At 42.0% G+C, this 576,716-nt stretch overlaps 2 long non-coding RNA genes across 2 annotated transcripts; both read right to left on the reverse strand.

Annotated features, from left to right (window-relative positions):
- Positions 1–131,119: 131,119 nt before the first annotated feature.
- Positions 131,120–282,064, reverse strand: LOC144259126 (uncharacterized). The gene is made up of 4 exons (XR_013344825.1): positions 282,054–282,064; positions 274,534–274,597; positions 164,575–164,643; positions 131,120–131,148 (listed from the first exon to the last, which is right to left on the reverse strand). It is a non-coding gene; the product is annotated as an uncharacterized LOC144259126 (long non-coding RNA).
- A 3,841-nt stretch (positions 282,065–285,905) lies between these two features.
- On the reverse strand, positions 285,906–424,985 carry LOC144259127 (uncharacterized). Its single transcript, XR_013344826.1, has 3 exons — positions 424,767–424,985; positions 383,409–383,486; positions 285,906–286,004 (listed from the first exon to the last, which is right to left on the reverse strand). It is a non-coding gene; the product is annotated as an uncharacterized LOC144259127 (long non-coding RNA).
- Between the last annotated feature and the right edge of the window lie 151,731 nt (positions 424,986–576,716).

Below are 576,716 nucleotides of genomic sequence, written 5' to 3' on the forward strand. Positions count from 1 at the left end.
ATAGACACAAATTAGGACCACACTCACCCCACAATTGGAGCACCAGAAAGGTAACAAAACTTTGCCTCCTTCTGAGCCAATCTTCTGATGAGCAGAGGATCTTCTCTTAAGAGCGCAAGAACTGTGGATGTTGTATCTTCTGCAAACAACAGAAAACAACATAGGAAAGTTTGTCCCCAGGAAGGAGTCAATTGTGAGACAGTGCTACCACAGATGGTGGAAGTTTTCTAGGTCTCCACAATCCATTCTCGCCTACTGTTGTAATGGAATTACCAAGATCATGTAGTATATGAGGAGTCATTTGTCCTGTCTACTGTTTGGTATTGAGTAATTAACTAAATCTCACTATTAGAGATATAATGATGTTTCAAAAATCAGTATTCTTCAATATTAGGGAGGTTTCAAGGACACTTGCTGAGCACCAACATGACAACTGCTAGCTAGGCAGGAGAGAATATACAACAAAAGTAAACACAATTTGGAAGCAATATCTGTATAAGAGTTTAACCATATTTTGAAAAATATTTTTGAGAGTTCTTAATGGAGTGTCTCTGCTCTCAGAGATGAAGTGTCTTGCCCTAAAATATTGTGACTGCAAGTGTTTGCCACTCTGTAATCTGGTGTAAGGGGGAACTTGACTCTTTTCAATGAAATCATGAAAATATAGTATACCTTACTCTTACCTCTTGCGGTACTGAGCTATTGTAATGATGAACTTCAGAGGGGGAATGGTGATATTTTACCTGATCATAATTCTGGTGGCTGCCTTATAGTCTCACCACTAGATACAAGTAAGTCACACTGAACACAGTGGGAGGTCTTTCTTTTCTGTATTTGAGAACAAGGCGCCTGGACTGTAGCTTGACCGTTATTAAATTGCAGTCAGTTGAATCACCATGACGTTAAAAAAATCAATATCATTACAGCACATTGACTTGCAAACATTTCTCAAAATTCATGATGGAAAACAATGTCTCCCCCCACTCCCCAGGATCAGATACATAGTATGCTATTCTATTTATTTATATATACAATTACAATTCAAATAATTGTTTAACTACATACATTATCCTCCTGTTTATGGTAACATAGGGGAACTATAATTGCATAATGTGTAAAGTCATGGATGTATTTTTCAGCAAAAACAGATAGATGAACTGGTTCCAAAAGCTCAAAAACCTCAAAGATGGTCCCAAACCTTTAGTGGTATCAAAATTAGGTCTTCTATAGGTTTAGAGAACAGTGTAACAGACAAGTACCCTAGGCTCTCCCTCAGGCTCTTGCATAGATTACAAGGAGAATAAAGTTTCCAGCCAAAGTGCCAAGACAGTATTTCTTGATCCCATCCATTGCACTGATTGACCTATTAAAGAGATGTATTTACTTTATTTCCAGATTTAAAAAAAAAATAGAAATGTATGTGTCATTTTTTTCAGACAAGGAATCTCAGGCAGCAGGTAAGTAAAACCCAAAGATTTAGGCTTTTCAATTTTCCATTGCAGGTAAGTATGAGTGAGATTAGTCTTCGTCTTTGATGCCACAATATAGTTCTGATCTCTGAGAGACAAAATCCTCCCTTAAAAACTAAGATATAAATATGGGACCCAAAATATAAGATGATAGAGAGAGAGTTCCCAATTACCTTCTGGAATCACAGAAGTGGGCTACTGCTTGCCAGAGTCAGAAATATACAGGGGCTAGAAGTAAGAGTTAGCTTCTTAGTATTCCGTCTGGATCAAAGAGAACAATGGTAATGCAGACACTGTCTTAGAGAAACCAAGTGAACATGGCTTCTGCTGAACTGAGCAGCCCCCAGAACGATGATGTGACAAAACTGGAAGTGACAAAGGAGGGAAAAGACCTGGTTATATTGGTTGATCACAGTATGACTATGAGCTGCCAATGTAATGTGGCTGTGAAAAAGGCTAATGCAGGCCTTGGATGTATCAGGTGAGGTATTCCCAGGAGAAACAGGGAAGCGTTAGTACCATTATACAAAGCACTGGTGAGACCTCATCTGGAACACTGGGTGCAATTCTGGTTCCCATGTTTAGGAAAGATGTATTCAAACTGGAAAAAGGTGCAGAGAAGGGCTACTAGGATGATCTGAGGAATGGAAAACCTACCTTATGGAAGGAAACTTGTTTTGTTTAGCCTAACCAAAAGGCGGCTGAGGAGAGAGGAGTTATTTAAGTTAAGCACCAACGTGGACACAAGAACAAATGAGTATCAACTGGTCATCAGCAAATTCAGGCTTCAAATTAGAAGGTTTCTAACCATCAGAGGAGTGAACTTCTGAAACAGCCTTCCAAGGGGAGCAATGGGGGCAAAAAAACCTTACTGGCTTCAAGACTTAGCTTGATAAATTTATGGAGGGAATCGTATGATGGGACTGCCTACAACAGTATGTAGGCCATCGGCAACCGCCAGTAGCAAAAATCCCCAATGGTCAGAGATGGGACACTAGATGGGGAGGGCTTTGAGTTACTACAGAAAATTTTCCCAGGGGTCTGGCTGGTGGGTCTTGCCCACATGATCAGGGTTTAACTGACTGCCATATCTGGGGTCAGGAAGGAATTTCTTCCCGGGTCAGACTGGCAGAGACTCTGGGGGTTTTTTGCCTTCCTCTGCAGCATGGGACACGCGTCACTTGCAGGTTTAAACTAGTGTAAATGGTGAAGTCTCTGTAACTTGAAGTTTTTAAACCATGATTTGAGAACTTCAGTAACTCAGCCAGACACTAGGGGTCTATTACAGGAGTTGGTGGGTGACTTCTGTGGCCTACAATGTGCAGAAGGCCAGACTAGATGATCACGATGGTCCCTTCTGACCTTAACGTCTACGAGTCTATAAAACTGAAAACTACTAACTGAACATATTAATATAAAAGTCACCTAACATTAACATGGGAGCCTCTCAGCAAGCAGGCTGTAATGTTTTCTGCAGATGTTCTATCGGCTTCAGCAATACATGCCTTGATAGGGCATTTAGACACCTTCTCTCCTTTAACTTAAGAGAAATATTGATAAAAAGAAATGTGGATCTCCGATAAGGCTCTGTGCACTTGAGATAGATTTTTAAGTGCTCTCCTGACATCCAATTTGTGCCCTTCAATCTCCTTGGGATGCTTAGGATTAGGGCAAAAAGAAGGCAAAGCCACTTCTAGTGACCTGTGGAAAATCAAGTTTTTTTTTTTTTTTTATTAAAAATGTATCCATCCACCAGAATTACTTTTTTTTTATGGAAAATACACAGATAAGGCTCCGTAGACAATGCTCCAAATTCCAATACCCTCCTAACCAAGGTGATTACTACTAAGACTCACTTTGAGAGATAGGAAAATAGGCCAAAACAGAGAGCAATGGTTCAAATGTTTGGGGGTTTTTCCCATTAAAGCTCCTAACATCAGATTCAATTTCCTCAGGAGAACTAATAAGTGCTGTTGCTCTAAGGAATCTTTTGACGTGGTGATGTCTAGGAATCATCTTTGGTTCTTTATGATTCAAGACACTTGCCATGGCAGCAACCTGTCTCCTCAATGTATTGGACTTAAATCTTGGGGGAATTCTAAGAAATCCTTTACCTTGTCTGTCTGGGTATTAATGCACCTATTGTAGCACAAGGACTGGAATTTAGTCCAGGTGATTCCATGGATCTTGTTGATAGAGGCTTCTTGTAATTTCAGAATAATATCCCAATGCTCTCAGAGTACCCCAGAGACCTCAGTTCTCCCCTTTCAGCTTCCACGCCGTTACTTTTAGCAGGTTTGAGTAGTTGATTGATCCCTGGCTCAGAATTCCTTTCCAGGGCAGTAGGAGGGAGGGAGAAAGATATTTTATCTATACCTATTAGGGCTCTCAAATTATTAAAATTGTGATTAATTATGACTATTAATTAAATATTGTGACTAATTGCAATTATTTTAATCACACTGTTAATAATAGAATACTAATTTAAATTTATTATAAATATTTTTGGATTTTTTCTGCATTTTAAATTATATTGATTTCAATTACAACCAGAATATTTAACATTTATATGGATAACAGAGACAACCAGAGTTATATTAGTAAGGATTACAACAAGAAGAATTTGAAGAGCTGTAAACCCTCATGCTTCAGGCACCCACCCACTATCTGAAGATATTAGGAAGAAATTGCCCATGGGCTAGTGCAGAGGTAATGCTCTGCTTCCTCTCTCTGGCTTGGGGAGGAGCACTCCCTCACAGCCTCTCCTCCTCCTCAAGTGGCGGGTAAGATCCCTCCTCTCTTTAACCACAGAGCACGGTTTACTCCATAGTAGCCCACTTCAGGATTTCTTGCACCAGATGCTTCAGAGGAAAGTGTAAGCCACCATTGGAGATGAAGTACGAGACAAGATGGAGTGGTGGTCTGATCGAGTGTAAGAATTCCTGTGGACCTCGGTTCCTATGCATATCAGATTTTCAAGTTCTTGCACCAAATAATAAAAGTTATTAATCATTAAATAAGGAAAAAAAGTGGAAAGTTTTGACCTTTTGTCAAGAAAACAAAAATTTTAAACTGAAAACTAAGACTTTGGCCAAAATATTTTTGACCAAAACTCAATTTTTTTCTGCAGAAAGCAGACAGACACTTTTCATGGAAAGGTTTATTTAGTCAAAAACCCAATTTGTCCACTGAAAAACAGTTTTGACAGGCCCTACTAGTCATTTGCTAGGATTTGGGAAACTAGAGCTTGAGGTGACACTTTCTGTAGAAAAGAGCTCTAATTTGTTATTTAAAATCCTGATGAAAACATAACTTGAGAAAAGGATATTTTAAGGTTTCCAATACACCTGTCACCCTTTAACAGTAGTATCATGCTGAACAGTGTTCATCTGTCATTCACCATGGTATCCTTGGCCTGTCGCCTACTACGCCTCTATGTGATATAAGGCAACATAAAGTAGCTTGTAGGATCTGACTGAATGGTGTAAATTCTGACATGGCAAGTGAGGAATCTAAAATGTCAGGGTGGGGCAGTATTTTTAATTTATCTTTCAAAAAGGGACAATTAAAGTGACTTATTCAGAGATTGTTTTTCTTACAGGGTCTGAAAACAATTTTTTAGTGATTTGCTAGACTGAAAGCAGTAGAAATTGCTGTCTGTCACCATTAGGGCAGAAGCAGCATTGAGAAAAAACTGCCCACCGCTGTGCTTCAGTCAGAAATTTTAGGGGAAATAACGTCTAGGGTCAGAAAGGTATACAGATTCTACAACTGTGTTCTGAGTGCAGAAATTAGTCTTTGGCCTCTTTGTTGAAAATAACAGCAATGTGAAAATTAATAGCAATTAAGACGCTTTGTTTTGTAATGTATACCCAAGGAACTAGACTGAAAATAAAAATCCTTCCACGTAGACTGCAAACAGCTATCACTGATGACTTCTGGTTCCCACCCACCTGGTCAAATGTTTTCTAACCAATGACCATCCAATGAAAGACTCTGGGCTCCGGTAGCAATTTCCTGAGCTATGCCATTCCTGCTCAGGGGTTTCAATCTGCTTTTAGCCTCCTTAAATTTATATTGGCTGTGTTTATTTGATTATCTATTCTTGTTTTGTGTTCTAATCCCTGTAATAAAAGTTGCCATAGTGATAGGCACTACCGAAATCAGCAAAAATAATAATAAATTGGTATAATATGTAAGTACCCACTACCATCAGGGAGAATAGGCTCCTGAATTTGTGCTTTATAGAACAGCTGACAGCAGAACTAGTGCTAATAGATCACACTGACAACTTTCGATTTACATAACACATTCATCCACTTTACAGATTGGGTTTGCATATATTCTGAGTGTGAGAGAGTGGATGATATAAAAGGTGCGTACTACACTGTGTACTATTATATATATTCTACTTTTTATGTATTGTATATAATTTACACTTACATCTTTAAAAGGCTTATAGCAGTGATGGGCAACCTGTGAGGGTAATCTGCTGGCGGGCTGCGAGACAGTTTGTTTACATTGATCGTCTGCAGGCACGGCCGCCCGTGGCTCCCAGTTGGAAGCTCCAGGAAGTGGCGGCCAGCACGTCCCTGCGGCCGGCGCTGCTTCCCACAGCTCCCATTGGCTGGGAATAGAGAATCGTGGCCACTGGGAGCTGCGGGCAGCCGTGCCTGCGGATGGTCAATGTAAACAAACTGTCTCGAGGCCTGCCAGCAGATTACCGTGACAGGCCACATGTTGCCCACCACAGGCTTACACAGTATACTATAAATGTATGTATTAAATAGACACATACAATATCTGGAGGCTAGAACCATGTGCAATGAATTTTGAGTAACTCAGTTGGCCTCAATCCATTAACCCATGCCCTAGGATTTATTCTAACATTCAAAATCCTTTAACAGCTTCGGACAACCACCAGGTTTCTTTCTTTCAACATACTATGAACACATTTACAGTCTCCACAAACTGTTGAATTGCCCTGAAAAAACTGCCTCTGCCCCAAGTTGGGCAAGATTCAGATCTGGGTTAGTGACAAGTTTTCCATAACTGGAACTGTCAGTTTCAGAACAGGGATGAGACCAAAAACCTGAGATAGCAAGCATACTGTGCTCATAAATTGCCAATTATTTTCCACAGGAAATTTTTAAAATTTTCTATGTATCTATCCTAGGCACGTATTATATGGTCTTCATTACTGTGGTATCTGCAATGTAGGGAAGTTATTACACAAAGTGGGAACCGAAGAACAAAGAAGCTAAGTGACATGCCCAAAGTCACAGAGGAAGTGTGTGTCAGAGCAGAGAATTAAACCCAGGTCTCCCAAGTCCAAGGCTAGTGCCCTAGTCACTGGATCATCCTCCCTCTCTTGTTTTTTAAAAACCATTTTCAGCTACAAAAATTGGGTTTTTGTTTTAAAATTTAGGTTTAAGAAACCCACCTGCATATGTTATTTTTAACTGATTTTTTTTTTCAGTTTTCATTTTTTTTGTTCTTGGGGGAAAAAAAATCAATATACAGTAAAAGCTTTGTTATCTGGCATGTTAGGGCAATAGAGGGTGCGGTTAGTCAAAAATTCTGGTTAACTAAGAATTATACTTACCAATGGATTACTAATTTTCAAAGAATTAGAATACAATAAAATGAATAAACATTCCTATTCTCGCCCTTTTCAAGACGTGTACAAATATCGATTTTCTGTTTTAATGTCAACACGATTCTCTTACGCTTCTCTCCTTTGCTTTTTGCTGGTATTTTGGATGCCATATTGGTACGGTGGCATTGATATTTTACGATAAACACCGGACAATACACTATGTAATAAACCAATTGATCACAATGGCGGACAAAAAAAAAAAAAGGAAAGAACAGCCTTCGGCTCTTCTCGGCTAACTCGAGCATAGTCAGACTGTTCTTGGAAATACTCGGGTCTCAAATAGCTTCTGCATCAGTCCTGGTTACTAGACTGAAGATTTGTATTGGGAGATATAAGAAATGCCAGTTTCTAGAGCTTTCCAGTCAGTAAAGTGCTAGATAACACAGCTTTTACTGTAAAAGTGTCCCATGTAAATATTTATTCTGGTTGAAAAGCCATTTTTGGTCAAAAATATTCCTACAAAAAAAATTCAACCATCTCTACATCATGTTTAATGCAGACAGGAAAAAAATGACCCAAAGAGCTGTACACAGCTATGACTGCTCTGGAGGGTTTAGAGAGCATGATTAATTTATAGTTTAGCAGAGGTACTTTTAAATAGTCAGTCAGAAATAACCCTTTGAACTTTAACCATGAAACTGAAATATACTGCTGTAAGTAATGCCTACCAATAATAAATGTATATAATATATCTGAACAATTGCTGCAGTTGTTTTGATTGCATTAAATAAGTTTGTAAATGAAGTTGGGTCCATAAATAAACATTTTTGCCACTCACCAATATTTCTAAAATTAAAAACAAAGAATGAGAAATACAACAAGGTTTTAATAATGTTCTCTGATGCTTGGGTACAGTTGCACCTCATGTTATTAGGAGTCCTACCTGTACAGTACTGAAAATGTAACCAAAAATGCCCTTAAGTTGCATCCACAAACAGGTAGTTACATACACAAATATGCACACATAATTTGTGCGCGCAAGTACAATCATGGGTTCATATTTTAGAGAAGTATCCTACATGCCTCTTTTTTGAACATGACATTTATCATTTTTGCCCCATTACTTACAGATATCCTGATCAAGGGTCACCATTAACTGTAAGTAATCCTGAAAATTACAGTACACAGCATTGAAAAAGAGCTTATGTTTGGCTGTCTGGGCTTCCTGTGCAGGAGATAACAATTGACTCGCTTAAGTTTCCCCACCCCCATCCCCAAAGTGTGATTATTGGAATCAGTGGGAAAAGTAACTACAGTAACTAGTAAGATTTGAGCTGATAGAAACTAACGGCGAGGCCAGACTGCTCCTCTGCTGTGATAAAAATACAAATTACTCTAAAAAGAGTACGCGAGAGTGAACGATTCAAAGGATCAAGGACTGAGCTGCGAGGTAATCAAACCACAAAAGTGAGGGGGGAAAGTAATGAGGAGGTTTTAGGGAAGTGATATTGCTGAATCTCATCCTCCACTCTAGACTTTGCACTTTTATATTCAGATTATTGCTCACAGCAAGCTCCCTTGGCGTCTGGGTTTTCCCTTTGTCTCTGCTATGATTATAGCGACAGATATTCCCTCCAGCAGTTCCTGCTCTCTGCTGTGCTGTCTCCCTCATGAACTTGCTGCTGCTCTTTCTGCCTCTCTCATTATTTGTTCAGGCTTTCAAGCCCTCTGTGACAGCATTCACAGAACAAAAGGCTGCCATTACATTTATCCTCCTTTGATGCTGAACTGAATTTTGCTCGGCCAGTGTAGAGAACGCTAGAGAATGAGTCTTCATCATCTTCCTCAGCTCTGTTTTGCTTAAATCACCCTGAATGCAATGGAATTTAGCCCCCATATTGAAGCCACAACAACCAACAACTTCCCATTTTTTTAAAAAAAAGTCCATGTTCTTTTTCTAGCAAGAAAAATGATGCATGTGTAGACATGCTGGATCTAAAATGCCCATGGACATCTTTTTCTTATGCCTTGAAAATCCCCAGCGGTGTACATAATGGCCAATTAGCCATCTGTGTGTGCAGGTAGGAAGAACAGAACAAATACCAAAACTTCTTGCTTTTGTTTCAACTCTCACTTCTTATGGAAATTCTGAAAAATCCAGATGTGAAACATTTTCTCCTAAATCAAACGTAGGCAGGAAAAGCATCAAAAGATTGAACTGGGACCATGTGAAAAAATCCCCTTTCCAGCCCATCTCTGAATTAATTTAGACTCCCAGAGCCTTTCCTCCCCTCCCCATCCCCGAATAACATTTTAATTGTGAAAGTTGAAATAGTTCTAATAACTGGAATTAGGACTGTGTGAAATTTGTTGTGAATGTTTTGGGAGATGAAATGTGTCTGGATTTATAGTTCTCTGGCTTTCCACGAAATTGGTGCAATTACATGATATTCTGGAATTTTTCAGCAACATTTGACACCACACATTTATCATGACATAGATTTTTGCATGAATTCAAGAGGCTGCTTTTGCCCAAAAATTTACACGGGTTTTTGTCAGAGGTGGTAGTGGCAGAAATTATACATGCCACCCCAAAGTATTCTTAATATTTTACACTCAGAACATTTACAAATTTATTTAATTATGCTTCTCCACTCCTATAAAGCAGGAAGAATAGGATTTCCCCCAAATTATAGATAAGAATATTGAGGCTGAGCTAACTGACATATCCAAGATCACACTGGCAAATTAGATTTACCATTGGTAAAAGCTTAAAACATACAATCTCTATTGCAGCACATAGTCACAGACTATTAGAACATCAGTGGAAATCTGCAACAGAAGCCCAAGATTTTCTGAGAGGAATAAGGCACCGGTATGAGAGAAGCGAAGACACTTCTCTTCCATAGCAGCACTGAGGTTGTGACTGGCATATCTGTTCTCCAAAGTGAATCAGAAAATCAAGCTAGACAGCAAAGCCACGCACCAGTTAATGTGAATAACTCGCATCCTATTATGCAGCGGCGGGAACTTGCACGTCTGTTTAGTAGAGCCCGGCACGGATACAAAATTTATACCCACGGTTATAAAGTGGATATCGGTGGAGCTGCAGAGCTCTACCAGGAACCACAACAGCCAAAGCAGCAGCATGTCGGGCCACCACTCCCAGGAGCCAGCGCCCTGTGCCAGCAGCACCTCGGGCACGGCTGACAACCCCCAGCCCCTCCCACTGGGGCGGGCACCAGACTCACCAACAGCTTGGCCTAGTCATGCTCGTGTGTGCAAGGGGCTCAGACGCTCTGGGAGCGTGAGTCCCTTGCGCACACTAGCATGAGCAGGGACAGCTGCCAATGAGCCTGATGCCCGCCCCATTGGGCGGGGCTGGGGGTGGTACAGCCACGCCTGAGGAGCTGCTGGCGTGGGGCGCTGGCTTTTGCAAACGGTGGCCTGACATGCTGCTGCTTTCGCCACTGTTCCTGGTAGAGGCCTGTAGCCCTGCAGATACCGATTTACGTCCGCAGATGTCCGCATTCGTGGATACAAATTTTGTATCTGTGCAAGGCTCCTCTATTGAGATAGACTTTGTAAGGGACCAGGGCATTAGTGGTCTGGCCTGGCGGTTACAGCTGGACTGAGATCCACATGTCAGGGATGGTAGTAGGTGAGCAGGAGTCAGAAGAATCACTAGAGCTGGGTTCAATAAGCAAAAGTTGGGGTCAAAGTCGGACTGGGAAACCAAAGAAAGAACAAAGCTGGAATCAGGAGGCGGGAATCAGATCAGAGTCATGCCAGAGTCAGAGACCGGCAATCAGAGAGAGTGCCACACTAGAGTCAAGAGTCAGGGTCAGGCTGCAATTGGACACCAGAGATCAAGAGACAAGGGGAAGTCTAGAGTTCCAACAGGCCCAAAGTCTGAGTTGTTGCCCAGACAACTTCCTGGGGCACCCTCCAGGGTTAAATACAGTGGTTGGACAATCAGAGGTGTGCAGGGTACGGCCACTCTGGGTCACCTGGAAAGTACTTCCTGCGGTGCCTATTCTCCGCACTGCCCCCTGGCTGTGGCTCTGCATAGCCTCCTGGAAGCACTATGGGAACATCAACCATCCCAGGGACTGCAGACCCTCATTCTAATCCCCGCAGACATGGTTTGAAGCATCGGGTCTTGGACATAACCCACATTTGGCTCCACGAATCAAGGCCCAAGAAATACAAAGGCCCAAATCAGGAAAAGAAACAAAACAAAAGGGAAGAGGAATACCCCCCACACTTTTAAAAGCACAAAGTGTGCTAAAAACAAAACCAAAAAAATACTATGAAAATAAAATTAATTACTTTTTTTTTTGCAAGAGGTGTAGCAAACCACGAGGCTAGGTTATGTAGACTTCAATGCTCCATCTTTAAGCCACAGTCAGTTGAAAAGAAACTGGAGTGGCAGCAGATTGTCCCCTCCCTGTATGCCCTTGTACTGGAGCAGGAAGGGTCTAGGGTGTAGGTGTGGACCTGTGGACACTGCCCCCGTGCTATCTCCAATCATACATGCATGGGTCCACACGCATCCTGACGTGGAGCGCCCATAAGGCTACTACTCGATGAAGAACTGAAACTTCCCCACCTCAACTCCCCCAAAATCATAGCTCCTTCCAACACCCCCAAATAAAATTGTACAACCTTAAACAAACTTTATCCTTCCGCAAATAAGTAAGCCTTGTATCACACCCTATAGATCAACAAATTCAGATGTACGTATTTATCCAGTGTAACTTTGTATGTATTTTACATAATGGCTATTGTGACATTCAGGTTTCATTTATACCAGTGTAGACAAAGTAAACATTGATTTCAACAGTGTAAGCATCAGAATCTATTTCCTGCAATTTAGATACAGTCCATTAGTATAGTCACTGTGTTTAGAATCCACTTTAGCAATGCACTTAAACATGGTGTTTAATTTTAAGTGAATCAGTAGTCCCGTGACTTTTATGGAGCTACTCACTTAAGATTCAACAGGCACCTAAATGTTTTCTTATATCTGGGCCTTATGTTTTTGCAACAACATAAAGTTACCATTCATATGTTTAAGTGATATTGCTAAAAGTTTCATGTATTTAAATAAAAACAAAATTGAAATATATAAATCCAAGGGCAGCAGTTCAGTTTATAGACTAGAGACTCAACATTTAATTTAAAAAATAAATCAAACTGATTTTTGAATTAGAACAGAAGAAGGTGAAACCATAAAAAGTAAAGCAATTTTTCATATATAGCTACGCTTATTTAAAAACACATTATAACTAAACAGAGAGAGAACAAAAATGCTTCCAAACAGAGACTTTACTGAAAAGCAGGTCTCAGCCTTGAGTGAATTTGCACACCCTAGCAATAAACCTCTGGAAATAGCATTTTGAGGGGGAAAACAACATACCTTGAGCATACCAAAGATAAACATACCAAAGATTAATATCACAATCAGCACTCTCTAATGGACCAACACATGTACAGACATTACATTACCTGTTAAAAGGGAAAGTAGAGGTCAGGGTCTGCTCTTTTATACAACAATCATCTACATACTTATAATGTTAATAGATTAGTGTTAAATAAAACAATGTGCTCATTTGCAATATAAATGCATTTTTTGCATTTACTGATGTGTATTATTTGTACTGTGGTAGCACATAGAAGGCTGAGCCATGGACCAGGGCCCACTGTGCTAGGTACTGTACAAACACAGAACAAAACAAAGGTCCTCACCCTAAAGAGCTACCAGGCTAAGCAGAGTGTACAGACAGGGTGCAGAAATGTTTCATTTGGACTTCAGAGCTTGAAGTTCCATTCTCACAGTGCTTGTTGCTATGCAAAGTAAAATAACTGAATTAGTGTGAGAGGGCATTACATTCTTTAGAACTGAATGTACTGCTAAAGGAGGATGCTGACTGACTGCTCTGGAGGTTGAAGACACCTCTTTGTCCACAAAAGGAGTACATTGAAACCACGCTGTCTCACCTATATGCCACAGCCCCGGTTGGTTCAATCTGAGGGTAGTTCAGACTCCAAGCCTGTCCATGCCCAGAAGGGTGCCAATTTTGCTGGTAGCTTTGGTAGGAATTGACAAACACCAAAAGGTGGAAGGTAGAGTTAAATTTGGGTGGCTATTTCGACAAGGCTTATCTGAGCCTTGCTGATCTGAAAATAGAAGAGAAAACATGAAGTCTTGTGAGATGTCTGGTACCTCAGTTCTGGCTGGGTATGAAATGCTATCACAATAGCCTCTCACTTGGGAACATTATTTCAATTTCCAGCAAAGATCAGGAATTGCAATACAGGCAGATCCAAGCAGTATATTTGAAAGCAAGTCCTCATGGTCAGAGGCAGGCCTTGACAGAGCAGCACGTCAGCAAGCAACAGGCAAAAATTCATCCAGCTGATGAGCACCAATCCAAGCAAAGCATTTAAGCACATACTTAACTTTAACCATGGGAATAACCCCATTGAAATCATGGGATTACTCAGTGTTTATAATGCAACATGCACCTAAGTGCTTTTCCAGAGAGGGGGCATAGTAATTGGGTGGCCATCTATTGGTACTTAAGTCCCAGATGCCTTCCTTCCATCTTGCAAGCCACAGTTCAAAGAGCCTGAAGAAAGGAAAGGGAACAAGCTGTTGCTGAGAGCAATGTGGAGTTCAGTATGCCACCCACCACTGACATAGGGCTAAATTATTGTATTAGGGTAGGAGCAGAAAAGCATAGGTGGATTTGAGCCTGCTTTGGTCTTAATCTGCCTCTGGAGTGAAAAGGCTTGTAAACATGGGGTAAAATAATTAACTGAATAGTTTTGGGTGACAGTTTGATTCTGCAGATTTTTACAGGTAGTAACTTACCACAGTAATTACTTTTTTTTTTTTTTTTTTAGGTCAAGATACATAAAATTGAATTTTACTTTTCTGTGAGAACGAGTATTTGATAATATTCTAGAGCTTAAAGAGGCCAAATACCCATGATTCCAATCTGTCTAAATATAAGCTAGAACATGCACTTCAGTTGTCACTGTTTTCTGATCCGCTGTCTTGCACCACTTTTATTTTGTTGCATGTCCAGTGCACCTTGTGATGTTATATGTCAATAAAATCTAAGATGAATTAAAATGATGTAAAAATTAAGAAATGTCCTTTTTGGACGAGAAGTAGGCGGCCCAGCTGCTGTCAACTTGGATCACGGGTATCTGACGTGAAATGGAAGCAGCAGTCAGCAGGTGGTTTGTGGGGGGTATGGTAATGGAGCTATGGATATTGCTGCGGGCTAGCAAAATTACGTTTGACTGCTTCAACATTTTCCTACCATCTATTTGACAACAATGAAAGAGATACCCCATCTATGCCTCTAACAGTACAAACAAAACAAAAAATATTCCAAGTCTGCTTGACAATATCAAGACAAGTTCTGCAGCTCATGCTGACACCAGAAAATGAATATCACATAAGCAATTCATAATTTCTAGTCCTGTGCGCAACTTTTATAACAGAACCCCAAACCAGTCAAAGTTCCCTGGTCTCTGTAGATGACAGGCATGAGAGCAGCACTGAGCCACTGGAGGGACTGCTGGGTATGGTGCTTCACTACCCGTTGTTTAGGAACATAAAATACCCTGAAGATAGCAGGCACTGCAGGCTGGTAAGAATACTGGGCCTGGAATATGCCATCACCAAGAAGCTGCCTGTGAGTTATATTGTTTTCTTAGAAACTTTGAGGACATTTCTGTGTTTGTAACTGATCAGAGTGAGCCGCTACTCCGACTTGCCTGTAGAAGTAACTTAGAAGTGACCAATGTGCACTCCATTTATATTCATTGAACCTACTTAATTACCTGTGCCCTTACCATTTTTTATTACTGCCATCCTATGATGCCCACTGCTTTTCTCATCAGTGCTCAGTTCAGTGTGGGCCCAGAGGTTTGCCATGCCAAAAAGCAATCTGCACATCTCTCAATGCTCAGCACTCTTGCTAAGCTGCCACGGAGTGCTCAGTGCTACCACTTCTCTCCCCCACACTCCCTGCAGCAGTCTGCAGGTTTGCAGTCTTAATTCTAATGCTGTAATTCAGGCCAACTTTGTAGAAAATATTATCACAACTAGGTTCACTAAACGCAGACAAGTTTCAAAAGTAAGCTGTGGGCTGATTTCCTGTATTGGGTGGTTGTGACTTCCTGGAGTACAATCCTGACCAGTTGGGGGCTGTGTCACCCCTCCCCTGTAACCTGAGGTGCCTCACAATGCTTTGCTGTTGTGGCCTTTAACCTGGACTGCTCAGAAACAGCCACCAGCATGTAAGTCACTCCCAGATTTGTTTGTGTAACCTCAGCCTGCCAGTCACACCCTGGCTCTCACCAGCCTTCACCCCAACACACCCCCAGTCCTGGATTTTCCCAGAAATGTATGACTTGTACTGCTCAGCCCTACTGTGCACAGTCCAAATATATTAAATCTATTATTCCTTTAAGGAAATAAATACACAACAACTTATTACCTTCAATAGAATTACCCAGACACTTTAACTGAAACACACTAGATTAGATAAAACAATACAAGAAGTTTAATAACTACAAAGAGAGATTTTTTTGTGAGTATAAGTAATGAGGCATAAGTGAGAAATGATTACAACAAAAATAAAGATAAAATGCTTTCTAGTGCCTAACAAACTATATCAGATTCATGCAAAGGTTCTCATCACATGCTTCCAGCAGTCTTACTAACCAAACTATTCAGGTCAGGACCCCTCCCCCAGAGTCCAACAGATGTTTGCTTTGTCTGCTCAGGTGCAGAGAATGAGGTGGGCAGGAAGAGAGAAGGGGCCTTTGCCCCTCCTTTTTTATAGTTTTTTAGCCCTTCTTCGAAAAGCATTTCCAGCTGAGAACCAGGAGACAGGCAGTCTTCTGGAAGATGAATGTTCCGTTCTGGCCTTTTTCACCTCTGTGAACTTTCTTTTGTTTTCCCCCTTCCTGCTTAATGACTCTGTTTACTACTTAAATGCAAATTGAAATAAGCATTTACTCCTTTGTTCAAGACAAATCTGTTTGTCCAGTTTGGTGCTACATCGAGTCTGAACATGAACATAATACAGGGAAATTTATAACTTTATGCATAAAGTTGCTACACACTTTTTACCATGGTATTACTGATCAGCAAGTTATGAGTTTTCAAATGATACCGTACAAGGCATAACTTGTGCAAAGATGACTGCAATAGCATGTAGGGAGTGAACACAGGGATGTAGTACGTCCTAGTGGTGACTATGCTAAAAAAAGTACTATGCTAAAAAAACCAGATGAAAAACTCCTGTTTTGGAGGGTTATTTAAACCTGAAAAGCCAAGCAAAATTTCTGGGACATAAATTTGTGAGAATCAAAAAAAAAAAAAAAAAAAAAAAAAAATTCGGGGGGGGGGAGGGGGAGTTTGCAGGAAACCCTGAGATTCAAATCCATTGATTTTTGCCTGGCTCCAGTAGTTTTATCATGATCTAGCCATTCTCTGCCCCTTTTTAGACCCCATCAACCATACACGAATATAAAGTATATTTTTAATGTTACTTCATCATTAGCAAGATGATGAAAACACTGTAAAGTGAAAAAAGTACAGCATATCTAAAAGAAGAGCTGTTTCTTTTATAGAGTTTTGTACCATGTGTGAAAGCTGGAACTCCAAGGCCTAGCAGTCAGACCAGTTGTCACAATTATAGTACTGGTAAGCAAGGAAATTCACATTTGTTTGTTTCTATGGAGCCCAGGTCACACCTCTACAAGCTGTTCCTCTATGGGGGTATTAAAAGTAGAAGATGGGTTTCCAAGGAATTAAAACAACAGAGGTGAGCTGAAAGCGTAACTGCACATCTTATATATGAAGGATATTAACTTTGGTCTCATGCCCAAGCTGTCTAATATAGTGATCTCAATCAACTCCCTCAGTATTCTCAGGGGAGATGGCTTGATAAATTGATGCATTACAATATTTTACACACCATTTTCCAGGTCAACCATAAAGTCAGACATCTCTCTCTCAATCTGAGGCCGCACATGCATACACATACAGAGCAAGGCCAGGCAACAGGATAAAGGAGAGGGGGAAAACCTGTCACAAGATATTGATGATGCTTATCTTAAAATGGAACCTGCAGTTTCTGAAAACATCTGCAAATCACACACCGTATGAGAACTGATGTAACATACTGCAACAAAATAAAAGTAATTATATATTCCTTCTCAGATTTTAAAACTATTTCTTAAAGTCTCTGAAAACAAATAGCACTGAGAAATAATGAACAAACAAAACTCTCTTAACGTTTCATTCAGAAGAAATGTAGATTTAGGCTTACTGGTTTGCCTGCTGGTACTGGGTATGGCAGGAAATATTTTGATTGGAATTTATCACAAAAAATGGATGTGGCAGAGACTTTGAACTCTATCAGAATATCCTTATGAGACAAAAGTTACTGCTGCCACATGGGGGGGGGGGGGGGGAGAGAATGAATATTAAGCAACACAAGTAGGAAAATGTGGAAAGCAAATTTGAAGCAGCCTAAGAATTGAGAGTTCTTGAAGAATGGTAACATGGCACTCTACAACATGAGATAAAGTAAACAAGGGGAAAAAAACCCTTATTAAGAGGTTAGGGTGTAATATACATTACCAACTTTAGACTGATGATTGTAAGAGGTTAAGGAAAGTTACACAGGATGGAACATTTTGTGCGCACACACACACACACGACCTCTTCACAGATTAAACTGGGTTGGTGTGGCAAAGTTAGCATGGAAGAGAAAATCCTTTGGAACAAACATCTGCTTGCATGGGCACTAACAGGGACGGATATTTAGTACTTTGCAGTGCAGTGGGGACAGAGCTCACAGATCACACTTGAGCTGGAGCACAACAGTTTGGCACCCCCTGTTGTGCATTACACAAGCGCTTACAGGATTTGAGGCCCACAGGAGTGCACGGTCAAATGCCTCCAGGTTAGTGCGGTAGTATGGGAATTCCTACTGAGGACTCATGAGTGTCCTTTTCTCCTTTTTTGTATGTTCTTTTTTGTCAATAAGTCTCTGTTATTGTTTCCTTGGATGTGCACTTCCCTATTGAATAGGATATGTGTGATACACAGCTGTTAAATACAAGCTTTCTTGATTCAAATACTGGGCCAAGCCTGAAGCTGGCATGAACGAGTGTAGCTCCACTGAATTAAATGAAGCTATTTCAATTTACATCGCTGAAGATCATGACCATCATCATATGGAGAAAAAAAATCAGTTATGAAATGTAGGGATGAAATCCCATATCTGATTTTGAATCATTATTAATAATCACCACCAGTGTGCTCAGTACCATACAGAATACTAAGATAGGCACGGCCTCTCCCCCAACACTGTTCCATAATATCGCATCGTGGTCCTCTAATAATGAAATAAAAGCAATAGTATTACACTACCTTGCTTCCTTACTTCCTGCTCAAACTGAATAATTCCTCCTTAATGCATACGCTACATTTTGTTGCATTTCCTTTGCAAATAACACTAATGAGAGTAAACATATCAGTACTGTCTGGGATACTACTCTTTGATTCACAGTAGCTTTCCTGAGCTAAGGGCCAAAGCCTGGATATACAAAACTAAGCAAGAAAAACAAATTACAGTTTTTAGCCCTGTTATGTGCCTTGTCTGACTATAACATCACAGGGGGGCAGCCTCTGATCTATTATGCCAGTGCAAATATGGAGTCAATACAGTGAGTTTAGTAGAGTTATTTCAGATTTACACCAATGAAAAGATATCAGAACCCGGCCCAATACCCTTACTTTCAGTATAAACATCTCAATAACCTTGGCCACTTCAATATACTTTCCCTATTCAGAAAAACTATAAAAAATGCTCCATTAAATCTAATATGATAGGAGCAGCTGCGAAATCCATGCGAACTATGCTAATCTTCTCAGTATTGTATTGTGCTGTTAACTGTGCCTTCTCATCCCCACTTAGTGCCTAAGTGTGAGGACAGCCTGACATTAACTGCTGAGAAGGCATTGAAAATATTGATGATCTCAACCTTGTACCCATTTTGCCCCATGGGTGTTGACACAGCCTTGTAAGTTCAGCTTGTTTCATTTTGCTGCCCCTCTCTTGTACAATACCCTCACATCTCATGTGGAATCAGATGACAGAGTTAACTTAGCTACATTGAAATCCTCACTTAAAACGTATATGTTTTTGTGGATTTGCTTGCTGCTGTTACTCGTACCCTTTTTGTGCAGTGTGTGAAGCTGGACAAGGTGATCGATTGTGCTCGCCAAAGACGACAAGCTCGTGTAAGCTCAAAAGCTTGTTTCTCACCCCAACAGAAGTGGGTCCAATAAAAGATATCACATCACCCACCTTGTCTTTCTTATATCCTGGGACCAACAGAGCTACAAACACAGTTTATAGTGGCGTCTCTATATAATCTGTAGAATTGTACACTGTACAAACAAATTCAAGCAGCATACCGTGAAATGCAAACACTATACTGTGTGCTACATACATACAGAATAAGAGAGGTAATATAGGCTTTCATTTAAGCTATGTGGATGTACTGTACATAACCAGCAGGTATCAGTTATGTCCCCAATAGACTCTCATAGACCCAGCCATGAACACAGCTCTTATAACATGAATGATTGCCTGAAAAATCCATTAAAGGCTATCCAGTTTTAAATGCTTATTTTTATATGCAAGTGATTTGTTTTCCTTATAAGATTATTCTCAGAGAGTTGTACACGTACATATCTAAATCCAAGAAAGAGAAAAAAAGGGTGCAATACAGTCTGTAGATGTTGACCAGCATGTTATGTTCAGTAGAATGAGAAAGAAATTGGTGCCAGGTTTATGAATGTACATATTGGAATTGCATACCACCACCAAGAATACTAAAATGTCAATTCGAGTAGGTCTGATATTGGAGTGGACTGACATAGTATTAAAGGACATTCGGAAGATGCATTGAGATGGGGAATAAATTTATGTGAACGAGGGAGTGAAGCAATCTGTGGATATAGAGCAATATCTGGAGAGGAAAACTGGCACACAGGGTCTTCTTTCCCTGACCTAATGACTATTCATTGTTATGATGAATAGTCATTGGGCCAAAGAATAAGAATGACCCTAAAAACCTGCAGTTAGGACACTCACCAAAGATGTAGGAGACCCAAATTCAAGGCCCTGCTCTCATGACTATTTAGTTATCTAGGCACAGTGGACCAGCTTCAGCAGAAGAGATGGAGAAAAATTCACACCAGAATATCCCAGCTCAATGGCTAGGGTGTGCTCCTGCAATGTGGGAGATCCAAATTCAAATCCCTTCTCCACACTGGGACTCTCAGGGTACATCTACACTGCAATTAAACACCCGTGGCTGGTCCCTGTCAGCTCGCTCAGGCTGTAAAATTGCTGTGTAGACTTTTGGTCTTGGGCTTGATCCTGGGCTTCTGAGCCCTTCTCACCTCACAGGGTCCCAGAGCTTGGGCTCCAGCCCAAACATCTACACAACAATGTTGCAGAGTGAGCAGAAGTCAGTTGACATGGGCCAGCCGTGTGCGTTTAACTGCAGTTTAGATGTACCCCCATATGCCAGAAGAGCACCCTAGTCACTTGACTATGCATCCAGCTGTTTCTGAGTCTAGCCCCTTAAAAATCCTTGAAACAAAAGGTTTCATGTCAAAATGGATTTTTTTGATTCACTGAAATTTTTCACCAGTTGTGGATTCAGGTCTGGGTCTAACCAATTTTTATCTTTATTTTTCGGAACTTCCAGAGAACGGAAAGATCACTTATTTGCTCAACTCTACATGTGGTACCAGTGCTCAGAGATCTGCATTGGCTGCCTTTTGATGCTGTCTGATGTGGCGCTATTTACCAGTAAAGCCCTAAATGGTTTAGAAACTCTGTCTGGTGGAGAGAACATCTCTCTGCCTGTGCCATTCTGCATAAATGTAGTGAGAGGAGGTGCTAAAACTAGAGCCCTCTGGGTATAAATGAAGGAAGTTGCCAGCAAGGCATTCTCCCCAAGGGCTCCTCTCAGTTTGAGAGCTGAGTTCCCTCCTTGTTTCAAATTAGCCCGGGGTTATTGATTTCAAGACACACTGCACAAGCTGTCACTTTATGCAGGCTTTTGAGGCAAGGGGTATGTAATGGGCCTGCAACTGATGGGGTCTGACAAGACATCATTTGGGTGTAATCGTTATCGCTGATAGAATGTTTTCTGGTTTTAGGGAAGTTGCTGGTTTGATCTTTTCTGTCGTTGCAATTTTAATTATGTCAAAGGCTCGTAGGGCCTAGGATGGATACATTTTCCTTAAGATTAGATATGCAACTAAATGAATCATATTAATAAATACATAGAGGATGCAAAAGACTGGGTATAGATGTGGGATTTGGGTGCTTTCTAGCACACATACATATGAACATTTTCATTGGCGCTGATAACTTCTAAGTGAGAAAACATTTAATGAAGAAATAGTGTAATTCTTATGTGGAACACCCACATTATTTGACAGGAACTTCTAGGACTACTGTTTGTGAAAGATTTTCCTTTAAATGCACTTACTGGTAATGATGATAACCCTGCAGATTGAAGGATGGTGATAAATTCCTAAAATTAGTAAATTCTTAAAGTAACTAGGTTTTGCACCCAAGAGAAATTGAAAGCCTCATGAAGCAGAAAGTTAGGAAGAAGAGAGGATAGAAACTGTTGGGAATGAAGACCTGTATGGTGCAAGGAAGTGGCTAGAATGCAGCAGTGAAGTAACTCATAATATAGTGGGTAACATACGGGAGCGGAGAGAACTAAGGGAAGGTACAGGGTTGAAGATGTATGTGAGAGAGAAGAGGACAGAGGCAGTTGCCGAATGCTGTTTTATACCAAGGGTTAATTTTACTCTCGGTTACACCTTTGCAACCCTGTATAAATTCAGAGCAAAATTTGACCCCAAGAGTATGTAACTTGGCAAAGCAATAATTAATCAGGGCTATAACTGCCTGCAATGGTATTGGAAGGGCATAAAAAGCAAGAAGTAGAGTAATTGTCTAGCACAGCCCAAAAGGCTATAAATAAGAGTAATGAGGAGAAATTTAAAAGATGGACAATAACTGAATTTAATTGCATAAATGATGTTGTCTTCCACACAAGCCAGTCAAGAACAAAAAGGTGGAGATTATTAGTGCTAGGAAAGTGAAATCAGCCACTCCTGCTAAAAAATTAGGCGGATCGGAACCAATGGAGGTTGCACATTATATAATGATAATATGTGGACAAGCAAAGCATAAGGGTAGGTGCCAGGACACAAGAAGTTCAGCTCACAGTGCCAAGCGCTATATGGGGGCTGTTCTGCTAAAGGAGATTTGATGAAAGAGCTAGTTGCAGAAGCTGAGTAGAAAAAATAGAAAGAGATCTGGGTACTATTTGGGCTGCCAGGACTCTGGAGAGCCAACCAACCACAGTGAGATGCCAGAGCAGACTTCCTGAAAGAAGACATTCACTCTAATCAATTGTGCTGGTTTATGCAGCCACTTAAGGCTCAGAAAAGCTCAAATACTTTCCATTAGGTTCTGAACTGATAAGGAACCAAGGACTCATGCCCTTTCAGTATGAGCATGTGGGGCTAAGGAACTGGTTGACTGGACATGCCGTGGGATGGAGAGTAGGAAATTGGGAGTCTGGTTACTGAAGTAGGATTGATAGTTAGTTCATTGTTACATTAAATGTATTGTTTGATGGGCCCGGACAATTATAGTGCTGGTATGGTTATAGAGTATTACTTTCATATCAAAATATCAGTCAACATCTCTCAATTATTCCTCATTACACAGGACATTCCTAATTCTAAACCTGCATTTATAATTATGCCACGAAGACCTGGTGTTATCACACTTTAATTCAATACATTACTAATCTCTGTAAGGCTGAATCAGGAAAATGAGAATAATCAAAATGCTGCAGAAATGAAACCCACATGGGTCCCAAACCTGTAGTTTTCTCTCAGGAAAAGCTCCCATCCAAGTTAACCGGGCCAGTCATAGCCACAGAAATGTCACCAGAACACAACCAACAGTAACTCATGTACATTAGTTTAGCCAGCAGACCTTTTGCTGAAATTTCTAAAAAGTGCTTTTTCCTAACCCCTGAGCAACACTGCAGGCTCCTTTCAATGGAATGAGTGAAACGGTAGAAAATTTAAAAAATAGTCTAAAAACTTCATTCCCATCTCTGCCTCCTTCAAATTGCACATGCTGAGCCCTGCATTATCCTGTGAATGTGGTTCCCCTCTTTTCCCATTGGGCACCAGGCTGAAATTCCCCAGGATAGATTGGTCTGCTAGAGGTCTAGTTTTACCAAGCCTGTGTCAGGAATCAGCACCTGCAGCAGAGTTAGTCTCCAGGCAGTCTCATCAGTACAGCTGATCTGCAGCAGGCTGCCTGATTAGCTGCACCGCCTGACTGGCTGCAGAGACCAACAGGATGCCTCTTAAACCAGGAGCAGCAGCAGCTCCCTGGACTCTTAGTGCTCATGCCCACCATTGTGCCTCCTCCTGCCTTAACTTGTTCCTGCTGCATCCTGCCCTGCCTTGAACCCCTCCTTGCCCGATACCCTGCTCGCTCCATCTCCTGCCATCCAGTTTGACCCTTGGCTTTGGCTCCTGATTACTGACTCCAGCTCTGATCCTACCCACTAGGCCTGACCGCCCTCATCCCGGGTGGCTGACAGTCTTCTGCTACGGATTATACAACCTTGTAAACTGCATAAGCTCTCCTCTGTACTTGGACCAGTGCAAGGTCTGCCTGATTAAAGATTGCAGGATCAGCCATTATTTTAAGCTTACTGCCCTTACTTTTGCTGTGACCCTCCAGTTCTGTACCTCACCCTCTCAGAGCCCTTTGCAAGTGGAGGGACATGAATTATCCGCCTTGTTACATGACACTGAGATAGCAAAGCAATCAAAATGTAGTAACTGTTGAGAAATCAAGACTCCACTGAAAACTCTATAGCAACAGGGAATACTAGCTGTCAAAGTAATTTTATTACTTTCAGTGCAGTGCCACTGCATGGAGCTCTGTTACAAAGTCACCTATGAAGTTAGGCTGCTATACTGCAGCTTGCAACTTCCCTGGGGGCCATTGTGAATGGTCCTTCAAAAAGCACGCAGTGGAAATTCTCTGGCTTCCAAAATATGCCGTGGACATAAAGGGAAGAAGTACTGTATGTAGGATAAAGATGCCTTTAAAATGGACGGCTTTACATCCATTAGCTCAGTATATATCAAATCATAACAACTAATTTGGTACTTTGAAATAAAATAGTGAATACTGAACTAGAACACAGGTCTATTGACTGAGTTATCATCAGGAGTTTGCTATTTGGTAACTATTTGGTAGTCTTTCCTACATACATGCTACTTAAAAGGAAAAGATTTGGTGCCAAGATGCAACTAACTTTGTTTGTTTCTCTTTACTATGGACCCATTCCCTAATCAAAGTCTGTGTAAGAGGGGAAAAGAATAGCCATTCATCTGATGTATTTAAAACAGCATTTTTTTCTTATTTTATTTTGCCCTCTTTTGAGTTTAGCAATTAAGCCAACCAGAAATAAAAATGAGCCTACAAGAAATGGTAAATCAGGCCATTTTCATTAATATTCATATGTAAGAAAAGAAAGCCTATTTAATAGGTCTAACACCAGCTTCTGCTAACAGTGTAAATCCAGAAAAGAGGTACCATTCTCAATAGGAGCAGAATGTGGCCTGTAGTTGAGACTAATGGAACTGGAGCAGGCTACTGGGAGATCCTTGTTAAAACTCCATAAACAAAATTAAAGAGAGGGCAGGGGCAATGATTTCCTTGCCTCTGATAGAATCTTTCCTTCTTTGGATGCTGCTAAATCATCCCTGACATAAATTGTTGGTGTCATAAAAATATTTCTGAACAGCAAATTTCTGTCTTTGCAAGGAACCAGATTTCACTGAGTACCAGGTATTTTCAAAACAATTTCATAAGAGGGAAGAGTCTAAAACCCTTCACTCCCTCCCTAAACCCCTTCAAATCACAAACTGAACACTGTGCTATATTATTAATGTACACTGTGTATTTCTCAGGGACAAAGTCTTAACTGTGCCAGCAATATTTAGCTAATACTATTCGTTCACCCAGAGGTACTGAATCTTTCTCCTTGATTATAGTTATGAGAAAGTGTTTTTATTTAAATGGGAAAACTAATAAAAGAATTTCCGCAATTCCCCCTCCCCGCCCCCCCTCAACAGGCATGCAACAGGATGCAGATTTTAATCACATACTAACAGTGAAATTACTGCAGAAGCCCAGTGTTTAAAAAACTGGCACCACATCACTGGTTTCTTAGAGCCAAATTCTGTGCTTACTTACATGCTGTGCAACTCCATTGACTTCAGTGGAGTTGTGCGGCCTTTATGGAAAGTTCTATATTAAACTAGTTGGGGTCTCTGAAAATGTAAAGAGGTTTCTACAGAAATTATTTACAGAACCAGAGGAGGATACTCATTCTCTAGGACTTTCAAAACATACTATGGAATTCTCTAGCTCAGACACTCTTATTGGTTTCAGTTGCTTATAACTTTCCAACACTTTCACTGTTTGGGCTGACATTTTCCATGCTGGGTGTCCGCTGCAGGCTGAATATTTTTGGAAATTTTTCAGCCAGAATAGTGCAGTCATTTCTGAGAATGCAGCCAGAGAAAAAATATGATGCATTGTTTTGCTTGTGTTAAATTCTGGGGACCTTTTTTTTTGAAAAGCTCCAGGCCTTCACCCCCATGTATGATGCAGAGACTTTATTTAGCAGGAGGTGGGCATTTGTACCAAGGATGTGCCTTTTGCTGTCCCTGTGAAAATCCACTCAAATTTGGCTCAGTTATAAGCTTGTGAAAAAAAAAAATTAATTCACACATGCTCAGTAGAAACCAGATAGCTAAAATCTCCAAAGATTATATACTCAATAAGCACTCTCAAGCTTCTCTCAGCTCCTAATGCTGACCAGATCCTGTGCACACTGTCCTAACAGAGCAACTCAGCATACTCCAGCAGCACAGAGTCATAGGGGCTCAGCAGGACATTCCCTTTAAGGACTGATCCAGGCTAGGGTTCGGGCCAGACACTAGAACTGAGAGTCTCTCTCTCCTGTGCTGTCAATGGCCATTCCCCCTCCTCCGCCTTACCCCCAACAAGCCTCCTGGCAGCATGGCGGCGGAAGCCTCTGATACAAATGCAGAGGTGACAAAAGACAGACCAAGGGGAGATAAAGGGACAGAGAGTCCGGTGAGACTAGAACCGGAGTGCAGAGAGAAACTGTGACTAAGAGTTGAAGTGGGGAGACAGGGACTGTTTGGACAAGGAGACTGGGAGTCAGCGAGGGAAATGTGGGAACCAGGAGACAGTTGGGTGGCGGGGGGGGGGGGACACTGAGATTGGGCAAGGAGCTGGGCTGAGGTGGGGGAGACTGGGCCTGGCTGAACAAGGGGACAGACTAGGAACCAGTGGGTGGGGTCAGGGATAGACAGGAGGTAGGGTACAGACCGACTGAATTAGGATTCCAGGGAAGGGGACTGAAGCTGGGAGCATGTGATCATATAATTAAAGACTGTATCATAATGCATATACACAAGGGGGCCAAATGAAGGTTGTTGGGGTTGGTCCTGCTTTGAGCAGGGGATTGGACTAGATGACCTCCTGAGGTCTCTTCCAACCCTGATATTCTATGATTCAGGCAACCTTAATTCTGGCATTTTCTCACTCTTGAGTGCTTGACTTTGCAACCTTAGTAATACTCTATTAACATAGGCTTTTTGTGTATATTATCTATTAATGATATAGGATGATTAAGGAATCCTATAGAAAGGTTAGAATGTTGTATTAAATTCTTTAGGGAGTTCTCCATAAATAGGGGACATAAATGAGAGCAGAATTAGCACTTACGTTGCTATATTAGTTGTAATCTGTCCTCAGTTACATCTGTGCAATTTCTGGGAAGTCACTTGGATTGCACAGTATCAGGGAAGGCAAATTTGGCCATGTGGCCCAGATTCTGCTTTCATTTACACAAGGTAAATCTGGAGCAAATCCTTTTATCTTTGCAGTTGTATAATGAATATGTTTAAAATAGTGCTGACTACCACACTTATAGCTTTCTCGAAAGGAGGATACTTTTTCCTTTGCAGTTCTATTGGTTTCATGGATAGCTGTGGGATTAAGGTTTTATGTTAAAGATGGCATAGCTGTTTTTGTCTTTAGTCAGCTCCATTAAAGCAAACTACCAGCAGAGTTGAGGCATATAAATGACACATTTACAAGAGCAGAACTTCTTTGTATTATGAGCAAAACAGTAAGTTAGTCATAACCAACACAGATTTGTATTTAAAAAAGAAAACGAAAAGAAAAGGAGAGAGATGAGATGAGATGACAGGAAGCAGGTATGATATTTATATTTATTAAATGTCAGAGATAAACAAGTTAATAGAGAGGCATCTGAAAACTTGAAATACAGACAAAAAAACAAGTTAAATAGTGAGTCCTCGGTACATCCAATATATTGCAGTGATTTAAAAAAAATCCACTCATAGTGCCTAGAAACAGCTTAAACATTTGGAGGCTACATATGCCATCACATAGGGTATGTAGCATTATAAAATCACTTGTATACACAGAGTGAAATGCTAGTGATTTTAAATGTTGCTCTTGAAATACAATTAATGGTAGAACTATGCTGCTTCAGTGCCTTCACAGCACTATCTGAGCCCTCTGCCTTCCCAAAAATCAAGCTTGCCTTCTGTTGCTGCAGGAACATCATAGATGAATAAATATAAGAATTTACTACCTTGAAACAGCAGTAATCACCTGTTAAATATACTGAGACATATTTGTCTTGTTAATATCACTTGTATCTGCCAACAGTCATTTGGAAGAGTCCCTAGGGCAAAACAATTAAGTCAGCTACAGCACTTCAAACATGTACGAGGCAAAGTATGGCATATGGATTTGGGTGTCTGGATCTTTCTACAGTACTTGATAGGAATCATGGATTTCCCATTTATCCTGTCAAAAAAAGAATTATGAGCTGCTCATCCTCTGGCTGGAAGGTATCCACATGAGAACTATAAACTCGCAATTTAAAAGGATGTATTTCTCTTCTTCGAGTATTTATAGGTGCTATGACATCATAATGCTGGGAACTGTAGTATTTATATGTTTTCTGTAAGGGAACCATTTACAGTAAAGCTATTACAGTAAATGAAGGATTGAAGCTAGCACATCAACAAAGGGTATACAACACAAATAAGAAGTCCTACAAAACGAAGAATTAACCTAGCAGTGGAATATTAATCACACATTTTTGCCATAATTAACATAAGCACTCAAGGAAAAGTAACCCAATGCAATAAATATTAGGAAGGAAGGGAAAATAAAAAAATAATGTTTTGCCAAGAATATATTTGTCTCCTGTTCACCTGCTGTACTAATTGTCTTTTGGCTTTGTCCTCTAATTTCTCTCATGACACTCTCATATACTGTTCCACAAGATAATTGATAGTCATTATATCAAATGTGGTCTCGCCCTATTCTTGCTCCTCGTAAAGGCCTGTAATTTGAAAAATGTTTGTTTCTCCATGCAGGTAACAAAGTAGGTGTCATACATGGCAATTTTGGATGTTGCTACAATATATTCAACAGGGAGCGACAGTCAGTACAAAGAAACCAATACAAAGAATGATTTCAGAGTAACAGCCGTGTTAGTCTGTATTCGCAAAAAGAAAAGGAGTACTTGTGGCACCTTAGAGACTCACCAATTTATTTGAGCATGAGCTTTCGTGAGCTACAGCTCACTTCATCGTGTAGCTCACGAAAGCTCATGCTCAAATAAATTGGTGAGTCTCTAAGGTGCCACAAGTACTCCTTTTCTTTTTGCCAATACAAAGAATAATCCACTTTTGTATGGAATCAAGTTCTAATGAAAATGTCATTAATATTTACGTTCATGATCATCAGAACCTAAAAGGCATGGTTAACGTCAGAATGTGAGCAGCCTAGAATCACCATCATCCTCTCGTTTCAGGAAGAAAATAGGCTGCTTTAAAGGCAAACGCTCTGTGATTTCTGCTCTCCTGTTGATTGTTTCCTCTGGGGGGGGGAAAAAAAATAGTTCCACCTCCCTTCCAGATGCTCATGAAGCAAACACAGAGTGGTGTGGATAAATGAGAGCATTCAGTTGTAAGGGTAAATTGGCTGTTTTATTCACTAAAAAGTTGCTCGAATAAGGTCTTCTGATGCCTAAACAGCAAAATCCTGCCTCTGCACTATTCACAGGTCTCCACACATTACTCTCACACAGCAGCTTGATTTACAAATATCTTGTTCTTTAGTGCACATAATGCAGACTAAGTCTTTGCTAACCATCAAATGAACTCTAATTTTGCACTTTGGGGATCATGGTGTGGGAATCTATACTTAACATTTTGAAAATGATGATGTACCAACCACCATAAACAAAGGTAACGTTTGTCCTCCTACCGAGCTGAGGGAACATATGTACACTGGAGAAAATAATTTATAACAAAAGATGTAGTACCTAAATGATAGTATGCACTATATGTATTACATGTGTGCAAAGAGAGGTAAAATGCCATCAGCTCCATAATTGGAGATTTTTATACACCTCCTTTCAAAATACACTATGTGAAAAGTGTGCATCTTGATTTCCAATGCAATGAATGCTGCTCGTTCCTTCTCCATCTCCTCCTGAGCTAGCAGCCAATACACACAACAGGTTCTGTCCTAACTGGCTCAGGATATGGCCAAGAAATCCAACTACTGCTGTTCATCTCTGCTCCAAATAGCATCAGAGAAGCTGTTAAGGTCCTTTTATAAAAAGCCTGGTGTGCTCTGTCCATACAGAGCTGGATTAATCAATCATTAGCAGTCCTAACTGTGAGACTAAAAGTACATTTGGAGATTAAATGATAAATGGACAGCAAGTCAGTTGTGACACAGCAAGGATGGTTTAAACCAGTGTCCGACAGCTTCTTATTTTCAGGTGAATGTAAAGGGTCATTCTTTGTCCATATATTATGCATCTCTTGATATAATCGCCACTTTAACTCACAGTAAGCATAATTCTCCTGCTCAGTGCCTGGCAGTTTTCCTTTCCATGTGGCCAAATGATATCCCCCTTTCCTCTGATCTTGCTAAAACCTATCGGCAATAGCTCTGCAGGGAGGAGGATGCAGAATAAGGAGTTGGGGAGGAAAGGGGATCTCCAATACTTCAACCTCACCACAGCCTCACTACTAACATATTCCATTATTGCCAAAACAGGACATGCCCAGGATGGCGTCATGGGTCATTCGCAGCAATCAGAAGATGTTGTGATAGGGATCACATTGCAATGAAGGCTGGGAAGTGAGAAGCAGCCTGGAAGCACAGAACCTCCACACATGGGCACTAGCCTCTGGCAGATCTCCTTAGCTCTCTGGAGAGCTGCAGGTTTTAGGGACCCGAGCCATTATTTTATAGAGGGTAGAAACAGCTTACTTCACCACCACCACCACTCAGCGGAAACAATGAGGTAGAGGCTCTATTTGTCAAAACTCAGAGTCTTTTCCTCAGTTCAGAAATCTCAGAGAGGTTGATTAGTCCCAGAGGTCAAATTACCAAAAATAAATAATCAAACAAACACACCCCCAAAATTAAGCTCTTAAGTCCATGTTTAGGCACCTAAAGGTGTGGCCTGATTTTCAAAAGGGTTGACGGAACAGCAATTCCCCTGGACTTCAATGGGAGCCCTTTTGAAAAATCAGTCCATTTCTTTAGGCACCTGAACATGTACATAGAAGCCTAATGTTAGACACCCCTTTTCGGAAAATCTTCACCAGGATCTCTTGGCTATGTTGTAAAAGTTCTCCTGTTTAAAATATTAAAAAAACAAACAAACATGTAGCATTTGCACAATTTTGATAAACACTGAATATACATTTGAAAAACACGACAGAATGAAGTCAAGTAAAAAAAAAATATTTCAAGGAAATTTAAAGAAAATATCTGATTCCATCAGATATTTTTCTACTTCCAGTGTTTTTTCCAGTCCAAACACCATATTATTTTACAAGTGCCAAAGAACCAGAGAGTAAAAGAGGCATAGTCAACTTGAAAACAACATTTTAAAAAATTATACACGTACCATCTAAAGATGGGTAAAACGAAGAAAGAGAAGAGAAAAAATGTTTATTTTTTTTCCAATTTATTCTCATTGTTAATGTGAGTTAAAAGTTGGTTTTTTTTTAAATAAAGTGTTTTAACCTGAAAATGCCTACTTAAACAGATGTTATTTTTCAATTATTTCTATTTACATTCTGGTATTAAATTTGCTAGTTTTATCAAGAGACATGACTGGAGGAGTCAGAAGCATAGAGCTTGCTGCTGTACGTTATCTTCTACCCCAAATCAAATGGTGGACAGACAAGGGGAATTATATTTGCCACTTCACCTCACAAGCCAGCTGTGATTGGATTTGGAATTGTCCCCTTAACAAAATTAAACAGGAAAAGCTTTCGCCAGGATTTTTTGGTGTTTTTTTTTTTTGTATAGGAAGTAACGTGACAGCTCATGTTTAAAGACATGTAAGAGTTGCTTTCTACTTTTTTTTTCTTCTAATGACTAATCTTTCCCCTTTAATACTATATTTGGTCTCAATAAGTCCACCTAAAAACAATAAAAGGAGAAGTAGATTTTGGCCCAGTTACACCTAAAAATTACTTTATGGATCTAAAAGCCACCCTCAGACAATAGGTGCTTTATTCTTCCCACACCTATGGGTGTAACTCTATTGACTTCACTGTTGCATCAGTGTACCTGAGAACAGAATACACAATAGTCTACTTGTCACATAAGCAGCACTATGCTTATGTGGCAAAACTCTGTGCTAACAAAGTAACAATGAGACAAGTACTGAAATATTTTTTGGCAATTCTCAAGGAACTTGGAACGACTACAGAGTATGTTGTCTCCAAACCCATGAAGTCATGTGCTATGTCTGTTTGAAGTTTGGCTGACTTCCAAATGTAATGTTAGTTTTATATCTTTGCACTTTATTATTGAGCCCTCTCCTAATCTTTCATTAGGTCAGATTGGCAGGGTTTTTCTCCTTCCTTGGCAGCGTGGGGCATGTATCACTTGCTGGCTTGAAGCAGAGAAAATGGTGGATTCTCTGTAACTGGAAGTCTTTAAATCAAGATTTGAGGACTTAAGTAACTCAGTCAGGTTATAGGCCTATTGCAGGAGCAGGTGGGGGAGCTTCTGTGGCCTGCGATGTGCAGAAAGTCAGACTAGATGATCGTGATGGTCCCCTCTGGCCTTAAAATCTATTTGGGTTTTGTTTACTGTCCACTGTTAAATCTCTTAGTTTTCATTATTAGCACCTATTATCTCCCATCTTTTTTTCCCTCCTAAATATAAGTGAACTTAGTGCTAACAAAAGGGGCTAATCTGACAGTCCTGCTAATTGAAGGCTTCTATTTATCAGAAGAAAAACACAATACAGGTTTCCCTGTACTATCCAGCCAAAATGCCTCAATCACTCTCCAGAAGAGCCACTTGTCAAAGTGAAAGTCCATCTTTGTACTGAAGATGCAAACAGGATCATTATTTAGGTGGTAGCTTTTATAGCGTGGACATCTGCTCACTAGAAAGTGCACATGGACCTTTCAATTCATCTCACTTGGACAACAAAAGAGCCATCAGGCAGTAAAGGCTTTCAGTCAGTACTGATCCAGGCTAGATTTGAACCAATGACCTAGAGGTAAAAGGGGCTCTGTATCCCATTACCAGTCCCTTAAGTCATCTAGCCCCTTACTTCTCCACACTTATTAAAGGAGCTAAAGATTAATGCAGAAAACCAATGTCAGAGACACAGATTTTGCTATTAGTTACATCCATGCTACCCTATAAAGTCAATGAGGTTCCACAAATGTAACTGAGGGAAAAACAGTTTGCATACAACTAAAACTCCATAAATCCTAATTATGTTAATTGGTCTCCGCTAGAGCTTTCTTCAAATTTGAAGGGAGGGCAGGTAGACATTTTCAGGTTTTTTTTAAATGTTAGAACATTAAGTTTCATTGCAATCTTTCTGGTTCTAAAGTAGACAACTCACAGTTCTTGAAGTCAATTAGTCATTTAAAGACATTTTAGAAAGATTAGATGTTTATGAAGTGACAATTTCCTAGAACAAAATTAAATCCACTAATTATCTTCAGAACTACTTATTGCTTATCTTACTTTTGAATTTTAATGATGGGTGGTGTGGGGGAGGTGGGACAAATTAGAAGAAAAACCATCTTGCTTACCTGCTTTTATGTTAAATTTGGATTGTTATTTCAACTGAAGCACAAATCTGAATTAACTGATTTTAATTTAGTTACTTTGTATAGAAAAGGTCTTTGTCTTCCTTTTTAAAACTGTCGTTAAAGATTGCACATAATGCTCAGGTCCATTTCTCACGGTCATCAACTGCTGTATTGCTATCACATTTGATCCAAATCCTTTGACTTTTTTTAAGTTCCAGTTGGACGCTGGTGTTGCTACTTATACAAGCAAACAGGTCATTCAAAATAGAACGCAATGAAAAATATGCTGAAGTTAATGCTGACCATACTATTGCCCCACTTGTTAATTTTCTGGAACCTTAGATGTTGGCATTACATACTGAATCAACTATCCATTCTGTAGCTCTCCCCCTACCTGTTGCTTAGTGATTCTGCTTAGTTACATATATACACCACAGTGCTTAGGCAGTTATGAATTTACGTAGACTATGTGGATATTTGTAAAAGATGGGAGAAAAATCAACTGTTTTCAAATACTTAATCATAAAATGAATTTTTTTTAAAAAAAAAGATACATGGGAGGGGCACTCAGGCTAGCCCCACATATCCCATTTTCCCTTTGGGAAATATGGTCACCCTATGACTCGACCAAGATTATGATGCAACAGCTATACTCTGAAGTTCATGGGCTGGCTGCGCCTTTTGGGTTGTATAGATACACATAGACCAAACCTATATTTAGCTCTGAAGCTAACACAAGTAATTTACTATATTGCTTTTCTATTGAAAGACACTGTTTTCTATTCACACACCTTCTAGTCATTCCTAGAGCTGGGGGAATACTGCACAAACATCTCTACAAATATTCACACAATTGTTTAAATTTGGCAGTGTTTGTGTTCCCCTTTTGCCTTCAGTATCCACCAACATTTGAGAAATTGAGGTTTACATGCATGAATGTTTGCAGAAAATAATTTCAAAGTAACTGCAGAAACAAATACTAAATTCGCACTCACAGTTTTTGTTCCAGAAGTGTCACATGCTCATCCAAACAATGCCATATAATTTATTTAACCAATCACAACAAAGACACATAGTTCAACTAAGAAATATAGACTACTCCCAATGAACTATTTGTGATCTAGCCACAGGGTAAAACCAAATATTTGGAAGATTATACTCAAATAAATACATTTGAAGAACACAGCATGGTTTAGTGCTATGGTTCTCAACCAGAGGTACATGTACCCCTGGGGGTACAGAGAGGTCTTCCAGGGGGTACATCAACACATCTAGATATCTGCCTAGTTTTACAAGAAGCTATATAAAAAGCTCTAGCGAAGTCAGTACAAACTAAAATGTCATACAATGACTTGTTTATACTGCTCTATATACTATACACTGAAATGTAAGTACAGTATTTATATTCTGATTAATTATATGATAAAAATGAGAAAGTGAGCCATTTCTCAGTACTAGTTTGCTGTGACACTTTTGTATTGTTACATCCGATTTTGTAAGCAAGTAGCTTTTAAGTGAGGTGAAACTTGGGGTAGGCAAGACAAATCAAACTCCTGAAAGGGGTACGGTCGTCTGGAAACGTCTAGAGAAATGGGACTATTGACTGTGACTCAAGAGACCTGGACTGTATTCCCAGCTCTGCCACTGACCTGCTATGTCACATTGATCAAGTCACTTCGGTTCTGTTTTGCCCTCTCCCCCACTTATCAGTTTGTCTATTTAGCTCATAAGTTTTTCGGGGCGGACATTGTCTCATACTGTGTGTCTGTACAAAAGCTAGCATAATGGAAGTATGATCTCAGTGGAGACCTGTAAGCACTACTCTAAGAAAATTAAAGAAGAAACTAGTATGATCTGTTCATGGAAAATAGAAAACTAAAAAGGAGAGAGAAAAAAGAGGCTAAATTTCTCAGATAAGCTATTTGATTCAAATTATTGAATCAGTTATTCAGTTAATTAATTTTAGGAATCTGGGTATTAAATCCAAGCTATGATATTTTAAATTGTCTATATAATTGTAGTCATCAGGAATTAAATGCTTCCCTCCCACCCCTGCCATTTTGAAGCTGAGCCAAACTTCTCTCGGAGAAAATCTATAGCTCCTAAAACTAATACAAAATTAGTAGTGCTTAATAAAATCCATGGATGGCTTGTTATTGTAGCTCCATATCCAAAAAGAGATCAAAAAATGTATTGACTAGCACGTCTTGCTACAGCATCTCTAAATTACCGGTATTTGAAATAATCCCGAAGCTAAAAAGATTGACCATGATATAACACTTTGTCAGTAGAAGTAAAACATTGCTAAATTGGTAGATAGGCCACAGGATGGGTGTAGGAGGCAAAAAAAACCAACCAAACAAAAAACCCCCAAACACACTATGCAGTGCAGCGTTTGCGGCATGCTCTCCCTGAAAGAAATGTGGCATGTGACTTTTGTAACATCTCCACCTGTCAACATTCAGAAAATGCAATGGAGCCTTCCGCCCCCTCCCAAAATTAGAACATAATTAGTTACAAAATGAATTTGCTGTGTTACAATGGATATTTTTAAATACTCAAAAATCTGAACATACATATGTGACCAGGGTCCTAGTGGGGGCCCGCTGTGGTCACTCCATTAGGGTGATCTGCAAAGAATGGGGCAGTAAATCCCCCAAAAGCTAGTGGATATTCCAATACTTAGATTTACCAAGCCAGCATAAAACAGCTTCTTTATTACCTCACTGGTTACTCAGAGGTCCAAACACCACAGTTCCCTTAAAGTGATCGAGCCTAATCTAAAATGTATTAAAAAACAGAGAGAGAGAGTGAGAGAGAGAGAATGTTAGAAGATCAATATACATACAGACATGAGTTCAATTCATTGAGGCGCAGATTCATAGCAGAGATGGTGAGCTTTGTAGTTGCAAAGAGTTCTTTCAGAATTCAGTTAACAGGTTATAGTCCAATGTCCAAATATATTCAGGGCGTACCAAAATAACTGGGACCTCAGTCTTGCGACTCAAACTTCCCCTGATGAAGCTTAAGCAGAACTGAGATGACAGAATCAGGACCCAAATATCTTTTATACAATTTTATGTCCTCTTTGACAAGTTGTGAGTTCCTCCGGGAACAAAAGGTAATTAGAATGACTTCGAAGTTGGTCCATCACCGGTACTTAGCTGTAGAATTAACATAAGGCAATGTGCTTGTTCCTTCACCATTCAGAGATTATTTGCTATACATTTCAAAGAGATATCCTGTGTTTACAATTCATTGAAATGCTAGGATGTTCTTTTGATCTCTGAATTATTGGAATACAGCATAGACAGGGACTGTTGATTACACTGTCCACCCTACTCATACATATGTAAATATACAAAAACACAAACATTATCTCCCCATGTCTTTTGAAGGTTGCTTATTTTGCAGGATTTTAGCCATGTGTCACAACATAGTTATGCTTCATAGAGCAACTAAATCTTTGGTTTGCCTTTGGCATATGCACTCCATGCTGCTTCCTATACAGGGAATGTCCTCCAATTCACCATCCTCTCCTCTTGTAAATCCCACCTTGGGCCTCTTTTCTGCCAGATCATATACAAGAAATGGCTCAATGTAAAAAAGTTACAAACATGAATTGCAAACAAGATGCAACTGAACCTGAAAATGCACAGTTGCCAAAGCTGAGTGGTTGCAACTGTAACCATAGCCCTTCCACTAGCTTTCCTCCCCATTAAATGCTAGTCTCTCATCACATTGCATTTTAAATTAGACCATAGCTCTGTGAGGGTGGGAAGGAAGTTGTCTTTTTTATATGTTGCTGCAAAGCTTTTAGCATACTTTGGGGGCACTAGGGCCAGAATGTTCAAAAGAGCTCAGCACACACATAATCTGAGCCAGGTTTTCCAAAAACAACTCCAGTCTCCTTTAGGCACCAAAATAAGTGGCCAGATTCTCAAAAGATCACAGCAGGCTGGGCACACATTGGGTACTCAACTCTCTTGAAAATCTGATCCAAAGTGCCATGATGGCAACTGCTAACTGCAGAACATTTTTGAAAATTTGGCCCTTATTGAGGCACCTAAATGGGAGATGAGTTTTTAAAAGTCTGCTCCCAAAGGGGGCTGAACATTTAAAAATCTAGCCCTATACACATGAACTACAACACTATACAGTATTTTTTAGTACTGATATGGCATTTTATATATATTATATATCATATCTGTGGTGTATGAAATGCATTCATACTTTTGTGGGAAGAGACAATTGCCAGTTAGAGAGACTATTTGAATGATTGCACATTCAGATAAATGCATGAAATTCTGTATGTGGACGACATTCTGCACAACATTCAAATGCTGTATATGTTGAGCTGGTTGGGAAATTTCCGTCAATTTTAATTTTTGACAGAAAATGCAGGTTCCACACAATCAATGTTTTCCACAAGAAAAGGTAAGATTTTGCCAAAAGCTTGATTTTCTGCAAAGAAAAAATCCAAACAAAATATCATCCTAAACCAAAACATTTCAGTTTGTTGAATCAAATCTAAAGGTTTCTGATCAGCATGACACTGAACTGTGCCCACCTGAGCTTCTGCAGTGCCTCATGGTTTTGCAATTCAGGTGCCTCATGTTTGCATTTAGCCCTATGGCCTGGGCTCCCTGGCTGGAATACATCTCCACGATGTGCCAGTCTCTCTGCTGAGCTGCCATAGGAGTCATAATCCAGCTGTAGATCCTGGCCCATACAATATGGACATAAATCATCTGAACCACAACTCCCACAAGGCACCACGGGTTGTGCAGACGAACAGTCCAAAGCTGACCCAACACAAAACATTTACACATTTTTGAATTGAAAAACTTTGGAACTTCTCGTTCTATGAAAAATTCCAGCATTCCTATATTTTGTCCCGATTTAGAACAAAAACTAAATGTTGATATATCGGAATTTCCCATAGGAAAGGCATTCCAATTTTCAGCCAGTTCTGTGTGGCACATGATTATAACTTTGATATTTCTAACCTAAAACCTTGCCTAAATGAGGTCTCATTCCATGCTAAGTTGGAATTTTAAGTTATCAAAGAGCAAACACATCTGCCTTTTTGTTTAACTGGCTAAATCCTCCTCTTCCCCTCCCCTCCCCCAGACAATTTGTATTATAGGATGTTAACTGTAGTCATTTATATATCACGGTTTGCTAATACCAAGAAGGATCCCATAAGAATTTAATCAAACTTTTTTTTAAAAATCACTTTTAGGCTAGGAATAAGCATGAGAACTCAAGCAACTAATCTTCTGGCTTCCTCTCCTGCCTACATCCTTAAGTGGATCTCAAATATCTAGCCCTCATTTTGTTACACCTGTTCTATCCTTCACACCCCTTATCCACTGATTCTGCACCCCATCCATTAGCAAATGGATTTCAACATCATTGTAATCATGAAAACATTGTCTCTGTACCTTGTGGCATGGGCTACTCTGATCTGGGATAATAATATGCCCACTGCTTAAGAGCATCATTATCCTTCTGGACCTAACTGCCGTAGAGTAGACAGTCTCATAGTCTGTCAGTGTGACAAGTCATTCATCTGATACTTTATATCTGCCTTAGGCTATGATCAGAAAGAACAGAAAGAACTGGGCTGTTTTTTTGCAGTTATACAGATATCAATCCATTCATTTAGTCACAGCTTGCCATCTGCCTACAGCACAACTCAAAGAGATCTGCAGAGATCAATATCTTAAGAATTTTTTTAAAAGAATGCTCTCACTTGATAAGCTTTAGAATAAATGCAAAAGTAATAGAAGGTAAAAAAAGAACAACTAAACTGGGGCCATAAGAGAAGAGGAGAGGAAACAAGAATGAATCACTATGAAATATTTTTATACTGCCCAAAAATAGCAACAGCAGCTCAACCACCAGCAACCCCCACCATTTGCTCAGTGTCCCCACCCCAAAGGACACTCACTCTCACACACAGAGCTCTACAGGTTTTCCACAAGCAGTTTTTTGTGAGTATTTGACATGCAAGCTGTGATGACCAGGGATCCTAGAAATCAGTTTGCCATAGAAAAATGTGGAATTTGCATTTTCACAGAGAATTTGTTGTTTTTACATTTTGTGAAAAATAAAAAAATAACTAAATTTTACTGAAAGTACCAGTGTTACTTATTCAATGTGCACAACCTCCCCATCTTGTGGTTGATTTTTGAATGAGCTTTAGATTTACATAGCTAAACATACTCCAATAAATTGCTTATATAGTATAGAAGTTACTCAGTATATAGAGGTTTGTGTTTCAATGCATCTCAAACTTCACTTCAGCCTCCAGACATGAGTAATTAAAGTTATGAAAAGATGCCGAAAACATTTAAACTCACACCTAAAGACCATATCCCTGAGTTTGGCAAGGACAAATGTCAGATTGATGGTCATGTGCCGTTCTGTATGGCAGGCAGTAAGAATGTAGATTATGTTCAAAGGCAGACAATTGTAGAACACACGGAAAGCGCTAAACAAACTGAACGAAAAGGGGAAAAAAAAGAAAGATGCTGAAACAGCAGGGCCATTGACAAGAGTAAAGAAACCATGCAGTGTAACTGGGTTATTCCCAAGTTTTGGTGCATTTAAAAAACAATTTTCTGAAAATATAGGATACAGATATAGAAATATTTGGTATATGTAAGAAATACAAATTGCAGTTCTATTAATTTTATTTTATTATAATGATTCATGGCACAGGTAAGCTTCAAACTTCCTTAAAAATTGTAAATATGTTAATAAAACATTGTGTTTAACTGATACCTAAATATATTGCGGCTAGGGAAACTGAAGTTCAGTGTTTTAAAAAAATCTTTTTTTCCCCCCAGTTAAAATTAAATCAGAGAATTGTGGTGGGTTTGTTTTTATAAATTGTGGAGAGCTAGGATCCCTGGTGATGACTCATTAGGACAGGCTCCAGCTCTCTGGATATGTCTACACTATGAAATTAGGTTGAATTTATAGAAGTTGGTTTTGTAGAAAGCGTTTTTATACAGTTGATTGTGTGTGTCCCCACACAAATGTTCTAAGTGCATGTAGTCGGCGGAGCGTGTCCACAGTACCGAGGCAACCGTCGACTTCCGGAGCATTGCTCTGTGGGTAGCTATCCCACAGTTCCCGCAGTCTCTGCCGCCCATTTGAATTCTGGGTAGAAATCCCAATGCCTGATGGGCTCAAACATTGTCGCGGGTGGTTCTGGGTACTTATTGTCAGGCCCCTGTTCCCTCCCTCCGTCCATGAAAACAAGGGCAGACAAAAGTTTTGCGCCTTTTTTCTTGAGTTACCTGTGCAGAGGCCATAGCACGGCAAGCATGGAGCCCGCTCAGCTCACTGTCACCATATGTCTCCTGGGTACTGGCAGACATGGTACTGCATTGCTACACAGCAGCAGTTAATTGCCTTTTGGCAGCAGACAGTGCAGTATGACTGGTAGCCGTCATCGACGTAGTCCTGGGTGCTCTTTTAATCAGGTGCCTGGGCAAACATGGGAGTGACTCAGCCAGGTCATTTCCCTTGTTTCGTCTCGCTGTCTTTTAACCTCCAGCCAGCAGAAGATGATGGCTAGTCGTCATACTGCACCATCTTCTACCAGCAAGATGTATAAAGATAGATGAAGGGGCTCAAAACAAGAAATAGACCAGATTTGTTTTGTATTCATTTTCTCTTCCCTCCCTCCCTCTGTGAAATCAACAGCCTGCTAAACCTAGTTTTGAGTTCTATCCTTGAAGGGGCCATTCAGTTTCTCGCAAAGCCACCCCCTTTGTTGATTTTAATTCCCAGTAAGCCAACCCTGTAAGCCATGTCGTCAGTCGCCCCTCCCTCCGTCAGGGCAACGGCAGACAATCGTTCCGCGCCTTTTTTCTGTGCAGACGCCATACCACGGCAAGCATGGAGCCCGCTCAGATCACTCTGCCAATTAAGACCCCATAAAACACCACGCGCATTATCCAGCAGTATATGCAGCACCAGAACCTGGCAAAGCGATACCGGACAAGTAGACGACATCAGTGCAGTGACGTGAGTGATGAGGACATGGACGCAGACTTCTCTCAAAGCATGGGCCCTGTCATGATGCTAATGGGGCAGGTTCATGCGGTGGAATGCCGATTCTGGGCTCAGGAAACAAGCACAGACTGGTGGGACCGCATAGTGTTTCGGGTCTGGGAAGATTCCCAGTGGCTGCGAAACTTTCGCATGTGTAAGCGCACTTTCCTGAAACTTTGTGACTTGCTTTCCCCTGCCCTGAGGCGCAAGAATATCAAGAGGAGAGCAGCCCTCACAGTTGAGAAGCAAGTGGCAATAGCCCTGTGGAAGCTTGTAACGCCAGACAGCTATCGGTCATTCGGGAATCAATTTGGAGTTGGCAAATCTACTGTGGGGGCTGCTGTGATGCAAGTAGCCAACGCAATCAAAGATCTGCTGATATCAAGGGTAGTGACCCTGGGAAATGTGCAGGTCACAGTGGATGGCTTTGCTGCAATGGGATTCCCTAACTGTGTTGGGGCCATAGACGGAACCCATATCCCTATCTTGGCACCGGAGCACCAAGCCGCCGAGTACATAAACCGCAAGGGGTACTTTTCAATAGTGCTGCAAGCACTGGTGGATCACAAGGAACGTTTCACCAACATCAACGTGGGATGGCCGGGAAAGGTGCATGACGCTCGCATCTTCAGGAACTCTGGTCTGTTTCAAAAGCTGCAGGAGGGACTTACTTCCCAGACCAGAAAATAACCGTTGGGGATGTTGAAATGCCTATAGTTATCCTTGGGGACCCAGCCTACCGCTTAATGCCATGGCTCATGGAGCCATACACAGGCAGCCTGGACAGTAGTCAGGAGCTGTTCAACTACAGGCTGAGCAAGTGCAGAATGGTGGTAGAATGTGCATTTGGATGTTTAAAAGCGCACTGGCGCAGTTTACTGACTCGGTTAGACCTCAGCGAAACCAATATTCCCACTGTTATTACTTGCTTGCTGTGCGCTCCACAATATCTGTGAGAATAAGGGGGAGACGTTTATGGCGGGGTGGGAGGTTGAGGCAAATCGCCTGGCTGCAGGTTTCGCACAGCCAGACACCAGGGCGGTTAGAAGAGCACAGGAGGGTGCGGTGCACATCAGAGAAGCTTTGAAAGCTAGTTTCATGACTGGACAGGCTACGGTGTGAAAGTTCTGTTTGTTTCTCCTTGATGAAACCCACCACCCCTTGGTTCACTCTACTTCCCTGTAAGCTAACCACCCTCCTCTCCTCCCTTCGATCACCGCTTCCAGAGGCAATAAAGTCGTTGTTGCTTCACATTCATGCATTCTTTATTCATTCATCACACAAATAGGGGGATAACTACCAAGGTAGCCCAGGAGGAGGAGGGAAGGACAAGGCCACACAGCACTTTAAAAGTTTAAAACTTATTGAATGCCAGCCTTCTGTTGCTTGGGCAATCCTCTGGGGTGGAGTGGCCGGAGGCCCCCCCACCGCATTCTTGGGCGTCTGGGTGAGGAGGCTATGGAACTTGGGGAGGAGGGCGGTTGGTTACACAGGGGCTGTAGCGGCGGTCTGTGCTCCTGCTGCCTTTCCTGCAGCTCAACCATACGCTGGAGCATATTGGTTTGATCTTCCAGCAGCCTCAGCATTGAATCCTGCCTCCTCTCATCACGCTGCCGCTACCTTTTAGCTTCAGCCCTCTCTTCAGCCCGCCACCTCTCCTCCCGGTCATATTGTGCTTTCCTGCACTCTGACATTGTCTGCCTCCACGCATTCGTCTGTGCTAGGTCAGTGTGGGAGGACAGCATGAGCTCAGAGAACATTTCATCACGAGTGCATTTTTTTCACCTTCTAATCTTCACTAACCTCTGGGAAGGAGAAGATTCTGTGATCCTTGAAATACATGCAGGTGGTAGAGAAAAAAAAGAGGCAGTGGTATTTGAAAAGACACATTTTCTAGAACAATGGGTACACTCTTTCACGGTAAACCTTGCTGTTAACATTACACATACAGCACGTGTGCTTTCGTTCCAAGGTCGCATTTTGCCTCCCCCCACCACGTGGCTAGCCCCTCAGTCCCCCACCCCTCATGGCTAACAGCGGAGAACATTTCTGTTCAGCCACAGGCAAACAGCCCAGCAGGAACAGACACCTCTGAATGTCCCCTTAAGAAAAGCACCCTATTTCAACCAGGTGACCATGAATGATATCACTCTCCTGAGGATAACACAGAGAGATAAAGAACGGACGTTGTTTGAATGCCAGCAAACATACACCCCAATGCTTTGTTCTACAATGATTCCCGAGTACGTGCTACCGGCCTCGTGTGGTAAAGTGTCCTACCACGGTGGATGGAATAAGGCTGCCCTCCCCAGAAACCTTTTACAAAGGCTTTGGGAGTACATCCAGGAGAGCCGCAAATGCCAGGGCAAATCAATCATTAAACATGCTTGCTTTTAAACCATGTATACTATTTTATAAGGTATACTCACCAGAGATCCAGGAGGTAGCCTTGGGTGGGTTCGCGGGGGGACTGCCTCCAGGTCCAGGGTGAGAAACAGTTCCTGGCTGTCGGGAAAACCGGTTTCTCCGCTTGCTTGCTGTGAGCTATCTTCCTCGTCCCCAAAACCTGCTTCTGTGTTGCCTCCATCTCCATTGAAGGAGTCAAACAACACGGCTGGGGTAGTGGTGGCTGAACCCCCTAAAATGGCATGCAGCTCATCATAGAAGCGGCATGTTTGGGGCTCTGACCTGGAGCGGCCGTTTGCCTCTCTGGTAGATTTGCCTCAGCTCCTTAAGTTTCATGCGGCATTGCTTCGGGTCCCTGTTATGGCCTCTGTCCTTCATGCCCTAGGAGATTTTGACAAATGTTTTGGCATTTTGAAAACTGGAACAGAGTTCTGATAGCACAGATTCTTCTCCCCATACAGTGATCAGATCCCGTACCTCCCATTCGGTCCATGCTGGAGCTCTTTTGCGATTCTGGGACTTCATCATGGTCACCTCTGCTGATGAGTTGTGGCCAGCGTGGCAAGCTGCAGGTGACCATGCAAACAGGAAACTGAAATTCAAAAGTTTGCGGGCCTTTTCCTGTCTACCTGGCCAGTGCATTTGAGTTGACAGTGCTGTCCAGAGCGGTCACAATAGAGCACTCTGCGATAGCTCCCGGAGGCCAATACCGTCTAATTGCGTCCACAGTTTCCCAAATTCGACCCAGCAAGGCCGATTTAAGCACCAATCCACTTGTCGGGGTGGAGTAAGGAAATCGATTTTAAGAGCCCTTTAAGTCGAAAAAAAGGGCTTCATCGTGTGGATGGGTGCAGGTTTACATCGATTTAACGCTGCTAAATACAACCTTAACTCCTAACGTAGACCAGGGCTGAGCGAGCTGACTCTACACCTGGGCTACACTGGGGGGCGGGGGAGTTTCGAAATAAGATACGCAACTTCCGATACGCTATTCGTGTAGCTGAAGTCGAAGCATCTTAGTTCGAGTTACCTGGCTGTCCTCACGGCGATGAGTCAACCGCGGCGGCTCCCCCGTCGACTCCGCTTACTCCTCCTGCAGAGATGGAGTACAGGCGTTGATTCGGGGATCGATTTATCGCGTCTCATCTAGATGCGATAAATCGATCCCCGATAGATCCATCACTACCCGCCGAGCCATGGGTAGCGAAGACGTATAGAAACAGGTTTCCAAAGCCAATAGTTCTGTTTATAATTTTAAAATAGCCTTTCTGTAAATATCTTCTGCCCTTCACTTACAATTTTCAGTTTCCATGAGAGATCATGCCCAGGAAACGTGTCTGCTAGACTTTTCCACAGGAAGCAGATGCAAAAGGAGTTTGAACTTAGTCAAAGTGATTTTTTAACCTAAATTCAAAGCAATCATGGATTTTTTTGCACTGTTTGGCAGCTCTACATTCCAACAACAAACTTTTCCTGAAACTCAGGCAGATTTATTGGAAAGATTTTACGGTCTTATTCTTCAGGTCTCTGGGGGGAAAAAAAATTAAAAATGCGCAGTGGATTTAGGAGCACAAGCCCCATTAATATTTTCAGTGCTGTGTGCATTCCCATATCCCATAGGCACTTTTGAAAGTCTTCCCCTGAATCATTAGTGTTTGCTCTCATTCATTTACCAAATTGCATACTTCTAAATACAGCATAAATCTTCTCTTAATGCCCAGTAACTCAAGAAAGACTTGCAAGTTTAAAGTATCCTATTTGTTTTATTTAATATAAATGTATTTATAGGCATTGGTATAACACTCACTGTCATATAACTTCAATAGATTTTTTTATTCAGTAATGAAACAGCAGGAGACACCATTCATATAGCAAATACTTCCCTTACATTCTGCCTGTTATCAGAAATCTTTCCTACTGGTGGCATTTCTAGTTTCACTTCCTACTTATTTGAGCCTTTATAGACGTAGTAATTCATCTGGTATTTTAACTTCCCATGTGTGGGGCTTTGTAAGTATATATTATTGCAATTTCACTTTCTGCCCCAGGACAATCTATCACAGTCTCTGGTATGTGACCTTCAGGTGCTCTTGTGAATAGTGTGGTAAAGACTCCATTCCAGCTTTTAGCAATATTAACCTCATCTGTCATTAACTTCCTAGTCAGATGCTTTAATGGCCCCATTGACTCTTTGCCGAGCTACATATTTCTTATATATGTAAAAATATTCTGTTTGTTTAACTTGATTTGTGTTATTTTTAACTTCATTTACCATTTCTGTTTCCTCCTGGTGTCTTCACACTTCATTACCTTTTTTCTATACACCTTTTCATCAGCTTTCTCCTTCAATATTTTATACTTTCAATAAGCTGCTTTTGTTACATTAATCAGTTAATAAAAACCTTTATTCAGCTGCAACAGATTTTCCCTACGTTTTTCTTACACACATATGAACAGAGCCAAAATGTGTTGGTTCAGACTGAAACCATTCTTTCATAACAGAAATCTGAAGATGCATTCTGCAATCCCCTGGGACACCCTTCAGATGTACTTTGAGCACCCAAAAGATCAGGGTGGTACTGAAGAGAACTACAAAAATCTGAACACTGGAACATGAAAGATGGCCAAAAAGAGCCTTGAAAAAGTCTGGGAAGACCATGACTATAGGAGTAGGCTGGAGGAGCATCAGCAGATCAAGAGAGGTTAAGGAGCCTCAGGAGACATGGTGTAAACAGGCAGACCAGTTACAGCCTCATTGTGATTTCCTGGGCACTCAAAATCCCATTAAATTGTGGTGAATTTGAGTGTGCAAGGAATGCAGGCTCTGGCCCTTACAAAACAAATTCATCTCACTGGACCATTTCTGTAGCATCTCTTGGAGGGAGGACTGCAGCTACGTTATTTTCTAGGTCTATTAAAAATAAAATAAAATGAATATTTAAGACAACTGCGAAGATGATAGAAGGAAAAAGAACTTCTGCTAGAGGTTCAAACTGTATGCCTATTCTCTCATTGGCTTTTGCTGAGAGAGAGCCAACAAGTATGCCTTTTTTGTATGGGAGATATGGACATCTGCCACTAAGGACTAGACTGAGAGCCACCAAAACTGATTTCACATAGGACAAACAGCCATCAGAGGGCAAGGCTAGGACTATGACAGGGTTTAAAAGAGAATTAGATAAATTCATGGAGGTTAAGTCCATTAATGGCTATTAGCCAGGATGAGTAAGGAATGGTGTCCCTAGCCTCTGTTTGTCAGAGGGTGGAGATGGATGGCAAGAGAGAGGTCACTTGATCATTACCTGTTAGGTTCACTCCCTCTAAGGCACCTGGCATTGGCCACTGTCGGTAGACAGGATACTGGGCTGGATGGACCTTTGGTCTGACCCAGTGTGGCCATTCTTATGTTCTTAAGAGAAAAGCTTTGCTTACCACCACATCTGTCTGGATTGGAAAGAGATTAAGTGAAAGGGATCACACTAGCAATCCCCTGAGCCATTCACTAGTCCTCATCCCCTTTCATGTCTGTTTCAGAAAGGGATCTAATTCACAATTATTTATATTAATTATATAAAATGGCCCTGGACATTCACTTTTAATATAGTATTGTATTGTATCACAAGCTAAGATTCTTAATGTTTTGCAAAGAATTCATGAGCGTAAACCTAAATTGTTATGCCCTGGACAGTGTGTGTGTGGGTGTGTGTTTAACCTCTAAGGACAGCATCTATTTCTAAAAAAAAAAATTGCTTCACTTTTCTTCTTCAATGTACTGTATTATTATTATTTATATTCTAGTAGTGTCCCCTCTGATCAGTATGTGTTGTGTGTGCCCCGCTAGTCCCAGTTCACAGAAGACATAAGTCTATTACAGCCTCAGCTTAAGCACCTGGCTCTTTATCTTAAGTAATAAAGGCTCGTGCATTTTGCTCTACAGGTCGCCAGTTCAATCCCCAGTGTGCTGGCCAAGACAGTGGCTGTCACAGGAATACAGCAGGGCCCTGATTCTGACTATAATTATCTCAATAGAGTTGGTGCAAGCAAATCTGGACCCTTCTGCAAAGCCAGGAAATTGGTCCTCTAGATGAAGAGATCAGGGTTTAGCACACGGCCTTCTCTCCTACTCTGCCTCCCCTCCTATACCAGTCTGCCATGGCAGATGGGAAGGATGATGTTCAATTGGAGGGGGGGAACATCCAAAAATGATGTATCTACTTTTCCCCTCGGGCTCAAAATATTATCACTGAGCTGTCAATCAGCACCAAGCTGTTTGTACTACACACCAGGTGGCAGTGGAGCATGAGAAGAAAATGTCGTACAGGAACTCCTCACTTAAAGTCGTCCTGGTTAATGTTGTTTCGTTGCTGATCAATTAGAGAACATGCTCCCTTATAACATCATTTGGCAGCTGCCTGCTTTGTCCACCGCTTGCAGGAAGAGCAGCCCGTTGGAGCTAGCGGGTGGGGGCTTGGAACCAGGGTGGACCGGCAGCCCCCCCCCCCCATCAGCTCCCCTACCTTCCCTGTGCGGCAGCCACCCAGCAGGCTACCAATTGCCAGGCAGTTCAGCTGTCTCTCCCCCCACTGCCACGTGTTGCTCCTGCCCTCTGCCTTGAAGCTGCTCCCTGGAGCCTCCTGCTTGCTGTGCAGGGGAGGGAGGAAAGGGAGGCTAATGTCAGGGTGTCCCCCTTCCCCGTACTCCTGCCCCCTGCTTACCCCTTCTCCATATAGAGCAGGGTAGGGACAGGACAGGGCTCAGGACAGAGAGAGGGAGAGACTGCAGCTGCTGTCTCAACTTCCTGATCTTTTTAAAGGCAATGTCAAGTCAGCATACTCAAAGGGGCAATGCTCATCTCTCTCTCCCTCCCCCACACACAGGGTGTGTGTCTGTCTCCCATCCCTCCATTCGTGCTGCCTTGTAGAGTGTAAGGCTACTTTAACAACCACATGTTAACCCTTGAGGACTCAGCTGAATGCTAGTTCATCATTTAGCAGTAAGGAGTAAGTAAGCAGTAAGTATATCCCTTGGAAATATCCCACCCTCTGACTGCCCCACCTCAACCAAGCTTCACAATCATCATCACTATGTACCAGTACTAAATTGTTTGTTTAAAACTTATACTGTGTGTGTGTGTGTGTGTGTGTGTGTGTGTGTGTGTGTGTGTGTAAGTAAAATATAGTCTTTTGTCTGGTGAAAAAAATTTCCCTGGAACCTAACCCCCTCCCTTTACATTAATTCTTATGGGGAAATGGGATTCGCTTAACATCACTTCACTTAAAGTTGCATTTTTCAGGAACATAACTGCAACGTTAAGCGGAGAGTTACAGTACTATCATTTTAACCTGTCCCTGGAAGGTTGGGTTCCAAAGATATCCTGTAGGCCTGGCAGCATTGTCTGAACCAGTGCTGTTCCTTATGGTATGTCTACACTACGGAATAAGGTCAAATTTATAGAAGTCGTTTTTTTAGAAATCGGTTTTATATATTCGAGTGTGTGTGTCCCCACAGAAAATGCTCTAAGTGCATTAAGTGCATTAACTCGGCAGAGCGCTTCCACAGTACCGAGGCTAGAGTCGACTTCCAGAGCGTTGCACTGTGGATAGCTATCCCACAGTTCCCGCAGTCTCCGCTGCCCATTGGAATTCTGGGTTGAGATCCCAATGCCTGATGGGGCTAAAACATTGTCGCGGGTGGTTCTGGGTACATATCGCCAGGCCCCCGTTCCCTCCCTCCCTCCGTGAAAGCAAGGGCAGACAATCATTTCGCGCCTTTTTTCCTGAGTTACCTGTCCAGACGCCATACCACGGCAAGCATGGAGCCCGCTCAGGTAACCGTCACCCTATGTCTCCTGGGTGCTGGCAGATGCGGTACGGCTTTGCTACACAGTAGCAGCAACCCATTGCCTTCTGGCAGCAGACGGTGCAATACGACTGGTAGTCGTCCTCGTCGTGTCCGAGGTGCTCCTGGCCACGTCGGCTGGGAGCGCCTGGGCAGACATGGGCGCAGGGACTAAATTTGGAGTGACTTGACCAGGTCATTCTCTTTAGTCCTGCAGTCAGTCCTATTGAACCGTCTTATGGTGAGCGGGCAGGCGATACGGACTGCTAGCAGTCGTACTGTACCATATTCTGCCAGGCAGGCAAGAGATGAGGATTGCTAGTAGTCGTATTGTACCATCTTCTGCCAGGCAGGCAAGAGATGAGGATGGCTAGCAGTCGTACTGTACCATCTTCTGCCGAGCAGCCATGAGATGTGGATGGCATGCAGTCCTTCTGCACCGCCTGCTGCCAGCCAAAGATGTAAAAGATAGATGGAGTGGGTCAAAACAAGAAATAGACCTGATTTGTTTTGTACTCATTTGCCTCCTCCCCTGTCTAGGGGACTCATTCCTCTAGGTCACACTGCAGTCACTCACAGAGAAGGTGCAGCGAGGTAAATCTAGCCATGTATCAATCAGAGGCCAGGCTAACCTCCTTGTTCCAATAAGAACGATAACTTAGGTGCACCATTTCTTATTGGAACCCTCCGTGAAGTCCTGCCTGAAATACTCCTTGATGTAAAGACACCCCCTTTGTTGATTTTAGCTCCCTGAAGCCAACCCTGTAAGCTGTGTCGTCAGTCGCCCCTCCCTCTGTCAGAGCAACGGCAGACAATCGTTCCACGCCTTTTTTCTGTGCGGACGCCATACCAAGGCAAGCATGGAGGCCGCTCAGCTCACTTTGGCAATTAGGAGCACATTAAACACCACACGCATTATCCAGCAGTATATGCAGCACCAGAACCTGGCAAAGCGATACCGGGCGAGGAGGCGACGTCAGCGCGGTCACGTGAGTGATCAGGACATGGACACAGATTTCTCTGAAAGCATGGGCCCTGCCAATGCATGCATCATGGTGCTAATGGGGCAGGTTCATGCTGTGGAATGCCGATTCTGGACTCAGGAAACAAGCACAGACTGGTGGGACCGCATAGTGTTGCAGGTCTGGGACGATTCCCAGTGGCTGCGAAACTTTCGCATGCGTAAGGGCACTTCCATGGAACTTTGTGACTTGCTTTCCCCTGCCCTGAGGCGCATGAATACCAAGATGAGAGCAGCCCTCACAGTTGAGAAGCGAATGGCGATAGCCCTGTGGAAGCTTGCAATGCCAGACAGCTACCGGTCAGTTGGGAATCAATTTGGAGTGGGCAAATCTACTGTGGGGGCTGCTGTGATGCAAGTAGCCAACGCAATCAAAGATCTGCTGATATCAAGGGTAGTGACCCTGGGAAATGTGCAGGTCATAGTGGATGGCTTTGCTGCAATGGGATTCCCTAACTGTGTTGGGGGTATAGACGGAACCCATATCCCTATCTTGGCACCGGAGCACCAAGCCGCCGAGTACATAAACAGCAAGGGGTACTTTTCAATAGTGCTGCAAGCTCTGGTGGATCACAAGGGACGTTTCACCAACATCAACATGGGATGGCCGGGAAAGGTGCATGACGCTCGCATCTTCAGGAACTCTGGTCTGTTTCAAAAGCTGCAGGAAGGGACTTTATTCCCAGACCAGAAAATAACTGTTGGGGATGTTGAAATGCCTATATGTATCCTTGGGGACCCAGCCTACCCCTTAATGCCATGGCTCATGAAGCCGTACACAGGCAGCCTGGACAGCAGTCAGGAGCTGTTCAACTACAGGCTGAGCAAGTGCAGAATGGTGGTAGAATGTGCATTTGGACGTTTAAAGGCGCGCTGGCGCAGTTTACTGACTCGCTTAGACCTCAGCGAAACCAATATTCCCACTGTTATTACTGCTTGCTGTGTGCTCCACAATATCTGTGAGAGTAAGGGGGAGACGTTTATGGCGGGGTGGGAGGTTGAGGCAAATCACCTGGCTGCAGGTTACGCGCAGCCAGACACCAGGGCGGTTAGAAGAGCACAGGAGGGCGCGGTACACATCAGAGAAGCTTTGAAAACCAGTTTCATGACTGGCCAGGCTACGGTGTGAAGGTTCTGTTTGTTTCTCCTTGATGAAACCCCCCGCCCCTTCGTTCACTCTACTTCCCTGTAAGCTAACCACCCGCCCCTCCTCCCTTCAATCACCACTTGCAGAGGCAATAAAGTCATTGTTGCTTCACATCCATGCATTCTTTATTCATTCATCACACAAATAGGGGGATGACTACCAAGGTAGCCCAGGAGGGGTGGTGGAGGAGGGAAGGAAAATGCCACACAGCACTCTAAGCACAGCACTTTAAAAGTTTACAACTTTAAAATTTATTGAATGACAGCCTTCTTTTTTTTGGGCAATCCTCTGTGGTGGAGTGGCTGGTTGGCCGGAGGCCCCCCCACTGCGTTCTTGGGCGTCTGGGTGTGGAGGCTATGGAACTTGGGGAGGAGGGCGGTTGGTTACAGAGGGGCTGCAGTGGCAGTCTGTGCTCCAGCTGCCTTTGCTGCAGCTCAACCATACACTGGAGCATACTGGTTTGGTCCTGCAGCAGCCTCAGCATTGAATCCTGCCTCCTCTCATCACGCTGCCGCCACATTTGAGCTTCAGCCCTGTCTTCAGCCCGCCACTTACTCTCTTCAGCCCGCCACCTCTCCTCCCGGTCATTTTGTGCTTTCCTGCACTCTGACATTATTTGCCTCCACGCATTCGTCTGTGCTCTGTCAGTGTGGGAGGACAGCATGAGCTCGGAGAACATTTCATCGCGACTGCGTTTTTTTTTCTTTCTAAGCTTCACTAGCCTCTGGGAAGGAGAAGATCCTGTGATCATTGAAACACATGCAGCTGGTGGAGAAAAAAAAAGGGACAGCAGTATTTAAAAAGACACATTTTATAAAACAGTGGCTACACTCTTTCAGGGTAAACCTTGCTGTTAACATTACATACATAGCACATGTGCTTTCGTTACAAGGTCGCATTTTGCCTCCCCCCACCGCGTGACTACCCCCTCAACTTTCCCCCCTCCCTGTGGCTAACAGCGGGGAACATTTCTGTTTAGCCACAAGCAAACAGCCCAGCAGGAATGGGCTCCTCTGAGTGTCCCCTGAAGAAAAGCACTCTATTTCAACCAGGTGACCATGAATTATATCTCACTCTCCTGAGGATAAACACAGAGAGATAAAGAACGGATGTTGTTTGAATGCCAGCAAACATACACTGCAATGCTTTGTTCTACAATGATTCCCGAGTACGTGTTACTGGCCTGGAGTGGTAAAGTGTCCTACCATGAAGGACGCAATAAGGCTGCCCTCCCCAGAAACCTTTTGCAAAGGCTTTAGGACTACATCTAGGAGAACTGCAAATGCCAGGGCAAAGTAATCCTTTCACATGCTTGCTTTTAAACCATGTATAGTATTTTAAAAGGTACACTCACCAGAGGTCCCTTCTCCGCCTGCTGGGACCAGGAGGCAGACTTGGGTGGGTTCGGGGGGTACTGGCTCCAGGTCTAGGGTGAGAAACAGTTCCTGGCTGTCGGGAAAACCAGTTTCTCCGCTTGCTTGCTGTGAGCTATCTACAACCTCCTCCTCCTCCTCCTCCTCCTCCTCCTCATCTTCTTCGTCCCCAAAACCTGCTTCCGTATTGCCTCCATCTCCATTGAAGGAGTCAAACAACACGGCTGGGGTAGTGGTGGCTGAACCCCCTAAAATGGCATGCAGCTCATCATAGAAGCCGCATGTTTGGGGCTCTGACCCAGAGCGGCTGTTCGCCTCTCTGGTTTTCTGGTAGGCTTGCCTCAGCTCCTTCAGTTTCACGCGGCACTGCTTCAGGTCCCTGTTATGGCCTCTGTCCTTCATGCCCTGGGAGATTTTGACAAAGGTTTTGGCATTTCGGAAACTGGAACGGAGTTCTGATAGCACGGATTCCTCTCCCCAAACAGCGATCAGATCCCGTACCTCCCGTTCGGTCCATGCTGGAGCTCTTTTGCGATTCTGGGACTCCATCATGGTCACCTGTGCTGATGAGCTCTGCATGGTCACCTGCAGCTTGCCACGCTGGCCAAACAGGAAATGAGATTCAAAAGTTCGCGGTTCTTTTCCTGTCTACCTGGCCAGTGCATCTGAGTTGAGAGTGCTGTCCAGAGCGGGCATAATGGAGCACTCTGGGATAGCTCCCGGAGGCCAATACCATCGAATTGTGTCCACAGTACCCCAAATTCGAGCCGGCAACGTCGATTTAAGCGCTAATCCACTTGTCAGGGGTGGAGTAAGGAAATCGATTTTAAGAGCCCTTTAAGTCGAAATAAAGGGCTTCATTGTGTGGACCGGTGCAGGTTTACATCAATTTAACGCTGCTAAATTCGACCTAAAGTCCTAGTGTAGACCAGGGCATAGAGAGCTAGTTAAAAGCTTATAATAAGCTTTATTATTATAATAATAAATACCAAAGCACCCAAATAAGGCATCGAACTTATTTTTAACATTTCAGCTTTATTTAAGGAAAGTTTTCGACACACGGTGATATAAATGCTTTATATTAGTGTTCAGTCAACATGGAGGCAGACAAAATGGGGGTCAGACCAGCTAGATGAATACACACTTATACTAACGATCAAGATAGCAAAGAGAAATTATTTAAAGTCATTTTGTATGCACACAAGTTATTTCTGGAGAGCGCAGGCTGGGAAAGCAAATATACCATTTACTTACCATTTACAGCCATGTTTAGAAGGGATATGACGACTATCGCTATCTTAAGGGAGATACTTATAGCTGTGTTGCATACATATCTAGAAGTCATTTATTAAATGCTGTGGGTATTTCATACAATTGCTCCATAGTGTTTTCTACTTTCTTCCTTACGCAAAAAACAAGAAAAAGTTATTCAGAGATCAAGCAATAATTAGGCTCCACCTGCTCAGGCCTGGCTTTAGGCCGATTCCCCTGAATCGGGCCCCGCACTGGCGCCTTTTTAAGTTTTACTCACCCGGCAGCACTCCAGGTCTTCGGCCACAATGAAGAACCCACCGCTGAAGACCCGGAGCGAGTGAAGGACCCACTGCCGAAGTGCTGCCAAAGACCTGGAGCGCCGCCAAATGAGTACAAGCAGGTGTTCCAATCTGGCCCCGCACTCCCTAAAGCCAGCCCTGCACTTGCTATTGGTAATTCAGAAGTAGAGAGAAAAGGGCGGTCTTTTTCTCTTGTCCTCTTACTGAAATCTATTGTAGCAATACTGTGTAGGCTGAAAAGCCAGTCCAGACACTGAGCTATTTTGTTCGGATTGGTTGACATATGCCATTAGCACTACCTACAGCAGTTTACCACTATCTCAGAAACAAGGGGTAAGGGGAGGTTTAAAAGAATTTATAGTAGGTTTTGACCAGCTGGTCCAACTCAAACTGAACAAGGATTCTCATGCCTGGATATAGTTTGAACGTCTGGAAGGTGGATCTTCTTTTCAGAAGAAAACAATATCCTGACTCTTTATGCATTACTTGACTTTTTCAGAAGTCGTCCCTCAAAAAATCAAAGGGTGGCTGACTTCAGCAGTGTCTGAGAATATGTGAAGCGTGGTTTGCTTCATCCAAATCCAATAAGAACAAGTTTATACAGGCGATCAGACTAGATCATAACAATCCTATCTGACTTTGGAATCTATGAATCTACTAGGAGTAAAGACACCACTCTCTCTGGAGCTTCACCTTTATCAATGTGAAAAATGTTATTAATATCTCTGGTTTGGTTCAGGAAAGCATTAAAAAAATAACATGGTGGTACAAACTTGTATCACCTATAAAATGGAATAAGATGGCTCACCATGTTTCTGACCCCAAATTAGTACACCACCAATCTTCACTCCACATTCCATTATTTCTGCTTCCTGTCCACCCAAACCAGGAAAATCAGAGATGCTTTACATATTAGAAAAAGTAAAATTTGTTCAAATTCAGTTTAATCTGCGGCAAAAAGGAAAGTTTGGGCTGGTTCTATACATATCCAAAGCAATTTACTTAACTATCAAATGTTCATTCTTGGAAAGCAGCCTAAGGCAAAAGATCCTGGCATCAAAACTATGGTCCCAATGCAGCACAGTACTTGAGCACTTGCTTAGCTTTAGGCAGGTGAGTACTCCCATTGTCGTTAATTTGACTCCTCATGCCTTTAAATGTTACACGTGCTTAAGTACTTCAAAGAATACCAGATATAGGCCCTGATTTATTGACCAGCTTCACAGGTCACTATAATCAGTGACAATCTTCCTTTCATCATTATAGGCCTAAACATTCACCACACGTTTAGATTTTGTCCTGGGGTTTTCCACTATTGTACTACAGTCTTTCATTGGGACAAAACTTGCAGTCTTTACAAAGTCCTGCTTCAGGAAATATGCCCACTGAAGTCAGCAGTAGTGCAAGATTTGGCCCATTATACAAACAGGACATTCCAGCATATGCCTGGGTGCTGTTCTGTATTTGTGGTGTGTACTTGCTGCTTTCTGTCTCTTTTGCATCTCTAGCCTCAAATCTTTGCAATCAAATTAATGGGCAGTGTGTATTCATGCAGGGTATGCTACAGATGAATATGTTCCTGCATACGTAATGTGTGCTCTTTTAGTGCTGTGTCCTTTATTAGGACACCTGAATATTAGTGGCCCGAACTTGATATGATTACGGTTTAATCAACTGCTGATTAGCACTAATGAACACAACCGAATACATGTTTTATTAAATGATTTGTCTCTTAAAATGAAAGTAATGTTGGGTCCATTAATAGAAATTATTTGGGTCATATCTGAGCAACTGTTGCACTCCTTGGAGAAAAAGGATAGAAAGCAGTCAGTCAGCCTGCCATCCCATTAACGTTTCAGCATGTCTTGTCTAACACATCAGCAGTCAGTGTTCATGGGCTCTATTTTCTAGGGTTAGTTAGGTCGAACATAAGGTTAGATATAATTCTATAAGTGTTCTCTGACAGCATAAATATGCTGTGTGTTTATGCCCTGAAGGGATTCAGGGTTTTATGGGATGTAAGTCAGGGTATGGTTTTGTCCATTAACTCCAAATGATAGAATGGGTATAAAAGGTAAAAAAAAAAAACCAAAACGATTAAAAAAAAAAGAAGAAAGTGAATTGGTTCTTAATAATGACGATCTATGCTTACTTGTGATCCTTTCCATCCCGAAGTAATTTGCAAGTCATGGATAGGAATGCCTCCATCCACAAAATGCAGCCTTGGTCCATTGCACACAGTGCCACACAACATAGCTAAGGATCGGAAGTAGCTAGGAAGAATTCTCTGTGCACTACCGAAAAACATGAGGAGTGCCATGCTGGTGTATGAGCATATCAGTACGGACATACAGTACAAGACCGCCTCCTAACAATTACCAACACCGCTTCCATTACTTGGGTTTTCTGCAGAGGACACCTTTCAAATTACTAACCTTGCTCTTAGTGGGAGAAATCTGACAAGATCACCAGCCAGAGTGATGTCATTTAGACACTGCAGTACCAGTTAGCAGAAATTCGTGTGTGAATAGATGACTTCACTTCTCAGCATTTCATTGCTTTCTCATTTACTCTTCTGCTCAGTAAAATCTGGATTTACCATTTGAACAGCATAGCAACCTTGAACCTAGCAGTGTGTATTTACCCAGCTGCATGCACAAGAACAATGTGTGCCCTGATACTGCAAGGCAGTCCACCCACACAGAGTGCATTGCAAGATTAGGGCCTAAACATGCACCTGTAGACTAAAAAGAATATTCTATTGTGTGTGCTCAGTTTGAAAGTTCATATCTTTGCTAAATTAAGACCAATTATTTTCAAGACAAGCAAAGGTACTAGTGAGCAAAACAGAACACGATATTGCAGTCCTGGTATGTAAACACCAGACCCAATATCGCTCACATATCAGCTGGAATGATTAATGTAGAAAAAATGCAGCACAAACAGAAAGACTAATGAGACATTTACAAGATGATTTTCATGTAATTAACTACAATCACTATATTCTGCTCTTATTTGCACCAAAGTAAACTCATAGTAATTCTCATGGAAATTATTCAGATACTAGATTTACTCTATTTCACAGGTGTAATCAACAGCAGAATTTGACCTATTGTCTAGAATATTGACTTAGCAAAAACATCCATTTCTCTCCACCACGTAACTAACTAAATGAATTTACAAAGTCTCAAAATTGATTTATTGGTAAGGTATTGGAAAAAGACACACGGCTGGGGTGGCTGCTCAGAGGTGGAGGGCGGATAAGCATTATGGGCCTGATTCAAAGCCCACTGAAAGCTTTGAAAGACTGAAAGACTACCACTGATTTTAATGGGATGTGGCTCAGGATCTGTGTTCACGGATGAGGATAGCATGCTCATGTTCTTGAACATCTTTGGTAATTTGCAGTGATGTCTATTCACATTGTGTCCCTGCAAACAAACACACACTAACGGAGGAATTCTCCCATCTGCTGTGGCCCCTCTATGCTGTTCAAGTAGCACTAAAGTCCTGGATCCATCAAAGAAAGAATTCCCCTGGAGCAGAAACTAAGGACAGCTAACTCCTCTTTAAAAAGCTCAGGAACAGAGAGTTGCTGGTGACATCTTGGGAGCCAGAGGGGGCAGGGTCATAGAGCTCTTCTATGATGCCCAAAAACGTGTCTCTTCTACCCATAGAAGTAGGTCCAATAAAATATTACCTCACCCACCTTGTCTAACCTTGATTTGTGAATTAAAATGCTGTGACTCTAAAGTCTGTTAGGCCCAATTCTGCCATATACAAACTGGTTACAGTCAGTAAGGATGTGAGAACATAACCAAATTTGGCTTTTTTTTTTTTTACATTAGTATGTTGAACAAAGTTATAATTGCATTAACCCCAAATACATGCATCCAAAATAAGGGGCTGCTCTGCCTTCAGACATTTAAATTAACAAGAAAATTAACTAAGATGATACATTATTTCTAAAATATACTGCTCCGACCACATAGAATGAAGTCCTGAGTGTGTAAACATTGTAGAAGAAAAGTAACTGTTTTAAGAAACTGTCATTGTAAACACTAGTTTAAGGGCAAGTGTTTAATACAGGATAAATCAGACTTGTCAAGGCATAAAGTAACCACCAACTGGTTGGGATTAGCAAGAAACATTCCCAGTGGGCAGGTCATTCTGCAATGTCCACTATAGGGCTTCTAGCACCTTCCTCTGAACCATCTGGTACTAGCCACTGTCACATTCATTATAACGAACTACTGCTCTGAGCCAGAGTAGCAACTCCTATATGCGTATCAGCTAACAGGCTTGTCACGTTTTGGCTGCATTTTTTAAATCATATTTATATTTTTAATTATGAATGTGTATAAACTGAACTAAAACCAGCACCAAAAGAGCAGTTTCATTTCAATTAACCTAGTCTTGCAACCCTGCTCTGGCAATGACAAAATGGCAATTTAAAAAAGCACGTGACATGAAAAAGGAAGGGCAAAGTTTATGTCTAACCCAATGTCTCACATTTATTAATCAATGACTTAATCAGATTTAGTTTTATCAAAAGAATCTGGAAGTGCCTTGTTATAAATTTAGAAGATGCATGTCTCTTCACTGACACAAAGAACCTACAGCCTCTCTCCGTAATTCATATTTGTATTTAGAATTAAATTTATAAACCACTTATGTTAAGAGAATACTCTTTTGAATTTTCTTAACTAAGCAGCATTTTTTCCATTATTATTTTTGTACTCCCCAAATGCATTTCTAGTTAATAAAAGGATAGTTTGCTTTTTCTGCATTAAAAAATCTACTTATTTTTTTAGGAAAGATTGCTCAAGGGTTGGAAACCAGCAAAAAAGAATCAAGGGCCCAGGAATATTTTTTTTTAAATGCCTCTTCATTTCTGACAGCAGAAAAATAAGTTCTGGATTACCCCAGCATCATATAAAACACTGAAGTTATGTACCTAAAAGCATACATTATTCATAAGATGTAAAATGTGTGCCTTTAAATGTTTATTTCCCCTCCCCCAAATGTAATTAAACCTGAAGGCATACAGGGCATATAAGAATAGTAAACAAGAGTGGGAAGTAAAGAATCAAATAAAAAAATTCTTGGTAAATTTATTTGACCAGAGTTTACATTTATCAGGGATTCCAACAAACCAGAAAAAAAAATTCTCAGTTTTCAACTGCTAGCACAATGATACCTTAAAAGTAATTTGTTCTGAAGAAGGCACAGCTAAATGCAGCAAAAATCTGCTCTGATTTAAGCAAGGCCAGCAACTTTCAGATTTAAGTTTTCATACTTGTGCCTGATGATTGAAAGCAATGTGCAGTTTGAAACACCTGTGTTTAGTCTAAGAGTGGCATCCTGACAGACACTCTCAAGGGACTTTTTGAGCTTGTAACATGGACATATGGGTCAAAATATTTATTTCACACAACAAGCATGAAACTTCATTCATTGCTGTTATTTTCTTTCTAATTAAAGGCTCATTTCAAAGCAGAGTGGAAATAATGTATCTGCTATGGTTAATATTTAATCAGTAATCGAGCGTGCCAACCATGTATACCTCGTAATAGCCCAGGGTCACTGCCCCTTTTCCCTGAGATGCCATATGGCTTGTCCAGAAGAACGGAAACCACAAATGACCTATCACTAGTTGAGTGATAATGGGAATCAATGAGGATAAGTATGTGGTTTTGAGAGCTGACTCATCCATTGTGGAAAGAAACATTAATCTTAACAACCTTGAGTGTTTTACATCATAACATGAGATGATACATTCTATTATCTACTTTCCAGCATAGGAATCAATCATCATCAATAGACCAATTTCTTTCCTTTCTTTGGAAATACCTGTTCCATTAGAACCGTTTCTTGTATCCAACTAAATTAATAACTTCTGACCTGTAAAGAAAGGAACACCGAAACCAAAATTAATTGAGGAGTGCCAAGGTGAAAAACAAATCCAGGACTTTTAGTGTTTAATATTACTTTGCTATGTTTAATCTTATTTTTCATGGAGAAGGCAGGCAGTACAAAACCCAATAAACTTCTGTCAGTGCTTTAATTTGAGCAGAATATCATCATAATTCATTGTTGCTGCAGAATCACTTGTTCCTCTTCTCAGTTGAGCAGGATGTAATTTGATCATCTTTATTTTCTGTTGAGCAGCTAGCAACAAAAATGTGCAAGTTTATTAACAGCCAAAAATACTGCAGATATACAGGCAAATTCTGCTCTCACACCTGTGGATGGAAGTGATGCAAAACCCACTGAAGTCAATGTGAAGATTCCCAGTGATTTCAGTGGGCTTTGGAACAGGCTTTTAAACCCCCATTCAGCAATGTACTTAAGCATATGCTTAACTGTAAGTATGTAAGTAGCTCCATCTCTATTCTATAAAGCCCTTAAGCACATGCTTATCTTTAAGCAGGTGAATAGTTCCGTTAAAGCCAGACATGACCTTCTGTGGTTTGCTCAACTGAAACCTACATCAGGAGTTACTGCTGAAAGTCAATTACATTACATGGGTATAAAAAACCTGTGTAAACTCAGGCCCACAGTTTCGAACAGCACCTAACAGACATAACTGTTTCTTCCCTAGAAGAAGGTGACTTCTCTACTTGTCAGTAGCATGGGAGTCCCTCTACCACATGAAAAATTCGACTCAGCTTGAAAGACGTAATATAATTAAAAAATCTGGTGCAGAATAATTGATAGACAAGTCATCAGCTACTCTATCTGTATGGGACAGTATAAAACACAGTCATAATATAATCTAACCAAAGGCTCAACAATTACATCATATACAATCGGAGAACATGAACTCCAGAACACACACCATGGGCATATGTAACTTAAATATACAAGACCTTCTCATGCTCCCACTACCAGTGGTTTTACACCAATGTAACTCCACTTACTCCAATGGAATTATTTCTAATTTACACTCGGGCAACTGAAGAAACCCCACAGTTTTTGAAATGTTGCCTCCATTATATGGTACGTTGTTGTTATTTCATCTACAGAACAGACGTATCTACTCGTGAATACTTGCCTAACTAGTTGGCAAATTTTGGTTATTGAAATGCAGACCCACTTTTAGCTGAGTGTGGATCTCTGGCCCCCTCTAGTGGCTAAACCACATAGGTTAACGCACCTGCTACTGCCCGCAAGATAGTTTTCCAAGCTAATGGATCTGGTCTCTTTTGTTAGCTAAAGCACTAGACCCTCATCCCTTTAGTTCCAGAGGCTTTAGGTTCAATCCACATGGACAATCTGTCCAGGGGCATCACTGCATTATCATCATCATCTGACTCACAGGGTAATAGAATGCCGACTGGGAAGTTCTGTTGAAAAACAGATAACATGATGTAGTCCAGGGTGAGGCTTAATCTATTAATTTTTGAAAAGAGTTTCAAGATCCTTGCAAGAACTACATTATAGAAATGCAAAATAGAATCTGTAATAATTATTAAGAAGTAGGCAAAGATCTATAGGATTCCATTCCTATAATGGCCATCTACTGCTGCCAACTAAGTATTTTAGCTTGAATTCCTTTAGAAGATTTACCAAATAGGAAATCATTCTGTTTAAGACACTATTTTTAATAGTGAATATATTGCCCCAGATTTTTCCTACAGCCATTCTAGGTCCACATTCTGCAATTGGATCCATGCCAGCAGACCCTACGTATCCATGTGAAGTTACGTGGAATTCAGTGGGACTCCATGTGACAATAAGTAGCATAGCCCAATCTTGAGATTTCATCATGCATCTCATGATATTTGATGTTTTCCATTAAGCCTCAGCTCTTGGAATCAGGTGGTTCCATGAGAATCTCAGCTTTCACTTAAAAAGGTTCTAGCCAAGATGAAAGAACAAATAGCACATGTAGTTATATTGCTTAAAGTAAGCTGGAGGGTGTTCAGACACTGGTGATAAATGAACCTATAAAGAATAGACCAGCCCTCAGAACTGCATCCAAAATCCGGAAAACATAAAACCAAAGGCTCAAAAGCCCCCATTTTTTTTAAACACATGATCTTTTTGTGTGGGGCGGGGGGCGTTGGGGAAAGGGGCTGAATAAAGGGCTACTCACCTTGTGCAGAAATAGTGGTTCTTCAACATGTGTCCCCCTCTGGGTGCTCCACTGCAGGGGTATCTGCATCCCTGCACCTCAGATCAGAGATTTTAGTGTCTGTTTGGCCCACACATGCAATCTCCCTGTCTTGGGCTCTGCCTCGAGGCCACCTAGTGCCGTGCCAGTGAACTGCCTTAAGTTTTTTCTCTACTACAGAGCCCATTGATAAGAACTCTGAAATAGAGGGGAGGAAGGCAGCACCCCCTGGGGGTGACAGCTCGAATAACCAGATTTACCACACAAGGTGAGTAACTCTCTTCTGCTTTGAGTAGTGTCCCTACGGGTGCTCCGCTGTAGGTGACTGTACAGCAGTACCTCTGATGGAGGGGTGGGGCTTTAGAGTTGAGTCTAATATTGAGGGTAATACGGTGGAGCCAAATAGGGAATCGGATGGTGAATCATCGTGAGTGCATAATGTTCAGCAAAAGCATGAGTGGATGCCCACGTTGCTGCTCTGCACATTTCTGCGATGGGAACATTTTTGAGGAAGGGTACAGAAGTGGAGAGAGATCTCACAGAATGAGTTCAAACTCCAGATGGAGATTGGAGATTGTGGGTACAATAGTAATAGGTAATGCAATCTAGAGAGAGAGTCTTTGATTAGAGACTGAGCATCCTTCAGATCTCTCTGTAATAGAAAGGAATAGTCTAGGAAATTTTCCACTTTTGGATATACATGTGATTAGTCATTTTTCTGCTATGTAATAGCACTTTTAACATTCTCTGAGCAGGACATCTCTATGCTTTGGAATGATTGAGGAACCATGCCTTGAGTTAGAGAACCTACAAGTTGGGTTGATGGAGCTGTCTTGAGTTCTGAGAAAGAGATGAGGAAAGGGCTGAAGAGTGATCAGTGAGCACATTGCTAACTGAGTAAGATATGGAAATGTTTGTCTTGGCCACGTGGGACTATGAGAATAATCCTTGCGCTTTTTCTTATCTTGAGCAAGAGCTTTCATATTAGAGAAATTGGAGGAAAGGCTTAAAAGGAGACCTGTGTTCTGGTGAAAGAGAACAGTGTCTCAAAGATTTCAACAATTTCCATCCCACCATCAACCTCAGCCTGGACTGTCCACCCAAGAGATCCACTTCTTGGACACTACAGTGCTAATAAGCGATGGTCACAACCACCACCCTATACCGGAAACCTACTGACCGCTGTACTTACCAACATGCCCCCAGCTTTCATCCAGACCACACCACATGATCCATTGTCTACAGCCAAGCTCTGCGATACAACCACATTTGCTCCAACCTCTCAGACAGAGACAAACACCTACAAGATCTCTATCAAGCGTTCTTACCACTACAATACCCTCCTGCTGAAGTGAAGAAACAGATTGACAGAGCCAGAAGAGTACCCAGAAGTCACCTACTACAGGACAGGCCCAACAAAGAAAATAACAGAACGCCACTAGCCATCACCTTCACCCCCTCAACTAAAACTTCTCCAACTCATCAAGGATCTGTATTTAAATCGGTCTTGACCCAGGGTGCATCTTAAGAACCTCCTGTGGGATGGGTGGATTGTGATATGAAAATAAGCATTTTGTAGGTCAAGGGCTTCGAACAAGTCTCCCTGGTCCAGAGAGGGTATTGTTACTTTAGCAGCAATAATCTTTACACATCTGTGAATGAGCTCAAAACCAGCATGGGTCTCCATATGCTGTTCTTTATTTGTTATCAGGAAGTATTTGGAATAGAAACCCTTCCCTGAGCATTGAATGGGAACTGGTACTATAGCATCCAGGTTTAGGAGATAATTGGTCTCCTGGCATAACATGTGCTCATGAGAAAGGCCCCTGAAGAGGAATGGGGAGGGAGGGTGGTAAAGTGGATTGAATATCGCTTGGTACTACTCTCTTTGATCATTTTGGGAGATGTTCAATAAAGGCGTTGAGCTTCAAGTAATTGATGTGATTATGTTTAGCCATAAGGGCCTGATAACTAGCAATCCTAAATTGTAGGGTTGCTGATGAGTATGAATTTCCTGATAAATAAGTCCAGTCATTTCTAGTCCTTGCCTTAGGATCTGGACTTAGCATGGTGGAGTCTGCCACATTCATTTACAGTGTCTACAAAAGAAAATTTGGTGATGGATGAGAAAAATTTTAAAAAGCCATGTTTTTAGAGGGGACAGTCTTTATCTACCCTTTTGCATGTGGATGGTGGTATGGCAGGTGTCTGCCAGATTATTTTTGCTGTGTCTAGCAGGGCCTCATTGATAGGGAATGCAGTACAAGCTGATGACAAAGAATGCAGGATGTCAAGCAGGTTGTGTTGCAACTCCTTAACTTCAAAAGGGAAATCTGTAGTGAGTCGGCTACTCTCTTAGTAAGGTCCTGGAACTATTTGAAGTCATCTGCCATGGTTGGTGGAGGAGGCATAACAGCTTTGTCAGGCAAGAAACCGTTTGTTGCTGGAGTAGTCTTCTTGTCCAGTTTTGCTTCATGTTCTTCAAAAAAAGTCTCCTCTTGAAGATCAAGGAGTCTAGAAAGAGAAGCTGAGGGAGACAGTTTTCCTGTATCCTGATATGAAACCCTCAAGGTCCTGGAGACTTGGTGTCTGTAGGCTGCCCAGTATGGCCACTGGGTTGGTGCAAAGGGCATGGGTGGTGGCACCAAGGGCATCCATACCAAGTGGGAAGGCCTTGTCTCTCATGGCGTTACTATGATTCTGAGACTGTTTCTGGGTGACTGGTCTCTTGATGTTGCCCTGAGGATCTTTCCACTGAGACTGAATATATGTCATCCTTGTCGTTTGATAGAGATGGAGCAATCAAAAGCGCTCATGGTGATTCTCTCAGTACCCTAGGGAATTCAGGAGACCATGATGTAGTTGGTATCGAGTAATGGGGATTCCAGTGTTTGAGACCAGCGGGTCTTTGGAGAAACGGAATTCCTGTGGTAGCAGTTGGCACCCATAACGCCTGCTGAGAGGGGGCCGTTGATATAGAGGGAGTCAACAGTACCTGAAGTCTTCTTCAGGCCAATGAGTGGCCAGAATGTAATACCCGTCTTTTGAGTGGAATAAGTGCTTGGTACCAAGACTCAACTGATCTCCAGCAGTTCCCTTTTAGTGACTCACTCTCTACCACTCCTTTCCTCTGATGGTACTGATGTCCCCAAGCCTGAACCCTTCAGGTCTTTAGGTTTACTAGTAGTACCAGTACTTGAGGAGCCTATAGATTCATGGGCACCCAGTCACGGATCTGTCGGTACTGAGGTGGTTGATCTGGCCAAAGATCTCTTGCTCCAGGTCAATTCTTTTGTTTGGGTACTTGCACCTGCTTTTTGGAACTTTTATGAGAGGAACCACCAGTTTTCCTCTTTGAAGCCACAACAGAGTGCTGCACCAAGGACATTGACATTACTGGTCTCATCAGGGACCGCTGTACCAGGGGAGTCCTGGATCCGGGATCGGAGGCTGGTCTAAGTGACCTTTACATCATGAGGAGTCTGAGATTCAGCTCATGATTTTTTCTTGCCCTGGATTTTAATTTGGGACAGAAAGTGCACTGCTGTGGTACGTGGGACTCTCCAAGGCAGCAAATGCAGCGTGAATGGCTATTGCTAACTGGAATAGCTTCACTGCAGGAGAGACAGCATTTAAACCCGGGGGAGCCAGGCATACCCTGTGGGTTTCACTTCCTGAAAGGGAAGAGATGAAGAAAAAAAACCTAAGGACAGGGAAGACAGTTTAATGATCTTCAAACATAATGAAATACAAAGATTTTAATAAGAGAAAAAGAGAAAAGAAAAAGGTTGATTATTAACCTAACAAACGGAAGCTCTACTAGCTACACTATTGACTGGGGATGAAGGTCAGAGATAAATTGTCACTTGCATTCTGCTAATGCTCCGTCTCTGGCCAAACAGCAGTTGAGATGGAATGGAGTGTGATTTGTCTGTGCAGTGCTAGATAGCTTTGATGCAGAGCAGGATGCAGGGAGAGTACATGTGTGGGTCTAGTGGACACTGCTACCTGAAATCTCCAATTTTAGGTGCAGGGATGTGGATACACTTACAGGGACATTACTCAAAGAAGAATCATGGTTCTTGAATGTTAGGAACTGGCAATACTGACTAAGGGTTCACCCACACCGAACCAGTAGAAGGACTGGGACCTTCATTTGATCCAGTAAAATCAGAGACAGATCAAAATGAATGTAAAATATAATGGTTGATTTACTCTTCGCAAAAAGTCTTGAAAATTGTGTGAAAGATTATTTGTAAAGTAAATGTAAAGGGTACAGCATGCATACACACTAACTCCCCTCTTCCTTCCCTGCCTAGTTCCTACACTTCAATTTTCTTGGTGTGTAGGAAATCAAAGCATCCTTCAGATGCATGTACGTGACCAGTTTGGGCCCATGGTAAACAAACTAGTTATGGATGGAAGTGGGCAATCTTCAGCATTCTGGGAGTTCCTGTTTCCAACCAGGATGAATGTGATGTGCATGCATGGAATAATACAGCACAGCAGCGTCTGATCGGCACTGTAGCTGTTTTATCCTGTTTGCACTTGAGGGGCATTTTTTCATTTTGTACATTGTTCAGAACTTGATGAAGTGATTTCAGAAGTTACATAATGGTGTCAGATGTTCACTTAACAGCAAATATTTTGTTGGAGCTATTTTGCTGATGGGGTTTCTGGAAATGTGTTTCATGCAAACTTCAATGCAGAAATAGGTCCACTGAGAGTGTCGGACTTTCTGGTTGAGTCTCTTTAGGTTCAACAAGACTGCTCACCTGACTAGTATACTACATTAGTGATTGCTGTTTGGCTGCTTAATATGTTGGCCTATTGATTCCAGTAACTCATTAGGTATGAATTTTGTCTACATTCACAAAGTACAGCCAGCCTTTTGTGTCTTCTATATTTTAGTGAAGTCTGATTTCCCCAGTCTGCTGTTCAATGCTAATAGTCCATATAAAACATAAAAGGTAGTGGGAGAAAGACACAAAAGGGAAAGATCAGAGCATGGTCGCTGCTCTGAGTCCCATCTCCTAGATTTGCTAGGCATTTGACCACCCGGAATTAGAGAGGCATGTCACATTACTGAGGTTCTAGCCAGAAAAATGACCATCTCAAAGCACTTTATGAGTACGAGTGAACCGTGCATTATAACACTCCTGTGAAGTGAGAATTACTATTCCTATTTTATAGATGAGGAACGTGAAGCAAACGGAGATGAAAGGACTTGCCCAAGGCCACATTCTGCTCATACTGAAGTGAATGGTAGAACATCTGTTGATGTCAACAGAAGCAAGATCAAACCCAGTCTGAGGCAGAGCTGGAACAGAACCCAGGCTTCCCAATTCCCAATGCTTAGCTTTCAGCCACTAAGTCATGCTTCTTTCCAAAGAAAGAACTCTTTCCGAGGTACAGTTTATCTACCTTGATAAGGTACTTATATAGCCCCATGACTGCAATAGCCAAGATTCACAATATCTGAGGCAACATTTATTTTCACAGCACCCCTATTAGGTAGGGAAGTATTACTACTATCCCCATTTTATGGGTGGGTAACTAAGGCGCAGGGAGACTTTGGCTAGGGCTACACTTATGGTGCCATGTAGAGTACAGGCACTACACGGGTAGCTACAGGCTGAAAACCTCTGGCTTTCTCCGCTGCCTCCCCCGACAGAGCTTTTCCTGGCTACAGTAAAAGACTTCAGCTGTGAGGAACTTCCAGAACTTTTCCCTACTTGCTCCTCCTCCCGCTGTTGTGGAGGAAGGCAGTGGGACACTACACTGCTATTTTTAGCAGTGTAGATGGGGGAGGCACTGCTTAGTCATGTGAAGAGCTGTGTTAGGTACATACCCTGGAGGGTCAGGTGTGTAGGGCACTGTACTCTACTTGCCTAAGCCATGCCTGACCGCCTACACGACTGTTTATACCCATGCTAGCTGGGAGTCCAGTGTCTGTAGTCTACACACTGCTGTAAGTGCAGAGATAACTTAAGTGCCTTGCCAAAGGTCACACAGAAAGCCTGTAGCACATCAAGGGGCTAAACCCATATCTCTCAAGCTCTCAGCTAATACCCTAACCACTGGACCATCCTCTCTTTCTTCAATGCTGAGTGCCAGAGATGAGGTTCTGCAACAGGTGAATTATATAAAATAACTGAAAAGAAACAAAAAACTAAAAATTATAAGAAAACCAAGTTATTTTGATAGCAGTGGCAATTAGATTTAGCAAGAGATGATGGAAGATCATGACAATGCCCCTTTGCTCCTAGCAGTCGGTGTGTAAGCACAGGAGATTTCATCCACTGAGGTGATAACTTACTGGGAAGATGAGGATGATCAGCTCCTTTCAACATCAGGCCAAGTGGGAGGAGATAGCAGATGTATCTATCCACCTGTGCTATGCTACTAATATTTCTGCATCAGCTTCTACTATGTCTGGTTACGTCAACATCTACCTCTTATTCTTTTAGGCAGAAAGCTCTAAGGGATGTATTTGTGTTGGGACACTTTGAGGTTAATAATGTCCCACTGCTAATCCTCACATGGTGTCAGTCTGTGGGAATTCTCTGAGATTTCCCCACGTACCACACTTAAGAACATAAGACCACAAGAACAGCAATACTGGATCAGACCAAAGGTCAGTCTAGCCCATTAGCCTGTCTTCTGACTGTGTCCAATGCCAAGTGCTCCAGAGGGAATGAACAGAACAGGTAATCATCAAGTGATCCATCCCCTGTTGCCCATTCCCAGCTTCTGGCAAACAGAGGCTAGGGACACCATCCCTACTCATCCTGGCTAATAGCCATTGAAGGATATTTCCTCCTACATATCTAGTTCTTTTTTGAACCCTGTCATGGTCTTGGCCTTCACAACATTCTCTGGCAAGGAGTTCCACAGGTTGACTGTGCATTGTGTGAAAAAATATTTCCTTTTGTTTGTTTTAAACCTGATGCCTATTAATTCCATTTGGTGGCCCTTAGTTCTTGTGTTATGAGAAGGAGTAAATACCACTTCTTTACTTACTTTCTCCACACCAGTCATGATTTTTGTAGACCTCTATCATATCCCCCCTTAGTCCTCTTTTACAGGCTGAAAAGTCCCAGTCCTATTAATCTCTCCTCCTACAGCAGCCGTTCCATATCCCTAGCCATTTTTGTTGCCCTTTTCTGAAACTTTTCCAATTCCAATATATCTTTTTGGAGATGGGGTGACCACATCTGCATGCAGTATTCAAGATGTGGGTGTACCATGGATTTATACAGAGGCAATATGATCTTTTCTGTCTTATCTATCCCTTTCTTAATGATCCCCAACATTCTATTTGCATTTTTGACAGCCGTTCCACATTGAGTGGATATTGTCAGAGAACTATCCACAATGACTCCAAGATCCCTTTCTTGAGTGGTAACAGCTAATTTAGACCCCATCTTTGTATATGTATAGTTGGGATTATGTTTTCCAATGTGCATTACTTTGCATTTATCAACATTGAATTTCATCTGCCTTTTTGTTGCTCAGTCACCCAGTTTTGAGAGATCCTTTTGTAGCTCTTCACAGTCTGTTTGGGACTTAACTATCTTGAGTAGTTTTGTATCATCTGCAAATTTTGCCACCTCACTGTTTACCCCTTTGTCTTCCCAATCATTTATGAATATGTTGAATAGGACTGAACCAAGTGCAGACCCCTGGGACATCACTACTTACCTCTCTCCATTCTGAGAACTGACCATTTATTCCTACCCTTTGTTTCTTATCTTTTAAACAGTTACCAATCCATGAGAGAACCTTCCCTTTTATCCCATGACTGCTTACTTTGCTTAAGAGCCTTTGGTAAGGGACCTTGTCAGAAACAGCACATGGTCTCTCAGACTTTTGCAGCAGCCAGCACACACACACAGAGTCTCTAACACTCACTTCCCAACATGTACTTGTGTGTTGTTATTGTTACTTCTTGGTACTTCCTGCAATGCTCTAAAATTAGAGAGAGTATATGCCTTTCAAAGTGCTGTTATTTTAGTTTTTGACTGGTCTACGCATTTCATAATTCTCTCTCTTATGCTTAAATTTAAATTCTTTGAGTAGTGAGTTCTAAAACGTCTAACGTGTCCTGGCTGGAATAATCATCACTATGGTAACTTTTTAAAAATATGTATATTATATCTAGGATTTTTGTTTCTACTGGAGGCACACATCCGCACATTACTTTGATATTGGTGTACACAACAAAATTCATTCCACACCTGGATGGAAAAAAATTAGAGGGAACACTGTTCCCAATCTACCTATCATACATGTGATCAGATTCCATCTTCAGTGTTGGTGATGACTGACACAGAATATAAACCAACATAGAAAATCTCAATTCCCTAAAACTGAATTCAGAAAACGTCCCAGATTAGGTGTATGCTCTCTAATTCCCACCTAAAAAGAAGGGGTTTAAATGAGGATTCGTTAGAACAGTGTTTCTCAACCTGCGGCCCAATTAGCACATAGTGCGGCCCAGCTGTGTGCTAAAAAACATCTGGGGTCTGGGTCCGAGCTGTCTGGCCCTGCACCTTGCGCTCCACTCCAGGCCCCACTCTGTGTGGGGGGGGCGGAGGAGGAGGCTGGGCAAAGAGGTCTATTGGGGGCACTGTGGTTCTCAACCTGCAGCCCACATAACACATTGTAGACTGCATATAGGTTGAGAACCACCGCATTAGAAGAATAAAGGAATCACTAGGTTCCTTCTCACACACGAGGCTTAATCCCTATGCAACAACTGTGTACAAGCCCTTTCAAACTTTTTTTTTTTAAATGGATTTGTTTCCCTTTTTACATTAAATTTTAAAAAGCTTAAAGAGCATATTTTGTCCTAATCTCAGACTTGTCTTTCAGCTAAAGTTTCCTCAAAATCCTGTTTGCCCTAGAGACTGAAGATACAAATTTAACCAAATTAAGGTTATTTTTCTGCCAATTTGGTTTGCAAATCTTAAATGCTAGCTCAATTCTCCAAGCTGCTTAGTGCCCTCAACTTTCATTGGGCCAGATAGCAACTGAAATTTGGTTTAGAACTAGAGAAGTCACTGGAGTTATGCCAGTTTATATCATATGTGGTTCTGGTTCATTGATTGTAAACCCTCGGGCCCCAATCCTGCAAACATTCAACGTACATGCTTAATTTTACCTCCATAAGTAGCACCACTGAAGTCATTTCTCACTAGTTTTGCTCGTGCCAAAATAATGGAATGTTAACATTCTAAGACCAGGCCAATGCCTTTATTGCTAACAGCTGGGGGCTGCTGTGACTCTGGAGGGGCTCAGGGAAGAGCTTGGCTGGAAACTCCCACCCTGTCCCTAGACCGGGTGGACACTCCCCACCCTGTGATACCACAAGGGATAGGTGGTCCCCCAGCTCTAGGAGAAAGGTAAGAGAGAAAGTTGGATCACACTCCCCCAGCCATCCTCCCTCAACTCAGCTGTTGGCCCCAGTGGCATCCCTTTTAAAAAAAAAAAAAAAAAAAAACCTTGCTAGCTAATGTAGATCAAGTGGCAAATGCCTATGCTTCAGAGCTAATAGTTCAGGAGTTAAACCCTGGTGATGATGCAGGATTAGGGTGGCTATTGCACTTTTTTTTTAAAAAAAAAGGGGTGAGGGCACAGTAAAATACATGCAAAGTGTGATGATAAAAATGTTAAGGTTGGAAAATCAAGCACTCAAAGTCAGGAAATACCAGATTTATTCTTGCTTGTGCAATGTTAATGCAGCCCCCATGTACATGTGCATTGTGGTACAGTCTGCAACTACATAATCACATTTTTTTCCATAGGATCATTCATTCAACGAGATGACACACAAGGAGACAGAATTAAGGTTGTACAGGCAATCACAAATCTGACATTTCCTGATTTTTGAGTGCTTGAGTTTGCAGCCTAAACATTCTTCTGAAGCAGGTTCTTTTCTGAAATAATTAATTGTAACAAAATCATCATCACTACTGCTCTTTGCATATTGCTTTGCCAGAGCTCTTCAGGGTCCCACACTAAAGAAAATTCAATTCAGAACATTATTTTGCAGTTTCTTTCATGAAATTATGTTCCCAGAAGTTAGTTAACTAAGATCACAGTTACAAAAATAGTAGCAGAGGGAAAGAGAAATAAAGAGGTGTATGCAAAGAACAATGTTTTCAGTTGACATTTAAAATGTGATATAGTCGTTGAAAGGTGATGGGGTGAACAATTTGTTCACTATTCAACCTTATTTAAATGGTCCAGTTTCATTTTAGAGAATTTGGTGCCCACATGTCCTATAATGGCCTTCATAACTGTCAAGGTTCCTTCCCCACTCTGAACTCTAGCGTACAGATGTGGGGACCTGCATGACAACCCCCTAAGCTTATTTTTACCAGCTCAGGTTAAAACTTCCCCCAAGGTACAAACTATTTTACCTTTTGTCCTTGGACTTTATTGCTGCCACCACCAAGCGTCTAACCAATATATAACTGGGAAAAAGCCCACTTGGAAACGTCTTTCCACCCCAAATCATCTCAAACCCTACACCCCCTTTCCTGGGGAAGGCTTGATAAAAATCCTCACCAATTTGCATAGGTGAACACAGACCCAAACCCTTGGATCTTAACAATGAAAAAGCAATCAGGTTCTTAAAAGAAGAATTTTAATTGAAGAAAAAAGTAAAAGAATCATCTCTGTAAAATCAGGATGGTAAATACCTTACAGGGTAATCAGATTCAAAACAGAGAATCCCTCTAGGCAAATCCTTAAGTTACAAAAAGACACAAAACAGGAATATACATTCCATTCAGCACAGCTTATTTTATCAGCCATTTAAAGAAAACAGAATCTAACACATATCTAGCTAGATTACTTACTAAGTTCTAAGACTCCATTCCTGTTCTGTTCCTGGCAAAAGCATCACACAGACAGAGAGAACCCTTGTTTCTCCCCCCCCCCCGCCCCGCATCCAGCTCTGAAAGTATCTTGTCTCCTCATTGGTCATTTCGGTCAGGTGCCAGCGAGGTTATCTCAGCTTCTTAACCCTTTACAGGTGAAAGGGTTTTTTCCTCTGGCCAGGAGGGATTTAAAGGTGTTTACCCTTCCCTTTATATTTATGACAACAACAAATGTTCCTATCTGAAATCAATGTTGCCAACAATTTTACTGCAATTTCTTATAACCCCAGCTCCTGGAGACAAATCTCAGCTTTCATTTAAATAAAAAAAAGGTAAATTTTTAGTTCTTATAGTTGAAGCAAAAACAACAAACCAACCTTGAAAGTCATGACTGATAAAGGTTAAAGAAAAAATAAGTAAATAAAAAGAGAAGGCAAACAAAGAGACCCAAGCCCTGCCCCTAAAATTTAAAAACAGAAACTCATGATTTTTAAGCCAGTCTAACATTTTTGGATGCTTGTAGGTTGGCAGTATTGTAGAGCAGGGCAGGATTCTACCAAACACACAGACACATTTAAATTTGGGCATAAAAGCTAATGCCCCAGGTAGCAATATGAAAGATATCAGAATACAACATCTCCTCAGAAATATAAAAGAAAGAATGGAGGGAAAACATAACCAAAGTCAAGAGTATTTACCAGCTAGAAGACAGTTACAGCAGTCAGACAGCAGTTGCAAAACAGCCACTTTAGGGCTGTTGCTATTTAAATTTGCTATAGTCAAAAGACAGAAAGCCATGCTGGGAAAAAGAATTATTCTGAGAGCGTAACCCTGTATTGCAGAGTTAATTCAAGCCATGTTGTCCGAAAAGAATGTAGAGAAGGATGTGTTGCATTGCATACTGCCAATGCCTCATAATAAATTATTCTAGACAGCATTCAGTACTAATGTGATATATTAACAAATATGGGTCCTGATCCTGCAAAAAATCTACACCTGTGCTTATCTTCACAACTGTGAGTAGTCCCATTAAAATCATTTGTGGTAGTAAAGTTAAGCATGTGCACAAGTGTTTGCAGGATCAGGGCCATGGTCTAGAAGCAGGAAACAAAGAGCTATTTTAGAGCATTTAAATATTCTGTACCTAGTGCGAGAAGGAGTATGTAGAAAGTTTACTCCCACAGCAGTCTAAAGTCTCTTCATTATTACAATTAGACGATTACGTGATTAGGATGTTTTTTTAAAAGTAGAATTTAGGCCAGTAATAAAAATAAACTTAGGGGGAAATTCACAAAAGTTTGTACAATGTTTTCACTATTTTGACCTCCAAAAAATATGATTAAAAATGGAGAAATTGGGCATATTTCACATTAGAGCATGGAAAACAATTGAAAAGCACTTGATCACAAGAACATGCACTTGTAAATGTCCTTATTAAGTGAAAGCATTTCTATGCACCCCTTGGGGTAGTATTAGTTTACTGGATTGAAATGGGGTGGGAGTCAGGAATTCCTGAGCTCTTTTCCCTTTTCTACTTAATGGCAATAGCAATAATCTGTGCAAACCACCACTTAGCTGAACCTCTCTACCCCCTCCTTAGGTTGGTAAACACCACTAACTTCATTTAACAAAAATCCCAATATCAATAGGAATATCGATAGAGAGACAAGTGTATATGTAGACAATATCATGAATTGGTGGATTGGGGCTTGCATTTTAATCCTGATTCTGAAGGTCATTTTCTGAAGCTATATTCTTTATCTTTTAGGAATTAGGTGATCCCTAAATAAATAAGGTTTGTAAAGTTCTGTTTAAAGGCAGGATAGTACTGGAGTTAGGCAGTGTGCTGTTTCTAGAGGATAAACACAATATGGACCTGATTCTGATCTCATGTACACTCATTTTACACAGGTGTAACAGTGTGTAACAGCACTGCTTGCTCCCTTTAAGGATAGTTGTGGCCCTGGGATTAACTAACCCTCTTGCAAGGCTTGGCAAATACAATGCAATAAGCAGCCATACTTTAACACTAACTGTGTTGTGGCTTTGAAAACAGGCAATGCTGTTAAAAAAAAAAAAGCAAACATTTCAATTTCATTGAAAATAATTCATTATTTGTATTTCAACTAGCTTTAGTTCACAGTACTGTACCTGACACTTATACTGCATAATGTCAAAAGGTAGTGGGTTGAATGCAGACATAGAAAATAAAGGATTGTTTCATAACAGATATCAGGACACAACATCTCCTGGAGATGAAAAGAGAGAAGTGAGAGGTGCATTTCAGCAGTGTTACTTTCTTTGTGGGACAGCTTAACATTCCAAGATGTATTATGTACAGTTCTGGGCACCTTAATACCAAACTAAAGTCAACACACTGGAAAGAATCCAGAGAAGAGCAACAAAAATGATTAAGGGGTTTGAGTGACTTTGCTGATAAGGATAGATAAAAATGCTCTAGAATAGTTATAGCTTGGCTAAAGGCTAACGAATAAGATATTATAACAGTCTACAAATATATAACTGTAAACACTAAGGCAGGAAAGGAACTGTATCATGTGTCTAAAGTGGTAACAAGAGGAAACAAAACAGGACAATTTACACTGAATATCAGCGAGGTGTATTAGTTTGTGGGTGTCATTTCCCAAAGGGAATGGTAGAAGCCTCATTGCTTGATGTACTTAAAGCCAGACTGCACAAAGAAATGCGGAATATAACGGTGAACAGTCCTGTACTGGCAGTAGAATGGACTATGGCACTAATCCTGCAATGCCAGTGCAGCAGTCTGCCTGCGTAGATAATGCGGGATTAGGAACAATATGTTTTGGGTCCCTTCCATCATTTCTAGTATTTGGGGCTCTGAGTAGGTAGTGGAGCAGACAACTTCCCTGGGGATATTGGATGATGAAGAAAGAGTAAAAAAGCAGACTGATTGCCAACAGCGGCTTCCAGCTGTTAATACTGGGGCACCCCTTTTCCATACCATGACTCCACCTTCCCCACTTTTGAATATAGCCAATAGCCCTTTCCATTTAGCAGCGTGGGAAAGGCATGAAGGTTATTACAACACCCCCCTCACCCCAACACCTGTTGGCAACCCCCAACCCCTTTATTTCTTTAGTTTCATTTATATTTTAAAATCATAGTAATTTATTTTCCCCCCCTCCTTCTACCTTGATAGCACTGATTTAACAGAATCCAAGTTCAGGAAGTTCCTCCCAACCACTTAATGAGGCATTGTTAGAGAAGGGCATTACATCTATCTTGTCATATCTGGCAAATCTCAGAGTAGGCCGCTAGAGAAATATATGCTTTAGAGATTCTGACGGGTAGCAATTCATGGCTAAAGAGAAGAGAAAAGACAATACCAGTAACTTTGAAGAAGAGGATAAAAGAATAGTGAATGTTGAGTTCAAGAATGGGAAATCTAGGCTCTTTTAATATCTGAAAGATTTATAATGGGGTGCCTCTGTGAACACCTGGAAAAATAAATATGGGTTGAACTTTAATCTATCAATTTATACCATTTCATTTTTGCTTTTGTTACTATGTTTCATTATTTTATCTCCCCTTACCCATGCATTGCGAAGTAAAATTTTCCATACACGTTATCTAAATGGTGAAGCGTTGGCTTCATCCAATTATTTGTTCAGCACTCTGTATAACATATGGCACAGTGTGATCCCTATTGAAGGCGACACAGATCGTTGCGCACAAGACTCTTGCTCGCAATTTGACAGATCACAAATGCATAGGCGAGGATGGAGATCGTGGTTTATCTTTAAAATCCCCATCTTTGGGTGGTTGCCACAACCCATAAACACAGTCAAAACTGCTGTTACAGTGGAACTTTGCTGTACGTGTCCTAAAACTGTATTTTTTATCTGATCACAAATAAGGATTGCTCCTAACCCCTCAGCACAGATGTAAGCTTATGCTTTAGTGGGTGAAAAGCTGATCTAATGGATCAGGCACTGAATCAGGACTCGGGTCAATTCCCACTTCAGCAACAGACCTTGGGCAAGTCACTTAATCTACTCTGTGTCACTATTCCCCATATGTAAAATGGGAGGTAAGGATAAAATTAATCAATGATCATGAAGTGCTCAGATGCCACAGTGATAATGGCCCCTAAGTACACAGCTCAATAGAGATGTCTCATTTAGCAAAGAGGTTTTTGCTTCTACAGTATTTACAGTGCTTGTCCTTTAAAAGCTTGCCAGTTTTGCCTTGGGATCAATGCTCACACCTCAGCATTTCCAGTACTCTTATATTTAGTATAAGGAATACTAAAAAAAACACTGCAGACACTGAGGAAACTTTATATTGCCCTTGGTTCTACCTTGAGAACTACATGGTTTTAAATACAGAATTGGGGCCCTAGTTACCTAAGACCGTTAAAAATGCTTTTATGGGTGACCTCTTCATTACTATAGCATATCATAATTACAGCTGCACTGCAACTGAAAAACAAAAGAGAACATTTTGTGACGCATTATTCTAGGGCTTATCCACTTGCTAATTCAGAAAACTCAGTAATTTGTAATGGGTCTCCCAGTCATTAGTGCAAATTAACATGGTTCTACTGTATTTGCATTTAATTGACTTTTAAATTAATTTATTTATTTTAATTTCTTGAAAATAATTTGTTACAGGATGTTAATTTCCCTAAGAGGGTTATTTCCCTAAAAGAGTTGTTCTGGTTTTGTGGTTAAATGCATATTTAGAAGGCATTTTCAAGGCATAATATTGACTCCATATATGTGTGTTCATGTGTTTTGTTATATTGCATTCTTTAGGACAGAATTTCCTGTGCTCCCCAGCAGCTTTACATAGCTCCAGTGGAGGAAAGCAAGCCTATATCTGGTTTAGCTAGGCAAGGGGAAACCTTAGGTGGCAGAGAGCCACTCTTATGGCTGTTACACCATACCTCTTCATGCCTAAACACAGTGTAGAGGGCAGTGTAGAATCAAAAAAAGCTGGATACCAAATACAACATTATTTACAATCCTCATATGACTCACGATAGCACCTAGCTGTATTTCATTTACTTATTTGTGGAGGACCAGCAATATGCCTCTGCAATGTGCGCAATGGAGGAAAAACACAGTCTGTGCCTTGAGGAATTTACACTTAAACAATGGACCACAGATTAGACACAAAGCAGCAGAAGAAAAGATGATGGAATAATCATAGCCATGTAGCATTGCTTGTGAAAAGGGAGGGTGCAGCAGGTAAAAGGGAAGCATGAAAAAGTCTGAAGACGAAGGATACTGAATGAGTACTTAAAGTTACTGAGGTATTCATTAGACCGGGTTGACATTTTCCATGGGGAAGCGGGGAGGGAGAGAAATGCCAATGAAAGCAAAAAAAAAAAAAAATATTCAACTCTTGTCAAAAATGAAGTTTTTGCCCCCAAATTTTTGTTTGTTGGATTTTCTATTTTCTGATGAAACGATAAAAAAATCATGGAACGTGTCTGCTTTTGTTGAAAACCTGATTTTCTGTTGGAAAAAGGTGAAATTTTCATCCAACTTTCCTACACATGGCATAAAAGAGAAGGAGAAATAGATGAAAACAGAGATGTGCTGTTATACAGAGCCTTGAACATAAGGATGAGGAGCTTACACCTGAGACAGATGACAAGAGATAGCCACCCACTACTGGTGTTTCAGGAGGGGAGTGATGATTTAATGTCATTATGTGGGTTGGACTGAAGGGGCTCAGATGGGTGTCAAGGAGGTCTGCAAGGAACAGCATACATTGGCCAGGACAAAAACCAGATTTTTGTTGATTGAGATGGAAAGGAGAGAGCATTTTAAACATAAATGACTCGGAACACTGACCAGACTACTTCTAAGGAAAATACATAGAAAAGAGGCTCCCTTGAGACTAATATAACAAGCTGAGTGATTTAGTCAAAGAGCAATCCCACTTTGTTCTTTTACCTTCCATGTTTGCTGGATATTTCTGGCAATTAATGATGCTCTGAGGATAATTATTTTCTGAGCAGCAGATACCATTTATTCTTAGATTTGTTGGCAAGCTAAGGGGAAAATGTAAGTGATCAGGAGAGAAGATACCAAAACTGAATTAAGCTGTGCGCCAGAAACTGAACTACCTGGCAATATCATAGCTTGTGCCTGGAGGCAGCCATTTAACTCACCATATTTGCACCAGTAACTTTCTTTCAACAGTCAAACTTTCTACAGATTTTCTGAAATCTAGTGCATCTGGAAAAGGGGCTTTTTTTAAGCCCACACCTGCTGAGGATTTAATGAGGACCAAGAATCTAGATCCCTATACAATTTTCTGTGGGCTGGATCTGAAGCTAATTGAAGTAGGCGTTTTCCCATTGACTTTAACTGACTTTGGTTCTCACAAATTAAAATATAATTTGCACTATATGCTCGAAGTTGTGGTTTAGTCATCTGACTATTTTTTGATATCCTAGCCAATTATTTAGGAAGGATGAGTTACAATATGAAGAGCCAGTAATCACCAAGTATGTGAGAACCTCAGACAGGACACCAGCAGTTCAAACAAGGTCAGAATTTTTAGGAACGAAGCTGCAACTCTCCTTTGCTGAAGAGTCTCAGCTCTGACCAGGAAGTGCTGGGCACCACTGTGACACTACGTACCTCAGAATAGCATCCTGGAACCCCCATATTCACCACTGTGATAGGATATGTTTTGTACAGAGTACGCCTTGTGAGGTATCATTTAAAAAGTCTCAATCTGTTGAACATTAATATCCTGTTGAATTGTATATACCACCATTGTATCTGAAGTTATGAAGTTTTGCTTTGTGTGTGTTAATGAAATATGTTGTGAAGTTGGGATCCACTAAACACTGGCCAGATGGGTGTTGATGGCCCATTAAACGAGAATCCCCTTTCCAGTGGCCCTCCCAGAGACTCCTCAGAGTGGGGACTGCCTAACCCCAATGTCACAGCAAGGATCTTTCTAGAACCTGGAGAGAAATTATAAGTGAGGGTCAATGACATCACCATTTGGCCTCTCTCTTTCCCCATCTCAACACCTGGAAGATCGTTTGGTAGAAAAAGACTTTGAAATAGGAAGATTGGTCCCAGGCTGGGAAGGGAATCCAGCCTGTGTAATAAGAACTGTGAGCTGCCTGTAATATCTATTAGTGTGAGAAACTGCTTGATTCAACTCTTGCTTAATCTGTAGAAGTTAGACTGCATTTTTATTTTTTATTTCTGTAACCAACTTTAATGGTTCTATCTTTCTGTAGGTAATCTAAAATTGTGTTTTTGGTTGAAGTGCTTAGAGAATCTCAGATCAGGTTAACAAGGGCTGTGGCATGTCCACTACCCTTTGTTGGAGTGGTGCACTAATTAATGAGATTGCACTGTCCAATGGAGTCCTGAGCAGTGTAAGATGGTATATTTCTGGGGTGCAAGGCTGGGGTGATTGGCTGGTGCCTCTCTCTCTAATTCATGAGTGGCTTGGAGAGCCTTCATGTGATTTAGCTGGGAGTGGGTCTCCACCTGCTGATGGCGGAGTGATCATAGTGCCTGGAGGGGTTTGCTGTTTCATCAGTGGCATAGCATTGAGAGATACAGCCCAGGCTGGAGAGATGGGGGGGGGGCGCAATGGTCCCACAGTTCCAGGTTGTATCCCAGGGATCCCATCACAACCACCACCTTGGATGACAACACAAAGGAGCCATTTGTGCCCCTTGTTCCCAATCCTGGGAATGGTTCTGTGCCAACCCAATCACTGTCATAGTTTGGAGTGGCCTCAGGGTTGCCAGGTGCTCCCAGTGATAATCCAAGGAGTTGAACATCTCTGGGGCAAAAGGATGCCTAATCACACCCTCTTTCCCCCAGTCACACCCTCTATATCCAGGGCCGTGAGAGAATTGTTGGAGGAGCCACTACAGGGGCACTATGCCACTGGTAGGTGTCCCAGAACAAGTTAAATCTTTCAACAGCTGGATCTGCTGGCATTAGGGTAGCTTCCCACCAGGAGACTGGAACAAGTTTGCCATAACAGCCCACTGAATTGGATCCATGGCCCGTAATAAGGCAATTCTGAAAGCTCCCTTTGTTCCTGTGCGGAGAGCCTCTGATAATCTGGATAAAGCTCCCTGAAGTTCTGCAGAACTGTTCTGTTTTGAACCCTCTGATGGCATATCCAACATCAGGGCAATTGGCTCTACTCCATGAGCCGAGACAACAGGTGTTCCCGAAATGTGCATCCTAAAAAGACTTCTTCGGACAACCTTACTTTATGTATACTTCAAAAGAGATGGTAATGAAAGAATGGGCTCTGCTCTTAGTCACAATAGGTTTACACTGGTGTATCTGCAGTGGCTCTGGTGGAATTACTCCTGATTGCACCAGTGTAAATGAAAGCAAGGTTCATTGAATCCAAAGGAAGTCTACAACTATTATGCCATGACTGGCACCCACAGATGGCACTGCATTTATACAATCTTATACACAGTCACATTTCATATCTCCAAACAAACCAGTAGAAGCTTATTGTAGCATTTGTGCTTTTGCTTTAGCTGCATAGAAGGAGATAAAAAATGAGCCAGAACCATCATGTCTTCCCAAGTGTTTTACAGGTCATTTAGTTGCTCAGTATCCTCGTTGGGAACAAGAGTGCTTTAAAGCTCTGAAAAATGAATGTTTGTAGAGGAAAATGTTGAGAAACTTTAACAAAAGTGACCTGAAAAAAGCCACTACAGTAATGTTAAAACAGCTAGCAAATTATACTGTTTCCAGCATGCCACATAAAATATTCTTTGGACACAAAATATTGCAGTAGAAAGGGACAAGTTTCAGTTAGCCAAAGACAGCTTTACTAATAAGAGCAGCAGCTTCTTTCCCTCCCCCACCCCACTTTCAGATATCAGGTAAGTCAGCTATGGCTTGCTGTATGCTGCAAGTGACCTGAAGCCCCCCCAATAGCTAAAAGATGTTTGACATTTGCCATATTGTTGAATCCCTTGGTTTCCTTTCCCATATTCTGCACAAGACTTGCCAGTAGCATGTGCTATTCAACACACACAATTGGGGCAGGTTACAGGTGAACTAGTAGTTCTATAACTTGTTCCTCTGCTTGAGTTCTTATGATTACCTCTCCAGCTTGACAATGTGTAACAGAAATGCTGACCGTTTAAGTGTTCTTATTGTAACCTTTAATGTAACTACAATGTGTCTCCCATCCTATTTGCCAGTAATGCTAGACCCTACAGGCATTAGTTATTTGTTAACTACTAACAATGTGTTTTGGAATAGACATGACAAAGGAAGAGTAGGCCTCTGTTCCAAAGAATTTCTAATGTAAATAGACACTCACTCATACACAATGAATTCACTGAGTGATCCAGAGAATCACTTTCTATTATGGTTATATGCTAAATAATATACTACATTTAGGACAGATTCAGCCACACGTATTAATGGTGAATAGGTCTTACTCCATGAGACAACCACTCATTTCAGTGGAAGTCAACTTCTGCTTCAGGTACTTTTCAGAGTTACTAAGGGTGACAGAATCTGGCCTATGAAGAATGGACACACTTTTGCAGGTATAGGTTAGCACTGGTAAGCTCCACAAGTATGAAGTCATCTGAATAGAGAGAGGAGGGGACACTAAGGTAGGGAATACATTCCTAAAAAACGGAAGAGAGTTTATGAAAGGAGGGAGCATGGGTGAGGAAGTAGTAAAAAGTAAGAGCAAAGAAGTAGGCAGTGGCAGAATTGTATAGAAGTTGAAAGTGAGGAAGAATCTTAGATTTGATGAGGAAGACAGTGCCAGGACTGGAAAAAGAGACTAACCTCTTCAGAATAGCAGTAAAAAATTATTTTGGTTGCTGCGTTTTTGGATAGACTAGAATGAGTTTTTTCCTCCTGGAGTCTCTTCAAAAGAGGTTGCAAATAATCAAGGTTGGAACAAGTATTTTAGCTATGTGGACAGTAAAGAAGGGTTGGATTTTTAAGTACTAATGGGAAGAGAACCAAAATAATTTAGTAGTGGACTGTGTGAGTGGGAAGAAGGAGAGTGGCTTCAGAAGGGACACCAAAAAGGATTCCAATGATAGGCTGGGATGGATGCTTATAGAGAAGGGGGAAGAGGAGAAGGCTTGGTGGGAAAAGATGGAGGATCTCTGACTTTGACTTTGAGTTGGATCTGGTGTAGAACATCAAGATTATATCAAAGTTAATCAGATGTCAGCAGGGAGATAATAGATCCTATAAAATAAGCAGATGAGGTCGCTCAGGTTATAATGGAGACAAAGAACAGGGCCAATAGTAAAAAGCCAACCAACCCACCCACCCAATCCCTCATTTTATATTGGGCTTCTTATTTAGGCACCTAAGTGGCATGATTTAAAAAAAAATGCTGAGTGCACAGCAGCTCCAATTAAACTTCATTGAGAGCTGCTGGGCGAGTAGCACTTTTGAAATCAAAATCACTAATTAAGGTGTCTTGGGGTAAAAATTTTCAAAAGTGGCTAAGAATGGATTTAGGCAACTAACTTAGGCTCTGACTTTTTAAAATCTTGACACAGAAGACTGAGGGACTCAGATGAAAGCATGAAGGTGAGCGAATAAGAAGGAACTATCATAGGACAGTGTTAGAATCTGGTCCTAATTGGCCACTGCAGAATTACTCCAGGTACAGGATCTCTTAGCTGGCAAGAAGCAATGTAACCGGCTTCTATGGCAGCTGCTCCCTCACATCTTGTCATGGGGGCGAGTCAGGGTGGGGCAGAGAACTGCATGCTGCCAATTCTCAACAGGACTCCGGTCTCTCAGGACAGAGCCAGCTGGCATAGGGTAAATCAGACAAGAGCTGCTCTAGCTTATACAACAGATGAGACAGGGGCATCTAGACAGTCATGTGACACCGGACTTGTTCCAAGTGGATCTTGGCACTAGCAAGAATCTGGGTCATAATGTGTATATTTGAAGAGTTTAATACAACACCATTTGAAGAATGGTAAATTGCATGCAGTTCCATGGAAACAAATGACTAAGTAATTGCATAGAAGAACAAAGGAATTTACATAAATTTCTCTGTGTGCTAGCTGACCTTTCCAGTGCAAGCAACTCCCATATAGGGAAATTAAACTTTTAGAAACATCTATCTTCTAATCTTAGCTCTTTCCCAGTTTTCCAGCTTTAATTGTGCAGACCTTGGGTGTTAAGAATATTTTCCATTAATTATGATTTACAATGCTGACATGAGGTCACCTCTTAATTTCAATTCCTCGACTACTGCCAAAAGGCAGCAGGAGAGGGGAGAGAAGATGAATGCCTTACATCTCAAGAGAAAAAAAAAACACCACAATTATATACTTTTAAATAAGAGGTCCTCCTTCTAGAAACTAGGAGTGAGAAAAAAGGTGGTGCACATAGATAGATGACTCAATCTATGAATACATGAAGAGTTTATGAAGGAATATTTCCAAGATCATGCCGGTTGAAGTATGCTGTCTGATAAGAATCCTGTGTTTGTGCGTCTACATGTACATTGCTAATTCCAATTATATCCTGTATCCTTAAATGGTGTATGGTAGAATTTTATAGTCCTGTAAATGTACTTTGTAATGGCCTGATCCAAAGTTCATGAAAGCCAATAGAAAGACTCCCACGCACTTCAATAGCCCTGGGCTCAGGCTGTAGGTTTGCATGCATCAGACATCAGTGTATGGTACAATTTTTCAACACTTCAAAATGGAACCAAATTGCTGGCACTTAAAATTAAAAAGGTTGTAGAGCAGTTTTTAAACTAACGGCTTGGGGAAAGCCAACAGGTATGGAGGAGCACGTGGTTCGGACAGAGACATCCCTTAGAGAATCTCCATTAATAGAACCTCCCCTATGTCCTGGTAAGGAGGAAAGGATGGAAGATGATAAAACACAGGTGGGAACTGATGAGAAACAGCCAAATGAAAAAGAATCCCATTCAGTTACATCCTGTAATGGGAGACAGCTAAAAAGCAACAAGTTTTTTTAAGTGCTTATATACAAATGCTAGAAATCTTAATAAGACGGGTGAACTAGAGTGCTTCACATTAAACGAAGATATTGATAATAGGCATCACAGAAACTTGGTGGAATGAGGATAATCAATGGGACACAAAAAGAAATGGAGTACTTGTGGCACCTTAGAGACTAACCAATTTATTTGAGCATGAGCTTTCGTGAGCTACAGCTCACTTCATCAGATGCATACTGTGGAAACTGCAGCAATACCAGTGTACAAAATATATCGGAAGGACAGAACAGGTCGTGCTGGTGCAGGAGTGGCACTATATGTGAAAAAGCAGAATAAAATGAAGTAAAAATCTTAAATGAACTAAACTGTACCACAGAATCTCTATGGAGAGTAATTCCATCTTTAATAAGAATATAGCAGTAGGGATATACTACCGACCACCTGACCAGGATGGTGATAGTGACTGTGAAATGCTCAGGGAGGCTATAAAAATAAAAAACACAATAATAATGGGGGATTTTAAGTATCCCCATATTGACTGGGTATATGTTACCTCAGGATGGGATGCAGAGAAAGTTTCTTAACACCTTAAATGACTGCTTCTTGGCACAGCTAGTCCTGGAACCCACAAGAGGAGAGGCAATTCTTGATTTAGTCCTAAGTGGAGCACAGGATCTGGTCCAAGACGTGAATATAGCTAGACCACTTGTAATAGTGACCAGAATATAATTAAATTTAACATCCCTGTGTGGGGGGAAAATACCACAGCAGCCCAACACTGTAGCATTAAATTCAAAAAGGGGAACTACACAAAAATGAGGAAGTTAGGTAAACAGAAATTAAAAGATACAGTGCCAAAATAAAATGCAAGTTGCATGGAAACTTTTTAAAGACACCATAATAGAGGCTCAAGTTAAATGTATATCCCAAATTAATAAAAAAGACAACAACATAGTATGAGAACCAAAAAAGTGTCACTGTGGCTAAACAAAGTAGAAGAAGCAGTGAGAGGCAAAAAGGCATCCTTTAAAAAGAGGAAGCTAAATCCTAGCGAGGAAAATAGAAAGGAGCATAAACTCTAGCAAATGAAATGTAAAAATATAACTAAGAAGGCCAAAAAAATATTTTGAAAAAAACAGCTAGCCAAAGGTTCAAAATGTAATAGTAAATTTTTTAAAGTATATCAGAAGCAGGAAGCCTACTAAACAACCAGTGGGGCCACTGGATGATGGAGATGCTACAGGAGCACTCAAAGATGATAAGGCCATTGTGGAGAAACTAAATGAATTCTTTGCATCCGTCTTCATGGCTGAAGATCTGAAGGAGATTCCCAAACCTGAGCCAGTCTTTTTAGGTGACAAATCTGAGGAACTGAGTAGGTTTTGGAACAAACTGATAAACTAAACAGTAATAAGTCACCAGGACCAGATGGTATGTACCCAAGAGTTCTGAAGGAACTCAAATGTGAAATTGCAGAACTACTAACTGTGGTTTGTAACCTATCATTTAAATCAGCTTCTGTACAAAATTAATGGAGGATAGCTAATGTGATGCCAATTTTTAATAAAGGGCTCCAGAGGTGATTCCAGCAATTAAAGACCAGTAAGCCTGACTTCAGTACCAGGAAAACTGGTTGAAACGATAGTAAACCAAAAAATGGTCAGACATATAGATGAACATAATTTGTTGGGGAAGAATCAACATGTTTTTGTAAAGGGAAATCATGCTTCACTAATCTACTAGAATTCTTGAAGGGGGTCAACAAGCATAGGGACATGAGGGATCCAGTGGATATATTGTACTTAGGTATTCAGAAAGCCTTTGACAAGATCCCTCACCCAAGCCTCTTAAGCAAAGCAAGCTGCCATGGGATAAGAGGGAAGGTCCTCTCATTGATTGGTAACTGGTTAAAAGATAGGAAACAAAGGGTGGGAATAAATAGTCAGTTTTCAGAATGGAGAGAGGTAAACAGTTGTGTCCCCCAAGGGTCTGTACTGGCACAAGTCCTATTCAACATATTCATAAATGATCTGGAAAAAGGGGTAAACAGTGAGGTGGCAAAATTTGAAGATGATACAAAACTACTCAAGATAGTTAAGTCCCAAGCAAACTGCAAAGCACCTCAAAACTGGATGACTGGACAATAAAATGGCACTTGAAATCCAATGTTGATAAATGCAAAGTAATGCACATTGCAAAACATAATCCCAATTATATATAAAGGGATGGGATCTAAATTAGCTGTTACCACTCAAGAAAGATCTTGGAGTCATTGTGGATAGTTCTCTGCAAACATCCACTCAATGTGGAGCAGCAGTCAAAAAAGCGACCAGAATGTTGGGAATCATTAAGAAAATGATAGATAAGACAGAAAAGATCATATTGCCTCTATATAAATCCATGGTACATCCACATCTGGAATACTGCATGCAGATGTCGTTGTCCCATCTCAAAAGAGATATATTGGAATGGAAAAAGGTTCAGAAAAGGTCAACAAAAATTATTACGGTTTATGGAAAGGCTGCCGTATGAGGAGAGATTAATAGGACTGGAACTTTTCAGCTTGGAAAAGAGACGACTAAGACGGGATATGATAGAGGTCTATAAAATCATGACTGGTGTGGAGAAAGTGAATAAGGTATTTACTCCTTCTCATAACACAAGTAGTAGGGGGTTATCAAATGAAATTAATAGGCATCAGGTTTAAAGCAAACAAAAGGAAGTATTTTTTCACACAACCACAGTCAGGCTGTGGAACTCCTTGCCAGAGGATGTTGTGAAGGCCAAGACTATGACAGCGTTCAAAAAAAGAAGTAAATATGTTCATGGAGGAAAGGTCCATCAATGGCTATTAGCCAGGATGGGCAGGGATGGTGTCCTCAGCCTGTTTGCCAGAAGCTGGGAATGGATCGCTTGATGATTACCTGTTCTGTTCATTCCCTCTGGGGCAGCTGGCATTGGCCTTTGTCGGAAGACAGGATACTGGGCTAGATGGACCTTTGGTCTGACCCAGTACAGCCATTCTTATGTAACATTACCTTTCATGATAAAAATAGAAAACAAGGAAGAAACACCAATCTTCCTGTCTCTGTTTTGTTTCTCCTTCCCTCCAATTTCTAATCTATGGGGTATTTCTCCTAAGTCTAATTTGTCAATCTCTATATATTTATTCTTCCTCTACCTTTTTCCTCTTTTTGTCCTCCTTATTCTTTGTCTTTTCCCTTAATCTTCCACATACACCTCACTCTCTACCACATCCACAGTCTTGCCTTTCTGTTCTCCCATCATTCTTCCCTTCTTGTTTCTCAACCAAATAATTGTAATTAATTAGCCTATTTATATATTGCCCTAGATAGATGTCTGTTCTCTCATGAAGCACGACACACATGTTCCCTCCCTTGAAGGGCTGACTGTCTAGAGTAGATAAAACACAGTTGAAAATGTTCTACTGAAATTTTTTTAATGGTCAAATTGAGTTTTTGACAAACATTTTCACAGAAGGCACCACTTTTCCACAACAACTCAGTTTTTCATTTGAAATCCATTTTTCCCCGTGTTTTGAGATTTTAGACCAAAAAAGGTGAAATCTTCTGCTAAAAATTTGGTTGAAACTATTTTTTTCCCATTTTGTCAAAATTTTCAGTGAAGAAAAAAAATTCTCCAAACATCTCAAAATACAAATGAGACAAACAAGATTCCTTTTTCCAAACTCATTCTCACTCCTAGCCTTCATCAACCATATTCTGACATTGATTTTGACCTGGTCCTGGCCCCACCCTCAGTGAAATAGGGCTGGGAGAGGGACTGAGCATCTATAGAACAATCAGCAGCAATGGTCAACTACCGCTGACTCATTCTGTTTGGCACTTACTGGTTTTAGCTCCCGCAGGGAATAGCCCTTTCTGATCAGGAATGCTGGCTGAACTCTTCTCAGAGTTCTGTTAAAAAGACCCGTTCTAGAATAACTGCGGCTCATCACATTAGGTGTATTACTTAGCTTTTATCATTTGACACACACACATTCCTCTCTTACTTACTGGAGTTATTTCAGTAACATTTACTCGGTGGACTGGCATTTGCAAAGCTGTATTGTTTTTTTAAAAGAATTCTATATGGTTTAATTGCAAGTGAGATCTTACGCAAGAAATGAAAGTCTATGTTAAAGCTGAGGCAACATAACTTTCAAGACAGCCAGAGCCTTCGAAAGGATTACAGAAAAAATGGGAATGAACTATTGAATCAAATATTTCAAGCTAGTGCTATGAAAGAGAATCTTGTTCATGCTAAACACCATCTGTTTGCTGAGTGTACTTGCATATTTTCAATTGCTTCATTCCACAAGCTGCTATTTACTTCCCTGAAATGTCCCTTAGTGTGAAGATAACATCTCCAAATAAGCTGCTTCCATTCTGGGGCTACACTGTTTGGAGGCTGTACAGAGATATTAGGATTACCAAATTTCCCCAAAATCAGAATAATGGACACAATGCAGTTAGTGAAACTTGCAGAAAGGATGACAAATATGCTCTCCTCTGTGAAACACAAAAGGGAAAATTACAAAAATAACAGCAGTTTAGACATCGTGTCTTTGCTCCTGCATATTTCCAGATTGTCCCTTCATGCCCACAGTTTCTATTTTTTGATAATTACAAGAGCTGGCACTGCATGAGTTCTGATATGAACATTAAAAGTTTCCTAATCAAAACAATAGTTTTATTTCCTAACTTTTAAAAGTCTCTTTCCCGCTTCCCTTCTCTTAAGATTTCATTTCTGATGCAAACTTAGAAGTTAAATCATATATGGAGGTACCAGTTATAGCTCTATAGATGAGTTTGAGTAAAATTTTGGATTTAAAAGCAGGAATTCAACCTCTTTCTACATAAGAAAGTATACACTGTATCCTACCCAAAATCACAGCACTTTCTCTTGGAGCACTAAGTATCAGAAGAGGCAAGACTGTGTCATTATCAGCTGGTATAAATGGACATAGTCACTGCAATTGAGGATCTGGCCATGATCTGCATTGTATTTTAAAATACATGTCAACAGTATAGCATATGGTCACATATGTGCCTTTTGTATGCCTATAGTTCACTGGTCATAGAATGGTCACATGCTTAAATTGCCTCGGCTGACAGTCTCAGTGACTTCAGTCAGGCTTCATGCAGGCACAAAACGAACTGCAAAATTGGGTCCTTAATCATGTTACCTGTATATGTTTGCTAATCCCTAATGGCTAACTATTACAACTCTTACTCATGGGATGAGCACTTACTTCTGCAAAACAATCCCCTGAAGCCAATAAATTTACTCATCAGATTAAGTACTCATCACAGGAAGTGAGGACTCTACAAGAATCCAGGAAATATAGATATTTGTTATTTGTATTACTGTAGTGCCTAAGTCATGGACCAGGACTCCATCGTGCTAGACACTGAACAAAGAAAACAGAAAGGTAGCCACATTATCTGTTTATGGAAGACAAAATTGCAACATTTTAAGCACAATCATTGTACCTGAAACAGCTCTTACGTTAAAATGCTCTCAAAATGAAAGCAATTGCTACAGAACGAGGGAAAGTTTCCCCATCATCATGAAATAAAGAGACTATATATCAAAGCAAACATGTAATGTGGTAATTTTATTGTATATAGAACATAACCACTGATGTATAGCGAAGTCAGCTGCAACATACCGTAAATGAATGATGATGAGGCCAGAAGATGGAGAAAATGCCTTTATACTGCTATATAATCAGCTTGATCAATTTACATTAACACTTTGGCGCTGTTTTGGACACAGTGCTATTAGTGAAAAAGCACTTAAAGAAATCATTCTGACACTTGTCTTCTATGTTATGGTAATGTGTTCCCTGCTCCCTTACAGTTAATGTAAGATCTTCTATTTCCTGGATAATATTGTCTCACTATTATGCAGTTTTCTTTTTAATACCCCTTTATTTGATTTGTTTTAAATAAAAATCTGGATTATTTATATTGTACTGACATCTGGTGGACCTCAGTCTTGATACAGCAAGGAACAACTGACGGTTGCAAACGTTGGTCAAGGTCAATTTAACAATGCTATTGCATTCTGTGATTCAGCACATAAATTAGAAGTGATACTGAGGATTTCAGCTTTTTTACTAACATGGAAAACAAAAAGGCCCACATAATAAAGTTGGCTTTAACACAGAACTGCCTGGATCTAAAAGCCTTCTGAAATTCTCGTGGAAATAGAAAGAGGAAGTGCTGCTCCGGGATGTGTTATACACTAGCATCTTGTACACCTTCAAGATCTGGAGGTTTGGTAATTAGATGCATCACTGTTTTGGGGTGCAATAAGTCCACAGCTATTCTCTGGTTATTGAGAAATGCAAATGTTTGCATCATTTGTGCCTTGTACCTATATCTAGATATTATTGGCTACATAGGGATGTGCTTGGGGGTACAGAGTACTACAGGGGCATGGGGAAAGTGTTGTATTTTAGAGAGTCTGAAATACAATTCCTTTCCCACTCCTTTTTTCCACTGGAGTGGGCTGGAGGATGAATGCTGCATCAACCCTTTACAAGGTTCACGCACTCCTTCCCTTGCATTGTCTGGCCCACAGGGGAATGGGTCTGGAGCATGGGAAAGAAAAGCTGGGCACAAAACCACTCCCTTACACCTCCACACGATATCCAGGTAGGTCAGATGCCATCATGCAGCGGGTGGAGGAGCCTTACTGACGAGCACAGCTGCATAGAGCCAGAGCACAATCTGAATGAAATTCTACAGCCTCTTCTATCCAGGAAGTCAGACTAGATGATCATAATGGTCCCTGCTGGCCTCAATCTATGGATCTAGCCCTAAACATGTTAGTTATATTAATACAGAAGATACAGGATGGTGTGGGGTAGAATAAATATTGGTGTCCCTTCTTCTGACATTAGCGTCTGGACCTCACACTAGCATTGCCGCTTGCTAATTAGTAGCGGATGTCTGGCCGCTTGCAAGTTGGCTTTCCAGTAAAGGAGAAGTCAATGCTGCAGAGTCTGCTTGCACTCTAGGTATATCTTGTTCTATTTACACCTATACACCAGTCCTGGACTAGAGGTGTCACAACAGCACATATGCAACCCCTTCTTTCAGTAATCTGAGCCCAACACCTAGTTCCCACGGAACAACTCTGCCTCAAGAACTGACTAATAAAAGACCAAGGCAGAAAGCAAATTCTCCTGCTGCTCACACAGCTCCCTCTCCAAGGACCATTGCCTCCACACAGAGCTTTGCATAACAGTTAATAATATAGCAGGTCTATCCCATACTGATCATTTGCTCACACACTTAGGAAAAGAACTTGAAGATCACATGTAACAGTACTATCTGCCAACGCCTGTCACAACTGTATTTTATCAGCACTCATTTTGGATTAGTATGAACAAACATTTAATACAGTAGCTCTTAGAGGCCACAATCAGGATCAGGACTCCCTTGCAATAGGCACTGTACCATTACATAAATGTATATTGTCCCTGCTACAAATAGCTGATAGTCTAAGACTAGTCACAACTGCAGAATACACAAGTGAGGCATACAGGTCCTCCCAAATCACCATCAGTTACATTGTCTAGTATGTGTACGATGCACATTTGAGAAGCTACATTGGACAATTTGAAAAAAAAAAGTGTTACTATTGTGTGTCCCTTCTGGACTCATTTTAGCTAGCTAGAAGAGATTACCCTGCTCATCACCATAAAAATCCATGTGCCTCTACATCGGCACCCTGTGACTTTGAGTCACTCATCTGCATGAGGAATGACTAAAAAGAGGTTTCAATGTTGCTTGCAGTGCTAAGCCAATGCTGCAGTGCAAGAGTAATCTGGAGTCTCTTCTGCCCAATTCACAATTGCCCTGCCTCTCGTGTAAGTCACTTACACCATTATAAATTGGATGTAAAACACTATCATTTGGTAGCATTTTACATCTACCTCCCACTAGGGCAAATGGTCTACATAAAGGGCAGGGAACTAGTGAATGGAGCCTAGGATCTTCAGCTAGTAATCCTTCAAAAATACACTGGTGTGGGACACTTGGACATTCCCTTAGAACAAGATCTGTGTAAATAAATCTCATGAGTTTATTTTGGTTCTGAGCCCCTGATTTTTGAGCTGTAGGGTTTGTCAACTTTTCCATTTGCAGAGTAGGAAGCACCACATCAGAGACTGTCAAAGCACTACAGTCACTTAGCTCTCCCCAGGTTGAAAGTGTCTGAAATTGCTACATCAGAGAATGGATTTTCCAAAGTACACAGCATTGGGAGCAGAGGTAGGCCAACAAAGCGAATGAGACTTTTACTTTTACAGTGAATGGGAACAGAGACAGTTCAACACTGAACACTCTTGAAAATGGCACTCTTTGTTTACACTTTGCTGCTTCTGTCTAGGGTGAGATCCCCACCTGAAGTAAGTTGAGGTAGCTCCATTGATTTAAATGAAGCCATACTGGTTTACACAGCTGAGACTCTTACACTAGTATTTAAAAGCAGCAATAGCCACATAAAGAGGTTTACAGCTGCTCAATCTATCTAAATTAGATTTAGTTAGGAAGTAAATGGACAATGACATCTGCAACCTCTTGGGGCCACATTTTGTGTTGACTTACGTCTTGTGCAAACATAATTGACAATGGGGTGAACAGTCACCTAGAATTGGCCTCTAAGTTCTTGCTATGTGCAAATATGTGGCAGCTTAGTTCTATCTCAGGCACTTTTATGGCCTCCATTACTGTAGTGTCTGAGCACTTCAGTCTTTTAATGTATTTATCCCTACAACATCACTGGAAATATTATCCCCATTTTATAGATGGGGAACGGAGATAGAAAGAGACTTGCCTAAGGTCATACAGGAACTCTAACGGATCAGGGAATTGAACCTGGGTGTCCACAATACCAAGCTAACACCCTAATCACTAGACAATCCTTCCTTTCCGATATAGCTAGAAGGAGATGCCGGAGAAGAGGCACATTATACATCACTATTTAAAGATGATTTTCTACAATTCTTTACTTATCTTTTGCAACCCTGGGCCAAATCTGTTGGCCTGTATATATTTTTACATGGGATTAAGAGTTTCATCGTCCAACCAGCCCCACAGCTTTTTCTGGGTAAGCACAGCTTGTCATAACTGAGCCATGATTTTTTTTCTTGCCTTTAAGGATAAGACAGCATGGGCCTATTCCAATATTTGACTGTCTGTTTTAACATCTAAATATCCTATCAGGCTGGGGCAGAGACTGGAGTATTCTTCCTTCATTGCTCTTACATGCAAGAATTTGGGGTTGATCTAATACCCCATGAAGTCAATGGAATGACCCATTAATTTTGCTGGGAATTGAATCAGGCCTATTCTGTCATGCATCTTCGGAGGACATCCACAATCCAAATTTCAGTACCAGTGACAGTGTAACTGGCACACAGGTGCCGAACTGGCTTCTGGAGCTAATAAATGTGAATTTCTTCCCTCATCTCCTTTTCTAGTGGGTTTAGCCAATCCATTTTATTAGTCCCTGATAAATAGGGGAGGGTCCATACTCACTCTGTCATTTACTGATCCGCTATCACCAACAACGTGGAAGAGCAGTTTTGTGGTTAAAGTGCATAATGATAATCAGGATACGTGGCTGATATTCTTGGTTCCACCCCATACTGGGTGTTCAACTGGGAACAGGTTGTGCCTCATTTTGCCTGTCTTTTTAAATGGGTAATAATCATCATCTCTCTCTCTCAGGAGTTCTGAAGCTGTGTGTGTTACTGTTTGCAAAGCACCCTGAAATTTAAGATGGAAGGTTCTGAAGAAGCGCATAGCTTTAAAAAAATTGAAAGCTTGTGTATAAATAAGTAGAGCTTAGTCACAATTTTTCAAATTCTGAAGTTAAAAGCATTGCAAGAAATTTGACAAATTACTACCTCTCTCTCCACCCCCTACTTTTCAACCAAATAAAGAGCTGGTCAAAATTGTTTGGGTATTTTGAAATTTCACGTTAAGAATCCAAAAATAAAAAAACCCTGCCATTTTTCAATTACTCCCCTAACCAATATTAATAAACCTAGCTATTATAATATACCCTAAAGATGTCTGCAAAAAATGTTTCCCTAGTGAGGGAGGGCAGCACATGGATCCACCCTATCCTAGCATCGGGCCTTCTGGGAATGGGTCTTCCCAGATAAGAGTACTTCAGTTTCCCCCATATACTCAGTTGTTTATCTGCCATCAGGACCTGAAAGCACACACCTATTTAACTAGACATTTGGCTTTTAAATCCACACAGTTTTCCTCAGAGTGTTGTATGAGATGAGAAAGGATGAGGACAGAGGGTACTGGAAGTCTTCAAGATTGGTTTAATGCATAGCCCCTTTCAAAACTTTTAGAAATATATCAATGTCATCCCCATCTTTACATCAGAGGTGACCATCTGTGCTACTTGAGGAGTTGTCTCATTTCACTGAACTTGTATGTCGCTGGCTGCACAGTCATTTCAATCCTGACATGTCATTGTTTCAATTCTCAGCCAGTCTCGCCTTCTCAAAGTCAGTTAGGCCCTGTCTCTGCAGCTCCAGTTTCTCTCTCTTGCACTGCCTGAGTATGAATGCAGGAGGGTCAGATGGGCTAACTGCCTAAGTACAAGTCTAAGTTGCCACTTGTGCCAATCATCTACAATGCTATTTACAAGTCAAACAAACACATGTCTCTCTACCCATGTTGGGAGGCACACTTCCAGCACCAGTGTAAATATACCCTCACTCTGGGTATCCCTCTGACTGGCTCAAGAATGCCCCATCTCTGAGCCCAATCACCATATAGTTCAACAACAACGAGTCCAGCTGGTGGCACTTTAAAGACTAACAGATTTATTTGGGCATAAACTTTCGTGGGTAAAAAACCCACATCTGAATAAATTGGTTAGTCTCTAAGGTGCCACAAGTACTCCTGTTCTTTTGCGAATACAGACTAACACGGCTGTTACTCTGAAACCAAATAAATCTGTTAGTCTTTAAAGTGCCACCAGACTTGTTTTTGTGGAAACAGATTAACATGGCTATCCCCTGATTATTGAACAATATGTCACGTGTTTCTTTGCTCTCCTGTACTTCAGACTGGGTTTTTCTGGTCAGGAGAACCTTTAAGTATTTATGAAAAATAAGCAGGATTCAAAGTAAACAGGCTGTTCAACATATGTTTAGCTGAGAAACAAATATTTACTGCATTTATCATATATGCACCTCAGTCAGAACTCTCCAGCTGGCATTGTTTCAAGCAATGCAACACAACCACCTTTGTTTACTTTATTGCTTACGGCAATGCTAGGACACTGGGATTAGTATGCCATGGATATAAATTAGGGAACAACTTTAAATCAGGAATTAGGATACATAACCTTCTAAGAGCTATGATGATCTTCTGTTACCAGCTGTATCTGTATTTCATGCTTATATGGCCTACTTTACTATAATATCTGAACATTTCATAGCCTTTTATGCATTTATCCTCACAACCCCCCTGGAAGGTAGGGAAATGCTATTATTCCTATTTTGCAGATGGCAAAGTGAGGCACAGAGAGGCTAAGAGACTTGGCCCAGGTCACAGGCCCAGGTCACACAGGAAGCCCATGGACTTGAACACAGCTCTCCCAGATCCTAGGCTAGTGCCCTAACCTCTGGGCCACCCTCTCTCTCTCCACCCTGGGCATTCTAAGTTCGGGGGCTGGATATCTGTGAGCAAACTAACTTTGGCAAAGTGTTTGGCATCACCTTTGTGCTATTTCAGAGGCCGCTCTACTCACAGGCAGACTGTAGTATTGCAGGGGCTGCCTAATCTGCTGCTTGTTGCTCTCACTTAGCACACAAATTTCCACTGCCTGTGGAAGCCAAGAGAGCCATGGAAAGGAGATGGCAGGGACAACTGGCCTTCATGTAACAGTTCACATTCTGATTGGTGGCGAACACTAAGAGATGGAAGGGGTCTATCTATGCCTTGAGGTCCCCACCCAACAGGAGTCCATGCCCAGAGCAGGGGGGCGATAGACACAAAGATTCTTCCCTCTACCTCCTGATGTGGGAGATCAAAGCAGCTCTCCCATAATCTGTCACCTATAAGAAGGAAAATTGCTAGGCTGCCAGGCTGAAGCAGGAGACAGATGAGATGTCTACTTTGCTGCCCAGTGAGAGCTATTTCCTCACACAGTCTGAAGTCTGAATGTAAATGGGAGAGACAGAAATAAACAGAAAGAATGGAGAGGAGGAGATAATGTGTGTGAGAGAGAATGGGAGGGACAGAAACTAGGGAGACCCTGGGAAGGTGAAGGGAACAAAATAGAGGGGGGCTCTCTAGGGGAAAGATTCATTGGTAAGGGAAAAGAATATGGAGGCCCAATTAAAAAAAAAAAGACAGACAAGAAGAGACAAAAAATAGGAGGGAAAGAAAAAAATTGCAATTTTAGATGAGAGTAAAGATTGAAACTGGGAGACATAAGAAATAAAGGAATAGAAGAAGTGGTCAAGGGGCAAGAAAAGCTTCAATAACATACTCAACGATGACACTGAGGTAGCAGAATGCTTTGTTTTATTCATTCCTATCTGCTAGCCTGTTTTATTTATTTAATACTTATTTATTTAGGAATTGTAAACCTATTACACATCCTTGCCATGTACAAATCAGAGACAAATCACCACCACCACGAACTTTTGTTTAGAGAAACACACAGTAATAAAATAAAAATAAATAATATCTCTCTATTTAACATGTTGTTACCATGTTACAGAGTGAGCATATTTACACTACCTATGACATGTTGTTTCGAGTGATTTCATTACACTGAGTGAAATTAAGGACGTCTCTCAGGGAGATCTTCTAGATACGTTAAAATATCCCTCCCCTCCCCCCCACCACCCGTTTTTGATAAGAGAAAGTAGTGGGGCACCAAAATATTGATTTAGTTTTACCTAAGCATCAAGTCCGAGATTTTCATAAGAACTTTGAGTGCCTCCATTTCTGGGTGTGCAAGTTGTGATGCCTTAAAGGAGCCTGATTTTCAAGAAGCACTGAACACCCATTGTGATTCAACCCAGGCCAGCAAGGGGTTGTGTCACTGCCTGCCCTGCACGTCTGGGGGCCCTAAGTGCTGTGCTGCTGTGGCTTGGAGCCCTGACACCATCAGCCAGCCCTTACGAGCATCCGGGTCACACCCTGGCTTTTACTTCCTGGTTACTTTTTGCAGAATTACCCCAATATCTTTTCAGTCCTGAATTTCCTCAAAGCCATCTCCCTCTGCAGTGTCCAGCCCTCTGCTGGAATACTCACAGAAGTTTGTTTAATTTATTGCACCTTTAAAAAAAAAATACACTGCAGCTCATTAATTTAACTGGTGTTTGACAAACACTCATTTCAATCACAGCACTGAATTGGTTTATAGTAAAAGTAAAAAGTTTAACAAAAAAAAGACAGGGGTGCCTGGTCATGTGTGGTCACAAGCAAGGAAAGGGGCTGTACCGCAGCTGGTTAGGTCCAGTGCTAATGACTCTTCCTGGGAAAAAAGGGTAATATGGCCTAGTGGCTGGAGTCAATAAAGTCACCCTTTCGCACAGGGCTGCATGACCCAATGGCTCGAGTTAGTGAAATGGCCCTTCCATTCAGGGCAGCATGGCCTAAGGGCCAGATTCAATAAAGGTACTCTTCTAGCCAAGGCAGTATTGGGGTCAGAGTTAGTACAAAAGCCCCTCACAGTCAAAGTCACACCGCTCTGTGGGATTGCATGGCCTATTGGCCCATTGGGGAAGTGGGGCACCACTCAGGGCTGTGTGGCACCCCGAGTAGGGGGAAATCAGACCCGCACTTGCTCCTCCGAGGTCCAGCCCAGGCCCTGGCAGTGGCGGGGTTATTTGCCACCGAGTCAGCGGGGATCCTCCCAAAACACACTGACTGGGTTCCCAGTTCACCCACTAGAGCAAACTCTAAGTCCCCTGGCTGCTTCCTACCCTGTTTTCCCTGGCAATGGGCCACTGTTCCCACGGGTCTCTGGGGCCCTCAGGCGGCATAGCTCCTGGCAGCACAGCCTCCTCTCTGGGTTGGTCAGGCTGCCTGGTATCCATCTGGGACTCGGTGGGCCTTGCTTCTGGGGTCAGGTCCTGTAGCAGCTCCCTGGAGAGAGCCTGCCGCTGGTGTCCTCTCCCTTCAGCAGCCTGCCCAGACTGAATTGGGCCATTTCCTTTTATATCTTGCCTCCAGGCTGAGCATGCCCAGCAGAGGTGAAGGGGTGTGCCTTTCTCAGCCTGCAATGCACAGTTAACCCCTGCAGAGCCAGGGTGGGGCAGGTGCACCCCATCACAAAGGGATAAGTATGAAAGGGTCACAAGCAAACAGAAGTAATACTGTGCTTGTAAGACTAAAACTTAGTTTCAGTAAGTTATAATCTTTGCATAAAGGTTTCTTATCTAAACTTAGTTTCCAAAAAGACTTCAACCCCCTTGGTTGAAGGGCCCAATGTTCTGTGATTTCAAGAGCTCCGGCCCCTGGAATCCCCCACATGGTGGGCCACTCAAGTCTTTTTGCCCTCCCCCCCCTTATATCATCCCAAACTTCACTTTCAAGAACCAGGAAGGCTTCCTGCTGTTCATCCCTTCCTGTGGGCTTCCCATCCCCTTTTATATTACATAATTCGTATGTAACTGTGGCTTCCATTGTTTTGATTCCGTACTGCTTATTTTACATTAGAGTCAGGTAGCGAGCCACCTCTCCTCCTGTGAGGGAGAAAAACCTTTTCTCCCCCTATGTTTGGTCACAGACTTTAACTCATAATATAGTGAGTATCTGTAATTCCTCAGAGTGTTAATACACTAATATCATTGTGAAATGTATCATTGTGTCACTGACTTTCATAAAAAAACCTCAAACTTTTTATAATACATTAATATTGTATACAATCATTTGATTCAATTGCTTGTCATATGAGGTTCAAACCCCCTTGTCTTTATTACCCAGTATGCCTTTGAAATGCATTTTTTAAGAAGGTAAGCCGAGCCCAAGCTTCTCTCTCCTGCTGGGGAGTTGAGTGGTTATCTCCTCCCCTTGTTAGGTTGATGGCTTTATTTACCTTGGGGGACACATTCAATCACATGGAACACATCCTTTTAAGAACGTATGTGCTAAAATTATCTACAGACCTTTGTACACACCCAGTACATATACCATGAGACCAGCATATTACCAGTTTGTATAGGATCTCTTACATGATACTTTTAAAATATACATTATGACAACAGTGTGTTAGGTGTCAGGCAAAGTTAGGCATGACAATGGTTGATTATACGGATTAGTGAACCACCAATTGGTCTGTGTCACACCCACCCTCTGAAAATCATGCCCCTTTAAGGTGTCAAGTTAGTCATCCAAAATTGAGACACCCAAAGCCACTAGTCACTTCTGAAAATTTTGCCCCAGATCACCAAAAGCCAGTCCCAATGCCTCTTTCCAGGCCACTAGAGCTTAATTTAGGCAACTTCCAGGACTCAGTGCAAAACCCATCGCAGGGCTAGCATCAGAGTTTCCTTCTCCGATGTGCTTGTTGGACATTATTAATCTAAGGATTGTCTCTTGGTGCTGTCAAATATAGGCAGAGTGTTATGAATGTTTGATATTTAATTACGTTTGTAAAGATGTAAATGAACCAAAAGGCTTGGGAAACAGGCTCATTTAATAAATACTGACACAGGTTAAAAAAATAACTGATCAGTGGGTTGGACTAAATGGGTGAATATTTAAAGCTTTCTTAAATTAATTATTGCTCTCTTTTTATTTGCTCTAGTTAGCAACTGGATTCAATAAACAACTTGGACAGGACACTGGAATAGTTGGACCAGATAGCTATTGTGCTATGGCAATTGCTATATTTTTATGATCTCATGTGCTGGAGCAAAAGAAAAAAAAAGAAAAAAATCACACACATTGACTTGTAAGAAGGGGAAAAATACCTCCACACACACACACACACACACACACCACACCACTAACTTGCTGCCAGACTTGTAGCAAACATGAGAAACCATTTAACTTCTGGCTTCCTAGTAGTCAAATCCCCAGTGAACATTCATGGTTTCTCCTGTTTGTAATTTCAAACAAAGACGAAGAAAGAAAAGCACAGTCCCCAAATAGAAATATCCCTCTCTGTATGTGTGTGAACATTCAAGTTCTGCATTCGCTAGCCCCGTAAGCAGCTATTACAGCAAAGAAGCACTGCAGATGCACTCCTCTCCCTCCACTTTATTTTGGCTTCTTTTAAAAATAAAAATTCCAATTTTATTTTAAAAAAGAGATTAGATTTGGGTTTAAGAGTTGTGGTTGGCTAAGAGTAATGCATCTCCACATAACCACAAGCAGACAACCTTCTGTCCCTCTCTTTTCTGCCAGGACAAACTTTTGCAGAAAGGCAGCAAAAACTGATTGGTCTCTATGCTACAGTGTCAAGCTCCACCCATTTCTTGATCTCCTGGGTGCTCTTGACCCTCCCAATCTGCATCAAGCCTGGATGTAATGCAGATATAGTATTGCTGTCTGTGGCTAATGATCCCCTTGCAGCGACTGACACAAGTAAAGTGATCTCACTGATGTTAACTTTATCAGTAGTCTATGATAACATTCAACATGTAATTTTGTTGACTTTGCATGCAAAGTCCTGTAGAAGCAGATGGTCAGACCCTATAGTGGCTAACTTCCTTCCTCTGGGAAAGCTTTCTAAGGTCAGTAATGGCCACGCAAAACTTCCTCCCCAAGGCTACTGATTTATGCTGTCATAAGTGATTCCATTTTGTCACCTCTCCTGTTCAAACATGCGCCCATTCAAGACGCCAGTGGGACATTTTGCTCTGCAAACTCCCTAATATGCAAGGGACACTCAAAACCACAGTACATATCACTCTTGCCAAGCCTAGATCTTAGTCTTGGTGCTCTCCCAGTGCATCACAGGTTGAAAAGTGGCTGGGAGGAGACTAGGTCTTGTATGAGGTCTGTGCAGCACTTTCAGTTAGCGGTGACTGGCCTTTACCAACCCAGTGTGAAATCATGGGGTCCTTTTGAACCCACTGCCATTCCCAGATTCTTGGTTACGTTAGAATCTCTGCATGTAGTGCTTTAAAAACAAACAAAAAAAAAACTACACACACAAAACACACCATCTATGGTTAACGCACAGGCTGTCACCAGTTTTCTTTATGTAGATCTTGTCACAGTGATCTGTACCATTGTATCCTCAAGGCTAGATTAGTGCCATGCACTGTACATGGAAATACCCTTGAAAGGGACTCAGAGAAGCTTCAGCTAGTGAAGAATGCAGCAGTTCAGGATTGTTCCACTTCAGATGTTGTGTATGCATTGCACCCTCTCTCTGTTTATTTATGAATTAGTATTCAAGATACTTACCACAATCTATAAATTCTATAAAGTATTGAATCCAAGTATGTAAGATTGCTTCTCCCCTCATGTCCTGTTATGAATTACTCTGCTGCTTTGCCCTTCCTGCCATTTTGTGGGTCTCCATTGCTGAAAAACTCACTTTGACAGGCTTGTGCTCTTTTTGCTTTAAATGTGTTATACTGTGGGTATGTGGGTGAAGGCCCACATACCCACAGTATGTATAATGTGGGTGAAGGCCCACTGGTGCCTGGGGCCAATGTTTGGAACATTTTTAAACAAGTAAAATCATGCCAGAAATCTCACAGAAACAGCCTAACAAGATTTTCAGTTCTTCCTGGCTTTGGCCAAGACAAACGCCGCAAGAGTATCTTTTAGCAACTTGAGTTCAAGGTGAAGACAGAGAAACCGATCAGTGGGTTGAGCGTCTCAGATTTCTTTCTTAAAATTACAGAACTTTATCAAACCTCAGATCATCTTGAATCATGGTAAAAATTCAGGTTGGCTCGTATATTAACCCAGCTTGATCACCTAACTCATAATTCAGTTTATAGTGAATTCTCTCCATCTTGACACAAGCATCTCAAAAGTTCCCATTATCTAAACACAGGGCACAAAGTAAAGATGCTTCATCTGTACAACTGAAAGAAGAGAGTCAAACTCTCAGGTAACATAGCAATTTATTCTTCCCCAGAGCTCAAACAAAATAGCTTCCTTTAAGAATGGTAGCATTTAAGATATTTTTAGTCTAACTTTTAACAGCCTGCCAAAAGCTACATCAGACATGTCATCTTGCGATCGTATTTGGGGGGTGGCTTTTTGCATCAACTACTGTTCCAGAAAAAAATAATGAGGATCAATCAAGGTCTTCTTTATCCTAATGCAATTATTGCTTCCATGGTAAGCCTTTGGTTGAAGAGAACTACCCATAACACTGAGAGACCCCTCTACCAAAAATATCTCAGTAATTCCCAATTACTTTGACCATGCCCCCTGGATTCGCTCATACAAGTCAATAGGGGTGAGAGAGGGCTAACAACAAATATATAGACATCTCAACTGATGCCTTTTCTGAATTTGCCAGTGTAAGTGAGCCATACAGCTTCAGTTATGGGAAAGCTTATCTTGGCATAGTTGTCTATTGAACAGCATTGTACTTTGGTAGACAATAGGCATAGTGCTTTGTCTGTTAAGCTCTATCTTTGGGGTCTTCTCACCAATATTAATGCATACCATTCTAACATGCAGCCTTGGATAGTAGAACATCCACCAGTGACTTCCAATCTGTATATTATTGTCAGAGGCAATACATTATTTTATTTTAAGCTATAACTAATGACCTGTAAACATCAATGGGATGTTGTATAGCGGGCTAAAAGGCTCCGTTTCCTGTGTAAAAGCTTAACTGATACTAGTCCTGAACATTAACTGAAAAAAAGAATTCCTGTAAGACACTTTCAAATAACATGTATCAATCCACTAATAGAACATTCAACCGGAAAAAAAAAAAAAACACAAGATAGGAACTGGGAGTTACATCTGCACCGTTAGGCTTCTAAACACCTGCTGGCCCTTATCCTGCAACATATTGCATGCAGGCAGACTACTGCATCCACACAGATCCCCATTAGCTATGTACCTATACATCTTTACTAAAGGAAACTATATATAGTAGCCGTTACTCGTCCTAGGAAAATCACTTTCAGACCTCACGAATTTAACAGTGACAATACATTATAAATCTCATTCATATCCAAAAAAACCTATTAGTGGATTTCCATCCCACCTCTTCTTCTTCCCCACCCCCCTTTTATTTTTATTTTTTTATCCTGGAGTCACATACAATAGATTAAGCACTAACCTATGACTGCATTTACATCCGAGGAACTCCATCAATGGCAAAATGGCTGTGCACACAGAAAACTGAGGTTAAAAATTTGGTTTCAAAGATTTGTCTTCAGCTTATAGTTTTATAATTAACATCATTAATGTTTTAGTTAAATGCGTAGGCAACCCTAGGGGTATGCTTGTATTCTTAACAAAAACTCTAGGACAAAACATGTCCTCAAATACTCAGGGTAAGTTAACGCAAAATAAAATATAAGAGCCGCGCTAGACATTCATAATCAGAGAGGCAAGAAAGAACTTAATCTAGACTGACCAGTCTTTTTAGAAGCGAGTGGCATTTATATCCACACTAGCTCAGTCCTCTCGGAAAAAAAAATATGATCATATTGCTAAACCATGCGCAGTGACTGTCTACATGCAAAGCAGACTGCCCCCCGCCCCCAAGCACAGAGCCACAATTTATTTCTCACAAATTGGACTTGAAAAGCTTTACAAAGGTTAAACAGTGCAACATCATTATACTGTTGACTTAAGGTCAGATCTTCAGCTGCCCCAGAAACTCCACTTGGTACAGCTAAAGGCACTACCACCTTTGAGCTCCCTCCAATACCGGAGGCTGACAGTTACTGGTAAAGCCCATGGCATCAGAGAGCAGCCCTCTGGTTAACTATGCCCAGGTACAGCGGCCACAGTAGAGGAATTTCACAGCTGGGGACTGAGGGTGTGGCAGTGTTCTGACCATTCCCCTTTCTCCCTTGTGTGACTTTGACATATCTCGGCTGGTAGGGCAAGGTGCAGCGGTGGTGTATGTGGGTGGTCTAGCACTAGGGAAATCCCTATATAAAAGATTAAATCTCCTTCAAGTCTATTCTGTGCTGCCAGAGTACCAAAAAATTTGTCTTATTAGGGGGCAGGATCTTAATATGTGCCACTTAAATATTAGCAAATTCAGCTTTTTCATACATATGTGATTGTTCCCTCCCTAGCCCACACAGTTCCCTCTCTCAGTAAATAACTGCCATGACTTCTGGCAGAAGGATGGCATGTGTACCTCCATCCTTTCAAATGAAAATTAATGCAGCCTCATTTATTCCCTAGGAGTGGTAAATTCTAAGCATGGTAGGTCTAGGAACCTGTGCGTCTCTGAAACCAAAAATATCATTCAGGTGGTGAATCAGAGTTCCATTAGCAAGGCAGCAGGAAATCTCCAAACCCAGACAATAGCAATTGTATTTCTACTATCCCCAGAGTGGCTCTCGGAAATAGCTATATTCAAATTCAGCATTCATCGAGTAAGTTCCGTAAAAGCTAGAGTCAATTGCTTCATCAAACATTGATACTGCCAAGCTGATGTACCACACAACTGGATCTAGTCCTCAAATAATTATTTAGACAAAAGTCCCATTGACATTCATATGAATTTTTCTTGAAAAAGGACTTAGGGTATGTCTACACTGCAGCTGGGAGGTGTGATTCCCAGCGTGGGTAGGCAGAGTCACGCTACCTGTACTTGAGCTAACATGCTAAATAGCAGCGTTGATGTTGCAGCATAGGCAGCCACTCAGACTAGCCATCCAAGCTCAGATCCAGACTAGGGATTCAGGTGGGTTTGGATTCGCGTGGCTAGCTCAAGCTGCAATCCACTGCTCAAACTGCGGTATAGACATGCCCTGAAAGATTAGTCCTATTGTGAGCATGCCATCCATGGCTCGAGACAGAGACTGAGTCCCCCGGCTCTCTGGTTCCCAGGTTGACTGGGCCACCTGATGTTACCCGACAAGGTCCTCCTAACTCATCTCACAACCACTGAGTCCAGGGCCGTGAAAACAAGGTGGCCTCTCAGGCATTTGACCCTTCCCCTAATCTTTGGTTTTAGTCCAGTCATCTTCTCTTCCTGATAAGCCATTATATGCACTAGAGAAGCACAGCTGCCTCTGAGATGTCAGTCAAAGCCTGTAGCAATAAGGCATAAGCCAGCTTCAGAAGGCTGTGAGAGAGGGATTTTCAAGAAGTGCTATTCCCAGTAAAGTCAATGGGATTTTTAGCCCCGAATTCAACAGAGGAAGTTAGGCCAGTACTGAATGCTTCGGGTGTGGGCGGGAATCTCACTTTCAGTGCATTTACATGTAGGAATGCCTGTTGCCACCTAAGAAGTGCACCAGTAGCCTGTGACCCTGCAATTATTTATTGCTATTAAACTGATGCTTTAAATATAATTAAACAGAAGTTCTGGAGGGGCATGGACAACGTATCTTTCTACGATGAAAAATAGTGCCAAGTGGACAGATAAATTCAAATAGCGCGGGAAAGGTTCTAAACATTTTTCCTTCTACTGTTTTCAAAATATTTTTTTTAAAAAAAACAACCTTGTTATAAACTGAACTCCTAATTTAGTTCATCTTAGTGGAAAATGTATGAAAAATGCTCGATGAATCAGCCTGCTGCTGAATGAACGCGTGGGCTCACAGAGGCAGGAAGGAAAGTGGTTATTGGTTTCCCCCCCTCCAGCCCATCCTTTCCTCTCATCCCATACCTCCACTCCTTCCCCCTCTAAAATTCTTAAGAAACTGATGGCTAGATCCTCAGCTGGTGTAAGTCTGTGTAGTTCATGGAGTTTAATGGAGCGATGCTGATTTACACCAGCTGAGTGGCAACTAGGTAAATACAGGGGTTTTCTTCTGTGAAACTTGAAAGTGAATCACAGAATATCAGGGTTGGAAGGGACCTCAGGAGGTCATCTAGTCCAACTCCCTGCTCAAAGCAGGACCAATCCCCAACTAAATCATCCCAGCCCGGACTTTGTCAAGCCTGACCTTAAAAATATCTAAGGAAGGAGATTCCACCACCTCCCTAGGTAACCCATTCCAGTGTTTCACCACCCTCCTTGTGAAAAAGTTTTTCCTAATATCCAACCTAAACCTCCCCCACTGCAACTTGAGACCATTTCTCTTTGTTCTGTCATCAGCTACCACTGAGAACAGTCTAGATCCATCCTCTTTGGAACCCCCTCATTTTTCTCTTCCGCAGACTCAACAATCCCAGTTCCCTCAGCCTCTCCTCATAAGTCATGTGTTCCAGTCCCCAATCATTTTTGTTGCCCTCCGCTGGACTCTTTCCAATTTTTCCACATCCTTCTTGTAGTGTGGGGCCTAAAACTGGACACAGTACTCCAGATGCGGCCTCACCAATGTCGAATAGAGGGGAACAATCACGTTCTTCTATCTGCTGGCAATGCCCCTACATATACATCCCAAAATGCCATTGGCCTTCTTGGCAACAAGGACACACTGTTGACTCATATCCAGCTTCTCGTCCACTGTAACCCCTAGGTCCTTTTCTGCAGAACTGCTGCCGAGCCATTCGGTCCCTAGTCTGTAGCGGTGCATGGGATTCTTCCGTCCTAAGTGCAGGACTCTGCACTTGTCCTTGTTGAACCTCATCAGATTTCTTTTGGCCCAATCCTCTAATATGTCTAGGTCCCTCTGTATCCTATCCCTACCCTCCAGCATATCTACCTCTCCTCCCAGGTTAGTGTCATCTGCAAACTTGCTGAGGGTGCAATCCACACCATCCTCCAGATCATTTATGAAGATATTGAACAAAACCGGCCCAAGGACCAACCCTTGGGGCACTCCACTTGACACCGGCTGCCAACTAGACATGGAGCCATTGATCACTACCCGTTGAGCCCGACAATCTAGCCAATTTTCTATCCACTGTATAGTCCATTCATCCAGCCCATACTTCTTTAACTTGCTGGCAAGAATTCTGTGGGAGACCGTGTCAAAAGCTTTGCTAAAGTCAAGGAACACCACGTCCACCGCTTTCCCCTCATCCACAGAGCCAGTTATCTCATCATAGAAGGCAATTAGATTAGTCAGGCATGACTTGCCCTTGGTGAATCTATGCCGACTGTTCCTGATCATTTTCCTCTCCTCTAAGTGCTTCAGAAAGTGAATCATAGAATATCAGGGCCACTACATTCTCCACAGGCCAGCTCCTGCTCTCCAAAAGTGCTTGGGTAACTATGAAGTTCGATGTTAGTGAATTGATCTGAACTGGGAGATGGTTTAAGGCTCAGTATGTGAGAATTTAGGGAAAGGGGAGAGTAGATAGCAGGTGGTTGCTGGCAGAAGATGCTGGTCAGGATTTATCAGCCATTTCCTTCTTTTTGTAAAACTTGGCTTAAACACTAATCCCATTTATTATTTTCTAATGAAAGTCTCCTGCTGTCATCTCACTGCCAAGATTTTGTCTTGCAAATGAAAGCCAACCCTTCATTGAAGCTGGCACTGAAGAATGCTGGGAATTCTCAGGGGGGAGTGTTTCCCCATCTAACAGATATATTCCACTTAAAAATCACAAATAATGAGTAAAGGGTATTGTTTTTTTCCTTGTATGGGCTGCAGGGGGCTGCTCAGCCCTTCTATGGTGTTACATTACTCTATGCAAAAGCTGTCTAGCCCAGCCTTGCAAAACTGTCATTACCATTTACTAGCCCAGATACCAACTCTATTCACCTGCCCTTTACCAGGATATCTGATCAGGAAACAAAACCAAAATTATTTTAGTTGCCTGGGACAATAAATGTTTGCAAGGCTGATCTAAATCTACAAAAACTCCAGGCCTGGAATGCTGTAAGAGGCCTCCTGAAAAATGTTGATTGCCTTGGTAAATTACTGATTCTATTGGCATTTTTAGGAAACCCCAACAATCTCTTCAGATTCTCCAGATAGGAGGTGGGGATCCATGACAGGGTGAGGAGTGCACTGAGAAGTAAACTGTAAACAAGTAGAGCAGGCAATGGGAGCTCAGCACTGCTTTGTGTTATGAATGTGATGTCGGGCTTTTTGAATGAGATATATTATCAAATTCACTGCATTTTAAAAAAGTAATTTAAGGCCAAGTGTTTCTACAAATGATACTTCAAAAACAATAGATAAAAAGCCATGTAGATGGGAAGGGAAGAATGAACACAAAGCTGGTCAACTGTAATTTTCTGCTACTTAATTGCAAGAATCTGCATATGAGAGCAATCAGAAAACGAATCAATGAGTAGACAGGTTTTTTTTAATTTTTGCTTTAAAGAGCTTTAGGGATTTGAAGGTAATATCAAAGCCTTTTCAAAATATTTACAGGCAGGTTATTTCAGAGTTGATGCTGAATGTTCTCAGCTGGGATTTCTGTGACATGTTAGTGCTGATTTTTAAGGAGGCAACTGTAAAAAAAAAAAAAGCAGACATCAAATTTCTGAACATTCTGCAACATTCCCTTCTATGTCAGTCTACTATGTGCAGAATAACGTATTTCCTGCAGTCATATAAGAACCTGAAAACCATCCTACCCGCTCTGGGAGTCTATTTTCACCTTGAGTAAATTATATATATATATATATATATATATATATAAAAAAGAGAGAGAGAGCGTGCGCGCAATACACAGCTCTACTTCAACGGAGGATCTGGTCCAATATATGTAGCAGCAGGTAAATAATATATCCATTTCATAAATCGGAATGCTAAAGTACCTGGTGGTTAAATAAATTGTTCAAGTTCTGAGTCATTGTCAATGGCTCCTAGCTTCCTCTTTCGGCTGTATCATAGGGGTGCTACAAAGATTAATAGCTTCTAAAGAGCTGTGACATCCTTTCATGAAAGGTGTGCTATATAAATCCAAAGTATTAATGTATCATCATCATTATTATAATGGGGTGGGGGGTAATTCTTTTCTGTGTGTGTCAGAAGATGGACATTACCAAAACTGTTACATTAAAACATTTGAAAATAATGTTGAAACCCATTTAAAATATAATCCAGTTCTGTTTTGAATAGATGTCTGTATCCATTTCCACATCTACAAACCCAGGCCATCTACAAGGAAAGTATGAATATTGCTAATAGCCAGATTTAGTTTAAAAAGCACAAAGAGGAAATAGTCACAAGAAAAGCAGGCAGATCTTCCAGTGTGGGGATCAGTTGAGAACCAAATCATAAAAAACAGCATTCCCAGTAGACTCTGGGAGTACCAAAATTTCTTATTATTTAATTGCAAGCACTGCTGGTATTTTCTGGCTCCACAGAAAAATGCTGATCTGAGTATGTAGAAATTGCCCAATTACAGTAGTCTAATTGCTTTCAGAGTAAGTTTTGATATGTTCCGTGTCAGCGGTATTTGCCATTTTGTAGTTCTGTTAACCTTTGATGGAATGTGCATTTACTTCCATCAATACAGACTGAGCCACAAAAAGCATATTACATGTCTAAATTCCCAAGGAAATGGAATCTTTAGACTAGCAATGGTATTTATTGAGAGTGCTTTTAGATTGTAAAACAAGTTATATTACGGGGGATCTCAAAACTCAGTGCATTTATTCTGAAAGTCTTGGTACATAAGGCAACATAATTGTATGAATGTGGAATTTTCCCCTTTTTTTCCATTTATCAGCTGGGATTTTAAGACATTATTGATGCACTGTTTTATTAGCCATAATGAATAGCTGCAGTTGGTAAGATGTGCAATAAACCCGCTTAACAATTCACTCCTGAACTGCAAGTTGTTACAAATGCTATAAATTTTTACACACTAATCCAGAGACCCAAGTCTTTTCCATAAACAATTGATGTGCAGAGTTCAGAAGCATAAATCTGCCAGAGCCAGGGCTGTTGGGCCTGTTTGGCTCTGAGGGTCTGGTCATTAGTCCTCAATCAGATTAGGTTTTATCCCATTAGGCACAGCCTCAAGTCAGTGAAAGGATGACAAAGATGAGGATGGTCAGTTTCTTTATTTTTCTATCATTACTTAGATGCTGTACTAATGAGAGTAACAAAGTGAATCGTGCTGACATTTATAGATGACATGGTGTAGCTGCTGAATGGGGGGGGAACATTTCTTTGCCACACATCTGCCACTGTATTGCCTATGCTTCTTGATACCACATAACCACAATAATGATCACATCAGTTTGCCACATTTGTTCACTAAAATAATTTTTGCATCATTCGCTCAGCTCTAGCTGCAGGACTGACTGTAAGTGCCAGTCCTAGATCTGCTGCTTATGAGCAAGAAACTACATTGATGTTTACTTACTGTAGCTTCAAATTAAGGTTAACAGAATAAGCCTTCCTCCTCTGCCAAAATGTCACAGTATCATGACTTGATAGGATTATCCTGCAACGTCATGTCATGACATCACATAATGTTCACTTGACAAGATCACATAAGACTCACTGGGATAACAGATCAAAACTCAAAGATGTCCCAATTAATTCAGGGACTTCGTAATTTGTTCACAAATGGAAAAGAGGTGACACTGGACCAATACACCATTTGGATATGTGCTGTCAATCGTTTTCCTTGCTTTGGGATGCAGGATAGTGACAGCTGGAAGAATTTACTCAAAAAGGGAAAAGTAAAGGTAAATTAAGAGTAAATTCTCAACAAAAGGAAAAAAAAAAATCGTGCTCTGACAAGAGGAAGCATGGCCTAACATCAGTAGTGCTAATTTATAGGTTTCCTGTTCTTTCATGAATGGACATATTCCTAAACTAAGATGTGTTTCTACTCGGTTTCCCCATCAAACAACTAGTCACATTGATGAGATAGTACTACTGTACATAGCGCTGGGTGAAAATTTTTGGCCAAAACTTTTTTTTGCTGAAAAATGCAGATTCAAATCAACTGAAACATGTAACAGTTTTGTATCAATTTTGCAAAATTGCTTTGATAAAAAAAAAAAATCAACTTCTCCTCCTCATAGTTCCATTTTTTTATTCAAAATTATTTTCATTTTGAAATTTCCTTCAATTTTTTTTTTAAAAAGTGTTTTTAAAAGCTCAAAATCCAAATAAAACATCTAGTTTGACATTGAATTATATGTTTTCTTTGACCAACAAAAACACACACCACTTTGGTTTACTAAAAAATTTTGAAAAAAGATTGTTTGAGTCAATCCAAAACCTTTCTTCTTCAAATTTTCAGAACTGACAGCAAACTAAAAAACAAACAATGAGTTATCATATAGTTCTAAAACTATACCCTCCTCCCATGCATGGACAGGAAAGGCTATTTTCAGCTTCTCTGAGCAAGCTTTCTATTTCATCACTGTAGCATAGGGAGCCACCTCCCACATGCCCCCTTGTAGGCAGATGTCTGTCTAGAGCAGCCCGCCTATTCTCCCCCTCTTCGTGGCCTTTTAAGAGCTCCAAGCTCACAGGTAATTCAAACAAACAATCTTCTGAAGGGATCCCGTTTATTTACTCCTCTGAGGGCTCTCCAGACCTCACCTCTAGTTCAGTCTCTCTCTCTCAGTAGTCCAAAACACTAAGAAGTCTTTGAAAACAAAATACAAACTCACAGTTTTCAGCTAGGCAGAACCCCTCATGCCCCCAAAGAATCTGTCTGCTTCCCGGTACCTCCTGTCCGGAGTTTGTCCTTCACCCCAGGCATTTCCAGCTGGGCCTTTGTAGTCTCTCCCTGCTTGGAGAGCTTTCCTTACTCTCTCCTACCTCTTGAGCTTTTCCTCTGCTGCCTTAAGGCCTAGCAGGAACTTCTCGCTCCCTGAAAGGTCTACAGACACAGCTGCAGATTTCTGGGCTTTTCCCTTCAATGCAACTTCCTGCTCCTGTTGCTTGGGGAAGCACCTGATTCCTCTCAGGTGGGGCTCATTGTGTAATCAGGGTTGGCTTAGCCACAGGCTCTGAAGGCCCTGAGGCAAGCCACCCTGTTACAATCAAACTTAGTTAATCTGAGAAATGTCAGTCAGTTGCATGGTGAACCAACAATATACTCTTCAAATTCTTAACAGTGCCTGAGGGGTAGATGAGTGTCTCAGCCACCTTCTTGTTACCAAGACAATACTACCTACATGCTAGGCATTATACACTCACTTACTGAGAGACCATCTCTGCCTCAAAGAGCTTCCAGTCTAAAGAGACAAAACAGAAAAGGGGTATGAGGTGAAATAGAGGGAGAGAAGTGACTTACCCAAGGCCCCCCAGCACCAGAGCCAAGAATAGAACACACGTCTCCTCACTGCCCTGCCAGTATGCTATTTACTTGGCAACACTGTAATGTCTCCTTAGCTTCATATACTGCTCTCTCTCCTGAAGGAGTGGCTTTTCTAGAGTTCTGCTTACTCTTGCCCACTTAACTTCACTTCTGTCACTTGTGGAGGGAAAGTTCTATAGTGAAAGGATAACCTGTCCTACAAACATATCTTTAGGCATGTGAGTTGTCCTGTTAGAGTCAATAGTACTACTCCCATGCTTAAAGTTAAGCAGAAGCAACTGTTGCAGGATCTAAGGCTTTGTTTGGAACACAGCTATATAAGAGGTTTTGAATACAAAACAAGTCCAGTAATGCACCTCAGGTTTTGTGAAAATGTAAAACCCATTTCCTTTTCACAGGTGCAATTGTATGGAGTTATTCAACAGCACAGAACAAACTCTACAGGGAACACACAGCTTGTCGTTGACAACTAAACTTTCATTCAAGTTCACAGCAAGTGCCATACACCACTGTTGCTGTTGTTAATAGGGTTATGGATGTTATTCTCCATTCAGCACAAAAATAGTCTGCTCTACGTCATCAATAGTTTAGGGCAGCAGGGCTAGGAAGTGGCTGTTCTCCAATAAAAATAGAATAAAATAACTCACTTTTACAGCTAGCAAAGGATATATTTAAGGAGAAACATAGAGATAAATTATTCTCTAAGTCCTTATAGAGTTTGTATACATCCACACACATAGACCTTATAGAAGATTGGGAAGTATTACTAAAATGACATTCCAGTTTGGTGCCAGACATTCACCTAAACTATTTCCATGCTGGGCCTCTGGCTATTCTTCCGAAGTCCCCATATCCCCTTCAAATCAAAATGGAATATTATGACATACATGATAAAAGAGGCAGTTCTGAAAGTATGTGTTACTATTCTATCATTTCAAGTCACAAAACAGATAAAAGGAATGACAAGGGTCTCATACGGTCATAGATTTGAATGTAGAACATACATTGACTTTCAGTGTGACTTTTCATAATGATCAAGGAAAGTATGTGGCCTTTGGGTTGGTTGACTTGTCATTGGAAAGAAAAATTTTTTAAGGATGTGATATTGATCCAGAGTTTGAGTTAAAAGGAAATAATTTTACTGTGTGAACAGATGCACTTCCTCTGGTTAGAATAAAGAGATCATAAAACAAACACAACTCTATGAGGAGACAGAGTTCCAGCTCTCTGTTTTTTTGCATTTACTGTTCCAGACTCAAGTAGACCCCTTTATTCCATCTGGGCTAAAATGATCCTAAAATGATAAAAAGCAGCGGTGGGGGGGAAACTACCATGACATTTGTAAACTATTACATTGCTTTAAATCTGCATATAGCCCTCTCTCTCTCTGGTCTGTTTAGATTGTGAGCTTTTCAGGGCAGGGCTGGTCTCATATTCCAATGAGCACAATGAAGTCCTGACCTTGGCACTTGACTGGGCCACATACAAACAAATAATAATAATAATGTTATGCAGGAAAGTGCTAATGGCTGTCATCAGTCACAGACCTGGTTATAGCTGATGGGTGTACTGAGCACCTTTCATTCAGGTTAAATTAAGGACCAGTTACACATCCCTTTGTGCAGCAAGAGCTAAAACGAGAGACGGCCAAGGCACTGGCCAGCATGGAAGGCCTGAGTAAAAGCTACAGTACATGGTCTGAAGAGTTTCCCTGAGCACTGATTGGTTGCAGCTGCATAGGTCAGTGAAGAAAAGAACATGAGAGAGAAGCAGTGGTGAGAGTGGCCCTGGGAGGATGCCAATAAACAGAACTTCTTCCACAGTACTGAAGTGGCAGACTTGGATTACTGGATAAGGAAACTACCTGCTGTTGTTTATTCCTGTTGTTATTAGGACACAGGACTTTGTGTGTATTCTTTGTAAATAAACAGGATTGCACCAAAGAAATACCTGACTTGTATAATCAATTTCTCTTTTTAACAGAAACAAGGCAAGGCCCTGAATATTGGCTAACCACCTAGGCCAAGAGGCAACAATAGTAATGATCCACAATCAATTATCAGTCAAGACCTTGTTGTTGCAAGTACAGGAAATAAATGTAGTGAAATTCAGGGGTGGGGGCGGGAAGAGTCAAACGTACTGATGCTTTGTTTATATGTACTTAATAACATTGTGATGGAGGGAGAAAGAGAACATCAGATATGTCCTGTAATGTTTGTACTGGTGCTGTACCTGAAAAGAGGGAAATGCTTTTTGTACATTGTTTTCTTTTTCCTTTATTAGCCAAGTAGAAAATACAGACATTTTTAAAGCACTTGCATTCAGATTGTTTTAGCAACAGAAAATGTTAAAAATTCTGGACCCTAGCAATAAGGATAAACCAGAGCACAAAAAAACAAAACAAAACAAAAAAAACCCATGTAGGCATGCACACGAGAGCAATGACATTTTGTAAACCATTCACTAATGTGCTAGGACTATGCACTCTGAAGGTATGCCTACGCTGCAATTAAAAACCCATGACTGGACTATGCCAGTTGACTCAGGCTTGTTGGGCTCTGGGTAAGGAGCTGTTTAACTGCAGCATAGATGTCCCAGCTCTAGGATCCTGTGAGGTGGGAGGGTCCCAGAGCTCAGGATGCAGCCCAAGCCTGATTGTCTACACAACAAGTAAACAGCCCTGCAGCCTGAGCCCCATGAGCCTAAGGGCATGGCTACACTTGCAGCTGTAGAGCGCTTTGAGTTAAACCAGCCTTCATAGAGCGCAGTAGGGAAAGCGCTGCAGTCTGTCCACATTGACAGTTTCAAGCACACTGGCGTGGCCACATTTGCAGCACTTGCAGTGGCATTGGGAGCGGTGCATTATGGGCAGCTATCCCAGTGTGCAAGTGACTGCAACGTGCTTTTCAAATGGAGGGGTTAGGTGGGGTTGAGTGTGACAGGGAGTGTGTTGTGTGTATGTGGGGGGAGAGAGAGTGGGTTGGGGGGGCTGAGAGCATGTCAGCATGCTGTCTTGTAAGTTCAGACAGCAGCAGACCCCCCTCCCCCGCCTCTCTCTCTCTCTCTCTCTCTCACAGCATTCCATAGTAATGGTTGCTTCGTCTCCGAGCAGATAAGCAACCGGCTGTCAGAAACGGAGCTTTGAAAGGGCATATCCGCATTCCTGCAGCGATTCCAAAACAATGACAAGAGTGGCCACTTGACTTTAGGGGATTATGGGACGTTTCCGGAGGCCGATCAGAGCGCAATAATGCAACACTTCATTCACACTGACGCCAGGGCGTTGCAGCCGAGGTGCATCAAATGGGTTATTCCACTCGTCGAGGTGGAATAAAAGGAGCACTCTAGCTGAGGAGTCAGAGCGCTCTACGTGCCTTGCCAGCGTGGACGGGACGTGAGCTGGGGCGCCCAGGGCTGCTTTAATGTGCTCAAACTCGCAAGTGTAGCCAAGCCCTAAGTCAGCTGGCAGGGGCCAGCTGAGGGTGTCTAATAGCAATGATGACACATCCTGAATGTTAAACAAAACACACCTAAAGTTTTCAATGTCCCTGTTGCTCTTCTGCAGAACTCAGTTCCCTATTAGGTGTAACTTTTTCTGCCTCCCCTGCCAATTGATTTAAGCACTGGATAACCCCCAACAAAGCTCTTGAAAAGCATGTTATAGTCTAAAGAAATTAAATAGCATGTGGGGATTTACAAAACCTGATTTGGTAGGAATAGGACACCTTAAAAATAGCCCTAGGTAGTGATACAATAAAGGCTCTCACCTATTTAGGGCCTGACCAACGCTCATTGATGTTAATGGGATTCATTCCAGTGACATCAATGGTTTTTGGATCAAGACCATATAATTGTTTAAGGTTTCAGTTCAACTTGTGCCTAACTGTAAGCACATGAGCAGTCCTATTATCTTCAGTGAGACGGCCCACATGCTTAAAATCAAATATATTCTTAAGTACCTTGTTGAATTGGGACCAAAGGGCTCAGTCTTAAAACACAATAAGCCTAGTGTTTTACAAGCACAGTCCAATTGACTTCAAAATGGATTATATCCAGTGGTATGTTTGCAGGATCCAACTCAAAGGAAGATGAACAGATATTCTTTCAACATCCACCAAAGTACATGTGGCATATCCTTGTTACCTTGTGGATGTGACTGAGAACGTGTGAGATTCCTTTTCCTTTGTTGACTGTTAATGGGGATCTGTTTACCGTTGATGGAATGGTAGATTATTAAGAAATTTCCTTCTGCTGGTTCCAGTTTCTTTTCTTGTTTGCACATACATGTTTTGAAATGCTTCATTTTATTTATTTCACGAGTAGGTGTTCATAGGGCTTTAAGTTCTAGAGATGTAAGAATGTGCTGTTATTGGTCTAACCATGAGTTATTTAGGAGTATGGTTAGCAACACAGAGAACATATATGATTAGTGTCAAAGTTAGTGCAGGAACCCCTGCTACTTCCACCTACTAGACAACTGAAAATATCTATGGACCACAATAAATAAGATGGTGAGTCAATAAACAGCTAAGGATGCTCCAAAAACTCTCTCTGCAGAGCAATTTTGGAAAAAATATTGAAATAGAGGCTGGCATGGGAACTCAATTGAACAGCATTTCAGAAAGAAAGGTCTCACTTCAGATTGATTTGATTTAACGTTGAGAACTTGAAAATTTTCTGAGCATGGAGGCAGTGGACAAACAGGCAAACAAAATCCCAATGCACTGCAAGGGTGAATAAGTTTAAGCTGGAAGCACCACTTTAGTAGGAGAAAATAAATCACAGCCATAATCATATTTTTCTAAAAGTTCAAAAGGTCAGATGTCAGGAAATTGGACAAATAAATAGAAAGTGCTCCAAATAAAGGGAGATAGGCAAAAACTATGGCATTTTTCAATAAAAATGATAATGAGTGGGGTCTTATATAAGACTAAGAATAATAACTAGAAAGGTAATCTGACAATAAATTTCTGCATTTACTGAAGAAAGAACTTAGACAAGACTTTTTTTTAAAAAGAACTCAGAGGAAGAAATAGATATGGCCGGGGGATAGGTGGAACAGAGAAAATAATGGCCAGAGTCTCAGCAAGATCTGGGGCTACACAAGTTTGCTTGTGACATCAGTCATCCATAGGGACCTCTGTCATCAATGGTACAACAATGTGATTTAGACTTTAACACGATTGGCACTGTTTGCTCACAGAAGATCATCCAAAAAACAACAGGGGAAATTGAACTCAATGGGCTATTTGCAGGAGTGAGAATTACTCAGGTGAACAGTGGTTGCAGGATCAGGTCAATAGGTTGGAAGAAGCTGCTTGGGAGAATTACAGAAGGCAGTGTTGTTAGCACGGACAAAACTTTTCACAAGTGCTAAACTAACACCGCATTATTAATTATGGTTTTATTTATTATTTGTCAAGTGTTGAAAATATGCTCTATGTAATAAAAATAGTAATCACTCCATGCATTTCTACAATGCCTGTCATCTAAAGAGATAAAGGTGTTTTAAAGGTGTTTAAAGGTGTTTTAATTTATTTCATGTATTTATTTTTCATGGATTAAACTAATTCATATTAAAAATACAATGTGATAACAAGCACTGGGAGTCATGAAAGAAATCCCAATAGCATACCAATCAATGCACTGAAGCCTGTGAAATCCATTCATGACTTATTCCATTTGGAGAACAACAGAACTTCAAGATTAACTAAACTACATTCCTTAATGATTATGGAGGGGTACAAAACAAAAAATAAATAAACCAACAAAAATAATCAGATCCACAGTAAGGCCTCAATCCTACAGAGATTTGCCAACTTTACACACTGTGAGTAGAACTATTGACATCAAGAAAGTCAACTATGGGTAGAAGTCTTTGTAGAATCGAGCTGAAATCCAGGTCTTTACCTATGCCTGGAAAGGTAAACTAGTGACAACAGGTCTGGGGGTTCTCTGAACTATTTGAGAAGATGCTCAATTTCTTTATCCTAAATTTGGGAGAATATTATAGATATATTTCATGAGAGCAAATAGCTTTTCAACAGTTACAACATTTATTTGTTTAAGGAGATTTATTCTTCTATTTTACCAAAATTCCTTTTTCTGCCCACCATAAACACTACCAAACTATGTGTTTATTAAATTTCTATTATTAATTTTCCACGAGTCATCATAACTATTAATTTTAATACCCTTTGCTAGCCCCCTCTTTTCCACTTTAACGCTTACTGGGTCTCTGAGATAGGCATAAAACCTGGTCATAAAATGGTTTATTTATTTTTACTTTAAAAAAATTAATGTTGTCATTGCATAAGTACAAATGAAGGCCCTGAGGTCAATGGGAACACTCCTGTGTTTAAAATTAAGCACAAAATAAGTTTTCACAGGATTGGGATCCAAGACAGGACCTTTCATTTTTTGTATCAAAAGCTTAATGTGTTGATAGTACGTAGAATTATTTTTTACCAGATGAAAATGTCCTCTAATCTCCTAAAACATGTTTCCCAGATTGAGGTGCAATTTTTATTTCTCTAACAACATTTAGATCTTATTCAAAGTCTGTACCAGAACAATCCCACAATCCTATCATTTATCTGACACAGGCAAAAGCACATTTTTACAATGGTAAAATGGTTGTGCTACTTAGCATAAAACTGCTTTACAAATATAAAGTAATGAAGCCACAGAAAACCCTTGTGAGGTAGGTAAGATATTCATGTAAGAATCCGTTCACTCACCACTGAAATGCAGCCACCTCAGGGGTAGAATTTAACAATTTAACAGCACCTATGACAGATTAGGACAAGAAATGAAGAATACCATATACAATGGAAACTACAAAGGGAATCCAGGGAACTCATGTGGCCTGTTTGAAAGTTGGACAGGATACCATTGTTTATACCTCTCCTCTTACAAAAAGTGCAATGGAAAAATGGAAAGTGAAATGTTTAATGACCACAAGTGGTGAAGGCTTTGGTTTTACATCTCACTCAAAAGATATTAAGAATCAATTCTTAGCCATTCATTTTTAAGAATGTCAAGAACAATCATGCTGCCTCTGTATTTCAGAGCAAATGTGCTGACATTGAAGTTAGAGATGATATTTGAGAAATGATTACCAGGAACATTGCAAAAACATAATATTATTGTAGCAGCACCAGTCATACCACTCAAGTTAAGGGTCTGTCAACATTTCCCTAATAAACCATTATTTTTGAGAGATTATAACTCAACTATAAAAAAAATTCTCTCTCTGGGCTCATACTTGCTTTAAAACTAAGGAGAGGGGTAATTCAGCCTGACAGCAAATTGCTTTTAGCAAATATGAAAAATATAAGATAACATTTCCCCTCACCCCTCCTTCCAGGAGGTAGGGGTCTCAAATGTTTTTGCTGTTGCCATAACTACATTGCTATGGCTCAAATTGATTTATTTATTTAAATTTAAAATAGAATTTTATTGGGCACAGTCCATAACACAGACTAGTGTTCTGGGATATTTGGGAATGGATTAGAGGAGAAAAAATAAATACAGATGACTAAAATATTCCATTTGGAAATCTGGTTTGCTGTATGTTCACTCATTTATCTCTCCAAAAAAAATTCATAAGTACCTTGTTGAATTGGAACCAAAGGGCTCAGTCTGTTCCTCTAAACTACTTTCAAAGTGATATTATTATAGTGCAATTTTTATGGATACAGCCGTGGACTTTTCAAGTAATATTAACTGGCTGATAAAATAAAGCATCCTTGCATGCCCAAGCAATTCTTTTTCACAGTGGTTACTGAGAGGCCAATCATTTGTAAAGTATGATTCTTAATTGACAAAATAAAGTAAAATAAAAAAAACAAATGCAGCAGTAAATATGTATGAATTATAGTCAGGACAGAAGTAGGAATGAGACTGTAGTATCCACTGGCATTTCCCCAAATTCCGGACCTATAGGAACAGTTCCCACAGATATGCTGAACTATAGAAACTAATACATGGTGTTATGCAAAGAAGATCTATATTTATGAACTAATAGCCAAAGGTTTGCAGAACACCAGTTACAGGATATGCCACTTAGAGCAGCTTTCTCTATAACAATGATAAATTATTAGACAAATATATACCACACCAATATTTTAATGTAAATTCTAGAAGCAAAACACCCAGAAGGAAATATTTCTAAGGCACAACTGCTTTGAATTGTGACAACACTGGCCTACTCGGTGAGGTCTTTTATGGAACTACCTTTCATAGAAGCTCTATTTGTTGGAAAGACACTATTCACTAGAGAGGGCCCTGACTAAAATGTTGGCACGAAACATCCTCAAGTCGGAAGAAATCCACTTTTTTGAAGGGGGGGTGGGGCAAATGGCTCTATCTTTATAACAGGACAAATCAAAATCTGAATCTAGACCCTCTACACTGCAACGTGAGCCCATCTCTGAATGCTGATGCTCACTACATTGGAGTAATGTCAGATATAGGTAATAGACGCACAGGTTTTGAGCATCATCATGTTTACTTTGGTTTACACCATGATTATGCAGAAACAAATTATGTTTGAGAAGAAACCAGCGGCTAATATAAAAGTAAGGCCACTTAAAAATTTAAGAAAATCTTGCCATTCTCAAATGTTCAACTGCTTTAGGCTCTGGCAGGCTATAAAAACAAAAATCTCAGACCTGTTTGAAAATAATTTAAAATAAGAATACTAATAAATAAAGATTGCTCTACAGGTAACAATGAGATACAATATAAATTAACTCAACATGGGGCTTTGGCTGAAATATATTTCCTACAGTCTATTACTAAGGGGTCATTGGAAGCAACTGAAAGAAATTACTGCTCACAGTGCGAAGGAAGTGCACAGAAAGAGAGGGGACTTGCAGGAGCCAGCAGATAAGGAGGCGCGGTAGGGGATGGGTTGGGGGGGGGGTAACAAAGAGGGAAGGCAGCAGGAGCTGATGTGGAGTGAGTGGGTAGGAACAGAGGCGATAGGAATAGAGAGGAGGTGGCAGCAGCCACTGGGGAAGTGGATAGGAGGAGAGAAGGCAGAGGACTATATATGCACAGAGGAAGAGGGGGATAGCCGCCAAGGGATGGGGCTAGATAGGAGCAGAAGAAGAAGCGGGAAGTTGTAGGCAGGGGGTAGATAGGTGCAGAGGGGGAGGGGAAAGAAATCAGAAGATTGTACAGGAGAAGAGAGGGGTGGGGGACAAGAACCAGGGGGATAGGACGAGAGGGCAAGGGTGCACAAACTGAGGGAAGGGATAGGAGCAGAGGAGAAGGGGGACAGGTTCTGGGGTCTGATGGGGAGTGACAAGGGAGCAGAGTGGTAAAGACACACACTATTAGCAAATAGCTGTGAAACGCTCAGGCAAAGTATGTGTCTCATGGCACCTGTAGTGACTGATCCACATTGAGGATAACAACCTACTACTGCTAGCAGTTACTCCATTACTTCAAAAGTGTTAGCGGTCTGTGCTATGGATCTAAAGGCCCAAATTTGGGATATCAATATATAAAAATGACAGAGTAGGTCACATTGGTGGGGGAGTGGCACTATATGTGAAAGAAAGCATACAGTCAAATAAAGTAAAAATCTTAAATGAATCAAACTGTACCGTAGGATCGATGGATAGAAATTCCATGCTTGAACAACAGGGTGCAGCAGTACGAAAATACTTCTGACCACCTGACAAGGATGGTGATTGTGAAATGCAGAGAGAGATTAGAGAGCCTACAAAGGCAGAAAACACAACAACAGTGGCGGAATTCAACCATTCTCTTATTGACTGGGTATATGTCACCTCAGGATGAGATGCATTAATAGACACTATTAATGACTGCTTCTTGGAACAGCTTGTCCTGGAACCCACAAGGGGAGAGGCAATTCTTGATGTAGCCCTAGGTGGTGTACAGGATCTGGTCCAAGAGGTGATTATAGCTGAACTGCTTGGCAATAGCAACCATAATGTAATTAAATTTAACATCCTTGTAAGGGAGAAGAAAAGCCAAAGAAACACAACACAGTAACATTTAACTTCAAAAAGGAGACTGCAAAAACGAGGAAGCTAGTTAAATTGAAATTAAAAGGAACCATCACATGCAAATACCTGCAAAGTGCATGAAAATGGTTTAAAGATGCCATAATGGAGGCTCAGACTAAATGTATGTCTCAAGCAAAAAAACCAGACAAACAAACAACAAACAAAAAACAGGAACAGTATCAAAAAACGGCACCATGGCTAAACAGCAGAGTAAACGGGGCAGTTAGAGGCCAAAAGGCATCCTCTAAAAATTGGAAGTCAAATCCTACTGAGGAAAATAGAAAGGATCATAAACTGTGGCAAGTCAAGTGTAAAAGTAGAATTAGGCAGGCCAAGAAAGAATTTGAAGAGCAACTAGCTAAGGACTCAAAAAATAACAGCATTTTTTAAAGTATATCACAAGCATAAAGCCTGCCAACCAGTCAGGAGGCCACTGGAAAATCGAGGTGCTAAAGTAGCACACTTTATGTTGGAGAGATTCCAACACCTGAGCCACTCTTTTTATTCAACAAATCTGAGGAACTGTTTCAGACCGAGGTGTCAAATAGAGGAGATTTTGGAACAAATTGATAATTTAACAATAATAAGTCACCATGACCGGATGGTACTCACCCAAGAGTTCTGAAGGATGTAGATATGAAATTGCAGGACTACTTACGGTGGTAAGTAACTTATCACTGAAAACCTCCTCCAGATGACTGGAGGATAGCTAATGTAATGCCAATTTTTCAAAAAGACTCCCAAGGGAATCCTGACAATTACAAGTTGGTAAGCCTAACTTCAGTACTAGGCAAATTGAAACTTTAGTAAAGAGCAGAATTATCAGGCTGAGCGTTGCTAGAGCAGCAGTTGCAAGTCCAAGTCTATGTTGGATCTCCAAGTGACGTTTAGCGTCCCTTGCAGTAATGTTACCGCTTCTTGTGATGATCCAGTCAGGTCAATATCATCAGTGAAGCAGAGATCTTTTTTGAACATATTCATTGCTATAAAAATGCTCGGTAGTCTGAAAAATCAGTGCCTTGGTGTCTCAGGTTGAGCACTCAAAATTACACATATTGAATCTATTTCCCTATGTTAAGTATCCTCACACCTTCTTGTCAACTGTCTAAATGGGCCATCTTGATTATCACTACAAAAGTTTTTTTCTTCTGCTGATAATACCTCATCTTAATTAATTAGCCTCTCATAGTTTGTATGGCAACTTCCACCTTCTCTGTATGTGTACATATATCTTCTTACTGTATGTTCAATTCTATGCATCCAATGAAGTGGGCTGTAGCCCACGAAAGCTTATGCTCTAATAAATTTGTTAGTGTCTAAGGTGCCACAAGTACTCCTGTTCTTTTTGCAGATAGAGACTAACACGGCTGCTACTCTGAAACTTGTCAAAATTAGTGGACACTTCTAACAATAATGACTTCAGTCTCTCTGTGTCTCAGTTACCCAGCTGTAAAATGGGGATAACATCATCATCTAATCTCACAAGGTTATTACAAAGATAAATTAATGTGTGAAACATTCCAGAACTATGGTTAGTGCACCACAGAAACATCAATACGTAAATGAATAATTTTGTATTCAGTGCAGGATGTGGACGGTGTGCAGTAAAGACAACTTGGGGCCCAACACTGGAAGACGAGGATTAAAGAAAATATTCAATAACCCATTCACTGACTGAAGCAGAAGTCCTGTGGAAAAAATAGCATGTGATCATGCAATGAAAGACTGTAACATAATGCATTCACACAAGGAGGGCTGAATTAAGGTTGCATAGTAACCTTAATTCTGACATTTCCTAACTTTACAACCATAAAATTCTTTTAATGCAGTTTTTTTTATGTAGTACAGTACATTGTTATTAGAGCAGCAGCAGAGGGATGAATAATGCAAAAAAGCTTGCACTAAACCTTAGCTAAATGTGTCTTTTCTCTAGTTCATGAGAACAAGTATTCCGGCTCTTATTTTTGTCAGGAGCGTTGGCATTCATTTATATGAAACTGTGTTAATGTCAGAAAGTGTCTCACAGCTGTGGTGTTGTACTAAAAATGTACTCCTCAGAGAAGGAGCTTCCTGAACACTCTGTAAGAGAGGGTTCCATGGACAACTAGGTCAAGTAAAGTCAGACCAACAAGATGTTATAAAAGACACAGCAGCATGAATGTCAAAGATTCTAGGGAAGAAGAGACAATATTTTAATATTTAGAGTAAAGGGCAGAGCAAATTCATCCCTGGTATCATTCCACTGAAGACAACCGTTACACTGGATGCAAATTTGGCCATGGGATTCCATTTTGACTTCTTTGGTGACCTTTGGAAAGATGCTTTAGCCTCAAACCTATAACATATAGAGTACTCTGAATTCCCATTGATTTCAATGGAAGTGGAGAGTGCTCAGTATCTTGTACGAGCTAGTGTGAAATCCCTGAGAACTACTGCTGACCACTCAAGGCTTTCCCCATAGCTTAAACACAGCTTCTCCCAGCACTCCCCTGGGTGTGAGCGTTCTGGTTTATCTCTTCAAGGGGGCATGACAGAGCTGTAGTACATAACACACAGCTTCTACAACACTAGTGCTCTTTTTTTAATAGCATGAGAAATTAGGGTTGCCAGACATCTGGTTTTTGGCACCCCAACTTCGTGCCCCAGTGCTGAGCTCCCTCCTGCACGCTGAACCCCTCGCCCCCAGCCCAGAGCCCACATCCCCAGCTGGAGCTCTCACCTCCTCCCATACCCCAACCCCCTACACCAGCCTGGAGCCCCCTCCCACACTCCGAACTCCTTGGCCCCAGCCCAGAGCCCCATCCTGCACCCCAAACTCTGCATTTCCAGCCCCACCCCAGAGCCCTCACCCCCTCTCGTACCCAAACCCCCTCCCCTAGCTTGGTGAAAATGAGCGAGTGAACGAGGGTGGGGGAGAGCGAGCGACGGAGGAGGGAGGGAGTGGGGGCGGGGCCTCACAGCAGGGGGAAGGGCAAGGGTGTTCGGTTTTCTGCAATCAGAAAGTTGGCAACCCTACAAGAAATATACAAATCTATACAAAAAATTATGCACATGTTTCCTTGACTCAGTTTCCTCAACACTCCAGCCCCTTCTTTAGGCTGGTGTCAGGGTCATCTGGAGCCATCCAGGGCCCTCCTGCTCCAATGCACAGCTTGTGTTCTGAAAATGGAGCCTTGTTTCCCCCCACCCCAGTTCAACTTCCCTGAGCTTAGCCAGCCTGTCCCCTTCCCTTCTCCTGGCCTAAACTTCCCTGTGTGACTCCCTGAGTCCTCCCCCATGCATCCTTTTATAACCTCCTGCTTAGGGAATTTCCACTCTCTAGATCCTCAGCCTCCTGTTGAGGGAAGTTGGAGAGAACTGAATTTCCCTAGGATGAAGTTATTTTTTTTTTACTCTCCCCAGGTAAGGCCTTAACAATTGGCTATTGCCCTTGGTCTGGCTGAGAAGTGCTCAAAGGCTTGTCAGTAATGGGGGATACACAGAGATAGAGACACTTTCCATGATACAACAATTTCATAACAACAGCTTCATAATACAGCCAGAATTCACAAACTGTACGGCAAGACTCTCCATAATCAACACAGACAACAACTGTGACAGCACACCACATTGCACCATGGTTATGTATTAAATGTATCTAGTTTAATTATTTGTATGTTACTTTTACCAGCCTGCAGACAAATTTAGTCACCAATCCTTGTTACGAGGACATTAAAAAATTAAAAAACTATGGGTGGCATTTTCAAAGCTGCCTAATGGATTTAAATTCCCAGTTCCTATTATAAAACTAATGGAAATTAGGCATCCAAATCTCCCAAGCAGCTTTCAAAATCCCACCCTAAATGACATTCATTTTCGCCAGGGTAGCAGATGAGTAGGCTTTTGCAAGTTTGAGTTATATTTTTAAAATATTCAGTGCTCATACCATGACCCTTGCATGGTGGATCCAGGGGCCATCCCTAGGCATAAGCAGCATACGCGGCTGCATAGGGCACCGGAAAGTTTGGGGTACCATTCCCCTCGCTGGCCGCGGTTGGAATCCTCTCTTCTCCGGCCCCTCCCCCGTGCTGGGCCGGTGGGCTTCTCCCGCCCCCTCCCCCTCCCTTGTCAGCTGGCCGGCTGAGGGCTCCAGCCGCCACCCCAGCCCCAGGGAGCCCAGAGTGGCACGGCTGGTCACTGGCGGCCCAGCGGCCCACCCCACAGCCGCCTGGAGCAGAGTCCTGCCCTGGACCCTGCCTGCGCCGCTTGCTCTCTGGCGGGGGCCAGGCCAGGAAAGGCGAAACTTCCAGCCTGAGTCGGGGAGGGAAGCGGAGGGTGGGGACTTAAAGTGACAGTGCACTCACGGTCTCTCATACTTCCCTAACACACACACACACACACACACACACACACACACAGTCTCTCACACACACAGACGGGCTCTCACACCCACCTACACTCTGCCTCTCATATGAGTCACAGTCCCCCAATACAGATTGTGTGTGTGTGTGAGACAGACAGTCTTACACTCCCCAACACACACTCTGTCCCCCAACACACAGTCACACACACACACACATATTATTGTTGTTGTTATTACTGCTTGGTTATCCTATCAAAATACTCGTGGTGAGCCAGGAGTGGCAAGGGGCTGCAGGAGGGCCGTGGGCTCTGGCAAGATGCAGCCCCCATCTGACAGCGCGAAGCCTGCCTTGAGCCACTGCCACAGCATCTGCTGCATACAAAGCACGGTGTGTGGCAGCAATGGGGAGGGGTTCTGCAGGCAGGGGTGGTGGCTGTGTCACCTCGACACACTGGGGTCAGCGGTACGGGCTGGGGACTGCCCTCAATGGAGCATAGGGGCACCAGTTTAATAATAGTGCGTAGGGCCCCATAAATCCTAAGGACGTGTAGCTCAGTGGGCCAGCTTACCTGTATTATATTCATTGCTTTGTTATCCTGCTTTATTATATTTAGTAGAAATGCAAGGAACCTACAGGCTTTTATCCTGTAAGATTTGGCTTTAGTAGATAGTGTGAGGCTTGAGGCCTATAACCTGTGGTACAGATAAACTTACAACTACAATACCCACCTGCTGAAGTGAAGAAACAGACTGACAGAGCCAGAAGAGTACCCAGAAGTTACCTATTACAGGACAGGCCCAACAAAGAAAATAACAGAACGCCACTAACCATCACCTTCAGCCCCCAACTAAAACCTCTCCAGCGCATCATCAAGGATCTACAACTTATCCTGAAGGATGACCCATCACTCTCACAGATCTTGGGAGACAGGCCAGTCCTTGATGTCCTACAGACAGCCCCCCACCTGAAGCAAATACTCACCAGCAACCACACACCACACAACAAAAACACTAACCCAGGAACCTATCCTTGCAACAAAGCCTGTTGCCAACTGTGTCCACATATCTATTCAGGGGACACCATCATAGGGCCTAATCACATCAGCCACATTATCGGAGGCTCGTTCACCTACACATCTACCAATGTGATATATGCCATCATGTGCCAGCAATGCCCTCTGCCATGTACATTGGCCAAACTGGACAGTTGCTACGTAAAAGAATAAATGGACACAAATCAGATGTCAAGAATTATAACTTTCAAAAACCAATTGGAGAACACTTCAATCTCTTTGGTCACTCGATTACAGACCTCAAAGTGGCAATTCTTCAACGAAAAAACTTCAAAAACAGACTCCAACGAGAGACTGCTGAACTGGAATTAATTTGCAAACTGGATACAATTAACTTAGGCTTGAATAAAGACTGGGATGGGTCGTTACACGAAGTAAATCTATTTTCCCTTGTTTATTTCCCCCCCTACTGTTCCTCACACATTCTTGTCAACTGCTGGAAATGGCCCACCTTGATTATTACTACAAAAGGTTCCCCCGCTCTCCTGCTGGTAATAGCTCACCTTTCCTGATCACTCTTGTTACAGTCTGTATGGTAACACCCATTGTTTCATGTTCTCTGTGTATATAAAATCTCCCCACTATATTTTCCACTGTATGCATCCGATGAAGTGAGCTGTAGCTCACGAAAGCTTATGCTCAAATAAATTTGTTAGTCTCTAAGGTGCCACAAGTCCTCCTTTTCTTTTTGCAGATAAACTTAAGTATCTCATAAGTTATAGTGAACTGAGAGCGGTACGCCAGAGGGGGAATACTGACATCAGCCACCCACAGAACACAGCTGACCCAAGCACAGAACATAGCTGACACCAGCATCCAGAAAGTTCTGGACAAGACCTCTGACCACAAAGCTGCCGTGACAGCAAATTGACGTGTATGCTAATGGATAACATCATACGCATACCAACCTATAGAATATGGACACCTTAAGGGGAGGAAAAACAAATAAGGACCTCTATTGAATATGCATTGGTCATGGCAGCATCAGTGTAACCTACTATAAAAGTAACATCCCAGGGGCAGCAGATAGGTTGGAAAGATGTAGACCTTGGGAGGGGCCAGAATGATGGCCACCGGGGAAGATAAGGACGATGACGGTGATGAGAAAGATAATGGTTAAGTATGAAAGATAAGGGTGTAAGTATGGACATCCAAATGTACTTTCTGTATTATCTCTGTCTGCTTTGTTAAGTTTAAGTGAGTGCATAATCTTTGCTAAATTATTAATAAATCACATATTTATATATAGAGAAAGAGTTCTTATAGTGTGAGTGTTGCACCTCTGCACATCGGGGTTCCCAAATTATATGATAACTTTACAATAATCTTACTGGGCCTGATTTTGGGACAAGAACCTGTCCCAACTTACAATTATATTTACCCAACTTTGGATCAGGCTACCGAGGGCCGTGGGTGGATCCTTGTACTCACCTTCAAAGGAGAACCCTCCAGTCTTCACCCTCCTTGAAGACTCCCAGTATCCACTGGGGACCTGAAAGAAAAAATAATAATTTGAGTATTGTACCATTGTTCCCAAGCTCTAATTCACCTTTGTGCTGCAGCTCCAAGTGCCAACAACTCAGCAAGGTCATGGCTCCTTATGCTAATTGAGACCAATGTAGAAGAAAATAAAGGAGAATTGTCAGAGATTATCAGATGGGAGTGGCAGCAGAAAGGACTCCACAGTACATCTGTATGGGGCACTAATGCTAACAACCACAGAAAGGCTGATAGATGTCTTCTCTTTTTATAAAAAGAGAAGACATTAAAGAGATGAAAGCACACTCTCTTTTGAAAACCTATCCAAAGCATCATTGAAAATATGGATATATATTAAAGTCAAAGCCAGACACTGACACTGCCAAATAATGAAGGGGGGTGAGTGTGTGTGTGTGTGGGGGGGGGGGAGCAGGGAGAGAGAATGTGTCTATTTATTATGCTTTCAGCACAAAAATAAAATAAAGTTCTATGGTTCACTAATAAGGCATGAGCCATGTGAAGGAGTCTCAATGAACTTGAGTAAACTGCAGAGGGTAAAAGATGCCAAAGTCAAAGATTCAGTACGCCAATTTGAGCCAGCAAAGTGCCATTAATGATCTTTTTCTCTCTAGAGCACTATTCCTTCTTCCCATTCATCTTGTATCGATAGGCAAGCCATTTGTTCTCTCTTTGGTGTTTTCCACTATGGATTCTGTTTATTAACGTGTTATGATCTTGGTGCATTGCATGAGGAGCCTGTGCAGTTTCTAAGTGTTCAGGCCATCTCAGTTAAAAGGTTTTTCTTTTATGTTCTGTTCCTGAAACATGAGAGAGCCTCAGTTTTCTCGGATGAGCCTAATCCTAGGAGAGGCTGAGTACCATCAACACTATTAAATTCCCAATGGTTCTCAGTACCTTACAGGTTCAAGCCCATAATGAATGAGAAATCTTTGAGGGAAAGAACATACCCAGCCAGTCCACATATTATTAATGTGTTTTACATTCCCGTCCTGACCATCCTCATCAATAATAAAAAAACTCAAAACTATAGGTCTGTCTGGAGTTCCTTAAATCTATTCTTCTTTACAATCAGAAGCAAGCAAATGACATTACATCAAAACCTGACTGAAACAACTATATTAATATTTTATCTCTCAGCATAGATCAGCGTTTACATATTAAAGCCCATTAATGAGGTGTAGAAAATAACCCACTATTTTCTAACTTTTTTAAAATCTATGGAAAACTCCTATAGATTTTAAAAGGGGTGAAACCAACAGGGTTCTATGGAAATGTAATAAGTTACTGTAAAAGTTATTCTAAAAACTGCAAAATTTAGTATCCTTTCTACAGAATTTCGATAAGAATTTTACATTCCTGCTAACAGATTCTATTGGTTGTCTGAAAAATTCTAAAGAATAGTCATTACCCTCTGAACTTCTATAGAACATTTCCGTAAGTGTTAAAGTTTAAGTGGGGAGAGGGAAATTTTCCTATCTGCATGGGTAGAATGGACATGGATAAGGCTCATTACCATTAATGAGAGCTACCTGTGACAATCCCCATGCAAATATAGGAAAACAGAACATGTACATATTTAAGTCCCATTAATGCTAATAAGGGTCATATGTGCAAATCACAGCACAGCAGGAAACTGAAATTATATGCACTTGAGCACCCACATGGTTCATATACTAAGCTGACAGATAGCAAAAATATTCCTTTTCCCAGGGGTTAGCAAGAGCAAGCAATCCAGAGCACAGGGATTGATGTTCTGTGCAGCCCTTCAGCAGCTGTGCAGTGATGGGGGAAGTTTCTTATGCAGTACTCTGACCCTGCACACCCAAGCAGGGACTTCACATAACCTAGTCCTTAGCATTCTCAAGACATCATAAGTGTATTATTATTTACAGGTTAACAAATACAACTTGTATATTGCTTATTGTCTAAAAACAATTAGCCACGCAACAGTCCTATTAGGCAGACATCATCATCTTTAGATGGAGAAAAGTGAGGCAGAGTATTTAAGTGAAAATTTGTCCAAACTGCAGAAAGACTCATCGGCTTAGAACTCAGGAACTAGTAGCTTCCAGGCATATGCTTAGGCCACTGGACCCTACCTCTCCATACTGTGGATTGTCATAGGCAACACAAGTCAACCAAGATGATTATTCAGACAAATGCCCAACTTTCTGATTAACAGAACTAGTTAGAACTGTAACAAAACCTACACTAGGCCTGAACCAAAACTCTGCACCCAAGCTCTGAAGCAAAACATGGGTTCAGATTAGAATTATCTCCAAATAAAAATCATTATATATAAATCTTGTAGTCTAGGAGTAAGGATGGTGTTGGCCCTATTTTCTGATGGCAAACACAGTTGGAAAGTCTAAGAATTTAATCTGCATTTTCCCCCCTCTCTGACCAAATAATGAAATTCCCCAATGTTACCCTAGTGCTAACAACAGAAAGTGCTGGGACTGTGGTAATACTGTTTTAGGCAACAAACAAAGAAAGTACACGCTCCCAAGATTGACAGAATTTCTGGGATGACAACGCAAAACTCAACCATAGCATGTTATCCCATAATCACTGCGTAAATACTACTGGCACAGAAAGAAATACTGTATGTTACATTTAATTTCTCAATAGCTGGGAACTTTACTGAAGGAGCACGAGGTGACAGAATTATTCTTGCTAGACATGGAAAAACAAAACATCCTGTAAGACACTGTTCACTGATACTTCAACACAGTTTTTCTATCAGGTTTATTACTAACATTTGAAATAATATTTATAAAAAAGGTATTGGTTTAAAAGTTAATTGGTTTAAAAGCTTCTTTTTTTCTATTCTTGTTAGTAAATATCCTTAACCTCAACACATTAGTCCTGAGTGCTGATTTCAGTACGAGCTTGATGTTTAGAATGATGATGATTATGGTATTATTTTGAAGGATATCTTTTGCAAAGCTGTGCAAAATTTAGCAATTTCACCTCACATGGGTTTACATGAATATCTTCTTCAATTATAATCTGTGTGATTTCACACAATCTTCAAGTGGTGAATTTTAAATGAAACCCAGCAATTTTCATGTTGTTTAGAGCTTTATGGCAAATGCTGTATATTGGCAAAACAGTGTATGTACACAGATACACATAAAGTGTATGTGATGTATGTATAAAGTACAGCACAGATATATTTATTTACATTTAAATTAGTGCAACATCAAAACATATCCTAATTTATATTGATTCAACATCATCCAATGTATATCTGATTTTTGCATTACTGTGAAGCTAACTCATATATATACATATATACTAAATTTGTAAAATTGTATATTATATTACACAATTGTATCTGATCATACCACAAAAGACTTCATTATCATGCATACAGTGGAGAGGATACCATTAATTATAATTTTTTAGTTAATTTAACCTTTAGCCTAAACATTTTTGTAAAATTGCTCGGAAAATGGCATTAAACTATCTTGCACGTTTTTCTGATTTATTTTCCCTCCTCCATCCCTTTTTTTAAACAAAAATTTAGATGGAAATGTTCCAACTAGCTGTAATATCAATAATATGAATATTGATTTTAACATTTAATTGCTGTTTGTTTGTTTGCTTTTGAGAAAAAGAAATCCATAGTGGTAAGCCCTATCGATTTTAAGTAGAAATTAAACAAGTAGGACTCAAGTATAGAAATTAAATAGGGTTGTTAAATTACCCTATAAACTGATCCTCCACTCTTATACCAGTTTTACACAAGTTGGACTAATAGACCTGAGTCTCATTTACACTAAGGTCCCTTTACACTGCTCTGGGGATGTAAAGGTGACTTTAAAGTGAGTACTCTTTGTTACACCCATGCAGACCCATTGCAAAGAATAAAGACAACCACCATGCTTTGTAAATTGTTCATTGTAAATTCTGGAGTAGGGACAAAAATTGTAAGTTGGTTCAGAGAAGCCCATAAACTCAATGCTAGGCTATGGCTGAAAATCATACCTGGGTATTGGCAATACAAAACACGGATACCTATATATGGGCTTGTTTCACCTGAAGCAAGATTAGTTGTGGAAAGAGACAAATGTACAAAGTTTAAGTGCTTTAATTGCTTTGGAGATCTGCTTTTGGACATACTTAAGCTGTCTTTAGGCTTGTGAGCTTGTCGAGCCTCAGAAATAAAAAGAAAGCTTAATCCTACTATCTAAATATTTCCATGCCCTCCCATATCTAATTAACATGGATTTACACTGATGAATTGAGTCTACAGCTTTAAAAGTGTAACCTACATGCTGGCAATACACTGTTCTTCACTGTGCTAAATTACAGCCTTCCATATCTAACTACCTTTAATCATTTCTTCCTATTTTAATATTCTCTTTCAGGCATTTACACCTAGAGAATCCTTAGTGTTTTCAGAAGGATGGTGACAGTGCTAAAAGAATTTTAAAATCTTAATCCCTCCTAATCTTTACCAAGCGTCAAGATCGTTGAGCATCTTAGTTATTAAAAATTCTCACTCAAATTTTCTATATTACTAAATAATTATTTGAATACTACTTTGAGATAATTAGATAATAAATCATTTGTTTTGGAGATTATGTGTCTAAAATATTCCTTTTTTTAATTTCATGTGTTCAGTCATGAACATTTTCACCTATTGTTAAAGGCTAATTACAGGTCTTGACTATGTTTAAATGATATACTTCAAACAAAAGGAAAATGAGTCTGCAGCATATATACAGAAGGACTGATTCAAATTTCATTCACATTTATGTAAATCAGGTGCAACTCCACAGAGTTATACTGGTTTAAGTAAGATCAAAATCTGCGGCTGTGCAAAGCTTTGATTCTACAACTGACAACATGTGGGCTAAGCAGCCTGTAGTGACAGACTTATCTGAAACAGAATTACTCAAGCAATGCTTACAATAAAGTCCTCCAGAATTTAAAAAAAAAAAAAAAAAAAAAAAGATTCATCCCAGAAATATTCCTCTAACAGCTTACAAGAAGTTAATAGACAACAACAATCTAGAACTGTAGGATTTTTTTGTCAATCATCCTGTGGAATGGGATATAATTCTCTATTCAACTCGATGGAATGGTTAAAAACCTATAGAAAAGTTATCATATTCTATTACACTTTATAAAACATTAGGCCGAATTTTGATATCCCTTACACTAGTGTAAATGAGGAGTAACTGCACTGGCCGTTACGATATAGTAAAACAAGTGTGTGAACAGAAGCAGGCCCTTTTATTCATACTGTATTATAGTAGCTGCCCTCAGTCTTGTTGCAAAAAGAGAGATTTTTGTCGGTGGCAACTGCATTTTCACAAACCTCACAGAATTCCACAGAAATGTCAGCATTGAGACTTGAATGCAAATGTCTAAAATTTGACAGCTTGTACCTAACAATCCAAGCCAGAAACCTGAACATGGAAATCCTTCAATTTGAAGGGGGAAGTTCAGAGCTGGGTCCCAACTCTGCAGTTTCAGCCCATTTCTAATACATGAGTTTGGAATATGAGAACAGTTTAATAGGTAATGCAGTATGGAGAGAGATTCCAAACCATGAGAAAAGGCAGAACAACCATGAGGCACGACTAGAATTTTACAACTACAAGGAGCCCCATATACAGGACGGGTGGGAGGAAAGATAAGATAATACTTTGCTTTAGAGCTGGACTAACACCTCATAAAATATATGTGACTATGTGTTTAAATAAATTATTGTACTGGCTTTGGGGGTTTCAGAAAATGTTCTAATTCACTTGCAGGAATATTCCCAGAAACATGAACCTTTAAGCAAATATTAGAGAATATTTGAGGAAAGAAAATTTTGCCCCAGAAACCTGCATCTCAGAGCTATGCTCCTCCAATCAGGCAACAGAAACAATACCACAAGACATGCATGCCAGCCAAACTACCCAGCAAAAATGAAAATTTTGGATACTGAAGACTCCCAACAAGAGGCTTGAATAAGTATGATCATCAACTGCTCGCAGGCAATTCACAAACAAAAAACATGAAGAAAGACCCTGACACTATGTCATGTGTGGTTGCAGATCCATGCAGCACCTCTGACTTCATTGGGGGTCCATATGGGCTAAGAGGATCACAGAGGATCACTGTGTAGGGGCCTTATTTGTCAAAATAGATTTTTATCCACAAATTATTCACCCACTTCTATTTTTCAAGCAAATGTTTCCTTTCATTTAAAGATCTCACATACATTAGGTAAGTCTCACAATGCTGCAGACAGTGATTACTTTGCCCTTTTACAGATGGGTAAACTGATTTGCACAAGCTCACATGGCAAGTAAGTGGCATAAATGGGAATAGAGATCCAGATTCCTGGTCCCCTTTTCTCCCCTGCAACCGCTAAACCATTTTCCCAGAGAAAAAATTTAGTCCACAGTTCTTAAGGAAGCTAGAATCAAAGAGGGCATCTTTCAATATTACCTTAATATATATGAAAAGTATATGCATTAAAAGTGCACAGAACACAAATGTCTAAAAACCAAAACTAAAAAATGAACATTTTTATAATTAAAAAAAATTGATAAATCCTGTCCAGGATTCCCTGTCAAGGGATATTTCTTGGATCAACTGCTCGCAGGCTAGAATTTCAGCCAGACATTATTGATTATTCCCACGATACAGTTAGTAAGATGTCCAGTGCTATTTCAGGTAAATATTTGTCCTGTCAAATGACATTTGACAGCCAAAAATGCATGTTTATAAAGACAGAAATCTAAGGGGCTTCATGCCATGTGAACTATAGCACAAGGAAATGTAAAAATCAATACAATCCATTCCCCGGAAAACATTTTGTAGGCAACATATGCTGTATCCTATCAGGAAATGCAATGAGTAAATTCAGCACTAGTGTAGGTAGGTGCAAATCCCACTGAAGCCAATACTATTTGTTCTTATTTGTGCCAGAGTGAATCTAGCCAAAGTGTAGACTATTTATAATGTTTCATATTTTAATCGTGTCTGTCCTGATGCTAAGACAAATACCATACATCCCAGCAATACAGCATACCCGGATATGTATTTATTGCAACAACCTCTATGAGCAATTTCAGTTCTGATGTAGCCTCTTCTATATTTTGTTTTCAAAAAAATTCTGAAAAACAATGAAAGCCGAGGAGCAAGAGCAGCTTTTTGGTGATGAAACCAAGCAAAACTTTGTGGTTTCATACGGATGTTGACAAAGCCACTGAGAAATGACCTTTCCATTGTGCTAGGAGAACCTCAAAAAGAACAGTCCCCTAAGTGACTTTTCTGGTGCCTTTATGCTGACACTGCAACACACAAAGGCCAGGCTGGGGAGGAGAATCCCTCTTTTCCATTCCATCTGAACTTCTTGGGTCTGTAAAATTGAGCTCCGACTCTCATGAGAACAGGCTTTTCTGGTGCTCGATGATATCTGTTGGGCCAAGTATGCAGCGAGAACAGCCTTTTTCAAACAATTTTTATTACTTCTGCTTCCAGTCCCGGCCGGAGCTAAGAAATACAGGAGTATTTCTGTAAGCTTCTGAAAGTAACAAATAAGGAAGGGGAAACAGTTACCATTGTCAAAATGTCAGATGAGGTGTTGGGCTGTGTCAAGGTTCCTTCCCCACTCTAAAATCTAGGGTACAGATGTGGGGACCTGCAGGAAAGACACCCTAAGCTTATTCTTACCAGCTTAGGTTAAAAACTTCCTCAAGGTACAAACTTTGCCTTGTCCTTGACCCCTATGCTGCCACCACCAAGCGTGTTAAACAAAGAACAGGGAAAGAACCCACTTGGAGACGTCTTCCCCCAAAAAATATCCCCCCAAGCCCTACACCCCCTTTCCTGGGGAAGGCTTGATAAAAATCCTCACCAATTTGTACAGGTGAACGCAGACCCAAACCCTTGGATCTTCAGAACAATGAAAAAGCAATCAGGATCTTAAAAGAAGAATTTTAATTAAAGTAAAAGAATCACCTCTGTAAAAATCAGGATGGTAAATACCTTACAGGGTAATCAGATTCAAAACATAGAGAATCCCTCTAGGCAAAACTTTAAGTTACAAAAAGACAAAAAACAGGAATATACATTCCATTCAGCACAGCTATTTTACCAGCTATTAAGCAAAAGAAATCTAACGCATTTCTAGCTAGATTATTTACTAACTTTTTACAGGAGTTCTGAGCTGCATTCCTGATCTGTTCCTGGCAAAAGCATCACACAGACAGACCGACCCTTTGTCCCCCCCTCCAGCTTTGAAAGTATCTTGTCTCCTCATTGGTCATTTTGGTCAGGTGCCAGCGAGATTACCTTAGCTTCTTAACCCTTTACAGGTGAAAGGGTTTTTCCTCTGGCCAGGAGGGATTTTATAGCACTGTGGACAGAAAGGTGGTTACCCTGCCCTTTATATTTATGACAGGCTGGTAGATTCTTATTGTCTAAAAGCAGTTCAGCCATCCCTGCTTTTCAGATGCTGCTGCCAAACCTGCGGCCAAAAGGGATCCCTGACTCCTAGGGCCAGGCTGAAATACCAGGGTTCTGTTTACAGCTCCTACGCTACTACTGCATGGCAAACTGCTTTGTGCTGAATTGGGATGTGCCATCTCTATCACTGACCTGGGCTGGGTAGGTTACAAGTTCGCCCTTCCTCTTAATGTCCATCCACTCTTCCCCTCAGCCCCTCCATGCACCAAGGAACTGAACTCATAAAGACTACTCTGTAGCTCTGAGAGCAGGTGAATTTGCCGCAGATGAAGTGGGGATATTGGTTTTTTTTTTTTGCTTTTCACACAATAAAAACAATATGACCAAACCACATAGTTACAGTTGGATCCCAAATAACTATATATATATCAAAAACCTAGCTACATACATACTGGGGAGTTCCAAAAAACACAGAACATGGTGAGTTCCTCTAGAGGGTTCACAAAAAATGTAAATGGAATTCTACCCTATTGCTATAGAGATTATAACCTGAATCTTTCACCTCATACTCCGAGGGTCTAACTGAAAGAATTGGCAAAGAGGACCCAAATTTGCTTGAATCGTCTTTGTTCACTGGTAAGCTATGGGGACATTTTGTCTCTCATTAAAATCTTAAACACTCACAAAAATTTCTGAAAATCTCTGGCTCTACATATAGAAATTTACAAAGCAATAGTTAACAGTTTTTCCTCACTTGAGTAGCTGAATTTTACATGCATGTTTTGCACTAGATTTCCTCTAAACTTTTAAAACATGTCCGTAGATGATGGATTTTAAATCAATTTTCACCAATTTATACAAATAGTTTTGAAATAGTACATCACAAAATACAAGAGGTATTATTTTCTGTAATTTCATCTAACTTCAGAATATGGCCACAAACACATCTAACATTTTGACCCACACACAGAAAATTGTTCAGTTCAATAAAAACCCTGGGGAAGTATTCAGTAAACTAATTTATTTTACATGTTTTATTATACCTTACTCTATAGGAATGGATAACTTGATGACACATGCACACACAAAAAAAGTTAAAATTATTTTAATTTTCTACTTTCAATGAAAAATAGCAGGTAAAATATCCTTTTTCAAACTGTAAGATTATACAAAATGGAGTGCTAAACCAAGATAAAACAAACAAAACTAGGATCTGAACACTGCCAAACTCTGGAGACCTTTGGATCCATATCTGAATTTTACAGGTCAGACCTTTCTTTAGTGTAAACCTGAGTCAGCACTACAATTACTCAAACTAATTAATAAAACCCAAAACGAAAAACTTGATTTCTTTTGTGTGGCTTTTATGACAAAAATCGGAATCTTGTTTTGGTTCATCATAGTCTATGAGAAAATGTAGAATGACTATGATTTCAATTAAAAACCATGAGCAATGTAGGGGCTCAGCTTAGTTTCACATTGAGTTTTGTAGCTTGCTTGAGTCCAAAATGAACGTGAAACTTGGTGTAGGTAATAAAGGCAGGCAAACCAAAAACAAACATAGTTTGCATGAAGCCTCACAGCTTTAGATGAAAAACCTCAAGAGAGACTCCAGCAATTATAGAAAATGGAAAAGTGCCTATTTGTTATTAGAACCACTTTGGAATTTTTGAACAAAAACTTATTTTTTTTTAAAAAAAGCTAATTAGTCAAAATCAAAACCGTTCACAGTAAAGAGTCGGTTTCAACAAATCTCCCAATTTAAAAAGAATTTGAAATTGTCAAAACAGGACATCAAAACATTTTGGAAAGGAAAAGTTTTTGGGTTTGGTTCAAAATTATTTTTTGTTTCAAAATTAAGTTAATTTATACCAAAAAAGGTAAAAGGTTAAAATCAAAACATTTTGAAATAATCAAAATGAAACATTTCAACTGACCTGATTTTCCTCCTCCCCCCCGCATTATTAGTTCATGTACATTTTTTAGATTTCAACTTGTTGTCCCAATTTGGGAGAGAAAAGGTGTTTGACATCTCAAAGAATCTCATGAGATGGGAAAATAATTTCCTGCCCAACTCTACTTGCTGTTCTTCTTCCCTTAACTTCTTTTTTCAAATTACATGCTCCTTGGAGTAGGGACTGTCCTTCTTGAGTGTTTCAAGAAGGTCTAATACATAGTGGGTGCTGCCATAAACGGATGATGATGATAATGGTGGGGAAAGGGAAAAGCAGGTATCCCAGAAGCACCCAGAAGCCATTGTACTGTACCTCTGGTGTTTCTTTGAGGCATCACGAGATATACCGAATGTGGGGTTCCAGGAGAAGAAAAGCCAAGAATACGATATGGGCAGAACCCTCAGCTGCATGGAATTAAGTGCTGGGTGCATCTTAGGTCAGGAGACACTGTAGAGCCATCTGAAGCCCCCCGCAAGCCTGGGGCCAGTTTTCCACCAACCCCAGCATCATTTAGAGCAGCTTTGGAACTTCACTAAATTGTGCCAGCTTGTAAAAATCCCTTGTACACTAGTCAGGGATTGCTACAGCACTCCACATTGTGGCTGGGCCTCGCTGACTCCTAACACTGGGAGAGAAAGGGATTGAGCGAGAGTGGTGTAGAACAAGTATAGCCAGCTCTCAACTAGCCAAGCATTCCCCATGCCAGGATCCCCCCCATTTAAAGCAGCTTTAAATTCCCTTTTGCTGCTAGCACAACATAAAGGGGACATAGTGTGTGCAAACACAAGGCCAACTACATCAAGCCTACTGAAAGGCCCAGTCTGATCTCTTTTGCTCATGCTTTCGTATATCCCAGAGCTCTCTACTACAGCCCCTTGGCTAGATTCTACATTGTATACTCTGCCCAGTTCAGATGAAAAAATTAGTGACCATATACCGGATTCTAGATGTGGTTTGATTCCCCCATATTGTTTAAGAATGTCCCAATAAGCTCATGGGAAAACATCCTTTTTTTCACTTATATTGCGGTCCTCATGGAGCAGCAAAGAACATGTACAGAAAAGCATGGAATTAGGGGAAGTCAGATACTGTCCACAAACCAAGCAATTTCTGCACAGTTATTCTTTGAAAAATAAGATGTAGAGTTGCTAGGAGTGTGGCTATTAAAATGTATAGACACTTGTGTGCTTTAATTGGTGTAATATAAATGAGCATATCACAGTGTTCAGCAATGTAACATATCAGCACATTTGTCTTTTGTGCATTACAGATTGTCAATATCTGAGAAAAACTGTGAATAAATCAATATTCATCTGGGTTTTATTATTTTAAAGCATCTAATTGGGTAGTTCAGGAGACTGGTAATTTGCATATCCTCGTTACTTTTCTATCCTGGACAAAAGCTATTACCACGTGAGCAGTAGTTGTATCTGAAGTGAGTTGATGGTCTCAGACTAGTTCCTAATGGAACAGTGTCCACTCTAGGATGGTCTAGTGGTCTAGCTAAAAATACCTGCATGGATGTTGCACCTCGCGGGGAGATTCAAGTTAGCCACCTGAGTTCAGACCCAGGAGGGTCAGATGGGTTTAAAAGCCCAAGCCGCAACATCCACACTGCTATTTTTAGTGTGTAGCTCATGCGAAGCTAGCACAAGTTTGTCTACCCGGGTTGGGGGGGCTCACTCCTAGCTGCAGTTTAAGCATACCAATAGTGTAAAACTGACTGCTATTCTGTTGCTACCTGAAATTCAATGTCACTTAAAAAAAAAAAAAGGAACGGAATGTAATATTCTAGATGGAAGGAAAGTAACAAGAATACAATCTATTATAAGAAATTACTTATGAATAAATTGAAAGAAAGTCAGAGCTAAGAAAACAAGAAGGGAATGACAATTACATAGGAAGTCTGGAGAGGTGTGAGGTCTTTTCTTGATTGAGGACAATGAGTACATCAGTAGGCATTTAAAAGGTCCTGTAGCTGAACGTGGGATTTATTTACTATACAGGAATGAGACAAATTGCTGAAGTAAAGGAAGAAAACAGAATTGTCCTCCTATAATTGTGAAGGGGTTAAGCAGACTGTGTGTCCTTCCTGTACCCTCAAAGAGGACAACAAAGACAACTGCTTACAAAATTAGCACTGTATTTGAAGGGAACCAAAATGCCAAGTGTCTTCTGTTTACTAACCTTAATAAACAAATTACTGGGGGCTTGTACTACAGATACCATACAGCTGTGAGGCTCCAATTTAATAAATATCTACAATAGAACCTGGTTTATCTGCAATTCCTTTGTCGAAAACTCCCTATTATCCATAACTGGGCTATGTCTCTAATACACATCCCTTGCATTGAAAAATCATCCATTTATCCAAAAGCCCACTTAGCCTAACAAATTGTCATTGTATTCAGAGAAATGGTATTCTATAGAAGGGATTTATTAATACTTCTAAACTAAAGAAGCTGTCACACTTACAGTCACAAATAGGCTACTCACTGTAAGTTAACAATGATACAAAACCAAACCATCAGAGGGGGATGCAAATTAGGAATGAGCAAGCTAGTTTAGACACTCGAGTCAGAACAGACGCAAACTTTTCACCAATTGAATACATCATGTATATGCACAACGATATCAGGTAGGACACAGTTCCTTTTTTTTTTCCCCCCTCACTTTTTGCTCATGCTAGTTTGCCACCAGAGAAGCTATAGTTTGATCCAGCAAGGTGGTGAGCTCTCTGGCCCCCATCCAGCAAATCCTTAATTTAAGCACATCCTTAATTTTAAGCACGTAAGTAGTACAATTTGTCCATTATTACTGAAAGTATCCAGCATAGATACCAGGCTAGATTGTGTCTTTAAATAGTATAGAGAAAGTCCTATAGGATAGCATGCAAAATTTTCAGAAGTGCCTAAGTCCCGTTGAATTCTAATATGACAGGCCCCTAACTTACTTAAACCAAGAGGGTTGTAGAGAAATCACTACAATACATACAGAATTTAATAGAGTATGAGATCTTTTCCATAAGTTTTTTTAACCATGCTGTAGAATTCTATAACAGGGATATCATTCTCCATTAAATTATAAAGCATTGTTAAAAATAACTTTGGAAAAGGTTTATTTCTGTACTAAATTATGTAGCATGTTTCCATAGGTGGTTGTGGTGGTGGTAACACATCAGCACCATCACCGCAGGAAATTCCAAACAACTTGGATGAGATTCTGCACTGTGCCTCTAACAGGTGCAGTACAGTATAGAACTTGAAATCCAATAGGAGGCAGGGGCTAAGGTGGCTCAATGGCTAAAGAGGCTCCTGGCATAACCTGCACAGCCCTGGGGGGCAGTTTATGTTATGGCAGTCTCCCCAAGCTGCCCTTGGGTAGAAGCTCTGCCCAAAATCATTATAATGCTACATGCTTTGGCTCCACCTGACATGCCTTTCCAAGTCCTAGCTCCACCCCGGTACATCCCTACATTAGGGCTTGTAAAGAGGTCCTATGAGGGCAAATTTATGGCTTTCTACCATAGCACCTGCTCTGGGGAATCCTGCTCCGCCAAGATGGAGGACTTTCTGTGCTTGAGAGTAAAGGGGGCGGAGGGGAGAATTTTACCCCTTGTGCCAGAGAGAAGCACAATTGCTTTGGGAGGAGCAGGAGAGCGTTTGCAGTATGCGTTCTCATAACCACGGTGTGCTGGCCATTGCAGGGGATAGCGAGACCAGACTCTGGCTACCTGGCGAAGCTAGTGCTGCTGTTAGGAGTAGCCTGAAGCAGTCCTTGAATTTCCTGAGCGGCCTGAGTATGACTGCATCTAGTCACTATGCAGGGGCACAAAGAGGGAAGGAGAGAAGAAGTCACCTCATACGACCCTTGTCCACATCCTCACACAGGGCTTGTCTACATTTACAGCACAGCAGCAGTGCATCGGCGCTGCTGTGGCACTTAGTGAAGACACTACCTACACCGATGGGATAGTTTCTCCCGTTGGTGTAGGTAATACAGCTCCCCAAGAGGTAGTAGCTGTGTCGGATGAGAAAAGCCCTCCCATTGACATAGCACTGTCTACACCAGGGGCTAGGTCAGTATCACTGTGTCACTCCCCTGAGTATCATAGTTATACCGACATAAACTCCTAGTGTAGACCAAGCTAGAGTCACACAATCTGGCCCTCTGTGAACCCACTGACTAGACAAGGTCAAGGAAAGACAGGTTTCACTGGCCTTTCCTGGTTGTGTCTGGAATTTACCAAGACCCAATATAATCTAATACGTTATGCTATCTGGATCTTTACCACGGCTTGTGGAAAAAGCACCACTACCACTAATTTTGCTATTTCCATGTATGTGGGAGGGAACAGTAATGCCTCCAAAGCCACCTAAATAGGAAAGTCATAAGAGGTACAGCAGGTGCCCCTTGACTCATTCTCATTAGAGATCTTGAATGAAACCCTGAAGTCACTTGAAATGGCAGGTCAGTAGCATTCTAATGTTCGTTGTGTCAGCTGTGTCATAGACACAACCAGGATTACACTACTGCTGTTTCTGTGGCAGTGGCATAGATTTTATAGTTACAGGCTTTGAATACCTGTTCTATGGCAACCATTAAATACAGAAGAAACTATCACAGGCCTGATCCACAGCCACTGAAGTCAATGGAAATTAGACTTTTAGGGTGTGATGATGATTCAAGTTCTCCTATAAAGTGATAGCTGGAGAGGCATTGCCTCTTCGGGGGGTTAGACAACAGTGTTTATTCTTACCACTATTCTCTTCCATTAGTCCTTTGGCCAGATCACAATAACCCCACATACATAGTCTTCTATGCCTTTTTTGAAAGCGCTGTAGTAGTAAAAGGAAAACCAGGCCAACCTTGCAAGCTTCTCCAGATACAGACAAAAGAACCTTCCTTTCCCCACCTCTCCACTTGCCCCAAAACAAAAGGACGCTACACAACAAATCAATCTTTACTTCAAGCAAAATAACACTCACAAAATAATGCAAACAAAAATGACTATTATATGTGATTTCTGGCACTGGAAAACATCACAGCAGGCAGAATTTATCTTTGACCTTTACGCCTACACTCTGCTGAGAAATACAGTCTTCATCACTGGATAAAAAATGCCTTTCATTTAGACAAAGGAGGGAGAATATGAATCAGCAAATCATGGATTTTTTTTTTTTTTTTACTTTTTAAGATGACAGCGGCTATGGATGCAGACTATGGCGTAATTTTATTTTGATTCGAGGGGGATGCTCAACCCCTCTCTTGGTGACAAGTAAGGCTATTTACAATTCTTCATTGAAAGACTCATTAACACATTAACAATTGTAACATGTGTAGTAATCAGATGTTTGAAACATTCATGATGAAATGCAAAACTATTATCACACTTCTGCATTTTGTTCAAGCTTGAAAATGTACTCATTTCTGTGAAAAATGTCACTAAATGATACATATTTTGAACAAAACCGTGTGGATATGTTCATTAAACCATAAACATAAGGTATGGATGGGTGGGAATCAACATTTCATATGTTAGTATGGCTGTTATTGCACGGACATCAAATGTTGCATGAAGCAACATTTGTGGTAGGGGCAAAGGAGAGTGAAATTGCACGAAAAGAAATGATAAGACTTTTTTGCATGAAATCCCTCTCAGTAACATTTTAGACTTTAGAACAGATGTACTAGACACTTGCAACCCTCAAAACTTCCAGCATTGGATGCTGTTCAGATATGCATTCGAAGCTTATCTGAACCTTTTGAACGGCCACAACAAACCCCAAACTATGCAACTCTTTTTATTCAGCCCTAGCACATTGGAAGGATCAAAAGGAGTGAGTTAAAGGAGTCATAAACAACAGTGAAGTGCATTCAGTTCTATTTGAACAAACAAATGCTTATCACAGGACCTATAAAAATACATATAGAAAATTGTTTTTACCTTTAAAATGCACCATTGGCAGGTAGGTTCAAGAGATTTACTGGAGGAAGATGCTCTCAGACATCCTTCGTGTCTTCTCATATATACTCACCATTCAAACTAAACATTGCATTACACTGTTAAATACTGCTGGGTAGAAAGTGGGGGAAGAGAGGATTTCTGTGGGAAAAATTGACTTTTTATTCAAAAACTGTACCATTTCAGCCAAAAAACTACAGGCTCTCTTTCTTTTTCTTTTTCTGAAAAAGAAGTTTTTACTTTTTGGTAAATTTTTCTTAACAAAAATCCAAACTTTTCTGTGGCAAGTACTCATTTTTTTACTCTCCATCCCCACCCCCAAGTGTTTACTCAAAACCTCAAAAAAAAATAGTTTTGATGGAAAATTTTTAACCATTCCTACTATTCGTATACTCCAGTGTTGCCAATTCTCACAAGTCTCATAGTATTTGATGTTTTTCTTAAAGCCCCAACTGCTCAAATGACATTTAAGGAGAGAGGGGTTTTTTTTTCTTAAGTTTATAGCCCTCATGGTTGTAGACAAAAGTTTGAAAACATGAACAAAGTGCACTCTAAAGATTCAGAAACAAGAAAGCAAATTAAAAAAACCCCAAAAAGTATTTTTAAAAAAATCTAATTTTTAAGCCAATCTCGTGGGCTTTGGGGGCCTGATTCATTATTTTTAAACATTTGGGATTTGGCAGTACTAATGTTCAACTTCCTATTAAGGAAAGAGGTGCAATGTCAGCATTTCCAGACACATTTACTTAATATACATTTGTTTACCAAAAGGTGCAGCCTTGCCTTCCCTCCAGGGTTATGAAAAAGTGTGTGTGTGTGTGGGGGGGAGGTTTACTCCATCTCTCATTTATCCCTAGTTCTGCGGATGAGCTCCTGGCACACAAGCTTAAGGCTCAGGCAGAAGGAGAACTTTTATGAGAGAGCCTCATCACAACAACGTAAGCAGATCTCTGGTTTACAGGACATCATACAATGTATGTTTATTTGGCTTGGTGGGTTTTCCTCAATGTCCAAAATTCCAAACATGGCTCTCTCACTCAACCGTTTAAATGAACAACATAAGTCACAAATTCACTGAGAGACGGAAAAGAGCTATTCAGTGAGTGCTATTTATCACCCTGCCAGAGCAAGACACAGTCAACACTCTACTCATCCCACTCCCCCAAAAAGCATATCAAATATTTAACCAATAACATCACAGTTTATCTGTAACATGATTGGGCTACAGCATGCTGGGAGAAAAGGCTAAGCACTGACAAATAGGCCTAGAAAACTGGAGAGGAGACAGAGTATCATCACACAGAAAAAGTCTGAATATTTCTTAGATGGATTATTAATCCACCATGTCAACATTTTCAGTCACTTATCTTTCAGTTTGGCACGATCTGTGCTTTGCAATTATTACCTGGGGACATCACTGGATTAGACTCTTTAGAATCAGAAATCAATTATAGAGGAAATTGTTGTTTTCAATCCAAGTATAGTGTCCTTTATTGCTCTGATTTTTTAAACAAATTCCATTGTAAAAGACAACAGGCTATTTACTGCCTATTTTTTGGTGATTATTGAACTTTTTCAGATACCATGAAAGTTACATTGATGCAATTCAGTGTGATACCACATATCATCTGGTAGCAATGTGTCCTCTCTGGCAGTTTTCTTAAATGTGGAGTTGTGGAATCTATTGTTTGTGAAACCCTAATTGTGAAACTTCACAATTATACCTTGCTTTGTCCATAAAGATAAAGTCATCTATTTGTATCCTAAATCTTCAGGGATAACAAGTAGCTGGGGATACTCCTGCTAGGTTGACATGAAAGTTTTTATCTGGTGGCCAATTAGGAATAGAATAGTACCTCACATTACTCTGCAACATAGAGATTCTAAATTATCAGTTGCTGGTTTCAGCCTTAAAGTGCTACCTGACCTATCTTCTCACCAAAGAAAGATTCATCAGTTTGTACAATAGCAACCCATCCTGCTAAAAGAAAAGTTGAGTAGCATTTAACAACAAATAGTCATTTATCTGTGTTAAATTGCAAAGAACATTCTTCAGAATTGCAAATTATAGCCACATTAATACCAACCGAGTTCTCGAACAATAAATGCCAAAGGATTTTTTTTTTTAATGATTAGCCACCTTTTGTAAAGCGTTGCCATTTACAGCATGCAAATTTCCTGCCTGGCAGATCAGATATAAATTAGAACACTAAGAAGCTGGCTCATATGAATAGGCTCAGATAGTACTAATTATACACCTGGCATACCATAATCATGCTTAATTTATATAATTCCTTTAATGCAATATGGTTGAACCTTGTGAAGCAAATTTAGTTGGCAATAAGATATTTCTTTGCCTTTGTCTTTTCACTTTGAAGTGGGGCCGGATGAATCATGAAATATGAATAAAGAAATGATCAGAGCTCCGAGTCACTAACACAAGATGATTTGTTGCTATCAAAGTACTGAAATGCTCATGCAGAAACTTACACAACCTCTCTGAAATTAAATATGCCTGAACTGGTTGGGGAAAAAAATGAACCCGCAGCTAGCACCAAGCTGAAGATCAATCTTTTAGGTCTGAAAAATGTTAGATAAGTGCCCCTTCCTAACCCAGTCTCTCTCTTTCCTTCATCTATAACCAGACTCATTATTATCCTAATCCACTTTGGGGGTCTTGGTAGGTTTACCAATTTCTTCATTAGCAAGTGGTGTCTTTAGATCTCATGAGTTCTGTGGCCTCCCTCCTACAAAAGGCTCTGAACTGGGGAAACCCTCCAGGAAAACTGAGTTGAATACAGCATTTGCCCAGCAGAAAAAGTGCCATGTCAAGATGTCAGTTCCCCATAATCAAAAATACTACAGGCCCCATGGAGATCAGAAAGAGGAGACTGGGGATTGTTGTGTTGATAGGTGTCTCAGGCCCAGCAAGTGAAAATCCTTGGTCACTTTTACATCACGAAACAGTTAGGTGCCCTCTGGGGTTTCATGTCTAGGTATTGCTGGCTTACTCCCCTTGTAAGAACCATCATTAATAATCCTTTCAACCTTTTATTAAAGATACAGACTTGCTCAGTCTTACCAGGACACCCTTCATAATCAAGGTGGTGCAGGCCAAATGGTGTTATGATGGGTTCCAAATTGTCAGGACACGATGCGGGTGGCAGTCATGATGGTAAAGTTTACTCCTTTCAGCCTCTGTGTCCTCACCCACTCCACAAAGTGCCCCCAAGATGAGATATATCCAAGACAGGGTGACAACCTCATCCATTGACATTAACCAATCAAAACTCATTTTGATGATTTTAACTATGCACATTTTCTCCCATCTTTGAGCTTATTTATATGCCAACCTGTGACCTTACCAGGAGCCTTGAAGACACTTTTGCACAGTTCTTTTAACTTAAACAATCCAGTTTGTGCCAGTCTATTTGTTTCCAACTTTTTTCTGACTTTCATAAATAATTTTATGTGACAGACTGAGTTAGACTTTTTAAAGTTGGATAGCTGAGAGTACAGGCTTCTGCACAACAGGAGCATGACTATGTAGCTAGGGAAGAAGAGAGGTCAGTCAGAAGGAGGGAATGTGCTAGAGAAAGGAATACAGGGGAGGCACCTGGCTGGATTGAGACGAGAGAAGGAAAAGGATGGGAGGGAGAAAGAAAGGGAAAAATACCTCCAAAACTGTGAATAAGTATCAACACTTTTTGGTGCATAACTGAACTAAATTTTATATTGCTGTGGTTGCACAGACAGTGGACACTGCTAATTATTTAGACGGTCAGGATTGTTACCTTCTTCTCCTTACCCTTCCTCCCATGTCTTTGTTTTATCCACCTATTGTCTTATCATGTACATTGGCTGTAAGCTCACTGGGGCCAGGGAATGCTGTTGTAATAACTGGGCCAACCAATTTACTATAATTGTGAGCTCAACTGTAAAAAGCACATAATGAATAAAATGTCACAATAACTTATCATAACATATTCTGATGGGGGAAAAAACAAAAAAAAACCACCCTAAATTAGTCCAACAAGAGAGACCTATGATATAATTCAAGAACTATATTGAAATCATGCCCGGTAAACAGGAAAAGTGCAAAACCAAAAAACAGTGAACCAAAATTTGTGTGTCAAAAACTAGGCCTAACTGGTAGACAAAATAATAAGGGGCTGGGCTATTCCACCCACTGCTCCCTTTTGGAGTCCTCAAAGACAGATACTTTAAGGGTGAAAATTGGCTACTAGAGCAAAGTTTGCCATCTTGGTTACCTCCCTCATCATCTTCTGGGACCCAAGGCCTTCATTGTCCTGATCCTGAGAGACGTCAGGATGAAAAAGAGAAGGACCCAAATGACGTCACCACCTCCACTAGGTAAAACCTGACTACCATCTGAGAGATGGGACTTTCTCTCTCTCTGCTCCCCCCATGTGTCCTTTTCCTTCCCCACCTTATTTCTTCTCTTTTCTATCCCTCCTCTTTTTTCCTTTTGTCTAATAAGCATCTGACTTAGCCAGCCAAAGCCGCATATTTTGCAACACTGTTGTAAAGCTTGAAGAAAGAGGCAACTAAAAGCAATGCCCGAAACAGCCCAATGCTGGTACCAGGTTTCGAAGTTTGCCAGGTTTCGAAGTGGCTGATCACACCCTGTGCTGTGTCCAGCAGTAAGTTTGCAGATGAAAGAAACACCAAGAACCTGCATCTTCTATTTTGTAGGTATTTTTTTTTCTCTCCTTGTGTATGTATTTGTCTTGTTTTGTCTTCTAGGAAACAGGATCAGACTTCAACAACAGTACCAACAGTTCCAACCTATTGCTACTCACTTCTCCTCTTTTCCTCAAAAGCAAAGTTATGATCATCTTTAATACTATCTCAAAAGAGGCTGTCAAACAAGGTAGTTTTTACTTCAAAAAAATCTCTCATCAGCCAAAAAAGGGGGGGGGGAGGGGAAGAAGTTGTTAAAATAAAAATCTTATTCAATGCTTTACATTTCAAATGCTTTGTTTTTTCTTCTTTTCTGTATCTTTACTACAAAGCTTATTTTTTAAAAAGTGACAGGTTTCAGAGTAGCAGCCATGTTAGTCTATATTCGCAAAAAGAAAAGGTGTACTAGTGGCACCTTAGAGACTAACCAATTTATTTGAGCATAAGCTTTCATGAGCTACAGCTCACTGCATCCGATGAAGTGAGCTGTAGCTCATGAAAGCTTATGCTCAAATAAATTGGCTAGTCTCTAAGGTGCCACAAGTACTCTTTTTTTAAAAAAAAAAAGTGTGTCATAGTACAAAGCAAGCTGAAATCTCTGTATACCAATCAGCAGAACTTGTTTAAAACTATTTAATATTAAACAGTAGCTAAATTATGTTAGCACTTTTAGCCTGTATATTCCATCTAAATTAATACAATAGGCCTGATAACAATGACACCCTGATTCCTGATTAGAGTCTCTAGTCACTACCATAAACAAAGCATCATCATTTCAGAGGCTTTGAAGGTTGACCAGTCACTGTCCCAGATGTGGTTTTAAAAGAGAACTTTTAAAGTATTGTTTCCAAACTGTTAGATACTGTGTCAAAGCATTGGAATGTGTAACAGATAAACTGTTAACCAGCTTCTGCCATTAGATGTGCATGTGAAAGGATCCCAATGAAGTCAATGAGAAAAACACATGTGCATCTGAGGGCCCTCACTGATATTATAGCAGCCTTTTGTCAAAGAAGAAATAAAATAATCAAAAAGGAAGCAAGCAAGCTAGCAGACAGTTAACCCCTGCAATGTCAGGATCAAAGAATTTGTGAGTCTTCCCCTTCACTTCTATCACCTGCACAAGTTAGTCTGTTTAGGGGAGGGTTAGTGGTAGTGGAGTGGGGCACTGGGCAGCCAGTGCTGCATTTTAATGAAGTTACCTCACTATAGTCATTAAAATAAAATGAGCACTGTGGAATCACTGGGTTTTTTTGCTACTCTGAGTGACATCATGAGTACCATACATAGAGCGAACAAAAATGGGCATTTTAAGGACTCCCTCTTTGGTGATGGTGGAAGAACATCAAATCTGGATGTCTTTCTAAGCTATTCGGTAGCTTAACCAGAAGTTATGGTCTTGATGCAGGGATTACTGGGAGAGGTTCTATGACCTGTTTTCTGCAGAGGGTTAGACTAGGTGATCATAATAGTCCTTTCTGGTCTTAAAGTCTATGAAATAGCAACACAGAAATCAGTGCTGTGGCCCCATTCAATTTCTGTATAGAAACAAATCTGTCCAAGGCCCAAGTACTGACAGCCACTGAGCACCCTCCATCACGGTTCCTTCTAAGCTGTGCGCATGTGCGCACGCACACAGATCCTAAACCCTGCGCACACGACAAAACACCGCGTGCACAAAAATTTGCACAGAAGAAATTTTTTGCGAACACGGCCTGTCAAAAATTTGCACAAAAGAAATTTTTTGCACGCACGGAGTGTCAAAAATTAGAGGGAACATTGCCCTCCATTGCCAATGATTTCAACAGAAGTTGAGGAGACTGTGCAAGATTGGGCCTTGAACAGTCACACCCTACTAACAGCAAAACAAAAATACTTTGCTTGCTCTTGCATAGCAGAATCAATAAAGTGATTCACCCAGGCATACATAAACTTGTTTTGTGAATTATGCATTACACATCTACCAAATTAGTTCTTCAGTATCTATTTATCACACTAATGAATTGGCATGACAATGCAACTTTATTATTATAATGTTGTCTTTTTCTTCATGCTAAAATTAAAATATCATCAATACCTTTGTGTAAAGAGTGTAAAATTTATATAAATGAAGATAATTTTTTTTTTTTTACAAAGACCAAGTGAATTTATTTGAAATGCATATAAAGGTTGGTTGCTAATAGTTAGGCTGGGTATAGCATATCTGCTCATCAGTAATGAACTTCTTGAAAGCTTAATTTATTTTGTATAGGAAAAATTGAGGAAACTAGACAGGAGAAGGAAAGTTCTATTTTTCCCCTTGAAGTTCCCTGAATAATGCTTTAATTGGAAAACTTTATAATATGTGGGCTCAACATCTACAACAATCAAAGCTTTTATAGTCCAAAAACCTGCTTCATGATGAGCAGCACATTTCTTATTTGTTGTCGGTTTTGCTCTGCAACAGAAAAACACAGAGTTTAGTACACTTTCATCTAATCTATTTATACGTCATGAGAGACTTGACTTAGACTCAGATTCAGAGTGAATGTATGTGTTCTTCCACCTACTGTTATGGAAAAAATAGTCCCTCCTATTTTTTTTAAGTTTTCTAAACATTATTAAAATCTGGAATTTTGAAACAGAAAATAGAATAAAAGTTGTCAAATGTTCACAAGTAATCTATAATTTCTTAATTTTACTTTAAAGCTAGGCTAAAGTTGGGGAGAGAGATCTGTCTGGTTTTCTCCTGCACAGTCTTATAGGCAAGTGCCAGAAAGACGTAAATCCATGTATGCAACAGGGTTGTGCACAGCTGCCAACAGATACAGCGGGGCTAGAACTGTTTTAGGCTCTGAACGGCAATCCCAGGACTGTGACAGCAAGTTCCTCATTTCTACGTCAGGCGGTTCTAGTCCACCGCCACCTGCAGCTGTAGTGGTGCATCACAGCTGAATTTGGTTTTTATCTTCACCCAATACCACTGCTCTTTTAACTAGAAAAGAAGTGAAGGCAGATGCTAGAGCAATTCAAGCACTACTAGCTGGGAGCAGAGTGTCTGGAGCTGCTACATACTTCCACAGGAAGGGGAGAATGAGGGACTTGGCCCGTGTGCTGGGGCTTCCTTAAGAGTAGTGGAGAGAGCATGAGAAAAAGAGGGCTTAGTTACAGGTGGAGAAGCCGGGAAGCCAGAAGTCCCCTGTGAGCCCCGTAAAATAACAGGGTGTTAGCAGTGGCCGCAAAAGTAGATGAGTCCTGCAAAAACATGGAGGAATGGCACAGAAGAATTGGTTTGTGAGGAAAAGAAATGATTGGCTAATTGGGGGAGATATGATTTTGGGAAAGGACTGACTTGTTGATTTGTAAGTAGAATTGATTGATTGAGGGGGGAGAATAAAATGATTTGTTGGGGTAGTAGAACCAACTGATGTGGAGGGGAGAATTAATTGGTTTGAGTTAGTGGTCTAATAATCAATCTGAAAGTGCCTATTCACCCTGGAACAATAGGTCCAAATCCCAGCAGGATGGATTCATTCTTTCGCCACTCCAAAGTACATAAATTAAGTACTATGCAGTTTACTCTGGGGCCGGGGTGAGTTCTTAAACAATTAAATATCATAAAAATAATTTTAAAAAATAGAGACTGGGCTAAAATAAAAAAATCTCAAATATGAAGAAAAAAATCTTTAGGAGTTGAGGAAGCAGCATCTAACCATGTTTAAGAATTTGGCAGCTGGTCCCTCACTGCTATAATATTCTGTACCAAACTCCCTCCCACCACTCAAAAGTCTGAAGTGCTCAAAATCCAGGTCCAAATTCTGCAGCTCAAGATAACCAAAACATTGGAAAGCCCTTCAAAGCAGCATGATTGAAAAGAAGGAGGAGCCATAATGCACAGTGTGAGGATGGTGACCATGACAATACACAGCTCTGAAAAAATAAAGTTTGTCAGAGTTTCCGTAGGTGGCTGTCTCAGTCCCTGTGAAATGACTAATGTTGCTGAGATTGCATTGTGTAACTAATAATGTTAGGGCACCTACAGCCTTGGTTAGGCATCTTTTTACATTTTTAAATCTAAATAAAATAGCGGTCTGGATCCCCCTCCTCTTTCTCCCCCTTCCCCTCCCAAAAAAAAGCCGTGAGGAAGATGCTGGGATAGCTGTTCAGAGACAGAGAGAACCTCATCACAGGGGTACCATAGCAAAACCTCAGGCATGATGGTGGAAACCCAATCTGTGGGTGGTATAGGAGACAACATATGTACCAGGACTAGGCCCAAGGAGTGGAGGTCTCCAATATATGGACATATCTTGACATTCTTATCAACCTGATTAAGGACCTCCACAGTTGGCCATTATCCTGTTGTTTCTAGAAGGGCTAAACTAGGACACTGTCTTCTTCTGAATATTCCTGTTTTGGCAGAGCCTGGTGGTACATGATACCTCATGTGTATCTTGTTGTACTTAGAATTTTGTCTTTAGTAATCCAGAAATTATAAAAATAGACAAGTAAAGCTGACTCATAGGCAGCAGACATGTAGTTTTGGCTTTAAATCAGTTAACTTTCCTTCTTTTTGTTCTATATGGTGATGCAATGCTGAGTGATTTTGTAATTGGTGTCCTACTCCTTTCTATGCAACATTAACGACTGCACTTTCAGATCTGGAATTGCTAGAAGTTTTTTCAATGAATAAAACAACTTTCAGAAGGAAAACTGGTAAGCAGCCCCAAGGAAGAAGTGACAAGTAATATTAACACTGCATGCTTTTCTCATCAAGAAATTGCTAACATACAACTAAAACGGGAAAAAAAATTATTCGCATGCAGTTTAATAAAAAAGTTACTTGGCTGCACAGGCAAGAAATAACAGATTAACACTTAGCTTGGAGAAGAGGTAAAATGCAATACTGTGAAGGAGCAAATAAAACACTGCCTTGCCTTACAGTTTTATCTGTCTCACCTAAAAGTCTATAAGATGAGTGTCAATGGTAATTGTGAACTTAATCCTTTGAAGCCAAGAACTGAGATTTCCTGATGTGACACACTATGCAGGCACCAAGACATTAATGGTGGAAATGACTAAAATGGCAGTGAAAGATTTTTTCTTTCTTTTGCTAGTAGGAAATATGACCTAATAATTACCTGTAAAAATTGAACTGGGCATTCACTAGCAACATTTCCTACCTATCAAATATGTCTTCATGCCAAACTTGTCAGTAAGAAAGTAATTATAGTGACTTTAATGTATTGTAGTCAGAGCGCCGAGATATAGTATCAGACATAATACTGTAAAAGAGACGTAAAAAGGTGGGAAGAGATGAGAGCAGAGAAGGGAAACCCTGGATAAACAGGAAAATAGTTACAGGGTGGGATGGTTCTATATAATGAAAAACCTGATTATCTCAATGTGATCAAACACAAACATACAAGATTAGGGGAAGATGAAGCCCTAGGGCAATATAAATTCATCATCACACATTTCTACCTAGTGCCATAGACATACATGGTGTTTTATAGAGAGAAGAACGACGCTAGTCCTGCCCTAAAAAGCCTATTGCCTTCCTGCAGCAGAGCAGAGATTCCACAACTGGAGTGTGTGGACCACTAATGGTCCCCTGAACTTGTCTTGGTTGGCTCACCTCCTTGTTTCCAGATCATACAAACAGAACCAACAAGTGGGGGAAGATGCAATGAAGAATAAAAGCAGATGGTGTTATTTTCTTTTTTTCCCCAAAAGGACAAAACATCATAGTGTAGATAGCTAAAATACATAAATACTGTTCCAATATTACTTGTCCGTTTAAGCAATTGATACAGATGTCATAATGAAGGTGTGGGATTGTGAATGAGGGGAAAGGAAAAGATGGTACACATGGTCGTCCATGACACAACCTTTGTGTTAAACTATGGTCCACATTATGAAAGAATATGAGAACAGAGCAGTGTAAAGCAGGTTTAGTGCATGTGAGCATCAGGCCCTAAAAGTCTTAGCAAAAAGTATATTTAAGCTTGGTTCTTGCTAGCAGGAAGCTAGCATGGTTTCTGTGTCCAGACTGAATCCTGCTCACGTGAATGGTCAAGCTCAGACAATGGGGATAGCTTAATGAAAAGCATAGAAACATACTTGAAGAAACCTTATGCTGAGCCAGTTAAAGTAGCACCTGGAAATGATCTGGGTGTTCTGTCTCTGGGTCTTCAACTGGAAGTGATGATAATGAGCATTTTTAACATTTTATTTATTTTATTTAAGCATTTCCTTCTAAAAATCTGGTGCCTTTAAATTGTCTCAGATTGAACAACCAAAAAACCTGAAGCTGCTGAATTCACTAGTCACTTTTGAAAATCTTGGCCATGTGTCCCATTGATTCTCAATGGGGCTTGTGCTCCTAAATCAATGAGGTCCTTTTAAAATCCAACTCTCAATCCCAAATAATTTCAGCCAGCATTGGTAGAAATAGTTAAATGCATAAAATGAAGGCTGAGATTTTAACAAATGCAAGAAAGGGAAAGTTAATAGTAATGAATATAAATCAGAAGTTGGAAATTGTAAAAAATTGATAAGGGAAGGAAAGGAACACAAGAGAAATCTATGGCCACTAGAGTGCACAAATGCAATAAAGGAAAAGTTAATAGTAATGAATATAAATGATATACATATATATCATTTATTTTTGTAGCTGCCATCACTTCCCCTCTAAAGCAGGTTGGTTTTTTTAACCAGCATGACCTTCTTCCTCAGTTATGGGATTCTAGCTTTTGGGGCACCTAGTAAGGTGTTCTTAAATTATTCCCAATTGTGATTTACATTTTTCCAATTAAATAAATCCTGCCAGCTGATTTGATTGTTTTCAGCTTTGTGAAATTCGTCCTATCAAAGCACCAAGTGTGTACTGCTCTGGACTTTTTTCTGTTTGCACATTATAAATTTGATCAAGACATGATTGTTTGTACCTAAGCTACCATTGATTTTTAGTTGTGTGATCAGTACCTCTTTATCTGTGAAGACAAGGTCTAATAAATTTCTCCATGTTGGCTGCAACACTTTTTAAGTTAGAAATTGTCATCCATTAGGTTTAGAAATTCCAAGGATGTTTTAGTACTAGCAGCATGAAACTTCCAGCACTGCACCATTTTCACACCCTCCCCGCACCCCCTCCACATTATAGACAGATGCCTAAGAAGTCAGTCATCCTGTTCCCTAGTGTGATCTAGTGGTCTGTAGCAGACACCAACTAATAGCCCATCTTGTGCTTTATTTGTTAGGACGTTGATCCATAAATTTTCAGGATCATTTTCTTCCAAGTTCCAGAAACAGGTGATACAATTTTTGACATAGAGTGCTACTCCTTCTCCCCTCTCAATCCTTTCTAAATATGTTATAACCATTGATTTTAAACATTCCAGTCATGGGAATCATCCCACCAAACTTCAGGAATACCAACTAGATCAAAGGTATTTCATAAAATGAGCAATTCCAATTCCTCTTGCTTGTTACCCAGGCTCCTAGCATTAGTGCATAGGAAATTCAAGAACGTCTTCTCTTTGTGTCCTTTTGTTCCTTGATTTTGTTCTCAACATCTTGATTTACTGCTGAGCGCTCATATCTTCCCTATTCTTACCCTCCCTTTTTGTTATTCATTTAACTTACCCCGATCCTTCTAGAGAGTCTGTCCCGAGAAGATTTGTCCCCCTTCCACCAAGGTTGGAGGCCATCCAAACTATACAGTCCCCTTCTCCCCATGGAAGGTAGACCACTGTTCCAGATAACCCAAACCCTTCACCCTACACCACTCATCTAGCCAGTGGTTCACTTCCCGAATCTTCTACCTTCTGTCTTCCTTTAATTGTGGGACAGGAAGGACCATAGATGACTTGGACATTCTTCTTCAGCATGCTTCCGAGTTCCCTGAAGTCATGTGCTGTCTGAGAGATATCCTGTGACACAGTGTCATTAGTGCCAATATGAACCATCACCAATGGATCTTTGCCTGTCAGCTTCCAATCTTAGAGTGACATCTGGTGCCTCGGCTCCAGGAAAGTGGCCCACTGTCCAGTTGTCTGCCTGCCCCTTGTAAAATGTCCTCAAGGTTCTTCTAAGTATTGAATCTCCAACAAGAATAATCTGTCTTCCTTGGATGACTGGAGACCTCTTTGTGGACAGCTTGATTTTCCTACAGGTTGGGCCAAGCTGCCGTCCACAGGCATGTTCTGTACATCTCTCCCTTCCCTTGGACCTGCTGGATCTTGAGAGGTATCTTTCAAAGTTTCCACATTAGAATCATAGAATCATAGAATATCAGGGTTGGAAGGGACCTCAGGAGGTCATCTAGTCCAACCCCCTGATCAAAGCAGGATCAATCCCCAACTAAATCATCCCAGCCAGGGCTCTGTCAAGCCTGACCTTAAAAACCTCTAAGGAAGGAGATTCTACCACCTCCCTAGGTAATGCATTCCAGTGTTTCACCACCCTCCTAGTGAAAAAGTTTTTCCTAATATCCAACCTAAACCTCCCCCACTGTAACTTACTCCTTGTCCTGTCCATTGAGGACCTGGTATTGATTTGAAACTTCCAGCTGTGTGGAATTCCTTCCGGTCATCTTCTCTCTGATGCCACAGTCTTCCCATTCTCATTTATCACCAGCCATGTAGAACGACACCATGACCTCCTGCCTCTAGGTTACAAACTACCAGTCCTCCTCTCTGACTTCCGATTTCTTGGTGGCCAGCTCCATTCTTCCTTGAACCTGAGGTACTGGTGTTTCCTGAACCTGGCTATCTAAGAACTCCTCAGAGTCTCTGATTCTCAGTAGCATCTCTACTTGCCCCTCCAAGCCAATAATCTTCTCCTTTAGCACAGCCACCATCTTGCACTTCATGCACATGAAATCCCTTCTGTCCTCAGGCAGTAAAGAGAACATGGCACTTCCCTGGCAGGTTACCACCACTAAATTCCTCTGAAAAGTAGCACATTTTTTAATCTACATAGGAGTAGAAGGCTGCAAATAGGGGAACAGGAATTTAACTGAAAGACTCCTTTGGGGGATTCAGAAATAGATGTGGGAAATTGTAGTTATTAAAAGTTCTAAATATAACAATGAATGCTTCCAAGTTATTTATTGATTTATTTTCTCTTACCAAATAGGGTATTTAAAGTCAGTCTGTATCAACACTCAGCAAAGAAGTGCTGTGTGGACTCCTCTATTTTAAATGTAGAAGCAGTTCAGCTCTTGACAGCAGGAGTGTGTGTGTGTGTGTGTGTTTTCAAAAATCACTCTGCCAGACTCAACAGCTTTAATCAGTTTAAGCAAAACTACAGTCTAACACATGCTGTGCACTTGAAAAAATTAAATCTACCAACCAGGAGTTGTTTTCCCTTCCTCTCAATGAAAACAGGAGCCGATCTTGAGAAAAACGCACTCTCCACAAATATCACAAAACGAAGTGCACCAAATGAATCTTTCATTCCTTGGCTTGTGAAAGAGAATATAAAACTTGCAGTTTCTTGGTTCTACCCTAACTTTGTTATGCAGTGCAGTTCTGCAGGGATGCGGAAGTTCCAGAATACACTGCTTTGGGAGAAAGAGGTGCTAATGGATATTATATCAAGCATATACTATTCATCAGCAATACAGGAACAGAATCTCATACTGGAGTTCTCTCTTACACACGGACGCTTTTACTCCTGATTCACTCTCAAAAAGGAGAAGGAAGGAAGAAAAATAAATAAATAAATAAACTAATGATGTGTCAGACAGCAGTTTTCCACAGGCCTTTCCTTGGCCACGCACTATTTTAGGACAGCTACTTCAAAAATACATGGAATGGTTACTAAAGAAACCAGAAACTATGGTAACTCAGAGCAGTCTCTCTTTTTCCCAGGGAAGGAGGGGTGAAAAAGCCATTCATGCAATATCCCTTTATCTCTGCACTCTGGAGGTCCTGCCTCCCTCCCTTCTTCAAAGAACAGCTGCAGCAGTACTTTTGACTCCTATCCCTTTCTCTTTCTAGAGGACCATAATCCATGAAAGCTCCTTCTAAAGCACAAAAATGGAATTGGAGAGCTTCAAACAGTGGATAGGGCCCAGAATCGGGTCCACCCCACTGTGTGTGATTTGAAAGTTTTAGATCCACCAAGGCTGAGAAGGTGGCAGTAATAAAACACATGATTAAGCACCCGTTGAATGTCGCAGCATCAGTGTGACACTTGATGCAGGAGGATCATAGCCTGTACTAGCCTGAGGATGACACTCAGTGTTGTACTAGGTTTTTTCCATCCTCTGCTACGATCCTATTCACATTGAACAAGATTTCCAACGCTTTGGAGATGTTAACCCATAAGTGTGAGTATTAATCCTTGTGGCAAAGTGGGAAGAAGCTTGACTTGCACTCTGGAAAACAGTTGTAGGTTTTGTTAGACACTAGGGGTGCCAACCCTATAGAATTGGCTTGGAGTCTCCAGGAATTAAAGATCAATATTTAATTAAAAATTATGTCATGTGATGAAACCTTCAGAAATACATCCAACCAAAATTGGCAACCCTATTTGAAACTGCTGGCTTTGCCATGGTAATATGTACATGCATTTGAAATCACTACGCTTGCATGCTTTAAAGCAAACAAACACCAAACAACATTGTCCTTGAGAAACAGGTGAGACCAGCCATCACGGCTAAGCTAAAATCAAAACTGAAAAAATAACTTTTTATTTCACTGTACTATTAAACAACTACAAGAATCAATGGTAGATACTGGAGTTGAATGTCCCTAAGATCTTATTAATAAAGTGACCTCACCAAAAATGTCCCTGTTCATTCCTCTCAATTTTCTAAATATCTGCAGCTTTAGAAAAGAAAACTCAGAGCATTAACATTTAGTATATTGTTACCAAAGTTATTCTTGGATGTATCTGTAGAAACAATACTTTCAAAAGTCAGCGGTTCTCAACCCTGTGGCCCACAGGCGGCCCAATTAATGAACAGCTGCAGCCCAGCTCACGAGGTGTGGTCCGGGTTCCCAGCTGCCCAGTGAGGCGAGGTCAGGGCTGCCATATGGCGGGAGTCCAGGGGTTGAGGCTTCCGGTCTCCCAGCCGGCCCTGCAGGAATGGGGATCCAGGGTTGCTGCCTGGCCCCGCTAGCTCCGGGCCAGCCCCATTAGGTTGGGGATCTGGCGCGGGCACATAATGATAAGTAAGTTGAGAACCACTGCTCTAAGTGCACCCTGGTTTCTGTACAAGTAACCAGCACTATTAAAAACGTAAGTGCATTTTCTGATGATGGCAGAAGCAAAATCTTCCACAGATGTTTCAGATTCATTTGGAAAAACTGAGGCCTCAGCATAGCCTCTACTTGCTCAAAAAATGATAAAATGGGTTGGTACGCATGGTTTTCACAATTATATTCTGTCACCCACACAGTGAATGAAATTCATCCCTGTGCAGAGGGCCAGCACAAAGGCTATGCGCCGTTCTGTTCCTTATTCTGGGGGCTGAGGTGGCACCTCAGCGTGGATAGACCTCGCACAGGGCCCTCCGCACAGGGATGGATTTTACTTACAGGGGTCATACACAAAAAGGGCAGAATAAGCTGCACCACGCAAACAGAGGGGGTCACCTGAAAATCAAGTAAATCATTTTAACACATATTTAGCTGTTCATGGTTAGTCATATAGGGGGGCCCAAAGCTACCCTTCTACAAAAGAAGTGTGTCACTGAGTTTACACCTCCAGAGAGACACATGTCAGAGTTCTTCAGTGAAAGAAAAAAAAATCCCTTTAGTGGTTTGTGTCTGACTGACTCAGAAATAAAGCAGCCACTCAGGATCTCTGGACCCAGAGTTTTGGCTCAGCCTGTTACAAAGATAGGTCCCAATAAGGGAGATTGTGACCCATCTCCCCTTGCTCCTTGCAAAATCCAAAAGATAAATAGATCCAGGGTTTTGACCCAACATTTTGAACTCAAGCAAAACAAAAAGAAATAAAGACTAACACAGGAAATAACTTAGCTATGTCTATTGCTTCTACCTGCATTTGCTACTCTTCAGATACTTACAGTTCCTCCAACCTCCTTCTCTTCCTTCTTAACAAGTTTTTAGAGCGATGAAGCCCATTTGCTCTCAATCATGAGGTCAGTCCAAAAATAAGACTGACATCTGCCTTGCCTCAGCCCGTCAAAGCTGGTGAGGGAAGCACTTTCACCTAGGTCTTCCACTGGACTCTACAGTCCTTAGAACCCACCAGACACCAGATAGAATCTGAACTGGAACAAAAACCCAGTTCCTGGGGAGAAGTAGGTGGCTTCCTAGACCAGCACTGATGACCCAAAGGGCTCATGGTTGTATTCCTTAGTGGAGAAAGGGAGGTATGTTGTCATTCGCTAGATGAGGGCTCTCCAACTAACCTTGAAGTGTCTGTATATTCCATCCCGTCATATTCAGACGACATGAAGTCCCCAACCTCCTTACTGCACCTGTAAGAAGGAGGACGGGATAAGAAGTCAGTAAAAGAAAATCATGTTTCAGTTTTAAGGGCTTGATGGTCTAATCGACAGTCTTTAAATCTGCCGAGTTTTCATATTGCTCTTTCTATGAAAGTGAAGCTATTAAAAAAGCACAATTTTTGCTCAAATTGGCAGAAGAGCTCCTCACAGAGATGAAATAACGCTGATTTGTTGAATCTGTATCTTTGGAAAAATCTGTTCCTCTATTAAAAAAAAGTGCCCAGCTCTATAAATCCTGTTAGAAGATAAACCCATCTAAAGCTGCTTCTTTTCTTCCTTCTCTGCCTCCAGTGGTACAGCAGCATTTTTTCCTAGTGTCACAAGGGGTTTGCTCTACCTGTCAAGTAATGTATACCACCTTAGAATCACCTAGTTCACTTCAGATAGAAATGCACATGGCATTGGGAAGGAATTTCCCCCCAGATCAGACTGTCAGTGACCTCGGAGGGTGGTGGGGGTGGTAGTGGTGGTGGTGTTTTGCCTTCCTCTGCAACATGGGGTATGGGTTCCTTGCCTGAATCATCCGGGTATCTCTCCCTTGATCATTTCCCTGCCATTGCAGGAGCCTCTGGCACTTGTGCCACCTCAGTTCCTCCTATTCTCTGCCCATGGCACATAGTAGTCTAGTCTCCCCAAGAGCTGTAATATTTTGGTCTAATTTCTGTTGTTGGGTTTAGCATGCGGTTGTTGGATGGCATTGGTGGCCTATGATATACAGAAGGTCAGATTTGATGATCTGGTGGTCCCTTGTGGCTTTAAACTCCATGACTCTATAGACATGCCTACACAGCCCATGGTCATGAGCCTCCCTGACCTGGTCATAGAATCATAGTGTTAGAAGGGACCATAAGGGTCATCTAGTCTAACCCCCAGAGTTAGTCAACAACTTGGGCTTGCCTGGCTCACCCTAGCATTCTAAAAATAGCTGCGTAGAGAGCTCTTATGAAGATGTGGCTCAGGCTCTGAAGCCCAACCCCCCTAGGCTTCAAGTGCCCAAGTTCCAATCCAAGCCACAACTTCAAAGATATGCCTACACAGATACTTTTAGAGTGCAAGGGTGAGTCCAAGTCTGTTGACTTGGGCAGACAGTCTCACTGTCACAGACTGTTTAGACATACCCTGTGTGTTCTGGGACTTACCCACATGTGCTTTAACTGACAGTAAAAGTGTTTGGCTATAAATCCACATACTTTTACCTGATGCAGAAACCAACTTGCTTTTTAGGTGTCACATGACAAATCTTATGCATGAAAACCAGGAAATGTAAATGCATGATTATAAACAAGATCCTGTGTACTCCACAACAAACTGAACTAAAAACCATGTGCAAAATTCCTGGATATGTGACATTCAAAGTGCAGCACATCAGAAATTCAATGGTAGCTTACTGTAAATAAAAAAGGGTAGGCGCTCAGTGAATTAAATATGCAATTGAATAATAAAACCACTACAGTAACCCCTGTGTTATTTATTTTGATATTAAGTCCAATTTATTTTATGCTGGCTCAACTTTTTCAGTTTTCGATATGCCAGAGATTTTTGTATTGGCAAGGCATAACTGCATGGACATTACCAAGGGGAAGCCGGAGGTTTTCGCAGCTGGGTAGGGAACAGTTGTGGCATTTGGACCTGGGGAGACATTTGAGATTGTGGGGATAAGTATGCTTCCTCAATCTTCCAGCTAAAAGGATCAGCAGTGACTTATGAAATTTACATATTCATTACTATTAATAATTTGTATTATCATAGCATCTGGGAGCCTAGGTCATGAAACAGGCCCCCATTGTGCCAGGTGCTGTACGAAGGCAGAACAAAGGGTCTGCACCAAAGGGTTTACAACCTATGTATAAGACAAGAGACAACAGATGGATGTAGATAGATGGGAGGGATACAAGAGAACAATGAAACAGTACTGGTCAGCATAATAGGCAGCAGTCTCTGCACTTACTGCTGTAGACTTTATGGCAGACAAAGTTTTATCTGTGTGGATGGATAGGAAAAAACAGATCTTAGAGATGTTCTGCAGCAAGAATCAGCAAGACTTAGCCCTGGTCTACACTATGCGTTTAGGTTGAATTTAGCAGCATTAGATCCATTTAACCCTGCACCCGTCCACACGACAAAGCCATTTTTGTCGACTTAAAGGGCTCTTAAAATCAATTTCTGCACTCCTCCCCGACGAGGGGATAAGCACTGAAATCAATATCGCTGGGTCGAATTTGGGGTAGTGTGGATGCAATTCAATGGTATTGGCCTCCAAGAGCTATCCCAGAGTGCTCCAGTGTGACCACTCTGGACAGCACTTTCAACTCAGATGCACTAGCCAGGTACACAGGAAAAGCCCAGGGAACTTTTGAATTTCATTTCCTGTTTGGCCAGCGTGGTGAGCTCATCAGTACAGGTGACCATGCAGTCCCAGAATCACAAAAGAGCTCCAGCATGGACCAAACGGGAGGTATTGCATCTGATCACTGTATGGGGAGACGAATCCGTGCTATCAGAACTCCGTTCCAAAAGACAAAATACCAAAATGTTTGCAAAAATCTCCAAGGGCATGAAGGACAGAGGCGACAATAGGGACCTGCAGCACTGCCGCATGAAAATTAAAGAGCTCAGGCAAGCCTACCAAAAAACCAAAGAGGGAAACAGCCGGTCTGGGTCAGAGCCGCAGACATGCCGCTTCTATGATGAGCTGCATGCAATTCTAGGGCCCCCCCCCCTACCACTATCCCACCCCTGTCCATGGACACCTATGGGGGGCGGGGGGAGTTTCATGCCACAGGGATGAGGATTTTGGGAATAAGGAAGATGATGATAAGGAGGAGGATAGCGCACAACAGGCAAGCGGAGAAACTGTTCTCCCCGACAGCCAGAAACTGTTTATTACCCTGGAGCCAGTACCCTCCCAACCCTCCCAAGGCAGGCTCCCAGACCATGAAGCCAGAGAAGGCACCTCTGGGGAGTGTACCTTTGTAAATATAACACATGGTTTAAAAGTAAGCGTGTTTAATGATTAATTTTCCCTGAAGACTTGGGATGCATTCGCGGCCAGTACAGCGACTGGAAAAGTCTGTTAACGTGTCTGGGGATGGAGCGGGAATCCTCCAGGGACATCTCCATGAAGCTCTCCTGGAGGTACTCCCAAAGACTTTGCAAAAGGTTTCTGAAGACGGCAGCCTTATTCTGTCCTCCATGGTAGGACACTTTACCATGCCAGGCCCGTAGCACGTAGTCTAGAATCATTGCATAATAAAGCATGGCAGCATATGGTCCCGGTGTTTGCTGGCATTCAAGCAACATCCGTTCTTCACCTCTCTGTGTTAGCCTCAGGAGAGTGATCATCCCAGAGAATTGGGGGGGGGGAGGGAGTTTAGTTGGGTTTGTGCTGCACATTAACCCGAAAACCACAGCCCCTCCTTTTAAATGGCCAACCCAACAGATGCTTGGTACGGGAAAGGAGGGCGCTGCTGTTTTAAACCATTCCAACATGTTACGAAGGTTGAAGAAGCTGAAAGACTGTGCCTTACCATGGCTGCCTGCAAGCCGAATTCTGTTGCCCGGCCCTGCGTGTGTGATCTCTCAAACTAAACCAGCAGGCCGTCAATATAAGAGGCAAAATGTGACCTTATACCGAAAACACATGTGCTATGTAATGTTAACAGCTTGGTTCGCCGTGAAAGAGTCTACCCATTGTTCTCTAAAATGTGTCTTTTTAAATACTACTCTCCCTTTTTTTCCTCCTGCAGCTGCAAATGATTCAAATCTCCCCCTATCATCTCTGTCCCAGAGGCTAGCGCAGATAAGAAGGTGAAAAAAACACACTCACAATGAAAATGTTCTCTGAGCTCATGCAGTCCTCCCACACTGAAAGAGCTCAGCAGAATGCATGGAGGCAGACAATGGCAGAGTCCAGGAAAGCAGAAAATGAATGCGAGGACAGGAGGAATGAGCAAGAAGAGAGGTGGTGGCAGCATGATAAGAGGAGGCAGGATGCAATGCTGAGGCTACTGGAGGATCAAACTGATATGCTCTAGCGTATGGTGGAGCTGCAGGAAAGGCAGCAGGAGCACAGACCACCACTGAAGCCACTGTGTAACTGCCCACCCTCTTCCCCAAGTTCCATAGCCTCCTCACCCAGACGCCCAAGAACACGGGGAGGGGGGTGGGCCTCCAGGCACCCAACCACTCCACCCCAGAGGTCTGCCCAAGCAACAGAAGGCTGGCATTCAATAAGTTTTGAAGTGCAGTGTGGCCTTGTCCTTCCCTCCTCCCCTCATCCACCACCCCACCCGGTGCTTCCCTCCTCCCGCTCCCCTCCAGGGCTACCTTGGCAGTTATCCCCCTATTTGTGTGATGAATTAATAAAGAATGCATGATTTTGAAACAACAATGACTTTATTGCTTCTGCAAGCTGTGATCGAAGCGAGGAGGGCGGTTGGCTTACCGGAAAGTAGAGTGAACCAAGGGGGCGGATTTTCATCAAGGAGAAACAAACAGAACTGTCACACCATAGCCTGGCCAGACTCTGATGCACAGCACGCCCTGCTGTGCTCTTCTAATCGCCCTGGAGTCTGGCTGTGCATAATCAGTGGCCAGGTGATTTGCCTCACCCACCCACCCTGCCATAAACATCTCCCCCTTACTCTCACAGATATTGTGGAGCACACAGCAATCAGCAATAACAATGGGAATATCGGTTTCGCTGAGCTGTAACCGAGTCAGTAAACTGCACCAGCACGCTTTTAAACATCCAAATGCACATTCTACCACCTTTCTGCACTTGTTCAACCTATAGTTGAACAGCTCCTTACTACTGTCCAGGGTGCTGGTATGGCTTCATGAGCCATGGCATTAAGCGGTAGGCTGGGTCCCCAAGGATAACTATAGGCATTTCAAACATCCCCAACAGTTATTTTCTGGTCTGGGAAGTAAGTCCCTTCCTGCAGCTGTTCAAACAGACCAGAGTTCCTGAAGATGCGAGCGTCATGTACCTTTCCTGGCCATCCCACGCTGATGTCGGTGAAATACCCCTTGTGATCCACCAGTGTTTGCAGCACCATTGAAAAGTACTCCGTGCGGTTTTTGTACTGGCTGCCAAGGTGGTCCGATCCCAAGATAGGGATATGTGTTCCATCTATCGCCCCACCACAGTTAGGGAATCCCATTGCAGCAAAGCCATTCACTATGACCTGCACATTTCCCAGAGTCGCTACACTTGATAGCAGCAGCTCAGTGATTGCGTTGTCTACTTGGATCACAGCAGCCCCCATTTGCCAACTCCAAATTGATTCCTCACTGACCGGTAGCTGTCTGGCGTTGCAAGCTTCCAGAGGGCTATCACCACTTGCTTGTGAACTGTGAGGGCTGCTCTCATATTGGTATTCTTGCGCTTCAGGGCAGAGGAAAGCAAGTCACAAAGTTCCATGAAAGTGCCCTTACGCATGCGAAAGTTTCGCAGCCACTGGGAATCATCCCAGCCCTGCAACAGTATGCAGTCCCACCAGTCTGTGCTTGTTTCCCGGGCCCAGAATCAGCATTCCACGGCATGAGCCTGCCCTATTGCCACCAGGATGTCCAAATTGCCGGGGCCCATGCTTTGAGAGAAGTCTGTGTCCATGTCCTCATCACTCTCGTCACCGAGCTGTTGTCGCCTCCTCGCCTATTTTTGCAGGTTCTGGTTCTGCACATACTGCAGGATAATGCGCAAGGTGTTTACAATGGTCATAACTGCCACACTGATCTGAGTGGGCTCCACGCTTGCCATGGTATGGCGTCTGCAGGACAGCAGAGTTGCAGCAGAAGCGGTGGCTGACAACGGATGCCACGAGAATAGATATTTATAGAGAACGACGAGAGGATCTGCAAGGTGGATTCATGAGAACAGGAGAGCAGAGTTGCAGCGGAAGCGGTGGAGGACGACGGTTAGCACCGTGCACCATTCCCGAGAAAGAACACATGTACCTGGGAGCCCATGACAGACAACATGGAGAAATTTGCTATTGAGACAATAGCAGCAGAGCAGAGTTGCAGCGGAAACGGTGTATGATGATGATTAGCAGTCCTACTGTACCATCTCCTGCCAGCAGCACCCAGGACACAACAGCGGCGGTGTCGGAGAGCTGAGCTGAAAGGGCTGCATGCTTGCCGTGGTACGGCATCTGCACGGAAAAAAGGTGCGAAACGATTGTCTGCCGTTGCTTTCAAGGAGGGAAGGGCAACTGGCGACATGTACCCAAAACCACCCGTGACAATGTTTTTGCCCCATCAGGCATCGGGTGCTTAACCAGAATTCCAATGGATGGCGGAGACTGCGGGAACTGTGGGATAGCTACCCACAGTGCACCGCTCAGTAAGTCGATGCTCGCCACGGTAGTGAGGACGCACTCTGCTGACTTAATGCGCTTAGTGTGGACATACACAATTGACTGTATAAAATTGATTTCTAAAAATTGACTTCTATAATATCGACCTAATTTCATAGTGTAGACATACGCTTAGTTATGGCCTGGATGTAAGGACCTAGCAAAAAGTCCAAATCAAGAACTATACCTAGGTCATGAGCCTAAATTCCTGGCAGGATAATAGTGTTATCATTCAGAAGGATTGAGAAATATTGTAGTGGGAGGAAGAAACATTAGAGTTCTGTTTTTGCCATGTTTCAGACATAACTGGTTGAGATTAAAGGGATAGTGTACACCTCTCCGAGATTTTTGTTTCCAGCTGTCTGTAGACTAAGGAAGGTAATGCTATATCACAGTTCACATTTTCATGATTTCTTCAGAACAGTAAGGGTTAGATTTTTAAAAATGAAGGCTTAGATTCTAGAGCGCAATTATATGATAAATTCCATAGGTATGGAAACACAGAATGCTTGGGTCATTAGTCAGGATCCATGCAAATTTTATAACATTTAACCAAGAGACAAATGAAGTCTTATATCCTCCAGCTGCACCTATGACCAAAACAACACTGTGTTAAGCAAGCTTATCACTAGAGATAAATAAAATGGTCATCATGCAAGTCATTTATCCAGATATGAATTTAGAGATAATTCCATGTTCTGGTTTCCTGATTAACACATTGAGTGAGGAGACTGTGAAACACTGAAATAGTCTCACAAACCACGGAAACAAAAAAAGATCTCCCAGCTAATCTGATGCTGATTTAATTTAAGGCCCAATCTTATGAGTTACTGAACATTTTATGAGAGGTTCTGATGGCTCTCAATTAAACCTTGACTGCAGTGGGAGTGGTGGGTGCTTGGTATCTCTTAAGAGCTGGGATGGGCAAAATTTTTGGCCTGAGGGCCACATTGGGGTACGAAACTGTATGGAGGGCCGGGTAGGGAAGGCTGTACCTCCCCAACAGCCTGGCCCCCGCCCCCTATCCACCCACTCCCATTTCCCATCCCCCTCAAAACCCCAACCCATCCAACCCCCCCGCCCCGCCCCCTTACCATGCCGCTCAGAGCAGCAGGACTGGAAGCTGCGGGGAAGGGAGGAAGGCAGGGGAGGGGCCGGGGGCTAGCCTCCCCAGCTGGGAGCTCAAGGGCGGGCAGGACGGTCCCACAGGCTGGATGTGGCCAAGGACCGTAGTTTGCCCACCTCTGTCTTAGAGGATACTCAGATACTTAGAGGAAAAGCCAAGGAATTCCAAGAGATGCTGTTATGTCGTGCCCTGTAGTTCTAAAGTATTTTTAAATGGTGCTACATTTGTAAAAGTTGTGAAGAACCAAAGTTGGTAAAAGTGACAAAAAGGCATCTTTACCTGTAAATTGCTATTTAAAGCTGTTGGTTAAAAAGAAAGCTGGATTAGAAGGCACTGACTGATCCTGAGTTTAAGCTAAAAGGTGATGGTGAGGTCTCCAGTTGACTCAGGATACATAAACATTTCTCTGAAATGGAAAGAACTGCCTCAGCTTGGGAATAGGGAACTTTTTTAAAACTTATCAGGCTGAAGGGACCAGTGATGGTTGTCCAAGTCAATTCTGGACATTGCAGAGAGAGAGAAGCACTGGGAGATCCTTAGGATATTATAGTCTATGAGAATAATGGATGGCTTCATATCCTCCAGAAGAAACCATCTGTGGACTATAAGTGGATTCTCTAATATATGTAGGCCACAAACAGACCAATAAGGATGTCAAGGGCCATTACTACTGGATCAGCTAACACCATCCCCATTGGTGAATCTTAAGCAACCTCTGTGACGTTCCCCTCTGGTGTTATCTGGACCGGTGATCTGCTAGGTCTCTCCAATCCTTGACTCTGCGAACCAGCCTTACCCTGCTCTGCTGTGAGAACCCCCACTCCTGGGCTGTTTATGCAACGCCTCTGGCATGTAAGCTGTTCCCAGCTACTTGCAAGCGAATAACACTAGACAATATCTCCGGTCCCAGACACAACCCTAGGAACCTCCGTCTTGCAGTGTCCAGTTATGCCCACTGGATGCTGCAAGCTTGTATAAGTTTGTCAATTTAACAAAGAAATTGATATGTACCAGGCTTGTTATCCCAAAGGGAGTCTCTGACACACTTCAAACCAAACGCACTGCTTCAGGTAGAATAAACAAACGATTTATTAACTATAAAGATAGATTTTCAGTGATTATAAATCAAAGCATGACAAGTCAGAGTGGTTACCGAAATAAAATAAACTGTAAGCACACAGTCTAAACTCTCAACCCTATTAGACTGGGCAGCAACTAGATTAAGCAGTTTTTCTCACCCCACTGGATATTGCAGTCCCTAGTATACAGGTTTGTTCCTTAAACCTAGGCCAATCTCCTCTGTTGGAGTCTTGTCATCTTCTCAGTGTCTTGCTTGCAGCATAGGTGGGGGGCAGGAGAAGGGCATAGTATGTGTCCACTCTGTCTGTTTTATACTCTCAGTCCATGTGGTTGTAGAACACAAGTCCAGGCATGTCTGTGAGGCATTGCTGAGTCTCTTCCAGCAAGGCTGAGCAATTCCCCTGGCGGGGCCTCATGCAGGTGAGTCATTGCATTGTAACTCCCTTGCTGGACAATGGCTGTTGATAGGCTGTTTCACACCCTGCCCAGGCATTGGTTACTTTCCTTGCTGTTGCCTCTGGGGACCTAATATCTGACTGATTCCCCCAATTTACAGCATGTTTTAGTGACAACCATACTCCACAATTCTCATAATTGGGGGGGAGGGATAGCCCAGTGGTTTGAGCATTGGCCTGCTAAACCCAGGGTTGTGAGTTCAATCCCTGAGGGGGCCATTTAGGGAACTGGGGCAAAAATTGGGGATTGGTCCTGCTTTGAGCAGGGGGTTGGACTAGATGACCTCCTGAGGTCCCTTCCAACCCTGATATTCTATGATTCTATGATAGAGAAATGACTTTCAGCAGATCATAATCTTTCCCGATACATATAAAGCATGCCTTGTAAGGTAAGATCACGATTATATGAAAATGAGGAATATGGGGGTGACAGCATGCTCCCCAAGGTATAGAATGTCACAACCTCTGCAAGATTTAACATTCCTGTTTATCCCTTTCCTTACCTGTTACTTCATCCCTGTTCTATATTCTCTCTTCTTCAGGAAAAACAGCCTATTATGCCTCTCCAGGTGCCGGAATGCTTTCAGTTTTGCCCCCGAGAACTTTCGTGAAGCAGTTACTTGTTGACAGTACAAACATTTTTGGCATCTTGCAAGCTGAAAATAGAGGATACTGCAAAATAAACTGAATTTAACAACAAAATAAGTAACACAGGGCAGCACGTGCACTGACTGTGTTATGTTTCAGAGTAACAGCCGTGTTAGTCTGTATTCGCAAAAAGAAAAGGAGTACTTGTGGCACCTTAGAGACTAACCAATTTATTTGAGCATAAGCTTTTGTGAGCTACAGCTCACTTCATCGGATGTGAGCTGTAGCTCACAAAAGCTTATGCTCAAATAAATTGGTTAGTCTCTAAGGTGCCACAAGTCCTCCTTTTCTTTTTGACTGTGTTATGGAGTTTCAAATTTAATTTATTAAAACCCAATACTTTTTATTGTAAAGGAAACTGCTCCAGAATTCCCAGTCTGTTGCAGAATCCAGGAGCCTAGTGGCATAAATCAAGGATCAGCTTGCTGTGGAGTATATGGAGGCTTAAATACTCTCAGGGCAATGCAAAGGAAAACTTGTACTGCCCCTGCTACTCTTAATTGTGTGGGAAATCAAATTTTATTCTCCAGATCTGTCAATCTTGCATCTTTCATATTCAGTAAGGCACAGGTCTTGCTCCTGCGGAGAATTCTCTGGCAGAAGATCTGGTGTACTTGCATAAGGCATGGGGGGTGACTGCAGACTTTGGGAGGACGCAGCATGCATGTGTAACCACTAGCATCCTAGCCAGAACAGCAGTAACTGAACAGGGGCCACTCCAGAGCTTAAAAACCAGGAGCTGCCACAGCCTGAGCTAAAGAACCAAGGCTCTCCAGCTAGGGCTGCAAACGATTCATATCCTCTGCAGACCAGCCACTGAAGGGGACCTGTAAGATGCACTCAACAGTGGGTTACATGCGCAACGAAGCCCTTTTCTATGGAGGCTCCCATGCAGCAGTGTAAATGAGCAGACAAGTATACGTCTCAGGATGCGGTAGGCCATAAGATTCACTACTTCACTGATCTTCTGGTTCTCTTCCCCACAGAGAAGGTTAACAAGCATTGTGTAGAGGTAGTCCAACTTGACAGACCTAGGTAATAAGGTTTCCCGGCACATCCGCCCAGTTCCCATGACATGATTTTTTATTTTATTTTTTGGCTAAGGAAATTAATAAAAGAGGGAAAATATTCTGCATTTTGATGATTTTTTTTTTAAAAAAAGCCCCTTTACATGTCACTGCATTTAAGATTCAAAATCTCTAGGAAATTCAACTCCTTGAATCAGCATCTGTGAAAAGTCTTGATGAAGTCAGAATTCACTAACAACTACACTTCAAGGCACAAGTTGTTCAGCCGTTCAGCAATGGGCTCGTTTTGCCTACAACAGTGTCACTGTGTGTGGCTTTGCTGAACACTGTGCGCCTGGGAGTAGTAAGGCATTCAGGGGCATTGCTAATACTGGAGTACTCTCTGCTAACGCTTTGAATCTCTTAGACCCAGCGCAAACAAGGAAGAAACAGTAGTATTGATGCGGCTGCCCGAACAATGAACAAAAGTTACCACAGCCAATACAGTTTCCCCTCTGGAGGCAGGTGGAGAAAGAACTGCATTGGAAGTAATTAGTTTTGCAATGGAAAACAAATCAATTGCAAAAGCAAATTTTCAATCCTCTGTCTAACACAATAAGAGGGAGTATAAAATTGATTTTGCTTTCAGGCTTTATTAGTCTCTGGTCAGATGGGAATATTTTTGTCCAGAAGGTGACAACCTTAAGTGAGTAAGGACATTGCTAGTTCCCTGCTCCATATCCCTCAGAGGTGCATTTTCAATATGCTATGCATGTACTTAACCATCTAACTCCCAGTGACTGTGGCCTCCACGTCAGGGAACAACATAAGCAGTATCTTGAGTCCATCTCAATTCAGGACTGAATATATTTATTTTCAGATTTAAGTACTAGATAAAAAGGCTCTTGGTGCCCCAGCACACCACTAACAATAAAATTATATCTCAGCAGCATTAAATGATTAAGTCAACAGAAGCACCACCAGCCAGCCACCTACAAAAACTCCTTTCCACCCCATCATCTAGGAAGCACACATTCAACCTTCAAAAACTCTGTTGAACAGGTGTCTTTGCCCAGAATTCAGATTCAGAATGCAGCTGAACTGACTTAGAGGGTGGAAGGATCTGTATAATCAATTACCAGTCTTCCGATCCACCCCATATTTTTCCTCATTTCATTCAATCTTCCAAAACATCATTATTGTTAAATGTTAAAATTAAACATTAACTTTAAGCACATGCTTCAGTGGGATTTATGCATGTGTCCAAGTGCTGTCCTGAAGAGATGCTTTCCTGAATCAGGGCCTTAGTGAGTTCCCTGCACCTGCATCTCTGAAAACCAATCCATTACTAATGATGCAATGATATTTTAGAACATTTAATACAATGAGAAAAGAATGGGGTGGAACAAGAGACTGGTAATTGATTACACAGAACCTTCCCCCCTTAGGTTCAAATCCAGCATAGGATTTTAGTGATCTCAGTCCACTTCTCATGGGATAAGTGTCCATGTCACACAAATTTTTATTAACTGGACATGCGTTTGGCAGTTGAGTTGAGAGGCCCAGGACTGAGCGTTTACCTTCTTTTAATTAGGTAACACAGAGGCAAACATCAGAAATACTCACAAACTCAGAGTAAGTAGGAGTTCAATAAATAGTTCATCTGTTGTGAGAAAACATTAAAACGACCTTCCAGCATACGAAGCCAGGCTATTATAAGTATTACAGCGCTTCATCAAAGAGTGAATGTGCCAAGCGAATTTGAGGAGGTTAATAATGTTGATTTACAGTTGCTTTAATTATGTTGAGAGGTTACCTCCACAAATCAGAGTAAAAGGATAACAGAGCACAAAATCCTACATCAGTATTAATGAAACAATAATAATAATAAAATACAGGAAGAATCAGACAGTAAAATATAGGGAGAATGGAAAGACTCCATCAAACTCTCCAGAAGGCAAGTACAACATGATATATTCTATCATTTAATGCAAATTATGAACTATCCTTAAAGATCCCTTCAGGACAACATTAATACTCATTTACAGGGTAATGCAGGGAAGATTGCTGCCTAAGCATTAAGAGTTCCTCAGAGGATTTCATTGCTCTGGGATGCAAATAGCCAGGATTTCGCCAGAAGAGGAACTGCTGTGACCAAGTAGCTTCACTTACCGGCCGCATTGAGGCAGGATTCCAATGTAAGTTGAAGACAGAGATCACCCTTGTTGATCTGTCCTCGGCATATGACACTATCTGGAGACAAGGCCTCTTCCTCAAGTTCTCCCGCACCATTCACTGTCGGCGAACGATCTGCCTCTTGGCAGCAGTGACTGGGGTACACTTTAAGGTACACTTAATGGCCAGATCAGTAAACCAAGAACTCTTAACTCGGGCATCCCTCAGGGCTCTTTCCTGGCCCCAATACTTTTAAATCTATACACCGTGGATATACCAGCGATGGAGTCAAGGAAATTCATCTAAAAAGATAACATTGCAGCATACAAGCCTCATACACCAGTTGCACCCTAATACGAGATCTTAGCACAATTGCTGATTATTTCCAATGCTGGAAATTTAGGCCTATCTCACACACACAACCCCCACCCCACACGGTAACTGCTTTCCATCTGAACAATAAAACAGCTAATACCAAACTTGATGTGCAATTCCGTGGTGAGAGTGTCAGCCACGAGGCTAATCCAAAGTATCTTGGCGTTACACTGGACCAGAGTTTGACCTTTCAACAACACCTTGAGAACACCTGTGATAAGGTGAGGTTTTGTGTTGCTCTTATCAGAAAATTGGCTGGAACATCACAGGGCTCTGGTCCACGGACCTTAAGAACTGCAACATTTGTCTTGGTATATTCTGCAGCGGAATATTGTTGGAGTTGTCGTTCAGAAGCCTGATGCCGCCAGTTTCCCATAATAATCCCAAGAATCATAGGACTTCCATGATGCACCACACAGCTCACTCACAGGGCAAGTAAAATTACATTATGGAAGATGTAGTCCTTCACAGAACCCACCCATAAGAGAGAATGTGGGCCTGAACTGCAAGACCCATAAGGCACTGCACTGAAAACGAAATGCAATTTAAAGTTTTGTTGAACTGATTTGAAAATGTTTTGGATCAGTTCAAAAATCAAAATATTTTTATCTGGGTTGAACCAACCCAAAATGAAATATTTTCTTTGAATTTTCCCAATAAAAAATCCTGACTTCTATTCATAGAATAATAGAATCATAGAAGATTAGGGTTGGAAGAGAACTCGGGAGTTCATCTAATCCAACCCCCTGCCCAAAGCAGGACCAACACCAACTAAATCATCCCCCTCACTGATCTCTTCTGCATTCCCAGCCACTAAGAGCTTTGGGGGGCCGTGCCTGCGGACAGTCATGAGCAAAATGTCTCATGGCCCGCAATCAGTTTACCCTGATGGGCTGCATGTGGCCCGCGGGCTGCAGATTACCCACCCACTGGCCTACTACAAATGGACCCACGTGCTACTATAGTAAGCAGCAGTAAACAACAACTTGGATGACTTTTCTGACTCTAACGAATTTCAGACAAAGAAATATTTTCAGAAAGTGTAAGTGGAAAAATGGGGTCAAGATCCAGCTTACACTGCAACTATTCTTTCAGTCACTACTATGGAGTCATAACAGCAACTACTTAATAAAACAATTGTTTCTCTTTAAATTTGCCTCCAACATGGAAATATGGGTCAACTTTGAAAGGCTTTTATCAACCCATTAAAAATTAACTGCTTTTTTATAGATTAAGCAATTTGTAATGTGAATATCTTTGTAGTTATTTAAAAAACCTTATGTGAATACATTCCTTTTCCACTGGTCAACAGGGAGCTTTGATGAAGCGAGATACAATTTAAATGGGTTATTATTACTTCCTATATCAATATTTTAAAGTAAGATACTTTAATGTCATGTCTCTGAATTCAAAAACGAAGAGGCTTCAGGGCGTCAATGCCAATGAATGCTTTTAAATAAAGTGAGTCTAGGACATGCCCTGAACGGAACACACATCAGTCAGCATGATTACCTACCCCACCCCATGCCCCTCAAAATAGCTTTTTGCAAAGACTTTTTACAAAGCAAAGCAAGAGGCAAGCTATACTCAAACAGAGGTAAATATTCAGTGTTCTTGTAGCCATGTCACTCCCAGGATATTGGAGAGACAATGTGGGTGAGGTAACATATTTTATTGGACCAACTTATGGTGGTCTCTCTCACAGACAGAAGTTGGCCCAATAAAAGATATTACCTCACCTACCTTGTCTCTTTAGAGGCAGATATGACGATTTTGAGTCAATGCGATTTCAGTCCGATATCATAATATTTACTTCACTGACTGAAATGATACATAATACCACCACCCCTTTGCCAAGAGGTAGCAGATAGGCTCCCATTAAAGCAGAAGTCGTGACTACAGAGTCTGGTACGTTTTTAATGTAACCTGCTTATTTACACATATCCACTAGGTCTGTAACAGAGGTGGTCACAAACAGCAAGCAGGCAAGCCCCTCTTTCAGGGATCTCAGCCCATTCAACAAAGTTCAGTTCCCAGGGAACAACTCAAGAATTGACTCTAGTTAGAGAGAATAAAGCAGATAGCAAACTCCCTTGCCACTTGCAACAGTACCCTCGAAGAAACTGTATTAGAAAAACACCACCACAGCATTTCTTCCAGAACTAAAAACTTTCTCACATGATAAGAAAAAGAACTTATAAGACTATGTGTAATAGTGCCTTTTGGTGACCTCTGCCATAAAAATATGATCAGTATCAAATATAGTACTATATCTACTGAGACGAATTATAATCTCTTCAGAATCAGTCTCTGAAAGCTTGAATTACCATTAGACTCTAATCCACTTTATCATTTAAAAGATTAATTTTGGGAAATGACTTGCCTAGGACCCATGACTGCCAGTGAGAATAGCCATGTAACTCAGATGTAAGTTCAGAATTTGGCAAGTCGTCTTTCATTATTCTTCCCCAAATTTGTAACTCTTTCAAATAACGTAGCTGAAAATTGGAGTACTAAATAGTTGAAGCTTTATAAACCTTGAAACTGTCATTAAAAGATATAAAACAAAGAGTAGACTGAAGATCAACTAAAAATTAAAGACAGCCTCAAATTGGAACCCAGGATCTGAATCCTCTGGAAATTTGGAGAACAAGGAACACATGCCTACTTTTAGGCTATAAACCAGCTTTCTGCCTGTAATCAATGGGACTGTGGTTACTCAGCCTTGAGTCAGGCAGTTTATCAGTTGTCTTTCTACAGGGATTGTCTGAACACTCTTTCCTTATAGGCAGCAACTCGATTTGCAGTGTTGCAAGCCGACAGCAGGTCAATTATAGGGAAATTATAAAGTTCTCTCTGTCTCAATTTTCCTTTATTGTTACCCTGCACACACCACCAGCATGCTACAAGATTTGCTATGCTACAGCTGGACATCTTTTGCAATCTAGTTTAGTCCTCAATTCAAACAGAACTGAGAAACACCTGGGAGTAAATTGTGTACATGCATCATTAGCAGATCTTAGCAGAAAAATGGCTTTCATTACTTGTGTTCTTGGCTAAGCCCTGGAGAGCTGGCATGTCCAACACCTAAAACAAGCCTTTACTCTGTATTTATTTTCAAAATATTTTTAAAATGTAGATTTTCACTAAGGTTTAGCATATTACCTACACAGAGAGAAACGTACAAGAAATATATAACTATGTTTCTAATTTCAAAGAGTAAACGTGATTTTGCAGTTAGATGGGACATGTTTATAACTCAGCAGAAGGAGAGATCACTGGCTTCAAAATATGGGTTCCTCTTTACATGGCTTTCTGGTTAAGCAGTAATTTCCCTAATTCCTTTTTTTAACCAGGACCGGATTAACATATTGGGCAAACCTACACTTCTGGGCCCCTGCCTTGTTGGAGAAGAAAGCAATTTCTTTATCCACTGTCATTTACTCTCTTTGGCTTTGTTGGAAATGGCAAAAATAAGTCTCAGTTATGTGTGAGGATTATCTCTGCCCACTCTTCCACTGGTGTGGATCGGTATGCGAACAGAAAAAAAGTTCACTTACTTGAGTGGTGTTGCAACTTATGTGCCAGATCGCAGCGCAGCTCACTCAAGTGAACATCTTTCAGTTTGCATGTAAATTCGCATTGGTAAAGACAAACAAACAAAAACCCTCCAACAACAAATACCCCTCCTCCCCCGATATTTGGGCTCTAGGCACGTACCGAGGTTGCCTATGCATTAGTCTGGCCCTGCCTTTATCTACCATATTTATTCCCCCTTCTGAGCAACCCCTAAGCTGAAACAAGGATTCCTTTCTCCAAAGGCAACAGCAATATGCACAAGCTGCATGGGTGGCTCTCTGAATACCAATTAGACAGATGAGAGAGGTCCAGTAAAAGTTGTTTGCCTTCCCTTCTCTCCCATAAACCCAGTTGAACAATCCATGAGATCCAAATTGGCTTCTTCAAAGATGCCGCTGTCAGTCTGCCTCACTGAAAAGATCCTTTGCCTGTGATATTTCATTATTGGTTACAAATCCCCAGCTGTTTCACCATTCGATGGTGCTTGTGCTTCCTTCCTCATTCATTACATGACTATTGGCTGCAATGAACACTGCTACCTAAAACTGATTTTGCCAACTGTGAGGACAGGATAGGGGAGAGATCAGACTTTCCTCATAACTGTAAGATTTTATTCCTAGCCACCTGGAGAAAATCTGGGAAACACAGGGTTAAAATATGTCCTGTTCGTATGGACTTAATAGGGAAGGGTTTTGAGCTGTAGAAGACTTATAACTAGAAATATAAATATCCCTCGAGGCAACACAGAATCAATCTAGTACCAGGCTAGGGCAGTAACAGAAGAGCCTCACTGCCATCACTGGCTGTTTTTTCTTCCCCCTCATATCCAGGAAATCGAACATCTGCCCACAGGTGAGTGCCACATGTTGCCTTTTAGGCAGAAAATAGAGTAGAAACTAAGGAAGGCCTGAGAGAGGCTCTCTAGCAGTCCTAGCAAGTAGAGATCCCAATGTTACAAGGGTCTGAAACATTATCTAAGACTGCTTCTTCTTATCAATTATTTATACAAAGCCACAAATGCACACAGCACTCTATAGTAGGCAAACAGTGCCAAGATATTGATAGTTCCCAGGCTAAAATGGCTTACAAGCTTATGCCTCTAGCCCACAAAGATTAAGCACCATGCACAATTTTGTGGAAGTGAAATTCAATTACTCTAATTCATATGCACAAAGTTACTTATGTCTTTAAAGGATCAGGCCCTAAGGTACAATCCGACTCCCAAAATTAGTGGCAAAGTTGTCATTTACTTCAGGGGAGGAGGAGCAGGTGCTGAAGCCACAAGCAACATGAAACAGGATAAGACCAGATTGGATATGAAAAAAAATTTTTTGAGCATCCTCCAATCCTCACAATATTTGGGATTTAGGGGGGAAATGGAGCAGTTGGAAGAGATTAGTTTTGCTGAAGAATGCAGTTTAGTGGCATTTAGGAAGACAACTGAGGATTACTTCCATAAGCGAAAAGATGACTAATGCCACAAAGCTCAAGCAAAAAAATAAACATACAAACTAAAAAGACAGCTTTATTACAAAAGGACATTTCTGCTCTTTTCTTCATGGATAGAAGAGGACAAAATATCATCAACATGCACTTGACACCCCCCTTTTTATCTTTTAATAAATACACAGGGTTTAAAAAAATTATTATTACATATTGAATTCAGAAACACTAATCATTAGATTAAAAATTAGGAAGAAAATAGATAATGGCATGAATAGGCTGGAAATGGATTCATTTTGGAAATTAATTTACAATGCTGAAAATATAATTACCCACTGATTAACACATTTTTCCCTCTCTCTTATGGACATTTATTTTTAATTTATTAATTTCAATGCTCATTATACCTTGATTACATTCTCTTTTGGGAGGAAATAAGATTTGAAGTGCCTTCTATTTTTTCTCCCTTTATTGTTTCCCATACAGTAATTGTGGATTTGACAAATACTTGAATCCATTTGTACTTTCCATCTTTTGAGCTTCTATTTTGAGTTGATTGTATTGGGGGACGGGAAACATTTAAGGGCACTTGATTGCAAATCATTCACTGAAAGACAAGAGCCTATTTAACGTGGTACTAGCATCTATCTGCTCTTGGAGGCTGGTAGTGCTCTTGGGGGTTGCCAATGTACTGTATATATCAGAGGTTGGCAACCTTTCAGAAGTGGTGTGCCGAGTCTTCATTTATTCACTCTAATTTAAGGTTTCGCGTGCCAGTAATACATTGTAACGTTTTTAGGTCTCTTTCTATAAGTCTATAATATATAACTAAACTATTGTTGTATGTAAAGTAAATAAGGTTTTTAAAATGTTTAAGAAGCTTCATTTAAAATTAAATTAAAATGTAGAGACCCCCGGACTGGTGGCCAGGACCCGGGCAGTGTGAGTGCCACTGAAAATCACCATGTGTGCCGCCTTTGGCCTGCATGCCATAGGTTGCCTACCGCTGGTATACATCAAGGCAGGAGCAAACTTGGAGCCTAGCCCTAAAAGTGCTAAAGTTTTAGGTAGATTTTTTTTTTAAGTAGTGTTATTTTACTGCTTCGAACAAACGCTGCTTTGCCCTAGTCTAATATAATCACATTTGTCAATCAGCATTTCTAAAGTCCCTCTCACTGTAGTTTCTAGATATTGCACATGGAGTAAAAGTAAAAGACGTCTACCTAGAACAGACAGGCCGTTTTCCATCCTAGTCTTTTGGTTTAATTGTCATCACCTAACCTGGAGCAAGTATCCTGTCATCATCTAACCTTGAGCAAGTTTTTCTTATGCTCCACTAATTTGGAAACGCTTTCATGCAGTATTCAACATGACTTGAAGATGGGTAGGATATGCTTTTGCCAGATCACTGCAGGAGGCTTTGGGTGTGCGGTTGGAAAGACCCTTCCTTCACCTTCCTCAGGCTCTGCTAGCTGCAATGAAGGATGGAGATCTTGCACTTGTGCCAGTCCCATTTAGTAGTTTGTAGGTGACTACCTGAACCTTGAAGTTGATACAAAATCGAATCAGGGCCAATTGGCAATTACACAAATAAGCTGACAGGATTTTTTCCCCTAACCCCATGCAGTTAGTGTTTGGCTTGGGAGGTATTGGCATCTCCCCTAAAATTCAAAATGTCATAAGACTGGCTTAAAAACCATAACATTTAAAAAAAATATTTCAATATTCTGTTTTCTGAGCTTTATGCATGCACTCATGTTACATTTTCAAGCTTTGCAACCATGAGGGCTAGAAGCTACTTTTTCTGAAAAATGAACGCAGAGATCCTCACATGATTCTAGCAGCTGGGACCTGATTTAAAACATCACATGTTACAAGTCCCACAATAAAATCATGACAGTTAGCAACATGTCTTGTCTCTAGAAATGACTTTTTCTATCTGTTATAATTTATCCTAGCTACTATAACTGGATTATTCTTACTGTTTATATAAATACTTTTCTGATGAAGTGGGTTATATCCCACAAAAGCTTATGCCAAAATAAATTTGTTAGTCTCTAAGGTGCCACAAGGACTCCTCATTATTACTGATACAGACTAACATGGCTACCCCTCTGAAATCTATAAATACTTAGTTCTTTATTGAACCCTCCTAAGCTCTTTGTCTTGCAAATATCTTGGGGATGTGAGTTTCACAGGTGAACTACATGTTGAGTAAAGCAGTATTGTCTTTTAGTTTAATTAGCTGTTCACTTGTTCTTCTATTATGTGAAACAGTACAATAAGAGCACCTGACTGACATCAATACTATTCCTGTTGTATTCTGTTTGACATAAGAACAGCCATACTGGCTCAGACCAATGATCCATCTAGCCCAGTATTCTGTCTTCTTACTGTGGCCAATGCCAGGTGCTTCAGAGGGAATGACCAGAACAGGCAATCATCAAATGATCTATCCCCTGTTATCCTCTCCCAGCTGCTGGCAAACAGAGGCTAGGGACACTCAGAGCATAGGGTTGCATGCATCTCTGACCTTCTTGGCTAATAGCCATTGATGGACCTATCCTCCAAGAAATAGAGGTTACCAGAAGTGAAAACAGTTGTAAATACTCTGATATGCTATTTGAAGAAACAGAAACAAAGATGTTTTAGGCTAAAATCTCCTGTACCTTACATGGTTTAGAGGGAATGAAAGGCAGGGCAAGAATTTGGACCTTAGTGACTTGTCCAAGGCCCTAGCACATCAAGGACAGTATTAGAAATCATGGGTGTAGTCCTGGCCTCCATTGTAATCAATGGGAGCATCAATACTGATTTTGTTAGCAGCAGGATTTCACTCCATTAGTTTCTGGTTCTGTGCTCAAACTACCAGACCCTCTCACTCAAGAAATCAATTTTCTTTCTCCTGAGAGCATCTTATTCAGTTTAGGTAAACTTTTCAAAAAGGCTTATGTGACTTAGCATCCTTTTCAAGAGTAAAATAGGGGCAGATTTTCAAAAGTATTTAGGCACCTTAAGATGTAGATTGTAGACATGCCTTAGGCTTCTCTTACCAGGGATCGATGCTGCAGCGATCGATGCACCAGGGCTCGATTTAGTGGGTCTAGTGAAGACCCGCTAAATCGGCCGCAGATCGCTCTCCTGTCAACTCCGGTACACCATCAGAACGAGAAGCGTAAGGTAAGTCAATGGGAGAGTGTCTTCTGCTGACCCAACGTGATGTAGACATGGCAGAAAGTTGACCTAATCTATGTTATTCATGTAGCTGGAGTTGCTTAACTTAGGTCAACTTACCCCCGTAGTATAGACAAGGCCCTAGTGAGACTTTCAAAAGTACCTAAAGCAGGTTAGGGAGTTAAGCACCTAACCTGCTTAGGTGCTTTTGAAAATCCCATAGGCTTTTATCTACACTTAAGATGCCTAAATAACTTTGAAAATCTGGCACGTAGTTGCCCATTGACTGTCAATGAGACTTAGGAGCCTAAGCCACTTTTGAAAATGGGACTGAAGCTCCTAAATCACACATATGCATTTTTCAAAATGTTACCCTTCATCTATGAACATTACTGTAACATGAGACGAGCCCCACAAAACCCCAATCCAAATGGCCCCAAACTTTGAAGAAAGTCAGATCTAGACCAAATTTTCAAACTGAGGTCCATCTCTATTTCTCTGATGACCTAACTACAACTAAAAGGAAGGCTGTGTGATGAAAATTTATCAAGTAGGGAATGGAATTCATTCTCTCAGGGAATGTCAACAATCTTTTGAGCAGATACTTAACGTGCACCTGTCTAAGTGTGAGTGCATCTCTCTAGAAATAATCTTCCCTTTCTTTTCAATATATTTTCCTCTATGCAGTGGACCCATTTCTACTCAGCGTTCAAGCCTCCACATATGACTTCCTCCTCCTTCCACTGCAGATGTCTTGCACAAAGATGTTATTGTGGATGGAAATGTAAGGAGGTGTGTAGGTGAGTATTTATTGTTTAATTATCAGTGTTATTTTTGTTGGGGGGAAAAAAGCTGAATTTGGCATTTTGAAATGCTAAATATAATCTTCAGATGAGGCATGTAGCTCAGAGATTAATCTACTCCTTTCCACTATTGGTTACCCAATCAGATTGCCTCCTTGGTCTAAATAATTTTAATTAAGCAATTCTACCTTCTGTAGAAGCTATTACCAGAAGATAATTGACTGCATCAGTAATGAAATATTTTGAGGATGCTAAACAAACAGCTATGTTAATTATCAGGCAGTAATGCCTGTTATGGAAGTGCAACACTGGCCATCCAAGTTTCCTGTTCCCCTGAAGTACCCTTTCAGTAAATCACTATAATATCCGTGACTATATATTGTATTACTATATGCAACAGAGGAAAACAGGAAGCCACCAAATGGCCAGCAGTACCAATATGCAGAAACCAATATGCAGAAAAGAGGATTTATAGCTGTTTTATTCAATTGTTAAGTTTTATTAATTTTTTTCTACTACTTTAACTGGAGAATTAATGTCTGAATTCTGTGTTTATGTATCAGATTCACCCGACAGCAAAGATGTATTTTGATTAGAGATGGAGTCCAGACGGTTTATGTTATCCAATATATAATCCCAGAGTGGATCTAATATTTTTAGTTTCACTCCACTTCTGTTTTCACCTTCTCTCCTTCTTGGAAATACATCCACTTGCAGTGAATTATCTATTTAGATAGATAGACAAATGTCTCCATATCCATCTCTGATCTGATCTATTTTAATAAAACACACTAAGATCATTTAATTATATCCATATCATGTTATTAAAAATAAATTAGGATTTGTTTCTGCTCAGGTAAAATGTTACCATTTCAGCTTCATGGCAAGTTTTTGATTTTTAATACACATTTATTCCTAATAGTATTGAGCCAAGTTTATTTGACCTTTAACTTGGGAAAATGTCAGGAGTTACTCTTTTAGTTTTGTTTTTTTGCTCAGGCAGACTCCTAGCTCTGTAGCATGAAGAGTCTGCAAATAGAATATCTTGATTCTCAAGACCACAAGGTTACACATGCCTTAATTTTAGCCTCTCTAAACGTAGAGCCTTGTGTTTTATGTCAGGCTTAAAAAAAAATCCAAATTTAACTGCAGTATGGGAACAACCAAATATTATACACTGGCATTAGACGTCTGAACATGTTTCTAAACAACTTTATTCCACCACTTATTATCTATGTTTGAAAGTTCATGCAAATCAGATATTCCAGATACATTTGCATGGCGGGGGGTGGGGGGAGGTTTCTAATCAGAAATCCTGTTCGTTAATGGTGTGTGCTCTAGTGACTCAATTACTCTGCTCCAGATTCAGATACCAACCAGTGATGGAAGAAGCTCACAAGGTTCAACTTTTCTATGGATTCATCTGAGTCCCTTTGGTGTGGAAATTCTGCTCGAAATCTCATGAGAACTGATTTCATTGAGAGATCCCAGCACATATTGGGTTGGGTTAGAAATAGCATGAGACTAACCTTTCTTGAAGTATTGTGCTAATTACATTTCCTCAGGAAGGACAGGTGTGCAGAAAACTCTACTTTTGTATTAATATAAAAGGCTCTAGAACTTTTTCAGCAGGTAAAAAGAAATGTTCTGGGTTCAAAGTGTGCGTCAAAGGTTCAGCAAACAAAGGTTGCTCCTCAGTAACGGCAGTTCTTTGAAGGTGTTACCTCACTGTATGTATACTTGTGTGATGCCTCCCAAAGACCACAGATCTCTGAGAAATATTTGGAAAGCAGGGTCTTTGGGGGAATGCCCTGAAGTTGCACTAAATATTTGGAGCAGACATAATGAAAGGAGGGGCTAGCATGAACAAGGATTAGCAACACTCCTGAAGAAATATAGCTACTGGTAAGTAACCTCTTTTTCTCGGAGGTGGCCTCTGCGTATCTCCAGTTGTGTGAGTCTAGTGAGCAAGTGCAACCCCCAGGAAAGTGGGCTGAGGAGTTCTAATTAAACAAGGATTATGTAACTTCCTTCCCCAAGCCTACAAGGCCGCAGTGCCTCTCACAGACTTAGATGCTACAGTGATGGAAATTGGCACTGGTTTTTCAGTGCTGGGGTGGGGTCCCTGTCTGCAGTTCCTAGGTGCTACTGAAATACAAACAATATAAAAGTCAAATCTAAGAGGAATTTGGGGATACAGATACACAGCTCAAGCCTATAGATTAGGTCCCTACCTCCCTCTTTCTATCTATAAAGTACACCTTATATTTGCCCTTATTTCCACCATAACCCAAACCACAGGGTATTGCTAGCATGATTACTGTTGTCCCCATATTTGAGTCATTTCCTCCTTACGCTTTGGGAGTTTCCCCAGGTAGAACAGTTTTTGGTGGTTTATCATATACCTGCAATATTTTAAGATGGGTATTCTTATTTTCCGACTTCTTGACCCACAGCACCCCAAGTGACTGCAGTGGGCTCTCTTGAAATTGCATTTGCGGGCCAACCCGTGAGCCAGCCTCTCTCTGCTGTACTGAGCTGCCATGATTTCCATGGTGCAACTGAGCTTTGCAGACACTGGAAGTTAAGTCTGAAAGGAAGAATGATCTCCACAGCAACAGCCAGACAGCTGTTGAGCCCTGCTTCTAATCCACGCAATGGAATCTATAGCTCTTCCCTCTCTCTGACAGCATGGGGGAAGCAGAGAAGAGGGCAGCTGAGGGACTCCACAACAAAGCTCCTCTGCCCAGGAGGACAAAGCTTCTTGGAGGTTGAGGAATCCCCCAGGACAATCAGTCAACTGCACAGTTCTTTGATTCCCTGAAGCTCCCAATTTACAGGCAATCATTTCTTCCCCACACACTCATTCACAGTCTCCTCTGGTTCCATCCCCACAGCAGTGTTATGGAGAGTTAATGTAGGCCCAAGGCTGTAGTCTAGGGTGACCAGATGTTCCGATTTTATAGGGACAGTCCCAATATTTGGGATTTTATCTTATATAGGCACCTGTTACCCCCCAACCCCTGTCCCGATTTTTCATATCTACTGTCTACTGCAGTCTCCGACGACTCTTCTGTGAAGGACAGAGAGACAAGAGTAAGAGCTAGTCATTGAGAGAGGGGGGCAGCAGGAGAACTCATTTACATAAACTCTCCACCTCCCTTCAGCAGCTATGAACTGACTTCATTGACTCAAAAATCAGCTCTTGTTCTCAGCCTCTCTCTACATCTCTTTCCATGCAAGCAGCACCATCCTCAAGGGTCAGTCGGGTTGGTACAATGCCCTCATGCACAGAAGGAAGGGGCTTAGAAGCTCCTGAAGTCTTCCATAAGAAAGGTCAGAATTTCACACTTGATCTTTGCTCCATTACCCCATCACCGCTGCCGTCACCTGATCTTCATCCTTAGAGGGCGTTGTTTTTTATTTTATTTATTTTTTTTTTTTGCATCCAGCCTGTTAGAGCCTCTCTAGCACCTCAAATGGTTTCCTTTGCAGTTTGTTATGTTGCTATACCCTTCAGCATGTGATTGGGAGCAGAATGCATTTTATACAAAGGCTTCTCTAAAGATACGTCAACTGTCACTTTCACTGAGTTCACTCAGGATGATTGAAGCATTTGGGAGAAGAAACAGGGTATTCTGCTCTGACTTTAAAACCTGAATGGGGAATTTGCTGGTTCCAATAAATATTCCAATAGTTTGTCTATACAGAAAGGGAACCAAGGGAAAAATGCGATTTCAGCAAGAGAGCAGGTTTCAGTTAACAAATGATCCTCTGAGATTTGAGACAGCTCAATTCAGACACGTGGCCAGTCATGTGATTGTTTCTTTGAGCCTTCTCCAAATAGATCTGAATGTCCTGGATCTGCAAAACTGGGTCAGAAATACTCTAACAGCCTTGTTTGAGGCACGCTGACACTTCCACTTGTACACAGAGCTGGGGAACAAAAAGAAGCAAGGAAAACAAGTCAGAGGAACTTGGCCAAACTTTCCTGGATCAGGTTTGGTTTACATTTAAGGTGAAGGCTGACAGCAATATTTAGTTTGCCCTTTCCTTATTTCACTGTGGCACTGCTTCCCAGAGAGCATCTTTGACCACATATCCAGGAAAAAGTCTAGAATTCTGAAGCCCAGATTGTTGAGCTATGAATCAAGGAGAAGGAAGAACCGGATGCCAGTAACCTACAGGCAGTTTCTTGTCTACTCTAATAGTGTAATCATTAGCTGGCAGCTCTCACACACACCATGCTCTGCTCTGTTCCTTTGGAGAATTTGGGCGTGTACATGCAAAAGCACAGTTTTGCACTCAATCTCCTCTAGTGTATGGGAAAACTGTGTGAGGCCCAAACTATGAGTATGAACGAAAAAGAGTCTTGGTCCTGAAGTCCTACACAGACACAGCATTGTTTGAAAGGATATTACAGATTTGTACATTTTAAGGCCAGAAGAGACCATTAGATCCTCTAGTCTGACCTCTTGTATATCTCAGGCTGAATCGAGCCCAATAACTTGTTTGACTAAAACAATGTATATTATGCACCATCCTGGCAGTCACAGGTTTTTGTTCTAGGATCAAGACCCATATAAAGGGTTTGTTGGCTTTTTTTTAGTTTCTTCCAACTTACCCGTTGAGTGCTACAGGACAGAAACCTACTTCCCTTTTCCCTAAGTAGAAATGGCAATTTGCAGCTGTGAGAAGCAACAAGCCAGAGTGTTTCGCATTCCACAGGTCACCAATGCCACAATGACGGATCTGTCCTAAGCTCCTCTGTAATATCAACACATGTTGATTTCAATTTGAATGGAAAAGGGTTTGCACTGTTTTACTTACCCCCTGATTCCAAAGTGGTCTGAGGGTGCGTCTACAAGACGATCACAACTCCTGTACATATCCCTGAGTTAACAGTCATCGAGCTAGTTAGGGTTTAAAGCTGCAGCACAGTTATTACTCAGAGTTCCAGGAGGGCCTGTACAGTCAGCACTGAGCCCATGCTGCCTTGGGTTCACTGCTCCAGTACTCAGGCTAGCTAGATTAAAGTTAGCTCAGGTATGTCCTCTCAAGTGGCAATCGCACCCTGTGACTGCAGTATTGACTTACCCGAAGTTTTGAGATCACCAATGTTGAACTGGCCTGAACGTTAAAACAGCCCAAAGTGGACACCAGCCAGGTCTCCTTGAAGAGAGCCCAATACATTTCCATATCATCTGTGAATAGCAGAACGTTCAGGTTTCTGCAGCATATGGCTACACTAAGTAAATGCCAGAACAAATGGCCGGCACTTTGTAGTCCTGGGAAAACCTAAGCATATTTCAAAGCAGAATAAAATGAAGCAGCACAGCAGTAAGACTGACGCGTCACAGAAGGGAGACAGACAAAAGACAATAACTTTTCCTTAGTTTCATATGAAAACAAATTGATTCCAGTCAATTATGAAAAGAAAGAGAAGGGAAGAAAGCAGCCCTGGGGTAAGAATGTGTGTCTCAAAACTGCATCTCTCTATTAGTTCTCCGCAGCACTGACAATGATCTTTTGATGCGGCTGTCACAAGAAGCTAGAAAAACAAAGCGTCTCTGGTGCTGTCAGGAAGGTTGAGAATAATGCCCCTGGACTTGTCTAAAAGAACATTTTAAAATGTCAGCAGTTTGCCTGCCTTTGGATGAGCCGAGCATTGAACTGAGTTACACAAATGATGCTTTTGTGTTCATAAATGAACCCACTGTAGTAGGGTGGGATAGAAGAGAAAAACAATGGAGAGGGAGAAGGGTGGCAAGAAGTAAAAAGGTGGGTTTGAACCTCAAATTAGTGTGGTGGTGGAGTGGTTTGGGCTCCTTCCCCTCAAAACAGGCTGTAGGTAACTTTCCTATTAAAATTACCTGGCACACTAACTAGTAACCAGTTTTGATACCTGAAGGAATCCTGTTAAGAGCTTTTTCTTCATTTTACTAAGGGTCTCCATTTTTGTGAATGAAGGCCTGCTAAAACCCAGACAGCTCTAACCCCCAAGGTTTGCCCTCTCTCTTGTGAGTACCTCAGAGCAGAGCTGTTCAGAAAATGGGATTTGGTCCGTTCCCTCCCCCCACTATGGAAAGTTTCAACTTTTCCATAAAGAGAAAGAAAAAACAAAAACAGTTTTCTGCGGAAAACTGAAAGTTCAGTTTTTGGCTTGCAATGGAAAGTTTTTGGTTCTTGGACCTTTTTTATATTATATTATTATTATTATTATTATTAAAAACTCCATTTTCCATAGAAAGCAGATGCTTTCATGAAAAATCGTGTCCAGTCAAAAGCCTAATTTACCATGGAAAAAACAGTTTTGATAGCAAATGTTCTGCCAGCCGTACCCCAGAACATGCAATATTTCTACTCAGAAAAGATTTTGGTGCCGAGCAGAGGGACCACAGCTGTTGACCCTTGCAATTTTACCCAAAAAAAGGGTATAAGAAGGCCTGGATGTGCAAGAAACTTTTCTTTCCTGAGTCTCAAAGATTTTCATTGTATTAAGGACTTGCTGGGTTTTCACTCTGAATAAATCAGTTTGAACAGCTCTAGTTGAGCAGCAATCAATGTTGTCGGCAGAGAATACGATACAACCCAACCCTTTCGTCACAGGTATGTCCCCTGCGAAATGACTGTATGCATCAGTCTCTCCCTCCAATCCTCCACATATCCTTGAAGATTCCAAAAATATTTTGGTCATATGGAGTTGTACTGGACCTATTTTTCATAAAGTAGGTGTGAATGGCCATGCACCATACTCTCTTTAGAAGTGTGTAAAAATCTGATAAACATCCTGCATAAACAATAGAAGGAAAGTGCTTTGAATGTTCAAGTACAGTCTGAATCACCATAACAGACCATTTCCATCCATAGAGAAGCCTTCTTTTAAAAAATGTGCTATTCCAAAGCAAAAAAACCCCACACGCAATAACTCATTAGATTGCAGCTTTTATTAAACTTGGTAGAAGTCATTTAGGTCAAACATAAAAAGAATGTTGTAAATCAACTCTGACAAGACACTGTAATTCAAGTAATTGCTATTCTCTTGCTGCTTATTGTCCATATTTCATTTCCAAAACTAATAAGTTTGAGCCCAATGCAGCTTTGAGAACTTGTGACAAAGTGACAATTATGTTCTTCCAAGTACACAGTTCTGACATACCCATGTTCCATATACCCCCTAAACATCACATGCCTTACTACATTATCCAAAACATAGTGACTTACAAAGTAATCAATCATGCAAATAAGGATAGTGATGGAGAGAGGGAATGGCTATGAGCACAGGTAATTGACCAACAGGTGACAGGTTTGAATCTAGACCAGCTTGGTAGGCACAGAAAGTCATTGCCCATCTGATCCCTAAGAGGAATGAGTGGATGGTCTCAATACAGTTCTTATGGGAGAAGTTGGAACATTCACCTTCAGGTATCAAAACTGGTTACTAGTTAGTGTGCCAGGTAATTTTAATAGGAAAGTTACCAACCGTATAATTATTCAAGCTAGTTACCAGGAAACTTCTGAAATTTCAGTTACCAATAGCTACCTAATAAGCATAGCTTAACTATACTGCCTCTCCAGACTTTTTATTCTGAGCTGCAGATTATCTATTGCCTGTGGAGGTTTTAAAGCCTCTTCAGAAAGGATCCAATCACACATCATATTAACAGTTACGACTGACTTTATTCTAGGAACAAAGAAATTGTTTATTCAGTCAGCCAAAATGACAGCTTACAATACTCGTTACCATAAATGCTCCTTATTTCTTAAAAATTTCATGGAATTCAATTTTTAGTCAATCGTTTATTATACAGCAAAACCATTTGCAAGTCCCATTCCATTAAACACATGGAAAACATCTACTTGTTTTGTTTTTCATAAGATTCATACATTTGATAGACAAATTCATATTTTAAACTAGCTCTGGGACTAACAATTGACAATCAGTACATTGTCTCCCACTCACTAGATTTAATTCAATCAAATCTGAGCATTTCAGAAAAAAGTAAATGCAATTCTTCATTAACATTAATTCTTTCAAATTAATGAGCATGAAATCGCTCGGTCTTCCTAATGCATTCAAGTCCTCAGTCATTGTTCTTCAAAAATTATCTGCACTGATTTTAACAGTGCTTTATGTTGGAGTGAAAACTTAATGTGAGGAAGGATTTTCCCGCCTTAAGTTTTAATTTCTTCATTCCCCTTTGCAATCCAGGGGTTTAAAGAGTTATGATATAGGAGGGTAGATTTACAAGTGAAATCCTTATCTGCCTTTCAAAAGTCCTCAAAGGGAGTAGCTGTGAAGTAGACTTTACTTGCCATCTGATTATTCCTGGCTGAGATTGGTGTATTGTGTGTGCAAAAGAAAGGCCTTATCTAATTCCCATTCAAGTCAATGGAAAGAGGCATTGGATCCGACCCTCATGGATGCCTTCTCTGTGGTCAAATGTGCAACTGCAGCTCAGAAAGACAGACCTGCACTAGCTTCAATCTAGATAGCATGGTTAATAATAGTAGAGAAGACAGCTGCCAGAGACTTCAGCATGAGCTGAATAAGACCAACTGGAAATCTGGGTGAATACTTGAATCTGTAGGAAAAAAAAAACAAGGAGTACTTGTGGCACTTTAGAGACTAACAAATTTATTTGGGCATAAGCTTTTGTGGGCTAAAACCCACTTCATCGGATACATGCAGTGGAAAATACAGTAGGAAGATATATATACACAGAGACCACGAAAAAATGAGTGTTGCCATACCAACTCTAATGAGACTGATCAATTAAGGTGGGCTATTATCAGCAGGAGAAAAAGAAACTTTTGTAGTGATAATCAGGATGGCCCATTTCAAACAGTTGACAAGAAGATGTGAGTAACAGTAGGGGAAGGTTCCATGCTGCTGCATCTTGACTGCTATTATTAGCCATGTAAGTTAGATTAAAGAAGCTGCAATCAAACTTTCAACATACCATAAATGATGAAGGGTAAAATCCTTGCTCCACTCCAATCAAGGGGAATTTTATTATTAACCTGAATGGAGGCAGAATTTCATCCTAAAACTCCACCATGGTCACTTAGTACCCTTCGGCCCCTCAGTCTGAACCTTTGCCTCCTATTGGTCAGCAAGTGGTTACTAATAGTAGTACTCACTGTTTCTCTCAAGAACCTTTGGCATTTCTCATGTTTCATCCTCACAAATACTGGGCTCAGCCATGCCTACACTGTGTTCAGGAACTCTGCCTCCTCTTTATATTTTCACTCTCATAAATGCTATAACCAACAGAGGTCACCATCAAAGAGTTTCTTTTTGGTAACAATTACCACACGATACTATCAGCAGTCAGTTTTTCCTATACTGTATTTAGACTAGGGAACATGGATGGTAAGTTGATGGTATCTGTCTGGAAAATGCTAAATTTTTGATAATGGCAGTATAATATTCTGAGTTGGCTTCTTGCCTCATACCAGCATGACCCATCTTAGTCACTGGCTACTAGCAAATATCAAACATGCCCTTCTTTAAAACAATGTTTTGATAATTGCTAAGTTCTGCAACTAATCCTCCATTTAAATGTACCGGGTTTGGGGAAGTTTGGTCCATTTGTATATTAGTAACAGGAGTTATCCTGTTACAACCCTACGTAGGGGATCAGGGAGTGGTCTAGGCAGGAATTGCCTGGGGTGCTAGTCTCTGCAATGGGCGTGGGGAGCCATGCTCCCTCTCACTGCACCAGCCCGCAGAGTTGCCAAGGTGTAGTGTTGACGAGTGTGATTAGAGTAACAGATGAGTCCTGATACGAAAGTAGATTGCATTCCAGGTCACAGTCTCGTGATCAGGGAATCTAAGGCCAATACAGCTCTCACATGGTGGGGCCAATATTCACTGACTACAGAGGCTTCTGTGAGCAGAATCCATGCTGCACTCTACAGAAAGGATGATAGAAACTAAGTGCTTTGGAACACCTAAAGATAGAGCTACAGGTCTTAAAGGCAGAGGGCCAGATTCTCAGCTGGTGTAGACTGGTGAACTTCACTGAAGTCAGTGGAGCCATGCTGATTAACAGGCTCCTCAGCTGGTGTAAATGAGAACAATGGAGTTGTCCTGATTCACACTTTCCTGAGGATCTGACCCAGAATCTAGTCTTCTGCCCTTTAACAGCTTCAGGCACACATGATACTGTGTTGCCATATAACATTAACCTGGTTTATCATTTTCCTCCTTTGCCAGTCAAACATGGATGAAGAATGCCTAACAAAAATTAGAGATGTGATAATGCAGGATGGCTAGCACTGCAAGACCGATTACTCTGTTGCACTGCAGTTGCTGCTATTAAAATATTACGCTTGACATTAATGCATTACACCTTTCAGACTAGTATTCTCTAAATCAGACTGGATTCAGTCAAGGGTATTTTTCCCCCAGAAAAAAATCCTCACAGACAGTGTAATGAGCAGCACTTTTCCCCCAGACACTCTAATATGGAATAAAGTCTATGCACTAATTAGTATTAGGAAGTAAATGGAGTTCCTTAAATTATACCTTAAAGCACAAGTATATGGTATTTGAACTACAAAACTGCAAAATAAACCAATATACTAGAGATTTATATACATAGTGTGAATTTTGGCCAGCTTGTAGTATACTGTTTTAGTAAATTGAAGTTAATTTTGTTTTTCTGCTAGCATTAACACTGATCTGTTGCATTTCTATTTTAGCGACATGAAGCAGAGAGGATCCAATTTCATTACTATGGTGTTCTCCTAAAGATCAATAATCAACACAATACATGGCCCAGTGTCCATAAATTGCCAACATTCCCAATCCTCCAGTGCAATGGGTGTAGTCTCCCTTCCTTGGATTCAGAGAAAACATTATTATTAACTAGTGGCAGTTCTTTGCAACAATTAAATATTTGCTACAACCTGTGTCCTAGAAAGAGATCATTTCGACTGTTACTAAAATGATACCAACAGTGTTGTTGGAATATGTACTGTACATCTCAAAATAGTTAAAAGTAGATAAAAGCTCTCATTCCATATGTAAAATATAAACAAAATATGATGGCTAAAATATTCAAGTTGATGGCTAACATTAAGCTCTTAAAACCATATTGAGGCACCAGGAGGAAATGATCTGATTTAGCCTCTCTGAAAATCTGGTCATTTATTTAGATATTTAAATATGGATTTAGCTGCCTAACTTTAGGCACCCAATTTTCAAAACATTGGCCTTAGTATCATGTAACAGTAATAAAAGCAAACAGTAATCCAGACAAATGTAGCAATTTCTCCACAACCGATTATTAATGTTCTTATTAGCATTTGATATTTCCTCATTGCCAGATGGTATGGTGCAAATCGCACTGCATCATGTCATCAATATCTTGGTTGAAACACGACATTTTACCTCTTTGTAAATATGCATCTTTGGTTGACAGAGTACAAATAAGGAGAATAATTCTTTTCCTTTTTGTCTTTTCAGATGTTGACATAAATCCGGTTACATTTTTTAGGAAGGGGAAGGGCACAACATTCTTTGCTTTATAATTCCTCCTAGCCCTTTTCTTTCAGAATAAATCTAGCACTGGTGAAAAGTGCCAGATTGACAGTCCTAGAGACTGTAGTCCTTTGTTCATCTAGAGCTTGATGCTTCACCAGGGAAGCAGAAAAAGTGCAAGGCCCTATCAATGGGCCAGAAACCTTAAGTAGCCATAACTATGGGTGAGCCTAGAGGATAATAAAATCTCCATAGCTTAAACAATCACCAGCCCCTCTTTTAAGGGCTTTTCTACGTGATGGGGTAATGCTCTCTGAGGAAATGCACTAATATGTTGTGCATTAATTGGTCTGTGTAGACAATGCTAGTCCTCACTGAAGGTTCCCTAGTGCACTTTAATATAGTGTTTGCAATAGCACGATGTTAAAGTGCACCAGCAGGGTCACCAGAGTCCAATTAATGCACAACACAGGGGAGTGATTTGTAGAGCACACTAACGTAGAGTGCATAACCCCACACTGTAGACAAGCTCTAAGATACCTACAAGGATGCTAGTCGTTAAAAGGGGTGGGATATTAGATTGAGACCAGCAACTCGTTTCACATATGCAAATGAACAACCAACAGATGGTACCACTTTTTTCTCTAAGTTATCTGGTGTAAGTTAAAACCTGGTAGAGCGATATCCATCTACCAAATCCCCTAAACCATCCAATATCCACTCTTCCTTTTTCCCCCCTCTAAAATGCAATGAGCATGTATTATTTCACTTTGTCTCTCTCCTACCATTGAGTGCTAAGACAGGGACAAAAAGAAAAGGAGTACTTGTGGCACCTTAGAGACTAACCAATTTATTTGAGCATAAGCTTTCATGAGCTACAGCTCACTTCATCGGATGCAGACTGCCTATCCAAGACATAGGTGGCATTTTAAATTGAATTGAAAACACATCATCAAGCTGCATGTAAATAATTTCGCTCAAGATATGAAGTATTAACTTGTATTTGAAGAGTTGCATTCTGGATCAATTATAAGTGGAGTCATTCACAAACTGTTAATTATGCAATATTACAACAGCCTATTACAAAGCAGGACAGTTATTTTACACATCAGTATCTCAAACGGAAAAAGACAAACACCGAATTTTATGTTTCTTTACCAGATTAATGTGCAGAGGGACACTCGAGACAACCCAGTCCTTCAAAATGATCAGGCTAGAAAATGGAACGATTTGCTTTCATATAAACAATCCTCTGTTTGTTTGTTTTCTGTATCAGTCTCAAAGCTCTTTTCTGAAGTATGAGACTCTATTGGCTTACCAACATTTGGCTGATTTCTCACACAGAGTCACAGAGTGATAAAAAACAATGGAGAGCCCCACAAAGAATATAGACCAGTGGTGGGCAAGCTGCAGCAGATCAGGGTAAGCCGATTGCGGACCTCAAGACATTTTGCTGATGTCAGGGTTCCCTCCCCACTCTGAACTCTAGGGTACAGATGTGGGGACCCGCATGAAAGACCCCCTAAGCTTATTTTTACCAGCTTAGGTTAAAAATTTCCCCAAGATACAAACTTTGCCTTGTCCTTGAACAGTATGCTGCCACCACCAAGTGATTTAGACAAAGAACAGGGAAAGGACCACTTGCAGTCCTATTCCCCCAAAATATTCCCCCAAGCCCTACACCCCCTTTCCTGGGGAGGGCTGGATAATAATATCCTCACCAATTGGTACAGGTGAACACAGACCCAAACCCTTGGATCTTAAGAACAATGAAAAAACCAATCAGGTTCTTAAAAGAAGAATTTTATTTAAAGAAAAGATAAAAGAATCACCTCTTTAAATCAGGATGGTAAATACTTTACAGGGTAATCAGATTCAAAACACAGAGAATCCCTCTAGACAAAACCTTAAGTTACAAAAAGACACAAAAACAGGAATACACATTCCCTCCAGCACAGCAAATTTACAAGCAAAAACAAAGAAAACCTAACGCATTTTCTAGCTAGATTACTTACTACCTTTACAGGAGTTGAAGGGCTTGCATCCTTGATCTGTTCCCGGCAAAGGTATCACAGACAGACAGACAAAAGCCTTTTTTCCCCCTCTCCAGATTTGAAAGTATCTTGTCCCCTCATTGGTCATTTTGGGTCAGGTGCCAGGGAGGTTACCTTAGCTTCTTAACCCTTTACAGGTGAAAGGATTTTGCCTCTGGCTAGGAGGGATTTTATAGCACTGTATACAGAAAGGTGGTTACCCTTCCCTTTGTATTTATGACAGCTGATGTTGACCATCCACAGGCACGGCCTCCCACAGCTCCCAGTGGCCTCAGTTCACCGTTCCCGTCCAATGGGAGCTGCGGGCCACAGGGACATCCTGGCAGGCCCTTCCGGCAGTTCCCATTGGCCGGGAACAGTGAACAGCGGCCAATGGGAGCTGCAGGGGGCCATGCCTGTGGACGGTCAACGTCAGCAAAATGTCTCACGGCTCCCTTACCCTGATGGGCAGCAGGTTGCCCACCATTGATATAGACCCTCATCCAAGAAAGCATCTCTATTCTTTATATGCAGTGTTGTGGCAGCCATGTTGGTCCCAGGATATTAAAGAGACAAGGTGGGTGAGGTAATATCTTTTATTGGACCAACTTCTGTTGGAGAGAGAGAGAAAGAGAGAGACAGACACATGCCTTCATGCTTACAAAGAGCTCTTCTTCAGCATCTGCTATTTCCTACAAAGAGCAGAAGGTGGCCACAGTAAGGGAGAATCTCAGGAAGCCGTAGTGAGTGAGAGGTTCCTGTAGGGAAGACCCTGAGAGCTGTGGAATTGCTCCAGTTTGAAAGGGCTGGGAATAGCCTGATAAGGCAGGAAGGACTCTGACCAGGTCAGAGGAGTTTGGGCTGTACTCAGCTGCAGGCTGGAGGGAAGACTTGTATTTAGTTCTGAACTTTAAGTGAATCAAGCCTTCAGGAAGGCTGTTGTGAATGGACTGGAAAAAACTCTGTGTGTAGTTTATTTGGGGGATCTAAGAAGGGAAAGTGAGATGAGCTGTGTGCAGGGCTGCCCTGAGGCCATCAGGAGGTGCTGTGGGGTGGCCACTCATCTGCATAGCCCTTCAACTCTACACTTAAATCCAACAGGCAGACCACTACTGAATAAATTCCTTCCCCCGCTGCTGCCTCCCCCGCCCCATCACACCCTCAGGAGTGGAGATTGGTTGCTCTCATCCAAAGGAAATGCTCTTGGACGCTAGTCATAATGACTTTTAACTAATATCAGACATATAGGATGCTATACAGAGAAGATGTGTTGCTTGAAATACGTATAGCTCTAATTTTCTCCCCACTGTGTCATTACTTGCAAACAGAGCTCTGCAGATCAGAGATGCAAAAACATTGGTCTGGCTTAAAAAAAAAAAAAAAAAAGATACAGGCTGTTTACTCTGCCCGGAACCACACGGCTAACTAAGTATTAATTTTGAATCCTTTCCTGGACCATATTGAGGAAAGAGACAAGCAGGACTAATGTACAGCAGCATAATTAATCACACTTAATTGACTATTTATTTTTAATGCAGCCATATCACTCCCTTTAGTGTAATACGTGAAGTAGCATTCAGTTTTTTGTTTGTTTCTTCGCTTTGTTTAGAGGGTTTCTAACTGGTTATTCCCTTGTGATTTTTGTTTATTTTTTTAAGTGTTGATCTTTAGCTGAAGTCCTGTTACATGCAAGTGAGAGAAAAAAAATCACTGTGCGACAGAGGGACAGGATGGAAAGAAAATACAGACGGATTCTCGAATGAGATCAAGCCACACTGTGTTACTCACGTGGTGTAAGGGGTAGTCAGCCGAACACAGATTCCCAGCAGAGAATTCCCTGGTGTAGAAGAAACTGCTGCCACATGTAACTAACAGACCTCAGTCTGTGGCCCTGGGGTCCATTCCTGGCAAGGGGCTATGCTGGGGGAGGAGGGGTGCATTGCAGAACTCTGCTTTGCTATACCAATCCTCTGCCCTGGCCTGGGATTAATTAAGGACCCCACAGCAGTGGCACAACCCAGAGCTGTCCTACTGCAGCTCTAAGTGGTGCTGGGGCCAGCTGGCAGAATCAGGGGACCGTAACCAGCTCTGATGCCATCCGCAGAAAAGCTCTGGCACAGGAGAGCAAGAGTCTTTCCAAGTGAGTATTTTTTTTTCCCACACGACTAACTAAAATACCCCATCAAAACCTTTTACAACGTGGGATCCACATGTTTTGACAACCTTTTCCTCATGCCGCCTCACCCTTGTCCCAGCCCACAATTCTTTTTTAATTGTAAAGTGGTCTTTTAGGTAGGTTGACCAGAAAGCAAGGGTGAAAAATCGGTATGGGTGGGGGGTAATCGGCACCTATATAAGACAAAGCCCCAAATATCGGGACTGTCCCTACAAAATCAGGATATCTGGTCACCAGACTTTTAGGTAAAGATACTCACCTATATTTAAAGCTAACTAACCTAAAAAATGGAAATTCAGAACCAGAGCACTGTGGAATGAATACATTATGGACAGTCCTGGTATTAGCATTCCTATTCATGCACAGTACAGCCTCGACACAGGCACACTGCACTGCCCCTCCTCTCCCTGTCTGCTTTATCCTGGTGGGCAGACAGTTTGAAATAACCAGGATTCAAGCTCCCCTGGCACCTGTTCACAAGAACATAAGTCACCATCTGATATGGAGGGTCAGCATGATAGGCAAATATAAACAAACAAATAAGCAAACAAACCAGCCCAGTAATGCCCAGTGTTATTGTTCGTTGATTGGGAGTCCAGCAGAGAAATTTCAGGGTTATCAAGCTTAAATCCTTTTCATTGGGAAGATGGTAGCTTTTCTGCAGTCAGGAGGTAATGAGAAAGGAATGGCATCTACTAAGCGGGTTACATTTTCAGCAGGGCATCCTTGAGAGTGGCCTTGAAGGTGGTGAGACTTCTTTATTAAGTTTATGTAGCAGACAGACAGACACAGACACTCTCACCTCCCCTTATTCTAAAGGGACTAAATTAATCCCTGATAAGGCTAAGCAGTTGAACCACTGAAGAATGTGTGCCATTATATTCATTATGGTTAAATTCAAGAGCCTACCATTGAGCCAAAACAGGCAGGCCAGGCACGGCACTGAGAAGGTGCACAGATGGGATAAATCCTCCCACTGCAGGCTGGTCTGCCAAGGCTACTTCAAACTAAGTGCCTACAAGACTCAAAAGCACACTCCTCCCTGCAAGCAGAAGAGAAAATAGGGAGATCTGAAAAGTTGCAAGATCTTCAGGTTTAAGCACCATCCTTTCCTATACCACTCCCCAATGCCCCACAGAGGGTTAGTGTTATGATGCAGATTCACACAGCCCCTGAACAACTCCTCTTATCTAGCCTCATCTTGCAGAGCAGAGCCACACCAGCCCTTTTGCACAGGTGACTTCTGCTGCTGTAGAACAGAACTGGTCAGAAAAAAAAGGAATTTCCACGCCTTGGGAAATCTACATTTTAGGGAAAAAATATCCAGAACTGCTACAAAGAATCAGAATGGAAATTCCAAAATATTATGATTTGGAAACAGTGAAATGAGATTATCTCAACTAAAGTCTTCTAATAAGGTAAAAACATAATATCAGCTATTAATATAATTACAGAAATTTTAAATTTAACAGTTAAAAATTTAAGTCAAAACAAGACAACATGAGAGTCTAAGTGAAACAAGAAAGTCAGAATGAAATATTCCATTTGGAGTCTGAAGCATGCTGAAATTTTTCCATCAAAAATTGACGTGTTCCGGTCAAATGTTTCCATTTCAACAAAACAGTATTTTGTGACAGAAAACTGTTTGGTCAAAAAGTTTGACCAGTGATGAGTACAGGGCTGGATTACCCCAGTGACACTGGCAACTTAGGTTTGAACCTTCTTTTTTTTTTTTTTTTTTTTGAGTGGCTCAGGCACAATGTCCACTGAAAGCTAACTTGATAAGGAAACTGCAGCTTTGGCTTAAAAAGAAAATCCAAGACATGTGTATCATTGCTGCTTAAAAATCAAGCAAATGTTATCTGAAAAGTTAGATCACGTACATATGTAAAGTAAAGAAAGTAATAATTGCGAACTAGTAATCCTGAGGGTTAGACAGACAACTTTACATGACAATAGATAGACGCTGAGTGAGAAAGTCAGACACAAAACTGATCAATCACAAATTAAAGACCTCAGAAAGTTCTGCACAGGCAACAGAACTCATGCTGATGCACTCCGTCATATCCATAGACAAAACGTTTTTCATTTGGTATTGTCAAAGCCAAGAAAGCATTAGACTGAGATTGATAGCTGTCTGCAGTACAGTTAAGAGGAGAAAGTGAACGCATGCATTTGTCAGCTTCTAACTGAGATGAGTAGACACGTAACAGAAAGGGTATGTAGCCATCTCTGCATAGATCATGATTTACTAGAGCAGAGTGAAATTATGTGTTGAAATCTGAAATTAGGAAAATGTTGCCATACTGATTTTAGGTTTCATTTTAAACTGGAAAATCAAACTAGGTTTGCTGAAATATTCATCAGGCTGGGCTTAATAATTTTGGATTGGCTGCCTGGATATTGAGTAAAACAAGGCCCAAACTCACATTTCCGACTAATGAATTTGAGTTCACAGGGCATTGCATCCCCTGAATTTTGAGTCTGAATACAGAGGAACCGAGAAGAGGGTCTCACAAACCTACGCCAGAGTCCTGAGCTGCTCTAAGGCTAGAACAGGGATATTTTTGGCATGCCAACAATCACGCATCTCACTATGCATTTAGGCTCAGGTTTAGGAAAGCGTTCTTATTCAGGACACCACTTAAGCACATGCGTAAGTCCCAGGAAATTCAACTGGACCTAAGCACCTGCTTAAGAGCCACCCTGAATCAGGGCCATGGCACAACAAAAGGGGAAAAGAAAAATAACATATCTTTAAAAATCAGTTTAATCTAATCTGGGACCACACAAACTAAAACGCCTTAATTATAATCATGCCATCATCTCACGGCTTCACTACAGGGCAGAGTTATGGTTGTTTGCATTCCTTTCTGTGCATTGTGTATGTCCCACATTTTGGGGTTTCTTTTAAGACTTAAGTCTGAACTTGCTCAGTTTAACACTTGCTTGTGGGATAACTGCAACATCCGTGTAATGCATTACTCTAAATTACTGATATTGAATCTAAACAATAACTCCATTCTGGGATACTAACAAATGTGCAGACAGAAGTGTGATTTTTAATTTGACAGCGTCCCTGGATTAGTGTATAGGTCGTCACTGATGTCTTAGTTTAGAATTCCATACACACGGGATACCTAAAATTTTGGTTTTAAAACTCACACCCACACTCACTGTCTAAACGGCAGGTAGTTATTATTTCAGTGCTGACCAGGGAAAAGACCTGCAAGCCCTCTCCTAGCAGCTGGTAGCCTGGACAGAATACACACACAAGTCTTTAGGTTGTATGCCCCAGACTAAAGACATTATCTCAGTCTTTACTGAGATTAATCCTCATCCAGCGTGTTCTCACTCAGGCCCTAAATTTCCAACAGAATCTCAGCCATCCATTCCACTACACTCTCCAGGTCAGAGGAAATGGAGACATACAGCTGGGTATCACCAGCCCATTGACAACAACTCAGCCCATGCCTCCTTACTAATGCCCGACTTTGTCTGCTCCACTTCAAAAGATGCAAGTGTGTATGTCTACATTGGTCTGAAATCTCTGTCCACATCTGGGCTTGTAATCATATTTAAAATGGTTATAAAAACACTGCTTCACTTACCTCCTTCTGAAATAATTGCCACCCGGTCCTCTCCCAACCTCTGCAGTGCTGCCATTTTGTATCTTGAGAGGCTTGCTGCTGTTGTTCTGAGTATGTAGAAGCACTAGGGCTCCAATGCTGCAGTGAGACAAACTGGTAGAGCCTACTTAACTTTTGCAGAGCTCGGCATGAGTACATGATCCAGCCACATGGAGTTCATTGCAAGATCAGGGTCTGGGCCACTGTATATCACAGGCACATGTGACAGCCACCATCCTAGCCAACAATGGGAATTGAACTTCCAGAGCTAAAAGCCTCTATTACCAAGCTAAAGATACCTTTAACAAATTCAGATCACGTGTGTCAGACACTACATGCTGACCAGTGGGTTACAAGGACATTTCTCAAGCATCCCCAGGACTCATCAGCCTAGGCTATTCCATATAAAGGCTTTTCTTCAGCCAACATGTTAGCTGCCCAGCAGAAGATCAATTTACTGTTTTGGACATATGGGTAGAGCCCTGCAAATCTGCGGATATCCGCTTTATATCTGTGGATATCTGCATCCCACGGATAATCGTGGACCATGTTTGCGGATCGTGGACCCGATGCATATACAAATTTGTATCTGCGTGGGGCTCTATATATGGGGGTTCAGAGGAAACAGTTAGATTAGTTATCAGTTATGATTAAACCATAAATTGAACCCAGGTCTCTTAGGTGACAGACGCCTAGCTCAGTCCATTACAAATTTGATCACAAAATGAAGTGCTTCTATTTTTATGGAAATGCTGTTTTGAAATATGCCTCAGGAAGAAGGGTTTAGCTAGGCTCAAATCAATGTTTATTTTTATTGATTTATATATATATATATATATAATTTTATTGATTGTTATTATATTTATTCATTTCATTTAATTTCATTGTGCTAAATGCAGTCTGCATTAACTACAACTGACGCAGTGATTGTCAAATACAACTTTTCCTCCTATTACTCAATACTTGCCTTCACTAATTATTGGTTCTACTAAATTAATTTATTCAGTAAGAAAGTCAACATCCCAGACTATTTCAATATCATCTCTGAACTCTTGCAAAGTTCCTATTTCCTTTGGTTATTAAATGTAATGGACTATACACTTAAATAGTTTACTTCTTTATAATTTTTTGGTTTCCGATATGTTCTTTACCAAGTAGTATTCATTATGATCAGTTTCTACTAAATATTCCTGTAGTTCAAGGAATCACAGTGTAGCACCGAGTCCTTCAACCATCTCCTTTGAGAGGAAATTATAGTTTTTTTATTTTAAGAATAAACCCTTTCTTTAAAATTCACTGCACTAAATAACATGAAGTTTGTGACTAGAATTCCTTCCATACACACTGTTCTCATTAGATGTTACTGATTTGTACTGATGATTACATCCATTCATACCACTATGGTGGCATACTCAATTTATGAAAATTCACATCTAGAATGCTATAGCTACTAGTCAAGAAGCAGGCATGAATCAGGTTTCACGCAGGTGTAGAATTTCCCATGATTAATAAAAGATTTGTAGTCACACTTTTCCTACTTACATGATAATGTGAAAAATGCAAATGAACTCAGAAGGTTCATAGGCAGAGACTTTTTGCCAATAATTTAAGAAAGCACAGATTTTAAGAGAATTAACCGCAGAAGCTATTTTAGCATATATTCTTGTGGTAAATGTGATGGTGTGTGTGGGGAAATTGGTTCCTTTTGCTTTGGTTCAGAGCACATTGGGTAAAGTTCATATAGACACCAACTACAGTAGAACCTCAGAGTTATGAACACCAGAGTCATGAATTGACCAGTCCACTACGCACCTCTTTTGGAATCGGAAGTACACAATCAGGCAGCAAAAGAGATCAAAAAAAAAAAGAAGCAAGCACAGTACTTTGTTAAACAAACTACTAAAACATTAAAGAAAAGCAGCATTTTTCTTCTGCATAATAAAGTTTCAAAGCTGCATTAAGTCAATGTTGAGTTGTAAACTTTTGAAAGATCAATGTTTTGTTCAGAGTTATGAACAACCTCCACTTCCAACGTGTTTGTAACTCTGAGGTTCTATTGTACTTGTGTTGCCCTGCATTTCATAGCTCACTTTTTGTCCCCACCTGTCAAAGATCCATGCTATAGGGTGGGATTTTCAAACACACTCAACGTTGGTTTAACTGTGTTCCCATAGAGTCCATGGGAGCACAGTTAAGATAATGCTGAGAGTGTTTTTGACAGTCACCTAAAATATTTCCCTCACAGAGCACTACTTTGAAAAGCTATGAATACACATGGGGCTTGATTTTGATTTCATTCACATCAGTAAAAAGAAAAGGAGGACTTGTGGCACCTTAGAGACTAACAAATTTATTTGAGCATAAGCTTTTGTGAGCTACAGCTCACTTCATCGGATGCATGCAGTGGAAAATACAGTGGGGAGATTTATATACACAGAGAACATGAAACAATGGGTGTTACCATACCCATTGTAAAGAGAGTGATCAGGTAAGGTGAGCTATTACCAGCAAGGGGGGGAACCTTTTGTAGTGATAATCAAGGTGGGCCATTACCAGCAGTTGACAAGAATGTCTGAGGAACAGCGGGGGTGGGGGAGGGGAATAAACATGGGGAAATAGTTTTACTTTGTGTAATGACCCATCCTCTCCCAGACTTTATTCAAGCCTAAGTTAATTGTATCCAGTTTGCAAATTAATTCCAATTCAGCAGTCTTTTGTTGGAGTCTGTTTTCGAAGTTTTTTTGTTGAAGAATTGCCACTTTTAGGTCTGTAATCGAGTGACCAAAGAGATTGATGTGTTCTCCGACTGGTTTTTGAATGTTATAATTCTTGACGTCTGATTTGTGTCCATTTATTCTTTTACGTAGAGACTGTCCAGTTTGGCCAATGTACATGGCAGAGGGGCATTGCTGGCACATGATGGCATATATCACATTGGTAGATGTGTAGGTGAACGAGCCTCCGATAATGTGTCTGATGTGATTAGGCCCTATGAGGGTGTCTCCTGAATAGATCTGTGGACACTGTTGGCAACGGACTTTGTTGCAGGGATAGGCTCCTGGGTTAGTGGTTCTGTTGTGTGGTGTGTGGTTGCTGGAGAGTATTTGCTTCAGGTGGGGGGCTGTCTGTAAGCAAGGACTGGCCTGTCTCCCAAGATCTGTGAGAGTGATGGGTCATCCTTCAGGATAGGTTGTAGATCCTTGATGATGTGTTGGAGAGGTTTTAGTTGGGGGCTGAAGGTGACAGCTAGTGGCATTCTGTTATTTTCTTTGTTGGGCCTGTCCTGTAATAGGTAACTTCTGGGTACTCTTCTGGCTCTGTCAAGCTGTTTCTTCACTTCAGCAGGTGGGTATTGTAGTTGTAAGAATGCTTAACAGAGATCTTGTAGCTGCTTGTCTCTGTCTGAGGGGTTGGAGCAAATGCAGATGTATTGTATAGCTTGGCGGTAGACAATGGATTGTGTGGTGTGGTCTGGATGAAAGCTGGAGGCATGTAGGTAGGAATAGCGGTCAGTAGGTTTCCGGTATAGGGTGGTGTTTATGTGACCATCGCTTATTAGCACCATAGTGTCCAGGAAGTGGATCTCTTGTTTGGACTGGTCCAGGCTGAGGTTGATGGTGGGATGGAAATTGTTGAAATCATGGTAGAATTCCTCAGGGGCTTCTTTTCCATGGGTCCAGATGATGATGATGTCATCAACATAGCGCAAGTAGAGTATGGGCATTAGGGGACGAGAGCTGAGGAAGCGTTGTTCTAAGTCAGCCATAAAAATGTTGGCATACTGTGGGGCCATGCAGGTACCCAGGGCAGTGCCGCTGATTTGAAGGTATACATTGTCTTCAAATGTGAAATAGTTATGGGTGAGGACAAAGTCACAAAGTTCAGCCACCAGGTTTGCCGTGATATTATTGGGGATAGTGATCCTGACGGCTTGTTGTCCATCTTTGTGTGGAATGTTGGTATAGAGGGCTTCTACATCCATAGTGGCCAGGAGGGTGTTTTCAGGAAGATCACAGATGGATTGTAGTTTCTTCAGGAAGTCAGTGGTGTCTCGAAGATAGCTGGGAGTGCTGGTAGCATTCGGCCTGAGGAGGGAGTCTACATAGCCAGACAATCCTTCTGTCAGGGTGCCAATGCCTGAGATGATGGGGTGTCCAGGATTTCCAGGTTTATGGATCTTGGGTAGCAGACAGAATACCCCTAATCACATCAGACGCACTATCAGAGACTCGCTCACCTGCACATTTACCAATGTGATATATGCCATCATGTGCCAGCAATGCCCCTCTGCCATGTACATTGGCCAAACTGGACAGTCTCTACGTAAAAGAATAAATGGACACAAATCAGACGTCAAGAATTATAACACTCAAAAACCAGTCGGAGAACGCTTCAATCTCTTTGGTCACTCGATTACAGACCTAAAAGTGGCAATTCTTCAACAAAAAAAACTTCAAAAACAGACTCCTACAAGAGACTGCTGAATTGGAATTAATTTGCAAACTGGATACAATTAACTTAGGCTTGAATAAAGACTGGGAGTGGATGGTCATTACACAAAGTAAAACTATTTCCCCATGTTTATTCCCCTCCTCCCACCCCCGCTGTTCCTCAGACATTCTTGTCAACTGCTGGTAATGGCCCACCTTGATTATCACTACAAAAGGTTCCCCCCCTTGCTGGTAATAGCTCACCTTATCTGATAACTCTCCTTACAGTGGGTATAGTAACACCCATTGTTTCATGTTCTCTGTGTATATAAATCTCCCCACTGTATTTTCCACTGCATGCATCCGATGAAGTGAGCTGTAGCTCACAAAAGCTTATGCTCAAATAAATTTGTTAGTCTCTAAGGTGCCACAAGTCCTCCTTTTCTTTTTGTGGATACAGACTAACACGGCTGCGACTCCGATTCACATCAGTGTACGTCAGCAATGCCTGCACTGAAATTAATGAAGTTTCACTAATGGTGTGACTCTGGTGACTTCAGTGGAGCTTCTTCCAACTTACATTGGCATGAGTGAGTGAAGAATCAGGTCCTTAATGTCTAATTATCAAACTGATGATTAATTATTTCCAGTAAAGCTGACAGGCAAGTAACACTGCGTGAAATTTTACAACCAAGACTTTCAGTGAAAAAAGGTAATTTTTGGAACACCAAAGCTCTTTCACAAACTTGTGTCAATTTTGCTAAGTTGTTTTGGTCAAAAGACACCCCAAAAAGTCCCACCCCGCCACCACCAAAAAAAGAAATAAAAAGCTTTTTATTTGAAACCATTCATATTAAAGTTTCCTTTAATTTTTTTTGTAATTTAAACATTCAAAATGCTGAAAATAGAAATGAAATGCTGTGTTTTGGACCGAATGAGACATTTCATTTAACCCCAACCATTTTTTTCCTCAACTTTACAACACACTAGAAATTTTAAAAAGAAAAAAAAATGTTTTCAGTTCAACCCAGAACTATTTTATTATTGCCAGCACATTGAAATATCCATCATTCAGCAACTCTACTGGTGACTTCTGAAATCTGTGAGGAGATTGTATCTAGAAAGGAACACTGTGCCAGCGATGGAGCTTGTAAATATATCACTCATCAGGTTTGCCAATATGGGGATTGAAACAACAACAACAAAAGTACGAGAATGTACTGTTCAGTACCAAATACTGCCCTTTAACTGCAGATTTGATACCTAGAAGAGGATCCACGAACAAGTAATTTTCATTTACTACATAGCTTTGATTCAGCATCCATTTAACATTATGACAATCTCTACATTTTAATCAGCATTTCTTTAAACATTACCAAAAAAAAAAAAAGGCTGCCCTGAAGATTATAGTTTTTAAAGCATTTGCACTGGTCTGAACAGCAACTGATGAGTAAAAACAAATAAGTCATGCTTCTAAAAGTTTTCAGAAAATAGTTGCTTAGCTAAATAATTCATTGATCACTTGGTGCATCAAACTCCCCGCCTCGCCCCAAATATCAAGTAGGATTTATGGAGGAAAAAATAAAGTCAACTGTTAAAATCTACAACTCTGTCAACAGCTTGCTAAACACATGAAAGTATAGGTTGATTAATGGAGGAGGAAATAAAGAGCAAGAAAGATGGAAACACTGCTTGAAATGACACGGTGATAATAAGCACTGAACATTGTTAGAGGATGCCAATCATCTAGCCATCTGCTGGAGACAGACAAAAGAACGAACAAGGTTAGAGGGAACAGAACGCTGAGAAAATTAATGGTTCACGCCACTCTGATTCTGAGGTTCTTTATTACAACACACCCTTCTGTTAAGAGTCTGAGGAGACTCTAGGTTCCTAACTTCATGAACTCTTGAGAGCTGCACTCAGGTAACTCCCAAGCAAGGATATAAAATAAATGCTTCCCCCCCGCCCCCAAATCCTTTTTGCCAGATTAACACAACGAATTGCAGAGTGATTATAATTCAAGATAAGAAAAGTTATTACTAGAACGCTCCTTTTTAAGATGCTCCAGAATAGCTAGCTTCTAAGGATAGTTTTATAATGAGGATAAAAGGCATGCAAGGTTATCTAGATAGATTTAATGTGCATTGCCATAGAACCTTAAATAATTTAGTTTTCTTTCATGGTTAATTTTTTATTTACTTGCAATAGGTGGTTTTTTAATCTTTTTTTGAAAGGTGACCTCAAGAAGCAAAATAATTGGATTTTTATCATAAAGCAAAAAAAGGGAAATGATTGGAAATATATTTTGTTACCTTCATTTTTGGCTTATTTTACATTAAAAATTTAGGTCTCATCAACCCCACTATTTTGGCAGACTAGTAGGATTGTGACATCACAAGCACCAAGAAGTGACACCTAAGCAATTCAGGGTGATAGGGATTTTTAAATAGACTGTTTAAAACTCTGAGTGAACTAGGTGTTAAAAAACAAAAACTCCCAGCAACATTTGGGAGGAAATATCTGAGATAAGATTAAAAAAACACCTCTTCAATGAAGAATTTGGAATGTTCCCATTCTAATTCCCTGATCCTCCAATGAGACCAGTAGGAAAGAAAAAATATTGATATTCCTGATATTTCCAGGGTAAAGAATTTTTTACTACATCATGAAAAGCAAAAAGTGCACTTTCCCTCCCCATTTTAAGTTTGCAAGTCATTGTTAAGGTCTAATTAATACGTAGCGAAGCACGCCGATAGGTATGATTGCCTGGCAAAGTATGATGATGAATGGCTAGGAGTTGTGTACGGTGTTTTATAAATCTTACATTTATTTTCTCGGCAGGCAAAGCCCCTGCCAAGAAAAACCTGCCCTCAAAAAGGCCTTGTGAAACTAGCAACATTTCTACAAGTACTTAGTGCAAGTCGTCACCACAGTAATGTGGAATACAATCAGACCTGTAACCTCCCGATAAACTTCTGCTACCTCTTCTTACCTATGGCTCTTGGGGTCCTTTTTATGTCATCCAAGCACATCTTGTGTCATATTTGGCACCTCACCTCAGCTCTTTACATTGGAGAAACAAGCAGACAGCTGGCTGATGGATTCAAAGAACCTCCCATGCTAATTAAATATGATTATTCTACTCTGCAATGCACATTATTCTTGTTAATATCAGAATATAACTTTCACAATGACCTCCTTTTCAATGCGACAAACAAGATTTCAGGACCCCATTACAAGAAAATCCCTCAGCTAGAGTACAATGTGCCTGCTAATATGTCTACAGGCTTCTTGCAACATACAGAAGAGTAATCAAAATTCTTATCAAGTGCCAATAGTGTCTGAGAGGGCAGGTGGACCTTTAGCTTATGCCGTGATTGATTAGTGGTCACGATTACCCTCTGTTTATGATGTTCATTGTGCTATATCATTAACCCTCTCTGATGTTGTTCAGCCTGTTGTATCCTCCATAGTTTTTTAATCAGGCACATTCCAGTGTCTTCCTGTTAGATGTTCAATGTAGTCTCCCTTCCTCCTTTTGATTTTCTCCAATAAAAACTGCTTTATTCTGCATTGCTACTACTGCAGCAACACAGTTGTCTCCTCTAAGAGGATTCTTAACATGCTGTATGGAAATGGGGCCACATTAAATACATACATAGTTATCCCATTCTCATCCTGTTGCCTAAGGTATTTTTCAACTGTCTCAGATTACACCAAGGTTAGCGCCTACCTCTCAAAGGTTCCCAACATAGTGCTCAGAGGGTATGTCTACACTAGAGCTGGAAAGTTTATATTCCAGCTTGAGGAGATATACCTGGTGCTAGCTCTGATCAAGCTAGCAAGCTAAAAATAGAAGAGTAGCTGTGGCAGAATGTGCTAGCTACCCTCTACACTTCCTTTTAAGCATGTTACCTTAATCAGAATTTATACCTTCCAGCTCCAGTGCAGACATAGCCAGCATTTGAATTCTCACCCATTCACAACATGCTACACCCTGATCTCACACAACAGAGCAGAGTGAGCCGGTCAGAGGAACCTAACCTGGTGGAAACCTGGAAACAGCTTGAGCAATCCTTGAATACGGCAGGGAAGAGGAGGGACAATGTAGTGAGGAAAGTGGCACAGAGAAGGGCAAATAATAGGAAGCCAGCAGAGGAGGAAGAAAAAGTAGAAACCAGTAAGAGTGAAGGAAACGATAAATATTTTAAGGACAATGTACTACTGCATTTAACAGTTACATGCCATTACAATACCCACTCTTTTGCAATTAATCATCAAAGCTCACCTGCATCTTTTAGTACTATAAATAATTATATGCCTGATTGCCTATTCTTCTTGCCCCATGGCAGGGGGAAGGGAATGATATAGCTATATATCATATAGCTATAAAATAAATAAGAATATTATGTATAAAGCATTTCAACTTCTTAAATCTCACCTCTTCCACAGAGCACACGCACTAATCCTTGTAAAAAAACAACACAATTACAGAATTGATGTCTTCAGAACACAAGAGCTAGGGAATTCCAGAGTTAAGGTTGCCAGTGCAGCCTTCCTTCAGCCCCCTTGTGCATACACATTATGCTACTGTTTAATTGCATGACCATACACAATCCACACACACACTATGTGTTTTTTAGAAGCCAATATAATATGTCCAAATTTGGATGGATTTTCATGGTAACAGCAAAAGGCACTTTCCTTGCAGCAGGTTGACTCCCCCTGCTAAATTCCAAGTCCCTACTCTGTTAATGCATGCAGGTGCGAGAGTATTTTTGCAAAATGCCTCTAAGAATATGTTTAACATGGACAATGTATTTTCCCCCTCATCTTATTCTTTGAAATGTATGAGCCATTTTAGAATGATAGAAACATAGAATATCAGGGTTGGAAGGGACCTCAGGAGGTCATCTAGTCCAACCCCCTGCTCAAAGCAGGACCAATCCCCAACTAAATCATCCAATCCCCAGCTAAATCAACTTAGCTGTACTTTACAAACAAGTTCAACCTAAGGCAGACACCCAGTGTGATAAATCTCAGCCTAACTAGTTAATGTTTGTCAAAGTTATAAGCAAGTGAAAACACAATCTTATCATGCAAGGTATTAGGCAACTTCAGCTCCAGGCAGCATTACCACCTCTGCCTCTAGTGTTTCAAAAAGTTGTTCTAATAAGTATCATTGCTGGGGGTCTTCCACTGTCCATCTGCATTGTGTGTCTAGACTACGCTACAGAATTACTTTGGTATTGTTATGTCACTCAGGGGTGTAAAAAATCCAGACCCCTGAGCAACGTAGTTATACCGACCTAAGCTCTGGTGCTAACACTGCTACGTTGGCAGGAGAGCTTCACCTGTTGACATATCTACTGCCTCTCGTGGACATGGATTAACTACGCCAATGGGATATAGCAATGGTGTCCCTAGCCTCTGTGTGACAGAAGCTGGGAATGGGAGACAGGCGTGGATCACTTGACGATGTTCTGTTCGTTCCCCCTGGGACATCTGGCGTTGGCCACTGTCGGAAGACAGGATACTGGGCTAGACGGATCTTTGGTCTGACCCAGTGTGGCCATTCTTATGTTATGTCCTTAGGGCAGAGCGCGCCTTCATTAAAATGGGGCAGCTGCAACAATACAGCGTTTTAAGAGTAGACCTGCCCTAACTCTCATGAGAGAGAGAGAGAGAGATACATTTGTGTCTCTGGGCCTAAATTCATTGGGGGAGAGGCCACATGCAGATACCAAAAGGATGAGCATTTTGATTTGTAATCTAATCTAATAGAGATTCGACTAACATTTAATCAGGCCTGGTCTACATGTAAAAATTAGGTTGACCTAACTTCATCGCCCAGGGCTGTGAAAAATCTCTCTCCTTGTGTGTCATTGTTAGGTCAACCTAATCCTCCTCCTCCCCCCACCCCCACTTCCCAAGTAGATGTAGCTAGGTCAATGGGATCATCCTCAGAGAAGTGGATTTAAGTACATCAACAGAAAACCCCTTTCCATGACTGTACGAAAAGTCTACATTGTGGTACTACAGTGGCACAGCTGCAGCACTGTAGTGTAGACAGACCCCTAGTTAGCTTGCTATAACTTTTTTTCACTACTGACAAAATCTTTGATCTCCAGGCAGCCCAACACTCTCATTCTCACCATTCTAACTCACTGGAGGGATTAAAAGAAATCCATAACAACGAACAGCAGAAACACTGCCCTCAGCTACAATCAGTAACCTAGTTCACACAGACTAGAGACAAATTGACCTACATTAGGCAAGGTGACAGAGGAGTTTTAAATTTAAGTTTGCTGTATACAGCTTTTTCCTCTTTTCTGTGTAAGAAAACTCTGAACAGCAAAACCACAAATTCTAGATTTGTTTACTTTCAGTACTATAAATATATTGAATAAAATTTCGGGGGGGGGGGGGGGGGCTTCTCCACAGACTTATTTTATTAAGGAGGCTATAAGGCTCCAGGAAGAATAGCTGAGACTGGGGAAGTTACTCTTGGGAATAAGAGTGACTATGTCAGGAAATGAGTACTGCCCCAAAGTGAAACTATCCCTTCTGTGGCACCTCCTAGAAAAGCAATGTTACTCAGCCACAGAGTGCCATGCATTATAGGAAATACTGACCAGCTAGGCCAAAATCTTGGAGTCATGCCATAGCTGAATCTGACTCTGGGTGCCAAATGCTTTCCTGGTGTAAACTGAAGTCAATGGAGCTGCCATTTACTCCAGTAAGAGCTTGGACCGATGCATTTTGAGGTATCCAACGTCCGATTTCAGTTTCTTCTAGTTTTTACAGGTTTCAGAGCAACAGCCGTGTTAGTCTGTATTTGCAAAAAGAAAAGGAGTACTTGTGGACCTTAGAGACTAAGTCTCTAAGGTGCCACAAGTACTCCTTTTCTTCTAGTTTTTACGTTTCCCCACTTTACAAATGAGAGAACATTACAATAGGTTTAGTTCATAGACTGATCACAACTGCAGTTCATGCACCTGATTGTTGCATCTGCAAAAAACAAAGTGAATGATCAATATGGCACCCTAATAATAGGGAGCTCAAACTGTTGTATCACAGCACTGCTTGTTACAGTTAGATAGTGGAGGGATGGAAAAGAGGAAAGAAGAAACATCTATGTTTAAAGCTACTCCTGCAGAAAAAAGGGGAGAGAGATTTTTGTTGGTTTATTGCCCTTGATGTTTCACTGGGAGGGGCTCAGATATGTCAGTAATCGGAGCGCAGATGAAGTACCTACATAGGGCTAGATATATATTTTACATCAATTTTAAGCTGTGTCATATTCTTTCCCTGCTCCCCACCCCACTCTTGCCCATATCTCTGGTTTTAATTGCTTGCCCTGGCCCTCTTTAAGAAGAGGACCTGCCATTTTTCTAATAGGTAGGTAAAGTGCATAGCACACTTTTGCAGTCTGTTAAAATAAATAATATTAATAAAAAGTTACTTAAGCAATCACACCAAAGAAAGTTAATATTTTGCTGCTTTTAGAAGATAAATGCTTGTGATATAATCTAACAGCTGGCAAACAGTTCTATAAAGAAGTATAGCATGTGAAACATTATCCTGGTGTTCTCTTGGTTCACTCTCAGGATGAAATCCTAGCCCCTTTGAAATCCATTTATTTTGTGCCACTCACTGAAGTCAATTGAGATCAGTGGGGCCACGACTGCACCCCTCATTGTTTCCCTGTTTACAATCTGCAAGTACATGCCTCAGAGAGAGTTTGCAGAATACATCTCAAGAGTAGACTTGCTCTGCAGCAAAGTACTTCCTATTCCCTCAGAGCTGAATGCCAGAAGGGCACCAGAGTTCCAGATTTAAAGAGACAGGCGTAGAAATATAGATCCCTACTATTTCTCAATAAAACAAAGTTGTAGGCTCTATTTACAATTAAAAACCTATTGTCTGTCTAGCAAGGGTAGATATTCATACACTGGAATTTCTACAGCAATTGTCACAGGAGGATCTAGGCCACATAGATTAGTTACAAACTACCCCACACCTTGTAAATAGTTTGTGTGTTGATTTAATATGTAAAAGACATTTATTAAAATGACAGGTCACATTTAATCCCAGATTTAGGTTCTATAAATAAACTATTACATAACCTCATCCAAACAAAAAAATTTTTTTTTTTCATTTTGTTTTGTTCATTTCAGTGGAAACAATTTTTTAAATAAACATTTGCTTGCATAGTTGCCCATAGTTGGTGGGGATAAGATTCTAAATTAGCTTCAGGTCTAAGACCAGCAGTCACCCAGTTATAGAAAGAAAGGTGTGTGTGTGTGTGTGTGTGTGTGTGTGTGTGTGTGTGTGTGTGTGTGTGTGTGCGCGCGCGCGCACACACGGGGTGGGGTGGGGTGGGAAAGGTGTTATAAGACAGTCTCTCATCAAATCTTCTAAACAGAGTTTTCAAGTAGCTCTGACCAATCGACCAACCAATTCTTACATATATTTTGCACATTTGCACAGTTGGCAACTCTTGCCATTTTATTGTTTTATCATAGGACTTGTGATGTTTATTATTAAAGTTTCTCATGATTTCAGGATTGCTGGCATTAAACACAGTTTTTGCCCTTATTCAAAATGTCCAAACCTCATTATTTCCCAAAAGAAAATAAGCCAGAGCTTGCCCGTAGTTTCAATGATCACCATTTTCCTAAAGCCTTTTCATATGGAAGAGAGACAGCCCCTAACGAAGACAGTCACATATCTCATTGTTTGGAATGGAGCAGAAGAGAGATTGACCTCTCTCTATCTCCCACAAGCTACCCTTTTGTGTAGGGGGGAAAAGTACAGTGAACTGAGATCAGAAAAAAAACAAAAAATCCCAGCCAACAAAGCGTTTAAATCTCACCTCTCCCAACTAGTTTTCATATTTCTATGCACTTCACAGCTCTTATGCCTGAACAAGTCTTCATTTGTCAACACATAGATTAGTTACAGGCAGGCACCTTTCAACATTACTAAAACCATTCACAAGTCTATGAAGCCCCCAACAGGCCCTGCTACCCTTTTCCCTAGCCTATCAGGTCATGAGCTCACTTCCCTTCTTGTTGCTTTCTTGAGGAAGGCCTGGTAACTAACACACACCCTCTGCAGCAACCCATAAGTTCACCTCTTTCCAGCATCTCCAGGGGGCAGATCACAGGCCTGGTTTCCCAACCAGCATTTCTATAGGCACGCGTGTGTGTGACATACACATCCTTCCTGAGAGTCTCACCTTCCATTCACTCCCACTGATCTCTCCCATTGCCAGTCTGCCCCTGCTAGCTCGGGTGTATCTCAGTGATCTCCTCTCACCGAGGTAAGGTCAGTTCTTGTACCTGTATTTTTAATTCATTTTACTGTGTAAACGCTGCTGTTCTCAGCTTCTGAAATTTCCAAGGTTACAAATGAAATGCTGGTGGCTGCACGTGCAATACCTCTGAGCAGCTACCGGGTGGTGGTAGATTATCCTAAGAAGAAAACAGTTGGCAAGATTTCCAAAGGGACAAGAGGATCAAGACCTTAAGCAAGGAGGCTGTAAACCACCAGCTTAAATAGAAGGAGTCGTTATTTTTTTGTTTGCGCTTCCAAATACTAGGGAAGGCTTGCTACTATCATGCTGATTTCCTTTTGTTTTTATCTCAGAGAACAGCTTTGGCAGTCAGGGCTGACAAGTGTATTCCAATCTATGCCACCTGCCCTGTACCCTGTGTTCTCTGCATGTAGCTCAGTAAAGAAACTGATAATGAACATATGTACCGTTAAAATCTGGCAAGTAGGCACATGGGTTCCTGCCAGAAAGCCTACCACCAGTAGCTGGAGCAAGAGCTGTAAATTGGCTGTTCCTATTCTTGGATCTCCTGAAACTGGCTAGAGACTTCTGGGGTAACACTGGGTCAGACCCTAGAATCTCAGGGGTGTGGATTATCCAATGTTGCTGATCCTAAGAAGCCTTCAAAATCACAAGTCAGCCCCCCCCCCAAAATTCATGAGATTTTAAAAAAGGGGGTGTATTTTTTTAAAATTTGCCTTTGGTTATTTCAGTATGTAGGGGGTGCACCTTTACAAACATCTTTTAAAAATAAAAGATGATATTCCCACCTATCTATGCAAGGCTCTCATATGGCACCTCATAATCTTTAATGTATATATCTCCACAACATGCCTCCGAGGTAGAGAAGTGCTATTGGCTCCATTTTACAGATGAGGCACTGAGACTCAGAGAGGCTCAGTGACTTGCTGAAGGTCACACTGGAAGTCTCTGGCAGATCAGGGACTCGAACCCAAGTCCTAGACTAGTACCCACGGTACAATCCTTCCTTCCTAACCCTATGAACAAGCTTTGGTTCATTTCCTATAGTGTATCAGGCAGTGGAATGAAACACATTTTTACTAATTTATTTGAGCTCATTCTCTTTGGGTGTTCTGGAAACACAAGTAAACCTTACTTCACCCCAATGAGGAGCACAAAGATCTCTGTTCAGCATTTAAGGCTTGATCTCACAAGTTGTGGAGCAATTATGGTGGTGACAGGCCTGAATGGGACTTTTTCTGCAGCTGCAGTTCTGGATTGCTCTGGGTTTCCCAAAAACGAGAGCAGGAAGACCTATGCTCCCAATATCCCCCACATTGACAGCCAGGCAGCACAAAGGAGGAACCAATCTGATTCAAATGCAAATAACTCAAAGCCAGACCTGCAGGGAGGAGTGGGAAACTAGGACTGTGAGTTGTGGGGAAGGAGACCGAGACTGGATGAGGAGCTGGGAGGGAAAGGGGGAAAGAGAAAGGAGAAGGAGAACTGGTACAAGGAGCACTGTGGGCACGCATAAATTGGAGGAGATGCACAGCAAGGGAAATTGGGACTGGGAGCCAAAGGTGATGGGGACTACTGTAGGTCAGTGTGTGGGGAAGAGAGTGGGAAAGAAAAAGATCTGATGAGAAGCAAGAAGGGGAGGAACTGGGACTGGCTGAGGACAAGAAGCTGGGTGATGGGGTGGCAAATGGGAATGGTTGGACAAGGAGACTGAGACTGGGAATGAGGGGGGAAAAACAAGGGCCGAGACAGGGAGTCCGGAGGAGTTGCTGGGCAAGAAAACAGATGGGATGAGAATGGAAAGACAGGAATGTAAACTATTTATGGCTAGGTGAAGAGAATGGGAATGGGACACTGAACCAGAGGTTAGGAAGAGACAGGACAGGGCAGGATGGAGGCGATGGGACAGAAAGGGTTACGTTTAGGGAAAACAGGCAGAAGAGTTTGTGCCCACACTCCCCGCCAGGGTCTGAAATGAAATTCAACATCCTTGAGTCTCACCATTCCTCTGCTGTCACCAAATATCTGTGAAGCCCACTGGGAAAAGTATCTCATTCCCCTCTAGCTCTGGTCCACATAAAGCATGACAACTTACAACTGCTATCAGTTACACTATTAGCTCAAGTGGCAGAGGGTATGAAGATTCCAGTCCTGTTGATTACCCATGTGGGTGTCAATATGACTCCACATTGTAGAATTGGTTTTTCAGTTTGCTTTTTTAAATAACTAAGAAATTACAAAAACAAGTACTTCATTAAAACATTAAGGTTGCAATGTTAAAGCACCCAAGTTAATGTGTATGCATTATGATACAGTCTTTAGTTACACAATCACATACTATTTTTCCACAGGACCCTTGCTTCATTTGTTGCAGAAGTTGGGAGATGTGCAGTGAATGAGGCTGGGGATTGCAGGAAAAGAAAGTATAGTCTCATAGCTAAAGGAACTGAATGCTGCCCTGGAGAACTGGATTCTACCCCTGCCTCTGCCCCAGAGTTCCTGTGTGATGCTGGGCAAATCACTTAAACCAGACTTCTCCCAGGTGGTCAGTAATTATGTGTTCCACTGTCATAAATATAAGGGGAAGGGTAAACACCTTTGAAATTCCTCCTGGCCAGGGGAAAGCTCCTCTCACCTGTAAAGGGTTAAGAAGCTAAAGGTAACCTCGCTGGCACCTGACCAAAATGACCAATGAGGAGACAAGATACTTTCAAAAGCTGGGAGGAGGGAGAGAAACAAAGGGTCTGTGTCTGTCTGTGTGCTGCTTTTGCCAGGGACAGAACAGGAATGGAGTCTTAGAACTTTTAGTAAGTAATCTAGCTAGGTATGTGTTAGATTATGATTTCTTTAAATGGCTGAGAAAAGAATTGTGCTGAATAGAATAACTATTTCTGTCTGTGTATCTTTTTTGTAACTTAAGGTTTTGCCTAGAGGGGTTCTCTATGTTTTCTAATCTAATTACCCTGTAAGATATCTACCATCCTGATTTTACAGGGGGGATTTCTTCATTTCTATTTACTTCTATTTTCTATTAAAAGTCTTCTTGTAAAAGACTGAATGCTTTTTCATTGTTCTCAGATCCAAGGGTTTGGGTCTGTGGTCACCTATGCAAATTGGTGAGGCTTTTTATCCAACATTTCCCAGGAAAGGGGGGGTGCAAGTGTTGGGAGGATTGTTCATTGTTCTTAAGATCCAAGGGTCTGGGTCTGTAGTCACCTAGGCAAATTGGTGAGGCTTTTTACCAAACCTTGTCCAGGAAGTGGGGTGCAGGGTTTTGGGAAGTATTTTGGGGGGAAAGACGCGTCCAAACAGCTCTTCCCCAGTAACCAGTATTAGTTTGGTGGTGGTAGCGGCCATTCCAAGGACCACGGGTGGAATACTTTGTACCTTGGGGAAGTTTTGACCTAAGCTGGTAAAGATAAGCTTAGGAGGTTTTTCATGCAGGTCCCCACATCTGTACCCTAGAGTTCAGAGTGGGGGAGGAACCTTGACATGGTGGCATAGTGGTGGGATTAACCTGAAATCATTTTGAGATCCAGTTGAGATTTTTTGAACTAGAAATACAGATTTTAAAAAGGAATTTTTTTTTCCTGTGGCTTTGAAGCAGCTTTGAAACTGAAAGCATCTTGGGTTTTCCCTGCTTTGTGGCCAAGCAGAGACAAAAGGGGATTATCTTGTGAATTGCAGGTTTTCTTTGCCTGGAGGCAGGGTACTTAACTCCTGCAGGGAAATTCACAGTCTTCCAACCCAGAGGTTTTTTTTTTTTTTCTTTTCTTCCTAAAAGTAAATAGGGGGTGTGTGTTCTACCCATTTGCTTTTTCTTTGGGCTGGGTAAGCAGGTTTCCAAGTAGTTTGGAGGTTTTTTGCTTTAAGTTGGGCCCAGAACAGAGACAAGGGAATTGTCTTTTTCTGTAGGCTGACAATCACTATCAGAGAATAGGTATTCTATTCCAGCACAGCAAAATTTTACAGCCAAGTTTTGTTTGTTTATTTCTAAACCTCGGGTGTAAAGTTAGTTAAAAACAGAGAGGTTAGAATGACCAAATCCTCAGCTCGACTACAGCTGGAATTAGCCAAATTTCAGGCTGAGGAAAGACAAAGGGAACATGAAAGACAGATAGAACTCATGCGGCTGAAGAAGGAACAAGAAAGGGAGGCAGAACAACACCAAGCGGCTGCTCACAGGAGAGCTATGGAAGCGAGGGACAAAGAACTGGAGGAGAAGGAAAAAGAGAGGAAGTATGTGGAGGAGATGGAGAAGATAAAGGCTCAGCAGAATATCCCAACAAACCCTAGTAATCCTTCTCCAAGTACCACTTCCCATCCCAGAAAGTTCCCCACCTACAAGGCAGGCGATGATACTGAGGCCTTCCTAGAAAACTTCGAAAGGGCCTGCCTTGGATACAACCTCTCTACTGACCAGTACATGGTAGAGCTGAGGCCGCAGCTCAGTGGACCCTTAGCTGAGGTGGCAGCTGAAATGCCTAAAGAACACATGAACAAGTATGAACTGTTTAAATCCAAGGCGAGAGTCAGAATGGGGATAACACCCGAGCAGTCTCGTCGGAGGTTCAGAGCCCTAAGGTGGAAACCAGACATGTCATTTACCCGACATGCCTACCACATTGTGAAACATTGGGATGCCTGGATATCAGGAGCAAGTGTTGAATCTCCAGTAAATTTGCCCTTCCTAATGCAAATGGAACAGTTCTTAGAGGGTGTTCCTGAGGAAATAGAAAGATACATCCTAGATGGGAAACCCAAAACTGTAATCGAGGCAGGAGAGATTGGAGCCAGATGGGTGGAGGTGGCAGAGAAGAAGAAAACTGGTCGCAGTTGGAGCGGAGACCAGAAGGGACCACCCCAGACCACACCCTATTACCGGGGGCCGCCCAAGGCCCCACCTACCTCCCAAAGAACCCTCCAGACCCCTTATCGTCCTGCCACCCCGTTCTCCAGCAACCCTCCTCGCCCCAGTGACCCGTCAGCTGGACGATGTTTTAAATGTAACGAGCTGGGGCATGTAAAGGCCAACTGCCCCAAGAACCCCAACAGATTACAGTTCATTGCACCGGAATCACACCAGAGGTCCACAGGCCCAGATACTTCCCAGATACCCTTAGAGCGGAGGGAAACTGTGAGTGTGGGCGGGAAGAAGGTCACCGCGTGGAGGGACACCGGAGCACAAGTGTCAGCTATCCATGCTTCCTTAGTGGACCCCAATTTAATCAACCCAGAGATCCAAGTGACGATTCAACCCTTCAAGTCCAACTCTTTCAATTTGCCTACAGCCAAGTTGCCTGTCCAGTACAAGGGCTGGTCAGGAATGTGGACTTTTGCAGTCTATGATGATTATCCCATCCCCATGCTGTTGGGGGAAGACTTGGCCAATCATGTGAAGCAGGCCAAGAGGGTGGGAACGGTCACCCGCAGCCAGGCTAAACAAGCCGTGAGGCCTAGCTCTGTTCCGGAAACTGCTATCAGGACCCAGTCAGAGGTGATGGACCTGGACCTTAGGCCAATGTCTGCAACAGCAGTAGTGGATCCAGTCCCAGAGACCCAGACGGAACCAGTCCCAGAACCGGAACCAGCCGAACAACCAACACCAGACCCCGTGCCAGCACTGAATCCAGTACTTGCAACCTCAACACCAGAGGGCCCCACTGAACCTGAACTGGCAGCAGCCGATAACCCTACACAAGAGGCTCAGCTGGAGCCTGAATCCCAACATAGTGCACCAGCGGAGAGCGGTTCACAGTCAACAGAAACAGCTCCATCCCCTATATTGCTTCCAGAGGGACCAAGCCTAGGTCCACAATCCAATGAGGGACTGATGTCTCCAGCATCAAGGGAACAGTTCCAGACCGAACAGGAAGCAGATGAAAGCCTCCAGAGAGCTTGGACAGCGGCACGGAGCAACCCACCGCCTCTCAGCTCTTCTAATCGATCCAGGTTTGTTGTAGAAAGAGGACTTTTATACAAGGAAACTCTTTCTGGTGGACACCAGGAAGACTGGCATCCTCAGAGACAGTTGGTAGTTCCAACTAAATACCGGGCCAAGCTCTTGAGCTTAGCCCACGATCACCCTAGTGGCCATGCTGGGGTGAACAGGACCAAAGACCGTTTGGGGGGGTCATTCCACTGGGAGGGAATGGGCAAGGATGTTTCTACCTATGTCCAGTCTTGTGAGGTGTGCCAAAGAGTGGGAAAACCCCAAGACCAGGTCAAAGCCCCTCTACAACCACTCCCCATCATTGAAGTTCCATTTCAGCGAGTAGCTGTGGATATTCTGGGTCCTTTTCCGAAAAAGACAGCCAGAGGAAAGCAGTACATACTGACTTTCATGGATTTTGCCACCCGATGGCCGGAAGCAGTAGCTCTAAGCAACACCAGGGCTAAAAGTGTATGCCAGGCACTAGCAGACATTTTTGCCAGGGTAGGTTGGCCCTCCGACATCCTCACAGATGCAGGGACTAATTTCCTGGCAGGAACTATGAAAAACCTTTGGGAAGCTCATGGGGTAAATCACTTGGTTGCCACTCCTTACCACCATCAAACAAATGGCATGGTGGAGAAGTTTAATGGAACTTTGGGGGCCATGATACGTAAATTCGTAAATGAGCACTCCAATGATTGGGACCTAGTGTTGCAGCAGTTGCTCTTTGCCTACAGAGCTGTACCACATCCCAGTTTAGGGTTTTCCCCATTTGAACTTGTATATGGCCGTGAGGTTAAGGGGCCATTGCAGTTGGTGAAGCAGCAATGGGAGGGATTTACACCTTCTCCAGGAACTAACATTCTGGACTTTGTAACCAACCTACAAAACACCCTCCGAACCTCTTTAGCCCTTGCTAAAGAAAACTTACAGGATGCTCAAAAAGAGCAAAAAGCCTGGTATGATAAACATGCCAGAGAGCGTTCCTTCAAAGTAGGAGACCAGGTCATGGTCTTAAGGGCGCTCCAGGCCCATAAAATGGAAGCATCGTGGGAAGGGCCATTCACGGTCCAGGAGCGCCTGGGAGCTGTTAATTATCTCATAGCATTCCCCACCTCCAACCGAAAGCCTAAGGTGTACCATATTAATTCTCTAAAGCCCTTTTATTCCAGAGAATTAAAGGTTTGTCAGTTTACAGCCCAGGGAGAAGATGATGCTGAGTGGCCTGAAGGTGTCTACTACGAAGGGAAATGTGCTGGTGGTGTGGAAGAGGTGAACCTCTCCATGACCCTTGGGCGTATGCAGCGACAGCAGATCCAGGAGCTGTGCACTAGCTACGCGCCAACGTTCTCAGCCACCCCAGGACTGACTGAACGGGCATACCACTCCATTGACACAGGTAATGCTCACCCAATTAGGGTCCAACCTTACCGGGTGTCTCCTCAAGCTAAAACTGCTATAGAACGGGAGATCCAGGATATGTTACAGATGGGTGTAATCCGCCCCTCTGAAAGTGCATGGGCATCTCCAGTGGTTCTAGTTCCCAAACCAGATGGGGAAATACGTTTTTGCGTGGACTACCGTAAGCTAAATGCTGTAACTCGCCCAGACAACTATCCAATGCCACGCACAGATGAACTGTTAGAGAAACTGGGACGGGCCCAGTTCATCTCTACCTTGGACTTAACAAAGGGGTACTGGCAGGTACCGCTAGATGAATCTGCCAAGGAAAGGTCAGCCTTCATCACACATCTCGGGCTGTATGAATTTAATGTACTCCCTTTCGGGCTGCGAAATGCACCCGCCACTTTCCAAAGACTTGTAGATGGTCTCCTAGCGGGATTAGGAGAATATGCAGTCGCCTACCTTGATGATGTGGCCATATTTTCGGATTCCTGGGCAGACCACCTGGAACATCTACAAAAAGTCCTTGAGCGCATAAGGGAGGCAGGACTAACTGTTAAGGCTAAGAAGTGTCAAATAGGCCTAAACAGAGTGACTTACCTTGGACACCAGGTGGGTCAAGGAACTATCAGCCCCCTACAGGCCAAAGTGGATGCTATCCAAAAGTGGCCTGTCCCAAAGTCAAAGAAACAGGTTCAATCCTTCTTAGGCTTGGCTGGTTATTACAGACGATTTGTACCGCACTACAGCCAAATCGCTGCCCCACTGACAGACCTAACCAAAAAGAAACAGCCAAATGCTGTTCAGTGGACCGGAAAGTGTCAGAAGGCCTTTAACAAGCTTAAAGCGACACTCATGTCTGACCCTGTACTAAGGGCCCCAGACTTTGACAAACCGTTCCTAGTAACCACAGATGCATCCGAGCGTGGTGTGGGAGCAGTTTTAATGCAGAAAGGACCTGATCAAGAATTCCACCCTGTAGTGTTTCTCAGCAAAAAACTGTCTGAGAGGGAAAGCAACTGGTCAGTCACTGAAAAAGAATGTTATGCCATTGTCTACGCTCTGGAAAAGCTACGCCCATATGTTTGGGGACGGCGTTTCCACCTGCAAACCGACCATGCTGCACTGAAGTGGCTTCACACCGTCAAAGAAACTAACAAAAAACTTCTTCGGTGGAGTTTAGCTCTCCAAGATTTTGATTTCGACATCCAACACATCTCAGGAGCTTCTAACAAAGTGGCTGATGCACTCTCCCGTGAAAGTTTCCCAGAATCAACTGGTTAAAATCGTCCTTAAGATGTGGAAAATATTGTTAGTCTTTATGTACTTGGTAGTATATTTAGAGATGCATGTGTCTTATTAACTCTGTTTTTCCTAGAGCTCCAGGAAGAAATCCCAGCCAGTGTTTCACCCTAGCTGAGATTTGGGGGGCGTGTCATAAATATAAGGGGAAGGGTAAACACCTTTGAAATTCCTCCTGGCCAGGGGAAAGCTCCTCTCACCTGTAAAGGGTTAAGAAGCTAAAGGTAACCTCGCTGGCACCTGACCAAAATGACCAATGAGGAGACAAGATACTTTCAAAAGCTGGGAGGAGGGAGAGAAACAAAGGGTCTGTGTCTGTCTGTGTGCTGCTTTTGCCAGGGACAGAACAGGAATGGAGTCTTAGAACTTTTAGTAAGTAATCTAGCTAGGTATGTGTTAGATTATGATTTCTTTAAATGGCTGAGAAAAGAATTGTGCTGAATAGAATAACTATTTCTGTCTGTGTATCTTTTTTGTAACTTAAGGTTTTGCCTAGAGGGGTTCTCTATGTTTTCTAATCTAATTACCCTGTAAGATATCTACCATCCTGATTTTACAGGGGGGATTTCTTCATTTCTATTTACTTCTATTTTCTATTAAAAGTCTTCTTGTAAAAGACTGAATGCTTTTTCATTGTTCTCAGATCCAAGGGTTTGGGTCTGTGGTCACCTATGCAAATTGGTGAGGCTTTTTATCCAACATTTCCCAGGAAAGGGGGGGTGCAAGTGTTGGGAGGATTGTTCATTGTTCTTAAGATCCAAGGGTCTGGGTCTGTAGTCACCTAGGCAAATTGGTGAGGCTTTTTACCAAACCTTGTCCAGGAAGTGGGGTGCAGGGTTTTGGGAAGTATTTTGGGGGGAAAGACGCGTCCAAACAGCTCTTCCCCAGTAACCAGTATTAGTTTGGTGGTGGTAGCGGCCATTCCAAGGACCACGGGTGGAATACTTTGTACCTTGGGGAAGTTTTGACTTAAGCTGGTAAAGATAAGCTTAGGAGGTTTTTCATGCAGGTCCCCACATCTGTACCCTAGAGTTCAGAGTGGGGGAGGAACCTTGACATCCACAATTTCTTGGTGCCTAATTTGGGATCCCGGAGCCAATCTGCAGAAGTACAGAGCAGTAATATCTGTAACTGAAGTCACTAGGAGCTGTGTTTCGAACATACCAATGCTCTGTAAAGCTAAGTACTCTGAAGAAATCAGGTCCTAGGTGTCTCAAACTGGGCACCCAAAGTTAGCAGATACTTGGCCTCAGTTCCCTATCTAAAAATGGTGATAATATCACCCCCTCATCTGACAGAGGAGTGGTGATGATTAATTAAATGTTTGTGAAGCCCTCATGTTATAGTGACAAATGCCAGAGAAAAGACCTTGAGAAGATTAAATAGTTGTGTATTCAGAGCAGAGTTTGAGTAGTATGCAATAAATAAGCCTGGGGCCACACACTGAACAGTGAGAAGTAAACAAAATACCAAGTAGTTGCTCATTCAGTGAGCACCTTCCACCCTGGGCTCTGTATGAGGTGCGGGGCCTGTGGAAAAGATAGTATGTGATCATGTAACTAAAGACTACCATAATCTATACACACACACATACACAAGGGAACTGAATAAAGGTTGCACAGGCAATCTTAACTCTGGAATTTCCTGACTTTTGGGGGGCTTGACTTTGCAATAATAATAATGTTCTTTTAACTGTGAGGTGGTGAATACAGACCCACGTTAGGTCACATTCCTCCCATCTAGCCATAAAGAAAGGGAGGGTGGTCATTGTCATGCTATCTGGAGTAGCTCTCAACCATGAGAGACCTACCTCCGGGCAGACTCTCAGAAAACAGGGCAGACACCCCAAACAGGTGGCATGTGCTACAATTAGATTTTACCACGTCAGTAATCAATGTGAACTCCTGGATCACTAGAACAGTCTTATCATGGAGTTACAGATAGTCCCCTTGGACTCACCAGTCTATCTTACCACCCAGACAAATTGATCTTTGTGATAAAAGGTCACTTAATCCAAAAATCACATCAGGTTGCTCCCAGTCCCAAGAGACCAGTCACTAACCCCAGATCAACTGGTACTCTAGATCTTACACCAAAGAAAATACTGGCAGCCAATTCTATAATAAACTAACTAAAGGTTTATTAGCTAAGAAAAGGAAGTGAGAGTTATTGAGAGGTTAAAGCAGATAAAATATATGCACAGGTGAGTCACAGTTTGTAATTCCAAATGGCGGCAATGATGTAATAAACTGCCAGTTTCCCATAAGCCTTTTCAGGGTTCCCAGATTGTCTCTGGGGATCTCTGCTTTGCATCTGGTACACTTCTCTGTAAGAGTCCAAACAGCCCAGAGATCCAGGATCTTTCCCTGAATCCATACTTATAGCTTCTCCTCACAGAAAACAAGCTGACAGGGTCACTACCCTGTGAGCTTTTCCTTCAATGACGGAAAGTGAGGAACGCATTTTGAGTCTTTGACCTCCAATCATCACACACAATGACCACTTGCTTTGAAATTAGCACGTTTCTCTTAAAGTTCTTCATTTGCATTCCATAAGGCTTCTCCCTCCTTTGATGGGTTATTTAGTTACAGGGGTATCACACAATGTAAATGTTTGCCAATACATTATAATGGGATACAGATAAGTAAAAACAATGCATGTGACATCCCATTAGGTTTCATGACATTTAAACACCAAATACACTCATACATTTAACAATCCCTTTGATCTATACTAAAACACAATGAATTGGCCTGGGGCACCTGCAAGAGCTGGCACCTGCTCTACCAGTGTCACAGTTATATTCCTCTGAAATCTGATGGCAACCCCAAAGTTGGGAACCCATGGTGTAGATATTTATAATGCTTTCATGACAGTGGTATCCAAAAGCATTCTATGTATGTGAACACTAATCATGCAGACAGATACGCAATACTGTGGCCACGGTCAACTACTTTCAGAAAAAGTAAATGGGTTCAGAGTGAGAACAGATTAGTACTAAACTGCATAAACAGGTGCCTGGCATCATGTTAGACTAGATGCAAATCTACTACTGAGACTCAGTTGGGAGGATAGCAGGAGACACTAGACACCCTCTTCTCTTTTACCCTTGTTTTTTCTTCCCCTTGTAAATCTTTGTGCTCCCTCTCTTCCTCTTCTACTGTTCTGACTACCTTAAGTTTTCTCAAATGATACCTTGAAGAGACGTAATTTATAAAGATCTTCTCGGAATTTGTGCGCTCAGTGTTGTAAAAGAAAAAGAATGCTGTGTACACATTGTCGTATTCATGAAGAGATCTGTGTAGGTCGAGGTTCCATCGCTTGTTCTCTCTAACCTTTATACAAAATAAAGATTTATTTCTAATCTTTTAAAAAACCACTTCCACTGCATGAGACTCAAAGAGCTTTTAGTCACCAACTGGACTGCCTGCAGATTGGACAAATGGTGGTGGTGGTGGTGGGGTGAGTTGGAGAGTAGGGGAATATTTAGAAAATTAATTATTTAAGAGCTGGAGTACATGCCTGAGAACGTACTAGAGCCCGACAGGAAAAGGCAGGGTCCAGAAACACTGCTTGGGGAAGATACTCCAAGGGAGATTTCAGTTAACGTGCTAAGGGACACTTCCCCTCCACTTATCGTGCACTTCTGTCACAACATACATAAAAAAGGGGACACAGAAAGGTCTGCTGCAGGTCCAAATCCAAACCACTAAGTCCTTCCACATCCAGTTGCACCGTGCTCTTTTTTGTAAGCATGGCAATTTTACATCAATTCAAATCTGACTGAAGGAATGCTTGTCTGATATTCAGAGCTGCCGAGATCAATGTAAGCTGGGGGAAGGCAATGGCAGCTGTGGCTACTCAGTACTTTGAAAATAAACACTAAACACATGTGGTTTCAAAATGTGGTTTCATTTGATAAGTTGCTCCCTGGAGAAGCTAGGGTATACATTTATTTTTACAAGGAGGAGTGCGCTGCTGTGGTTTTTCCACGGCTCATCTTCAAATGACCTGGGGAATGACAACTTTGACAAAAATAGGCTTCTCCACAAAGCAGAATTTTTGAGAGAGAGAGATTGATTGAAAACCTGATAATTATCTATGGACACAGAATCAATGAAAATCCAGGTTTCGCCAAGTGAAAGATACAATGAAAGGCTGAAGAAAATTCAAAAAGTTCAGAGACTAGCACCCAAGCAACCTTGCAGTGAGGGGCTAAGAGGTGAAGAGTTCTGGAACCTAGACACCCCACTCATCCCAGTCAAAAGGGCCTGCAGAGAAGAGTCCACTCTGCAAAACAAAAGCAGATAAGTCCCAAGAGGAGGACTGAGAGACAGAAAAACAGGAGAAGTGGAGGTGGTCTGGGGACATTATAAGTAGCAGTTCATTAAGATTGTTTTATCAATCAGATAAATAAATTTATTCTCTGACTCTAGGCACCTTTACTGAAATTACCACTTATAATCATTAAAAGTAAGCCAGCAGCTACTTTACGCCCACAATAACCCACATGCTAAAAAAACGATGCTACCCATCATCCCCACACAAACCACAAGCCCTCTAATACCACTTCCTCTCCAAAAGCTTTGGTCAGTGTGGAGGCTGGGATTTCTGAAGGGGCCTAATGGAGTGGGATTCTCAAGTCCCACTGGCTTGTAATGGAGTTGAGTGTTAACTGAGGCTACATTGAAAATCTCAGCCATAGGCTTTGCCATGTGCACAGAAAGTCAACAAATTTGGACTATTTCAGATGAAGAGGGCAGGAGGAGGAAGAGGCTCCAAAGCTGAGGACTCTTCACAGAGAAAACCCCTTCCAGGATCCTCCTTTCCTTTTTTCTGAGAGAGTGGGAAAAGATTGCTAGCTGGAGCAGCATGTTGAACCAGTAATCCACCACCTACAAGGCAACCTTGTGAGGTGGCAACTAAGTTCATCCCAGTAGTGTATACATTTCATAGCAAATGAAAATTAAACTCTTTCTTCCCATGCCCAATCTCTACCTTCTCCTACTCTGTCACTGTTTTTCTCCATCATTTTTCTTGCAAACACAGAAGCTCTTCCACTAACCCTGATGCCTCTACACTTGTTGCAGATCACAAAGATCTCTGTGAAACAAACTGACAAATTTGTCCTTTCAGTGATCAGTGCTACTGCCCAGCAAATTGGAGTAATAAATCATTTAAGTGGATGGATTTGTCAGTCAACTCTGTAGCAGCATAACAGACCTGAACAGCATAAGTAATAAGACTCTGTACCAGCATAAGTGACATGACGAAGAGCTCTGTGTAAGCTTGAAAAGCTTCTCTCTCTCTCTCACCAACAGAAGTCGATCGAATAAAAGATATTACCTCCCCCACCTTGTCTCTAAGAGCTTTATAGGCAGTGATTCTACAAGGAATGGGAAGAGGCTTACAAAAAGTAAAAGTTAGAACAATACAAAAGGCATTAGAAAGAATCAAGTCAGAGAGGCAAATATTCAATTATAATCTTCAAAATTGAGATGGCAAAATCTCAACTGACCCACATATTTTGGCTCATCCCTACTAGCTACATTCATATCTGAAGCTTGTTGAAACTGAAGATGTGCTGTCAGCATAACACCTGCTCCCTATTTCTACCCTTGGGTGACTGGAGCAATTAACCGCTGCTACCTGTACCAGCTTCACTGCTGTGCAATGTTGCTCATGTAAAGTCAATCATTCCTCTGTTCACAAGTGCCAAGTGATTGGCTGATAGTTTGAATTGTAGCATCTCTGCCTGACATACCGATTAGTTGCCCCGTTTCATTTCAGGCTTACTTCAAATCAAGTGGCCCTCAAGACATTGCTGCAACAACTCTGTCCTACCTGACATCAGCTACTAGCAACAAAACTGACTTGTTGTATTAATTGACTTAAAGGAATTAAATATTTTTCATACAGGTAAAATTTCAGAACAGATATGCACGCAGAGATTTCAATTCATTATTTGTAGCCAGTCCTGGTGGGAAACAGTTTGTCCCAAGAAAAAAAAAAGAAAAAAAAAAAGATTTCAAAATGTTTCCTGTTCTGCATCAAGATGAAACCAAGACCTTTTTAAAAAATATTTTTTTTAAACAGGGAGAGCAAGAAAGACTGACTCTACAGCCCAGAAGTGGGGCCATTTACTTTGGCTGCGGGAGAACCAAGTCCAAGTCTGTCAAGGCTGATTCCCCACTCTGGCACTTCGAGTGCAGAAGATGGGGGCCCGCAAGGATTCTAAAAATTAATAGTGGCCACTCCAGGCTGGTATTAAACTCCCAAGGTTACAGCTTCTCTCTGATCTTGGATGGGTAGATGCTGCCACCGCTCAAATGCAAAAAAACCTCTTTGAACCCAGAAAGGTGTCCTTGGGAATTCCTCCCTGTGGGGTACCCTCAAGCCCTTTCACCTCCGCTCTGGGGAAGAGCTGAGAAAGAAAACCAGCTGTTGCAAGCAGCTAATTAAACAACATATGCACAAACCTCTTCAGACATAAAAACCCAATCCTGTTTTTAAAAAATGGTAAATTTTGTTAAAAAAACAAAAACAAAAACAAAATACATCTGGAACATAGGCTATTGCTAGGTTAGAAAAAAGAGAAAATATAATAATTAAGCATCAAGAATGGTTTTCTTGAGGTCCAACTTAAAGGTTACAAGCAAAGCAAAAGCACCTGGGGTTAGCAGAGAGGAGTCCACAAGCCATAAAGAAATAAAGAGATAAACCTAATCGGGTCTTCCTAGACATTCCCCAATATACTTACTTATCTGGGGTTTCAGATAAGTAGTTTCGAGGTATGATTTGATGATTTTTCATACCTGGTTTAAAGCTTCTTATAGCATTGCTGCTCTGTGTCTCCTCTCTCAGGAGAGCAAGACAGACAGAGGAATTTTTTTTCCACAATTTTACAAAGTTCTAGCCTTTCCATTGGCTCTTTTGATCAGGTGCCCACTCCCTTCCGTTTACCTATGGGCTTTTTTTAACCCTTTACAGGTAAAGCAAGTAGAGAACAGCTACTAACAGGGATTTTGTAGCTAACTGGCTGCCTGGGTGTCCATAAAAGGGAGCTACTGCCCCCTTCATTTATCACAAAGTCCCTGCTCCAATTCTATTTATTTATACAAAGTGGAACAACTGCAACAGGAGAGACTGAAAGCACATCTTTAACGTCCAGTGCTTAAGGCACTCGCGTGGGATGTGGGAAATTCAGTTTCAAGCCCCTCCTCTGCTTGAATCAGGCCAGAGACTTGATCCTTGATCTCCCATATCTCAGGTGAGTGCCCTGGGTATTTTAGGGTGGGCTTGCTCGCTCTCCCTCCCCTTCCAGAAATTCCACCCTGGACCTAAACATTTCCTGATTAAAGCATTAATAAAATGGGACACTCCCAGGGGAAAAGTTTTAGTTTTGATAAAAACCAGCATTTTTTGCTCTAAATAAAAGTCTGTTTCAGGTGAGGTATTTCCAGTAGACAGGGAAGAATTATTGCCATTGAACAAGGCACTGGTGTGGTGTCTTCTGGAATACAGTGTACCGTTCTGATCACCCATGTTCAAGCAAGATGGGTTCAAAGCAGAATGGGTGCAGAGAAGAGCTACTAAGATCAGGGCCAGCTCCAGTGTCTTTGCTGCCCCAAGGAGCAAAAAAAACCAAACACACTTGCCGCCGAACGGGGAGGCGGAATCCTGCCTGCCGAACAGAGGCAGAGTGATGGTGTGGCCACCGAATTGCCGCTGGCGACCAAAGAAGAGTTGTGTCCCCACCGCTGAATAGCCGCCAAGTGTGAAATGCGCTGTGACAGAGCGGCTGCCGAATTCCCGCCGCCGGCGAGGGCGGATTGCCACCCCAGAGCTTGTTTCGCTGGTGCCTGGAGTTGGCCCTAACTAAGATGATTGGGGGAATGGAGATCTTATCTTACAAGAGGAGACTAAAAGAGCTAAGAGGAGAAATGATTACACCAGGGAGGTAGAAGAGCTAATGGAAAATTTTGGTACAAGCGCAAAGAGTATGAACTGGCCATAAATAAATTTAAGCTGGAAGGCAGAAGGCTTCTAATTACCAGAAAAGTGAAGTTGTGGAACAACTTCCCAGTAGTAATATTGGGAGTAAGAAACCTAACTGGTTTTAAGATGGGGCTTAATATGTTTATTAAAAAGAGATTATATGACAGGGTTAGAATCATAGAATATCAGGGTTGGAAGGGACCTCAGGAGGTCATCTAGTCCAAATCCCTGCTCAAAGCAGGACTACTCCCCAAATAAATCATCTCAGCCAGCGCTTTGTCAAGCCGGGCCTTAAAAACGTCTAAGGAAGGAGATTCCACCACCTCCCTAGGTAACCCATTCCAGTGCTTCACCACCCTCCTAGTGAAAAAGTTTTTCCTAATATCCAACCTAAACCTCCCCCACTGCAACTTGAGACCATTACTCCTTGTTCTGTCATCTGCTACCACTGAGAACAGTCTAGATCCATCCTCTTTGGAACTCCCTCTCAGGTAGTTGAAAGCAGCTATCAAATCCCCCCTTATTCTTCTCTTCTGCAGACTAAATAATCCCAGTTCCCTCAGCCTCTCCTCAGAAGTCATGTGCTCCAGCCCCCTCATCATTTTTGTTGCCCTCCGATGGACTCTATCCAAATTTTTCCATATCCTTCTTGTAGTGTGGGGCCCAAAACTGGACACACTATTCCAGATGAGGATACACCAATGCCGAATAGAGGGGAACGATCACATCCCTTGATCTGCTGGCAATGTTCCTACTTATACAGCCCAAAATGCCGTTAGCCTTCTTGGCAAAAAGGGCATACTATTGACTCATATCCAGCTTCTCATCCACTGTAACCCCTAGATCCTTTTCTGTAGAACTGCTGCCTAGCCACTCAGTCCCTAGTTTGTAGCCATGTATGGGATTCTTCCATCCTAAGTGCAGGACTCTGCACTTGTCCTTGTTGAACCTCATCAGATTTCTTTTGGCCCAATCCGCTAATTTGTCTAGGGCCCTCTGTATCCTATCCCTACCCTCCAGCATATCTATCACTCCTCCCAGTTTAGTGTCATCTACAAACTTGCTGAGGGTGCAGTCCAAATCATTAATGAAGATATTGAACAAAACCGGCCCTAGGACCGACACTTGGGGCACTCTGCTTGATACTGGCTGCCAACTAGACATGGAGCCATTCATCACTACCCGTTGAGCCCGACGATCTAGCCAGCTTTCTGTCCACCTTATAGTCCATTCACCAGGCCATACTACTTTAACTTGCTGGCAAGAATACTGTGGGAGACCGTATCAAAACTTTGCCAAAGTCAAGGAATTACATGTCCACTGCTTTCCCCTCATCCACAGAGCCAGTTATCTCATCATAAGGGTTGCCTGTGATATCAGGGAACTGGACTCAGTGACTCAGGAGGTCCCACCCAGTCCTATATTCTGAGGAAATTCCTGACCAGTTCTATATGTAGTACCCAGCAGCCCCAACTGAAAACAAGGCCCCGGTGTGCTAGGCACTGTAGAAACACTATAGCGAGAGATGGTCCCAGCCTCAGAGATCTTACAATCTAAACCCACAAGACAAAAAAAAGGCAGGACATGAAAGTGAGGCATATACAAGTGAAGTGATTTGCCAAGGGTATTGGCCAAACCAGGAAAAAAACCCAGGTCTCCCGAGTCTCTCTTTAGGTCAATATCCACTAGACCAGAGGTGGGCAAACTACGGCCCACGGGCTACATCCAGCCTGCGGGACCCTCCTGCCCAGCCTCTGAGCTCCTGGCCCGGGAAGCTCACCCCTGGGCCCTCCCTGCAGCCTCAGCTCACTGCGCCGCTGGTGCAATGCTCTGGGCGGCGGGGCTGTAAGCTCCTGGGGCAGTGCAGCTGAAGAGCCCAGCCTGACCTGCTGCTCTGTGCTGCGTGGTGGTATAGCTGGCTCCAGCCAGGGGGTTGATCGGGGGGCGGGGGTGTGGATAGGGGTCAGGGCAGTCAGAGGGCAGGGAACAGGGGGGTTGAATGGGGGCAGTCAGGGGGAAGGGGTGGTTGGATGGGGCAGGGATCGGGGGGGCAGTCAGGAATGAGAGGAGGGGTTGGATGTGACGGCCGGGGGCAGTCAGGGGTGGGGGTTCCGGGGGCAGTCAGGGGACAGGGAGCTGGGGGGTGGTGGATGGGGCAGGAGTCCCAGGGGGGCATCAGTGGGCAAGAAACAGGAAGGGGTGGGGGCCGGGCTACGCCTGGCTGTTTGGGGAGGCACAGCCTCCCGTATCCAGCCCTCCATACAATTTCCGAAACCCAATGTGGCCCTCAGACCAAAAAGTTTGGCTGCCCCTGCACTAGACCACTGTTTCTCAATGACCAGTCCATGGACCGACGCCGGTTCCTGAGATCTCCCTGACACAGTTTAGGAAGGCAGCAAGCTAGTCCCTGGTATCAAAAAGATTGAGAAACATTGCACTAGACCATTCTGTCTCCAAGTAAGAAACAAATATATTATGCTATTAAAGAGTTAAGCTGCATCAGGAAGTATTGGATTGCCACTCATCCTGCATGATAATGCAGTGCCGCATTTCCTGCTGACTGACTTCCTTCCACACAGAGACAAGAGCCAATAGCCAAGATTAAAACACGGAATACAGCTAGGCTGGATTACAGCACCATCAGAGCTAAGTTTACTTCATAAATAATTCCTCGTTGTTACATATGATATCCTAAATCCCCACCCCTTAGTCATTATTGAAATACCACACACACACTTGCAGCAAGTCAAAGGAACATCTATCACATTAGCTATGGCAGACTTCCATGCTTTCATGAATTGAAGCCTGATAGATTATCATTGCTTAGAAGTCTCTCCAAGTCAGTGGTTCTTAATATTTCGCTTATCATGGCCCCATTTTCCATGTTGAGGCTCCTTTCCCATCTAGCCAGGATATAGCTGAGATTCTCCTGCCATTTAACAAGAAGGGAAAGGAAGGGCACTTGTGAGCTCCAGTTTGAGAACTCCTGGTGTAGGTATTCATATAGTGCTCACCACTGTGATATCTGAGCACTTTGCAAAGTCACATTAATAGTCTCTCTTTTTTCCCCTCAGCGAAAATGATAAAAATAGAACTTTTCACTTACACTGCACCAATCTGAGGATCTCAAAAATTATTTAAAAACATTGCAGGAGCATCAACACCCAACTGAATTGTTTAGGTATTAATAACTCAGTGAAGGTTGTTGGTATTAATATCTCCTTTAATTATGAGAAAAAAAGACACAGAAGTGACTGAACGAAGGTCACCCAGCTACAGCTGTATTCTTCCGTCCAATGGATTTCTACACAATAGAGTGTGAAAATGGAATCCTCTAAATTTTGTTTTGCGTCTCTGACTTCAAAAAGCCCAGATCTAAGAAACAAAGTTAGATGAAAAATTGTATGATCTGGACCGGTCTTAGGTAGAACTCACATAAAACAATGCTCGGTTTTTCATTTTATACATACCCGTCTTGCTCAGAATTCTGCCTGGGTTCAAACAAGGGTACCCAAAGCTCTAAACTTTTCTGCACACTTGACCCAAGTATCTAAACCTGAAGCCTGGAGAAGTTTTACACAGCTGAAGCTGTGACCATCTCTGTGCTGAAGTTAGGTAGGTCAGACAGGGCCCAATGCTGGGTGATGCTCAGCACTCAGCTCCCACTGAGCAGCACCACACAAGTTCAGGCCCATCCTGCCCCAAAACAGTCAACACGGGATCTGGAGGAAGATTGCAAAGAGCTGACAATGGATCACTGCCACCCTGCCCATTCCATATTGCTAAATGGGGAGAGGATCTCAGTATGGAAAAAGCTGAATGTTACTGCTCCAAAAGAAATGTCTAAAGCATCTCTTAGCTATATTTATGAGAAAACATAAGTAGTGTCTGCCAAATACATGCATGGATTTGCATCTGCAGATGGGGGGGAGGAGGGCTGTGCTCTCCAGTGCCCATTTGCAGGTGTCATTACCTGTTTTTGTTGGCATGAAACAGTACCGTTTACTAATACACTCTTGCTACTGTTTAAATGTGGGCCAAATGCTGAGAGATATGGCACATCTGCTGAGCACTCAACTTCCACTGAGCACCGTGAGTGTCAAAGGTGTTCCACACTTCCCAGTATCCAATCCTTCATTTTCAAGTTATGAATTTATAGTTCTACACTGTGAAGGTGAACATTGATTGTAGTGTCTGTGTATGTAATTATGGCACCACCAGTGCCAGGCTTACAGAGAGGATACTGGACATATCACCAGTCCCTGCTACAGGAAATCTCTTTTAATTCAAATAGTAGAGGCCTGCTTTTTTAAAGTTGAAGGACAATTTTATTCCCACTCATAACAAAAGGCCAGGTTAAAACACTCCTATTTACTATCCCAGTGGAAGGTTAGCCAGTGACAGAGGATTTTACAGAAAGGAAAAGCATTCATTTTTCTTAAGCACTTTGTTTTTATGGAAAAAAAGTCTACCAAAATCATACGAAAACCAAGTATTTGCTACATAAATAGAATCCTGTCGTTCGTCTTCCCATGAATTTCAAAAAGCTTTTCTTCTATCTGTGATGTGCCAAACTCTCACTCCAGCACCTCACACATTTACAGAAAGAGCCATAAATATTAATTGGAATTACAGTAGATTAACCTCCCAGTGTCTGCACTCCTATTCAATCTGTGAACAGCATGAGGCAACCGTCCAGTCAAAGCACAGCAGAGGTTCCATTTGTGTTGGTTTACACATTCACTGCAGCTGGGAGAGACTCCCATATGAGCCAGTAGTTTTATGAAATCTTTGGAAATTATCTTCGTGCACAGTATGGTTAGCTGCCAGGACTCAGAGGAAGCATGATACCTTGGAGAGGACATCAGAGTGGGTACCAGGATATCTGGGTTCTGTGCCTACCTGCGCCATTGATTACCTTCTGCAAATCACTCAACTTCTGACACTCAGCTTCCCCATCTGCAAAGCGTTGATAACTGATACTTCCCCGGTTTGTTAAACACTGAAATCTATGGGGAAAAAGCCCAACATAATCACTAAATAGTATTACTTATTGCAATGAAAGCCTTGCTCCCCCATCAACAAGGCATTAAAATACATTGAATTCAGTAAGTAGAGATGAAAAACACAGCCGTAAAAGAAATATGCAGAAAGGTTTTATGGTATCTGAACTGCTTAGGAAGAGAGCCATAATCAGTGGTTCCTCTCCACCACCAAAATAAATTGAAATAATATTATTCATGGAGCATCCACCATGTTCAGGGACTGTACTTTAGTGATGTCACTAGTTAGATAGATTGGGGGGGGGGGAACGCGCTACTAGGCTATAAATGAACAATTTCCTAAAATTACTAACACTTACTGATAGCTTTGAGATGTTAAAACACTAAGTCATTGGCAGCTCATTCTGGAATAACATAATAATCCCTGTATCAAGAAAACAGGCACACTCACTCTGTTTATTATTATGGCATTATAAACAACCTTATGTTTCCAGACAAAATAATCCCTGTAATCAAAAACATTACTCTTTTCCACTTTCAGGAAAGTTTAAGATATATATAAGATACATCTACACTCCTGGTTTTATCCATCAGAGAAATAACACAGTGAAAATACATTTTACATTAGAAAGATACAGGCACCACATATGTGAGGGTGACATCTATGTGGTACAGTGCAGAATAAACTGCATGTATCCTGAGCCATCCTCTGGGGCTCGTGAAGTGTGGCTTGCAGGAACTGTGTGTGTAAAAGATAATCACAGATTTCATTTTTTTTAAAAAAGTTTCTAGCTCTTTTCCTTGCAGAGATAACGTTGAAAACGTAAACTGATATAAAGTGAGAAGCAGATTGCTAGGGCTGAATGGAACAAGCAGCTGTGCTCAACTTCATCAGAAGGCTGGGAGCGAGGTGCCTAAAGATACACAAACACACTTTTTGTATAAGTCAATTATATTTGAACTCTCTCCCCCTCCTGCCTCCTCCACACACTTCAAAGCAGCTGCACCTGTATTCTCCCTTTGTGGTCTCTCAAGGGCACCCACTCAAGGCTCCTCAGCCATCACCTCTCTTGGGCAGAGAGATGTAACTCTCCCAACCCTTCCCTTCTCCAGATGTTAAGGCTGCTCAGTCCCCTGGTTTTCACTATGATATTCCCAGGAGGCCAAGCTGCCTAAGACGGGCTTCCCCTCCAGAGGCTATGCCCACAGTTATGAGTTACCACACAGCTCTTTATAAGCAAGCACATTTATTTTTAAGATGAAAACATTACAGAGACAACATTGAAAACGAATAAAAACCTACACACATGCTAAAAAGCTCATCAGCGGTCACCCCAACTTCAACCTCAGACTCCGGTAGATGTCAGGCCTTCAAAACCCACATCTGGGTTTTCCCCATGGTTACAAGTTTATAACTGTCTCCGATATAGAACCAGAACCCAGGCTGGGCAGTTCAGCTGTTCCTTTATATGGGTCAGGCCTTTTCTCTCATCTCTTGGATCAACAAACAGTGACCCACCCCTAAGGGTATAGCTTCAAAAGACAGGTTTTTGCATAACTGGAGGTGGGGAATTTACATTAACCTCACCCTAAGTATTTCCCAGGAAATCTATTTAGCACTTATTGTCCCAAAAGTCAATTCTTGTCTGGCACATTTGCAATAGAGCCCTTTGAATTCTCAGACCTCACACCATTTCTCCCCCCCACCCCATTCCCCCATCCTGGCCCCATACCATCCTGGCCCATAATAATGCATAAACTTAATAAAATAAGGTTTCTCAAAGATATTGCAGGAAATTGCCCTCTCTCTCTCTAACACACACCTCACTAACAAAACTATTTAAAAATCCAAGGGTCAGATCCTCAAGCTGGTTACATGATTGATGGGTAGTTCCACTGACACTAACTGAGGATCTGGTCTCCTGTGTCCAATGATGGTAGATATGATAATAGTATTATAATTTATAATGGTAGACAGCAACCTGTTATGTTGGACAGGAAGAGGAGGGATAAGAAATTGTTCTCAGGCCTATCCAAAATTGTGAAAGATTGATCATGACCCTTTCACCATTTCAGTGCACTCTTTCTACTAATCCACCTTCCCCTGACTTATTCCAACATTGCAAACCCTGAAGCAGTTTCAAACAGCTGCCATTTTGTTTAAATCGACCTGGCAGAGAAATATTTCCCTTTTTTCCTTTATATATAGGAGAGAGAGCGAGTGTGTGTGTGCGTGTGTTCTAGCTGTCTTCAAGTATATAGCGATGTTATAAAGAGAACAGGAATCAATTGTTCCCATTAATTAATGAGGACACAACAGGAAGTAATGAACTTAAGCTGCATCAGGGGAAATTTAGGTCCAACAGTTAATGTGGGAAGTTTCACACAGTAAGAATAGGAGTTAGGCAAATGAACCAACTGTCAAGGGAGGTTATAAAATCATCATCAATGGGAGACAATCAAGGTTAGAAACATCTCTCAGGGATGTTTCAGGTATAATAAAGTCACTCCTACTCTCCAAGCAGAGGGATGAATAAGGATACATTCTAATTCCCTTTCAACACTAATGATTCTCCTTTACTCTTTCCTTATTCTTCTATAGCACTCATTTTCTCCTTGTCTTTTCATGTTGTGTAAAGTCCCCTGCATTAAGTTAGTGATACCCTTCCAGATCCTTGGATAAAAGTTGTTTTGTAAGTATTGTTATTATAACAAGTCTCCCATTTTCATGGCAAGTCCTAATTCCTTTCTGTATTGCCAGGACTTCTGATGGCAGTGCTGCCATTCAATAACTTATAGCAACTGCTGATTTGAGAGGGGCTCATCCACAAGATCAAGGGGAAAGGCAATTTAAAGATCTATAATACCTATGGGAAAACTTCCAAATAAGTCTCTGTATTGTCTTCTCTTCTTTGCTTTTTATAACTATGAGTATTTGATTTTCTGTTAGAGCATTTAGAAACCGGGGGTTCTTTTTCCCCCCATGAAAATCTTCAAATAATTAAAAGATTTTATTTTTGGATATGTTTTCCCCCCGTTTTAGTGGAAAAGATCTCACCACTCTCACTTTATTTCCTCCCTTTTATTTCTATTGGAGATAAGGTCGGGAGGAGAGTGAAAAACATGAAATGAAAATGGTGTTAAAAAATTAGAAGTTACACTGCCAAATAAGTCAAAGCTTTACTTTCTCTCATTTAAAACAGAAGTGTTACTCTGTCTCTGAAAGTAACTCTTACAAGTAACAGTTAAAATGGAAGTGCTAAAAGTGAATTTAAGTCTTAGATAGCTTTTGCCTTTTAAAGTTGATACTTTCTCATTTTAATATCCCCACCACCATTTTAATACTGCTGAAAAAAAAAAAGGAGGGGAGGGGCAGGTAAAATTTGAGAGAAGATTGACATTTTCCCCACAACTGTGAAAAAAATTCAAAAATACAAAAAAAGTTGCAGCTTATTCAGGAAATTTTACAACCAAAAAAAAAAGTGGAATAAACCCATTTATGACCATTTTGTTTTTTAAAAAGAAAACCATCTCCAATTATTATTTATATCACAGTAGCACATAGAGATCCAAGCAAGTTCAGGACAGCAGTACAGCAAGAGATAGTCTTCTTCCCCCAAAGAGCTCACAATCTAGACCAGGAGTGGGCAAACTACGGCCACATCTGGCCCTTCAAACGTTTTAATCTGACCCTCGAGCTCCCACTGGGGAGTGGGGTCCAGGGCTTGCCCAGCTCCACATGTGCCATGGCTCCGCATGGCTCCCGGAAGCAGAGACATGTCCCCTCTCCAGCTCCTAAGCGTAGGGGCAGCCAAGAGGCTCCGTACAATGCCCCCGCAGCTCCCATTGGCCAGGAACCATGGCCAATGGGAGCTGCAGGGGCAGCGCCTGTGGATGGGGCAGCATGCAGAGCCCCCCGGCGATGCCTCCACGTAGGAGCCAGAGGGGTGACATGCCGTTGCTTCTTGGAGCTGCTTGAGGTAAGCGCCACCCGGAGCCTGCACCCGTGAACCCCTTCTGTGCCCAAACCCCCAGCCCTGATCCCCCTCCCATTCTCTGAACCCCTTGGTCTCAGCGCAGAGCACCCTCCGGCACTCTCCGGCACCCCCAACCCATCATCCCCAGCCCCACCCCAGAGCCCACACCCCCAGCCAGAGCCCCCACCTTCGCCACACACCCCAACCCCCTGCATCAGCCCAGAGCCCCCTCCTGCACCCTGAACTCCTAATATCTGGCCCCACCCCAGAGCCTACACCCCCAGCTTGAGCCTCACCCCCTTCTGCACCCCAACCCCCAATTTCATGAGCATTCATGGCCCACCATACAATTTCAATAACCAGATGTGGCCCTCGGGCCAAAAAGTTTGCCCACCCCGATCTAGACAGACAAGACAGACAAAGTGTGGGAGAGAATATCACTTCACTCTGTGCTTTGGCTTTCCCACGGTAACAAAGCAAATCAATGGAAGAGCCAGGAAAGAACCCCAGTCTCTTGACTTCCAATTCAGCATCTTAGGTCAGGCTATCCAAGGTTGCAAAGAAACCCACATGCCATGTTCTTCCACTCTCCCAGTATTGAAAGATCTGCTCCCACTTCTTCAATCTGTAGGAGGAGGATTACAAACATTCTGCTTCATACAAAGCAGATCTCTTTGTCAGTGTAACTCTACACCTTACTCTTTCTGACCCTGTTCTATAGTCCCTAGAAGGTTACAAAAATAGGTGGTTCTTTCTTGGTTGCCAGCCTCACCTCTGGAGGGGCAACCTAAGGTCAGCAATAAATGAATGTACATTAACAAACAAGCAAGCAAGCAACATGGGTGATCATCTGGCCAAATGGTGACAAACATTAACAAGTTCACAAAGTTACAAAATTCATCCCATTCTCTGAGTTTCTCTTTACAGAGGTCAATGTATTTGGGGAAGAAAAAAAACAACCTAGCCCCAGCCCAACCCTTCCCCCCACAAATCAAGGTTCCATATATTCCTCCAACAAATCCTCACAAAAAATCAGGGCTGGGACAATGGATTGTCTAACAAATGCCTCGGAAATATATCAGTCTATCTTCTTGGGATGGTTAAGCTGCTGATTCTTACATGTTGCCAGTTCTTATGGATAGAAGCAATAGGAGATGTAGTCTTTGGGGACAATTATTTTCTCCTACTCTGGTATTATAACAATCCCAGTCTTAATCAGAGATGTCAAGGGAGGAATAAGGATCAGAGTTCCAGTAAGTCTAAGGAGTTAATGAGAGTTAGGCATCAGAACCCCTTAAGTGCATTTGAAAATCTCAGCCCTAATTTGTAAACATTTATAATCTAATCCATCATTGTATTTATACCAACTACTCTGACTCCCTTTACATCTGACCTCCAGCTATTGGAATAATGCACAGCACAGCACACAAGGCCTTAACATTTTTTTCAGCTCCATTTCCCTTAATACGATTTCAATTTTTCTTTCAAAGTTGTCAGTTCCCATTACATATATTTTAAATAAAATAATCCAGTTCATACCAACTAATTCCTTTAAATAATCTCCTTTAAGCATATTCTCATAGCTTCAACGTTCATAGGAATTGCCATGTGAAACATAAGATCAGCAAACAACCATATAACATACACACAAGTTTCTGGCTGAATGTATTTCTCTTACAATAAGTAACACTAGTTTACCAAGGCATAGCATAATAGTCAGGGGTACAAGAGCGGGAGGATGCCTTGGCCTCTGACTGGAGCTGGTAGTTTAAAGGCGGAGTGTGACAGAGGGGTGAACAGACCAAATTTGAGTGGCATTGCACCCTGCTTCACACTCTGCCCCCCACCCTCTGGAGTCCTTCCAGTGTGCAAGGCTCTGGGTAGCCCAGTTAGAAGAAGAGCAGGGGGCATCAGCAAACCCCAGTTCCCAGGAGGGTGCGAAGATTGGATCCAGGCTTTTGGTGCTTTCTGGGAAAGTAGAGATAAACTATGTGGTCTGGGGTTCCCAGAATGGCCTGGAAACCCTGGTGGAGGTGGTGCTCAGCAACCTGACCTCCTCTCTAGGTAAGAGCACAGGGCTGGATGCAGTGGGGAGAGCTCAGAGCTTGGTGTGGGGTAGCATGAAGGGAGTGTGTGGAAATGGATGCAGGGGGGGGAGAGAGCATACGGTGCAGAAGCAGCCAGAGTGTGTTTGCGACTGGCTATGAGGGAGCAGGGAGTGTGGAGTCTGGATGCAGAGCAGCAGAGGGAGAGCTCTGGCCCCCATCCTTAGGAAAATTCTGGTTGTGCACCTGCACACACCACAAACACAATTCAATCAGTTTAGATTTCCTTGGGTCCAAAGGTCTTGATCACTCCCCTCCTCAACTCTCTGTGAAGTTACTTTCTTTTCTGCTCCCAGATCTTCTCCATGGAACAGTTGAAGTGTTAAAAAATCATGAGTCAGGCCCCATAAAACCATGAGCTTGATTTAAGAATAATCCATGTTGGAGACTCCATTAGCTGATTTTTGATTCTTCAAGGCTCATGTTTAAAGCTTTTCTCCTCAACAATCAGAGATGGAAACTTAAAAAAAAAAGATACACAGCTGAGAATCCCAGCTAATTACATGACTCCTGGAGCAAGGGATTTAAGAAAAACACCAATTTATGGAGCTGGCAATACCAACCCAAACAAGATGCCTACTCCATGCAGACATCTCCTGCCCCACCCCCATCTTAACTAGATTAGGAACTAGAGCTGATCAGGAGTTTTTCCATCAGACAGAGCAGGGACACGAGTCTGGCTCTTCCACATTCCAGATGAGTGCTGTTGTGATAAGTGGGCTCAAAAATGTATTCTAATTGTGAGCTCAACTATAAAAGTATGTGGAAGTTCATGAGATGTTACAATAGCACAACAAATGCTGATGGAAAAAGATTTGGAAAGGAGACGGAAAAACTGAATTAGTGTAAACAAGAAGGCCTACTGATATCATTCATAGATTGTGTTACAGTCATGCTCGGAAACAGACAGAAGATTTAGAACCAGAAATCAATGGAATCCAAATGGGTATGTCAGATACTATGCCTAACTGGTGGACAAAATAATGAAAGGATGGGCTGTTGCTCCCACCCCTCCCTTTCTGGGTCCTGAAAGAAAGATTGGGGGTGGGGGGGGCAGGAGGAATTGAGAAGAATAGACAGGCTACTGGACCGAGCATCACCGTCATGGCTGCCACCCCCACCATTTCCCTAGGACTTGGAGGCCTTTGGTCACCCTGATCCTGAGATGCCCTGACTAGAGCAGGCTAAAAACAAAGACCTGGACATCATCACCACCCCTGCCAGTTCAATCCTAACCACCCCCTGAGGTAATATGGGATCAGATTTTAATAGCAGCAGCAGCAACTGCTCCAGCATATCTCAACTTACTTCTTCTCTTTTATCCAAAAGGACAATTACTACCATTTTAAATTCCAGCTAAGAGACTATCCGACAAGGGGTTTTTTCCTTCGAAGAACTCTCTCCAGCAAAAGGGAAAGGGAACAAAAAATGTTTAAATGAAATCCTTAATACTTTACATTTCAAATGCTTCTGCGGGTTTTTCTTTTCTGTATCTTTAATAAAAGATGCACAGGATTTTTAATGGTTTGTGACCCATGTTACTAAGAGGCTCAGGTCTCTATATACCAAACTCTGGACTGTTTAATGTTGGACAGTGACTAGGTTATGTTAACACTGTTGGCCCATTTATTCCACCTAAATTAATGCAACTGCGCCCTAACTACCAGGTTATACTGGGAGTTCCCTCTCTTTTTTTTTTTTAAAGTAAAAAATTTCAAAGAGTCTCATTTTTATTCCAACACAGAATGAAAACAAAGTATATTTTTAAAAGTGTAAAACTTTTCCAAGGTCTACCCTGGCATTAGACAAAGTTGTCAAAGGCATTCCAAAGAGGATCTGGCACGGAATGTGAAAGTGCACAACGGGATGGTGTATAATGCCTTCAGGAGGAGGATGAAGATGAGGACAGTTTGTAACATTAGAAAAATGAAATGAGAATGGGAGATTGAAAGAAAAGACCCAGCTTGGGGAAAGAAGGAAGGCACATAAAGGAGGTGGAAGAAGATTCTCTTGGGGGAGAAAAGGCGAAATGCAGAAAGTAGAAAAACATACGAGTCAGAACATAGGGTAGAGAAGTGCAGACACAGGAAATCCATCTTGACAGCAACAGATCTGCCTGTCAGTCACAAAAGGGGAAGTGCTGCTCTGAGAAAAGCCAGTTTAGGCTCAGGAAGCGTGAGATGTGTCAGGTGGGATCAAATTATCCAAAACTAACATAGAAAACCCAGAAGAAGAAAAAAGTAGCCCTCCCACCCCCAAACAAATAACACAGACGACTTAGAATAAAAGGAGACTAGATGAACAGGCTGTGCTTGCTCAGTTATCTTGTGGTAAGCTCTGTACTGCCCTAGAGGAGATCCAAATTTGATCACTATCCTGGTTATTTCCTCTCTAGTCCAAGACGGGCAGGTGTGTAAAGGGAGAAAGTATTATCATGGCTCCGAAAAATAAAAAAAAGATGTAAGGCACTACTCCTAGGCAAAACACAAAAGGAAGGGAAGGCTGCCACAGTGCTGGGGTTCGGAATGACTACATGAGACCTTAAGCCCATTTTCAGTGATGCTGTTGATATCTGAATGCAGTCTATAGTACACCTGACCTTCCATTCAATTGCTCACTGTCCTAAGTTATCCAAGCAGCAAGGCACAACTGGCCCTAATAATGTTTATCTTGGAATATACGGTAAAGATACCTGAGAAGTAAGATACCTGCTCACCTCTGCCTATAAGGTGATACTGCCAATGCCTTACCCCTGATCAATGGGCTAACAACATTTTCTTACACACAGCACCATCACATAATATTGATTCTTTTTAACGCCTCTGGAGGAGGGATAGCTCAGTGGTTTGAGCATTGGCCTGCTAAACCCAGGGTTGTGAGCTCAATCCTTGATGGGGCCATTTAGGGATCTGGGGCAAAAGTTAGGGATTGGTCCTGCTTTGAGCAGGGAGTTGGACTAGATGATAGAATCATAGAATAACAGAGTTGGAAGGGACCTCTAGAGGCCATCTAGTCCAACCCCCTGCCCAGAGCAGGACCAATCCCAACTAAATCATCCCTGCCAGGGCTTTGTCAAGCCTGACCTTAAAAACTTCTAAGGAAGGGGATTCCACCACCTCCCTAGGTAACGCATTCCAGTGTTTCACCACCCTCCTAGTGAAAAAGTTTTTCCTCATATCCAACCTAAACCTCCCCCACTGCAACTTGAGACCATTACTCCTTGTCCTGTCATCTGCTATTACTGAGAATAGTCTAGAACCATCCTCTCTGGAACCACCTCTCAGGTAGTTGAAAGCAGCTATCAAATCCCCCTCATTCTTCTCTTCTGTAGACTAAACAATCCCAGTTCCCTCAGCCTCTCCTCATAAGTCATGTGTTCCAGACCCCTAATCATTTTTGTTGCCCTTCACTGGACTCTATCCAATTTCTCCACATGCTTCTTGTAGTGCGCGGCCCAAAACTGGACACAGTACTCCAGTTGAGGCCTCACCAATGTCGAATAGAGGGGAACGATCACATCCCTCGATCTGCTGGCAATGCCCCTACTTATACATCCCAAAATGCCATTGGCCTTCTTGGCAACAAGGGCACACTGTTGACTCATATCCAGCTTCTTGTCCACTGTCACCCCTAGGTCCTTCTCTGTAGAACTGCTGCCTAGCCATTCGGTCCCTAGTCTGTAGCGGTGCATTGGATTCTTCCGACCTAAGTGCAGGACTCTGCACTTGTCCTTGTTGAACCTCATCAGATTTCTTTTGGCCCAATCCTCCAATTTGTCTAGGTCCCTCTGTATCCTATCCCTGCCCTCCAGCGTATCTACCACTCCTCCCAGTTTTGTGTCATCTGCAAACTTGCTGAGGGTGCAGTCCAAATCATTAATGAAGATATTGAACAAAACCGGCCCCAGGACCGACCCTTGGGACACTCCGCTTGATACCAGCTGCCAACTAGACATGGCTGAGGGAACTGGGATTGCTGAGTCTGCGGAAGAGAAAAATGAGGGGGGACTTGATAGCTGCTTTCAACTATTTACTGAAAGGGGGTTCCAAAGAGGATGGATGGATCTAGACTGTTCTCAGTGGTAGCAGATGACAAAATGAGGAGTAATGGTCTCAAGTTGCAGTGGGGGAGCTTTAGGTTGGATATTAGGAAAAACTTTTTCACTAGGAGGGTGGTGAAACACTGGAATGCGTTACCTAGGGAGGTGGTGGAATCTCCTTCCATTGAAGTTTTTAAGATCAGGCTTAACAAAGCCCTTGCAGGGATGATTTAGTTGGGACTGGTCCTGCTTTGAGCAGGGGGTTGGACTAGATGACCTCCTGAGGTCCCTTCCAACCCTGATATTCCATGATTCTATGAACATCAGTGAGAGGAAGTAGCATTTCTTCTTTTGATCTACTGAAAGGAGCAACTTTTTTGACTACAGAGAATTTTTTTTAATCTTGGATTTTTCTGATTCTTCATCAGAAATCCCAACCCAGCCTGTGTGGCCAAGGCTTCTGTCAGGGCTTATTGGAAGCCTAGGTTGTGTCAGTTAGTCTGTTTTGTCTGTTCTGATGCCCCACGTAAGAGCCCCAACCAAAGTCCAACAGCAGGAGGCATATCACAGCATTTTTCACCTCAATACTGCTTGACAAAAATGCTTTTCTTGCACTTCTGAATAAGGCAGCTTATTCCAATTTTATAGAACTACTGCCACAGCAACTTACATTTATATAGTGCCTTTCTTAGCTGGAAAATACTGCAAGAAGTATTCATGAGCATTAATTTGACTAAAAGCATACATTTGCTTTGACAGCATTCACAAGTGTTATTTGCTTTCCATGAATATTCATTTAACTTTTTGCTTGCAAGGATGTTTTCAGGAAAGCTATGCATGGAATATTTGGGCTAGAAGAAGTCTTCACATGGCTGTGAACTCTCTAACCTCCTACTTATAAAATTTTTGGTCATCATCACCTGTGGCTTAATTGATCTAAGACGAGTGAACAGTCAAAATGAATAGTTTGCAGAGAAGCTTGTAGGTTTAAATATAATCATCTCCTAACTAGCACTTAACTATTTTTCTCAAAATACCCTGTAATGAAGCTCTCGGGTACATTAGTCAAAGAAGTTATTGGGCTCAATATGGGTAACTGGATGAAATGTTATGGCTGTGATACACAGCAGATCAGACTAGATAATCTAATGGTCCTTCTGGCCTTAAAATCGATTTTTAAAATAGCAGTATCATTTTTCCCATTTACAGATGGGGAAACAAAGTCACAGAGGTGAGGTGACTTGCACAAGATCACCTGCAGATGAATGGTAGAAAGCTTAGATGCCCTGATGAATGGCCTATCCACAGGACCATCCTGTCTCAAATACGAGACACCCAAAAGAAGGTTCACATAAAATGTTTGCTGAGCCATTCTGAGTAATGGACAAATAAGAAAGTCAACATGTTTGTGGATAATTCATACACAGAAAAGAGGACAAAATAGATCAAACCATTTGCTAGTTCATTCGGCTCTAGCCTTAGATTTACCAATTAATTTTCACAATCCTGCAACAATTATTCAAACAGTGCAGTTTGGCCATTAGAAAACAAGCCCAGACTGCTTAAATTGCTCCTTTGGTCTATTTTGTTGAAATTTAATTCTTTCCCAAGGTTGACCACTCAGGCCTACTTACAATGCCACTCCATTTTTTTCTAGTAGACTTCCAGGTTTGTAAAACTAATTTTTCCCAGCTAGAATTACCCTCAATCAAAAATCATCTTTTTCTTCATTAGTATTTGTTATGGAAGCAAAGACTCAAAGGATAAAGATCTTAGGCTCTGTCAGTAAATCCATTTCCAATTTCATGTTTAACCTTCTGGTTATTTCTTTTGGGTACTTGTGCAGCCAGAGTCATATCCTATGACTGAGGTCTGCTTTTTCTTTCTCCAGCTCAAGCACTTATTAATACAAGTTTTCATCTTGTGATTTTGAATCCAATAAATCCTAAATAATAACTTCTGCAGGATTCATTTCAGTCTCAAGTTAAGGAGTGATTAATTTATGGCCTTATGTATTTGGTTCCATGTCTCATATTATGTAGTTCAAGCTCCTCTCCATGAGAGGATTAGCTTGGTTTTCATTCCTTTGCTGAAAAGGATATGTGCTATAGAGACTTGTCTCTTTCACTTGTAACACCAGTGACCCTGAGTGACTTTCTATTGTTAGATATTGAACCTGGACGTTTAGATCTTAATGTATGAGCCCCTACTCTCTGACCTAAGAGACACAGCATTATTAGGCTGTGGCAGGCTCAACTCTGTGTGGCCCACTAGAAGGAGACAGAGTACAAGGTTCTACCTGCAAGGAGCTTATTGCAAGGTCAGGGCTTTATACCGTAAGTTAATGAAGCCCTGCTTTTATTGGGGTTAATAAAGTAGCCCAAGAAGAGTCAGCATTCCAGGCTTTTAGAGCTCATCCTTCTAATTCTATTCCATCATTTTTAGTCACATTAATTAGCTGCAGATATTGCTAGCATCAATTTCCACCTCCCCTCCTTACTGAACATTTTTCCTATGTCAAATAACTGATTTACACAGATAGAAATATTTGCAATTTCCAAGATATCATTTTACCATCAATTTTGAAACCAGGATTATCCCCCCATTATTCTGTTTTTATGAAACCATGGACAAAGGTTGATCCTTTAATCACTCTCATGGATCTTTTCGGAACCTTCTCCAATTTATCATTTTCTCCAATTTATTTCTTGAATTGTGGACACCAGAACCAGACACTGCGTTCCGGCAGCTGTTGCACCAGTGCCAAATACAAGATAAAATATCTACACCTACTCGAGATTGCTTTGTCTATGCATCGAAGAATTGCATTGGCCCTTTGGCCACAGCAGCACACTGGGAGCTCATGTTCAGCTGATTATCCACCACAAACCTTAAGTCTTTTTCAGAGTTACTGCTTCCCAGGATATAGTCCCCCATCCTGTAAATATGGTTTACATTCTTTATTCCTAGATGAATATATTTACATTTAACCATATTAAAATTGTGATACAGCATGGCCAGAAGGCAGCAGGAGAGTGATATAGGAGAGATAAGAGAGAAGTCTTATTCCCTGTAGAGGGAAGAAAGGTTTCTATAGATTAATTAAAAGCACCTGAAGCCAATTAGAGCACCTGAAGCTAGTCATCTGATAAAAATCCCCTGCTTCAATCAGCCAGGGGAAGGAGTTGGAGCAACGAGCAGCTTGGAGTTGAAGTAGAGGAGAGTTTGGAGAAGTGCCATGGCTGGCTAGAAGACCAAGACCATAGGTAAAGAGACACCCAGCTTGTGCAGAGAGAGAGTAGGAAACCCCACAAACTGAAGAGCAGGAGAGGGAAGTGCCCCAGGGGAAGGAAGCACTAGTTCAAGTGGTTTACCCCTATCCCTAGGGCCCCTGGGCTGGGACCCAGAGTAGAAGGCGGGCCTATGTCCCTCCCTCTCCACTACCCTTCTCTGGGTTACTAGTGGGACAGTAAATACCCTAGTTCAATGGCAAGAAACGGTGCCCTAAACACGCTCCCCAAGAAGAGGAAGCGCGGGACCCATCATCATCGTACGGGCAATTTGCCACACGTGATTTTAGAAGTGGGATCTCTGCGCTGGGGACTTAAACCAGGGTTAACCAAAATCATCCCATCCCCAAGATGGACGACGTGGTCAAGGCTCTAATACAAGCCACTGCGGCCCAGCAGCAGGCTACCCGAATCCAAGCAACCGCCCAACAGGAGGCAACTCAGGTGCAGCAGGAGACTAATCGGCTGTTGATGAATCAGGCTGCCCAGGACCAAGCTCTGCTACAGAAGCTGGCAAACCAGATGAAGGCCCTTATGGAGAAGGACCACAACTGCGACGGAACCCGGATTATATGGGCCAGCCACTGCCTACAGAAAATGACACAGGAGGATGATTTAGAGGCATACCTCCTGGCATTTGAGAGAACAGCCCTGAGGGAGGCCTGGCTCCGAGATCAGTGGTCTGGTATCCTCGTCCCGTTCCTGTGTGGAGGGGCCCAGAAGGTCTGCTATGAAATGGCCGCAGAGACGGCAGCAGATTACCCCCAGCTGAAGGCAGAGATCTTGGCCAGATCCGGAGTAACCATGGCGTTGCAAGCCCAGAGGTTTCATGAATGGCAGTAATACAGAGGACAAGACACCCCGATCGCATCTGTTTGACCTGATCCACCTGACCTGGAAATGGCTGTGCCCTGAGGCCCTCAGCTCTGAAAAAAATGATGGAGCTCCTGGTACTGGACCAGTATATGAGGGGGCTACCACCAGGCCTCCGGGCTTGGGTTGGCCAGAATGACCCCTCCACCTATGATTAGTTGGTTGCCCTCGTGGAAAGACAGCTGGCAGCCCGTGAACTGTTCCAGATCCCAGGAGGTGAGACATGGCAAACCAGGAAGACAGCCCCAAATCCAAGGCCCCGGACTGTCGAGAACTACAGAAGAACCATAACTGGGAGGAAAGACACTGAAGGAATGGCCCGAGGCCAAGAAGGGACCTGGATGTTTGGGAAGAGAGGTCTGGGGCGGGGGCAACCAAATAGCCCCAGGCAGAGGGTGACAACTGGGATAAGGGGTCAGTGTTATGAGTGTGGGGAATGGACTGCTATATGCCCCAACAGGGAAGAGCCTACGCAGTGCAATCTGGGGGATCCTGGGGAACAATGTGGCCTAATTGGCCTGGTAGTGGTTGCAATGACCTCACACGGGTATACAAGGTCACTAAAGATGAATGGTATGGCGACCATAGCATTAGTAGATTCTGGGAGTGCTGTCACACTGGTCTCAGGGAAGTTGGTGGGGCAAGACCAACTAACCCGGGCCAAAATCACAGGGGTAACAGGCATTCATGGCACCATAAATTTCTCCCCCACGATCCCAGTATGGATTGAGATCCAGGGAAACACTACCAGGGTAACTGCAGGCATGGTCCATAGGCTCCCCTACCCGGTCTTAATTGGTAGGGACTTCCCCAGGTTTGATCCAATGGCATTTTGGGCTGTATAAGAAGGAGCATTGCCAGCAGATCGAGGGATGTGATCGTTCCCCTCTATTCGGCATTGGTGTATCCTCAACTGGAATAGTGTGTCCAGTTTTGGGCCCCAAACTACAAGAAGGATGTGAAAAAATTGGAAAGCGTCCAGCGGAGGGCAACAAAAATGATTAGAGGACTGGAACACATGACTTATGAGGAGAGGCTGAGGGAACCCCCGGGCTGAAACGGAGGCACCTACAGATAGCCTCACCCCAATGTTTGCCGCATTTTCCCCAGAGCTATTTTCATCCCCTGGGAAACCCCGAAAGTCTAGGCGGGAAGAGAGGGCAGATAAAAGGCTAGGGACGAGGATTCTAGCAGAGAACCAGAAAGCGAACCCGTTCAGGAGGCCAGGAGATAATTCAGGCCAATGAGGACTCAGAAGCGGTTCCTAGCTCAAGCAGGGGCAACCCAAGGGATGGAGAAAAAATAGGTCCCATGGACTTAGGTCAAATCGGTACCGCACGTGAGAATTTTGGGCAGGACCAAGCCAATGACCAATATGTGAATGTGAGGGAGGAGGTAGTGGAAGTAAATGGCGTACACGTGGAAGGAAAGACCAAAGACCCAAGGCCGTATTATGTGATCTGTTGTACCAAACAGTGCAAATTCGAGGGGAAGAAGTAGAGCAGCTCTTAGTCCCACAGAAACACACAAGGGCAATACTAGAGTTAGCTCACAGTCATTTATTTGGGGGACATCTAGGCGTAGACAAGACACTTGATAGAGTCCTAAGAAGATTTTATTGGCCAGGAATACGCACGGAGGTCCAACGCTATTGTACCTCTTGCCTGGAATGCCAGTTGCATAGCCCCTGACCTCACTTGTGGGCCCCATTAGTGCCTTTGGGTATTATTGAAGTCCCTTTCGAAAGGATAGCCATGGACCTAGTTGGCCTGCTGGAAAGATCAGCATGGGGCCACTGAAACGTATTAGTCATCCTTGACTATGCCACACAGTATCCAGAAGCCATTCCTTTAAGAAACCCCACATCCAAGGCAATAGCAAAATAACTACTTCAGGTTTTTGCCAGAGTGGGCATCCCTAAGGAGATCCTGACTGACCAAGGAACCCCTTTCATGTCGAAATTAATGAAGGACTTATGTACCCTGCTCCGCATCCATGCCATAAGGACCTCAGTCTACCATCCACAAACAGATGGACTGGTAGAGCAGTTTAACCATACCCTTAAAGGTATGATCCGGAAGGTGGTAGCACAGGACGGAAAAGTCTGGGATACCCTTCTACCATACCTAATGTTTGCAATACGGGAAGTCCCCCAGGAGTCCACCGCTTTCTCTCCCTTTGAGCTACTATACGGATGCCACCCAAGCAGAATATTAGATATCGCCAAGGCGGACTGGGAAGAACAACCCAGCCCACGAAAGGTTTCAGAGTAGCAGCCGCGTTAGTCTGTATTCGCAAAAAGAAAAGGAGTACTTGTGGCATCTTAGAGACTAACCAGTTTATTTGGCATAAGCTTTCGTGAGCTACAGCTCACTTCATCGGATGCATAAAGTGGAAAATACAGTGAGGAGATTTATATACACACAGACCATGAAAAAATGGGTGTTTATCATACACATTGTAAGGAGAATGATCACTTAAGATGAGCTATTACCAGCAGGAGTGTGGGGTGGGGGGAGAGAAAACCTTTTGAAGTGATAATCAAGGTGGGCCATTTCCAGCACAAATCCAGGAGTTAACAAGAACATCTGAGGAACAGTGGGCAGGGGGAATAAACAAGGGGAAATAGTTTTACTTTGTATAATGACTCAACCACTCCCAGTCTCTATTCAAGCCTAAGTTAATTGTATCCAGTTTGCAAATTAATTCCAATTCAGTAGTCTCTCGTTGGAGTCTGTTTCTGAAGTTTTTTTGTTGAAGAATAGTCACTTTTAGGTCAGAAATCAAGTGACCGGAGAGACTGAAGTGTTCTCCGACTGGTTTTTGAATGTTATAATTCTTGACATCTGATTTGTGTCCATTTATTCTTTTACGTAGAGACTGTCCAGTTTGATCAATGTACATGGCAGAGGGGCATTGCTGGCACAGGATGGCATGTATCACATTGGTAGATGTGCAGGTGAACGAGCCTCTGATAGTGTGGCTGATGTGATTAGGCCCTATGATGGTGTCCCCTGAATAGATATGTGGACACACTTGGCAACGGGCTTTGTTTCAAGGATAGGTTCCTGGGTTAGTGGTTCTGTTGTGTGGTGTGTGGTTGCTGGTGAGTATTTGCTTCAGGTTGGGGAGCTGTCTGTAGGCAAGGACTGCCCTGTCTCCCAAGATCTGTGAGTGATGGGTCGTCCTTCAGGATAGGTTGTAGATCCTTGATAATGCGTTGCAGAGGTTTTAGTTGGGGGCTGAAGGTGACAGCTAGTGGCGTTCTGTTATTTTCTTTGTTGGGCCTGTCCTGTAGTAGGTGACTTCTGGGTACTCTTCTGGCTCTGTCAAGCTGTTTCTTCACTTCAGCAGGTGGGTATTGTAGTTGTAAGAATGCTTGATAGAGATCTTGTAGGTGTTTGTCTCTGTCTGAGGGGTTGGAGCAAATGCAGCTGTATCATAGAGCTTGGCTGTAGACAATGGATTGTGTGGTGTGGTGTGGGTGAAAGCTGGAGGCATATAGGTAGGAATAGCGGTCAGTAGGTTTCCGGTTTAGGGTGGTGTTTATGTGACCATCGCTTTATTAGCACCGTAGTGTCCAGGAAGTGGATCTCTTGTGTGGACTGGTCCAGGCTCAGGTTGATGGTGGGATAGAAATTGTTGAAATCATGGTGGAATTCCTCAAGGGCTTCTTTTTTATGGGTCCAGATGATGAAGATGTCATCAATATAGCGCAAGTAGAGTAGGGGCATTAGGGGACGAGAGCTGAGGAACCGTTGTTCTAAGTCAGCAATAAAAATGTTGGCATACTTGAGCACGTGGCACAGATGAGAGAGTGAAGAGCTTGAGTAACCCCTATAGTAAGAGAACATTTGGAAAAAGCACAAGAGACCCAGCAGACATATTATAACTGCCGGGCAAAAGTACAGAAATCTCAGCCGGGAGAATGGGCGATGGTGCTAGTGCTGACAACGGAAAGCAAACTCCTGGCCAGCTGGCATGGGCCATATGAGATAGTGGAAGCCATTGGGGAAGTGGACTATAAGGTCAGACAACCAGATCGCTGAAGACCAGAGCAGATCTACCACGTAAACTTACTGAAGCCCTGGCGTGACGAGAGACATGCCTGGTCATTCGGAGAGCTCCACCTCAGATGGACGACCCACAGGAGCAGGTGAGGATATCCACCGAGTTAGCTCCAGAACAACGAACAGAAGTCATTGATATGATCCAACGGAACCAAGATGTGTTCTGTACAGAGCCGGGCCATACGACACTGGTCCAACATCATATCATCACCAGGCCAGGAATAAGGGTGACGATAAGACCATACCAGAAGCTAAAAGAGAGGAAATTAGGACAGAAGTGAAGATGATGTTGGAATTTGGGGTTATTGAAGAATCCCACAGCCAGTCGTCCAGCCCTACTGTCCTAATCCCCAAGCCTGACGGCACCCTGAGGTTTTGCAATGACTTCCGGAAGTTGAATGAAGTATCCCAATTCGATGCCTATCTGATACCACGTGTCGACGAGCTAACTGATCAGTTAGGCAAGGCCTGATACCTAATCACTCTGGACCTGACCAAAGGATATTGGCAAATTCCCCTGTCCAAGAACACCAAGGAGAAGACTGCTGCTTTCTCTACACCTGATGGCCCATTCCAATACACTGTCCTCCCTTTCGGACTCCATGGGGCCCCTACAACATTCCAATGACTTATGGATAAATTGCTGTGACCCCATGCCAGGTATGCCGCCCCCTATCTAGACGATATAGTCATCCATATCCCTGCCTGTGAAACGCACATAGGGAAAGTAGAAGCGGTACTAGATGCCCTGCAGAAGGCCGGCCTCACTGCCAACCCTCTCAAGTGCGTGATAGGACTAGCTGAGGCCAGATACCTCGGGTATGTAGTAGGGAGAGGCTTGGTAAAACCCCAATGGAATAAAGTGGAGGCAATACAAGATTGGCCTCTGCCAGTCCATAAAAAGCAGGTCAGAGCATTTCTTGGGTTAGTAGGGTACTATTGGAGATCCATCCCTCATTTCACCACAAGAGCAGGGCCATTGACGGACCTGATAAAGGCACAGGGCCCCGAGATAGTAAAATGGTTTGATGCAGCAGAAGGAGCATTTGCAGATTTAAGGACAGCCCTTTGCTGCCATCCAGAAACCTGTCTTCATAGCCCCAATCTTCAAGAAAGAATTTGTCCTACAAACAGATGCCTCGGAAGTTAGGCTAGGAGCCATCCTTTTGCAGATGGTAGGGGAGAAGGAACACCTGATCCTGTACCTCAGCCAAAAGCTCCTCCCCAGGGAGCAAAAGTACGCCATTGTTGAAAAGGAATGTCTGGCGATAAAATGGGCCATGGAAACACTCTGCTACAACCTAGTGGGGCAGCGATTTACCCTGGTGACAGACTATGACCCGCTCCAGCGGATGCATAGAAACAAGGAGAAGAATGCAAGAGTGACTAGATAGTTCCTATCTCTGCAACCCTTTTATTTCCGAGTACAGCATAGGGCGGAAGCCAACACGGCAACGCAGATGGCTTGTCATGAAAGCATTGCCTCTCGTCCCAAGTAGCCAACCCCATGGTATTGAGCCGGGGGGGGAGGATATGTGATACAGCATGGCCAGAAGGCAGCAGGAAAGTAATACAGGAGAGATATGTAAGTCCCAGGATGAGGAGAAGCCTTATTCCCTGTAGAGGGAAGAAAGGTTTCTATAGATTAATTAAAAGCACCTGAAGCCAATTAGAGCACCTGAAGCTAGTCACCTGATAAAAACCCCCTGCTTCAAACAGCCAGGGAAAGGAGTTGGAGCAGAGAGCAGTGTGGAGGAGTTGAAGTAGAGGAGAGTTTGGAGGAGTGCCATGGCTGGCTAGAAGACCAAGACCATAGGTAAAGAGACACCCAGCTTGCGCAGAGAGAGAGAGGGCAGGAAGCCCCACAAGCTGAAGAGCAGGAGAGGGAAGTAGTCTAGGGGAAGGAAGTTCAAGTGGTTTACCACTATCCCTAGGGCCCCTGGGCTGGGACCCCAAGTAGAAGGCGGGCCCGGGTCCCTCTCTCTCCACTACCCTTCTCTGGGTTACTAGTGGAACAATAAATACCCTAGTTCAGGGGCAGGAAACTGTGCCCTGAACACCCCCCCCTCCCCCAAGAAGAGGAAGCGCGGGACCCATCATCATAGTATGGGCAATTTGCCACAAAATGAATATTGTTTGCTTGTGCACACCTTACCAAGAGATCCAGATTGCTCTGTATCAGCAACCTGTCTTCAATGTTTACTACTACCCCAATCTGGGTGATCTACAAAATTTATCAGTGATTATTTTATGTTTTCTTCCAGATAATTGATCAAATTGTCAAATAGCTTAGAGCCAAGAATCACTCTGTGGGACCCCACTAGAAACACATCTGCTTTATGATGATTCCTTGTTTACACTTACATTGAGACCTGTCAGTTAGCCAGCTTCAATCCATTTAATGAGTGCCATGTTAATTTTATATCATTCTAGTTTTTCAATCAAAATATCACATGGTACCAAGTCAAATACCTTACAGCTCAATGCAGTTCTTGTGTTCACACTTCAAAAAGGATGTTGACAAATTGGAAAGGGAAGAGAAGAGAGCTATGATTTTCCTGGAAACAGGTCTGGGAAATGTGCCTTACAGAGAGTTACTAAAGAAGCTCAATCTACTTTATTGCAGAAATTTAAGAGGCAACTTGATCACAAATACCTAAATGGGGAAGAGTTAATAGGCAGCTCTTTAATCTATCCAAAAAAGAATAAGGAGATCCAATGGCTGGAACTTGAAGCTAGACAAATTCAGATTAGAAATCATGTGCAAATTTTTAACAATGAAGACAATTAACCAGTGGAATGTCTACTAATGTGTTGGACAATTATCACTTAAAGTCCTTAAATCAAGACAAGATTTTTTTAAAAATGCTGTAACTCAAACAGAAGCTGTGGGCTTGATGCAGACGTTATTGGGTGAGATTTTAGTGTTGTACAGCAGGTCAGAGTAGATCATCATAATGGATCTTCTGACATTAAAAATCTAAGTTATCTGGAATTGTTATCTAAATTGTTCACACACAGGAAAATCTAATGGCATAGTACGTGCGTTGGTCAAAATAATAACTTTACTAGCATCATTTATCTTACTGTCCTCCTAGGCCAAAAAAAAATTAAAATATAATTTAGATGTGTTAAGAAAAACATAGTATTTGTTTAAGAGACCAGTATTTTGATTATAAAAACCTTAAGAATATATGAACACATTTTAAAAAAAAGGAAAAAAGCAAAATATACAAATGAACAAAAAACTTTCATGCAGTTCTCAGGAAGGTATCATTATCTCTATCTTTGGAGTAACAGACAATGTAATTTCATGAGTTTATAGAAGTGTTTGAACCATCATTGTTTTTAACAAGCCATTTCAGTTCTTAAGTCTCATTAAATAGACAATAAGCTTTTACCAAATGAAGATATTACAGCAGTCTGTATAACACTCTTTCATAGCCTGCTGTCTCAGAACCTGATTCTGGAAAAACATCCCTATTCAAGACAGCACTTAAACTGGTGCTTAACTTTAGGAACATACTAAAGTCCAATTGATTTCAAGGAGACCGAAACACATGCCTAAAGTTGAGCACATGCTTAAATGCTGTGCTGAATCTGGGTCTCCACAAAAGAGTAGATCCAGTCATTTGATGGGGTGGTTTCCTTGTAGTAGCATGTTTTGCTGTTGTTCACACCATACATATTCTTTTTTTTTATTGCTACAAGAAATATTCACTATGTGATGTGCGAGAAAGCGTTCAGTACACACAAAGCTAGAATAACCTGGAGCTGGGTACATAATCTGCTGTTTTTCTTCAGAATCGCTGTCCAGTTCTGGACTTTCTCTATGATACAAGCACATTACAAAACTTGTCCAATTCAGATTACACCTACACCATGACCCCATGGAACATAACTGTAGCCTCTAATGTTCTGACAGACTTCAGAGTATGTGGCACCCTTTAGTTATTTTAGTTTTGCATCTTCCACAGTTTTGTAAATAATACTCACTTTATTCAATTGAGTTTCTGTATATGTTTCCCAAATCTTTTCTCCATATTATTTTAAACAGTTTACAAATATTTTGTTCATATCAAGTAGAGTTCTGCTAAATTTGGAATTTCCATCCCACAAGAAATGCCAACATTTCTTTTCATCCCAAAATGGGACAAAAAGTAGACATGTTAATTATTTCCATGGAACAGAAACTCTGAAAGATTTCTATTTAAAAAAGTGTAAAAATATTTTATCTGAACATTTTCAAACAAAAACTAAATGTCTTGAAACTCCCAAAATCAAAATATTCCATTTTGATTTGTTCAAGTGACTTGAAACCCTTTGTTTGAAGCCAAGTCAATATTAAACTGAGTTTTTCTTATGGGCTGGCATAGTCACTTATAGGAGTTGGAGATAGGGAGCCTGATACGCCCATTCTCACTGATGAGCCAGGCTCCTTGGCCAGACTACATCTCCCATAATGCATCCAGAGTGGTGTGTGTCTCATAATGCACCATACAGCTCAATGTGAAATCACTCCATTGCTTCATGGGAGATGTAGTCCTCCACAGAACCGGGCCCACAGGAGAGAATAGGAGCCATAACTATTCCCATAAAGCAACTCACCACAGTAGGAAGATGCATTTTCATGTTTTCCTGAACTGATTCAAAACACAAAGGTTTGGGGGTCAGTTAAGAAACCGCAAATATTCCAATTTGTACTGAACTATTTCATTTAAATTTTCCCAATGAACAGCTGATTTTTTGGGGAGGGTGGAGGGGGCACGAAATCAAAACTTTGTTTTCCAACAGAAAATCATTCTGATGGAAAATTTCCAACAGGCTCTAGTAATGAGCACGCATCAACACAACCTTGATAATACCCAGAACTCTGATCATAGACATCTATCTTCACTAGACATCTCATGGGCCAGTCAGCCATTTGATAATTCTAAAACCATCTGCTCTCCCCAAAAATGCAGCACAAATCACAGAGATTTGCCATTAGTATTATCATCACCTGCAGAAAGTAAAAAAATGGAAAGGGCCACAGTTATATGCCCCTTAAGAAGTTGAGTCAAAGACTGGTAGGAGGAGACGAGACCTGAGCAGCTGTTCCTGGAGACATTTGTCTTTGTAAGTCTGTTGAAGGGGCATGCCCACCAACAGTGCTGCCTAATGGTCAGAAAGGAGTTGGCAGGTCATCTCCCCTTTGAAACAGTCCTGTCCTTTACTGCCTCCACCCCAGTGTTTTCCAGTCTTCCTCTTTCACAGCGGGATTTTGTGGACTGTGACCTTGAACAGTCAAAGACTTTTCCAGCTGGCTTCTCCTCCTAAGTGAAGTATCTCATTGTTATATTGTCCTCTTGGAGGGGGTAGGGGAGCCGGGGCCTGCCCTCTACACAGGAATCTGGTCCAAGGCCCTCTGGGGGGCAGCTACACTCAACTCTTTGGGGTTTTAAGACACCTCCCCCCCAGACCACTTCCTATCCCAGTCTCCTTCAGCTTACCAGGGTAGATTACTCCAGTCAAGTCTCTGGCCTCCATTCTGTCACCCGCTTCTCTTTTGTGTTTGCGCACAGGTCTGTATTGTCAGGTCCCGGGCAATAAGCTCCTGGACAGTACTTCCCGCCTCAGGGAAGCCACCTGCTCCCTTCCACTGCCCTCCTCTCAACTGCTCTGCTCCCTTTTTTAGAGCCCTGTCTCCAGCTTGTGCAGGCTTTACAGGTGTGCCTGGGTGTCGCTGCCTGGATCCAGCGCTGTTCCTTAACCCCTGCTCTCCCGTGTGGGGATTGTATACCCCAGCACAGAGTCACAACGGCCAAGATTTACAGAGTGACTAGTGATTTGGGGTGCCGAGCTGGAGATACCTTCCAGTGACTTGATTTGAAGAGGACTGGTGTTGAGCATATCTGAATATCAGGCTCTTTTAAGGTGTCTCAAGTTGGGCACCCAACAATTGAGGCAACCAAAATCCACTAGTCACTTATGAAAAGTGTGGCCAATGCCTCCAGAAGTGCTCAGGGGATTGCTTTATTGTGTACTGATACATGAGCACTAATGGCAGAGGTAATCTACAATATGCTAATGAAGACTAATACCTTGAGTACAAAGTGCCAGAGGGACAAAACCCACAGAAAACACTAACCATGGGAGCAGGCAGACAGCTGAGCAAGGTCGCTCTGAAGAAGAGAAACCGACTTTCCATACAGTACAAACAGCGCAGGAGTTGAGGCACAAAGACTGTCTACATTGCAAGGCTTGTCATTTGACCCACTTCTATTTACCAACTACAATATATTTGTATCTAGGCTCACTACATTTATATTCAGCCTAATGTTTCCCTTGCACACTCCCTTCATTCCCAGTTATATGCCAAATAAGCCCTGCATCCTTTCAGAAAGCTGACAAAGGTGGCCTAAAGGCTTATTTTGTGTGTGGACATGCCCTGCTGCATGCTCCCCAGAAAAAAACTGATCTCTGACCTGACAGGAGGCGGAGTCACGAATGAGATACCTAGGGGCAGTTAAGACAATGCTGCCAAACCTCTGGATGCTTTGGGGCCAGGAGGGGGCTCTAAGCCTACAGGGACATGGCCCATTACTGTCTGGTATGAGGTAGGAGTGGTTTTATGCTGCCTGAGAACTTTGTGGTGATATCCTAATTTCTAGGAAGTTGAAGTTGTTTCTCCTAACTCCCTTCATAGAGCTTGCTGCAGGGACCCTAACCAGGCAGCTCTGCTGTAGCTCCCAGATTTGTTTGGCTTGGGCTGCCAATCAAGACAGGAGACCAATAGGGTCAATCCAAAAAAGCTGTTATGAGGAAGTTGGCATAAGCCTGTCATGCCCCAGACGAAGATCTGGGACTATCAAGTGTGAGATCAACATCTAAAAATGAGTTTGAGACACCTTGGGCCAAATCTGCAACAGGTATAAAATCAGGATAACTCCACTCCAGTCAATGGTGCTATGGTCAATTTACACCAGCTGAAGATCTGGTTCCATGTTGTGGCTTCCACAACACATGACATGGGGCCAAACAAGACTACAGAATATGCTGTTATTACAACTATTGAGTGTGTTGATTGGAAGGAGAGCAGGAGCAAACCCTGAGCTTGTATGTTTTGGCTGGAGTCTGTGTTTTATAAAGTGTTTTCAGTCTGTATAGTGGATCTCCCAACATACCCATATACTGATCTCTACTTCAGACGTTGCACATACTGTTATTTAGGTCAGAACTCCCAATATATCTCCATTTGTTCAGTTTGGTTTTGGAAGAAGATAAGAGAAACTAAGTGCACTTAGTTTTGGCAAGAATATTCAGAAGGGACAGTAGGGCAATCCATCAGGGCAAAGATTCCATATGACCTCAGTGTGCTATTTAATTAGCAATTTGAGCAGCAGGTCCTGGCAATGGTGTCCTCAGCCTAACTTGTATAAACCCCAGAGATCAGAGAGTAGGCGGAAAATACATCAGACGAGCAGCTGATTTATATCATGGATACATACCTTCATCCATATTATTATAAATACTTTAGAGGCCCCATTTGTATATCCAATTGTACAATAAGCTAACAAAAAAAGACACTTCCTCCCACAAATGGAAGGGAATGCTCTTCTTCTGTTGATGGGGAAAGGCAGAAAATTTTATAACCTGGTGACCTTAAAACACCCACCTTTGGATGTCCAAATGTGGACTTAAATGGGTAAAAGCAGACATTTTGGTGACATGCTGGCCCCACGGCAGTCAATGGCAAGACTCCCAGTGACTTCAGTGGAGCCAGGATTTCATCCTGGATGTGCCGAAGTGCTGGCTTGAATGTCAAAATACAGCACTGGGATTAATTTTCAAACATGGGAACCTTAAGACAACAGTGTGTACCGAATCTCAGATAAGAACATAAGAATGGCCATACTAGGTCAGACCAAAGGTCCATCCAGCCCAGTATCCTGTCTACCAACAGTGGCCAATGCCAGGTTCACTCCCTCTGGGGCACCTAACAGGTAATGATCAAGTGATCTCTCTTCTGCCATCCATTTCCACCCTCTGACAAACAGAGGCTAGGGACACCATTCCTTACCCATCCTGGCTAATAGCCATTAATGGACTTAACCTCCATGAATTTATCCAGTTCTCTTTTAAACCCTGTTATAGTCCTAGCCTTCACAACCTCCCCAGGCAAGGATTCCACAGGTTGACTGTGCGCTGTGTGAAGAAGAACTTCCTTTTATTTGTTTTAAACCTGCTGCCCATTAATTTCATTTGGTGGCCCCTAGTTCTTACATTATGGGAAAAAATAACTTTTCCTTATTCACTTTCTCCACATCATTCATGATTTTGTATACCTCTATCATATTCCCCCTTAGTCTCCTCTTTTCCAAGCTGAAAAGTCATAGCCTCTTTAATCTCTCCTCATACGGAACACGTTCCAAACCCCTAATCATTTTAGTTGCCCTTTTATGAACCTTTTTTAATGCCAGTATATCTTTTTTGAGATGAGGGGACCACATCTGTACGTATTATTCAAGATGTGGGCAAACCATGGATTTATATAAGGTCAATAAGATATTCTCCGTTTTATAAGATGATCCTAGATTGTTCCATGATAATGGAATGTTATTAAAACAGAATCCGTTACACAATCAAAGATATGGTTTTGTGGAAAAGCAATAATAATAAACCCTCTTCATCTGTAGATCTCCGAACACTTTACCAAAGAACATCTATACAGCTTATTAATTTCAATGGGGTTTAAGCACCTAACTCACTTAGGAATGGTCATAAACTCACCATCCTGGAACACTTCCTTGTGGCAGGATGCAGCATTGCAGCCTCTCTGCCTCACCTGCCTCCTCCAGAGGGTCTGAATGGTGATTTGGCCCTGTGGCCAGGTCTCACTAAGAGTCCCAGCCCTCTGGGGTAACAATGGCCCAACTCAAAAGTGAAAAGGAACAAAACTCTTCCACCCTTCCTGGGCTGAATCCTCCACAGACTAGTCACACATCTCCCTGGTTCTACAGAGTGCTGCCTCAAAAGGCTTTCTCCATGGTGGTCTGGCACCTCCAAAGCCACTCCCTCTCAGGGATTCTTCCCTGGAGACTCTTCTCCCAGGCCTAGTTTAGGAGTTTCCTTCTCCTCAGCTGCCATCTCCCTTCAGGAACATTCCCAGGGTATAAGCACCTTCCAACAGGCCCCTTTTTTGGTTGCTTTTCGAGAGGCAGGAAACTTCTAACTACCTCTCTTTCCTGGGTCTCCTTTCCCTAGTGCTCTGTAGTCCTTTCTTTGTAGGACCCATCCAGTCTGGTTCTCCCCAGCTGGGTCTAATCCTTAATTATCTATCTCCCCTCTAGGTGCCTCTGAATGGCCTAATTGGGCTCACTGGGTCCCATTAACCCTGTATAAACCCATCATAGACACTTCTGAAAATCCCACTAGGCACATATCTGCATTTTAGGCACCTAAATACCTTTGAAAATCTGGCCATTGTAACAGGTATCTAAAACATCCCAAGAAAAGTATAGTGTCAGATTTCTCCCAGTTATCTTCCTTGCTTGAGATTTTCCAAGTCGTTTATAAAATAAATTACAGCACTGCGAACTGAGGCTCTGTATGAACACAAGGTATTACCAATCTAATGTATATTTTTATATTCCATCTTTCTATAGTTAATACCCTTAATGTCACAGCTTTGCATAATGGCTATAGTCATTTGTGTCCATGTCAATGCTCAATTTGTAAAATCTATTATTCTCTTTTCTGTTGAAACTTTTTTTAAGAAAATACCATATAAAATATGCGAAGTAAAACAAAACCTGGAACTCTCTCTGAACCACAATCATTACTAATATTTATTGAAATGTTGGCCAAGTCCCAAAACCACAACCTCCATAATTTGTAACTTTCTCCTTTCTTTCACTAAATGCAAATTGAACAATGTAATGCTGTATGACAGAAAAACTTGGAAGCCAAATCTGCAGGAACTTCAATAATTCCTCCAAAGGTTTATGAAACAAAACCAAAAAATATATACTTGACCCAAACTTGAATGAAGAAAGCAGCCCTAATTTAGAGTAAGTGCAGCGACTGAAGAAATGAGAATGGGGACTTAATACTGTACATATGTTGCGGAGTTGTCCCTGTGGTGAACTCCTTTTGGGAAAGGGATAATAAGGAGAACATATATAAACTTGGACATTGATATTCCCAGTGAGCCAAACCTCTTTATTTAGCAGATTTTAATCTCATACCAATCATTTATAAATTACAACATTCTTCCAATTGCCAAAACATTAGTCAGAAATGGAAATCTGCACATGACCTTTACATTGCAGGATGCACGCACAGGTTTCAGGCTCTGCTCCTGATCCTATTAAAGTCAATGGCAAAACTCCAATTGTTTTCAATAGGAGCAGGGATCAGTCCCTCAGTCACTTTGCCAATCTAGAGAAAACTGCATACCAACCAGGGAAATAATAGGCCCTGTTCTCAAAATACTGAAAATAAGTCACTGAAATCTGTAATTTGTCACCTAAATATCAATTTTTGGCTCCTAAATCAGCATCCAGATGGCTAAAGTACACGTGTTAGGCACCTAATTTTAGGCAGAAAGTCTGTAAACTGGGCTCTTGTTGCATATAAGTAAATAAATAAAATAAAATAAATAAATTAGGTGATATCATCTAAGTAGTATGTGTAGCAAATCCTCCTGCACATAGTTGGAAAATGTTCATGTCCAGCATTATGATCACAATATTCCCTGTGTATGTTTATTTTTTTAAGAAACAAACCAACAAACCTTTCCAAACCTGAGGCCTAAAGTTAGGCTCCTAAATCCAAGATTATGCATCTAAACAGAAGTGGCCTGTGTTTCAGAGGTACAGACCACCTGCAGTTCTGACTGAGTTCAGTGGCATCTAGGCACCACTAGAACTCAGGTCATTTATATTTAAGGGCCTAAACATGGATTTAGGAGCTTTACCGTAGGCATCTAGGTTTGAAAGTTTTGGACAGAATTACGACAGGCCCAAGAAGTGTTCTTTGGCTGCTCCTTTCTTGCAAGCAATTAACCACTATGAACAGAGCTGTGCAAACTGTCCACAATGAAAGCGAAAACCTGACACACGTTCTCCATTTTGGGGGTTTTGTTATAGTTTTAAAACTGATCATAAGGTCACTAAAGGATTCACTGAGGGAACCTGGGTCCAAATTGAAATGAGTGCTGAATGATTTGGGGTTTCCCAGCATAAAAAAAGATGGAGAGATTACAGCTGCAAAACTGCTATTTGAATCCAGATTTCTCAAGGTCCAGTAGTATCTAGATCTGTATTTTTGGTTGACATTGGAACCAATAGCAAAGATTTTATCAGAATTTAAGTGTGAATTTTCCCATTATCCAAGGATGGAAGAATCCAGAGTTCTGTTTTTGGCTCATACTTAATTGGATGAAAAAATAAGAGTTACATACTGGGGAACCAGACATAATTTAGTGGTTTAATTGGGTTTTGGGGTTCATGTCAAAGACAACTTAGTAAGGTGCCAACCCCTCTGAATCAACATTGAAGAAAACATTAAACAAACCTCTATGCATAGAAACAGTTTCCACAGCTGCGCTATAGCTGGAAAAACTGACAGTATCGTGAAGCTCATTGTACCCTATTTTGGCAAAAGGAGTCTGCAGTTTTCTCCTTCAGTGCCAATAACATTGCTTGGCAACAGCACTGTCTTAGATCACTTACTATCTGGCTGGGCACACCTTCAAGAACATGTCTGCAGGCGCTGAATGTGTCACTAGTTTCAGACTATATTGGCTCAGCTGTGTGTCCAATTTGTTAATTCTCTGTAATTTAGGGATGCTTAAATTCATTGTGTCCTTCAAAAGCAAACTTCTGACTACTTGAAACAATGGACCAGACACTCAGCTGAGATAAATCAGCCTAGCTCCACTATAGCTATGCCAATTTACACCAGCCGAAGACGATGTCTACCGGTCTCTTAAGAAATTCACCCGCAACTCTTCACTGACACAGCAGATCTTACTTAACACCATCACGGTAATTTCTGCCACACCCTTTCATCTCCCATGTTACAAGAAGAGCAATATGGTTATAAGAACAATGGCTAGTAGTACGTTACTGACAGCAGTCAATATCACAGTTCAGTGGCAATGTGTTGCCATGGTAAAGCAACCATGTCCAAATAGCTTATATTCCATTAAAAGCATTAACTTGCCAGTATCACTGCTTGTGCTTCTTAGTCCTGACAGATAGAAGTCAGATTACGAAAACAATTATATTGGCAAACTGCAACAAGTTACAATTATTCTTATGAAATAAGATATTCACAAGAGAAAACTCAGAATTCCACTGGCAGATAATGTATATACTACGGTTTTATTTAGATTGCAGTAGTCGAAGGCAGGGACCTTATTCTCTTATGGGTGTTTGCAATCACAAAAGCATCCAACCCAGTTTTCGTGCTATATAAATAATTATAAGGCAATAATAAATAGCAATACAACTTGTTGGCTTTTTTTTTTTGCTTATTATAATGTGAATTTTATCATGTGATCATGATGATAATATTTCTACTATGTCATGTGCCAAGGCTTTGGAAGGGCTGACATCTCATAAATGAAATTCAAGAGCGAACATGACATTGAAATTCTTAATTCTTGTGCAAATGTAAAGCAGAGAGGGTTTTCTCTCTGCACCATTTCCTTGCTCCACTGTGAATGATTATTGATAAAAATAAGCATTTTCTGTTTTTACACTTTATTCTCCTTTCTATTAAAAAATAAAATTCAAAATTCATACATAGTTGGCAAAGACATGATGAACAAGTGTAAACTCCCCATTACTAGCAGCCATCTGTACTTTACACCAGTGCAATTCTTCCTGACTCCTACATTAATATCCAAGTCTACTGGATAGACTACTTTGTAACAAGACATTTGGAAGGATAAGTAAAGGCATTTAAATTTTAAAAATAGTATCAAAGTTACCTTTATTTACCTGCCAAGATTTGATCTTACAATTTTTTATTTTCTCTCTTTTATTATGTGTATTGTAGTAGCACTTAAGGGACCTAATTATGGATCAGGGCCCCATTGTGCTAGGTGCTGTTCAAACACAGAATGAAAGGCAATCCCTGTCTGAAGATCTCACAATCTAAGGGTTTGTCTACACATTAAATAGATGAGCAGGTGAGCTGGCAAGAAATCAGGCAAATTTCAATTGGAACTGTGTCTGTGTTCCCTTGCAGTTTCGATACAATTGAACCATCTCTGCGAAACACTTAGTTTGATGAATCAGGCAGTCTCTGATGAAAAAAACATTCCATATGGAAATTTCCAACTGTCTATACTATGCACCTGAGCTAATGTAATTACAGATTGTTGCAAGGAAAAATACCAGCCCTTGATTTTAGTTCTGGCTATGTACATGAAGGGGAAAACTGTTTTTTAAAATAGTATTTAATTGATAATAATTGTAATATTTAAGCCGACACATATTCTGGGTGAATAATTTGATATCTCTAGTAGGTTTTATTTTGGTGGTGATGGTAGTTATAAGATGTTTTTCAGGAAGAGAAAACTAATTAAAATTAAACCCTTCTGTTACATTTCTGTTCACACCATTGATGGGCACAGCTGCTTTTTCTAAAACGTATTTATGCCAAAAGTCAACATACCACCGAGCAGTACTGAGTACTAGCAACCACCGCTGACAGGTAGAACAGGAGATGTTTTAGTTTGCCTTTAGCCTGGCTTATTTTCAATTATTCCAGCTCTGAATCACTACTGAGAGTCATTAAGGGGAAAACAGCACAATTGCTATTATACACAGACTGACATCAAAAACTGAAGCTTTGTACTTCATCGTCTTGGAGGTTTATTTTCATTTATTCTATCCCCACAGATCTAACCCACTGAACATCACATGCAAAATATGGTTATTGTTTTTAAAAAAAGAAAATTACCTATTTATGGAGAAGAGTACATTGTTATTAAGTTGTTAAAATTGTTTCTCTTTTTTAGCACTAAAAGTATACAGTAAGTCTGATGTTTTTAATATTTTTACATGCATATCTTGTTCTGTAGATCTTGATACTAACTTGGGCTTTTACTCAGCAAAGTACATAAATGTGAGTAGTCCCACTGAAATTAATAAGATTACTCACGTGCTGAAGTACTTGTTGAATTGGGCCCTATTTAGTTCCAAGATCAGTGGGGTATTCAGTTCAGACACAAGCTTAAGTCCTTTGCTAAGTCAGGGTCTAGGAGAACACACTTTGTTTAAACACTATAGCATATATATTCACATTTTTTTTCTTGTTCTTTATGGAACAATATGGGCTCCCTCTGGTAGAGATAACAATATTTCGATTTTAATCCAAGTGAGTTTCCAAGTGAATAAAACATTTGTGTTACATTTTAAAGAAGTGTTTAAACTTATTGCCTTTGTTCTTATTTAAAATACTTGACATTTCCTATTCACTGGAAAGCATGTCCCTACATTTCCAGCATTTGATCATCTTGAACAATATGAAATATTTTTAACAAATTTTTCATACCTTTGTGGGCTTCACATTGCAGTTCTAATGACTTCCACTGACTTCCGCTCTGAAGGTTGGGGTCCTTTGTAAAGGAAACAAAACATATGTTGACTAGCACTGATCAAAAACAACTTTCCATTCACAATGTTTTCCAATGGAAAACTGGGTTTTTCCAAAACCATTTTTTTAGAAGTGTGTGATTTTTCACAACAAAACAAAGGCCAGAATCTAAATATTTTGGTTTTCAGAAATGCCACCATGGTGCCTCATGGGAGTTGAGCATAGCAGCAGGAGGCACGCAAATATCCTCTACGGGCTGCACTTCCTGGCTGGACTACATCTCCCATAATGCACTACGTCCAGGGACTCCCATGATGTACTGCATCCTCTCTTCAAGAGGAGAGACTGTGGTGTCTCATGGGAGATGTAATCATGCAGGCACAGAGCTTAAGGCCAGAAGAGACCACCAGATAATCAGTTTGACTTCCTGTATATCACAAGCCACCAACACCACCCACCACCTGCACACTAAATCCAACAACTGAAATTAGACCAAAGTTTTAAAGCCCTCAGGAGACTAGATTATGGCAGAGATTTGAAGGGACTGGGGTGCACCTGTGCCTGAGGCTTCTGCAATGGCAGGAAATATATAAATGAAATATAACCAGATAATGCCTTCACATGACCCAAACCCGTACACTGCAGAAGAATGCGAACTCCCTTCCCACTATGGTCACTGCTAATCTGACTTGGAAGAAAATTCCTTCTCAAACCCTCATATGGTGATCAGTTAGACCCTGAGCACGTGAGCAAGAACCAGCCAGCTAAGCACAGGAGGAAAGTGAGCCCAGCCAACAAAGGAGAATGGGAGAATGAGACCCCAAACTACAACTCCTATGAGGCACTTCAGCAAAAGTTTCAAATCTAAGTGTAAGGGGACTGTTGCCCCCTTACTAACAGTCAGTGGGGGTGTTTTGGTTGGCTAGCTCCCAGTATTAAAAAGGGGGAAGGGTCTATGGGAAATCAGGACCCTGAGACTGACAGTCCCCAGGAACAATGGGGAGAGGCCAATACTCCAGGTCAGCCTGAATGACAGGGTGGGCAGGCTAATCAGAGAGTCAGGAGGCCAGGGAGGTCCCGTCCCCCCTGTGAGCTGGAATTGCCTGGGTCAGACGGAGTGGGCCCGAGCTAAGGAGAAAGCAGGGGCCCAAGCTGAGTTGGGGAGCAGAGCTGTGCCAGATCCAGAGGGACCAGAAAAGCAGCCCAGAGAGAGCAGACCCTGTCCTGGGAGCAGAGCTGCAGCCTCAAAGCCAGAGGCACAGCCCAGAGAGAGCAGACTTGTCCTGGGAGGAGAGCTGCAGCAACCAGAGTCAGAGGGGCCAGAAAAGCAGCCCAGGAAGCATGTCAGTGCTGGGAGCAGAGTCATAGAAGCAGCCTGCAGAGCAGACCTGTGCTGGGAGCAGAGCTGCAGCAACCAGAGGCAGAGAGGCCAGAGTAGCAGCCCAGGGAGCTGGAGGCAGAGCAGCAGTGCAGAGACAGAATGGTGCAGCTGGGGCTGGAGCAGTCCGGAGCTGGGTGCGGTGAGCAGCTGGGGAGACTGAGGGGGACCCTGGGCAGCGGGCCCAGCACAGGGAGACGCCTCAGCCAAGGGGCTCTGCAGTCCAGGCTTGGATCATAACCCCGACTAGGCGGGGGTGACACTGGGAAGAAGGGTCCTGCCACTTAGAGCCTGAGAGCGTGTGGCCACCACCAGAGCAAGTATCCAACCAGAGCATCCCTACAGCACAGCCAGGGCCCGTGAAGGCGGCCTGGGACTTACAAGGAACAGACTGAACTGCCTTGACATTCCAGAGACACTGTTTGTGATGTTCCCTGCCACAGTGTAGGTTGATGCGTTTCCTTTAACCTTTCCCATTTTTCCTTATTCTTTTTAAAATTAATTGTTGATTAAATAACTTGCATTTGCTTTAACTTGTATGTAATAGTCAGTGGGTCAGAGAAGTGCCCAGTGCAGAGACTGCACCCCAGAGTGGGGACACCTAGCCCGTCCTAGGTGACCACAGCAGGGTTGGGGGTCAAGCCCCCCAGGAATCCTGGGCCCAGCCTTGTTGGGGTTACGAGGACTCTACCAGACAAGAGAGTGGAAGGGGAGTCATCAAGGGCAGGGAGGCCACTGCGTAAAGGAAGTGAGAGCGAGGATTCAGATCCTTTCACTAGCCTACTTTACCGGGGTAGTGCAGAAGCCAGGAAAGTTCCCCACAAGAGCGGGACTATTCCCCCGCTTACATAAAGTATTTAAGTTTTCAGTTGTAATTTTTTTAGTTTTCACTTGAAATTATTCAGTTTTTGAATTTCCATCAAAAATACAACATTTTCACAGAAAAACAAAATCATTTTTGACTCTTTCTAATGCGGACCCTTGAAGTTCTATCACTTTCCATACCATCAACCAAAAAAGCCACTTAGGAGAGGATAACGTGGATCTGATTCTCTGCTGCCTTGCACCTTGTGTAGGCATTTTTTACCAGGGTAAAGAATGAAACGGATGATAACATGTAAGCCCTGGCTCCTGCAACACTTACACACATGCATTACTTTACTCATGAGCAGTCGTACTGGGAGTGCATAAGTGTTTTTTGGGTAAATGGCCACGCAAGGTGTATAGCCATGGAGAATGAGGCTTTGTTTGCAGCATCCAGAGATGTAAATGTTTTCTAAGAAATTATGTATAGGAACAACTTGTTTCTGCACATCCATATTGTGCACATTGAACATTCTCTGCATATTTGAACTCTGTAATAGATTTAATTCTTTTTAAGCAATAGGGAGAGACACCCATTGCTTTCATGGTACTAAACTAACTCTGTTTGGTGCCTGATTTTAGTTTTACTCCCCCGCCCCCACATATCATTTTGGTATTGTAGTTACATTAAAATTACCGTTACCATTTCGCATTGAAGTCTTTGGGTTTCTGCTGAGACTGCCAACAAAGTAGTCAATTGCTATACTTTTATATAGACATCTGGCCACTAGAAGTTGGCCTCAGACCTAGTTCAAATGCAAAATTCCCATTTCAGGGGAATTTCTGAAATGTAATGTTTTTTTCATTCTGAATCAAAAAGAAAATTCAAGTCCTACAGAATGGGAAATGCAAAATTTAATTTTGGAAAAAATGAAAATATTTCATTTTGACTTATAATTTATAATGATATTTTAGAACATAAAATCAAGATGTTTTGACTTGTTACATTTTATTATACACTGTAGTATAAGAGTCTACAATTTAAAGCAATAAAGCTGAAACTAAATGTTTGACCTTATCAAAACAAAACATTGTCTTTATTAAAACCAATCATTTTGATAATTTTGCATCACAATTTTCAAAGAAATCTATATGTTCCCATAGAACATTTCAATGTTGTCCAGTCATCATTTCTGAAGGAAAACTATTACATCAAAAACATTTTGATCAGCCCTAGTTGGCCTGAAACCACCAAAAATGTAGCTGTTTCCTCTCTCTCCGATGGCCAAACTTTTCCTTTCCCAGTTTGATTACTTGTACCTTTGAAACCATAAATGCAACTGGTTATTTTCTCTCTCTTGGTAAATACATAGTTTGAGATTTTAAGAGCAGTCTAGGGAATTCAGACACATTTACTATTAATTTTAATGGGGTGCATGTATTTAAATCCCCTAGGCAGCTTTGAAAATCTCACCTATTCTCCTTGAGGGGAAAAAAAAAACACTACTGGCTACATATTTTTATTTTCATAGGGTTATACTTTCCCTCCATATGCATGCAACCTCTTTATTCAAGCATATTTAGTAAAGAGAAATATTTTCCACTCACTGGAACTTTAAAGACTCAAGCAAATATCTTTTGCTAAACAAACCTGATCTTCCATGCACCATCATTTAATTCAACTAATGTTTTCTAACTCATTAGATGTAATCAGTATTTGCTTTGTTTAAAATTACATCTGTGTATGCATCGTATATAATAAGAGCAGGATTAGCCAATCTGGATTTAATCATCATACAGTGTGCTATGGATATAAAATTAACGGTTCAGACAACTAACAACAAAATGTTTGTACTAAGCTAAATATCATGCCTCAGAAAGAAGTACCAAGTAGGCTGTGCAAATGATTAGCCTGATGCTTTGCTTTGGTAATGCGATTTTTGCAGGTTTTATAGGCTCTGGGAACAAATGCCATACGGTTGACAATGTGTCGATATTTTTTAACAGCTGTAATGTGAATTTAAAGGCAAATATTTTAGTTCCGTGCAAAGAAGCAATGATCCTCACAGTACCATGCATAAGACAACATGTTTAACTTCCAAGTCTGAAAGGAAGGAGGGTGATCCAGGACATTTGTGAGAACCCACTCCCAACATAGTTGATTTGATTGAGTGCTTCATTCCATGAGGAACCTGCTAAGCAGAGGACTACAACTCCCAGAAGCCCCCGGCCAGATAAGAAGAAATGCCTTGAATCAGGAAGCGATAGAGTACTTTTGGGAAGCAGCAACATGGTTAACCAGGAGCTGCAGAGAAACCAGATACAGAGAGAAATCCCACAGGAATTGTATTCAGAGCCAGAGCCGTCCTTACCCATACACAAAGCGCACAGCTGCGTAGGCAACCCAAACTCTCAAATGGACTGCCTCAGGGCCCAAACAAGGACTGCTATTGCTCACTTTGAATTGGAACTACTTAAGCCTCTGTACCTAGGGTGTTTGCAACCTTTCCCTTTCCTGCAGCCTACTAAAATGCCCTTTCCCTTCATAGTGTTACCAGGTGCCCAGTTTTTGACCAGAAAGTGATTGAAAAGGGGACCTGGCAAAAGTCCGGTTACCGTGGGGTGGGGTTAGGCACTGGGTAATTAACTCATGCCACCTCTGCTCATCTGGGGCTGCCTCTCACTTATAGGCAGGCTCCGTGTCAGGCTGCAGCAGCTCCTGTTCCAGCCCCGGAGCAGAGGGAGCCCAGGTGGGGGGAAGAGGGATGTGGAGATGTTCCAGCAAGCGACAGAGGGAAGGGGGGAGTGGAGTGAGCGACAGGGGCGGAGCCTCAGGGGAAGAGGCAGAAAAGAGGGTTGGACCCTGGAGGAAAAGCAAGGCGGGGCTTCAGGATCATCCGTTTATCAGCAATTAGGAACGTGGCAACCGTACCCCTTCGCCCATGTGTCTGAGTGGTTAATGGGACACACCAGAACTAAATCCTACAAGGCCTAGCTGCTGAAGCACCTACAGTGCTTGCTTTTAAGTAATGGTGCATCTGGCATGTTACTGGTACCTTATGGTATGTCCAAATTGCATCTAGGAGATGCATTTCCCAGAGCAGGTAGACAGATTTTCAGTAGTTCAGCTCAAGCCAGTGTGCTAAAAATAGCAGTGAGGACAGGCTAGCTACTCAAGTCCAAACCCACCTAATTCCATGGTTCTACTCTGGGAATCACACCTGCGAGCTGCAGTGTAGACATAACCTTACAGGTTTGGTGTACTCTGGCATTGAGCAGCCCCAATAATTACAATTCTGTTTAGGGTTTCTACCAGTCTATCCTTTTTTCTTCACTCTCATTGGAACTCTGATTTCTACCTCTAGCTGAAGTAGACTAGAAGATCCCAACAAATCTGTTGTTGCGTCAGTCACAGGGATCTACTCAAACAGCTCCTGACTAGAGTTGAGCAAATAATGGATTTTTCAGTTTGGAGCCACACACCACTTGACTGCTGGATAACAGCAGCATTCCAGTCACAACCACTTGCCCACCTCAGCAGGCTTCTGATACCATGCTCAGATTGAGTAGCCTCTGCAGCTGGATTTGCACACAATATTCCCTACTATGAGCACGTAGGAGGAGAAAGATGGAGAGGACCAGAAAGTGGGATGTGCCTTGGCTAGGTATCTGTCTCTGCCTCCTTACTTATTAAATTAAAGGAGCCGGCCTAACATGCAGGGGAAATAAACTGCTCCACGAAGACAGGCAAACTCCCTTCCCCTTCTTTGCTCAAGTGGTATGGACAGGGGAGAAGAATGGTGTCTGAGTCACAATTCATTCCCTGGTCTGCTCCTAGGGCAGAGCAAATTACAATGTTGCAACCTACCCCACAGTGAGTAACACCATCAGGTGGGCAGGATCTAACTCACTTATTTATACAATTCCTAGAACAAGTCTCAGAACAGCTTTACAGAACTAGAAGCAGAGGTGATGCCGAAGCCAGACTTGGATTCAGAGACTGATTCCTCAAAGTTCAGGATTGTGCAGATCCAGGGTTTTGATAGAGACTCTTTCTAATTAAAATTATGCATATAAGTTATATAACTTCACCGACAATCCAAATGCAGCCACCAGTGGGTGGGCCGCAGAAAACAGAAGACAAGGGTGCAGAAGTACCAAAAAAGCTACACAGCATCTTAAGGAGAGTAAATGAAGAATACCATGTTGTATGAAAGCAAGTTTATGTAGGCAAAATTTAATTACCTATATTGGAAACTACCCCTGACACCAGGGGAGATGCCAGAGAGTCCCATGGGACCTGTAATGCTTAGAAATGGTCAGTAGACTTATATCTCTTTAGAGTAAACTGCAGCCTGATCCAGTGCTGATCGAAAAGATGACACCTCAGATAGCCTCGGCTGAAACACTGGTAGATACCAAGCTAGAATAGTGGTTTAATTCTGAAAAGAAGACAAAATTCCACAAACTGAATATTCACCACTACTTTCTGCAGCCTTTTTGTTTTTCCTTAGAGGTCTCCTGCCTGATGATCTGACCCTATTTGGTCTGTGCAGTTTGAAGATAGCTCTGCCAAAGATGACAGGATTGTATACTAGACCTGGTCAGGAAGTGGAATTTCTGGGTCACTGGAAATTCTGACATTTCAAAAATATTTTTCATTCCCAATCAAAACACACCAAAATTTGAATTTTCCTTCTGAACAAAAATTCAAAAAAAAATTCATTTTGATATTGCCCTTTTAATTCATTTTGTTTTTAGTTTTATATTAAATATCTGTAATGTGTGTGCAATGTGCATATATTATACCTAATACTTTAGTATAACACGGAAATGAAAAAGAATGAATCAAAACATTTAGACATTGTTAAAGAGAAATGTTTCAACTTCTTCCCATCAAATTTAATCAAAAATCATGTTCGTACCTGAAACTGCGTTTGACAAAAAATTGTTTCATTAAAAAAAAAAAAAGAGCTTTCAACAAGCTCTAATGTAGACTATTATATTTCAGAGTTCATATATATAAAGTTTCCTTACCAAATCCAAGCACAAACGCCTTCCCAAATGCACATTCAATACCATATCAATTTAGAAAAGGAAAGTAATTATGAGAGGAAAAAAGAACATATGGCTGATCTCAAAAAGGAATTAGCAACTTCCAACTTGAAAATAACATTATCAAGAGATCTGGGAAGAAGGAAGAAGCAGCAAAAATTAATTAAGGATGCCATGTATCGCACACAAAAACACAAAATCAAATGCATAATTGTCATTAATTCATTCATTTTAAACTTACCAAAACGTTACAGCCGTGGGCTCAGGAATGCCATCTGACATACAAGAAAGAAAAGAGCAAAGATAAGTGAATCCTTCAAAAAAATAACTTTGAAAATAAAATTTAAAAGAGAGCGAGATCAGCACATCACCACCACAAAAAAAAAAGTCCTAAAGTTCCACACCAAAACCAGATTGAACTACATGTATGCCAAAAATATGCATAGGGAAACTGATTCCACATATGTGGATATCTGGGGTCAAATTTTCAAAGCCTCTTAAGAGGCTTTAAAACCTAAGTTCCATTTTCAAAAGTGGATTTAGGCAATCTGGACCGAAGTAGCATTGCCTTTCAATGGGACTTAGACACCTAAGGATATGGTCACACTGCAAATTAAATGTGTAGCTGCAGTGCAGGGAAGCATACCATCACAGTTTTAATCTACCTAGCACAAGTAACAAAAGCAGAGAAGATGCGGTGGCACAGACCCCAGTGTGAGCTAGCAACCCAAGTACATACTCAGGGTCTCAAGTGGGCCAGCAGTGGGGTGGCTAGCCTGTGCTGAAGCCAGTGCTGCCATGTCTTCACTGCTATTGAAGTGCATGGTGCACAAGCTAGCTAGATTAAAGCTTGTTCTGGGATGCCTACCTCTGCTACATTTACACCTTAATTTGTAGAGTGGACACACTGAGACTCCTGCAGAATTCACATTGTTCTATAATTCCAATATTTTCCCCCATCTACATCCATTCTCATTTTGCTTGAGCACACATATCCTATATCAGTTTGTTAGCATGAGTACTTGTAATCCACTCAAAGCTTTTTGGACTGTGCTCCCTGTAAATCCCTAATATTTTTCTGAGATGAAATTAGCAAAATTGCGTCTGTTATGTAACAAACTATGCTAGATTTTACTCGACAAATGCCTGATCTCATTTTCATGGAAGGCAATGGGCGTCCTTCAGTTGGCATTGGGTCACTCTAATTTCCTCCCATGCTGGAACACCTTCACTAATGAAGACAGTTTTGTATATTTGTATATTTCAAGAATATACTCATAATATTTAAGACTCAAAATTGGCTGGAACTGCTTATGTTTCTCTTTGTGTAACTCTCCCGTGCAATGAGATTCCAATTAATAGCTCCTAAATATCATAGAATCGTAGGACTGGAAGGGCCCTCGAGAGGTCATCTAGTCCAGTCCCCTGTACTCAGGGCAGGACTAAGTATTATCTTGACCAGGCCTGCACAACACGTGGCCCCTGTGAGCTCACTGTGCGGCCCGCGGGGGGTGTAGGCAAGTGGTGGGCTGGGGCAAGCCAATGACTGGCTGGCGCGGTGGTAAAGACGCCAGTGGCTGGGGGACAGGTGAGTTGGCGGCAGGGAGGAGGGGGTTGAGGAGGTGAGCTGGCCAGCTGCGAGGGGTGGGGGGATGGCGAGCCGAGCAGGTGGGCGGGCAGGCAGTGGCGGCAATAGCGGATTTACCATGGTGCCACTGGTGGTGAGCCCACAGGTTCAAAGTGGCCCCAGCCCGGCCTTCTCCATCCCCCTGCTGTCTCCTGTGGGGGCAGAAGCTTGATGCTGCCAGCAGCTGGGGCTCCTCCCCTGCCTCTTCCCCCAGCATGCCACATTCCCTCCCCTCCCCTGCTTGCCGGCAGGAAGGAAGGAGGGAGGGGGAAGAGCGGAGCCTCAGTACGCTCGCTGCTCTGGGGAGGAGGAGGAGAAGAGAAGGGAGCGTGGCCTTGGAGGAGGGGCTGGAATCGGGGCATACCCCTTCCAGCCCCTGCTGTGAGCACCCCCACAACCCCAGCACACACCCCCAGCCCTCTGCCCACCCTGACTCGTGCACCTCCAGCCCCCTCACACCTCCCCAGCCCCCTGCCCTCACCCCTGCACCCCCCCACATTCCCACCCCAATCCTGAGCACCAAACAGGAGCTTCCCCAGGTAAGCGCTCCACACGCAGCCGGCAAGCGGGCGGGGTGGTGAAGAGGCCAGTGGCTGGGGGGCAGGTGAGCTGGGGGTGGGGGGCTGAGGAGGTGAGCAGCGAGTCAGTGGCTGGAGGGGGGCACCATTTTCAGTAATTTTAATTTATGTTACTGTGTTGTACTTAAAGTACTGTACAGGATCTTTTCAAGGGGAATAAGACAAAACACCACATTTATTAGCACTACATGTAATAACCAACGCTATCATATGCATATGATATAGCACACTGATGCACTTACACACACACACACACACCCCCCATCTTGCTGTTGTTACCAGCTTCACTGGCCAAGTTACCAGCTGTAACCACTTCACTGGCCAAGTGAGTTAGATGGGCAAGGGGTGGAGCCGGGCTTCTGCAGATCTGGATCCATGTTCCAATGTTGACAAGACGAAACCTAGGGTTCTCTGCAAGACACCTCACTTTTATAGCAGCTTCCCTCTTATGCAAATCTCCCAGATTCAAAATCTGAGACTGTGTCCGTTGGTCTTTTTTGCTGCTTTTCTCTGGGCTGGGGGTTGTCCCAATGCTGCAAAGAGGGTGTTCCCAAAGAAAGGTGCTTGCTTCTAACCCCTGAGGCCGTCAGTATGTCGGCAAATTTTCAAGAAAGTGAGCACTGAGAATGATAGGGTTAGTAAAGTAAGATTTCAAATTTCTAAGGAAATTGCTGCTGCTGGGAAATGCTTCACAGAAGGCGAGTTTTTAAAAAAGTGTATGTTGATTGCTGTATCTGAGTTACGACCAGAAAAGAGGGGAATATTTGAGAATGTCAGTCTATCACGCATGACTGTACAGAGAAGAATAGCTGACTTTTCTACCAATCTAAGTGATCAGTTAAAGCAGAGAGTCAGTGAATTCTGCTTTTACTCCCTAGCTATGGATGAAAGCACCGGTTTAAAAGACACAGCCCCACTTCTTATTTTTATTAGAGGTATTGATAAAAACTTTGTAATTATTGAAGAACATGTGCTCCATGACAGGTCGCACAACCGGAAAAGAAATCGCCAGTGAAGTGATAAAGTGCATGAATGATAAGTCAGGATTAGATTTCACAAACTTGGTGGCCATTTATACTGATGGTGCTGCAGCTATGTGCGGAAAAAATGTTGGAGCATTTACTCTTCTTGAAGAATTTATCAGGAGACAAATAATCAAACACCACTGCATTATACATCAGCAGGTTTTGTGTAGCGAAGTATTAAAATTTGAGCATGTAATGTCAGTGGTAGTTTCCATTGTAAACTACATCCGTTCTAGAGGACTAAAACATAGGACATTTCGAGCCTTTCTTGACGGGACAGATGCCAAATGCAGCGACCTAATCTACCATACGGAAGTGAGGTGGTTGAATCGAGGATGAGTGCTCCAGCGTTTCGTTGCTTTGAAAGAGGAGGTAGCAAAATTTCTAGAAAATGGGCCAATAAAATTCCCAGAGCTTGAAAATGAGTCCTGGAATCAAGATCTCTTTTTGTTTTGTGATATTACAGCACACCTGATATTAATTTTGTAGTGTAGACTTGCCTGAGGTGAGGAGAACCCTGGCCATTTAGGGATTAGATGAGAGCTCTTTATGTGTGCTGTAATATCACAAAACAAATTCAACTTCAGGTAAAAAAATCAGCTTATATTTCAAATGTGTGCAGCAGTGAAAGCTTTCAAAATGAAATTGAAACTTTTCAGAAGTCAGTTGTCAAAAGGCAAATCTGTCACTTTCCCACTTGTGCACAGCATATCCCTCAGCACAAACACGCCGAGTTAGAAGAAAAATACGCAAAGCACATTAATCTTTTGATTGAAGAATTTGACAGAAAACTTACTTTGTCTAACGAAGAAGACATCCAGTTGAAGCTGATTGAATATCCCTTTTCTGTGAATCCAGAGAAACTGCCACTAGATTTGCAGTTGGAGGTTATTGAACTTCAATGTTCGGCAGTTTACCGAAATAAGCACAGAGAGAGCAGCCTGCGGGACTTCTACAAAAGTCTAGACAATGAAAAATACAAGAACCTTATCGAAGTTGCACTGAAAACATTCAACATTTTTGGAAGCACTTACATATGTGAACAAACAAACATGAATAAAAACAAGCAACGTTCTTCTTTGACTGACGACCATCTGGAAGACATTATGAAAATATCCACTTCAAATATGACCCCCAAATACGACAAGCTTGTTGCCGAAAAGAGATGTACTATCTCTCATTAAATTTGCAAGGTAATTATGAAAAGTACAAATGTTTTCTTTCAACAGAACAGGTATTTATTTTTCCATGATTCATAAAAAAAATAAAATTAAAAAAATAGTTTGCTTTAATTGAAAAATTCTTAATGAAGTGTCACCACCACCACCCCCCACGACCTTCCTTTTCGGCTCACAGCTGTTTCAGCGGGGCGGCACTGGGGAAGGAGGGTTTGTTTCCGCAGGGCAGTGCTGGGAGAGGGGGGGTTCGGCAGGGCTAGGGGGTTTTGGCCCTCAGTTGTTTTCTTTGTAATAATATGGCCCTCACCGCTTTACAAGTTGTGCAGGCCTGATCTAGACCATCCCTGACAGGTGTTTGTCTAACCTGCCCTTAAAAAAATCTCCAATGATGGAGATTCCACAACCTCCCTAGACAATTTGTTCCAGTGCTTAACCACCCTGACAGTTAGGAAGTTTTTCCTAATGTCCAACCTAAACCTCCCTTGCTGCAATTTAAGCCCATTGCTTCTTCTCTTATCCTCAGAGGTTAAAGAGAACAATGTTTCTCCCTCCTCCATGTAACAATCTTTTATCTACTTGAAAACTTATGTCCCCTCTCCGTCTTCTCTTTTCCAGACTAAACAAACCCAATTTTTTTCAATATCATTCACCTCACATGAAGTCCTCTACTGCAAGATCAATTCCATAGCATGCACCCAGCTTTTACTTATATACATACATACACACACACTCACTATTATTTTCCCTTTAGGCCCACATGTAGTTAAAGTTGGTTTAACAGTCCTGATTTTGTTATAATCAATTTTAAAGTTTCACAGAAGCTTTAAAGATATCATTCCATTCTTAAGAATGACTTTGCCAGATGAGAAGAATGTGAAGGAGTTCTTTTGTAAGATAACAAATTATAGTAAATTGAATAATTGAATACCTGGTCAGGAAGTACAGAATCTTAAACTGAAATTTAAATACTCTTATGCGCCAAAGCAATCACAGTGAATTAGAGAGAAGACCAGGAAATATAGAATTTATAGGTGTATATGGAAAGTGATCCTATTGAAGAAACAATTTAAAGGAAAGGAAATACAAATACATTAGTTTGAAATTCTTGGGAGTCTAAGGGCTGGATCCAAAATCCAGAGAAAATTATCTTTCTATTGACTTCAATGATCTTCAGTTCAGTCCCCAGATAATTTTTTCTTACAGATGAAAGATATCCAAACTGTTGAATCCCTTCAAATTATTCAATGGCATTGCAAGTATCCACCATATAGCTACCACAAGGTCAAAATTACAGAGAACAGTCTATAGATAGCATTTCTTAAAAATGACATAACTAAAGTACACTTGACTGAGATAGACAAGCTATTAATTCTTCAAGAGGAGGAATGAATTCAATCAAGGCTTAAACTGCAGAAGTGCCAGGCTGTCAGCACCGAAGGGTTAATCCAGAATGCTTTTCACGACTTTAATGCAGATTATGAAGCCAAAAACAATTGAGATGAAGGAGCCAAAGAAAAGTTTGAAAACTAATGAGATTCAACTGGCAGAACAGAGGGTGAGTGGGAAAATAGACAAGTAAGAATAGAAACATGATCATGATTCAAAACAGGGATAGATGTGTAAGAGGGAAGAAAGTAACACGAACCTCATTGTGCCAGGCATTTTTACCTTTGGAGTCCAGGATTCAAAGTGGGTGTTTTTTGTTTGTCTGTTTTGTTCTTTTTAAATGTAGAGTTACAATGAGTTGGGCTTATAATGTAATATAGTATAGTTAAGTAGGAAGACTTGGTGGTTTGTGTGTCTGTGTGTGGCGAGTTTGTTCTACCAGGAAATCTTTTAATACTGGTAGAATTTACTTTGAAAAAGATTCCTCTAGGGATTGAATTTCACTGAAATGCAAGAGCAAATCAGGCTGGTTGAAACTATACTTAGTGAATTAGTAGAGGGCTATGGTTCTATAGAAGCTGTACAATGTCTGCAATAATAAAGACACTGAATGGAAAAGCCTAAGCAATATCTTTCAGTTAAGATTAGACTGAATCCTCATTACAAGAGAAGATGATATGATCCACACAAAAGCAGAGCTTTTCAAGAGACTTATCAATTTCTCTCCCTTTTAAGAATCCAACTAAATTCAATCTGGAAAAGATAATGGAGAGCATTGATGTTAAAGTTGGGATAATGCAATACAAAGAAAAAAAAGGTACACGGTACAGTATCTCAGACACAAGACAGAAGGAATCATCTGGGCCAGGCTAAGGAGATAGTGAAGTGACTTCACATTTTTTTGCAACAGAAATCTAGCATGAAGGAAGAGAATCGATCAATTCACCCTCATATTTGAGCTACAGAAAAGAAAATGACCTTATGGCTTTACCTGGCATGGATCCATATTGTGGCTCATCTGAGATAGTGCTAAGCTTTTCATTTTAGGAGTGAATGAGAGGCAGAATTGATGAGAAACTTTAAAAACAAGAAGCATCATTTCAGACCACCTCATGCCTACGTGAGAGAAATATTTTTAAAGCCTAGTATATACTATGTGGTGTAGAGAAGAGCAAGTTATTCCCAACAAATAATTTATTCAACAAGCCTAGTGCAGCAGAGTGCTATCCCCACGCACGCCTCTTTGAGGCACAGCACACCCGTCTGGCAAGCTGCCCCAGCTCCTGCTTGGTTCTTACAATAATTGACTCACAGACCTGACTACTGAGAACAAGATCCCGCATTGTTGGGGTCTTATTTATTAACGCTTTTACAGAATACAAAACTCTTCTTTAGCCTCTCAAGTCCAACTCTTCTTGTGGGGCCCAGGTACTAATTCAGGTAGGCTTGCTCTTGTAAGTTCAGGAGTCTGACAGCACTCCTTCTGGAGGCCTGAGCAATAGTTCAAGTAGAGAACAGAATTCCCACAGTCCTTCTTCTGGAGCACATTATAATCCAGGCCAACTGCAGCCCTCTGCCAGCTTCTCACACTTGTCCCTTTTCCAATCAGTCCTTTCACCCCTAGGCTTTGAGAGGGCAGCAGACATCAACCCTCCTCAGTCTAAAGTCTTGTTATGAGTATGGTGCCCTCCTTCCCAGGGCTTGCCCCAGTTGGTTAGTAGAAAGGGCCACCTTCCACTTCAAGACTTCTGATCCCAGGCCTAAAAGAAACAGTAGTGCAGCTTTTCCTCTAGGACTTCTTCCTCTCTCCCAGTAGCTGCCTCTGCCATGTCTTAGGTCCTTGGGTACTACAAAATTCCTGAACCCTTACAAGGGTAGGCTATGCAAACAGGGTTGGCTGATCCCTTGTCCCTAATACTCTTATTACATTTAGCCCTGGTCTACACTAGGACTTTAGGTCAAATTTAGCAGCGTTAAATCGATGTAAACCTGCACCCGTCCACACGATGAAGCCCTTTTTTTTGACTTAAAGGGCTCTTAAAATCGATTTCCTTACTCCACCCGTGACAAGTGGATTAGCGCTTAAATCGGCCTTGCCAGGTCGAATTTGGGGTACTGTGGACACAATTCGACAGTATTGGCCTCCGGGAGCTATCCCAGAGTGCTCCATTGTGATCGCTCTGGACAGCGCTCTCAACTCAGATGCACTGGCCAGGTAGACAGGAAAAGAACTGCGAAAAAAGGCGCAAAACGATTGTCTGCTGCTGCTTTCATGGAGGAAGGGAACGGGGGCCTGACGATATGTACCCAGAACCACCCGCGACAATGTTTTAGCCCCATCAGGCATTGGGATCTCAACCCAGAATTCCAATGGGCAGTGGAGACTGCCTTCTATGATGAGATTACTGGTTCTGTGGATGAAGGGAAAGCAGTGGATGTATTGTTTCTTGACTTTAGCAAAGCTTTTGACACAGTCTCCCACAGTATTCTTGTCAGCAAGTTAAAGAAGTATGGGCTGGATGAATGCACTATAAGGTGGGTAGAAAGTTGGCTAGATTGTCGGGCTCAGTGGGTAGTGATCAATGGCTCCGTGTCTAGTTGGCAGCCGGTGTCAAGTGGAGTGCCCCAGGGGTCGGTCCTGAGGCCGGTTTTGTTCAATATCTTCATAAATGATCTGGAGGATGGTGTGGTTTGCACTCTCAGCAAATTTGCGGATGATATTAAACTGGGAGGAGTGGTAGATACGCTGGAGGGCAGGGATAGGATACAGAGGGACCTAGACAAATTGGAGGATTGGGCCAAAAGAAATCTGATGAGGTTCAATAAGGATAAGTGCAGGGTCCTGCACTTAGGATGGAAGAACCCAATGCACAGCTACAGACTAGGGACCGAATGGCTAGGCAGCAGTTCTGCGGAAAAGGACCTAGGGGTGACAGTGGACGAGAAGCTGGATATGAGTCAGCAGTGTGCCCTTGTTGCCAAGAAGTCCAATGGCATTTTGGGATGTATAAGTAGTGGCATAGCGAGCAGATCGAGGGACGTGATTGTGCCCCTCTATTCGACATTGGTGAGGCCTCATCTGGAGTACTGTGTCCAGTTTTGGGCCCCACACTACAAGAAGGATGTGGATAAATTGGAGAGAGTCCAGCGAAGGGCAACAAAAATGATTAGGGGTCTGGAACACATGACTTATGAGGAGAGGCTGAGGGAACTGGGATTGTGTAGTCTGCGGAAGAGAAGAATGAGGGGGGATTTGATAGCTGCTTTCAACTACCTGAGAGGTGGTTCCAGAGAGGATGGTTCTAGACTATTCTCAGTGGTAGAAGAGGACAGGACAAGGAGTAATGGTCTCAAGTTGCAGTGGGGGAGGTTTAGGTTGGATATTAGGAAAAACTTTTTCACTAGGAGGGTGGTGAAACACTGGAATGCGTTACCTAGGGAGGTGGTAGAATCTCCTTCCTTAGAAGTTTTTAAGGTCAGGCTTGACAAAGCCCTGGCTGGGATGATTTAGTTGGGGATTGGTCCTGCTTTGAGCAGGGGGTTGGACGAGATGACCTCCTGAGGTCCCTTCCAACCCTGATATTCTATGATTCTATGATAGCTACCCACAGTACAACACTCCAGAAGTCGACGCTTGCCTCGGTACTGTGGAAGCACTCCACCGAGTTAATGCACTTAGAGCATTTTCTGTGGGGACGCACACTCAAATATATAGAAACGATTTCTAAAAAAACAACTTCTATAAATTCGACCTAATTTCGTAGTGTAGCCATACCCTTAGACTTTAAAAGTTATTAGGGCTGTTGATTAATCGCAGTTACTCACGTGATTAACTCAAAAAAATAATCATGGTTAATCACAGTTTTAATCACACTGTTAAACAATAGAATGCCAATTGAAATTAAATATTTTGGATGTTTGAAAATGTAGAAAAATATATTGATTTCAATTATAATACAGAATATAAAGTGTACAGTACTCACTTTATATTATTTTATTACAAATATTTGCACTATAAAAATGATAAACAAAAGAAACAGTATTTTTCATTTCACCTCATACAAGTACCATAATGATCTCCTTGTCGTACAAGTGCAACTTACAGATGTAGATTTTTTTGTTACATAAATGCACTCAAAAATAAAACAATGTAAAACTGTAGAACCTACAAGTCCACTCAGTCCTACTTCTTGTTCAGCCAATCGCTAAGACAAAGAAGTCTGTTTACATTTACAGCAGACAATGCTGCCCACTTATTTACAGTGTCACCTGAAAGTGAGAACAGGTGTTCACATGGCACTTTTGTAGCCAGCATTGCAAGATATTTACGTGCCAGATATGCTAAACATTTGTATGCCCCTTCATGCTTCAGACACCCTTCCAAAGGACATGTTTCCATGCTGATGATGCTTGTTAAAAAAAAAAGTTAATTAAATTTGTGACTGCACTCCTTGGGGGAGAATTATATGTCTCCTGCTCTCTTTTACTCACATTCTGCCATATATTTCATGTTATAACAGTCTGAGATGATGACCCAGCATATGTTGTTCGTTTTAAGAATACTTTCACTGCAGATATGACAAAACGCAAAGGTGGTACCAATGTGAGATTTCTAAAGATAGCTACAGCACTTGACCCACGGTTTAAGAATCTGAAGTGCCTTCCAAAATCTGAGAGGGACGAGGTATGGAACATGCTTTCAGAAATCTTAAAAGAACAATACTCCAATGCAGAAACTACAGAACCCAAACCACCAAAAAACAAAATCAACATTCTGCTGGTGGCATCTGACTCAAATGATGGAAAAAAAACCATGCGTTGGTCTGTACTGCTTTGGATCATTACCAAGCAGAACCCGTCATCAGTATGGACACATGTCCTGTGGAATGGTGATTGAAGCATGAAGGGAGATATGAATCTCTAGCACATTTGGCATGTAAATGTCTTGCAAAGCCAGCAACAACAGTGCTATGTGAACGCCTGTTCTCACTTTCAGGTGACATTGTACACCAGAAGCAGGCAGCATTATCTCCTGCAAAATGTAAACAAACGTGTTTGTCTGAGCAATTGGCTGAACAAGAAGTAGGACTGAGTGGACTTGTAGGCTCTAAAGTTTGACATTGCATTCAAAAATAAAACTTATTTTTTCTACATAATTCTACATTTGTAAATTCAGCATTCATGATAAAGAGATTGCACTACAGTCCTTGTATTAGGTGAACTGAAAAATATTTGTTTTTACAATGCAAATATTAGTAATAAAAAATAAATATGAAGTGAGCATGGTACACTTCATATTCTGCTGTAATTGAAATCAATATATTTGAAAATGTAGAAAAGATCCAAAGATATTAAATAAATGGTATTCTATTAACAGCACGATTAATTCTTCAATCGCACAATTAATCATGATTAATTTTTTTAATCACTTGACAACCTTTGTTGTTATCCATGAATGAACTGAGATCATTTCATTTACTTATTCACATCATTTAAAAAAAATCCTCTGTGATTTGATCACATGAGTATGAGTATTAGATATTTGCTATTTCAGCTGCGAGTATTAGTGGTGATTGGTGGGATAAGTCTAGTATTGTTTGTTCCCTGACTGCACATGATGTTCAAATTCACTTTCCAGGATTGTTCAGCCAGACCAAGTAGATCACTTAGAACCAGATTTACAAAAAGAAAAGATGCAGATAGGTACCTGGTAGGATTTTGGAAAGTGCTCAACTCCCACTAGAAGTTGACTTTGTAAATCTGGCTTTTGACTATTTGTGGGAAGCCAACCAAAAAAAGGGCCCTGCTTATGACCTTCCCACCAATACGTGCTTGACTTTGAAATTAGGTTTCTATGCTGGTCAAATCTGATGGCACAAATGTCCACGGAAGGCCCGCATAATAGGGGCATGAACACAGCTGAAGCAAATTCATTTCAAAATTTGAATGAATATTCATGGAAGATTTTCAGCACCATTCTGCCTGTTCTAAAATTGAGTAATTATCAGCTTCTACATGCTTCTGGCCATCATCATTTTCACTGCTTCTGAAAACATCTGACACTGTTCACTAAGAGTCACATTGATTGGAAAGCGATATATTTTATGGTTGATGAACTAACAGCATGCCAGACTTGTCTGAGTGGATAAGGGGGCACTGAGTGAAAACTGTCATGATATACTGTGAAAGTCAAGAGAAACGTAAGACAAAGCCACTGGGATGCTGGAGTGGACTCACAGGTTTTCAAGAACCTCTTAATGAAATTCTGCAACCTAACAGAAGGGATGGTTGGGTGGATTTCTCTGCTTCTCTCCCTTCTCTAGATGTGCGAAATCATCCCTGCCAGCTGATTTACTCCTTCTGACTCTTAAAAATACTCTGAAGAGAAACGATTTAGTCTTTTAAATGAACCAGGTTGCACCACTGCATATTTATCAAGTATTAAAATGTGGGGGATGACAGCCTGAGTCCATAAAAGGTGGCTACCCCCTTTTCAAATTACCCAAGTTGAACCTGTACTATACTTTCAATATGCCTGACTCACAATGGGCTTAATCCTGCTGATTTAAATTGTTACAAAATTCCACTGACTTCAAAAGAGGCAGGATTGGATCTTAGAGTATCCAAGAACAAAATGCATGTTTTCAGAGAAGAGTCTTAATGTCAATTTCTGTGCTAAAGACCCTATTCAGCAAATTACTTGAGCACATGTTGAAGTGCTTTGCTAAATTGATGCCAGAAGTCTCGATCTGGCAAGGAGCTGAGCACTTTGACGCTGACAGAGCAACACATTCAAGCATGTGAGTGAATTCAGTGGGATTACTTCCCTGTTTAAAGTTAGCATGTGCTAAAATGCTTTGCTGGGTTGGGACCAGAGTGCTCAGCAACCTGGTGGATGGAGCCCTTAGAGCAATTTTGCCTCTGCTGTGGTTATAGTTGTAAGAATGTTTTCCTAGCCTCCCCGGCTGGGAGCTCAAGGGCCAGGTAGGACGGTCCCACAGGCTGGATGTGGCCCATAGGCTGTAGTTTGCCCAGCTCTGTGCTAGAATAAGCCGGTGCAAGAAAAATTCTCTCTACAATTAAAATTCAGGGGCTATTTTCCCCCTCTTACTTTTCTGTTCATTTAGAGTGAGTTTAATAGCCAGGCTAAAAAATGGGGATGCTGCTGATCCAGGGAGTGGGGGCAGTAGAGCAGGCATCAGGCACAAACTTCCCACACATTATCCTGCCCATGTCCCCTTACCTGGAGAGCACACCTCTAAGGATAAGAGGCTTGGTAAGACAAACAGAAACTCATGATCAATAGGGTTAAAAGTCCCCTCTAGATAAAATGGCTATTACTAGCTCATCCATTCAGTGTGTCTAGCATTATCACCCACTTGAAGCATGGAGAAGATGTGGGTAGGATTGTGTGTATCTAAGGCACAATTTCTCCAGTGCTCCTCCCAGCAGCACTTATTTCAGGGCAAGATCATGGCATTTATGGTCCTGCTGTGAATTAAGGTATCTGTGGAATTTCCAATTGTAATGACTAAGTGAGTTAGACACCAACTGTCTGGGTCAGTATCTACTTTCACTGCAGTGATTTTCACAACTGTTAACATTTTACCAGCTCTGTGGGGATTTCCTGCAGGGCAAATTTCTTCTATGAGTCGATTTGCTTGTTACACTACTCTCTCCTCGGCCCTCAGCATATAACTTTTGACAGCTTTGAATGTTCCTTGAGTGTTAATGCCAAATGACAATTTACACAACTTGGCTTGCAGAGAAATCTGTAATTTAAATTGCTACATGCATCATATGTACCCTTAAATGGTAGCCTTTCAAGACATAGACAAGTTGGAGATTTAAATCAAATTGCTAGTTTACATTTAAATCAAATTGCTAGTTTACAGACTTAAGACATGTAAATGCAGTACTGAATGGAAAAAAAGGTGTTATTTGCAATATACAAAGATTCAAATATGAGGTGTTAAAGAAAAACATGAGCAAAAATATGAACCTCTGTTGAGTTACAGCAGTGATGAGTTTGGTTCGTTTGAATTGAGAGGTGTTCCACAATTAAAATGAATAGGATGCAGGTACATCACTATTTTCTCTTTAATAATGCTTGAATTCCCCAAATCTTTCCATATTGGAAGGTCACTAGAATCAGGGCTGGCTCCAGGCACCAGCAGACCAAGCAGGTGCCTGGGGTGGCAAATGTAAAGGGGCAGTAGGATGTCGGGCTCTGGGGCGGTTGCTCAGTCACAGCGTGTTTCATGCTTGGTGGCAATTTGGCAGCAGGGATGCTATTCTTCTTGGGTTGCTGGTGGCAATTTGGGGGCCACACCATCACTCTGCCTCCGTGTTCAGTGGCGAGGTTTTGTTTGGGTTTTTTTTGCCGCTTGGGGTGGCAAAAAATGCTGGAGCCTGCCCTGACTAGAATAATGAGGTTCTCATAGATAAGCCCTAACGTACATGTTGGTTTATGTATATGGAGGGAGTTAGTCCACTTTGACTCAAGTTAGGCTAGTGTGGAAATGCCTGCAAACATCACACTGACTCAACATTTACCACAAACTCTAGAGTCCTCTTTCAAAGTGCACTAAATTAATGTGAATTGAGTTAGTTGGGTCTGTTCATGTGCATGCAATGCTGCTATACACTACTTCGGCAGTCTTCCAACTATTATCCCACATTGCTTTACTGTGTCCATCACTGACCTGTGTGTCTATCTGCATGCTCTCCACCACTCTGGCCTATGAACTTTGGCACAGATAAACTTAGGTAACCCATAAGTTTTGGGGAACTGGAAGTAGAATGTCAGAATGGGAATTTTGTCCATAATTAACTAACACCAGCTTCTGGAAGGTTTTGGATAGGACACCCAATTGCAAGAGTGCCATGGCAATGAAATGACATATGATAATAGGGTGACATGATAAATATACTAACCTATAGAAGATGGTTACCTCAACATTGGTAAGGGGAGGAAATACAGATAAGGAAGAGGAGAGAAACCCTTACTGAATACACCATTAGACATGGTAAGGTCAGTGTAATGTATTATAAAAGTGGCACCCCAGCCTGTGGGCAGTAGGAAAGAGATTAACCTAGGGAAGGGCCAGAATGATGGCCACTGGTGAAGATTAGGAAGGTGATGGTGATGTGGAAGGGAGTGGCTAACATTTCAGGTTGTTCCGCAAGGGATGGTGCGAGTTTGGATGTTCAGATGTACTTTCTGTATTATCTGGGTCTACCTTACTGAATTAGAGTGTGTGAGACTTTGCTAAATGTACAAATAAATATAAAAAGGTTCCTATAGTGTGAGTTTTGCACATCAGGGTTCCAACTATACAATAATTTTTATAATACTAGGCCTGATCTTGGGACAAGAACCTGTCTATTCTCAAAGTGATACCTTTGAATCTTAGGCAATCTAGAGATCAGGCTACAGCTCAGTATAATTCATTATACTCTACATCTGTGCTAGCTTCTGTTGCGGGTGCCTCACAGCCAGTCATTTTAGGTAGATGTGAACTAGGAGCCCAAGTCTCCAGCCTCCCTCCTTCAGCCAATGCAATCTCTTCTGCCCCACCCCACCCCTTCAAAATGGCAGAGGTTTAGCGTGACAGAAGAACTAAGTATCAAGTCTTTCCAAGCCTATGCCATGGAGGGTGCATGCCCATTACCTGTTTCCCTTCCCCAGGGAACACCCCCAGCCCAGTTCACCTGCTCAAAATGGCAGCCAGTGGAAGAGGGCAGCCATAACCTCAACCCCAAAGCCCCCACCTCCCTTCCCACAGCATATTTGAATGATGAAAACAGTCATGTGGAATTCAGTGGTTTATTGAGACAGTGATTACAGGAAAAATAGTTTGGTTAGTATTCCCAGTTTACATGAAGTAGGTGTGGGCACTGTATGACCACAAAGGTACTAAGACCACAGCTTACTGCTAAGGTGTACATGCTCTAACATACAGAAAAATAAGTTTACCATACAGAGGGCTCTGAATGGTTTTTAAACAGGCTCAAATACAGTCATAGTGTTTAAGGCCAGAAGGGGCCACTAAGTCAGACCTTCTAAATATGTCACAGCCCCCCACCCCAACACTTCCGCCACACTAGAGACTGGGAGCAGTTAAGGCTTTGAACAGTCAGTGCAGAACCTGATCCATTTTTCTTCACACCTTTCAGCACTGTAGGAGAGAAACCAGACAAACTGAGAAATTGCTTGCTTTTGGTCTAGACAATATGTGGGATAGCAGCATGGTCACTGTCCCCGGCATAATTTGTAATTCCCTTCAGTCTTGGGGGAACCATGTTGGTGAATAACTTCATGGTGTATCTCACTGCTCTGCCCTTTACCTTATTGAAGAAGGTCAGGACAGCCTAAGGAGGTTGTAGAGGGGATTACTAGCCACTTCTACCCATGAAAGAAATGGCACTGCTCACAATCCGTCTCTGCCTCCCCACCCCCTAGGTCGGGGTGGCCAACCTGAGCCTGAGAAGGAGCCAAAAATTTACCAGTGTACATTGCAAAAGAGCCACAGTAATACATCAGTACCCCCTGCCCCCCCCCCACCCTGGACCCTTCCAGACCACCCAGCATTTATACCTGTAACCCTGCTGTGATGGTGAACCAGCCATGGGAGCATCCTGGAGAAATACCCCTTCCCGTTTATGTATTCTGACCCTTGGGGGCAGGGGAAAATGATAGGTATATGGATCCCATCAATTGCCCCATTACAGTTTGGGAACCCCATGCGTGCAAAAACTATGAATAACGCTCAGGAGATTATCAGTGTTTATAACGCTGTGCAACAGGACCTTTTCCATGGCCTTACATACTGGCATGACAATGGCGCCAGTCAGTCTCCTTACACCAAATTGCTCAGCTGTGGACCAACTTGTAGATGGCAATGGCGACCCACTTCTCCATGGGTCTAAGGCACCGCAGATTGCTAGCTGCCACACCAGTGCTAGTTCAGCACAAATCTCAAAAAGAGTCACTTTTGCCACCTCACGCTTGCGTTCATCCCAGGTCTGCCGAACGATCCTTTCCCACCAACCCATGCTGCTTTTCTTAGCCCAGGAACACTGCATCGTATGAAGCTACTGCGGGAACAGCTCCTGCAGTAGTAGTGGCTCGGTCTTCTCCTGGCCTTCCTCATTCTCCTTCCTCTTCTGCCACTGCTATAGCCACATCAACTGCTCAGCAGTGTGGCTGACGAAGTCCAAAAACCAAAGCCACCCAACATCAAAAGCCTTTGCGTGCTTGCAGTTGCCAGCATAGTAGTGTGGCGCATTGTTGCATCCATGAAGCCTGACAGCAATTCAAGAATGGTGCTAGCCCAACCAGGAAGAGAGGAATCATGGGATTTGTAAAAGCTGAACCTAAGTCCCAGAATCCCACTGACTTCTGCTTGGCTTCTGCTATGCATCCCACAATGCGCAGCAAGAAAAATGCCAGAATGTACACAGCTCAGTGAAGCAGAGGACCATGGGATACCCTCCCAAACTGCCACGCACTCAGTATGTGCCAAATGCTTGCTATGTGTCCACAGAGTTCAAATTAGAAGACATAGCCATCCATTGTACACTGTTAGTTGGGAGCTGATAATATGGCAGCTGAACAAATGTGTGTCAAATCACTGAGCCACACCCCTCCCGCCCCATGCGGATAACGCCTTAGATATTATCTGTGCAATCCTGCAGAGACTTATGCATGGGCTTCCCTCTGTGCACATGTACTCCCATTGAAGTTAATGGGACTACTCACATCCATGAAGGTAAGCATGTACATGAGCCTTTACAGAAAGGAGCTCTGTATCAAACACAATTATTATTATTAATTCTCCAGATGCTGAGTAAGAAGAGAATGACACACTTTGATCCCAATATGTGCTTAATCCCACACAAGTAGTTGTGTGATTAGCCCCACTGAAGTTAACATGTCTAAAGGTAAGCATGTACCTAACGTTGCAGAACTGGGGCCTTTGTGAATTACTTTCAGGTAACCTAGGTTGATCCATTTTTATTTAATCTTCAAAGATTTGTATAGTTACTCCTGCTCCCTGTAGAAATTTGTTTCCAAAGTGTGTGATGCACAGCTGCTTCATAAGAGTGCTGTGTGTTTTAGCGAAGATTAATGGTTTTTATGAAATGAAGTGATTTTACAAAAAACACATGGTTTACATGGAGACTAGGTTGAGAAATGTACCCAGACTGATTTTTTAAATTGGTCCTTTATTTTCATAAAGAAAATTAATCCTGCCTAATACTAGTGTAAACCAACCTAAAGTTCAACCACTTAGCACACTAGTACATGACATTTTCAAATTGTTTAAAAAAAACTTGCTTTTTCCTCCCACAAAAGCTACAATTATCTGAGCATTTGTAAGGATATATGCACAAGTTCTGTGCAAAAGCGTGATGTAAACTTCATTGCAACTAATACAAAAAAAGGTAAACTTGCGTTTTACAGCTGTTAAGCAGCATGGTTTCTGCTGTACCCCAGTAGCTCTTTCACTCTTAAAAGAGACTCACTACGTCAATGAATTAGGAGATTCAAAACAAGGTATGAAGAAAATAAAAAGCACCAAAACCCATCCCTCCAAAAATCAGGAAACCAATTTAGTTTATTCAAAACACTTGCCAAGGGCATTGTAGGGAATTCCAGGGCTCACATGCATTAATTCTTCTGTTCTGTGCGTTTTTTGTTTGGTTCCCTGCCCCATAGCGCTTACTGTTCTGACCCCTCTTTACTGGTTCTGGGGCAAGACCATTCCTCAGCTGCATGGCAATAGTAAAATATAGGGAGCAGATATTTTATTGTATTCTATTTAGCCTTGAAAGGAATCCTCACTTCTCATCCTGCAACCCCCACGATAAAAACATTCCACAGATTACCCCCCCGACCTCTTCTTCCTCCCTCAGGATGCTGGCAAGAATGGAAAGTTCCACCTCACCAAAGCTAAACAGCTGTACAACAAAGAACCTTTTTTCTCCCTGTTCCATGAGATCTCTAAAAGTTTGGAGAAATGAATGCAGTGAGACCCTAGATGTCCATATTTATTAATGCAGGGGCAAAAGTACTAACCTGCCCAATGATAATTACTTATAACAACCAACAGGGTAGTCAACCAAAGAGGAGACTAGTCAGAGAAGATTGGGGATGACACAAAGATGAATGTAGGAAGTTTGAGAGTTACATTAGTGTTGCAGAGTAGCAGCCGTGTTAGTCTGTATCTGCAAAAAGAACGGAGGACTTGTGGCACCTTAGAGACTAACCAATTTATTTGAGCATGAGCTTTCGTGAGCTACAGCTCCCTTCATCAGATGCATACTTCAGTCCTTCTCAAGTACTCCTTTTCTTATTAATGTTGTAGTGGCAAGGTACTAAGAAACTTCAACAGGACTTTTTTTAAAATGGAAACCTCTTTCTCCAAGCTGCTGCTGCACCCTCTGTAGCTTTCTCCCAGCCTCTCAGCTCCTCCCCCTCCTTCCTGCCCTTTCAGACTCCCAACAGCCAGTGCTCCCAATTCTAATAATTAGAAGCAACATCTAAACACTGCAATTAGCCTGTTTAGGCCCCAGGCCTGTAGAGAGATTGCAGTGTATGTGAGTAATAATGCCTGATTAGGAAGGGTGGGAAGAATTCAGAAATGAAGACTACACCAGGGATGTTGCAACATGGACTCTGTTCTACTCAGATTTCAGGCTGCAATGTCCTGGGTCTGAGTAGAGAGCATAAAGTACTGGAGCAGCAGAACCACGTGTTAGTATTATAGGGAGAGCAACCCCTATATGTTTAGGTTGCCTAACACCTTCCCCTACAAAAACATTCTTGCAACCTTTTTCTGAGAAGCTCTCATATGTCTATTATTTTCAGCAGGCCTTCAATATTCAACTGGGGAAAGCACCCAAGGCTGTGGAAATGACTTTGTCCCATGAAATTCCATTCAGTTTTTCCAGACACCGAACAGTTAAAACATTCAATTTATCTGCTCTTGCTTATTGCAGTTTGCTGAAAATAACTACTAAACAAGGCTGGACCTGTAGTGCTCCCAAAGCAGCACCAGGACACACTGTACTAGAGGAGCCCTGGGAGCTGCCAGAGCTGCTATAACAAGTTGGTGGGGCAGAGGAACAGAATCAAGCTGGGCTCTTCATCCCCAAAGTCAGCACCTGGGCCCAGTGGCCCATGTAGCTCCCTTGAGAGAGCTACAAGGGAGCAATCAGGGTATATCATCTTAATTCTGTCCCCTTTTCATACATATTACACAATCTTTAATTACATGATCACATACTATTTTTTCTATTATCTGCATGATATTCCTGCCTCATTCAGTGCACAGGATGGACACATCTGGGGACAAATGAAGGTTATACAGGTAGCTATCCATCTGGCATTTCCTAACTTCCAAGTGGTTGTCTTGCAACCTAAACAACATTCTTTTAACATATTTTTTGTATATAATTACATTACTACAATTCTTCCTGGTTGATTTTTTTCCTTCAAGGATGGAGAAAATGAATACTTACAGCCACTATAACTATCATATAGAGAGCCATTGAAAAATACCAGTAGTATTTGTGTGAGTTTTTATCCCCTTAAAATCTCTAACTTTACCATATTTTGTTGTTGTTTCCTAAGGGAAAAAAAGAATTCTCTTCTTTTTTCAGTTTCTCTTCTTCCCTTTTTTCCAGTGGAAAAAAGGAAAAAGGAGGGTAAATCAGAACTATGAAAACACAAAATGGTCTGTTTTCAAACTGAACAGAAATTTTCTGTGGGATCATTGTTACATTTAAGAGCTAGGTAGAAATTCTGTTAAATATTTAACAGAAAATGACCTTTTTAAAAAAAAACAACAATCTGTAACACAAGACAGTAGCCATCCAGAATGAACTTCTCTTATAACTTCATGTGGACTGCAAGCTGTGGGTGGAGATGGCCTAGAACAGTTTCTGTCGAGTTATACTATGTTTCTATACCGTGTGTCTTGGTTACTACCAGTTTGTTTTGACACTTGACCAATTGATGTTTGTATCATTCTTTGAATTTGTTCAGCAAGCTTACGAATCAGTCATGCACCACTAGCAATAGTGTAAGAAGTCATTCCATCCAGTGCACAATAATTCCTTGCGTCTATATTTTCCTATCCAGAATAATTGTGTCCAGCTAGATGCTTTGAGGGACACATTATCAGAAACTTTCTTCTTATGAAAAGCAACCTGAGGTGCTTGTTGAGAAGCACAGTGTTCTGAATTGGGGTGGGGGGAATAGGTTTGAACACATCGGCAGGACACCTCCCAAAAATAACATTTAAGGAAAGGAATGAGCTGTCCGTGTGCTTGTTTTCTTCTGTGAAACACAGAGCACACACAACCTATATGCACAATAGTATATATACACCATATATCTATGGTATGGAGCCCCACTGAAGTCAAGAGATCCACAAATGAAGAGAGCTAATTGCAGGTTCAAGACCTTAGTTACATCAGGACTGGGAAAGGTGAAAGAAAACTAGGACATCAAATCCAAGGACTCAATTCTGCAAAGTTTGACTCACATGAGTGGTCCCATCAGCTTCCATGGGATGACATACATGAGTAAGGATTACTCACATAATTAAATGTCACACAAACCAGCATCATTCTAGTAAAATATGACATTAGTCTGCACTAAACTTCATTTGTTGCCATAAAGTTGTGCAAGCCACTGAAGTTAAATAACTAGTGGTTTACACTTCACCACTGTCCATTTTTGTAATTGGAATTTAAAAGCAGATATAAAGAAACATAATGGAGTGCACCCATCTCATGAGTGCCTCCTTCTATTCAGGTGTATACAGGCCTGCACCTTCTCTCCCTGTAGCCCTCCTTGATCAGGGGAGAAATTAAGGACCTAATCCCAATTATCTCAGACTTGGTATATTGCACTGTATTCCAGGGCTTCCCCAGAGCAGGGCCCTCACCCCTCTAGGCATTTCAGGCCCTAGCTCTCCTGCAGGGCCAATAAAGCACCCTCTGGAGTGCCTCAAAGTCCAGGCCACTTCTCCCAGTGGTTAATAGATGTTTTGGGGACCTGAGCACATCCACTACCCTGGGTCCTAGATCTGAGACCCTGTAGATAGCAGCCATCTGCTGCATCCCTTTATCTAAGCTACACCACTGTTCTAATTCCCTGCAGCCTGATACCATCTTCATCCTTACCTCAGGGGCTTGTCCTGATGGAGTCCCAACAAAGCCAGCCCAGAGCACCTTCTCATTCTCCCCAGCTTTGTCCAGGCCATGCAGCTCCCTCAGCCATCCACACTACTCCAGATCCAGCAAGGAACTGAAGTCAGGCTGGCCCTCCAGCTCTTCTTATACTAGCCTCCTGGGCCCTGATTGGCTGCTCCCTGCAGCCCCTTTCTCATTGGCTGTGTTCCACACAGCCACTCTAGGCAGCTTGGAGGACCCTCTCCATTGCCCTTTTCTGGGGCAGGGCATAACAGGGCCACAAGGCGTCCAGCAGAAATTATAAAGAAAATAACTATTTTAGCCATAACTTGTAACATGGAGTAGTCATGCAAGGAATTGGAGTTATAAAATCATAAATAGTGAAAAATCCCTGAAAGCTTCTGGCTCTTAATTTAGATTTTATCTGAAGCTGAGAAACATTCTGTGTGAATAATCAATGGAATTTTAAAAATAAATTCACCTTGGCCATGATTGTGCCCCTTTAAGTCAACATTTTCAAGAGCAGTTACTTGTCTCAGTGTTTGAGTACCCAGACTGATAAACTGTGGACCTGATTTTCAGATAAACTGAGCACACACAACTCCAACCTGTATGAAAATCATGCTCAAGATGTTTGACTTTGATCACCCAAACCCTCCGGCTTCCAAAATCCGTGATCACATTTGAAAATTTTGCCCTTAGTGTTCACTCTCCATTAGAGCTGGCCAAATAATAGATTTTTTTTGGTTGGCTTGCAATTAAAAAAAAATGATAAGAGTTTTGCTTCAGGTCAAACTGAAACAGAAATGTTTGCCAAACTGAAAAGTCAAAACATTTCAATTCAGGTTCAAACAAAACATGTCAACATTTCCAAAATATTTTGATTGGGGCGGGGGTTGGGGGGTTCAGTTGAAACTGTTTGGTGAACTCAACATGAATATGCAGGTTGACCTACTCCCGTTTTTGGGTGCAAAAAACTCAGCCAGCTCTACTCTCCATTTACATGCAGGTGGTTGAACTGTACTGGCTTAAATGTTCACGGAAAGCACGGATACAAGTTGCATGCATGCATATTTGCAAAACTTGAATTTTAAAATTCATATGTGGGAGTGTTTGAGCCAAAATGCTTGTGCACTTGCAAACCAAGCTAATGCAATGTGGCTCGACCACCCAATAGTGGCTAGATCACATTTAGAGGGTGAGGAGTCTACTAGTTTATGCACCGGGTTCTCTAGCTGAAGCAGCACACGTTCATGCTTTTAGACACGGAGGTTTCAGGTTCACTCTTCACAGACGATCCAACCTGGGGCATCTTTCAAGTACCCCCAGTCAAGGAACAGAAGCAATATCATGCAACTAATCACAACTAACCAATGCAGTCACAATAGCCAACAGCTCTTTAGAAAGCAAAGTCTAAAGCTGCCTGTGTGAATATTTGCAAGAAGGATTTTTAAATTCAAACAAATGAGAATTTGTTCTGGAAGTGCTTGTATCCAGCCAGTCAAGGAACAGAAGCAATACCATACAAAGCAGCCCAGCTAACCAGCCCAGCTGCAGTAGCTAATAGTTGTTTAGAGTGTAGATGCAGTTTGTAAACAGAACTTTGCATCATTTGACCAGTTCTATCAGTAATGCTAGTAATTCATAAAGACAAGAACCCTAAGTATATTCAGATCTCTTTTGGGGAAAGAAAGGGATATACTATACAGACCTCAGTGGTATATTCTCATCCAAAGTGTGTATGTTTGTGGGCACAGTGGGATAACATGTTTCTGATTTAATCGTCAGTGAATAGGACTTTATATTATGCGCCTGTCTTCTTGATTTCTTGGCTGGCAGATTCCCATGAAGGGGGGATATTCTGTCCTTTAAAAAAAATATTTTTGAACATAGGTATTTTTCATAAAGCCAGACCTGTTCGTTATTTATAGGGAGCATACTGTTATAAAGGCTGGTATTGTGCTTTGCGACCACTGGCCCACGGGCAAGAGCCCTGACTCCTTTCTTGCCCTTCCCTCTCTATTAAAGGAAAAGGGGTTGGGCTGAGCTAGTTAAGGTACTGCCATTAAAAACATCTGTTCAATTTTAGTGTGCAGCTCTACTTACTAAGCTTCTTTATTGCATCCATGGGGGGGAAAAAACATACTCGAAATGAAAACCAATGATTTAAAAAAATAGCCCACACATGTTAGTAGAGCACCCAGGCATATTACACTTGTGCTTGCTTTTTCAAATCATGTCAACAGTATAAAGTAGGCATTGAGGGGAACGCCAAAAGGTTCAGACTTAAAGTTTGGGTTGGATAATCACTCAGTAGAAATGCAGCAGCAGTTTTTAGGAAGACCTCTTTTTTACTCTGGCTAGGAGATGAAGACTTTTTACACGTGTGGACCTTGCTATCATTTCAGCGGCTGTGGTGTCAAAAGAGGTAGGACCAATTCTTGAGGTCCTTAATCTTTTCTCAAGCAAAATTCCTATCAGCTTCACTGATTTGAAGGGGAGTTTTGCCTGAAGAAATAAAAACCTCAGTAAAGACGTTGGGATATGGCCCATGGACTATCTGAGGAATTCTGTGGGATAACGTCCTTATTGGTGGACAGCTCATTCCACTCTGTGGGGATATAAATGTGAAGGAATTACACAATATTTAGTCTTTTTGTTTGCTTTTATCCCAAGTCACTCTCACACACTAGTTTCAGGAATAAGGTTTCCTGCCCCACTGAGAAACAAAGAAAGATAGTAACACTTGAAACTCTTACCTTGAGATATACATAAATCATTCAGCCTTCACATTTGTAACCTCAAATGTCACTCGCCAAAGGTTAGTTTTCCCAACCAGTAACACCTTCAATTCCTGGGCAGATCTTCAAAATGCTTTCTGACTTTTTCACTATTTATGCTCTTTGCTTCATTTTTTTGCATTCCACTCAGGTTGCACCTAACAATCCCCAAATACACACACACTCTCCTTTCCTGTTCAAAGTAACCCTAATTTAAGTCCAAGCTTCAAAATACCTGCATTGTCCAGTTCTATCATTTTCCTTCTTACCCAAGAATCCCTAGTGAGTGATCAAACTAGCACAGATTACAGAATTTAACATTTAATATGGGTGAGTTAGAAAAACTGGGAACAAGCCAATTTTTTCTCGCACACAAACTTAGGTCCAGATCAGCAGCATGTACCTTGCTGCCTTTTCAGAGGCCAGAGGCCATGCGGCTCACATTCACACACAGTAGATCAGGGATCACAAAGGAGTGTGGATGCAAAGACATTTGCAATCTCCCAATCCTGGATCGGCTGTGGCCTAAAAAGTCTCTCAAGATAACTTGGAGCACACTTTGGAAATCAAGTAATACCTCAAGGTCTTATAAGAAGCCAGGTGCCCTTCTAAACAGTCCTTTCCTTGTCTACTTATTTCCCTAGTTGTATACACACAAATAGTACTCTAATTCTTTTGCACTTTTCAGCAGCTGTGGATTCAACCCTCTTCCAGCCACGAAAAGGTTTGACTTTAATTAGGTATTGGCCCTTGGCATGATACATCATGAATGCATTGCAGCTTTATTTAGTCAGTATATTTTCCTCTAATGTATTTCTCTCCTTTTGATTTACAAAGAGATTCTCTGCCTTCTCTTTCTCTCTCTCTCTTATATACTGTGTATGTATGTATGTATGCATGCTCACTTGCTTCCTTCCTTCCTTCCCATAGCAGCTGACCCTGAGAGTTCCTTAAGAGACAGTGAGGGAAGGAGGTGCCTGAATGGCAGAGGGGACTGATAATTGGATATGGTGTCCTTTATTTCTAAATTACTAGTTCATATCTGGCCTAAGTCATTAGAAATGAAAAACCATTACCATGCGACAGCTGTTCAGTGGCCTTTGTTGAAATGGGTTAGATGTCAGCATCCAATTGCTGGTGGGCACATCATAAAATCTGCCATCACATATGGCCAGTTTTGTAGTTCTGGTGGAGAGGGCAAGGTTTTGGGGACTGGGATTTGAATGAACACGGAGGTGGGTTGCTCCGGTTAGAGAGGCACTTGTCCTGCCGGTGTCTATTCTGTGGAAAAAACAGGCTACTCCACCCTCCAACATGAAGCTACTTATCATGTTTCAACAGCACTAAATTCACTTCTGGGCTGGGTGTGATGCCAGCACATGGACCTCAACTCCTCTTTAGAGGAATTTTTTCCCCTGCCCAACAAATTGCAAAAGAATGAGAGTTAATCCCTTGTTCCTTACGAGATATTAGCAGAGCTGGTGAAGAACTTCAAGAGCCATGCTGACAATAAGCTGATTAACACTAAATCAACCATCAACGATCATGAATATGCAATAATCTATTGTAACAGTATTTATCTGGATTGATCCTATTAAATTATAATAATTCCTCCAAGCACTGCAGGTGTACCTCCCCAAAGACAACAAATCTGGCTCTGAGCTCACTTGCTCTGGTTTTATACTGGTGTAAACAGATTGATTTCTGTGGGGTTACTCCTGATTTATATCAGTGCAAGCAAGATCAAAACCAGGTCCAATGTGAAAAGAAATTGCCTCTGGCTTGAAATTTGCTGCTGTCACCACAGCTAATTCAATGGTCTTTTAGCAAATGGCAGCTCTCTCCATTGCTCTTCAATCACACCTCGAAGAAATACGAGGTTGCTTCCTGTTAAGCTTAAAAATAAAGTACATCAGCTTTTACTTGCAAGACTGAGATCATCAGCTTAGACACAATCCCCTCCCTTGCAGCAACAACGTTTGGTTACATGAAACAGCAATATGAAGGCTGCATCTTAAGGAGAAAAAAATAAAATAAGCACATTTTAACATTATGGCTGCTTGGGTTCTTTGCTCTAGCACCCCACTCCACTCTATTTTTACCTGTGCTGCTTGTTTAGTTTTTTTCCCTGGGTTTATTTATTAGTAATCATTCTTCTCTCATTGACATTTCAACCCTCACTTCTCTAACCAATCCAAGGCTTGATTCTGTCCACCTGTCTCTTTGCAGATCTTCCACCACTCTGAAGACATCTCCAAAATTAGATCAGAGTTAACAGCGCGCGCACCCGCAGTGAAAGTTGGGGTTTCTAGGGACCTGCTGAAGTTAGGGTTGCCAATTTTGGTTGGATGTATTCTGGAGGTTTCATCACATGACATACTGGGACAATGCTGGAGAGTTGGCAACCCTAGTTGAGGATGAGCAGATTCATTTGTGAGTCAGGAGACTGGAAAGATTGAGTCAGGTAGAAGAATATGACTGTGCTGCGGAAGCATGAGAAAATGATGGGAAGTCCATATGCAGACAGGGAAAGAGATCTTTAAGAAGTTCAGATATAGAACTTTACCTGAACTGCTGCAGCTATGGGTTTCACCCATCACTAGTTATTTCTATGCTGACGTAACTCACACATTAAACTTTTAATAACCGCATTCAGAACTTTCTATTTTTGCCCAAACTAGGCATTTCAGATTTTCCATAACTGTCATCTAAAGAAGCTTCAGTCCTGAAGCAGAGTGGGAGAAAAACTGTGCACTGCCTGTGGATATATAATGCATGATGTCTGAGCTCTGTTATGACATTTATCTTGAAATTCTGATGACATGAACAAACAATCTGAGCTTTACTCCTGTGGGTTTTTCAGGTCACTATATTCCACTTAGATAAAGATATAGGCTTCCTAAGGATAGATGAACTGGGTCTGAATTAACAGCCCAAGAAGACCTCCTCCTTTTGACCTTGAATGGGATATGGACTGCTGGCATATTGTGATGGAATATACAGTATCCTAAATACATCACATAAAATGCTTGCTTTACAAAATAAAAATAGTTGTTTTGAAGATATAAATAATATGCTGCCATATTACCCAGAAATACAGCCATCCCTCAGGTTTTTGGTACAATACCCAAAGCCTTTAAGATAGAAATTATTTATATGTGCTGGAGAAGATATTTATAGACAGGTGTAGAAGATGCAAATATCTAGTTACCCATAAATACCCTCCCCTGTGCAATTCTATAACATTTCAGGAAGGATTTTTTTTTATTAGATATAAGGGAGTAATTTCTGAATATCACATACTGGAATATTGAAATGCTAAAAACTTGTTTTATATATTCATTCACCGGGGCTTCCTAATTCTTTAGTTTATTCAGACTCCTGACCACTGACAGAGTTTAATGTGTTATGCCTCAAAGCCCATTTTGTCAAATGTTATAATGCAGGTTTCACAAAAGCTATGGTTAATGTATTTCTTTTGTTAAGTGATATTTCTTTGAAAGTACTTTCATCAGTTCCCCACTATAAGTTTTCGTATTCTTGCACTCAGAAACCAAATATTGTTTTCAAGTATACTGTTTTAGAAGATGTTGGGAATTCTCATTGTTTAGGTTTTTGAATTTGTATCCCTTTACAATAGGATTTTCTAAAAAGACACTGATATTTTTCCCCTTTATAGTTCATGATTAAAATTTAGCACTTAGCTAGAAAAAAAAAACATGCAAGCTGAATTCTAACTCAGGTCTATCCAAAGTCAGAAATGAAAGAAAAATCAAATTTGAGCATTGTCATAGGAATTGAACTGGGAAAATTATTAGAACAATAGTCACCTTACAATCAAACTCCAGAACCAACGTAGCTGAGAATAATCTTTATTGGTTATATTTGGCTCAGGCTTAGAAAGTAGAACTGGACAAATAATTCATAATAAATAGTTTATTAATGGAATATCACTTCTCTTCCCATTTGTTGATTGTCCACAGACAGCATATATACTATTCAGAATTACTCACCAAATAATGCCTGTGACCATTAGGAACACAAGAATTACCATACAGAATTCCAGTAGTGGTCCATCTTGTCTCAGATGGTGGCTAGCACCAGTGCTTCTGAGGTCAGTGCAAGAAACCCCAAAAAGGACATTTATGGAATAATTTGCCCATAGGGGAAGATTCTTCCTAACCACCATTAAATACAGGTTGGCTTGTGCCATTAAGTTTATAGCCCTTATCAGTGGCAGGAAGATGGAGAAGGGGTTTCTTTCTACTCCCCTGTATCCTCACTAGGTCTAAGGAGCAGTTGTTGAGAGGCTTTCTGCTTCCAGCCCCATCCACCAGTTACTTCTCTTGTTGAGGCCGGAGGTAATGAAGAGCAGCCATCCTCCTCCCCCTACTGCTGGAGCCAGGGGAATTTCCTCAACAGCTCCACAGCTCTCTGAGGCTCCCTCCCCAGCCTGTTCTTTTTCCTCTAATGACTGATCTGTTAATAACACTATATTTTTCTGTTGCCTTGTGCATCAGAATGGAGACATCAATTTAGAGAGGCCCATCAACTGGGTGAGCAGGCCTGGAAGAAGCAACTAGCCTTGGTGTCCCACCCATACTGAGGCATCTGGAGTTTCCTGCCAGCTGTCACAAGGAAACTGTGAAGGAGGGAGGAACTAAGAGGTAGAGGGCTGCAACCACTGAACATCACTAGTCAGAATGGGATTTGGGAGCACGGCTTTTCATACCAGCACATCCCAATAGAGTTCTGACACAGCTGGGTCTCCGATCCACTCCCAGAACTGCTTTCTGATAAGTTCTACTACAATTCCAGCCACTCTGACATGAGGCAGAGCAACTATAAACACAGAGCAATCCTGTGAAAAGCTACACTCAGGACCCCACAGAATTACATATGGCTCTAGAGCCCAAACCTGAGTCTCTGTACATTTGTGGTACTAAGTATGCCTGAATTCAATGTTTGCAGGGAGCTGGGGAAGTGAAGGAGAGATGCAAGTGGGGGGAAAGAGAGTTTGACTTTTATATAATAGGCTTGGAAGGATTCTGTGTTTATCAGTAAATGCTGATAAACATTCAATGTACTGACGAAAAAATATTTCTGTTGATAATACTTTACCTACCTGTAAATTTCAAGTAAGAAAAATGCAGTTTTGAGAACTTACTGGAGTTTGATTTACAACTATTTACTTTGTATACTTTGCCATGTGATGCTGAGAATGTGTTATGAAGCTTTAACTTTTTCAATCTCAACATCAGTTGTCATTAAATAATTCTTGTCTGACCTCTCCCAAGTCAATTTCCCACAGCTGTGAAATTTTAAATTGATAAAATTCTAAAACAAAATGCTTAAAACCCATAATTTTGCACAAATATGAAAATTTAAATTAAAAAAAGTGCAAAAATAAACCGATCTGCCAAAATTATGAAAATAAAAATAAAAATCTTCTTCCCCCAAGCCTAGCTATATATTAGTAAAGATAAGGCTGAACCAAAACCTGAGAACATTCTGATTTGGATCCATCAGTCATAAAATTTGCCATATGGCAACAGCTGGATCTGAACATCCCTATGCTACATAGATCTGGTTGGATGACGAAAAAAATATATTCACAGGTAATTTATTTAGCAATTGATGGGGAAGACAACAAAGACTTTATATGATGAATATTAGCAAGCCATATATAAAACTGGTCAAATAATGAAAAAAACATTCACAGATAATTTCATCATCAATTGATTAAAACAGCTATGGCCAATTCTCTGTTCCTGAGCAGACTGTTCATTGTTTCCCCATTCTTTTAAATTTTCTGAGTCATGTATTTGTTTGTTTTAACAGAGAAATAGGTGAAACAAGGCAACACATTTTCAGATTTTTCAAACTAAAACAATAGAAAAAGTTTGCAAATATTTGGTAAATCTTTGCTTAAACTGACTGATGCTAAATCCCAATAAAACTCAAAGCTGCACAGTTTGAGCACAGTTCCAGTGCATCTGGCAGCAAATATTTTGCTTTTACATGTAACTTCTGTGGAGTATGTATGGCTTTGAAAAAATGCTTCTGAATGCACATTGTTCACAGACTTGCCACAAAGAATCTTGCCAATACAAGGAAACTTAAGGACTCCTAATGGAGAGGCTTTTAAACTCATGAAACAAGGGGCTGCGTAGTTTCTGCCATCAGAAGATATAAAAGTCATTCATGTTTTACCATTACACCCCATTAAAAAGTACAAAGCAGCACAAGTTTCAAACCACTAAATGTAACAGAGACCAAACATTCAAATGCTTTTGCCAGGTAAGTTAACAGAGAAGAGCAACATGACACAGTGGATATACGGTTAGGTCCTGACCTTGTGCTGGGATCCACTGGGAGAGATCCTGGCATTATACAGGTTTCCACTGACTTCAGTAGGAATCTGCATAGACACAAGGAGTCCACACTAGCATATACCAATGCCCAATGCAGGAACTGCTTATTTCTTTGGTATTTTACATATTTGTTTCCTTTTAGCAAATTCAGCAACTGCAGATTCAAAGAAAAGCTTCCCCCTTTGAAAGAGGAAAAAGCAAAATGTCATTTTAACAAATAAGACCAAGGAAAGGACTTAGGGCTAGCTTCTTTGGATTTATTTCTTGAGCAAGTAGGAATTCTTTTTCTCCCCCTGAGGAAAAAAAAATTATTTTTTTGGCCAAAAACTGGATTATATGGGGAGGGGGTGGGGGTGGGAGACGGTTGGAAACTGAAATTTTCAGTTGAGCCTAAAATTTTTCAATATTGGGGGGGAGGGAGGATTGGTTTCCTAATAGAAAAAATATGTTTAAAAAAAGAGACATTTTCTGTTAAAATGTGTGTGTGTTTTGTCAAAAAAAAAAACAATTTCCCACGGGAAAAAAGTTTCAAAAGCAAATTATCAGCCAGGAGTGCTTAGGCTGGGTCTAAACTAGAAACTTTTTTCGGTGTCGCAATGCTTGCATGTGATTTTTTGGTGACATTTCTATGCCATCAAAAGCCCTAATCTAGGTGCAGCTATAAAAACTTCTACTACTTTTTTTTTTAAACTGAATGAATCTGATATGAATTCATTAAGAGTCAGTGTGTGTGTATGCGTGTGCGTGTGTGTATATACTGTGACGGGGCAAGGCCAGGTGGCTATAGAAAAGTAGTGGGAGATAGATATATTAGCCCCAGGCTAAACAAATCCCTGATACCAGGATAAGTGAAATGGCAGCTGCTCCAGGTCAATTAAGACACCTGGGGCCAGTTAAGAACTTTCCAGAAGGCAGGGAGAACACTAGGTTGATTGGGACACCTGAAGCCAATCAGGGGCTGGCTGAAACTAGTTAAAAGCCTCCCAGTTAGTCAGGTGGGTGTGCCTGTCAGGACCTGTGGGAGGAAGTTGTGCTGTTGGAGAGGCTGAGTAATACACACCATATCAGGCACAAGGAAGGAGGCCCTGAGGTAAGGGTGAAGTGGAGCTTGAGGAAGTGAGGGCTGCTGTGGGGGAAGTAGCCCAGGGAAGTGATCAGGAACAGTCAGCATGGATTCACCAAGGGAAGGTCATGCCTGACTAATCTAATCGCCTTCTATGATGAGATTACTGGTTCTGTGGATGAAGGGAAAGCAGTGGATGTATTATCTCTTGACTTTAGCAAAGCTTTTGACACAGTCTCCCACAGTATTCTTGTCAGCAAGTTAAAGAAGTATGGGCTGGATGAATGCACTATAAGGTGGGTAGAAAGTTGGCTAGATTGTCGGGCTCAACGGGTAGTGATCAATGGCTCCATGTCTAGTTGGCAGCTGGTGTCAAGTGGAGTGCCCCAGGGGTCGGTCCTGGGGCTGGTTTTATTCAATATCTTCATAAATGATCTGGAGGATGGTGTGGATTGCACTCTCAGCAAATTTGCGGATGATACTAAACTGGGAGGAGTGGTAGATATGCTGGAGGGCAGGGATAGGATACAGAGGGACCTAGACAAATTGGAGGATTGGGCCAAAAGAAATCTGATGAGGTTCAATAAGGATAAGTGCAGGGTCCTGCACTTAGGACGGAAGAACCCAATGCACAGCTACAGAGTAGGGACCGAATGGCTAGGCAGCAGTTCTGCGGAAAAGGACCTAGGGGTGACAGTGGACGAGAAGCTGGATATGAGTCAGTAGTGTGCCCTTGTTGCCAAGAAGGCCAATGGCATTTTGGGATGTATAAGTAGGAGCAGAGTGAGCAGATCGAGGGACGTGATCGTCCCCCTCTATTCGACACTGGTGAGGCCTCATCTGGAGTACTGTGTCCAGTTTTGGGCCCCACACTACAAGAAGGATGTGGATAAATTGGAGAGAGTCCAGCGAGGGGCAACAAAAATGATTAGCGGTCTAGAATACATGACTTATGAGGAGAGGCTGAGGGAACTGGGATTGTTTAGTCTGCAGAAGAGAAGAATGAGGGGGGATTTGATAGCTGCTTTCAACTACCTGAGAGGTGGTTCCAGAGAGGATGGTTCTAGACTATTCTCAGTGGTAGAAGAGGACAGGACAAGGAGTAATGGTCTCAAGTTGCAGTGGGGGAGGTTTAGGTTGGATATTAGGAAAAACTTTTTCACTAGGAGGGTGGTGAAACACTGGAATGCGTTACTAGGGAGGTGGTAGAATCTCCTTCCTTAGAAGTTTTTAAGGTCAGGTTTGACAAAGCCCTGGCTGGGATGATTTAATTGGGGATTGGTCCTGCTTTGAGCAGGGGGTTGGACTAGATGACCTCCTGAGGTCCCTTCCAACCCTGATATTCTATGATTCTATGAATTGAACATGTCATGTTTCTAAAAGGTCAGCTACCATAGCTGATACTATTAGAGTCCCTGGGCTGGAGCCCGGAGTAGAGGGTGAGCCTGGGTTCCTCCCCCCGACCTTTGCCCCCTGATTAATCACTGGGACTGGGAGACAACAGAGACTGTGCAAGGAAGGATAACTTCTCCTCACCTCCCTTGCTGGCTTATGATGAAAATGGCTCAGTAGACTGTGACCCTTGTCTCTAGAGAAAGAAGGGTTACATGGAGGGTCACAGTGAGCCTCTGAGGCTAGTTAAATCTGCCAGGAAATGTGGAACCCATGGAGGCAAGGACAGAGCTTTGTCACAATACATAAATGCCAATAATACTTCTCTTGCATGTGGTTTCAAATGTAAAGGAAATTTAATTCAAAATAAAATGAAGGGAATTTCCTGCTTGCTAGAGGATGCAGATTGACAGCTCTGGATATTAAAGAAATATGTTTATCCCCTTGAACAGATGTAGCATAGGGAACAGCAGTTCAAGCTTCCTAGCACTGACTCACCACTCTTAAACTAGCTCTGAAGAGGCTGCTTGTAGCAATGAGACCACCTCATTGTCTTTGCTAGAAATTTGTACCACCTTAACTATCCTGGCATTGATAAAGCGGTACGACCCTGTACTACAATAGCAATAGAGTTTATTCCTGTATGGGAAGGGGAACAAGCAATACAAGTATGTCATAAGCAAATAGTTTCCTTGCGATTTGTTTCAGTAACCCCCTACCCGCAACGCTTTCCAGAGTATGGCTCACAACCCTGCCCCCCTTTAATTGGTACTGCTTGGACCTCCATTCCCAAGCAACCTTCCTCTCTCAACCAAAGCACCTGCAGAACTCCTCCTCCTATACAACCCTCCTCCTTTTAACCCACGCTCCCCATCCACCCCAGCCAGGACTGGTATCACCTAACCTGCTGGTATCTCTCACCAGGCTCAATTACCCCCTTGACATGAGCAGGCTGCTTGTCACAGGGGACTTGGCTCTGCTTTCTCTAAAAGGGACTAAACACCCTGTGACAAGATATAACTGACCTTTCCACCCATATAACTCTGTGCACACTAGGGGAGTTCCAGTGTAGCTATATCAGTAAAACAATTACACCCCTAACCAAAATATTTACACTGTAAAAAAAACAAAAAAACCCAAACCTGTATGTAGACTAGGCCTTAGTCTCCATTCAGTCCTGGGCCTCTTTACTAAGTCTGCCAATCAGAACTGAGGATATGTCTTCAGTGGGGGGGGGGGGCGGAAGTGTATTCTTAACTCGGTTTAGCTAACCCACATTAGTTATCTTGAGTTGAAAAAGCAGTGAAAACACAGCAAATTGGCTTTAAAGTTGGGTTAACAGCTCATGTTCAACCCCAATCTCCTCTATAGAGCAAATAGTTCAAGCAGAGTTGTTGTGTCTTTCCTGCTTTTTTGCTTTTTTTTTTTTTCTCAGTGAAGACACACTCTTAATGATGGTAACATACCTGTTACCTCTGGTGTTTAGCCTACGGACTCAGGCTTTGTGGGCAGAAGAAGAGGTAGAAATTCTCATGCCCCCAGCTCAGCTTCCATAACTTTAAGATTTTCACTAGTGGCAAGGGCTGGTTTCTATAGTATTCTGAACTTTCTGAGCCACTATTTAGGGTGGCCACTCGTCATAGGGCCTCTGTAATCTCAACAATTTCCAGGATGATATAGAAAGTTGAGCCCTGTCCAGAAAGGCTGTTAAGAAGACAGTTCTTGAGTCAAGAGATTCACCATTGTCCGAATTCATTGCAGGATAAGATTAAAGTCTCCAGCTCTTCTATTTCCCATTGTAGGCAGGTATAGCAAGGTGATGGTGTGTGTGGTTTGAACATCATGTGCATTAAGAACTGAACTGAGACCAAACTCATTTCACAAAGGCCAAACAGCCAATGTGATTCAGTTTTCAATATAACCCATAAGCCATCAGCTCCAACTCTCTGTGCACAGTAGATGCTCTCCAGTTCACTACTGACAAGGGATGGCTTTGGAGAATATATACAATAATCAAGACCTATGATATGAAACGTGTGGCTTTTTTCCATCTACAAGAATGGTCCAGCATTACTTTAAGAGCAATAAGAAAAATGGCATCCCCCCAAACATTGCAGATACATCTTCAGGATCTATTTTCATCTATTTTTCCGTTGACAATAGATAGGTGAAAGCTAAAAGGAAGCATTGAACCATGTATATCACTGCATTATTGGCACCTCCTCTTCAGAGCTCTTTAAAAACAGTACATCAATTCAGCTTTAACAATGCAACAAAGACTTGCAAAATATCCTTTTCTGCAGGTTTCTACCAAAGGATCTGAGAAGCAATCAAGCCAGACATCTGCTAGAAGGGCAGCAAAAGAGCGCCTAGCCAGAGATATTAAAGATATAGGTAAGCTAGCCCCTTCTCTCAAGAGAAGCCTGAAATGTTTTTCTCATGTAGTGAGTCCTGTAAGACAGAGAACAAATACCCTGCTAAAATCAATTCTATATTCAACAGGTGTTTTTAATCACAGCTTCGGTGGTGATTATACACTGTGTTTCTTTCAGAAAAGGGAAAGGACTTTTTCCCCCTTTCCTTTTATCAAGTAGATGCCATCAGCTTTGCCTCATCCGGTGTTCAGTGTGACACATGAAATGTTATTGTACCTGCTGAGCAGCTGCAAATAGCTACCAAAAAGTTAAGTGGCGAGGGAGAGGAGGGGGAGAGACACTAACCACAAAAAAAAAATTTGAAAATCAATCTTTGTTTGTGCTTTTCAAATTGCTTTGGCACTGCTACCTCAGCGCTGAGAGGTTTTTCCAGTGGGAATGTGCCCACCATTTACACAAAGCACTTAAAAGCTTTCTAAATGTTATATCATCAGCTTTGTGAAGCTGGGGGTATTTACTGAAGCCACAGTAGTCACAATTTTTTTAAAAACTATTTCATCTCTCTTGGTCTCTCAGTCCCCGTGCAATGCCAGCATTTGTAAGGCTGTAGTTTCCCAAAGCTCTGATGTTTGCTTCCTTGATGTGCAAATGAATTTTGTTTTGCTGATATGAGATAGTCATCCAGGGTACCTTTCCATTTACAACCCAATGCCTCATTGCACCTGCTGGAGGGGGGAAAACACCACTATTAATGGGGATCTGCTTTTTACCATGGCTTTCAGCCATAACGTTCCAACATGCTATGATAAGCTAATAAAATACTATACAGGAGTAAGAGAGAATGCATTTTAAATTGAGCGATAATTATCTGGTAATATCATCTTTGGCTTTTTTCAATCATTTTTTCTCTCCAGCTTGCCACTGTTGTAGGAGTTTATCTATTAAAATTCAAATTAGGTAATGGCCATATAAATGTACTTTTTGTACACATGCAGTTTTATTGCATTGCCATGCTTTACCGGATGGGGAATCTACGTGCAGCATCCCTTGTAAATGTACTTCTGGTGTCCTTCTTCATTAATGGGATTGGTGCACATAGTTCTTTGTAATGGCTCCCACAGTGTATGTCTCTTCATCAAAACATTGAACAGAGCAGGGGATGGAGGATGTTTAATTATGAGGCTAAACTTCTTGAAAGCAGCTTTGAGCAGGTTTTAAAGTTTCAGAAGCACAAAGCGGAGGATACCGTACAACAGAGCTGCCGTAATCCCCACACTTGGGCTTGTCATCGTAGCTTCCCTAAATTGCGTAGGAAAATGTGATTTCTCAGGGCTTTGGGCCATGTTGCTTTGAGAGTTCCAGCTGAGCACAGCTCTGCTAGGCACTGAACTGACAGTCTGAGTGTATGGGGGTGGCCATCCTGCTTCCTCTGTGGTGCCTTTGCCACCTCATCTACAGATAATTCTGCATGGATTATTCACAGATCCATCTACTGGCTGGAGGCAAAGAAACATCCAGGCTGATACCAGATGAATAGAAGATGCTGAGAAAAAATAAATGAGTAAAACAAAGTAGAAGGGTGAAGAAAAAAGACTTTGAGAAGCAACCAACCCTCCCCCCAACCTAGTTACGAATGGCATTCTTTATGCTTCCTAAATAAGCATTTCTATTTTTAATGGGTCACATAGTTAAACTTACAAAATAGCAGAGGCTTGGCTCATTTTCTACTCCCTTTGGGCAGACTATCATGAAACAAAAGGGAAATGGCAGGAGAGACATTTACCTGCCTAGGTAAAATGGCAGGAGAGACATTCTGTTTGTATCCTGAGTCTCTAATTAAATATATAGGCAAGAGAAACTCTTTTCTGCACACTCTTTCCCATCATCAGATATGTAAACCATATCCCACAAGTCTCTCCTGTTCCACAGTTATGTTAATTGCATTGTATTTGCCTGTAGTAATCATATTTTTAACCTGTCACTAGAACAGTCAGATAAGAACAAAATGCTAATTAAGCTGCTGTAAACATTTTGGGCTCAATTCTTCTCTCATCCCGATTTCATCCTCTTAATTCCACTACATTCAATGGAATCAGGGGAGATCAAAGATTTTGGTTTGGGTCCATCCCTAAATATCTGATCTGACTAGAACTAGGAAGTACTGAAAATCCCGGGCAAGCCTGTTCATGTGATATTTTCAAGTTAGTCTTTTTAGACCCAAAAGATCTAGGTAGTTCAGGTAATTTTCAAACATTTGGTGTAATTACAGTGTAGTATCTTTGAACCTTATAAAAATATAAACTTATTGGCACCAATCTTTCACTTTGTGCTACTTAGCCAGCAGCCAGACATGTTTTGTTTTGGTTTAATATTGATCAAACTTAGACCCAACCTCTTTCCCAATCTTACATTAAAAAGGGAACGTGTTTCCAGGGAGGTAACAGGAATCACTAAGTCAGACCAGGACAGGCTAGACAGTCCCTGTTAGATGCAAATTCTTGATCTAGAAGCACTCAAAAATACCCTTTCCCAGTACTGTATCATGGTTGCCTTTTGGTGACAGGATTTGAAAACACTAAGCAGTAGAATAGATAGACCTTCATACTGTAGCCGTTGGGCTCTATCCTGAGGTGTACTGAGTTTACACCTGGTGCAGCTGAAGAAAAAATGGGGAAAGTGGACCAAAGCCATCCTTCCACTCCCCCAATTTTAGGTCAGTGAGACGTTGAAACTGCTGCAGGCATATCTTAGCTTCAGGTCTGTGCTAAGTGAAACTGGCTGCAGCCAGCTGCTGCGCCATCTGACAATCTGATGAAGAGACAGACACTCTGCCCCACCCCGGGCATGCCCTATTCCTAGCTCTCTTGGGACCCAACATTCCTCTAGGCAGAGGTGAAGGATGGGTAGCGTGGGCTAGTTACCCTGTCTTGGCAATGCCCCTGTGTCAGAAGGAATCCTTGACTGCCCCATGAGGAAAGCTTTCAGGCTTCTTTGCATGGCGGCACAAAGCAGCCAGAAAAGGTGCTGAGAAGGGTGTCCCTTATTCCACTGAGGCAGGAAATCCCTCACTTAAAGAAGTACAGACATTACAGAGGTGACCTGCCCTCTGTGGAGAAAGAAGTGGTTCAGGACTATTTAGAAAAGCTGGACAAGCACAAGTCCATGGGGCCGGATGCGCTGCATCCGAGACTGCTAAAGGAGTTGGCGGATGTGATTGCAGAGCCATTGGCCGTTATCTTTGAAAACTCATGGCGATCGGGGGAAGTCCCGGACGACTGGAAAAAGGCTAATGTAGTGCCCATCTTTAAAAAAGGGAAGAAGCAAGATCCTGGGAACTACAGGCCAGTCAGCCTCACCTCAGTCCCTGGAAAAATCATGGAGCAGGTCCTCAAGGAATCAATTCTGAAGCACTTAGAGGAGAGGAAAGTGATCAGGAACAATCAGCATGGATTCACCAAGGGCAACTCATGCCTGACTAATCTAATTGCCTTCTATGACGAGATAACTGGCTCTGTGGATGAGGGGAAAGCAGTGGATGTGTTGTTCCTTGACTTTAGCAAAGCTTTTGTTACGGTCTCCCACAGTATTCTTGCCAGCAAGTTAAAGAAGTATGGGCTGGATGAATGGACTATAAGGTGGATAGAAAGTTGGCTAGATTGTCAGGCTCAACGGGTAGTGATCAATGGTTCCATGTCTAGTTGACAGCCGGTATCAAGTGGAGTGCCCCAAGGGTCGGTCCTGGGGCCAGTTTTATTCAATATCTTCATAAATGATCTGGAGGATGGTGTGGATTGCACCCTCAGCAAGTTTGCAGATGACACTAAACTGGGAGGAGAGATAGATACGCTGGAGGGAAGGGATAGGATACAGAAGGACCTAGGCAAATTAGAGGATTGGGCCAAATGAAATCTGATGAGGTTCAACAAGGACAAGTGCAGAGTCCTGCACTTAGGACAGAAGAATCCCATGCACCACTACAGACTAGGGACCGAATGGCTAGGCAGCAGTTCTGCGGAAAAGGACCTAGGGGTGACAGTGGACGAGAAGCTGGATATGAGTCAACAGTGTGCCGTTATTGCCAAGAACGCCAATGGCATTTTGGGATTTATATGTAGGGGCATTGCCAGCAGATCCAGGGACGTGATCGTTCCCCTCTATTCGACATTGGTGAGGCCTCATCTGGAGTACTGTGTCCAGTTTTGGGCCCCACATTACAAGAAGGATGTGGAAAAACTGGAAAGAGTCCAGCGGAGGGCAACAAAAATGATTAGGGGACTGGAACACATGACTTATGAGGAGAGGCTGAGGGAACTGGGATTGTTGAGTCTGCGGAAGAGAAGAATGAGGGGGGATTTGATAGCTGCTTTCAACTACCTGAAAGGGGGTTCCAAAGAGGATGGATCTAGACTGTTCTCAGTGGTAGCAGATGACAGAACAAGGAGTAATGGTCTCAAGTTGCAGTGGGGGAGGTTTAGGTTGGATATTAGGAAAAACTTTTTCACTAGGAGGGTGGTGAAACACTGGAATGCGTTACCTAGGGAGGTGGTGGAATCTCCTTCCTTAGAAGTTTTTAAGATCAGGTTTGACAAAGCCCTGGCTGGAATCATTTAGTTGGGGATTGGTCCTGCTTTGATCAGGGGGTTGGACTAGATGACCTCCTGAGGTCCCTTCCAACCCTGATATTCTATGATTATAGACAAATATCAACATCAGGTCATCTAAGTCCATTCCTTTGCCAGGTGCAAGATTTTTCCTTCTGCTGTATTCTTGGGTGCTTTATTTACACTAATTCAGGGGTTCTCAAATTTCATTGCACTGCAATCCCCTTCTGAAAACAAAAATTACTACACGACCACAGGAGGGGAGACCAGTGCCTGAGCCTGCCTGAGCCCTGCCACCCTGGATGGGGAAGGGCCAAAGCTCAAACCCCACTGCTCCAGGTGGGAGGACTGAAGCCAAAGGGCTTCAGCCCCTAGCAGGGGGCCTGTAACCAGGGCTGAAGTCCTCACACTTCTGCTTCTGCCCTAGGAGATGCGGCTCGGGCTTCTGCCTTGGGCCCCAGCAAATCTATGCCAGCCCTGGTGACCCCATTAAAATGGGGTCCCGACCCACAGTTTGAGAACCACTGCACTAATTTTTAAATGTGCAAAAAATGGAGCTTTTCCCCTACTTTGGAAAACTAGCCCAGCATCTAAGAGAGTGCTAGACTGCCAGATATTGGCATGTTTTACTTCAAGACTGGACAGCCCTACTTCTTAGATATACAGTCCTTCAGCCTAGCAGAAGATAAGCAAAAACAACATTGTGCAGTACTATAATTGGAACACTTTGCCCTCAAGTCCAGGAGACAAGTTCTGCAATGAAGTAAGAGGGATGAAATATGAGAATCCCTGTCTCTCAACTAGCCAGGAATAAATGTTCAGTATACTGTGCCACCAAAAAATGAAATTTTAAATTGCACAATGCATCGATCTTTAGATTCATCAGCAAGCAGGCTTTGAGCTTGGCCATCTTATTTTGAAAACTGAAAGTTTACACTTTCCCCCCCATGGTTTAGGGAGAAAAAAAAGGACTGTTATGAGAGGTAATAGCTGATGGAGATAGACTAGTCGGGGGAGGATATTCCTTTTAACTACACCCACAACCCCTCGGAAGAAATGTGAAAGCTGTTTCCATCTGGCAGGGTCCTCATCAATCTGCTTTTAACTTGGTTTATAATTAGCCCTAAACAGATTTCTCAAATTAGACATAATTTTAACTCCTACTATCCTTGAGAACTGAAGTGAGATGTGAGGGACGTGGGCACCACCTACTGTACAGCTATTTGAACCAGTAAAACTAGAGCTCCATTAAAGCTGTACAGCAAATCACAAAAGCTTTCTCAATTTGTGTTCAATGATTATATCAGCCTGCAAACTAATGATTGATCTGAGAGATCAATTGGGGTGATTGGGCAGAGACTTGCATTATGGGTCACATTTTGGCAGCATGATGCTCCATGGCGCACAACAGAGAAGATGCCAGCAGAGAGAGGAAGATGGGACAAACATTTTACAGCCCGATTTTGGCTCCCACAGAGATTCCACTTAGGGCCTGATTTAGAATGGTATTTAGGCACCTAACTGAAGACAGGCATCTAGGGGGATTTTCAAAAGTGCCTAAGCAGGTAGGTGCCTAACTCCCATTGAAAGCCTTAGGCCCTCCACTAGAGCAGCAGAGAAGAAATCAGAGGCTAGATGAAAGACATAGAGGCATAGTATCCATATTTGCTTCAAAGAAAGGTACAAGAAACACTAAAGGTGGGCAATTATGGAATAACTAAAAAGAAATGAAAAAACCCTGCCTACTCCCACCTCAAAGAAAGGAAGAAGAGGAACAGGACAAAGAGGAAGAGAATAAGAGCTCTGAGGTGAGGAGAGAAGAAAAGCTATTTGCTCTCCCTCAACTCAGATTTCACTGTGGTTGTATTTAAATACTTTCCCTTGCTTGGCCAGTTATGCCCTGCTGTGTTTAAAATTTTTGTTGGAAAAATATTACCTAACTTGTAACCAAGAAAATTGTCTGTCCAGACTCTTGATTTCTATGGCATGTGACGGGAGAAACATTTGAAAAATTAGGTAAAGGAAAATTCCAAGGAAATGAAATATTTTGTATTATTGTTAATATCGCTATTCCCCATAACGCACCTAGAGATGATCATACAAGAAAGTTGTTTGATGAGGCAAACATTGCAACACTTTTGTTTTTAACACAAAGGCAATCCCTGAGCCACATGGAAAGGTCATGGAATGTCCCATGTTCCGGTAGAATGAGATTGGGGTAGAGGGAGAATTCTCAGTTCTGTCAAGACAAAAAAGCATTCATCCTCTCCTCACGCTCTTGGCAGCACAAACTTACGTGATCTGATTTCAGTAAGAAAGAGGCATCCCAAGAGCCTCTGCAAATTATGGAATGCAGAGTGATTTCTTCTGTAGGTTTATGGAAACTTCATTTACAAACACCTCTTTAGTGGATGGGCCAACACACTACCTTTTATGCATTTGTGTTTTCATTTATTTATGGATGTCTAGTTTGTAAAATCTCAAAATAGTTTTAACCAGGAAAGAGGCATCATCAGAATCACTTCTACTGTGCAATTTGCTGAGAACTGCAACTGTTCTATTTTCATTTCTCTCCAGCCCATCAAAACTAAAGGCAGCACTTCCTAGACCACTTTTCTAATTCCTTCCCTTTATCCCCCCGACAAAAAAATTACTATACACTAGTCTTAATCCACGCTTGCAACTCCCATTGACATCCATGGATTTGAGTATAGATAAAAGGCAATACAGAATAAGAACTTAAGGGCCAAATCATCCCATAAAACTCTGAGTAGAAAGAATGAAAGGCTTTCTGAGTTCTGACCTGGGAGAAGCACAGCCTCTGCTGCATCATCCCTTCAATTCTAGGAGCCCCAGAAAAGCCCCTGAACAGGAGCTGCTTGAGCATCATGATCCACAGTAGGGTGGGAGGGCAGGCCAGATGGCCATTCTCCTGCAGCATTGTGTCCCCTTTCCTCACTGCTCTTGTTGAGACAATTAGCATATGTTAATCCTCTCTGAAGAAGCATTTGCACAGAGACTTCACCAATCCATGCTATGGAACCCCTTAACACGGGCAATGGAGGTTCTGGGACCCCTGGAAGGGGTGCAGGAGATGACAAGTGCAAAACTGAGCCAGAAGCCAGTGCAAAGATGGGCCTGTGCCTGTTTAGATCCCCACCTGGGGCAATCTGGGAAGTGAGCCCACAGATTCCAATACTCTGATGCATGTCATCTACAGGCTAAGGGCCTTAGGCCCTAATTCAGCACCGCATTTACATAGATGCTTAACTTTACACACCCCTGACTGATTCTATCCCTATTCAGCAAACCACATGAGCATGAGTTGAACTTTAAACATGTAAATGGCCCCAGTGAAGTAATTGGCACTGAAGCGCATGCTTAAATTAAGCATGTGTTTAAGTGCTTCCATGAATTGAGACCATAACACACATATCCCCTGTGGTGGGGCAGTGCCCCACCCCCATGCCAGATTGTGCTTCGACAGGCCAGAACGGCTGCGCAAGACGGCAGCCAATCAGGGAGGGCCAGTTAGAGAGCCAATCAGGGCCAGTATTACAGTCAGCCAATCAGGGCTAGGCTAGGCCCTATATCAAGGCAGCCAAGGAAGGGAGCAGGTAGTCTCTCCCAAGTGTTCAGAGGGTGAAGGTCTGTCTCCTGTGTGAGGAGGCGAGGCAGGGAACTCCCACCCCGTACCTGCTGGGCTGCGGGCCCTGAGAAAAAGGGCCTAGCTGGTGCAAAGGGGCCAAAGGGGAAACGGCCCAGGGAAAGGGATGGACAAAGGAAGAGAAGGAGGGCAGGTAGGAAGGCTGCTGCCAAAGGGTCCCTGGGTTGGGACCTAGAGTAGAGGGTGGGCCTGTGTCCCCCCTTGCACTTCCACCTGGCTGTTTGGAGTGGCCATCACAGACTGTACCAGATCCCTATCAAAAAAGGGGTTAGACTTTGGGGTGTGGTTGGCCATTGTGGCTGGGGTGAAGAGAAGGACTGTGGCTAACACCAAACCCCCTGGAAGGGGGTGAAACTGGAGCAATGGGCACTGCTGGAGGGCACTGTCCTGAAGAGGATGCTGGGAGCTGGGAGCAATGTGGGTTGAGGTGCCAATCTAGAGTGAGAGATGGACGGGACACCACTGGCAGAGGGCGTGCTGTATGAACTGAGCTAATTCCCAGAGTGAACAGCAGGAGGTGCTGCGGTGGTGAGTCCCAACCCTGTCACACCCCCAATTTGGAGTGGCCAAAATCATTACCACTGGCTAAATCATTCCTGACTCCCTAATTAGCCAGTGCTGATTCCCTAGTGCTGGCATTCCTGATTGCATTGATAAAACAAGTTCACTTAGTTTTATTTAACCAAATCAACCTGAGCAGGTATTTTGTAACATTTTAATGTAGACATTTTTAAACGCAGAGAAGGATGACAGTAGAAAGGTGATAATGGTAGAGCTAGAAATGAGATGCAACGGTGACTGCCAAACAATGTCGCCCCCGACAATAAATGTGAGTTTCTATCAAACTTCTGAAATTACTACATTTTGAAGCTAGGCTCAGCTCATGTTAAAAGGAAGTAGTTATTACTTCATTCATATACATTCATTTTATGGTGAAAGTTGGGTACAATATTCATTGTAACAGAAAATATTTAAAAATCTAAATACACTCAAACCTCAAGCTATAGATACTGTACTTTAAAATTCCTTATGTTTTATTCAATATTAATTTTACATAATTATATATATAAAGACTGGACAAACAAATGTAAATAAATGGATATATACATTAATATATACAAATAAACAGAAAACATTACACTGGCCAAGGATTCAGTCTTACACACCCTAGACCCCAAGGTCATTTTTAGGAAGGTAAATTCTACATTTGTCCAGAGAAGGAAGAAACTTCTTTGGCAAGTTCTAGGTTTTTTTTAAATAAAGTGACAACTATGTCAAGCTTCTTGAGGCTGTGCCCCTTGTAAGTAATGGGACTACCAAATCCCATGTAAGGGAAATACCCCACGCCGCACCATCTTATATTCCACATATAATTTTGGAATAATACATTATTGGAGGAAGGATGGTGGAGTGGTTGGGGTGCTGGTCTTGAACCCCAGAGACTTGCATTCAATTCCTAGCTCAGCAACAAACTTCTCATGTGACCTTGGGCTAGTCACTTAAGCTAACCTATAAAATGGGGATAATACATCACTAATTCACAAGGGTGTTGTGAGGATAAAATCCTTCAATGACTGCGACAGGCTCAGAAGCTACAGTAATGAGGCCTCTGAGAATTTAGATATCTAAATGATTGTGTCAACATAATAATTTTACTATTTATATAATGAAAGAAGCACTGTAAAACACACATTTCCATCATCATATTGAGGTAACAGCAATATTACAGTAGGACAAATATGGCTTTGCAAGTAAGGTACAATAAGGGGAGTCAGGAGCTATGGGATCTGTTCCCATTTCTACAACGAGCAATGTGACATTGTACAAGCCACTTAATCTCTTGGTGCCGACAACTGCCCATCTCTAAAATGGGGATAACCACATACCCCTACCACACCAGTAGCCCAAGGTCACACACATAGTTGATACAAATATAATGACTAGTACATCAATTCTGTCGTCTTGAATACAGATTTTTATCTGATGCTATTTCAGACATGTTTGTGTACCCATATTTAATCACTGTCCAACATCTAGGGCAGTGGTTCCCAAACTTGTTCCGCCACTTGTGCAGGGAAAGCTCCTGGTGGGCCGGGCCGGTTTGTTTACCTGCCGCGTCCGCAGGTTCGGCCGATCGCGGCTCCCAGTGGCCACGGTTCGCTGCTCCAGGCCAATGGGGGATGCTGGAAGCAGCGGCCAGTACATCCCTCGGCCCACGCTGCTTCCAGCAGCTCCCATTGGCCTGGAGCAGCGAACCGTGGCCACTGGGAGCCGCGATCAGCCGAACCTGCAGACACGGCAGGTAAACAAACCGGCCCGGCCCGCCAGGAGCTTTCCCTGCACAGGTGGCGGAACAAGTTTGGGAACCACTGCTCTAGGGTAATGAAACACTTTGCACATAACAATCCTTTTGCCAGCTCTTTTCATTCATGATTTGAACCATCAAGCAATCCTCTGAAATCACACAGAATGCCATATGTGAGGGCTGCATGCCATCCAGCCATCTAACTGGGGATACAATACATGCAAGTTGCTGCCAGAGCATAAGGAGTTTTCTATAGGACCATATCATGCTACAAAACCCATCGCCAGCCCACACTACCTCCACTTTGCCAGCAAGCTCAGGCAATGGGAGTGAGGCAGGATTTTCTGTGGCATGTTCACAGAGCTGTGGAGACTATGTGTAGCTACATTAAGAGGTTCTTTGGGGTCAGGATGTGGATGGATCCTTGCTGTGGGCTAGATTTTCAAAAGGGTTTAGCTCCCACAGTTAGGGCCACATTTTTGTAAGTGCTCAGCTCCCATTTAGATGCCAAAATAAGTCGAAAGATTTTGAAAAAAGCCTCAACAAGTTGAGCGAAAATGTGGTCTTGAGCTCTTAGTGTCAGATTTTCAAAGTATGTGTGCAGGGCTAGAAGACAGGAACCAGGGTTGCAAAAGCCACCTCAGCCCTTAAGCTGGGGTAGAGGCTGTGGATTAGTTCTTATATCACCCACAACCAGGGGTGGGACTTTCCTCTCCAAACATCAGAAGCACACACACTACGCAGCCTTACTGGTGAGGCCCCGAGGTCAGCATCTTACTCTTTCATCTCACAATTCTAAGGCAATCAGTCCTCAATCCTGGGCAGAGATAAGAACGGCCATGCTGGGTCAGACCAATGGTCCATCTAGCCCAGTATCCTGTCTGCTGACAGTGGCTGGTGCCAGGTGCTTCAGAGGGAATGAACAGAACAGGGCAATTTGTGTGATCCAACCCCAGTTGTCCAGCCTCAGTTTCTGGCAATCAGAGGTTTAGGGACACCCAGAGCATGGGGTTGCATTCCTGACCATCTTGGCAAATAGCCATTGATGGACCTATCCTCTAGGAACTTCTCATTCTTTTTTGAACCCATATATATTTTTGGCCTTCACAACATCCCCTGAAAACGAGTTTCACAGGTTGACTGCGTTGTGTGAAGTAATTCCTTCTGTTTGTTTTAAACCTGCTGCCTATTAATTTCATTGGGTGACCTGTGATTCCTGATGAGGGTAAATAACACTTCCCTATTCACTTTCTCCACACCATTCATGATTTTATAGACATCTATCATGTTCCAACCCCCCCTGCCCCCAGTTGTCTCTTTTCTAAATGGATCAGTCCCAGGCTTTTTAATCTCTCCTCATACGGAAGCTGTTCCATACCCATGTGTGTTGCCCTTCTCTATACTTTTTCCAATTCTAATATATCTGTTTTTGAGATGGAGCAACCACAACTGCACTCAGTATTCAAGGTGTGGGCATGCCATAGATTTATATAGTGGCATTATATTTCCTGCTTTATTATCTATCCCTCTCCTAATGGTTCCTATTCCTGTTATCTTTTTTGACTGCTGCTGCACTTTGAGCAGATCTTTTCAGAGAACTATCCACAATGACTCCAAGATCTCTTTCTTGAGTGGTAACAGCTAATTTAGACCCCATCATTTTGTAAGGATAGGTTGCACTGTTCCCTCTAAGCTGTGCACACGCACACAGATCTTAAACCCCCACACACAGCGAAATACCGCCTGCACTCTGGCTTCAGCGGTGGCTTTTTTGTTGTTGTTACTTCGGCGGCAGCACAGAAGAAATTTTTTGCGCACATGGCCTGTTAAAAATTAGAGGGAACATTGATAGGTTGGATTATGTTTTATAATGTACGCTACTTTGCATTTATCAACTTTGAATTTCATTTGCTCTTTTCTTGCCTAGTCACCTAATTTAGCGAGATCCCTTTGTAACTCTTCAGTCAGTTTTGGACTTTACTCAAAATCTATGGCTCCTTGATCAATAATCTTACCGTTCTCTCTATTGGTTGGAATCCTACAAATTGTCTCTTCAAAGTATTCAGCCCTTTCAAAATAAACTAAAATATTTATGTCCTAACTCTGCAGATTTTGAGGGGGGGAGGAAGATCACATCAGTTAAAACTCTGATCCTGCTCCATTTGAAGTCAACAACACTGGGAATTGGCTTCAACAAAATCACAATCAATGAGAGGCTACAACAGCTATATCTTAGTCTTCAGCAAGGAAAGCAAAATTTTAAGATTGACTATAGAAGTGATATCCTAGACGCTCATTAGTTTTCTACCAAATCCAACCAATTGATGCTGCGAATACTGAAAGAAAAAACACTAAAGCTTGAGAGTTTTGATCCAAAAGTGCTTATTTTAATTTGAACATGGGGCTTTCAGCAACAAAGCACAGACCCTTGAGAGCAAAAGGATAAACTTCCTCAGTTGTCATTAGTCCTAGTTAGTAATAGGCTAGTCTCCTAAGTTGACCAGCCAATAGAGGCAGCATGGCATGCTTTGCAAACCTGCCATAGAGAGATTTGGATAATTCACAAAGTTTTGATAAGCATCTGGGGTCTAGATCTTGCAAGTTCCCACTGACTTCAATGAGAGTTTTGGCAATGTAACAAATACTGAATCAGGCCTCTGAACTTTTGGATGCATACCCAAATTGATCTTGAAACTTGGGAAATTTGCCCAAAACTAATAATATTGTCTGGATATTTTGAAATATGTTTCTTTCCCCAGAATTACTGAGACAAAGAATTTTTTGCTTTTGAATGCAGATAAGGTTTTCATTCACCTACATCCCAATGCACTTCAGTTTTTTCCCTCTTTGTGGTTGTCAGACTGCAGAGAGGGTCCTTCAGTGAAGGAAATAGAAACAGTGTCATTTTCATTTTAGTGCATACAAGCCTTTTATTTGTAAGAAAATGTATGTTTTCCCATTAGACTCCTGTAAAAAAGTAGATCTAAAAAGCAGCAGTGCACTGATAATCCAGAAAGTTTTGGAGGACACCTTCCTGGTGCAAGTGCTGGAGGAACCAACTAGGGGTCATGCTCCTCTTGACCTGCTGCTCACAAACAGGGAAGAATTGGTAGGGGAAGTAGAAGTGGGTGGCAACCTGGGCAGTAGTGACCATGGTATGGTCGTGTTCAGGATCCTGACAAAAGGAAGAAAGGAGAGCAGCAGAATATGGACTCTGGACTTCAGAAAAGCAGACTTTGACTCCCTGGGGGATGGGCAGGATCCCCTGGGAGGTTAATATGAGGGGGAAAGGAGTCCAGGAGAGCTGGCTGTATTTCAAAGAAGCCTTATTGAGGGTGCAGGAACAAACCATCCTGATGTGCAGAAAGAATAGCACATATGGCAGGTGACCAGCTTGGCTTAATAGAGAAATCTTTGAGCTTAAACACAAAAAGGAAGTTTACAAGAAGTGGAAACTTACAGATGACTAGGGAGGAATATTAAAAAATATTGCTTGAGCATGCAGAGGTGTAATCAGGAAGGCCAAAGCACAATTGGAGTTGCAGCTAACAAGGGATGGGAAGGGTTACAAGATGGGTTTCTACAGGTATGTTAGCAACAAGAAGTTCAGGGAAAGTGTGGGACCCTTACTGAATGGGGGAGGCAAACTAGTGACAGATCTACTCAATGCTTTTTTTTTCTCCTCGGTCTTCACAGACAAGGTCAGCTCCCAGACTGTTGCACTGGGCAGCACAGTATGGGGAGGAGGTGAACAGCCCTCAGTGGTGAAAGTACAGGTTAAGGACTATTTAGAAAAGCTGGATGTGCACAAATCCATGGGTCCAGATCTAATGCATCTGAGGGTGCTGAGGGAGGTGGCTGATCTGATTGCAAAGCCATTGCCATTATCTTTGAAAACTCGTGGCGATCGGGAGAGGTCCTGGACTATTGGAAAAAGGCAAATATAGTGCCCATCTTTAAAAACGGGAAGAACGAGAATCTGCGGAACTACAGATCTGTCAGCCTCACCTCAGTCCCTGGAAAAATCATCATGGAGCAGGTCCTCAAGGAATCCATTTTGAAGCACTTGGAGGAGAGGAAGGTGATCAGGAACAGTCAACATGGATTCACCAAGGGATTCACCTGAACAACTTGATTGCCTTCTATGATGAGATAACTGGCTCTGTGGATATGGGGAAAGTGGTGGACATGATATATCTTAACTTTAGCAAAGCTTTTGATAGTCTCCCACAGTTTTCTTGCCAGCAAGTTTAAAAAGTATGGGTTGGATGAATGGTCTATCAGATGGACAGAAAGCTGGCTAGATTGTCGGGCTCAAAGGGTAGTGATAAATGGCTCAATGTCTAGTTGGCAGCCGGCAGATATGCTGGAGGATAGGAATAGTGACCTAGACAAATTGGAGGATCAGGCCAAAAAAAAATCTGAAGTTCAACAAGGACAAGTGCAGAGTCCTACACTTAGGACAGAATAATCCCATGCACTGCTACAGGCTGGGGACCGAACAGCTAAGCGGCAGCTCTGCAGAAAAGGACCTGGGGATTAGTGGATGAGAAGCTGGATATGAGTCAGCAGTGTGCCCTTGTTGCCAAGAAGGCTAACAGCATACTGGACTACATTAGTGGGAGCATTGCCAGCAGATCAAGGGAAGTGATTATTCTCCTCTATTCGGCACTGGGGAGGTCACATCTGGAGTACTGTGTCCAGTTTTGGGCTCCCCACTACAGAAAGGATGAGGACAAATTAGAGAGTCCAGCAGAGGGAACAAAAATGATTAGGGGGCTGGGACACATGACTTATGAGGAGAGGCTGCAGGAACTGGTCTTATTTAGTCTGCAGAAGAGAAGAGTGAGGGGGATTTGATAGCAGCCTTCCACTTCCTGAAAGGGGGTTCCAGAGAGGATGGAGCTAGGCTGTTCAAAGTGGTGGCAGATGACAGAACAAGGAGCAATGGTCTCAAATTGGGGTGGGGGAGGTCTAGGTTGGATATTAGGAAAAACTATTTCAATAGGAGGGTAGTGAAGCACTGGAATGGGTTACCTAGGGAGGTGGTGGAATCTCCATCCTTAGAGGTTTAAGGCCTGGCTTGGCAAAGGCCTGGCTTGGACGATTTAGTTGGGGTTGGTCCTGCTTTGACCAATGGGTTGGACTAGATGATCTCCTGAGGTCTCTTCCAACCCGAATCTTCTATGATCCTATTGTGGTCTAGTGTACAAAATGATGCATGTGAAGAACTGAAAAAATCAATCTCTGGACAGTTTCAATGAAGTCACACAAATGAGGGTCATTCTTGTCAGTTGCCAGCTTGTGCAGGTCAAGCAGTGACTGGTTCACATTCTTTTCCAGGTGCAAGGCACACACCATTGCTGTCAACCCATTCTCCCAATCATCAATCGTTTTGTAGTAAAAGCTATCAATCTTAAAACCCTAGTTCTAATTTACTTTACATCATGTATTTAAATTTATTAACTTCAGGCCATATGTTTCTGTGGAGTTTGGCTCTACATTAATGAATTAGTTGACAATGAACAGTTAAGTTTGCATTAATTCAGAAAGGTGAAGTTGGGGGAGCTTAGCTAATGGAAGAAATGATGCACAATTCACTACAATAAAAGAAAAAAATATCCACCATATGTTTCAAACAATGGCAAAAACCTTATATAGCAGCAACAATTATGCCACTCTAATTAAGAATGATAAAACCTTGTTTTCAAGGGTTAAATACTTATTTTTAAGTCTCAGTCTAGAATTAAACTGGTATAGCTCCTTTTTCTTTAATTCACAACAGCTGAAGATCTGGCTCACAAAATCCAAGACATTTTTAAGTTACAGAATATGCAAACGAGTAGATTTTACTGATTTCATGTAATAACTGCACAGTAATGCTTTTAGGGCCAGATTCACCACGGCCTTCTGTCTTGTGTAGTCATTTTACATCAGTGCAAAGTAGGCATATCACCAGATACTAAATAATTATATTATTTTTCTCTGGCATAGTGCCTGCCATTTGAGATTTCCAAAGAAATGTACAAACATGACACTGCACCAGTATTCTAGGGAAGTATCATCCTTATAAAGGTGTGAAAACTGAGACACACACAGGTCAAGGTCAATGTTTTCAAGTGTGAGAGCCTAAAGTTAGGCTCTTAATCCAGTTTTAAGCACCTTAATTAAAGTGGCCTGATTTTTACGAGCTGCTGAGCACAGAACTCCTACTGAAGTCAATGAGAGTTGGAAGTGGTCAGTACTTCTGAAAGTCAGGCCACTTCTATTTTAGTGGCTCAATACGGATTTCACAGTCTAGAGTATGCATCCATGCTTGCAAACGCTGGCTTTTGTGACATGGTCAAGACTAGTGATTCTCAAACTTTTGTACTGGTGACCCCTTTCATAAAGCAAGCCTCTGAGCGTAACCCCCCTTATAAATTAACACTTTAAAATATATTGAACACCCTGATAAATGCTGGAGGCAAAGCAGGGTTTGGGGTGAAGGCTGACAACTCACAACACCCCATGTAATAACCTCATGACCGGTTATGGTCTTGCCCTTCACAACATCCTCTGGCAAGGAGTTCCACAGGCTGACTGTGCATTGTGTGAAGAAATACTTCCTTTTATTTGTTATAAACCTGCTGCCTATTAATTTCATTTGGTGACCTCTAGTTCTTGTGTTATGAGAAGTAGTAAACAACACTTCCTTATCTACTTTCTCTACACTAGTCATGATTTTACAGACCTCAATCATATCTCTTTTCCAAGCTGAAAAGTCCCAGTCTTACTAATCTCTCCTCATATGGAAGCTGTTCCATACACCTAATTTTTGTTGCCCTTTTCTGGACCTTTTCCAATTCCAGTATATCCTTTTCGAGATGGGGTGACCATATCTGCACACAGTATTCAAGATGTGGGCGTATCATGGATTTATAGAGAGGCAACATTTTCTGTCCTATTATCTATCCCTTTCTTAATTATTCCCAGCATTCTGTTTGCTTTTTTTACTGCCACTGCACATCGAGTGGATGTTTTCAGAGAACTATCCACAATGACTCCAATATCTCTTTCTTGAGTGGTAACAGCTAATTTAGACCCCATCATTTTATATGGGGTCTAACATGGTCACATATTGTCTCTAATATCACTAGAACATAAGCATTGTTAACTTTTGTAGGGAACTTAAGCCCAGATTGTAAAAGGTAGTTAGGCATTGCTCTGCTCAACATTTCAAGGCCTAACTGTCTTGGGATCTCATTTTTAGAAGCAATTTAGAAGTAGAATTGGGTGAATAATTGATTTTTCAGTTCAGCCAGCGAACCAAAAAACTAGGAGACTATTTGGCTGGGTTCAAAACATTTTCAGATTTTGCTGACAAACTGAAAAAGTCCATTTCAGGCCAGCAAGTTCTGGGATGGGTAGTTCACAGTCTCTCACCTGTTGAAGCTGTTCCACGTTGTATAAATAAATATATATTCATTATTCCAGAGAGAGAGACAGAGAGAATGTGTCTCTATAGCCTGGTGATTAAGGCCTTCACCTGGAAAGTTGGAGATCTGAATTCAAATCCCTACTTTGAATCACACAAGATTTGAATTAAGATCTCCTACCTCCAAGGTTGAGTGCCTGAATCACCAGGCTGTAGTATCATTCTTTCTCTGGCACAATGAATATTTAAGTACCTATACAGAATGTAACAGCTTGAACAGGAGAGATTGAGGGTGACACACCCCAGAACAGCCTATAACCTGATCGGCAGCACACTCACCGGCAGGGGAGATCTGAGTTCACGCCCCTGCACCAGAGTGACGATTCAAACCTAGGCTTCCCCACAACCCTGGTAAGTGCACTAACTACTATTTAAAGGAGGATGGATGCGCACATGTCCACCCGAACGCACACACACACACTCTTACTTTGCTGGCCCTGAAAACTATCTGGTCAAATTCATGAATAGTTTCAGGGTGACCAAAGCTGCAATGAAATCTTTCACCCAGCTCTATTTAGGAGCCTAAGTCTCACTGACTTTCACTAAGTCTTAGGGTCCTAAGTCAGTTAGGCATTGCAAAGCTGAGCAGAGCAATGTCGCAATACCTTTAAAAATCTGGGACTTAGATTCTTCCTTCCCCCAAAACTCTGGACAGCATGCGTTCTAATTAAACGAACGACCTGACAGGTGGGAAAAGCTCAGAATGACAACAAAAAGTCTATAAAGATCTGCCACTAATACTTGTTATATGAATACAAATGCAGTGTTAAGGTTGCAACATTAAAATAACAGAAGAAAGAATTAAAGGTATGTTAACCTAGACATGCAGCACATATGTAGTATTTTCTATTTTTGTTTCATTTAGCATATTTCTGTTTATGCTATTAACTTTATACCATAAAAGATCCATGATGCACAGAGTTATGTGGATTAAAGGCAAATAAATTTTGCTGTAGGAGCTATATTATTTGTATTACAGTACCACCTAGAGCTCCCAAGTGAGATCAGGAACCTGTAATGCTTGGCTTTATACAGAGTAAGAAACAGCCCCTTACCCTGAAAAGCTTAATGTCTAAATACACATCACAGACCAGGGGTTGGAAGGGAAAACAGGCACAGAGAAGTGAAGTGACTTGCCCAAAGTCCCACAGCAGGTAAGCAGCGGGGGGGGGCGGAGGGGGGAATAAAAACTTTCCTGAATTCCATTCCAGGTGCCCTATGCATTAGGCCAGTGGTTGTCAATCTTTTTCCATTTGTGAACCCCTAAAAAATGTTGGATGGAGGTGCAGACCCCTTTGAAAATCTTCAGTGTAATCTGCAGACCCCAGGGGTCCATGGACCATATGTTGAAAACCACTGCACTAGGCCGCACTGCCTCCTTTTAAACTTTTGCTTTTTCTGACTTCTAGTGGTTTTAACTGTGTGACCCTAATAGAGCAGTATAATCTATAACACATATACACACTATATATATAGAGAGAGAGAGATTTAATAATATTTTTTCTTCCAACACAATAAAAATTAAACATATGTATTACTATTATGGTTAGATTGTGTGCAGCTCTTTTCAGGCTCACCATGGAAGCTGCACAAGACATATCCAATCATAGTTATGGCTGGGTCAGTCCCTCAGCATCAGCCTAGGGAGCCTGGGGACAACGCACTAGAAGGAACAATCTGCTTTCATTCTACAGGAAGACTGTGCACCCCTTATGGGCACCAAAAAGCACTGGGGGGGATACTGTATTTTCTGAGGCAAAATTTTTGCTAGTGTTCCTCCTGTGTAGCAATGCAGCTCCACAAAGCCTCCTATGCAGGGCTATGCACCAAATCCAATCCTCAGTATTTGAAGCCACCAAATTAGGCTTTGGAGTTCACATCTTATTGAAGTGAATGCGGCAGGAGAGGCAAGAGTTCACAGCATGGAAGCTGATGTTAGCTGGAGACAAACTTGCGCAAGGCTGAGTTGGCAGAGTAGCAGCAGCACAGTTGTTTAGTGCGAATGGGCAACAGAGAGATTTTGAGTAAAGTTACTCACGTATAGGAGTTTGCTGGCTTAGGAGCAAGTGGGTTGTCTCCCACTGTGATTTGTTACAGTAATAAGAATTTGAAAGCTAGGAGGGGTTCTGAGATTCTGCATACAATTCTTTCCCAGGTGGATCTCACTCACATGTGAGAAATATGGGTGATATCGGTGCTGGCCATCTGGGGAAGGTAGAGCCATTTCCTTACCAGCTGCCTGATGGTACTGTTTGCCTTGTTCAGGGGCACTCTGGCCCCGGTCAATCCCCTGAGGACAAAGGAGATGCGGGGGATCTTGGGCCACATCCCGCAGGATTTCTGCGATGGTGTCTTCGGGGGGTCTGTCAGACGCAGACTCCTGTGGGTGTGCCCAAGCGCTGGAATACCTCTTGCTCTTCGAGGGAGGCCATGGGCTCACCCTGGATCAGGAACTGTGGTGCCCAGACCAGAGCCCTTGCACTGTCTTCGATGTGGAGGGAGGCGCACTTTTGGGGGTTGAAGTGCAGGCCCATCCGCTTGGCGGCTCGGTTGGCAACGTTGAGCATCTGCTGGAGGCTTTCAGAGTTGTTGGCAACCAGGACCAGATTGTCTGCGTAGGCCAGGATGTTGATTCTCTTGCCTTGAAGGTCGAAGATGGCCGGGCTGCCAGAGATGGCTCAGATGAGCGGTTCCATGGCCAGGTTGAAGATGATGGGGCTGAGGGGGCAGCCCTGTTTCACGCCGCAGCAGATGAGGATGGCATCCGTCTCTCCATCCGTAGTGCGGATGGTGGTGGTGCAGTCCTTGTAGAGGTCCTGGAGAATCTGGAGGAAGGTTTCTGGCATTCCAAACTTTCCCACGGTGATGAAGATGTGATGGTAGGGTATGGACCCAAAGGCATTGGCCAGGTCGAGCCATGCTACAGTGCATTGTCTCCTGGACCTCCCGGACACCTGGATGGCTGTCTGGAGAAAGAAGTTGTGCTCGTAACATCCCTCTCAGGACAGGAAGCCCTTCTGCGCTCAGCTGACAGCGCCCCCGCACACTGACCAGTCCGTGATCCTTGCCGCGAGGCAGCTGGCATATAACCTGTAGATGGTGGAGCAGAGGGATATAACTGATCGCTATATTTGGGGTTGGGAGGAAGTTTTCACAAGGTCAGTTTGGTAGAGACCATGGGGGGGTTTCATCTTCCTCTGCAGCATGGGGTCTGGGTCACTTGCTGGTTTAAACTACAGTAAATGGTGAATTCTCTGTAACTTTAAGTCTATAAAGCAAGATTTGAAGACTTCAGTAACTCGACCAGAGGTTATGGGCCTGCTACCCATAACATAATATAGTGGGTGGGTGAGGTTCTGTGGCCTGCAACGTGCAGAAGGTCAGACTAGATGATCATGATGGTCCCTTTTGGCCTTAAAGTCTAAGAGCTGGCCATTAATCTTCAAATAAAGGCTTAAATTCCCAGAATATATACAGAAAGAAGCAAAAGTTATGGAGAGCCCCTAAAAACACAAAACATTATTTTTTTCATACCTAAAATTCATTTCTGTTAAGGTGTTGTCAACTCTCATTATTTTATCATAACTCTTGCAATATTTGGTGTTTTATTTCAAAACCCCAGACCTTGGAGGAGTCGTCTTATTGGAAAATCACAGGTTTTATCAGAAATACAGTAAGGGCTTGTCTATACGAACAATCAGACCACCACAAGCTGGGCTTTAAATCCACCTCACACTCGCCCACTGTAGTCTAATTGTTTGTGTACATGCAGCTGACACGTGGTAACAGTTCAGATTTAAAATTTTTATTAAAGCTAATGTTTAAAAAAATGATATAATACATAGGTTGGGAGAAGAGTATCTGTACATGTGGGTATAGTGCTTAGATTATCCACAAATACAAAGTTCGTTTTTAAAAGTCATATGATACATAGAGTACATAATCAGCAACAACCCAAATTAGGTAACTAGATTTAACAATACAGTTTAGATATTAGAATCCAAATACTCAGGTACATTACTCATGAAAAGTTGTACAGAGATTTGGTTGTGGAAAGCAAAAATATATCAAGGGGTCGAGATTGTCCCTCAGTAATTGAGGTTTAGGTTGGTTGTCCATTTAGAAAATATAATCCACGAGTAAAGTATTTATTACTTTCCTGACTGCGTTCATCGGCACTCCAGGTCATCCCTTCTGGTTTTGCCGATATCCAGTGATGCGTTCTGTGTAGATATGCCTGGACCACCTGATGGCGTCCAACACAATGAGTTGCCGCGTCATCCCAGCATAGCGTTGACCGATTCAACATTCTCTCAGCACTCGCTCGTTACTGGGGTCCCATGCACCTAAGCCTCCGACGATCAGTGCCTTTGTCTGGACCTGGTGACCCTTAGCTCTCAAGGTTTCAGCCAGAGGGGCATATCTCTACCTTTTTGGCTCAGGCATCGTGAAAGGCCAGGGTCCTGTTCTCAAACAGCAATTTGATGTCCACCAATGCACACTGAGCTAGCCCCTTTCAAAGAGGACTAGATCAAAGTGTTCTAACTAGACTGCTCTAACCACATGTCAGCAGGATGGACAGACAGACAGATGGTGGCAGCCTAGTACAAGATAGAGTCACACCCCAGCTTGCAGCAGACTAATTGTGTCGACCAGCCCTAAGTTTCTAGCCCTCGTGGTTGGAGAGAAAAACTTGAAAGCATGAGCCATACACACTCGAAAACTAAAGCAAATACCAACATTTTTTAAATGTCATCATTTTTAAGCCAACCTCATGGACTTGGGGTGGCTTGACTCAATTTTTGTATACTTGGGCTTGGCAATACAATATTTTTTTAAAAAATGACAATAAAACAACATTACATGAAGAAAAGCAAGAGTCCGCCACTTTAATGCTGCTCTGAGCTGGACACACCCTTCCTTCTGCAAGGCTGAGCTAACAGGGAACAAACATTTTGTTTATATCAAAATGGCTGTATTTGGAATGAAAGACATTAATTTAAGCCAAACTTTGGCCTCCACTAGTTTTGCTGTTACTAGGTTTTGTAGCACGTGTTTGTGCTGCACTACAGAGTTCTCACTCAGCCCCAGGTGACATACCCAGGCACAACCATGTAAGATAAAGAATGCGGTTTCAGCCAGGGTTTGTATACCCTTAATTCTGCATTCTAATGCTTTTGTGGATTTAGATATATAGTTAACTTAATGGCCTTTTTTCACATAGATTTGTTTCTTTTCCAGATTTTAATTTTGTAGAGAATTTAGTGTATTGAAAAATGCTGTAGGTTGTAGGCCGCTATTTATCCCCAGATTAGACACAGTTGTGGTAATGAAAGCTTCTCTGCATCACCCTATTCACGTGCCTCAAACCTGTTCAAGGGACTGAAAGGCTAATTCAGCTTCAAAGCCAATAGAGACCCTTGGCATCTCTTCTGAGTCTTCCAATAGAAAGGCTCTGGTCCACACTCCTTGGGGTAGGGACCATGCATTCCTCTGCATTTTATGCATTGTTGAGCACACCCCAGCAGCAGGTAAATAATAAACAAGGTCAATTTTGATGCTGCCTTTTGCTACCTGAATTCTATTAAAACCTGGTCAGAAGCCAGCAACTAATTTCATCCAGGATAAACAGCCATCTAGAGAAGATGATTTTCAGTTACTTCTAACCTGGGTTCCATATGAACCAATCAGTTAGACAGGAGAATGGATGGCTAGAGAGGCTGACTCTTTATAATATTGCTCTATCTCAACCAGAAATTATGGGTGTGTGATGAAGTGGGAATATTCTTAATGTTTTCTCTGAATACTGTGTGGGTGCCTCAATTTCCCCTATGCAGTTCTTAAGTATCTAAGTGGTGAGATAAGGGTGCGTGATTGTGGCAGAGCCCTAGGGGGGCAGTGTGATGGTGTCTGCACAAAGAATGGCCGACACCCTGTCTCCTGATGGCCTGGGCCCCTCCTCTGCAAAGATGCCAACTGAAGGTGTGGGAGAACAAAGAGATCAGGTGGCCTCCTGGCCTGGGAAAGAGACAAAGGAGAGGAGGGGCTGGAGAGTTTCAGTTTGGAGCTGGCTGGGGAAATGGAGGGAGGCCCAGATGGAGCTCTGGTCTCCCTGCCCCCCAAGACGGACCTGACTGAGGGGTCCTGTTCTCTGTACCTACAAGCTCTGTTTTAGACCATGTTCCTGTCATCTAATAAACCTTCTGTTTTACTGGCTGGCTGAGAGTCACGTCTGACTATGGAATTGAGGTGCGGGACCCACTGGCTTCCCCAGGAGCCCTGCCTGTGCGGGCTAGCTGTGGGAAGCGCACGGTGTGGACGGGGATGCTGAATGCTCCAAGGTCAGCCCCAGGAAGGTCGAAGTTGTGTAAGCTTCTTGCCCTGGGGAGAGGAGGCTTCCCCAGAGTCCTGACTGTCTTTGTATGGAGCAGTTCCAGAACGTGACTCCGTGACAAGGTGTGATGCGGAAATTACCAGGTGAAATTCTGTGGTTTGCATTATATGCAGGAGGTCAACCTAGATCATCATGTTGGTCTCTTTTGGCCTTTTGAATCTATTAAGAACTTTAAGAATTATACATACACACACACACACACATATACTGTAGGCCTTTAAAGAGACTACTACTAAAACAATCATTTTTCCTTTCATACCAAGCAAATACTCCCAATGTAAAACTGCATTAATAGAAAACAATATCCAAACATCTGTTTCAGAAATGTAATACCATACTATCAAAATAATTCTGCTAAAAATTGTAGCAAATTACCATTGCAGTTACATTTAGGAAAGGGCAAACCAATTTAGGTAGAGTAAGAACTGACCCACAGGTTTGTCCAAAACTTGAATCTGATATAATTTTTCAAATCTACATAATTTTTCATTTCCATGCACCTCTACACTTCTAGGTTCCAGATTGGATCAACAACAGAAGTAGATCAGATGGGAATAGAAATATAGTACCACAAGAAAGGCTCTTTCCACAGCATTTATCGGAAGCAGGAAATACTGGAACTCAGAAAAGAGCGATTCTTGCAAGATTTCCAGATTGATTTTGCAAATTAAGGTGTTTGAATAAACTTCAGATAGATTTACCAGGGACCATTCTGCCCTGACTCACCCCCACAACGAAACATTTATAAACCAGGGCAGTATGAGAGACAGGAACTTTAGGTGCTATTGCTTACTAAATTGACATCTATTCAGATATGACCATCCTTAGTTAACACAATGGAAATGTTAACTGATAATCTTAGTCTGGCTTTTAATTTGCTTCTGTGGTCTCTTTGACCCTTTCTATTTATGGTTTCCTAGTCATCCTGTTGATTAAGGCTAATGTTACAATGACTCTCTCCTGCCTGTTACAATGCCCATTTTTCATCTTTATGGGAGGCCTGCTATTAAATGTTAGTACCACTTAAATTACCTCCTAACCAGTGGTTTTATATTGGTTAAGGGACATAAGAAAATATAAAACTTTAGCAATTTGTTTTCTACTGAGAAGAGCTTAAGCAATTGTTTTACAAATTACAGTCAAATTCATTTAAAAATTAGGCAGGTATTTTATTTCCAAAGTTCTGTATGTAACGATCACTGGGAAACTGCAGAGTGCTGGTGGCTTTTCCACGCTGCATGCATGTAAACAGTACTCTTTAAATATGCAAAAACAACAACTGTTATAAAGTACCAGAATATTACAGTGCCAGGACAATGGGAGTAAAGTGGACAAGGAGCAATAGATATAGAGGACATGGAAGGTGGGTGCAGGGCACCAAGCGAGTAAGTGCATGTGCCATAAGAAGAAAGGGGAAGGCAGAGTGCTCAAAGTTTTCCCATCTGGATCAAAGCTTCCCCATCTCCTGTACCATTCACCTCCACTGTCCATGACCCCAATTATCTCCAGATACCCCCACATATCTCCTATGGACTTACTAACTGCTACGGGAAGGAAGCCCTTCTTTGGTGGGCCTCATAAGATCTATCAGAGCAAGGATCCCCCAAATGTGGATCTAGTTTTAAAAAAACAAATGTTTGGAAATGAACAGTTGAAGGATCTAGCCTGCTTTCACTGCTGCTATATAACCTGCCGTCATTCACTCTCACCCCACACACAGTATCCACCCAAATGTAATCTTGCCTTCTAATAAAATGTGCATGGTGTGATTTTAAGTCAGAAAGGAACATTTGGAATGAAAGAAGTGGCTGCAAATTATAGTTGTTCATTTCCTGGCTTTCATTTTTTTGAGTTATCATCAAATACAAGACATGTTCTATGGAAAATGATCCATTTTCTGAGTGTTAAGAAACAGTTAAGATGAAGGTGTAATAAGGGAGGTTACCTAGAAACAGTTTTGTTTACTAATTGTACAGCAATTGTTCAAAACACTACAGCTGACAAAACCGTGATACTGCAGTGTTTGGAGTGATAATTTTAGTACTGGGAATATAAGAGATTTTATCATTGGTCACATTACCTGCCAACAGATTCACCCTATGTGCTAATATTAGGGAAATGCAGGATTCTCAGAAACAGCTTCTGTGTTTCTTAAATCTGAGGTCATTACACATTACATTTCAATGTGTACAGTGCTGCCAGTCTCATGTCTTGTCTCATTACAACCAATTCAATAATTGTAAGAGTGTGTGGGGGATCAGGGAGAGGTAAAGTAACCAGACCCTATAGTGCTAGATGGGTGAGAAATAATTGGATGACAGGTTTGATCGCAGTTTTGGAAGAGCAAGTAGACAGGCATTAAAGGTGAAAACAAGGACGGCTGTAACACTGTGCAAGATTCAGTTACATACTGCGCAGAAGGGCTGCTCCATGCGAAAAGATATTACCAGCATGCAACAACCACAGCAACTGAGAGAAAAGCCACTAAAAGCAGAAATGAGGTAGCTACATGGCTATAAGAAATATAGAAGACAAAGACACTAATACTCAGGGACACTGATTAAACAGATCCCTATTTCCTCTGCTTCACCTGCATGTAAGTTTTGCCACCTTTTTCTGGAAAATGTACACACATTAAAATCAAAGCCTCAGAACACTACAGTAAAAATGTGTTGTGTTTCACAGTCAAATACAGCCAGTGATGGAAAGCCAATATTTTAATAAGGTGCTCCAAACAATGTGCTTCCTTAGTTTCCTATATCCCAGGCATGAATGTGCTACAATGGGGAGGGCTCCTGGACAAAGGAATCTATTCATGTTCCCCATTTAAATAAAAAGGCCTCCCCTAATTATAACCAAGAATGGTACAGTTCCATTCTTGTTTGCAAGAGCAGTCACAGGAGAGAAATATGTCAAATACTTGATAGCTCTTTTGTGGGTTTGGAAGTCATGCAATCAGGGAGCAGAAACACTACCCCATGATCAAGGTGACCAGTCACACAGCACAAACAGCAAGTTAGGAATAGCAGATACTCAAAGGAATAGTTACAGGGATTAGCTCCTGCCCAATTCACAATAAACCACTCAGAATAATTTTCAAGTAACGAGTATACTCACGGACAAAAGATCTTTTCACAAATAATTTGTGAACAGAATAAAGAACTAAATATACTGAGTAAATAGTTTGCTTCAAATAGCTCTAGTTCAGACATACAATACCACTTACACTGTAAAAATACTGGAGAGTACAATGCTATAACCAAAGCTTTGACTTGCTTGTATTGTTGCTATGATGTTAGAACTGCTTAAGTAGCTTGATGACCAGGAGACTTCTGGGAAATAATAATTAGTTAACCCGGAGGGAGATATAAATGCTGTTCAGTTTAATTGACTTGGGTATTTCTGCAGACGGGTGTTAAATCACACAGCACCGTTGTTCCATGGGAGGGAATCCTCAAAAGGCTGCTTTGCACTGAGCCGAATACAGTACAAATAGCAAAACTAAAAGATTATGATCACTTAAGAAGCAGTAAAAGCCAGTACAATTTTTTTTTTAAATAATGAGCTAAGACTCTTTAGCTCTTAGGCCACTATTTAGCCCTTCTGTATTCTTCAATTAACCAAGTTCCATTTTTCCACAGTTCTAGCTTCATAGGCATGTTTCCCCTTTGAATAACATAGCAACTGACCTAACATCATATATTTCCACCTGTCCTAGGAAGGGAATGTCTTTTTACAGGAACTTATTGGAATTCACACTGTGGGGATGTCTAATGCTCCAACACTTCATCCCATCAGCTGCAGCATACACTGGAATATTATATCATTAAATTGCCTGGCATGGAGTACATTCCTGTCCTTGGCAACTTTCAAGGTGTTTTTTTCCTATGTTTTTCTAAAGCATTTTGAACGAGGCCATTAGATAAAAACAAAACACTGATAGGTTTAGGTGGGTGATCAACAGACAAAATGATGTCAATATTTTCCCCCGTCTTCCTTAAGCTGGTAAATGCTTCTTTGTAATCCCCATTTTGTCAGCTCAGCACTACAATATCACTTCAGTGACTGCCACACTCACAAAATGGATAAGAAATAGCTATTGAATAAAAAGGGATCTTAAAGACTGTAAATCACTCTAGTATATGGCAAGGGTAATCATTTAAAACACATCTAACGCAGCAAGCAGTTTTGTAAAACCGAGAATTTGATTATGTTGAAGGCCTTGAGCCTTCAATATCATCATAGTCAAATTTCTCGGAAAGACATTCTTGGAACATTCTCTGAGCTGGCCCAAGGGCATGGGCTGGCAAATATTGCTTAAGACACAGCTCATAATTAGTCCTTTTCTTCACATAAAGGAAATATGTTGATTCCTCGGTTATATTCAGAATCCTGTTTCTTGTGTCACAGAAAAACAGGCTTTGATTATAATGTATTATGCCCTTGCTCTGCTAGGTCCTTTTTTTCTCTGTACAGTTGTATGCATTCCAGACAGATGGCATGCCCCTTGGACATTTCAATATGAAAAATCTGAAAGCCCCAAAAGACACCAGGAAAATGAGAAAGCCAAGCTCAGCAGTGATGCTTGGAAGGCTCAAGGGAACAGCAATGAATGCAAGGAGAGGGTCACAGAGGACCTAGAAGAAAGAGGTTTCATAACAGTCAAATTCATGTGCACTGAAGAGCAAGTCCTAGTTCCAGTGAAATCTAGCCTTGTAACTAAGGATGCTTATTCAACTTTTGTAGCATACTTATAATAGGACAATCATAAAGATTGTTTGCAATATCATTATGTACCCAAAATATAAATATGAAATACATGATAATTATGAATGCAGGTGTTGGACCAATGGGCCACCTGGTCTGGTATCCTCTTTCCAAGGGTGGCCAGTGTCTTCATAAGATAGTGAAAGAAACCCCTACAAAGGTCCCATCCGAACCTTTACCAGTTGGAAATTGGTTAAATACTGAAGCATACGGTTTAATAGGCCTTCCAAAATGTTGTTAGCCTTACAATTATAATTTTTATATTCTTGCTATCTATACAAATGTCCAATCCTTCTTTGTATCTTGCCAAGTTCTGGGCCTCAGTGACATCCTGTGACAATGAGTTCCAGTCGGCCTTAATGAACAAACAAATGTTCACTTTTGAAGTATAAGCCTCTATTTTAGGCAAAAATCAATGGTTATAAAAGAAGAGTTCTCCACACTTCTAGACACTGTCAAAATAGCATTTTAGGAGTCTCAGTTATCCACTGTTGATTTTAGGAGTTAGAATGTATCATGGAGGATGGAGTACAGCATTATGAAAATATCCTCTAGGCTAATCCAACCTGTTGTAGGAATTTTTACTTATTAGGAATAAAGACTTGGCAATGTATACTTTACCCATGTATTTGCTTCTACAGCTGGTCAAGTGTAATTAGTCTAATATGTTATTCAATTATTTGGGAGGGTATTAATAAAATACTCACCAATACCTATTTCAATAATCAGCCAGCTTTATTTATTTACTGCATTATCATCATTTATATACAGCTTGGCAAATTTCATAAAGGTCTATTCAACTTCCAGATCTCCTCTCCCTAGAGAACCAACCTGGGTACAGATATAGCAGCTATCGGATACTGATAGTGGTATCTACAGCATGCAGCCAAACTAGTGTAATGAATATGTTCCAGACAGAGTCCCAGGGAAGGATATTTAACAACTCAGTTGAAGGCTCTCCTGACAAATGCTCACCATGTTCTATATTTTACTATATTATATAGAGATACAAATCTTATACACACACATGAAACAGCAAGGCAAAGTACAATATAAAGTACAGTGCTTACTAGTATGAAAAGGGCTTTTGTGTGCTGTAAACCACTATAACAGTCTGCAAATCAACAGAGAAAAAAATGCCTGGCACAAGATGTGGTGAATGCAGTTTCATGAGAGAACGGTCAAAACTCTGAGGGTAAAAATGGACATGTACTGTAAGTGGAGAAGGTGGAAACAAGAATATATAGTTTGTTCATGGTTACAGGTTGAAGATAAGGGAGTATAGCAGCAAAATGTGTTAATGCTAGTCATAGAGGAATAAAAAGGGATTTTACAAATATATGAGGCCTGATAAATAAACTGAGGGAAACAACAATGATTATTAAATGGCTGAGCTACAGAACAGTTTATTTAATCTGCCCTTAATAAGCTCTATGAGGGTGGGGGACGAAGGTGGTACTAACAATGAAAAACTAAATCCCAGAGTTGACTAGATAAGGACCATTTGTCAAATCCTGTTCTTGCTGAAATAAATGGGAGTTTTGCCACTGACATCAATGGAGCCAAGCTTTTGCCCTGTAAGTGATTATGTCTGATAACACCAGCCTAGCCATAGCTCTCCTAATACACATTCACCAGCTGAGACAGAAAATCACAAGACATGTCGAAAGGCTCTACCTTTCTCAGCTGAATCCAACAGCCTCTCCTAAGATTGTCTTTTCCAGGCTACTGTGGCCACTGGTCTTGCTGAGGTGCATAAGGGAGGTAGTTTCCAATCCATGCGTGGTGGAAACACCTCTGAATTCTTGAGCTTTTCAGTACAACCTGACCACAGAGCACAGAGACCCTTGGAAGGGGAGTATCATAAATAAATATAATAGTGACTGCCTCCTCTATTGTTCTGATATTAGCTCCATATGGAATGGTAGAATGATAGGAGTCCAAGGTGAAGATGAGAGCATTACCTATCACTAAGCATTGTACATGGATTGACAAAAAGACTAGTATTTGAGACCTTATATGGTACCGTAACTAATGAAGATACAATGTTGTGACTACAGGCTTTGCGACGTTTGAGTTATGACAAACGGCACTTACGACGCTTCTACATTGACACCCTGATTCAACTTATGACTACAGGTTTCGAGTTTATGACACTCAGTCCTGCAATGGAGTAGACTGTGGTTCCGAGTCACAACGTTCTGACTTATGACGCAATTGTAAGGAACCAATTGTGTCATAAGTCCAAAGACTGCCTGTATAGTAATCAATAAGAAAATGACTAGAAGAACATTATTATGGGTGGTATTTGTAGCCCAAATTATAGCTGAAGAGGAAAACTTAATTTGAGCATTTCATAATGTGAAAAGTGCTTGACTTTGCAACCTCACCACACTTTAATATTGCTTCAGAGGGGTTGACAGGAAATTTTCCTAAAAACCACAGAGCATCACAAAGAACAGGAATAGAAACCTTGACATCCAGTTACTAAGCCAGATCTACCCCACTTAAATCTGGCTGCCTTATCTGAGCTCACATACTAGCTGTTTCTTACTATTTGTTCTTCTCTGTAGGCCTCATGAAAATGCATCCAGAATACAATGTTCAGTTCTGGGTAACTCAGTACGAGAAAGAAACTGAAGAACCAAGAATCAATTAAGATAACTGTACTACACAGCTAATGCTTCAGCCAAGTGTTGGAAATCAGCTACCAGAAGTGGAAGCAGGGGACCAAACTTTCATTTAGCTTAACTTCCTAGAATTCCAAAGGCTCCTTTGTTGAATGACCTGCGTGGCTCTGCCTTGGTAGAATTCCAACACTGCTGGCAACAATGAATGTCCATAGCTTACGGCTCCTGCAGTCATTAATGCAAGCCATTTTACTGTGTCAGGCTAACAGGGAAAAAGAGGAGGGGAAACAGAAATGCCATATGATTATTGTCAGTATTTCAGAGAAGTGCTCTCCTCATTGCTCCTTATGTATCTTGTTTTATACTTGTATTTAGAGTCGTTTAACTTGCTGTTAATTCTCTGAGGGACCACATAAAAAAAATACCAGAGTTGCTCCAGGATTTTTTCCTCCTACTCCATCTCCTATATTAATCCTCTCACAAACTTGCCCCCACTTCTCTCTCTTTTTCTCACACATACACACTTTCCTCAAGGACCTTTCCCCTGTCCTAAATCAGATTAAGTTTCATGGACATCAGCCCATCCCTTACCTACAGATGGTCATCCAGGCAAAAGACCACCTTCCTACACACACCTTACCTGATATGTTTTACATGCAGCTTTTAGACAAATGAAAATGTCTCATTTGGAAGTCAAGTAATATAGCTCACTTGTTACAGAATGGATTAAACTAGCACAAAGGTCGATGGATGTTTTCACTGACAAAGAAGGAATGATTGGTACTGGACAACATAACTTTTTTCTCCTCTTGTAAGCCCTCACTGACTTGGCCATCTGAAGAAGCCATTGACAGGATTGGAAGAGAGGTTTAGGTATCACTCCTTGCCCCTTTCCCCCACTGGACCTTTTACATGCTGCCCTTATTCCTCGCCACACAAAGCCTTCCTCCACCTCCCATCATGCAGAATCAGGGCCATATGGGGTATGACACATGGCCAGAAAGGGTTAAACATCCTGCAAAATAAATAACCCTCAAAAGACATGTGGGGAGATAATGTTTGTATTTTTGTGTATTTATGTATGTATGAGTAGGGTCAACAATGTAATCAACAGTCCCTAGCTATGCTGTATGCTAATAATTCAGAGGTCAAGAGAAAATCCTATCATTTAAATGAATCATAAACACGGGATATCTCTGTATTCATCTCTCTTTGAAGTGTATAGCAAATAATCTGTGAATGGTGGAGGAACAAACAAATTGCCTTATGTTAATTCTAAAGCTAAGTACCAGTGATAGACCTCCCTCAAAGTCATACTAATTACCTTTTGAACTCCCAACTTGTCAAAAGACATGAAATTGTATAAAAGATCCTTGGGTCCCAATTCTATCATCTCAGATGTGCTTAGGCTTCATCGGGGAAGTTCATGTCGCAAGACTGAGGTCCCAGTTATGCTGGTACGCCTTGAATATGATATTTGGATATTGGACTATAAACTATGAACTATTTCTTAAAGAACTCTTTGCAACTACAAAGCTCACCATCTCTGCTATGAATCTGTACCTCAATGAATTGAACTCATGTCTGTATGTATATTGATCTTTTAACCATACTCTCTCTTTTGTTGTTTAATAAAGTTTAGTTTAGTTAATAAGAATTGGCTGTAGCATGTATTTGGGTAAGATCTGAAACATTCATTAACCTGGGAGGTAATGTGTCCGATCCTTTGGAATTAGTAGAACCTTTTCTTTTATATGATGAAATAAGATTTACAGAATTTTTCATCATATTTGACATGAGTACCTGGATGGAGGCCTGAGACTGGATCACTTAAAGAGAACTGTGTTGTTTGGACTTTTGAGTAGCCAGTAAGGTAATAAAGAATCTGTTTTAATGCTGGCTTGGTGAATCTAAGTATTGGAATATCCACCAGCTTTATGGGGATTGTCTGTCCCATTCTTTGCAGTTCACCCTAATTGAGTGACCATAGCTGGCTCCACGCGAGGACCCCAGTCACACGGGGTCAGAAAATAAGCAGAAGAGAAAGGGTGTGAAAAAGATAAAGGAATTTAAAATACAACAAACTCTACTATAAAGGTGCAGGAGTGAAAGCAGAAACAGAGACGGTGAAAAGCAAACTATAAGATAGGATTCAGAGTAGGGTTAGATGGAGATGCAAAGGACATATAATTAATGGGCCAAGACTGGGGGAAATTAGTAGTAAAAGGAATGCTATACTGTCTACCATTCCGCCCTAGAAAGTAAAATCTCAGCTTTTATTCGGAGAATAGGGAGGAGGGGCCCTGGCTGAGTTGGGATGGATGGGAAATGGGAGTTGGCACCTTTAGTCTTCTACTACACTGCTTCCCAAGCTATTTTATGCATACCTGCTGCCTGACCCTCACCCCAAAAGAGAAGATGTCCAGACTTTTCAGTTTTCAAATCTAGTCACCATAGCTACAAAATCCCACAGGAAAAAATAGAGAAAGAAACAATTGAAATTTCACAGTGCATTGTGAGTGTTCTCCAGTCTTGTGCCTGCTATTTTGAAAACTTGGATTCACCTAAGAGGAATATTTCCTTACTGTTTTGGGTTTCCTCAGGATCCAGGAAAAGCCCGGAAGCGTTTGCCGGAGGATGATGCCATCTAGAGTCATGCAACTAGGCCTGCAAAGGCTACTCATTTATAGCCTTATGCAACACCACACAGTGACAGAAATGTGGACTCACAGGCTCCCATGGAAGTGGAAATGACAAAATACCGATTTATGTTTGCTCTAGTTTTTCTTTATTAACTCATTTGTCTTTTAATGGGTAGCTTGTGTAGGTAGCTCCTTCCACAGAGGAGTCAGGAGTGGCACTGTACGGAACTCAGTAATTTTGGATGGACTCACGTTCCTGACTTTCATGTTGGAATGAATCCCAAATAAACTCAGCAAAGACCATCAAATTTTACCTGGTTCAGATCTGAACATCCCATAAACTGAATCCACAAATAAGCCCAAGCTGATGGAGAGATGAAATGTTCACACCCTTCAACCAAACTGACCACATGATCTGGGTTTGTAACAGAGCCGAACACCTTGAGAGTTTTACTTGTAGGTTCTGTTATGACAGTTTTGGAAAACTCAGATAGCTACATTTCACCAATCAGGGTGCTTCCACTTTAAAGCTAATTTTATACTAAGTAACTGTTATATTTATACCCCATCTACTGAACGTGTCACAGAGTTACGACATGAGAATATACTGCACTGTGCCTCAGAGGAGGAGGAGCGAAGGAGAACAGGTAGGAAGCAGAGTAGTAAAAAAGAGGTTGCATGGTAATTGGGCTCGGAGCTGTCGATGTTAGAGAAGGACTCTGACAGTGAGAAGTAATTGTTCAGATGCCATATGCCCAAAGGTATAACCCGTGGTAAAAAAATCAAACTGTGGTTACAAAAGGAATGCAATTTGCATTAATTCTTTGTATCAATTTAAGCTGAGCAGACACTAGTAAAATGATATCATGGCTGTCACAGCCTTTAAGAAGGAGCCCTACCTATGGAGAGAAGAGAGGGAAAGAAAGCGTGAGGGAAAATAGAAATTTCCAGTGTTTACATATAAATCTTGATGGTTGTTTAAACTCCTACCCCAATGCCACTATGCATAGAGTCAACTTTTGAATAGATTTTTATATTTAAATTGAACACACTTAGGAAAATTGCAGCAATTTTTTCATGTTATATCTGCACAAGTATTTGTTTTCTTGTTCATCAGATCTAGGATAAATGTTGTGAGATAAATCTTGGTGGAAAAGTCACTGACTTCAAATGCTGTTTTTTTGGGGCTCACACCAGCATATCCACAAGCCAAATTGAGTCAGTAAGTGTGATGGGGCCAAGTCTAGAAATGTTACAAGTATAGGGGTGACTGCTATTTCAGTAGATGACTATTAGCCATTATCCCCTATGCTGATATTTCTGCTGTTCACATTAGTCACTTCCAGAATCCTATCCCATTCAAAAAGGGCAATGTTTCTGATAGCTACATGCCAAATTTCTGTAAATATATGGTCCTGTTCTCCTCTCAGTGATGCTAGCTTGTATGGCGTTACTACTGGTTAACAGAGAGTGGTGCCCACATTCTCCATTCCATGTAATGTTTCACTATTGTTGGCAATGCCGGGGAAAGGAAACATGGGTTTGTGACATCCCCCAGAGCATAATCCAGACTGTTGAAGTCCTGTGTCCCTTAAACTCTCCAGCCCAAGGTGCTGCTTTACTGTGGGAACAGACCATGCCCGGCTCATTCACTCACAGCCATCAGCATGCAAAATCACTCCCAACTTGATCACGTGAATGCTCTGACCATTCGTTCATGAACTCCACACAGGGTGACCTTAGCCAGTTCTCTAGTCCCAGACTTGTACCCCAGAGATGTGTGTCTTATGTCGTTCAAGGCCCCTTCCCCAAACAGTGTAGGCTTATTAAAATTTGTCATTCCATTCAAGGGTAACGAATATGCAACAGCCTTTGTTAACCTGAGTAGAGATTCCCCAGACACTTCAAACAAAAGCACACTGGTTTCAATAAACAATTAAACAAGTTTATTAAACTAGTGAAAGACTAAGTGATTAAGGCATAAAAAAGTCAAAATTGGTTACCAAAGAAATAAAAGACATAACTGCAATCTAATTCCTAAACTTTACCAAGCTAAATAAGATGTGAAAGCAAAAAGATATCTCTCACCCCAAAGCCTTCCAGTTAGGACTCATCCTCCCAGTTCACTGAAGGTTCTGTGTCTTTCAAATTACCTTACTAGCATGTGTAGAGATAAGGGTGGAGAGGTAATGGGGAAAACCATTGTGTCTTATTTTATCCCCTCTTCCTCTCTGAGGATAATCTCCCCCCCACCCCTGCTAAGGTGCAAGACAATCAGTTTGAGGCAGATGGGAGATTTGAAGCTTCTACTAAGACCCTGGTAGAATTCCATCACAAAGCACAAAGCCTAGTCCCCAGCATATACAGTGTGTGATCCATTACATTTGGACACACTTTATATGAAGGTTCCATTTACGTATACAGTTCATTAATGATTAATAATATATCTTAATACATAGCGGATCAATTGTTATAGAGTCCAACAGATGGACAGGTTGCTTATAGAGCTGGTTATGAATTTTTTTGATGAAATGGTTTCTCCCTGTGATAATGATTTGCTGAAATTGAGATAACATGCAAGTCCCACCCCAGAATAGGCGGTAGCCTTTGGCTAAAGGCCCTTATGTGCACTGTGGAAGACACAGGTTCAAGCTGGTGTTCTGCCTGATTTACAGTTCTCAGTCTCTCCTGTTGGAGCTGTTCCACTTTGCATAACTAATTAAATATACAGTGGGCCAGAGAGAGAGAGTGACTCAACAGCCAGGTAGTGAGGGCACCAAAGCAGGCAACATAAAACTCAAATCTGGGTCTCCCACATCTGAGGTGAGTGTCCTAACCACTGAGATGCCTTGCTTTTTTTTTTTTTTAAACAAAATTCAAATTATTTTGGTTTTGTCCCAATGTGGAACAATGCCGAAACGTCAAAATTTTTCCACATATCAGAATTCTTGTTTTCTGGCCAGGCCTAGTCACTTATTACCATAGGTTAATACCCATTTGTAACTCTAATGCACTTACAATTATATATAACACATATTACTCATATCTGCAACATGATCATAACATCTGTTCATCATTTTACCAACCATTTATACTTGTAATCTTAATATACAGTGTGACCAAGCGTTCCTTGGACTCAAGACAACATGAGCCCTACTGGCAGCAGTATAAGAGAAGATCTCTTGATTGACACCAACTGAGAAGTCACAGAGAATAGGTCACTTAAAAGTACTTTTAAGGCTAAATGAGGTAGCAAGAAATATGTGCTCCATCCACCATATGGGTAGACATCCAGTACACATGGTGGGAAGAGAATCTGTTGTATTAAAGGGATCCCAAGGTGTGACAGCTGCTCAAAGCTAAACACGGTTAAATCTGAAAATAAATGTGTCTGTTTGACTGCTAATTATATCATGCCTTTAATCAAAAATTACAGTTAGAGATGACGCAAAAAGGCAGTATTCACACCAGGGCCTGATTAAATTTAAACTGTGATTTGAAATTTAGGTTCAATGGCACCAAATTCTCCCCAACTGGTCTCCAAATATTTCAGCCCCAAATCACCCAATCTTGAAATATTTCTGCTCCCTTAGGTCACAACTGAAAAAAAAAAATTGAGAAACATTTTGTCTACCTGTTTGGGATCCAGCTAAAATGCAAAGTCACAGTGGTTTGGACCTGTGGATTAGACTCTGAATGCCCCTGACATTTAGGTGGAATAGCGGTGATTAAAACGACATAATCTAGTAGACAAAATAACCACACCTTATGTTCTACGGCTTCATTTTTTAGCCCTATTATGTCAAGCCTAAAACTGCACTGAGCTGGAAATACTAATTTAAATAATATTTGCATCTGCCAGTCTTCTACAGAGCAAATACCTATGCACTTCGAAAAATATGACTGATTTTTTTGACTGAATGTGGAATCTAGTTCCACCTGGCAGGAAAAAAAAATGTCTGCTTTATCATACATACTGTACTGCAGTGTCTCTGTTGTAACTTTATATCAATCATTTACCCTTCCCCCCCCCAAAAAAAAAGCTTTAATAAATGTAATTGAATTGCTCCCACTTACCAGCCACTTTAGAATAATTTAATGCTTGACTCCTGATGCAATGAAACTATTCTAAACTGTGCGTGCTGACAAACAAAAACCTTTTTACTCTCCATTTGCAAAATGACATCTGCTGTTTCCATCTTTGTTTTCAAATGCAAGATTACTTGAGAATTTTATTTCTTATCCTGTCAACTAGCATTGTCAAAAAACATAAAAAATGTGTTCGCTTCCAAATCCCCACAGACTTGAAATTACAAAACCTATACATAACATCATACTCTGCTTACACATAAAAGAGCAAATACATCATATCAAATTTCTTTCTTAGAAATTTTCCCTCTACTAAAAAGTCTGCAAACATATCTAACTACAAGAAGAGAGGATCCCTGACAGGTTTATTATAATAATAGAATGGCAGGAGCCATTGCATAGTTAAGGTTGAAAGTAGCTTTCTGTTATTAACTGAATTTCCAACCAGCTCCATCTTTCTAGAAGTAGAGTTTTATTCTACCTTCAGTCACACTGGTGTACATGATAAAATTAATCCAGTCTTCCTGAAATATCATCATACAGTATAAAATGTTGAAGATCTTTTCAAAAACTGGGAAATTCACATACAAAACACTTTGATTAAATGTTAAGGTTAAAAATGGGTTTTCCTGGATTCCAGCTAAGAATTGTTTTATATTATTTACTTTCTTTATGAGCATTCTACACCTAAATATATATTTCAGATCTTTTAAAAAATGAACACTTCTGAGAAACAGCCTGCTCCACACTGCCATGTAGTCTTTTATCACTCATTCCCTCCCCGCCTACTCTACTCTGCCCACCCAACCTTCACTTTGCCACCTTAAGTTTCCAATTCCACAGAGACTTACGCACATGCTTAACTTGAAGTCCAAGGAACTACTTACATACTTAAAATTAATCATGTGCTTCAATTTTTGCAGGATTATGGCCTGAGTTTGTTAAAATAAAGATTAAAATTACAAATGAATAGGAGCATGTGATGTCTCTTTTATTTTTAAGAGATTACAGCTGATGGGGAAATAGGAATGTTTTCCAGCCAAAGAAATTATCCTCCCCATCAAAAATTTTGAAACTTACCGGGGGCAAGAGGGAGGTTATACCTCCTTGACACCTGGTCAAAATATGGAATGGATTTTTTTGTAAGAGCTTTTGCAACAAACATGTCCCTTTTATGTTATTGAATAATTTCAACCATCTCTAGAAAAGATAATTGCCAGCCATCTTCCATTTATTTATTATTTTGATCTTTGTGCAGTTTTGCAAACCCGAAGGGGACAAGCGGAAAGTTGTGTCAGTTGGATGGGGTAGGAGTGAATGCTGGAGGAGTGTATGTCAGTAGGGATCAGACTAGAACTCTTAAGTATTCATATCCAGGCATATCTGAGGCATGTTGGCTTGCAGGGGGCAGGAGGAAGCGGGAGGACATGTCTACCCTAGAGTTGGAAGGTGCAATTTCCAGCTCATACTAGTTGTGAATGAGGTAGTACGCTAAAAACAGAAGTGTAGCCGCAGCAATGTGGGCAGCCGGATGGGCTCCTTGCTCTGCAACACAAAGGAACCTCAGAAAAGATTCCTTTAATCTATACAATCCCCTTAATGATAATATGGATGCAACTACCACACAGTTACTTTTTCCAGGAATAGTTCCATCCTGAGTCCTTATACGTCAATGATTCAAAATATGCAGGGCATTAGCACCTGTTGTCACAGTTATATGTTGTTATAGGCAGGGCTGGTAGCATCATCTATTATTAAGATTGCCCAGTATGTCCAGTTACGAGACCTTGCTTTCAGTTGTTTATACATGTCAGAATTTAACTGTTTGGGCTGAAGCTTTCCATGCTGGGTATTTATTTTTTCTTAAAATGAGACAAGGGAAATACATTGTTTTGCCCCTGCTAAATAATTCTGGCAACCTCTTCTTTGAAGAGCTCTAATGATCCCTAGAATCCATTCTGTGGGGCATGGTCAGGTCTAGTAGATGTGTTCAAGCAAAGAGGCTTTGATGCCTTCCCTTGGGGAGAATATTCTGCAGTCTAATCAAGCACATGCGAAGGCTGAAAGGAGCTGGATTGTCCAATATGTGCAGGGGTCTGCACAAGGGGGCGGGGGGGCAAGCAGAAGCACCCTCCCCCGTCCAAAATCTCCATGTGTCCCTGCAGCCTTGAGAGGGAGGAAGCAGCAGGGTAGCTGGCTGAGCTCCTCCTCCCCCCACCCCTCCTTCCCTGCAGCTGGCGCCTCATGCATTGCCTCCTCCTCCACCCCCTGACTCACCTTAGTGGGCGGTTTGCACAGCAGGCTGGGGACTCCAGCAGCAGGGCGGAGAAGCAGCAGCAAAAGGAGTGCAGGTGGTGGGGGGGAAGGAGCTGCAGGGACATGGACAGTGTCACTGCCTCCTCGCTGCTGGGCATCCCCATCAGAGGTGTTCCAAGAAAACTGGGGGGTGGTGGAGGGGGGTCATGTGAACCTTTCCTTTGTGTGCCTTTAACATGCCCCTCCAAAAGTGGTGAAATTTCAGTTCCTTGTTGGCTATTAAAGGTGCTGAAGACATAATTGAGGAATAAACCATCTTTACTATGATTAAATAATTCCAACTGAAATGAAAGGATTATCTACACACACGCACCCTGCCCCCCACCCCAGATTTCTCTCAATAGGAGAAGAAAATTTCTGAGATATCAAGGGTATAAGAAACCACTGTGATATTAGTCTGAGCTCCTACAGCACAGAGTGTGGAATTTCACATTTCCGTCAAGCCCATAACTTCTGATTGTGCAAAAGCACATCTTTTGGATGCACATCCACATGCCTTAGAGCCAACTGGACAAAGGGGAAAACTTTAGTTGAGCTGTGACTGACTTAGAAGAGATATGGCACAGAACCAGGAAACTGAAGACCTGCATTTTTCTATTCCTGGCTTTGCTACTGAGTGACCACGAGCAAGTCATTCACGCTCTGTGCCTTGGTTTCCCCCCATCTATATAATGGAGATCATTAAGGGTGAGTTTATGATCCCCCATTTTGCGGGGTGAGAAACAGACAGCTTTGGGGGCTGTTTACATTACAGATCTGTAGCATGTTTGGAAGCAGGTGATACCCTGTCATGTGGTGCAGCCCTCATCGCCAGACTTGCACTTTATGGTCATGCCGGGGATTAGCTCAAGGCTGATGCCCACGTGCACGGTCTGCACACCAGCACTCTGTCTCTGCTCCCCCCTATGGCTCCTCTCTCAGCTCCCAGAATTCCAGTGTACTCCGTGACTCAGCTCTCTAGCTTGATCATCACCAGTGTTTCCCCATTCTGTGGGGGAGGGGATCTCTCTGTACAACAGTCCAGCCACTTCCCCAGTGGTAAGCGGGGGGGAGACCCAGGCCTGCCCACTACTCTGGGCCTGACCCAGGGACCCTGTATATAGCAGCCCCCTACTGCTCCTCGGTAACTGCTGTCAATGCTGCTATAATTCCCTAGGCCACTTCCCCTTGGCACCAGCACTTTCTTTGCCCTCACCTCACAGCCCTCGGCTGCTCAGTCCTGCAGCTATCCAGGAGCTCTTGCTCCACTGGTCCCTGCTAGCATCTGCTCCATCTATGGTACTTCGTTCTCTCAGTCCTCCAGGGACACAGTCCTTACTCCCTCTGCTCCCAGAAGCAACTGATCTACTCTGCCCTGCAGCTCCCTTTTATCTGAGCCTGCCGGGCCTGGATTGGTTGCTCCCTGCAACTCTTCCCTGATTGGCTGTACTTTACATAGCCTCTATGGGCCACTTGGCGGACTCACCTCCCTTGCTCTTTCTAGGTCAGGGTATGATTAACCCCTGCTAGGCCTGTGTGGGGTAGGCACCCTATCACACCCCCATACATGGTTTAACACCCCATGGCTAACGATTCCTAAGCATGTATGTCCTGTATTTTGACCACATGTCATGCAAGGCTGGAAACCCTTTCCTGGCCATGCTGGGGGCTGAACAAACTCTCAACAGCTCACTTTTTCCATCATTCATCTGGAATTAAATATAAAATCACTGCTGATCACATGGAGGACAAAGATTGGTGGAGCAGTAAATCATGAGGCCAAGCCTGTCATGCAAAGTAATCTGGATCATCTGAATGGGCCTAAGTTTACCAAGCAAAATACATTTTAATACAGCCAAATGCAAGGTCCTAAGTCTAGGACCAAAGAATACAGATCAGACCTATAGAACAGGGCCGGTGCCCTGGAAAGCAGTGACTCAGAAGGATTTCAGGGTCATAGTGGATGAGCAACTCGACATGACCTCCTACTATGCTGCTGCAGAAAAGGCATCTAATGTCATCCTTAACTACAGAGAGGGAAATAGTGAGTAGGTGACCTTACATTTTTATAGGGCATTAGTGAGAGCTGGAATACTATGTCCACCTCTGCCTTCCCTATTCCAAAAAGGATGCTGAAAAACGGGCATGAAGAAAAGAGCCATAAAAATTATTTGAGGGCTGGAGAAAATGCCTTATAGTGAGGAATTTAAAGAGCTCAATATGTTTACCTTTTTAAAAAAAATCAAATTGAGAGGTGACTTGATTATGATGTATAAGTACTTTCATGGGGAGAAAATACCATGGTAGTAAAAGGCTCTGTAATCTAGCAGAGAAAGGCTTAGCAACAACAACAAAAAAATCAATAGATAGAGCTTGAGCCAGACAAATTCAAATGAGAAATAAGGCACAATTTTTTATTAACAGCAAGGGTGACTAATGCCTGGAGCACACTCCCAATGGAAGTGGTGGATTCTTCATCTCTTGCTATCTTCAAATCACGATTGGATGCCTTTCTGGAAGGCGTGATTCAGTCAGAGAAGTTATTGTACTCAACACACGCATAACTGGCTGAAATGTAATGGTTGTGATACAGAGGATGTTAGACCAGATGATTTAATAAGCCTTTCAGTCTTAGAATGTACAACTTCATGACAAACTCACTGTGGCAAGACAAGAGGGTTCTGCTATTTTATTGTATAGCCTGTTTAATCTCTGAATGAACCATGTGCGCGTGGGGTGATCCATTTGAAACAACAAACTTCCACGGGGGACTGGCCATCAGCTATGGAGGGAATGCTTTTCCTTCACTCCCTCGCATCCTTCCTTTCTCTTATTTGCTTTTCCCTCCTCCTCTTTCTCTTGGCTTCCCTTCCACCATGAGGAGGGTGGGGCTGTTCTTCAGCTCTTATTTTGAGAGGCCTCACAAAGGGGAGGGGCTGGAATTGTACTCAGACAATGATCCCCTCCAATGACAAGAGCCCTCCTTACCTCTGGTGAGAATGCTCGGCCTCTGGTCCCTGAAATTCTCCACTCTGGCTGGCCAAGAATGGGGGTATTATTGAGGTAACAGGGAGGAGACTCTGGTAATTGTTCTCCTTTAAGACCAAGCAATTAATTCATAACAAATCACTGATCTGATCAATTTTACTGCCGTATCTCCATTAATTGTGCACAGTTTATGATTATCTTGACAGAATTAGTTCTTCCAAATTTTTATATATTAGTAATTCCAAAATTAGTTCTTCCTCAATAATTTATAGAAATAGTTCTTGGTCTATAGTAGAGCTGAGTGCATAATTGATTTTTCTGTTTGGTCGTCAAAGCAAAAAATCTGGAGGGCAGGGGGGAATTAGTTTCTTTAGAACCAAATTGAATGTTTTAGGGTTTTTCCCCCCACCAAAATAAAGAAATCAAAAAATTAATTTGGGTAGAAAATAAAGTGTTGATTCAATTCTACATTGTTTAGAAAAATGTTGTTTTTGTTTTATATTGAGAAAATATTAATTCAAAACTGAAGTGTCCAAATATTTGGCTTGGTTGTTTTTTGTTTTTGTTTGGTTGGGTTTTTTTGCACTATTTTCAAAAGGAATCATTTAGACATTTCTGAAATGGGGAAGCCTGTCCCAGTTTAGTAAGAAGGATGAGTTGTTAAAGGCATGAAGGGCAGTGAGAGAGCTGGAGTGCAGAGCTGACCTGTGTGAGTTAAACAGTTGATCCTATTTGCCCCCTTTTCAGGGGGATTAATAAAAGTCATTTCATCTGCACTGTTAGGAGTGATCACAGCCACCCACAATGCCAAGGAACAAAGGCGGGAATTTGGGGGAAAAAAAAATCACAGCTACCCACAAGGCCGCAGGGTGGGGCTACAAATAGGGCACTGGAACTACCCACAAGCATCAGGTACTTTTATTGCCCACATGACATGACAATTGCTGACACAAAAGTGAAGCATGTTAATCAACTTCCCCTGGTTCCCTACAGTCCCCATTTGTGTTTTGTCTCCCCTTGCCGGTGCAGAGATCCCACCAGCTCCTGGGGAGCCAGCACTGGCTGGGTCCCTGCCACTTGTGCAGAGGCAGCAGGAAGACCTGCCCCTGTACAACTGCAGTGGAGGTGGAGTGCAAGGCCTCCTACCACCAGGTACCAAGAGACTCTGGTTTCAGCCCTGACCTGGACATTGTTAGTGAGCTCTATATAGCCCTGGAGGGAGACTGCATGCCATGGTTGTGGAGAACCTGATGCGGGCTATAAGTGTCCTAGTGCTAGATATGCAGTCGGAGGGATGCTTTGCTGGTAGGGAGAGTCTGAGATTCCTCCCCTAGAGCTCCTTGCCATTCAGCAATAGAGCTCTGCAGGTAGAGGTGTCGCTGCTAGGAAGAGCTCGAGGCCTGCTTCCAACCCAAATATGAACATTACCCGCACTCCTGTAGAGCCCTGGAAGGATGTTCACCTGTGGTTGAGCTTTTCAGGCCTGACCCTACATAAGGAATTGACCTAATGGCTAGGCTCCTGTACAGCACTGAATTGGGGTGGGAGAAGGGGGAAGTGGGTGGGGAAGGAGAGAACACTCTGGCTACTGCTTGGGGAACACTAGGGCCTGGCTCCAGCCTCTGTTGACACTGGTGCCAGGCTCCTATATAGGCTTGTATGGAAGGATGAATGGCTGTTGCTGGAGGAGAACAAGAGGCTTGGCTCCACCCCTTCTAATGTTCTATAACTAGGCAGCGCATCTGGCATCCAAAACCAGACTTCAGTCGCTCCACGATGCAATACAACCCTGCCGGGAAGGACGCTCTGCGGTAGCACTCCCAGCTCTATCACGGAGACCCTGAGGCATGGTTCCACCCCAGTATTAACATTACAGCCCGACACTTCTATCGCCCTACACGGCAGCATATTCTTCTGCTGGGAATTCCTTGAGATCTGGCTCTACTGGTGGAATGGATCTAATTGCTGGGCTCCTACACTTGCAGGGAGGGAGGCTGTCTGCTGCTGCCAATTCTATTCTAGAGACCCCAGAGCAGCAGCCTGGTCCTATCCCTGGAAGCGATTTATGGCTACTGAGCAGGCTGTACCGTTGCTGCTAATTATCCCATTTCCTGCTTTTGGACACTGACCAGTTGCTGCTGGAACTGCCCACTTGCCCCTGCTGCGTGCAGAGCTTCAGGGTAGAAGACAAGAATGGTGTTCCCCTGCCTCCCCAAACGAGCACCCTGCACCCACTGGGAAAGCCACATTTAGGGCTGCTCCTCACCATTCTGCCAGTGGGACATCAACAAGCTACTTGTTTGTAACTCTAGAAATCTTTGCCCTGATTTCAGTGAATTGTTACTGCATTTTCTATTATAGGGTCTGTGAAGAAACTGGGGTTCAGACATCGTCTCTAGTTTATGTTTACCAGAGAACCACTAAAGGTCAAGGGAACAGATCAGCATTTTAGGAAGAAAAACAAACATTACAGAGATGCTGTTATTCTCTCCAAAACAAGCATTAACTATGTCCTTGCAGGGTCTGTAAACTAAAAAAAAAAAAAAAAAAAAAAGCACAAACATGGTAAGTTCTGAAAATGCACAACTGGAGCTCCCAGAAAACCTTAACTCTGCCCTGCAGTGAGTTATACCATAGGGGAAAAAAATGAAAAAAGGAAAGTCTTTAAAAATCAATTTAATCTAATCAGGGTTCACAAACATTGCTATACATAGGTCTTAATTGCATAGTGAGGCCATGCACCAAGCATAGAGTTAATGTTCTTTGGTGTCTTTAAGTGAACTAAATGCTCAAAAATTAGTTCACGCCCTCCCAGAGTGAACTGACACCCCGGAGTTTCAGATTTTCACATGCTGCATTGCCGGTCTAGGTCCTCAGAGTAGTTGTAGTGATTCACTTCTACCGCTAATTTCTCAGGTTCTCTAACACCTCCATGTGCCGGAACATCAACCCCTCTGTAAGTCTTCTCCTTCCATGTATCTCATACCACTTCTTCCCCACTGCTGCTGCTAACACCAGGCCACTAAAAAGCAGGGTGTGGGTGCCAGCCCAGGAAACCATCATTGCCAGGGGGCTAAAGGGACAACATGAGAGGGAGACACTGCTGCTCTCTTTCTGGTACCACTCCAGCAGAAATCCTGAGGCCTAGCTCCTTCCCCCAGATTATCAATGCCAGGCTGCTATCTAGCCCTACAGCGAGCGATGCTCTGCTGATGCTATTAAGACCCCGATGCCTGGCTCTGTACCCCAAATTATCGATGTCAGTCTGGTATATAGCTCTGCAGAGAGGGAAATCTACTGCTGCTGCTGCAGAAACCCTGATGTCTGGCTCATGCTCCCGGAAACTCCTTGCCTCCCAGTCCCAGTCTCCACTACTCAGGCATCTCATTCCAGGTCCAGTTTCCTTTCCCAGACTGTCCCGGGGAGGACATTGAGAGCACAGGAGAGCGAGAGAGAGAGAGACAGGCTCCCTGGTCTCAATTCCAGTGCCCAGCTCCGGGCAGCAGATACAGGGAGAGCCCAGCTTCATCCTCATAGGCTGGGCTGGAGTATGCTCAGTCACACTGTGGGGTGAGTGCAAATGCAGTCTGGTCATCATTAGGATCTGAAAAGGAATGGATCATGCTCCATGTGGATGGACTCTTTAAAGATTAAAATCTCTTATTCAACTCTAAGAAGTCTCTAATGAGCAAGTGTGAACTGCAATTTTTCGAAAGCTCATAACTTGGACAAATCTGGGTGGATTTTCACCGGGACAGGAAAAGGCACATCCCTGGTATAAAGGCAACCCCTGACAAATTTCAAAGTTAAAAATAAAGTAGCCTCAAGAATTTTTTTTAACATGGATTTAAGAAAAAAAACAAAGAAAACCTTATTCTTCCACAGCCTCATTCTTGGCAGTAGTATGAAACAGCCACCTGGCATGGAAAAGTTCACCCAAACAGTTAAATCTTTGCAAAGTTTGATTATCAGCACATGAAAAACAGGGCCTGATAATGGGAAGTGATGAGCAACCTTACATGTGATTCTACCTACCTGCCTAGAATATATACATTCGTTTGCACACAAGTGTTTTCTGTAAGAGTATGTGTATGTAACAAATAGGAAAGGCACATAGTAATATGAAAATGGTGAAACTTTTGGTTTTTTTTTTTTCTTTCAGTCAAGTTCTCTCCTTCTGACCCCCCCCGGCTTACTACCTTTCATCAGAGTGCATCATAGGTCTCAATATCACAGTGAACAAATGACAGTCTTTTACTGTGGCTGTTTTTAAGAATGTTCGTTCCAGAAGCAGAAGTTTCTGAAGACATATGGTGAGCTAAATATGCCAGAGATTTTCCCAGATGGCTTCCTCTACACAGAAACATGCCCGTCAGGTAGATGCATTCAGAATCCCCAAAACGCAACTACGTGGTAAAAATCCTTAGGCAAAAGGTACTATATATTCCAGAAGTACACAGGGATAAAACTTCTGCTACTATTTGGTCCAATCCCAAGGTTCCATTGACTTGGAGTTACTCTGAATTTACATTTGGTAAGTGTGATCACAGTCACTCCCCAAGCTTTTAAGGATTACGAAATGCCTTGATACTATGCAAGCATGCAGAGACAGGGTGCAGAAACTTCCTGTTATAACAACCACTGTGTATCATAAAGAAGCAAGCACCAAGTTGCCTAAATTAACCTTCTACCAGATCTGAAGGATTCTGTGGGAGAGTTCTTGAACTTCAGTGCATGATGTGCCTAAAACTAGTCAACTTGAACAGTGATGTCAGTCCCACCACTTTATACCGGCGCTCACTGTAACAAGACTAGAGAACATCACCGCATAGGCAGAAATTGACAGTGCATGGGGGGCATTTCTGCCCCCCCAAACTGGATATGTCACATTCTCTGGATATGTCAATTCCAGATTTTTCCCTTAGCTCTGCTTCCTCCCCTCAGAGCAGGGGGCGGGGAGGGCGGAGAACAGTGACACCAGGAGCTCTGTGCCTGCTGGGCAGTTTCCCCCACATGGTCTGCATAAAGGGAGGACAGGAGAGCTGCTCCTGTTGACTCACTGCACAGCTCACGTGAGGAAACTGACCGGCAGGCACAGAGCACCTGGAGTTACTGCTCACCCCCCACCACCACCATCTTGCCCCTAGGGGGGGCACAGAGGAACATTTGGGCAGGGGGCAAGCAGTGATGCCAGCCAGGTGTTCTCTGCCAGCAGGTCAGTTTTCCCCTGGGGAGGGCAGGAAAACAGGGATCCAGGAGAGCCAGCAGGCTGAGCTGCTTCCCAAGCTTCTGTGCAGTGTACAGCCCAGGTGAGTGACCAACTGAATTACTCCACTGCGGGGAGCCTGGACCCTCCACCTGCCCTGGGTGATGTGCCCCAGAGGCCAGTGACTGTTCTTTGGCCCCCCTGGCCGCCTGCCCAATGCAGGTTGAGGGTCCCCACAGCTGCCTGGGCAGCTCTTACCACTGCCTGGCTCTGGATTGCAGGCTGCCTTGGGGGCTGGGCCTCAGGTGGAAGAGGAGGAGCAGGGCCACAGGAGAGAGGGGGTAGGGCTCCTGCACGTGTCCCAGTTTTGCATTTTGAAAAGGCAGTCATCCTACCAAGGACATTGTCAAAGCCTCTCTGATGGCAAAAATCTCCAAGATAAATGTTAATAATGATGTGGTTGCTGCCACCAAACGTTGCATCCCTTGTAGGACAATAGTCACATGGAGACTGTTTAACATTAGGAAGGAGAATGTTGGAAATTTCTAAAACGAAACTGTTGCTCTCCTATTGGAAAGTGATTACTAGTGTTGGCCTTAGAGGTTAGACACTATTTGGGGCCTTGCAGGTTTGTTTCCATTAACAGGACAAATCAGTAACATCAGACTAGCATATTCTTGGTGTAAACTTGTTTGTATACAAAAGAATGTCCACAAAGACCTGTTTCCCTGAACACAATAACAAAAAAAACACAAACAGGCAGTTTCCTTGCTCAAACATCTCCAAGACTTTCAAAAGAATGGCCACACTGGGTCAGACCAATGGTCCATCTAGCCTGGTATCCTGTCTTCCGACAGTGGCCAGGTGCCCAAGAGGGAATGAACAGAACAGGCAATCATCAAGTGATCCATCCCCTGTCGCCCATTCCCAGCTTCTGGCAGAGAGGCGAGGCACCCTTCAGAGCATAGTTTTGCATCCCTGCCCATCCTGGCTAATTTCCTGGAAGACAGGTCCATCAATGGCTCTTACCTAGTTCTTTTTTGAACCATTAGTGTCTTGGCCTTCACATCATCCTCTGGCAAAGAGTTCCACAGACTGATTGTGCGTTGTGTGAAGAAACACCTCCTAAAAGAAGGATGTGGAAAATTGGAAAGAGTCCAGCGAAGGGCAACAAAAATGATTAGGGGGCTGGAGCACATGACTTCTGAGGAGAGGCTGAGGGAACTGGGATTATTTAGTCTGCAGAAGAGAAGAATGAGGGGGGATTTGATAGCTGCTTTCAACTACCTGAAAGGGAGTTCTAAAGAGGATGGATCTAAACTATTCTCAGTGGTAGCAGATGACAGAACGAGGAGTAATGGTCTCAAGTTGCAGTGGGGGAGGTTTAGGTTGGATATTAGGAAAAACTTTTTCACTAGGAGGGTGGTGAAACACTGGAATGCGTTACCTAGGGAAGTGGTGGAATCTCCTTCCTTAGAAGTTTTTAAGGTCAGGTTTGACAAAGCCCCGGCTGGGATGATTTAGTTGGGGACTGGTCCTGCTTTGAGCAGGGGGATGGACTAGATGACCTCCTGAGGTCCCTTCCAACCCTGATATTCTATGATTGTTTGTTTTAAAGCTGCTGCCTATTAATTTCATTTGGTGACCCCTAGTTCTTGTGTTAGCAGAAGTAAACAATACTTCCTTATCTACTTTCTCCACACCAGTCATGATTTTATAGACCTCTATCATATCCCCTCTTAGTTGTCTCTTTTCTAAGCTGAAAAGTCCCAGTCCTATTAATCTCTCCTCATATGGAAACTGTTCCATACCCCTTGTGATAAATGAAGGGGTGGGGGGAGCTCCCTTTTATGGACACCCAGCCAGCCAGCTAGATATAAAGTCCCTCTGGGTGGCTGTTCTCTGCTTCTTTTACCTGTAAAGGGTTAACAAAGTCCCCCAGGTAAAGGAAAAGGAGTGGGCACCTGACCAAAAGAGCCAATGGGAGATCTAGAACTTTTTAAAATTGGGAAAAAACTTCCTTTTGTCTGTGTGTTGTGGCTCTCTGGGAAAGAGGGAGACAGAGCAGCAATGCTGTAAACAGTTTTAAAACCAGGTATGAAAAAGCATCAAATCATACCTCAACCCTACTTATCTGAAACCCCAAATATGTAAGTTATCAGGGAATGCCTAGGAAGACACAATTAGGGTTATTTCCTATTGGCTTGTGGACTCCTCTGTGCTAACCCCAGATGCTTTTGTTTGCTTGTAACCTTTAAGATGAATCCCCAAGAAAGTTATTTTGGGTGCTTAATTTTTGGACTTGCTCTTTTAAAATTTAGCAAAAGCCTAAGTTCTAGATGTATTTTTGTTTGTTTTTAATAAAATTTACCTTTTTTAAGAACAGGATTGGATTTTTGGTGTCCTAAAAGGATTGTGCATATGCTGTTTAATTAGCTGGTGGCAAGAGCTAATTTCCTTTGTTTCTTTCTCAGCTCTTCTCCAGAGAGGGGGGTGAAAGGGCTTGAGGGTACCCCACAGGAAGGAATTCCCAACTGCACCTTCCTGGGTTACAAAAAGGAGTTTTGTATTTGGGTGGTGGCAGCGTTCACCAAGCCATGGTCAGAAAAGCTGTAACCGTGGGAGTTTAATACAAGCCTGGAATGACAAGTATTAATTTTTAAAAATCTTTCTGCACTCGAAGTGCCAGAGTGGGGAATCAGCCTTGAAGCCCCTAATCATTTTTGTTGCCCTTTTCTGTACCGTTTCCAATTCCAGTATATCTTTTTTGAGATGAGGTGATCAGATCTGCATGCAGTATTCAAGATGTGGGCATTCCATGGATTTATATAGAGGCAATGTTTGATATTTTCTGTCTTGTTATCTTTCCCTTTGCCAACATTGTTAGCTTTTTTGACTGCCACTGCACATTGCATGGATGTTTTCAGAGAACTGTCCACAATGACTCCAAGATCCCTTTCTGAGTGGTAACAGCTAATTTAGACCCCATCATTTTATATGTATAGTTGGGATTATGTTTTCCCATGTGCATTACTTTGTATTTTGTTCCAGCAAGCTCTGTACTCAAGAAGTTGTCCCTCCATTTTCTCTCATGGTCACACTCATTACCCATTCTCCTGGATTTCTCAAACTCCACACAGCCTGCTAGCTGTAACAAATATCCTACCCCAGCTTTTGCATCCAGAGAAACCTCTCAATCTACACAGCTTAGCTCTCTGCCCTGCTGCCCATTGCCTGGGCAGTAGCCTGAGACTGTTTTTACTACATAAACAGTTTTGATTGATCTTTCTGTCAAGCCTGAAAGAGGCTTTAGATAAGAGATCCTTCTACTGTGGCCATTAGCACTTTTTAGCATAATATACTGTTTGTGTTACCATTGCAATTAAGGTGAAGCAACAGATACAAGAAATACTGTAAACAAAGAAGCAATGGCCATGCCTTTAATGCTGTGAAATAAGATGAGCAGTGTTCATCTCCTTTCTGGAAGAGCACTTTCAAAAACGTTCAGAAACTAATTTTGTATTAATAAATGTAACCTCTCCACTTGATCCGGCAACAAATCCAATCAGAAGGAGAGCTAAGTACACACTGGATGAACAATTACTTCACTGCTTAGGTGAAAAGCAAGACCCAGGTTTCCCCAAGCTTATTTAGCCTGTTTATTAGGCCCTTAGCCCATTACATGAAAAATGGCAATGTTTTCTTTTTAATTCCTTCCCTGTCCCCCCTTGTGCCCCAAAAATCAGGTTTAAGGGGGGTTTGATTTAATCTGGGAGAATAAAAGGATCTACAGGGGGGGAAAGCATAAGTAAACACATGGGTCTGACACTTGGCTCTGTATGTGGCTGTTCTTATTTCTTCTGCCTGTGAATTCCATATCCTTGATCCAGCTCCTGTGTAAGGTTGCCTACTTTCTAATAGCAGAAAAATGGAACATCCTTGCTCTGCCCCCTACCTTGCCCCTTCTCTGAGGCCCCACCCCACTCACTCCATCCCCCTCCTTCCATCGCTTGCTCTCCCCCACCTTCGCTCATTTTCACCCAGCAGGGGGTTGGGGTGCTGGAGGGGGTGTAGGCTCTGGATGGAGTTTGGGTGTGGGAAGGGGCTCAGGACTGGGGGTTTGGGGCAGGCTCGGGGCAGCGCTCAGAAACAGCAACATGTCCTCTGGCTCCTAGGCACAGGGGCAGCCAGGGAGGCGCCACACACTGCCCTAGTGCCACAGGTGCCACCCCCACTGATTCCATTGGCCACAGTTTCCAGCCAATGGGAGCTGTGGAGCTGGCGTTCAGGGAGGGGGCAATGCATGGAGCCCCCTACCCGTACCAGTGCCTAAGAGCCAGAGGCTATGTCATTGTTTCCAGGAGCCACAGGGAACCTGCCTTAGCCTAGCTGTGCTACCAACTGGACTTTTAATGGCCCGGTTGGCAGCGCTGACTGAAGCCTCCAGGGTCCCTTGTCGACCGGGCGTTACAGTCAAAAACCAGATGCCTGGCAACTCTACGGAGTCCTGTGATGGTTCTGTCTTCCAGGGCCACAAGCTCACACCCTAACGATCAACAGTTACACCACTCCAATGGAGGGAAGCTATGATGAGGGGTCATGGTCAGGGCACCGGAACTGGGGCGGGGCAGGGGACCAGGGCCCCATCACCTTTAAAAGTGGGAGGCCTCCCACTTTTTACCAGCAATAAGGACAAGTGATAGCAGGGAGTGAGTGGAGAGAAGGGAGTGGGAGGCAGGGCCTTGGGGGTGGGGAAAGAGGCAGCATGAGGGCAGGGGCTCTAGGGAAAAGGGTGGCATGAGGTGTAGGGTCCTGGTTCAGGTGCTCATGGGCCCCCCCCATCCCCACTTTTACACTCACTCCTGTGGAAGGAGAGAGATGGTCTCCCAGGTAGCCAGGATTAATTCCGTGTAGTGCTGTGAAATTCAGGACGCTCTCTTATGAAGACTTTGTCTATACTAGAAAGAATTTGCCAGTATAGCTATCAGGAAGACCTCCTAAAGCACATGCAGCAAAGAGTGCTTTTGCCAGTATACTTTATACCAGTTCCCCAAACAAAATAAGCCAACCTTACAAGAGAGCCATCCTTATGTTTTGCTGGTATAACTACTGTGATGCTGGTAAGCCACATGCCAGCTCTTGCCCAGGTTACAGGCTTAGGTAAGAACTGAAACTCTCAGCTGGAAACCAGACCAATTCCCCTATATGTTAGTTTTTCTCAAGATAGGCATTAGTCTTAGAAAGAAAAGGAGTACTTGTGGTACCTTAGAGACAATTTATTTGAGCATAAGCTTTCGTGAGCTACAGCTCACTTCATCGGATGCATACCTCAGAGATGTTCCAATAAGCTTCTTTCAGAGACTAGACTCCTTCCTAGTTTGGGCCTAATCCTTTCCCCTGGTACAGTCCATGTTAGTCCTTGGTAGTTCCAGCAGACATCTTAGGTGGAAAAAGAACGTATTTAGTGTTTAGATTCTATGAAATACTTGTAAGTTGCTGCATGTATCAATTTCACTTGTAATGTCTATAGTCCAAGCTGTACGTATATATGTAAGGTTTGCTTTATAACTTTGAGAATGTTTGCTCTGAACTTGTGAACCTGGGCATGGGAATCATTCCCCTGTCTCCACCCACCCAGAAGGGCTATAAAAATCAGATAGGCCATCAAGGAATGCCACAATACAAAGGATCAGTTAATCGCCACATCCCACCTTGGAAATGCTACATGCAAGGAAGCTTGTCTTGTGGACTTGGAAGTTGAATGAAGAAAATAAAACAAAGTCACAGGAAAATCTTCCATCTCTTTGCTGTTCGAACTCTCACAGGGCCAGAGTTACCAAACTGAAGCCAGAGATCCCCAGGAGCTGCCTCCTGGGTTCACCCTGAAAGATGCTTTGAGTTGAGAGATCATTACAACTCTGTCACACTTAGGATCTAGATGGTAAGTCATTTGTGTTTATATGTTTGCTTGCTTTAACCTGTAAATAACTCATTTCTTTTTCCTAGTTAAAAAACCTTTAGATAGCTTATTACAGGATTGGCTACAGTTGTGGTCTTTAAGGTACCAATTGACCTGGGGTAAGTGACTGGTCTCTTGGGACTGGAAGGAGCCTGAATGTGGTGTGATTTTTGGTGTAAATGACCATTTATCACTAAGTCCAGTGGCAAGGAGGGTCTAAGGGGACAGTCTGTGACTCCAGGGTAAGATGGTTATAGTGATTGAAGGGTTCTTATAGAACACACCACCAGTTTGGGGTGTCTGCTCTGTTTTTGACAGTCTGCCCTGAAATAGGCACTTAGTCATGAGCCACTCCAGACAGCATGACATCTGCATCTACACGAGGGTTTTTGCTGGCAGAGCTATGTCAGTCAAGGGGTAAGGGAGGAGAAAAAAAATATCATACTCTTAATTGACACAACTATACACACAAAAGTTTAAGTTTAGACCAGGTGTAATGGGGTGTACTGACCTCTCGCAAGCACCCCCACTCCATCTCAGTGTGTGGTGCCTACACATTCTCGCTGGTTGTGTTGGGTCTTTATTGACTCAGCCCTCCAACCATGTCACAGTCTGTATGTGAGATAAAACACAACTCCCTTCTGGGATATACATCCAACAGGGGGCCTCTCTCAGCCTCATCTGTAAGATCCCTTGATCTGCAGCCCTATCTCTGGGCTCATTCCTCAATCATCCTAGCAGGGCCTATCACAGTATACTGGTTCGAACTGTCTCAACCCCTTCTGGGCTCCCTCAAATTGCCCCTCCTCTTCAAGCAGTCCCAGCCCTAGTGTGGGGCCATGTTCCCCAGGGCTCCCTCCCTGAAGGCTAACCTGTCTGGGCCTTTCTGGCTCTAGCTCTTCAGGTGGGCCACTAAAAGAGTTCAGTCCCCCTTCTAGGGTACATCAAAGTCCAGGCCACGTTTCCAGTGGCTGGTAGGGTGGGGACCCAGGCCCATCCTCTACTCCAGACCTGAGGAGCCCTATAGGTAGCAGCCATCCACCACATCCCTTTGAATAAACTGTGATGCTGCTATGATTCCCTGGGCCACTTCTGCACAGCCCAAGCTCAATCTTTGTCCTTACCTCGGTGCCTTGTCCTAGTTGAGTCCCAGCATTCCTCCTAGCCTCTGCCACCACTGCTCTATACAGGGTCCCATCGCTCTCGCTCTCTCTCTCGCTCTCTCGCTCTCAGCCAGCCAGCAAAGCACACCACCCACCCTCCTCCAACTCCAGCAGAAAACTGATTTCACGCTATCCCACAGCTCTTCTTATATTAGCCTGCTGGACCCCAATTGGCTGCTCCCTGCAGCCTCTCGGATTGGCTGCTTCCCACACAGCCACTCTAGGCAGCTTGGAGGAACTCTTTACTGCCCTTTTCTGCGGTGGGGTGTGGCAGAGCATCAAGGCTTCCAGCCCCTAGTCCACGCCATCACACCAGGCCTTACATCAGTACAAATCTGAAGTAGCTACACTTAAAATCAATGGATTTACCTCATTGATTTGAATTGCACTGGAATTGGACATGAACTAAATCCTAGCGCTAATATAGAGTTTTGCTTGTATCTCTTGGTTTGGGTTTACCAGGGGTAAGGCATGCCAAGAAGAGGGCCCCCATTATTGAAATTTGCTTCCGCTATCAATATGTTTAATTTTAAGTTTAAGCTCCCACCGGCCAGGGCTAGGCTGAGTATTGGCTCTAAACCATGCTTTTGGGGCAATGCATAGCAATGCCACCTCAGTCATAGAATATCAGGGTTGGAAGGGACCTCAGAAGGTCATCTCATCCAACCCCCTGCTCAAAGCAGGACCAATCCCCAACTAAATCATTCCAGCCAGGGCTTTGTCAAGCCTGATCTTAAAAACTTCAAAGGAAGGAGATTCCACCACCTCCCTAGGTAACGCATTCCAGTGCTTCACCACCCTCCTAGTGAAAAAGTTTTTCCTAATATCCAACCTAAACCTCCCCCACTGCAACTTGAGACCATTACTCCTTGTTGTGTCATCTGCTACCCCTGAGAACAGTCTAGATCCATCCTCTTTGGAACCCCCTTTCAGGTAGTTGAAAGCAGCTATCAAATCCCCCCTTATTCTTCTCTTCCACAGACTCAACAATCCCCAGTTCCCTCAGCCTCTCCTCATAACTCATGTGTTCCAGTCCCCTAATCATTTTTGTTCCCCTCTGCTGGCCGTTTTCCAATTTTTTTACATCCTTCTTCTAGTGTGGGGCCCAAAACTGGACAACTGGACACAGTACTCCAGATAAGTCCTCACCAATGTCGAATAGAGGGGAACGATCACGTCCCTCAATCTGCTGGCAGAGCCCTGGAATGCATAGTAACTCAGATGCACAATTCCTTCCCTCCAGGAGGAAAGTGGTTTCCTGCTGTGCTATACAGAAAATAGCTGACTTCCCCACTCACTATCTGCTTTGCCAGCCAGGATGTGGTGTGGAGCTGAGGCACGCCTCTGCTAATACCCCAACCTACTTGCTCATGGTGGGGTGTAGCTGCTGTGTGGAGCCTGCTTTCACCCTGGGCCTGGGCTTCCTGTCTGGTGAGCGCCACATAATTACACAGGGAGGAGTGAATTAACCCTTCTGCTCCCACCGATCATTCCCATTCATAGCCACATAAGGGTCAGACTGTCACTGAGCCCTAGGGTAGTCTACACTGCAATAAAAGACCTGTGATATGGTTGCAGCTGGCCCAGGCTGGAGCCTGAGTCTGAACTCTACACTGCAATTTTTGCCCCCCCAGCCTAAGCCCTGCAAGGCTACGTCAATTCATGCAGGCTCTGAGACTAGGTGCTGCAGGGTTTTTATTGCAGTGTGGACATATCCTTAGAAAATATTACAAAACACACCTGTTTGTGCAAGCTATTCTCTAACCTATAGCTCTGGAATCCTGAACAGCCAATCCACATGCCAGCTTCTCTTGCTCCAAACAGGCATTAAGGCAAGTTCAGCCAATTGTGCTATTGCTGCTGAGAAGGGCATGGCCCTCAGTCCAGATTCATTGGGATGGCTTTAAGGTACAACACAGCAAGTTAGTGTTAAGAAACAGGATATCTGTGCAACTCAAGCAACCTCCTTGGTACCAAATGGGAAAAAAAAAAAAAAAACAGGAATAAAAAATCATATATCATTGTTTTCCATTTTCTTCCCTCCCCATCACCTTTTTAAATGAGTGTTTTTACTAGCTAAGTGAATGTGGCAGATGTTGCCTGAGTCTTTATTGCAAGGATTGACAAAGTGGCTATAAGTATGGCACATACAAGGAGAATACTTCTTTATGACCAAGTAGCAAGAACAGATATGATATACATCCCAATTTCCTTTTGTCTTGCAAAAGAGAGAGAGTTTGTTCATTTAGTACTGATTTAAGCTTGTGGAGGGAAAAATCCTACTCCCTCTCGCTGTAAATGTCTTCTCTCTCAAGTAAAACTATTTTAGGTGTTGTATAAAGTGTATCTGAATAAGATACATGATTTCTTTAAAAAAAAAAAAAAGAGAGGGCCTGCCGCTGGAGCCCCCCGTTATGGCTGCAGCTGGGGAAGACCTCTGCCTGGTCTGACACTCCCTTCTTTCTCTTGCTCATGCTGCAGCTCCTCTCACACTCCAGGAGTTACAGTGCTTTCTCTTTGTGCGTCAAGGTGCTCGCTCTTCAATGCTTGGCCCCTCCAGCTCAATGGGTACATCTACACTGAGATGCACGAGAGTCCCAGCATCCAGGCTTCAGGCCAGGCCCAAACGTCTATACCACAGTTAAACAGTCCCATAGCTTGAGACCCACAAGCCTAAGTCAGCTGACATGGGCTACCCTTGGGTGTTTAATTCTAAACATATCACAAAAGGGGGGAAACACATAGGATATCAGAGTCTTTGCCTATGACCTGACTGAAGCACCAATTCACTACCCATACTGACTGTGCCACTTCCCCAGTGCCTTGTAGGAGAACCTGGGCCCAGCCACTACTCTGGGTTCCAGCTCAGGAACCTTCAAACCAGAAGCCAAGACCTGTATCATCCCAAACCTCACTGATATTTCCCTGAGCCTTTTCCTTCTCTACCACCTCTCTAGGCTGCAATTCCAGGGCTTCTCCTTAGCTTCCACACTTCAATCTTCTTCTGCCTTCACTGTTTGGCCTTATCTCAGCTCTGCCTGTTCCTGCTTAGCTGGGCTGTGTCCCCAATCAAGGATTGCCTATCAAGACTAACTCTCCCTCAGGTGTGACCTGTCAGGTTTTTTAGCCTGTCTGAGTCAAGTTAACCCTTTCTGGGCTTAACTTTTCAGAAGCCACTAGTGATGTTCAGTGCCTCAATTTTTGGGAGCCCAACTTGAGATAACTTGAAGATGCATGATGTTTACAAAGTGTCAAATTTCTGCTTCTGAAAACCAGGCCCCTTTAAAGGGGTCTTAAACTTTGCACCGAAAAACTGAAGTCACTAATCACTTTTGGAAATCTAGGCCTGGCTGTTAAAAGCTGGCAATTTCTGTGAGAATTCCACATTGTCACACTTCTCACCGCTGCTCAAAATTCCCATTACTGAGTTGTAAGAGTACCACACAGTAATTTTGCCAGTACCTCTGCTATGCTCTGACTGTTATTTCAAATTCTGCTACTTGAGATTCTCTACTCTTCTGGGACTACTGCACAAAATTCAGAGTGAACATTAAAACGTGGCTGCAATTCAGTGGTGTGTTTGCACTAAAAGCAGACAAACCCTATGAATTTACCCCATTCAAGATTCCCTGTGCATAAGAGGATTCTCTAGCCATGTAGAACTGCTGTAGCAATTTCTAAAGTGCACACCACCTCAGCCACCAACATAAGAGGTATAATGGGGAAAAGGGATGTGGCCAGGGCTTCTCTGTAACAATTCCTGGCTACCAAAACTCCCCCCTAGGGTCAGAGGCAGATGGTGGCTGCTCCAAGGTACGCCTGGAGATAGACCAATTGCTCACTGGCTCTAGTATATTTGCAAAGCCCTTCCCCAAGCTACAGTCTGTTTTTGTGAGACACAGCCATGGATCTGGGCCTATACAAAACTGTATAAAATAAAAACAAACCGGGGAACATGCAGGCAGCGTGCACACACACGAGTGTAAAAACACTGAACAGTATGGTATTTTTACCTACATTTTACCTAAATTTATTTCCACTCCAGACTCAAACACTCAGAGCCAGAGGGTAGATGCAAAAGTAAATGCTCAACCTTTAGAGGGCTTGAGGGATCTGCTGGTATGTTTTGAAATGCAGTAAAGAAAAAGAGGTGGGGTGGAGAGAGGAAGGAGTAACCTTTCAAGAGTACATTTGGGGAAGGAGGACAACTAGTGCTACTGAGGACAATCCATATGCAAAAGCTACCAAAATCTTGGATTGCTCTCAAGCTATAGACATGGAAATGTGCTGTTAAATATTGTCACATCTCCAAAGGTTCCACCAGTTAGAAGAAGAAAGAAATCCTCAGCTATAAGGAAAGTGGCAGCTGTTGTTTACATTAAAATACAGTATGTATGTGTGAGATATATATATTTTCACTCAGTGATATACATATCAGTTTTAAGCAGAGATGCCCAGAGCTTTGTTGTTGAACTATCACTTAGAGAGTAAAGAACAATTTACATGAAAAAGGGCCATGAAGGAAAAGCAGAGGACAACTGGCTGAGAAGCTAGGCATATATAAAAGGAATCTGAACATGGTCTGTGAGGATGGACTGTCTGTCCCCCAACACCTCCCACACCAAGACAACTCAATTTGTTGACCACTGAATACCCACCAATGAGATGTAAATCGGGCCCTTTCAGAATAGTGACTAAAAGGTGAAAATCATGTTCTATAGAAACAGACAGGTAGGGGTCTGAACTGCAGCCCTTCCTTCCCAAAAGGTCAACCGAATTTGCTGCTGAAGACAACAGTGCTGCAATAACCCTGGCAGAGGAGGTAGCTTTTTAAGCCGTGCACAGACTTCTGAGTCAGTGAAATGTTTGACAGGGAATAATACGGATTGGCAGCATTGCTGGTTGTGTGTTTCAAGGGCAGAATGGAAATCATACTCCCAGACAATACAAACATAGATCATTGAAAGGTATTCTTATAAATACAGTGCTGCAGGAAGCAGGCCAATTATCCTCCTTCTCCTAATGCAGAGCTTGTACATCTAGCCAAGCTCCCAGGGTAACATGACGGAGTGGAAAAGTGACTAAATAAACAGTTCAGAACCTTCATAGTGTTCTTAATGGAACACTGGTAGGAGCAATTCGGGGAAAGCATTTCATGAGCCTTTGTGTATCAAACTCGATTGGAAAGGACTATGAACTTAATCTGCCTCTGTCTCAGGGGAGTATATTTGCACAATTATCAGTATTGATCAGTCCATAGGAATACATTTTATTTCACAGGAAAGTATAGCCAACTCTAGCAGGGGTGGGTTTTTTTCCTATATAAATCCCTGGTATTCAGGACTGCCATGTAGAGGTGATGGCATTTTGCAGCCAAAGCGAGCTTTGTTTCCCTCCACAGCCAATCTGGAAGATGCTCCAGACTGAGAAGTGCATCTGTGCCTCCAGGTTACACACCTCAGAGAAGCAGAGAGCTGTGAGAGAAAAGTTTGATTAAAAAACAAACGTCATGACCTCTAGTGACCAGATATTAACAGCCTGATTTTCAGAAGCGTTGAGCCCCCGTTGGCTTTAGCGGAAATTATGGATGCTCAAGAGCTCTGAAAATCAGGCCATAAAACTCTAGGAAGGCAGAATGAGAATTCTACCAGCTAAATGACAGGTTTCAGAGTAGCAGCCGTGTTAGTCTGTATTCGCAAAAAGAAAAGGAGTACCTAGTGGCACCTTAGAGACTAACCAATTTATTTGAGCATAAGCTTTCATGAACTACAGCTCACTTCATCGGATGCAGCTGTAGCTCACGCAAGCTTATGCTCAAATAAATTTGTTAGTCTCTAAGGTGCCACAAGTACTCCTTTTCTTTCTACCAGCTAAAGGCACCTAACTCTGACAGAATGGCATTGTTGGCTTCCTGCTATATAACTCCAAAGGATGATATTAACACAGGTTTTAAAACATGGAAATTGCCTGTTGAACTGAACCTGGCTGTACCTACCTAAAACAATTCACCCTGTTTGCAGGTGTTGGTCCTTTTGGAAAATGATCAACTCAGTTTTGCTAACTCATTGAAGCAGGTGGCCTGTTATTCTCTATCCAGAAATAAGGGAGGTGGGAAGAGAGGATCTAGGCTGTGGACTGAGCAGACCTCAGGGAAAAATCTTAAGAGTAGCCAAGCCTGGGAACAGGTTTGAGCTGAATATTGTTAAATTGCTAATTCAAAATGTGCTAATAAAGCCAAAGACCAGGAAGGGGGCTTGATTATGGACTTTATTTAGCACGTGGACCATGTTTTAAAATACATTGGGATAGGCACTTGCTCACAAGAGCATATGGATCTCAGACCAATAGAGAAGAGCCAATGTTGGTAGAGGCCAGATATTAAAAGATAAACACCCAAACTGGTTTCAGCGAGGTTCAGCAAATTTGAGAGCTGGACTATCAATTTTTAAACAGGTTTTCATCCATTTCAGTCATTAGCATTCTCCCAAGTAGTGTGAAGGCACAAACTGATGAGGGATTAGAAAACAAGAAAGAAAAGGAGAAGCTTTTACTCCTATTAAACTCTTCTTGTCCCCAATCCGCACAAGTGGAAAAAAGGAGCATGTCCCAGTCAATATTACGATATAGAAATCACATGTGACCTAAGAGCCAGAGCCAAAGCTTGTTGAAGCCAATAGACAGAGTCTCCAACGGATTGTAGATCAAATACTAAGCTTATAGTTGGCCCCTAAAAAAAACAACCATGGGTCTGGCAAACTCTGTACTACAAAGAAAAATCCAGGCTACGTATGATTGTTACTAATTCATTTTGGAAGCATGGCCAAGGATCTAATCATTTTTAGAATGACAAGTCCAAAATGATAGAGAACATTGTTGTTGTTATTACAATGATCTATTCCTGCTGCTTTTCTCATTTTTCTCTTTCATCATAGTGATACAGATAAGACAGATTACTGTTGTAAATCACAACTACAAAAATATGGTTTTCTACAGCCCTTTTAACCTTTTCCTTTCAAAGTCTTATGCCAAAACACCATTTCCCAGCCTGTTACTAGATCTTGTTTCCTGCTACTAGATCTTGTGCGACAAATTTGGGTACCAAATGCATAGGCTACAATTCTGAAAATTTGGGAGCCAAAAGTTAGCCACTAAAATCCAGATTTATCCAGCTAAATATATGCTTTCGTGTTTAAATATGGATTTTAGTGTCTCCTCCAAAGCTCACTGAGATCAGTGGAAAGAAAAGGAGTACTTGTGGCACCTTAGAGACTAACCAATTTATTTGAGCATGATCAGTGGGAGTCTAGGGACTCCAATGTGCTTTGGATTTAGGATCACTGTAGCTAACGTCAGACATCCTGTTCATGCAATTACATGCATCAGTTGGCCGGGATTTAATAAGTGGAAACAATGAAGGTCAAAGTTTCTTTTCAGAGCTATAGCTTGTCACCACTTCATCACTATCCAAACTCTGTGGCCCCCTGGAGAGAGATTCTCCTAAGTACAGGATGCTGCCATCTCCGCTAGAGCTACTCAAAACTTTTAATTCCAGAAATCTTGACCAAAAAAAATTCTGATTTTATTTAAACTCCATCTATAGGGTCGTCAACGTTTTTGGAAACTTTGAAATTTCCTGAAAAAAAATAAAAAAGTCTCTGCAAAAGTTGTTCTCTATGTTTTGACCAGGTGAGCTACCAGGTAACTGGTTGAACTAACCTGACATGTTTTATTACATGCAGGTGAAAACTGGCAGCACATTTCCATACAGTATTACTTTATTATTAATGATATTGTTCTATGTCTATTACTTAGGGTTTTCCTGGAGTATATTGTGTCAGAGAACTGAAATGTTAGTTTCTTGTTTCCAAAGAGAGTGGAATCCATCTACAAGATATTTCTCCACTAGGAAATTTTGTGGCCATATTTAGCAATGATGTTGCCTGCAGTGCAAGCTCTAGTGTTGACTAGGTCCAGGCAATTTTACACCACTGTCACCTAACCCTGTTCTGAGCCGGATTAGATGCCACAGAGCAAACAGTACTTGTGCCAGGTCCAAACTAGAGGGAGTCGTAAGTGGGTGGGGGCGGGGGCGCACAGCTGCTAAGGAATAAATAGCAATTCTAGGGTTTGATCCCATGATTACTGAAGTCAATGGCAAAGCTTCCATTGACTTGTAATGGTGCAGGATCACGGCCTTATAGCATAGGTCAGGTCACAGTGAAACCCTTGGTTTACATACAGTTTTTGTACCAATTTAACTCTTTCAGTTAGGGGGTATCATTTTGCCACCAAAATATTTTAAATCTGTACAACCACAAGTGTTAATATGTCTCCATTGGCATAATGGTGCTTTATATGACTATAGCGTATTCCCCTTCCCTGACAGCAATAATATATATCAGTAGAAGCCTTTCTATACTGATATAACTGCAGCCACACTAGGTCAGTTGTACCATTTTCACTACATCAGTACAGTTAAAATGGTACAACATGTGTTTGCAGACAAGTCCTTGGAGTACAGTGAAAGTCCTGAGTAGCTTAAGTGTATTTCAACAGACTTTCAATATTCCTTGTAGTGAAGCTTCACTCAACTTATACTGAAATTCAGTGTCATAAGGAGGTCTCATGGCATTCGCTTTCAGGGAGAGAAGTGCTGTCGTCCATGGGCACCATGACCTCCTCCCCCTCGCTCTTGCTGAAGAGAAGGGGCGGGGGGGAGAAGTTGCCAATAGGTAAAATTTTCAAAAGCACCTAAATTACTTCAGTGCTTTTGAAAATGAGACTTGAGCACTTCTGAAAATGTTCCCCAATGTTTCACGGAGAGACAGGTAAAGAGGAATCCTTGGCTCCCAATCTTGCCACAGCTAATTGCATTGGGGAGGGAAGAGGAGCTGGTCTTCAGATATCCATTTCCTATTAGGAATGTACATGTGGCCTTTCAGAGACTTTCATCCTTCTCCCCACATCTGCCAGGGACAAAGAAACCCTACTACTGCTTCTGAGGTGTTATCTTTTGCCAACTAGACCCTCCTCTTGTGATAATGAAAATAAAAGCCAACACTGTTAACACAGACCCACTGTATTTTTAATAATCACAGTTTTCTCAGAAATTTCCTCTTGTGCAAACTTCCTTCAGACAGAAAAGGAAGAGGAGGGCATTTTTATTAGCGCTTCACCTTTAATTTCAGCTGTGACATCAACAGTTTGTCCTTTTCCCTTCATTTCCCCCTGCATTTTTACATTCTCAAATCAGTACAGTCCCTTTGGATTCACATTGAGTCCCTCTTTCTGTGAGCAGGCGGGATTGAGATAGTCACCTTTAACCATCCAAAACATGCAGCTCAAGAGGATTAGGCGGACAAAAATGAGCCAGAAGAGCCCATGCTGATTAATCCCATTAAAACTCACTTTCCTTTTCAGACTCACTTCTGGCAGTGTTTCATCACTCCTTTCCCTTCGTTAACAGAAGGTGTGTAAGTTGGAATGCTGTTGACTTGTGCCTAGCTGAAAATAGAGAAAAGAAAAGAGTTAGCATCTCATATTTGTGTGAGTACATCTGCCAGCATTTGGAACACCACCAGGCTACCAACTGTACATTTTCAAAGGGTTATGATGCACTATGTGGGTCTTTGATGAAAAGCTCTGAACCCCAGAATATGAGCTTCTTGGTGTGGATGGTGTGTGCTGAATCATAATGCGGCGTTGCACTGACATTCCGTGAGAAAGAAGAAAAGTGACTGAATTTATTATTTCCCCGCCCCTTCAAACATAGGCTCTCCCAAGCTTCCATTAATATTCTGCTGCTTGTGAAATTACAAAATGTAAGAAAGATTAATTTTATATTTTCATGGTCATAGATAGTTTCTTGCTTTGCAGAAAATACAGGAGTCAGGAAAGTTCTCTTCTTCCAAATTTTTTTCTTAAATTTTGTATTAAAATATAGAATACAAGTAACTATCATTTTAACTAAATCTACAGTACATAGGAACTTCTAAAAGTCTTGCTTAGACATAAATGACTTTTAAGACAAGTTTTAAATAAAATAATTCTATTTCTAGAGTTCAGATTTTCAGCACTGATGTCAGACAGAAAGGTCTGTAAGCAAGCAATGGAAAAAAATATACTGTGGCTTGCAGGTGCCTTAGGGAACAGATAATAGGATACAGAGCTTTTCACTTCTAGGTTCCCTATGTTGAATCTAGACTAGCACAAAATACACTACAATGGAATTGATCTGTTGCAACCTATTTCATGGAGCAGGAAAAAACAATTCATGCACATAAAGATCACTTTGGGGGGGGGGGAAGGGTTAAATATTTAAATAGTTGGCATGAAGAAGGCACAAAGCTAACACATTGGATGTAGATTCCTTAAATTAGTTACCACAGCTAAATTACCTCCAATAGTAAAGAGTCCTAGAGAGTAAGCATGAAGAACGCAACAACTTGAGGACTGAAGTGAGTAGGTGATGGAACAAGAGAATGAGGTCAAAGAGGTAAGGTGAAGAGAATCCATAAAGAGTCTAGAAATCCTAGGAGGACAGCCTTGATTTGGATTCAGGGATGAACAGGAAACCACTGAAAATATTGAAGGATGGTGTGGAGTGAAGCACACATATACAAACACACTGTCAGGACTGGGATATGTGCACCAGTCAATTATGAGGTTGCAGTCAGGAGACACGTAGCAAGATCAGGGTCAAGCCACGTCAGGATACCAGGAAGTCAAGGTCAGGCACCAGGCAACTAACATAGCTGGGAAGGAAGCAGGGTCAGAAGTCAGGGTCTAGGATCCATAGCCAGCCAAGGTCTGAAGCAGAACCAGGCAGTCTGCATAACTGCTAAGATACCTCCCCATGCCAGCTTCCTGGTTTATGTACCAGCACAAGCCAATCAGCGGACTGCCGGGGGGAGCTACCGCCCTCCTGGGTAGCATGTCCTGCAGTTGCTAGCTTCACCTCATCCTTCAGCAGAAACCTGACTTAAGCTTCTGATGGCTTTGTGGAAGTGTTGGTAACTCAGAACCCCTATAGTCCCAGCTTCTAGCCCTGCAGGGTCTTAAACAAACTTGCCTAAGTTGCATAGACTGTTCCTGTAGGTTTGTATGTGGATAATTATGGAGGTTAATATGCAACATACCCACTTTTAGAGAGATGTGAATATGGATGAGGTAAGGGGTTATAGGTGGAAGATTCTATTTTTCTACCATTAAAAGTGTGCGCATAGTGAGCGAAAGTTAGTGCAGTACTTAGAGGGCCTGATTCATAGGTATTCTGTTCCTGTGCTTTGGGCAGAGGTTGGGGAGGGAACCAAGATGACTGTAATCCACCACTGCGCAACCCCTGTTCTAGGGCTGGAGAGACCACTGTTCATCCCCAAGTGTCAGTTACAACAGACTAGTTGTAACAGACAATGTCAACTAATATACTTGCTCAGGAATTTGATTAAAATTTGTTTTGTTTTGTTGGGAAATGCAGATGCATTCAACTGAAAACGTTTGTGGAAAAGTCCGTTTTGTCGAATTTCCCATTTCAACAAAAATTTGAAAAGTTTTGGAATTGTTTCAACTTTTTCTTAATTAAAATTTTCTGGGTTTTGGGTCAAAATGACTTTTTTCTTTTGGGATTTTAATTAATCTATAGTAAAAACCATGCAAAAATTAAACAGGTCAAAATGGAAACTAAACATTTGAAAATTATTGAAACAAAACATTTTGATTTACCCATTCTGATACTGTTGATATTTCGACATTTTGTTATAATTTAGGATGGGAAAAAATGTTTAAATCTCAAATTGTTATGGTATGGGACAAAGATTTTCCCACCCAGCTTTTCTCTGTGGTGATGAGAGAAAGAACCCATTTCAGTGACTAAAACACAATTACTTTTAGTTTGGTGTTTAGTTTTGAGATTTCAAGATTTCATGTGTTTTTCTTGTTGACTTTCTAATTGAAATTCGGCAGCATATGATAAATGACACTATTAGGAAAAAGGCAGATTCAGATTCAGCAGCCAGATATTATAGAGATAGGCCCCATATGTCTATGAATGAAATTATTCTAATGCCTGTGATATAATCGTTGTGAACTTGATGTTCCCAAATGCCTGAGCTGACTTGGTGTAAGCTGTGACCTGGTGCAGTTAATAACAGTTCTTTGCCGTCTCTGCTGCCAAACCTGGCTCCTTAGTGCTTACTGTCCATTACAGATTTCTGGGGCGATGCTAATTTTATAGATATTCTAATGTAGTTCAATAAGAGAGGACTATAATGCAATCACATAAGTTAGAAATGGCAAGTCCCTGTTAGGTCATCTATCCCATCCCTGTCCATTCAGGATTGATCCCTACATTATATTTTAGGTATCTTTCAATAAAAGCTGCAGAGGCTTTCATGATAAAAGTTTAATTTTATCTGAGGTTAGATGAGGAATTCTTGGTTGTAGCCAGAGTTTTATGTTCGGCCACTTGAATAAGCACAGGAACAGCTGAGAGCTGAATCTATTTCAGGTTTTTGTGATGTATTCTGTTGCCCTCCCCTCTGCTATAAATCATTATAATCAAGATCTTTGTCACTGACTTATCATTAGGTGGCAGGCTGTGGTGCAAGTTTCCAATCAGCTTCACCTTTGGTTGTGGGAGAGAGAATATAAAGCATTGCAATCAGGAAAGAGACTGCTGAATGCAAAGATGGCGCAGTCTCATTCAACAAAGCTGTTCCTTATGTATCTGCAAGTCACTTTGGCATACTTCACCAAAAAAACCAAGGTTTTACTATCCCAGCAGAGCCATTACAGTTATGGGAGAAAAAGATGGATTCTATTCTGCCTGTAGCATCAGCAAAAGTGTGGTACGTGGTAACCAGAGAATCATTTGTATAGGTGACGTAAAAGGCAGCGAGGCCACACCTTCATTTTTCAGGAACCAGGCTGAGTCTGCAGGGCTGGTGGCAAGAAAAACCATAATGAGTTGTAAGCCACAGAGAATGAATAAACACAGAAGTCATTTTCACAGTCACTCTTTCCTGACGGGGTGGAGTTGGGGGTGGGGGAAGGAGGAATCAAACTTTAAACTTCACATCATGTGGCTTGCCTCCAGCTGCTTTTTCTAGGTCGCATTCTTATCCCTGTTGCCCAAAAGTGCTAAGTCCCAGTGCCACCAGTTCCTTTCTTAAAAGGCTGCATTTTCAGAAATGCCCTTGAAGCTAGCGCCGTCTCTGTCTTAGCAAAGACATCAGAGTTTTCTTTCCTGTCTATCGCTACAGCATCCCATCCCAGATGCCTTTAGCTGCTTAAAGAAAATAAACAAACAACCCCCGCCTCCCCATGCCCTTCTCACTGCAGTTGTGTGTGGTTGCCTCAGGCACACCGCTTTAGAGAAAAGTAAGCCTGGGAAGAACAGAAGCACACATGTGACGGGAGGAGAATATCCAATTTGCTAATTAGAACTGATACCAGGCAGAATTTATTATTTAAAAATCTCTCTCACCCCGGGAGACTCTCCGCATGTTCCATGTCTAGCAGAGATAGTTCTATTCTTTAAACAAATGCTGATTTCAAGTCATTTTAGACTGAACATCAGGTTAACTGCTTTTGTTGTTGGTGTTGCTTTCATTAGAAATGGATGCAAAGGAGCCCAATGCAGGCCAAGGCGTTAGGTTTCTAATATCTGAGCTCTGGGACACAACTTAGGCCCCATCCCCAATTTTTATTAACAGTAATTACCAGACCTTACATAGAACTATTTGTGTGTAGGATTCCAAGTGCTTTACAAAGGTGATTGAGTTTTATTATCCTTATTGTATAGGTAGGGAAACTGAGGCACAGAGCAATGACAGCCACACAATCAGTCACTGGAAGGACCAGAAATAGAAGCCAGGTGTCTTATGTGTTGTCCATGCCTTGTCACCTTAGTTAACATGCAGAATGATTTTTTTTTTAAAAGTAAATATGTTTCATAAACATGTGAATGGAAAGGAAACATTTCCAATCGAAGTTTTTCCATGTCATTTTTCATTCTTTTGACCAAAAAAAAAAAATCTTCAACTAAATTTCATTTTGTTTCTTGGAAAAACTTCCACTGCCTTCACTGGAAAAAGTGGGAGATAGGAAATAAGTAAGTTTGGGGGTGTTTCCCTAAAAGCAAAACAATCCAACCCCCCCACACCCCCACACCCCAAAAAAAGTTTGTTTCAGAATTGTTTTGTCAAAAAGCAAAGAGGCATTTTACGATTTGGAAAAAATTAGTTTCAACAGAAAATTTTTGCCTAGCTCTAGTAACATGTAACATTACTAACAGGTAGCAGTGATATGTTTTACCCTGCCACTCTCCTTTCTTCCCTTTCTATGTCCAAATAGTGTCCTCTTGAGACATCTTTCCTTGAGTGGCTCATTTTCAGCCCAGGCCCTCCCTTGCCCTTGGAGGGTCACAGGCAAATTCTGCACAACATATACTTTCAGGAAACCAAAGGCTGAGATTTCAAAAGCTACCTATGGGGATTGCGAATCCAAAAATCATTCTGTGAAGGCAGCAGCCAGTAACTTGAAACTTTTTAAAAAAGATTTAAAATAGACACACACACACACTTTACCAATAACTTAAGAGTAGAGTTACTTAAAAATTGTCACTGAAAAATAGCATGTATTAAAAAAAAATCATGAAAACTTTTCAGCTCCAACTAAATTTTTCAGTTGTATGACATTTTTTGCTGAAAGAGTTCTTAAAATTCTCTGCATAATTTTTTGCATCAAAATGTCAGGGATTTTTTTATTATTATTATTTTGTTTTTTTCTGTTTACCACTGTGTAGCTTTTGACTGGGTATAGGTTTTGACATGGTGCATTTTCCTCACTCCTTGATTGGATGCACTCGCTCCATTTTTTACTCACACAAGGGTCTCTTTGAGGTTTGGACAGTTTTTGGAAGCCATAAAGAAATTTGTAAAATGAAATTACTGTTTTGAACACTTAAAATGGGAAATATTTACATATTTTTTAATTTTTGTGAAAAGAATTTCAACCAGCTATACTTGCGAGTCATTTCCTCTCTACCATGGCTCTGAGAACATCCACCCCATGACACAGAAGGACAACCCCTCTTTTATTTTGAATCTTCATTGATCAGACATTTGAACCCTCTCTGACTAGAAGTTCATGTAGCGGAAATTGACTTCAAATATTTCAACAGACTTTCCTGAAGCTGAACCAGATTTTGGCCCCTGACCAGAATCCAGTGCTCTATCCATTCCTACTACAGACTAAGCTAGTGTCCATAACCTGTATTTTCCTTACATACAGATCTGCTCCCCAACAATACAGTCCAGATTGCTCAAGGGCTTTTTTTATGTTTCTTTAAAGCTACAGTGTCAGGGTTCTTAGATTTTAAATTTAACCTACTTTCACGGTTGCCCCATATCTTCAGAACAGGAGTTGCAACAGAACTGTTTAAATCCAGGATGTGGATTTTCTGAGCTTGCGGATGTGCACGTACAAAATGTAATATCCTATTCTATTCTCATGGACTTGGTGTAACATATCACCACTTGCAAGAATGGAACATGAAAGCAAGGGACTCGGAGCCAGGACCATTGGGTTCTATCCCAAATCTGTTCTTGACTCACTGGTTTAAATTCAGGTTTCAAATTGAGAGGAATTTCTCAAAATCTCAGGCACATCTGAGCCCTGACTGATTGAGATTCACAACTCCCTTGTGATGCAGGTATTAATATACCCATTTTATAGAAAGGCAGGCTAACACCAAGTTCAGTCTTAGAATAGACAGTTTCTTGACTAAACTTTCTACTGTCTTCAGTGGGAGTAAAGACAGTAGCTCCCACTGAAGACAGTAGAAAGTTTAGTCAAGAAACTGTCTATTCTAAGACTGAACTTGGTGTTAGCCTGCCTTTCTATAAAATGGGTATATTAATACCTGCATCACAAGGGAGTTGTGAATCTCAATCAGTCAGGGCTCAGATGTGCCTGAGAGGCACAGCCACAAGTAAGTGGCTGTGCATAATTGCCCCATCTTAGCATTGGGAGGCATAATCACTCCTGAATTTCCCAAGCCTTTGGCAGGAGCATGTCCTCTGCTATTAAAGTAAGAATGGCCACACTGGGTCAAACCAATGCTCCATCTAGCCCAGTATCCGGTCATACAACAGTGGCTAGTGTCAGATGCTTCAGAGGGAAGCAACAGGACACAGCAAATGTCAAGTGATCCATCCCATCGTCCAGTCCCAGCTTCTGACAGAGGTTTAGGGGGACACACAGAATGGGGTTGTATCCCTGACCAACTTGGCTAATGTCCATGGATCGGCCTAGCCTCCACACACTTACATCATTCTTTTTTTTTTAAACACAGTTCTACTTTTGGCCTTCACAGAGGCCATGAGATGCAGTGTGTCCCTCTGTGTGCACAGGTGAAGAGGTGGGGCTAGGACCTGGGTCCTACCTCCTCTTCTTCCCTCTCCATTCCCTTTGAGCTGGCTAGTGACCAACAGAGAACAGTCCTGGAGCTTGGGGGAGCATATGAGCTACGACTGATCACGACAGTAGAAAAGGCTTCCTGACTCGTATTGCCCCCTCCTTTTGTGCAAACTAGCTCAAATGTCAGTGCTATGCCGAGATCCTCAGGTGGCAAGCCCAAATACAGATGTGCAAAGTGGTAGTAATATTTTTTTCAATATAAATAACTATCTTCATCTCAAAAACAAAAAAATCTGTGGGCAGACTGACATATTCCATTTTACGCTTAGAGGGAATACTGCAAAGGTTACGCCTCCTCTGGTTCATTTTCTTGAGGGTAATGTCAAGATTCTGATTAGCAGAACATTTGTAAAATTTCACCCAGCAAGAAAAGAAACCTCATATTAAGTGTATGTACAGCCAACTTTGCTGCTTGCACACCTACCAAATCTGCTATTTTATTTACTCTTAAAAAAAAATAACAGATACAAAAATAGCCAGCTATCAAGGTGAGAATACGTCTCCATCTGCCATTTGATTCTGTGCAATAGGCTGAAATGAGAATTCTATGACTTCTGTAAATCACATTATGCTATGAACACTGTGCTTGGCGTCTTTTACAGTGTAAAGAAAAGGTTTATTTAAAATTCAGTTTAAAAGATCTAGAGGCATTCATTTATAAATACAGCAGGAAGTACTGGGATATTGGTTTAAATGTTATTTAATCCTTTTAGCCAGCAGTATCAAGAATCAAGGCTTGTGTTTGATCCCTTGTCAAGCTTTACGTTTTCCTGGGTTTTGAAACATCAGCCAGACAGAATGTTTGATGCTTCGTACTACTGATTGTATTTAGCTCAGGTGAGAGTAAATACCATAGGTGCTGGAACTAGGGGTGCTGCTGGTGTTGTCTCACCCCCTGGCTTGAAGTGGTTTCCATTGTATACAGAGTTTATAGTTTGGTTCAGTGGCTCTCCTCACCCCCACTATACAAATTGTTCCAGCGCCCCTGGTCAATACTTCTCTTTAAGTTCAGCAGTAGAGTACGTGTTCATTCCTAGAAACAGGGGGCCAATTCTGCTCTCAGTTACACCCACATCAATCTAGAGTAACCTCTGCCCCCTGGATTTCAATGTTACTTCATATTTATATGGATAAATGTAGACAGAATCCCCGCCATCATAGTCCCTATTCAACAAGGCACCTAAGCACGTCTAACTAAGCACGTGAGCAGTACTACTGAAATTAATGGAACTAGTCATGTGCTTCAGGTTACACACATGTTTAAGTGATTTGCAGACTTGGGGAATCAGCTTTTTGGGGGGTGAGGGGTACATTCATTTGCTATCAACACCGTTAATCTTTAACACTCATCAGTCTTTCTCCATAACTTTGACTCCTAAATCAAAATTCAGGGGCAATGGCAACTTGATATATGGCCCAACACTCAGATACTATGGTGATTAGCATGATATACGAGCCTATAGAGAACAGAACTGTGCCATGATGTGGCTAGAGATGTGAAAGGCATGAAGCTCCTCAAAGTATCTTTGAAGCAGAATCAATGCTGGTGTAAATGGATGTAATTCTACTGAATTCAATAGGACTGTATGCTTGAATTTGACCAGATGAACTCAACACCGCTCCTGGCATTAGGTATATCAAATATCAAAAAAGAAAGAATTGGGCAATCATATCAGTGCATGGAATGAAGCTGTTACTGAGCTTCAGTGGGTCATAGCTGAGGATGCCAGGTTCAGGACAAAGTGCTAAGAAATAGGGTAGACTCACCCAAGATTGGTGGTTGTTCTTCCATAAGATATATCAAGCCAGTAACAAATGTCGGTCTCACTACACTGAAGTCCAAACTGTAGTCTCCTTAGGCATACCAGACCTTGTCTCACCACCCAGACACTAGATATAATGACGAGTGGTTATTTAAACCCAATTGTATCAAAACAAAGGGTGCTTCTAATCCCAAGAGATCAGCCACATAGCCAGGTCAATATACAACGCAGATCTTACCCAATAATCAGGCTGTTGCCAATCCTTTAGTATCTAATATCTAAAGGTTTATTTATAAGAGAAAAGAAAGAGAGAGCTTAAATGGTTGAAGGAATCATATACATACAATAATTGCAGAATTCGTGTATCAGGTTTGAAGCAGTGATGTTACAGATTGCTGTCTTGTAAAGTCTCTAGTAACTTCCAAAAGGTTGGAAGGTCCTCAGTCCATTGGTTGGAATGCTCCTTTTAGTGTCAGTCCATAGTCCAGAAGGAAAGAGACAAAATGGAGATGCTTCCAGGGTATTTATACCTTCTCCCATGTGGAGGGGATGCCCTCAGTCTTAGTTTGTGGAAAATTACAGGCACAAGATGGAGTCCAGGGTCACATGAGCAAGTCACATGCCCTTACTTGGCTTGATGATTCGTAGGAGTAGCCATTACCCATATCCTGGCTAAACCGTCCCCAGGAAGGCTCACTAGGCAGCGATGAGCATCTTCTATGTAAGAGGATACATTGTAAGAGTTACATGTTCCTTAATGCGCCAACAACTCAGATAGTTCATTCACAATGTGCTGGCCAAACTGGCTGTAAATTACCTTGTGGGTGTCATCATAGGAGCAAGCACATTTGAAATACAGGTATATAGTCAATATTCATAACTTTAGATACAAAGATGAAAAGGATACATGCAGACAAACAGGATTATCTTATTTAGCAAATCATGACTTTTCCATTGACACCTTACTTGATATACTTTGTATAAGATTTGTTGCAATAGTCTAATAGTGGCAATATTAATTATATCTATGGTCATGTTCCAAACATGTAGCATCACAAAAGTAGAGGTTTTTTTCTACACCACCATAAAAATGCACAATTCCATCTGTCTAGTACCAAAGAAGGAGGTTTGACCTGATTAAGAGAAATTCACTGCCTTGAGCATGAACATGTGCTGCACTGCCACAGATGAGAGGGAAGCTATTTTCTATCCGTTTGCGTCTCTTTGTGCAGCACAACGTTTCGGAGCAATGTTTTTATTGTCCATGTCCTTCAACGCGTTTCCAGCCACTGACAAATACTCCAGCTTCACAGGTTTTGCATCCATTTCAGATTTCCATCAGAGATGGAATAAAATGCTGAATATCCCAGGAATATGCCCCTCTCTATCAGAGTCAAATTCAAAATGACGACTCCTCAGTTATCTTATAAGGGCATGCAGTCCCTTGTATTTCCAGAACATGACTAACTAGCCTGCCAGCCTCACCAGCATTAATAGTGTGAAGAAGCTTCAAATACAATTATTTGGGTTTTAGAAATGGGACACATTATGGTTTCTATGTGTGTGTGTTAACTGCTAACAGAAAGTGACCCTTTCATTTATTCTCCTCCTAGATAGGCCTGTAGAAGTTCAAAGCAGTGACAGAAAGTGATATTTAAAGTGTATGAACAGGTTTGATTAAATTAAGACGCATCTCAGATAAGACCATAAGAATGGCCAGACTGGGTCCTAGCACAGTATCTTGCCTTCCAACAGTTGCCAGTACCAGCTGCTTCACAGGGAATAAACAGAACAGAGCAATTATCAAGTGATCTATCCCCTGTCATCCAGTTCCAGCTTCCGGCAGTCAGAGCATGGGGTTGCATCCCTGATCACCTTGGAGAATAACAATTGATGGACCGATCCTCCAGGAAGTTAACTCATTCTCATTTGAACCCACTCATACTCTTGGCCTTCACAACATCATCTGGCAATGAGTTCCATAGGTTAACTGTGTGTCGTGTGAAGAAATACTTCCTTTTTTTGTTTGTTTGAAACCTGCTGCCCATTAATTTTATTGGGTACCCCTAGTTCTTGTGGAAAGTGAAGGAGTAGACAACACGTCCTTATTCACTTTCTCCACACCATTCATGATTTTATAGACCTCTATCATATCACCCCCATAGTTGTCCCTTTTCTAAAATGAACGGTTCCAGTCTTTTTAATCTCTCCTCACACAGAAACTATTCCATACCCCTAATCATTTTTGTTGCCCTTCTCTGTATTCTTTTCTAATTCTAATGTATCTTTTTTGAAATGGGGTGACCAGCACTGTATAGCATATTCAAGGTGTGGATGTACCACGGATTTATACAGTGGCATTATGATATTTTCAGTCTTATTTTTTATTCCTTTCCTAATGGTTTCTAACATGCTATTCACTTTTTTCCCACTGCTGCTGCCCATTGAGCACACGGAGTCATTGTGGCTAGTTCTCAGAAAACAAGATCTGTTTCTTGTGTGGTAATGGCTCATTTTGACCCCATCATTTTTCATGTATAGCTGGGATGATGTTTTCCAATGTACATTCCTTTCCATTTACCAACATTGAATTTCATCTGCCATTTTCTTGCCCAGTCATCCTCTTCTCTTTAGGATATAGAGTATCCCCTAAGGGATGTGTCTGTCCGAACTATGTGCTTCTCCACACCAGTCAGCTTTTCTCCAGCCTTTAGTTTAAAAACTCCCCTACAACCTTTTTAATTTTACATGCCAGCAATCTGGCTCCCTTTTGGTTTAGGTGGAGCCCCATTCTTCCTGTACTAGTCCTCCTTTTCCAGTTCCTAATAAACCAGACAGTACCAGAGGGAAAATGCCAAAATATCATGAGGCCTGTTGTTTTCGAAACTATTCCTGACACCAGACAAGCCAGAAATCCTGTGAGAGAGTCCACTCCAACCCAGTTTCCATTTTAAAAAATGCATGTTGCATCCCACTTTACCTACTAACACCCTCCTCCCTCTTTCAGATCGTTACATTCATTTGTTTACCTGACTGGTTAATCAAGGCCAAGAGGCACCCAACAGGGTGACACCAAACAGCATAGGCTGCGTTAGAGTGAGAACTATAGAGTCAATCTGTATCCAGTAGCCTAAATAAATGAATAGTGTTTATACTCATTTATAACTAATTCCCCTCTCCTGATCCTTGTAATTAGGAACAAACAGCCCAAACTCCACTGCTAGGGGTCGATCTGTTCCAGTACTTTTCACTTTGATAAAAGTTGTTCTTTCATTCTGCTTCAGTTTACTGAAGAACGGATTCTGGGATTGCTCCTCTGGGGACAATGGTGACCCTCGCAATCTGACAACAGTCTGCTCAAATTAAAGTTAGCAAAACATAGCCAAATGATTCGGGTTCCCACAAAGCCAAGCTGAATGAAAGTGACTCAAGCTAAACTGAAATATTGCCCCTGAAGTTATTATATCACCTTGGTTTATAGCAAGGACATTGCTGCACAGAAATATAACTGCAATAGGTTTGGGATTTTTAAATACGGGAAACATAATAAAACATTATGATGCCCAGATTTTTTTAAATGTCACTAAGTTGTATCTCCTTCCATTTCGTTTAACATTAATGTAATCAGATGCAGTAGAGTCTATGCCACATGATTGGACCCAAAGGGATTGATGGAGATTGTTGGGAGGAGTAACAAGACAGAAGGTCATCAAAATAGCACCACATTACCATCCCTTATACTTGACGGAATCATGACTGCAGCTCATATACTAGATGACATGAATATTCATGTAAATTATTTAAAATCACTTTGTAACATCGGAATGACTCTTCCTGTGTACACTTTGTAACTCACCAGTGCTGTAGGGAAGAAGGCAATGTCAAAACACAAGCTGACTTTGAAATGAATCTTTCATTTTATAATTATTTATTTTGAACTGAACACTGCAGCTGGAAGCCGAGTTAAGCAGCAGGCATAGGGACTTGAGGATAACAGTAAGTTTGTTAAAGAAATGAACCAAGTACTATTAATTCAAAAAACACTTTCCCATGGTGCCCGTGGCCTTGCATGTCACTGCTTTATAAAAATAACTAATTTTGTTAATGAAGAAACATTTACACTGAAGTTTCCTTCCACCGGAGAGGGAGCCTATAGTAGTTCAGAGATAGAGAAGATGAAAATAGTGTACACAACTTGTGATGCTACCTCAGATTACTTCCAGCCAGAACATGCACAAAGCAAGTGGGTAATTCAACACAGCCAGCAGCACTCTGATTGAGCCATTGCTTGCTGGTATATTGTTCCTAAATCAATTCTCTACCCTAATCCAACCTCTTAACCCAGACACCCCAATCAATTTTCTCCCCCATCCCAAGATTCAGGATTGATTTTCTCCTTCCCCAGGCTCTTATCAGTTCCATAGTTTGTTCTCACTCTTCTGCTCAGCTCCTTCCACACCCTCTGCCCCACTCAGACTGTCAATCCATCCTTACCACCATCAGTCATCTTCTTCAACCCCTTTCCCCCAGGACCCTTCAGTTCCTCTTCTGACCACCAATCCACCCTATCTATCAATCTTCTCTCCCCAAGTCTCCTTAATGAACTGATTCTTAACCTGGCCCCCAAGAGTCCCAATCAAATCCATTCTTAGAACTCCATTCAATGCAATCTCTGCCTCCTTCCCACCCCAGCCATTCTCTGGAAGACCAACTAATCAATCAACCAATAAATCTCTGCCCTTTAGGTACCCTCAACCAATCATCTAGTCCTCTAACCCAAGAGTCATTCCTCTGCTCCCAGTTAGTTTAGCCTTGGCCCATGGACTCACCACATCTAATTAACTTACCACTTCCCTCAGCCATCCCTAGACCATTAATCTTCCGCCTCTCCTTCTCCAATCGATCCTCCATCTTAGTCACTTCATCCTCTTTCTCCCGCCACAGGCCTGCTGCATATCTGCAGCCTTCTTTCCAGGTTCCTGGCTCCCTTTTACTTCCCCTCCACGGCTAGTCTGGCTGTAGCTGGGGAGTCATCCTGTTTGAGGCTCTCTCCTCAGTACAGACAGAGCCAATGCTCCCCCTGCAGACTCCCTGCGGCCTTCTGAGTGCAGCAGGAAGCAGGCAAGAGGGCAGTCAAAGCAGCCATTTCTCCTCCTCATCCCCACAGCTCGCCAGTTTCCAAAAAAAAACAAAACAAAAAAAGGTACAATATGCACTGGGAGCTTGATACCCAAATATATCATCTAGAAAATGTCACCCTGTTGTTGGACTAAGCTCCGACTCATAAACATACAGCAGCGCGGCCACAGCTGGAATTAACAACAAGACCGAAATCGGAAGTGAGCAATGGGTAGAAAGGAAAATCTTTCAAAATGAGCTGTAAACAGGGTCTCTGTCTGTGACTGTTCTGGACACACTCTTAACTGCCAGGCAGAACCTAAGCAGCAGGAATTAGCACAGCAGCCATTCAGCTGTGCATATCTGGCATACAGCTCTTTGATCTGTTTTTTAGCAAGCAATGGCCAGACATTCTTCGGTGAGTTGCTCTGCAGAGAGATTGAAAAAGCAGCCCCATTAATCCTCTTTATTGCTTTGCTGTTCAAGATGTCACCAGAAGCTGCTCAGCAGCATTACAGAACCTTGTAATTCACAGCTGTCCATCATTTCTTTTATTTGTAATCAAATCTGGTTCAATTATCTGTGCTAAGATATGATCAGCATATGCCCTTTGTCACTAGTCTTCCCTCTTCCTCCTACTAGATGCTGATCATAATGCTTTTCTCATACTCTTGTTCAAAGCTTAAACCCCCAGCTCCCACTTGCCTACCCCCTTGCTAACCTCTCCCACAAGTATGCACACTCCTCCACTACAGTCCTGAGTCACAATCAGTATCCGCACTATCCTTACTGTATCTGAGTAACAGATTGCTTTGTCTGTGATTAGACAGTGACTGATAACATAACACTCCCAGAGAACAATGCTATTGCCAAGAGAACAATTTTTCTAATTGAGCTGTAAACATTAATTTCTCTCCAATGGCTAGGATCCCTTACTTTAATGCACCCTTAAAGAGAACTAGCATGGCAGATAGATACACATTGGGGCATAACTGAAACATGACAAATACAAGCTGCAAAATCTGCAAAGACCCTGATTCAGCAAAGTGCTTAAATCCTATTGATTCTGATGGGACTTAAGCATGTGCTGAATAGGGGTTATTCACTTACTCAAGTGCTTTATAGAATCAGGGTCTTAGCCACCCAGCATCAGATTTAGGATATCCCCTATAATTAGATATTCCTTTTACGTAGTTAGAGGGTCTACCATATTCCCTTCACCTCTCCATATTCCCAAATAGAATCTTCCCACAAACACAAAACCATTATGTATTTCACATTTATTTTATTTCACACCATGTACGGATCTGACGGTAGTGTCCACACAGTGTTTGTTTGCCGTGAGCAAATTATTCCACTGAATTTAGCCCCATTTGTGATTCATGAGCTGTCTCCCTACAGATGGTTGATTGTTCAAACCAATGCAGTTCCCACTGAGTTCACTTTTAGCTCTAGCACTCCACACTGTGGAAACATCAAAGCCACTGTGTTCACTGCGATCTGAATGTATTCATGGAAGTCCAGTATTGCAAGGATATTTTCTAGACCTGGTCAACAAAAATTACCCCAGGGAAAGTGTTGACTTTTGGCAAAAATTTTATTACCAAAATATTTCAGCCAAACAGAATAGTTTGATTTGGCAAAGCTCCTGCTTTGCCTCAGGGGAGCTGTTTGGGTGCCTCTAGCTCTTGTTCTCCTCTATAAATCAGGGGCCTTGACTGGACAAGATCCCCATGATACACCACAGTCTCCCCTCTTGGAAAAGGTAGGCAGTTCATCATGGGAGTATCTAGCCATGGTGCATTGTGGGAGATGTGGTCCAACCAAGGCCTAATAAATTAATCATTTTTCAATGAGTTGGTGAGCACACTGGCAGCCAACAGCACTGTTACTCAGCATGGTGCTGGTGACAGGTGTCTATTTGATCGCTGGGAAGGAGGTGGAGCACCCAAGAGAGATTCACACCAAACCAACAATGGTCTCCCTCTCCACAGCAGGGAAGGGCCACCAAAACCAAATGGCTGCTACATTTGGGATTCAAAGGAAAAAACATAGGGACAGGAGTGAGGCCAAGGTCACTGCCACGCTGTCTGGAGTGGTTCACAACCATGAGTGCCAGTCTCAAGTCAGACAATCAAGAAGCAGGGCAGACATCCCAAGCTGGCTGTATATCCTATAATTAGATTTCAACACCCTATTAACAAATATGAACTCCTCAAGCACTATAACAGTCTTACCATGGAGTCACAGACCATCCCCTCGGGCGTTCCAGTCTATCTTGCCACCCAGGCAAACTGGACTTAGTGATGGTTGCTATATATCAAAAATCACAAAAGATTCAAGTTGCTTCCAGTCCCAAGAGACCAGTCACTTACCCCAGGCCAGTTTGTATCTCAGATCTCACAACAAAAGACAACACTTGTAGCCAATCCTACAGTAAACCAAGGATTTACTAATTAGGAAGGTTAAAGTAGGTAAGAGCAGGTAAACATGCACACACAAATTACAGTCTGCCACCTTTTGGAACCATAGAATTGTAGCAATTTGTCAGCACTGAATTTTAGGGCTAACCTGGTTGACCCTGGGTATCTCTGCTTTTGTTTCATAACTCCAGCCCTTTGAGAGTCCAAACAGCAAAACAGATGAAAAATGTTCTTGTTTACTGTCTTTATTTCCTTCTTCCAGAATTCAACCTGATGGGACGAACCCTTTTGCACATATTGTCTTCATAGTTGTGAAGGCTTTGTATTGTGATTCCCACATTGGTCCATTTAGATTTGATAGTCTTCTGAATGAGCAGAAGACGATCCCTTGTGACAGGCCAACAGTTTCAGGGCAAACATTTTTTACAGTTACAAAGCAAAATCTTAAATATTACCTTATAACATGTGATAAAGGTATTATAAATGAGATTAACGTATGCAGCAGCTTGCAAGCATTTCATAAAGTTTAAACACTCAATGCATTGTCATAAGTTCAATACCCATCTTAAGGGAAACCGACTTGTTTCCAGCAATATTTGGTCAGTACTAGGCTGAGGCCTAAAGCCTTGGCAAAAGCTGGCACTTGGTTTGCCAGCGTCACAGTCACAATCAAAAGGGAACCAGAAGGGGACACCAAGCAGAACGCTCTAGTGCCCACTCCTCTGAGATGATGTCCAGGTTGTCAGTGGACACCACTGTGAAATATGCCAGACTGACAGTCCTTGAAACTGAAGTCCCATTGGACAACACGTTTCCCCCACACTCCAATAGATAATCCACTCTCTGTGCCTAGTCAGACCTTAGCCTCCCCGGTAAGCCTGGCAGTAAGAGGTCAACTAAAGTGGTGATTTTATTCAGTGGCACTTTTCCACTGGGAACTAGACTGAGGCCACCTACTTCTTTTCCATAAGCCACCAGTCTGTCACTACAGCTGTAATGACGGTCAGTCACTACTCATGACTGACGTGGACTGACATTGAACAAGCAACTTAAAAGGTCAAAGGCTCTATCTGCCATTACCACTCCTAGGTCACAGGGACTGAATGGCTCAGTTTGTTCCTAAACTTTTTATCGTTTCAGATTTGACAAGTGGGAAAATATATTAACTCCTCAAATAAAATGGTACAGGAACTCATGCCATCAGACTGAACACTGCCTAGGGATATATTAATATGTTTGTCATTGAAATCTCACTCATAAAAATGCTAATGTAAGGTATTAGCATAAATGTGCATCAAACAGAAAAACAGACCCCTACATTTATATTTAATAAAATTGTTACTGCATGATCATAAAATAAATGCTGGGTGGTATTAAAAAGTATATTTGAAGTGTAGCATATATATGCATTCTATATTTACAGCATTAATGCTCAGTAAGTACTGTAGATTTTGAATATAATGTTCAAATGAAAAGGCCATTATGGCTCAGCTGTTATCATTGTTCCCAAGTCAGTAATCTGTGGGTCACACCAAGAAATCGACACCTTATACCCAGTGCAGCCACTGCAGTTCTGTCCTGGGAGCTTGCTGCACTACTCCTACAGACCTCTGCAACTGCCACTTAAAGCTGATCCCTCTTGGCAGAAATTCCAAAGAAGAGGCAATGTTGCACCACTGGCCATAATGAGCCATTTAACACTGTCCTCCATGAGACCGGGAGCAAGCTCGTTTTACTTCATCCTACATAATGTAAAGTTTAAAAAAAACCAACCAACGTTGAGCCAGATCTTCAGCTGCTGTAAAGTGGCATCTCTCCATTGAAGTCAATGGGTCTAGGTTGATCTACACCAGCTGAATATCTGGCCCCTATTTTGCTTTATATATATATATATATATATATATATATATATATATATATATATATATATTACCCAGAACAAGATATTTTTACTGGATTTGGGGGTTGAGTTGCGCTGAAGCAAAAGCCTTCTACATATTGACATTTACAATGAAGCAAAAGTCTTTCTAAAGTGCTGATAATCCTCTGTGGCTCTGGTCTGCATTATGCTATTTAATATTGTTATTAGAGTCTCTATCAATTCCTTAAAGAAAGGCTGGCTTGCAATCACACAGATGTCAACTCGATTTCATCTGAAACCTTTGCCATGAGGGGGTCATCTTTATGAGACTGAAAACCTAGTTTTTTGACTCCTCTATCTCTCTTCAATCTGTAGAGTTACCCCTCTCCATCCCAACCCCACTATATGACCCAATGGTCATTAATGTTCCATTTCAAAAGAATTATAAAGGAGTATAATTTTATGTGCTTAAATTGGTCCAATTATTTCTTGAAGCCACAAATGTATAATTTCCTATAAGTGCTTAAAGAAAATCAATATACCAAGTTCATAAATTATTTATGACTCCATCAGTCTTCTTTTTTTTTAATGTAACAGAAGGACTCCTTTCTGGAACTGGGAAAGTATTTCAGCTTTCATTCACAAAGATAGAAAGTATGTACATTCGAACAGCAAGCAGCTAGAGGCAACCCAAGTCCAAAGAGAACTGAGGTGTTTCTTCTTTCCACGTTCAGATATATTTTTCAATCCCAGATGAGAAATGATGGCATCTGAACAGGATCTATACTGTTAAAAAGTTGCATATGGTTCTTTTTATAATTGGTATCGCCACATTTGGTGAGATTTGGGGAGGGTTACTGGTTTTGAAATATCAGTGGGCTAAAGACATTTTGATTGTCTCACATAGAGTCTAAACTCATAATTAGAGTTTATCGAGCATTCAGATTCCTGAATGCTAACAAAGAAACATTTACAAATGGTTTTTAAGTAGGTGTTGAAAAACAAATTGCCATAATACTACTGCACATATTTTGCAATAGTTCCCTTAATGTTATGCTATAACTGTGAAAGACTTATGGAGATGCACCATTTATCACCCGTGTTATCCCACTAATTCAGATGCTGGGTGCTCAAAAATCTATTTGCTATTTTTTCCCCCAACAACACTACTAGGACGAAGCATCTATAGAGTGCTTTTTGTCTTCAGAGTGCTTTAGATCCATTAGCTAATTAACTGTCACTGCAGCCCTTTGAGGTAAATATTTAATCCCCATTTCAGAGAAGAGGCAACTGAGCCACTAAGTGGATAAGTGATTCACCCACAGCCACACACAGAGTGAGGATTAGAAATCAGTGGTTCCTAGTCCCAGTCACACACTTACACCTCCCTATCTCTTTACATTCTTTTCTGTACAGGCAACTCAGAATCTTACTGACACCTGTTCTACCTACTGGCAAAGTTGTCTCACTATTAGGTTGGAAATACTGAGACTTGGAAGCAAGGAAGGTTCAAATTCTAACAGGGGCAGCTCCCTCTTCAATCCTTCTGACATATGAATTGAACAACATGCAGTTTACTCTCAGTTCGTCTTTCGGATGTGACCTTGAAAGAAAAGGTCACGTCTGCCTCAGTTCAAGGCAACTGCATCAATATTCCTTCCCCCTTTGCGGTACAAGAAGGGCACCCATTTTAGCCTCCTGGCTCCTCGGCCATCACCTCTCTTGGGAAGAGACCCAGGTCTCTTTTCCTCCTGACGAGGGTATTTCCAAGCTGCACTGTTCCCTGCCTACACTATGAGCTCCCTTTGTCAAATCAGACTTACTCAGCAGGCCTACTTTGCTTTCTCCTCAAAGGATATAAACAGTGTAATTGCCCACAGTTAGAAGTTACCACATAGTCCTTTCTAAGCAAGCACATTTAATGAGAAAGCATTATAGAGAAAACATATTGAAACATTAAAAGAACCTACACACACGCTGATAAGCTTACCAGAGATCACCCCAACTCCAACCAGGGCTCTGACAGGTGACCAGTCCTTCAAACCCCACCAAGGAGTTTTTCATAACAGCTGTTAGCTCAAAACAAGCACACCCATGAATCAGAGTGAGTCCCTCCTTTACACAGTTTGGGCCTTTGATCTTGGGATCCTGGGATCAGGTAATCAGCAGACAGACAATTACCCTCTCCTCAGAAAGTAGCTTCAATGGGCTGGTTTTTGCATAACCAGAGGCAGGGGGAGGAATTTGCCTTCACCTCCCCCTAACTATTTCCCAGGAAATCCACTTCATGTGTGTTATCCTGAAAGTAATGTCTTGTTTACCACACTGTTCAAAATAGTCCTTTGCATTTAATACAATAGACACCAAAGATACTTAAACTTAATTCAGTAAGATCTCCAAGGATATTGCAGGGACTTGCCATATATATCGGAGTATGTCTTTCTGATATGACTTGAAATAAACTCTATGTTCATAATAAATTATTATATTGCTTTCAAGTAAGTAGAGACTTGGCCCAATGTTCTTAGGCCAGAATCTCATCTCCTTGTGCTCCACTTATCCATATGCCTACATCCACAGCATCCCCAATATGGCTCCAGGAAACCAGTATGCTTATTATTTGTAAAATCACTTTAGGCTAAAAGGTCTTATTTAAAATATATTATTATTCCTTGAAATCTTAGAGATCATTATTCATTTTTGAAACATATATACATATACAAATGCATACACCATCATGCACACCACATATGTGGTGCAGAGTCTTATGTGATGAACTGTATTTATCATGCATATCTGACCACATCACCTGCACTCTGCCCATTAAGCCATCTCCATCGGGCCCACATCTTACATTCCAAATTTATAAGTAGCTTCAAACGGCTGCCACTTTAAAAAAATAAAATCATCCTGCAATAAAAGTGTTTCCATCTTTCCCCTTCCCATCATATGTTGGTCAGTGGACAATATTCAGACCTAGATCAGTGATCAATAGCTCACCCATCAGAGATATAAAAAGGAGCTTAATACTATTACCACACTATGAATGCCCTTTCCTCAATGATACAAGACACTTGTTTCTAGCCCCAGTAGATTGTAAGATACTGGGCCGTAATATCACAACATTGTTCTGTATAAAAAGGGAAGTCTAGGTAATTTTATTTTTTTTTCTTCTTTTGAACTCCACAGAGTTGGGTTCATGGCAATCAAGATATCCCACCACATGGAAAATAGAGTAATAAAAATTGTATCAGTAATTTTTAAAAAGCTCTCATATATGACCAAGATACTTTAAAAATAATAACGTGTGACATATGCAGAATATGTTGTGGTGGGTGCTGTACATATAGTTAGATGGCACATGTTTGGGAAAACCTCTATTACCCAGCTGTGGCTTCAGGACTCATGGGTAAAGCAGCACTTAGGCACATTTGAAAATCTGGCCCCAAAATGCAAGTGAAATTAGGTTTAAACTGCTTTCAGGAAAACACTGACTGAAATTGTATTTGATTGATTCGCTTTCAGTGTGTGCTTTTAATACATAATTTTCATGCTCAAACTGGAAATCCTTGCAGTTTCTGAGGAATTTTGCATACCAAGAACGTACAAAGTGAATTTAAAATGTCTAGAGTGAAGGTAGAAAACTTTGCAAGGATTTATACACCAAGCTGGGCCATGTATCAATTGAAATAGGATTGATTCAAATAGAGGAAAGGAAAAAAACGGCTTTTAGGCAATACTTGAAGGAGAGTGACCTTCTGAGACCCCACTGATTACTTACATGATTTTCTTGCCAAGTAATGAGTGGTTCACGGCTCTGAAGCCCTAGTGGCTACAAATAGTGATCCCTGTACACTTTTTTCAAGCCCCAGGCTCAGCTTCTGCTGCCTGTATATGGTGACAAAAAGACTCATGAAACATGGTATAAATAAGTATATAGATACTTTTTATGAATCTGTTTTCTTTCCATTATCCAAAGCAAAATGTACTGAGATTCCAAATAATGAAAGCTAAAATACTCCCTTTTGTTACCAAATCACAGCTCCACAGATGTGTGTACCGGAATGGAGCCTCTTATCTTCCAGACTAAGGTCCTGATTCAAAGAATTTAAGTAAGACTTAATGTGAAGCCCGTGCCTAAATGTTTTGCTGAATAAAGAATAGATTTAAGCATTTGCTTGATGTTACCCACAGATTTAAATGCTTTGCTGAAATCATGGCCCGAGTGAAGAATATCAAGAGCTGTTTAAACTAGGCTAGATTAAGATTAAACATGGTCTGCATCAACCACAATTTTGAGTAGTCCCAAAATTTCTTCTCTCCAATATTCTCTCCAACCTTCACCCAGAATAGACTCAACCTTCCTGCTAGAGGAAATCTCCTTCCTATATCCAAAGATGGACTTCTATCTTCTCCCTATTTCTTGATTCCATAAGTTTCCTTCTGTTAGAGACAGTTGCTTGCTGGTGTGAGATGGGCTGTCAGCCACCTGCTATTCTGTCTCTCACTCAATCCTCTGCCTAGGGACTCCTCCCTATCTAAATGCATCGATATCCAAAGCATGCTTTTTGGATCCATCACTGTGTTGTATCAACCAGGCAAGGTACTAACAAGCTTCAACAGGACTTTATTTTCAAAATGGAAACCTCTTTATCAAGCTGCTGCTGCACCCTGTGTAGCTTTCTCCCAGCCTCTCAACTCCTCTCCCCTTCTTCCTGTTTCCTGTCCTTTCAGACTCCCAACAGCCAATGCTCCCAATTCTAATAATTACAAGCAACATCTAAACACCACATTCCCTTCTCTCTTAAGAAACTCTCCCAATTACAATAAACATTGTTGTTCTAACAACAGGAACAAATAGGAAACAAAGCACTATACTGTTGGCAGAAATATTACACTGAAAACACTGTAGAAACTACATAACATAGTCTCTAGTCCAGATAGGTGGCCGTCTGGGTGTGACAGGCCGTCTCTCAAGCCCCGGTTCCAGTGCAATGTCTTGTTGAGTTGGTACTACGGTGAAGTCATCCAACGCAGCCTGGTTGTTGGCATAATCTCCTCTTGGTGCATAGGCAGGTACAAGATAAGAAGCATTCCATACCCGCCCATCAGAAAGTCTATAGGTGTAAGGTCCCTTCTTCTCTGTGATTTTAAGAAAAGCTGTGAATTTATGGTCCCCTTTGCGTAAAATTCCAGGTTTTCGTATTCTAACGAAGGAACCACACTGAAACTTTGGTTCCTTAGCACCCCGCCACAGGCTTTGTCTGTGAAAGCCTTATACTTTGCTTGGCTCTGTTCAACTGTTTTTCTCACATCATCCTCAGTTGGGGCATCAGGTCATGCCTTTAACAATCCAGCAATGTTCAGTTTAGTATTCATCTGTTTCCCATGCAGTAACTCTGTGGGTGATCTTTGCGTTGTGGCATGTCGTGTAGCCGGTATGCTTGCAAGAAATCAGTAGTGAAGGTTATCACAATCGCCCTTCCAGTTTAGCCATTTGCAAACTCTTTCAAACTTCTGTTAAAACCATTTGATTTCCCCATTGGCTTGAGGGTAGTATAGGGATGACCTTCTGTGTAAAATCTTCCTCTGTGCTAGAAAAGTTTCAAACTCCAGGGAAGTAAATTGGACTACCATTATCTGAAACCAGTGCTTTGGGGTTAGCTTCCCTGCTAAAAACTGAAGAGAGGAACTTAATTACTGTAGCAGAGGAGATTTGCGATGTAAATGCTACCTCAGGCCATTTATTGTAATAGTCTATTAAAGTGATGGCATAATGGCGTCAATTGGAGCAGTATCAAAGGATCCCACAATGTCAATCAAGACTTTTTCCCCATGCAGATTCAGGAAGAGGAACAGGCTGTAATGGAGGGGTACATGTCACTGCTGTCTTATCATGCATTTGGCAAGTGACACAGGATTTTATGAGTGCTTCAGTTTGAGAATCCATCCCTGGCCACCAATATAGATCCCGTAGTCATTGTTTGGTTTGGACAATTCCTTGAGGAGTATCGTGTGCCCCAGGTGTATGAGTTTTGACTATAATTCTTCTGGCACAAGTAGCTGGTGTGTACCTCATAGCACACAACCACCGAGCAAAGAAAGTTCATCCCGAACTCTAAAATAAGGCAGCAAAACTGGGTCAAGGTTTTTAGGGTGACTGGGCCATCTCTTTGTCAGAAATTCCCATAGTTTTTCTTGAATTGGACACACTAAACAAGCAGCTTGAAATTGTTCTCCTGTAACTGCAGTGAGAGTGCTTGTAATAAGTGCAACTACTACATCCTATCCTCCGGTGGACCATCTGGTGAAGGCAAAGGCAGGCGAGAAAGGCAATCAGTGACCACATTTTGGTTTCCAGGCTTATATTCCAGTTCATAATTGAAAGAAAGAGAGTAGCCTTGCAGACCATCGAGCAATACGGTATCCTGCTCTTCCCAGTCCTTTCATGGTGAGCAACGTTGTCAAAGGGCTGTGGTCTGTGCGCAACTTGAACGTGCAGCCCCACAGGTAAGTTCTCCATTTTTCAGTAGCCCAGACACAAGCAAGTGCTTCTTTTTTGACTGTAGAATATTTTCTCTCATCATTACTTAGTGCCCTTGAAGCAAATGCAACAGTCCTCTCTGTGTTGTCCTCATGCAGTTGAGTGAGAGCAGCCCCAAGTCCATAATCAGAAGCATCAGTAGTTACAATTGTGGGCAATGCATGACTGAATAGTGCAAGTACTGGACTATGTACAATCAAAGTCTTTCACTGTTTCAAAACTAGCTTGTGCATCCATCATCCACACTGAGGTTGAACTTCTCTGTAGTAATTCCTGTAACGGTTCAATGACAGAAGCATAACTGGGAATAAGAAAAGGAGTACTTGTGGCACCTTAGAGACTAATCAATTTATTTGAGCATGAGCTTTCGTGAGCTACAGCTCACTTCATCGGATGCATACCGTGGAAACTGCAGAAGACATTATATACACACACAGAGACCATGAAACAATACCTCCTCCCACTCCACTGTCTGCTGGTAATAGCTTATCTAAAGTGACCATCAAGTTGCCCAAGTTTTTCATTCGTTTTCCTCTTGCAATTGTGTGTCTGCAGTGGTAGTGAACTTTTCTGCAAAGGAGTCACAGCCTGGACTGTGCCTCATGTATCCATGCTCATTATTTTGGCTTCAGCTGTAGCTAACTCAATCTGAGTAGCAATGGTTATTGCTTTTTCTAGTGTACGTTTTGGTTCTAGAAGTAAGCATTCTCTTACACGAAGCATGGTTGTTTTCTCAATGAGCTGGTCTCTAATCTCCTCATCTGCCATATTCCCCAAGTCACTAATTACAATCAGACTCCACAGGGAAGCAAAATACTGCATTATAGTTTCCCCTGGTTTCTCCTCACGCTGGCGAAATCTGTAGCAATTAGCTACTACATTCACTTTTGGCACACAAAAATTCTTTACTGCAGTGAGTGCAGTCCCATATTTATCATCTGCAAGGGGAAAAGTGTAAAATATACGCTGCCCTTCTGCTCCAAGGCAGTGGATTAGCAGAGCACGCTTTCTTACTTCAGAAATCTCTGTAGCACTGATTGCAAGCAGATAATTCTCAAACGTATGGATCCAGGTAGTACAAGCAATTGGAGGCTCACCTGGGCTTTGCAGAAAGGGTGCAGGTGGGTTCAGAGGCAGAAGATCCATCCTCGTCACGAAAATGTTGTATCAACCAGGCAAGGTACTAACAAGCTTCAACAGGACTTTATTTTCAAAGCGGAAACCTCTTTACAAAGCTGCTGCTGCACCCTCTGTAGCTTTCTCCCAGCCTCCTCAACTCCTCCCCCGTCCTTCCTGTTTCCTGTCCTTTCAGACTCCCCACAGCCAGTGCTCCCAATTCTAAAAATTACAAGCAACAACTAAACACCACACACTGACTAATGGCAAGACAGCTAGGTAGGAAGCCATGTATTAACAGATGCTCTGTAAATAACCCCAGAGGTGGGTAGAATTCCAGAATGTGTGTAAAAACAAAACAAAAAATAGAAATTTTGCTGAAAACTAGTTTTACAAACCAGCACTGAAAATACTTTAAAATTTTGTGTACACAAGTTGTTCTAGCTGCAAAATCATTCTACATCTGAAATACATAATGTACAAGGTAAGGATTAACATGATCCTTACTTGGGAGAAAAAGACATATTTAGGCAGACTTTTCTAGCAACTGTCATTCCTATACCAGTTCCGAATGGATCATTTGCATTAATTACTTGGTTGCTGTAATCCAGCTGCTGATTCTCTTCTTGTTCCCATCTCTTCACTTGCCATCAGGCAAAACTCTACAGCTGCACCTTGAGTTCTGTAGATTTTCTCTTAATTCTCTAGCACTGAGGGTGTCCTGTCCATATTACCAATGAGTTCTCTATTAAAAAAACTGAGTTTAGGAAAAGAAATTAAAGAGACAAATTGAAACAGAAGGGGATTGATCTGTACGCCTACAGGTTCCCATTCCACTGCAGATTAATAATATCCAGATACCACACAGACACGGGCAAAGGAAAATAAAACCAAAACCACAACAAATCAAGCAAAACCCAGCCTGTTTGCTTAGTTCTTCAGCCTGGTTACTTCAAGTTATTTCTTTTACTCTTGAAAATTATTTGAAGGGTCAAGGTGACTTGAACATTTTTACAATTTATCAACAGCTGGACAATCTCCTAATTCAATTGAAGAGCCAGGACCCACAAACTTGCTTTTTATAGCATTTTTTCCTTTCCATATTTTAGCAAAACTCCATCTTTCAAATTAGAGTTTTAGCAGCAAACAACAAGAGTGAATATTTTCATGGACAAAATCCAAGTTCTGTTCACTGTGATTCAGAGGATTATATTATTTGTTATGCATGAGAGTTTGGGTTTCCACCAGGTACTCTTAAAAGTGTTTCTGAATCCTAAATAGAGCTGGTTGGTTTCACTGGAAAATGTCGATTTGTTGAACCCAAAATGTTGAGGTTTGACTTTTTTTGTCAAATCACAGGCAAGGTTCCCATGGAACCCTGCCTGCCAGTAAACCTGCCTGGTTCCCTGCCAGCTCACCTGATGAGTTGCTGAAGAACTGGACTTCCAGGGATCACAGCTCTGGGATGGACTTGTCATATGGACTGGCTCAGAGTTAGTGACTGGGTTCCCAGGGTCCTTGATGCAGTGCTTGGAGACTGGAAGCTGCACCTCAAGATGAGGCTCTCCAGGCTCCCTGCCCCTGAGCTGGAAGCTTGCAAGACTCCTAAGCCAGCTGGCTTCCCAAGTTGCATGGGTGGGGTAGCCCAGAAGCCAACTGGCATGGAAATTTGGAAGACTAGGGGTCCCTGGCCCTGGGGGAGTCCATATGGTAGAGCTACCACAGATCCCAGAATCCCCAGCAGCTGCTGAGTGAAACTGCCATGCCAAGGAGCATATTTCATTTTTGGAACACAAGATGTAAGTGCTGGAAATTTCAAAGTGTCAAAATATTCAGTGGTCTGGAATTTCCAGGTTTCACCCAGCTTTGTCTTAAAATTAATTAAAACTTTGGGCTAAAAGGATTATTCATCCAAAATGTATCCCCAAAGTATATTATTTGCTAGTCACTTTTAATCATTTTCTTGGTTTGGGGTATTTCATTTATCCAGTGAGGGTGCCTGAACAATACCATTCTGCTTAGGTGACCAATCACATGACTCATTTAGGGCTAGACTGCTAATGCTTATTCACAATGGATGCCTTTTACTTCTATGGGACTAGTGTGAGAAAAGTGATCACCATTTGTAAGTGTGCATAGTATAACAACAAATAACGGAAGTAAATACTTTGCAGACAATCCATAGGCTGATAAACATTCATCCAAACTCTTCAATGAATGCTTAAAAATAATGAACTCACTTCAAGAAACCAGGTGCAGTCCACAAATGACCTGTGGACTACAACAGGGGCTAAACTCTGTCACGGGATTCAGCGACCAATCCAGACCCGGGGCGGGGAGGGGGGAGGTTGTGTCACCACTTGCCCTGCCACTCTGGGTGCCTTACAATGATTTGCTCCAGTAGCTCCCAGCCAGGGATGCTTACAGTAAGCCTACAAGCATGCAGATCATACCCTGAGTGCCTGTAGACTGGTTGAACAACTCTGACCCCAGCAGCCTGTCTACAGCCCCACTCTTGTTCCCCCATGCTTAATTTACATAGGAGAGAAGGCAGATATCTACCTGTCTCCAATCTGGGAGGGAACTTGTTTCTCCCTGTTTGGCCACAGACTTTAAAGCATAATATCATTAAGTATCCATATATCCTCACATAGTTAAAGTTTGAACTGTACAGTGTGAATACACGGATGCTTCGGGTCACAAAAAATATTTATAACAATCTACCAACTCTACTTTGGACCCAGTTAAGCTACTTGTGCCCATTCCAACAGGTGGTCACATACATTTTTCAGGCAACTTGCTGCACTGCTACATGAACTCTCTCAGCCAAGTACAGCTAATCTGTTTTTTTTCTCCTGTCCACCTCACTCTTACCCTGGTAAACAAATACACACAAGCAAACACAGAAGTAAAAATCTGGCTGAGAACCAGGTTGGATGAGTCCTTTAGAGCATGGCTGCAATGGAGTTTGACAATCACAGCACTACTGGTTTATGTTGTGTTGGATGTTTATCCAAAGCCCACACAAATGACCAGAACTTTCTGAGGCTCTCCCTCCTAATGGCAGAAAGCCTCAAGTGTCTCCATATAGGCTATATTTAACCACATCCCAGTTGCCTTTTGAGGGACAAGGCCCACTCTAGCCTCTAATTTTCTAGTGTAAGATATCAGACCACCATAGTCCCTCCCTTTCAGCATTTTGCTCGTAGGGTCCTCCCAGCCCTCTAAGGGTTTCTGCTTGGCAGGTCAGGTTGCAATGGGGTAGCTTTAGATTGTGTTGGGGGCTCCACAGAAGCCCTGCTGGCAGAGGTGACAGAGGAGGATGAGCTGAATCAGCACCTCCACCAGCTGCCCTGTCCATAACACCTTTCCCAGATATTGGCAACACATTTTTGAAGGGTACTGGCCATCAACAGGTCACCCTCCTTCCCAAGTGCTACTGAGGGAGAGGTTGCTTTTTGCCACTGCAAGCTCTTTCCTAGTGGAGTTTTTCCACAACTATGGCCCTGTACAAATGTTTACTCCAGCATACGTTTGTGTGGATACATTAGGGAATACACAAATTCAAGAGTTTTAAATGGCCAGTTTCTCTAAGGGCCAGAATTGCAATATTTCATGTTTCCAGAGAAACCTAGCAAGTCACAAGTCATATTAAACCAAAGGCTTGAAAAGAAATACCATACTATTCAACCTTAGCACCGCACTGTGACTCAAAGAAGTGTATTTAGGACTTACCTAACCATCATACACATACAAAAGCATCTTGTGAATGAAAAAGATTATTAAAATTGGAATTGGGCCAGAACCACAATATTTGAAGCCACATTCAGAGCAGAAAGAAGATGCTCCAACGGCTAGGATGGTAACCTTGGACTCAGAAGACCCAATTCAGATTTGCTGTGTGACCATGGACAAGTCACTCAGTCTCTCTGTGCCTCAGTTCCCCCTCTGTAAAATGGGGATAGTAGCACTTCCCTAGCTCACGGGGATGTTATTAGGATAAATACATTGAAAATTGTGAGTGCTCAGTACCTATAGAAATTGGGGCCCCTTGAGCACCTTACACAGGTAGATTTTTGAACTCCCTGACTCAGGGTTGAGATCTGAGTAGGATTTGGAATCAGAAATAGGGGCCAACCTCACAATGCAGATCTGAACTGCACCTTCTTTCTGAAGTCTGGCATCATTCTGCTGCAGAGCTTTGGTTTGAGTTCCTCTCTACTCAGGTCCAACCTGGCATCTCTTGGATCGCCTCTTGGGTCAGCAATTGCCCCTTGATTCAGATTTTATTTAAAAAAAATACCTAGGGCTTTTATCCCTTTCACTGGAAAAGGCTAAGGAAATGGAAGTCCAACTGAAGACTCTTAAAAGTGCATTTCACCCTATAAAGAAAGGGTCAAGTTTTGGAGAGAACTGTTGCCTCAAAGTAGGGCCATGGGCCAAAACGAGGGGAGGAGAGAGCGCAAGCCATGTACTCTGATGAGAAGTCTGGCCTGCTGTTGCAGGAAGCTACATATAATAGAAACTGAGGAGCTGTGGCATTGGAACAAATTTTATGTTAGGGGTGCTGAGAGCCATTGAACAAAACTGTAAAACCTGTATATATGATGGAAACCACTTCAAGCCAAAGGGTGTTCCTGCACCCCCCTCACCCTTGCTGAAGCAGAAACAGCCAAATGACCCAAATTCTGAGAGAGCTTAATAAAAGAAGGGAGTTACTTACAACAGGAGTTGCTGATAAACCACAAGCTCACTGAGGTGGGAAGCACAAGTGATTTCAACAAGAAGAGATCTATATCTAGACCAGTGATTGATTGGTCCAAGCCATTTTTAGTCCAATTATTTTAGTTACATTTCAATCAAATATATGAATTAAGGTGAAAAATAAGGCTGTTGAAGCAAATACTATAATGAGTATTTGAGAGTTTAAGAGATGTGGACATTTTTATGAAGATAAAGGGGCACGAAGAAGAGAAGTGGGCTTGATTTAACTTTCCAGGCAACTTGTGGCCTTTTCCTAGCCAACATTCTCCCATCAGTTTATGAAAGAACTTGTGTTTTTAAAATAATCCTGTGCAGCCATGAAAATAGCAACAGCTGCATAGGAACCTGGCATGCAAATTCCTAGCTCTGTTCAGTACAGGTGTGCACTTGCTGATGAGAGATTTGAGATGAGAGGATCGTCAAAAACCGCTGCTGAGCCCCACTAAATATCACTGTGAAAACTAAATTTAAAAATATACCTGTGTTGCATTATTATATGTAAAAGATGCATAGATGTTGGCTCTAAAAGGAGCGGAGCTTTAAAAGGTTAGAAAAATGGGCCAAATGTTTCAGATATGCGCACCTAAAGTTAGGCACTTATGTCCATATTTAGGCATTTAAAAGCGGATTGACTTTAAGAGGTGCTGAGCAGACTATATGTAAGTGCCTTACATTAGGCACCCATGTTTGAAAAGTTAATGTATGATATATAAAGATTTGTGAGAAGCGTAAGTAACTTGGGAACAGAGCAGTTGCCTACTCTATTTCACTGAAACAAGTAAAACTTGAAATAATGGACCAGATTCTTCAGTGGCGCTATAGACCAGTTCTGGGCCACATTCTCAGCTGGTGTACAAGGTGCAATTGCTGTGTACTTACTTACCAATCTGTAAAGGTAGATTTTTACAAATTGCTATGAACAGCCAATGTGCGTGTAGCCATTTCCTAACAGGTATCTATCCAGTCCTGCTGACTGTTTTCTCCAAGCCCGATCCTGGAGTCTTTTTGAAGGAAAGATTCCCCTTCTCTTCACTGGGCATTTTACCTGTGTCAGAGCTATAACATGGATTTCGGTGTTGATACATGTATCATGTAGGATCAATAAATTGAGCATCGTCATCATCGGGGCATATTCTAACTGGATGTGTCCCAAAGGGTTGGTTTGTCTCGGCTCAGTTTGGATACATACCAAAGAATGTAGATGCTTATTTGAACTAACCAAAGTTGTTAGTGTTCCTATTTCACACACCTGTGGCCCATGATCCTTGTCAAATATCTGCCCTCTATACTAGGCTCCCACAACTACCCTCCTTTCCTCCCATGGTAGGTTCCATTCTTCCCATACTATCTCCATCCCCTTGACTCCTTTGGAGGTTCTGTCCCCTCAGTTGCCCAGAACACTTCTGTCCTAGGGTCGGTCTATACTGCAATCACAGAGTGTGAACGGCAGCTTGCATAGCCATACCTGCACTGGTTGTGTTCTAGCTAGCTCTCTAAAAATAGCAGCGATAACGTAGTGGCATGGGTGTCAGTGGTGGCTGCACAAATGAGTACATACCCCAGGGGGTCAGGCTGTCTTATGGAGCCTGTGCTGACATCTGCACCAGTGTCCTCAGTTCTATATTTAGTAAGATTGCTAGAGTACACCTAGCACAGGTATGTCTACACGAGCTGCCATTCACACTCCCAATCTCCTCCAGACTTGCCCTGCCTGCAGTTTCCCAGAAAGCTCCTTCCATCCCCCAGTTCAATTTTTGATGAAAAGAAGGCTGTGAAACTCAGTGGTTCAGGCGGTGAATTCCTCTCTGCTGAGCTCTTGATCTCTGAATTCATAATTTTCCACAAGCTGGGGATTCCCAGCAGAGATCATCCAGAATGTATTTATATCTACTAGTGTGAATGAGATTACCATTCAGAGAAGCTTGGGTCCTGGAGAGATGCTTCTGAGCCCTGAAAATCAGCATCGAAAATAAATGAGTTCTTTCTAGGAGGGGGCACATCACTCGTCCCCTGTTTAAAAATAAATCAAGGAGAGTTTGGGGCCAGTGCTTCTGTCAGAGCTGGTCTCTCATCCTTCCTCTCTGATATTAGCATTTTAACTGTTCCCTGTAAATCCCTGAAAAGCACCTGTGTTTCTCTATGACTTACCCATCCTTCTACATGATAATGATTTGAAATAGAAGCAGTGTACAAGAGAAATTGATTAGATTTCAGGAAAGTAAGTCATCTTCCTAGCTTCAGTGGTGAAGTGAAAGAAAAAAAAAGTCTTATCTACAATAAAGTAAAAGGTATCCATAAGTATGTTTATAGAGATGAAAATAGATGGCTGAACAGTATCGATCAGCTAAATTACTTGCAATTTTTTTGTCAACTGGCAAACGTATGACAAATTATTCCCTCCCCTCCCACCGCTCTTCAACCAGATCTAGACCAAGTTCTAAAGAAGCTCTAATGATCAGAAGTGGGGCACATACAATACACTGCAGGAGAGCCAGATGGAAGGTAGACGAAGAGAGCATGCTCAGGCATCAGCAGGAAAAGGATAGAAGGAGAAGTGTTGAAGGACAGCATAGTTGGCAGTGTTCAGCAGTGCTGCAGCACTCGGTCTATGCCAATGGCTTCAGCCAGCATTCAAATTCACCAAAACTAAGCTTTAGGCTAATCTGCCCAACCAAACCCAAACTGTTCTTTTTCTTAGCACCACAGTACAAACAGTCTCAGGTCATGTTGCTAGCCCGGAAGAATCCTATGCTCTGACTCTTTTCCCAAGGTTGTGATTGCAGTCAAGTGTTCTGAATTTTAGAGTCAACACCAGAAATTCCCCCATTTCCCTAACTTCTACCATATGCTTTCTGAATAGTACCATTTCTGTTTCATATACTTTGGTTTATGCTTTATATACACAATAGTTTTGATTTCTGGTGCGTTATGATGGTACGCTACATATCTATTTTGGATTAACCCAAAGATGCAAATAGGGTGACCAGACAGCAAGTGAGAAAAATCGGGACGGGGGTTGGGTGTAATAGGCACCTATATAAGTTAAAGCCCCAAATATCGGGACTGTCCCTATAAAGTTGGGACATCTGGTCAACCTAGATGCAAATACTCCCACACTCTGGGGAGTTCAGGTCCAGATCTGGGCCTTAGTCCAGCAGAATGCTTAAGCAGCTGCATAAACTTTAAGCAAGCGATTAGTGCTATTGACAAAAAAAATCTAATATGCAATGTGATACAGCATGGCCAGAGGGCAGCAGGAGAGTGTTAGAAGGGAACCTTATTCCCTGTAGAAGGAAGAAAGTTTGCTAGAGACTAATTAAAGCACCTGAAGCCAATTAAAGCACCTGAAGCCAGTCAGATGATTAAAAAAACCCTACTGCAATCAGACAGGAGGAGGAGTTGAAGCAGAGTGGACTGGTGTTGGAGCAGAGAGCAGTTTGGAGGAGTTGAAGCAGAGTGGATTGGCACTGGAGCAAAGAGCAGTTTGGAGGGAAGCAGAGGAGAGTTTGGAGAAGTGCTGCGGTGGGCTAAGACTACCAAGATCCTTAGTAAAGGGACACCTGGTTTGTGCTGAGGGAGGGCAAGAAGCCCCACAAGCTGAAGGACAGGAGAGGGAAGTAGCCCAAGTGAAGAAACTGCTAGTTCAAGTGCTTTACTGCTATCCCTAGGGCCCCTGAGCTGGGACCCGGAGTAGAGGGCAGGCCTGGGTCCCTCCCTCTCCACTCCCCTCCTCTAGGACACTAGTGGGAAGTTAATACCCCAGTTCAGGGGCAAGAAACGGTGCCCTGAACCCCATCCAAGAAGAGAAAGCCCAAGACCCATCATAGTAGTGCCGGCAATTTGCCACAAATGGTAAATCATAATTAAGCATATGTCTAAACTGCAATTAAACACATGGATGGCCCATGTCAGCTGACTCAGCCCCAGGGGTTTCAGGCTCCGGGGCTCTAAAACTGTGGTGTAGACATTCAGGCTCTGACTGAAGCATGGGCTCTGGGACTGTCCCCTCCCTCTCACAGGGTTCCAGAGCATGGGCTCCAGCCCAAGCCTCTACACCTCCATTTTACAGCTCTGCAGCCAGATACCTGGAAGGTCAAGTCAGCTGACCCAGCCACAGGAGTTTAATTGCAGCACAGACATACCCTGATAGGTCTAACTTCAGTGGTTATACCTACATGCTTAACTTGAAGCATGTGTGTTAGTGACGTGCTGAATCAGTACATGTGTTACACAGCAGTAAAAATAAATACTGTATAGCTAGATAGATATCAGAGAGGAATCCAGGCCACAAACTACATATGCAGTTAATTTTACACACACATGACTTAGTGGATTGGAAAGGCAATTGGGACCAAAATTAAATGGAGGAGATGTTTATACATGCACGTCTGAACATCTGATTTTTCTCTTTTCTTGCCAACCACCTTTGCACTCCATGAAGTCAGCTTAGATCCGGTTATGACCAGGTGCAATAGTAGCTGTAGAAAGGTCAAGGATATTCCTAGGATGGGCAGCAAGCAGCTGTGGAGCATTGCAGCTGCCACCCCTTTTCTTTAGGGACATAGCCCATCTTTTTCAAAGCACATCCAATTTCCAGGAGGACAAGCAGCAACTGTTATTACTAATTCATTCCTGAAAAAAAATCAGAGCCTATTGTTGCAAAAATGCTATTTGAAGCAGTTGACTAAGACTGCTCCTAATAACGCTCGGCTTTATATATAATTTAGTATACCAGTCTATTTTGGTTTTGTATGAAAAAGTTTGTCATGACATTTTACAGGCTATTAAAAAAATAAACTGACACAAGCAAACTTCCTACTGAACACTGAAGAAATGGAGGAGGTCACAGGTGTACATCTGATTTTTAATTTTTTTTTAATTAAATGAAGTGGTTTTGCAGGCTTCCGGATGCACAGCTCTGGAGAAGGAAGTCTTCCATCTATAGAAGAGATATGGCATACGTTTTATAAGCATAGGTTGTCCTTTATGGATATCTCCTAATACATAATGTAATTCAATATTTTGCCCCCTTTTTCTGTCTGTGAATAGACCACGACTTTCTGGAATAGATGTGGTTCTTCCAAATTATCTGGTGAATAATAATTTGTCTTTACTTTGTACAGGAGGGGTTAATTGCTGTTATACATTATTTCAAATTCCAGCTGTTTTGATTGGCATGTAGCACCCAGAGAATATTTCTATTCCTTTTCTGGATAAGAGTAATTTTTTGAATCACTAGGAACAGTCACAATTAGGAATTTAAAATTTGCCTTCTGTGAATTTCTGCAATACTCCCTTAAAGCCCACTGTTTCCACAAGCATTTGTGCAGTTATTGGAGACAGTGTTGCCTAGTGTATAGAGCACTGTGCCGGGACTCAGGTTATATTCCTGGCTCTACCGCAGGCCAGCTGGGTGACTTTGGGCAAGTCACTTCCTTCTCTGTGCCACAGGTTCCTCATCTGTATTGGTGAAAAGTGCCATATAAGAGCTTGGCGGTGTTATAAACTCATACATTAGAGTAGTCACAAAGAGTGAACAAAAATGTGAATATACATTCATATTAATGCAGCCTTCACCCAGCTCTCCAGTGCAAGCTTCCTCACTGCAGCTCTCCCTCTTAACAGCTGCACATTTCACCCATACAATTTCCTAGGCTTTATGAGAACAGAGTGAATTGACCCTAAGTTAATTAAGAGTCCTTGAGAATTTCTAGTGACTAACAGTGTGATATGCCCTTTGAAGTATATTTTCTCTTTCAGGATACTAGGTCTGGAAGCAAATCAGTTTGTGCAACAGGATCCTGAAAGGATAGAATATTGTTGTCAATTCCTGTTTCTTGCAAAGATAGACAGTTTTTCTTTCCTATCTTGCTGGTCATTGATTCTGCTGAGCTGAGATGTTGCTGGTTCATGAACTGTGGATGGATTCTAAATAGCAACAACATTATGATGCTGTTTGTCAAGACATGCAGTTTCATCTAAATCTAAACATTTAAACAGAAATATCGATTGGGATAAAATTTAACAGGAAAAGTTGAAATGTTTCATATAGACTTTGACAGTATATTAAAATGTTAATTATAATACCTACAGAATATCTATATCTTTGTTCTGTGTTTGTACAGCACCTAACACAATGGGATCCTGGTCGTGACTAAGCCTTGTAGCTGTGGTAAGACAAATAAACAATACGTATTATTTTAATATAATACAAAAATGTCTAAATGAAACATTTCAATGTTATTGAAATGAAATGTCTTGATAGTTTGAATAAAAGTTTAAGATTTAGGAAACTTTGGCTTTTCATTCTGATTTGGAACAATTCTTCTCCCCACCCCAAAAAAGTGAGAGAATTTCCTGTGGGAATGGAAATTCCAGTTATATGTGGTATAAAAGGACACTTTACGACAGAGATAGTAAAAAATGGTATATATTATCCTCCTCTCATCTCAGTGGGGGTGTGTGGTGGGGGAGATAAGATGATCTCTGCAATGACAGGTAAACCAAGAGGGAAACACACAGGGTTTGATATTCAAACCTCTATAATATTTCCATTACACAATCCAGGTCCCATGCAAACAGGCTGCCACAAACCATCTGAGCAAGCCTGAATATCAACCTATTTGATCCTTATTACAATGTAATGACTGCTCAGAGGTTTCTGTGAAATGGGTTAGTGATCCGAGTTCAGTTCCTAGGAGACAAGTGCCCACAGCAGAAATAGGACCTTTATTTGGCCCTCTCAGGAACGTAGAGGATTAAACTAGCATGGAAACTGAACTATCCTTTCTGTGCTAGCATAAGTCCCTCAAGAGCAGAGCTAAGATATATTTATGGAGCAATATGGAATAAATATATTTTAAGATGAAGTTGCACTACTGCTAAAGCAAGTCACAGATGCTCAGGCAAAACAATCACATCATTCTTAGAGTGCATTAGATTTCTATGCAGTGTTAGGTAACATACCCCTGTTTATTCTTACTGAAAGCAATGGGGAAAAATGTCTTCTCCATTGCAATGGATGTTATGGATTATGTAGAATAAAAGTAAACACTTACGTTGTGCATTTCATCCAAAAAAATGCCAAAAAAGCACTTTTACAAAGGTAGGTATTTCAAATACCTTAACCCAGCTTTTACATAAAAGGAGACCAAGGTAGAAGGGTTAAGTGACAATTTACACAGGGTCATACAGGGTATGTTTACACTGCAATAAAAGACCTGTGGCAGAGCTGCAGCTGGCCTAGGACAGCTTGCTCCAGCTGTGGTACTATAAAATTGAAGCACAGACATTCTGGCTTGGGCTGCAGCCTGGGCTCTGAGATGCTGTGAAAGGGGTGGGTCCAGCGAAGCCCAGACATCTACACTGCTACTTTTAGCCCTGCAGCCTGAGTCAGCAAACCTGAGTCAGTTTTCCATAAGAGACTCTATGACTAAGGACTGGTCTACACTACCACTTAAGTGGATGTAACTTATGTCATTCAGGGGGTGTAAAAGACACCCTCTCTGCACAATGCAAGTTACATCGACCTAAGCGCTGTCCACACTGGTGCTAAGTCAGCAGGAGACGCTCTCCCGTGATCATAGCTCATCTTCACCAGACATCCTACAGCAGCGCTGATGTAGCACTGTAGTGTAGACTTGCCCTCAGTGCCACGGGTATTTTTTATTGTAGTGTAGACATACCCACAGTGGCAGAATTGTCAGCAGAACCCCGGTTGTGTGGCTGCCAATTCCATAGCCTATTCACTAGGCCAACACTGCCTCTCAGCAATGACTACATGTGGTAACTACACTACTGAAAACAGCCCATAGAATGACATTTGACTCACATAAGACGCACTCCAAAGAGCCATTCTACATAATATCAAGCAATAACACGCTGCTGTGTTATTAAAGCAAAATCTTACTGAAGTGAGGGATGTCTATAGCTCATCTTTTTGCAAGGACTTTGCCAAATATTTTAAATATGTAGCAATGTAAATACTGCCTATACCCTTTATTACGCAATAAGGGTTTTAATGCAGCAGTGAAAAGTTAAATATGCTTTAAGTTATTTTAAAAACTGTTCTAAAGCTGACAGCTAGTAAGTTTTAGACTGATGTGATTTGAAAAAAGCCTGGACATCACGCCATGTAAAATAAAAGTAAAATATTCTGCCTATCACCACTTACTAAATAAATCTCAAGATTTTTATGATGCTAATGAATGAGTATGAGCATATTGTGATGGCTCACTAATTCTTATTTTAAGATGCAAAAAATGGAACCTAGCACATCTCTTACTGTGTGTGCTTGTTTGTGCAGTGCCTTGCATAATAGGGCCCTGATTGTGGAATTTGGTATTATGGTCATTCAAATAAATATTTATAATAGTCAACCAGACAGAAGCTAACTCCCAGTAAGGAATCGGAAGCATCATTTATTCTGTTGTCAAGGCACCCCAAAAGTAAAAACAAAACAAATCACTGCCACTGTATAATAAATGTTGTTGTTCTTGTAATTACATGTGGGCACTTTGTAAATATGAACCCTCATTGCACACTTCTGAGACAGGCAATTAAGTGCTATTACCCACGTTATAAAGATGGGGAATCTGAAGCAAAAAGGTTAATCCATTGTCCCAGATTTGGTTGGCATGCCTCCCTCATACCATCCCCTGCAAAGCTGTGAGGCAAATCCAAGGTTCTAAGTCCCTGGATCCCTAGGTGGTTTAAGACCCCCTGGGTCTCAGCAGCCTATGCAAGTTTCACTGTTCAACTCTCTCTGGAAGCTTGTGGTAATTGTGAAGCAGATAAATTCCCACACTTTGCCCACAGTATAACCCAATTACCCTTTTAAACTTTGTCATCCAAAGCACAAGACAGTACAGATCATACAGAACACAACAAATATTCTAAATGAAATAGCTCGCCTTCCTTTGGGAGACCATCTGGACTCAGGAAGGCTGGCAGGCCCCTACATATTAGGTTGTTCTCACTCTTCTTGAGCTAGAGACAAAATGGATAAAGACTCCAAAATGATCAGCTCTTTCTTTTTGATAATCTTTCAGTCTCCTCTGTCAGTTGACCTCATTGCCAGCTTTGCCAGAGGACTAGAAATCATGGTTGCCAAGAGCACTTCTTTCCCGCTACACCAGTTTTCGGGGTTGGAAGCCAGTCTCTTTTCTAGAGAGATTAAATTTCAGTGGTTGAGCTCTTAAATTAAACAACCCTCTATTGTTAGACCTCTGTCCCTACCCCTGTTGGAATTTCCTTCCAACAGACATAAAAGGACAACATAGAAGGCAACTCACATTCAAAATGGAGCTTGCAGTCTGACACGGATATACAAAGAGTCATTCATGATAGGGCAGTTTTCATAGGGACACTTCATAATATCCACCAGAATGCATACATTTGTACAGACAAATTCCCAAGTTGTTGTACACGAGTTGCTCGAGGACTGAGAATCAGGGTTAGAGCTTGTCATAAATATAAAGGGAAGGGTAACAACCTTTCTGTATACAGTGCTATAAAATCCCTCCTGGCCAGAGGCAACATCCTGTTACCTGTAAAGGGTTAAGAAGCTCAGCTAACGTGGCTGGCACCTGACCCAAAGGACCAATAAGGGAACAAGATACTTTCAAATCTTGATGGGGGGAGGGAGGAAGGCTATTTTTGTGCTCTTAGTTTACCTGTTTGTTCTCTCTTGGGACAGAGAGGCCAGACAGAAATCCATCTTCTCCAACCCATCCTAATCCAAGTCTCCAATATTGCAACCAGTATAGGTAAGCCAGGTAAGGCGGATTAGTTTCTCTTTTGTTTTATGTAAATTTTCCCTGTGTTAAGAGGGAGGTTTATTCCTGTTTTCTGTAACTTTAAAGTTTTGCCCAGGGGGGGATCCTCTGTGTTTTGAATCGGAATACCCTGTAAAGTATTTTCCATCCTGATTTTACAGAGGTGATTCTTTTACCTTTTCTTTACTTAAATTCTTCTTTTAAGAACATGATTGATTTTTCATTGTTCTTAAGATCCAAGGGTTTGGGTCTGTGTTCACCTGTACAAATTGGTGAGAATTCTTATCAAGCCTTCCCCAGGAAAGGGGGTGTAGGGCTTGGGGGGATATTTTGGGGAAAGACATCTCCAAGTGGTCTCTTTCCCTGTTCTTTGTTTAAAACACTTGGTGGTGGCAGCATACTGTTCAAGGCCAAGGCAAAGTTTGTACCTTGGTGAAGTTTTTAACCTAAGCTGGTAAGAATTAGCTTAGGGGGTCTTTCATATGAGTCCCCACATCTGTACCCTAGACTTCAGAGTGGGGAAGGAACTCTGACAGAGCTAAGATTAGAGCTCAGAGGTTCTTGACTCCCAGTCATTTGGGCTCAGGCCACTAGATTCAGGTGGACCACAGACAAGTCCCCACTCACGTGACAGCCAGCACACCAGGGATTGAATGGAGGACCTCTAGAACTAAAATCTAGAGAGTCTACTGCTTGAGCTAAAGAACTGGACACTAAAGAACCCGACTGTCAAGGGCTGTAACATAGTCACAATTTTGGTGGCTCAGGCCCAGAGTGGGGACAGGTAACACACTGACCATTTAGTTACATAAGCATGCCATTAGATCCATGTGAAAGAACTTGCTGGAAACCCCCTAACATTGGTGGGGGGGGTGGGATTTTTCTACAAAGTGTTTTTTCACATGAAAAACCTGATTCATCAAAAGGAGATGTTATTTACCTGTACGTGTTCTTCAAGATGGTTTGTCCCTGTGGGTGCTCCACTTTAGCTGCATGCATACCCTTGTGCTTTTGGTCAAAAGATTTTTGGTAACAGTAACCGTGGGGTCTGCCCCTGCACTCTATACATCCTCCAGCTCCGATCCAAGGATTATTTGTGATTGGCTGAATTCTCCATTGGTTGCAGAGGTGTAGATGCTCAGGGATTGGAGAGGCCTCTAGAAACCTTTAACAAATGAAGGGATTTAAATGTGGCATTGCTGAAGAGCTTAGGGCCTTTGAATGGAAATTCACAACACAGTGCAGGATCTTCCCTGAGGAATCCAGAGGGCTGTAGCCACGAAGCACAGCACAGAACTATGGAGTTTGTCATAAAATGACAGGCTGTGTTGGCCATGTCCAAAGTGTCTTGCAAAAAGGCTTTGGCAATCATATGACCAATGGTGATGACAGCCTGAAACTGGTCCTGCTGGTCTGGTGGCAAATTAGTAAGATGAAAGAATGTGCTGTAATTTGTGTATTCATACTTTGCCATTAGAGTACGGTAGTTAGCTACCCTAACTTGTAAAGCAAACGAAGGATAGCTTTCAGAGTAGCAGCCGTGTTAGTCTGTATCCGCAAAAAGAAAAGGAGTACCTGTGGCACCTTAGAGACTTACAAATTTATTTGAGCATAAGCTTTCGTGAGCTGTAGCTCACAAAAGCTTATGCTCAAATAGATTTGTTAGTCTCTAAGGTGCCACAAGTACTCCTTTTCTTTTTAAAGAATAGCTTGAGCTCCTGGACATGAGGAGTCAATCTCCTTCTGTCATCATTTATGGCATAGACCACTAGGGAATTTAGTGTGGAATGGGGGACCAGGTAATCTAAACTCTTCTTGCCTACGGGACCTACCAGGGCATACTGTGTCTGGAGTGGCTCTTGACTATGAGTGCCTACCTCAGGACAGGCTGTAAGGAAACAAGGTTTGTAAAGGGGTGTAGTGACATTGTGGCCCCCTAACAGACCTTACAAAAAAGGGGTAACAAGATTAGGTGGTAGGCACAGTGGCCTGTGAGAAAGGCTTCCAGAACCTAAAAGAAGCTTTGTCTAAAGAGCCTGTTTTGGTCAGCCCTGGTTTCAGCAAACCATCTGTGCTGTGTATTAACGCTTCGAGAATTGCGTTAGGCACAATACTGATGCTAGATGCAGTGGGGAATAAGATGCATCTTATTGCTTACCTTAAGCAAAAAGAAACCTGACCCCTACTGAAGAAAAGTATGCTGTAATCGAGAAAGAGTGCTATACCATTGTCTGGGCTGTTAAACCATATTTGTGTAATAATTTTTTTATTGTTTTACGCAGTCGTTCCCCTTTGACATGGCTGCACTGAGCGAAGGGAACCAATTCTAGATTACTTCACTGGAATCTAGCTTACAGAAATCTAGTTTACAGTTTACAGACATGGAAATAATTCATATCAAGGGAAAGGAGCATGTAGTGGCTAATGCCTTATCGAGAATGGGGGAAAACCATGAGGTGTACTCAGTAACATCCCTTCATACACCAGTTTTTCATTGGGGTGTGATGCTGGCAGACCCAGGCCAATTCACTTGTGTATTAGTATAGATCAGAATTATTATTAAATGTATAAGAGTAAAGTTGGTGTTTGAACTTCATGAAAACGAGTGGGAGGTTACTTGCATTGTTTTCACTTATCCATATCTCATTATAACATAGTAGCAAACAAACATTTACATTGTATATAGCCCTGTAACTAAATAAACATCAAAAGGAGAAAGAAGCTCTGTAGAATGCAAAAGAACTCCTCTAACTCTAAGAAAGGAGTTAATTTCAAAGCAAGGGGTCATTGTGTGTAATAATCAGAGGTCAAAGACTGTGATAAATGAAGGGGGGGGGAATAGCTCCCTTTTATGGGCACTCAGCCAGCCAGTAGCTATAAAGTCCCTTAGTAGCTATTCTCTAATTGCTCTACCTGTACCCATGCACTGCTATGCATAGGTAAAAGGAAGTAAGTGAGCACCTGGCCAAAAGAGCCAATGGGAAGGATAGAAACTTTTAAAATTGAAAAAAAAAAGACCCCCCCTTTTGTCTGTCCGTTGTTGTTCTCCTGGGGAGAGGCAGACATGGCAACAGCTATGCTGTAAGAAGCTTGGGCCAGGTATGAAAAAATCCATCAGTATCATACCTAGAAACTCCTCATTTAAAACCCCAGATATGTAAGTAGATCAGGAAATGTCTAGGAAGACGCAAGTAGGTTTTATCCCTTTTATTTCGTTGTGGCTTGTGGATTCCTCTGTGCTAACCCCAGGTGCTTTTGTTTTGATTGTAACCTTTGAGCTGGACCTCAAGAAAGCTATTCTTGGTGCTTAATTCTTGTAGGTTTTTTTTTTAAAATCTGCAATAGCCCTGAGTTCCCAGATGTATTTTCTTTTTTTTATTAATAAAAATTTAACTTTAAGAACAGAATTAGATTTGAGCATCTTATGAGGTTTGTGCACATGTTGTTTAATTAGCTGGCGGCAACAGCGGATTTCCTTGTTTTTTCTTTCTCAGCTCTTCCCCGGAGGGGTGTGTGTGAGAAAGGGCTTGATGGCATCCCACAGGAAGGAATTCCCAAGTTCACCTTCTTGGGCTCTCAAAGGGGTTCTGCACTTGGTGGTGGCAGCATCTAGCAATCCAAGGTCAGAGAAAAGCTGCAACCTTGGGAGTTTTATACAAGCCTGGAATGGCCAGTATTAATTTTTAGAATTCTAGTGGGCCCCCACCTTCTGCACTCGAAGTGCCAGAGTGGGAAATTAGCCTTGACAAAGACTCAAAATTCATTCCTCACTGTCTGGCATCAAAGGAAAAGCTCACATGGGTAATGACCCGGTCAGCTCTGTTTTCTATGAGAAGAAGCTGTAAGTATGGATTCAAGGAAAGATCCTTTATCTCTGGACTTTTTGGACTCTTACAGGGAAGCAAATCAGATGCATAGCAGAGTTCCCCAGAGAATCTGGGAACCTTGAAAAGACTTTTAGGAAACTGGCAGTTTACTACATCACTGCCAGCATTTGGGAATTACAAACGGTGACTCACCTGTGGATATATTGTACCTGTTTTAACCTCCCAATAACTCTCACTTCCTTTTCTTAGCTAATAAACCTTTAGTTAGTTTACCAGAGAATTGGCTGCCAGCGTTGTCTTTGGTGTAAGATCTGGAGTACCAATTGATCTGAGGTAAGTGGCTGTCCTTTGGGACTGGGAGCAACCTGGTGTGATGCGATTTTTGAGTTTAAGTGACCTTTTATCACAAAAATCCAGTTTGTCTAGATGGCAAGATAGACTGGAGCGTCTAAGGGGACTGTCTGTGACTCCATGCTAAGACTGGAATAGTGGTCCAGGAGTTCACATTTGTTACTAGCTTGATGAAATCTAATTACAGAACACACCGCCAAGTTGGGGTGTCTGCCCCGTTTTCTGACAGTTTGCCCTGAGGTGGTAGGCCCTCATGGTTGAGAGCCACTCCAGACAGTTTGACAAATGTAATACAGTTTTTTACATCGGTTTATGCTATAGTTACTCTTCTGCTGAGCCATTTATTAGTGAACGGGCTTGTTGACCCCATTTTCAAATGGTTTTTAAAAAAATAGTTCTGAAGAGGATTTGGATTGTTCATTACATACCCACTAGCCTCTCTTTGTTGGATTTGGGCTATATAGGTCTTTTAAATGGCTCCCTGGCTGTCCAATATGTCTGCTGGAGAAATGGGCCAAGAAAGACCATCTTCCATGGGAAGATAAGTAGAGCTGCTCAAAAAATGAAAAATATTTTATTTTGAAATTGTTTTGTTCCACAGGGTTCTAAATGGGCCCATTTTCCTATTTCCTCTCCCCCACAAAAAATAATGATTAAAAATTGAAACAATTACCAAAATCTTTCGTTTACTGATTATTTTTTTTTAATTGGTAACTGGAAAATTTCAATGATCCTAACTATTTTGATTTAAAAAAAAATTGAGAAAAAAGTAAATTTCAATACTGTCAGAAACTATTTGAAATATGTTAGTCAAAAGAGGCCACTTTTCACTGGGAAAGATTGGCATTTTTCAAATGAAATATCTGTTTTATGGACAAGATTTCCCTGGCTTACCTTGGTCATTCCACAGTCAGATTTAGAAAGCCCTACCACATACCCAGAGTGACCTTCTCTGTGTTAGACAATGGGCTACAGAGGAATGGGACAGAAAGGGAGGGAAAAAGAAATCATCACTTACTCTTAAAAAATCACAACAGCAAAACCCAAAGACTGTTTATTTTAATATGTAAAGCTTGTGGAGTAAAAACACCATTAGTATTTCCTACATTCACATTCTTGCCAAATAACCTTGAACCACACTTGATTATTACAATAATTAAACAAAAGTAATTCACTATGACTGCTTTGCAAGACAGAAAATATGGTTTTCCAATATATTTCATTTACATAATGTACATCATTGAGCATTTTATTATTGTACTTACATTTAACTTATCACACAGTGTGAAAGTACTTAAAGGGTGCTCATCCATCCTTCCATCTTAAAGGGCACTATCTTAAAGCCTCTCTAATGTTCTGGAACATAACACTGGCACTGCTTGCATTCTCACTCACTTTACACAAAGTTAAACACAGCAAGGGGAGATCATTAATTAGTGCACTTAGAGGTAATTGGGCTGATTTTCCATGGAGGAATCAGCATTGAGGAATCAGCATTACAGAAAGATCAAATTTAAAACATACAGTATCCCAAAACCACATCAGTAATTGGCAGAACCAAGAACAGAACCCAGAAGTACAGACTACCACTCCTCCAATTTAATCACTAGCTAGCCCTCCTCTTGTTAGTTAAGAAAGGTTGGATAAATTGATTCAGAAAAAATGTGAACTTTCCTAAATCTTTATTCAAAGCAAGCACTGAATGACCTGGAGGATCATAAAACTAATTTCTTACACACACACACACACACACACACACCCCTACCTAACTCTACCCTTTCACTTTCATGTGCCTCTGAACTTCCTGGCTTTAATGTACGCTATGAAAATGAAGCCTGTTCTCACAATATCTGCAGAGGATGAAACATTCTTCTAAGATAGCCCCCAGCACAAAATCTGTTACTCTGGGAGTGTGCTGGGCTCTAGACTTGCCTTTTATTCAGAAATGTAAAAGTGAGGGGCACCAATCTTATGAGAAAATGAATTCCTGGGAGATGCCTGGCCCAGTTTCACAGATGTAAAAGGTTGGAATAATTCAGATCAGCTTTGAATACACAGCCAAACTTTGGAGTATTTCTCTGAACCAAACATCCAGTGGCACTGTAAAACAATTGCTTCCTCCCTTAACATTATTTTGTCTTCAGGATATATGAACTACATTCTGGAATTATCTCAGCTGAAGACAAAGGATCAAACTAAGTGGTTAATGGTCACTATTCAGAGAATAAAATTCTCTGAAAACATCTGCTCAATGTGCAGCAGCAGCAGTCAAAAAAGCTAACAAAGTTTGGAACCATCAGCACAGGGATAGATAAGATAGAAAATATCAAAATGCCATTAGATAAACCCATGGTATGCCCACACCTTGAATAGCGTGTGCAGTTCTGATCACCCCATCTCAGAAAAGATTATAATTGGAAAAAAGTACAGAGGAGGGCAACAAAAATAATTAGGAGTATGAAACAGATTCCATATGAGGAGACAGTAAATATGTTAGTCTCTAAGGTGCCACAAGTACTCCTTTTCTTTTTGCGAATACAGACCAACACGGTTGCTACTCTGAAACCAGTAAAAAGACTGGGAATGTACATCTTAGAAAAGAGACAGTTAAAGGGGAATATATTGGAGGTCTACATAATCATGAATGATATGGAGAAAGTGAATAGGAAAGTGTAATTTACCCCTTCACATACCACAAGAATTCAGGGTCACCCAATGAAATTAACAGGCAGCAGGTTCAAACAAACATAAGGAAGTATTTCTTCACACAACACACAGTGAACCTATGCAACTCATTGCCAGAGGATGTTGTGAAGGCCAAGAGTATAAACGGGTTAGAAAAAGAATGAGATAAGTTTATGGAGGATAGGTCCATCAATGGCTACTAGTCAAATGCTCAGGATGAAATCCCATACCCTAAATCTTTGTCAGAAGCTGGCATTGGACAACAGGGGATGGATTACTTGGCAATTTCTCTGTTCTGTTCATTCCCGCTGAACCATCTATCCTGACTACTGTTGGAAGCCAGGATACTGGGCTCATGGACTATTGGTCTGACCCAGCATGGCCGTTCTTATGTTTCCAACGAATGTACCATCTAGTTAGGAGAACCAAACTAGACGTACACTGAGGGGGAAAGAACAAAAACAAAAAAAAAAAACACGCAAACAAGTCTTCTATTTTTAGACCCATTAATCATTACATTTTAAGTTCTTCATGACAATATATCATAAGGGAATGCAGAATCCTCCATATTATTGAGAAGAATAGTGGCGAGGATTACATAGGGAGGATGTAAAAGAGTGCTGTGCAAAGGGTTCATTTCAAATCCCAAAGCCATATACAATGCAGTTAGTTTGGGAGGCCAAGTTATCAAGGCAGTTTTGTTCAAACTTCTTTCAAATCCCAGAATGAAGCATAAAAACCTGAAATGATTTTTTTTAACTGTGTCAGCAGAGGCCAGATTTGCCAAAGGTGTCAACCATTTTTAAGGTTGCCTCAATTTTTTGTTGCCCAGCCTGAGACACCTGCAACCCTATTCAGCAAGATATCTAACCACATGACTACTTTAATTGGACTACTCATGTGCTTAAAGTTAGGCATGGCCTTATGTACCCTGCTGAACAGGGGCCTTAAATCTGATTTTCACAGGTGCCAAAAAGCAGGCCTTACATACCTCTAGATAGGCAACTAAATATTGGGACCTCCAAAGTTACAAGCCACTACTGAAAATTTGACCTAAGAGTACCGCCTACATGGGAGATGCAGATGTAATTGTCAGCTCAGGCAGACACTATCCCCACTAGTATTAATCAAGCTATCATGCTAAAAATTGCAGTGTAGCCAGGGTTGCCCTGGTGGCAGGATGGGCTAGCCATCCCAAGGACACACATATTTGCCTAAGATAGTATTGTATGCAGGGCAGCTAGTTCATCTTTCCACTCATGCCATCGTGATGTCACTGCTATTTTTAGCACAAAACCTAAATCAGAGCTAGCTCAGGTATGTCTGCCTGAGCTGGGACTTATACCTCCAGCTACTCTGTAGATGTACCCTAAGTGACCTGCTGACAGTCATACAAGACCATAGCAAAGACTGGGAAATAATCCAGACACCCCTCAACTCACACTCTGGTACTTTAACCCTAAATCTACTTAAGCTTTTATTATTTTAACCAAATGTGAAATGTTCGGGATCAGATATTAATTCTTACTGTTTTTAAAGCAATAAAATGTCTGTCTCAATACAAGAAAAGAAAAAATACAGGTTACAATTAAAGAATCTAGGAAGCATTTGAACTCATTGCTTCTACAGCATAAGGCTTATATTCCCCACCATCATTCCCAACACGCTACAAGGTCTTTATTTGTTCATCATCTGTGGGAATTTACAGGTGTTAAATTAGCTACAGTAAGTTTCCTTTTGTTCCCTGAATGCCATAGAAACATATTGAGAATTACAGAGAAAAGTTAATTAAAAAATTGAATATAAGGACTAAAGCATTCAAACAAAAGATTTTCCCTAGTTCATACCAAGACCTGGTTGCTTTCATAATTTCATGCAAATCAGAGAAACTTGTTGTGCCTTGCTCCTTCAATAAAAAAAGCTCTTTCCCCTGCAACATAGCTATAAATTTAGGCATAAATGGAGCACCCAATACAGTGAATATTTTTTGGAAGTGATGTTAGAGTGATAAGGTCTGTGCAAAAGATCAAATGTAGTTTCAGTTACTAGGACTGGGAGGGCAATATGCCAGAGAGTCTCCATCCAAATCTGGCCTATAAATAATTAACAGCACTATTCTGAAGTGGAGAGTTCCACAAGTATTCACACACATTTAAAAACAAATTCCTGTTTTCCACAAACATTTGAGTGATTGAATGTCATTCACAAAATGCTATCAGAAAGTAAAATTTAAGCTTGCATCTTCACATCAAAATAGCTACTTTTGTAGAAAAGGAGACTGCTTGACATGGTAGAGAGAGTGTTCCCAAAACCCCTTGCCAGAGCCCTCTCTGACTGTACCATTTGCAGTTAGTCTTCACAATTATCTTGTATGAAAGTGATTAGGTGATTTTTAAGTTCTGTGCCTACCCAGTAAATCTCAGTGACATAATTTTTTCTATAAATAATAACTCTAATAAATCTTGTGTGACTCAGAAAGAAAAAAAAGAGAAGTTATTGCTATTGCTGTGTAATAGTGCTATTACACAGAGTCTTTCAAGTTCTTTCTTGTCATGACAGCAAGGTTTCAGTTTTGGAAGAAATGCTTTGTTGGTGGTGGTGACGTTTTTCTGATGCAGAATCTTGGGGGATAATGTGTCAAACAGCAGAAGAGTTTGCCTGTTGCCTTCATCTCTATAATTTAGATCTAATTCCTCAGGCAGGCTTGCTCCCTGGGAACTGGGCATAGGTGTGATATATCTGAACTCCACGTCAGTGATTTCTCCTACAATAGAAAGCCAACGTGTGAAGTTGTGACAGCTGCTATTGCTCAGGAGAGAACATATGAACAGCCACACTGGGTCAGATTAATGGTACATCTAGCCCAGTATCCTGTCTTCCAACAGTGGCCAATGCCAGCTGCTCCAGAGGGAATGAACAGAACAGGTAATCATCAAGTGATTCATCTCCTGTCACCCATTCCCAGCTTCTGGCAAACAGAGGCTAGGTTCACTTCAGAGCATGGTTTAAAATCCCTGCCCATCCTGTCTAATAGCCATTGATGGACCTATCCTCCATGAACTTATCAATAGGGTTGACAATATGTTTTCATGGACAATGGTGGGAGAGGGGGAATCTAAAATGTTTTCCTTTTTTTCCTTTTGTGCTTAAGGCAAAAAAACCCCATGAAAATACAAAAGTAAAGTCTCCAGGAGTGAGCACAGTGGTGTACAAAAGACACCTCTGTATCAGGCTACAGCAATAAAATGGCTGTGGTCTTAGCAGAAACTTAAAAGGTTTTATACACATAAGCACAGCAGTTTCAAGTAGCATACATAATAGTAAAAAAAAAATATTCTAAAAATTCTTTAATCCTGTTTATCTGCTACCAGTCTCTGAATGATTAAAGGCTCCCTCCTGATTTGAATGATCAATAGGTGCATACAGCTCAAATTTTGAATGTCAAAACGAGCTGTTGACAATCCGAGTTTTAAAAGAAATAGAAAAGAATTGTGTAAATTTTGCACAAAGTAGTAAATTCAAGGAAATTGAAGGCTGCTTCTGGACATTTTAGGAGCAGAAAACAAAGCTAAACTCACTCAGTAAATTGTTCATTTTCAATTATATGCTCCGTTATATATATGGTTATATATATAACCATACATGACAATAATAGTGTCTGTTTTCTATATAGTTCCTCCAAGAGCTGAGAGTTACAAAAGACCAGAATATAGTACAGTTTACAAACCTATCCACACCTAGGAGCAAATCCTACTCTGAGGGCACAAAGGATCTAACTGAGAAGAGGTCTCAGCAGCCTGGAGATAATGTGGGTGTGCACCCTACACATCAGAGCCTAGCTCAACACCAGCTTACCCAACACCACTGGTAAGAGTTGTACACATGAAGCCTTTTATACTGCACATCAACAAGAAGCTTTATGGGCCCGACAAAGCTGTGGATTTGCATATGCTTGAGTGCCATCTAGAGGCACTTTTATCTGTGAATTATTTATCATGAACAAAGACATCGGTCTCTTATAGAGCATTCCTGTAACCACCAGTGTTGAAGGGGGGCAAGGTTAGCAAAAAGGCAATGAGTTCACACCTATCCAGGTCCACAGACCACCTGCTGCAGCAAAGCAAGGGTACAGACACCATAGCAGCTTGTGGAGACTGGAGCCACTACAGCTTTACACAGCCTGAGCGCGGGTTTCTTCCCCACCACTCCCCTGCAGAACTCACTATGGAGCTGGGTTGACTGGACTGACTTCTGGGGCAGCCCCCGAAAAACATCTAGTATGTTAATGGTCCAAACCAAGAGTATTACAACAGTACAGTAACATCACAAGTATGTGTGGGGGTGGGGGAATTACTGTATATTTTTACAAAGGAGTATTTGCCCCTGTATTTAGAAGTGTTTAATATACTGGTATGTGGATGTTTGCACGTAGAGAAGAAGTCAGAAAGGACTATTCAGGGTGAAATTCATGGTGCAGAGGCCTATGAACTATATAAATCGTATTTCAGGAGCATAAGTGGCACCTACGCCTCGTGCTGGCTTTCTGCACAGGAGAGAATTTCACCCTCATTAAATTACAATGGGCCACAGAGTATACAACACATTTAAAAGTATTCAAGTACCCTTGAATGCTGTCAATGTAAAATGATTTATAAACACTTCTATATACTTTTTATAAATATAAATGCAGCAATAACTGGTTCTGAAAGTATAATTCTTGTACTAAAGGCTATTAAGCTCAGCACTTCTACCTTCCTTTGGTTATATTAGAAATGTCGTTGACGGACTCTCCCGTTAATGGATTTTGAATTGAATGTGTTTTTTGTCTCTTATTTGAGAAGATTCTATCCTACCTCAATATATTTCTCATGCCTCAGATTAGCTGGAGGGTTCTCTCACATTTGTTGGTTAACTCATGATCACATGGGGAATTATGTTAATCTTACAAGGCTGGGTCCCCCCCCACCCCCAAAAAAAAGACAGATTTGTAATATTAAATTTTAAAACACAGTTCCACACAATATAAAATATTCCTACTCACTTTGATTGCTTAATGCTGTTTCTGTGGTAGGCTTGTTGCTTTGAAGAGCACCCACTGATGCTCTTTCTAATACATTTATTTAGCACTCACTCAGGTAACCCATACCGTCACCTTTGTGCATCAAGCAGGTGTAGTTGTTAGTTCAGAAGTTCAGCAACTGCAAAGCCACTTCTGATCTCCTTCTTAACTCCTGCTGAAGGCTAGCAGCTAAGTGAAAAGGCCACGAGAGCAGCCACCTGTTCTCACTGAACTACATGATCTGAAAGGAAAAACTTCTGTTTCTCAGGTCAGACTCTGGCTGGTGCTCAGCTTAGAGGCAAAAAGTAGAATGAACAGCACAGAATTCACTCTAGAAAGTGAGGGAGAAGAAGCTAGGAATTAAGAACGGGTGCAAATTACAAAAAAAAAAAAAAAAAAGAAATATCAGAATGAGAAGAAGCAGACATATAGGGACTAAAGTGTAGGGTGGAAAACCAGAATATTGTAATGGTCAAACTGCCAAGTAAGGAAGTAAAGATAGGAGACATTAATTCCTTGAAAATAGCTGAATAGTTCAGGAAACATATTGCAGATATATCAAGAGCAAGAAGATTATAGAGGGTAGAGACTTGTTGGTCGAGTGTACCAGTAAAGAAAAGGCGGAAGAACTGCTTACCACTAGAATTCTAGGAAAAACAAAAATAGATGATCAACTACACAAATTTATGATGGAAACAATAGGGGGTAATTATATATATAGGGTCCACTGGAAATGGCTGAGGATGAAATTTAAATATATATATTTAAAAATATATATATATATAAAATTGGGACCAGGTGCTATTCATTAAATGAAAACTTAGTAGGGGAGAGGGAGAGAATAAACCATCCTCAGTTGTGCAAATAACATTTAGTGGAAGAGCCTTAGCTGATGGGTTAAACTAGGATATCAGAGGTTTTGGACTAAGCTATATAGGCCGCCCCCTTTTCAGATGTTTACACACATTTGCCACAGTCCAAACTTGTTAAAGGAGAAACAAGGTGTGGTAAAATGTGGAGGGGAGCATCTGTATGAAAACTGTGTAGAAGGTGCTGTGCTAAAATGTGGCAACTGTGATAAGGACAGTACTTATGCAGGATATGTGGTAGCTAAACAGGCTAGAGAGAAGAACAAGAATTAACAAGGTATCTTATATGGAAGCTGCTAAAAAAGGCATTCAAAGTGACATGTGGGTAAAGGAGAAAACCAGTAAGGGGAAGGTACCATTGCTATAAAAGTTTTACAAAAGATACGGTATGTAATGTAAGAGAAGTAAGGGATGACATTTTTTTTGCAGAGAAAGAAATCCATAGCATTTAGGGTAGAAGTAATAAATGGCACTTCACAAACCGGAAAGAAAACAAAGAATGAAGATTACGATGAAAGCAGTGGATAAAGTATGTGTATGTTAGTAATGTAGCAATAGAAAGCAACATGCAATTTTGAGTGAAGATAATACTGCAGTTTAACTAATACGGTGCTAAAAACTTTGATGGCATACACAAGCCTAACAGTACATGGGTCAAGAACTGAAGGAGACTATACTTGAAATAGAGGTCAAACCTGATGTTATCTGTGTACAGGAAATGTGGTTATTAGAAAAGCTGTCTTTTAAAGTGCAAGGATAAAGTACAGTCAGACAAAACAGAAATACAAAGGGGAGGGGGGCCACTGTACATTTATAAAGGAAAATCTAAAATTATATTGAAATGAATGTAAAGAAGTGAGTTTGGATATGCTGCTATTGAGATTCCAATGCATAATAAAAATACCTCTTTAAGGATCTATAATGTTTATAACCCCTGTAAAGATTTGGCAAGCTTGGAATTAAAAGAGCTAATTACAGATGAAAAAGGGCCCGTCTATTATATATGAAAATTTGAGTAGCCATAATGAGTTATGCTGAAGTATGAAATCTGATAGTAATGGCAAATGTTTGGAACCGTTTATTGATAAACACGATCTGATAATACTAAATAATGGAACACCAACTAGGTTGAACTCAATTGCTGGTTCCTTTTCCTGTTTGGATCTGGGAATTGCAACAAGCAATACAGCTAGTAAATGTAGTTGGGAAATTGACAAGGAAGAGGGTGTGGGAAGTGATAGTTTCCCTAAGCTCATCAAGTATCAATGAAAGAGTGATGCTGAAGACACTGGAGGAACTCCTCCTTGGAATTTTAAAAAGGCTGATTGTGAGCTCTTCAGGAATAAGTGTGATGAGTGCTTGATCAACAAGTGTGTAAGAGATATTATAGAGGAATGTAGTGATAATGTAATAAAGGGAATTATGGCAGCAGTCAAAGTAGCTATTCATAAGACATCTAATTGCCCTAAAATCAGAAACCTGGCTCCATGGTGAAATGAAGAATGTGAGGCTGCAATTACCAAAAAAAAAAAAAAGGCAAATAGAAAAGCTAAAATCACAATGAAAAATGAAAATTTGATGAAATATAAAAGAACTAAGGCAGTTGCACACAGTTATTAAGAGGAGTAAGAGAGAGTTGAGGTGTTTTTGGGTAAATAAAGATACCAAGGTTTCAGGAGTTTACAAGCATGTTAGGAGAATGAATGGAACATGGACCAATAATAATTTTTTCCCTGTTCTTATTGAGGAGGATAAGTTCAAACAAAGGGAAAGCAGAAATCCTAGCAAAAGTGTTCCAGAATGCTAGTAGTAATGAGAATAAAACAGATTTTCAGGGCTGGGGGAGAGGAGGAGGAGGAGATTTTTCTGAAGAAAATTGTGAGCCTAAACGGTAGGGAAAATGAAGATAATGCACTGAATGAAACCTTCAGTATGCAGGAAATGAAAATAGGCTATAGATAACAGCAAACATCAATAGCAGGTACAGATAGTATAGGTAAGATGCTGCTTAAATACTTACTTGAAGGGAGTTTAAGGAAATTATATAATAGTGTATTGGGACAAGGAGTAACACTAGTGGAATGTTTCAGAGTAGCAGCCGTGTTAGTCTGTATTCGCAAAAAGAACAGGAGTACTTGTGGCACCTTAGAGACTAACCAATTTATTTGAGCATAAGCTTTCGTGAGCTACAGCTCACTTCATCGGATGCATACTGTGGAAAACACAGATGTTTTTATACACACAAACCATGAAAAAAAGGGTGTTTATCACTACAAAAGGTTTTCTCTCCCCACACCCCACTCTCCTGCTGGTAATAGTGGAATGGTAACTAGTGGAATGGAAGCATGCCATGATAATTCCAATAGGGAAGCCAGGCAAGCTACTTATGAGAACTGATGCCTAGAAACCAGTTTACCCACACAAGATGTGAGGGTAAAGTTGTGGCAAGAATGGCTGTGATGGGGTGGACACTCCCCGCCCCCTCCGAGATGCCACCTGATGTACTGGGATTTCACTGAGAATCTCCTGCTTGAAGAGAGAGGTGCATGACTTCTTCCCCCCCCCATCCCCTCAGCTAAAAATTATTATTAAACCCAGTTTATGTAAACAAAGTAAGTTTATTAACTACAAAAGGTAGATTTTAAGTGGTTAAAGGGATAGCAAACAGATCAATGCCGATTACCTTAGTAAATAAACACAAGCTGCAAACTGAGTTTAACACACTAGATAGGTAGGATACAAATTAGCAAATTCTCACCCTGTGTGATAAACAGGCTGGCAGATTCTTAAGACACCAGTTGCCTTGACTTTCCCAGGTTTTCATACACAGGCTAAAGATCTTAGCCTTGGACCATCACTTCTCACAGTTCAGTCTTTGTTCCTCAGGTGTTTTCAGATGTGTTGTGGGGAAAGTGAGGACCTTTCATGTTGTCACTGTCCCTCTTTTATATCTTGCTGGAAAGCTATTTTCCTGTGACCTGGGTCAAACAGTTCCCACTGTATACAGCGATCTCTGAGAGGTTTCTATTGCACACAGTTCCTGGGGTAATCCTTATGTTTGTGTGCATTTCTTCAATAAACCACTAACATTGTTTGGCCTCATCCAATATATAATTTTCTGTTAAATAGGAGATTTTTTGAGTAATAAGACTTCCCCTATTCTAACCTATATAGTCCTATCAGATATCTACAGTATTGCCAGTGGCATCATCAGCCCTACCTTGTTTGACATTGCGATAAATGATCACCCAAAAAGTGTAAGGGCAGGAGTAGGTGTTACCTGATTTGCTGATGATTGTGCTATATGGGTTAAACACTCTAGAATTAAAGTGGCTGGAGAGGAAATCAATGAAGTCCTCAGGGAGGTCTCAGACTGAGGACATGCCTATAGATTTAAATTTTCAATCGCTAAAATAAAGGGAATGATTTTCACTGGAAGAAAGATGAAAGGAGTATAATTTATCTTTGTGGAGAACAGGGGCATGTGGTTAAGCTTTAAATTTCTGGTTGGTGTTTGAGAATAAAAATTTAATGGCCACAGAAAGTATTACAATCAAATGTAAAAGGAGGATTAATCTGGAACTAATTGGGGAGCAGATAAGCAAGTTCTGATGATACTATATAGAGTATTAATAAAATCAGTAATAGATTATGCATGTCAAGCCTTTAGTTCTGCAACCAGATTCTACCTTTTTAAGCTCCAGTCAATTCAATCTCAAGTGCTCCGTATTGAAAGTGCTGCGTTTCTTACGACATCACTGTAATGCAGTGACATTTTGGGCTAAAGTCAAGGGAAATCGCACTGCTAAGGATAGTGGACAAATATATGTGGAATATTGGGAATTAAGCTGATGAAATGTAGCTCAACACAGAAAACTCCCCTATGCTCTTAGGGTTAAAATGTGGGTAAAAGAGAGTTAAGTGAAAAGAAAGGATTAGAAGAGATTAAAATTTATAGTCATGCGGCAGTAAATTATACCTGGAAAATCATCTCTCTGGATATGGATTTAGAATTCTAAAATAAAATAAAGGAAAAGAGTCATCCTATATGCCAGATAGTTTGAGTTTATATGTGGTATATGGAGTAAGCATAGCTGACTATATAATGATGGATCGAAAGATGAACGAACAGGTAGAGTGAAAGCAGCCTTTTGAATCCCTGAGACTGGAGTTAAGAAATCTAAAAGATTATTCAATTTTGTAGCCATGATGACAGCTGTATTGGGGAAAATAATGGTAGCATTAAACTGGATAAGAGACATACAGCCTTGCACAACGTATCTTTTTGGACTCGTTATCAGGTATACTGGCAATTAAAAGGGATACCTCAGAAAGCAGAAGTGATCTAATCAAGTATTATTTCTGACACACAGGTATGAACATAGTACTAGCATGGATTCCAGCACGTGCTGGGATACTTGGCAATGAAATGGCAGATAAAGCAGCCAAAAATGCTTTAAAACATGGAGAAATTGATATAAAGATTCCTTTGAGTAAGCAGGATTTTAAAAATTTGATTAAAAAGGAATGGCAAGAATTGGACCAAGGAGAAAAGAGGAAGATTCTATGAAGTATGCCCGAAAATAGAAAATAATGTGTTATTCCAAAGTTACACCAGGATCAGCGAAGTGCTCATATTTAGACTGTTAACTAGTCATTGAGGTTTGAATAACAATTTACATGTACTGACCAGATACTTGAAGGTGACAGAACATACTATGGGGGTTTATGAGAGTACTGTGAAAGTGGAGTAAAATTATAAAAAATGTGTAGTAGCACTTTTTAAAAATACAGAGCAGGGTAAGAGTGTAGTGGCAGGAATGTATAAGGCATATAGTTGGTGGTGATTTTAGACTCAGTGGATGAGTCTGCTTCACAAAGAAGAGAATCTCAGCTCACACACTATCCCAAATGCCAGAGTTATCTACTTAGCTATGCTGCTGTTGGCTGAGACTCTGCTAGTTACCCAAGAAACTACCTTCCATGCTATTTAAATGACCAAGAAGGGTCTCTACATGTAGTCCAGAGCAGCAGTAAGTTATGATGCCTATTAAATGGCAGTTTAAGTTGAAATGAGTGAGGAACCTGCTGAGTACAGTTGCTGATGTACAGTTGCTGTTCCTCAACTCCTATTCCTTATGTTCTCTCCCGCATCCCCAACCAACAGCAGCCCAGATCATGCATTACACATGGGATGAGGGTATCTACATGGGTAGGGGATGCCACCATGTGTTCACATTTCATAGAATCATAGAATAACAGAGTTGGAAGGGACCTCTGGAGGCCATTTAGTCCAACCCCCTGCCCAGAGCAGGACCAATCCCAACTAAATCATCCCAGCCAGGGCTTTGTCAAGCCAGACCTTAAAAACTTCTAAGGAAGGGGATTCCACCACCTCCCTAGGCAACGCATTCCAGTGTTTCACCACCCTCCTAGTGAAAAAGTTTTTCCTAATATCCAACCTAAACCTCCCCCACTGCAACTTCAGACCACTACTCCTTGTCCTGTCATCTGCTATCACTAAGAACAGTCTAGATCCATCCTCTTTGGATCCACCTTTCAGGCAGTTAAAAGCAGCTATCAAATCCCCCCTCATTCTTCTCTTCCGTCGACTAAACAATCCCAGTTCCCTCAGCCTCTCCTCATAACTCATGTGTTCCAGTCCCCTAATCATTTTTGTTGCCCTTCACTGGACTCTCTCCAATTTATTCACATCCTTCTTGTAGTGTGGGGCCCAAAACTGGACACAGTACTGCAGATGAGGCCTCACCAATGTCGAAGAGAGGGGAATGATCACGTCCCTCGATCTGCTGGCAATGCCCCTACTTATACACCCCAAAATGCCATTGGCCTTCTTGGCAACAAGGGCACACTGTTGACTCATATCCAGCTTCTCGTCCACTGTCACCCCTAGGTCCTTCTCTGCAGAACTGCTGCCTAGCCATTCGGTCCCTAGTCTGTAGCGGTTCATTGGATTCTTCCGTCCAAAGTGCAGTACTCTGCACTTGTCCTTGTTGAACCTCATCAGATTTCTTTTGGCCCAATCCTCCAATTTGTCTAGGTCCCTCTATATCCTATCCCTACCCTCCAGCGTATCTACCACTCCTCCCAGTTTAGTGTCATCTGCAAACTTGCTGAGGGTGCAGTCCACACCATCCTCCAGATCATTAATGAAGATATTGAACAAAACCGGCCCCAGGACCGACCCTTGGGGCACTCCGCTAGATGCCGGCTGCCAACTAGACATGGAGCCATTGATCACTACCTGTTGAGCCCAACAATCTAGCCAACTTTCTACCCACCTTGTAATGCATCCATCCAGCCCATACTTCTTTAAACTTGCTAACAAGAATACTGTGGGAGTCCGTGTCAAAAGCTTTGCTGAAGTCGAGGAATAACACGTCCACTGCTTTCCCTTCATCCACAGAACCAGTTATCTCATCATAGAAGGCAATTAGATTAGTCAGGCATGACTTTCCCTTGGTGAATCCATGCTGACTGTTCCTGATCACTTTCCTCTCCTCTAAATGCTTCAGAATTGATTCCTTGAGGACATGCTCCATGATTTTTCCAGGAACTGGGGTGAGGCTGACCGGCCTGTAGTTCCCAGGATCGTCCTTCTTCCATTTTTTTAGAGATGGGCACTACATTAGCCTTTTTCCAGTCTTCCGGGACTTCCCAGGATCGCCATGAGTTTTCAAAGATAATGGCCAATGGCTCTGCAATCACATCCGCCAATTCCTTTAGCACTCTCGGATGCAACGCATCCGGCCCCATGGACTTGTGCACGTCCAGTTTTTCTAAATAGTCCAGAACCACTTCTTCCTTCACAGAGGGCTGGCCACCTCCTCCCCATGCTGTGCTGCCCAGTGCAGTAGTCTGGGAGCTGACCTTGTTCATGAAGACAGAGGCAAAAAAAGCATTGAGTACATTAGCTTTTTCCACATCCTCTGTCACTAGGTTGCCTCCCTCATTTAGTAAGGGGCCCACACTTTCCTTGGCTTTCTTCTTATTGCCAACATACCTGAAGAAACCCTTCTTGTTACTCTTAACATCCCTTACTAGCTGCAACTCCAGGTGTGATTTAGCCTTCCTGATTTCATTCCTACATGCCCGAGCAGTATTTATATACTCATCCCTGGTCATTTGTCCAATCTTCCACTTCTTGTAAGCTTCCTTTTTGTGTTTAAGATCAGCAAGGATTTCACTGTTAAGCCAGGCTGGTCGCCTGCCATATTTACTATTCTTTCTACACATTGGGATGGTTTGTCCCTGTAACCTCAATAAGGATTCTTTAAAATACAGCCAGCTCTCCTGGACTCCTTTCCCCCTCATGTTATTCTCCCAGGGGATCTTGCCCATCAGTTCCCTGAGGGAGTCAAAGTCTGCTTTTCTGAAGTCCAGGGTCCATATTCTGCTGCTTTCCTTTCTTCCTTGTGTCAGGATCCTGAACTCGACCATCTCATGGTCACTGCTTCCCAGGTTCCCATCCACTTTTGCTTCCCCTTCTAATTCTTCCCCGTTTGTGAGCAGCAGGTCAAGAAGAGCTCCGCCCCTAGTTGGATCCTCCAGCACTTGCACCAGGAAATTGTCCCCTACAGTTTCCAAAAACATCCTGGATTGTCTGTGCACCGCTGCATTGCTCTCCCAGCAGATATCAGGATGATTGAAGTCGCCCATGAGAACCAGGGCGTGCGATCTAGTAGCTTCTACGACTTGCCGGAAGAAAGCCTCGTCCACCTCATCCCCCTGGTCCGGTGGTCTATAGCAGACTCCCACCACGACATCACCCTTGTTGCTCAGGTTTCTAAACTTAATCCAGAGACTCTCAGGTTTTTCTGCAGTTTCATACTTGAGCTCTGAGCAGTCATACTGCTCCCTTACATACAGTGCAACTCCTCCACCTTTTCTGGCCTCCCTGTCCTTCCTGAACAGTTTACACCCATCCATGACAGTACTCCAGTCATGCGAGTTATCCCACCAAGTCTCCATTATTCCAATCACATCATAATTCCCTGACTTTGCCAGGACCTCCAGTTCTCCCTGCTTGTTTCCCAGGCTTTGTGCATTTGTATATAGGCACTTGAGATAACCCGCTGATCGCCCCTTGTTCTCAGTATGAGGCAGGAGCCCTCCCCTCTCACACGCTCCTGCTCGTGCTTCCTCCCGGTATCCCACTTCCCCACTTACCTTAGGGCTTTGGTCTCCTTCCCCCGCTGAACCTAGTTTAAAGCCCTCCTCACTCGGTTAGCCAGCCTGCTCGCAAAGATGCTCTTCCCTCTCTTCGTTAAGTGGAGCCCATCTCTGCCTAGCACTCCTCTTTCTTGGAACACCATCCCATGGTCGAAGAATCCAAAGCCTTCTCTCCGACACCACCTGCGTAGCCATTCATTGACTTCCACGATTCGACGATCCCTACCCCAGCCTTTTCCTTCCACGGGGAGGATGGATGAGAACACCACTTGCGCCTCATACTCCTTTATCCTCCTTCCCAGAGCCACATAGTCTGCAGTGATCCGCTCAAGGTCATTCTTGGCAGCATCATTGGTGCCCACGTGGAAAAGCAGGAAGGGGTAGTGGTCCAAGGGCTTCATGAGTCTCGGCAGACTCTCCATCACATCGCGAATCTTAGCCCCTGGCAAGCAGCAGACTTCTCTGTTTTCCCGGTCAGGGCGGCAGATAGATGACTCAGTCCCTCTGAGGAGAGAGTCCCCGACCACCACCACCCGCCTCCTTCTCTTGGAGGTGGTGGTCATGGAACCCCCAGCCTTAGGACAGTGCATCTCATGACTTTCAACTGGTGGAGTCTCCTTCTGCTCCCTTACCCCAGACGTATCATCTGGGCCACTCCCCGCAATGGTACCTGTGGAGAGAACATGAAAACGGTTACTTACCTGTGCCGTGTTGCTGGTACATTTCCCCTCTGTGTACCCTACCAATCCCTTTTCCATGTGGATTCCATGATTTTGCTCCCCTGCAGGAGACTATTTGGAAACCAAGACCAGCTCAGAATGCAGCTACCCGCTGGCAAAGAAACCACAACACACCATGCCTTACAGCCTCTGCTGGCTGCAAATAAGTTTCTGGGTGAAATTCAAGGTATTGGTCTTAAGCCCTGGTTACTAAAGAGACCACTTCTATCCTTGTTTCATAATCAGAGAAGCAATTCAAGCTGGATCTCTCTTGGTTCAAGCCCTGATCCAAAGTCCACTGAAGTTAAACAGAATCTGTCTTAGGTATTTACATGGCTCCCACTTCCATAGTATCTGAGTGCCTCAATCTTTATCCTCATACTTCTCTCCCTCACAGGGATGCTATAACAGAGCCCATTTTACTGATGGGAAACTGAGGCAGAGAAATTAAATGACTTGCTCAAGAACACACAGGAATTTACCCAGTCTCCTAAATCTCAGCCCAGCACCCAAATCACTTGACTACCCTATTTTCTTTCATCTTTTTCCACCGTCTTCAAATGGGCTCTGACTCAGGCCCTTAAACAAGGCACCTCTCCTGGTGAGTGTTCTCCAGGAGAGGTTCCTAACTTCCGAATTTGCTTCCTTCTTGTTCTAGCAGCAACCGGATTGTGTAAACCTTTTGGCTATCTTTTATGGTAGGCAATAAAGTGGCGGCATGGGGGTGGAGGGAGAGAGAAGAGAAGGACGTGCGCAGGGCACTGGAATATAGGGGGGACTATATGGCAATTTGGTGAAGTCTGAATTTTTGTTCTGAGTATTGCCATTAGTAAAACTTTGTAAAGCACCTGGGATATAAAATTGGCTATAGAAAACAAATAAATTAAAGGTTTCAGAGTAGCAGCCGTGTTAGTCTGTATCCACAAAAAAAGAAAAGAAGTACTTGTGGCACCTTAGAGACTAACAAATCTATTTGAGCATAAGCTTTTGTGAGCTACAGCTCACTTCACTGGATGCATTCAGTGGAAGATACAGTGGGGAGATTTATATACACAGAGAACATGAAACAATGGGTGTTACCTGAAAGTAGTGAGGCATCCACAGTATACTGGCAACCCCCAACCTTCTCTGAAATATCCCCAGATTTGTTCTTCACTCCCAGACAGGGTAGAAAGACGAAAACAGAAAGAAGGGCCGCTAAGACCTTGGGAACCCGAATACTGGCCCGAAGCCAGAAGGTTGCTCTCGTAAGTAGGCGGACCCAAGCAGCTGAAAAGGAGGCCACCCAAGAGGGAGAAGCACTCGAGTCTGACCCACACCCTAACACCTCTGAACCAGTAGAGGCAACAGAGACTGGCCCCTTAGATCTCGGGCAGATTAGCCCCGGGAGAGGAAATTTTGGACAGGACCAGGCTGAAGACCCAAGGTACGACAACATTAGGAAGGAGGTGACCGAAATAGATGGGGTCCCCGTGGAAGGGAAAACCCAGGGACAAGGACCCTACTTCATAATGTAGAAGAATCTCTTATATCAGTACAGGGGCAGAAGGTACAGCAGATCCTAGTACCTCAAAAACACCAGAATGCTGTTTTAAGTCTGGCCCATAGTCCTCTTTTGGGGGGGCATTTGGGGGTAGATAAGACCCTGGCATGGGTCCTGCGACGATTCTTCTGGCCCGGAGTACATGAAGAAGTGCGGAGGTACTGTGCGTCCTGCCCAGAGTGTCAGCTGCCCAGTCTCCATCCCCATTTGAGGGCACCTTTAGTACCCCTTCCCATTATAGAGGTCCCCTTTGAGCGAATAGCCATGGATCTAGTGGGACCCCTGGAGAAGACAGCCCGGGGCCACCAATATATACTTGTTGTTCTGGATAGCGCGTAGCATAATCCAGAAGCCATCCCCCTGCGGAACACGGCTTCTAAAACAATAGCTAAAGAGTTGGTTGGGATCTTTGCCCAAGTGGGGCTACCAGAGGAGATATTAACAGACCAAGGTACCCCATTTATGTCAAAGTTAATGAAGAACCTCTGTACGCTGCTCCATATACATAGACTGAAGTTCTCAGGGTATCATCCGCAGACCGATGGGCTGGTAGAAAGGTTTAACCGAACTCTCAAGGCAACGATAAGGAAAGTGGTAAGTCGAGACGGGAAGGATTGGAACACCCTACTACCCTACCTTATGTTTGCAATCCGGGAGGTACCTCAGGCCACAAATGGGTTTTCCCCCTTTGAATTATTATACGGACGCCACCCCCACGGCATACTAGATATTGCAAAAGAAATCTGGGGAGAGGAACCCAATGAGGGGACAAATATAATTGACCATGTGTTGCACATGTGAGAACGGATAGCCCGGGTCACCCCTGTTGTACAGGAACATTTGGAAAAGGCGCAGGAGGCCCAGCGAACCCATTACAATCACCAGGCAAAAGTCCGACAGTTCCAACCAGGGGATCGGGTGATGGCGTTGGTACCCACGGCAGAAAGCAAGCTTTTGGCCCAATGGCAGGGGCCCTGTCCTGTAGCAGGTAACTTCTGGGTACTCTTTTGGCTCTGTCAAACTGTTTCTTCACTTCAGCAGGTGGGTATTGTAGTTGTAAGAATGCTTGAGCGAGATCTTGTAGGTGTTTGTCTCTGTCTGAGGGGTTGGAGCAAATGCGGTTGTGTTTGGTTACCTACTACAGGACAGGCCCAACAAAGAAAACAGAACGCCACTAGCCATCACCTTCAGCCCCCAACCAAAACCTCTCCAATGCATCGAGGATCTACAACCTATCCTGAAGGATTACCCATCATTCTCACAGATCTTGGGAGACAGGCCAGTCCTTGCTTACAGACAGCCCCCCAACCTGAAGCAAATACTCACCAGCAACCACACACCACACAACAGAACCACTAACTCAGGAACCTATCCTTGCAACAAAGCCCGTTGCCAACTGTGTCCACATATCTATTCAGGGGACACCATCAGCCACACTATCAGAGGCTCGTTCACTTGCACATCTACCAATGTGATGTATGCCATCATGTGCCAGCAATGCCCCCCTGCAATGTACATTGGTCAAACTGGACAGTCTCTACGTAAAAGAATAAGTGGACACAAATCAGATGTCAAGAATTAGAACATTCAAAAACCAATTGGAGAACACTTCAATCTCTTTGGTCACTCAATTACAGACCTAAAAGTGGCAATTCTTCAACAAAAAAACTTCAAAAACAGACTCCAACGAGAGACTGCTGAATTGGAATTAATTTGCAAACTGAATACAATTAACTTAGGCTTGAATAAAGACTGGGAGTGGATGGGTCATTACACAAAGTAAAACTATTTCCCCTTGTTTATTCCCCCCTCACCCCTCCGCTGTTCCTCAGACATTCTTGTCAACTGCTGGAAATAGCCCACCTTCATTATCACTACAAAAGGTTCCCCCCGCCCCCGCCCCGCTCTCCTGCTGGTAATAGCCCACCTTACCTGATCACTCTCCTTATAGTCTGTATGGTAACACCCATTGTTTCATGTTTTCTGTGTACATAAATCTCCCCACTGTATCTTCCACTGAATGCATCCAATGAAGTGAGCTGTAGCTCACGAAAGCTTATGCTCAAATAAATTTGTTAGTGTCTAAGGTGCCACAAGTACTCCTTTTCTTTTTGCAAATAAATTAAACATGCCCTTCAGTGAACAGGCACTCTTAGAAGCTCGCTTCTTCCTCCAGCACCTGCTGAGACTTTTCTTTGTGTTAAAAAAAACCCATGTATTAACATGTCATCTCAATGTTTTAATGGAAATACTAAGTCTTTTTGAAATAAACATCCTTGGAGCTTTTGTGGAACTTAATGCATATGAGTCGTGTGAATTTACACTAGCATTTTGCATTCTGGGCCTTCCAAGTCATCTCTGTAAGCCCACATATAATTTAGATTTGATTGTTTTGGGTTTGTAATCCTTTTCAAATTGAGTGTCCCCCCTTTGGATTTCTCGCCTTGAATCATAATTGATCTCAGGACTGAAGGGCCTTCACTCTGCAATGATTGCTTTTTAGGGAAACTAAAACAGTGCAGATAGTGGCATGCTGGTAAATCTTGCCACTGCCTGTAGCTTGCATGCATGAAGCCTTCCAAGTGTGAGAGTCTGGTTTTAGAGAATCATTATAAACCTTATCTACTGAATGTGATGAGCTGACTTTTCTGTTCTACTATACTCAGAGGAGATATGCTAATAATTCAGAACGTCATTGAACTTTTGTCTTAAACTAAAGTTTTATGCTGCTACTGTTGTGTTTAGGATTACTGCAACACGACTCTGCCATTACCAGGGACAGGATTGGGTTCTTTATTTATTCCCAGTTATCTTTCAAAGGCCAGGGAAAATGGGATGGATGGGGCTTACTCTATATACCATGGGATAAGGCATTGATTTGTTGAGGACATCCGATGAAGTGAGCTGTAGCTCACGAAAGCTTATGCTCAAATAAATTTGTTAGTCTCTAAGGTGCCACAAGTACTCCTTTTCTTTTTGCGAATACAGACTAACATGGCTGCTACTCTGAAAACTATCAGGACTGCTTCAGAGGAGCTGTATCATCCACTGTCCAGCTCTACTCTGAAAAGGCAACTATAAAAACAGCATATCTCTGAGTGACTCCAGATCAAACTTGCCCAGTTTACCTTGTAAAAAGGTAAACTTGCAGGGCTAAACACTTAGAAAATACACTGTTGCATCTGAGTGTTAAGATGGATTCTTTCCTTCTCATGATAGATTTCAGAGTAGCAGCCATGTTAGTCTGTATCCGCAAAAAAGAAAAAAGGACGACTTGTGGCACCTTAGAGACTAACAAATTTATTTGCCACAAGTCCTCCTTTTCTTTTTCCTTCTCATGTATCACCACCAGTAAGAGAGGTACTTCAAGCCAATAAACCAGTTTCCACTCTCAGGGTGAAATCCTGTCCTCTGATGCCAAAGGCAAAATTTCCATAGACTTCAATGACGTGTGGATTTCACCCTCCGTATTCAATTTGCCCAAATGTAACAGAGAGCAAAATTTGCGCCCGCAATCAGAATTTAACTAGTAAATCTATTAAATGCACCAGCCAGAACTGAATCTCTCTTTCTCCTGTGGTTTCATTTTCTCTGTATTCTGATCGGAGGAAAAGGCTGGAAAAATATATTAAAAAGGAAAAAAAAAAAAAGAAAGAAAGAAAAAAAAAGAGTTAAGTCCTGATCAGCCCTTTTAAATTCTTGACTGTTCTTCCTTGGTGACTTTACTTACATAAAAGTCATGCTGTACTCAGGAGTCTCCTAAAGTTGAACAACTTTAAAAAAAAAAATAGCTCACTTACTCAGCAGGCAGACTTTTAGCCCTTAACATGTCTGTATTACATCACAAAACACACTCTATTCAGATAATGTTAAGGTTCTGACCTTGGACCACAATAGCGAGGAAATTCTGAGTTAAGATACAGCTAGAGGTTCAAACTATCATCATACTGTGCCTACAGCACGCATTGTGGGCTTCTGGTCCCTTGTGTAGCTATGAAAGGTGTCCAATTGTTTTGATGACCCTTTCAAAATGTACGTACAATAGATCAAGAATATGGGTTAAAGTGGACCTGAAGTGTCGATTTTTTTTTTTAAATGACAAAGTACAGAAAGGTTCTCCGTTCAAAATTTCTTTGTGTGTTAGCAGGGCTCACGCGAATGTGCTATAAATTGCTGTGTAGATGGTGCTTTGATGTGGCAGTTTGTGCTCTGAAGCCCATCACCCCAGGCTTTAGACCTCAAGCTCCGGCCCAAGGTGCAATGTCCACACAGCTGTTTTTAGAACGTTAGCACAAGGCCCACTAGCTCAAATCTGTGGACTCGGGTGGGGAGGCTTGCTCCCAGGTGCACTGTATTTTGATAATATCAAAAATAAGTATAGAAATGCAACTGATATAAGCACACTGATTGTAAATGTAGAAATACAGTTTCTTTATATCAAATTTTTACACATGCCTCCTCCCTCCCCCAAAAGTCCGTCTCCTCTTATTGAATATTCAGCATGAGAAATTCCCAGGCAAAGGGAGAGGGTTTTTTCCTTCTTCAATTAAAAGGGAATCCAAGAGTAGGGCTTAATACGAAATTGTGGTTGTAACATGACCTCCAGAACCAGTCATTACTCTGTAATCACCTGAACAGAGAAACCAGCAATCAGGCAAGTTTTATTTATTTATTTTGCATTCCCATTATTTACATCTCCTTTGTAAAAGAATACTTGATAAATTCTCCAAGGTAGCATCATTACATGCCAAGTTTTAGCACAGAATGAACTGTTACAGCTAAACTATAATCCCTTATAAACTATTTCTCCATGCAAAAGAGATGCTATAGATTACTAACAGCAGATCTATTAATCATCAATTTAAGCGCAGCTTGCCTTCTGCATACAATATCTATAAGTGTTTGTATATCTCTGGCCATCTCTCTGCAATCAATGCTTGTTTGGCAAGACACAGAAGAGAGTTGCCAAATATCTAAATCTTTGAGATATGTAGTTGACCTTTTTATCACAAATACAATCTGGAATAAAGTTTTTAAAATGTTTACTTTCATGGGAAAACACGATTGCATTTCTCATAGACCCGAGGAACTTTTTTTTGCTGCCTGTCTGTTCTTTCACATCAACAGCACCAACTTAAGAAAATATGATTTTCTCTCATCTTTGTAGTTTCAGAAGGTACTGCTGCGTACAAGGCTGAGAAAGTGGTGGGAGAAAAAAAATAAATCCAATTACTTTATTAGTTTAATTGTAATGCTTCATACACTAGGAGACCAAATGGGAACTCTAATCAATTTGCAAATAAAGTCTAGCCAGATTTTACATAGGTTTCACCAGCAACCAGAACTATTTATATTCTAAAGAGTGCATTCATCAATTGCTGGTCAAACAACATCTACATATTTGCTTTTTCTTTCAGTCAGGCTTATAAAAATTGTTATAATTCAGCAGCAAAAACTACAGAGGCCTCTTTCATCTTACTTGAGCTCTCATGCTGAGAAGCAGGACTGGTCAGATTAGTAGTTTATTTAATAAATAAACTGTGAGATGAAATTAGTCCTTTTTCCTGCTTGCAAAATTCAAATAATTTTGAACCAGTCTTGAATTCTGTTAATCTATTTCTGATTTACAAGTATTCATAGACCCTCATTTCAATGTTGGGGATATTCACAACCTATTTGCTCTTTGTGCTGTGTGACTGGTCACATTAAGTAACGGGATATTGTATTTGGTCTCATTGGACGACAAACTCTTAATCACCCCAAAAATACTTGTGTTCCTAGGAGTATTTGTACAAACAACAATTTCCCAAATAGCCGTATGAACCAAAACCTACATGTTGAAGCACAAACCTAGGAAAACCAAATAGCGGTTTGGAACTGTTGACAAAATCCTCTTTGGCGTTGTATTTGACCAGTTCTAATGGTACTGTAATGCTGTAGCCAGACAGCCAGCCCCCCCCCCTCAGACCAGCATTGCTGGAAACACAGGAGGAAGCCGGAACAGGGCACTTAACATATATTCCAGCACAGCCTTTGAAGCTGTGAAAGCACAGGTGTGCCTCTGGGGGCAGATACAACGATTAAGCTCACAGCAGGCAGAGGCCCTGTGACAGACATGGCTTTTAGCCCCTACTAAATAGCGTGATGCAAACACACCAACATCCTAGTTGGGAAAATATTTACCCTGATAAAAGAAATGTCCAGTAGTCAACACTTATTGTTCCTCTCCCTTGCAAGTGTAAACTACTCTTGCGAAAGCTGGCGTCACCCAGACAGACCAGCCTCAATTTGGCATAAGAAAGGAGAAAGAGAATAAAGGAGTACAGAGGTATAAGTAGGGGACCTACAGCACCATGATTTTTGAGTGCTTTTCACTATCTATCTGCTGGTCAGATAAGTGACAGCCTCCCAAGGCTTCTGCAGCTAAGAGGGTCCCTACGCCTTGTCCCTTATTCGTCTTTCCGCGGAATTGAGTGACCGATCCTGGCTTGGCACCGCTGGAATCGAGAGATGCAAGGAGGGTAAGAAGCACCCACACCTGATCTCCTATCTTTAGTGTACACATATTTTGAAACAGAGCTCTATACTTTGTTTTCTTTCTTTGGGATTGTGGCTTCAGTTTTGTAACTTGTTTGTGTGTGTAACATCTCTACATTTAAATAAGTAGGCACTAGCAATTTTGTAACCACATGATTAGAATCTAGCTTAATAAATTTTGGTAACCATTTATGCATAAGCCTGACTTGTTTTCTCTGGTTTACTGTAAAGCAGCCAACACAATTAAAGAACCTCAGCCGTTTTGGCTCTAAAGCCTGGCCATTAGGTGAGAGTACTAAGAGCCTAGCGTTGAGTTGTGCCGCCTCCACGGGGCAAACTCTTGGGGCACCTGTCAGTCAATCCTGGCTGCCCGCTGCGAAGGAGCTGTGAGCTCTAGCAGTTAAAGTCACGGGTGTGGAGAGGCTCTTAGTGCTGCCATTGGGGCACCTGTCAGTCAGTATTGACTGCCCGCTGCGAAGGAGCTCTGAGCTCTAGCAGTTAAAGTCACGGGTGGTTAGGACCTTGGGGCATCCGTCAGCCTAGCCCGGGCTGCCCGCCGCGAAGGGACAGTGCGTCCTAGCGGTTAAAGTCACGGATGGTATAAACGGGCATAGCTGGCACCTCACCAAACATCCTTGGCCGTCGGCTAACAAATGCTCAGTGTAGATAGCACCTCTGCCAATAGTTGGTGCTATACCTTAATCTTAGTATTGTTTTGCATGTTATTTTGTTGTATTTGAAGGTGGGGGGGGAGAAGAGAGTAGTACAAAATTAAGTGGTTCCTCCGGTGCTGGAGTTGTTACTTGCAGTGTTCCAGCAAATTCTATAAGCATGTATAACTGTATTGAGACTCCTACTTTATCTCAGAGGCCTCCATCATTCAGAATGACTTTCCTGTTACAGAAGTGTCAGGGACTCCGTGCCAGGCATAATTCTAACTCTACTTTTAAGAGTATTTGGCCTCAAGGTTTAACTATTTGTCTGAAGTTCTTGGCTGCAATAAAAAAAAAAAAGTATAAATTAAGACTGCAAGACAAGCCAGTTTACTAAAACAAAGTACACAGTGTACATCTTCCAAAGGGGAAGGGAAGAAAAAAAAGAAAAGAAAACAAAAAACCCCACACACACAAACCAGCCTTGCTGGAGACTCAGCAGCCACATCCTGTAGCTTTGCAAATGCTGTGCAGGATACTAGAATGTCATGTCAAAAGCATTTGCTGCTATGATTCTTGCTGTATATTCAATCTAAACTCTGTTGGGCTTCTGTTGCTGGAGGGCTGGGCTTTGGGAGTTTTCCTACAATCTGCTGTGGAAAAGCCAGGCAGCGGTTTTACTGAATTCAACCTCTGTATATTTCCCCATTAGGCAAGAGTAAAATTATGATTAAACCACAAGGAGAGAATACTGTGAGCAAGCTGTTCTCCAGTTGTCCATGATCCTGAAGTGGCTAATGTAAGTAAGTGATATTTTCCCCAGACAGATGCAGAGGAGTCCTTTGGGAAGAAGGTGCAGTATTAATGTGAGGTGGGGATAAAATAAGGGAATGCAATAAATGAAGAAAGTAAGTTATGGATATTGCTGCTTCATCCAGGACAAACAGCCTCCTCTCACACAGAAAACTCAAATGTTTGAGCCATACGATTTCCTCTCTTTCAATCTTGTAGGGGAAATACATACATACAAAGCCCTAATGTTGAACTATGCCCTCTGGAAAACAGCAAGATACCACACACACACTGAGTGTACCTTGTTGTCCCCTAATGAAAAACAATTGCTCAACTATGTGTCAGAGGCTCTAAAATGACACAGTTAAAAAAGGTTCGACATATGCCCAAAGTACTAGGGGCCTGTGTTTTAAGCCCCAGGTCAGCAGAGTACTTACACCTGTGCTTAATTTCAAACATCTGAGGTGTTGCATTGAAATGAATTGGATTAGTCACGTGCTTGAAGTAAAGGAATTCTTTAAGGCCCCAATCCTGTTCCCACTGAAAATCAATCACAAAACTCCTAATGACTGATATGGTGCAGGATTAGAGCTGGTCTGAGAGTGGAATTTCCACCATGTGGGAAATTGACATTTTGAAATTTGTTTTCATTCTGAATCGGAACAAAAAAAGACAACATTTAGAAATTGCCTGTGTAATGAAAATTTGAAAAACCATTTGGATTGTTCCAAATGTTTTGTTGTGAGAATGTTGAATTATTATATAAAAATCAATGTTACAGTAGAAATATCAAAAACAAAATAATAAAGTCAAAACATTTCACCTTCTCAAAATGAAGCACTTTGACATTGTAAAATTGCAAGTCTTGACTCCCCTCCCCCCCACCATAGAAAACTTTATTGAAATTGACACTTTCCTGCAAAATATTTCAATTTCAATGAAACTGTATTTTCTGACAGACAGCTGTTCTGTCGAAAGTTTATCAACTAGTTCTATGAAAGACCGATCCTTAAGTGGTTTGCTGAGTCAGGGCTTCTGAGCAGGAGCTCCGAGGTGCAGAAGGTGGTGGAGTGCATTTCAGTGTCAACCATGGAGTCCTTGGAGGCCATGAACATTTTACAATGAATTTGCTTCTTTTTCAGAGACATATTTACGTTTGTTTATTTTGGTTCCTCTCTAAGCACATAGTCTTTACTTGGGGCCTGACTGAATTCCTTATGAACACTGGTGAGCAGTTACTCCTATAAGCTGTTGCTACCAAATTCTGCTGAACCTGAAATCATAAACACTTTGGCTGGGGGCAGGAAAGCCAGCTGGCAGATTGTACTAATAGATATCGTGTAATATTTTAGAACTGTCATGTTCTAGATAAACTAAACTGCCATTAGAAAGGAGAGGTGCCTGGCAATAGTGCTGAACAGATATACAGTGGGTTGCTCATGTGAGTAACTGTTCGCTAATGTGTGTATGAGGGTCATAACCTAGCCCTTATACATATTTCAAATTATGAGGGTAAAAATACAAAACCAATTATTACACTTGGCAACAGTTTCCACCATTGCAAATGGGTGCCCAAACTGAGACAACCTGGGCCTGATTCAGAGGCTCTGAGCCCTCAGATTTCCAACTAAAGTCAATGGGAGGGAGAACCTCTTGAAAATCAGGCCCATGGTGCCTCAAGTTCGATGCCCAAATATTGAAGCATCCCAAAAATCAGTGGCTATTTTTGGAGGGAGGAAAAAAAAAAAGTGTCTGTATTACTTAGGTTTGTTTGAATGCTGTGGAATGAGCATTAGAACATGCTAGCAACCAGATACGTGGGTGCAGGGCCAATCAGAGGGGGGGCCAGGAGGGCCATTTGGCCTGGGCCTCAAGCTCAAAGGGTGGCCTCAAATTTAGACACTTGTGAATTTTTGGCATTTGATAAGTTTCGCAACTTGTTTTTATGTGCACAAAAGCTAGATTTTTCCTCAATATTTCGTGCATTTGCACAGAAAAAGGCTAGAAAAACATTTGTTAAATAAAAAATAAATATTCACATTATGTCTTACTCTTTTTTTGGTGCCTTATTTTGTTTTCATGTTTTGTCATTTTTTATTATGGCCAGGGGCCTCAAAAGCTGCAAGTGGCCCAGGCCTCTCTGGACCTCCAAGAGAGGAGTATATAGGGTGATATGATGTAAAACTGACATTTGTTTCAGCTTTAGACACTCCTTCTGTTATATTCTCCACCAGAATACTGCTTATACAGACTGAGCTAAATGGCATTTTTCCATCAAGATATTCTTCTACAGTGCTTGTACATCTGTTCAGCATTGTTACCAGGTACTGATCCTCTTTAACGAAAGCTAATTATGCCTAGAACATTTTTGTAATATTTTAAGTAGTAACATTTAGCACAAACCTGCTAGCTTTTCCCCACACTCAAGTAGTATTTACAATTTCAGTGGACCATTTGAATACTCAACTCACATTTCATCTCCATAATTAAAGTGAAGGAATATAAATCACTAGACTATTGTTCCTTGAACAAGATCTAATGCATTCTAGGGGGAAAAAATGGAATTCTCATGCTACTTGAGCAATTATGTCCATTAGGTATGGTGCTTCTTTAGAAGGATGGTGTAATCTAATTAGAGGGCCATATACAATATTTTATTAAGATGACATTTTGGATTTTAGCACAGTTAGCATTTATGTTATGACGCCACTGCTCAGTGAATCTTTAACAATGGTCCAAATAGACAATCTATCATCTTGAAGAGTCTGACTGTTTATGTTTCATGGAGATTTAAAGTAAGGTGACTGCTGTCTAGCCAGTGAGCAATTTTTAAAATATCCTTCAATAATACTTTCTCAAAAGCTATTACAGGCCTGTGTGCATAGGGAGAGATCATCATCAGTGTACTGCAAACAACTGACTGTAAACATACTTTGGAGAGACACGTGAAAATTATGGTGAGGGACAAATGAATGTCACGTCAGGTAGACTACTTTTTTGAAACTATAAATTTTAACAGAACTATTAAAGTAGACTATCCAGAGTGAATCCAGGCTATTTTAATCTAGTGTGTACGTTCTGAGGTAAAGTAGAGCCACTGGTAAAGTGCTTTTTCAATTAACTTTGAAAGCAATGGTAGGACTGATACTCGCTCCCGGTTTCCCAGATGCACTGGAGAGCCCCTATTAAATCAAAGTGACCTTGTCAATCTTTAGCCTGATGAAAAAAAGAATTTGTATTGAAAGGTAAGTTACCAAAGTGTGCTCAGGAGCTGCAAAGGATGTGAATGATTAGGAGACAGAGGGGCTGCCTACAATAGTAGGAAGGCTCTTAAAGGAAATCCTGTCATCTGGAAGTTAGAGGAGGGGAAATGGAGAACCTTACTTTAGACTGAGTTGTAAGCACTGTTTTCAGTGGAATTTAGCTGCCTAGGTCCTTTATGTTCTTTTGAAAATCCCAACCTCAACTTTGAAAACTTTATAAATAGCTCAAGATCCATGAAGGACATAGTATAAATGCCAAGACAGTGATCACTGACTTCCACTGCCACCTCAGCCACAACCTCAGCTAGTGTAAATCGAAGTAGCTCCATTGAAGCCTAAAGCTCTTACTACAGAACTCAATGGAACTGCATCAGCGTACACCAGCCAAGCATCAGACCTTTGATTTTTAAATGGAGAATTGTCTCAGTAACATTTGCCAGAAACCTAAACAATCTTGAACTCTGGTTGTGGAGGAGAGCCAAAGAGTAATATTAAGCTTTTGTCATATAGTTTTCCTACTATAGAGAAAAAAATTGGCTGAACGTATTTACTGTTGCAAAGACTCCTCGCTATACTTGTTTTGTCACCTAGGGGTTAAAATGGTTTCCAAAATGTTAGTGTCAGAGACTTACCTGATTGTTCAGCAAGTATTCCATCACCGTATCTGAAGGATCAAATTCACTACCAGTTTAGGTCTCTTCCTCAGACAGAGACCTGGAAAAATGGGGACACTGTCTGAGAAGAGGGTATGCGACAATATCATTTTCCAGAACCCAATTATCCGGGTCACAAAGGTCAGATCAAGAGCCTAAACTCCACAAAGATTATCTGTGGGCCAAATTCTCTGGTGGCATCCATTGGCAGAACTCTATTGACTTCAATGAAGCTACCCCAGTTTATATCAGCAGAGAATTTGGTCCTATGGCTGAATTCTTACAGTGCTATAGATGACACTGAGGCGCAAACTTGGGATCTTCAGCACCAAAAACATAGGCTGTTGTACCATTTGTGCTAAAGGCAAACTCCTTATTTAGCAATAACCAAACAGCATACTGGTCTAATCACTGAAGCAGCCTCTAGAGAAAGACATCGTCAAATGTACTAAATTCGGTGTACTACATTTAGAGTTTGGGCCATTTTAGAGATAAGAACCTGTTGGATCAGCGTTTGCCTTGGCTCCACATTACAGGAAAATAATCAAGATGGAGTTAAAGGTTAATCTAGTCCCCTGTTCTGTATAAACTCTGGCAATTATTCCACCAGCAATTATTTTGACCTGCTTCCTTTTTAAACATACCAACTATATTACAGGTCAATAAGCATGTATCACCCTCTGGGAAGGAAAAAGAAATGGAAGTGCAGTAGCATTAAATATTCTGTTCATGTTCAGAGTGGATCTAAGTTATTTGACATAGTGATCTTTGGGGACAGTTTCTTTTGCAGCAACCTCCCTCTGTTCTCCCTCTCCAGGGCCCTTTACAGACCCTCCCTCCAAGTCTTATCAGTCCTACCACTCTCTACTTGGGGCTGAGTTAACAGCAACCAGTCTCACCAATAAACTCCATCACTGCATTCCAAAGGTTCACACTTTTCTCTGGCTCTTCTGCCATCCACACAGACCTCTTCCCCTGCCACAGCCTGCTCTTCATGGAATTGCCTCTCCTAGTGGTCTTTTCCTGGGTTTAGCCTGCTGGCTTCCTTCTCTTGCCAGTGTGTCCTGTTCTATATACTGCGCACCTTCAGAGAGCTCCTTTCAACTGGCTTGAAGAAATGGGAGCCCTGCCCCAGTTTACAGTACAAGGTTCCTGATCACAGGCTATTGGAGGAACAGTGTCCTGGGGACTTCCCCCACAGCCAACTCCCAATTCCTTGGGACCACTTCCTCTCTTCCATTATCAGGTCACTTCCTCAGTCTTTGGACATTTCAACTGGGTTTTCCGGCCTCTTCTCTTAAAGGACCAGCATACCCCATTAGAGTTGGCAAAGCCTTTTGAGGCAGATAAGTTGCAGAATAATCTACATGGATCTTTTATAGCACTATAGTATTCTACAGTTATGATCCAAAATGCTGCAATTTACCATATGGCTATACTATAAGGTTTGAGGTTGTTACTGTGGAACACTTTTTATTATTAATTATTATTATTATTTATTAAAGGGGGAGTTGACCTTAAAATATTGGAGACCCTGTTTACTCTGCATTAAAATAAACCACATATTTGGTAACAAACAGGAGTTTGCCCTAATGTCCTTATTGGCCAAGGGCAATTTTGGCCGAGAATTAGTTGGTTGCTCTCCTCTACCCTAGATGTTGTGGCATGTATACTGTTGAGACAAGGCTTTGAGAATCTTTGGAACAAAGGGAAATGAAAATGCATGCATGACATGATCATATTACTAATTCACCATTTGTTTATATCACGAATGTGGGGGGAAATGAAAAGATTCTAAACAATATCCACTGATGGCAAAGTCCTAGAGGTACTCAAGAGTGCACAAGATCATTTTTTCTGATAATTACCACCTCTGGAAGGCGTATGTCTGATGTACAGCCATGCCTCTTTACCCACCTACCCCAGGGCAACCTTTTATTTTACAAAATAAACTGAGTTTTTATTTAAAAGATACACACTATGTAACCTACAAATACATTTATGAATGGCATAACCTTGTGTTCAGTGCTTCAAGGGTCTGCAGCCTTAAGTGGCTCGGCCCAGAATTTGGAATGTTTCGTATTTGCAGTTCAGTTAGCTTAAGAACTGGCTAATGGATGCAGAGCCTTTCATGTCTAAGTCAGTCACTTGTAACCAGCACAGGTCCCCTTTGTTAATGTAAAGCACACTAACAATGCAAAAGCAGGTTTCCATCATCTATGTGAATTTAAAAAAAAAAAAAAATCAGTTCTTCTGAGTTTATTTCTGTACCATGGGCCTCTGGCTCAGATTACTTGCACTGAGTCTTTCTTGACTAGACAAGAATTCCCAGTAATAGGCTTTGAGCTAGAAGTGAGATTGGAAGAGGGGATAACTGGCTGCTGCAAGATCCACTGTAGACAGAAGCAACAAGGTTGAGCAGAGAGCTGTTCAGAAGGGTACATTCTTCATGCAGAAATATACTTTGACTCATTCCATATAAAGAAGATTTTATATGATTTATAGTCTCACTTGGTTTATTTCATTTGCAGACCTATGTTTCTGGTTACTGAGGATAGAGTGGTTGGTGTTGAACATTCTGGATTATTCAAATTATGTCCAAATCTTCTTTTATCTAAGTCTATTTGAATTCTGATTTGGTCTTTGTACTCTTTGAATGAACCATTTGAAATATATATATTTTTCCTTTTACTTTAATAGGTCCTTCTTTGAAGACTCTTATGCTTCCAAGAGGTTTTATAAATATTAGATTTTAAACTGAGATGTGATCCCTGCTCCAATCTACTTACATTTCTGTGTCTTGTTTCTTCCACTTTCTCTACTAAAACTTTACAATGTGTACTTTTGTGTTTGAGACAGGGATATCTAGACCATCCTAGAATGTGTCATCTCATTACTGACAATGTATGCAGATATCTTATAAGGACAAACTTCAGAAGGCCATAGGCCAAGTCAAACAAACTCTTATCTTGAAAAGGGTTTACACTTTGCCATTTTATTCATTCTTACTTGGCTGCATAATAGTAGATTTCCCCTTGGGTAAGAGTAAGTTGAAAGAAAATGTAAAATAACCCTTTTTTTGGTATCCCCACATATAGTGAACACTACCATAAACATACAAAATTAATGGAGTTTATAAGGAGGAGGGATTTATTAAGTGGGTCTTAGGGGGGGGGGGAGGGAAGAGTTTTAGAGATTTAAAAGGTTTTCTATCCCAAATCAGAATGAAAAATAGGAGTCTTGAAAAATGTGTGCACTGACAAGCCAAAAATCCTCATTTGATAATTCTGAAACATTCTTTTGATTTTAATTGACTAAACAAGGTTTAAAAAGAGAAGTTAAGTTAAATTTCAAAACATAGTAGTTTCGAACCAAGAAAAAAAAAACACACACAACTTTTTGCCTGGAAAAAAAAGAGTTAAAAATGGGACATTTCTACAATTCCAAAATGTTTTTCCACATTTTTTTCAAGTTGGGAAAATTCATCAAAACCAACCTTGTCTTGCAACACTTGGTCTCAAGGGACTTGGCATTTTTTAGCAAAAATGTTCCACTGAAGTATTCCCAACCAGCTTTACTTATCTAACGTTAATGAGGATTTCAGTCAAAGAAATAGCTCCCTTTGTACACGCAGGACATAGCTTCTGCCAAATCCACTTGAAAAAGTTTTTGCTTGAACAAGCACCGCCTGAGAGACTTTTTAGAAAACGTTGAGAGGTTACATCACTACATCCTAAACTAGAACCAGCACCACGGTTTTAGTAGAAACCACACCAAGGCACTACAATCATGTTGGAGCACAGGGCAATAGCTTAAGGTTCCTATGAAGGTGGAAATTTAGGAGCTAAGTCTGCGCCCTTACGAGAAATTTTGCTCTGTTCAATTTTTTAAGATCCTTCTATTAGCAATTTTTCCTTCAGCAATATTTTTACAGAACTAAATGTAGTGTTTTCACAGGCCACTAGCTACATGTAAAGCTTTATAATATATATACCGATCCTACTCATGCCAGTAATCTTTACCTATGCAAATAGTCCTATTGATGTCAATATGCGGTGGAAGCCAATGGAATAAAAGTCTTGAATCAGAAATGTACTGAGAACCTATATCTCCAGTTACTAGTCCACCTTTCTCAATGGGAGATTGGAGGGCTTATTCTAGAAACTAAATTTTTTCCCCCATCTGTTTAAATATGACTAGTGCTATAGTAAATGAAACAATGAATTCACACTACTTTGGCTCTTTTGGGTAATGCTGACTGCTAACTTGGCTCCTGAACCACTGATGTCCGAGCAGGAGTACTAGTGGCACCTTATAGACTAACCAATTTATTTGAGCATAAGCTTTCGTGAGCTACAGCTTACTTCATCGGATGCTAACACGGCTGCTACTCTGAAACCTGATGTCCAAGTATCACTGATCTACACTTAGAGGCTAATAATCCTTATTGTCTGAAGGATTCTAAAATGAGAATTACTGTGAGGTTTCATTTGTGCCAGACATTATATGAAATCAAGAAATTAAATGAATGTCTGTCTCTCTGGGCTTGTGTGTCCTAATATAAAAACATTTTATTACTTTTCTCCAACTTAGCCGGATCCCTCTGTCCACTGATAGCCCCAGTTATTCAAGTTCATGAAACCTGAAGGACCAATATATTAAACAGAGATGGTTTATGGTGCACTGAAAAGAGACTGACCGATTGAGACAATTCTCAAATGCTTCCTATTCAAAGAAGAATTGCTATTATAAATGCTGAATGGGCATCTCTCTCCCCCTTTAATGGGACAACTATAAAAAAGGTATTGGGGGAGGGGGGGAGAGACATACTTTGGGGAAACATACTTTAGGAAAGTATTGTTCCACAAAATATCGCTATTCAGAATACAGGCAGCAGTAACTCCAGCAGTGTTTTGAAATTTTAACAAAGCTGTGTGAAATATAAATGCTGGAAATGAAAACAGTAAGCTTTCAGGATCCAAAAAAAATATTGAAACCAACATAGCATCATTTCTATGCAAATTGGAGTGAGAGGGGTCCAGTTTTATAAAAGTCAGCCTTATTTAGAATGACAAAACACAATGGCTTTTTAATGTTCTGTTATTCAGCTCATTCTTTCCTCATATATTGCTAAAATCTATCCTTCCCCAGTCCACACATGCTTCTTTGAAATTGCCTTTAGCAGCTGCTTCCTGTTGGTGAATGTTGGAACTTACAAGAGCAGGTTTGCAGATAACCAACATCTGTTATTGGCCTTTAAATGATCTGTGAGGGCCCAGTGTTTCCTCAAGTGGCTTCCACTTCAGTAGAGAAATATTGGTCCAATTTCATGGATATGCTCCAGCAGGTTACCACCACTCTGGCATCACCAAAGCAGCACAAAGCAGGGGAAAACTGCTTGTGAAACTGGCCCTTCTGATCTAGAGAGCAAACAAGGTTCAGAGAGCCAGAGGTGAAATCCTAGCCACACTGAAGTCAATGGGAATTTTGCCACTTCAATGGAGCCAGGATTTCACCTTAGGTCTACATGGTATCCCTGAAATAATCAATGAAAATTATGCCACCTTTCTAGATAGTTCAGAAAGTGGTTATAAAACACAAGTGAGTTATGGCACAAGCTTCATCAGAATACTTCCCATAACAAGAATTCATCACCCTTGAGCCTGAACCCTAGAACTGACTTGGTCTCAATCCCCAACTCTGAACCCCAGTGTAAATCTAATACAGATCTGCACACTACCTCCCTGATTCAACTCTAGTGGAAGATGAAAGCGTAGACTGGCTCTTTGAGACAAATTATTCAAAGGAGCCTTTTTTAGTATATGGGTGTAAGGTCAATTTTGAACATATAGCTCTTTGCACACTGCTTTTCAGAGCTGACAGGTGCATTTCTTCCACTGCTGCACTGTGACTAATGAGGAAGCAGGATCTTTTGTCACTTCTATTCTGGTCTACATACCACATTTATCACCATAGAATCAGAGCACCTTCCAGTAGGGTGTTAAGCAATGTGATTACAAATCTGTCATGTGTGTGTTCGCTCATCCTCTCCACCAATGGAGAAGTGTGAGCAGTGAAGCGACTTTTTTTATTAATGTGGTTATGTGTGGCCGGGGGTTTTATTTATATATAAATCAACACGTATGTATGTGTGTACCCATACACACATACTTAATACCATACCACATCACTGGGTTGTAGGTAGAACTGGCCAGAAAACAAGGTTTCCATTTTGTAAAAATGTTCAAGGTTTCCACATCTGTTTCAATGCAGAACAAAGGTATGACCTCTCAATTTTTCACGGCGGGAGAGGTTTATACAGCCCCGTGGTTAGGTCATTCACAGATTGTAGGAGACCCAGACTCAAGGCTATGCACTGCCTGCTTTGGATCAGGGACTTGAACCTGGATTTCCCACATCCTCGGTGAGTGCCCTAACAACTGGACTATAGCATCAGTCTCTCTGGAAAACACTAAATCTCTCCTGTTGGAGCTGTTCCACTTAGTATAAATAATTAAATATTAAATTAGGGGCAAGTGAGAAATCTTGTAATGCCTTCTCCATTCTTAAGAAATAGCTGTAGTCATTATGCAGAACAAACTCTCACCTTTACCCAAGATGCAGGGATTGTAGAATAGAACAAATGGGGTCACTAACTGCACAGCCTGCCTGTGTTGTGATTAGATGAGACAATCATAGGTGCTGGAAATAAGGGTGCCGGGGGTGCTGCTGCACCCTCTGACTTGAAGTGGTTTGTCATATACAAGGTTTACAGTTTGGTTCAATGGCTCTCAGCACCCCCAACAATACAAATTGTTCCAGCCCGCCTGGAAACAATACCATTTCAGTACAAGTATTGGTAATTTCATACTGAGGGGCTTATTACGTTAAGAATATGGTATTGAAAATAACATCCTCTCTTGTAAACCTGCTAAGCACAATCAACATAATGGAACCTGTTCAGTCCCTGCCTCCTGGCTTGAAACTGAGACTAAAGCGCACCTCCTTGTGTAATCAGACACTCCTGGGTGATATCAGTCTCTGTGTTGCTGCCATAAAGCAAGGTGCGCATTAGTGCAAGACTAAGTGCCTGGGGCCTGATTTTCATAACTGCTCCACACAGGACCATTCAAAGGCCACCCAGAGACCATTATTTTCTGTAATCTAGTAATTATTATGCAGCTGAGCCAGAGCAGTGTCAATGACCGGAGCAGTGGGGAAAAGAGGTTGTAACACCACAATACACATCTGTGTGCTGCTGGGTGCCACCTGAACAGCTGAAATCCACTTGTCTGTCCAGCCCAGTGATGCCTTAGCTGCTTGTACTTTTGAGTTGCCAATCCCAACTGTAAGAAATTTCTCTCTACAATGCTTTGTACTTCTGTAATAGCTGTTGAGAGACCAGAGTTACAATTTAGTCAGCTGTAAATCTGAGTTGTCTGAGCTAGTTCACACATGGAACAATACCTTGAAGGCAGCGCTAAGCCTGAGTGATGCTAATGCAGAAGGGATGCTCTCATTTAGAGACTTTGATTAATCACACTTACACATGCTCATCTTCTGCACAGATCCCACACTATTTCCTGTCTGCACAGCTAAGGAGATCTAGGATCAGTTACACTGGTGCAACTCACTGCTAATGTGCAAATTACATTTTCATATTGCTTACAACACCCCAGGTGACTACTGTCACATGCTCTTGCAATCTATTTATTGGTGGGCTAGCACAACCAAGTACAATGCTCAGAAAGAAAAAAAAAAAAAAGAAAGTAAGTATGAGTTCTTTAAAGCAAAGAACCACTTCTGTTTATTGCTGGAAGATGGTACACAAATAGCTCGGACTGTGCTGCTTCCGCTGCAGCTGTTAACTCTCAGAGAAAAAGGTGGATGTATGAAAAGCCAACCCCGAAATACTTCTTGAACCAGAAATCCTGACCACCTGGGATGAGCCACACCCTTTCAGGACTGCCTGGATGTAGGCCAAGAAACATTAATATTTAGAATTTGTAGAACACTCTCTGTTCAGAGCTTTGGACATATACATGATCTAACTACTTCACAACACATCTATAAAGTAACAGAAACCTAATTTTAAAAAAATCGGGGAAGTGGATTGAAAGCTGAAGTCACAAGCTAAAGGGCATACTGAGTCAGTAGCAGAGCTAGGATTAGAACCACGGACCTCCTGATTTCCAAGCCGTGTTCATTTCTCTTAGGGTCACATGATCAGAAGGTCAGGGTCTTATGTGCAAGAAGGGCTTTTTAGCTGCAGTGCCCCAGATATTAACTTTCCTAGCAGAGGTGGGCCTAGACTACAATCCAGAACTGAACAGCCCAAGACTAGAGATGATTGGAAATTCAATTTTCCATTCCACAGGTAATTCTAACACTCCAGAATTCGTTTTTCTTCCAGTTTGGACCTCAGAAGGTTTTACCAACAACTAATCAAGCTTCACATATCCTCTGTGAAGTAGGTGTAATGTTTAGCAAGCACTCAGGAGACAGGTACGAGAAGGCACAGCACTTTCATTAACTGCACGAGCAGCTAACTCCAATCAAAACTGGTCAGGCTTCTGTAGTCACCGATTGCATGCTGGGCATGCTCAGAGGTTAACACAGTATTAGCATAAACATTCTCATACTAACAATACACTCTCACATTTGTAGCATAAATGCTATCCTTATAGCAGGGAAGTACCATAGACAGATGAGTAAACAGATGGTAATGCAGCAAGTCCACAGCAGAACCAGGAATAGAGTCCAGGAGTTCTGGCTCCCTGTCCCTGCTCTAACCATTAGACAGACCAGACTCTTGTATATTTACCTTTTTTAGTAAAAGAAATAGATGTACCAAAACTTAGTTTGAAAGTTGCATTTGCTGGGTAGTTTAGAACATAAATTTGACCTACCAAAGTGGAAAGTGCTCAGTATTTTCTTTTATTCAATCTGTTGCCAAGATATTTAAAAATAAATATACTCCAACAGCTACTATTTATGGATTAGGTTTTAATACTTTTGCTATGGATATTGCCAACTAGCACAATGGTCACAGCTAACTAAGCATGTCTCCTCCAGAAAGCTCTGAGCTACTTTGAAGGCTTCATCCAAGAGGATAAGGAAACAAAGTCCATGATAGCTTAATGTCTGGAAAAAATTAGATTCACTAAAATGTGGTGGGGGCAAAAATTCTGTTAAGCTTCTGAGAAGGCCTTACAAACAGCATTGAATAAAACCTCTGTCTGAAAATCTAGGCAGGTGAGGGTTTGTTTTTAAGTGCTTCGAGGGCATATGTAAAACTATGGGGCTCAAAGTGCTGAATAAATTACAAGCCATGATTGAACAACAGAGAACAAGACCTCTGTCATAAATATAAAGGGAAGGGTAAACCCCTTTGAAATCCCTCCTGGCCAGGGGAAAGCTCCTCTCACCTGTAAAGGGTTAAGAAGCTAAAGGTAACCTCGCTGGCACCTGACCAAAATGACCAATGAGGAGACAAGATACTTTCAAAAGCTGGGAGGAGGGAGAGAAACAAAGGGTCTGTGTGTCTGTCTATATGCTGGTTTCTGCCGGGGATAGACCAGGAATGGAGTCTTAGAACTTTTAGTAAGTAATCTAGCTAGGTATGTGTTAGATTATGATTTCTTTAAATGGCTGAGAAAAGAATTGTGCTGAATAGAATAACTATTTCTGTCTCTGTATCTTTTTTGTAACTTAAGGTTTTGCCTAGAGGGGTTCTCTATGTTTTTGAATCTAATTACCCTGTAAGATATCTACCATCCTGATTTTACAGGGGGGATTTCTTCATTTCTATTTACTTCTATTTTTATTAAAAGTCTTCTTGTAAGAAAACTGAATGCTTTTTCATTGTTCTCAGATCCAAGGGTTTGGGTCTGTGATCACCTATGCAAATTGGTGAGGCTTTTTATCCAACATTTCCCAGGAAAGGGGGGGTGCAAGTGTTGGGAGGATTGTTCATTGTTCTTAAGATCCAAGGGTCTGGGTCTGTAGTCACCTAGGCAAATTGGTGAGGCTTTTTACCAAACCTTGTCCAGGAAGTGGGGTGCAAGGTTTTGGGAAGTATTTTGGGGGGAAGGACGCGTCCAAACAGCTCTTCCCCAGTAACCAGTATTAGTTTGGTGGTGGTAGCGGCCAGTCCAAGGACAACGGGTGTAATACTTTGTACCTTGGGGAAGTTTTGACCTAAGCTGGTAAAGATAAGCTTAGGAGGTTTTTCATGCAGGTCCCCACATCTGTACCCTAGAGTTCAGAGTGGGGGAGGAACCTTGACAACCTCACACACAAAAGCTGAGCTTCTCAAAATTCAGTTTTGTAAATATAAAACAAGCTAGTTTTCATTCAGTGAAAGAGTCCAAGAAAAATCAAAAGGCCAAAAATCAATGTCTCAATAAAAAGGAATTTCAAATAGCTGGGCATCCTTATATCTGATTAAAAACAAAATAAAAAACAAAACAAAAAAATCAATGGATAAGCATCTTGCCTTTAACACAGTCCCATTTCACACTCCAGATGATTTACAATAGAAAAGTTTGATAGCCTCCCAGTAGCCCATGGGAGGCAATGTGAAAGCCTGGCTGGGTCACAAAATTACAGGTAATTATTATTGTAGATACACAAAGGCTTTTTGTTAATTTTCTGCACTGATTACAGGGGGAAGAAATAGAACTGTTTCGAAAGCAAACAAATAGATCCCTGTCTAACTTGAGACTCATTCACCTTGGCATTAGCTAGCACATACAGCAGCTGTAGCTATTCCCAGATTGCAGTGACAGTTCCAAACCCCTGAAAGCAACCCTTCTCAGGAACATATGCTTAAATATAGCGACAATGGGAGTTACAGCTCTGGCTCAGTACCCCTAGAGGACAGTACCAGGCTGTTACAGTCAGACCTAATCTTGGGATCCCATGTACTTTCCAGCCAGCTGGGTCTGGGTAGAGTCCAGTCATGGTCTCTAACTCTAGGCCTCTAGGACACACTCCTGTGGTGCAGACTCCCTGCATAGGGCCCTACAATCCAGTTGACCTCAGTCCCAAGACCAACGCTGGACCTCCTCAGTGCTTTCCCAACACCCCTATGCACACTTTTCCCCAGAGCTCCTCCCTCATAGGCACTTCAGTTTATAGTTAAGGCCTTGGTTTTGGGGTTTTACTGACTTTCTCCCCCCGCCCCCAAGCCCCATGTTTTGAAAAAGCAAGTATTTGGGTTTTCCCCAGTGTAACCCACATTTTGCAAGTTCCGGAACTCCCTGTACCCAGCTCTCCCCTCACAGAGCCCCAGCCACGCACTGCAACTGAGACTGCCCAACAGACCTGCGAGGTACAGAAGGCTCCCCTCATCCTCCCACACCCGCAGCGTCCAGTGATTTCTGGGCAGTCACTCACTCCCTCCACCACCGCTTCCATGCATGCTGAGCAGCCCCCGGCTACTGACCCTTTGTTTTCAGTTTGTATCGATTTTCACGTTATTTTATTTTTTTAAACACTTGTTTTAAATTTCCCAGGAATTTCAAAACAAAACAACCCCAAATGAAGGGGGTTATTTATAACTTCAGGGACACATGGCAGTTACAGTAGGGAGCACAGGCTGTGAAAAAACTGCTTAACCACATACACTTTACTCCTAGACAACACAGGGGAGTTACAAATCTAGGCAAAACAAATGCTTGAACATTATTTCCCCCCCACCCCAAGTCCTCACCATGCCTGAGACCCCTTGGGGGTGGTGTCTTTAGGGAAAGGCATGTCCCTCCTGCCCCCACTTGTACAGCTGTGTCCTCTTTCTCACGACCAACTGGCTCACAGCGTAGGTCTCCTTTTAAAAGCATTCTGTTCTTCTATGCTCTAACTTCTCTGTGCTATTGCTAGGCAAATAGTTGTTTAAAAACCTCAGTGGTTCTGCCAATCACAACCCTCTCATAAATATAAAGGGAAGGGTAACCACCTTTCCGTGTACAGTGCTATGAAATCCCTCCTGGCCAGAGGCAACATCCTGTTACCTGTAAAGGAATTAAGAAGCTCAGCTAACCTGGCTGGCACCTGACCCAAAGGACCAATCAGGGAACAAGATACTTTCAAATCTTGGTGGGGGGAGGAGGAAAGGCTTTTGTTTTGTGCTCTTTGTTTACGTGGTGGTTCTCTCTTGGGACAGAGACGCCAGACAGAAATCCATCTTCTCCAACCCATCCTAATCCAAGTCTCCAATATTGCAACCAGTATAGGTAAGCCAGGCAAGGCGGATTAGTTTCTCTTTTGTTTTATGTGAATTTTTCCTGTGTTAAGAGGGAGGTTTATTCCTGTTTTCTGTAACTCTAAGGTTTTGCCCAGAGTGGGATCCTCTGTGTTTTGAATCTGAATACCCTGTAAAGTATTTTCCATCCTGATTTTAGAGATGATTTTACCTCTCTTTTTTTTTTTTAAATAAAATCCTTCTTTTAAGAACCTGACTGATTTTTCCATTGTTCCAAGGTCCAGGGGTTTGGGTCTTTGATGATTTTGTAACAAATCTGTTAGGATATTATTCTCAAGCCTCCCCAGGAAAGGGGGTGTAGGGCTTGGGGGGATATTTTGGGGAAAGACATCTCCAAGTGGTCTCTTTCCCTGTTCTTTGTTTAAAACGCTTGGTGGTGGCGGCATACTGTTCAAGCCAAGGCAAAGTTTGTATCTTGGGGAAGTTTTCAACCTAAGCTGGTAAGAATAAGCTTAGGGGATCTTTCATGCAGGTCCCCATATCTGTATCTAGAGTTCAGAGTGGGGAAGGAACCCTGACAAACCCCATTGCTCCACCAGAGCTATTCACTGGCTGATGGCCCTGCTTTACCTTCCTAGACAGTCTGTTCACTACCGGTCAGATCCCTGCTACCAAATGAATGATCTAATTCACAACTGTTACCATAAGTGACAAAAAGGAAGTTGTGAATTGACACAGACCTCGTCCCAAAACTGTCACAATGGGAGATTAATTACTTCCTGATTGGATGAGATCAGCGTTCCATCTGGTATCCTGTCTCCATCAGTGGCCAATATCATATGCAGGTATAAAATGGACACTTTTGCAATAATCCTCCTATGGTGGAAGTTTTTCCTTAATCTCAAGTAGTTAGAGGTTAGCCTATACCCTAGAACATGAAGGTTTAACATCCCTTATAAATGCTTTTCAGCTAATATACCAGCAGAATATATCCTTATTATTCATGTAAAAGCAGAGGCCCTCTTCCCCCTGCAGCTTCAGTAGCTTTTTACTAGGCAGTACTCAGACTTGGGGGCCTGGCTTAGATCTCATTCATTGCTGTCTGCCACACTCCCAAGTGGTATTATTAAATCCACTCTCACATAATTCTTGGCTTTCCATACCAGTGCTCCTTCTGGTTTTAACTATAGCCTTTCTGCACACACTCTTTCTGCTTGTGTGGTACAGACAGGGATAAGGATGCAACTCTGCTTCCAGGAAGAGCAATATTCTTCCCGAATCAGTGACTGTACCTACCAAATGCTTAGGAAGAAATGCTGTGCTGGCAATCAGCAATCATGAAAAACATGCATTTCGCAGCAGCTGATTGCACCGTTAGTCCAGTCAGTGAAATCCAAAGTTCATCAGGTCTCACTAGAATAATTGAATAGTTGCATATCAATCACTGTGCTCCTCAGCGCAGAACTTATTATACATGCATGGCATTGTCTGGGACTTCAGAGCACTACAATAATAAATAGGAGAAAATATTTTGGAAGACTTTAGCAAACCATTTTCACTCAAAATTGTCAAGACCTTTGAATCTTAGAGCATTGGTAATACAAGCTTGCTGCAATGCTGCAGCAACATGCAAATTAAATTGCACTTAGGACCACATGATCTGGGAGCAGTCACAGTAGTAATCTACTGTAAAACTATCAACTAAACTTTTATGCAAATACGGTGAAAATCACAGGTGCTGATAACATCTGCAAGTCTCTGAGCTAAATCCTGCCATCTGTGAAATCACAATATTTTGCCTGAATAAAGGTTACAAGATTTGGGTCTTTGTACTATCAGCACCTTCAAGAATACAGATGCTTCCAATGGAGGTCTGCACATTGCATGTTGAAACAATCAGAGCTGGTCAAAGAAATTTTCTTAAAGAAGAATAATGTTGAAATTATTTCCATTTCACAAGGTGTGATATGGACCAATTTCTTTTTAAAATATTTTTCATAAATAATGTAATCAAAATGTTTAATGACAATGTTGTTGAAGTGGTTAGCTAAATGATCAAAAACAGTCATTTACTGCAAAATGTTTTTTTAGGTAAATGAAAATTTTTCTATAACCATTTAGATGTCGTCATGGAGCACATCATTCACCACTGGTCTGGCATCTCCAGGGCATTCTGGGGTTTAGTTCCTGAAGTCGAAACCCCCTTCTGTGTTTTTTTTTAATGCCAACAGGCTGTTTCTCTCTCTGGTCTACAGTCCCCCTCTCACATCAGGAGCCACAGCGTCCGCTTCTTGACTCAACCCTCTGGCCAGGTCACCCAGGGTTCCCCCCCTGCAAGGTATCAAAGTCCTTTCTAGGCAGTCTGCCCTTTTAGTGACTCAGTGCCACACCCTCATCAGCTGATAGGGGTTTCCAGTCTCCACTCCAGGTTCCAGTCCAGGGACCCTCAGCAGATCTGGACTTTCCTCTTCTAGCCCTCACTGTTCCTTCCCACCACTCTGTGGATATGGGGGAGATGAGACATGTTCTAAACCCTTCTTCCTCTTCCCAGGGAGTGACTGCTGACTTTCCCAGGGGCCCCTTTTGGCTTCCAATTTCCTGTCTTTATAGTCCCAGCCCAGCCCAGCCCTCCTCAGCTGGGCTTCCTCATTCAGTCATGGGATTGCTTAGCCACCAGATTGCCCTTAGCTGTGGCCTCTTGGGTTAATTAGCTGCTTTCTCAGTCTGCCTTAAACCTCTTAGGGCAAGTGTGGGGTGAACACCCCATCACAGATGTTTTATAAAGTTTGCTAAAATATTCAATAAATTTTGTTTAAAATCATGAAAAAAAATGAAAAGGTCAACAATTTTTAGCTTTAAAAAAATTTACACAAAAAATTACATTCTAGTAATACTTCGCACCTTTTTTAAAATTAAAAAATGCTCTCTCCCAGCTCTTTACAAAGAAGGATAAGCATCACTTTCCTCATTTAAAAAATGGAAAAACTGGGGCCCAGAGCAGGTGAAACCATGTCTTTGCGGGTCATAACTGAAAATGCCAAATTCAGCACAAACTGCTGAGAAATAGGGCAGATAGCCACCAGTCTTGGGGTGTATCCCCCCCATAGAATATACCAAACTAACATCAAAAGTAAACTTCTGTTCCACCACCCTGGCTAAGAAGAAGTCATAAAAGCTGTTTCCTTGGGCATCCCAGTCCTTGTATTACCACCAAAAACTCTGGGCTTAGAGATGGGTGGTTCTTCAAATAAAGGTTCTTCTGATCCCAAAGGACCAGCCACACACCCAGGTCAATATATAACTTAGATCTTACCAAAAATCATGCTGATGCCAATCCTTTAATATCTAAAATCCAAAGGCTTATTCATAAAAAGAAAGAAAGGGGAGAGTTAAAATTGGTTAAAGGAATCAAATATATACAGTAAGTGCAAAGTTCTTGGTTCAGGTCTGTAACAGTGATGGAATAAACTGCTGGCTTAATAAGTCTCTGGTTGCATCCAAATCACTGTTAGGTCCTCAGTCCATTGGGTAGAATGCTCCCATTAGTATACAGATTCATAGATACTAAGGTCAGAAGGGACCATTATGATCATCTAGTCTGACCTCCTGCACAACGCAGGCACAGAAGCTCACCCACCCACTCCTGTGAAAAACCTCTCACCTATGTCTGAGCTATTCAAGTCCTCAAATCGTGGTTTAAATACTTCAAAGAGCAGAGAATCCTCCAGCAAGTGACCCGTGCCCCATGCTACAGAGGTCTGAGCAGAAGAGAGGCTGGAGCAGGACAGAGGCTAAATCGAGGGGTTTCCAGGGGCTTTTATATCCTCTGCCATGTGAAGGGAAACCTATTGTTCTTACTGTGGAAAATTACAGCAACATGATGGAATTTGGAGTCACATGGGCAAGTGACATGTCCATGCATTTCACCTAGTCCACTGGTTCTCAAACTTTTTATTTCCCCCCCACGGACCACTTGAAAATTGCTGAGGGTTTCGGTGGACCACTTAATGATCTTTCCAAATGTTGTTTGTAACGTTAGCGTACTATTGTAAAGCACTTTGGATAAAAGCACTATTACACACACACACGTTATATAAAAAATGTATATATAGCGCTGTATATAAAAAACGTTTATTATATATAAAAAGAGAATTAATGTTTTTTGTTCTACAAATAAAAGCACACAACTCATTTTAATATCAGTAGTCTTACCTTTCTAATGCTATGGATGTGCTCTCTCAACCCCCCTGCTGCAGCAGCCCCCGAGCTGGGAAGGAGCGGGGTCTCCCCCACTGCAGCAGCCTCCAAGCTGGGTTGAGAAGGAGGGGGGTCTCTCCCTCTCTCCCCTGTCGTGGCAGCCCCCAAGCTGGGGCTAGGAAAGAGGGGGTCTCCACTAATTAGTGGGTGACCCTTCATTCTCTTGTGTGCAGCCGCTCAGGCACGCACCTTAGAGGGAACTATCCATGGCCCACCTGAATGGAGTTTGCGAACCACTGGTAGTCCACGGACCACAGTTTGAGAACCTCTAACCTAGTCATTGCAGGAAGCTATTACCTATACTCCAGACAGTATGTTTACATGACAGTCCACTCAGTGTAGATGGGCTTCTCCCATGGTCCATTGTGACTTAAGTGTCCTTTTGATGGGCCACTCAATTTGAATAGTCCCTCCATGATGTGCTGGCTAGCTACCCCCCACCGTTCCTCAGACGTTCTTGTCAACTACTGGAAATGGCCCACCTTGATCATCACCACAAAAAGGTTCTCCCCGCCCCCGCTCTCCTGCTGGTAATAGCTCACCTTAAGTGATCACTCTTGTTACAGTGTGTATGGTAACACCCATTGTTTCATGTTCTCTATGTATATTAATCTCCCCACTGTATCTTCCACTGAATGCATTCGATGAAGTGAGCTGTAGCTCACGAAAGCTTATGCTCAAATAAATTTGTTAGTCTATAAGGTGCCACAAGTCCTCCTTTTCTTTTTGCGGATACAGACTAACACGGCTGCTACTCTGAAAGCTAACTACCTTGTTAGTTACCCCAGGAGCAAACATTTGAAATACAGGTCTAGAGCCAGTACTCATAACTTCAAATACATAAATGATACATGCATACAGATCACATAATCATAACCTTTCCATAGACATCTTACATGCCACATTTTATACAAGATTTATTGCAAATATAGAATAGTGGTGCAACAACGATCTCTATAGTCATATTTTAATCAGATAAAGTCACAGCAGGTAAGTAATGTTCCCAAAGCCAAACAGTGTGTTAGAGTAATGAACAGACGCCAGGTTTCCAGCTATGCGGACCCAGATCCTGAAGGATATTTAGGCACCTAACTCACATTGAAATGAATCTGGACCTCAATCCCTATAACTAACAACCTGAGTGTACATCCTTGTCCATACTGAAGGTGTATACACCAGTAAAATAATTCACTGATTACACAGAGCAGCAACTTTCTCAGGCTGAGGATGTTTAATATATAATACCAAACAAAATTTTCAAAAGGTTTCCCCCCGTTTCTTCCAGAAAAACAAACTATTTTAATGAAAGTCATGCAAGTGGGAGAGTCAGTGGAGTTAAGGTTCGCTTTGAGTGAAGGGATCAACCAAAGCAAAAAACCCACAGCGCAATTCACCCCAGAATTGCAGAAGACTTATATTCGGCCCTAAGAATTACAGAAAACCTACTTAAACCCTGTGTTAACGGTGAAATTCGCTGCTGGCCAGAGGGATAGCACAAGGTCAATGAACCACTTAAGCCCTCCAAAAATAGGGCTTAAATGGAACTTGGGTGGCAAATAGGCTTTGTTTAGCTGCCTGCGGTGAACTTCCCTCTAAAGGCTTAACCAAAATCATTCGTAGGATTTTGTGCAGTGACTCTACACTGAGGTGAACTGAGTGTGAAATTCGGCCTTATTGTTTGCCTGGTTTCAGATAAGAGCCAACTGAAACCATCACATTTCGTATTGTTTACAGCATAAATCACCTGAGGTTTGTTCAAAATTGTATTCAGGTCTGTTGAAAGTTCAAGGATGTCAGAAAGCCTGGTTTGAATTTAGAGATCGTAACTGAATTCACATCCAGGGGTGCTAAAAGGCCTAGTATTAATTTAGTACCGCTCCTTTGCTGCCAGTCACATTGCAAAAAAATAAAATCTCCATAGGCCCAATGATAGGATGCTGGATTCAGGGGAGCATTAGACCCTATAGCACTTGTCAACAGCATGTTAGCTTTCTATATTTCTTTTAATTACTTATAAAAAAGTAAGGAAATTAAACCTGTGAACAACTATGTTCAAATGCGTTACAGTTACAGCACACAGAAGGAAGCCCTTGCGCTTAAGGCACAGGAGCAGGGCTGACCTGACTTTGGGCAAATCACTTAACCTCTTTGTGCCTCAACTTCCCCATCTTTATAGTGGGGTTAATAATAGGACTGAGGAAAGGTATTAAACTAAAGAAGTGTTCAGTATGCCTCAGACAGAGGTGCATGGAAGTCCAAAACATTCCAAATGAAGGATTTCCCCCTCCCCCCAATATTTGCCATTTTTTGTTTTTAGTTAGTGAAACTTCTGTAAAATCAAAGTATTTCATGAAGTTACAAACACTTCTGAGTAAAATTTCATACAACTTCTTTTGTCCCTGATTGTCTAGGGACAGAGTCAGTGGAAATACCACTTCCAAACAAATATTTGCACTGCCAGTTTTTGGAAAAAGTACTTGTAGAAGAGGAAATGGTGTTTCATAGAAACTACAGAGTTTAGTGAATCAAATCACCATGCTTGGAGTCAAGGTCCATCTATGCCACAGTCTGACTTTAATATTTTCTGCTGTACAAATATTCACTTTACAAATGCAGATTCAGTAGGATCCCCACTGTACAAACCGTGGTAACTTAGGCACCCAAGTTGCTTGCAATAGGTCACATTACAAGTCGTTTCTGGACTAGAACCCAGGTATCCTGAATCCTTGTCTTATGCATATTAATAGGGCTCCCAGACATGTTGTTTCAACCTTTTGAAGACTTAGTTTTCACATAAATGAGGGCAATAATTTTTACCATCACACACACTATAAATAACTATTATAGGGAAGGTAGCATGGTCTAGGGGATAAGGCGCTGCACTGGGACCCAGGACACTTGAATACAAACCTTGGCTCAGTCATTGTCCCATTGTGTGATCACAGGCAAGTCCCTTCACCTCTCTGGGCCTCTTTCACCTCCCATCTTTTGACTGTCTTGTCTATTTAGATTATAAGCTTTTGGGGGCAGTGATTATGTGCTTGTGCAGTGCCTGGCACAAGGGAGCAATCAATCTCCTTTAGGGCCTCTAGACACCACAGTAATACAAATAATGATAGTTATAATTATTCCATTATACAGGCAGAAGGAATGGGGACTCCTAAGTTGAGCAGCTTGTCTAGAATTCCTTGCATCTAGTTGTTTAGGGAGCTGGGCTTATTTCTCCTCTAACTCTTGCCCAATGTACATCAAAAGAAACTTTACTGAGGTTGATGCAGTTACATGGCCTTAAAACCAGTAACTAAGAGGAGAATCCGCCACTGACTTCTAGTCCCGATTTACCTGTGTAACCATGGACAAGCCAGCTAACCACTCGGATCTTCAACTTCCCCATTTCTCAAATGGTACTGAAGATATCTGCAACCAAATCCTTGTGGCGTGCATTATGTATGCAAAGTATTATTTAGGCCAGTTGGTGACAACGGTGAAACTGGGATTCAGGTCTGAAGTTCCACATTTAAAAAAAAGGGATTGAGTTTTCTGATATTTTTTGCAAATAAATTTTCAGTCCTCTAAAACTGAATTAAAATCAAAATGTGAGGGAGATGCGAAATCATGTCAAATTCTGGTGAAATTTTTTTTTGCATAAGCTTTGCCCACCTCTAATTATTAAATTATTAGAACATTAACGCCTTTCAAGCTTTGCCTGCCAGAGACATTTTTGGTGCCTTAGAAGAGTGTGTGATCTTATATTCTGCACATGCCGCTAAGGAAATGTATAAGAAAGCAAGTTAAGCAAAGGGCTTCAACCTTAGTCAGAATTTCTTTGCTTTGGTGAGCGTAAATCACAGCATTATTGTTATTCATAGCAGCTTTTATGTAGCTTAAGAGTCTAAGGGCTCCAGTCTCTAAAAAGAGGTCACATGCACATTAAAAACTTTCAAATCCAAAACCTGATAGACCAAATAATCCAATCTCCAGTTGTTCAAAATGTTAGTACCTCCCCATAATTCACTTTACTGCCCTCATGTAAAACCCTGCAACCAATAAGGCCATAAAAGAAATCCAGTTCAAATGAAATCCAGTATAATGCACTCAAAAATTAAGCTGTGTAACAAAAAAGACTTTAGAGAAATATTTCATGTTACAGATTCATTACTTTAGTTTACAAATCAATAGATTGATATGTTCATTGTCTTTAAGAAAGGCATCCCATATGTTTTTCTGTCTCAGCTCAGTGGCATCTATTTCTGTGATGCTCTAAAGTAACATACTTACCGCAACTAATTACCCAGATAACTCTTTAAAATGGGACAATTAAAGAAAAGAACATTAACTAAGCAGTTATATGTTAAACAATGAGTAGTTGGCCTGGGGATTTAACTATAACTCGCCATCCTTATTCAGCAAAACTGCTTAACCATAAAGTTTTGATGCGGAAAACACCTTCTTTTGATTATCGTGTGTCTTTAAGAGACCCCTTTGCCAGCATTTCAAAATTTGTCATTTCCAGTATTCTAGAGGTGTTTGTTTTCATGCTTGCTAATCACTGATTTTACTTTCAGATGCCCTTTGATCCTGCGGCTCATATCTCTGCTCACATTAGCCCACACATTTTCCATATACTTCCAGATAGATTTATAAACCTTATATTATCTTCTTGCTCTGAATGTAGGGTGTATAATGTTACACATACAACACGGAGTCTGATTAAATGGGTTTATGCACCACATTAATATTATCTTGCCTAGCTCCTGCTTCTAGTCCAGTCAGTCAGTCCTTTAATGTAAGATAATCTTACACATTCTATCACATTTTTCTTTGTGTTATTTTCTTTTTTTTTCTGCTTTTCCTGTTCTATTTTGTATTTGCTTTCTTTTTAAACTGATAAAGATACCTACATCCTCTTGGCTCATTTTAACAGTGTGTCATTTGCATAATATTTAGAACTGCATGCATCTGAAAAGTAGTCACTATAACACCTGTGTAGAATGTCTGAGGGAGGAAAAAAATTCAGACCCCCAAGTGCTAGAGACCGATACCAGCAATCGGTTGGAGCTGAATTCTGGTCCACACCCACTTGTGCCAGAAGATGCTGGAAGTGATGCCAGTGCAGTCTACTTAATTCACAGGTAAAAGCCACATCTCAAGATCAGCCTCTGGAGTTGAGGCTTGATGCAGCACACACAAACTCTGTAGAAGAGACAGGAGACGTAGCCACAATGAAAAGCAAAAATTCTTGCAAAGTGTCAACCTGGTTCCCCATTCCTTGGGAATTCCCTACACCAGGAACCAGGAGGATGTGGTGCAGGAGTCACTATGGTGACTCCACACTTCTCCCTCTTTATGCAAGGATGATCCTCAAGGGTATGGGTAAGCCAGCTTTTGGGATACTTTGGGTTGCAACTGGAGCAGGCAGGACAGAACAGAACATCTGCCACCAAGCTACTAACTGGAAATATACTCTGCTCTCCCCAGATGATTTGTGCTGCCCTCTCTTTTCCTGTTTTGCTTAGACAGGGCCTCAGAGCAGCTCAGGTGGAATCTGAATGAACAAACTAAGACATTTAACCTGTCCAATTTAAGGAGTTGTAGAAGTTATCATCTATATTTGCACAATCTGAAGCAGTTTGGGCTCAAGCAAACAATGGAGTTATTCCAGGTTTAGCTAAGAGCAGAATATTTCCAAATCTTCTTTGAAACTTAGTATGTTGAGTGTTTTGAGGGCCTGAACCTTCCTAATACAAAGACTGAAGTCCTATGTACAAACATAAAAGTCTACTGGGTTACTACTGGCTCAAGCAGTTTTGACCAAAAAGTTTGACTGTTTGTTTACACGTGACCTCAAAATAATTTTGCGCCTCTGTTGCAAGCAACAAGACAAGCACCAGCTATTATGCAAATTAACTCTGTCAATACTGTTCCAATATCCTACCTGCTGCACTGCCATCATCAATTATCTTCCATTTCAAATCAACGTAAGGCTGCCATCAGGAACAAATCTGGTGTGCTCCACTGGGATGCACCTTGAACACACAGCACGAGTCAATTCAATCCTCTTAGCTCACAGCTAGGTTAAGGGCAACCATGATGTTGGTCCAGATGCAAAGGCAAAAATGAAGCTGAGCCACATTGCTTTCTACTTTGTAATAAAGCCTGAAAACTGCAGAGAGTGAGAAGCAGGGATAGGATGAAGGGAAATCACGTTTGTCCTGATGGAAAAAGGACAAAAGCACCAGGATCAGAAAAGTTATTGTCAAGCTTATAAGAAAGTGTTAAAAATACAAAATTGAGAGAGAGTACTGCACAGGAGCTTTGATTCCCCTCTGCTTTTTACAGACTCCCTTAATGCTCCTCAGGGTATATGGAAACACAGGTAGTTACAGAGCAGACAAATGCAGTGCTTTTGCCTGAACTATACCTTCAGGGGCAATGTGACCTGTTACAGCTAATATTCTTTCTGCCAGCAGAGTTTTCTGGTTAATTTTTTCAGTTGCAGAATGTTATTACATTGAGCACATAGCACCTTGCTGTTAAATTACATTACCATTCTGCATAGTTGTCTTTATTGCTAGCATCTTGCCTCCAAAACTACCTCCCTCCCACAATGACTCCCTCCACACAGATGTTTCAGAGGATGGGTAGAACCCTGTGGGGTGGAGAGAGAGAGAGAACTTTCAGGGCAAATGAGCACTCTGGGATCTCTCTGAGAGGAAACCCAACAAATACTGTAGCCTGTGATCTGGTTACTGTTGTTCACACTTTTCACTATTAATGGTTATAAATCTGAACTAAAGTCAGACAGGGCAAGGTCTGTGTTCAGTCCCTAGGAATAATTTAGTAGCAAACAATTTTGCACTTGGGATAGCTCAAAGGCAGACTTTACACTTGAATTTTCACCTATGATAAATGGATCAGGAGGTTCACAAATGTCCTCTGGGCTAGCTATGTTATATATTTTCCAGGTAGATGCCTGCCAATAGCAAACTGATGTCTCAGAAGAGGGTACTGTGCTCCACTTCACAGGGCTTGTCACTGTATCTGTTTCCAGCACTAAGAAGGTCTCTCTCCAATAGTGTAGCTGTTGTTTTGTGGTTTAAACACATTCGTTTCTACAAGTGGCCACTGTGACTCTGGGAGCTCCAGTGAGAGAGGGCCCACTATACTGTACCTCATCAGACCTGATACGCTCCCAACACATTCTTAGTGTATGCACAACGTGCCTCAGATGGCACGTGACCAGGACACATCACTGAATTTGGTCTGCTGGTTGGCTGATTAGCTTCCCAGCCAGGATAGGTACTGATGGGGAACACGACATGAACACTGATCCATGCCCCCTGTATCTATCAGGTGTCCTGTAAAGGATCATATGTAAACTGGTGACACACTGGTCCCAAAAATCACAGCATGATGTATGTACAGGTTGTGTACAAAGAGTTATATATGTGTGGAGGAAATAGGTTCTTAAAATCTGTTTGGAAGGCAGTACCTAAACCCAGCCTGTCCTGGACAAAGGGATGTGTATTTATCCATCTGGCCATCTTGATTATTGGCAGAAGACAATGAAAGTACATTTACATATATAGTAAGCAAAGGTCACAGGCTGACAAGCAGCAGCTTAGTGAGTCCACCAGGAGCTAGAGTCTGCACTCTAGGAATCCTTCTTGGCTCTTGAGGCATACACAATGGACTTTTGGTAATATAAGGAGAGCAAAGGCGGCATTTTAATTATCCATCCCTTCGGCAACAAAGGGAACATCCTTTGATTCTGTGAACATTAGGTCCCCCCGCCTGGAAAGCTAGAGATGCAGGTAACTTGATGTAAGAAAACTGCTCAGGCAAAGATTGTAACTTGCTAAAGATTAAGTTTTAGTCACTAGAAAGTGTGTTTTATTTTGTTTTGTTTGTAAGCACACCTGTCTCTTTTTCTGTTGCTTAGTATCACATGAATTTCTGTCCTTTGTTAACAGACTTATTCTTGTTTTACTTCAAAACCATCTCAGTGCTATGTGTTCAAGTGAAGCATTCAGAGTAACAGCCGTGTTAGTCTGTATTCGCAAAAAGAAAAGGAGTACTTGTGGCACCTTAGAGACTAACCAATTTCTTTGAGCATGAGCTTTCGTGAGCTACAGCTGAAGTGAGCTCACGAAAGCTCATGCTCAAATAAATTGGTTAGTCTCTAAGGTGCCACAAGTACTCCTTTTCTTCAAGTGAAGCATGAGTCTCTAGCTAACCTAACTGACTGTTGTGCTCTTTGGAGGTAGTGAACCTAATAATTTCTGGGAGTGTCCAGTGAGAGGGACTGGACACTGCAGGAAGATGTCTCCGAGGAACTCGGGAACTGGGGTAAATTGATTCTTACCTGCGAGGCAAGGTTTAGACTGGCAGAGTCTTGAATAGTTTCCTGGCCAGGTAGACAGAGGTGTGTCAGGGAGCTGACCCACAGCTTAGCATCAGTAAAGCTCTTACTCTTGCCAAGGAAGAAGGGTAACACATTGGCTCACAGTTCTGGGTTCCTTGAGCAGGGGACACACACACACAATCTCAAACTCAGCTGGCCAAGTAATCAAAAGTCTTGTTGTTCAAGGCTTTATTACTGTTTCAAAATGATCTCAGTAATTCACTTCTTTGTCACTCCATAAAAATCAGCAACAAGTATAGCCATAACCAGTGGCAAAGTGTTTTAGCGATGCCCCGTATTACTCATTCACAGCAGGGAGTGATCTTTTCCTGCTTTAAAAAAAAACAAAAAAAAAAAAACGAACAAACCACGCAGGTCTTCAAGACAAAGCAGGGCCATTTTCACTGCATCTGAACAGCTAATGTTTCATGAGGGTCCCAGAACAAGAACAAAATGAAATTGCAAAAGAGAAACACCATAACAAAGTATGATTTTGCTATACGTACAGCTGATTATGCTCTTTCCATCATCACAACTGCAGGTCTACAACTTTCCTGCTGATGGTGTTTGGGGAGGACATATTCTTTACACACTGTCCCCAGCAGAAACATTTCTGCTCCACTTTTTTTGGCTGTTCCCTAGGTAAGTGGTTGGAAAAAAGTATGATAGAAAAACTACAGTAAAAAAGGGAGAGAATGGCTGAGATTCTATACCTATGCCAGGGTACATTTCAGGGACACCCTGTTTCTTGATGACTTTTTAAAAAATTGCTGGCAACTTCAAGTGTAGAGAATTATCATGTCTTTGCTGGTGGACTCGAAGGTGATTTTTATGTATTTATCTACCAACCTATATTGTCTCACCACTTTAGTATACAAAAACAAGTTGTGTGACCAGATGTACCTTTTCAACCAGAGCTTGGTGTTATCCTCTCTCTTGGAGGTGGTTCTCCTAACATAGTAAGAGGACCAAAAAAGAGACACCGTGGTTAACCAACAAAGTAAAAGAAGCAGTGAGAGGGAAAAAGGCATCCTTTAAAAGTGGAAGATAAATCCTAATGAGGAAAATAGAAAAGAGCATGAACTCTGGCAAATGAAGTGTAAAAATATAATTAGAAAGATCAAAAAAAGAATTTGAAGAACAGCTAGCCAAAGACTCCAAAACTAATAGCAAAAAAAAAAAAAGTAAATACATCAGAAGCAGAAATCCTACTAAACTAACAGTGGGGTCACTGGACAATCGAGATGTTAAAGGAGAACACAAAGACGATAAGGCCATTGTGGAGAAACTAAATGAATTATTTGCATCGGTCTTCACTGTTGAGGATGTGAGGCAGATTCCCAAACCTGAGCCACTCTTTTTGAGTAACAGATCTGAGGAACTGTTCCAAATTGAGGTGTCATTAGAGGAGGCTTTGGAACAAATTGATAAACTAAACGGTAATAAGTCTCCAGGATCCAGTGGTATTCACCCAAGAGTTCTGAAGGAACTCAAATGTGAAATTGCAGGACTACTGTCTGTCATCTGTAACCTCTCATTTAAATCAGCTTCTGTACCAAATGACTGGAGAATAGCTAATGTGATGCCAATTTTTAAAAGGACTCCAAAAGGTGACCCTGGCAACTACAGGCCAGTAAGCCTCACTTCAGTACCATGGAAATTGGTTGAAACAATCTTAAAGAACAAAGTTGTCAGACACATAGATGAACATAATTTGTTGGGAAATAGTCAACATGGTTTTTGTAAAGGGAAATCATGCCTCACCAATCTACTAGAATTCTTTGAGGGGGTCAACAAGCATGCGGACAAAGGAGATCCAGTGGACATAGTGTACTTAGATTTTCAGAAAGCCTTTGACAAGGTCCCTCACCAAAGGCTCTTAAGCAAAATAAGCAGTCATGGGATAAGAGGGAAGGTTCTCTCATGGATTGGTAACTGGTTAAAAGGTAGGAAACAAAGGGTAGGAATAAATGGTCAGTTTTCAGAATGGAGAGAGGTAAATTGTGATGTCCCCCAAGGGTCTGTACTGGGCCCAGTCCCATTTAACATATTCATAAACAATCTGGAAAAAGGGGTAAACAGTGAGGTAGCAAAATTTGCAGGTGATACAAAACTACTCAAGATAGTTCTTTGCAGTCTGCCTGGGACTTAACTACAAAAGGATCTCACAAAACTGGGTGACTGGGCAACAAAATGGCAGATGAAATTTAATGTTGATAAATGCAAAGTTGGCCATTGGAAAACATAATCCTAACTATCCATATACAATGATGGGTTCTAAATTAGCTGTTACTACTCAAGAAACAGATCTTGGAGTCATTGTAGATAGTTCTCTGAAATCATCCACTCAATGTTCAGCAGCAGTCAAAAAAGTGACCAGAATGTTGGGAATCATCAAGAAAGGGATAGATAATAAGACAGAAAATAAGACCCACACCTTGAATACTGCGTGCAGATGTGGTTGCCCCATCTCAAAAAAAAAAAAAGATATACTGGAATGGCAAAAGGTTCAGAAAAGGTCAGCAAAAATTATTAGGGGTATAGAACGGCTTCTGTATGAGGAGAGATTAATAAGACTGGGACTTTTCAGCTAGGAAAAGAGGCGACTAAGGGGGGATATGATAGAGGTCTATAAAATCATGAGTGGTATAGAGATAAATAAGGAAGTCTTATATACGCCTCATAATACAAGAACAAGGGGCCATCAAATGAAATTAAGAAGTAGCAGGTTTAAAACAAACACAAGAAAGTATTTTTTCCATGCAACGCACTGTCAACCTCTGGAACTCCTTGCCAAGGGTGTTGTGAAGGCCAATACTATAACGGGGTTCAAAAGGGAGCTAGATAGATTCATGGAAGATAGGTCCATCAATGGCTGTTAGCCAGGAATGGTGTCCCTAGCCTCTGTTTGCCAGAAGCTGGGATCTGGTGACTTTGATGATAACCTGTCTGTTCATTCCCTTTGGGGCACCTGCCACTGGCCACTGTCAGAGGACAGGATACTGGGCTTGATGGACCTTTGGTCTGAGCCAGTATGGCCATTCTTATATTCCTTGCTCTTGTCACCGGCTCACTTGCTATCTTATATCTTGTGAGGGGCCAAGCTTGAAGACGATTCCAAGATTATGGCTGTACAGAACATGCTTCTTACTTGGAGGCATTAGCTGCAGCCAGCACATTACACCAGTGCTCCAAAGACTTCATTAGCGCTCTTTGCATTTCTGAATACAATCCAGGGAGTAGACATTGATCAATAAAGTCCTCTGTTACCTGGGTACTAAAATTGTATCAAAAGCCATCTCTCTACTTGTGTTCCACCATGACAGTTAAAGTCAGTTGAAACATTCAAATACTCAGTCATCAGATTTAAGGATCTTGAGAAAGCAGGCAAGGATCTCAGTGGAGGACCTCAATTCTGAACTTCCTCTGCTAAACATAAAGCTATTGAACTTCAGGGCCTGGCAGAACGCTCATTGGTTTCTGTGGGTTGTTGCCTGATTAAGGTATTTTCGTTATGCTGACAGTGATTAATTACTTTTTGATGCTGTCATCTTTTAAATTTTCCTACATGCAACCTAAAACCAATACATTAAAGTATAAATACAAAACAAATACTACATGTCTAGGGAATACTGTGCCCGTTTGAATTTTTTAACCAAAAGTGGTGTTATGCTGCAATGTATTAATTTGCTAATACATAATCTCTTAGGGCCCAAGAGTAGCCTGCATTAAGCATCTTCTATTAACTGAATTATTAATTAATATTGCTTATGTTGAACACAAGCATCCTGAGTTTGCAATGTTTTGATTTACTGTTAAATGGCTTGGCACACCTGTGACTTTTGCACATTTGTAAAATAGGCACATCATGGCCTTAACTTAGGTATTTGATTACTTCATTGGCAATAATGCTGTGGGTGCCATATACAGTTTGTGTAATTCTGATTGATGTAAGCTTTGTGTTTCACCAACGCTAACCAGTGTAGCAATTAGTTATATCATGTAAACACATTTGGGCACTTGCTACTAGAGGATATCTACACTGAGAGGCTTTTCCTTGTGTTTACTAGAAGAACAGATACCGATGAGAGTGCGTGGAGATCGGGGTGTCAGACAGGAAGGATGATCTTTGTTTTAATTCCTGACCTAACCACAGGCTCTGTGTGACCCTAGACTAGTTATTCGTTGCTGTGCCTTAGTTCACCCATCTGTGGGAATGTCTACACTGCAACTGGGAGGTGTGATTGGAGCATGTGTAAACATACTTGAGCTAGCACTGATCTAGCGAGATCAAAGCTAGCTCAAGCAACAATAGCATTGACGCTGTGACAGCTTGGCGGCTGCACAGGCTATCCCTGCCCACCCTGGGACCCTCGGTACATTCTCAAGTAACATGCTGGAATCACACTTCCTGAGTGCAGTGTAGACATAATCTGTAGAATGCAGATAATAGCTCCTTGCATCAGAGGTATGAAGGGAGGATAAACTCCATTAATATGTTTGAGGCACTCAGATACTATAGCTATAAGGGCTATAGAAATACACATCAAGAGACAAAGAAAAGTCACTGTTAAACCACATTTACTACATCACACTATATACGTTTCCATTCCTATTTCCTTTTTTATGCATAGGGAAATGCCTGCAGTGTGTCAGAAAACACAGTGTGGTAGAAGTTGGGGAAGGTTGATGCATTTATTGAAGCGTCTGTGTGTACAGATATTTATATAAAGAGCTCTGATACAGTAACTATCCACATAGGACCAAATGTGATAAGGAATCTGGGATATTCTTTTGACCAACCTCTGGATTTCACTTTGGTGTTTGTGCAAAGACCTGATCGCATACAAATAACATTAACCAAATCAGTGTTCTATTCGGAGTAGTGATTTAGAGCTAAAATGAAAGAGGATATTTGTTCTCTCTCAAAGCAGCAAAAAAAAAAAACAAAAACAAAAACAAAAACAAAAAAAAACACACAGTAGATTAAGTCTGATTTGCATGAAATTTGGTATGTGCACAGATCTTGATAAGTAGGGAACAGACTTTCTTTGAACAGGCAGCCTTTTATACTGTTAATTTTTCACTGTAATTCTCAATATGTTTCTTTGGAAATTAGGAAACAAGATGGGAGTCTTACTGTGGCTAATTTAATACTTGTAAATTCCTATGGTTGTAATCATATCATGCAGTATAACAGATAAAATATCCTTTACACATCTCAACAGTAATGAGTTCAAAAAAAGCTCTTAAAATTATGCATTTATTAAAATCTCTAACTCCCCTGGCATTCAGGTTCTACATTAATTCACATTCCTAAAGCAAAATGTCAGGAAAATGAAGAAATGGCTAAAATATTTCATATGTTAACTAGATGAAATTTGACAATTTGTTTATACTCGTTTCATAGCCTTTCACCCTATAAAACCAGCATGTGTTTTGTTTTCTCCTTGGCCCACTCGGACTCCCATTGATTTCAACGAGCGTTAGATCAGGCCATTTATGAGTTTAGGTCAGATTCTCAGCTGCTGTAAATCCATATGGATCTATTTGCTTTAGTAAAAGTATGCTATTTATCAACTGAAAACTTGGTCCATGGACATTTTCAGTTAGATCCTGCTCAACCCCACTGCCTAATCTATGGGAAATCCCCAGGGTTCTGTTCCTCTACCTTCTCCTCTTCTCCATCAGCTCCTCATCAGATTGCACAGGCTTAACTAACCTATGTCGATGACAAGTCTATTTCTCCTGCCTGGAGCGATCTCCCTTTAACTAGTCCCACAACCCATACTATCTTTCTGACATTTCTTTGGATGGCCAGCCACGATTTTAAACTGAATATGACCAAAATTGAACTCTTAACCTTTCCTCCTAAACCCTCTCTACCACTCCCCCTCTCCATTGCTGTCAACAAAACCTTCGTTTTTCCTCTCACACATGCCCAAGACCTCAGAATCCTCATCAACTCCTCCCCTCTCATCCAGGCCATAACTAAATCCTGTCATTTCTGCCTACACAATACCTCCATAACATGGCCCTGCTTCTCTGTCTCAATTGAGAAACTATCCATGCACAATCTGGTGCTTCCCCACCTTGACTATGGTTATTCCCTTCCCCTACCCCCCGCCACAAGTCTACGTGATACTCACCTCACCCCAGACAAAATACAGCTGCCAAAGTCACTTTTCTTGACCATATCATGGCATATTGCAGTCCATGTTCAACTGAAGGCTTTGTCTATACGAATGTGTAGGTGCCCAGATGCAAACCATTAAAGTTGATGTGCTCACTAGTATACACTGTGACTTGACCAGTATTGCTTACTCGAAGTGGGGTAGGTTACACTGAGGCGATTCATAGTTTGCATCAGTGCAGTGCACTTGCCCGAAGGGTCTCCAGTGATGGAACTAGATCAAAACTACACCACCACTGGCTAAAAAACCCAATACAAATAATCCTGAAATGTCTTTTTCTTGCGTACACATGTCTTCTTGGTGCTGCCCCCGCTTACGTCTCTAGCCTACACCTTTTTCTGAACCAATGATATCTGCCTTGATACCCCTTCCATCTCCTTCTCCCACAGTCATCTCTGTACCTTCATCCATGCTGCTTCCTGTGCTTGGAATGACATTCCAAAATCTATTTGCATATCCTCCTCATTTAAATCACTCCGGAAAGCCACATTCTACAGCACTGCTTATAGAAAGTGAATATTTAAGATTAAAAACCCTTCCTTTCTCCCTCAAAAAAAAAAAAAAAAAAAAAAACACAAAACACAAACAAAAAAAAACCAAAACCAAACACCAAGAAATGTAACAAGTTATAGTTTCTTTTTCTTCTCATGAAATATCCAAAAGCAGATAAGTTAGAGGAAATCAATTGATTATTCAAATGTTTTTGATGAGTATCTGTTTGAAATTTCTGTTCTTGGGAGTGATCACAAATATTTGAAATTCAAGTTGCGTTGTTCAGTTAGGACTGATCAGTTAAGCCACGTAGTATTGGTTCTATTCCCTGATAGGATGACTAAGCAAGCAGTTCAGGTATTACTACAGTACATGCACATGTGAATTTACTGTTCATTTCTTGTGAATTCTTACCTATGTACTAGATCATTTGCCATCCATAAACATGTTGCCAGTAAAACTCCATTGCTCAAATGTCTATGGAAAAGAAATGCAGACAAAAAAAATAGCAAACGTATCTGTTTTAAAACATGAAGAAATATTCAAGGATTTTTTGTATTTGCTTTTTTAGCCAACACTGCTGTCAATAGAGTTAAAAGTTTCCCTCTCCTTAGGATATTTGTAAATTATTGATTAAAATTATAAATATATTAGTATCTCCTAATCCACCACTTCAAAAATACCATGCAACGTGATATTTCATAACCCGAGTTTAATTTTCAAGTAATCAGTTCTAATTTTCACCACCTGCTAGTTCTTGTTGAAACAGAATGGACTTTTAGGTTTCTCAATAGATTCCTCCCATGTCCTCAGTTTTTCTTGCAGCTTCTTATAATCTCAAACAGAAACGTTTGATTTATTGTCCATTAGAGCCAATGAAACATGACTTGTGTCTAACATTCACTTATAGTTCTGTTGCTTAAACCACTCAATCCTGAACCTCCAAGTGAGTTGAAAGCAGACAGGTCTGTCTTCCACCAACAAGAAGACAGAGAAAGAACGTAACAAAAATTAACTAATCCGGATTCATTTTTGACTACTCTTCCTCCAGCTTCAATTGTCTTTGAGCTCACCTCCTTCAGGAAATCTTTTAATACATCTGAGCTAATAGATTGCATAGTCGTTCCCAGAATCACTGAACCTCTCTTAAGGCTCTATCCTACAGTGGCTATGCATGCATAAGTCACACAGACATTGAATGAGGAGCCCAACACATGTGTCTGAAGCCAGAATTAGGAACCTGATCCTGCCATCAGGATCCTGGCCTCAGCAGGCGATGAGGGTTCTCAGCACCTCAGAATCGATTCCTTTAGACTTAAATATTTCAATTCAAGAAACAAATAATCATAAAAATGTCTCTGTTAAGGAAAAAGAAAAGGAGTACTTGTGGCACCTTAGAGACTAACCAATTTATTTGAGCATGAGCTTTCGTGAGCTACAGCTCTGTAGCTCACGAAAGCTCATGCTCAAATAAATTGGTTAGTCTCTAAGGTGCCACAAGTACTCCTTTTCTTTTTGCGAATACAGACTAACACGGCTGTTACTCTGAAATCTGTTAAGGAACAGGCAGTTTGTGATGCATTTTGTTCTTTCAAAAGTCGTCTCCATGCACTATTAAAAACCAACGGGCTAGTAATACCCAATGGCACATAGGAAGGACAAACTTAAGATATTTGTTATAACTGGGGAGGACTGCAGGAAACCTGATCTCTATTCATTGCAGTTTAATGTCAAAGTTGCTAACTCCTGAGATTTTTGTTGAGAGTCTTGTGATATTTGGTATTTTTCTTAAAGCCGCAGCTGTGGGTGGCGTGTGATTAAGGGATAATCTCATCTTAGATTTAAAAAGGAAGTTTCTCGTCCTCATGGTTGTGGACAAAAGCTTAAAGAAAATCTAACCCAAGTGCACCCTAAAGACTCAAGAAACAGAATGCAAATAAAGAAATATTTTTTTAATCTCATGCTTTTTAATCCAGTCTTGTGACTTTGACATATAATTTTTGAGCAATTGCAGGGCTGCAGATTTGTCGTGGCAGTTTCTCGCAAAAATCATGGAGTACATATAGTAAAGTAAAAGTCATGGTTTAGTGGAAAACGGTGTGTAAAGTCACCGGGAGCATGCTGAGGGGGGAAATTCCTGCCCCCAGTGGGGAGCGGGGGTGTCCTGTCCTACCCAAGGGGAGTGGGAGGTCTGTGGGGGCTGCAGAGCAAGCTAGCTCTGCACTCATCCAACCTTGGTGGCTCCTGTCTTGCAGGGCTGGGCTTGCTTCCCACTCTGGCCCATTGTCTCTTGCCTGTGATGAGATACCCTGTCCCACCCCCTCTCCAACCCTGTCAGCAAGTGTCGTTGGGCCATCGCTTGGGTTTAATCATGTACACAAAGAAACATCACACAATATGTGACATTTTTACCATGGTGCCAAACCTGCAGCCCATGTACTTTCAAAAGAGAATAGGGAAACATGAAGGCTGCCTTCCTGTCACAGTGTAATTAAGAAGAATAGCGGATGGAGGGGGAGGTAAGTCGCCTGGTCAGCTAGGTGAGTGAAATAATTAAATTCCAAGCTCTGGGTAGCTCTTTAATTGCTTATTAGACAGTTTATCTGTGTGTATTTGCAATGGAAAAAAACATACAAATATGTCACAAGCAAATGTGCATGCCATTCAGCACACCGCCTCACAGAGGTTTGTATGATCATCTTGAAAACTGGAGCAGGGACGGGGGGGGGGGGGGGGGTGGAGGAAGGGAAGAGTGAATGCATTGATCAAACCAGAAAGGCCAATGTTCTGAAATGGAGCCTTTCATGTTTTAATAGCTATCGATCAGCCATTCAGGTTAAAGAAAATCATTAAGAATCAACAGTGCCCCTGTAGAGGCTGCAGCAATTCAAAAATGGCTGCTGTCTCTGCACACAGACAGAGCTCTTAGAAATGTAAAGATGCAGAAGACAGAAAACAAAGGCACCCAACATATACCTCATCATAGCTGCATACACCACAGAGCCTTATCTACCCACCTTCCAGAAGCTATGCTTCTCCCCCATAGCACTGCTAAAGTGACAACATGATGCCATAATACATTCATGCTAAGCAGGTGTTATGTGTGCTTATCTCTTTCACTATCTTCCTAGCATCTTGCCCTGACCCTGAGTGTTACTTTTCCACTTTAACAGCTGTTTTATAAATTCTTCACTGTGCATTAACCTATTGTTTTATTTATCAGAAGCCAAGAATGCACTTACAACATTCTTCTGTATGAAGCATTCTTTTTAGAGAGCTTCCATACTAATTAAGCTAAATGTGAAAATGACACCATATTGACAGAACTGAAGCTAATGATAATGATGCAATACATCAGTCATGAGCAGCTACTCAGTAAAATTAATGGCATTATTGTATGAACAGCACTATGTCCCATATTTTGGGACACTGAGAAAAAAATGTCACAACATTGTTGCTTCACTGGACAATAAATAGGTTTGAAATGAACTACCCTGGCTTAGATAAACATGTGTCTAATCAATTATATTATCCTAGTCTATACAGCTACTTGCTAGTGGAAATATGGTCATTTTTAAAAACTGCCATCACCAAAAATGGATGGCTTTTAATCAAATGAATACACAACTGCTCAGTCAAGAATATTTTGATTTGAACTGCTAACTCGTATTTGAAAAACATGATATCTTCCCAAGAATGCTTTAAAAGTGATAATTCTCTCAACCCTTCATTGGTCAAATGTCAGGCCATTTTCCAGATTCATAACAAATTCCCAGTACTGACTGCAAAACAACTGAGTGAAATCACAGGTTTTCATTTTCCCGCCCCCAACTCTAATCTTACCCTGCCCACACACAATCACACACCACCCACCCTGTCCTGGTCTTTCCAGCTCTTATACAGCAGGATAATCATTATTAAGTAAACATGTCCACTGCTAGTTAAAAAACAAGATTTTTTGTTGTTGTTTTCAAATTAGTTTGCCTTCAATAGTACTGGTTTGAGCTTGTGAAGTGGTCTTTTTTTCGTATTTTAACTGTCACTTAGATATTCAAAATTCCTCCACTATTTTTTTTTAAAAATAATCAGCATTCAGCACCAGAAGCATTAAAATTCTTATTGCTTAGAAAATAATTTGTGTCCCAAGATGTGTAAATTTGGGGTTGTTTTATTTAAAATGGACAGCCACACTTTATTTTATTTATATAAAATAGTGTCTCCATTTTAACTAAAACAACCCCAAATGTATATATCAAATTTCTCTGTCACACACACAATACCCATGAATGACTTGGAACCTCTTTTATTCCCAGCATCCATGTCCATGGACAGTGATCCAGATATCCTGCTACTCCACCCAAAGAGGCTGATGCTTCCTAACTATATTATTACCCTGTCGCAAGGGGACAACTCACTCGTGCGGTGCCTCCTGCTGGTCGTCCAGGGAATTAGCTCTTTTCCAGCATTGGAACTCCCTCTGCAGGCCGATGTCTCGCTTGTCGCTGGCCCTGTATCCCTTCCAGACCCCATTGCCTGTTTACCGTGGGGTTCTGCCCCAGTATAACCCCACACTCGGGGTTTCCCCTCCCAGGGGATCCCCCAACCCTCTAAACCCACCTTGCCTCAGTGGCTACTGCCAGTCATTATCTAGCCCCCACTCACTGGGGCAGACTGCAGTGTAATGGCCACTCATCATTGGCAAGGGATTAGGACCAGCTGCCTCTGCCTATTCCCAGGCTGCCCCTCTACAACCCCAGTACCTTTCTGGGCCTTTACCAGGCTGGAGCTCCCCAGCTCTGCTCTGCTCTGCTCTGCTCTGCTCTGCTCAAGGTACCTCGCTCTCAGGCAGCTAGCTGTTCCTACTTCAGGGCCCACAGCCCTCTTATAAGGGCCAGCTGGGCCCTGATTGAGCTGGCCACAGCTGTGGCCAGCTACACAATCAGCTTCCCCCAGCTGTTCTTAATCCCTTTCCCTGCTGCAGCCCTCTCCAGGGCTGCTTTTAACCCCTTCAGGGCCGGAGCGGGGTGACCACCCCACTACATACCCCAGCAGAACTCTTTCCCTTAACCTAAAATAATACCAATCATCTGAGCCTAAAAACAAAGCTTTCCCCTCCAGCTATTTCTATCAAGGTACCTCAAGATTACCCTTCTCAAAAATAACATTGCCCTAGGAGAACCTATTCTTTCCTATCGCTTTTTAAGTACTCAATTTGGATGGAACGTACTGTGAGTTTGGATACCACTTTGTCTCCCATAGATTCCCAGTGACAGATTCTCCTTCTGACAATGCTGCCCGCAGCACATTCTCAGCTTCTTCTGTTTCCTCTTTCCTCCCCATTTCATGCACCGTCCCAAATTGGTTTAAATTTTCTTATGTGATAACATTCTGCTTTTTTGGTCACATGTATTATTCAGAGAGCTGCTAAAAAGTCAGTTCATGTTTGCGTATGTGTACGTTAATGTTGATAAGCTGAAATTAGTATAAGTCCATTGAAATCACTGGAACTATGCACATATATAAATTAAGCGCATGTGTATATGTTTGCAGAATTTTGGCCTATTTCTCCTGGCATTTCATGTGTACTGAGTTCCTACAATTTGAGAGACAAGATGATCTGGCATATGTAGGAAACATCTGTTGCCGTTAACAGAGTCCAAATGTCGGTTTTTGTGCTTTTTAATGCTCTCACTCAAAGACATGACAATGCAGAGTGTTAATGGAACCAATATGCTGTATCTACTTGTAACACAATAGAATCCATCTCAAAATTAAGCTAATATTTTTTTAAAACCAGTAAAAATACACATATACCATTTAGAGCCTTGTAAATTATAACCTTTTACTATCTCATATTTTACAGCTAATGCTTGTAAAATATAAAATTGTGTATTATTGCTGTGTAACAACACAAGCATTAAAGACATGTCACTGTGGAAGGGAGTGCATATTGAAACCTGTAGTATTGAGGGGAGCCCCATAATACAATTTAAAACTGTACAGCTAACTGTATAATAAAAGTCAGCTATGAACCAATGTTTGCTAAAAACAGGCTAATGAAAACTGTATTAAATTTCTTGGCTTTGAGAAAGCAGCAAGAAAAAAGGATACATTTAATTAAGAATCAAGACTGTTCAAGTCAAGCAGAGGCATCTGGTCACCGTAAAGTAAAGTGACTATTATTGCTCATAATAAAGTACTTTGAAATGACATGAAAATAACTTAAAGGTAGTGAGACAAACTGACAAGAGCAAAAAGAAAAGGAGTACTTGTGGCACCTTAGAGACTAACACATTTATTAGAGCATAAGCTTTCGTGGGCTACAGCCCACTTCATCGGATGCATAGAATGGAACAAATAGTAAGAGATATAATATATATATATATATATACGCGCGCACACACACATACAGATAAGGTGGAAGTCGCCATACAAACTGTGAGAGGCTAATTAGTTAAGATGAACTATTATCAGCAGGAGAAAAAAACTTTTGTAGTGATAATCAAGATGGCCCATTTGGACAGTTGACAAGAAGGTGCCACAAGTACTCCAGTTCTTTTTGCGGATACAGGCTAACACGGCTTCTACTCTGAAACCTGACAAAAGCAAGGAACTCTAAAGTTCAGATTCTCACTTCATCCATTAAATCACCCTCCTGTGACCTAATGTTGCTGCACACATGTTCTGTAAGACTAAACATTTTTCTATAATGGTCAGGGTGAAAGCTGTGATTCAACAGAACAGAGATGGACTCAAACCTAAGCAATTTTAAACTGAATAAATGAGACTAGCCAGCCTTTTCTATCAAGTAGATCACTAGGCCACTTCCCAACAGTTTGCTTTATTGTTTAATATTAAAAATAAATTCTATTATATAAGAGTTTCGCACTGTTAGATGCTGCACTCCTGAACTTCTTGCAGAAAAATTGCTGCCATCATGTTTTATTAGCAATAAGCCATGCAGCAAGCTAGGTAGTGTTGCAGGAAACAGAGCTTTATTAATCATGTTGAGCAGCTAGTGTTTCACGCTGAGGCTCCAGTGTTTGTGTAATAGCAGCTGAGCTCCAGGTTGCATTCCTGAGGCCCTGCTAGCTCCCTAAGCTCGATCCCTCCTGAATCCTGACGCTCTTTCTCCAGTTCCAGTCATCATACTACACAATGAGTTGAAATAGTGTAATATAAATCCCTCTTATAATATTGTAGTAAAGCAGGTGCCAAAATTACCATGCACTTGGGTAGACTCTTGCATCTGCATGGAGTCACTGCTAGCATCTGGGCATAGTTTTGTAGTTGCATCATATTATAATATCTGTGAATGCTCACTATTACCAACCCCAAACATTCAGGAATTTTTAGCTTGTCTTTGATATCATGAAGGAGGTTTTTTGAAGAATACATTTTGGGTTGTTTGAATTTGCCTTCTAGTTTCTGAGCCTTTCAGGTGCTCTTCGGTCACACTTTCAAACTTTTTTCTGCAACTATGCTGGAAGTCTCATCTCCTCACTAGTCTCTAAGAACCGGGGCTTTATGTAAAACACAGATATCACATGACTTGTCATAAAATTATGAGAATTGGCAGCACTAAATGTGAGTCTAAATTCTTTCAAAACGGTAGAATTTTGGTGAAAAGATAAAGGCAAATTGGAAGACGTTTTGGAGACATGAGAGATCAAAAGTGTGTAGCTCATAATTCCTGTATGTAATACATAAACACATGTTCATCATATCTGAAAATTGCTAGGTATAGAAGCTTTATGCATGTGTTTTGATTTGTTGGCTTTGACAAGGACTTTGCCATTTCTTGAAAGCTGTTGGTTAGATTTTTCCATTATTAGGCAAGATTTATACTGATGTCAGGAGTCCATCTGGGGTACTTCCATGTCCCCCATCACCACGGTATCTGAGTGCCTAGCAGAATTTCATGCATTGATCCTCACAACACCCCATGTGAGGTTGGGCAGTAGTATTGCTCTCTTTTTATGTCTGGGGCACAGAGAGACCGAGTGACTTGCCCAAGGTCACACAGGAAGTCTGTAGTGAAAAAAGAATTGAACGAAGGTCCCCGAAGTCCTAGGCAAGTGCCCTAACCATTGGAACAGCCTTCCTGTCATGCAGGAAAGCTACCTGGTGCCTCTAGCAAGACCAGAACAATGGGAACAAAGTTCACCAGAGGCTCAAGTAGGAACACAAAAATCAGCCTTCTCCTGGCAAGGTTGTATTACAGGAATTCTGGTTTAATTCAGTTTGACACCAGCTTGGCAAGAGTCTCTTGTATCATTCCTCCAATGCAGTTGCTCCTGTGTTTCCTCAAAGCTCCTTGCATTGTCTCCTGGACAGCACAACTCCTTTGTCTCCTCTGATAACACCGTAACTCTTATAAGAGGTTTGACCCCAATAGGCTGTATCTGCATCTAGTTGGCTCCAAGCTGGGAGCCTGTGTTGCTTCTGAATACTGGCTAAGAATCAAACCCCAAAACTCCTGGGGTGAAATCCTGGCCCCATTGAAGTCCATGGCAAAATTCCCACTGACTTAAATGTGACCAGGATTTCACCTCAGGCTTTTTTGGGGTTTACCAGGGTCACTGCAGTGGGTGTGTAGGGTCAGAGCTTTGGGGTCCTGACATGGGACCCCACAATCCTATACAAGCACAGTTTTCACACCTCTTCCACCATTTTGTGTTTTACTTAATCAGTTGTCTCCATGATGTGAGGGTTTAGGTGGGAATCTCTGCTTTCACTGAAGAAAAACATTTCTAGCCCTCATGGTTACAAAGCCTATGTAACTCCACATGATCTTCTTCAGGTACTCTTAGCACACACAGAGCTGCCTTCACAGACTTGGCCCACTCCTCTACCATAATGTCTCCTGGTTTAGTCGGGAAGCCACCAAACTGTGACCTTCTGCTCCCGTGGGACATAAATAGTAGGGGGTTTCTTAGGTTCTGCTGCCTGTTGGTCTATTACTGCCATAGCCAGCGATAAGGCTTCTCTCCGTTCTGTTCTAGCTTGTTGTAATGCCTCAGCTTGTTCTGATAATCTGAGCTGAAGTTCAGCAAAATGGGCCCGTAGTTAGTTCTTCAATTCCAGCCATGGTAGGCTTCTCGACCAGGCCTGGACAGTGTTACCAGAACTCAACTAGCAAACTAATGCGGTGGACCCTGTGGATAGGATCCTGTTTGTGACGCCAATTATGTAAGCAGGGGAATGATCCTGCTATTATTGGGAACTTTTCCCGGCTCATACACTACCCCGGTGAAATGGGCTAATGAAAGGATCTGAGTCCTTGCTCAGGGGCAAGGGGTGGTGGGGGTCGAGCATGCACCGGCACTAGGAGAAGTTGGCGCCTATGGTCCCAGGCCCCTTCTCAGGCCCTGGCTGTGTTGCAGGGATGCTGTGGGTCGGACACTTGCTCTGGCAGTGGCCACACACCCTCAGGCTGTAGGTGTCAGGGCCCTTCCTCTTAGCATCGCCCCCGCCGCGTCAGGGTTACGATCCCCCTCCAAGTCTGGCCTGCAGGGCCTCTTGGTTGGGGGCATCTCCCTGCGCTGGGCCCACTGCCCAGGGTCCCCCTCACTCTCCCCAGCTGCTCACCGCATCCGGCTCCAGACTGCTCCACGACTCTGCCTCCAGCCTCAGCTCCACTCTGCCTCAACACGGCTGCTGCTCTGCCTCCAGCTCCCTGGGCTGCTTCTCTGGCCCCCCTGGGTCCGGTTGCTGCAGCTCTGCTCCCAGCACAGGTCTGCTCTGCGGCCTGCTTCTGTGACCCAGCACTGACCTGCTTTGTGGCCTGCTTTTCTGGTCCCTCTGGATCTGGCACAGCTCTGCTCCCCAGCTCAGCTTGGGCCCCTGCTTCCTCCTTAGCCCGGCCCCACTCTGTCTGACCCAGGACATTTCAGCTCACACAGAGGACGGGACCCACGCTGGCCTTCTGACCCCCTGATTAGCCTGCCCACCCTGTCAATCAGGCTGACCTGGAGCATTAGTCTCTCCCCATTGCCCGTGGGGACTGTCAGTCTCAGGGACCTGATTTCCCATTGACCCTTCCCCTTTCATTTGGTACTGGGAGCTAGCCAACCAAAACACCATCACTGAGTTTTAGTAAGGGGACAACAGTTCCCTTACACATAGCTTGAAAACGTGACCCAAGTGTAAACCTAACTGCTCAGAAACCAAAATAAAAAGAATCCAATTTTTTTCATCTTTTAAAATCTGATTATTTCTTAGGCCTAACTCATGATTTTTCAGTGTGTGGATGGGGCAGTCCTGCAAACGAGGTAAAAGTCACCAAGAGTTCCAAGGGAGCTTCCAATTCCAGCCACACTTGCAGGCTGAAGCCAATATCAGAACTGCTGGGCCTTGTGCACCCTTAGGATGCCAGTAGCTGCGAGCAACTCTGGCTCACAACAGAGTTTCTCCATTTTAATCTAGGATTCCCCTTTTGCTCTGTTCATTGACTCAGCCTTATTGATTAAACACTAAATTAATAATTCATAGATGTCCAGAGCACCAGTACATAGATCTTTTACAAATCCATAATTGATATCAAAGAGTCACAGGAAATCTTACAAAACTTGTTTGAAAAATTATTCCCTTTTTTTAAAAAAAAAGAGCCCAAATTAAGGGCAGAGTAAGTGGTATATCTTCAAGAGGGGGACTTCAGTGAATACTGTAGTTTTAGCAAACACTGGGAGTCAGCAAAATCTCCATTAAGGTTATACTTCTGAAATAGTTTGGAAATAAGTAAAGGCACAGTTAGTGTCTAAGGAAAAACCTCCCGTACCACAATCCACAGAGCATTCAAAATTAAGAAACAACCCTACAACGACTGAATTTCAACATAGAACTGCTCTCACCTTACAAATAAAGATATTTTGTCTAAATCCCAGCCCTGTTATGTTAACTCACTCTAGGATCCAAGTGCATGTCTACACTGCAATCAAAGGCGTGACTCCTAAAGACATACGCACATGTGATACATGAAAGGGGCTGGGGGAGTAGCTCCCTTTGATCGACACCCAGTCAGCCAGTTAGCTATAAAATCCCTCTTGGTCTGTTCTCTGCTTGCTTTACCTGTAAAAGGTTAACAAGCCCACAGGTAAAAGAAAAGGAGTGGGTACCTGACTAAAAGAGCCAATGGGAAGATAGAACTTTTTAAAATTGGGGAAAAAAAGTTTTCCTTTGTCTGTCGTTCTCTGGGCTGCAGGGACACAGAGCAGCAATGCTATAAGCAGAAATGCTGTGTAAGGTTTGAACCCAGGTATGAAAAAGTATCTTCCATCCCTAGAGGAATTTATTTGGATAAGGAATGTTTAATTAGATACAATCAGGTTTATTTCTTATTTTATCTTGTGGATCTCCTCTTTGATAACCCCAGATGCTTTTGTTTTCTTGTAACCTTTAAGCTAACCCCCAAGAAAGCTATTTTGGGTAATTAATTTTTGGAATTGCTCTTTTAAAATCTAGTAAAAGCCTAAGTTCCAGATATATTTTCTTCCTTTTTTGTTTTTAAATAAAATTTACCTTTTTTAAGAACAGGATTGGATTTTTGGTGTCCTAAGAGGTTTGCACATATGCTGTTTGGAAAAGCTGTACCCTTGGGAGTTTAATACAAGCCTGGAGTGGCAAGTATTCATTTTTAGAATCCTTGCGGGCCCCCACCTTCTGCACTCGGAGTGACAGAGTGGGGATTCAGCCCTGACAGCACAATAAGTTTAATCTAGCTAACTCGAGTATCGGAGCAGTAAAGATGTGGCAGCATGGACCCAAGCACAGACTAGCAAGGGTTCTGGGTGGCTTTGTACATCCCATGCTGAAGTTTGTGCTATCACATCTTGACTGATATTTTTAGCCATACGAGCTAGCTCAAAGCTACTGCAGGTATCCTAGCTGAACTGCAATAGCACCTCTGATTGCAATGTAAAAGGTACCTTCAGATACAATCTGGGTTTTTTCTGGCTCATGTATCACCACCAATAATAAATTCTACAAACCAGATGCTTCCCTGAGCCACCGTATACCTGTAGAAAGTCTTCTATCAGGGCTGCATATGGGTGACTGTGGGTGAAATTTAGTCCAATGGTTACTCCTCCAGTTCCACAGCTGGGTTGGCTCAGCAGCACTGAAGTGGATAAACAGCAGTGAAACCTTATTTTTGTGACCAAAGTAAGCAGGTACAACTGGATATGCAAAAGAAGCAGATCTGTTGTATCAGAACATTTTACATAGTCACTTTTCAAAGTAGAATCCTACTAAATTGTAGTGTATCTATTTTATGATCTGTCAGCCTTGAGAGTCTCTCTCTAATATTATTACACTGATTTCAAAGTTGCTGTCCTTTAAATTTCCTTTGTGCTGGCAGAAATATTAAGAAAAGGCACCCACCGACCAATAAATATAAATTTCCCCTCACTTCCAAGGTATTCCAAGCCATGCAGAGGCATTTCAAGGTTTGTCAAAAGATATTCAGATACATTACATCACATCCTTGACATACTTAACCATGGAATCTTGCCAAGGCATATTATAGAACCAAATAAAAATCTGTGAATTGATCCAAGGAATTGTTATAGTCTGAAATTTTACTGTGATAATAGGACACTGTCTATTAATATGAAAGCAAAAGAGGCCTGCAAAAATGGTTAAATGACATTCCCACACCACATTTATCTCAGAGAGAAACATTCAATATGATTATAGCTAAACGAAACATCAAAAATGAAGCAATTTGCACATTATGTTTTATCCAGAAGGGATTACAACCAATGTTAGTAAGAAGTGTGTTTGTGTTATTTGGGCTTCATGCAGAAATTACTGCGTGAGGTTCCGTGGCCTGTGTTATGCAGGAGGTCAGACTAGATTATCATAATGGTGCCTTCTGGCCTTAAAATCTCTGAATAATGACCATGGTATCAATTGATGGTATTTGTTGCCATCACATCTGAACACTGGCCTGCATGTTATTTTATGTTAACAGTGCCTATTTCAGCAAACACTATCTAAGACAGCGTTTCTCAAATGTGGCCAGCAGAGGCTTTTTTGTAGCAGTGATTGTGGTGGGAAGGGAAGCATTGGCCCCTCCCCTGGGTCTGTAAGTAGGAGTTGGGCCCTGCCCCCCCCAGCCACAAACGCCTAAGAAACACATAGCCGGTGTGAGTTCTCCACCATCACGTGGGCAGTGGAGCTCAGGCTTCCAGCTTCAGCCACATGGTGGCAGGCTTCAGCCACTGGGCTTCAGGCTCACCACCGCATCGCCTCTGGTCCCTGACCCATCCACCCCATCATCCCTGCCCCCCCAATACCTCCCTACCCACCTCCCCATCCAAGACTTAATTTGTCCCCCGGCTTGTCAGGGCTGAGTTAGTCCGTGAAAAGTGATATTTGTACGTTTGCTAATATCACTTTCCACTGCCTCCCAGCTAGCTAACAAATCTGCTACTGTGAAAAGTGATATTAACAAACGTACAAATATCACTTTTCACAGAAGCAGACTTACTAGCTAGCAATTCTATTTAAAAAACAACAGAAACCAAAAAATCAAAACAACAACGAACAAAGACAAGAACACGCAAAACACCTTGTGTGTGTTTCTATTCTGTTTGGGTCTAGTAAAGAATAGAGACAACTGTACGTTGTTATTACTGAGTATGCAAAAAAAAATCCTAAATAAATTACAATGATTTGGACAGGTATATGTGCATATTTATTTTCCTAAAGTTAATTAAGTATTTTGGGAAAATGGTCATAGCGGCCACCAGCAAGAGTTGATGGCCGCACTCTGAGGTCACCAAAAAATGTGTTGTGAGAACTAAGATGTGACATTAAATCTGCAAAACAAGAGGTAAAATTGAGAGGTCTGAGGATAAGACTAGTAGATGAGAAACTCCTGAGGGCTCATCCCAGGCTCCTTCTGTGGTGCAGGACATGTCAGTCAATCTCCTTACTTCAGTTTTCTCATCTTTAAAATGCAAATACTTCCTGTCTCTTTAACAGCAGCCACAGGTGTGCTGCAAGGATTCAATAGTTACTGGATGGAACATGCTATGTATGTACACTAAATGTTTGCACCACATGTCTCCTGCGCACAGCAAGTTTTTCCTAAATTCAGTATTGCCACACATTCAAAAATCATGAGTCATGGCCCAAAACCTCATGAGATTATCTTAAAAATCATGGTATTTTTAAAAAAAGAACAGAATTAAGGACCTTTTTATTTGCCTGCTATTTTTGAACCTCTAGGGTTCATGTTTTCAAGCTTTTCTCTGCTACCAAAAGGGCTAGAAACTTGCTTTAAAAAAATGAAATCTGACAGTCTCACATAATCACATGACTTCAGGACCTGAATCTTTATGAAAAGCTCCAGGGATAAGATCTTCACCCCTGAAGTGGCCCCTTTATACCACACAGTTGTGGTGCTTGGTATAAGCAGACTAAGCAATTGCTTAGGGCCCCAAGCAGCTCAAATGGGCACTGATTTCATATTACCCCAAAACACCACTCATGTTATTTAACATGGATATTGTACCAATATATTAGTGGGTGAGGTCAGTATAGTTTTGGTTTATGAGAATAATGCAATTTGTATATTTTAGGGGGTAGATAAGGCATAAAAGGGACTCCCAAAAATATTCCTGCTTAGGGTCCCCAATAGGCTAGCACTGCCTCTGATGCAAAATAAAAGGGAGAAAGCAGTGGACTGTAAAGGGGCCCTAAAAAGCACTGTAACTGGTCAGGAGAGCATTCCCACCAGTGCAGACACTGTGAAAGTCAGCCGTAAGTCTGCCTCCCAAGGACCTCTTCACAAGTCCTGACGCCAAGGGCAGGGATGGGTGGGAGCAATGTGCCAGGTCAGGGCTGCAGTATTTCACAGGGCAGAGATTCTGGGCAGTGCTTACAGCCTATAAGGCAACCTGCGTTAACTTACACAGACCTCCAGGGCTTTGTAAGTTGCACTGGGGCTTCTTCAGGCCAAGGAGCAGCCCAGGATCAGGGGGTTGTAAAGGTGGCCTAAAGCTACCCTAGCCCCCGCTACTCCTTCTTGGCTGCAGGTTCTATGCTGCACCTTTTAGAGACACAACGTGGGATCCGTCCCCAAACATCATGAGACTTGTGATAAAATGTCAGGACTCGATAACACTGAATTACAGAGGAGCTGACCGCAGCACAATGAGAAAAAAATCTCAGAAAAAGTCAGAGCTCTGCAAGGCAACTAACTCCTTGTATGCAGAGCTCACGGATGTTGGAGCAAAACAACAGTAGTCACAAAGCAAAAAAACATCTGTTGCCCTCCACCAGGCCTGAAGAGCTAGGCTTTGAGTCAGGGGCCAAAGGCATTCTACAAGGGCAGGCCACAAAATGGCAGGAGACGCACTATGCGCTACTGTTGCATCCCACAGCCTGCACTAACCCCTATAGGTATGTCTACACTGCAATTAAAAATCTACCGCTGGCCCATGCCAGCTGGCTCAGACTCACAGGGCTTGGGATAAGGGGCTGTTTAGTTGCAGTGTAGACGTAGGGGCTTCGGCTGCAGCCTGGGCTCTAGGATGCTCTGAGATGGGAAGGTCCCAGAGCTCAGGCTGAATCCCAAGCCCGAACATCTACACAGCAAATCAAACAGCCCCTTAGCCCGAGCCATGCAAGCACGAGTCAGCTGGCACAGGCAAGCCACAGGTGTCTAATTTCAGTGCAGACATACCCTGAAATGTCTGTGCCCCTATAGGAAGCAGCACAGGGTAGTGGACCTGCATAGTGGCAAATCTGGGGGCCTCAACCAGCAGTTGTTCCCCCTATTATGCCACACTCCAAGTGACCCATGCAGCTACACCACACTGGTTCCACAGCCTGAAGGATCCTCCACTGTAATGAAGGAGATCCAGAGTGAAAATATACTGTTAATCTGCTTTTAAAAGGCCCTAGAGCTGTGAAAGCACCAGGGCCTGCTATAACCGTGCCTCAATGGGCCACAACTGAGAATATTAAGTTGAGGACAAACTGCTGAGAAATAGAGCAAACAAACCCAAAACTTGTGGTTATTCTTCCATAGGATATACCAAACCAGCAACAAAAGTAAACTTCTGTTTCACCACACTGGCTAACTAGAAGTCATAAGAGCAGCTTCCTTAGGCATTCCAGCTCTTATATCACCATCAGAAACACTGGATTTAGTGATAAGTGGTTCTTTACAACCAGTCTCAACAAATAAATCACACTGATGCCAATCTTTTAATATTTAAAATCTAAAGGTTTATTTATCAAAAGAAAAAAAGAAAGATGAGGGTTTAAATCGGTTAAAGGAATCGAATACATACAATAAATGCAAAGTTCTTGGTTCAGGCTTGTAGCAGTGATGGAATAAACTGCTGGCTTAAGTCAAGTCTCTGGTTGCTTCCAAATCATTGGAAGGCCCTCAGTTCATTGGTTAGAATGTTCCCAATAGTATAAATCCATATTCCAGAGGTTTGAGCAGGAAAGAGGCAAAATGGAAAAGTTTCCAGGGCCTTTTATCTCTTCTACTATGTGGAGGGAAACCCATTGTTCTTACTGTGGAAAAGTACAGTAACAAGATGCTGGTTGGAGTCACATGGACAAGTCACATGCATTTCACCTAGTCATTGCTGGAAGCCATTACCTATACTTCAGATGGAATGTCCACAGGACAGTCCATTCAGTGTAGATGGGCATCTCCCATGGTCCATTGTCAGTTAAGTGTTTCTTGTTGAGCCACTTAATTTGAACTCTCCAAGTCTCTCCAAGATGTGCTGGCTAATTACCTTGTGGGCATTACCCCAGGAGCAAACATTTGAAATCCAGTATAGAGCAATATTCATAACTTTAATACAAAAATGATACATGCATACAGATAGCATAATCATAACCAGCAAATCATAACCCTTTCATTGACATCTTACATGCCACATTTTGTACAAGATTTGTTGCAAATTCATAACAGTGGTTGTAACAATGATCTATATGGTCGTATTTTAATTAGATGTCACATCGGCGTATAAAACTAGCCGTCAGGATTTTACTAAAGGTTGTGTGGCACCCTCTGGCAGATCAAATTGTACAGCAGCGTTTCAGGTACATTTGTTTTCTGTAGAGCATTTTCTTTTACAATACAGTGTTAACTTGACATTAGAAATACATCTCTTGTCTAGAATTACACTGAGTAAATGTAAAATGATTGCATCAGTGCATGAGGTTGACAGTAATTAATAATGAGCCTGTTCTTCCTTTGATGTGTGCACATTACAGATGTCTAAATAACAAACATTTGTGAACAATTATTGGGTAAGAAAAAAGAGCTGCCAAAATTTGTAACAAATATTTGCAGAGTACTACTCAACCATCCCTAAGGCCCTGATCCTGTAAACCCATGGGCACATGTCTAGTTTAACTCACCCACTGACTTCTATAGGAATACTCATAGGAGTAAAGTTACACCCACTGGCAGGATCAGAGCCAAGAGCTGGTAGCACCAGCGAAGTAGGATTCACAAATAAATGGCGCAAATTGACAGAGACTATTTTGCACAACAAATTATCCAGTATACTAGGGTATACTGGCATTTTCGGAATAGTAAAAGGATTCACATATATAATTAAGGACACAGAATTTTAAATCCAGTGACCAAATAAAGTTGCCAGGTTTAAACAACTGCCCAGTCTTTGGGGAAAGAAGACATAACCCTTTGAGACTCAGCTTCACAAGAGGCAATAATTCTTTTTTTCTTTAAAACTGGAAGAAATAAAAGACTACTAAACAAACATCATAGATGTTAATCAAAATAATAGAGACACTATCATAACCCAAGCCTGCAAATGTCACCCCCACTTGAATGGGACTCCTCATAGGCACAGCAGTCCACCAACACACGCAGCAGATTGTAGGATCAAGGCCCAATACCTCACATTTAAGCCTTGAGCCTGCAAACACTTACACAAGTGCTTAGCTTTATGATTGCAGGCAGTCCCGTTGGTTTCGGTGGGGTCACACAAGGTAGTGAAGTTAAGCATGTGCATAAGTGTCTACCAGATCAGGGCCCTGTATGGCGTGCTTCATGAAGGATCCCAGAGACCTCTACCTGGTTCCAACATGGAGAGAAAACATCTGGGAAAACTGCTTAAACCTTGAAACTATTTTCCATCCCTTTAGCCTTTTGTTACTAATTTGTCTGGAGCATTATTTTTGAAAATAGATTTTTAAAAAAAAAAAACACACATCAAAATCAGAAAATTCCAAAAACTGAACATTTTTATTCTTTTCTTTTTTAAAAAAACCATGCTGACCTATTGGGTTACACAGTGACAATCCAAAAACCAAAAAACGGGGGCAGGGGCAGGGGGAAACCATTTAGAGATGAACCAGCAGGCTACATGTTTTTATTTAAAGTTTCCATTGAAATTTTTCAAGAAAAGGAAAACTTTTAAAACACAAAATCAAAATGTTTTTGTGAGAAACTTCCCACTTTAGAAATCTATAGGAATCTCAATGAAAAATGTTCTTCATTCAAAAATAAATAAATCCAACCAGTCCTGCTTAATACATAACAGGGAATAAAAGAGTAAGCATGGTCTGATGCATGCTATAGGAACAAATAACTGAAGGGTCTAACTGTCAAATTGGTCAAAATTAGAACACATTTTTCAACCTTGCTAGTTGATTCCTCTCTCAAAAAGTGATCTTAAAAGTGTACAGTCAATGTGACATTGACGGATATGATAACAGCTATCCCAGGACTTCATTGCTACTCCACTTACATAAAAAAGAAAATTGACAAGTATGCCTTATAACTAGAGCCAAACAATTCAACTAACTGAATGTAATGCAGCTGTGATACTGGCAAGCCAGTTGCCAGCTCATGCCAAGGTCTCCATGCCTCAACTGAATACTGACAAATACATAGCTGGAATCAGTCTGGCTCATCTGTGTGTTGGAATTGTTAAAAGAGGTATTACAATGATAAGAATGTGGTTAGTGTTTAGACTTTTATTGAATGCTTGTGAGTTGCTACCTGCATCATTCTCAGTTTTAACATTGGTATCCCTTATTGCAAGGTGACATTTGAGCAGATGTATGGTAAGCCTCTGTAACTGTGTGAATCACCAGACAGGAGAAAGACATTAACTAGAATGAAGTGCTAATCTCCAATGGTGTTATCTCCTGCCCATAAGAGAAGGTCCATCAACATCACATGAACTACTGTGGGACAATGAAGACAACAAAAAGCGGTTTGTTGTTTTGCCCTCCACCCCCAGGAAGAGGAGTCACGGAAGTGTATTCCTCCCATCAGCTAAATTTGCAGTTCAGAGCAAAGGGAGAAGGGGAGATAAAAACCCCTAACAAGAAGGAATGGTACTCTATGCTGCTTGGGTTTTGAGGGATAAAGTTTTCTAGGCATAAGAAAGAGGCCCCCAGTGTTTAGCCAGGGTTAGCCCTAAAGGTCATGTAGAGCTTGTTGATTATAGAAGTTTCTAATACTTTTTGAAAGCTTAGAGACACAAATGAGTTATAGTCTTATGTTTACCTGCTTTAGCCTTCTAAATAACTCTCTAATTTCATTTTCCTAGTTAATATATCTTTATATACTGTATTATAGGATTGGCTACAATGTTGTCTTTGGGGTGAGATCTAAGGTGCAATTGACCTGGGGTAAGTGACTGGTCCTTTGGGACTGGGAGAAATCTGAATATTGCTGTGATTCTTGGAGTAAGAGACCATCTATCACAAAGGTAGGCTCACCTGTGTGACAAGATAGATTGGAGTACCTAAGGGGACTGTGATTCCATGTTTAGGCTGTTTTAGTGACTGTGCAATTTACACTGGACAAATGGTTGGTGAAATCTAAGTATAGAACTCACAACCAATTTTGGGTTTTGGGTTTCCTACTGTTGCAATCTGCATGGAACTTGGAGAGAGGAGCACTGGTTGTAGGAGGGAAGAGTTTGGAAGAGGTACCAGCTCTCCTAGCTTTCTTTTGTATTTGTTTACTGGAGTGCACTGTTGTAAATTCTGATTTACGGTTTTTGAACGCTCACGGGGCAATAAAACCTGGAACTAAACAACTCCCAAGAAGTTAACACTAAGCCATTATTGGAGTCGGCGAAAAAATGGACGTTTATTGTTGTATTTATGTCTGCAATCATCTGTGCGCCTCTAAGACTGCCATCAGCGCAGAGGTGTGGGGATAAGAATATGATCAAAGTTAAAGACTTGGCTGATCCCAGAATATAGCTTTATGATACCCAGTATTCCTCTATAGAAAATTCAAATTGATTCGCTCTAAAATGAACTATTTTGTATCAGCAATGCAATATCTGCACATGTGAAGTGGCCGAAATGACATGTAAAATCAAGAGACTATAACTTTGCAAACAAAATATGCTATGTTTCATCAGCTCAAAGGCTGGCAGTAAATAAAACCCCTCGACCACCCCATCTAAAACCTTTACCCAGAACTGCAATTCACTACAGAAGTCATTTATCACTTTCGATCATACTACAGATATAAAATAAAGATAATGGAAATCAAGTTACCCTAATGGCAATAAAATATTTGTAAACTAAACTTATTCTTTTTCACTGTAAAAAAAAAAGACACTGAAATAGTTTAACTGCGGAGGATAAAATTGAAATGGGTTTGTAATGACTTACATTTTCAGCATTTTCTTTTTTATGAAGAGAACTAAGTGCTGATGACTCCCACATTTCTCGTACCTTACACTGCAAAATGAAAGATTAAAAATATGCACCAGATGTACAGAAAAGGGGCCTGCAGCACCATTTCAGAAGTACTGCATACATTTCTTCCAATCATTCTTTCTTATTAACATCATGCTTTCCAAGTACTGTATCTCATTAACTGAGTATGCCTGTATATAGGTGAAACTTCACCTTCAGAGCTGAAAGCTAGAGGAATCTGAATATATCTTTGAATTTCAAAATCATCCTCAACACCATCATCAGTTGTGTTCTGGAGGCTTTTCTGGCAACTCTTCCAAGCCAGTGTGCCAGTATATTAAAATTATCTGCTGTTCCTTCTTATCCCTAATGACATGCCTTTCAGGAATTCTCAAAATAATTAAGATTGAAGGAAGGACATTAACACCTTTTTTCAATAATTTATTGGGTTTCCTTGAATTTTGTGTTGAGCAGTTTCTAATGATATGCTCAAAAATTTCAAGTTAAACATGCCCATGGCTGTCAACTGAGAAGTATACCAATCCCAAAGGAAAAATGCAGGAAAATGAAGAGTGCTATGGTATTGTGACTCAGCCCTGGCTTCTTACTGCTGCTTTAAATTAATTTTAAATTACAGCTGTGTGAGTTTCCCCTATGCAACCAGAAACTAGATGAAAACCACCTGTTTTCACAAGGGCCAATGAAATCCACCTGCTTTTCACCAAGCGTCAAATTCTGGCCCCACTGAAATCAATGGTAAAACCCCCATTGACTATGAACCAGGATTTTACCCTAAGCATTTTGCCCTCAGGCTTGCAGTTTTCATGCTAGGGTCTATGCAGGAACTAGTTGAACCAGTCTACAATAATTTGTCAAAATTCATAGGCTTCACTTGAATTGCTCCTGAGGGGTTTAATTGATGTGAATTAGTCTCACCTAGGGAAACTCAAGGTCTTCTGGAAGTGGCAAGAGACCCTGAAAACTAAACCCATCAAAAGGTTTGCCAAAACTAATGCCAGCAGGAGTTCCACTTCAAATCTTCCTCTTAGCATTTATTTATTAAGAAGCATTTCTGTAGTGCTTATTACTAAACTATCAGAGTGCTCCCTGCATTGTGAAGGGAATCCAAAATGGCAGCCACTAATGACCTCAGAGGACTTCATGCTGCTCAGGGCCTACCATGCTTTCTGAGGGAAAACACTATAAATTGAACGGTCTAATATATTCCCAATCACCCATCCTTCTGAATAGTTCATGCCAATATTAAGTCAGACAACAAAAGGGCTGAACAGAAAAGTAAGTCCTTAATTTCCAATCCTGAAAGGAAACTAGATCTTGTGGGACAAATACATTTGTCCATATCATTATCATTAATGCACATCATGGGTGGTTAGGTAGGTAGGTAAGTAGGCCACTGGCTGCAGTAACAATAGATGGCCCAGTGGTTAGGGCACTAGTCTAGGATGTAGGAAATCTCTTTCCTGCTCTACCGTAGACTTCTTGTTAGTCTCTAAGGTGCCACAAGTACTCCTTTTCTTTTTGTGAATACAGACTAACACGGCTGCTACTCTGAAACCTGATAGACTTCCTGTGTGACCCTGGCTAAGCCATCTAGTCTCTCCGTACCCCCATTTGTAAAACATGGATAAACACTTCCCTGCCTCACAGTAGCATCCTGAGGATAAGTACACTGGAGATGGTGGCCATATAAGTATTTTAGATACACAACATAGCTCTATGCAGGTCCAGTTTTTCCACCCATCCGCTGTTGATACAGGATCATGGTTTAACTGCAATAAGAATTCATAGCATCCTAATTAAACTCAAATGTTATTTTCCAAAACTGTACACATTGGTTGAACATATTTCAGTGTGTAGCATGTAAAGGAAATATAACTGCACCAAGAAACTGTAAACCAATCAGGTTTTCCTCTACAACTGAAGAGAAACAATCCTAATGATCTCTGTCAACTCAGTGCCCAGCCAAACTGTAATAATAATTTGCATTGAAGTGAAATCCCATATCCAATGCATTTTTTCCTCAGCCCCAAAAATACATATGATGGAAAATATGTTAACTGAATTTTCACAGCTAAAATAAACCTCTTAAACTATGCACAGCAGCATGATCAAGCACGATTCACATGATCAATCACATTCAAATCAAACAGATATATTTAGACAATCTCAAACACCAAATAAGATTTATACTCAGTTTACTTTCTTGCACAAAGTCTGGGATCTATTATCTTCAAAACTTCTAAGTACAACAGATAAAATAAATTTCTCCCAAGTAGCATCAAAGAAAGTTTGGTCAATGATATACTAAACATCAATATCATACTCTGAAAACCCTTATGTGAATCCAAGTCTGCAAGACACATCAAATGTAGTGGATGACAATGTAATTAATCTGTTTTGACCATCATCAAATGTAGCTTGAGGAACATGTTGAATTTTAGTCCAGAAGTCATGACTTTGAGAGAGGGGGAAAAATGCTACAGCTCAGAATAAGTTCAACAGCAAGATCTATAATATTGCACAAAACAAAATAACTTGATCTAGCCATGGGACTGATGTAAGCACAATGAAGCTCAAATGGTTAGGTTGGTCAATTATCTAATGTTCACACCGCAGCTTCTCTCCTTAACAATTTCTACAAGCACACCATCCTACAAGAGTCCAATCTGAAACCTACTAGGCCAATAGAAAAACTTTTATTAATTTCAAGAGGCTTTGGATTGGTCCCCAACTTTCTCAACATTGATCCTGAAGCCCCAGTGAATCAAAATATGCTAAGCAGGCTTCAAAAGCCCTTTAAGAAATAAAGTATACATGGCCGAGAGTGATGTAGTTGTTTGGGAGACTAATTCTGAATTATGGTTTATTTATTTTAAAAAAAGCTTGTGTTTTATATATGGAATTGTGTCACAGACATACTTAAACCTGCCCCCACCAACTTGACTGTCAACTATGGATTTAGTTCCTGGATTTATTCAAGCCTGGATTTATTTCTATCTTCTAAAAGGTCTGAGAAATCCTATATTCCATTTTATAGTGTTCTTCTTTTTCAGTTCATAAAACAATTTACAAAGAAATGAGGAGTTTTAGCGATGTGCTTCACAGAAGCTGGTTTTCATGAGATTTTTGTGTATGAACAGAATCGCTTACTATGTATGTAACATTACAAGCACTTTGAAAGTTCTCTTGTAATGCAGATTTTGTTTTTGGCTGCTTGACTGTTTCTGGCACAGTCTTGTTCATCTGTCTGTTCCTGAGTGGTCAAAAAAGGATTTGGCCTTGTGGGATGTGTTAATTCCTCACTGTTGTTAAATGAATAGCTATAAAGCAAGGGTACTGGTTCCCAAGGTCCTTTGTTCACAATGGACCAAATACCCCATAGACTTGATTTTTCTCCTCTTCATGCTAGATTTAATGACTAATCACAGCCCTCCTTTTGGTATCCAGGAGATGTGTTCTTTCAAGTTTCCTTCGGTAGTAAGCTGTAACCATAGTGAAATATTCATGCACGCTTCTTATGAATAAATCTGCCCCCAAAATTTGTCACGGACAATCTGGCTGCCTATGAGCAATGAGTATGTCTTCCTCTGAGAATTGTGTCAGATTTAGACATTAAGGACTGAGTAGTGCTTACCGAATCATCAGGTTTAAAACTGGAATAACGCCAATGAAGTCAATCAATCTTCAGTATTCCCATATTCCTGCTAAAATAGCCCTTCTCATGGTCCAAGTTGATATTTCTCAATGTCTATACAGTCTAGATTTTTTTCTCTTCTGTTTCTCGATGACTAAAACAGTCCAATTTAGGGTTTAATATTTTTTCTTATTTTTACTCAGAGAGCAGTGCTTACAGCTGTTTTGCTTGTATGATAAACCTCTTAACCAGCCTCTGTACTTCTTTTTCATTCTCCCTCATGTACCCAAGTAGCACTTTGTTAATTACACACCTGCAATGTCTTTACTTTCTTCAGACAATTGCACTTCATTTTAACCTTTGATTTACACATATACCTATGCAATTTGTCTCACTGAGATTAGAATCTGCTCTAACATTTTTGTTCTTGGTTTCCGGATACTATTCTGAGGAGATGTTGCAATATAGTCTCTGTCATTTAGACTGGAGCTTTGCCTAGCTTGACTGCTAAGATAATTAGTAGTGTTTCTTTACTGCAGTTCCCCTGCTGGGAACTTCAAAGACAGCAGTATTTTTATAATATTTTTACCATCTAATGACTTGCAACAACAGACTGTTATTATATTGTCACGATGGGGGTGGGGGAGGGAGCACAACTATCCAAATGCTATCACTTGTCCCTTGGTGGAAGGGTTCACCTGAATCCAGATTAGTCTGGTTTGTGAGAGACCATACATTTCTCTCAATTTTATTTCAATCTATGTCAAATATGAATTATTAACCAATTAACACTGATCTGTTACAATTACTGAACTGACCTGTTCTTAATAACTCTATGCTCAGATCTGTAATTATTAATAATTATTAATAGTCATAGTAATCCCCAACCCCATTTCTAGTTCTTTCTTAATTTGGGGTAGAGCCAGAGAGCTTGCATATAGGGATCCATTATAAAGTAACCTAAGACTGTAGTTCAAGTTCATGCACAGGACTTTAATTTAAACTACCTGTGAAGTACGTTAGTATGGAAATGGATATTTTTACATTTTTCAGTCTCTTCATTTGTATTTAGCATACTTAAAGAGTGCAAATAGCTTTTATAATGTACTGATGTGTGTGTGTGTGTGTGTGTGTGTGTGTGTATATATACAGACACACATACATATATATATTACACACACAGAAAATTAATCCAAGAAGCAGCAAAGATATATGTCTTTTTATTTAACAAGGTAGCCAGCATCTCACTGCAGCCCTTTATATTAATATATCACATGAACTTGATAGAATGCATCATCTGATGTGTCACAATGGTTTAGTGTTCATTATGTGTTTATCCCATATATCAAGTAATTATAAGGTCTAACTCTTAGATAGATCTTTAGACCTCAAAGTACTTTAAAAAGGAGGTCAATATCATCATTCCCATTTCACAAATAGGCAAACTGAGGAAGGTACTTTGCCCAAGGTCACTAGCAAGCCAGTGGCAGAGCCCAGAACTCAATCCAGGTCTCCTAGGTCTCAGTCTAGTGCCCTATCCATTGGCCAATACTGGCCCACATTACTGCTATATCTAAGTGCCTCACGATCTTGTGTCTCTCTCACTTTGTTTATCCTCACAACACTCCTGTGAGGCATGGCAGCACAATTATCCACCTTCTGCAGATAATGCCCAGCTCTTAGGCAGTGATTAAAGCACTTTAACAGGAGTGCCAGTATCATTATCCCCATTTTACAGATGGGAAAACTAAGACAGAGAGTCATGTGCCCAAGGTCACACAAAGAGTCTGTAGAAGAGCAAGGAATGTAATCCATGTATCTGGCATGCCAGACTACTACCCTAACCCCTGGACTGTCCTTCCACTCAGCTACAGCTGGGTATTGTGACAAAGTCCCTCCTCTGCCTTGGTGGGTCCTTCACTTATTGGTGGATTTGCTTGCCTCAGAGATTCACGGCCGCCCTCAGTTTGGCCACTTTTGCTAGTAGCTCAAACCTGCCGTTCACTCAGCTAACCTCATCACTGGCCAGCATAGGGAAAGGGAGAAGAACAATCCCCGCAGTCTCTGCTGACCCACCTAGTGGGTTGGGGGATAGGCCAGGGACCTTCCCCTCTGGTGGGACCCACAGTCCAGGTCACCTCCTCGTCTCAAATAGGGAGTTGAGGGGGATAGGGGGAACCCAGGCCCACCCTCTACACTGGGTTCCAGCCCAGGGCCCTGTGGATTGCAACTGTCCACAGTGTCTCTTGTGACAGCTGCAACTCCCTGGGCTACTTCCCCATGGCCTCCTCCCAACACCTTCTTTACCCTCACCCCAGGATCTTCCTTCTGAAGCCTCCAGCAGCATACCTTCTCACTCCCTGCTCCTTTTTTTTTTTTTTTTTTTTTTTTTACTTACTTACTTACTTACACACACCCCCTAACTCATGGGAGGTCCTTTTTAAACCAGGTGTCCTGATTAGGCTGCCTGCCATAATTGATTCTAGTATGTTCTTAATTGGCTCCAGGTGTCTTAATTAGCTTGTCTTAATTGGTTCTAGCAGGTTCTTGATTGCTCTATTGCAGCCCCTGTTCTGGTCACTCAGGAAACTCAGAGAACAGAAAACTGTTTATCCAGTGGCAGTATATTTGCCTTCGACCAGACTCCTGTACCCCACTGATCCAGGTCTGTCACAGAATGTACCAACTATCTGAGCATACTTTGGGCTTGACTGTGCCTGCAGGCTGGGATTTTCAAAGGAATCTAAGAGATTTAGATGCCCAGCTCCCATTGAATTTTTATGGGAATTGTGTGCATAACTCCAACTTACACTGAAAATCACAGCCTAAATCACAGCTCTGCAGTAGGGGGCTTGTTTGCAGCAGAAGTCCCAGGACAAATTCTGGCGGACTCACAATATGACAGATGAGAAAAAACAGGGATGAGTGTACCAATTTGGATTAACTAAAAATCCCTGCCCCAGAACCTTTGCCCATTTTTACATGTGAACATGAGCGACTTCTTGATATTCTAAATGCTTAGAATAAGCATAGTTTTCACCTGGATTTTTTAGGGGAAGGTAGAACATGATGTGCCAAGATACCACAAGAGAGACTGTCCTTATGTTCTTTCATCTAATGCTAGACACAGACTTGCACCAGTTTGACTAACTTTCCTCTCACCCTCAGGGGTGTATGCTACCGGATGGGCAATGGAACTAATATTGTTCTGCTGAGTAGTGAGCAATGAAATCTGCATCCTTTGCACACCACACAGCTCTGCTCTGCTGGGCTCCCTCCACTGTGGATTGCAGGCTGCATCCAGGATAGGGAGGAGCCCTTATTGGGTTAGCAGTGGTCCCAAGAGTGCTCTAGAAGAGAGAGGTGTTTGAAAACAGGTGGGTATTTAATAGAGCACCGTCTGTGGCACATAAGAATACGTAGCATTATCTGTAAGTTAGTAGGACCAATAAAGTTGTTTTTACACACTGAAAATGGCTTCCTGCCTGCAGCTGATAACATGCAGTTCTCAACAACGGTAAGGGGCTAGTTAATAGAATGTGACTCTAAGAAGCTCCCAGTCAACCCTCACCCCCACCCATTCAACAGAAAGGCGCATGGCAGCCACAGAGACTACTGCGGCACATAGGCCGCATTAGTGGCCTCAGATCAGCTCTATTTTCACTGGGCAAAAGGAGATCCCAGCTACTACAGTAACACACACATACACACGCACCGCACCATGTCGGCTGTTTCAGCCTGGTGCAGTAGGGGGACAAGGCGTCTCCCCCTAAAATTATTACATAGAGAGGGGAACTTCCACTTCGCATGGGGGAAAGTAGATCCCATGTTCAAAGACACTTCGCTGGTACCAGTTGCAGACAGAGCTTCTATATTTACTGCCTACTAAGAATCCAATCCTATAGTGCTTGCACAAGCAAAACTGATGATCAGTAGGACTAGTGCCTAAATAGGTCTGGTTGAATAGCAAGAAGGGTTATTGATGAACATTTTCCTGAAATCTATCTTGTGATTTCATTCATGCCTCTGTTTGTCCATTTTCTGCAACCATTAGCAAGTGGTTTGTCTTTACTTGAATGTTTGCAAAAGTGCCCTTATCCACACAAACACTTGTCTTAATTGCAAACAAGGGTATTTATGCACAAACGAGAATTTGTTATTTGCAATTCACCATTCATTATTCATCTGTTTAAAAAGTTTGTCACCTAATCAGGGAACAGATATCTCATCATGTAACTTAGATGACCTGTCAGAAAGAACAATCATAGCTCTTGATTTGTAGAAAATCCAGAGGCTGCAGGTTGTTCATTACCTGAAATTGTGTATTGAACTATTTGTCTAACAATGGCAGGAATTGCTTCATCTGTCTGTAGATAGTTTGCAAACAGGAAAGAGGGCTAACTTCATTGAATAAATTGTTCTTTGCAAAGAAAGTGACCAGGTCTAGCCTTCAGTGTGAGCGTCTATGTTGTCAACAACACAGCAGAATTTCCTCTCTTATGCATCTCATGATTATGGAGATTCAATGTTTAATTTGGCATTTAACAACTTCCATGTTGGTTTTTGCATTTGGAAAACTATTACTATTCATATTTCCAATGCATTTGAAATAATCTGGAAGTTACTTTACCCCAAGACATTAAAAAAATCATTACTTTGTCAATTTACTGTGAAACTCAAAGGAAATATTTCAAATGTATCATTTATTGAAACAAAAATGGGGGGGAAGCACATTATGCTTTTGGAAATCAATTTTCGGCTCTTTTTTCACATGGATTCATCAGCTACATCAAGAGACTTTGGTGGAGTTATAGGACTTTTTGCCTTTATAATGTTAAAAGTCAATTTTCTATGCGTTTGCCAGTGATTTCACATAGCTTTAAGATTTTGATGCACAATTTTAACTCTCTGGATGAAGCATGACCACTTAAATAATCTAAGGAGGACTAGTATGTTTCCATAGCCCTAGCTGCTTCTTTATCGTTAACATAGATAGAAATTTCAGAATTAAAGGAAAATAAGCAAAAATGTTAAAATTTTGCGGCACTGACTTATCAGGATTTAGGGGCATAGGAATTGCAAGACCAGATCAGACTGGTCCAGTAAATCTTTCTCTGATAGTGGTCAGCACTGTAAGTTTCAGAAGAGGAATCCCTGCAGTGGGCAATTATGAGATAACTCATCCCCAGAGAAAATTCCCTTCTAACCTCCAATAGTCAGAGGTTGGCTGATGCCCTGAAGCATGAGGGTTAATATACCCTCCCAACCTCTTATTTATTTTTAATTTTCACAACATAATTCTGGGTAGTCTTGTTGTCCATATAAATGTCTAATCTCTTGCAGAACCCTGATAAACTTTTAGCCTCAGTGCTATCTTCTTGACAACAAGTTCCACAGTGACTGAGTTAAAAGGAATTAGATGTGAACTGGCCACCTTTCAGTTTAATTGAGTGCCCCCTTATTCTAGTGTAGGGGGAAGGGACATCTCCAAGAGGGCTTAAAAAGATTTTACAACACACACATATGCTTTCTTACATCATTTCACGGGAAAATGCTCTGGAAGGAGCCAGAGATACTACAAAATGCTATTATTATGGTGTTTGTGCATGTGCCTTTTTCTCACTAGAAGGATCCAGATCCTTGTAGCTTTTTATGAAGAGAGGCAGTAAAGAGTGAGTGACAAAATCTTGAGCAAACGGTCAGCGGCAGGTCTGCAGGAAGAATTACCTCTTTGAAATCCAGGCAGCAGGAAACACAGAGTGTTAAAAGCAGCACAATCACCTCTGCTGAGTAACTAATCACCAATGGATCTGATCAGTAGAGAACATGAGGCGAGGAAACATCAGAGGTCAAAGTTGGAGACACAAAGGGATTCCATGTGAACCAAACTACCCTGGCAGGAGGAAAAAACAACCCACAAAAACTGTCAAAGAAAGGGGAGTGGGGGAGAGAAAAAGAATCAGTAAATGCCCAGGAGCTAAAAGAAAGTGGAGACAACAAAAGCCTTAAAAATTGACAATTGCATTGTCGTCATAAATATAAAGGGAAGGGTAAACCCCTTTAAAATCCCTCCTGGCCAGAGGAAAAATCCTCTCACCTGTAAAGGGTTAAGAAGCTAAAGGTAACCTCGCTGGCACCTGACCAAAATGACCAATGAGGAGACAAGATACTTTCAAAAGCTGGGAGGAGGGAGAGAAACAAAGGGTCTGTATCTGTCTATATGCTGCTTTTGCTGGGGATAGACCAGGAATGGAGTCTTAGAACTTTAGTAAGTAATCTAGCTAGGTATGCGTTAGATTAGGATTTCTTTAAATGGCTGAGAAAAGAATTGTGCTGAATAGAATGACTATTTCTCTCTGTGTGTCTTTTTTGTAACTTAAGGTTTTGCCTAGAGGGATTCTCTATGTTTTGAATCTAATTACCCTGTAAGGTATCTACCATCCTGATTTTACAGAGGTGATTTCTTTACTTCTATTTACTTCTATTTCTATTAAAAGTCTTCTTGTAAGAAAACTGAATGCTTTTTCATTGTTCTCAGATCCAAGGATTTGGGTGCAAACCTTTCCCAGGAAGTGGGGTGCAAGGGTTGGGAGGATTTTTTGGGGAAAGATGTGTCCAAACTACATTTCCCAGTAAACCCAGTTAGAGTTTGGTGGTGGCAGTGGAGATCCAGGGGCAAAGGATAAAATTAATTTGTACCTTGGGGAAGTTTTAACCTAAGCTGGTAAAAGTAAGCTTAGGAGGTTTTCATGCAGGGGACAAAAACTGTCAATGAAAGGGGAGTAGGGGACAGGGAAAAAAAAATCAGTAAATGCCCAGGAGCTAAAAGAAAGTGGAGACAACAAAAACCTTAAAAATTAAACTCTTGTTCACATTGGTGAGCAGCTTCTCACACAAGCACAAACACTTCAGAGATCATTGCTATGAGTAAGGGGAATCACAGTGTGGCCCTGCAAAAGAAAATTACAGAGGCCGGTATCACTTACAATCAAAAATCACCCTTCTCGGCCGGGGGAACATTGACGGAACAAAAAGCCTGATGATGTGACCACTTGCACGCAGGAGTAACTTTACTCACACGAGTAGTCTCACCAAATTCAGTGGGATTAGTCACAGAACTAAAGTTTCGCAAGGGATTACAGGATCAGGTTCTGTAACTAATAGATATGCATCCCTGTCAGAGTGCGGTTCCTCACAGTTCATCCTTGTGGGGAGTTGGCACCCCACAGCAGTGACACTAAAAATTCATTAAAAAGGGATTTGTGCCCACATAGTGGTATTGTAACCAGGAGACCTAGAGAAACTAATAAATTGACACTCATACACATGCGCACAGACACACATTTGTATATGTTGAGAAGTAATTTGCCAGAGTTCAAAGGAAAAAAATACTGTCTGTAATTTTCATTTTAACTATGGCCAATGAAATCGCCACACTCATAGATCATCATCAGTAACCTCAGTGCTGTCTTGATAGGTGTTGTTAAGGTTGTTCTTGTCAGGATATATGGAAGTTTCCAAAATAAATTCTCGGCCAAAAAGATGGATATTTACCTCCAAGTTGCACCCTCATTTTGAAACCCTCATTTGGTTGAGTTTTAGTGAATGCAAGACTAGGACAAAGTATTTAACTCGTTAATTGGAAGTTTATCACCATATTATTTAGGTGGTGTACTCTTATTCCTCCCCCTGCCCCCCATCTATAAGTTGCATATTTGTCTCACAGTATTACTGCTGCTCGTATGAATGTTAAAACTATATCCTGGATATAGCTAGTGGTTTTGAAATTATTTAAATGCTGATTTCAGAAATATTGTTCACAGGCTCTGTCAGGACTGCAAAGAAAGCATTGTTTCACCAGATTTAACGTTGACCTAAATCTACGGAGTTTTGTCGAATTATTACATTCAAAGTAGAATTTTCTGATCATTCAACTAGATACCCGCAAAACATTGGTCCCGCTAAAAAGTACACTGTGCTGAACAGACAGACATATGAAGACATCTGGATTAGAAATGAACCCTAACTAGGACCTCAGATCAGTCCCATCTCCTTGGGGAATTTTTGGGTTGATTCCAAAACCCTAAGGAGCCAGTTGTCCAAGTCCAGTTTGGATGCAGCCCCAGATAGCAGAATCCTCACAAAAGTGGTTAGTCTTCTGCCATTTTAGGTGGACTGTGGCACCCAAAAAGTCCTCACCCATGTGCTTTTGGAGACTTAGAAAGATACAGAAGAATCTGACTCTATTCTTGACTCTGCCACTGAAGAGCTGGGCAAGTCACTTCACCTCTTTGTGCCTCAGTTCTCCCAGCTGTAGAATGAGGATAATGATGCTTAACTCCTTTATAAAGTGCTTTGAGATCCACTGATGAAAACCTCTATATAAGCACCAAGATATTATCGCTATAATTGGTTGCATGGTCCTGTGGACTATGCATCGGACCAAGAACAAAGGTCTGTAGTCTATTTGTGACTCTGACACCGATGTCCTCTGTGGCCTTGGTCAAGTCACCCTGTTCTGCCTTAATTTCCTGTGTGCATGATAAAGATAACACCACTGTGCAAGACACCAATTATTGCTCGTAAAGTGCTATAAAATTTCCAAATGCATCGATGCAGCAGTTCATTGACCTAGTCATCCTCTGCATCCCAACTTAAAACTCTCTCAACATTTTAAAAAAGTAACTTATGGTGGCATAAATGGTCATTTGGGCAGACTAGCAGAAGTAACTCATGGCTTTGCCAGTTGAAAGTAACACACACATCCCAAATGCAGGCTGATAAAATCTTTATACCACCACACATCATCAAATGTGATAGATATTAGATTATAGGTAAAATGTGTCTAGATAGCTCAAAGAAAAATTGTTCTGGGATCCTTTATCTTAGCACAATTGCTTAAGAGATTTGCAGTTACCCTGAGGACAAGGGTCCCTTTAGAATTCTTTTTCACTATGGCGGGGTGCTGGAATAAATTGACTAGTAGAGGTCAAACGTGCTACAGCAATGATGTATTTGGCTTTTGGAGAGTCTGCCAGATGTATCACACCAAGAGCAATTTATCTGAAATAGCATTCATAATAGGTCTCAAAGGAAGTGCCAATGTCTCCTTGAAAGAAAGGTGCTTTGATGCCAGCTAACAGTAACTGGAATATGCATAAAGCACAACAGACAGAACAGAAAGGAAGAAATTGGAGATGAAAATGCAATGCACATCTATTATTTGCAAGATGCACACTTTGCTGTATTATTAGTGGATCACTTAATAATTACTTGTTCTGTTCAATCCCTCTGGGGCATCTTGCATTGGCCACTGTCAGAACACAGAATACTGGGCTAGATGGACCTTTGGTGTGACCAGGATGGCCGTTCTTGTGGAAGGTCTAGTAAGGAAGCATTGTTCTGATAAATATGGTGCTATGACAATTGCCAAAAGAGACAGTTACTAATTACAATGGGTGGGACTCTGCCCTATGCTATGGCTCCTTTGCATATCATGGGGGATGCAGAAGGGATGTGAAGCTGCCCTAATCAGGCAGCTGGGAATGCCCCTGCTGTAGGGGATCTCTAAGTTGTAGAAAGCCAGCACCAACAGCTACAATCCTTCCCCATCTCCTTGGCTGAGGACAGCCCTGGGAATTAAAGGAGCATAACAATGGCATACAGCAACCTTTGCCCCACTCCTCATTCAGATGAGCCAAGCAGAGCACTGGTGCAGCTGGGGGTTTAGGGCTAATATGTGGACTTTGTAACCATAAAGCGATTAGGGTGGCTCAAGAATTAGTATCATAATGGGAGAAGTATCAGAGGGGTAGCCATCTTAGTCTCCTCGTTACAATGAGAGAAAGCTTTTTACACTTCCCTGCCTCTTTCACCAGCTCAGATCCAGACCAAGTTGAAATGGGCAAAAGCTATGACTATTTGGTGATCTACAGGCGATGGGTTGGTGGTGTTGGTTGTAATTTTAGTGGACATCACCACCTCACATGGCTCTGTCATTGATGGACTCAGCGGAGAGAGGTCAAGGACAGAATGGATGTAGACAATGCGCTACCTTCTCCCTACAAGTGATTGCTGGCTCGTTTGCTTTTTACACAACATAAGTAATATGACGTAACCACAGGGGTACAGAAGGATAAAAATACCTGTGTTTACGACATACGACACGCAAGGCCTAGCTACGCACGTGAACTGGTGTTGTGGTAGACTCTTGGCGACTTCTTCTCTTCTATGTTTCATAAGGACCACAAGAGGGTTGATAAACTACTTAATCTGCTACCACACAGTTCCTATAGAGTATGCTGATCCCATCGGGTCAGGGCTGAAACACATCAATAGGCAAGTGAGCAGGAAGCTTCTGCTGTTGCAACCCATGCCATGTAGCAATAGATAAGAGTCATTCTTCAGGATGATAATCTCAGCACGCAGCACATAATGGGCACTGACTCCTAACTGGGGTCTCTGGGCACGACCATAATGTCAATATTAAATAATAATCTCTGAACACAGTAAACTAAATCCAGCCCTTGGATAACCATTAACGTCTCATTAACGTCAGTTCATAGCAGGGCTAAGTTGGTCCAGTGTCGGCACCACTCAATCATTTTGGTTAGTTTCTTACAGAGAGATGATTTACAATGATATATGTGAGGCTAAGAAAAGAGCCTGAAATTAAATTTAAACTGTTTTTTCTTATAAACTGAACAAATAGAGATCTCATGCACACTGACCAAAATATCCTGCTATTCTTCACCAAAGACAGCTATAGCCAGGCGCCCTTCTGCCCCCACCCGCGGAAATAGCAGTGGTTCAGCTGCCATGCTAACCCTGCTTGAAATAAAATGTTTGCAAAAGGCTCATATCAAGGTATGACTAATGCCATCATTCTCCATCCAGAAAAGCGAGCCCCATGAAGTGAAAAAAGTCCATTAAGAGGTGAGGGTTTTTTTAAATTTGGAAGACACATAGTAATGAAATGGCACATAAACACAACTGGAGCCCCGCAGCATCTGTGGCAGGGGTGGGTCAGAGAAAATCTGTCTGCCCTATCCCTGATTTAAAAGCTGAGTTTGCCCTATGTGCATTGGCACCACTTAGCACTTTCCAATCACTTCTGTCCACCCAACCTAGCCTCCTGCTCTGGCCCCTATAAGAATCATTTCCATCTTCTTAAGGGTATTTTTTAATTGTTTTTTTGAGGGTGGGTTAATCACGTGAATAGAAAATAAACAATACATACAGACCTATCAGCAAGTGACAAAAGTCACAGTGCAAGTATGGTGTCTTGTCCCTTTAGCCCTAAGCTTAATGCCACCCTATATTCCAACAGGTGAGCTACCTATCTGATACCAAGTTTCTTCCCGTTGAAAATATCTTGTGGATTAGTCTTGGGTTACATTGTGCACAGGACATAAGATGAGGTGAAAATTATGGAGCTTCACCTGGCTGGGCTTAGTGTTTTCCCCTTCCGGCGATGTGGGGCCTGCAGCAAATCAGTCCCACTCCACAGAGTTTTTATTCCCTACTCAGGTTTCATTTTTTGGTATTTACAAGGTGGGCCTCAGGGTAGGCCCAAGTAGTACTCTTCAGCCAAACAAAAAGAAACAAATTCATAGCACAAAAAGGAAATACCTCTCTGTGATGGAAGTCACACTCTATAATGGTTGTAATAATCTCTGTATAAAATATGCCTTGTAAGGTATCATTTGAAAACTAACAATTGCTGGTCAACAATATCATGGTGAGATGTATGTAGCAGCATTATATGTAAAGTTGTTAACATAAACTGAAATCATGACTGAAGTGTGTTCACCAGACATGTCTAGGAAGTGGATAAACCTGTTTCTTAAAGACAAAGGATAAGTTGACACTCCAGTCAAGTGTAATCAAAACTGATGGGCCATCTTTTGTAAAGGAAGCGGGACAGGAACAAACACATGCATTTTAGCAAACCTCTCCCCCACCAGATTCCTTATCTCCTTGCTCTCAGCTGGAAACAACTTTATCTATGGGTCACTCTTAGAAAAATGCATTTGAAAGTGTGACTTAACTATACAAATCAGGGACAAAAACATCCCAAGTTCTCTCTCCCTATCTCTCTCTCTCTCTTTTTTCTACCTAAAATGATAGAAGAAATAGCCTATGAACTTTGGGAGCAGATATTGGCTTGAGAATTTGATCAGCACTGTAATGAAAATGTGGTAAGAACTTCACCTTGAACCAAGTCTAGTTTAAGTTTAGAAAGTATTTTATCTTTATTTTTCTTGTAACCGTATCTGACTTTAATGCCTCATTGCTTGTACTCACTTAAAATCTCTTTGCAGTTAAATAAACTTGTTTTATTCTTTAATTAAACTAATCCAGTGTTGTAAATTGTTTGGGTAACTTCATTTAAGATAGCTGAGTCTTGTAGGTTGATCCCCTTAGAGAGGAAATGGATCTAGATATCTGGACTGTCCAGGAGAGGACTGGACAGTGCAACACACATGTTTTGGGGGCAAACGCCAAGACTTGGAGTGTGTTGGGGTCAGCCTGCAAATAGTAACCAAAGCTGCTGGAAACCAGAATGTGGCTGGTGTTTGCTGACTGGCTGCTGGGGTCAGAATGGCTGGCCCAGGGCTGTGGCTGTACACAGACACACAGGGTGTGACCTGCAGGCTGTTTGTGAGGAGCCCAGGTTGGGAGCTACAGCAGCAAAACATTTTGAGGCCCCTGAGGTTGATGCAAATGGCAACACAGCCCCTCATTTGTCTGGATTGCACCCCAGAATGTCATAGTGCATTAGTCTAAACAGGATTTTGTACACAGTTTGCTATTTTAAGTGAAATTTACACTTTAAGCACTGGAGTAACACTTTTAAGTGAGTCTCTAGTGTGGTAGCTGGGAACAGTCAAAGAAAGATTACAGTTTGTTGTTTTCTGTTTGCTTATTTTGAGTGAGAGACAGAACAGAAGCTGGGGCAAGAAAACATATGCCAAAAAAACACCATACACAAGAATTGTTTGCAGATCTGTCTTTTTTCAGCATGGAATAGGCAGCAAAGTTAAGAAACCTCCTCATAGATTATGACAAAACCAGTGGAGTACAGGCAGTTTATCAGGACTCATCTGAGAGATCAGGGTCCACAGCATCAGGAGGAAACAGACCTTACAGCCTACAAGTAAGCCCAGAATGGATGCAACTGGAGAGAGAAACTGCAGCTGGAAACACTTCAAATCTAACATGAATGGGAAGAGAATGAAAAGAAACATCAACATGAAATCAAGGTGTGGGATTTATAGGCAGACAATCGTCAGGCAATAATCAATCCTATTCATGGAACACTCAGCTGGAACAAGTTGTGTGCTGCACACAAGGAAACAGCTGTATTAAAGCATACCTTACCACTTTTGAAAGGCTATGTGAAGTTCATCATGTTCCAGAGGACAGGAAAGTCCCCACACCGATTGAAAAACTCTCTGGTAAAGATTTACATGTATTTAATTAAATTCCAGTTGATGGGGCTATGAAATGGCTTTTTAAAATTCAGGCTGTTTTGAAAAGGCTTCAAATTATTCCTGAAGTGTATACGTTGAAATTTAGAAATCTCAGGAAAAGGCCTGGCTTAAGTCAGAATGAATGTGCCTATAAAATGGGTGATCTAATGAGAAAATAGATAAAGGAGAAGAGGGCTGAGGAATGTGGCAAATTGTTTGAAATCTTTGCTCAAGAACATTTCCTAAGCATATGGACTGAGGAGATCAAAGAAACCTAGTATGGGGTAAATCTTTAAATGCTGTAAAGGAAATGGCCATCCTGGTTGATTCCTTTGTGCAAGCCCAAATGTCAAGGCACAAACCCAAAGTAAAAGGGGGGATCCTGTTTCACCTCTGAGAAGAAGGAGGGTGGCTAAGAACCCAGGCACCCCTCTTCCCTAAATCATCCCCCTTCTAGAAATCCCCATCACAGATCTCCTGTGAAGGACAAAGGTACAAGAAGGTGCTTCCAGTGATATGCCTGAGGAATCAGTTTCCTAATCTAAAAGTAACTAAGCCCACACCCCATCCAGCCATTTTAATGCAACTGCCCTTAACACAGAACTCTGCAGGTCCTCTATGAGGTCTGACCCTGAGGAGATAGATATGGAATGTATCAAAGTCGCCAAGGTGAATGGCAAAGAATGCATAGGGTGGGGAAACCCTGGTGCCCACATCTTTCTGGTCAGGGAAAGCATGGTCCCAAAGACTGACATGTTACCTAGCCACGAAGTAGTGCTTCTGGCACGTGGGGAACATAAAATTCCTGCGTCTTTGGCTAACATTCATTTGGAATAGGAAGGTTTAGAAAGTGACTTAACAGTGGGGATGCTAAATAGTATCCCCACGGAAATGCTCTTGGGGATGATATTTTGCATATGACTAAGGCTGTTAATTTTGTTACCCATAAAATATGGGTATTCCAGAGGAAAATGGTAAAGACCCAGAAACTGTTATGGGGGGGTGGTGGGAGGAGGGGCAGTCCTTCTAGCTGCTCTGCTGAGAAGGAATCAGTGAATGTCCAGGTGTGGGAGGGGCCAAGGCCAGCTGATGTATGGCGGAGGAAAGAAGCATGCCCTTGGGGCTGGGGGAGGAAGAATTAACCCCTTCAACAGAAGAAGCTGTCCCAGTTGTTAGCTGCCAGCGTTAAGCAGATGAACAAAAGGAAAGACCCCACTCTAGACAGCATAAGGGAACATGTCCCAGAGAGGGACCCAGCAAGGGGAAATAGGGAGAGGTTTTTCGAAGAGGAAGGAAAATTGTACAGGAAAGCTCCTATGAGGCTGGCATACCAGGTCATGCTAGAGTGTATTCAAGTCAATTCACTTTTATATTAGTATATGTAACCATTCTGCCCATCAGAGTTGGCAGCAACAAGGGCTGGGTTCAATATCTAGGGGATTCATTCCAATAACACAATGCAAACCGGCTCGAGCCCCCACCCAGTAACCTGGGACAAATATATACCACCCCCGCTGGGCGCCTCCAAGAGGCAATACATCCCCTCTCGCAAGCACATAGTCTGAGTGTAGCAAAAAACCTTTTAATAACAGAGAAACAATGTGGCATGATGTTGGGGGAAACACAACCCATGAGCAAAAAAAAAACACCACCCCAAGCAAATTGGGGCATGTCCTTTCCCTTTGGTTCTTGAGGCCAGCAACCCCAAATCACCCAAAGTCCCAAAAGTCCAATGACCCAAAAGTCTCTTTCCCTGGTCAGGGCAGCCCCAGAGTTCGAAAATTTATCTGCAGAGGTTTACCTCCCAACCTGGGTGGAGATGGGGGCGGGGGAAAAGAGAGGTAAGGGGCACCTTACATGATCTGAAGCTGACCGCCCCACAGCTCCATAGGCCTTTGCTCCGCCAGCCGCCCCACAAACTGCTTCGCTCGGCTCCGCTCTGCTGCTCCACCAGCCGGTCCACGAACTGCTCCGCTCCACGTCCCACAAGCAGCTCCCGCCGTCCAATGAACTGCTCCACCAGCCTGTCCACAAGGCACTCCAGCCGTCCCACAAACTGCTCCACAATATATCGTCAGGCTCCCCCACTACTTAACACACCACTCAGTGATTTCAACTCTTAGTCAGTTCAGCTCTTCGGTGAATTCAGCTTGTAGTAGGGGAGCCTCAGTGCTGGTGCACCATTAGCCCAAAGCGAGCTCAGCAGCCTGTAACTAGACTCCTAACAGAATCAAAATTAGCTCTGATATTCCACAGTGGAGAGAGGAGGAAGTGCAATTAGCATGTAAGGCCCTCACCCAAGGGCCCATGCCACCAAGTATTAATACTTACCCCCAGCCTCTCTCAATTCACAGAGCTTTGGAACCCATGACCCTTGCCTAGCGAGTGCTACTTAGTTGATGGTGAGTCCCTCCATCATAACAAAAGGCCAAGTGCAGTTCCACTGTCCTTGATTCCCATAATCAGGGTAATAATAATTTATTCTTCCTGCCCCAATAACAGAGACACTGGGGATCCCACAGCAGCCAAAGTGACCATTTGGGCAGCTATGGCCTCATTCTAGGCGGGGTGGGTGTGCCTATGCAAATGAGATCAGCCCCTGAAGTTCTTTTCCACAACTTGCCACACCTCACCACCAGATGTCAGGGTGGAGCTCATCCTGACACTGCTTACATATAGATCAAAGTAACTGTTAACTATATAAGTGTCTAACTTCATAAAACTAAGGGGATGCCAAACTGAGTCATCTCTGGAAAGCACTGATATTTGTAACTACTTCACACCAGCTGAAAAGGCAGAGGTGTTGTCTGTGCTGCAAGAACACAAAGTGCTTCCTAGAAAGCCAGAGAAGAGTCACTTGCTAACTCATAAAATTATTACGGAAGAACCAGCGCCATCTCCCAATAGACCCTACAAGGCCACTGGCAAGGTGTTGCCTTGTTATGCTGACCTCTGGATGCCAGTCCTTCCCCAAACAATCAGTCAGTTTGGTTACTTCTTCTGCATTCCATCCAGGAGAAGCCTTTTCTCCATGCTGCAACTTGTCTCTCATCTCTCCTCCCTGTCTTGCCCCAGAAGAGGGGTTTTTAAAGGTCATAGGCAGCCCTTAATTGGACTCAAGTGTCCCTCGCTGACCTGAGGTCACCTCTTTTCAGCTCATAGGGAAATGTGCCTTTAGCATTCTGGGGCTAATATACCTGCCTTCCACACACTCTGGTCTGACCTTGTCACAAACTGCTTAAAAGAAAATCATGGCCCTCATTGAAACTGATGGCAGAATTCCCTTTGACTACAATAGGGCCAGGATTTCATCCAAACTCTAGTCTAGTTTTTCCAAATGTCCAGACCTCTGACAAGTATCAAATGATGTAAAATCAAGATAGGTAGTGAGGTCTTTTTTTGTAAGAGTTTAAAAGACAAAAGCAGCAAGGAGAGTTCATAAATCAGCTTCAGTATCATTAAAAGATGTTTCCCTACATTCTGCAAGCCCAAAATGTCATTGCGTGCAGAGAACAGGACCCTTTCTGCATTTTTGCCTTGGCAAAAACCATCTGCTTGGTACATATAAGTTATTGTAAACTCTTGGAAGATGTTTCTCTAACAGCTCCCCCAGGGGTTGGCAACAGGGCTTGAGCCCAGAACCTATTGGTGCCATACAAGAACCTAATCTAGATATATAATGGCTGTAAAAAAAAAATATTCCAAGTCTAGATATCAGTAAGGATAATGTTAGAAGTGGATAAGGAATAAAAAGCACAGTAGGCCTATTGAAAAGAGGCCAAGATCCATCCACTAATACTCAGGCAAAACTCCTTTTGAATAAATTGCATCATTGCCTCTGTGAGAACAGAGGGGGAAATTTTCAAAGGCACAAAGGACAGTTAAGTGGCCATTGATTTTCACTGGGAGTTGGGAGCCTAACCACCCTTGTGCTGTTAAAAACTTTCTCCCTGAGTAAACACTGAAGAATCTGTTCAAGGTGAATATGGCCAATGAAGTGCACAGGAAGCAATCTGAGGCACGCACATTCCTGCTTGATATGGACAAATAATAGTACACCACAGATTTTTGGAAAGTTTGTCAAATGTTAGGGATTAGTAAAGTAATATACAGACTCTCTCGCCTCTCCTGTGTAGGCTTTTGGGTAAAATCCCGTACAGGGAAGTAGCGGCTAAAAGTCATTTAGGTATGATGTTGTTTAGAAGTCTCTATGGAATGAGACACTAGTCTTCGTCTTTTTCTCTGTGAGCACAAGTGTCAAAAGCCACCATCAGAGCTGGCTGTAATTGGCAGTCTCAGTGAGGAGACCAGGAATTAAATAGACACGGAGAGCGGAGACTGCGGTACCCTGTCACCTGTAGTACTTATTATAAAACTTTCTCCAATAGCATCTTCATTTGGGGGGCACTGAATTTCATTCTTTCTGCCCACATTTGAAATCTTCACTCCATTATACAGTTAATAAGGCCCCAGGCAGATAGTTTGTCTATTCCTCTTGTTGAACACTGCTGCCAGTGCACTATTGCCGCTGTAGGAAAGAGCTGTGCACGTCCATTACATTAAATAGTCACATCCTCAGAGTCTAGTCCTAGCTGAGTAATGTGGCGCTCCAGATGCTAAATTCTGCACAAGCCTCATTGCAGTTCTGGTCCAAAGTCTTCAACATCACATTTCGGAATATTTATATATTTTGATTTATACGTAACCCTTCTGCCAGGTGGAGTCGGCAGCAACAAGGGACTCTAGAGGCAACACTTCAGGCAATACTTCCCCACTCGCAAGCACTGATTAATACAACAAAAGACAAATTTTTATTAAAAGGGAAAGAGAACCAAGCATTAGCATGGGAGAACACCACAATCACATTCAAAAGCATGAGACCATAAGCAAATCCCGACTCCTAAGTGCATTGGGCAGTGTCCTTCACCTCAGTTTCCAATCTTGCGGTGGGAAAGTCCAATGAACGAATGTCCCTTAATATACCATTACCCTCTCCCTCCATTGCACCCCACTCACAGGTGGCTGTCCTTGATTAGTGAAGACCCAGAGCTCAGAGGTTTGTTCACGGGGGTTCACTTCCCACCTCCAGGGAGGGCATCTACAAAAGCCTCTACTGCAGCCTCTGCAACTGGCTCACAGCTGTCGTGGTCTCTCTGCCACTTGCTGCTCCCATGGGGTCACGTTTGGAAGTTCCCCAACCTAACCCAGCTCTGAGTGATTTCAGCAGGTAGTGGAGAACCTCACCGCCAGTGAAGGCTGTTTTGTCCTTCACTGTTCCTATACAACTGCTCAGCAGTGACATCAGCTCTAGGAATCACCAGCTGGAAACAAAAAGACACTGAATTGAGTCTAATCAGCACAGTCAAACACTGGAGAGGGGCAGTGTGACTAGGATCCCATGGGGGCACACTGAGATTACTCAATTAGGGAAAACTGCAAAGAATGGGGCAGGAAATCCCCAATGCTGGTGGATAGTCCAATCCTTAGATTTACCAAGCCAGCACCAAACAGCTCTAATACCTTACTGGTTACCCAGAAGCCAAAACATAGTTTCCCTAAAAGTAACCCACCCTTGGGCTTCCACCCAGACACCCAAGTCAGATATGATGAGGATTACTGAAAATCTTATTCATCATAGAAAAAAATTCTACCAATCCCAAAGGATAGGACACATTACCTCCCAGGTTAATGAATATTCCAGATCTTACCCAAATACATGCTTACCGCCAATTCTTATTAACTACACTAAAAATTTATTAAAAGAGAGAGTAGTGGTTCAAAGAGCAGTATACACACAGACATGAGTATGATTCTGAGATCAGTTTCAGAATAGAGATGGTGAGCTTTGTAGTTGCAAAGAGTTTTTTTTCCAGAATTAGTCCATAGGTTATAATCCAATGTTCATATCCAGGGTGATCCAGGTGGGACTGGATATCTCAGTCTTAAGACTCACACTTCCCCTGCATAAAGCATCAAGCAGATCTGAGATGAAAGGTTCAGGTTCCAAGAGTCTTTTATACAGTTTTACAGCAACCTATTTACCATTTAATCCTGGGTGAACAACAGGCTTTGAAGTAACCTTCAAACATCCCCTAACATCACCGGTCAGTTTATCACAAACTTTAAAAGAGACATATAGACAATGACATTACTTCACCCAAGATTCAGCTAAATGTTAATATTCCCTTTTGATTTCTGAATTAATAGTTATAGTAATAGACAGGAATTGTCTGTTCACATGGCTAACATCTAACAAGATATAAGTAAACACATACAGTTAGTATTACCTCTTGTCAAGGTTCCTCCCCCACTCTGAACTCTAGGGTACAGATGTGGGGACCTGCATGAAAACCTCACCAGCTTAGGTTAAAACTTCCCCAAGGTACAAATTAATTTTATCCTTTGTCCATGGATCTCCACTGCCACCACCAAACTCTAACTGGGTTTACTGGGAAATGTAGTTTGGACACGTCTTTCCCCCCAAAATCCTCCCAACCCTTGCATCCCACTTCCTGGGGAAGGTTTGGTAAAAATCCTCACCAATTTGCATAGGTGACCATAGACCCAAACCTTTGGATCTGAGAACAATGAAAAAGCATTCAGTTTTCTTACAAGAAGACTTTTAATAGAAGTAAAGAAATCACCTCTGTAAAATCAGGATGGTAGATACCTTACAGGGTAATTAGATTCAAAACATAGAGAATCCCTCTAGGCAAAACCTTAAGTTACAAAAAAGACACACAGACAGGAATAGTCATTCTACAATTCTTTTCTCAGCCATTTAAAGAAATCATAATCTAACACATACCTAGCTAGATTACTTACTAAAGTTCTAAGACTCCATTCCTGTTCTATCCCCGGCAAAAGCAGCATACAGACAGACACAGACCCTTTGTTTCTCTCCCTCCTCCCAGCTTTTGAAAGTATCTTGTCTCCTCATTGGTCATTTTGGTCAGGTGCCAGCAAGGTTACCTTTAGCTTCTTAACCCTTTACAGGGGAGAGGATTTTTCCTCTGGCCAGGAGGGATTTTAAAGGGGTTTACCCTTCCCTTTATATTTATGACACCTCTAATTCTCTAACAATACAGGTTTGCATTTCAAAGTTCTAGCCTATCTAACATAGAATGGCCCTAATTGTCATTTACATACTTTTCTGACATGTCTCTAAAGGTTGAATCTGGGTCATTTAGCCTACAAGCTACTTAACCCTTTCTGGCCATGTGTCACAGGCAGGTCAAATGGTATCTAGGACTCTTTGCGTGGATCCACATCAGCAGGTGAGAACTCCTGTCCCCACCCACTCTCTCCCTCACTAGGATTTGGCATCCTCACTCCCTGTTTAGCAAGTGAGGTTCAGTTTAGGGTGATCCCCTCAATCAGGGCATGCTAAGCACAGTTCTGCTTCCCTTTACTTGTACAATAAACACAACATTCCATTTACCCCTGCATTCAAATACTAGAGTAATTTGTAACCCAAAAGCAGCCAAAATTGATATTGCTGGCAAAGCAGCTCCATCTGCTGTGCACTTAGGCAGAGTAGGCTTGTCTACTCCTAAAGTCTTTTCCCTCAGCTCATCACTGGATATCAGGGGAGAGCTCATTCAGACCCTGCTTACACATAAGCGATGTCTACACTAGCGCTTTGTCAGTATAACTTATGCCACTCAGGGGTGTGAAAAACACATCCCTGACTGACATAAGTTACTCCAACAGAAGCGCTGGTGCGGACAGTGCTATGTCGGCAGGAGACACTCTCCTGCCAACATAGCTACTGTCATTCGTTGGGGGTGGTTTCATTATGTCGACAGGAGAGCTCTCTCCCGTTGGCATAGAGCAACTACATGGGAGATCTTACAGCAGCGTATCTGCATCGGTAAAGCTGTTCCACTTTAAGCTCTCTTGTATAGATGTGGCTATAGCATCTGAAGCAGATATAAGTGGTATTTACTCATTCCAAATAAGTACAGAAACATTCAGTTCAACTCAGTGCCAGCTTTTAAAATGCTCCAAAGTCACCAATACAAAAATTCAAGCCCTCCTCCCATAATTCATTGTTCCCCAATCAACTCACCCCATCAGAACAAAGCAAACCTTGGAAGACAGATAAGGATATGCTACAAAACCTAAGATCTGAGTCATTCGGCCTTACCAAGGTTTGTTCAAGAGCACATGGCCTACTAGTAGAATTTCTGGTCCATGCCCCAATGAACATTTTAGGGATAAAGAGCTCAAGCAGATCTCAAAGACCTAGACAAACAGATGGTCTACTGGTTAGGATACTAGCCTAGGATTTGGGAGGCCTGGCTTCAAGCTCCCTGACTTCTCTTGTGATCTTGGGGAAGTTCCATTGACATCAGTAGGATTAAGGTTTCACCCTTACTCTCTCTGTGGCTCAGTTCTCCACCTATATAACGGACACTTCTCTATCCTCCCAGAAGTGTTATGAGGATAAACCCACTAAAGATTGTAAGGCACTGTGGGACAGAGCATATAGGTACCACTAATGGCTAGCTAAAGTGTCACTGCAACTATGATTCATAAATTATAAGACCAGAACGGACTCTCATCATCATCATGTATGACAAAGTTTCTGCTCTACCTTGGTGGGTCTTGGGCTTATTGGCGGATTTGCTCACCTTGGAGCTTCACAGCAGCCCTCAGCTTGGCCATCTTTCTGAACCCACAGTCCAGGTCAACTGCTCCTGTGTCTGACCAGGAGTTGGGAGGATTTGGGGGGAACCCGGGCCTGCCCTCTACTCCGGGTTCCAGCCCAGGGCCCTATGGAATGCAGCTGTCTAGTGCCTCCTGGAACAGCTGTGCGACAGCTACAACTCCATGGGCTACTTCCCCACGGCCTCCTCCCAACATCTTCTTTATCCGCGCCATAGGACCTTCCTCCTGGTATCTGATAATGCTTGTACACCTCAGTCCTCCAACAATCCACGTTCTCTCTCTCTCAGCTCCTAGTACCTCTTGCTCCCAGCTCCTCACATGCACACCACAAACTGAAGTGAGCTCCTTTTTAAAACCCAGGTGCCCTGATTAGCCTGCCTTAATTGATTCTAGCAGCTTCTTGATTGGCTGAAGGTGTTCTAATCAGCCTGTCTTAATTGTCTCCAGAAGGTTCCTGATTGTTCTGGAACCTTCCCTGTTAACTTTTCCCTTACCCAGGGAAAAGGGACCTACTGAGCCTGGGGCTAATATATCTGGAATGTTAGATGGGGTGGGATCTGAGTTACCCAGGAAAGAATTTTCTATAGTATCTGGCTGGTGAATCTTGCCCATATGCTCAGGGTTTAGCTGATCGCCATATTTGGGGTCGGGAAGGAATTTTCCTCCAGGGCAGATTGGAAGAGGCCCTGGAAGTTTTTCGCCTTCATCTGTAGCATGGGGCACGGGTCACTTGCTGGAGGATTCTCTGCTCCTTGAAGTCTTTAAACCACGATTTGAGGACTTCAATAGCTCAGACATAGGTGAGGTTTTTTGCATGAGTGGGTGCGTGAGATTCTGTGGCCTGCGTTGTGCAGGAGGTCAGACTAGATGATCATAATGGTCCCTTCTGACCTTAGTATCTATTAATCTATATCTGCCTTCTATTACTCTCCTATAGCCGTATGGCCCGACCCTGTCACACATGATTATTTATACTTCCTTGTGAATGCACACAGTCCTGTAGAAAGGATGGCCTGTGCTAAACAAGAAGCAAGTCCCTTCCTTGCTTCAATAGCGTCTGTGACTTTTTATTTGTTTTCCGTAGAGACAGATGAGTGCTCATAAGAATGGTCCCAGAGAGTAAAAGTCTTGTAAATACTTGTGTGAATATATGTGTGAAGGTTTGCTCTGGAAATGTTCATGTGCCTTGAAAACTCCTCCAGTTAATTGAAGTTTTAGTCATCCAATCAATGATCAGAGTCAATATAATGTGACTTTATAGAGCTGTCCCACACCACTAATATGGAATAGCCAACAGCCAAACTGAATACCTTATGAACAACTGATTGGTTAAACTTCATGCAAACACTTAGAACAATTTCAGACAAAAATTTTAATAATCAGTATCCATTTACAGATAACTAATGAACAGAACAAAGAACAAAAGTCAAATAAATGACTTTATATTAATCTAACAGTAACCTATAAAAATATCAATATAGTGTCCCATATATTTTCACTTTCCACACACAAGTGAAGAAGTGTGGTAAAGGTTTTTTACTTTTCTTTTTCTAGTGCTCTTTAGTTCAGGAAATAATCTGCTCGTTTGATCTGTGAGGGAATACGCAGTTTGCATTCCTATTTCTTTGTTGTTAGTGTGGACAGGGCAGGGTTACATAAAAACAATGATTGCCATTGTGTAATACAGTTGCTTGTTTCAAGAATTTGCATTGCCTGTTTACATCCCTGGCTTTTATTTCCCATTGAAATAAAAAGTAAAATAAAAAACCCCACCATCTAACTAAATTACCTTGCTGAAATTCCACATAATCCTATTTATGCAGGAAGGATTTACTTACAGTGTTTTGCAAACTTCCTTTATTGTTATTAATATTTTAATAAAATAGTTTTATCATCAGTGAATGCTCTGGGAATTAGATACACAACTTCTCTAGCTATTAGTGGGCACTGCACACCTCTCAGTAACTAGACCATTCTGAATCTTTCCCACTGCTCTTTCACTATTTCTTTCCTCCCTACTTTTTTTTTTTCATTTTAATTCTTTTCCCTGGTTTGATTACTCCTGTTCTCATATTGATTAAGCCACCCTTTCCCCAGCTGCAGTCAAAGTTCCATCAAAATACTTTAAGGGATGAGCAGTTTCCAAAGCAGCAGAGCCAGAAACTGAATGCAGTGTGTTTTGCACATACATTACATGGTCCAAAAAAAAAAAAAAAAAAAAAAAAAAAGGAATGAACTCACCTAATATTTCATCCAGCATCTTCGGAGCCTCATCAGAGGAAATTAAAAATGAAATCGACTTCTTGAGATGATAGATCAAACACCTTAAGGAACATCTGCAATCTGTGGTTCTGAGAAATGAAAACTGAAAAGCTGGGTAAAGTGGATATTGGGTGATTTATAAACTGCCTTTCTCCACTCATTTCAAGCGCCAGTACATTTGGTAGATCATCAATACAATCATCTTTAATGTATGATTTTCAAAATAAATGAAGTTATGCAGTGTCCCATTTATATCCACCTCACATGCGGTGTAGGGGTTTTAAAATATCTTTAAGTTCCAGCTTTGCATTATAAACATGGTTCTTGCTATTTATCACCAACTCAATGTTAAATACATTCTATAAATCTGTATTTGTGATAATGCAACCAACACAAATTACTGTAGCTATTAGCACTATTTATGCCTAATGTTCTAGAGCCAATGGTTCATAAACGTGTCCCCAAGTACTTCAGGGTTGTCCAGGAACAAAAGTATTAAATGCTACTCCTTGACATTTTGTTGTTTTAGTAATCTAATCCTTGGAAACTATCAAAACATCTATAAAGCCCTTCAGCTCTTAATCATATCTGGTATGAATCACTATATCAGTGAACACTGGGTGCATAAATCTCAGAGAATGTGGATTTATGACATTGAGATGTCATTCACTAGTATCAGCTAAATATGAGTAGAATTATGGGATTGAGAGAAAGAGTTAAATAGCTGGTTGCAATTCTACTGCTGACCTTACAAAAAAGGAGGAGACTAAGGGTTACAATCTGTTGGTGTATTTAAGTAACAGTCTCACATTCTCCCTGTTCAGATTAATTGCTTCTTTAATCTGTGAATGCTGACACATGTGGCTGTGCAAGTTCATAGGGAGGAAGATTGTGGAGATGCTATCAAGTTTCATTACATTCTGTGCTCTTAATGGTCTTCCTCACTGGGAACCACCATTTTATTTAATGGCTCAAATAAGACAGAAATCCAGTAGTAACATTTACATATCAGCAAAATGGTAAAAAATCCCTAACCAAAAATAAATCTAGATGAGATAATCAGACATTGGTTCTGCACTTGGGGTCTTTTTCCTCTTGTGGACGGGGGGCATTTTGCTGCCGGGCTCTTCTGATCACTACCTAAAGCAGGGTAAGAATCTGCATCAGAACATTTTTGATTCATTCAGTTTAGCCCAGTGACACTTACATGCAGGGTCAAGTGCACTGCAGCTGATCGAAACTGGAGATACTAATGGAGTCTGTAAATGGATTCAGAATTGACTCTAGATGTACAAGCCAGCTAGAAACTATTTTGTTCTATATAAACATGCCAAATCATTCAAAAAATAATTCAGATAGTTGGTTCAAAACACATAGATAAGTTCTTTCATGGCTTGGATCTATATTAGTCCTCTCTCTCTAGTTCATTAGCTCACTCCCCCTTTCTCGTTTGATAGGAGAGCCTTTATTATAACAGTGCCTTCATACCCCGACGCTGCTAAGGTTCTGTCAATATTTCTGTTACAAAACCCTACTTTTGTGGGCTTCTGATGACTGGTGTGGAAAAAAAAAAAAAGTTGCTCCCAGCTGAAACCTGGTAAACGTGATATTACGTCTCTGCCTCAGAGGCAATGTTAGCTTTTGGTATTGTTTCTTGCATATTTCACAATAAAAATCTCTGAAGGTGGGTGGGTTTATTTCTTGTCTAAAAAAAAAAAAAAAAAAAACTTTCTTTTCCTTGGGATTCATGTTCATCTCCCTTGCTCCCAAGGCTGTGTACAATTCTGCCCCTCGCCCCCACCCCCACATATCTTTGCTCCTAAGACTTAGCTTACTCCCACCTAAAGTCCTAACCTTCCTCCCAAGCTTCTTTCCTAGCTGCTCCAGTTGGGAAGAATTCAGGAAGCACCAGCTTAAGCTGGTCACAAAGCAGCTGTCCAGCTCCCCCGTGAAGAATTACCTCATTGTGGCAGTATAGCTGACTCTCCATCCCCCTCCCGACCCCCAATAAAGGATCCCCCAAAACAACAGGCATTTTGAGGGCATGTTAGGGGCAATCCAAAGGTGCGAGCTCATGCCTGGGGCACCCTATGCCCTGACTATTCCCCAGCTTTCAACATCAATAGGTTTCATCGCTGGTTCAAGCGTGGTTCAAAGAGAGCTTCTGTTCAACCCCATAGCACTCTCATGGAGGAGGCCTATAATCTCCCTTGAACTGTATCCTGTTTTCCTGCGCATCACACCTGGTGGCATGTCTCACCCAAAGGAAGAATGGACAGCCAGGTTGCGGTGTGACCGTCTCCCCTTCTCACATACCTGCTGCAGACACAGGCAGAGAACATGAACTGTGTGAAAGCCGGACCTCCTTGAATGTTCAAGGAGGCTTCAAGAATGTTCAAGAATGATCAAGGAGGTCCGGCTTGAATGTTCAAGGAGGCTTCAAGAATGACCTCCTTGAACTTCAGTGGCACCAGGATTTCAGCCACTGGGTGTTTCCAGAATAGGTTTTCCTGCTGCTGCTGCTGCTGCTGCTGCTGACCAGGTTCCCTACTGCGAGCCCTTGATGTATTGCACTGCTGTGTGTCAGCCCTCCACTGCTCATGTCCGCTCCCTATGCCGACCCTTTCGGCATGCAAAACTAGAATTTGGCATTTTTTCTTTTTTCTCTGATTGGTCTAACTTTGATTCATCTGGCTGGGATTAGCCTATCAGCCTCACTGTTAACTAAAGCGAGACATTCAGGTTAGCAGTAACAGCAGCAATTCTTTGTATTATAGCACTTCCAAGATACAACTGAGATTGGGGAACTATTGTGATAGGTGCTACAGGTACACTCAGGCCTAGTCTACATTCAAAAAAGTTTGCTGGCATAATATACAAAGTAAGCTATCCCTGCAAAATCACTGACATAACTGTGTCTACATTAGAGGCTTTCGCTAGCATAAAAATGATGTTAAACAAAAAAAAAATCACACCCATAATCACCAATAATTTTAAGTCGGGGGAAGGGAGTACTATTATCCCCATTTTACAGATGGGAAACAGAGGCAGATTAAATGCTGTGACCAAGGCCCCACAGGGAGTCTGTGGCAGAGCCTGAAAATGAACCTAGATTACGTGAGTTCTAGCCCAGTGCTTTAACTACAAGACTAGCTTTCCTCTTTTAAAGGAGCTGGTTAAAAACCCTAGTTTACTAACAAAACTTTCAGTTATTAAAGCTAGAAGATTTTTAAAGTTTGATTATTCTAAGAATTTTCTAAATTGTCAAATTCACATTTACATATTTATGTGGTTTGTTAACTTCTCACACATCACTCCATTTCAGCAATGGAAGTAGAAAGTCAAGTTGAACTTTTGTAGCAAGTCTGCTTCTCACACATTAGCACGATGCTGCAATATCTGTGTTGCAGGCCACTACTAGGAATGACTTAACCCTCCCCCCACCCCTCCCAAAAATGCTTTTTTCACTGAAATAAAAAGATCATGAAACATTTCCATTAATATTAAGGTGCTGTTATGGTTTTCTTCTGTTTTTGTAAACCAATGGCTAGATTTTATAGTCTTACCCCCACTAAGTAGTACCTTACTCCACAAGTGGTACTATCAACATCCATGGGAACCATGGGTGCAAATGCTAACCAGTTTCAGAAAGAAATTTGAATCAGTCGGCCCTCAGCTTTATCTGAGTCTCTTGCCCCTAAGTTCCCTATGGAAGCCCCCATTCCTGGGCAATCTCTCAGCTCCCAGTCCTTTCTGTATTCAATTACTTCTAGTCCCTGACAGCGTTCCCCATCTCCTGCCACAGGTTGCTGGCTGGAAGCAGATTTCTGGGACACTTCATCTGTCTGTATCAGGTTTGTCCTGTCAGTCTATCCCCAAAGGAGGCAGGGAGGCAGAAAACAAAGGCTAGCCATTGCCACAGGCAATGCTGCTGGAGCTCACTAACAGTCCCTAGGAGCCTCTCCTCCTGAGCAAACTTTCCCCGTCTTTATGGTGAGTTTCATCTTTTTAAGCTCCCCTTCTCAAGGTGATGCACGTTCTGCAGGTGCACCTGTTTGGTGCTGCCCGAGTACAGGAATGCTCATTAGACTTTCAGACAGTGGGATGGGGGCATGTTCCATCACAAGGTTCAACAATGGCTAATGTAGAATGGCAGCAGAATCTAATTTTCCTGAACCTCTCGCTTGACGATAACCCTCTGGCCCTCCCCTGGAACTTCATTTGCCTGGGAGAGATCTCATTTCTCCAGGTAGTTAAATAAATTTGATATCCCCTACTCTCTTTAGATAAACGGGATCCCTCCTTTTTCTCCCCTATTCAATGAACGAAAAGTATTTTCCTTCACTTAAAAATTGACATCTCTTTTTAGATCTTCATCCTGGTGGTTACTTTTCCTCGTTTATATTCAGGTTGCTTTTTTCCTCTGGGAATGTGTTAAAAAGGATAAAAATTGCATCTCACAAATGAAAAGGCAGGAATATAGACACTTATGATGTTTTACTCAACTGTAGCGACATTACCAATAAGCAAAGCAGTAAATAACGTAAGCAGATGTTCACAGGCATGTGAACAAGCCTGGCTTAGAGGTACCCAGATTACAATGAATAGCCCATCTCTCTCTCCCACCTTCTACACCCCATCATTTGACCGTAATTGCTCTTTTGCTGTTCATCACTCTCTCCCCCCATCAATTTTCATTGCCCTCCACTGCTTCTTTATCACTTTTGTTGTCAAGCATACAACTACATTTAGATCAGATGTTTGCCATAAATCCAGGGAGTAGACATCTAACCCATAAAGAATATAAGTAAATTGGCTAGTTTTAAGAGGAACTAGTAGATAATGGATTTCATACCCACAGATATTGCTAATATCTTCGTGTCTCAAAATGACATTAATCTCATACTTTCAGGATGATTGTTTGTGTGTCCCTCCTGCACCATTTTAACACATGGTGCCTCTCCCACATTAGACAGGACAAATGCATTACTGTACATATCTGAGGTACAACAGTCCCCCTTATGCTCCCCTTAGCGTGCCCAGTAGTTTGTTTTATTAGAAACCAGCACTAAAGAAAGAAAGATGTAAGACTTAAAATCAAGTCTAAGGAATGCTGAGGACGTCTATTTTCCACACCAGTGTTAATATATCTAATCATCAAATTATTTTAATGTTTTTTTCAAATGTTCTCATTAGAGCTGGTGAATTTTTTCAGCAAATAGTTTGTAAAACTAATTTTGAAAGAGTCAAAACTCACACCAGTGTCACACTGATGTAACTGCATTGGCTTCAATGGAATTAGTGATTTACAACAGTGTGAATAAGAAGGGAATCGTAAGTTTCAACCCTTTTACATTACAGGAAATTCTGGGCATACTGAAGCAAACAGCAATCACTCCCTGCTAATCCGATCCATGTCCTTTCTGGCAGGTGAACTAAAATCAAGAAGTGTTCCCAAATCTCATAATTGCCAGAAGCTGGGAAGGGGTGATAGGGGATGGCATGCGTGGTGGGTGAAGCCCCTCTTTGGGGAGGCTAGCTCCTGGCTCTGCCCCTTCTGCCCCTGGGCCCCCCCGGGCTGAAGCCCTGAACCCTGCCCCCCCTGCAGCCCTGAGACCACCTGCCCACAATGAGCCCCCCCACACACCACCCCCACCCCCTGCTTGGCCAGAGAAGTCCTGGGCTGGCTGAAGCCCCAACCCCCAATCACCTCTGCATCTGCCTGTAGGAGCCCGCTCCTCTCCCCCAACCCCCTGCCATTTGCCCAGAGGAGCCCCTGGCTAGCCACAGCCGTGTCATGCGTCCCCACCCATCCCCAGACCCAAGCCACCCAGGAAAAGCTGCAGCATGACAGTGTCTCTTCCCAAAAAAGGACCTGAGCTTTTGATATGCCCATGCAGGTTCTGGGGCAGCTGAGGGGGCAGTATTTGCTCCTACCAGGGAGATTACTGATGAACCCGGGAAGCTGAATAGCCCTTACTGCCTCCTCAGCTGCCCCATAACCTGCATGGGGCATAACAGAGCAAAAACTTTCTCTGCCAAGCCTACAGCCGGGCATCCAGTGGCAGGACCAGGGCCTCCCCTCTCCTATTATACCCACCACTCGTGGGGCAGGGATCATGTGGTGATGACCTGTTCTGGTCATTCCCTCTGAAGCACCTGGCATTGGCCTCTGTCAGAAGACAGGATACCGGACTAGATGGACTTTTGGTCTGACCCAGTTTTATGTTATGAATCTCACAATATCTGGTGCTTTTCTTAAAGCCCCAGCTCATGGATTCCTGAGATTAGAGAAGAAGCTCAGTTTTCATTTTTTGAAAAAAAAAAAAAGAAAAGAAAAGAAAAGAAAAGAAAAGAAAAGGTCAGTTTCTACCTCTAATAGTTGCAGAGAAAAGCTGGAAAATGTGACCCAAGTGTAACCTAGAGCTCAGAAACCAGAAGGCAAATGAAAAGAACCCAATTTGTATTTATTTTTTTTTAAAATCTCATGATCTTTAAAAGCCAGTCTGATGATTTTTGAACACATGGGGTTGCCAGCGCTACAGCTAGGAAATCATACATTCTTAAGAGGTTCACTTGCTTGCGAACTTATTGCTCCAAGACTAACATGGAGGATTTTATGGCAGGAGAGTCACACTTACAGAGATTTTGCATGTGTTCTGCCTTTGCTGGTTTTCTCTCCTCCCTACCTCCTCGCCCACTTGAAAACATTTCTTTTTATCACAGCCAGACACCTTTGTGACAACGGGCTTGAAAGAAAAGACAAGCAGAGACACCACATCAAAGGGAGAATGGAAATTTTCAGGTACTAGTAGCCTCTTATTAAACAAATGAAAACATATTAATTATTGGGAGGTTATGCTTAATATTTGCCTTTTTTTAAGCCTGTATATCAGAGAGAGATGTGATGACATGGCTCAGGCTCTTCTAGGTGGTTTTTTTTGTTCTTCTTAGGGCACACTTGATGGAAATCCCTGAACAGGCAGCCTCAGGAATATCTTTGTATTATCTCATGAGAGCAGATAGCTATTGAGCTGAGCTCCCCTACTGCTTTACCAAAAGTTTTCCCCCACGTCCTCGCCCCATTTCTGCGAACATCAAGCAGAAATTGCCTCTGCACTTGTTGACATCAATTGATCACTAATGTGCAATTGAAGTTTCAGGAGACAGGATTTCTTTTTAGAGCCATCAAAGTAATCACACCTTCGCACCTTTCATTTTACCTAGGCAAACGTTGCAACCTGGTCTATTTTAAGCACCTGGTTTGCATTTACCTTCCCATTATTGCTGATTAGTGATTACCAAGTTGTCTATGCTTAAACAGCAGCTTTCTCCTTCTTCCCTATGAGCCTGCTGCTGCTAGGGCTGTCTGATTTAAAGACACTCTAGGGTCTGTAGCATCCATTATCCCTTGTTTGTGACATCACTATTCATCACCAAAGACTAGATAGTGGCATCACTGAAGGAATCAGGTTGATGTAGGGGAAGAAAGCCACTATTTACACATAAATGACTTATAATCTGCTAGCTAGGAAAGAGAACAAGGCTTTTAATAAGGAGCTGGTTGGAAGAAACGTGGTATTTTTAAAGCCTGGGTGAGTGGGAAAATGCATATTCATGTGATAAAGATAGACATGGACAAAATAAAAAAGGAAAACAGGCTCAAATTTCAGAGAAGGAAACGTGAGCATAGGGCTCTGTTATGTCACTGATAGCTGCACAAGGGCCTCTTTTTCAAAGAGGAGGAAGAAAAGTGGAAAGTGTCCAGTTAGAAGCCTAAGTCCCCCTTGTGAATCTAACCCCTAGAGTCGAAGCTCCTTGGGGCAAACTGTGTCTGTACAGCGCCCAGTACAGCTGGGCCTTAATCTCAGCCCTAGGCGCTTCTGGAATATAAATCATAAGAAGAAGATCCAAACACCTCCAAACTTTGGTGTCTTTGAAATCCAGGTCCAGATCCTAATGTTGCAGCTCAAGCCCCCCCTCTAGTTCAATTAGAATTATTGCCGAGCTTTCTCTGCATTGGCTCAGCTTCTGCTGCTGTGTTTGCATGTTCATATCTCAAATCTGTCAGTTGTTGCATTTTTGAAGCACATTCCAGAAAGCACCAGCTACAAAGGATTGACTCCTTTTGGCTGTCACCAGACAAAAAAGAAAAAGACAACTGTGTATTTTTTACCTCTTTGAAGAAATATTGGTCCTGACAGCTACTGAAGAAATGAGGTGCTGTGCAATACCACTCCACAGCCTCTTAAATGCTGTAGTTTCTTCCCCATACCCACCTGGAACTCATTACTGTTATTAGGAGTTGCACCCAAGTTACAGGGAACACTGACCCAAAGCCATAAAACTACAGAGACAACATGACATTGAAGTCAGCTGTGCCTTCAGCCATGGAGGGAAGATTTGTAAAGAATGAACAGCATCAAGCTCTTATTTTCCTAGAATTCAAGGCACTTTGCAAAGGAGGTCAGTTTCATTATCCCCATTTTACAGATGTGGGAGAAGGACCTGCCACGGTCACCCAGCAGGCCAATGTTACAACTAGAAGTTGAACCCAGTTTCCTAGAACCCATGGCCAGTGCCCTATCTATTAGACAACACTGCCTCTAAAGAAAATAATTCCCTCCATATCTACCTGTCTTTATACACCTACAGAAGAGATGTCTGAGATAGACGAGGGAAGAAATCCGCAGTAGAATGGATTTTGATGGGAGCTTTCAGCGTTGATAATCCTTTTCCTGAAACAGGTATAAAACTAAGGAAGAAATGAAACATTAATGATCTTTCTTTACCACCTTAGCGTGAACATTATTGTACTTGACATGTAGTCTCTCACAGAAATGGCTGTATGTCTTGTTGACATATCTATGCCATATGTATATGTATGTGTTGCCCTAGATATTTGTTTGTATAGACAGAGCCAGGAACTAGGAGTTGGGAATTGTGGGTTTTACTGACTAACTCACTAAAAATCCTCTGTGTCCCTCAGTTTCCTCATTTCAAAAATATTCTCTACCTCACAGGGCTTTAATACATTCTGGTTGCTTTGAGTTCCCCAGATGAAAGGTGCTACAGGAGTATGATTATTAAAAGAGTTGTTAGAGATGCACAAGCTTTGGAGGTTCATAGGCTAATTCATAGGCTACCTGGAGGTACAGGTTCATAGGCTAATTTATTTATTTGGATTTATACCATCACTTTTAAAAAGACGACATCTATCTATCCACTAAACATACCAGTTAAAATGAATGCCCCAATATAACTAAAGGGCAGCAGTGCAATTCAATATATCCCACCAAGAGAAAGCCAGGCAACTTAAAAGCTCAAATCCCTTCAAACAATTCCCCATTCTTGCAGCTGCCCTGCTCTCCTCCATTTTCAAATACTTCAAAAAGACATGAGTTTTGCCAGGTGTCGCACCCCAAAGGTCATCAGACAGGGGTTATGTGAGACTAAGACAGGGTGCAAAGCCATGAGACCCCCTACACTGTACAGAATACTCAGCCAGCAGGCCCTTCCCATTCTTACCAGCTGTCATCAGAGGAGGATCAAACTCAGCCTCCTCACTATGAGCCCTGCCTAATCTCCTAGGCTTTGCACATGCATAAGCTCTCTCCACATGCCAGACCAATCAGCCTAGGCTATCAGAGTGCAGTCTTAGACTCTGCCCCACCACAAAGGCTGTGCAATGAGCTGCATGACTTGCTTAAACCAGCTGATTTTTCTGGCATTTAAATAAAAGGAAAGGAAGAAAATAAAGTGGGAAATGGGAAAGACAAATAGAAAGAAAGCTGCCAAGATCAAGAAAAAGAACATAGCTGGCATGTATACTGTGAGATTACACTCCCATCTAGTGGCCATCAAATGCATACCAGGTGAGAAATCAGTGATGGTGTGCCGCCTGCCAGATGTGTTATCTTCGCCAAGATTTTCAGAAGCGAGTCACGGTTTCGAGTGCCTCAGTGTTTGGGTGTCCAACCTGAGACACCTAAAAGGAACCTGATTTTGAGAAAAGGCTGACCACCCACCTCTGGAAACCAGACCCCTTTATGATATCTCAAAGTTGGGCATCCAACATCACTAGTCATTTTTGGAAAGCTGGCCTTACTGGATAGAACCCTGGCAGACAGACAGACAGACACACACACACACACACACACCCCATGTCATAGATGAAGTTGGCAAGATGCAGGGAAAGAGGTATGTACGTTCCATTCTACTATAGCTCTAGCCTCCAGATCATGGCTCATTCAGTGGAGCTGCAGAAACCTATTTTTGCTGGCTATAACTCTGCACCACTAGGAATATTGGCTAAAATAAATATTTTCATACTTACTTGACTGCTTTTAAGAGTCTAAGAATAAATCTGTCTTTTTTGAGATAAGAAACTAACATTTCACATTTCAAAGAGATAAAGTTAAATAGTTCAACACAATAAGGGCAATGTATCAAGTATAGCACAAGTAATAGATGCTGGATGCTCAATCATCTTTTGTAGCAGTGACAATATAATCAATTGATGGATGAGCTAAAATCCTTTTAGAACTCAGTCAAAATGCAATATATGTAGTAACATAAGTGTGTCCATTTTCCAGAAAAGCTAAGGCCATCAATAACAAGGGCTGGGAATGGGGAAGGGCCTTCTGAAATAACAAAGAATACTTCAAAAGTGTCAGGCTCTTATTTTTGCGTTTGCTTGTCTGCTTTCATCTAGCCCAAGACATAAAAGCAGCAGGCAACAGTGCAGCAAACAGAGGACAGCTGCATGCTGGGGTGGACTTGGGATATCTGTGCTATGAGGGAGGAAGATCCAAGACTTGAGGCCAAGAGGAAGAGAAAGGAGGTTGGGAGGGAGTCTTTGTCTGTGGAGGGAGGGGTAGATATTAGGCTGAAAAGTAGTAGTTGTGATGGATCCAGGCATCAGTTAGTCTCAAACTTCCACCAGGAAGCAGAATTTACAGACTAAAGGATATCATACTTTCCAACCCTCATTAACTAGGGAAAGGATTGCCATACTGTTTCAGACCATAGTCCATCTAGTCTGGTATCTTGTCTCCAACAGTGGCTACCGCCAGATGCGTAAGAGAAAGCTGCAAGAAGATGGACAATGATGGAATAACCTAAAGGTTGAATCCTTTTAGAAATCTTACTAAGCTCTTGACCCTCGAAGAGCTTGATTTTGACTGAGTAGCACTGCGTCAGCAACCAAGTCCTTATTTTTTTAAGGCTGCCCTTTCCTCTCCAGAATTTTAACGTTCATTGACACACCAAAAAACAAGTGTCATTGTGAGGAAACTCATAAAAATGTGAACCGTATGCAAACTAAAGTGATGTCTGTCTGAGTCTGCAGTGAACCTGAAACAATAGCTGTAGAAGGGGTGAACTACCTTAGTCATCTCAATGGGGTGCTAACGCAAATAAATTACAATCATTTAAAGGTCAACCACGTTACTTATTCCATTTCTCATCACTGAATGTAAGAAAGGAAAAGAGATATCATATTATGAAGATCTGCACCATCTAATGGGAATGACATATTTTGGTACCAGCACTGTCTCTGCCCCAACTAGAAAAGAATATTTTAAAAGAAAGATTAAATTCTAAAATCATGAGGGATCTATGGGAGCCTGGACACTAAGTACAAACCTATGCCCTAATCCAGCCCTGCTCAAGGATGTATCCCACTCTCTCTAAAGGGAAGCCAACCTTGAGGAACATAGTGGAGCCCAGCAAAACATGTATGATCGTATTTTGAATATATGCACAATCCACTGCAAGGAGCATCTCATTCTGCTTTCTTAAGTAGCTGGGGCTTTGTTCATGTGTGCAGTTTGGGAGAGCACCGCTACTTTTTTTCAGTTTGAACCTTGGGCCTCTGATATCTTATAGCAATGAATTCAAAAGGCTAATTGCCAATTTTTAAACTTGTTGCTATTCATTTTTATTGGATGTTCTTTGTTCTTTTATCATGAGAAAATAAATAGATAAATAAATAAACTCACGTTTATTCTGGCGTTTATTGTTTTATACCTCCAACATGTCTTGTCTTATTCATCCCTTCCATAAATTAAATTGTCTCAACTTTTTCAATCTCTCATCAGACAGAAGTTTTTCGGTGCTTTTAATTAATTCCATAACCCGTAAACACCAAGGGTCCTTTCTGCATAACTTATGTCCAGCTTGTCACAGAGCACAATTAGAACATGTGCTAGCCTAGAAGAAAAGGAGAAAGAGCAGAGAATGGGAATTACATTGACGGATTCATGCTATAATTGTTCATTAAAATTGCGAGAACAAGCTATAAGAAAGCTTTCTGGAAGAAGCCTATTTTAAGGCAGGATCTGAAGGGGAAGAGAGAAGATGGTTGGAAGGCAAGTTGGAGGCTCCTCCAGTTGATGGGGGCAACATGACAGAAAGCACCAATCAAAAAAGGGGGGGAAGAGATGAAGGAAGAAAGGCCTGATGTTGATGTCTTCCTTTCCACAATTTCCTTGTACCCTTTCACTAAAATTAAAGCCACATATTAGTAAGTGCTTTGTTGAAAATAAATCAAAGCTGGTGTCTCAGTAGTGGTTGATGCTGTTGAGCTAACCCTGATTCTGATTCCACACCCACGGGTGAGGGGGCCGACAACACTTTCACGCTAGGCAACCTCCTATAGTCCTGCACCATCACTTGCAACTGCTCCAGCATCCATTTAAGCTTGCTGCAAGCATAGCCATAAAACCCTCATTTTGTCAGAGCATTCCTGATCCTAAGCCTACTGTAGTGTCCTTTGAGCATGGTGCATCTATTTGGCTGGCTCTGCTCTTTTGTTTGGCATCCATGTGTGTAACAGAGAGGAATCACCCCTTATGTTCAGGAGAAAAGAGATTTAACCCCACTAGATAGCAACTCTCAGCTTTCAACATATCATCTCTGCTTTTCGGCTCCCTGCAGACAAAGCCCAGCACGTTCACAAGCTGTTTGCAAACTTACAAATGCTAGTACTAACCTCTCTCATCATCTCCGAGCTGCTGTATGATATCTAACCATTTTTAGGTGAGAAATACAGAGTACATCTTCTGCCAGTCTGGTCACAGTTTTCATGGTACAGTTATTCCCTATGGACCATGAGAGTTCTCTGTATGATGCACACACAGCCGTTTACTGGATAAGCCTGCCCTAAGGTCTGGCTGCCAGGAATCAGACAAAACACCATCAAGTGACCTGTCAGGAAGTTTCACACAGGGACAAGTGAGGAGGACACTAAGGTTGACATGCTCAAGGCTGCCTGTGTCACACAAAGATTTAACACATCATTCAGGTTGGGTTTGAATCAGAACCCTTCCCTCCCTGCCTATTGGAAAGTTTGGAGGGAATCCAGAACTTCATAACTCAGGACCATCTCTGCACATCACGTCCACCTCCACATCTATCCAGGCTAACAACCTGTGTGAAGAAATTCAGCGCTTTGGATACACTTCAGCAGCAGCCTTTGAAACTCTCCTATTCAGACTCTCAGTAAATCCCAGGGCAAAATGGAGCTTCCTGGAATTTTCCTGAAGATGAAATACTGAAGGAGCCTAGGACCTGCTCCTGTGATGGTGCCAGTAATGGATATTGGGAGAAGAAGAGCAGTGTGTGTAGGGTTGAGGGGGTGGAGTGGGGAGTTGGGGAAAGTGAGAGAGATGAGCAGACAAAATGGAAAGAGAATAGTATGATGTTGTTGAGAACAGAATGGTCAAGTAAACTGAGAGGGAAAGAAAGATAGAAATGGAGAGAGATAAACAAAAAAAAGACAAAGTAAGACAGAAATACAACAAATAAATCAGAATGAGAAGGGAAAAAAATGAACCAGATGCAGGAATGTAAGAGCAGGAGGTGGAAAGTAAGGTTGGGGGTCAATTTCATGGGGAAGAGGAAACATGAAAGAAGATGGGAGGCAGTAGGGTGGCAAAGAAGCAGAAACACGAGGGAGGGAGAGAGAGAGAGAGAACGCAATGAAATAGTGGATGTGATCCTGAAGCCATTGAACTCAAGTCACCACATTGTATTCAGGACCTAGAAATAGAGTTAAATTGAACCAAGGGCAATTGGTTATTTCAGTGCATTTTAGGTAAGCACCTACAAGTATGCTAAGACATTGCATAACACTGGTGAGGATTTGCCACCCCTTAAGAGATCCTCATCGGCCAGTCTGGTGCCATGGCTGGTTAGTGGTCAACAAGTGACAGAGAGAGGAGACTCACACAGTGCATTTACTGAACAGCATGGCATGACTGTCGGTGCTCAGTGTAACCCATGCTAGCATAATGTGGCTCTGTACCCCTCTTTATTGCCGAGGCCACATAGAGAGAGCTTTATGACCAATTTGAGTCAACAGACCTGGGGTGAAATCCTATTGTGAAATCACAACTCCCATTGACTTCAGTGGAGCCCGGATTTCAGCTTTGGTAACGGACACAATAGTGGTTTATTCTTTCAGATCCATTGGTCCCAGGCTCTGTCCTTACTGATGGCCAAAGGAGGGGCATTGTTACACTACCACTGCTCAAATATCATTTGGGCAATATGCAGCACATGACTATTCACCCACCCCTTACTCTGGTGCTGCTCTCCAATTCCCTAGTTCTGCCTGGTCAAAAGACCAGTCTCACCTATCCCAGCCATATAAGGAAGAGAAGACTCAGGTCCCTTCCTGTCTACCAGAGGGGATTTTTGAGTAGCCCCTTACACAGTGGCCAATAGAAACTGCCACAGTGGAACTAGAGAACCATTTCTTAGATCTCATTGCTAAAGGATACAAGATGGGCAGCTCACCTGCTCCCCAGAAAATCCATGAGGAAGGAGGAATACTGACTGCCCTCCCCCCGCACCCTGAAGTGGGATGGAGGAAGTGAATCACTGGGCCACCTGCCAATGAGTCACATGGGGAAGTGGATCTGCCAACAGTTCCTTGAAGATGCCAGAAGGTAGGGAGGTAGGTTGGAAGGCCCAGGAAATAACTAAAGGCAAGAGAGCAGCACATGCCCATTGGGGGAAACTGCTAGAGGATGTCAGGGTCAGAGAACCATCCATGCCTGGGGGCATGATTAATTGTGAGAGTAATGGGTTATTTCCCATTCCCGTGGATATCTGATGCTGCAGAAGAAAGCCAAATGCTGTGGAAAAGTGCCATTAATCTCCCGATTGGTCCACTGTATTTTACTTGACATTTCCAATTGCTTTCAATACACTATATTGTACATTTTTCACATTTTCAGAAATCTATTGCCAAAGATTCTGAATCTTCAGAATTAATCAGTGGCTTGGAGTGAAGCCAGGTGCAACAAATAAGGAGCCAGGAGCTTTTGGTAATCTCCCAGCCTGAGATGGATGTATAACTCACATTTATTGGTGTGGGATAGATCGGGGAGGGGGGGGGGAAGTAACCCTTGCCTGCATTTTTGGAGCCAGCTGATGGTTGCTAGTAATGAATAGGAAGAGATTATTATTGGTTAGGAAGCCAGGGGATGTGTTTGTTTCTTTGGTTAGTTTTTTGGAAAGCATCAGAAGGAAGGGGCCCTAATACTCTTCTGACACTGTGTAAGTCAAGAAAAACTGCATTAAAATCAATGGATTAACACCAGCATAAGTCAGAGAAAAATCAGGTCCAAAGAGAGAGAAGGAGAGGTCACGGATGATGACTGAAAACATGGGCGCTTCATGCATAAAATTCACTACAAATGCTCTATTACAAATTCAACCAGTTATCCTGAATTGAGGAAGAAGAAATGTATTTGCTTAGTTCTCCCCAACGGACATGCTGATATTACTGAGAGAAGCTTTCACATAATAAAAACCAGATAGAATTCCTCTGCCTGCTGCTAGCCCAGGTTGCTGTTACTTAGGTCACTGACGAAGACGAAGCTCAAGCTGTTCATGGAGAATTCCACATTAAATGCTACTCACTGTGCTAAGTCCTCAGAAACGTTTCTGAGGCATGACAAAGGGAAGCTATGGCTAGAGTGAGAGAGACATGGCGACCCTGAAGCAGAGTGGCTGCAATGTCTCAGGTTTCAAAACTATCTGGCAATTCATCAGGGCTTTGGGGACCTGGCGATGTCAACAGGTAATGCACCCAAGGAGTGACTTTAATTTAAAGAGAAGCAATGTCTTGGAAAGCTGCTGCTGAACTGTGCACTTTTTCTTTTTTAAAAAAAGAAAAAAAAGTATCTTGAAAGGTTTGCCATGGCAGATCTCTGAGGCAGCCTGGAGTTTCAGATGGGCCTATGCTAGCATAGGCAGTTGCAGGGGGGGACTCTCCATTTGCATAGCTCTGTGCTGAACCAACTTAAAAATTCTGTTAGGTCTGGAAATCTCCCGGAGGCCAACATCCGGAAGCTCAATGAAAATGCTGCAACAACAAACGCTGGGGTGGGATTTCCCACTGAGATACAGTACCAAGAGGATGCTCACCTTTCCATGGTAGTTTGAAGTGCTGCAGAGAAGTCAGCATCCAGGGGGCTTTAAGGACCCATAGCTGAGAAGCATTTTTACCAACAAACAAACAAAAGATTAAAATAGTTCTCTTTGCAGGAAAGGGAGTTGGGTGTGGGAAAGAACTTTTTTTTTTAAATGGATTCTGCCATTTTTAAGTCGATATATCAGAGTTGTTGAGCAATTAGCAACTGCTAAGGTTTACAGAGGTGCTTCTACCCAATTCCACTATATTGGCTAATTGGCAAGCTTTCTCCTCTGTCAGGGAGAAATCAGAAAATGGATTTTGATGCTGATGCACCTCATTCCCCTAGAATCAGTTTTGAAGAGTGCTACTAAGAATCATCATCATCACACATACATGCACACAAGAAAATGCACATATACTTCTATTTACAATGAAGACATTTACAACCACCGTCAACATCTGGCGTCTCAGGAAAGCTGTGAAAGAGGAGCCTGTGCTTTGTCCAGGTATTTGCTTGACATATGCTAGCGAGGAAGCAGAAACTAATAAAACTCCACTTGTGTGCTCTAAAAATCATTGAAATCATGACACAATAAAGCTACCCTAAGAGATTTGCCAGCTTCACAAGAACAGTATCTCAAATAATCCGAGGCTATTATGTACTGTACCTGTTTGCAGAGTTTTAGAGGACAAATTCAAAGATTATGGGATCTTGCTTTCTGTGCAATACTTACAATTATGAGCCCATTTAAATAAGACACCTCTGAAAAATAATTGCTCCCAAAGCTAAAATGAAAAACCTGGATCCTGTTATTAATTTATCATGAGATAAAATGTAGGTGCGTGCATGTTCCAGGCCCTGAAAACTTTTTACCCTGACTTCTCAGTAAAAACAGATGACTGACTGCTGCTTCTTTGTTTCAGAAAGGAAGCCAGAAAAAGTCAATACAATTTTTGGCTTATGCACATCCTGTCAGATAAGAATGCGATTGTTTGTGCCGTTGAAAGGATATACTGGAGGATTTATCAGAATGTGCATAATCTTCATCAGTAATTAATGTAAGTCAAGTGCATGAAATTTAGGAAGTAATCTTTCATTCCTCTCTTTCTCCACTGGGAGTAACTGTGAACTTTGATATGCTTTTTCAGCATTATGAATGAGGAATTAAGTATGTAACTAGGTATAATTAAAAAATAGCAACCATTAAAAAGCAGCTATTCATCGCTGTACTCTTGGCTTGACCAAGGCCAAAACGCCTATATATTGCTCTTAATGGACTTTGAATCAGGTCCGATGGCCCTGATTCAGGAAGGCACTTAAGCATGTTTGTTTAACTTTAAGCATAAGGCTCAATTCCACTGGCACAAAGTTAGGCCTATGTTTCAGTACTGTCCTAACTGGAGCGTAGGAGCAGAAATGTTGAGGCAGAATTAGGAAGCCAAAAGACTAACAGATTCTATGTGCCAATCCTTTTGAAAAGAGAAGAAACTGGATCTCCTTGCTGTACGTTCTCTCCATTTTAATTGCTCTGTTTTCAATACACGTAGGTATCAATTACCACGGTTTGATATATTTAACACTATTTTAAAAATATTTCATTATGAAATTCCATAATAAGCTACTGCAGAAAACAAAAGAGTGCTGTATATGTTAACAAAAGCTAACCAGAACATACTGATTTTCAAAAGAACGGTAAACCTGTATTGTAGTCAATTTGTCAATTCATCTTGTGTACAAACCCACAAAGAGAGACTTTCACACTTGAAAATCTTGGAGAAAGAAAACATTTATGCATAAATGTACTTGGCCAATAGATTCCTGTGTAACATTTAGCTATTATGGAATATATTGTTTGTACAATGGCTTTCTCCCTTCTACCTCAATGTATCGAACTTGATCCTGCTGTCAAATGATAGGACCAAGTTCCACTTGCTGTACTCAAATCCAGTAGCTTCTGAGGGGCTATTTGCATGAGTAAGGTGTGCAGGATTTAGCCCACAATGCTATGGTTAAAACATCCATCTGTTACTGTAGAAATTATTGAGAAATCAAACATCCATCATTATGGGCTCAATCCTTGGCCCCTGGTCACTGCATGCTGCTTGGGTAGCATAAAACAGATGAAGAGCAAATGGGGATTCTCCTGATGCAGGTGAATCCTTGAGTGGCTTACAGGTGGTAGAGCCAGCTCCCTGGCACCTGCTCCCCCCATGTTCCGCATAATGTTGGAAGAAGAACAGAGGCAGGCTGAGGATATAGCTGGGTGCAGAACTCTACATCTCCAACCAGTCCTCAGCTAGCACAAGGATCCTATAGAATCCTCTTTATCTGGCCTAACTTAGAGCAGCCTTTAGGACTGGTAGTCCCATGATCATGAAGCCAGAAGTATCTTAGAATCACTTCCCCCACCAAGTTACTCCAGCTGTGCTGAGAATTCAGCCTGGTAATTTCAGTGGAGGAGTAAATTGTCCCAGGGGGTGGGGGGAAAGGACAAGTCTTTGTTTAAGCACAAGTATCATTAATAATTAAACTTGGTAAGAAAAGTCATGAAACCAATTTACTGTCGGTGCTCTCCCCCCGACCCCTCCAAAAAGTTTATATTCAAACCTAACTGTAAGTTTTCATTAACATGAAAAGCCTTCCTTAAAATAGATTGTACTGTCCATGGTGCTAAGGCTGGTTTTAGCAGCTCATCTCAGTAACAAGAAAAGTGTTAAATCCATCATTTTCAGTCCGCTCTATAATTTTCAAGCACCTGCGAACCACTGCCAGCTTCCCTCCTTGCACCAACCACCAAGCACAAAAATGCTTGCCATCACATTCAGTATCAATTCTTCAAATGGAAAAAAAAAATCTATAATAAGTACAAGGGAACTGAAGCAGGCTTTCAGACTCAGCAGGTGATGGAAGGAAAGGGGACAGCCTAGAAGTAACTTTAAACTCTTGGAAATTACAGCGCACAGAGTAAAACATCTTAGAATCTACAATTTGTTAGAGAACCTGATTGTTACCATGAAAACTGTCAGACTGCTTCCAGATTATTTACCCCCATTATTTACATGCCCCCATTGACATGAATCCACCTCACACATGGATCTCACATTGAAGTCAGGAGCTACTCACGCTCAAAATTAAGCACATTCTTAAATACATTGCTGCATAAGAGTAAACTGATGGATCAGGGCCTTTTTTGGAGCCATCCTATAGAACAGTAGTTCTCAACCAGGGATACGTGTATCTCCAGGGTACACAGAGGTCTTCCAGAAGGTATATCAACTCAGCCTAGTTTTACAACAGGCTATATAAAAAGCACTAGTGAAGTCAGTACAAACTATAATTTCATACAAATAATGACTTGTTTATACTGCTCTATATACTGTACACTGAAATATAAGTACAATATTTATATTCCACTTGATTTATTTTATAATTATACGGTAAAAAGGAGAAAGTAAACCATTTTTCAGTAATGTGTGCTGTGACACTTTTGTATTTTTAGGTCTGATTTTGTAAGCAAGTAGTTTTTAAGTGAGGTGAAAGTTGGGGGTACGCAAGACAAATCAGACTCCTGAAAAGGGTACAGTCATCTGGAAAGGTTGAGAGCTACTGCTATGGAAAGCATATCATTCCTTACCATGTTGTATAGGATGGTCCAAAAACACATAGAAAGGCTATAATTTTCTATTCAACTCTATTGTACTTTTCGGTATGGCTAGTAAATTTAGGTTATTGAGCAATATGACTGACTGAGCATTTCTGATGTGCTGTAATACCAGAGCTATTGTATTATCCACTACATTTCAATCTTTGAAAAGTTTTTAAAGAATTAAATGCTTGGACTTTTATTTTAGGAATGTGTTAATGCACATACAATAGAGAAAATACATTCATATTCTGCCATTATAATAATTCCTATTCTCATGAAGAAATCTACTCTGCTGGCACTAAAAATGCAGATGAAGGCGGATTGGATTCCCCACAATTATCAGTACTGTTAAGCATTTTAAAAGCTTAGTTCATTACAAAAACATTATGGTTAAAGAGAGAAGAAATTTTGTGATTACAACTCCAGACATTAGAAGAAAGACTCTTCTATGTCAGTGTGGCATTATTTGCAGAGAAACATATCGTTAAATGGCATTTTAAATAATTTATAATTTTATATTTCTTTAATGAATTAACAATGCATATCTGAATAGACTTTTCAGTATTCAAAAGAGGATTACCTCAGAAAGGTCAAGTTATACATAAGAGTTTGCATATGACAAGGTTGTTCACTTAGTGTCAGAATTAACATTTAATGGGTCTGATGTAATGTTTGAATGGATAGTAGCCCATATTGGCCTGAAAAGAAAATGATGATAGTTTAGTAGTAGAAACCATTAAACAGTCAAAGGTTGAAATCAATAACGAAACAGCATGGCTCTGTGTTCAGCACGTGCATTCGATTGTATGTTGTAAGATTAATAGCAAGACTGCACATGGGTCAGTTGTAATAAAACTTAGAATTTGCAATAGAAATCTCTGATAGCATGTTCAAAAAGTCATAATAATATGCAAGGTAGGAGTCCTAGTGTTATTATGCTAAAGAAATTATAGGCTGGTTTCTCTGTGTATTTAAGATATATGTTATTAAGTATGGATGAATCTTCAACCTTACAACTGTTTCCCATCATATCGCAATAGATTTTATTTGCAATGACATGATAAAGATCAGGATTAAAAGAAATATGTACGGAAACTATCAGCAAAGAAAAGGGAGGTGAGATCTGTGTACTTATTCAGCACACAGTGCAATATCCTCCACCACGGTGGAAGCATGTGAAAAATAAAGTTTGCTGCTGGAAAATCATTCTATCAAAATTCAGAAAGTCTCTCTGACAGGTCAAAAGGCTAAAATGTGCAGATACCAAACAGTGCTGAGCAAAATGGAGAACTTCTACCCACAGTAAGAAAAAGAAAAAGGATAACGTTTTTTTTCCAGCTTCAGAAGCAAATCTTTTTGTTTCCGGGTATGTCTACAGCCGATTTACCCTCACTGTAAAACAGTCAACTTCATGCCCACGGTCTTTATACTCCTGGGGTAAACACAGTATATTCCAAACCATATGCAGAACTGGGTACATGGATGTTAACTGAGGAAGGGAGTGTGGAGTGGGCACTGAGGTAAGTGATATAAAAAAAATCCATTTAGAATCCTATTGTGATCACTTCTTTGTCGAATTTATAGTAGAGTCTGCAGCAGATTATCAATGACGCCTCAATCATGTTCACACCATTATCCTACAAAGTGCTAAGTGCCTCCTGAGAGGCAAACAATGGCCTCACCTCCCGTTGATATCAAGGTAGGAGGAACCCAACGCCTTACAAGCATAGGCCATCTCCTGTCCTGTTTTCACTTAACATATGCATCTATGTACTTGTTTGGTCTCCAGTGCAATATCAGACCTGGGGGAGAAGACACCTTTGATTCCTTATATTGTCCAGCTGCAATTCCAAGGTGGTACCGCTGTGCCTTGGTCCAGATGCAGCATTCCAGTGTTACATATCCATGAACATCCTTTATCCTCCTCAGTTCCTTATGCAGGGCAGATCATTTCTCATGAGACAGAATGAGAACGTTCATGGAAAATTCAAAAAAGAGAGAGGTGTTAATTTAAATTAAGCACCTGAACGTGCACATCAGAAGCACTAGATGGAAAGAGTGCAGCTGAAGTAATTGTTTAATCAAAGGTCTATTCTTCCCTGGGTGTACTCACGTAACTCCCATCCAGTTCATTCGGACTGATGGGAGGCTAGCAGCCCTTGGCAACATGAATGGTAGAAAGAAAGCACTGCCTTTTCCCCTTCGTTTTATTTATTTATTTTAATTTTTGTGGCAGTTACAGCCAACACTAGTCAGGGCATAGGTGACATATTTTGTGACATTCTTCTTCAGGGACAGCATGTGAGATACGAGCAGCAATGTGACACTTGCTTTAGTTCACATTTGCATACAACCCTCAATGAGTAAAATGAAATCTTGCAGCTGCCAACATTCAATTTCTCAGACTCGTAGGATTTTCATAACAGAGCTGCAACAGGGACAGGCAGTAACCTCCCAGATGTCTTCCATTTTAAATTTACAGTATTATACTATTACTGAGGGGGAAAAAATGTGAACCAGGATTGCTTCCAATAAGTCATTTAAAGTGTATGCTGTGTGACATTTTATAATTATATCAAATGCCTGGATAATAAAATTTTACATTTGTGCCAAAAATGTATGCTAAACATTTATTTACTGTATGTCAGTATAAACTGATTTGAGTCCACATGGCAGCTTTTCCCACTGGAATGAGATAAAGCATCTAGGGATGGGCCTCTGAGCTGCACTGGGAAAGACACAAGTGATAAAATCTGCCAATACTCATGCTCCAAGGCAAAGCACATCACTAGCTGATGTCAGGAAGTAATTTCTTCCCAGAAGTATACAGAGTTCTCTTTCAAATTACCCAGCAGTTTCAAGGGACACCCAAGATTTAGATAACAGTGGGTTTCAAAACATTGGCAGAGCCAGTCTTGCAGACTTTTGGAGCCAGTCTTGCAGACCTTGGCCCTTTGCAGCTTTAGTATAGGTGCTTCAAAGCCTGATGGCCCTCTGAGTGGGAGAAGGTGGCTGTGCTCTGGAAGCCTGATCCACAGCCCAATGAAGTCAGTGGAAAAGACTCTCATTGACTGCCATCAGCTTTGGGTCAAATCCTTATATTGGGTATGCCAGACGGGAGCAAAAAGACAGTAGCGTCACCTCTGACCCATCTAATCACAATGTAATGTTGAGGGGCATCACCAAAGTTTGACTGACTGGGAACTTGGTTCAGCTAGTGAACAGTGGTCACACCATAATATGGTTAAATTGGGTTGGTGGACAATGGGGCTTTATCACCTTGAACCATCTGCTAAAGATAACTTTTAGAGACACGATACCAAGCCAAGTAGACTTCTGCTCTTGGAATAGACCCATAGCCCATCTAGTATGATATCCTGTATCCAGTGCCAAATCTTTATGAGGAATGCTTAAAATTATCTATAATATTGCTACGCATATCACTTTAATAATAGACTTACAATTATAGACTTACAAATTATGATTACTATAGTTAAAGGTCAAGTCTCTTCTCATAATCTTCACAGTGGGGAAAGAAAAACCCAGTTGAATTAGTATTTTATATGAGTAATGAAACAGTGACTTTGTTGCCTGAAGTAGTAGATACAAAAAGAAATTCAATTCCAATGACACCTCAAAGCCAACCCCAATAAACTTTGAGGAATATAAGTTCTTCACCACTACAATGTGGAAGCTGTGAGCTGTTGCAAAATATCTTTAGGAAGCTGTCTTCCTCTGATAATACCATTGCTACAGACTCCCATCACAAAAGAAAACAATTATTAATTTTTCCTAGAACTAATGAGATAATGTTAATCTCCCATATGCCATGGTTTCTGTTATGCTAAAAGAGAAAAAGAAAAAGAAGGGGGGGGAGGAACCACCAGCAATTTAAATTGCTCTGTTCTTCCAAATAATAATGTGCTTGGTCAAGATTGGAGAAGTTGGAAGCGAGCTGTATAAAAAGAAATATTTTTTTCAGTTTTATATACAACATATTAATGAAGACATTGCAATTGTTCCACTTCTTAAAGAAACACTGAAGGAGAAATTGCCAGTAGGGAATTATGCACACCAAGTTTAACATACCACATCATGCCAAAAGATTTTCCCCCATAGGGAGCACATTTTTAAGGTGGTGTGAATTTTTTAGTACTGTCTCTCCCACTGACTGTTATGACAGCGCCGTCGCTGAAGTCCCATACACTGCTTGAGAAATATAGGGGTAATTGTCTTGTAGTTATTCACATGACAGCATCTGTAAAGCACTCATTGCAGAGCTAGTCACAAATCTGATGACTGTATTTAGCTTAGTGCATGTTATCACACTGCCAAAATCAAAGACTTTTTAAAAGGTACTTAGTTCATTTGTTAGAGACAGCAGCTCATTTTGTGCAGCAAGTGTATTTGTATATGTGTGTATGATTTTCAGATGTTGGTCTATTTAACTTCACTGGAAACTGAAATTCTGTTTATTCAGAAAACAGCTCAGTAGCATGGCAGCAAAATAGGGGTCTCATATTCTCAAAGAACAATCATTCATGGAAATATTTTATTAATTATTAAATAACTGTAACCCTTCTGCCCATCAGAGTTGGCAGCAACAAGGGCCAGGTTCAGTATCTAGGGGTCCCATTCCAATAACACAATGCAAAACCAGCTCGAGCCCCTACCCAGTGACCTGGGAGAAATATATCCCACCCCCGCTGGGCGCCTCCAAGAGGCAATACTTCCCCTCTCGCAGGCACATAGTCTGAGTGTAGCAAAAAGCCTTTTAATAACAGAGAGAAACAAATGTGGCATTATGTTGGGGAAACACCACCAACAGGATTCGTAACACAACCCATGAGCAAAAAACCCACCCCAAGCAAATTGGGGCATGTCCTTTCCCTTTGGTTCTTGAGTCCAGCAACCACAAATCACCCAAAGTCCCAAAAGTCCAACGACCCAAAAGTCTCTGTCCCTGATCAGGGCAACCCCAGAGTTCGAAAGTTTATCTGCAGAGTTTTACCTCCCAACCTGGGTGGAGATGGGGGGGGTTCAAGGGGCACCTTACGTGGTCCAAAGTTGATTGCCCCATCTCTCCATGGGGCTCCGCTCTGCCAGCTGCCCCCATGAGCTGCTCCAGGCATCCGACAAACTGCTTTGCTCCACCAGCTGCTCTGCTCGCCGTCCCGCAAACTGCTCCGCCATAGATCTTCAGGCTCCCCCGCTACTTAACACAAACACTCAGTGATTTGTGCTCTTAGTAAGTTTAGCTCTTTTGTGATTTCAGCTTGTAGTAGGGGAGCCTCAGTGCTGGTGCACCATTAACCCAAAGTAAATTCATCTCAGCAGCCTGTAACTAGACTCCTAATGGAATCAAAAGTACCTCTGATATTCCACAGTGGAGAGAGAAGGAAGTGCAATTAGCATGTAAGGCCCTCACCAGGGGACCCATGCCACCAGGTATTAATACTTGTCCCCAGCCTCTCTCAATTCACAGAGTTTTGGAACCCATGTCCCTTGCCTAGCAAGTGCTACTTAGTTGATGGTGAGTCCCTCCATCATAACAAAAGGCCAAGTGCAGTTCCACTGTCCTTGATTCCCATAATCAGGGTACAGAGTAACAGCCGTGTTAGTCTGTATTCGCAAAAAGAAAAGGAGTACTTGTGGCACCTTAGAGACTAACCAATTTATTTGAGCATGAGCTTTCGTGAGCTACAGAAAGCTCATGCTCAAATAAATTGGTTAGTCTCTAAGGTGCCACAAGTACTCCTTTTCTTTTTGCATAATCAGGGTAATAACAAATTATTCTTCCTGCCCCAATAACAGAGACACTGGGGATCCCACAGCAGCCAAAGTGACCATTTGGGCAGCTATGGCCTCATTCTAGGCGGGGTGGGTGTGCCTATGCAAACGAGATCAGCCCCTGAAGTTCTTTTCCACAACTTGCCACACCTCACCACCAGATGTCAGCTCATCCTGACTCTGCTTACATCTAATTAATTACTTTTATTATTATTGAAGAAAAGAATCAGATACTTGTGTTTTACTAGCTGATTACTGAAAGAGATGCTATCAACTTTAATCCAGTCAGTTAAAAAAGCAGTAGTTTCAGGTACAAAATCTGCCCCCCCCCCACGCCAAAATTTCTGGTTTTACAATCACATCTAACTTCTTCCCTGCCCCCACCCCTCCTGGTGTTTTAAATTATATTCCCCACTGCTGTGCGGAAGACCCACACACAGAGCAGTGGAAACTGACTATGCACAAGGTTCTGCCTAATGCACAGCAGACAAATGTTTTCCTCTATTTTTAGGAGTTCCTCATCAAAAAGAGCAGGTAAACAAAATTGCAGACACAAAGGTGAATTTTACATTGACAACACGTCTTGAGCCACTGTCATTTAGCTCATGCTCAGCATGGCATTCTACTGGAGTATCAGAGAATGCTGTCAGAACTATTGGTATTTTTCTCAGCTTCGTGTAGTTGGGCTGAGTGCTTACCAACCAAGAGAAGTTTTTTTAGATTCTTCTGAGCCGTCACACAAAGCAGAGCCAAAGTTTTAACCTCTTTGCAAAACCCTGAACAGGCCTTGGGCAGGGAAATCTCGTCTAGAAGCTGCATACTGAATTTTCCCCTAGGCCATGTAATATTATGAAGCTACCTAATATGCCCTTTGGGCTACAGTAGCTGTGATGCTGGCAGACCAAGTGCCAGCCCATGCCAAGGCCCCAAGGTCTCAACTGAACAATGACAAATACATAAGCAGAAACCAGTCTGGCTCACCTTTGTGTTACTATTGCTAAAATAGGTATCAGAGTTATAAAAATGTGTTTAGACTAGATTAAATACTTGTAAGCTGCATGCAGTAACCTCACTTTTAATATCTGTATCCCATGTTTGGGTGGCAAGTAATATTGAAGTGTTTGCTCAGTAACTGTAAACCACCAATCAGGAGAGAAGCATTACCAAGTGACAAATACTAGTTTACCACAGGAGGGCACAACAAAAGAAAGTCAATAAACACCAGACAAACCATTTTTGTGGACTAGCAGAGCACAAAAGACTTTGTTGATTGCTCCTCTCTACCATGAAGAAGAGACTTGCGTGTGAACTCATCTCATCAGCTTGAATTCTGGGAGGAAGGAAATAAAAATCCCTGACAAGAAGAATCTGTATCTTTATCCTGCTTGGAATCTGCTGGGCAAGGATTACTAAGCATATGCAAAAGATCCGCAGTGCTTGGCCTGGATTAGCCCTAAAGGACATATAGAGCTTGCTTACTGTAGAAGCTTCTGTTATCTTTTGGAATTTAAGACTAACTCATTTGTGTGTGTATGTTTACCTGCTTTAGCTTTGTAAATAACTCATTTCCTTTTCCTGGTTAATAAATCTCTAGATAGTGTGACAGGGTTGGTCCAGATGGCTATAGGAGAGTATTTTTTTTTTTGAAGCAAAAAGGATGTTTTTATTTGCATAACACACTTACAAAGTAAAAACAACAGCATATGCAATGTGTAACACAGCAGCCAATCACAATTGTTTTCTCATTAGCTTCAGGGGAGGGAAGTGTTCAAGCATGCCTGGGCCCAGGGTGGGGGCTTCCTCGACTCTCATGGTCTTCCACCCTTCCGAGTTACCTGGTGGCCCAGAGCAAGGGGGCTTCATCGACTCTCAAGGTCTGCCACCCCCTCGAGTTACCTGGCGCCACGCCCAGTGTCAGCAACAATTTCCTCCTCTGGAAGCACCCAACAAGAGGGGCAGGTTGTGGGTGGACAACCTGGGGGGGGGGGGGCACGTGCACCTACGTGTGAAAGGACCCCTCTAAGATGGTGGTGTCCGTAGCAGCAAAGGCTGGGGCTGGGGTCCCTTACTCTCTCCCCCAATCAAAGGGTCAAACAAAGGGAACCGGACGGGGACACCGAGCAAAGAACCTCAGACAGCGCCCACCGCTCCTCAAAAGCATCAAGGGAGTCTGTGGACGCCACCCAGAGGAACTCTGCCCGGATACGTAAACGGACCGAGGACCGGAAAACGGCCCCACAGTCACAGGAAACTCCATCGGCCAAACTCTTCTCTCTGGTTTTATAGATGGCCATTTTAGCCAGGGCCAGGAGGAGGTTAACTAGGAGATCTCGCGACTTTGTGAGGCCACGGATGGGGAGTGCATAAATAAAAAGGTGAGGGGAAAAATGCAACCAAAAACGTAATAGAAGATTTGTGAGGAGCCGAACCAGGGGCTGCAGCTCGGCACACTCCAAATATACGTGCGCCAGGATTTCCCTCACACTGCAAAAGGGACAAGTATCTGGGATGGGGGTGAACCACGCCAAGTACATGCCCGTGCTCACAGCTCCATGAAGGAGCCACCAACTGATGTCCCCGATGGGCCTCGGAACCAAAGTGGAATATAGGCTGGCCCACCGGGGTTGCTCACCCTCCAAAGGTGGCAAAAGGTCTCACCACTTTGTGTCAGGGCGGGACACTAGGGTGAGGGCGTGGAGGGAGTGGAGCACGAGCGTGTATAGATGTTTCCTTGGCGCGGTTTGGAAGCAGTTCATGCAGCCGGCTCGTATTAAAGGGGTGAGGGGGTCGATTGGTTCTAAGGGGCAGGGATCCAATTAAGAGGTCCGGCGGGCCTCGGGTAGCGGGTGGACGGGGCGTGCCCTCAAGCAGGACTCAATCAAGGTAAGCTCGAGCAGTGGGTGGCAAAGCAGCCTTCACCTCCTGAAGTACGCGCCGGTACGAGGTCTGGAGAGCCCCATGCACCGAGTGAGCCTCAGGGGATCCAGCCAGTCTCCCCGGTCATAGTCCAGGAGGTCTCTGATTCTCGTGACTTCTGCCAGGATCAAGCTCTGCTGCACCGAGTGGGACTCTGCCACCTGCACACGGAGCTGGGGGTTGTGTAGCAGGGGCTCCGCGAGGAGATCTGTCCCCTCGGTGGCTGCCACGGATCTGGTCGTTAAAAACAGTTTCCAAGTCCGGAGAAGGTCCTGGGAGAAGACCGGCAGCCCGGAGAGGTCTTGCGGAAGACCTCCCGGACGGAGATAAAAGAGCTGCCGGTCATATCGGAGCCCTCGGACGCAGCGCAGGATGGCGTGCGCCAGTATGCTCCATGCCGAACTGCCTGCACCATAGAGGAGCTTCTGTAGGGCCTAGAGGTGGAAGACGCGGAGCTGAGTGCGCAGACATTTCAGGCCCTGTCCTCCTTCTTCCTTCAGTGGTAGATGAAGAACCCCTACAGGGGCCCAGTGCGTTCCTGACCAAAAGAACCCCAGAATCGATGTCCGGAGGTTGGTCAGGAAACCCGGGGCCAGGACCAGGGTGTGGAGCTGGTACCAGAGCATGGACAGGACTAGTTGATTAAGCACCAACGCTCTCCCTCGGAGGGAGAGACATCAGAGTAGTCCCGTCCATTTCCAGAGCCGCTCTATCACCCCGCCCTCTAAATTTTCCCAGTTCTCCAACGGAGAGGGATGCGTGGCAGAAAGGTAAACGCCAAGGTAGAGCAGCGGACCCGTGCTCCACCGGATAGTCTGAAGCGCGGGTGGGAGGGAGCTCGCCTGCCGCCAGTCTCCTACCGCCAAGCCAGAGCTCTTGACCCAGTTGACCCGGGTGGAGGAGGCTGCCAAATAGATGGTCTGGCAAGCCTACACCCGCGCCAAGTCGCCTGGGTCCTGGACCACGAGGAGCACGTCATCAGCATATGCCGACAGGACCAGCCGCAGCTCCGGCTCCCGCAGCACCAACCCTGGCATCCTCCTGCGGAGGAGACAGAGGAAGGGCTCGATCGCCAGAGCGTACAGCTGGCCCGAGAGGGGGCACCCTTGCTGTACTCCTCGCCTGAAGCTGACCGGTTCGGTCAGGGTCCAGTTGAGCTTAACCAGACATTCTTCGGAAGCGTACAGCACCCAGAGAAAACCCACAAACTGGGGTCTGAAGCCAAACACCTGCAGAGTGCTCAGGAGGTACCTGTGGTCCACCCTATCGAATGCCTTCTCCTGATCTAGGGACAGGAGGGCGAACGACAGACCGTCTCTACGCCCGAGTTCCAAAAGGTCCCGAACCAGAAATAGGTTATCAAAGATACTGCGGTCCAGGACGGTGTAGGTCTGGTCTGGGTGGATCACGTCCGCCAGCACAGACCCTAGCCACAGCGAGATTGCTTTCGCTATGATTTTGTAGTCTGTGCTGAGGAGCGAGACGGGATGCCAATTTCGTAAATCGCGGAGGTCCCCCTTCTTCAGCAATAAGGTGAGCACAGCTCGCCTGCACAAAAGAAGGAGGACCCCACTCTGCGGAGACTCGGCCCAGACAGTGACTAGGTCTGGGCCAAGGACGTCCCAAAACACGTGGTAGAACTCCACGGTCAGCCCGTCCATGCCTGGAGACTTATTAGTGGGCATATGACGGAGGGCTTCCAAGAACTCGGCCAGGGTGAGAGGCAACTCTAGCCGGTCTCGGTAGCTCGCGCTGACCGTAGGGAGCTCCTCCCAGAGCACTCCGCAAGCGCCAGGGTCGGTCGGATCCGGGGAGAAAAGACTTGCGTAGAAGGCTCAGGCCCTCCCGCACATCTCCACCGGTTCCATGAGGGGGGTGCCGTCCTCTGCCAGGAGGCAGGTAACGTGTTTCTTGGCCCCCCTCGTTTTCTCCAGGGCATAGAAGAAGCTGGAGCCATGATCCATCTCCCGAAGGAGGTGGATGCAGGATTGAACAAAGGCACCCCAGGCCCAATGGTCCTCGAGGGCCTGGAGCTCCTGTCGCTTCTCCCGGCATGCTCCGCAGAGGAGCGGGTCCTCGGGGCTGGCGGCCAGATGCCACTCCAACTCTAAGACCTCCTGTTCCAGCTGCTCTATCGCCGCATTTCTCCGTCGGCTGGTGCACCGGGTGTAGTCGCGGCAAAAAAGCCGGGCGCGCACCTTCCCCAGGTCCCACCATCGCCACGCCGAGGGAAAGGCACGCCGCTGCCCTTGCCAGGCCAGCCAGAAATCTCAGAAGGACGTCACGAAGCCCTCGTCCTCCAACAGGCTGTTGTTAAAATGCCAGTAGGCCACCCCCAGCCTCTTTGCACAGAGGGAGGCTGTCATAAATATAAAGGGAAGGGTAAACCCCTTTGAAATCCCTCCTGGCCAGGGGAAAGCTCCTCTCACCTGTAAAGGGTTAAGAAGCTAAAGGTAACCTCGCTGGCACCTGACCAAAATGACCAATTAGGGGACAAGATACTTTCAAAAGCTGGGAGGAGGGAGAGAAACAAAGGGTCTGTGTCTGTCTGTATGCTGTGCTTGGCCAGGGATAGACCAGGAATGGAGTCTTAGAACTTTTAGTAAGTAATCTAGCTAGGTATGTGTTAGATTATGATTTCTTTAAATGGCTGAGAAAAGAAGTGTGCTGAATAGAATAACTATTTCTGTCTGTGTATCTTTTTTGTAACTTAAGGTTTTGCCTAGAGGGGTTCTCTATGTTTTTGAATCTAATTACCCTGTAAGATATCTACCATCCTGATTTTACAGGGGGGATTTCTTCATTTCTATTTACTTCTATTTTCTATTAAAAGTCTTCTTGTAAAAAACTGAATGTTTTTTCATTGTTCTCAGATCCAAGGGTTTGGGTCTGTGGTCACCTATGCAAATTGGTGAGGCTTTTTATCCAACATTTCCCAGGAAAGGGGGGGGTGCAAGTGTTGGGAGGATTGTTCATTGTTCTTAAGATCCAAGGGTCTGGGTCTGTAGTCACCTAGGCAAATTGGTGAGGCTTTTTACCAAACCTTGTCCAGGAAGTGGGGTGCAGGGTTTTGGGAAGTATTTTGGGGGGAAAGACGCGTCCAAACAGCTCTTCCCCAGTAACCAGTATTAGTTTGGTGGTGGTAGCGGCCATTCCAAGGACCACGGGTGGAATACTTTGTACCTTGGGGAAGTTTTGACCTAAGCTGGTAAAGATAAGCTTAGGAGGTTTTTCATGCAGGTCCCCACATCTGTACCCTAGAGTTCAGAGTGGGGGAGGAACCTTGACATGGTGGCATAGTGGTGGGATTAACCTGAAATCATTTTGAGATCCAGTTGAGATTTTTTGAACTAGAAATACAGATTTTAAAAAGGAATTTTTTTTTTCCTTTGGAAAGCAGTTGAAACTGAAAGCAGATTGTTTTTCTCTGCTTTGTGGCCAAGCAGAGACAAAAGGGGATTATCTTGTGAATTGCAGGTTTTCTTTGCCTGGAGGCAGGGTACTTAACTCCTGCAGGGAAATTCACAGTCTTCCAACCCAGAGGTTTTTTTTTTTCCTTCCTAAAAGTAAATAGGGGGTGTGTGCTCTACCCATTTGCCTGGAGACAAAAGTGGCAGGGGTTTTTTTTTTTTTGGATTTTGATTTTTTTGTTTTACAAGGAGCACAGGTTTGAAAGGGAATTTTTTTTTTCTTTGGGCTGGGTAAGCAGGTTTCCAAGTAGCTGGAGGTTTTTTGCTTTAAGTTGGGCCCAGAGCAGAGACAAGGGAATTGTCTTTTTCTGTAGGCTGACAATCACTATCAGAGAATAGGTATTCTATTCCAGCACAGCAAAATTTTACAGCCAAGTTTTTTTTTGTTTATTTCTAAACCTCGGGTGTAAAGTTAGTTAAAAACAGAGAGGTTAGAATGACCAAATCCTCAGCTCGACTACAGCTGGAATTAGCCAAATTTCAGGCTGAGGAAAGACAAAGGGAACATGAAAGACAGATAGAACTCATGCGGCTGAAGAAGGAACAAGAAAGGGAGGCAGCGAGAGAAGCAGAACACCACCAAGCGGCTGCTCACAGGAGAGCTATGGAAGCGAGGGACAAAGAACTGGAGGAGAAGGAAAAAGAGAGGAAGTATGTGGAGGAGATGGAGAAGATAAAGGCTCAGCAGAATATCCCAACAAACCCTAGTAATCCTTCTCCAAGTACCACTTCCCATCCCAGAAAGTTCCCCACCTACAAGGCAGGCGATGATACTGAGGCCTTCCTAGAAAACTTCGAAAGGGCCTGCCTTGGGTACAACATCTCTACTGACCAATACATGGTAGAGCTGAGGCCGCAGCTCAGTGGACCCTTAGCTGAGGTGGCAGCTGAAATGCCTAAAGAACACATGAACAAGTATGAACTGTTTAAATCCAAGGCGAGAGTCAGAATGGGGATAACACCCGAGCAGTCTCGTCGGAGGTTCAGAGCCCTAAGGTGGAAACCAGACATGTCATTTACCCGACATGCCTACCACATTGTGAAACATTGGGATGCCTGGATATCAGGAGCAAGTGTTGAATCTCCAGTAAATTTGCCCTTCCTAATGCAAATGGAACAATTCTTAGAGGGTGTTCCTGAGGAAATAGAAAGATACATCCTAGATGGGAAACCCAAAACTGTAATTGAGGCAGGAGAGATTGGAGCCAGATGGGTGGAGATGGCAGAGAAGAAGAAAACTGGTCGCAGTTGGAGCGGAGACCAGAAGGGACCACCCCAGACCACACCCTATTACCGGGGGCCGCCCAAGGCCCCACCTACCTCCCAAAGAACCCTCCAGACCCCTTATCGTCCTGCCACCCCGTTCTCCAGCAACCCTCCTCGCCCCAGTGACCCGTCAGCTGGACGATGTTTTAAATGTAACGAGCTGGGGCATGTAAAGGCCAACTGCCCCAAGAACCCCAACAGATTACAGTTCATTGCACCGGAATCACACCAGAGGTCCACAGGCCCAGATACCTCCCAGATACCCTTGGAGCGGAGGGAAACTGTGAGTGTGGGCGGGAAGAAGGTCACCGCGTGGAGGGACACCGGAGCACAAGTGTCAGCTATCCATGCTTCCTTAGTGGACCCCAATTTAATCAACCCAGAGATCCAAGTGACGATTCAACCCTTCAAGTCCAACTCTTTCAATTTGCCTACAGCCAAGTTGCCTGTCCAGTACAAGGGCTGGTCAGGAATGTGGACTTTTGCAGTCTATGATGATTATCCCATCCCCATGCTGTTGGGGGAAGACTTGGCCAATCATGTGAAGCAGGCCAAGAGGGTGGGAATGGTCACCCGCAGCCAGGCTAAACAAGCCGTGAGGCCTAGCTCTATCAGAAACTTCTATCAGGACCCAGTCAGAGGTGATGGACCCGGACCCCAGGCCAATGTCTGCAACAGCAGTAGTGGATCCAGTCCCAGAGACCCAGACGGAACCAGTCCCAGAACCGGAACCAGCCGAACAACCAACACCAGACCCCGTGCCAGCACTGAATCCAGTACTTGCAACCTCAACACCAGAGGGCCCCACCGAACCTGAACTGGCAGCAGCCGGTAACCCTACACAAGAGGCTCAGCCGGAGCCTGAATCCCAACCTAGTGCACCAGCGGAGAGCGGTTCACAGTCAACAGAAACAGCTCCATCCCCTATATCGCTTCCAGAGGGACCAAGCCTAGGTCCACAATCCAATGAGGAACTGATGTCCCCAGCATCAAGGGAACAGTTCCAGACCGAACAGGAAGCAGATGAAAGCCTCCAGAGAGCTTGGACGGCGGCACGGAGCAACCCACCGCCTCTCAGCTCTTCTAATCGATCCAGGTTTGTTGTAGAAAGAGGACTTTTATACAAGGAAACTCTTTCTGGTGGACACCAGGAAGACTGGCATCCTCAGAGACAGTTGGTAGTTCCAACTAAATACCGGGCCAAGCTCTTGAGCTTAGCCCACGATCACCCTAGTGGCCATGCTGGGGTGAACAGGACCAAAGACCGTTTGGGGGGGTCATTCCACTGGGAGGGAATGGGCAAGGATGTTTCTACCTATGTCCAGTCTTGTGAGGTGTGCCAAAGAGTGGGAAAACCCCAAGACCAGGTCAAAGCCCCTCTACAACCACTCCCCATCATTGAAGTTCCATTTCAGCGAGTAGCTGTGGATATTCTGGGTCCTTTTCCGAAAAAGACAGCCAGAGGAAAGCAGTACATACTGACTTTCATGGATTTTGCCACCCGATGGCCGGAAGCAGTAGCTCTAAGCAACACCAGGGCTAAAAGTGTATGCCAGGCACTAGCAGACATTTTTGCCAGGGTAGGTTGGCCCTCCGACATCCTCACAGATGCAGGGACTAATTTCCTGGCAGGAACTATGAAAAACCTTTGGGAAGCTCATGGGGTAAATCACTTGGTTGCCACTCCTTACCACCATCAAACAAATGGCATGGTGGAGAAGTTTAATGGAACTTTGGGGGCCATGATACGTAAATTCGTAAATGAGCACTCCAATGATTGGGACCTAGTGTTGCAGCAGTTGCTCTTTGCCTACAGAGCTGTACCACATCCCAGTTTAGGGTTTTCCCCATTTGAACTTGTATATGGCCGTGAGGTTAAGGGGCCATTGCAGTTGGTGAAGCAGCAATGGGAGGGATTTACACCTTCTCCAGGAACTAACATTCTGGACTTTGTAACCAACCTACAAAACACCCTCCGAACCTCTTTAGCCCTTGCTAGAGAAAACTTACAGGATGCTCTAAAAGAGCAAAAAGCCTGGTATGATAAACATGCCAGAGAGCGTTCCTTCAAAGTAGGAGACCAGGTCATGGTCTTAAAGGCGCTCCAGGCCCATAAAATGGAAGCATCGTGGGAAGGGCCATTCATGGTCCAGGAGCGCCTGGGAGCTGTTAATTATCTCATAGCATTCCCCACCTCCAACCGAAAGCCTAAGGTGTACCATATTAATTCTCTAAAGCCCTTTTATTCCAGAGAATTAAAGGTTTGTCAGTTTACAGCCCAGGGAGAAGATGATGCTGAGTGGCCTGAAGGCGTCTACTACGAAGGGAAATGTGCTGGTGGTGTGGAAGAGGTGAACCTCTCCATGACCCTTGGGCGTATGCAGCGACAGCAGATCCAGGAGCTGTGCACTAGCTACGCGCCAACGTTCTCAGCCACCCCAGGACTGACTGAACGGGCATACCACTCCATTGACACAGGTAATGCTCACCCAATTAGGGTCCAACCTTACCGGGTGTCTCCTCAAGCTAAAACTGCTATAGAACGGGAGATCCAGGATATGTTACAGATGGGTGTAATCCGCCCCTCTGAAAGTGCATGGGCATCTCCAGTGGTTCTAGTTCCCAAACCAGATGGGGAAATACGTTTTTGTGTGGACTACCGTAAGCTAAATGCTGTAACTCGCCCAGACAACTATCCAATGCCACGCACAGATGAACTGTTAGAGAAACTGGGACGGGCCCAGTTCATCTCTACCTTGGACTTAACAAAGGGGTACTGGCAGGTACCGCTAGATGAATCTGCCAAGGAAAGGTCAGCCTTCATCACACATCTCGGGCTGTATGAATTTAATGTACTCCCTTTCGGGCTGCGAAATGCACCCGCCACTTTCCAAAGAGTTGTAGATGGTCTCCTAGCGGGATTAGGAGAATATGCAGTCGCCTACCTTGACGATGTGGCCATATTTTCGGATTCCTGGGCAGACCACCTGGAACATCTACAAAAAGTCCTTGAGCGCATAAGGGAGGCAGGACTAACTGTTAAGGCTAAGAAGTGTCAAATAGGCCTAAACAGAGTGACTTACCTTGGACACCAGGTGGGTCAAGGAACTATCAGCCCCCTACAGGCCAAAGTGGATGCTATCCAAAAGTGGCCTGTCCCAAAGTCAAAGAAACAGGTTCAATCCTTCTTAGGCTTGGCCGGTTATTACAGACGATTTGTACCGCACTACAGCCAAATCGCTGCCCCACTGACAGACCTAACCAAAAAGAAACAGCCAAATGCTGTTCAGTGGACCGGAAAGTGTCAGAAGGCCTTTAACAAGCTTAAAGCGACACTCATGTCTGACCCTGTACTAAGGGCCCCAGACTTTGACAAACCGTTCCTAGTAACCACAGATGCATCCGAGCGTGGTGTGGGAGCAGTTTTAATGCAGAAAGGACCTGATCAAGAATTCCACCCTGTAGTGTTTCTCAGCAAAAAACTGTCTGAGAGGGAAAGCAACTGGTCAGTCACTGAAAAAGAATGTTATGCCATTGTCTACGCTCTGGAAAAGCTATGCCCATATGTTTGGGGACGGCGTTTCCACCTGCAAACCGACCATGCTGCACTGAAGTGGCTTCACACAGTCAAAGAAACTAACAAAAAACTTCTTCGGTGGAGTTTAGCTCTCCAAGATTTTGATTTCGACATCCAACACATCTCAGGAGCTTCTAACAAAGTGGCTGATGCACTCTCCCGTGAAAGTTTCCCAGAGTCAACTGGTTAAAATCGTCCTTGAGATGTGGAAAATATTGTTAGTCTTTATGTACTTGGTAGTATATTTAGAGATGCATGTGTCTTATTAACTCTGTTTTTCCTAGAGCTCCAGGAAGAAATCCCAGCCAGTGTTTCACCCTAGCTGAGATTTGGGGGGCGTGTCATAAATATAAAG

Source organism: Eretmochelys imbricata, chromosome 1, assembly GCF_965152235.1.
Source record: "Eretmochelys imbricata isolate rEreImb1 chromosome 1, rEreImb1.hap1, whole genome shotgun sequence".
NCBI classification, from domain to species: domain Eukaryota; kingdom Metazoa; phylum Chordata; order Testudines; family Cheloniidae; genus Eretmochelys; species Eretmochelys imbricata.